General features: G+C 49.3%; 152 protein-coding genes and 3 non-coding genes across 155 annotated transcripts; 77 read left to right on the top strand and 78 right to left on the bottom strand.

Annotated features, from left to right (window-relative positions):
* Window positions 1-2,025: 2,025 nt before the first annotated feature.
* On the top strand, window positions 2,026-5,769 carry AFUA_2G18100 (DEAD/DEAH box helicase; the record flags this gene model as incomplete). Its single annotated transcript, XM_751054.1, has 4 exons — window positions 2,026-3,160; window positions 3,254-4,217; window positions 4,305-4,740; window positions 5,752-5,769. 4 exons carry the CDS (start codon window positions 2,026-2,028, stop codon window positions 5,767-5,769), a joined length of 2,553 nt encoding a protein of 850 aa, XP_756147.1.
* A 19,859-nt stretch (window positions 5,770-25,628) lies between these two features.
* AFUA_2G18080 (uncharacterized protein) lies at window positions 25,629-30,940 on the top strand (the record flags this gene model as incomplete). The annotated part of the gene is made up of 2 exons (XM_077804255.1): window positions 25,629-27,068; window positions 27,125-30,940. The coding sequence occupies 2 exons, from the start codon at window positions 25,629-25,631 to the stop codon at window positions 30,938-30,940; spliced, it is 5,256 nt and encodes a 1,751-aa protein (XP_077660415.1).
* A 12,673-nt stretch (window positions 30,941-43,613) lies between these two features.
* On the top strand, window positions 43,614-44,612 carry AFUA_2G18070 (putative metalloproteinase; the record flags this gene model as incomplete). The annotated part of the gene is made up of 2 exons (XM_751051.2): window positions 43,614-44,320; window positions 44,375-44,612. The coding sequence occupies one exon, from the start codon at window positions 43,614-43,616 to the stop codon at window positions 44,280-44,282; it is 669 nt and encodes a 222-aa protein (XP_756144.1). The 3' UTR covers window positions 44,283-44,320; window positions 44,375-44,612.
* A 670-nt stretch (window positions 44,613-45,282) lies between these two features.
* Window positions 45,283-46,374, bottom strand: fgaMT (4-dimethylallyltryptophan methyltransferase easF; the record flags this gene model as incomplete). Its single annotated transcript, XM_751050.1, has 2 exons — window positions 45,283-46,030; window positions 46,103-46,374. The coding sequence occupies 2 exons, from the start codon at window positions 46,372-46,374 to the stop codon at window positions 45,283-45,285; spliced, it is 1,020 nt and encodes a 339-aa protein (XP_756143.1).
* Window positions 46,375-46,630: 256 nt separating this feature from the next.
* Window positions 46,631-48,752, bottom strand: fgaOx1 (FAD-linked oxidoreductase easE; the record flags this gene model as incomplete). The annotated part of the gene is given in 5 exon segments (XM_751049.1): window positions 46,631-47,650; window positions 47,720-48,229; window positions 48,335-48,440; window positions 48,455-48,631; window positions 48,679-48,752. The coding sequence occupies 5 exon segments, from the start codon at window positions 48,750-48,752 to the stop codon at window positions 46,631-46,633; spliced, it is 1,887 nt and encodes a 628-aa protein (XP_756142.1).
* A 500-nt stretch (window positions 48,753-49,252) lies between these two features.
* Window positions 49,253-50,767, top strand: dmaW (tryptophan dimethylallyltransferase fgaPT2; the record flags this gene model as incomplete). The annotated part of the gene is made up of 3 exons (XM_751048.2): window positions 49,253-50,403; window positions 50,465-50,582; window positions 50,681-50,767. The coding sequence occupies 3 exons, from the start codon at window positions 49,253-49,255 to the stop codon at window positions 50,765-50,767; spliced, it is 1,356 nt and encodes a 451-aa protein (XP_756141.2).
* Window positions 50,768-51,828: 1,061 nt separating this feature from the next.
* fgaCat (catalase easC) lies at window positions 51,829-53,504 on the top strand. The gene is made up of 2 exons (XM_751047.2): window positions 51,829-52,085; window positions 52,143-53,504. The coding sequence occupies exons 1-2, from the start codon at window positions 51,840-51,842 to the stop codon at window positions 53,457-53,459; spliced, it is 1,563 nt and encodes a 520-aa protein (XP_756140.1). The 5' UTR covers window positions 51,829-51,839; the 3' UTR covers window positions 53,460-53,504.
* A 631-nt stretch (window positions 53,505-54,135) lies between these two features.
* fgaAT (fumigaclavine B O-acetyltransferase easN) lies at window positions 54,136-55,620 on the bottom strand (the record flags this gene model as incomplete). The annotated part of the gene is made up of 1 exon (XM_751046.1): window positions 54,136-55,620. The coding sequence occupies one exon, from the start codon at window positions 55,618-55,620 to the stop codon at window positions 54,136-54,138; it is 1,485 nt and encodes a 494-aa protein (XP_756139.1).
* Window positions 55,621-56,467: 847 nt separating this feature from the next.
* easM (cytochrome P450 monooxygenase easM) lies at window positions 56,468-58,359 on the bottom strand (the record flags this gene model as incomplete). The annotated part of the gene is made up of 6 exons (XM_751045.1): window positions 56,468-56,895; window positions 56,976-57,581; window positions 57,636-57,704; window positions 57,764-57,866; window positions 57,932-58,048; window positions 58,123-58,359. 6 exons carry the CDS (start codon window positions 58,357-58,359, stop codon window positions 56,468-56,470), a joined length of 1,560 nt encoding a protein of 519 aa, XP_756138.1.
* A 652-nt stretch (window positions 58,360-59,011) lies between these two features.
* On the bottom strand, window positions 59,012-59,864 carry fgaDH (chanoclavine-I dehydrogenase easD; the record flags this gene model as incomplete). Its single annotated transcript, XM_751044.1, has 2 exons — window positions 59,012-59,208; window positions 59,276-59,864. 2 exons carry the CDS (start codon window positions 59,862-59,864, stop codon window positions 59,012-59,014), a joined length of 786 nt encoding a protein of 261 aa, XP_756137.1.
* Window positions 59,865-60,593: 729 nt separating this feature from the next.
* Window positions 60,594-61,958, top strand: fgaPT1 (fumigaclavine A dimethylallyltransferase easL; the record flags this gene model as incomplete). Its single annotated transcript, XM_751043.1, has 2 exons — window positions 60,594-61,780; window positions 61,835-61,958. The coding sequence occupies 2 exons, from the start codon at window positions 60,594-60,596 to the stop codon at window positions 61,956-61,958; spliced, it is 1,311 nt and encodes a 436-aa protein (XP_756136.1).
* A 529-nt stretch (window positions 61,959-62,487) lies between these two features.
* easK (cytochrome P450 monooxygenase easK) lies at window positions 62,488-63,827 on the top strand (the record flags this gene model as incomplete). The annotated part of the gene is made up of 3 exons (XM_751042.1): window positions 62,488-62,643; window positions 62,935-63,173; window positions 63,206-63,827. 3 exons carry the CDS (start codon window positions 62,488-62,490, stop codon window positions 63,825-63,827), a joined length of 1,017 nt encoding a protein of 338 aa, XP_756135.1.
* Window positions 63,828-64,440: 613 nt separating this feature from the next.
* On the bottom strand, window positions 64,441-65,567 carry fgaFS (festuclavine dehydrogenase easG). Its single transcript, XM_751041.2, has 3 exons — window positions 65,099-65,567; window positions 64,850-65,046; window positions 64,441-64,790 (listed from the first exon to the last, which is right to left on the bottom strand). Exons 1-3 carry the CDS (start codon window positions 65,514-65,516, stop codon window positions 64,533-64,535), a joined length of 873 nt encoding a protein of 290 aa, XP_756134.1. The 5' UTR covers window positions 65,517-65,567; the 3' UTR covers window positions 64,441-64,532.
* Window positions 65,568-66,303: 736 nt separating this feature from the next.
* fgaOx3 (chanoclavine-I aldehyde reductase easA) lies at window positions 66,304-67,434 on the top strand (the record flags this gene model as incomplete). The annotated part of the gene is made up of 1 exon (XM_751040.1): window positions 66,304-67,434. The coding sequence occupies one exon, from the start codon at window positions 66,304-66,306 to the stop codon at window positions 67,432-67,434; it is 1,131 nt and encodes a 376-aa protein (XP_756133.1).
* An 841-nt stretch (window positions 67,435-68,275) lies between these two features.
* AFUA_2G17950 (uncharacterized protein) lies at window positions 68,276-69,093 on the bottom strand (the record flags this gene model as incomplete). Its single annotated transcript, XM_751039.1, has 2 exons — window positions 68,276-68,580; window positions 69,048-69,093. 2 exons carry the CDS (start codon window positions 69,091-69,093, stop codon window positions 68,276-68,278), a joined length of 351 nt encoding a protein of 116 aa, XP_756132.1.
* A 2,875-nt stretch (window positions 69,094-71,968) lies between these two features.
* Window positions 71,969-73,124, top strand: AFUA_2G17940 (FAD-dependent oxidoreductase; the record flags this gene model as incomplete). Its single annotated transcript, XM_751038.1, is given in 5 exon segments — window positions 71,969-72,293; window positions 72,313-72,511; window positions 72,586-72,667; window positions 72,782-72,929; window positions 72,982-73,124. The coding sequence occupies 5 exon segments, from the start codon at window positions 71,969-71,971 to the stop codon at window positions 73,122-73,124; spliced, it is 897 nt and encodes a 298-aa protein (XP_756131.1).
* A 2,094-nt stretch (window positions 73,125-75,218) lies between these two features.
* Window positions 75,219-76,400, bottom strand: AFUA_2G17930 (uncharacterized protein; the record flags this gene model as incomplete). The annotated part of the gene is made up of 1 exon (XM_751037.2): window positions 75,219-76,400. The coding sequence occupies one exon, from the start codon at window positions 76,398-76,400 to the stop codon at window positions 75,234-75,236; it is 1,167 nt and encodes a 388-aa protein (XP_756130.1). The 3' UTR covers window positions 75,219-75,233.
* Window positions 76,401-80,181: 3,781 nt separating this feature from the next.
* On the bottom strand, window positions 80,182-83,105 carry AFUA_2G17920 (uncharacterized protein; the record flags this gene model as incomplete). Its single annotated transcript, XM_751036.2, has 3 exons — window positions 80,182-80,926; window positions 80,986-81,099; window positions 81,160-83,105. The coding sequence occupies 3 exons, from the start codon at window positions 83,103-83,105 to the stop codon at window positions 80,287-80,289; spliced, it is 2,700 nt and encodes an 899-aa protein (XP_756129.1). The 3' UTR covers window positions 80,182-80,286.
* Window positions 83,106-83,919: 814 nt separating this feature from the next.
* On the bottom strand, window positions 83,920-84,494 carry AFUA_2G17910 (uncharacterized protein; the record flags this gene model as incomplete). The annotated part of the gene is made up of 3 exons (XM_751035.1): window positions 83,920-84,084; window positions 84,136-84,280; window positions 84,355-84,494. 3 exons carry the CDS (start codon window positions 84,492-84,494, stop codon window positions 83,920-83,922), a joined length of 450 nt encoding a protein of 149 aa, XP_756128.1.
* Window positions 84,495-85,509: 1,015 nt separating this feature from the next.
* Window positions 85,510-86,540, bottom strand: AFUA_2G17900 (cupin domain-containing protein). The gene has a single exon (XM_751034.2). It carries the CDS (start codon window positions 86,246-86,248, stop codon window positions 85,721-85,723), a length of 528 nt encoding a protein of 175 aa, XP_756127.1. The 5' UTR covers window positions 86,249-86,540; the 3' UTR covers window positions 85,510-85,720.
* Window positions 86,541-86,986: 446 nt separating this feature from the next.
* On the top strand, window positions 86,987-89,085 carry AFUA_2G17895 (transcription factor domain-containing protein; the record flags this gene model as incomplete). The annotated part of the gene is made up of 4 exons (XM_751033.1): window positions 86,987-87,099; window positions 87,185-88,024; window positions 88,079-88,444; window positions 88,512-89,085. The coding sequence occupies 4 exons, from the start codon at window positions 86,987-86,989 to the stop codon at window positions 89,083-89,085; spliced, it is 1,893 nt and encodes a 630-aa protein (XP_756126.1).
* Window positions 89,086-89,629: 544 nt separating this feature from the next.
* On the top strand, window positions 89,630-90,700 carry AFUA_2G17890 (RTA1 domain-containing protein; the record flags this gene model as incomplete). The annotated part of the gene is made up of 3 exons (XM_751032.1): window positions 89,630-89,925; window positions 89,982-90,367; window positions 90,429-90,700. 3 exons carry the CDS (start codon window positions 89,630-89,632, stop codon window positions 90,698-90,700), a joined length of 954 nt encoding a protein of 317 aa, XP_756125.1.
* A 292-nt stretch (window positions 90,701-90,992) lies between these two features.
* AFUA_2G17880 (Zn(II)2Cys6 transcription factor) lies at window positions 90,993-92,670 on the top strand (the record flags this gene model as incomplete). The annotated part of the gene is made up of 2 exons (XM_751031.1): window positions 90,993-91,114; window positions 91,200-92,670. The coding sequence occupies 2 exons, from the start codon at window positions 90,993-90,995 to the stop codon at window positions 92,668-92,670; spliced, it is 1,593 nt and encodes a 530-aa protein (XP_756124.1).
* Window positions 92,671-92,977: 307 nt separating this feature from the next.
* On the top strand, window positions 92,978-93,837 carry AFUA_2G17870 (putative short chain dehydrogenase; the record flags this gene model as incomplete). Its single annotated transcript, XM_751030.1, has 2 exons — window positions 92,978-93,142; window positions 93,190-93,837. 2 exons carry the CDS (start codon window positions 92,978-92,980, stop codon window positions 93,835-93,837), a joined length of 813 nt encoding a protein of 270 aa, XP_756123.1.
* Window positions 93,838-93,839: 2 nt separating this feature from the next.
* Window positions 93,840-96,375, bottom strand: AFUA_2G17860 (uncharacterized protein; the record flags this gene model as incomplete). The annotated part of the gene is made up of 6 exons (XM_077804254.1): window positions 96,010-96,375; window positions 95,743-95,953; window positions 95,513-95,684; window positions 95,427-95,458; window positions 94,011-95,378; window positions 93,840-93,962 (listed from the first exon to the last, which is right to left on the bottom strand). Exons 1-6 carry the CDS (start codon window positions 96,105-96,107, stop codon window positions 93,840-93,842), a joined length of 2,004 nt encoding a protein of 667 aa, XP_077660414.1. The 5' UTR covers window positions 96,108-96,375.
* Window positions 96,376-96,885: 510 nt separating this feature from the next.
* AFUA_2G17850 (putative 3-beta hydroxysteroid dehydrogenase/isomerase) lies at window positions 96,886-98,200 on the top strand. Its single transcript, XM_751028.2, has 2 exons — window positions 96,886-97,421; window positions 97,487-98,200. The coding sequence occupies exons 1-2, from the start codon at window positions 96,896-96,898 to the stop codon at window positions 98,068-98,070; spliced, it is 1,110 nt and encodes a 369-aa protein (XP_756121.2). The 5' UTR covers window positions 96,886-96,895; the 3' UTR covers window positions 98,071-98,200.
* Window positions 98,201-98,785: 585 nt separating this feature from the next.
* On the bottom strand, window positions 98,786-100,655 carry AFUA_2G17840 (putative MFS transporter). The gene is made up of 3 exons (XM_751027.2): window positions 100,237-100,655; window positions 99,488-100,188; window positions 98,786-99,434 (listed from the first exon to the last, which is right to left on the bottom strand). The coding sequence occupies exons 1-3, from the start codon at window positions 100,524-100,526 to the stop codon at window positions 98,899-98,901; spliced, it is 1,527 nt and encodes a 508-aa protein (XP_756120.1). The 5' UTR covers window positions 100,527-100,655; the 3' UTR covers window positions 98,786-98,898.
* Window positions 100,656-101,215: 560 nt separating this feature from the next.
* AFUA_2G17830 (uncharacterized protein) lies at window positions 101,216-102,978 on the top strand. Its single transcript, XM_751026.2, has 3 exons — window positions 101,216-102,090; window positions 102,141-102,261; window positions 102,323-102,978. Exons 1-3 carry the CDS (start codon window positions 101,652-101,654, stop codon window positions 102,756-102,758), a joined length of 996 nt encoding a protein of 331 aa, XP_756119.1. The 5' UTR covers window positions 101,216-101,651; the 3' UTR covers window positions 102,759-102,978.
* Window positions 102,979-103,259: 281 nt separating this feature from the next.
* On the top strand, window positions 103,260-104,838 carry AFUA_2G17820 (uncharacterized protein). Its single transcript, XM_077804253.1, has 6 exons — window positions 103,260-103,451; window positions 103,500-103,629; window positions 103,688-103,811; window positions 103,858-103,879; window positions 103,926-104,358; window positions 104,409-104,838. The coding sequence occupies exons 1-6, from the start codon at window positions 103,296-103,298 to the stop codon at window positions 104,723-104,725; spliced, it is 1,182 nt and encodes a 393-aa protein (XP_077660413.1). The 5' UTR covers window positions 103,260-103,295; the 3' UTR covers window positions 104,726-104,838.
* A 1,134-nt stretch (window positions 104,839-105,972) lies between these two features.
* AFUA_2G17815 (uncharacterized protein) lies at window positions 105,973-106,408 on the top strand (the record flags this gene model as incomplete). The annotated part of the gene is made up of 2 exons (XM_751024.1): window positions 105,973-106,197; window positions 106,280-106,408. 2 exons carry the CDS (start codon window positions 105,973-105,975, stop codon window positions 106,406-106,408), a joined length of 354 nt encoding a protein of 117 aa, XP_756117.1.
* A 549-nt stretch (window positions 106,409-106,957) lies between these two features.
* AFUA_2G17810 (RTA1 domain-containing protein) lies at window positions 106,958-108,380 on the bottom strand (the record flags this gene model as incomplete). The annotated part of the gene is made up of 4 exons (XM_751023.2): window positions 107,966-108,380; window positions 107,782-107,917; window positions 107,340-107,731; window positions 106,958-107,290 (listed from the first exon to the last, which is right to left on the bottom strand). Exons 1-4 carry the CDS (start codon window positions 108,185-108,187, stop codon window positions 106,958-106,960), a joined length of 1,083 nt encoding a protein of 360 aa, XP_756116.1. The 5' UTR covers window positions 108,188-108,380.
* A 301-nt stretch (window positions 108,381-108,681) lies between these two features.
* On the top strand, window positions 108,682-110,537 carry AFUA_2G17800 (Zn(II)2Cys6 transcription factor domain-containing protein; the record flags this gene model as incomplete). The annotated part of the gene is made up of 2 exons (XM_751022.2): window positions 108,682-108,891; window positions 108,950-110,537. Exons 1-2 carry the CDS (start codon window positions 108,839-108,841, stop codon window positions 110,535-110,537), a joined length of 1,641 nt encoding a protein of 546 aa, XP_756115.1. The 5' UTR covers window positions 108,682-108,838.
* A 188-nt stretch (window positions 110,538-110,725) lies between these two features.
* On the bottom strand, window positions 110,726-112,645 carry AFUA_2G17790 (putative amino acid transporter; the record flags this gene model as incomplete). The annotated part of the gene is made up of 3 exons (XM_751021.1): window positions 110,726-111,210; window positions 111,268-112,100; window positions 112,173-112,645. 3 exons carry the CDS (start codon window positions 112,643-112,645, stop codon window positions 110,726-110,728), a joined length of 1,791 nt encoding a protein of 596 aa, XP_756114.1.
* A 2,082-nt stretch (window positions 112,646-114,727) lies between these two features.
* AFUA_2G17770 (uncharacterized protein) lies at window positions 114,728-116,019 on the top strand (the record flags this gene model as incomplete). Its single annotated transcript, XM_751019.2, has 3 exons — window positions 114,728-114,928; window positions 114,975-115,189; window positions 115,239-116,019. 3 exons carry the CDS (start codon window positions 114,728-114,730, stop codon window positions 116,017-116,019), a joined length of 1,197 nt encoding a protein of 398 aa, XP_756112.2.
* Window positions 116,020-116,405: 386 nt separating this feature from the next.
* Window positions 116,406-117,700, top strand: AFUA_2G17760 (uncharacterized protein; the record flags this gene model as incomplete). The annotated part of the gene is made up of 3 exons (XM_751018.2): window positions 116,406-116,645; window positions 116,742-117,317; window positions 117,367-117,700. 3 exons carry the CDS (start codon window positions 116,406-116,408, stop codon window positions 117,559-117,561), a joined length of 1,011 nt encoding a protein of 336 aa, XP_756111.1. The 3' UTR covers window positions 117,562-117,700.
* A 243-nt stretch (window positions 117,701-117,943) lies between these two features.
* Window positions 117,944-119,184, top strand: AFUA_2G17750 (ankyrin repeat domain-containing protein; the record flags this gene model as incomplete). The annotated part of the gene is made up of 1 exon (XM_077804252.1): window positions 117,944-119,184. Exon 1 carries the CDS (start codon window positions 118,096-118,098, stop codon window positions 119,182-119,184), a length of 1,089 nt encoding a protein of 362 aa, XP_077660412.1. The 5' UTR covers window positions 117,944-118,095.
* Window positions 119,185-120,281: 1,097 nt separating this feature from the next.
* On the top strand, window positions 120,282-122,106 carry AFUA_2G17730 (uncharacterized protein). The gene is made up of 2 exons (XM_077804251.1): window positions 120,282-120,488; window positions 120,543-122,106. Exons 1-2 carry the CDS (start codon window positions 120,455-120,457, stop codon window positions 121,997-121,999), a joined length of 1,491 nt encoding a protein of 496 aa, XP_077660411.1. The 5' UTR covers window positions 120,282-120,454; the 3' UTR covers window positions 122,000-122,106.
* A 28-nt stretch (window positions 122,107-122,134) lies between these two features.
* tM(CAU)2 lies at window positions 122,135-122,241 on the bottom strand. Its single transcript has 2 exons — window positions 122,204-122,241; window positions 122,135-122,170 (listed from the first exon to the last, which is right to left on the bottom strand). It is a non-coding gene (tRNA).
* Window positions 122,242-123,294: 1,053 nt separating this feature from the next.
* Window positions 123,295-124,683, bottom strand: AFUA_2G17720 (PAF acetylhydrolase family protein; the record flags this gene model as incomplete). Its single annotated transcript, XM_751014.2, has 2 exons — window positions 124,078-124,683; window positions 123,295-123,997 (listed from the first exon to the last, which is right to left on the bottom strand). Exons 1-2 carry the CDS (start codon window positions 124,527-124,529, stop codon window positions 123,295-123,297), a joined length of 1,155 nt encoding a protein of 384 aa, XP_756107.1. The 5' UTR covers window positions 124,530-124,683.
* Window positions 124,684-125,273: 590 nt separating this feature from the next.
* Window positions 125,274-126,794, top strand: AFUA_2G17710 (uncharacterized protein). Its single transcript, XM_751013.2, has 3 exons — window positions 125,274-125,611; window positions 125,672-125,966; window positions 126,020-126,794. Exons 2-3 carry the CDS (start codon window positions 125,860-125,862, stop codon window positions 126,531-126,533), a joined length of 621 nt encoding a protein of 206 aa, XP_756106.2. The 5' UTR covers window positions 125,274-125,611; window positions 125,672-125,859; the 3' UTR covers window positions 126,534-126,794.
* Window positions 126,795-128,036: 1,242 nt separating this feature from the next.
* Window positions 128,037-128,534, bottom strand: AFUA_2G17700 (uncharacterized protein; the record flags this gene model as incomplete). Its single annotated transcript, XM_077804250.1, has 2 exons — window positions 128,037-128,220; window positions 128,281-128,534. The coding sequence occupies 2 exons, from the start codon at window positions 128,532-128,534 to the stop codon at window positions 128,037-128,039; spliced, it is 438 nt and encodes a 145-aa protein (XP_077660410.1).
* Window positions 128,535-129,961: 1,427 nt separating this feature from the next.
* Window positions 129,962-130,182, bottom strand: AFUA_2G17690 (uncharacterized protein; the record flags this gene model as incomplete). The annotated part of the gene is made up of 2 exons (XM_751011.1): window positions 129,962-130,090; window positions 130,153-130,182. 2 exons carry the CDS (start codon window positions 130,180-130,182, stop codon window positions 129,962-129,964), a joined length of 159 nt encoding a protein of 52 aa, XP_756104.1.
* Window positions 130,183-131,620: 1,438 nt separating this feature from the next.
* AFUA_2G17680 (uncharacterized protein) lies at window positions 131,621-132,345 on the bottom strand (the record flags this gene model as incomplete). Its single annotated transcript, XM_751010.2, has 2 exons — window positions 131,621-132,023; window positions 132,213-132,345. The coding sequence occupies 2 exons, from the start codon at window positions 132,343-132,345 to the stop codon at window positions 131,866-131,868; spliced, it is 291 nt and encodes a 96-aa protein (XP_756103.1). The 3' UTR covers window positions 131,621-131,865.
* Window positions 132,346-132,808: 463 nt separating this feature from the next.
* Window positions 132,809-133,353, bottom strand: AFUA_2G17670 (uncharacterized protein; the record flags this gene model as incomplete). The annotated part of the gene is made up of 2 exons (XM_751009.1): window positions 132,809-132,857; window positions 133,025-133,353. 2 exons carry the CDS (start codon window positions 133,351-133,353, stop codon window positions 132,809-132,811), a joined length of 378 nt encoding a protein of 125 aa, XP_756102.1.
* AFUA_2G17660 (tellurite-resistance/dicarboxylate transporter family protein) lies at window positions 133,292-134,452 on the top strand (the record flags this gene model as incomplete). Its single annotated transcript, XM_751008.2, has 1 exon — window positions 133,292-134,452. The coding sequence occupies one exon, from the start codon at window positions 133,292-133,294 to the stop codon at window positions 134,450-134,452; it is 1,161 nt and encodes a 386-aa protein (XP_756101.2).
* Window positions 134,453-134,983: 531 nt separating this feature from the next.
* On the top strand, window positions 134,984-137,109 carry AFUA_2G17650 (transient receptor potential ion channel family protein; the record flags this gene model as incomplete). Its single annotated transcript, XM_751007.2, has 2 exons — window positions 134,984-135,600; window positions 135,647-137,109. Exons 1-2 carry the CDS (start codon window positions 135,225-135,227, stop codon window positions 137,107-137,109), a joined length of 1,839 nt encoding a protein of 612 aa, XP_756100.1. The 5' UTR covers window positions 134,984-135,224.
* Window positions 137,110-137,182: 73 nt separating this feature from the next.
* AFUA_2G17640 (uncharacterized protein) lies at window positions 137,183-138,343 on the bottom strand (the record flags this gene model as incomplete). Its single annotated transcript, XM_751006.1, has 3 exons — window positions 137,183-137,337; window positions 137,458-137,925; window positions 138,202-138,343. 3 exons carry the CDS (start codon window positions 138,341-138,343, stop codon window positions 137,183-137,185), a joined length of 765 nt encoding a protein of 254 aa, XP_756099.1.
* Window positions 138,344-139,862: 1,519 nt separating this feature from the next.
* Window positions 139,863-140,499, top strand: AFUA_2G17630 (mannoprotein; the record flags this gene model as incomplete). The annotated part of the gene is made up of 2 exons (XM_751005.1): window positions 139,863-140,258; window positions 140,311-140,499. 2 exons carry the CDS (start codon window positions 139,863-139,865, stop codon window positions 140,497-140,499), a joined length of 585 nt encoding a protein of 194 aa, XP_756098.1.
* Window positions 140,500-140,789: 290 nt separating this feature from the next.
* Window positions 140,790-143,742, bottom strand: AFUA_2G17620 (cellobiose dehydrogenase; the record flags this gene model as incomplete). Its single annotated transcript, XM_751004.1, has 11 exons — window positions 140,790-140,989; window positions 141,042-141,084; window positions 141,138-141,367; window positions 141,424-141,515; window positions 141,565-141,619; window positions 141,663-141,756; window positions 141,811-141,932; window positions 142,005-142,500; window positions 142,562-143,396; window positions 143,432-143,633; window positions 143,694-143,742. The coding sequence occupies 11 exons, from the start codon at window positions 143,740-143,742 to the stop codon at window positions 140,790-140,792; spliced, it is 2,418 nt and encodes an 805-aa protein (XP_756097.1).
* A 926-nt stretch (window positions 143,743-144,668) lies between these two features.
* AFUA_2G17610 (sulfatase domain protein) lies at window positions 144,669-148,599 on the bottom strand. Its single transcript, XM_751003.2, has 2 exons — window positions 147,363-148,599; window positions 144,669-147,251 (listed from the first exon to the last, which is right to left on the bottom strand). The coding sequence occupies exons 1-2, from the start codon at window positions 147,677-147,679 to the stop codon at window positions 144,902-144,904; spliced, it is 2,667 nt and encodes an 888-aa protein (XP_756096.1). The 5' UTR covers window positions 147,680-148,599; the 3' UTR covers window positions 144,669-144,901.
* A 1,368-nt stretch (window positions 148,600-149,967) lies between these two features.
* Window positions 149,968-156,629, bottom strand: pksP (polyketide synthase alb1; the record flags this gene model as incomplete). The annotated part of the gene is made up of 5 exons (XM_751002.1): window positions 149,968-151,644; window positions 151,717-152,472; window positions 152,528-155,959; window positions 156,007-156,295; window positions 156,343-156,629. 5 exons carry the CDS (start codon window positions 156,627-156,629, stop codon window positions 149,968-149,970), a joined length of 6,441 nt encoding a protein of 2,146 aa, XP_756095.1.
* Window positions 156,630-157,726: 1,097 nt separating this feature from the next.
* arp1 (scytalone dehydratase arp1) lies at window positions 157,727-158,335 on the bottom strand (the record flags this gene model as incomplete). Its single annotated transcript, XM_751000.1, has 3 exons — window positions 157,727-158,137; window positions 158,192-158,247; window positions 158,296-158,335. 3 exons carry the CDS (start codon window positions 158,333-158,335, stop codon window positions 157,727-157,729), a joined length of 507 nt encoding a protein of 168 aa, XP_756093.1.
* A 348-nt stretch (window positions 158,336-158,683) lies between these two features.
* arp2 (hydroxynaphthalene reductase arp2) lies at window positions 158,684-159,620 on the top strand (the record flags this gene model as incomplete). Its single annotated transcript, XM_750998.2, has 1 exon — window positions 158,684-159,620. The coding sequence occupies exon 1, from the start codon at window positions 158,799-158,801 to the stop codon at window positions 159,618-159,620; it is 822 nt and encodes a 273-aa protein (XP_756091.1). The 5' UTR covers window positions 158,684-158,798.
* Window positions 159,621-160,404: 784 nt separating this feature from the next.
* On the top strand, window positions 160,405-161,876 carry ayg1 (heptaketide hydrolyase ayg1; the record flags this gene model as incomplete). Its single annotated transcript, XM_750997.2, has 5 exons — window positions 160,405-160,549; window positions 160,595-160,669; window positions 160,719-161,461; window positions 161,511-161,717; window positions 161,774-161,876. The coding sequence occupies exons 1-5, from the start codon at window positions 160,457-160,459 to the stop codon at window positions 161,874-161,876; spliced, it is 1,221 nt and encodes a 406-aa protein (XP_756090.1). The 5' UTR covers window positions 160,405-160,456.
* Window positions 161,877-162,296: 420 nt separating this feature from the next.
* abr1 (multicopper oxidase abr1) lies at window positions 162,297-164,390 on the bottom strand (the record flags this gene model as incomplete). Its single annotated transcript, XM_750996.2, has 3 exons — window positions 162,297-162,859; window positions 162,907-164,005; window positions 164,058-164,390. The coding sequence occupies 3 exons, from the start codon at window positions 164,388-164,390 to the stop codon at window positions 162,297-162,299; spliced, it is 1,995 nt and encodes a 664-aa protein (XP_756089.2).
* A 505-nt stretch (window positions 164,391-164,895) lies between these two features.
* abr2 (laccase abr2) lies at window positions 164,896-166,956 on the bottom strand (the record flags this gene model as incomplete). Its single annotated transcript, XM_750995.2, has 7 exons — window positions 164,896-165,955; window positions 166,015-166,137; window positions 166,186-166,356; window positions 166,406-166,465; window positions 166,509-166,619; window positions 166,665-166,720; window positions 166,774-166,956. The coding sequence occupies 7 exons, from the start codon at window positions 166,954-166,956 to the stop codon at window positions 164,896-164,898; spliced, it is 1,764 nt and encodes a 587-aa protein (XP_756088.2).
* A 595-nt stretch (window positions 166,957-167,551) lies between these two features.
* On the top strand, window positions 167,552-169,675 carry AFUA_2G17520 (N-acetyltransferase family protein). Its single transcript, XM_077804249.1, has 2 exons — window positions 167,552-169,093; window positions 169,145-169,675. Exons 1-2 carry the CDS (start codon window positions 168,534-168,536, stop codon window positions 169,194-169,196), a joined length of 612 nt encoding a protein of 203 aa, XP_077660409.1. The 5' UTR covers window positions 167,552-168,533; the 3' UTR covers window positions 169,197-169,675.
* A 731-nt stretch (window positions 169,676-170,406) lies between these two features.
* AFUA_2G17515 (uncharacterized protein) lies at window positions 170,407-172,192 on the bottom strand. Its single transcript, XM_077804248.1, has 3 exons — window positions 172,005-172,192; window positions 171,239-171,959; window positions 170,407-171,173 (listed from the first exon to the last, which is right to left on the bottom strand). The coding sequence occupies exons 2-3, from the start codon at window positions 171,272-171,274 to the stop codon at window positions 170,718-170,720; spliced, it is 492 nt and encodes a 163-aa protein (XP_077660408.1). The 5' UTR covers window positions 171,275-171,959; window positions 172,005-172,192; the 3' UTR covers window positions 170,407-170,717.
* A 774-nt stretch (window positions 172,193-172,966) lies between these two features.
* AFUA_2G17500 (carbon-nitrogen hydrolase family protein) lies at window positions 172,967-174,244 on the bottom strand (the record flags this gene model as incomplete). The annotated part of the gene is made up of 5 exons (XM_750992.1): window positions 172,967-173,143; window positions 173,192-173,236; window positions 173,291-173,503; window positions 173,556-174,046; window positions 174,097-174,244. 5 exons carry the CDS (start codon window positions 174,242-174,244, stop codon window positions 172,967-172,969), a joined length of 1,074 nt encoding a protein of 357 aa, XP_756085.1.
* Window positions 174,245-174,693: 449 nt separating this feature from the next.
* AFUA_2G17490 (flavin-containing monooxygenase) lies at window positions 174,694-176,689 on the bottom strand (the record flags this gene model as incomplete). Its single annotated transcript, XM_750991.1, has 5 exons — window positions 174,694-175,166; window positions 175,214-175,852; window positions 175,905-176,223; window positions 176,274-176,476; window positions 176,539-176,689. The coding sequence occupies 5 exons, from the start codon at window positions 176,687-176,689 to the stop codon at window positions 174,694-174,696; spliced, it is 1,785 nt and encodes a 594-aa protein (XP_756084.1).
* A 620-nt stretch (window positions 176,690-177,309) lies between these two features.
* tL(AAG)4 lies at window positions 177,310-177,422 on the top strand. The gene is made up of 2 exons: window positions 177,310-177,348; window positions 177,377-177,422. It is a non-coding gene (tRNA).
* A 199-nt stretch (window positions 177,423-177,621) lies between these two features.
* AFUA_2G17480 (uncharacterized protein) lies at window positions 177,622-180,096 on the bottom strand. The gene is made up of 8 exons (XM_077804247.1): window positions 179,360-180,096; window positions 179,281-179,294; window positions 179,148-179,220; window positions 178,768-179,099; window positions 178,360-178,718; window positions 178,108-178,305; window positions 177,916-178,059; window positions 177,622-177,868 (listed from the first exon to the last, which is right to left on the bottom strand). The coding sequence occupies exons 1-8, from the start codon at window positions 179,530-179,532 to the stop codon at window positions 177,782-177,784; spliced, it is 1,380 nt and encodes a 459-aa protein (XP_077660407.1). The 5' UTR covers window positions 179,533-180,096; the 3' UTR covers window positions 177,622-177,781.
* Window positions 180,097-181,528: 1,432 nt separating this feature from the next.
* AFUA_2G17475 (uncharacterized protein) lies at window positions 181,529-183,912 on the top strand (the record flags this gene model as incomplete). Its single annotated transcript, XM_001481639.1, has 3 exons — window positions 181,529-181,878; window positions 181,928-183,233; window positions 183,307-183,912. 3 exons carry the CDS (start codon window positions 181,529-181,531, stop codon window positions 183,910-183,912), a joined length of 2,262 nt encoding a protein of 753 aa, XP_001481689.1.
* An 821-nt stretch (window positions 183,913-184,733) lies between these two features.
* On the top strand, window positions 184,734-185,186 carry AFUA_2G17470 (RidA family protein; the record flags this gene model as incomplete). The annotated part of the gene is made up of 1 exon (XM_001481638.1): window positions 184,734-185,186. One exon carries the CDS (start codon window positions 184,734-184,736, stop codon window positions 185,184-185,186), a length of 453 nt encoding a protein of 150 aa, XP_001481688.1.
* Window positions 185,187-185,219: 33 nt separating this feature from the next.
* Window positions 185,220-186,916, bottom strand: AFUA_2G17460 (aldehyde dehydrogenase; the record flags this gene model as incomplete). Its single annotated transcript, XM_750988.2, has 4 exons — window positions 186,448-186,916; window positions 186,185-186,402; window positions 185,848-186,140; window positions 185,220-185,798 (listed from the first exon to the last, which is right to left on the bottom strand). The coding sequence occupies exons 1-4, from the start codon at window positions 186,843-186,845 to the stop codon at window positions 185,220-185,222; spliced, it is 1,488 nt and encodes a 495-aa protein (XP_756081.1). The 5' UTR covers window positions 186,846-186,916.
* Window positions 186,917-186,924: 8 nt separating this feature from the next.
* On the bottom strand, window positions 186,925-187,743 carry AFUA_2G17450 (3-hydroxyanthranilate 3,4-dioxygenase; the record flags this gene model as incomplete). The annotated part of the gene is made up of 2 exons (XM_750987.2): window positions 186,925-187,518; window positions 187,569-187,743. The coding sequence occupies 2 exons, from the start codon at window positions 187,741-187,743 to the stop codon at window positions 187,061-187,063; spliced, it is 633 nt and encodes a 210-aa protein (XP_756080.1). The 3' UTR covers window positions 186,925-187,060.
* Window positions 187,744-187,798: 55 nt separating this feature from the next.
* AFUA_2G17440 (amidohydrolase family protein) lies at window positions 187,799-189,180 on the top strand. Its single transcript, XM_750986.2, has one exon. It carries the CDS (start codon window positions 187,929-187,931, stop codon window positions 189,123-189,125), a length of 1,197 nt encoding a protein of 398 aa, XP_756079.1. The 5' UTR covers window positions 187,799-187,928; the 3' UTR covers window positions 189,126-189,180.
* A 178-nt stretch (window positions 189,181-189,358) lies between these two features.
* Window positions 189,359-190,584, top strand: AFUA_2G17430 (nitronate monooxygenase). Its single transcript, XM_750985.2, has one exon. The coding sequence runs from the start codon at window positions 189,495-189,497 to the stop codon at window positions 190,572-190,574; it is 1,080 nt and encodes a 359-aa protein (XP_756078.1). The 5' UTR covers window positions 189,359-189,494; the 3' UTR covers window positions 190,575-190,584.
* A 151-nt stretch (window positions 190,585-190,735) lies between these two features.
* Window positions 190,736-193,590, bottom strand: AFUA_2G17420 (Pfs and NB-ARC domain protein; the record flags this gene model as incomplete). The annotated part of the gene is made up of 3 exons (XM_750984.1): window positions 190,736-191,877; window positions 191,930-192,514; window positions 192,564-193,590. 3 exons carry the CDS (start codon window positions 193,588-193,590, stop codon window positions 190,736-190,738), a joined length of 2,754 nt encoding a protein of 917 aa, XP_756077.1.
* Window positions 193,591-193,987: 397 nt separating this feature from the next.
* AFUA_2G17410 (uncharacterized protein) lies at window positions 193,988-194,599 on the top strand (the record flags this gene model as incomplete). Its single annotated transcript, XM_750983.2, has 1 exon — window positions 193,988-194,599. The coding sequence occupies one exon, from the start codon at window positions 193,988-193,990 to the stop codon at window positions 194,582-194,584; it is 597 nt and encodes a 198-aa protein (XP_756076.1). The 3' UTR covers window positions 194,585-194,599.
* A 575-nt stretch (window positions 194,600-195,174) lies between these two features.
* On the bottom strand, window positions 195,175-196,706 carry AFUA_2G17400 (C-3 sterol dehydrogenase/C-4 decarboxylase family protein). Its single transcript, XM_750982.2, has one exon. The coding sequence runs from the start codon at window positions 196,479-196,481 to the stop codon at window positions 195,348-195,350; it is 1,134 nt and encodes a 377-aa protein (XP_756075.1). The 5' UTR covers window positions 196,482-196,706; the 3' UTR covers window positions 195,175-195,347.
* Window positions 196,707-196,986: 280 nt separating this feature from the next.
* Window positions 196,987-199,981, bottom strand: AFUA_2G17390 (uncharacterized protein). Its single transcript, XM_750981.2, has 3 exons — window positions 199,452-199,981; window positions 197,741-199,395; window positions 196,987-197,693 (listed from the first exon to the last, which is right to left on the bottom strand). Exons 1-3 carry the CDS (start codon window positions 199,873-199,875, stop codon window positions 197,232-197,234), a joined length of 2,541 nt encoding a protein of 846 aa, XP_756074.1. The 5' UTR covers window positions 199,876-199,981; the 3' UTR covers window positions 196,987-197,231.
* Window positions 199,982-200,215: 234 nt separating this feature from the next.
* AFUA_2G17380 (uncharacterized protein) lies at window positions 200,216-200,722 on the bottom strand (the record flags this gene model as incomplete). Its single annotated transcript, XM_750980.1, has 2 exons — window positions 200,216-200,401; window positions 200,582-200,722. 2 exons carry the CDS (start codon window positions 200,720-200,722, stop codon window positions 200,216-200,218), a joined length of 327 nt encoding a protein of 108 aa, XP_756073.1.
* Window positions 200,723-201,864: 1,142 nt separating this feature from the next.
* AFUA_2G17370 (uncharacterized protein) lies at window positions 201,865-202,634 on the top strand (the record flags this gene model as incomplete). Its single annotated transcript, XM_750979.1, has 3 exons — window positions 201,865-201,894; window positions 201,942-202,141; window positions 202,265-202,634. The coding sequence occupies 3 exons, from the start codon at window positions 201,865-201,867 to the stop codon at window positions 202,632-202,634; spliced, it is 600 nt and encodes a 199-aa protein (XP_756072.1).
* Window positions 202,635-202,880: 246 nt separating this feature from the next.
* On the bottom strand, window positions 202,881-204,532 carry AFUA_2G17360 (putative MFS monocarboxylate transporter (Mct); the record flags this gene model as incomplete). Its single annotated transcript, XM_750978.2, has 3 exons — window positions 202,881-203,535; window positions 203,591-204,281; window positions 204,328-204,532. The coding sequence occupies 3 exons, from the start codon at window positions 204,530-204,532 to the stop codon at window positions 203,088-203,090; spliced, it is 1,344 nt and encodes a 447-aa protein (XP_756071.2). The 3' UTR covers window positions 202,881-203,087.
* Window positions 204,533-206,410: 1,878 nt separating this feature from the next.
* Window positions 206,411-208,129, top strand: AFUA_2G17330 (putative extracelular serine carboxypeptidase; the record flags this gene model as incomplete). Its single annotated transcript, XM_750975.1, has 1 exon — window positions 206,411-208,129. One exon carries the CDS (start codon window positions 206,411-206,413, stop codon window positions 208,127-208,129), a length of 1,719 nt encoding a protein of 572 aa, XP_756068.1.
* An 803-nt stretch (window positions 208,130-208,932) lies between these two features.
* On the top strand, window positions 208,933-210,353 carry AFUA_2G17320 (glycosyltransferase family 31 protein; the record flags this gene model as incomplete). Its single annotated transcript, XM_750974.1, has 2 exons — window positions 208,933-209,958; window positions 210,018-210,353. The coding sequence occupies 2 exons, from the start codon at window positions 208,933-208,935 to the stop codon at window positions 210,351-210,353; spliced, it is 1,362 nt and encodes a 453-aa protein (XP_756067.1).
* An 816-nt stretch (window positions 210,354-211,169) lies between these two features.
* AFUA_2G17305 (uncharacterized protein) lies at window positions 211,170-212,055 on the bottom strand (the record flags this gene model as incomplete). Its single annotated transcript, XM_750972.2, has 2 exons — window positions 211,170-211,771; window positions 211,819-212,055. 2 exons carry the CDS (start codon window positions 212,053-212,055, stop codon window positions 211,490-211,492), a joined length of 519 nt encoding a protein of 172 aa, XP_756065.1. The 3' UTR covers window positions 211,170-211,489.
* A 2,533-nt stretch (window positions 212,056-214,588) lies between these two features.
* On the top strand, window positions 214,589-215,743 carry AFUA_2G17300 (glutathione S-transferase). Its single transcript, XM_750971.3, has 3 exons — window positions 214,589-214,813; window positions 214,860-215,242; window positions 215,297-215,743. Exons 1-3 carry the CDS (start codon window positions 214,776-214,778, stop codon window positions 215,644-215,646), a joined length of 771 nt encoding a protein of 256 aa, XP_756064.2. The 5' UTR covers window positions 214,589-214,775; the 3' UTR covers window positions 215,647-215,743.
* A 792-nt stretch (window positions 215,744-216,535) lies between these two features.
* On the top strand, window positions 216,536-217,850 carry AFUA_2G17290 (uncharacterized protein). Its single transcript, XM_750970.2, has 4 exons — window positions 216,536-216,650; window positions 216,720-217,493; window positions 217,553-217,644; window positions 217,695-217,850. Exons 2-3 carry the CDS (start codon window positions 217,108-217,110, stop codon window positions 217,641-217,643), a joined length of 477 nt encoding a protein of 158 aa, XP_756063.1. The 5' UTR covers window positions 216,536-216,650; window positions 216,720-217,107; the 3' UTR covers window position 217,644; window positions 217,695-217,850.
* A 185-nt stretch (window positions 217,851-218,035) lies between these two features.
* Window positions 218,036-218,717, bottom strand: AFUA_2G17280 (uncharacterized protein; the record flags this gene model as incomplete). The annotated part of the gene is made up of 3 exons (XM_750969.1): window positions 218,036-218,239; window positions 218,383-218,557; window positions 218,638-218,717. The coding sequence occupies 3 exons, from the start codon at window positions 218,715-218,717 to the stop codon at window positions 218,036-218,038; spliced, it is 459 nt and encodes a 152-aa protein (XP_756062.1).
* A 728-nt stretch (window positions 218,718-219,445) lies between these two features.
* On the bottom strand, window positions 219,446-220,669 carry AFUA_2G17270 (putative MFS transporter; the record flags this gene model as incomplete). Its single annotated transcript, XM_750968.1, has 4 exons — window positions 219,446-219,608; window positions 219,652-219,844; window positions 219,888-220,450; window positions 220,497-220,669. The coding sequence occupies 4 exons, from the start codon at window positions 220,667-220,669 to the stop codon at window positions 219,446-219,448; spliced, it is 1,092 nt and encodes a 363-aa protein (XP_756061.1).
* Window positions 220,670-220,953: 284 nt separating this feature from the next.
* On the top strand, window positions 220,954-221,952 carry AFUA_2G17260 (metallophosphatase domain-containing protein; the record flags this gene model as incomplete). The annotated part of the gene is made up of 1 exon (XM_750967.1): window positions 220,954-221,952. The coding sequence occupies one exon, from the start codon at window positions 220,954-220,956 to the stop codon at window positions 221,950-221,952; it is 999 nt and encodes a 332-aa protein (XP_756060.1).
* A 24-nt stretch (window positions 221,953-221,976) lies between these two features.
* Window positions 221,977-222,774, bottom strand: AFUA_2G17250 (rhamnogalacturonan acetylesterase; the record flags this gene model as incomplete). Its single annotated transcript, XM_750966.1, has 1 exon — window positions 221,977-222,774. The coding sequence occupies one exon, from the start codon at window positions 222,772-222,774 to the stop codon at window positions 221,977-221,979; it is 798 nt and encodes a 265-aa protein (XP_756059.1).
* A 1,452-nt stretch (window positions 222,775-224,226) lies between these two features.
* Window positions 224,227-225,371, bottom strand: AFUA_2G17240 (putative C2H2 finger domain protein). The gene is made up of 2 exons (XM_750965.2): window positions 225,095-225,371; window positions 224,227-225,035 (listed from the first exon to the last, which is right to left on the bottom strand). The coding sequence occupies exons 1-2, from the start codon at window positions 225,345-225,347 to the stop codon at window positions 224,755-224,757; spliced, it is 534 nt and encodes a 177-aa protein (XP_756058.1). The 5' UTR covers window positions 225,348-225,371; the 3' UTR covers window positions 224,227-224,754.
* Window positions 225,372-225,737: 366 nt separating this feature from the next.
* On the top strand, window positions 225,738-231,728 carry AFUA_2G17230 (MAP7 domain-containing protein; the record flags this gene model as incomplete). Its single annotated transcript, XM_077804246.1, has 6 exons — window positions 225,738-226,031; window positions 226,094-226,286; window positions 226,343-227,564; window positions 227,627-230,062; window positions 230,111-230,772; window positions 230,820-231,728. The coding sequence occupies 6 exons, from the start codon at window positions 225,738-225,740 to the stop codon at window positions 231,374-231,376; spliced, it is 5,364 nt and encodes a 1,787-aa protein (XP_077660406.1). The 3' UTR covers window positions 231,377-231,728.
* Window positions 231,729-232,017: 289 nt separating this feature from the next.
* Window positions 232,018-237,599, bottom strand: amdX (putative C2H2 transcription factor (AmdX)). Its single transcript, XM_750963.2, has 5 exons — window positions 236,989-237,599; window positions 236,763-236,888; window positions 236,341-236,622; window positions 232,871-236,278; window positions 232,018-232,816 (listed from the first exon to the last, which is right to left on the bottom strand). Exons 3-5 carry the CDS (start codon window positions 236,432-236,434, stop codon window positions 232,731-232,733), a joined length of 3,588 nt encoding a protein of 1,195 aa, XP_756056.1. The 5' UTR covers window positions 236,435-236,622; window positions 236,763-236,888; window positions 236,989-237,599; the 3' UTR covers window positions 232,018-232,730.
* A 1,598-nt stretch (window positions 237,600-239,197) lies between these two features.
* On the bottom strand, window positions 239,198-242,331 carry AFUA_2G17210 (uncharacterized protein; the record flags this gene model as incomplete). The annotated part of the gene is made up of 3 exons (XM_750962.1): window positions 239,198-239,500; window positions 241,455-241,767; window positions 242,198-242,331. The coding sequence occupies 3 exons, from the start codon at window positions 242,329-242,331 to the stop codon at window positions 239,198-239,200; spliced, it is 750 nt and encodes a 249-aa protein (XP_756055.1).
* A 155-nt stretch (window positions 242,332-242,486) lies between these two features.
* Window positions 242,487-245,575, bottom strand: AFUA_2G17200 (uncharacterized protein). The gene is made up of 2 exons (XM_750961.2): window positions 245,337-245,575; window positions 242,487-245,276 (listed from the first exon to the last, which is right to left on the bottom strand). Exons 1-2 carry the CDS (start codon window positions 245,499-245,501, stop codon window positions 242,685-242,687), a joined length of 2,757 nt encoding a protein of 918 aa, XP_756054.2. The 5' UTR covers window positions 245,502-245,575; the 3' UTR covers window positions 242,487-242,684.
* A 162-nt stretch (window positions 245,576-245,737) lies between these two features.
* On the top strand, window positions 245,738-249,747 carry AFUA_2G17190 (uncharacterized protein). Its single transcript, XM_750960.2, has 3 exons — window positions 245,738-246,016; window positions 246,067-248,876; window positions 248,931-249,747. Exons 1-3 carry the CDS (start codon window positions 245,941-245,943, stop codon window positions 249,627-249,629), a joined length of 3,585 nt encoding a protein of 1,194 aa, XP_756053.2. The 5' UTR covers window positions 245,738-245,940; the 3' UTR covers window positions 249,630-249,747.
* Window positions 249,748-249,774: 27 nt separating this feature from the next.
* mvp1 (sorting nexin Mvp1) lies at window positions 249,775-253,115 on the top strand. The gene is made up of 5 exons (XM_750959.2): window positions 249,775-250,683; window positions 250,739-251,479; window positions 251,566-251,687; window positions 251,739-252,332; window positions 252,472-253,115. Exons 1-5 carry the CDS (start codon window positions 250,161-250,163, stop codon window positions 252,679-252,681), a joined length of 2,190 nt encoding a protein of 729 aa, XP_756052.1. The 5' UTR covers window positions 249,775-250,160; the 3' UTR covers window positions 252,682-253,115.
* A 1,071-nt stretch (window positions 253,116-254,186) lies between these two features.
* On the top strand, window positions 254,187-258,350 carry AFUA_2G17170 (Na+/H+ antiporter Nha1). The gene is made up of 2 exons (XM_750958.2): window positions 254,187-254,307; window positions 254,546-258,350. The coding sequence occupies exon 2, from the start codon at window positions 254,783-254,785 to the stop codon at window positions 258,038-258,040; it is 3,258 nt and encodes a 1,085-aa protein (XP_756051.1). The 5' UTR covers window positions 254,187-254,307; window positions 254,546-254,782; the 3' UTR covers window positions 258,041-258,350.
* A 1,318-nt stretch (window positions 258,351-259,668) lies between these two features.
* Window positions 259,669-260,932, top strand: AFUA_2G17160 (uncharacterized protein; the record flags this gene model as incomplete). Its single annotated transcript, XM_750957.3, is given in 3 exon segments — window positions 259,669-259,821; window positions 259,827-259,865; window positions 259,937-260,932. Coding segments are annotated over 3 exon segments (1,014 nt in total). The 3' UTR covers window positions 260,759-260,932.
* Window positions 260,933-263,507: 2,575 nt separating this feature from the next.
* Window positions 263,508-266,124, bottom strand: AFUA_2G17140 (GIY-YIG nuclease family protein). Its single transcript, XM_750955.2, has one exon. The coding sequence runs from the start codon at window positions 265,628-265,630 to the stop codon at window positions 263,549-263,551; it is 2,082 nt and encodes a 693-aa protein (XP_756048.1). The 5' UTR covers window positions 265,631-266,124; the 3' UTR covers window positions 263,508-263,548.
* A 1,115-nt stretch (window positions 266,125-267,239) lies between these two features.
* AFUA_2G17130 (adaptor protein STE50) lies at window positions 267,240-270,155 on the bottom strand. The gene is made up of 3 exons (XM_750954.2): window positions 269,143-270,155; window positions 268,890-269,051; window positions 267,240-268,839 (listed from the first exon to the last, which is right to left on the bottom strand). The coding sequence occupies exons 1-3, from the start codon at window positions 269,408-269,410 to the stop codon at window positions 267,806-267,808; spliced, it is 1,464 nt and encodes a 487-aa protein (XP_756047.1). The 5' UTR covers window positions 269,411-270,155; the 3' UTR covers window positions 267,240-267,805.
* A 1,441-nt stretch (window positions 270,156-271,596) lies between these two features.
* On the top strand, window positions 271,597-273,080 carry AFUA_2G17120 (uncharacterized protein; the record flags this gene model as incomplete). Its single annotated transcript, XM_077804245.1, has 4 exons — window positions 271,597-271,654; window positions 271,852-271,997; window positions 272,075-272,185; window positions 272,337-273,080. The coding sequence occupies 4 exons, from the start codon at window positions 271,597-271,599 to the stop codon at window positions 273,078-273,080; spliced, it is 1,059 nt and encodes a 352-aa protein (XP_077660405.1).
* Window positions 273,081-273,552: 472 nt separating this feature from the next.
* On the bottom strand, window positions 273,553-276,315 carry cdc48 (AAA family ATPase CDC48; the record flags this gene model as incomplete). Its single annotated transcript, XM_750952.1, has 6 exons — window positions 273,553-274,136; window positions 274,193-275,684; window positions 275,749-275,998; window positions 276,063-276,118; window positions 276,178-276,205; window positions 276,266-276,315. 6 exons carry the CDS (start codon window positions 276,313-276,315, stop codon window positions 273,553-273,555), a joined length of 2,460 nt encoding a protein of 819 aa, XP_756045.1.
* A 752-nt stretch (window positions 276,316-277,067) lies between these two features.
* Window positions 277,068-278,090, bottom strand: AFUA_2G17100 (uncharacterized protein; the record flags this gene model as incomplete). Its single annotated transcript, XM_750951.1, has 2 exons — window positions 277,068-277,827; window positions 277,900-278,090. 2 exons carry the CDS (start codon window positions 278,088-278,090, stop codon window positions 277,068-277,070), a joined length of 951 nt encoding a protein of 316 aa, XP_756044.1.
* Window positions 278,091-278,681: 591 nt separating this feature from the next.
* Window positions 278,682-280,052, bottom strand: AFUA_2G17090 (uncharacterized protein; the record flags this gene model as incomplete). Its single annotated transcript, XM_750950.1, has 1 exon — window positions 278,682-280,052. The coding sequence occupies one exon, from the start codon at window positions 280,050-280,052 to the stop codon at window positions 278,682-278,684; it is 1,371 nt and encodes a 456-aa protein (XP_756043.1).
* Window positions 280,053-280,471: 419 nt separating this feature from the next.
* On the top strand, window positions 280,472-282,595 carry SspA (Mpv17/PMP22 family protein). The gene is made up of 5 exons (XM_750949.2): window positions 280,472-280,901; window positions 281,162-281,353; window positions 281,434-281,709; window positions 281,801-282,067; window positions 282,116-282,595. The coding sequence occupies exons 2-5, from the start codon at window positions 281,237-281,239 to the stop codon at window positions 282,173-282,175; spliced, it is 720 nt and encodes a 239-aa protein (XP_756042.2). The 5' UTR covers window positions 280,472-280,901; window positions 281,162-281,236; the 3' UTR covers window positions 282,176-282,595.
* A 118-nt stretch (window positions 282,596-282,713) lies between these two features.
* AFUA_2G17070 (DCN1-like protein) lies at window positions 282,714-283,347 on the bottom strand (the record flags this gene model as incomplete). The annotated part of the gene is made up of 2 exons (XM_750948.1): window positions 282,714-283,149; window positions 283,217-283,347. 2 exons carry the CDS (start codon window positions 283,345-283,347, stop codon window positions 282,714-282,716), a joined length of 567 nt encoding a protein of 188 aa, XP_756041.1.
* A 2,090-nt stretch (window positions 283,348-285,437) lies between these two features.
* AFUA_2G17060 (ribosome biosynthesis protein NIP7) lies at window positions 285,438-286,115 on the bottom strand (the record flags this gene model as incomplete). Its single annotated transcript, XM_750947.1, has 3 exons — window positions 285,438-285,560; window positions 285,616-285,785; window positions 285,851-286,115. 3 exons carry the CDS (start codon window positions 286,113-286,115, stop codon window positions 285,438-285,440), a joined length of 558 nt encoding a protein of 185 aa, XP_756040.1.
* Window positions 286,116-286,306: 191 nt separating this feature from the next.
* AFUA_2G17050 (nuclear export protein Noc3) lies at window positions 286,307-288,385 on the top strand (the record flags this gene model as incomplete). Its single annotated transcript, XM_750946.1, has 1 exon — window positions 286,307-288,385. One exon carries the CDS (start codon window positions 286,307-286,309, stop codon window positions 288,383-288,385), a length of 2,079 nt encoding a protein of 692 aa, XP_756039.1.
* Window positions 288,386-288,868: 483 nt separating this feature from the next.
* AFUA_2G17040 (uncharacterized protein) lies at window positions 288,869-291,879 on the bottom strand (the record flags this gene model as incomplete). The annotated part of the gene is made up of 2 exons (XM_750945.1): window positions 288,869-291,544; window positions 291,700-291,879. The coding sequence occupies 2 exons, from the start codon at window positions 291,877-291,879 to the stop codon at window positions 288,869-288,871; spliced, it is 2,856 nt and encodes a 951-aa protein (XP_756038.1).
* Window positions 291,880-292,841: 962 nt separating this feature from the next.
* AFUA_2G17000 (PT repeat family protein) lies at window positions 292,842-300,917 on the bottom strand. The gene is made up of 2 exons (XM_750944.3): window positions 299,628-300,917; window positions 292,842-299,565 (listed from the first exon to the last, which is right to left on the bottom strand). Exons 1-2 carry the CDS (start codon window positions 299,905-299,907, stop codon window positions 293,324-293,326), a joined length of 6,522 nt encoding a protein of 2,173 aa, XP_756037.3. The 5' UTR covers window positions 299,908-300,917; the 3' UTR covers window positions 292,842-293,323.
* A 50-nt stretch (window positions 300,918-300,967) lies between these two features.
* On the bottom strand, window positions 300,968-303,147 carry AFUA_2G16990 (uncharacterized protein; the record flags this gene model as incomplete). The annotated part of the gene is made up of 2 exons (XM_750943.2): window positions 300,968-301,990; window positions 302,062-303,147. One exon carries the CDS (start codon window positions 303,145-303,147, stop codon window positions 302,359-302,361), a length of 789 nt encoding a protein of 262 aa, XP_756036.1. The 3' UTR covers window positions 300,968-301,990; window positions 302,062-302,358.
* Window positions 303,148-304,468: 1,321 nt separating this feature from the next.
* On the top strand, window positions 304,469-307,470 carry AFUA_2G16985 (uncharacterized protein). Its single transcript, XM_001481637.2, has 4 exons — window positions 304,469-304,752; window positions 304,889-306,066; window positions 306,150-306,573; window positions 306,630-307,470. Exons 2-4 carry the CDS (start codon window positions 305,798-305,800, stop codon window positions 307,170-307,172), a joined length of 1,236 nt encoding a protein of 411 aa, XP_001481687.1. The 5' UTR covers window positions 304,469-304,752; window positions 304,889-305,797; the 3' UTR covers window positions 307,173-307,470.
* A 48-nt stretch (window positions 307,471-307,518) lies between these two features.
* Window positions 307,519-308,159, top strand: AFUA_2G16980 (cysteine-rich PDZ-binding protein; the record flags this gene model as incomplete). The annotated part of the gene is made up of 3 exons (XM_001481636.2): window positions 307,519-307,822; window positions 307,884-308,007; window positions 308,074-308,159. Exons 1-3 carry the CDS (start codon window positions 307,643-307,645, stop codon window positions 308,157-308,159), a joined length of 390 nt encoding a protein of 129 aa, XP_001481686.1. The 5' UTR covers window positions 307,519-307,642.
* A 330-nt stretch (window positions 308,160-308,489) lies between these two features.
* AFUA_2G16970 (mitochondrial 54S ribosomal protein mL46) lies at window positions 308,490-309,679 on the bottom strand (the record flags this gene model as incomplete). Its single annotated transcript, XM_750941.2, has 3 exons — window positions 309,585-309,679; window positions 308,855-309,525; window positions 308,490-308,792 (listed from the first exon to the last, which is right to left on the bottom strand). Exons 1-3 carry the CDS (start codon window positions 309,628-309,630, stop codon window positions 308,490-308,492), a joined length of 1,020 nt encoding a protein of 339 aa, XP_756034.1. The 5' UTR covers window positions 309,631-309,679.
* A 153-nt stretch (window positions 309,680-309,832) lies between these two features.
* Window positions 309,833-312,094, bottom strand: AFUA_2G16960 (CAF1 family ribonuclease; the record flags this gene model as incomplete). Its single annotated transcript, XM_077804244.1, has 5 exons — window positions 309,833-310,673; window positions 310,728-311,367; window positions 311,417-311,643; window positions 311,705-311,797; window positions 311,860-312,094. 5 exons carry the CDS (start codon window positions 312,092-312,094, stop codon window positions 310,123-310,125), a joined length of 1,746 nt encoding a protein of 581 aa, XP_077660404.1. The 3' UTR covers window positions 309,833-310,122.
* Window positions 312,095-312,767: 673 nt separating this feature from the next.
* pex26 lies at window positions 312,768-314,155 on the top strand (the record flags this gene model as incomplete). Its single annotated transcript, XM_750939.1, has 2 exons — window positions 312,768-313,216; window positions 313,282-314,155. The coding sequence occupies 2 exons, from the start codon at window positions 312,768-312,770 to the stop codon at window positions 314,153-314,155; spliced, it is 1,323 nt and encodes a 440-aa protein (XP_756032.1).
* Window positions 314,156-314,401: 246 nt separating this feature from the next.
* On the bottom strand, window positions 314,402-315,287 carry AFUA_2G16940 (uncharacterized protein; the record flags this gene model as incomplete). Its single annotated transcript, XM_750938.1, has 2 exons — window positions 314,402-314,852; window positions 314,971-315,287. 2 exons carry the CDS (start codon window positions 315,285-315,287, stop codon window positions 314,402-314,404), a joined length of 768 nt encoding a protein of 255 aa, XP_756031.1.
* Window positions 315,288-316,987: 1,700 nt separating this feature from the next.
* On the top strand, window positions 316,988-319,192 carry AFUA_2G16930 (putative succinate:fumarate antiporter (Acr1)). Its single transcript, XM_750937.2, has 4 exons — window positions 316,988-317,786; window positions 317,843-317,892; window positions 317,954-318,152; window positions 318,220-319,192. The coding sequence occupies exons 1-4, from the start codon at window positions 317,609-317,611 to the stop codon at window positions 318,831-318,833; spliced, it is 1,041 nt and encodes a 346-aa protein (XP_756030.1). The 5' UTR covers window positions 316,988-317,608; the 3' UTR covers window positions 318,834-319,192.
* Window positions 319,193-319,265: 73 nt separating this feature from the next.
* On the top strand, window positions 319,266-321,505 carry AFUA_2G16920 (twinfilin). Its single transcript, XM_750936.2, has 4 exons — window positions 319,266-319,420; window positions 319,548-320,197; window positions 320,288-320,539; window positions 320,600-321,505. The coding sequence occupies exons 1-4, from the start codon at window positions 319,402-319,404 to the stop codon at window positions 320,714-320,716; spliced, it is 1,038 nt and encodes a 345-aa protein (XP_756029.2). The 5' UTR covers window positions 319,266-319,401; the 3' UTR covers window positions 320,717-321,505.
* Window positions 321,506-321,776: 271 nt separating this feature from the next.
* Window positions 321,777-322,906, top strand: AFUA_2G16910 (pinin family protein; the record flags this gene model as incomplete). The annotated part of the gene is made up of 4 exons (XM_750935.1): window positions 321,777-321,787; window positions 321,855-322,308; window positions 322,366-322,434; window positions 322,505-322,906. The coding sequence occupies 4 exons, from the start codon at window positions 321,777-321,779 to the stop codon at window positions 322,904-322,906; spliced, it is 936 nt and encodes a 311-aa protein (XP_756028.1).
* An 878-nt stretch (window positions 322,907-323,784) lies between these two features.
* AFUA_2G16900 (alpha/beta fold hydrolase) lies at window positions 323,785-324,868 on the top strand (the record flags this gene model as incomplete). Its single annotated transcript, XM_750934.1, has 5 exons — window positions 323,785-323,844; window positions 323,908-324,017; window positions 324,082-324,412; window positions 324,461-324,536; window positions 324,591-324,868. The coding sequence occupies 5 exons, from the start codon at window positions 323,785-323,787 to the stop codon at window positions 324,866-324,868; spliced, it is 855 nt and encodes a 284-aa protein (XP_756027.1).
* Window positions 324,869-324,973: 105 nt separating this feature from the next.
* Window positions 324,974-326,901, bottom strand: AFUA_2G16890 (saccharopine dehydrogenase family protein). Its single transcript, XM_077804243.1, has 5 exons — window positions 326,450-326,901; window positions 326,251-326,398; window positions 326,113-326,185; window positions 325,935-326,059; window positions 324,974-325,878 (listed from the first exon to the last, which is right to left on the bottom strand). Exons 1-5 carry the CDS (start codon window positions 326,637-326,639, stop codon window positions 325,170-325,172), a joined length of 1,245 nt encoding a protein of 414 aa, XP_077660403.1. The 5' UTR covers window positions 326,640-326,901; the 3' UTR covers window positions 324,974-325,169.
* Window positions 326,902-327,043: 142 nt separating this feature from the next.
* On the top strand, window positions 327,044-328,604 carry AFUA_2G16880 (60S ribosomal protein eL43). The gene is made up of 4 exons (XM_750932.2): window positions 327,044-327,428; window positions 327,505-327,535; window positions 327,680-327,844; window positions 327,978-328,604. Exons 1-4 carry the CDS (start codon window positions 327,410-327,412, stop codon window positions 328,039-328,041), a joined length of 279 nt encoding a protein of 92 aa, XP_756025.1. The 5' UTR covers window positions 327,044-327,409; the 3' UTR covers window positions 328,042-328,604.
* A 376-nt stretch (window positions 328,605-328,980) lies between these two features.
* AFUA_2G16870 (putative PHD and RING finger domain protein) lies at window positions 328,981-331,368 on the top strand. The gene is made up of 2 exons (XM_750931.2): window positions 328,981-329,392; window positions 329,488-331,368. Exons 1-2 carry the CDS (start codon window positions 329,095-329,097, stop codon window positions 331,050-331,052), a joined length of 1,863 nt encoding a protein of 620 aa, XP_756024.1. The 5' UTR covers window positions 328,981-329,094; the 3' UTR covers window positions 331,053-331,368.
* Window positions 331,369-332,967: 1,599 nt separating this feature from the next.
* AFUA_2G16860 (MFS transporter) lies at window positions 332,968-334,611 on the top strand (the record flags this gene model as incomplete). Its single annotated transcript, XM_750930.1, has 1 exon — window positions 332,968-334,611. One exon carries the CDS (start codon window positions 332,968-332,970, stop codon window positions 334,609-334,611), a length of 1,644 nt encoding a protein of 547 aa, XP_756023.1.
* An 811-nt stretch (window positions 334,612-335,422) lies between these two features.
* AFUA_2G16850 (sister chromatid cohesion factor PDS5) lies at window positions 335,423-340,019 on the top strand (the record flags this gene model as incomplete). Its single annotated transcript, XM_750929.1, has 3 exons — window positions 335,423-335,776; window positions 335,842-337,515; window positions 337,569-340,019. 3 exons carry the CDS (start codon window positions 335,423-335,425, stop codon window positions 340,017-340,019), a joined length of 4,479 nt encoding a protein of 1,492 aa, XP_756022.1.
* Window positions 340,020-344,410: 4,391 nt separating this feature from the next.
* Window positions 344,411-344,482, bottom strand: tT(CGU)1. Its single transcript has one exon. It is a non-coding gene (tRNA).
* Window positions 344,483-344,597: 115 nt separating this feature from the next.
* AFUA_2G16840 (SWI/SNF chromatin-remodeling complex subunit SNF5) lies at window positions 344,598-348,731 on the bottom strand. Its single transcript, XM_750928.2, has 3 exons — window positions 348,052-348,731; window positions 345,541-347,784; window positions 344,598-345,432 (listed from the first exon to the last, which is right to left on the bottom strand). The coding sequence occupies exons 2-3, from the start codon at window positions 347,626-347,628 to the stop codon at window positions 345,109-345,111; spliced, it is 2,412 nt and encodes an 803-aa protein (XP_756021.1). The 5' UTR covers window positions 347,629-347,784; window positions 348,052-348,731; the 3' UTR covers window positions 344,598-345,108.
* A 155-nt stretch (window positions 348,732-348,886) lies between these two features.
* On the bottom strand, window positions 348,887-350,106 carry AFUA_2G16830 (endonuclease/exonuclease/phosphatase family protein; the record flags this gene model as incomplete). The annotated part of the gene is made up of 2 exons (XM_750927.2): window positions 348,887-349,629; window positions 349,684-350,106. 2 exons carry the CDS (start codon window positions 350,104-350,106, stop codon window positions 349,150-349,152), a joined length of 903 nt encoding a protein of 300 aa, XP_756020.1. The 3' UTR covers window positions 348,887-349,149.
* A 1,043-nt stretch (window positions 350,107-351,149) lies between these two features.
* On the top strand, window positions 351,150-353,873 carry AFUA_2G16820 (curved DNA-binding protein (42 kDa protein)). The gene is made up of 5 exons (XM_750926.2): window positions 351,150-351,380; window positions 351,631-351,714; window positions 351,774-351,878; window positions 351,959-352,771; window positions 352,829-353,873. The coding sequence occupies exons 1-5, from the start codon at window positions 351,353-351,355 to the stop codon at window positions 353,014-353,016; spliced, it is 1,218 nt and encodes a 405-aa protein (XP_756019.2). The 5' UTR covers window positions 351,150-351,352; the 3' UTR covers window positions 353,017-353,873.
* A 208-nt stretch (window positions 353,874-354,081) lies between these two features.
* Window positions 354,082-358,831, top strand: AFUA_2G16810 (putative PHD finger domain protein; the record flags this gene model as incomplete). The annotated part of the gene is made up of 6 exons (XM_750925.2): window positions 354,082-354,923; window positions 355,325-355,494; window positions 355,586-355,794; window positions 355,865-357,431; window positions 357,492-358,286; window positions 358,342-358,831. The coding sequence occupies exons 4-6, from the start codon at window positions 355,897-355,899 to the stop codon at window positions 358,829-358,831; spliced, it is 2,820 nt and encodes a 939-aa protein (XP_756018.1). The 5' UTR covers window positions 354,082-354,923; window positions 355,325-355,494; window positions 355,586-355,794; window positions 355,865-355,896.
* Window positions 358,832-359,858: 1,027 nt separating this feature from the next.
* Window positions 359,859-361,904, bottom strand: AFUA_2G16800 (uncharacterized protein; the record flags this gene model as incomplete). Its single annotated transcript, XM_077804242.1, has 7 exons — window positions 361,384-361,904; window positions 361,264-361,330; window positions 361,131-361,201; window positions 360,883-361,063; window positions 360,637-360,831; window positions 360,080-360,587; window positions 359,859-359,986 (listed from the first exon to the last, which is right to left on the bottom strand). The coding sequence occupies exons 1-7, from the start codon at window positions 361,470-361,472 to the stop codon at window positions 359,859-359,861; spliced, it is 1,239 nt and encodes a 412-aa protein (XP_077660402.1). The 5' UTR covers window positions 361,473-361,904.
* Window positions 361,905-361,921: 17 nt separating this feature from the next.
* On the top strand, window positions 361,922-363,985 carry AFUA_2G16790 (dolichyl-P-Glc:Glc1Man(9)GlcNAc(2)-PP-dolichol alpha-1,3-glucosyltransferase ALG8). Its single transcript, XM_077804241.1, has 6 exons — window positions 361,922-362,152; window positions 362,237-362,315; window positions 362,386-362,579; window positions 362,640-363,133; window positions 363,186-363,325; window positions 363,383-363,985. Exons 1-6 carry the CDS (start codon window positions 362,076-362,078, stop codon window positions 363,905-363,907), a joined length of 1,509 nt encoding a protein of 502 aa, XP_077660401.1. The 5' UTR covers window positions 361,922-362,075; the 3' UTR covers window positions 363,908-363,985.
* A 2,019-nt stretch (window positions 363,986-366,004) lies between these two features.
* On the top strand, window positions 366,005-370,358 carry AFUA_2G16780 (uncharacterized protein). Its single transcript, XM_077804240.1, has 8 exons — window positions 366,005-366,302; window positions 366,574-366,659; window positions 366,729-366,794; window positions 366,857-367,000; window positions 367,066-367,168; window positions 367,221-367,237; window positions 367,309-368,918; window positions 368,975-370,358. The coding sequence occupies exons 2-8, from the start codon at window positions 366,657-366,659 to the stop codon at window positions 370,044-370,046; spliced, it is 3,015 nt and encodes a 1,004-aa protein (XP_077660400.1). The 5' UTR covers window positions 366,005-366,302; window positions 366,574-366,656; the 3' UTR covers window positions 370,047-370,358.
* Window positions 370,359-370,597: 239 nt separating this feature from the next.
* Window positions 370,598-372,620, top strand: AFUA_2G16770 (coenzyme A transporter). The gene is made up of 2 exons (XM_750921.2): window positions 370,598-371,195; window positions 371,303-372,620. The coding sequence occupies exons 1-2, from the start codon at window positions 370,881-370,883 to the stop codon at window positions 372,281-372,283; spliced, it is 1,296 nt and encodes a 431-aa protein (XP_756014.2). The 5' UTR covers window positions 370,598-370,880; the 3' UTR covers window positions 372,284-372,620.
* Window positions 372,621-372,692: 72 nt separating this feature from the next.
* Window positions 372,693-373,952, top strand: AFUA_2G16760 (RNA-binding ATPase activator ESF2; the record flags this gene model as incomplete). The annotated part of the gene is made up of 1 exon (XM_750920.1): window positions 372,693-373,952. The coding sequence occupies one exon, from the start codon at window positions 372,693-372,695 to the stop codon at window positions 373,950-373,952; it is 1,260 nt and encodes a 419-aa protein (XP_756013.1).
* Window positions 373,953-374,161: 209 nt separating this feature from the next.
* Window positions 374,162-376,034, bottom strand: AFUA_2G16750 (ribosome-binding protein NMD3; the record flags this gene model as incomplete). The annotated part of the gene is made up of 3 exons (XM_750919.2): window positions 375,839-376,034; window positions 375,328-375,753; window positions 374,162-375,272 (listed from the first exon to the last, which is right to left on the bottom strand). Exons 1-3 carry the CDS (start codon window positions 375,898-375,900, stop codon window positions 374,162-374,164), a joined length of 1,599 nt encoding a protein of 532 aa, XP_756012.1. The 5' UTR covers window positions 375,901-376,034.
* An 88-nt stretch (window positions 376,035-376,122) lies between these two features.
* Window positions 376,123-378,371, top strand: atp25 (RsfS/YbeB/iojap family protein). Its single transcript, XM_750918.2, has one exon. The coding sequence runs from the start codon at window positions 376,184-376,186 to the stop codon at window positions 378,296-378,298; it is 2,115 nt and encodes a 704-aa protein (XP_756011.1). The 5' UTR covers window positions 376,123-376,183; the 3' UTR covers window positions 378,299-378,371.
* A 74-nt stretch (window positions 378,372-378,445) lies between these two features.
* pex12 (ubiquitin-protein ligase peroxin 12) lies at window positions 378,446-380,190 on the top strand. Its single transcript, XM_750917.2, has 2 exons — window positions 378,446-378,584; window positions 378,644-380,190. Exons 1-2 carry the CDS (start codon window positions 378,527-378,529, stop codon window positions 380,044-380,046), a joined length of 1,461 nt encoding a protein of 486 aa, XP_756010.1. The 5' UTR covers window positions 378,446-378,526; the 3' UTR covers window positions 380,047-380,190.
* An 8-nt stretch (window positions 380,191-380,198) lies between these two features.
* AFUA_2G16720 (glycoside hydrolase family 125 protein) lies at window positions 380,199-382,335 on the bottom strand. The gene is made up of 3 exons (XM_750916.3): window positions 381,876-382,335; window positions 380,603-381,804; window positions 380,199-380,530 (listed from the first exon to the last, which is right to left on the bottom strand). The coding sequence occupies exons 1-3, from the start codon at window positions 382,007-382,009 to the stop codon at window positions 380,259-380,261; spliced, it is 1,608 nt and encodes a 535-aa protein (XP_756009.2). The 5' UTR covers window positions 382,010-382,335; the 3' UTR covers window positions 380,199-380,258.
* Window positions 382,336-382,483: 148 nt separating this feature from the next.
* On the bottom strand, window positions 382,484-384,401 carry AFUA_2G16710 (uncharacterized protein). The gene is made up of 9 exons (XM_077804239.1): window positions 384,284-384,401; window positions 384,176-384,231; window positions 383,873-384,123; window positions 383,630-383,808; window positions 383,264-383,563; window positions 383,178-383,202; window positions 382,979-383,119; window positions 382,737-382,907; window positions 382,484-382,671 (listed from the first exon to the last, which is right to left on the bottom strand). The coding sequence occupies exons 1-9, from the start codon at window positions 384,341-384,343 to the stop codon at window positions 382,523-382,525; spliced, it is 1,332 nt and encodes a 443-aa protein (XP_077660399.1). The 5' UTR covers window positions 384,344-384,401; the 3' UTR covers window positions 382,484-382,522.
* A 187-nt stretch (window positions 384,402-384,588) lies between these two features.
* rad18 (E3 ubiquitin-protein ligase RAD18) lies at window positions 384,589-385,981 on the top strand (the record flags this gene model as incomplete). The annotated part of the gene is made up of 3 exons (XM_750914.1): window positions 384,589-385,096; window positions 385,173-385,287; window positions 385,348-385,981. 3 exons carry the CDS (start codon window positions 384,589-384,591, stop codon window positions 385,979-385,981), a joined length of 1,257 nt encoding a protein of 418 aa, XP_756007.1.
* Window positions 385,982-386,083: 102 nt separating this feature from the next.
* Window positions 386,084-387,958, bottom strand: AFUA_2G16692 (putative vacuolar sorting protein SNF7 family protein; the record flags this gene model as incomplete). Its single annotated transcript, XM_001481635.2, has 5 exons — window positions 387,707-387,958; window positions 387,372-387,639; window positions 387,080-387,307; window positions 386,835-387,029; window positions 386,084-386,785 (listed from the first exon to the last, which is right to left on the bottom strand). Exons 1-5 carry the CDS (start codon window positions 387,754-387,756, stop codon window positions 386,084-386,086), a joined length of 1,443 nt encoding a protein of 480 aa, XP_001481685.1. The 5' UTR covers window positions 387,757-387,958.
* A 92-nt stretch (window positions 387,959-388,050) lies between these two features.
* AFUA_2G16670 (TRAPP III-specific subunit 85 family protein) lies at window positions 388,051-390,436 on the bottom strand (the record flags this gene model as incomplete). The annotated part of the gene is made up of 2 exons (XM_750911.2): window positions 388,051-389,309; window positions 389,362-390,436. 2 exons carry the CDS (start codon window positions 390,434-390,436, stop codon window positions 388,156-388,158), a joined length of 2,229 nt encoding a protein of 742 aa, XP_756004.1. The 3' UTR covers window positions 388,051-388,155.
* Window positions 390,437-390,972: 536 nt separating this feature from the next.
* Window positions 390,973-393,002, top strand: AFUA_2G16660 (tRNA adenylyltransferase; the record flags this gene model as incomplete). The annotated part of the gene is made up of 3 exons (XM_750910.2): window positions 390,973-392,080; window positions 392,135-392,686; window positions 392,761-393,002. The coding sequence occupies 3 exons, from the start codon at window positions 390,973-390,975 to the stop codon at window positions 393,000-393,002; spliced, it is 1,902 nt and encodes a 633-aa protein (XP_756003.2).
* Window positions 393,003-393,235: 233 nt separating this feature from the next.
* On the top strand, window positions 393,236-395,173 carry AFUA_2G16650 (Tti2 family protein; the record flags this gene model as incomplete). Its single annotated transcript, XM_750909.1, has 4 exons — window positions 393,236-393,388; window positions 393,444-393,606; window positions 393,662-394,116; window positions 394,169-395,173. The coding sequence occupies 4 exons, from the start codon at window positions 393,236-393,238 to the stop codon at window positions 395,171-395,173; spliced, it is 1,776 nt and encodes a 591-aa protein (XP_756002.1).
* A 168-nt stretch (window positions 395,174-395,341) lies between these two features.
* AFUA_2G16640 (phosphatidylinositol-3,5-bisphosphate 5-phosphatase) lies at window positions 395,342-398,395 on the bottom strand (the record flags this gene model as incomplete). Its single annotated transcript, XM_750908.1, has 1 exon — window positions 395,342-398,395. One exon carries the CDS (start codon window positions 398,393-398,395, stop codon window positions 395,342-395,344), a length of 3,054 nt encoding a protein of 1,017 aa, XP_756001.1.
* A 1,738-nt stretch (window positions 398,396-400,133) lies between these two features.
* On the bottom strand, window positions 400,134-402,350 carry AFUA_2G16630 (acyl-CoA dehydrogenase family protein). The gene is made up of 4 exons (XM_750907.2): window positions 401,662-402,350; window positions 401,373-401,600; window positions 401,221-401,310; window positions 400,134-401,170 (listed from the first exon to the last, which is right to left on the bottom strand). The coding sequence occupies exons 1-4, from the start codon at window positions 402,152-402,154 to the stop codon at window positions 400,668-400,670; spliced, it is 1,314 nt and encodes a 437-aa protein (XP_756000.1). The 5' UTR covers window positions 402,155-402,350; the 3' UTR covers window positions 400,134-400,667.
* Window positions 402,351-402,680: 330 nt separating this feature from the next.
* AFUA_2G16620 (putative protein kinase) lies at window positions 402,681-404,987 on the bottom strand (the record flags this gene model as incomplete). Its single annotated transcript, XM_750906.1, has 1 exon — window positions 402,681-404,987. The coding sequence occupies one exon, from the start codon at window positions 404,985-404,987 to the stop codon at window positions 402,681-402,683; it is 2,307 nt and encodes a 768-aa protein (XP_755999.1).
* Window positions 404,988-405,926: 939 nt separating this feature from the next.
* Window positions 405,927-407,123, top strand: AFUA_2G16610 (NAD(P)/FAD-dependent oxidoreductase; the record flags this gene model as incomplete). Its single annotated transcript, XM_750905.1, has 1 exon — window positions 405,927-407,123. The coding sequence occupies one exon, from the start codon at window positions 405,927-405,929 to the stop codon at window positions 407,121-407,123; it is 1,197 nt and encodes a 398-aa protein (XP_755998.1).
* A 369-nt stretch (window positions 407,124-407,492) lies between these two features.
* AFUA_2G16600 (DNA-directed DNA polymerase delta POL3) lies at window positions 407,493-413,792 on the top strand. Its single transcript, XM_750904.2, has 7 exons — window positions 407,493-408,023; window positions 408,079-410,261; window positions 410,319-411,661; window positions 411,739-411,900; window positions 411,958-413,068; window positions 413,123-413,405; window positions 413,462-413,792. The coding sequence occupies exons 1-3, from the start codon at window positions 407,628-407,630 to the stop codon at window positions 411,055-411,057; spliced, it is 3,318 nt and encodes a 1,105-aa protein (XP_755997.1). The 5' UTR covers window positions 407,493-407,627; the 3' UTR covers window positions 411,058-411,661; window positions 411,739-411,900; window positions 411,958-413,068; window positions 413,123-413,405; window positions 413,462-413,792.
* Window positions 413,793-413,983: 191 nt separating this feature from the next.
* On the top strand, window positions 413,984-416,174 carry AFUA_2G16590 (uncharacterized protein; the record flags this gene model as incomplete). The annotated part of the gene is made up of 3 exons (XM_750903.2): window positions 413,984-414,148; window positions 414,494-414,685; window positions 414,848-416,174. The coding sequence occupies 3 exons, from the start codon at window positions 413,984-413,986 to the stop codon at window positions 414,938-414,940; spliced, it is 450 nt and encodes a 149-aa protein (XP_755996.1). The 3' UTR covers window positions 414,941-416,174.
* Window positions 416,175-417,314: 1,140 nt separating this feature from the next.
* On the bottom strand, window positions 417,315-418,543 carry AFUA_2G16580 (alpha/beta hydrolase; the record flags this gene model as incomplete). The annotated part of the gene is made up of 1 exon (XM_750902.2): window positions 417,315-418,543. The coding sequence occupies one exon, from the start codon at window positions 418,541-418,543 to the stop codon at window positions 417,323-417,325; it is 1,221 nt and encodes a 406-aa protein (XP_755995.1). The 3' UTR covers window positions 417,315-417,322.
* A 319-nt stretch (window positions 418,544-418,862) lies between these two features.
* AFUA_2G16570 (putative short chain dehydrogenase/reductase) lies at window positions 418,863-420,130 on the top strand (the record flags this gene model as incomplete). Its single annotated transcript, XM_750901.1, has 3 exons — window positions 418,863-419,140; window positions 419,245-419,784; window positions 419,854-420,130. 3 exons carry the CDS (start codon window positions 418,863-418,865, stop codon window positions 420,128-420,130), a joined length of 1,095 nt encoding a protein of 364 aa, XP_755994.1.
* Window positions 420,131-420,324: 194 nt separating this feature from the next.
* On the top strand, window positions 420,325-422,093 carry AFUA_2G16560 (bZIP transcription factor). The gene is made up of 3 exons (XM_077804238.1): window positions 420,325-420,827; window positions 420,901-421,767; window positions 421,830-422,093. Exons 1-2 carry the CDS (start codon window positions 420,656-420,658, stop codon window positions 421,698-421,700), a joined length of 972 nt encoding a protein of 323 aa, XP_077660398.1. The 5' UTR covers window positions 420,325-420,655; the 3' UTR covers window positions 421,701-421,767; window positions 421,830-422,093.
* A 956-nt stretch (window positions 422,094-423,049) lies between these two features.
* AFUA_2G16550 (uncharacterized protein) lies at window positions 423,050-423,640 on the bottom strand (the record flags this gene model as incomplete). Its single annotated transcript, XM_750899.1, has 1 exon — window positions 423,050-423,640. One exon carries the CDS (start codon window positions 423,638-423,640, stop codon window positions 423,050-423,052), a length of 591 nt encoding a protein of 196 aa, XP_755992.1.
* Window positions 423,641-425,948: 2,308 nt separating this feature from the next.
* AFUA_2G16540 (putative C2H2 finger domain protein) lies at window positions 425,949-427,281 on the bottom strand (the record flags this gene model as incomplete). The annotated part of the gene is made up of 3 exons (XM_750898.1): window positions 425,949-426,192; window positions 426,250-426,938; window positions 427,027-427,281. The coding sequence occupies 3 exons, from the start codon at window positions 427,279-427,281 to the stop codon at window positions 425,949-425,951; spliced, it is 1,188 nt and encodes a 395-aa protein (XP_755991.1).
* A 370-nt stretch (window positions 427,282-427,651) lies between these two features.
* cyn1 (putative cyanate hydratase) lies at window positions 427,652-429,231 on the bottom strand. The gene is made up of 4 exons (XM_750897.2): window positions 428,983-429,231; window positions 428,739-428,933; window positions 428,480-428,615; window positions 427,652-428,425 (listed from the first exon to the last, which is right to left on the bottom strand). Exons 3-4 carry the CDS (start codon window positions 428,498-428,500, stop codon window positions 427,982-427,984), a joined length of 465 nt encoding a protein of 154 aa, XP_755990.1. The 5' UTR covers window positions 428,501-428,615; window positions 428,739-428,933; window positions 428,983-429,231; the 3' UTR covers window positions 427,652-427,981.
* A 79-nt stretch (window positions 429,232-429,310) lies between these two features.
* Window positions 429,311-434,461, top strand: pld2 (putative phospholipase D (PLD)). Its single transcript, XM_750896.3, has 5 exons — window positions 429,311-429,966; window positions 430,032-430,404; window positions 430,467-430,610; window positions 430,693-432,605; window positions 432,656-434,461. The coding sequence occupies exons 1-5, from the start codon at window positions 429,778-429,780 to the stop codon at window positions 433,340-433,342; spliced, it is 3,306 nt and encodes a 1,101-aa protein (XP_755989.2). The 5' UTR covers window positions 429,311-429,777; the 3' UTR covers window positions 433,343-434,461.
* A 53-nt stretch (window positions 434,462-434,514) lies between these two features.
* Window positions 434,515-437,345, bottom strand: AFUA_2G16510 (uncharacterized protein). Its single transcript, XM_750895.2, has 2 exons — window positions 436,312-437,345; window positions 434,515-436,260 (listed from the first exon to the last, which is right to left on the bottom strand). The coding sequence occupies exons 1-2, from the start codon at window positions 437,236-437,238 to the stop codon at window positions 435,160-435,162; spliced, it is 2,028 nt and encodes a 675-aa protein (XP_755988.1). The 5' UTR covers window positions 437,239-437,345; the 3' UTR covers window positions 434,515-435,159.
* Between the last annotated feature and the right edge of the window lie 18,139 nt (window positions 437,346-455,484).

Genomic DNA, 455,484 nt, shown 5'->3' with positions numbered 1-455,484 from the left:
CCTAACCCTAACCCTAACCCTAACCCTAACCCTAACTCTAACCCTAACCCTAACCCTAACCCTAACCCTAACCCTAACCCTAAACCCTAACCCTAATCTAATCTTATGACTCACGACCATGGTATTAGGCTGCCCAAACCTAATCTATAGCCAATTAGGGTCGTAATATTCATTATGATGTTATCTAGCTACTAATCTAGACATGTGAATGATCTATTTTGAATTCTAGACCATTCTATTAGATATCACGGCTGGCTGCTGAGGTAACTTAGTGAAGATATAGATATCTCTATCATTCCCTCTCTTTCATCTCATCTCTACTACTCAACAACCCTTCTTCTCTATTAAATCATATCTATTGAATCATCTTATCTATTAAATCTATCTATTGAATCATATCTATTAAATCATCTTATCTATTGTTGCTGCCTACCGGCCTGAATATTCCTTGATTCTCTACTATATCTAGTCTTCGGCCTAAATATATATATTTCATATCTACTATTCACTATGGCTGCCCTCCTACCTCCATTCTTCACCTATTATAGTGAATATTTCTTACTTACCTGTTCTGCCTGCCTGACTGCCATTCACCCTACTAAAATATCTGACCACCTGAATGCTGAGCACCCTGGAACTCATGTGACCCAGCAGGCCCTAGATTCTATTAGGGTTGCTGCCCTGACTACTAGTCATAATCAGATTATGACTGAACAGCCTATTCACCCTATTCCAACCCTGGCTAGCCCTAGGGAGGGGTTTCAATGCAAACTGTGCAAACTAGTTCGGCTTAGTCACCGAACCATGCGCAATCATATCCATGATATTCACCAGATCAATGGATATGGCCCTCAGGATGCTGAGATGGCATCATGCCTCATCCAGGCCCTGGAAGGGACTAGCTCTCTCTTTAGGGTAAACCCTCCAGCCACGATGCCTAATCAGGCATCCACTAGCACCCTAGCTAGCCGAAAACGAACTAGGGAACCCTCCCTGATTGGTTCAACCCCTGGACCTTCTATCCAGCGGTCTAGGGTCCATTCACCAGATCAGCCTGGGACATCAACCATTCACCAATTATACCTGGCCTCGTTCCAGGCTCACCGCCAGAATCTTAAGGCATCTAGGGTTATCCAGGTGCTAGATGCCGCCCATGAGGCTAGCAGCTTTTTTAGCGAAAGTGGCTACCCCACCTTCCTTGATGGGAAAGATGCCGGTGATCTGGAGAGATTATTCACTCTAGAAGATCTAGACCAGGCAGCCGATCTATTTGCCATCATTCACCGCCTACTATCTCTGGGTCAGAATCAGATGAAACACACCACTACCCAATCACTAGCAGCTATCAACTCATTTAGTCAAGATCCAACTAATCAGATGTCACTACGGCCTCTTAGGGCTCTCCAGAACCCTACTAGTATAAGGGGTTATGCCCTAATCTTTCAGGCTTACCTAGCCTTTCTCCTCAATTCTTTCAGGCATCTAGCTGGGGGTGGCCCTAGCAGTTACCTAGGGCTCGATACCCTAAATGATCCGGAGAGGTATGATCTAGAAGCCTTAGAAGCCTTCCTTCTTCGGGCTTCTAAGCCTGAGGCATCTATTTCATCTGATTCTGACTCCCCTGATTCAGATGATTCTGCTCATGCTAGCCCTTCTCAGCAGATGCCTGAGGCTGATCCAGATGATGATCGAGATTATGATCTAGATTCAGATGAGGAAGATGAGGCCCTGCCACAGGCCCCCCAGCTGCCCAATGAATCCCTAGATGAACAGCTAGTCCAGAAAGGGGTTAGTCTAATCATGAATCTCACCCTCCAATTGGCGAGGCGCCAGGTCATTCACCAGAGAGAGGTCCCACTATATGCCTTTTTAGCCTGCTTTAGCCGAAATGATTCACATGACTGTTTCAAAACCCTGTCTTTGATTGGTTATTCATATTCAGCTATTATCAAATCACACCAATTCATTCTGCTTCATTGGCTGCACACTGAACCATTCACCATACCAGAGAGGCAGCCGGAATCTATGGCTGTTTTCATCCGAAATTGGATGACCAATCACTTCACTGGCCAATCAGAATCACCTCTAGGTCATGTGTTAGTTCTGCGAATGCTAGCACTATACCTGATTCGGACTAGTGCCTCACTAGGCAGAATTCACCCTGTGGCCCCACACACATTGAAATATGGTCAGGTGACTATCTCTCAGGGCCACCTGAGGCACTTCCTAGCCCAGAGGGTCCAGCAGCTAGCCCTAGCCCTATCTAATGATCTGTTTTTGGAATTCAGCGATTTTCGTGAGATTCAGCACACACTAGATCTTGATAGGGCTGCCCAGCATGAAGATATTAGTCAGCAGGCTAATAGCTGGTCATTTCTGCAGGCCTACCTAGATCAGGGAGCACATGACTATCTACTCCAGAAGGTTCTCCCTGATTCTGATTGGTTCATTCAGGTGGACGGCCCTAGTGGACCCACTCTGACGCTAGTTAGGGCTAGGGCTAAGGCCTTTCTAGATTCTTCTAGTGCCTGGCTGAAGCAGCTACTAGCTCTCTGTCATATCACCAGTGGGGCCCCTGCTAGGGGTACTGAGATCAATCAGGTGATCTGGCAGAATACCCCTATCAACCCTAGGAATCTGTTTCTGGATCCAGTGAGCAAGCTATTCCTAATTAGGCTAGCTTATTCTAAAACATTCAGTCATACTGGCCAAGAGAAAGAGGCAGTTAGGGCTTTGCCCCAGTCCCTTTCCTATTTAGTACTAGCCTATCTTGCCTATATCCGACCATTTGAAGAGGCCCTGCTTATTAAGCTGAATCAGAAGCTACCGGAGGCCCATTTTCTTCTATTCTATGATCACCGGACCTGCAAACCCCTATCTTCTAAGGTTCTATCTAGAACCCTGAAGAATATGACATCAGAGAGCCTAGCTCAACCAATCAGCTTATCTCCCTGGCGCCATCTCATGCAGGGTTTCATTCGCCATGGTCTAGGCCTTCATGATCCACTAGCCGAATTAGGAAATGATGACCTAGATGATGAGGCCCTAGGGGCTGACCAGATGCACCATTCGAGGGAGACTGGCCTGAGAATCTATGGCAGAGTGATTGCGAGCTTCCAGGGGGTTAGGGCTGACATCCAGATAGCCCTAGTTACCTTTAGTCAGCGATGGCATGCCTATCTAGGCCTAGCTCCTGACCAGTTAATCATTCACTCTCTATTCTATAATAGGGAGGTCTGGCAGCCTCAGGCAGATTATTCACCTAATTCACCTCAGCCTCAGCCTACTAGGGGTATGGAATTTCCTCTAGATCAGCCAATCATTCAATTCTATTACCCTCAGAAGCCTAAGGCATCACCTCCAGCTAGAAAGGTTTCTATTGGCCAGTTCAATGAATTTATCAGCCTTTATGGATTGCCTCAGGCTAGTGATCAAGCCCTCAGGCAGCAAGATCTATATCTAGATCTAGATCGAGATCAGGGTCAGCTAGCTAGGCAGCTAGATCCATCAAGATCAAATCTAGCATCTCACCAGCAGCTAGATGAGGGTCTGCTAGATCACATGCTCAAAGAGTTTATGCAAGATGATCAGGTGACCTTTAGAAGCCCTGAGCAGCGCCAGGCTTTTCATCTTATTATGAAACAGGTGCCCTATCTATTTTTAGTGCTTCCTACTGCTGCTGGCAAAACCACACTATTCCTTTTTGGGGCTAGTCTAGCCACTAGTCAGGTTACTATAGTAATAGTGCCATTGATTTCCCTAAAGCTAGACCTCTCTAGGAAAGCTGCTGCCTTAGGCCTTCAGCCTACTATCTGGGAACCTGGTCAGGTCATGCCGCTAGCCAGTTCTAGGGTGATCTTAGTGCAAATTGAACATCTAGATCACCCTAGGTTCAATGAGCTAGCAGATGAGCTGATTACCCAAAAGAGACTAGCACGAATTATTTGGGATGAATGTCACCTGATTCCACTTGCTAAAAGCTATCGGCCAATTGTGTTGCGTGCCTGGCATGCCCTAGCCCTACCTGTGCCGATGGTATTCAGCTCAGCTACCTTGCCTCACCACCTCCAGGCTGAGCGAGTTGATATGATGAAGCTAGGGTCCCTGCCTGAGGTTCCAATAGTTAGGGCTGACCTAACCCTACCAAATATGGCATATATGGTTGAGAAGGTCCCTGACCGCCTGCCTGAATCAGAATATGCCCCCTATCTCCGGCAGTTCATCAAGACCTTTGAGATGAAACATGGCCCATTTAGGTCTAGTACTACTGCTCAGGCTAGTGCTCAGGCTAGTGCTCAGGCTAGTGCTCAGGCTAGTGCTCAGGCTAGTGCTCAGGCTAGTGCTCAGGCTAGTGCTCAGGCTAGTGCTAGTGCTAGGACTAGGGCTAATGTGATCATCTTCTGCCGAACAAAGCGGCTAGTGGATGCCTTATCTGATCAAATGGATCCTGAGGCAGCCAAATTCCATTCTGATCTATCTGACCAGGCTAAGCTAGATCAGCTAGATCGATTTCAATCTAGCAGATATATCTTAGTGGCTACTGGGGCCATTGGGGCAGGGTTTGATTTCCATGACATTGACTTAGTCATCCATTTTCTGCCTGGTGAATATGAGATGACGAGTTTTATGCAAGAATCTGGTCGCGCAGGCAGGTCACCTGACCAGCCTGGATGGTCATATTGCCTAGTGAGGGCATACCAGCTGCAGGCTAGGCCTAATCAGAAAGGGAAAGCCCTAGAGGTCTCCACCTTCCTAGATTATCTAGGGGAGCAGGTCTGCCGGCGGCGTACCATATCTAGGGTGTTTGATTCTAGGGCTATTGAGTCATGTGACCCTGGCTGGGCCCTCTGTGATCTATGTGATCATAGGCAATCCAGGCTAGGCCTAGTTAGGCAGGCGGTTAGGCAGGAACAAGGGCAGAATCTCATTCAGATGAATATCTTTGCCTGGGCGGTGAGGTTTTGGCATGAGAGATCCTGCCTGATCTGCTTTATCTCAGGTAAGCTATCTATCTTATCTATTAAATCTATTGATCTATTGATTCTATTAATCTATTGATTCTATACTAACTAATGATCTAGAAGATGAACACCTCACTGATAAGGCAGCAAGAATGAGGTCATGTGCCCATGGCACTAGTGAATGCTCGCAGAGGGAAGAATATCAGGATCAGGCAGGCAGGCTAAGGCATCGATATGGGCAGCCTCAGGCAGATACCTGCTGCTGGAGGTGTCTTCTCCCTACTAGGGTTTGCAAGGGAGCCCTAGCTCAGGCAGATATCACTAGGTGTTTTGACCCTAGTCTGATTATTGTGTTCTGGCTAGTAGTTAGGGACTATAGGGGGGACCTTATGGATGACCTGGATGCCTGCCTAGACCCTGCTTTACTGCCTCGGGCAGAGAAAGAAGAGAATATTCTCTTAAAGAGATGGGAGCTAGATACAGAGATGGTGCTAGGGGCCCTATTATTCTATAGATTTGCTATTTCTCATTCTGCTAGATATGGTTATAAAGCCTAGATAGATCTAGAATGTTCTAGACTAACTAGGCTAGTATAAGTTGAATATATTTTATCATGATTCTATATATATATTTTTAAATATAGAAGGCTACCCCTAAATCTAGATCATATCAATATATATATTCACTAGGCCTAGACATACTAGATTAACTAGCCTAGTCAGCCTATATCACTGAGCCTAGACCCCCTGCGCAGGCATGTCTCACAGCCAAACCACCTAGTGTAGTCTAGCCAAATCACCAAGACTAGACCCCCTGCGCAGGCACCTCTGGCAGCTAAATCACCAAGCCTAGCCATATCAAATCACCCAACCTAGCTATATCAAATCACCTAGCCTAGTCAGATCGAATCACCTAGCCTAGCCATGCTGAATCAGCTAGCCTAGTCAGGGACCTCTTACAGCTGAATTACTAAGCCTAGTCAGCCTGCTTGGGGACCTCTCTCAGCTGAATTACCTAGCCTAGCCATATTGAATCAACTAGTCTAGGCAGGCTGAATGACCTAGCCTAGACAGCCTGCTCTGCCTACTAGATCACTATGCCTAGGCCTACTCTATAGATCTCTTTTACCTCTCTCTGACTTTCTAAATATATATATTTCTCTTATACCTTACCTCTATCTAGTAGACTAATATATATATATATCTACTATCCCTACTAGGTCTATTATAGTAACTAGATCTAATTACTATCTACCTAGCTAATCCCTCTAGTCTGACCCCTCCCTACTATATATCTCTATGAAATCCACGAAACATTTACTTCTATGAATTTTTAAAAATTCTAGGCTGAATATTACTACGCATGCTATATATCATTAGACTAGTAGAAATTAGGTCTATTTACTAAAAATAATTATAATTAGTCAGCAGGTAATAAATTTCAAGGTGTCTTCTAAGAATTTTTAAAAAATCAGGAATCATGCTTACCTAATCAGACTATTATCATTCTATAGCTAAAGGTATCTACTATTCACTAAAAATAATTAGAATCAGTTATCTAGTACTAGGCCCCTGGTGAATACTAAGAATTAATTTTTCTTATAGTTTCTGCCTGAATTCTAAGGCCCTAGTAGTCTATAGGATGCCTTAGGCACTAATCTATACTGGATGGTGGCCTAAAAGGGTATAGGCTTCCCGCAGATAGTGGTCTTGGCAGACCCCAACAAAAAATTTCGACCTTTCCCCTACCCCCCTAGTTCAACCACCTTCCTAGTAATTGATCTAGAATTTAATATTAGAATCTAATAGGGTAGCTAGTTAGAATCATAAATCATTTTAAATCATCAAAAAATATGAAGAATTGATAAAGATAAGGGGGGGTGATGGCTTACCCTGATCACCCCCCCCCCGGCCAACCCTAGGATTTGTATGATCACCCCCCCCCCTGATGGGCCATTATAGTGTTAGTCTTACTCTATCCCTTATTCTTACTCTATCCCTTATTCTTACTCTATCCCTTATTCTTACTCTATCCCTAATTCTTACTCTATCCCTAATTCTTACTCTGTCCCTAATTCTTACTCTAACCCTAATTCTTACTCTATCCCTTATTCTTACTCTATCCCTAATTCTTACTCTATCCCTTAGTCTTACTCTATCCCTTATTCTTACTCTATCCCTTATTCTTACTCTATCCCTTAGTCTTACTCTATCCCTAATTCTTACTCTATCCCTTATTCTTACTCTATCCCTTATTCTTACTCTATCCCTTATTCTTACTCTATCCCTTATTCTTACTCTATCCCTTATTCTTACTCTATCCCTTATTCTTACCCTTACTAATCCCTTCCTATCTTTTCCATTCCTACCTTATACTTAATACCTTAATTAATCTTTATTAACCCTTACTCTTCCTTTACTTACTCTTTTTTTATCTACCCTCTTTCTTTCTTTCTTCCTCCTTCTTTTTACTTTAATTAATCCTTAAAACCTCTAATTCTTCTTCTCTATCTAATCTATTCTAACCCCTACCCTTTTCTTCTTTTATGAAATTTATTTCTCTAAAACCCTTGAATCCTCTCTACTCCGAATATCTTATCCTTACCCGTACTAAAATTATTATAAACCCTTACTCTTACTCTTAACCCTTTTTTACTCTCTTTTTTTTACTCTTCTTCTTTTTCTTACTTTTTTTTTACCCTGATTTTCTCTCTTTTTTACTTTCTCTCTTTTGAATTTATTAAAATCCTTTCTTTATTTCTAACTATTATTCATTCCCTAATCCTTATCCTATCTTCGAAATAATTCTACTCTGTACTTCTGATTCTCTCCCTGATTCTATTAATCTTTTTATCCTCTTCTCTTCCTCTCTAATAATCTAACTTTTTATTCTTATACTATCACTGACTCTCTCTTTACTCTCTTCTATATTATAATTTATTCCTTCTATTATACTAATCCTTACCTTCTCTCTTACTACTACTAATCCTTATTACCTCCCTTTCCCTCATTCTTAAACCATTATTATTTAAATATTAATCTCCTCTTTTCTTTTCTTTATTTTCTTTCTTTTATAATCTTCTTTATCTAATTATTCTTATTTTAACTTGAATTTCTAATCTAATCTATATTTTTCCCTTTCTTCTTCTTTTTCTCCTTCTTTTTCTCCTTCTTTTTCTCCTTCTTTTTCTCCTTCTTTTTCTCCTTCTTTTTCTCCTTCTTTTTCTCCTTCTTTTTCTCCTTCTTTTTCTTCTTATCTTCCTTCTTCCCTTTCCAATCTTATTTATTTCTCTCTTTACTTACTTAAACTCTCTTTATCTTATATATCTCTTCATCCTATTCTGATCTTAAACTTGCTAACCCTTATGCTATCTTAACTAATAAACCCTTCCTCTATCTAAACTTACTAACCCTTACTTTATCTTAACTAATGAACCCTTCCTCTATCCAAACTAACTAACCCTAACTCTATCTTACTAAAAAATTAACTTATCCTTTCTTTTATTATTTTCTTTCTTCTCTTTCTTCTCTTTCTTCTCTTTCTTCTATATATTAATTCTTATCCTCTCTCTATTCTCTCTCTGAATATCCTAATCTATCCTCTTTATTCTATTATCTTTATAATTTTCTCTCTTTTCTTATTATTATCCTTCTAAATCTCTCTATCTTCTCTTTTATTTCTTTTCTACCTGATTCTCTTCTTTTCTTTATCTAAATCTTTATAATCCATACTCTTCTTTATTATTATTTCCTCTATTATTCTTTTTCTTGCTTATATCTCTACCTAACTAATTATTATATATATAATCCTGGAACTATATCAACGATATATACTTCTTAAATACCTCACCCTATCTACCTCTTTCCTAATCTACCTACTAATCTCCTTACTACTATTATTCTATCTATCTCTCTACCTTTTTATCTACCTTATATTGGAACTTCCTATGGGCCTATCTACCTACCTCTATCTACTATTTAACCTGCTCTTCTGCCTATTCTACCTGCTATTTAACCTCCTATTTAACCTCCTATTTAACCTCCTATTTAACCTCCTATTTAACCTCCTATTTAACCTCCTATTTAACCTGCTGTGCTGCCTGCTATTCTGCCTATCTGATATATAACCTCTCTGGGGCCTTATAACCTGCCTCACTACCTTACTTACTACCTGCCTTGCATGGGGCCTCTCTAGCTGCCTTAATATTATATATATTCCCCTGATACTTTATTATATATATATATATGTGTGTATGCATATCTACCTAAACTATTACTTATACTAATATTTTTATACTAACCTAACCTATAATACATATATCTATGCTGCCTATCCTTTGACCTACCTCTCTACTGGCCTTGCTCCCTACTATGCTATCTATCTTACTCTCTATCTTATATATAACCTCTCTAGGGCATTGCAACCTTTCTTATAACCTACTTACTACCTTACTTCCTATCTTCCTTACTACCTTCCTAAATACCTCTTTCCCTACCTTACTTACTACCTTACTACCTTGCGTACTACCTCACTATCTACCTTACTGTCTACCTTATGGTCTATCTCACTGCCTGTCTTACTATCTGCCTTACTATCTTACTTACTACTTTACTTACTACCTTGCCCACTACCTCACTGTCTACCTCACTGCCTACCTTACTACCTACCTTACTGCCTACCTCACTGCCTACCTTACTGCCTACCTTATAACCTATCTTAATCCCTACTTCACCTGGTTCCTCCTACCCTACCATGCATTCTATATTGCATTGGGCTTATCTACCTATCTCCTACCTTATTAAATTCCCCCCTCTACCTCTGGCCTACCTTATATGGTGGTGGCTCCCTCTCTATCTCTTATCTACCTACTACCTACCTCTCTCCCTACTGGGTTAATATAATATACATTCCCCCCGATAACTCATCTTATATATATATATGCCTGTGTGTAAACCATGGATTTGGCCTAGCTATTCTATACTAATAAAATATATAATATATATCTCAGCTACTAATATATATATTGCTTTCTCTCTCTACCTACTTAAATACTCTGATCTAGAATTTAATATTAGAATCTAATAGGGTAGCTAGTTAGAATCATAAATCATTTTAAATCATCAAAAAATATGAAGAATTGATAAAGATAAGGGGGGGTGATGGCTTTGTGGCGGACATTTTTTGTCGCCCACAGGCTTACCCTGATCACCCCCCCCCCGGCCAACCCTAGGATTTGTATGATCACCCCCCCCCCCTGATGGGCCATTATAGTGTTAGGAACTTCCTATGGGCCTATCTACCTACCTCTATCTACTATTTAACCTGCTCTTCTGCCTATTCTACCTGCTATTTAACCTCCTATTTAACCTCCTATTTAACCTCCTATTTAACCTCCTATTTAACCTCCTATTTAACCTCCTATTTAACCTCCTATTTAACCTGCTGTGCTGCCTGCTGTTCTGCCTATCTTATATATAACCTCTCTGGGGCCTTATAACCTGCTTCACTACCTTACTTACTACCTGCCTTGCATGGCGCCTCTCTAGCTGCCTTAATATTATATATATTCCCCTGATACTTGATTATATATATATATATGTGTATGTATGCATATCTACCTAAACCATTACTTATACTAATATTCTTATACTAACCTAACCTGTAATATATATATCTATGCTGCCTATCCTTTGGCCTACCTCTCTACTGGCCTTGCTCCCTACTATGCTATCTACCTTACTCTCTATCTTATATATAACCTCTCTGGGGCATTGCAACCTTTCTTATAACCTACTTACTACCTTACTTCCTACCTTCCTTACTACCTTCCTAAATACCTCTTTCCCTACCTCACTTACTACCTTACTACCTTGCTCACTACCTTACTTACTACCTCACTATCTATCTTACTGCCTGTCTCACTGCCTGCCTTACTACCTCACTTACTACCTTACTACCTTGCTCACTACCTTACTTACTACCTCACTATCTATCTTACTGCCTGTCTCACTGCCTGCCTTACTATCTCACTTACTACCTTATTATCTACCTTACTACCTGCCTCACCATCTACCTTACTGCCTATCTTACTACCTACCTTACTCACTACCTTACTTACTGCCTCACTGCCTGTCTTACTACCTGCCTTACTTACTACCTCACTATCTACCTTACCATCTACCTTACTGCCTGTCTTACTACCTGCCTTACTTACTACCTCACTATCTACCTCACTATCTACCTTACCATCTACCTTACTGCCTGTCTCACTGCCTGCCTTGCTGCTGCGCTCACTACCTTACTGTCTACCTCACTGCTTATCTCCCTGCCTGCCTCACTGTCTGTCTTACTGCCTGTCTTGCTACCTCACTTGCTACCTTACTCACTACCTTGCTCACTACCTACCTTGCTGCCTACCTCACTACCTGTCTTACTACCTGTCTTGCTACCTCACTTGCTACCTTACTACCTTGCTCACTACCTTACTCACTACCTGTCTCACCATCTACCTTGCTGTCTGTCTCACTGCCTGCCTTGCTGCCTCACTCACTACCTCACTGTCTACCTTACTGCTTATCTCCCTGCCTGCCTCACTGTCTGTCTTACTGCCTGTCTTGCTACCTCACTTGCTACCTTACTACCTTGCTCACTGCCTTGCTCACTGCCTGTCTCACTATCTACCTTACTGTCTACCTCACTATCTACCTCACTGCCTGTCTTGCTGCCTGTCTCACTGCCTTCCTCACTACCTGCCTTACTGTTGACCTTACTATCTACTTTACTATCTACCTACTACCTATCTTACTCCCTCCTCTCTATCTACTACCTATCTTATAACCTATCTTGCTAGCTCCTCCTAACTATGGTTAATATTATATATATTCCCCCAATATCTCATCATATATATATATACATGTGTACGACCCACGGTTTTGGATATTTATACTAACTAAATATATAATATATATCTCTACTGCCATTATGGTATCCTAAAATATATATATTCATTCACCTAATATATCAATGTTGATTAACCTTAATCTCCTGACATAACCGCCGTAACCAACTAAATGATGTAAATAACTGGCTGTGCCCCTCCTGGTTGGGGTGCACCTGCCCTAAAAACTGCACCACCTGGGCCTCATCCTGCTAATCTCACTATCTACCTTACTATTAAGCCCACTATCTACCTCACTGCCTGTCTTACTGCCTGCCTCACTGCCTTACTTACTACTTTACTCACTACCTTGCTCACTACCTTGCTCACTACCTTGCTCACTACCTTGCTCACTACCTTGCTCACTACCTTGCCCACCACCTCACTATCTACCTCACTGCCTACCTCACTGCCTACCTTGCTGTCTACCTCACTGCTTGCCTCACTGCCTGCCTCATGCATAACCTTCCTGGGGCCTTATGATCTACCTTGGTACCTTGTGCACTACCCCAATCACTACCTCACTGCCTGCCTCACTGCCTGCCTCACTGCCTGCCTCACTGCCTGCCTCACTGCCGGCCTTACTGTCAACCTAACTATTTATATTACTGTCTACCTTACTTTATACCTCACTATCTACCTTCCTGTCTACTTCATCATCTACATCACTATCAACATCACTATCTACCTGACTGCCTGTCTCACTGCCTGCCTTACTCACTACCTTGCTCACTACCTTGCTTACTACCTCACTGCCTGCTTTACTATTTACCTCACTGCCTGCCATTCTGCCTGCTGTTCGACCTGCTGTTCAACCTGCTGTTTGACCTGCTGTTTGACCTGCTGTTTAACCTACTATTTAACCTACTATTCAACCTGCTGTTTAACCTGCTGTTTAACCTATGTCTCTGCTGGCCTTACTCCCTACTATGTTATCTATCTTACTCTCTACCTTATATATAACCTCTCTGGGGCATTATAACCTTCCTTATAACCTACTTACTACCTCTTTCCCTACCTCACTTACTACCTCACTTACTACCTTGCTACCTACCTTACTACCTTACTTACTACCTAACTATCTACCTCACTGCCTGTCTTACTGCCTGCTTACTACCTACTACCTACCTCTCTCCTGACTATGGTTAATACTATATTCCCCTGATAACTCATATATATATATGTATATATATAACCATGGATTTAGCAAAACATACTATATAAACTAAATATATAATATATATCTCTGCGCATTACAGTATCCTAATATATATATTTATTTACTAATCTATTAATGCTGATTAACCTCAATCTCCTGATATAACCACCGTAACCAATAAAATGATGTAAATAACTGGCTGTGCCCCTCCTAGTTAGGGTGCGCCTGCCCCAGAAACTAGACTACCTGGGCCTCATCCTGCCTATCAACCCTCATTCCCTGCAACTGGCGCTGCCATACAGGCTCAATCTGGCCCTGCCATGGCCTGAATAACATCATGGCCACCATGGGGATCAAAAACCCACGGTATTCACATGCATGGCCTGGCTCCCACCCATGGCATATAGATTAGGGCATGCCGCATGAATAACACGCGCTATACAGGGAATATTGGACCTGCCGCCGCATATAGATCATCCATGCCTATGCTGCCTGGCTATGGGGCCGATGACATGTATATAACTCATGGCCACTATTACCCCCCTGCATGGCGCATATATAACATTAGTCTCGCCACTGCATGTATTCAGCCTGGGCTATCTCCTCATCTAAACCCTGCTGGGTCTGATGCTGCTGCTGCTAGATATCTATGGTAGCCCACTACTAGGCCTGCGCCTGCTAGGCGTGCCATACTGCCATAGGAATGGATGGCTGGCTGCAAAATGAATCATTAGATGGGGTGGGACTGGCGGCCTCCCTCGCTACCATACTGCCTGCCTCACACGGGGCCTCCCTGGCTCCCTCCCTTGCTACCATGCTACCTGCCTTACACGGGGCCTCCCTGGCAGCCTGCCTTGCTACCATGCTGCCTGCCTCACACGCGGCCTCTCTAGCTCCCTCCCTCGCTACCATGCTGCCTGCCTCGCACGGGGCCTCTCTGGCTCCCTCCCTTGCTACCATGCTACCTGATTTGCATGCGGCCTCCCTCGCTGCCTCCCTCGCTACCATGCTGCCTGCCTCGCACGCGGCCTCTCTGGCTCCCTCCCTCGCTACCATGCTGCCTGCCTCGCACGGGGCCTCTCTGGCTCCCTCCCTTGCTACCATGCTGCCTGCCTCGCACGGGGCCTCCCTAGCGGCCTCCCTCGCTACCATGCTGCCTGCCTCGCACGCGGCCTCTCTGGCTCCCTCCCTTGCTACCATGCTGCCTGCCTCGCACGGGGCCTCCCTGGCAGCCTGCCTCGCTACCATGCTACCTGATTTGCATGCAGCCTCTCTAGCTCTCTTACTCCCAACCATACTGCCTGCTGCATACAGCACCAGGCTACAGCTCACCCTGGGCGGATCCACCTCCTGCCCCTCCTAATTAGGATCACACCCATTACATGCCTGCTCCCCAGCATCCGCGTCCTGGCAATACTGCCACTGGTACCCATCCACCACCCCGTCCAAATACTGATCCAACACAACCCAACGGCACCCAACCTCTTCTACTACCCCTATGTACCCAGCGACCCGCTCCTAGTCCTCCGGGGCGACCCCCTCCATCTATAGGGCTGGGGCATCCCACCCAGTGGGCTGGATAATGATTGCCTCGCTGCGCTACCCATCCCACCCAGCCCAGCCACTCTCCTAGGCGTAATCTAATAATGTCCGGGGGGTCCTAATATAGATGATACTGTGGATATTAGGGATATCCACCCCCATGCCTAACGCGCTGGTGGTGGCGATCACTAGGCTGGCCCCCATGAACCACACTAACACCCTGGCCTTGTCCAACTGCTCGCTATAATACGCCTTACACCCTAATACCTGCGCCATGGCTGTCACCTAGCTAATGATATTTGCATATATAATAACCTTACTACCTGCTGCTCATCGGATGCGGTCCTAGATAAATGCCACCACGGCCTTGCTCTTAATCCACTGATATGGCCCCTAGCCAACCCTGGGGATCGGGGGCCGCTACACCCAGTATGCCATATTAAGATAGCTGGTCTGGGCCTGGTAAATAGTCATAGCAGCCCAATCATACTTCATCTACTAGCATAATTCATCCTCCATGCTCGGGGGCAATGCGGCGGTCAACCATACTATCTGGGTGCGGGCCTGGACTAACCAGCCTAGCTAGGCCATCTGGGGCCGGAAATCGCGCTGGCTGTTTAACATAACATGGCATTTATTAATTATAATCTAGTCTAGCCGCCGCGTCCACTGCAGCTAGTTTAAAAACATCTGAAAATTAGGGCTTACCGCAGATTCAGGCGTCACTAACATAATAGACGCGGTATTAGGGGGCTGCCAGCTCTCTTATGCCATACATAATATGCTGAGCTCCTGGCATTACTATATTATATCAGCCTGTAATACGACTAGTGGGACCATAATAATAGTGGTGCCCCCAGGGGTGGTGAACGCGGGCACTATGAACAACATGCTCTTCCCCCTGCCTGTGGGTATAACTGCCACCACAGGGCTCTCTCCCTGCTGGATGGCCTGTATGGCTGGGTCCTAGACCCCCTGGAACTACATATTGGGCCGCCTGGTTATGCACTAGGCGGCTGCCTCTAGATCCATGGTGGCTAACTAGTACTAGTATTCTATGCAGCTGACCTCAGCCTCATCCTCCCACAGGGCCCACTTCTACTTCCCTAATATAGACGGGGGGCCTGGGGTGCAAAAGCCTAAAAACTAATGCTAATTAGTGCTGGATAACTAGAACATCTCCTACCAGTGGGCTGTGGTGCTAGCCTGCTCCTAGAGCCCCTAGCTATATACCATGCTAGTAATATATAATAAATAGGCAGCCTGTAAATCTGTAATATAGCTTATCTACTACTTATGATCTATGTGCTCCTTAGCATTAGCATCTATAGTAGTGGGTAGCTCAGCCTTCTAGACATTCTAGGGGAATGTAGTGGATAGCTACAAAAATCAGTAGCTAATGCTAAAAGTAATGTCCTGGTATATAGTGATATAGATAGCAGTGCCCAGCTGGGTGCGGGTTTCCTATTTAAGCACCTCCTGGAACTGCTTGGATGACCATTCATAGCTAGTACCAGGGTTAGGGCCCTATAACCATGTATAGGGGCGCGGGACGGCCTGGGTGCTGTGGGTTCTATGCCTTCCCTATATAGTCTGGCCTCCCTGCATGGCCTGGCTTCCCTGCACAGCCTGGCTTCCCTGTGCAGTCTGGCTTCCCTGCATGGCCTGGCTTCCCTGTGTAGTCTGGCTTCCCTGCATAACCTGCCTGCACTATATAGCCTGTGTAGCCTGCTATGTAGCTAACTAGTTAATAAATAGCATCACCAGCTAGATATACCATACCACTAACTCCCCTACCTCCCACAGCACATATTAATGGATGATTTTTACATTATTACTAGCATAGAACCCCTTATGATATGCTGTCACAAACATCACCATACTATCCTTAATATATATATTCTGCTGTTGACTATTTGTAGTGTTATAATGCTGAATGCTTAATAACTCTGGGGCCTAGGCTGGCTGCCCCGCAGTGGCATGCATGATAATAGCTAATTTCTCCTTAAACTGGGCCACGCGCTGCCAATACTGCTAGATGGCTGGGGGGTGGAATTAGCCCCCCTGTAGGAAGTGCTGCTGCATAGCCAGCTCAGCCTACAGCTAGTTAATTATCTAGTGGGTCCTATCCACTGGCTACTAGGTCCGTGCATCCTGTACAAAGTTCCACCCAGCCTGGCTCTGGCTAGGATTGTCATATAATACTGTCTATGGAATAGAGGGCATCTGTGCATGATCCTGCATACATAAATAACTAAGTATCTCCTAGGCTGCGGTCACTAATCCATGGATGAACCCCTGGAAATTGCCTATGGTAAATACTATCTGCTGGTATAATAGTTAGTCCTCCCCCATCTATGTTACATAGCTGGGGGCTGTATGATTATAATGGACCTTTAACCTATATATATGCTAGTCTAGCAATATTTCTATGGGCCCATAGGTCCTACAGATCATGAACTGGTGCATCATCCATGTCACCTGCTCCTAGAATAGCTAGCAGCTTGGGTGAATATTAACTGCAGGCAATGGGTCATCACTATAAATAGATGATGGGGGCGATGATGGGGGCCCTGGGGTGGATAGGGGGTTATTGCTGCTATATCCCTTATTAATCTCCCTGAGTTGATTATTAGTACTGGCTAGCACCTATTTAGTACTCTAGTCCTTCCATGCCTAGGTCTGAATGATCTGCCATGGATTAGGGTCTATCTATAATGCCTTCTGCACCACCATGAATCAGGCCACCTTAATCACGCGGGATAATATTGGGGGGTAGCTTTTGGGGTCCTGCTAGCCTGCCTTACCCTGGCCTAGCATGGCTATAGCGCATACTAATACACTCTTATATTCATGGCTGTGATGGCACTAGTTGAGTAGCTTAATGCAAAACTCTAAGCATACTTTTTTAATAGCAGTTATAGCCCATGCCCTGGGGTCTATAGCCTGGCTGCCCTGGCTTCCCTGGGGGTTGGGGTCAGGGCTGCCTGCACGCTGGCTAGCTAGCTGCTATAGCTGGCGCTATTTTAATTACTGCTGTGTAGTCATCCTATATTAGGGGCTGGCCTAGTCATACAGGGCCTGTGTGTGGGCGATGAATGCTAATATCTGCTGCCATGGCTGCACGTGCTTCTAGATTACTGCCTCATCTATATATGCTAGCAGGGGCTGGTATAGGGTCTGCCCCTTTTCAGACTAGACTACTTCCACCTAGATGGCCTGGCTGTAATGCTAGACTGTCTGCTGGCTCTTATAGGCCACCTGCTTTATAGTATCCTAGATTACCTGCACTGCCTGCTTAGTGGTATCTATAGGGTCTTCCTCTAGGGCTGCTATGCAGGCTAGCAGGTCATGGGTCTGGATGCCCTGTAGATAGTTGGCCTATCTTATTATCTGCAGCCAGGGGTTTGTATTAGTCAACTGGCTGGCCTGGATGGCCTAGTCTGCCTTAGCCTGGGCCTGGGCCTGCTCCTAGGCCTGCACCACCTCATCTACTGTAGCCTGGATATTTAGGGTGGGTGCTGTCTGGGCTTGCTCCTTAGGCTGCTAATTGGGGCATGGCACCCAGATATAATAGGACCCTTTTCAGGATGGGAAAAACTACTGGTAGGTGACCACCTGATATCCTTGCTGGATTATAATCTACGCCTGTTCCTGCTTCTGTGGGTATGATTAACCCCTATAATATGGTGCGGTCCATCCATAATGCTCACACCAATGGCGTTTCATCTTATTAATTAATCGGGTGATGAATTGGCAGTTGGCTAGGTCTCGCTGGCATAATAACCCATTAGGGTATTCTTTAAGGTAGGGAATCAACTGGGCGATCCGACTGGGCCATTGAATGGCTTAGGGGTTATGCTCAATGCCCTCCCAGCTCTGAATGACCTGATGAATCTGCTTCGCTGTGGCCTGGGGTAATTAATGTGCCTTCCCCTAGAGATGGCTTTCTACCTCTACTAGCCACACCCCATGGTGGCAGGTCTGGCAGATAATGATGGGTGGCTGGGGAAGCTGGATGAATAACTGCTGTTCTATTCTGAATAGATACTTCTGATTAATATAATATGATTTTACTGACTATCTAAATGATGATGGGATTCCGCCCCTGAATGTGTTATTTGTGGGCATTGCTTTTTCTATCTATAGGAACTTGAACCACACCAAAATTCTATACCAGAACTATACCCTCACCACATCTGTAAATCATTGAATTCCCTATTGAAATTTAGTCAGATTATAGGAAATGAGCTAACCAGTAACCTGCTGAAATTTGAAATGCATACAACTCTATCTAGCGCCACGACCCTACCCCAGACTGTTTCGTTGGCCCCTACCCCCAGACCCCGGCCGCTAAACCACTTTGGGCTAAACCCTAGCTCGGACTCTAGTAGGATCCTCCACCCCTTGTGGAATAGAGTACTACTATAGACAGCTACCATAGGATAGATAGGTTATCTAGATAACTAAGGTTAAGCAGCTCCCCCTTTAGGGCTAGGAGTAGGCAATATATCCTTACAGCCTAGATATTAAGCTCCCGCCCATCCCTCTAGACCTAGACGCCTGGCTAGCGGAGATAGTGGAGCTATCTATTCTCTATAGCCTAGATCTCCCCCTACCAGTCATCAGGGTGTGTCCTAGCCCTATTTAGAAGCATCTGTTAGTAGTGGAACCATATTACTACTATCTTTAATTATTCTTATATATACAGAATTCATTACTTTCCCAGATTTATACTAATCTAAAATAGCTGGCAGAGCATCTTACTCTCTATATATAGGTACTTATAGCAGCTCAGCAGTAGCATATCTAATAGTTAAATATCCTATAGTCCATATAGTCATGGCAGTTGTGTTCCTAGCCTAAGACCTTTAATATACTAGTAATATTAAATACAGGCCTATTCACTACAGACTTTAAGGCTAACTTAGATCTAGATAATATCTAGGTTAAGTAGAAGTAGCTTATATAGTGACTAAGGCAGATATAATAGTAAGCATAAGTTATATAATATAAGACTACACAGCTCCTCTAATATAAGTAATTTATATACTAATTCCACTAGTATGCTTAATAGGCCTAGCTATAGATAATAATATTTACTAAATAGGAAGCTAGGATAGTATATTTCTATAAGGTATAATAGTAGTAGTAAGAAGTATAGTAATAACTAGAGTATATCTCTTAGCAAATAACACAGGATATTAGTTAGCTCTAATAAGAATTAGGTCTAGTAGAATAAGTTAAATAAGTTAAATACATTAAATAAGTTAAATAAGTTAAATATATTAAGCAAGCTAAATATATTAATCTAGTTCATCCAGTCTAATCATAGAGCTTTATAGTTTATCTAGTTTATCTAGTTTATCCTGTTCGTCCAGTCTGTCCTATTTATCTAGTTTATCTAGTTTATCCAGTCTATCCTATTTATCTAGTTTATCTAGTTTATCTAGTTCATCCAGTTTATCCTATTTATCTAGTTTATCTAGTTCGTCCAGTTTGTCCTGTTTGTCTAGTTTATCTAGTTTGTCTAGTTTATCTAGTTTATCTAGCTATAATACTTCATTAAGTTTATTCTGCCTATTTAGTCTATTTTTAACTTTTAAGATAGCATGTTAGTTAGGGATATAAAGACTTCAAGGTTAGATGTCTCTCTAATCTATAGTAAAAGTTATATATAAAGGAGCTATTCTATAGCAAAGTAACTAGGGAAATAGAATAATATAATTAATTGCCTAATATACAGGCCTGTAGCTATGGTAGCTGTAATCTTTATCTACTATAGCAGAGTTAAATACAACCTATTAAAATACACCCACCCCAACACTGCCTATATATATATAATGTAGTTATTTAAGGGATCTGGCACCTCTCTAGTGGATTCTTAATAGTTTTATAGATTAGGTTCCTGTTAAGGGGACCTAGTTTAAAGCTTAACCCAGTAATGTATGCTGAGATTAAGAATTACTCTATTATAGTAGGCAGCGTACTTCCTAATTTATAAACCATTCCTTAACTAGGACAGCCTACTATGGATTACTCCACCACCTCTAATCTAAATAGGATAAGAGACATACCGTTCTAATCAGCGGATTTTTCTTAATTTTTAGATATATTAATTATCCTCAGATTATAATATAATAATGCTTAAATAGGATTATAATAGAAATTTAAAAGCAGTTAGCATCCTAAAGCATGCTAACTACTTTTGAATTTCCATTACATATCTTTGCCTATGAATATCTCCATTACTCCTGGATATTTTTTAATGATAATACCATCATTTGATTCCTCTCTTTAAGCTCTATTGAATGGTGTATGTTTCATTAAGATTAGTTGTGGTTGTGTTGTTGACCCAAACCCAGAACTCCCTATATAGACTATATTACTACTATCTTTAATTATTCTTATATATACAGAATTTATTACTTTCCTGGGTTTATACTAATCTAAAATAGCTGGCAAAGTATCTTACTTTTTATATATAGGTACTTATAGCAGCTTAGCAGTAGTATATTTAATAGTTAAATATCCTACAGTCTATATAGTTATAGTAGTTATGTTCCTAGCCTAAGACTTTTAATATACTAGTAATATTAAATACAGGCCTGTCCACTGCAGACTTTAAGGCTGACTTAGATCTAGATAATATCTAGGTTAAGTAGGAGTAGCTTACGCAGTGACTAAGGCAGATATAATAGTAAGCATGAGTTATATAATATAAGACTGGATGGCTCCTCTAATATAAGTAATTCATATACTAGTTCCACTGGCATGCTTAACAGGCCTAGCTATAGATAATAATATTTACTAAATAGGAAGCTAGAATAACATATTTCTATAAGGTATAATAGTAGCGGCAAGAAGTATAGTAATGACTAGAGTATATCTCTTAGTAAATAACATAGGATATTAGTTAGCTCTAATAAGAATCAGGTCTAGTAGAATAAGTTAAATAAGTTAAATACATTAAATAAATTAAATAAGTTAAATATATTAAGCAAGCTAAATATATTAATCTAGTTTATCTAGTCTAATTATAGAGCTTTATAGTTTATTTAGTTTATCTAGTTCATCCTATTCATCCAGTCTGTCCTATTTATCTAGTTTATCTAGTTCATCTAGTTTATCTAGTTCATCTAGTTTATCTAGTTCATCCAGTTTGTCTAGTTTATCTAGTTTATCTAGTTTATCTAGTTTATCTAGTTTATCTAGTTTATCTAGTTTATCTAGTTCATCTAGTTCGTCTCATTTATCTAGTTTGTCTAGTTTATCTAGTTTATCTAGTTTATCCAGCTATAATACTTTATTAAGTTTATTCTGCCTATTTAGTCTATTTTTAACTTTTAAAATAGCATGTTAGTTAGGGATATAAAGACTTTAAGGTTAAATATCTCTCTGGTCTGTAGTAAAAGTTATATATAAAGAAGCTATTCTATAGCAAAGTAACTAGGGAAATAGAATAATATAATTAGTTACTTAATATATAGGCCTATAGCTATAGTAGCTGTAATCTTTACCTACTATAGCAGAGTTAAATATAACCTATTAAAATATACCTATCCTAATACTACCTATATATATATAATATAGTTATTTAAGGAATCTAGTACCTCTCTAGTGGATTCTTAATAGTTTTATAGATTAGCTTTCTGTTAAGGGGACCTAGTTTAAAGCTTAACCTAGTAATATGTACTAAGATTAAGAATTACTCTGTTATAGTAGGTAGTGTATTTCCTAGTTTATAAACTATTCCTTAATTAAGACAGCCTACTATGGATTATTCTACTACCTCTAATCTAAATAAGATAAGAGACATACTATTCTAATTATTATTCTAATTAATAGATTTTTCTTAAATTTTTAGATGTATTAATTATCCTTAGATTATAATATAATAATACTTAAATAGGATTATAATAGAAATTTAAAAATAGTTAGTATACTTTAGGATACTAACTACTTTTGAATTTCTATTATATATCTTTACCTGTAAATATCTCTACTACTCCTAGATATTTTTAAATAATAATACCATTATTTAATTCCTCCCTTTAAGCTCTATTAAATAGTGTATGTTTTATTAAGATTAGTTATAGTTGTGTTGTTGACCTAAACCCAGAACTCCCTATATAGAGAAATTTTCACGCCCCAGGGTGTCCGCCGCTCGTACCTGTGGCCTAGCGGATCACAATTTGCAGATACTGAACTGGTTAAGAAGCTTAAAGTTCTGGAAACATCCTCTGAGGTAGGATGGTTTGTCTGATTTACCATGAAGTATAGCTAATGGATTCATAGGATGAGAATACAAGTACGCTGGAGAGCGTTTTCTCCATGCTTTGAATTTATAGCGATAGGGGACGCTTTAGCAATGATAATGCTGCGGAACGTGAAGCGTTCCAGAAGGATAGTATTCTAGAGGAAATAGGCCCCATTCCAAAACTACCACAAGGAATCATACCTTTGTGTGGGTCACTTGACTAAGCCTGTCCATCGAAAGGCTGTGTATAATAGTTCTTTAGCTTATGATAGGATACAATAGCTCTCCCAGAAGGTATATAATTTTAATCACGGTCACAATAAGAACTATTGCATCTATTAGTTATAGTGCGAGCAGACAGACAATAGACATCTCAGGGGAGCTGGCGGCTAACCAAGTCATACAGTTATACCCATTGGCTAACTGAATTCGCGACCATTGCCCAGGGCTGTTGCACGATATTCGCCGAGTGACTATGTGGGCGGTAAGTTGAAACAGACTATTACTTATCCCACACAAATGCAAAAGGACAACCCCCATCACTACAGAAACACTGTACTTCCATGGCCGGAACCCATGTTCTAGCCATGATACGTGGATTAGCTGCCCACTCATTTGATCCTATGCTTAGAGAAGACGCATATTAGCAGATGAACTCTAAGTCAATCTACATCACGTCTTATCGTGCAGATGGCGGCTATGACTCTTGGTAGAGAGTTAGGCATCTAGGAACAGCGCCATGGATATAAAAGCCCTTAAATTAGCCCACTTATATGCTAATTTTGCCAGTTTTAGAGAATAATCTATTATGCTTAAGCGTTCTCTGAACAATATCTAATATAGTCAGCACTAGATCAAGCTATATTCTGTGAAGATCGCCCGCACAATGCCATCAAACAAAGATCATCTGTATATTACTCTCTATGCACATGGAGGCAATCCTACCATGCTAGGCAAGGAAGACACATGAGTCCACCGTGGGGAACTTTGGCTTCTGCTGTTGTAATCTAGAACTGATGTGCCATCTACACAGATACTACTAGGCCTTGATTATAGGGCCAAAGGTTGAAGCAGAGGATGGCATTGGTGTCCATTACCACGCAAAGGAGAGGCCAAAACTGGGAGGAGGCTCTGAATAGTTCTTTGAGAAGCACAAGTATCCACTCGCCCCCACTAGCATGCTGCTTATTTGCATTATGGTTAGAAAGGTAGCAGACGGAAATTGCCTAGTCAAAATTTTGCGGAATACGCCTATTTGCCAAGGCCAACTAGGCTAGAACTGTGTCTTCTGGGTAAAGGAGGCTTTAGAGATACTGAAGGTTAATCCTAAGGCTTTAGGCAAAAGCATTATTGAGTGGGAAAAGGTGCGCAGTGCGGCGATGGATTATTATCAGTGGAAAAAAGACTAGCACTGTTTTAATAGCTAAGGCAATTTTAATATAAGGAAGGTTCCAACCTATGACCTGATGGAGCGGAAGGAGATTATTATCTAAGTTACCAACTAGGGTTTGCCTAAATATCTCTAAAGTGCTTTTGACGGATCTGTTCCATCGCGAGCTCTTCAGGCATTGGCTATAGGAACTTATTAATCTTCTTGACCCAAAAAGAGTTCTGTGGATTGACTTAGTGGGTAGAAGTATATTCCCAGTACAATAGATACCAACTAGCAGTCTCCTAATCAATAATACCAACAATATCATCTCCACAAACAAGAATGTTGAGACTACTAAGGTCACCATGCGTAAATACCAAAGGCCAAGTCTTGCTTTGCTATTTAATAAGGTCCTGAATTTCAGGGTCAAGTCTCAGATCAAATTCCATGCCCCTATATAAATACTAATGGAAATCCTGGGTTGTGGCGAAGGGACCAAAGTGTAAGGAACGGCCAGGAACACAGCAGTCAAAAAGGGATCCACCATCAACTAAAGCCACTCCCATGCCTTCTAGGGGCTGAAGGTCCTATATCTCGTGGATCTTTTCTGCTAATTATGAAAGAAGTTTTGCCTTTGAATTTTCACTTTATTTTACCCAGCCGTTGCTAATTATGTCTCCCTTAATCCTTTCCATCACAATGTACGTCCGCCCAGAACGAGTAAATGCACATAAGACTTTGGGTACTGGGATAGACGTATGTTGCAATACAAAACGCATTGTTGATGCTTCAGATAAATGTACGCGGCGCCCGTATTTAACATATAGTTCGCCAGACAACATAAGAACATTCCCTTCTCAGGGTCGAATATGCTTGAGGAATTTGATCGCCAGAAGTGTCAAGCCATGGTTCAGGAAGTTGTCATTGACTGGTTTGGACGCGCTCAATGGAGCTGTGGACGATGAAGGAGGCCCATTTCGACTCGGGGACATTATGAGTATTGACTAAACAGGAAATGTTTAAGGGGAATATCTCGTTCATTCCAAAAAGGCCCGGTATGGGACCGAATGATGATTGAAATGTACAGTGACAGAATAGAAATCTTCGGTTGGAAGTTGGTAGTGGGTGATGATGTGAAGTCGAGGTTCATGACTCCTGATCTACATGCACGTGATATCACATGACCATGGTCTATTCTCGGGTAAGCTCCACGTAGCCCATTATACCCTCCACAACGGACGCAGCACAGCCTTCTCACCCAGGAAGGCCATACTCTATTGAATTCTCAGATCAGGCTCTCAATCCAGGCGCCCTGCCTAGGATAAGGGACAGCTCCCCCTCCGCTCACTGCCTGACACCCGCCCAGCAACCACCACGCGTCTCGACGCGTCAATAACATGGCACGACATAACAACCAACCTGGTGGCCCTCTACAGGCTGCACTACAGGAAACAACCACCTCAGCCACTGCTAGAGCTCTCGAGGGACAGAAAATCTTTAGTCCCATAGCAGCCTTCCTTGATGATCACCGACGCCAGAATGCTGGCCTCACGCCCCGCCAGCTAGGAGCGCTCACGGCCCTTAGCAATGACCTGGCTAATATAGCCCAACAACACTTCAATGCCTACATCAGCGGCGTGCCCTTGACCAATGCCCCCCTCCCCCTCACCCCTGCCCCTGCCCCTGCCCATGGCCCTGCTTCCTTCCCCCCCTCACCTCCCCCTTCTCGTCCCCCCTCCGGTCTTGCCCAGTCCACATACGCGACTGTCACCAGAAGTCCCCCAGCTAGGAACAATGCTGCCACAAAGAAAACATACAGTAATACTAAGACTGATAGGTTAGCTACAAAGCTGCCACCTCCTGACAACCGACTCTTTGTGCGCCTTCCGGAGAACCATCTTGCCAAGAGCATGGATGCATTTGCTATACATACTAGCCTGCGATCCCATCTGGGCACTAATGGAAAGCTTCTCAAGGGCGTCCAATCTATCAAAACTGGACTCGCTCTTCTGCCAGTCTCTACTGAAGCCCTCCCAGCCCTAGAGGCCCAAAAGGAAGCCATAGCCGCCTTCTTTAAAGACTGCCAGATCGAACGGAGTTCCCGCTGGATCTCTTATCGAGTGACCAATGTACCCAGGAAGGTTGGCCGACTTACTGGCAGCCAATACTCCATGATCCCCGTTAACCCTGAAATCTTGTCTTCAGAGATCACTGAAGCTATAGGCCTTAACCCAGTCTCTATTACTGAGACTGCTACAAGTGCCGCTAACCCCAACACTATCTCGTCCAGCTGGTTTATCAACTTCCCGGAGGACAGCAAGGCCAACCTTCCAGTACGACTCTCCTTGTTTGGCATGATCACCAATGCTCAGCTGCTAGTAAGAAAGACAAAGATTGTACAGTGCAACCGCTGCTGGAAGTGGCATAACGCTAGATCCTGCGCTCGCCAGCCCCGGTGTCGACTTTGCGGCTCTACCCAGCATACTGAGGAGGGCCATAGCAATAGATGCAGTACCCAACCTCCCCACACCTGCCCTCCAAGGTGCCTACACTGCCATGGCCCCCACCCGGCTGACTATGAGCAATGCCTCCTGCGACCTAGCAAGGCAGGCACTCGATGCACAAAGGCCCAGCAAGCCGAGATTCGCAAGACTAGCTCCCTAGAGCTTGCCAAGGCACGCCTAGAGAGACAGTGCTGCATGCAAGTCCCAGAGCCTTCCCAGGACCAAATCATGGCTATGAACAGCCGCCCTTCACCCTTCCCCTTCCGCACGGCTACCCCCCCGCCACAGGAGCCTTTAGACTCTCCCCCGGTCACAGCCAGAGCAGTCCGCTTCGTATCTCCTAAGCCACAAAACAGCTTTGAAGTTCTGATGAACGAACAAATATGAAGTACCAAAATCACCCAAGGAAGGAGTCTATCGCTATACTCCAGCTGAACGTTGGCCGTATACCAGAAGCCCATGAAATTGCCCTCTCCCAGGCATACTCCAACCACATCGACATTATCCTTATACAGGAGCCCTACATTTACAGAGACCTGACTCGAAAGATCACAAAAAGGCACCCATCTTACGAGTGCTTCTCCCCAACTGATTCTTGGGAGATAAGTGGCATCCCTCGAGTTCTTACCTACATTCGTCGGAAAAATGGCATCCGAGCCTCCCAACTCCGCCCTGACTCAATAAGCCAAGAGACCCTCTCAGACCTTCTTCTACTCCAGATCTCCTCGTGCTCAGGACAATCTGCCTTGATATTTAATATATATAATGCTCCTGCTGGCGCAAAACGGGCGGGTGAAGCAGCGAGAACTCTTACTTCCTTGCTGGAGTCCTACTTCTCTCTGCCTACCCTGCTTGCTGGTGACTTCAACCTACACCACCACAGATGGCAGCCCTCACTCCAGCACGCACCCACTACCTTCGCAGAATCATTCACAGAATGGCTTGACAGGCTTGGACTACTGCTTACCTCTGAGATTGATATCCCTACACATGACAAAGGCAACGTCCTGGACCTTGCCTTTGTCTCTAGCTCCCCAACCCTCATAGGAGCCAGTACCAGGGTTGCACATCATCTAGACGCCACCTCGGATCATCGCCCACTTCTTACGAACCTGCCGTGGGAACAGGGACCTGTGGAAACTCCGCAAAGACTAAGATTTGACACACTAGACCACACCCGCTTCCTCACACTTCTCGCCTCTAATATAGCCAACGTCAGGAGCTCAGCAGAGAATGAAGATGAACTAGACTATCTTGCAAATGGAATTACTGCAGCCATCCACAGCTCATACACAGCCTCTGCAAACAAGTCAATACCCCAAGGGGGAGGCCAACGATGGTGGAATACCACGTGCAAGGAGGCATTACAAGACTACCGGGCAGGACTCTGCACACAGAAAGACTTCCGGCGGGTAACGCGGCGAGCCCGAGAACAGTATTGGAGAGACAAGATCAGCGCGGTAACCGAGAGCAAGGAGGTGTTTGATATATCAAGATGGCATAAGTCAACAGGCTCCTACCGCAGCCCCCCACTTAAGGACCCTTTGAGACCGGACAGCCCCCCAGCGGTAGCCTTACAAGAGAAGCGGGATATCATATCCCGGAACCTTCTTCAAAATACCGCTGAAGCAGGAGACATCCCGCTGGATACGCCAGCAGTCCCATCTAGCTCACTGCCATTCCCTGATGTAACCATGGCCCAAGTCGAGAAGTCAGTCCTACAAGCAGGGAATACAACCCCTGGGGCTGACGAGCTACCCACTGGTATAATCAAGGTGGCATGGCCCCTGATCAAAGACAGAGTCCTTGCACTCTATCAGGGTTGCCTTCGAACTGGCTATCATCCAAAGTGCTTTCGACACGCAGTTCTAGCAATAATCCAAAAACCAAATAAGTCTAACTGGTCTAGCCCTAGGTCATATAGGCCTATTGCCCTCCTGTCAGTACTGGGCAAAGGCCTCGAGAGACTAATTGCCCGGAACATGGCATGGATTGCTATCCAGTACAGAGTCCTGGCTAGTCAACAGTTTGGGGCCCTGCCTCTCCGCTCAGCAACTGATCTGACTACATCCTTGCTCCATGATGCAGAACAGGCCCTTAACCAAAGGCTAACAGCCTCACTCCTCACCTTTGATGTAAAGGGAGCCTTTGATGGAGTCCTTCCTGGGAGACTTATCCATCGACTGCGCTCACAGGGCTGGCCTGATAACCTAGCTCGCTGGGTAGCCTCCTTTGTCACAGGGCGAGTGGTACAAATCCGCATTGACGGTGAAATAGGACCAGCAACAGAAATACTCTGCGGCCTGCCACAAGGTTCACCAGTATCCCCTATTCTATTTATGCTCTATCTAGCCCCCTTATTCTGGCTTGGAGTTCCAAAGTCCAGGTTTGGATACGCGGACGATGGAGCTATCCTGGCAATCTCACCGTCTATTGAGGCGAACTGCCAAAGCCTATCCAACTCCCTACAAGAAGCCCTTGACTGGGCCGCTACGGAGGGGATCACCTTCGCGCCAGATAAATATGAACTGATCCATTTCTCGCGCCGCAAGGCTGACCAGGATCCAAGCCACACACCAAGCATCGTAGCAGGCCCGGTCACAGTCTCCGAGAATACAACTCGCCCTTACCTGCGTTGGCTGGGGGTCCTCTTTGACAAGAAGCTCAGCTTCAAGTACCATGTCAGGGAGACAACCTCAAAGGCTCTGACAGTTGCAAATGCCCTCCGTGGCCTCGGGAACACAGTCCGGGGAATCAAGCCCTATCTCATGCGACAGGCGGTGATAGCCTGTGTGCTCCGGAAAGCCTACTTTGGCGCAGAAACCTGGTGGCCAGGTCGCTCGCGCCCCTGCCCCCGTGCAGGCTCTATCTCAAACCAGGTCCAGGGGCAACTTGATAAGATAGCTAAGGTTATACAGACAGGTGCTAGAGCAATTCTCCCTATCTACCGCACAACTCCCTTGCCTGCTTTATACCGGGAATCAGGGCTCCTACCAGCAGAAATTGAGCTTGATCATATAGCTACATCGGCCGCGATCCGTGTTCGTCGCCTAGACCCTTACCATCCCCTGCGCAGGAGGGCAGCAAAAATTGCACAGACTGGCTGGGCAACTAGCCGTTTTGCACGCCGAGTACTAGCCCTACCAGAATCAGAGCAGATAAACCCGCTGCAATATCCCCCTTGGCTCCCAAGGGAGGCACGGGCGGATGCTCAACTGCGAATAAAGGCACCTAACGGACTATCCAAGGAGCAGGCAGCTACCAACTTCCAAGACTTTTACTCCTCTCTCCCAAACACTGATATGAAAGTCTTTACAGACGGGTCTAAATTGCCTAACGGAATGGCAGGTGCTGGCTTTGCTCTATACCAGACAGGAAGACTATGTCTCCAATCATCGTTTTCTCTCGGGCTAAATAAAGAGCTTTTTGATGCCGAAGCAGAAGCAGCTCTCGCTGGTATAAAAGCAGCCATGCAGTATCATACTGCACGCTTTGCTACTAACCTCTGGGTCTGCCTAGATAACCTGGAAGTGGCCACTCGCCTGCTCTCGCCCTTTGCAGGCTCATCCCAAGAAATTTTCGAGACCGTCCGAACCCTGGCCTCGACCTGGCTTGAGCGGGAGAGGTTCCCCTACACTGACGGGGGCTCCGTACGTATCTGCTGGGTCCCTGGGCATGCGAAAGTCCCTGGGAATGAAGCAGCTGATCAAGCCGCGAAAGAGGGAGCTGCCTTAGAACCCCCTATCTCCCAAAAACATTCTTTTGCCTCGCTTAAGCGTCAAACAAAGGCTGCCATGATCTCTGGCCTACAGAAGCACTGGCAAGCCGTGGCCCCGCAGCCCTACCAAGATCTTTGCATCACCTCCTCCCCCAGGTGCCCTGATGAGCTACGCCTCCCGCGCCACCTTCTCGGGCGGATCCTAGCAGCTCGTACAGGGCATGGTGATTTTGCAGACTATCATGAGCGGTTCAACCATGAAGACGCCCATCTTCATTGCCGGTGCGGAGCCAGGAAGTCTCCAGTGCACTTCTTCTTCTGCCGAATAGTTAAGAGACGCCTACCCCAACCCCTAGGGCCCCCCTCCGAGATGATTCCCTTCCTTCTGGGAACTGCAAAAGGTGCAGCAAAGCTGGCTGCCTGGCTATCACAGACTCGGTTCTTTGATGATATCTGTCCAAGACGGCCCCTGCCTGAGCACGCCTGAGACAATACAATCCTTCTTTAAAAAAAAAAAAAAAAAAAAAAAAAAAAAAAAAAAAAGAGGAGGGGGGAAAGCAGAGACGCGGAGAATTGGCGGATCATAGTGCGGAGATGGATCCATGCAGCTGGCATCGCAATTTAACCTACTATAGCAGACCTTCCCCATGACTGAGGCAGCTATGCGAACGCGCCAAAGTCTCTTGTTTGTACATAGAACTAGCAATAGTTAGAGACACCCAGGGCTCACCCCCTGGCGGCCTTTGCCCCGATTGGGGATAGTGGAAAACGTGCAAGTCACGAGCCACGGCCGTAAAATACATACACACACACACACATTATACCCTCCACTGCCAGGCGATCACTGCACACTACGTCAAGCAAGAATGGAGCCAAACCTGAAAGCTCCACAACTCTGGGCTGATAAGCATATGATCCAGAGTTAACCACTAACTAGGCCCCATCTTGCCTATGCCGCTAACTGCAGCAGACAATCTATAACAAAGTGCTATTCGCAACAGAGTTGGGACGCTGAAAGATGTAGATCCTTGAGTATTCAAACACCGGGGCGGTTCAGACGCTGAAATGTTCAGACATTAAGCGTCTAGACGCCAGACAAGCCCGAACACTTTCCTGTTTAGACACCAAGGGTGTTGCTAACAATCCTGACTGGCCACTGCTCAACTTCTCATGCGGTTGCTTAAAAGCATTTGCAATTTACTAGCCCAAGATGACCTATATAATAACCAGATGAGGCAATGCATGCTAACGTCACATAAAGACTTTTAGAAACCAAACACTAAGATTAGCTTCTCTTGCGCAATTTGTTTTCCGCTCTCGAATATCAAGGTCTGAGGCAACTTTGCATCCTGGCATGATTCATGCTGATGACTCAGCCTCCTGGTGTGTCTCTTGTCAAGCGATCAATACACCACTGGTTTACTGACCACCCAATAATACTAAGGAGACTCTTAAAAAGTTTAGGTACATTAGAGATTTCCCTGCTCTTCAGAGGCTGGGAATGGTGTGCGCACTTTACTTGTACAGGCCTCTTTACATCGTCACTGCCGTCGGGGGCAATACGGCGCTCCGGATCATTTATGTGTACGCGACGATGGCCTTAGAAGGCTGAGTGTTCCACCAACCATGTATAAGCTCCCCGTAACAAGGACTTACATTCCATCTTCGCTCCCCTATTTCCCTTGCAAGCCTTACTGCCCCCTCAATCGTCGGTGCAGTTGTAACCATGCCTGCGGATCAAGTTCCTTCCACACTGAGGTGTACAAAGCGCATACCTCAAGCAGTCTATCACAGTAGTCATGAAGGTGCAGTTGAGATGTAGCGTGTGCGATGTCGTGTTAGCCATAATCAAAGCTACTGGATCGGGAAAACATCCCGAACTTGCAAGTGCCGCGAGAGAAAAGTCCAGGTACGACGAAGTTGATGTACGTCCCGTACATGCCTCGAGAGGTGCACTAACCCCTCAGCACAGACAACTAACTGAAAGATTTTTCATTGCAACGCCTTCTTCATCAGACCCCGCTATGGGGACGTACCTTTCCTCTCCATTTGATAACCAGCGGATCTCCCAATCAGACCATAGTAATTATCCACAAGCAAATCTGGCTGCGGTATGATCATCTAGTGCATCAGCTGAAGAAATTCTAGTTCAAGGACAGCCAGCTCAGCAACCGTGATACACGGACGTGAATTCTGTTTGTTCAGAAAGTGTCGCTAAGACCCTTGCTGGCAACAAAGCACTAGTAATAAGATACCTGTGGACAGTCAAACTTGATAAAGTAAGTACTGGAAAGAAAGCGCTGAGTCTGTCAATGTAGTACACCACGCTAAGGAGAATCGGAGGAGAGAGAGTGGCATGCACTGTGGGACGCCAGAGGTAGTCATAAACAGAAATATGAGGAGATGACTGAGAATGAAAACGAGTAATGGGACTGTTTAAGGATATTGCGGCGCTATGTTGAATAAATTCCATTAGCATGCTGGAGATGAGGCAATTTCCATGATTGGCCCAGAATTGAGGTGTGATGGCGCCAGGAGGATGAAAATGATTGGACTACAGGAACACTGGTAATCAGTAGTACCTCACAGCCTTACTCTTCAGCACCTGCCCCTCTTTCTTTCAAATATCTCCATCAATACTTCATTAGCACTTTTCCCATCATTTCCTTGGCAAGGGATCGAACGGTCTTGCACCCTGCAACCCCTCTGATTATAGACCCTCTTTCCGGTGCAGCCAGTGTTATCAGTGTTATCCAGCTGGCTGGGAGCATCGTGAAAATATGTGGAGAATACGTTAATAAAGTGAAAGTTGCTAGGAAAGATATCGTCAACCTTCAACAAGAGACCAATGCACTTACAGGAGTACTTACCGCGCTTAAGCAGCTCCTTGAAGGCCCAAATGGCTCGAAACTTGCTGTGTCCCGGTCGCTCTTCGACGATCTGGAAAGATGCATTTCCACCCTTGCGAACTTGAAGAAGGTTATTGAGCCTAGAACGACACAGAAACCGATGAAGATATTTGGCCTTCGAGCCTTGAAGTGGCCTTTGAAACGCGCGGAAGTAGATGCATCTATCAATGATATCAGGAGGTACAGGTCATTATTTAGCTTGGCTTTACAGGTTGACGAGTTGTATGTGACGAGATACAAACTCTTGCAGCCACACAGCTAACTTCTGCATTTCTTTAGGGGATTTACAACTCATATCGACCACAGCATTAGTTTGAGCAGATTACGGACTGCAAAAGGAGCCGCATTTAATTCTTATGAGAACCAGCATGATGAATGCCTCCTGGGGACTCGGACTAAACTGCTCAGCGATATTGAGAAGTGGGCAATATCACCACAGGGAAAATGCATATTCTGGCTGAATGGGATGGCCGGAACTGGGAAGTCAACAATTTCCAGAACAGTTGCACACCGTCTGAAAGAGAACGGGCCACTTAGGGCGAGTTTCTTCTTCAAAAAGGGCGAAAAGGATCGAGGGAGCGCAAAGAGCCTCTTTCCAATTAATGATAACCATACCAGATCTGATCCCTATCGTGCGAAACACGCTGGATAGACACCCTAATATTTCTGAAAAGATGCTCAAGGAACAGTTTGAGAGTCTTATATATCTGCCACTGCTTGAGATAAGACAGCGCTCAACTGATATCATGGTAGTTGTGATTGATGCACTTGATGAATGCAATCGTGAAGATGATGTACAGCTCATTCTTCGACTCTTGCCGCAAGTCCAGAAGTCAAATCAATACGACTTCGTTTTTTATTGACAAGCAGACCTGAGCTACCAATAAGACTCGAGTTGAACAGCATCACCGATGACCACCAGGAATTGATCCTCCATGAGATATCTGAACCAGTGATTCAGCATGATATCGCTCTATATCTTGGGACTAAGTTCTCACAGTTAAAGCGCGAGCGCTCCCTTCCATCTGACTGGCCTGGAGAAGAGCGCATCAAAGTACTTGTCTATATAGGGAGTTCTAGGTTTAGGTCAACAACACAACCACAACTAATCTTAATGAAATATACACCATTTAATAGAGCTTGAAGAGAGGAATTAAATAATAGTATTATTATTAAAAAATATCCAGGAGTGGTGGAGATATTTATAGGTAAAGATATATAACAGAAATTCAAAAGTAATTAGTATCCTAAAGCACGCTAACTACTCTTAAATTTCTATTACAATCCTATTTGAGTATTATTATATTATAATCTAAGGATAATTAATATGTCTAAAAATTAAGAAAAATGTGCTGATTAGAATGATATGTCTCTTATCCTATTTAGATTAAAGGTAGTAGAGTAATCTATAGTAGGCTGTCTTAGTTAAGGAATATGTCAAGGTACTGGATCACAGGTAAACAGAAATAGGTTAATGAGGTAGTTAACACTCAGACTGGCTATAGTAATCTATATCTATCTATTCCAGTTGCAGGGCAGACTAGTATAGGCAGGCTCCATAGACAGGATATAGCTTAAAGACCTTTAAAAAGTTACTAAATTATGCAGTAAAGATATTCCTAGAGTTATATAATTCCTTCTTAGTAATACTAACTCCTATCCACAGTAGTACTATAACAGTACTCCCCTCCTTAGGGTTAAGCTCTATTAAGACTATCTACTAGTTTAGGTTTACTTAGGTAGTAGTAGTAGAAGTTAGCTATAATCTTTTATATATTCCTTAGGTAATAGGTAGGTTCCTTAGTGAGGTTATTATAGCCTAACTATTTAATAGTATACTTTAGATAGGGGCCTTATCAGCCCTAGTGTTCCTAGTAGGAATCTAAGATATTCTTAATAATCTATTCTTCTAGGCTATTAACTTCTACTAGTGGTAGTAGTAGTTATCTTTATCTAGGAATAGGGTCTTTAGTAATAGGATGTAGTAAGCTAATATTAAATATAGGGTGAATCTTTATAGAAGCTGGTAGATCTAGCTTATAGATATATAGGCTAATAATCTTCTTAATATAGAATAGCCCTAGGTGTTTCTAGTTAAGCTTCTTCTAGGGGTGCAGGGTCCTGATATTTTAGGTGTCTAACTAAACTAGCTATTCTATATAGTAATAGTAGGCAGGTCTCTAGTAGTAATTCATCTATTCCTTATAACAGGCCTAGGTAATATAGATCTAGGTGTAGATATAGTTAATAACATCTTATATTTTCTTTATAAAGGCCTTAGTATCTTTAGTAGTAGGGTGATTTATAGGCTAGATAGGTTCAAACCCTATGCATAGGTGAAATCTATAATTTATAAAGAAGAGTGAGGTTCTAGTAGCCTTAGATTAGATAGAGTTTAAGGTAAACTTAGCTAATAGTAACCAGTCAGCCTAATCATCTTATAAATAGGTAATATAAGTATATAGGTATTATTCTAGAATAGTATTCATCCTTTTACTTTAGCTATTAGTCTTAGGGTAGTAAGTAGTAGATAATAGGTTCTTAATATCTAGGTGTTAGGTTAGGTGCTTCTAGAACACAGCAACAAACTAAGGGCTATAATCTAATACTATTATTCTTAGTAGGCCATATAGCTTCTATATATAATAGATATATAATTAGGCTATACCTTTAGCATTATAGGTAGTCTGACAGGGGATAAAGTATCTTATCTTTATAAGTTAATTAATAATAATTAGTATAGCATCATAGCCTTAACTAGGTACTAGACTAATAATAAAGTCTATTAAGATATCTTACTATGATTATTTAGGTACTAGGAGTAGATATAGCACTCCTTAGTAGGCTTTATAGGATGAGGTAGATTAGCAGTAGATATAATAGTTTTAGGTCTAATAATTAATATATTAGTACATACCTGGCTAGTAATATTCTTATACTATTAACTTATATAACTTATACTTTCCAGGGTGTCTAATAGCAGGCTTATTATAGCATTCTTATAATAACTAGGCTCTCAGCTTATTATAGTCAGGGGATATATAAGTATTTATAGTAGTATAAATAGCTTCCTCATCATCTGTAATTAGCTAGGGTGATCTTAGGGTATTAACTATGTTGGTGAAAACCATGCTATAATTGATCGTTGATCATACCCATGGGTTGATCCGCTACGGTTCTAACCTTATGGTTATAGATCATCATCAATCATCATCGATTTCAACCATTAGCAAATGGTGATCTAATTGATGAGATCACCCGGCTATGAGATCATTTAATATTCGAATGGCCTATGCTAGAAGGAATTATCTATAAATACACCCTTGAAATCACCCTATAGCTAGAATATAATTAATTAAGGAATCAAGACATTAATCTAAGACATCCTTAGATTTTTCTCCTACTATTATTCTTCCTATTCTTCCTCTATACCTAGGCAAGCCATCTATTCCCCTCTATATTCGTGAAATTTCCTTTGTCATTCATATAATATTTAGTATATACTATTTATTTTCTTTCATAAACTAGCATTCCTATCTAGTGCTTGTAGGATGGACTGTATAGTATTATCTAACTAGTAGGCAGTATCTAGTAGTTCCTTAATACTAGGAGGGGGCTCTGGTTAGTCTAGTTGGTCTAGTTGGTCTGGTTGGTCTGGTTGGTCTGGTTGGTCTGGTTGGTCTGGTTAGTTTAATTAGTCTAGTTAGTCTAGTTAGTCTGGTTAGTCTGATTAGTCTAGTTAGTCTGTCTAAGCTGGTTAAGCAGGCACTCTGGTAGGTTCCTTAGGTATTTTAGTAACTTAGGCTACTAGATCTATAAAGCAAACTCTTCTTATAGCTAACTAGCTATTTCTAGTTAGGTTTAGGTTAGTCTAGCTCCTTATAATGGCTTCTAGTTTTACAAAGTTCTAAATTTTAGGGTTAAGGTTCTTTTTCTTTAGAATTGTCTGGCTCTAGTGTTGTAGCTATTTATCCCCCTCTTTAGGGAGATCTTCTAACCTTCTAGTTAGAGTATCAGGCTTAACTCCTTACTTCCTAGATTAATATATAATTTTATAGTTAAAGTAGGATAGGAATTTATACTAGTAGGCTTGTCATCTATTAAGCAGCTTAGTAGACATAAAATATTCTAGGTTATAGTAATTAGTTATAACTTTAATTAGTAATAGTATACCCTCTAGTTTAGGGCGCCATTCCTTAAAATAGTGAATAATGGTGAGTAACTCTTTATTATAGATCTTATAGTTATACTTAGTAACTAAGAGCTTCTTAGAGAAGAATATAATAGGATACAGGACTTCCTTATTATTATACTAGGATATTATATTAGTAGATATATAATTAGAAGAGTTAGTCTTAACTATAACATCTTTTATCTAGTTAAATAGTTTTAAGATTAGGGCATTTATAAATACCTTCTTCAGGGCTTTAAAGCTTAATTTATAGGTTATAGTCTATATAAATAGGACATCCTTCCTAGTTAGGTTCACTAAGGGAATAATAATTCTTAAGAAATCCTTGATAAATTCCTAGTAAAAGTTGCTAAAACTAATAAAGGCCTAAATATTAGTAATATAGGTTAGAACTTACTAGTTAATAATTATTTTTACTTTATTAGGGTCTATACAGATGCTATCCTAGCTAATAATAATACCTAGGAACTTAGTTTTGGGGATAATAAACTTATACTTTTGGATTTTTGTATATAGGCTAGCTTCTTATAGTTTCTATAGGATAGAGTAAATATAGGTTATATACTTAGAGTATATCTTACTATAAACTAGGATATTATTAAGATAGGCAGTATAGAAGATATTAAGGTAATCTTATAAGATATTATTAATAAATTACTAAAAGGTTACAGGTGTTTCTGTCAGCCTAAAGAGTATTACTAAGAATTTAAATAGGCCTAGTTAGGTATAGAAAGCTATTAGGTATTCTTATCCTTTCTTAATACAGATATTATTAAATACTAAAATAATATTAATCTTTATAAAATATTTCTGTCACACCCTGGGATCTGTCTCTGCTGTTCTCTGCTAGTCAACTACTTTGGGAACGGGGTGATATAGTCCCTGGACTATATCCGATACTTGCCTGAGGACTATTAATTAGATAGCCTAATGATGTAATGATATAATGATCTATCTAGGGATCAAAGACAACCAAAGGTAACATAAGAACAATAATAGTAGAGATAGAAGCAAGGCCTATTGAGTATATATACTTAATAGTAGAGAGTAACTGACGAATCGGACTAGTGAACTTGTACTTAAGTGAGATATATTTATTAAATACAAGGAACTAAGCTAAGAGTTCTAGATACAATGTGAGTGAGTGCCTTATATATCTAGAGTTCCTCCAGTTAGTATATTCGGTGGTATATCCTGGGTATGGTGGTGGTATATCATATACCTCAATAATGTTGTCTTGGCATACCATCCATATACCCTTAGTCACGTGAGGTACTCCTTGAGGGTGCACCTCATTATGTAAGCATTAATGTTTAGTAAGCAACTACTAAACTGTTTTTCTGTAGAAACCTATCTGGATTAAGCATTTCTCTAGATCATGCCCTAATCACTCCGGGATTGACTGGTGATCATTGATCTTTGGGTTTCTGCCTGTTACATCCGCCTTGCGCTAGTGTGGCTGTGTCAGTGCTGTAACAATTTCATCCCTTTTAGGTTATTTAGGGTTTCCTTTATTAGGGGTAGTAGGTATTAATCTTTAATAGTTATAGTATTTAGGGCTTAGTAATTAATATAGATTTATATACCTCTACCTAGCTTTTTAATAAATAGGATAGGCAACACAGCAGGTGATAAACTAGGGTAGATAAAGCCCTTTCTTAGGTTCTCTTTAATCTATTCCTTTAGGACTTTTAATTTCTCTTAGGACATGGTGTACAGAGGGCTAAATAGGGGGGTCTTTCCCTCTAATAGCTTAATATTATAGTTATAAGGGTAGTATAGTAGTAGGTACTTAGCCTCCTTAAGAGAGAAAATATTAGTATAATCTTTAAATTCTTTAGGTAATAGGTTAGTGAAGTCTTCTTTCTAAGCTTTCTTAATCCTTAGGGTAGCTTTAAGATCTTCTAGGGTAATTATAAATATCTAGGTATTTCTCTAGGTGTAAGCTAAGCAGGCTGCTAAGGAGATAAAAGCTATATCTCTATTCTCTAGTCCCTTTAGTTTTAGGGGTAGGTATTTAGGCTAGGTCTTTAGGGGGATGTTATGCAGGGCTTATATCTTAGTTAGCCTCTAGGGAGTATTATAGTATTTCTAATAGTAGTTACTATTAAACATAATACTATAGGCTGTGAATTATATTAGGGGGTTATATACCTTTATCTAAGGTATTCCTAGTATAATAGGGTAGTATGCTAACTAGATAATATAAAACTTTATATCTTTCTTAAAGTAGTTCTTAATTCTTATATCTATCTAAATATAATAGGTTATCTTCCTATTCTCTAGTTCTCTCCTATTAAATATATATAGGGTTATTAGGTCTGCTAGGGGGATAGGCTCTAGCTACTAATCTTTAGCCTATCCTTTATTAATAAATTCTTATTCTTTAGCTTTGGTATTTAATAGGGTATAAGTAGATAGCTTTATCCTTTTCTCTTCCTTCTCTAGGGTTATAGGTAGTATTATAGCTTTTAATTATTATATTTATTTTTTAAAGTTAAGTCCATAAACAGTGGCAGCAGAGATTTAAATAATATATAGTTCCTAAGCCTAGTTATAGCTTACTCTAGGCTTACTTCTTTTACTAAGGAGGTCTGGCTGGGTAATAAGCTTCTAGATTCTAGGATCTATCCCCTTTAGGGGCTCTCTAGATATGGTTTATAAGATGCTATAATTTAAACTCTTTAAGAGGTATTAGGGTGGGGGTAGTCCCTAATCTAGTATTCTAGGGAGCTATATTAGAAGTAGGTACCTATTATTTAGTAGGAGAGGCTATACCTCTTTCTTATTAGGTATTAGGTAGTACCTAGATCTATAGGGTTATATTAATATACTAGTATATGCTTATTCCTCTAAATAATAGGGTGCTAGGGTTACTTAGTAGACTTAGTAATAATAGGGCTTAAGCTTTAGAATAACTAAAGATACTAGGTAGGTTTAGCAGTAATAGCATAGGTCTTAATAATAAAGGGCTAGTTAGTAGTATATTACTAGTAGTAGTTCTTAAGCTTCTATAAGAGTCTAGTAAACTAGTAATACTTCTAGCTTAGAGGCTAGTTATATATAAGTATACTTTAGAGTTTATAACTAATAGCCTATTTAAGTAGGATAAATAGGGTTTCTTTAGGTATCTCACCTTCTAGGGCTAGGCATTAAAATTCTATAAAGAAGGTACTAAACTCTTTATTAGTCTAGCATAGGCTAAATAGCTTATTTTAGGCATTATTTATATAGTTAGGGTTACTAAAGGCGTGCTCTAGGATATCTAGGATGTCTTAGTAGTTATTAAGGGTATAAATTCCCTTCTTAATATAGAGGAGAATCTAGGTATTAGGCATACCCTTTAGATAGTTATTTATATAAGCTATCTAGCTCTGCAGTATTAGGAAGTAGTTAAGGTTAATATTTATTTTCTCTTAAATCTATACTATGAAATACTAAAGGTCCTTTTAGTTACTCTTAAACTTATTAGGGTTAGAGAGTTATTCTAATAATCTAGTAGCTTTAGAAGATAGGGTAGTAGCTAATGTAGATATTCTTACTAGAGTAACTATAGGCTTTTTAGTAATAGAGTTATGCATAGGTATAGGTATAGGTATATTTATAATAGGGGTAGCTAAGTAATAGGCTTAGTCTCTTTTTATAATAGCTTTTATATACTACTACTCTTTCTCTTATAACTATTCCTTCTAGTATTATAGGACAGCCCTTAGCTTAGTAGTCTCTTATTAATATCTCTGCTTTAAGGCAGTGAGTTTATACTAGAGTTTTAGAAGTTAGGCCTTAGATTATTTAGCTTATTAGTTTACTTTATTAATAGTTAATTTAGTCTTCTAGATATACTTATATACTAGGTAGTAGTATTTATACTATTTAGTACTATAGCTAGTAATATACTTAGAGAACTCTTTAGGGTTACTAGGTAGGAATAGGGGCAGAGGGTTAGGTATTCTAATAGTATTAACTCCAAGGGTGGAGCTATATAATGTTAAGGTACTAGATTATAAGTAAATAGAAATAGGTTAATAAGGTAGTTAATACTTAGACTAGCTATAGTAGTCTATATCTATCTATTCTAGTTATAGGTTAGACTAGTATAGGCAGGCTCTATAGACAGGATGTAGCTTAAAGATCTTTAAATAGGTTGCTAAATTATATAGTAAAGATATTCCTAGAGTTATATAATTCCTCCTTAGCAACGCCAACTCCTATCCACAGCAGCACCATGACACCCTATCTACATAAGACTACATTCTTGATATATGCTTCCTATACACATGCCCTTTAATTTAAACCTCCTTGTATGTTTAGATTTTCATTGCCATGCTTGTTACTGGACCAAGAACTACCCTTATACAAGCCCCACTCTCATTTCGCTTCAAACAACATTCCCCCTTCTCCTCTTTTGCCTATCAAGTCAACCTTCTTGTGCCCAATATACAGTTGCCTTAGACTAAGGTAATTTTCCCCTAACATTGACCTCGTCATGACCCTATCATCAAAACTGAATCATAAGTCCCCGCAGATGCATTCAAGATGATCCGGCCCGGGGGGTTCCCAAGGATTAGTCTTGCACTACTTTGACTATTCGGTCCCTTATCGTTGGCGCTACATGGCAATGATCGCCCTTGTAAATAGGTTGATCTATATTAATGAAGTAGATCCTTAACCAGGGGCTCCTAGTGATGTGGTTTCTACATTACAAGGAAGTGAAACAGGATTGCGCGGCTCGGCATCTCGTGGAACTTGGCGTCATAGTGCCCTGCCCCGCTTAGACTAGGCATCAGCGATTGGGATGAAGCCTTTCGCTGTTTTTCTGATTGCCCAGCTAGCTGCATTTTCCTGAGATCTAGCTTCGATCCAAACCTGAAACCAGGGCCACGTCCTGTCTCAGTTCATGTATCTGTTCAATGGCCTGACTTTGTATCCTGCCTGTTGTATCTACTTTGTTATACTATTCTAAAACATTTTCTTGACCCTGTACTTTTGCATTATGATCTGCACAGGTGCTCTAATATTCTGTGGGGTACCTGTATAGAACCCCTAATTCCTAAGAACATTCACCACAAGGACAAAATTCAGGATTTCATTTGTAATGATAACTCTTAGATACCTTTAAAAACCAGACATTAGATTAATCCTAGTCAAGATTTAGAAGAAATAGCGAAGTACAGTCTTCCAGGAATATAGAGTTTTGTATGAGTACAAGGATATCAAGCTGGAGTAACATGCCGACTTCGGGGAATACAGATGGACATGTCTCTTTCCTATGCCCTGTGGCTTTACGTATTCACTGCACGTGTCAGTATGGATAAGGAACTATTCCACAGGAAAGCGAGTGGAAGTGCTCTGAAACATTGGATCTCCATGGGCGAAAATGCTATATAGAACTCTAAACTAAACTGTTTCAGACTGGCACATTGTAAGTAGTTCTCTTTCTTCTAGACTGCGTACTCTGCCTGGAGCAGTCAATAATAGTATAAGATCATGTACCCATCTAGCATGTGACCTCTAACATCTTCTATTTGCAGCCTTAGGCGTTGAAAACCCTTTCTAACTGTGATATAAATTTCTTATCTTGTAAAGGTAAGCTAGATCCATGTCTTAAAATTGCTAGGGGTACAGCAGCAGTAGTAGCGTGCCTAGGCTGGATAATATTACAGAATGCAAAAGCAAAACAATTTCCTAACCTTCTGAAGGGTCTCTTTGCCACAGCAAATCTGCTTCTAGTAGGTACGGCATATCTAGACTATGGGTCTGTTGTGTTTGACATTGTTGCTGTTTTCCAGTGAATCTAGTCTGAAACACCCAGCAAAAATCCTGAGGCATGGTAACCAAACACAAGGAAACAGTCAGGGTTGTATCTGTCAGGGATAAACTAGCAGGTAACTTTAACATGATATATAAGATTGACATCTGTTGTCTGGTAAATACCCTTCTTTTTGACTATTTCTTTCTATTATGTATACTCTCAATTAGATTACATCCTTGTCACTGTCAATCCTTACTCATTATTTAATCATTCAGCAACATCAGACTTTTCTTACCAGTAAATCAAAATGCATTTCTTCCAGGCCCTTGTTGCTCTTCCTCTGATTGCGGGTGCTGTTGCCAGCCCTCTGGATACACGCGCTACCCTTGAAAACTGCAATGATGAGGGAGTTCGAGCAATCAACAACGCACTCACCCAGGCGGCCGAAATGGCCAATTCAGGCGCCAGCCTCATCCGCAGCGAATCCGACTACTCATACAGCCTCTTCCAGAGCTTCTTCAAGACCAATGACGCGCAGGCCCGCAACCATGTTGCGGATGTTTTAGACACGATCGCCACAGAGGCCACGAACGGGAACCAAGGCGTTGTAACCTACTACTGCACTCCAGAGGGCATTGAATGCACTAACAGTCACTCTTTTACCATGACTGCCTATGGTGACACGGACGGAACCTACGGAAGAGTCCGAACCTGCCCTGCGTACTTTACCGATTTTCCTGCGTGGTCAAACATTTGCAGTGTCCTGGATCAAGCAACTTCTAGTTTACATGAGCTGGCGCATACAAAAGGCATCTACGGTCCTGAGACATATGGCTATGATGCAGTGCATAGTTTGAGCTCTGCTTCTGCTCTTGAGAATGCTGAGAGCTATGCTTTCTTCTCCAAGTGTATGGTTTCCTATTATTTTCAGGTAAAGTATGCGTTACTAATATTGTTCTCTAGCAGCTTTCCTTAACTGCAGTATTACCTACTAAGCAGTTTCTTTAAAGAACAGTAAGTGTGCTTAGAGAGCCTATCATTGGGAATAAGCAGCTGATGTGTTTGCAGTCAGGGTTGCATCTGTTTATTGTTAGTAGCTGGTCTTGTTCATTTTACTGCAAAGGTGCATATTATTATGATATATATTTACAAGACTCTTGACTCAGGACAGTGACAGAACCTGTAGGTTAGGTTGAGGGTCAGGACCTGTACCTAAAGCCTGGTAACCTATGCAGGTTTTTCAGTGATCATATGTTAACTGTCAAATACTTATTTTATATAAATTTTCCAAGTTGGTATATATTGTCTGCATAAAATACCAATAGATCTATATGTTTGGTTTATACATCATGTATGTACTGTTTGCTAGCCTGCAATTTACCCAAGAAATCTATATACATTGAAGGTTTGGGCCTGTATGCAACCTGTGAGTTTAAGGAGTGTACCTTAATCTAAACCATTATGGGGGTTGACCCTGTGACAGGTTAATGAGTGTGATGTGTTAGTTTCACTCCTAGATATCAAACAGAAGTTGCATCTTTGCCATATGTATATATCCACTAAAGTTTAGGCCCTAATGATTGGGTTGAATATATACCGCGCCTCGACCTCCTTTTGCTGGCAACACATTGCTGGAGCAGCCCATAAAGTATATGTGGGTCGGCCGCCCATTCACCAAGATTTTTGCACAAATCTGCGACTGTTTATTGTTAACAGGCCTAGTTCCCAGAACCCAACCAGCCCATTGGTGGGTTTTTTTTTTGCTATAGGTTGACCGAAACCCAAACCACAACTAGTCTAACAGGTTCTATTCACCCATGATTTTTCAAGCGCAAAAAAAAGCCTATGTGGGGAAGGGGGACCCAAAGGAATCCAAGACTTATTAGGAGGACAGGGCCCTGGGGAGCTCCTCTGTAGCTACATAAACTTCTGTGATGGGTAGCAATATCTGATATATTAATCCAACAGGCCATAGTTCAGTTCAGACGCAGTCTCAACTGGTAAAATGCCACATCACAGTCTGGGGCTGTCCATACAGCTGCATCCTCCAGACCAGCGGAGTGAAAGAGCTGGTCCCGTTCGGCTTTATCATATTTATAACTGCACCCAAAACGGATCTTCTCATCCCTGCGCACGATGACAGTCTCTAGAGGAGCACCCAGCTGAATGTCCTTGGATTGCGTGATTAGAGATGCTTCGTGCCGTCCTAGGGCATGGTTCCATTCACTATGGAAGTACCAATCTTCCTCGTTAAAAATTTTTCTGTCGCCCTTGGGGTGAAACAGGGAGTTGGCATAACTTAACGACGCAAGTGCGAAGGGAACTACTCCATCCGCAGTGTACGCGCGTAAAATCTTGGTGGGCAATTTGCAGCTGTCGAGACTTACAATGATAGAGCTTTGCGTGGGTGATGTGGAGAGGGCAGATTGTGCGATATTCCTCAGGAAACTTGCTGCATTGTCGCGTGAAAAGTTCCCGATAGTTAAACCAAATAGAAGGATGCAACGAGGACGGTTTCGGATGTCTGGTGCGTTCTGAAGCCAATGCAGACCATCGTCAAATGTGCCGTGGAGGGCAGCAAAACGGACGTAATGGAAGCGGTCCACAGGTATGGCCTGAAAGTTCGAGGCCAACTCAGAGTAGCTGAGGTCAAGGGCGTAGTATGTAATGGATTTTTTTTGCTCTTCAAGCGCCTCAAGCAGTAAGATGACCTTGTCCATACTTCTGTAAGAGGATGAAGGTCAGCGCCCTTCTATTTACTATTGACTCGCTGAACCGGAGGAAACATGTCCTTACGCGCTGCCCATATCTATGACGAGACTATCCTGGGCTATAGATGCTGCCATCTTTGAAGCCTCGGCTTTCAGAATACATAGTTCCTCATGTCGGGGATAAAAGTCGGCAGCATGGGAGTGGCGGTTCCAGTGCTGAATTCCCTTCGTGCTGTAGAAAAGTAGAGCTGGGAGGGTTTTCACTTCTTTCGTGAGACCTTCGACAACTTGGTCAGGAATTGAGCTTTCAAGCCCCGCTTGCCGGATATCAATAATGGGAGGAGCTGAAATCGTCATGGTGGCTGATTCTTAGTCTAAAGAAGAATATGATGGTCTGGTGGGCAACGATGATATAGAGAGCATCTTTGTCTACCTCCTTTGAGTTTTTCCCCCATTCTTTCCTTTATCTACATACATCTTGATTGTAAAGTATTGTCAAATGTGTTACTGCTGTTGACTGTACTGCTATTGCCCTTACCACAGTCCAATATCTGACCGACCATCCCTTACAGCCATGTGCAGCACGACCATCCAGTCAGAGGAACATCTGCACTTAGCGGTATACCCGCTGGGCAATGCTGGACATTAGATACTGAAGCATTTGCTGCAGTCTTTGCTGTCTCTTACACATTTGGTCCTCTGTCCACCCCTCACTTCCCACCCCCAGCTGAGAGAAAAACAGGTCCTCAGGGTCCCACTTCCGCTTGATTTCCAGCAGCCGCTTGTAATTTGGGCCCCAGTAGACCTGTGCAGCATCACTTTCCAGAGGGTCGCCCAAATTCCTGTACGACACTCTGAAGTCGGGTTCAATGTCGTACAGTTGCCGCATCTGGACGCTATGAAGCTCTTCTAAGCTTCTGGCCTTCTCATGCGCTGTGGGTGTGCTCACACTGCGCACGAAGTTGATGAGGTGGGCCGCTTGCCGCCAGCCCGGATGCATCGAGGTATCCCTGTGCTTCTTTCCGGTGTTTGCCGAAACGTTTCCGCCGAGGTTGCTGGTGAACAGGAGATCCATCGGTCCCATCGGGAAATGTTCCAACTGCTTGGCCAGATGCAGTGGTCCTTCCTCCGAATTGAAGAGATCCTCTGACACCAAAACGGAGCCGGTGATGATTCCGTAATTTACGGGAAGCATATCAGGTCCTTTTCGGAGCGCGTCACTGATCTTTGGTAGGCACCTGGAGGCCAGAGTGAAGGGAAGGGTGGTAGATTCGAGGATATTTCGAATGGAGAGCATGTTCTCGGCCGATCGTCGAGTGTCATCTGTGTTTAGGGAATACAGTGTGAGACTTGCGTTGACCTGATCCTTGGATAGCGGTCGAAGAATAAACTGGCCCGGTATCCCCTGCTGGTTGAACGAGCGAAGAATGGAAAATAGACCCGTGATCCCTTTTGTCCAGAGCAACGAGTTATTCCGGAGCCCTGATACTGCCACCTCCGAGACGCAGACCGGGCTATTGAGATGCACCCTCATTGTAGCACGTGTAACGATGCCGAAAGTGCCTCCACCCCCTCCCCGTAAAGCCCAGAAGATGTCTGGGTTCTGGTGGTCATTGGCCACGACAACATCTCCCTACACAGCCATAGTGAACTTCAGTACAAAGACACCATATTGCAAGTTATCAAGGATGTATCTACCAACCTTCGCCGTCACGACCTCAAATTCGAGGACATTATCTACAGCCAGACCGTCGATGAAGCTGTGGAAACTGGACACTCCGCCTCCCTGGAGAAAACCGCCCGCAGCGCCCACGGTAGGACACTCCCCCCCGACGACCACCCATCCATCACGGGCACCTCTTGCATACATCTCCCCCAGAGTCACTCCAGCGCCTACGCTCACGGCTGGGCCACGGTCTATATCGGAGCCGAGGGCCCGGAAGTTGTCATGATACTCGATCTGCTTCATGCGATGGCAATGTATCTGGAACGAGTCGGAGCCACTCGATCGTCCCGCGGTATCATGACCGGTATTGCGAACAACCAAGCGCAGTCGATGACGTTGCGCAAACCTCACCGCCACTTGAATTTGGTCAACAGACTCAACTGCCGCCGAATACAGTGGAATCCGGCCTTGATGACAGGGCGCACCACGCGGAGAATGCGCATGACATGTCTCGTCTTCAGTGCGACCAACCTCCCAAACCCAGCCCTGTAAGGTACCTAGTGTGTCACCTCGCCAGATTCGGGCAATCAGTCAACATGCCGCTATGGGGATGGGTGTCAAGGAAATGACCGAGTAGACGAATGAACATACCGGCCTGTGAGGCTCTCCAACCGCTGTCCTTTGCGAGATCACGCAAGTTTTGACAAGCAGAGTGATCATAGAAGGGGTCATGGCAAATGTGAGCGATAGGCCGGACCTCGACTAAATCACCTCTGAGAGTGGTGTTGAGAGCTGCCCACTCCGACGGTGACGGCCAACATGACTCCCCTGGTCGACAGCGACAGGTCGAACCTCCTGATAAGGACAGCCAAATACAGCTGAGGAATGCGCCAAGTAGAAAGCTGAAAACAAATGGCATTGTTACTGTAGACAATGGGATGGTTAAACCTATAATCTCGTTTTGATTTACGTTCTTCGAAACGCTAGCAGCTTACGGGGGGCTATAAATCGAGCTCACAGCAACAAGAGAACAAACGCAGAAGGCGACGCAAAGGATACGATGTGACATAAGGAATTCTAAGATATGGAATAGATCAGATGCAAGGAAAAACAAATCAACAAGCATATCAATCTTGGTCCATCACAAGTTGTTCCGCCACAACATGGCCAGTGATATTTAACCCTGACAGAGATGACATCAAAAACCTGTTAACTACTCCATTGTCCTGTGAGTTGAAGTAAGGATACCCATGCTACAGAAGAACCAGCTGCTCCAGTGAGACGATAGGGCCTGATGACCTTGGAATAAGCGAGGCTGAATTATTGCGGCCAGATCGTTCCATCTCTAGTTATCGCAGATAAGTATAAGGAAAGGTTCGTTCATTGGAATGTGGCCTGTACCAAGTCAAACCCTTACATGAAGGATACACGACCACCAATGCACAAAGAATCATGCCGGACCGGCAACTGTGAACCAGCAGTATTATCATGGCATGGTATATTAGGTGCTGCCCGTCCTTAACACCATAAAGAGTACCAACGCATATGCCCTTATCCAAGATGACTCTCATGAAGGCAGCCAATGCCTCCAGTGCGGAGGCCTATCGAGTTCTTAGTCGCGCCTTTAGATTCGATAATGAAGATCAGAAGCTGTGGTGGCACAGCACTGCCCCGATGTTTGCAAAAATGCTGGAAACTGCCAACTACACCACACCTTGTCAGTATCAATACCTCATCACCTATAAGGAGTGCGTAATTCCCAGTCTCGGATGCTATCCGACCAACAGCGCCCCCCGCTGGTTGAGCATCCTCACTCGATACGGCACTCCGTTCGAATTGAGCCTAAATTGCTCTAATTCAATAGTGAGATACACATTCGAGCCGATCAATCAACATACCGGAACAGATAAAGACCCATTCAATACGCACGCCATCTGGGAGAGCCTGCAGCACCTGCTTCCACTGGAGAAGAGCATTGATCTGGAGTGGTTCCGCCACTTCAAGCACGATCTCACCCTCAACAGTGAAGAATCTGCTTTTCTGGCTCATAATGATCGCCTCGTGGGCGGCACTATCAGGACGCAGAACAAGCTCGCGCTCGATCTGAAGGATGGCCGCTTTGCACTTAAGACGTACATATACCCGGCTCTCAAAGCTGTCGTCACCGGCAAGACAATTCATGAGTTGGTCTTTGGCTCAGTCCGCCGGCTGGCAGTGAGGGAGCCCCGAATCTTGCCCCCACTCAACATGCTGGAGGAATACATCCGATCACGCGGTTCCAAGAGCACTGCCAGTCCCCGCCTAGTGTCCTGTGATCTGACCAGTCCTGCCAAGTCGAGAATCAAGATCTACCTGCTGGAGCAGATGGTTTCACTAGAAGCCATGGAGGACCTGTGGACTCTGGGCGGACGGCGCCGAGACGCTTCCACTTTAGAGGGGCTCTCTCTGGTGCGTGAGCTTTGGGATCTGATCCAACTGTCGCCGGGATTGAAGTCCTATCCGGCGCCGTATCTGCCTCTCGGGGTTATCCCAGACGAGAGGCTGCCGCTTATGGCCAATTTCACCCTGCACCAGAATGACCCGGTCCCAGAGCCGCAAGTATATTTCACAACCTTCGGCATGAACGACATGGCGGTGGCGGATGCCCTGACGACGTTCTTCGAGCGCCGGGGTTGGAGTGAAATGGCCCGCACCTACGAAACTACTTTGAAGTCGTACTAGTAAGTAGACCTTTCTTTCTGATGATGTATTTGTGGAGCAACGGATTGATGCGCCTTTCAGCCCCCATGCGGATCATGACAAACTTAACTACCTCCACGCCTACATATCCTTCTCCTACAGGGACCGTACCCCTTATCTGAGTGTCTATCTTCAATCCTTCGAGACAGGGGACTGGGCAGTTGGTAAGCCGATTTACCTCCCAAACAAGACGTTCATTGGCTCCCTTATTATGGATGTCATCCTGACAATACACCAGCAAACTTATCCGAATCAAAGGTCAAGTGTCAGGATGCGGCCTGTCAACCCACATCTTTACCTCCAGATCTGTCAAAGACAGGGGTATATTATTCCGGTCTCCACTGATGAACAGCTCGGGACTTACTTCCGGGCTGTAACCCGATGACACCCGCGGAGGTACCCAGACTCTAGCACTTAAATTTCATGTATCGTCGTGATGCCAAGTTGTAGACGCAAGGAGTGAACCCTAGTCTGTCTTTGCTACTAATATTGCAGGACTCCGATCAAGACATGATGCCGTCAGACTTTCGTTGTTTTCTCTGCTCTGAAAAGCCCAAGATAAGAGATCCGTTATATTTGAAGCAAATAATGGTCTAGAGGCGCAATAAAGATGCATATTGTTTCACCGTCCCTTGCGCACCTGCCGACACAATATGTCAAGTAGCTCTCTAACAGAGGCCATAAACACCTCAGAGCCATAAAGACAGACTTCAATACTTGATGATGGTCTACTCCAGAACACTAAGATAATCATATCGGTTTCATCGCTAAAGGGAGGTGGTGTTTACGCTAATCTGTTTGGAAGTCAAATAATTCAAGGATAGGAATGTCGGCTGTCAGTAGTCAGCGCCTAGATGTGCGACTCGCAACAATCCGTCATTACAACACATCAGGTTCCGAGCTTGGAAGCCCGTAGGTATTACTTAAACCTTCTACGCATCTCCCCAACAGCCATGGCGTTTCTGTTCAACCGGACTCCTCCACGGATACTGCCATACAGGGGTTGATAGCCATTGCAGCAGAGGTGGGGCTGCCCAGGAATATTGGTGGAATGTTCAGAGTATCATCGTCTTGACGTTGCTGGATGTAAGGGCTTGCATGTGCCTCAGCGCTAAGGATAAACGCTAGGGATCTGAAAAGACGGTGGAAGCCAACTTGGTCAGCCATTACTTGTCTTTGGTCATGCCACTTTGGCGTGGCGATACTCTGAGAGGCGTGTGTGCTGCAAGGAGAAGTAAATGCATCCGGCTGGTCAGGTGTCAATGATAGAGAGCTTGTGATGCAAGGGCTGAAAAGACCCAGTCCAGAGAGGCGCATGTATTCGAATTTTAGCGGTGAATGAGAACCACTTGTTACCAAGTAGTCATACATAAATGGTCAGGACTGAACATTGTATCGACAATCAACCGGTTGACTTATGCTAATTGAGCGTGGGTTATTGTCAATAATGGCTTCCAAATGTTCAGGTACATGGTCGACCTATAAGACATACACAACGGCCAATGGTTGTCCGTTCATGAAGCCTGAAGGCCCTCCGGCTGATGGGCGCACACTCGCCCTCAATGACCACCATTTGGTAGAATCGTTGGCTCATTTCAACCGGGAGAAGATCCCTGAGCGAGCAGTGCACGCCAAAGGTGCCGCAGCTTATGGGGAATTCGAGGTATTGATCTCCTACGGAGGCGTCATTAAGTTCCCGAAGACATGCTGATTGACCCAGGTGACTGCCGACATTTCCGATATCTGTAACATTGACATGCTGCTAGGCGTGGGAAAGAAGACGCCGTGTGTGACGCGCTTCTCGACTACCGGGCTGGAGCGAGGTTCTGCCGAGGGAATGAGAGACTTGAAGGGGATGGCCACCAAATTCTACACCAAGGAAGGGAATTGGGACTGGGTGTGCCTCAACTTTCCCTTCTTCTTCATCCGGGATCCTCTCAAATTCCCGAGTCTAATGCATGCACAACGACGCGACCCTCGGACCAACCTCCTGAACCCCAATATGTACTGGGACTGGGTGACATCTAACCACGAGTCTCTTCACATGGTTCTGCTGCAGTTCAGTGACTTCGGCACCATGTTCAACTGGCGCTCCTTGAGTGGGTATATGGGTCATGCCTACAAGTGGGTTATGCCGAATGGCTCCTTCAAATATGTGCACATATTCCTGTCCTCGGACCGCGGACCCAACTTCAGCCAGGGCGAACAAGCCAAAGACAACTCCGATCTCGACCCTGACCATGCTACACGGGACCTGTACGAGGCCATTGAACGAGGAGACTACCCCACCTGGACGGCCAATGTGCAGGTGGTGGATCCGGCCGAAGCTCCCGATCTCGGCTTCAACATTCTTGATGTAACCAAGCACTGGAACCTGGGCACCTACCCCAAGGATCTTCCAAAGATCCCTTCACGTCCATTCGGAAAGTTGACGCTGAATCGCATCCCGGATAACTTCTTCGCCGAAGTCGAACAACTGGCCTTCTCCCCTTCCAATATGGTGCCCGGCGTCCTGCCCTCGGAAGATCCCATCCTCCAGGCGCGCATGTTTGCCTATCCAGACGCCCAGCGCTACAGGCTCGGCCCCAACCACCACAAAATTCCCGTTAATCAATGCCCAATGACTTTCAACCCAACTCTTCGTGACGGTACGGGCACTTTTGACGCCAACTATGGATCTTTGCCTGGCTACGTGTCCGAATCGCAGGGCGTGAATTTTGCACGTCCCCAGGAGCACGACCCCAAGTTCAACGCATGGCTGTCGCAGCTCTCATCCAGGCCCTGGATGCAGACCAACGAGAACGACTATAAGTTTCCGCGGGACTTTTACAACGCGCTGCCTGAGTTCCGGAGCCAGGAGTTTCAAGATAAAATGGTGGAAAATATCATTGCGTCGGTGGCCCAGACTCGCAGGGAGATTCGCGAGAAGGTCTACCACACCTTCCATCTGGTTGATCCGGAGCTGTCTGCACGGGTGAAGCGAGGGGTGGAGAAGATGGATGCGTCTTTCAAACAAGTCTCTCTTTCCAGGCTCTGAAGTGCTCATCACTAAAACAACGGCAGTCGCCGGAGTGTCCTATCTATTTCAATCTCCTATTACGCATCCGTAGAGTAGCAGCATGTGGGTTAATTTCCAGCAGTAGATTGTTTATCTGGTTGCTGTGTTTTAGGCCTAGCAAACAGTAAACTAGTATTCTAGGAAAGCTTGACATACATGCATTCCCTTTGTCTGCAGAATGTAGGATGTGATGCTTCATGACTATAGAAGATGGCCCCTTGTGCATAGGTGCACTGCGTGCGGCTTCGATTAGGTATAGGTATTACTAAATACTATATTAAGTGGTGAAATACCTCACCGACTACCACTTGCACATTTCATGTAAAAGTAATTAATGTAGAAGCTTGAGTTAATTATCATTGCAATGCCATAGACAATAAAAGGGACCAGCAATGAGATTAGATTATAGTGAATATGCTGGATTCTGAACAGGTTTGATAATACTGTAACTAATGCTTATAAAGATCACTTCCATTCCCTACTCCAGCAAGATTTGATGTACCCAGAGAAATGCCAACATTCATGCTGCAGTACACGGCCTCTTACACTACTTCTTATAAGTTATTCCACGCTAATCTGAAAGGATGAAATAAGTAGAGTCTAGGTAAACACATTCATCATTTTAAGTCACTTGCTCCATCTGCTGTTAAAAAGGTTACGTGGAAGCATCCTTCACCATAGCCCAACCAAAGATTGCGGAAGCGATCAAAGCTTGCAAGACCTCTGGATTCAAGACAATGCGAATGTCCCATGGAGCCTTCTTGGTCTTTCCGACAGCCCTTGTGTTAGCTGGCATAACCACGCATACGCCATCCGTGGTTCCGACATCCATTTCAAAGTGCTCAGCATGCCCAATTGTTGGACCGAAGTCGAGCTCGTATACTTTCAGATGCCGCCAGCTGCTGATGAATATGGGATCAGTAAAATGAATGCCTATTTGCTCCCAATCATCCTGACTGTGCAGATAGTGAATGAGCCCGCGAATATGCTCTTCGTTGATGGCGTTCAGTCCAAGACGGATACGGAACGCAACGTGGGTAATCCAAAGGAGATCATCTCTGTCAATTTCATGACGATTACAGGCTGGGACAGGTAAAACCATCGTCTCCAGGTCCTTCACCGCAGGTCGATGATGAGACACCCATACAGTGGTCACTAAATTTCCAAGATAATGCCTCGGCATCGGCTTTAATCGTTCTCGGAGATTCACAGCCATCGCAAGGCTTCTGCTCATATGTCCCAGGGCCCCTGTCGCTTCCCTGGCTTTCTCAATACTTACGGCAAGCAACGCGGTCAACACGTCGTTGCTAGAGAGAATATGTGGCCAGTTTGTGTCCTGGTTGATCAAAGAACTTTGGGTCCCACTGTACAAGCGTACAATATGTGGTAAAAGGCTGTTACATGCTTCTTGCAGGCATTCAATCTTCTCGGAAGACAACAGGAAGGGCCAACAGTACAGCATAGCGGAGGAAGGTTCGGGTTCTACCTCCGTGTGTGCACAGTTGATGGCATACGCTTCCTGGGACGCATTTGCAACAGCAACACCAGGACTGGACAACAGCCCGCGCAGTTCGGACTCGATGTCGCCATTGGTGGGTAGAGCGAGAATGCTATTTGGATTGGCACGGCAACAGTCAGCCAGCATTTCGAGGATATTACCAGCTCCAGTACCGTCAAACACAGAGTGATTGTAACCCATACAGAGCATGAGTCCATCCGCCAGGAAATTGGCCTGGAAGCGGAGCACGGGTCGAGGTTTCGACGGCGGAATGAAATCAGGGAGTGGACGATATGACTGATCGAGTAAGGCCGTATTCCTCCATCTCTCTGAAGTACTAGCTGCGGGCCATGTGTGGTTCGGATATGACTTAACTAGGAGCATGGGGATCTCTTGGAGGGAGGGGCAAGGCATCTGCACTTGGAGGACCCCGACTTTATCAGGGATATCCGCACATGGCACGACTTCTCCGGAAAGAAACGGCAAGCAGGATATTAGACGGTCTATACCATCTTGCAGGCGCGAAAGACTGCCAGTATCATCTACCCCTCGAAAATATAACGACTTGAAGATGTAGACTTTGGGCAGGGAATGGTCCACAGGGCTCAGACGGAAGGGTTTAAAAGTCACTTGTTTCTTCATCTTGAGAGGGAAAATTTGCAATATATTATTTCTCAATTGCGCACCAGAATTGGGTGCAACGTCTGTAATAACAGGCCTTGTGTGAGAGAATGTATGGGTAACTGCCGCCGATAATCAACCCAGCCTTTTGCTGTTGCAAATAGAGATACAAGTCAAGTCTCCCTCACAGTGCCAAAGAACATTCCCAGCTCTTTGAAGGGATATCTCCAATCGAGCTGAGCTCACCGCCACTTGCTCAAGTTGACAAGCCATCGAGACGCAGAAAAGATGTAGACATTTCACAGCAAGTACGTGGTCATCCATAACCTATCTCCCTTACATAGATCCCTCAATGGCAGAACCATGTTGAAGCGACTAAGCCGGAAATAGAAATGTATAGTTAATGAATTGCATCACTTACGGTGCGGCTATACGCATGCTCGCCAACATGAGCCCAGTGTGTACCATTCGAGGGCGGTACTTGAATACACCCATGTCAAGATGACACTAGACCTACATCACTTCATAATGACTAGAAGTTGGCAAGAAGAATCTAAATAGGCTTACTGGACGGTAAGGAGATAGTCGCCCCCTTCTTTTTTTTAATTTCACAATAACCGTGGAATTGAGTTGTTCTCGGTGAGGAACATGTATACACTCCCAAATATACACATTGGGATTACAGAACGCTCTACGTAGCAATGCCTGTACAGCCTAGAATATCGAAGATGGTATAATAGTGTAATCAAAAAATCATGTTGACTTCGTTACTTCCTTGGTTTTCCACTGCTATTTTTTTGACGATATTGTGCTGTCGTAAGAGATTATACTGAATGGCCGACAATAGGAACCAAACAGATCTCAGATCTTACTCCAATCCAATCACCATCTCTTGCCTTCTTCTCACGGCGAGCCTTGCCTCGGTATCCGATATCAACTCTATCCCGACAGATTGTACCTTGGGAGGCGCGCCACCTGCCAGTTTGAAATCATATTTTGCGACAATATAGCAGAGGATGATCTTGACCTGAACGGCTGCAAGAAATCGACCAGGGCATGCATGAATACCATGGCCAAATCCGAGATGCCATGGGCTCGTAGAGACAAGCTGGCACTTGTTTTCAAATCCAGGCTTGTCACGCATCTTTTGAAATCGATATCCATCATACATGTCCGGGTCAACGTATATCTTTGGATCTCGCATCCCGAAGATTGGTATTCCCAGGACAGTCCCTTTAGGGATTTTGTTGCCATCAGCAAGGGTCAAGTCATCCATTGCGTATCTTCTCATGAGTACTAGTGACCGCAGTTAGTGTGGTACCTCAATACGGTATTCGGAAGGAAAAAGGAGAGGTTATAGATCACGACATGCATACTTGACTCGGTTGGTTTCAGTCGTTGGCTTTCCTTGATAGCACTATCCATGAGCAGAAGTTGGTTTAGGCTGGCGTTCTTCCACCCATTCTGTTGAGGTTTGACTGAGAGAATTTCTTGACGCAGGGCAACAATCAGGTCCGGCTGCGTACTGAGATCGAGAATGACTTGAGTTAACAGGTCAGTGGTCGTGTGAAGCGCATTGATCGAGAAAAGTAGAGGACTCATAGCGGCGTCGTAGGGGCGCCCTTTGGCAGCTCGCTCCGTCCATTCTATCGCGTCATCGTAAACAGGCGGTTGACGCCCATGCGAATAACATATAGCCTTCTCTTTCTGTCGAGCGGCAATGACAGGCTCGATGAGGCCACGAGTTCTGCTTGCTAGATACCGCAGTCGCCGACAAGCTGGGAGAAACCACTGGGCGATGGGCCGTAATATGGGAGGCCAAAGACGGAGCTGTCGAGCCGCTAGAAACCCGACGGATGCATACTCATCCGTAACTTCCAGCCATTCTTTATGGCTGCACAGTTCTGGCCCATAGAAAAGCAAGGCCGATAGGTGGGCAATGATATCATGGACAGAGGATTTTGCCGTCACCTCGTGCCATTCTGATCTCATCAGTTAGCTACCACGGTAGTAGTACGGAGAACGAGGATACCCACCCGGTTCATCGCCCCAGAGTTTTTGCAGTAGGGTGCTCGTTTCATCCGACAATAATTGGGTTGATTTACCTAAATGTGTCAAACTAGGTTCACTTCTCACATGCTCAAATGTACCCTGGCTGACCTACCCAAACACCGTGAGGATCCAAACTTTACGGCGTCCTGTAAGACAGTGCTTCCATCTGTACCTTCGCGGAAGAGATCAAAGCCCGGGTAATTAGGAAACATCTCCTAAGTTTATTGTTAAAACTCGGCTGATCCTGTCTTGTCCGCATAACGGGCTTCTTGATATGTACCTTAGCTAGCACCGCCATAAAGTTCAGTTGTCGGTCATTGTGAATCTCATCCGTATATTTGGGGTGCAGGATAGTCATTGGGCCAATACTGGATATAATACGGAAGATATCGTATTTCTATATCGAATGCTTTAGCGATCAAGGATGTCGGTGGTATTGGAGATGATCGAGTACAAAGAATTCCAGCTCACCTCTAGGCCATTCCGCATGAGGCCCTGGGCATCGGTCACAAATTCCGCCAATATTCGCCGATTGCTGAGTGCTAGCCAGCGTGTGCCATTGATCGTGGGGAAAGCAGAGTATTTTGAAGGTGGGTAGAGAACTTGATATGAGAGTATCAAGAACAACACCGAGATGCTTGAGGCAAACAACGCCGGTGCAACATCTTCACTGCTCAAAATTCCCAAGATCCGTTGTAAGAAGTCCATGATGATTCAGTTGTTAGCTACTGTCCATAGCAGGCGTTGCAACTAGGTGGACTGTTTCTGTCTTCAGACATGAGTTGCGTTGTAGGGATTCTGCCATATTTGTAAGACTTTCACACATTTCTCCCCTACTGCTGATGAGACATCAGAGTGCAAGGGGCAGTAAGCTTGTGAGACTTTACCCGTCGACCCGATAGCTTCGTTCGGCAATAATTGCGCGAAGAATTCTGTAGAGAGGATGATATTTACAAAACTAGCATAGTTGACTAAAGGAACGGAGTTATATTGACTCAGTTAAAAGATGGCATCTCACAAATTGCAAACATCTGACACGGGGAATGTTTGAGGAATTCCGGGATTTCGAAGGTTACGTTGAATCTGCACATCAGTAACGGCAAGGTCCACGAGGTGCTAAAGAGAAAATACCTCAACGCAGTAAGGCTTTTATGGGGGCTTTGTACATATTAACACAGCTTTTTGTCGTCAAATTCCCTGCGTACTCCTGAAGAGTGGAGGAATGGCCTCGACAACTATTTTTCATTATGGTTAATTCCACCAATAACACTGGATGGTCTTGCAAAAAGCACTTCTAACCTAGAGGTTGATTTCTGAAATGTTCGCAACACGGTATAGACTGGAGAAATGCCCACTTCATCTACGGCATGCAAGCACCGACATTGATATTCGCCCCAAATACCGGCCGAGAGTCCTCACTTAGTAACCAAACAATGGTTCTAGCCACATCCTCGGCCTCGATCAACGATAGCCCCTCCTTTTTGTATGACTCTTCTATTTCTTCAAATGTCTTCGCCATAGGAGCAAACTGGGGAAGCATTGGCGTGTTTGTGACTCCTACAAGAGAGTATTGTGATCAATATGACAGCTTTCCATGCCGAAGAAGGGGAAGGAGATGACCCACCTGGAGAGACATTATTGATCCGGATACCCAAGGGAAACGCATCCGCAGCTACACAAGTAGTGAAATAGGCGCAGGCTCCTTTTGAGGTGCCGTACGCATACACGTCTGGCATGTGAGAAACGCTCGCAATACTGCCAACGTTGACAATACTTCTATCTGTAGCAGGCAGACCCTTCATGGCACGCACCTCCTCGCGCGTGCAATAGAACACGCCATTCAGGTTAGTGTTCATAATCCTTGTCCACTCTTCGTCCACCTCCTCTGCAATCGTGGGGGTATTTCGCATGCCAGCACCTTGAGCTATACCGGCTGCATTGACGGCTCCATGGAGGTCTCCGAAATCAGATATGATGCCCTCGATCCATTGCCGAACTTCCACAGAGGAGGTTACATCGACTGTAGCGCAGTGGACTTTTGTCGATGGATTAATTTTCTTGATTGAAATCTTGAGATCATCAAAATTCTTGGGCGAGATATCGCAGACGCACAGAACCGCAGCGCCACGTTCAGCGAGCAGGCGGCAGGTCGCCGCACCAATGCCGGAGGCGCCGCCAGTGATTGCGATTATTCGGGATTCGACTGATGCCATTATTAGAGAAGATGCTCTAAGTGGTGTGTGCTGGTGTGCTGGAGGAATAATTGGTTATCGACCTCTAGGCATTTTTCAAAGAAAGCCCTGTCCTCATGAGAGACTTTATGCCGTTCATGGTCGGAACTTTCTGTCTCCAGATGGTGTCCTCGTTTCTCATCATTCCTTTGTAATTCCTCCTTGCTTTGACTAGCAAATCGTCGACTTTCGGCTCACAGCAGCGTTCCCCCTTTACGGAAATGTCCGGTCACACAGGTATGCTGCTGCAAAGCAACTGGTCATCCATCAATTCAACAAACCTTTTTGCTACGCCAGAGACTGACTGTATTATGTTGCTGATTGCTTAAACCTGGCTCCACATGCTTCTCAAACGGAACAGCTGATATAGTGCGTAAAGGCGTCGGTGAGCCGTTTCATTGCAGTAAGGCACCAGAAAATGCGCAAGACGTCATCCGGATTCCACAAGGCAAGGGTGGTTTCCCTTGCTTCCTCTGTACTGCTCCCTTGTAGGGAGGAAAAGCTCCGCAAGTTTCTATTCCTACGTACAACTCACACGCCATCTCGTACGCGGAACCGGCAAAAATGATTGATATTAAAGGCAGAGTGGCCAGACGATCATACTACTGCTGCGTAGATACGTACATACCTATTCCTTGGTCCAGCTCAAGGGAGCAATAATTCTGGGAAACAAGCAGAGACTTGCCTCCACCACACAACAACTGCAACACGATGACCAAGACCGACGCGCAAGGGCGCCATCCACAAGAGACGGCAACCCATGCAGCAACAACAGACGAAGAGGTTCAAGATCAATGGAGAGCTCCATTTGAGGTATTGAGTCGGACCCTTGTTTTTCAGCATGAGGACCACAGGCTTTGGTGGGAACGGGCAGCTTCAAAGCTTGCCACATACCTTAGGCTTGCAAAGTACAGTGTGGGATCTCAGTACCAGCATCTGTTGATGTTCTACTCCGTCTACGCGCCCAATTTGGGACCTTGGCCCAACGACAAGCGAGATAATGTTCACTGGGTCTGCGGTATCTGCCCTGGAGGCGAGAACCTGGAGATTAGCATGAACTACCAACAAGGAGCGAAATGCACAGTTCGCATCGCTGCTGAAACCATTACACCCGCGGCCGGTACCGATAAGGACCCTTTCAACCTAACCGCTGAGAAGAAGATGATCGAGGATCTTAAGGCCCTCCAGCCAAACCTGAACTTCACTTGGTTTAATCATTTTCAGCGGGAGGTTCTGGTGCCGGAAGAGGTGGCTCTAAACAATGACGAAATTATCTCCAAAGTCCCATTCAAGAATCAGAGACTCCATGGGCTCGATCTGAGTGAAGGAGCATTCATGTTGAAGTCCTACTTCATGCCTGCGATTCGCTCCGCCATCACTGGGGTTGAGAACACACAGATCATGTTCGAATCTATCCGAAAGCTGAATCTCAAGAATGCCAACTTTATCTCCGCTCTGAGTACGCTAGAAGACTGGATGGTTCCAACGAATGGCCGTTTTATGGAGTATTGGGATGGTATTTCCTATGACGCGGTCGATGCATGTAAAGCCAGGATCAAAATATATACTGGAATTCGTATGAAGTCAATAGAGCATGCCCGTGATGTCTGGACGCTGGGAGGGCGGCTCCAGGGCGAAGACATCGAGAAAGGGTTTGATCTTGTGGCAAGGCTGTGGAGACGCCTGATGGATGAAGAGCCATCGACCTGCGAGATGAAGTACTGGATGCAATGGGTATGGGAGCTGAGAACTGATGTTCCTTTTCCTGTCCCTAAGCTATACTTCAGTGTTGCAGCAGCTGAAGATCACTATGTCTCCGATACAGTTGTCGAGATTCTCGACTACCTCGGTTGGGATGACCTTGTCCAGACTCATCGAGCTTTGATGGACGAAGCCTGGTAAGCTTATTTCAGAGAAGGAGCAACTGTATTGTCCAAACTGACTGTTGTTAGGTCTTTGGGCCAGACAACAAAGAGCTATCTTGCCTTCAGCTATATCTCCGTTACATTCCACAGCATCAAAGGTCCTTATATCACAACATATGGCAACCCCAGCGGGCCACGACCCGTCTTTTGATAGATATGCAGAGGAATATTAGTATTTCAGGAATGAAAACAGCATTATCTTTGAAATGGTTGCTTGGGCTGTGAATTACATTGTATTACCTGATCTAGCCCAACCCAGAATAACTACGCCTACCCTGGCTGATAGGGGAAGGAGTCGCATAGTACACTCAGACAGTCTACTACGTAATATTCAGGTAACAACGGTGCATGCACTTATCTTTTCTCTAGAGGAGTTGCTTCACTGTCTCATTGACGTGAAAACCGGACGAGACCAAGGTATTGGTGCAAAATCCCTTTTTAGGCTTGAATATTGGCAACAGAGCATTTTTAGAAGGTCCGGAGAGCCTGTTACACAGCAGGTCCCTTGCGTACGCTCTGAACATACATCTGACTTCCTTGACCTTCCTGCCAGTGTACGATTTCAAAAGTATATGCGTCCCCCAGCTGACGATGGTTCAGTACCCCTGCTGTTCAATTTGAGGCTACACATACCATATAACCTGATGTAGGGATTCGCTTCAGAACCAGCTTCTACCAAAATGCTCCTTCTCACATTCACGTTACCAGTGGTGACGCTTTTACTTGCTCACATCATTCGGAGCTGGTTCCGTTTGAGACATATCCCTGGACCTTTCTGGGCAAAGATAACCGATCTATGGCGCGAGCACCACTATATCAAGGGCGACTACGGCGATGTGCTTCTGACCCTTCATAAACGCTAAGGAGACCTAGTACGCACTGGCCCTAATTCTGTCAATCTGGGAAATCCGTCAGGTGTTCCAGTCATATATCGTACCAACCCGATTCTGAAAAAGGTAGAGGGCAGCATTCCCTTGTCAACCTCACTCAGCGTAGTCATATCTTATGGCAGCCAGCAGCTAATCTAAGAAGGGTAATTTTTACATTTGCGTTGCAACCTTCGAAAGAGGCAGAGAAATACACTCGGTCGGTTCGACTAGGACGAAGAAATTCACACCTGATTGAAGCGTCCGATGGCACCATACTTTGCCATTCCAAGTTTGCTGGGGATGGAATCAGCGATGGACCAGATTCAACAAGAATTAGAGGATCAAATCTGTCGTAGAGTCACTATAGATGTGGTGCTGTGGATGCGACTATTCTCCTTGGAGAGTCTACACTGGATCGCCTTCTCCAACAAGCTAGGATACTTGAGTGAAGGAAAGGATACCGATGGAATACTGTCCATATTGCAAAGCAAATTCATGTTTGCTTGCTATATTTCCACGACTCCTATAGTGGGCTGGCTGGTCAATTATGTGGCTGGATTCATAGGACCACGCTTAGATTCCATTTTCCCAAAAGCTGCACAGGAACTGCAGTCGCGCCGTCACAACGAAAAGCCTCACACCGGGATTTACTTGCTCACTTTATGGATGCCTCTCAAAAGAACCCGGAGACTCTCGAGGAGAGAGGAGTTCTGGGAGCAACCATATCAACTATCTTCGCTGGCACTGACACGACTGGTACAAGCCTAACTTTCTTCATGTACTATCTCATCAAACATCCAGCCGCCCTTGCACGTTTACAGGAAGAGCTGGACTCGGCCGTCCGCTCTGGCAATCTCAGCTATCCACCCAAATGGGTAGAGGTGTCCACCCTTAAATATCTTCAGGCGGTATTCAAGGAAACCCTAAGATTACACAGCACTGCACGCATGTCTCTGTACCGTGTTGTCGGCCCCGAGGGGCTGGACTTGTGTGGTGAGCGTCTTCCTTCTGGGACCAATCTCGGATGCTTTGGTTATACAGCACACCGCAATGAACCCATCTACGGACGTGATGCGGCGCTGTTCCGACCAGAAAGATGGATTGAGGCATCGAATGATACACTGCTTTCCATGGAACGGGCGAGCCTTTGATTCGGACATGGAAAGCATGGTTGCATCGGGAAGAACCTCACTAGAATGATGGTCACGAAGCTCATAGCCAGGTTACTCATTCGATTTGATATATGAGAATCCCATTTGTGCATCTATTTTTCCGCCTTGGAGACTTGTTCATGCTGACAGTGGATAGATTTCTGCCGTGAATGTCGATGAGGAGCTGGGAGTCCTCTCTGGATCGGTTACTGGATATGCGGATCATGAGCACTATATGACTTTCAAAGAGAGAATCAGTGTTAAAAACAATGTTTAGGATTCCCAGAGAAGGGCTGAAAGATATCGGGGCTTCCATTGTCTATATTTGCAGTCCTGAGGATTTACCAGCTTACCATTTACAGCAAAGTCTGATAAGTGCCCTCAGGAATGTTCTTCTGAATAGAGAATATATTGTCGAGTTATTTGGAAGTTGTTATGTTGAAGGCGTCAACTTAAAAAGAAGTAGAACCTGCTGTAGTCAAACTCATCGCAGTGGGAACCTGAGAAAACTTGGTTACTGCAACGGGGAAAATGAGTAACAGCCGATAAGCTAATGACATCAGCCTAAGAATTATCTTGTTTGGCTATTTCTAGATAGTTAGCATACGTCTTGAGTCGTATGCTAACTCTTTATGGAGGATATCAAAGCGCTGGTGACACAGAGGATCAAACGTCATCATGGACTTCCTTCCTCCCAAAATACCTTTAATGCCGCATCCAGCGCGCTTTTTCCTGCTCTGCAAAGTCCAAGAAGCTGCATGGCAAACTTCCAGTTACCTTCTTCACATCATGGCTATTGCGTACCTCTGTACCGTGCTTAACATCTGTCTCCATTGAAGCAAGCATGGCCGCGAAATCGGGTGGTAGGCCGACGTCATCTCTTAGAAGCCGAGCCAAGTCTGCCTCAGCGAGACTGACATGGGTGATCTTTCGGCCCAGAACAGTTGTGAGTATATCCGCTACCTGTAGAAGGCCGTCAGCACAACACCATCCTGCCGCGCGTAGAAGACGGTCTAACATACCTGGTCATAAGAAAGTAACTCTGGACCTAGGACAAAATACTCCTGAGCTCTTTGTGACTTCCATTCTGTGAGTACAGAGAACGCAACTCGCGCAATATCGTCCGCAGAGATAAATGGGATCTTGCCATCCCCGGTAGCGGAGTAGATCTTATCCTCCTTCTTGATCCAGCTGACATGTGGATCCTCCAGGAGGTTCTCTAGGAGGGGGCTCAGCAAACCTCCGGCAGGATGTGGTTTTCGGAAACTTACCCATGAACCAGGTCGGCCTCAAGACCACATATTGAACATCCTCAAGAGAATCGAGGTGAGCGTGTAGAATGCCCATGGAGTGTGTTCCCTTGGCTATATTACTGGCACTGAGGAGGACGAAGCGGTTGACACCCTGAGCTCGAGCTACATTGATAAATCGAATCCCTGGATCAACTAATTCTGGTGCGTGACCTCCCACTAGGTAGACGGCGGAAATTGGGTCAATGCCGTCTAGAGATGCGCGCAGGAACACATTGGTCCAGGTATCTTCGTTGAGCCAGTCAAAGTGCGTCATCTTGTAGGGACCTACGTACGAAGTTGAACTGGACCCGACCAGGAAAGGGACTCCGGCGTTGTCCAGCAACAAGGATAGACGACTAGCTGTTTTGCCGCGGCCACCCAGCACGAGGATAGTCATGGTGCGGAGTGCCTACTCTATAGAAGATGGATCAAATTTGTTTGTTGAAAGAATGTGTGTACATTTAATCACACAGAGTTTGGTAGTAACGTACGCCCTTTCTGGTAGATGATCTCTTATTAAGAGTGTCTCGTCTAGTCCTCATTATTCACACATTGAGAAAGTACGGTGAAGTCTTGGGCACAGTAGCACATATACGCTTGGAGCTGTTTTCGCCCACCACCCTCAGTCTCTTCTGGCTCTCCCTTGCCTCTTTGTGGGAGGGTGGAGGAGCTCTTCTTATTAGCTATCGGTGCATTGGAGTAAAGGCGTAACAGTAGTATTGATCATGTTTTAACTGACCGCCATTTCCCATGTGCATGATAAAAGACTCGTCATGGAGATATGGGTCCTGATTTCAATTCCCAAGTATGTAAACGGGGAAGCAAGGAGTTCCGCTCCACGGCTCTGCAGCTGAAGAAAGGTGAGGGCATTGGAGTAGACAGAGTACGTACAAGTCAGCTCACCTTTCCCCGTGAATATCGAATAATAGACACATAAACAAATAGTGGCGTTGGCTCGGCAAGGGGGACGACATGGCTGTATGAGAATTGTCCAGCAGAAAGAAATTGTGCCCGAATGGCGTCTTGTCTGCTCAGTTATCGATGCCAGAATCAATACAAAGTCCTCCAAGCCTGTAGACCATACTCCACACTTCCATGACCTGAAAAGTTCGCGTCGATACCTCCACTGGTCAGACTGAGCTTCGACATTCACCGTGTTCCAAGTACTTGGTGGATTAGAAGCAATGCGAGAAGAACCGTCCTCTGCTCAGCTATTCAAGCCGCTCAAGGTGGGAAGATGTCATCTCCAACATAGGATGATCATGGCGCCGACAACTCGATTCCGGGCCGATGGACAGGGGGTCCCGCTTCCTTTTGTACAAGAGTATTACGGTCAGCGTGCATCGGTTCCTGGCACCCTCCTCATCACCGAAGCAACAGACATCACCCCCAAGGCGATGGGTTACAAACATGTCCCGGGGATATGGAGTGAGCCGCAGCGCGAGGCGTGGAGAGAGATTGTTTCTAGAGTCCATTCGAAAAAATGCTTTATTTTCTGCCAGTTATGGGCGACCGGCCGCGCCGCAGATCCGGACGTACTCGCCGACATGAAGGACCTGATCTCTAGTAGCGCCGTGCCTGTAGAAGAGAAGGGACCTCTTCCCCGAGCTCTGACTGAGGACGAAATCCAGCAGTGCATCGCAGATTTTGCGCAGGCGGCCCGAAACGCCATCAATGCTGGGTTCGATGGGGTGGAGATCCATGGTGCCAATGGGTACCTCATCGACCAGTTCACACAGAAGTCTTGCAACCACCGCCAGGATCGATGGGGCGGAAGCATCGAGAATCGAGCTCGTTTTGCGGTCGAGGTAACACGGGCGGTTATCGAGGCCGTGGGTGCCGATCGTGTCGGCGTCAAACTCTCCCCCTACAGTCAGTATCTGGGGATGGGAACAATGGACGAGCTTGTGCCACAGTTTGAGTATCTCATTGCCCAGATGCGGCGATTGGATGTCGCATATCTCCATCTTGCCAACTCCCGATGGCTTGATGAGGAAAAGCCCCATCCTGACCCTAATCATGAGGTGTTTGTGCGTGTCTGGGGTCAATCCTCACCTATCCTGCTGGCAGGCGGGTATGATGCGGCATCGGCAGAGAAGGTGACGGAGCAGATGGCGGCAGCGACTTACACCAATGTGGCCATTGCTTTTGGGAGGTACTTTATCTCGACTCCAGACCTGCCCTTTCGGGTCATGGCTGGCATCCAGCTTCAAAAGTACGATCGTGCCTCTTTCTATAGCACGCTATCAAGAGAAGGCTACCTTGATTACCCTTTCAGCGCTGAATATATGGCATTGCATAATTTCCCCGTCTAACAACGAGAATGGATATTAAATATGTGCACAGTGAAAAGGTTTTATGGTCATAGTTAATATAATGAGCAGAAGGGAGGATTAATCTTCACAGAGACGCAGGCAAATTGTCTACATTGCTGCAACATTGGCCTGCTTGAATGTCAAAAAGGCCGAGGCAACAGCCTGGTCGGTGTGCCGGTGCTGGGAGCACTCTCACACTGGCATTTAAATTAGGAAATGTCAAAGGACAGTTCTATCCAGTAATAGATTTATGTCTCCATGTGTGTTAGGCATTTGTAAGGTAAACTGAAATTGTATCTTCCTGGTGCTGTAGTAGGCGTCAATGCAATTTTTTCGTAATCAAGTCATACCGTGACAATGAGGCTACTTCTTGACATGGTGCACAGTATATTTGCTATGGCTAGACGTTGGTCGAGGACATTCGAGCGACGACGAATCCCAACTGGTAACCTCAAAGTGGAATCAGCCATGCCAGGGCTACATGGATGTCATCGTCCTCTGCCACCTATACCAACAAGTCGCACAGTAGTTTCGGGAATAAGTAGCCATTAGGCCAAACAGTAAATTTGAAGGCCCAAGTAATGATGTAAATGCAAAAGAAAAAAAGCTAAAAGCAACATGGGATTGATCGGAGCGAGATGAGAAGCAAAGCCCATTAATCAGTTTTCGATAATATACCAAGCAATATAGACAGACTAAAGTCCAGGTCTGTCAGTCGGATTCTTCACCACCGGTTAACTTCACCTATCGAATGGTCAAACCCCTTAGCCGGAGGATCTGGGTTGATCGGGTGGAGGAAGCCCTTGAAGTCGACATAGTTAAGGGAGGGCGAAAAGAAGGTTTAACCGAAGAATTTTTGGAGATTAACTGGCAACCTGGAAATATGATCCTTGGAGTACGTGAGATATCCATTTTCCTCGCCACGAAACTTGCCCCGGACGGCGGACGTGCTCAATACAAGACGCACTCGATCAGTAGTGTTCCAGCTTCCCACATGGAACACACTGCCCAATATAATTAAGGTATCCCCGGGCTGTTGGTCGGCCCATACTACATCGTCCTCAGAGAAGGGGACGCTGTAGTTCCAGAGGTGGGATCCAGGAATCAGGCGCGTTGCGCCAATGGCTTGGTCAGACTTGGTACAAGCTCAATATCACATTGGGGTTCCCCAGAATCCGTCATTTGACATACTACCTAGTGGGTTCAACGTCTCCAGAGAAGGCTGTTCAGTGCCTGATCCGAAAAGGGGCAGTTATCCTCCATGGTTTCGTCGAGGCGAGGACAACGAAGGTAATTGAGGATGATGTTAGGCCGTTCATTGACCAAGCAAGCTTAGAGACCTGTTGTAATAAAACACGATACGCAACCGGACTAGCCGCACACCCAAGAACATTCATGGAGCATGTTGCAATGCACCCTTTATGGGTTGCAAATTCGATGCTCTGCTCTACACACGGAGCACAATGTGGATGGGTCAAGAGAAGGTCGAGCTCGAATCACACTCTTAGATAACAGCCAACACGGCCCTATGTGTTGGCCCCGGGGACATTGACCAGCCCCTCCACCGGGATGACGCATAGTATTTCAGTATCGTTCCTGCGACCACAGTCGACAAGTATGAAATTGGGCAGGAGCGTATGCTCCTTTGCATGGTGGCATGTACACGAACCACCAAACAGAATGGTGCCACGCGCTTCATCCCCGGAACCGACCTACAGGCCACTTCCCAGCCACTGCCGGCGGTGAAAGACGGTGTACAATATGCCGAATTGGCACCGTGAGATGCTTTCATCATACTTGGTTCCTGTATTCACAGTGCATCTGTGAGCCACACAAACGAGGACGGATTGATCATGGCTACCGCCAGAGTCCACAGTTACCTACGCCAGGTACGCGTTTCCCCATTTACTACCCAAGCACGACGCTAACGGGGTGGCCTCAACAAGAAGAGAATCAATACTTGACCATACCACACGAGACGTTGCTCTCGTATCCAGTTGAGACTCAGAAGAATTTCGGGTACACCACGGCTGGAAAGTTTGTGGGCTGAGTTGACTTACAGGAGCCCTATATGACGATGCAGTTCCAATGACATGAGATTGGTTCAATGGTTCATATCTCCATGGCTAGGCGAAAGGCTTGGGTATTCATAGTCGGCACATCTATAGCATCTCAGAATTCAATCAAGATTCGCAACTATGAAACATGGTAGCTGGTGAGTTAAGCAGAGGAAGAATGGCATTATGTTGAAAGGGGGCATGTAGTTTCAGTAAGGTCTTAGGACAGTTTGTCAAGGCCGTAAGTTGACACTCAGATAAAATTTAATAAGGTCTTAAAACGTATAAAGTGCAGCACATAGGGCAACTCACCAAGGTTCTCATTGATGATCCTCTCAATGTTGGTCGTGCAGGGCGCGTGATAGTCACATTGTTCATGTCATGAAAGGTAGGGCTGTAGTGAAGATAGACCTTATGTACAGCCTGATTTCCGACTTTCCCACTTTCCTGCTGCTAAACCCAGATACAACGCATGTTTTAGTCCCCCGGGCCACGTGTTGACACCAATGCTGCCCTGCATATGGTTTTATCTATGCCATCCACCAACGAGGCCCCCAGTCACGAATGGACGCTTGCTGAACTGGACTTCAATTTAGTTTTCATCATCTACGGTCACCAGTGGCGCCCTGATAGAAACATCGTGCAGCACATACCTCTCAATTTCATCAATGTAAGCTCATTAAGCTGCCACATCACCTCGATAGCCATCACAATGTATCCCACAACAGGGAAGACGGAATTACCATTTAGATGGTGAATTGTTTAGCCGAGGCTGCTCGCGCCCACGGAGGACATCGCGCCACTTGGGCTCCGCCAGCGAGCCCTAATGACCCACAGGTCCAGCACATCATGGCAGGTAAAAGAGACTGGTACTGTTTGGGACTGCTGGGCGATCAGCCCATAAGTGAGCGTGTAGTTCCACTGGCAGGGGGAAGGTTCTGATGGTTGAACAATTAGTCTGACTAGAGGTTCCTGCGCTATAATGTAGGCGCTGGTCGCCTTGTCCGTGGCCAAAGCCTTGTTTGTAGCTGTGCAGGGATAGCTCTCGTACAACCTCCAACAGGTGGACTGAGGTCGAGAGGAACCTACGCCAAGGCTTGTTCCGGGCAGCAGAATTGTCGTCACAGTGATTGAGCCTAATGGAGATTATTCCCATCCATTGCTGATTGCTACAGTGTATGAGACGGACATGGGCAATGACTCTACCCCTGGACACAACCCAAAAAACCCTGACTCCCATTTCCCCTTGGCTACGCCATCCTTTACTCAAAATGCCTTGCGGGTGTACGAGGCACTTTCGGCTCTGCTTCCACCAATTATGGTGCCAGGCTTGTACCTTCATGCGGCGCGGATGCAGCTCTTGCCCGCAGGTAAGATTAAGAGAACCCACCCTCCAGCAGGCAGCGTCTGAGCCTGGCAGGACTCACAAGAAGTTGTCCTGATTACAATAGAAGAAGTGGAGAGCAATGTGATTTGTTTGTGGATGATAGAAAGATCGAGTAATCAATCGTGTAAAGCAGGTAGCTTAATGCCCAGGTGTGAGCCAGCTATATACTCCTGCCTTAAACATCATCCGATAGGATCTACAGCTGTGTTATGTCGAAAAGCCTCTTTGATACTGACTTTGAGTCAGATAAGCATGTACCCCTCAGCTCTGCATACTTATTACTTCTAGTAAACATTGGGGGTTTATCGAAGGCCTGTTCGGTTTCAGGAACAGCGGTCAGCAACACTGTACCACAATGCTTGCTGTACACTCAAGGTCGGATTTTTAATTAGATCTGAACCATCTCTTGAGCGCATAATACGGTGAGGACCTCTACTTCTCAGTGCATGGCCATAAAAGCAGCGAAGACATACCCGAAGATTGCGGTGAGTCCCAGCATGTTCACATACCATTGAAGTCTATAGACTCCTTGCCTTGTCAATACGCTGTTTGAAGACGCCTTGCAAGTTCTCATTAGGTGGTGTGGGTAATCTAGGTCGGCCATGTACTCGTGGCCATGGGCCTGAAGTCATACCCTTGCAGATAACTTCCCCCAACCTTGGTCTCTGGTCAAGCTGGTGTTGACGGGTTCGCATATGATCTTCATCCAGCATAGGTCGACAACGGACATAAAATGAAGCCAAGCTAATACGCCAACGACAAATAGGAACGACGGCGCAGATTGAGGTATCCTTACTCCCAACCGAGCTAATCGAGGTCACATTGTTCAGGACAATATGGCACGAAGCCTTCTCACTACAGAAACGGTTACGCTCCCCAATTCCACTGGAGTTACTGTGATTATTGTGGGACTCGGCATAGCTGGACTTACAGCAGCAGTTGAGTGCCACCGAAGGGGGCACTCTGTGATTGGGTTTGAAAAAAAGAAGACCATCACTGGCTAGGTAGGTTCGCCCTGGGCGAAGTTCCCACATCCTAGGCTGATGGCTAACAATGTACAGGTGACCTGGTAGGCTTGGGTACGAATGGCATGAATGTGCTGTGCCGGTGGGACAAGTCGATGAGACCAGCTATTGACTCTATACGCGCCGCCATCAGCTCCTTCGACTACTACGATAGTAACGGTGAGCTCAGAGACTGCCTTCCATATGCTCCAGGTGACCTTCTCAACGTTGAAGTGGTGCAGATGTCGGGACTTATTGACCTGCTGTATGGGAAGGCTAAAGATTGCGGCATTGATCTTCGATTCGGAGCCATCGTCTGTGATTACTGGGAGTCCGAGGGAAACGCGGGAATCGTGTTGGAGAATGGACACAAGGTAGCTGCTGACTGCGTGATTGCTGCTGATGGATGGGGTACATAGCAAAGCTACAGGTACCATCACCGGAAAAGATGTGGCCCCCTACTCGACTGGTGCTGCCATATATCGATCACATTTTGATTCACGCGAGATTAGGGATGACCCAGAGGCAAATTGGATCCTTGACAGCACAGGTCGGGCAGACCACGCTAACATGTACCTCGGAAAGGATACTACTCTTTTGGTGGGTACCGTCGGAAAGGGTAAAAATGTGTCTTGGGATATGCCACACAAAGTGAGCAGTTCCCTTGCTTTTCCTCTTGGAAGTGTTTCTAATACCCCTCAAGCAAGTCCAAGGACTTGATAATTCCTGGCTCCAGCCTGCAGACCCTCAGCATGTCGTGGAATTGGTCAAGGACTGGCCAGTGGGTCAAAAGCTTGCTGCCATCCTGTCAAAGACACCGCCACAGCGCTGCTAGAATCATTCTATACTAGCACGGCATCCGTTGTCTCCCTGGGTCTCAAAGGGTGGTAGAATGATAGTTATTGGCGATGCGGCCCATGCTATGCACCCCAATCTCGGTCAAGGAGCCAACATGGCCATTGAAGATGCAGCAGTCGTCGCTACTTGCCTGGAGCTCTGTGGAAAGAAAAACATGCCTGTCGGTCTGCGGGTTGTGGAGAAATTACGGTGTGTACTCCTGGCCACCTTGGCTGTAAAATTCTGCCGATAGATGATCCAGCCAGAAGCGAGTTTCGGTGGTCGAGGCAGCTTCGATCAAGGCGATGGAGAGGCAGTTCGATGCAAACTGGGATACTGACCAAGCTCATGGGAAACCAACCTATGATCCACGCCCAGCCTGGTTACTGCGACATGACTGTGTGAGGCACACATACGACGAACATGAGAGCGCAGCACTGGCAGTTGCGAGCAGATCGGAATATATTCCAACAAACGCCCCTCTTAACGGTGTTTACGACGAGATTCCAGAGCTTGCATGATACCGGTCGAATGACTTCATGAGGCTATTGTAGTCACACTGCAAAGGTAGAGTGTTGCCCTGTCAGGCTTAGTTAAGTTCAAGCAGGTCGGGCTAAAGTAGAGAGTATAGTTTGCCTACAGGAAGTCAGTCCTAAAAGAATGGTTATATTCTCCGGATATCACTAATGCCCTCTGGTGACAAGGCATCCTATAGGATATGGCTTTGAGCACATAGCATTTTATACGTGGCGTAAGCTAGCTACATCCTTCCACCTCGAGCACCCCCCGCGATCGGCTCTACTGCATATAGCATCATGTCTAAAACCCTCTTCAGCATTATCTCAGAGTTAGACAAGCATGTATCCCCTTCGGCTTTTACACCCTCATCCATGCGCAATTGTTAACACATTATAGCTTTTTGTACAAGGAGGAAGTAGCCCACATCACTGATTTCCAGATTACACAAGAGTCCAGCAGACCTGTTCCACCATGATAGTATGTATAGACCAAAGACAAAGCGCCATCAGGCTGCTTACCCTGTAGAATATCTCCTGATGTGGCCCAATGCAGGGATAAGATACGAGCAAGAATGCTCTAGACAACAACAAACTCCTCTTCCTGAGAGTAAAGACCAGCAAGAATGGTGATATGTCCATCTTCATTAGAAGTGGAAGCCATAGTGTTAATAAACCTCACGTTCCATCCAAAGGCCCCCAGTGTGACTATGACTAAGAGTTACGGCAGAGCAGCTGAAGAGGAGCCATTGCCCCAGAGCTTTTGCCAGCAACAGCCAACTCAGAAGGCCCATGACTCCGATAATTCTTACAGAATGTGATGGCCTGATGACAACCCCGCGTACAAACTTCGCTGTCAACTGGCAACAGTATCTGACTGGCAGGTGAATGGCGGGCAACGGGGAGGGCGCCATGTGTCTATTCACCTGCAGGCTGGAATAATGGTAATAAATACTAGGGTCTTCTTATTAGATAGATTAGCAGCAGTAGTAGCTATGGTTGTGACTGAGACTAGTGGGGTCAGGACAATGGAAGCGGCGAATCTTGGACTCGGGAACTAGACTTCAGAAAAGCTGCAGCGAAGGCATTAAGAAACTGCTACGTAAATGAAGCCGGGGGGCCGGCTCACCACCTTGGGACTGGCCCTTTGACGTGCTGAAGGGGAGGCATGGGATCCAGGCCCTTTTCCTTCCCTTTTTTTTTTAGCACAGTGCAGATTATAATGGTGGGAAACGAGCAGTTGACTTATCTGTGACATTAACAGGGATGCCATAATTCTGATCTGTTTTGAGTGTTGGGCTCATCTCCCTTAGCGCGACAGGGCTTTAGGAAAGTTGCTGAGGTTGATGGGATTATGTGTGAAGTATGCTGGATAACCCCTGTAGACTCGTACTGGTTTCACTTTGGATTTGTCTTGCCTCGCCTAGAAGATTTCCGTCGCATAACGGCGATGAGCATAGGGCACTTTTTGCACCAATTTCTGATTATCTGCCAAAACACAATTGTAGTGAAGAAAATATCCTCTCATACTTTCGCAGTATTCAGGTGTCAAATGTTGGATACTGAATGCTCTAAAACATCGCAGCCTAGCTTTACCATTTTGGGCAGTAAATTTGGCCAAGACGTCCTGGCTCATGTCAAAGTGTTGGTAGTCGGGATCTTGACCGTCCACCGGGGTAACCCAGACTTCTTGGGAGTAAATCCCGCCAAAACGTCCCGGTCTATGCAACAGTCTCGTTGAAGCTATTTTTAGCTTGTGGTTCGGGGCAAGAAAAATATGCGGCGGGAATTTCAGTTTTATCGATGCCACTGGACTCGTATGTATCCCTCAAGGAACAATTGAATGGAGGATATATCGGAGAAAGAGAACGTTTCCGAAAAATACTTGAGTCACTTCCCCTATAAGACCCACCCTGTTTGTTGTGTACATACGCCAGAAACTATGAACAGTGTTAAACAATCTCTATACTGCGTAACCTCAATTGTGAAATACTCTGTGCTACAGCTCCCAATCTGGCCTTGTGGATGGGCGAACCAAAAGAAGGAACTTGAAGAAGTTCAGAAAAGCGAGTCCGGTGTAGGTGACGGGAACATAATGAGCTCCACGACGAATCCACCATAGTGCCACACGGGCAGCCCAATCTGGCGATACAATTGCTTTGCCCATACGCGATTCAAAGGCTGCAGGCACAATGTGACGGTAAATTATCCGAGGGTGGTCATATAGGGCTCGAGCATAAGGTAGGAAGGCACGCTTTGAAGCGGAGTATCGTTGCAGTTCTGGGTTCCCCCATGCAGGATGGATTTCGATCTCGCTGCCTACATACCATATCTCTGGGACAGTTTTGGTCTGCTGAATATCTTCAGCAGCTTTGCGTCGAAGGAAAAGTTCGATGAGGCGCATGGTCGACTTGCAATTAGCGTCCATGGCATCCCTCCCTTTGGTACCATGTGCTAAGATAAGGATATCAGATTCTTCCAGAGATTTGCCGACTCCAGAGACGTCATTGTGCGTCCAGTCCTTTCCGAAGTGTAGCTTCTTAATATCCTTCACCCCTTCAGACAGGAGCTGTTTCTCTATTGCGCAGCCAAACGCACCTGACCCGCCTGTGAGGACGACCCTCTTATTCCGTAGAGAGTATGCAGTTCCCGCTACCCAGTCAAACACTTTGACCATCGAGCCCATGTACCGCTCGGGATAAACGTGGTGTAAGGCGTGGTACTCGGGACCAACAAAAAGCCAGTTATGGTCTTTAGGCACGGTGTCGAAGGCGATGTGATTCGAGTCTCGACCACTAATGGCAATAACAACAAGTGTTCGTATGATCTCGAATGCGCACGCCACGAGTAAAGCTGCGGTACTGATGTTTTGTTTGTCATCTGCCATCAAGTGTCGCGCAAGTAGCCATCCTGCCATGCTTCCAAACACTTTGCAAAGCATTTCGAGAGGTAATGCAATCCATGAATTATGTCGCGCGTATCGCTCGTTGAACTTTAGCGAGCGGTTGTAGTAAAGATGATGAAATTGGTGACAGTATGAAAGCCACCGAAGGATTTTCCACTGTGATTTGCTCCATTTGTGGAGCAGCCAATGGATGGTATCAAATACTAACGAGCCCGTTAGATAGAGGTAGGCAAAAGATACAGCAAATACAGGAAGAGGCATGGCTAAGTCGCGTCCGAATCGCTGGAGGGTTGACACCTCTTTCGAGGCATGGTAGGCGTTCAATATAGATCATATAAGTACAACAGATTGACACATGCAAATAGATATTATTTCACGGTCTTCTGAGACATCAGCACTGCCACCAGGTACACTTAATACTAAGAACACCATCCACACTAAATGGCCCACGGCTCTGAGACAAAGCGTTAAACATATATTGTAGAGCCCCAGTTAACATAGTTTAGTGAGCTTGGATCTGGTTCACATCTGGCAATATGAAAGTATGGTGGAACTCCCCTGCACTGTTTCAGTTTGATATTAGGTGGAATTTACCTGTCATTACAACAGGAACCTCTAACATAGCATTCCAGCACCACTGCTTGTTTTGGTGCTGATATCTCTCAAATTTTCGCAATGTCGTAGTTTGTGACGTTTAACAATCCACATCCGAGTACAAGGGGTCGTACACGAAACCAAGCTACGGATGTATCAACATAGCTGCCTAGTAGCAGCTCATAAAATGCACCGCCAGGGGAGAAAAGTAATAAGATTATCTAGTCGAGCAGGCACTACAAGCCACCACAAATTTGGCCCCAAGTCTAAAACAAGTGCCTGCTCAGTGGAGATAGAGTCTCCTCACTACCCCAGTAGTTCACTACCTCATGACTTTGCTGCTGCCTACCGATGGCGAAGATTTTAATGAGAGACACCTCTGCGCTGCTCTATACTTGCTGAACTGCTATTAGAGGTGCCTGCTGACTGAATACAGAATTGAGGCATATACGCGAGTAGAAGTCAGTGCAAACCCCCGTGACGATACTGGGAGTGAACCCTACCTTATTAGTTAAAGTTAGCTATTCTCAGTAGATCGTAAGAAGAATAGAGCAAATGTGGATACCATGCTCCATGATTGATGTTACCATTTGGTGCATTGACACAGCTATCACAGAGCTTTGGGAAGCATATAAGTTAATAACAAATATTAGTAGAATGACCATTCAAAAAAAAAACAGTACGCGCGTGGACCTACTCCAGTTCCCTGTACGGAACAAGAATAGGTCCATTAACGCCCTCTTTGCTACGGAGAGACTGTTTATAGGGTTATACATTATATTTTAGGACTCAACAGGAGATCGACAAACTCTTCGTGGGGATTGCCAACCTAACCAAATTCTATCGCCCTTTTGATGTGAATGTGCTGGTAGTTCTAGCTGTTTTATCCACAGCCAGAGTGGGTCTAAGAGTCATCTTGGCTAGCTAGGAAGATACGAGTACGAGTTGCAGCCTAAATTTTCTTCCAATACTCCACTTTCAACGGAAGTGCTCTTTGTCGTTCCCTTCCGAGCTGAATTTCACACACATTATTTTTGGCCTTACAACTATTGATGAGCATAGACCCCTCGCCCCAAAAAATTGTTGGTTGCCAGGTAAAATGGAAAATGCTTTCACACTTCAGGGACTGAAACTCTGTCAGATTATGTATACATATCCTGGAATCCTAGCCTAACTACCTGGGGAGGTTAAATCCCGCCAAGGAGTTCTGGAAAAGTTTGGTGTTTCAGGGAACTTCGGAAACCTGTCTCACAAGATGTCAAGCAGGAACAACAGCGGCTGTAGATTGGACAATATTTGATGGTCTAAATGATACTCTAAATGGTCTGTGCCGAATTTGTCCGATATCAGCTTAAGCTCTAAGTACTTGGCATGAGACAGGGCATAAACGCGGCTGACTACCACCAAGTTGACCACATGCTGATCGATGATTATATCCTTTCATCCTAAGATCAATTCGATCTCATAATGCCACCATTTGTTTCGGAATTGTAATGGTTCCTTACAGCATACCGGCAACTTTCAGTGACGGCCGACAACCACCTGCGACCCATGTCTACCTCTCGACTATCTCTTAATTGGCGTGGACGTCACCGGACTACCGCCGTTTGGAGTGTTTTAAATCATTCATTTGAGATTGATCTCTGGAGGTCAAGACAATATTTGTAACTTACACAGGCGCTTTGCTACTGGCGCAAACAGGGCTACTTAATGGCCGTGATGCCACTGTCAACCACGTGCTTCTGCCCCAAGCCCGGTTACTGTACCCGAAAAGTTTAATGGAATGAGCTCCCAGCAGTGTGTCGCGGACGGATGCTACTGCACTGCCTCTGAGGCATGCACAGGAATGGATGTGTTTGCGCACTAGGTAATGGAAGATTGCCATCCTCAGGTTGTCCAGGTCAGCTTCATGATACTGGGTTATACTCCCCGAGACATCCATAGGCAGCATTTGACAACAATTTAGTAAGCCAAGAGGCATCTCTTCTCTTGTGAAGTTATCAGGGAGCTGATGGAGTATTTCAACATCTCTTTCTTTGCGCAGCGCCCGTTAGCTTAACTGTTTATATATGAACATACATAAGATTGGTGGCAAGACCATATTGTGACTTTATAGCAAACACCTATCCCTTAGAAAAGGAGTCATATGTCTATAAGGGCACCAAAGTCGCCCTATAGATGTGATCAATCTTGTAGAGACTGCCCCAAATCTGGATAACAGAGGAATGATTGTCCTTCTGGCATCGCCATGGCCGGAGAACAGCTCAATCCCGATGACAAGGGACTGGACGGCAGGACTTCTATAAATAGAGACAAGGTTATCGTACAATTAGTAATCCTCGTTTAGAGTTGAATTCAGTCTAAAGTTTAGGCGAGTTTAATCCTGGTTAACACCAGTTTACTATTACCTTAGCCGAGGTTTCAGAAGGTATGACTAAATTATTTATTCTAGCTTAATATGAGTTTCACTTTCACAATAAAAACCTCATCCTAGGCCTAGGTGGCTTAGCTATGCCCCTACTAACCAGTACTGGTTAGATATGGTTTTGTGTATGGAGTAGATGAATAGATAAAACCCCCATTTACATCGCAGAGTTGGTCATTTGCAACGTTGTTATCATCAGAGGTCAATGTAGCCCCGCCAACGATGCCATCTGCGTGACACTCCGCTATCATAGAGAATACAACAGTAGAAGTGCCCGGGCTAGTATCGTTGTAGGCCGGGTAGAGGAGAATTCTGCCGGCCACTTCCCACTCCGGCACGTTAAGTTATCGGACCCCGTTCCGTGGCTGTTCGAGAGGATCTAATGGCCTCCACCAGGCTGAATCCGCCTGCGATGAGACAGGCGATGTGTTAGCCATATGGAGTATCTGGCCCCTATCGATCCGGCGATTTTTCGGAGATCTTCATTTAACCGAATTCTTGTCGGGCCAATCAAGAATCCTCCCATTCTACCACGCATTTAATATGCTTAATGAATAAGATTCTACTGAGTTCTCATTTGAGGGATCGGTCCACACGTCGTCAACAATACGGTGTCCGTTGCGTTGACCATAGCCTACGCTCAGACCCCTGAGCCCTAGCCCTGAGCTTGATGGCTGGCCTGCTGTAATAGAGGAACCGTAAGGTAGAGATGAACTGGGTTGAGTCCAGGCTGTAGTTCACAAGGGCAGTCGACCTTTTCCTGTCGAATGCCCACGTTATCATGGCCTTTTAATGGCGAGCTGGATGTATGCATAGGTGAGCAGGATGAAAATCATGCAAAGAAATGGGCGGGACATTCGTTATTGCTCGTCTCCACGCCTTGCTAAGTGACTGGATATAATGCAATTCGTTTTCCGAAGTAAGAAGCCCATTATCGCTGCGAATTTTACAGATCCGGACAACTGGAAGGGAGTCGTTCCTGGAAGCGATAATCGCACCTCTCTTGCATTCCATTGTGTATGAGCACGAGTAGCTTTAGGAAACATACACATGTCGGCTGATACTGCGATGATTGCCATGTCAAGTCTATCTGGGTAACGTCCCTTCCTAAAACCCCGTAGCCTTATGTTACGCGGAGGCTACGGTCACTTCCACTCCCACATTGGCTAACTGCACCTGCCATCCTCCGCGCATTGCCTTGGCCTGCGAGATGACTTTGTACTGAGTGCTTGAGCCAGGATTCTCGACCCAGACAATTGCTGATGTAGCCTTGGACGGCCCGGGGACAAGTTGCAGTGTCACCTGCTTGGCGTTGGCTCTCGCGAAAGAACACTGGTCAATCCAGCCAGAGCTGACGACGATGTAGACTCCCATGGACGATATGTATATCCGCTGGCGAACTGCATCGCGAGGCTGAACTGTCACCACCTGTCCATCTACGGCAAGGTTGCCGCCGTACGCAACTAGCCCCAGATCCGGGTCGTCGACCACGTACGTGGCGGACGCGAGCATGACACCAAGAAAACTCGGCCCGTAGTCGCCCGAGTAGTCGTCGCCCACGAGAGTGTCGGGAAACGAGTGGAAGGCGTTGTACATGGAGCCGTCCTGGCGAATGTTGGTTAGGGGCCCAGAGACACCGCCGTAGCCGACGCGGAGAAGGTAGGTGTCCTTGGGCTGCTGGCGGAATTGTGTGAGAAGAGGAATGGCGTTGAGACTGGAGCCATAGTGGTGGATCATACGTTCGATGCGCTGTAGCTTTCCGGCGTAGCTGAATGGGAAGCATGTTAGATTCTTGACGCTGGTGAAGGAGAGCAGAGCAGTGCTTACATGAAATCCCAATAGCGCCGGGCATTGCCGTTCCAGCCCCAGTGAGAAACAGTAGGCATATACCCGAGAATGCTATTGATTGTCTTGGTCGCGGTACTGGTGAGTTTGAAATAGCTTTTCGCAAAGGTTTCTATCAGCTTGTAATCCTTCCACAAGAGAGCAGAAGTGGCTTACTTGGACCAGTAGTACACACCCTCCTGTCCCGTCGAATCCCACGCCATCTCGCTGCCAAACGGCTCTGCTTGCGAGTTCCACAGGTCTGCGCGTTTTTTCATGGATACCTCCACCGCATCTGCCTCCTTCGACCACCCTTCGCGCCGCAGGTCATGGAGAAGTTCACCGACCACCGTCTCGCCCATCTGGCCTACTCGCGAGTATTGCACCAGCTCCCTGCCAGCGGAGTCGGTTGCAAAACAAGCGATGGTGGTATTCACGGCGCGGCTAAGATACCACTGCCAGGTGCGTTGTTTCAGCAACCCCGGCTGGTCACGACCGGCGCGATACAGCGCCCAGTACGTGGCGACGACGTGGATATAATCATATGAGCGTTGGGTGGAGTAGGAATCAGCCTTGTTCCACGACCACCAGTTGCCCCAGTCGATGGGCTTGCTGTACGAATACCCTGGCACGGCGGAGGGCTCGTAGAAGAATATGCTTTTGCGGACCAGGTCACTCCCGTTCTGGATCGTTGGGAAGAGCACCTTGCTGACGAACTCCTCCAGCTTGGCGATCTCGTTGGTATCCGGATGGGCGCTTTGTTTCATCGCCGTCGCCATGTAAATGACGCCGCCTTCATCGCTCAGTCCCGCAATCCAGACACGGGGGTCCTGGAGGACGGGCTTCTTGGTCGAGGCATCATATGACATGATGGAAGGGGCGCGGCCAAAGGGATCCGACGTGTCGGTGAACCACATTGTTGAGGTGGAAAACTGGCCCAGACGGGCGACGGCGTCTGGGGCCGACTCAGTAATGAAGTAATGGACGGTTTGAGTCTTGCCATCAGCGTAGGTGATGGTGAGCCGGTTGCGACCCCAGGCAGATCCGGTGGGAGTCAACAAGAGCGTGTTGTCCTTTCGCGTGATGGCCAATGCATTATCCTCGCTAACCACCGAGACGATGTCGGCCGGGGCGAGGATGCGCAGTTGCACGGTGAGGTCTCGGGGCACCACGTATCCCGTGCCTATCGTCAGGGGGGTGTTGGTGGCACGCACTGCCTTTTGGATACCACGGATGCCGTCCTTCACCACAGAGAAGCGCAGACCGACAGTTGTAGACTGTCCGGCTTCCAGGATGCGCGAGGTGGGGGGATTCCAAGGTTTGGCCTTGCGCCATTCCGTACCAGCGTAGGCCGTGGAGTGTACCAGCCACTCGTAGAATCCCTCGAATGTTTGACTCTCGTATGCGGTGGAGTCAAAGTAGGGCTCATGGAGGTTGTGCCACGCTTCAAAAGGGGTGCTTGTGTTGTCCATGGGTGTCACAATCAACGCTTCCCCCGTGCCAGACGTTGGTGTGACCTGCAGGTAGCCAGCATCCATGCCAATATAAGGGTCTGTCAGCGAGCACTTGGCCGACATCTCCTCCGGGCTCCGGTTGGTGAAGATACTGTTGAACTCGGCCGGGAAGCCCAGACTGCCAATTTCAACGTCGTGGTCGGCAGTATTGGTGGCAGTGAAGGACATGCCTAAGTCGCCGTCCACATCAACCCATTTGCGGATGATGCGGAGTGGTGAGTTAGCAGGCAAAGTCGGCGTCAAGTCGGCGGCTGCCAGTGCATCCTTGGCCTGGACGACGGTCACGGCTTTGCGAGATTTCGCGGAATCTACTTTAACCCATTCGGTCTCCCCTGTAGCTCGGTAGCTGAAGGTGATATCCCCATTGTGATATTGCTGATTCTCGGTGCGGACGGAGAGATAGTCAAAGGGGAGGAAATCAAAGGACTTCCCCTTGGGCGTAAGAGATGCAAGAACCTGAGCGTCTTTGACAAGCTTCAGGTCCCAATTCGCCGTGGACAGGGAGATGTATCCATTCTTGAGACCGAGGTTGTCCTCTTGACCGCAGACAATGAGGGCCAGCAGAGAGGTAAGAACGGCCAAGATTGTAGAGAGATTATGCCAATTCATTTTGATGATTGCATATCATGGAAATAAGATCATTGGAAGCTTGATCTCCTTTGGCTGTTTCTACCCTTTTTCTTTCTATACCCTTTCGACGCATGGCTAGCTTTGTACTTATGTTATCTCAAGCTTGGCAATCACTATGATCACTGCCCATTCCTCTCAATCATCCGACTTATTGGCCCATTACTGATCAGGTCAGGATGGAGTGGTCTCTGCATGTCGATCCTTCGAAAGTATGCCTTCCAACCTTCCTATTTGGGTTTAAGACCGGCGGACGACGGGGGTGAATTGGGCTTCATCAAACTCCGCTTGAGCTAAAAGAAACGGAAGAACTCCCTATTCGCGGAGACATTCTTGGTAACGGAGTAATGAATGATGCATTGATTTTATTGGCCTCGAGTCGGGCATTCTGCAGGGTAGCTCCTAGGTGATCGACAATCCGCTTCTCGAAACATCCTCTTGCATCCGTCAGGTTTTCTGCACTCCGTGGCCAAAGGTTTCCCATTCCTTCACGCCAACACCAGCAAGATGTCTGCCCGAGCCGGATGCGACAGGGGGTGGCGGTGACAACAGGCTTCCAGTTGGTCGACTGATCCAGATATTCCACGAACCATTTCTTTAGGGGCGCAACTCCCTCGTTAACCCCCGCGTTTTTGTCGGCGAAGAAAAATCCATCGATGTCCCGTTGCGTTCCGCTGATTCATTCCAGATGTAGGTAGGCACGCTGGTCTCTTGCGGATTTTCTGCCTTGTAGGAACTCCGGTGATCCGGGGGCAGGGGGTTGGTCGCAATACTGCGGCGGAAATGGCCACCTCCCTTAGCGTCCACGGGTGTGGTAGACCAGGAATTTGTTCTTCATCATTGAGCTCGATGGCTCCAGGGTGGGAGTTGTCGTTGTCGGAGATGATCGGGCCGGACGGGTGAGCGTCGATGTAGGGCCCGGTAGGAGAGTCGGAGACAGCCACCCCAATAGCAAACAGGTCTTTATTCTTGTCATTGGTCTGTGTCACCGGAGCGTACAAGTAAAATCAACCGTCTCGGCCCCGGACAACATGTGCTGCGTATGAGGTCCCGGGAGCAGCCCAGGCGAACACCTCGTGCAGCTCTGCAACTTTCGGGTAGAGCCTCCAGTCGGAGCCGGCGGAGTTGGGCGACGAGGAGGCGAATATTCCCCACTGCTTCATTATAAAGGTGCTATGATCTGGAGCGCACTGTCCCCTCCGGTGAAGATCTAGACTGTGTTGTTGATTACGGGAATTCAGGGTTGGCCGAGTCCCACGAGCTATCTGAGAGAATTGGATTTCCCTTGGAAATAAGCTTGATGGGCTTGGATCTCGGTACCTGGGCTAAAGCAGTTGTGCTGAAAGGCAGCGCAGGCAAGAACACATGCATCCTGGTTGAAGATACCAACCACGTGGAGGTAACAGAGGATGCTGAGGGTCACCAGGCAAGGGTCCACCTGCTTCACTGCAGGTGTTGATACTATCTTTTAAGCGGACAATGTCTTAGTTAAACAGGCTAAGGGTCAGACACGGATCAGCCATCTGATGACATGGATCGCAAGTCGTTTCCACATTTTGCGTAGTTCATGGTAACATAAAGAATGCAAACGCGGGCCTAGTGCCTCATTGCGCATTTATTCGTATCCACGCAGGTGCCATGCATGTTTCATCCTGATCCACAGGTTCCGGACCGAGTTGAGTCTAGGTTTTCCTGAAGTTCCGAGTGTATGGAAGGAAGCGGAGTCCAAGGGAATGAATCACGATTTGCAATGTCCGAGAATAGGAGAACCCTGCGTGGAAAAGTGTTTCGGAGGATGAGCATCGCAGTTGCTCCGTACAGAAAGCCGATCTCAGCAAGCCTAAGGTTGCATCGAACCTCGCTGGGCTTGCTGTACTCTGTTCCCACGCCCGATTGATAGACGGTCTACAAAACAGGTTGCATGAACATATAGGTTCATGGCTATCATACTTGTAGAGTGCTCAGAGGACTCTTTCAATGCTATTTCGAAAGTATAGTGTCTCCACCTGCACACTGTATGCTTGAGCCGAGCTTAGGACTCGACAATAAAATGGACTCATGTCACAGGGGTGAGATTCTGAGGTGACACGAAAAGACACTGCATGTTACTATACAGACTTGCTCACGGGAAATTGATGAGGCCGAAGAAAAGCCCCATCGTAACGCAAGCCACATCTGGCATAGAATTGACAGTGGACTTGGTGGAATATGTAGTCTTCTTCAGGGAAGTACGGCGTTTCAGGCTTCGAATGACAAGTCATCTGGCTGCCCCTGTCTTGGAATTACAAATATCCCATCATCCCAAGCATCAGCCTTCTAATACTAATACGATGGAAAGCAAACTGGCTGTGATCTGCCGCCACCTAGCACCTCATTTGAGCTATAAAAGACACCATCATTCATGGCAAGGTACATTACGATATTGGCTTGGCGGCTGAGAAATCACAAAAGAGTCATACTCTGAGGCATCAGATTTCCATTGGAAAACCAAGTATAGCATACCTTGTTGCTGTCTTGAAACAACACCCTTCGAAATCGAACAATGTAATTTCCGGCTGCTACTTAATGCCTTCCTGTTCCCCTATCCCATTCATTACTCAATTTTTGGGAAAATCCTCTCCCAGAGTTCCATTCTTAGTGACCACAGGGTGACACTCCGACATGACGCCAACCATACGAGACCACTGTGTCTTGCTCGGGTTCCGCCATTTGTGCAGAGTAGATCGCTGAATTGTCAGGTCCCCGGGCCTGATGATGCGCGTTTCACCAGAGGACAGGATAAGCTCGATCTCGCCGGCGATCTGGATGACAAAGTCCAGGCTCACGGTCCGATGCATGGGACTTTCCGAGTCTGGAGGCGTGTCGATATACCAAACATTGGCACCGCCCCCCGGAGTCACCAGTGGAGGTAGCTCCTTGAGCGATGTCTCGTAGAGCTTGAGGTCGTTGCCGTTGGTGAGTACCACGGGTGGTCTATCTGTAGTATAGCCCAGACGTGCGAGAGCTCCGCCGAGATCGTTCACAACAGGAAGGGACCCGCTGAGGGTATTCGAGAAAAAGGAGTTGCCCTCATCATCATTCTCGGTTATGTAGCGTTTGGGGCTGGAAAGAGCGTTCTCAGCCATGATTGATCTGTGTGTGGTTGACTGCGAGAGATGACTTTAGCTGTGAATATAGCTGTGGATGATACCCAAGCGGACCAGTTAGAGATATAGATGAACAAAGCCGAACCTGGCTCCCAGACACAGCCGGGTTCGCCCTCGGAATTCACATGTAAGTGGGCATGATGCCTGCAAATACCTTCATGCAATTGTGGTATGTTATGGTAAACTCCTAGAGGCCGACAACAATGCTGAATCAAACGAGACAAGGCCTGCTTGCAGCCAGCCAACTGTAGGCCGTTCCGAGGTGCCTTTTTTCATCCCGTGCACTCGGGAGCAAAGACCGAGCTTTCGAGCGTATACCACCTGATGGGTGCTTGCTGCAGAGCGGCTATTCCAAACTTGGCAGTGCGTGCTGGAGACAGACAAAAGGGCAAACCACGTAAGAGAAAATGTATTGGACTATAACCCATGCAGCTCGGCATGGTAGGTATCAGGCCTGGGTAGGTCGGAATGGCCCATGATTGGTTGTATCCCAGCCAATCTGGGGAGAGATGTGATGTTACTCCATTGGTGCATGGAAGTTGCAAGGTGCATCTCTCCACTGTCTTCTGTTCCTGCTCTCATGCTCTTCACATCGTCCAACCCAAGAGTCCTGGACTATCCGACGGTAGCACTGCAGCTCGGCGTATGACAAGCCTGTCGAGCCTCTCAGTGAAGGACGATTTGGCATTATGTCCTCGGTTTCCCCAGCCAAGCCGCATGCCTCCCTACGACACAGGCGATACAAAACCGTCCTTGCCTGCGCGACGTGTCGTCGTCGCAAGGTCAAGTGTGACGGTCTGCGTCCAGGTGCTCCCATCCTCTTTTTACCTGTAGCCTCCGCTAGATTTATTCTGCCCCGAAGTTGCAAATGCTAATGATCCGCATTCCAGCGTGTGGAAGGTGTCTAAGGACCAGAGACCTCCAAGAACGATGCACTTACATCTCGGCGTCAGCCCGTCGTAGAAGTCCTGCCAACGACCCTCTTTCATCAGCTGCGGCATCTCCACAACTCCCGGCTTCTGTTACGTCTGCTCAAATGCCTTTGGGGCAATCCGAAGTCGTCGACACTTTTGGCACTGATGCCCCCGGTATTCCAGGAGAATTCTCTTTTGAGATCAAGGCTGCTGTGCATGAAAGATTGGGGCGACCGTCCGCCAAAAAGCGGTGCCCTATTCTTCTGGCAGACGCCCCGTTATTCGGCTTATTGTCTCTTTCGCGTACTACTGATCTCGCTGTAAGTCCCGCGGATAATGTCCTACCCCCTCGCAAGCATGCAGACCGCTTGTTGAGCCTGTACTGGCAATGTCTCGACCCTCTGGAACCACTACTTGATCAGAGATCCTTTAGTGCCGCCTATCAGGCACTATTTGACGGTAGCGAGATGGAATACGATGAACAAATCTTTATTTGCACGCTCAACCTTGTATTTGCTTTGTCTACCCAGTTACAGGAATCCATCTCTTCGGAACAGAGAAATAGTGCCAGTCAAATATTCTTTCTTCGAGCCTGGCATCTGTTGGATCCGGAGGTTGTCCTCTGGCAAGCAGGCTCATTGGAGATCGTTCAATGCCTGCTTCTCCTGACCAGATATCTTCAGTGTACCCCGAACCTACAGCAGACGTGGATGGCGCTGGGTTCGGCTGTGCGGATTGCCCTGAGCATTGGCCTCGACCGCTCAGAGAGGAATCTGTCCGGGTCAGATAGGGGGAACCAGGTGGCACGGGATGTTTGGCAGCAGTGCGTATTTATGGACAGGTATGGAGAATTACTCCACGTTTGTAGGCTGGAGCCTCTCTGATTATCCCGTAGAAGCCTTTCTTGGTCGCTTGGGCGGCATTCCACAGTACCTAGTGTACCCTTTCTATCCTTGGACCCGGTTTGGAATGGTAACGATCTACCTGATCCGGACGGTGAGACCAATGCTTCAGTCTCTCGGATAATGCAGGAGCTGAACAAAATCACCGGCTACATTGGTCTTTCTCAAGTACTCACCGGCAGCAGTGCAGCAGCCAGGCAGGACTTCCTTCTACCAACCCAAGCCGGGCCAGGTGCCGTGTTACAGATCGACGAATGCCTTACTAGATTAGAAAACAGACTTCCCCCCGTCCCGTACAATATGACCAAAGGCGAAACCGCTAATCCCTTCGACGGACGGCTGATTCTTCTTCGTCTCCGGTGAGTTGTGACGAGCCCTCGTTGCGAGTTCGTCAATCAGACGCAGGGCTAAGCCTGCGCTTCTTAGTCTGGCGCACACACGCATCGTGTTTCTGAGACCTGTCATAGCTCGCCTCTGTTTATCGTATCTGCAAACGCAGAAAGTTTCCCCACCAGCTGAAACGAGCATAGGCGATCGCATCCTCGAAACATGCGCCACGCTGTGCGTCGACAACGCACAGAAACTCATCATGCTGGTTCAGGAGTGCTCACGACCCGATAAGACTGGACTCATACCCTGGTGGTACCGTGTTTTCTACATCTACATTGCAATGCAGCATTTGATAGCAGCGATGCTGCGACCTGATCTCTTCGGGACTGTGGTCCCGGAGTCATGGAACACAGCTGTATCAGTACTTAGTGCACATGAACGCCTCAGCCCATCTGTGAGGCGATGTTTGAACAAGCTTCAGATGATGTGGCAGACGGTCATCGATATTCAGTCGCCACCCACCCACGAAGCTGCTCCATCCAGCATGGACTACAACACGGGGCTCCAGGACGTCTTCGGGTACCTTGGATTTGATGCTCAAATGCCGCTGTTCGGGTTGGACGATCCAGCGTGGCTGGACAATGTGGATTGGACACCATGGCCGTCCTAACGCGAGTCTGGAACTGGGTCGGATCCTGTCTCAATGCTTGCTGGCATCCTCGACGGCCCCTGACTGGTGCCCACTTTTTTGATCTTTTCGTCTTCTATGATACAGCTCTCTACTGTCGAAGTCCAGACTTACCATCTGCACCCTACCTATATTTGAATGGAGAATACTCCACAGTAAGCATCCATTTCGGTGCGAATGAAACAGGGGTTCTCAGCTGACAGTTGACCGAACGACTCCCAACTGCTGGCATTTTGAGTCAGTAGCATCTATCGAAGAAGTGCGGAAAAGGAGTCAAACCACGAAACCCGATTCTAGTAGTCTATTGGCTCGAGAATAGGTTATTTTAGCTAGCACGCAGTGGTTCATGGTCGGATCTGACCCACTGGGAACGAATACAGGCTTGGCATATCAAAACTACCTAGTATTGATTGTGACATTCTGAGAATCAAAGAGATCCTGCCTACATATAAATGGGAGGTAGATGTTCTCTTAGCCATTGATCCTTTCCTCTCAGTTGTACACTTCTCTGAACAGGAGAGCAGCCATGCCTACTCCATCAACCCAGGTCTCTGCACCAATGCCGACCATCACGGCCCCCTGCACGCTAGATACATGTCCCCTCGACTGGGCTCTGGTGCGCTACATGCCCAGTCTCCCGGGAAATGCCCTATACTTAGCTCTCTTCCTTATCATGCTGGTTGTGCAGATCTATCAGGGACTGCGCTCCCGCACCTGGTCCTACCTCGCTTGCATGACTGGCGGGCTCCTTCTTGAAGTCGTCGGCTACGGCGGACGCCTCATGCTTCACTCAAATCCGTTCAATTTCTCGGCCTTCCTCCAGTAAGTACCGATGCTCAAGTCCCATCAACTGGCCCGCGTGATGTTAATGGAGCAAGGTACCTCATCTGTCTTACCATCGGACCCGCTTTTATCACCGCAGCGATCTACCTCTGTTTTGGACGGGTCATCATTGTCTACGGCGAAGGCTTCTCCAGAATTAAATCTCGAACATATGCCATTATCTTCGTGACCTGCGACCTTCTATGCCTCATTCTGCAGGCCGCAGGTGGAGCTGTGACTGCCACTGCAGGCCGGGACCAAGACGGCCTCCGCCATACCGGGATCAATATCATGATCACAGGGCTAGCAGCGCAGGTTGCATCGCTGGGGGCCTTCATGGCGCTTGCCCTCGATTATCTGTGGAGACTGCGCAGACACCGACAGTCACAGTCCTGCGTGTTCTCCGTCGGTGGCTGTTGGCAATGGAGGGGGTTTCTCTGGGGTTAGTTCCACATCCATAAACAATCACCTGCAAGGGACAGTCCGAACTGAGAGTACATCAGGCATTGGAATTGCAACTTTCCTCATCTTCATTCGATCGATCTTTCGTACGGCCGAATTGAACGGCGGGTTCAGCAGTGACCTTGCCAATGACGAGGTTGCGTTCATGATCCTCGAGGGTGCGAGCATGGTCATCGCCTGTGGCGGTATGAGTATATTCCACCCGGGAATGAGTCTGAAAGGGCATTGGAAGGACCCCATGTCCTGTCCCTTGAAGACCCAGCAGGATGAGGGCCATTTTTTGGCTGAGACTGGCCAGGGGAATAGACATTAGCACGACCATTCGAAGTTGGGTGTTTTGCCTAAAGCGGAGCAATGGTCAGCCGTAAAAGTGTCTGCCTCAAGAGGACTCCACAACTCTTCTTGACCCAGAGAGACGGCTCTTTAGCTATTTATGTAGCTGGAAATTGATTGGACCGATATTGAAACACCCCCAGCACATGGCTAGTGCCATTGGTCTGTTCGTATTGCTCATCCGGAATAGGAATAATGTGGATCATAGTATACCGAGATATATCCGATATCCAGCCTTGCTATGAATATGGGGTATTTCCCTTTTGTTTCAGATGCAGAACAGCCGACTGCGGTTACTGCCATTATATCGATACTTATATAGAGATACGCAAGGAAGACACGGTACAATGCGCAGAGCCCATACGAAATCAAGGACCGGTTGCCGAACATGCAAGTATGACCCCTCCGCTCTCAACGAGAAAACAAGTACATATGCGTCGGATACGATATTTACTGACTCAATCTCCGTGCTGCTACAGAACCCGTCGGATCCGCTGCGACGAGACATGGCCCTCCTGCAAGCGTTGTACAAGCACAGGCCGTCGCTGCGATGGCCCTTCTCTTACGAAGACTAGCCCAGTTGCAGTCTCATTCACCCAGATATGGACATTGACTTCCACAGTGAGAATGCGACAATTTCCCAGGCTATGGGAAGAAAGCGAACAAGACGCTCGCTATGTGCAATACTTCATCGAGCGTCTCTCCCGGGACATGCCGGGTTGTGGCGGCGAATACGCAGCCTGGCGAGCTCTCATGATCCAAGCCATGCACCAGGAGATTGCTATTCGTCGTGGTGTTGTCGCTCTGAGCGCGCTCATGCAGGAACAACTGGAGAATGGCTCAGTGGGTATACATGGGTTTGATGCACCTCCTCGGAGCAGTCGGTATCTTTTCGGGCTGAAGAAGTATGGCAAAGCGTTGGCTTCCTTGCAGGAATTGATCATGGAGATGGGGAACGACAGATATCTTACCCAGGTAGCCCTGCTCTGTGGCATCGTCTGTATATGGTTTGAGATTCTTATGCGGGATTACCTTGCCGGGTTGAGTCACCTGGAGATGTGTTTGAAGATTGTCCTCAATGTGGGCCCTTTGGGAAATATCGACTCGGATATCCAAAGAGCATATGCGCGAATGGACATGCAAGCATCGCTGTATGTCGGGATTCGCACCCCCGTCACCGTCCCCGAAGAAATGCCCCCGATCCCCTACGTCTTCGACTCCTTCAATCAGGCCGAGACCTGCTTGATGGAGGAGTACGCTCGAGTCATCCATTTTTACCGTAATGGAGGGAACTTCTACCGTACCTATCAACCAGATGGCGTTCCGCTGGAGCTGGTCGCATATACTCAGACCCTGCAGTCGCGTCTGGAGCTCTGGAAGTCGGCATTCGGGTACTCCTATTCGTGCCAGAAAGCCCAGGGCAGCCCGCAGACTTCTGCGCGCGCTTCTCTTCTGCTCATCCAGTATTACATCGCACTCGTGACTGTATCCACATCCGTCTATGCTGAGGAAACGCTGTATGATCGGTTCCTCGATGCGTTCAAGCGGATTCTTTCCCTGGTGAGAACATCCAACGCCTGCTGTCAGAGCACAGTCGCAACTTCGCTCGTCGGCGTTCCCATAAAGATGGGCGTCATATACCCATTGTATTTTGTCGCAACCAAATGTCGAGACTCGGCGGTCCGGCAGGAGGCCATCGACTTGTTGTCCTCGGCGCCGTGTCCAGATGTAGTCTGGGAAGCGCCGATCCTGACGGCTGTGTCACGGAGGGCGAAGGAAATCGAGGAGCTAGGTCTCGACGAAAACGAGCCGATTCCAGAGTTCAAGAGGCTTCATGGCCTCGGGTGGGGGATTGATTATGAAACTCGCCAAGTGAGTGTCCAATTCCGTAGACGACCCAACGGAATGGACGGCGAGTGGGACGAATGGAAGGAATGTCTTAGCTGGTAGAACGTAGACAAAAATGAATGCCTTCTTTCATAGAGCGTAATTTTGGAGATTTTCCCAAGTGGGTCTTCCTGTAATTCTTATTGCCGATGTTCTGTCTTGACGCTTTGCTTAAGTCCATGGAGATAAGCTTCTGCTATCAACACCGCTGGGCCGCAGCTCAGCATCAAGGTTCTTAAATCCTCGGAGATTATGAACTCAGACATATAGTGACTGTTGAGAATAATGTATTTACGAGTCTATAAATCTCTCTTCTTTCCGCTGGACGTCTCGTCTAATCAGCATATCACGACTGTTCTGCTCTCACAACATGGCCACCTTTCAGACAATCCTGATCATTGGAGCCACCTCGGGGATTGGCGAAGAATTGGCTCGCCAGTATCATTCCAGCGGAAAGAAGGTCATCATTTCGGGTCGTCGAACAGAACGACTGGAGGCCCTGACGGCTGAGCTACCAGGGTTGGGCTCCATCCAGGTACGTGCGGCACTACTATAACATACAGGTGTTTAACAAAGGCACAGATGGATGTGAAGAATCTTGCAGCACTGCCCAGCAAGATGGACCAAGCATTTGCAAAATACCCAGACATCGATGCAGTGATCATCAACGCCGGCATCCAGCGTCTCCTGGACTTCAACACCACCGATGTCTCTGCAGCTCAGTACCCAACCACAGACGCCATCACCGACGAGGTCACAACCAACCTGACCGGGCCGACCGTCCTGGCACGCTGCATCATCGAACACTTCAAAGCGTCGCGGCCGAACCAACCTTGCCTTCTGGCCCTTGTGACTTCAGGTCTGGCGCTGGTCCCAGCAACCATGTTCCCCGTGTACTGCGCCACAAAATCAGCGCTGCATTCCTTCACGGCGCTCTTGAGAAACCAGCTCAAGCATACGTCTATCAGTGTGGTCGAGATTGTGCCCCCGTACGTGGAGACAGAATTAGATAAAGATCATGTCGATGAAGTGGCCAGACGCATGGGTGGGACAAGGCCGCAGGCGATGCCGGTCAAGCAATACGTTGATCAAGTGATGCGAGGGTTGGAGGTCACAGATGCGAACGGGAAGATCCAGAAGTATGTCGCTGATGGATTACCCCGTGCTGCGGTCGATGCTTGGGTCACGGCTCTCAGTCCCATGGCAAAGTTGTTGCATACTGAGCTATGACTCTAGACAGTCGAGGAAGTACTCGGGTCGAGAAGCTCGTTGATTGTGAATGTTGAGTCCTGGCCGAGAAAGCTCTCATACGCAGTCTCAAAATCCCCTGCTTGTACAAATGAATCCCACGCTTCCTGGCGATTTCTATTAGCTTTATTCCTTCAAAATAGAAAGCAACGCACCCAATTAAGCTCAACCATATTCATGTTCGAATTCCATGAATCATCTCCGTATGTATAAAGTTCAACATCAGACATAGACACAGGCTGGCCACTGTGGGAGGGGTCTTGAGGAAGGCCTCTTTCGCCGTCCACTGAGACTGCCACATCCACAGCCGGCGCAAGCCGATCTGGAAGGCCAAGCCTCGGCCATAACAGCTCCAGCATTGTGTCGAGCACGAGTCCAACCTTGCCTGCTTCAGGATTCTCACCAGCCAGGGTGTTCCAAATCCGGCGCGAAGTGTCGAGAGCGTGAAATATCTCCTCGATACGACTATCTTTTTGCGGAGGAACCCCTTGGTCTGTTCGGGTACAGTATTGCAGATATAAGCACAGTACCATCGCAGCCAGGCTAAAGTTCGCACTGTCAGGAGTGATAGTGTACCCATGGAAGTTGCTAAAACACCCCCCCGGCTGGGCCTCCCGGTGTATGTTAGCTTGATGACGGAGTAGCGTCATGGACGAATCAATGCTTCTTTGCTGAGAGAGAGCAAATGTGGGGTTCGTCCGGGCCTCTTGGAGATATTTTCGATGCAGAGCGGTAACTGCTTGATGGTAAAGCGTATCTAACTGGACTTTCTGCACCATAACATATGCAGGTTCGTTTGGCGCATTATGCCAGTTATTCAGTTGCAAATGAGGAGGAATCGACCGATATGCCTCTATGAGGTCACGGTCGAGTTGTAGGACCCTTTCATACGGCTGCCGCTGGACGGAATTCAGGAATTCGACGACACGTCTCATCGCTCGAGAAAGTTTGAGCTTGGCTAGTAGATAACCAATTGGCACACTTGCCGAAAAGGGCCTTGGAGGTGGCAATTCGGACATGCCTTCTTCTATGTCGGTATCGAGGAGGTTGCGCGGCGCGTTTGTATCAGAGTCCTCCGACCGGACAGCCGCTGGAATGCCAAGATGAAAGGACGACAGGCAGTCAATCTGGTCGATTGTGCTCCAGATCCTCCGGCGCATCTCTCCCTCAAAGGGCGACAGGTTGGAGAAATGGGACGGATCCCGGTGCAATCCCAGCCTCATTGCCAGTCGCACGATCGAGCCGATGTGCGTAATTAATCCAGCTCCCCATTCTTCATGATGAGAAAACCCAAAGATACCGTGTGCGATCATTGCCTGGAGCGTCTGCAGAGTAGTCTGGTTTGTTTTGATGCGCTCCAGACACTGGCCAGACTTGTTATGGTAGAGCTTCCCGAGAGCCTCAGACATCCCTGAGTCGTCTTTTGCTTCAGGAAGAAATTTCATCGCCAAGCTGAATATCGAATAGAGCAGAGCCACCCATGTTAACGTAGCGGATGCTGAGTTCTCCCAGTATTCTTCGTACTGTTTACAGTCAGTGATGGTTGACTAACTACGAAGAATGTCTCTAACCTGTTTCATGAACGTCGGATAATGAATCGAGTCTGCGTTTTTGTGAGACGTGTAGTGTTTCGCGACCACCATTCTAGAAAACTTACATCTTATTGGGCCAACGAAAGAGTGTGGAGCAAAGAAGGCTGATATCAGTCTATCCGCTGCGGAGCGAGACGGCATGACTGCTAGCAGCTCGTCATCCAGTCCAGGAGCCGTCCCCAGGGGATGATTGCATGTATCCTTATGTAAGTCATTTTGGATGCTCAGTGTCGCCAGCTGAAGAAATTCAATCAGAATCTTCGTCATATTCCATGCGGTAAATTGACGAAGCTACCTCGCTGAGGACACTATCCCAGTGACTTCCACTTCGGTAGAGAAGCCCATCAAAAAGCTGCCCAAGGACAGGACTGTTGGCCCTGCTCTCGGACTGTGGTGCCGAGCTAGTCACTTTCTGTCGTCGACTGGGACGAGGGGCATACAGACAAAGATTATTGGATCCTCGCATCACACAATTGTGACAGGGCTGATGACGATCACATCGTAGTCTAATTGTGTCAGTTCACACGTATCACCCCATCTGTTGAAGGACCAGAACACCTACTTGCGCACGCGGCAAGGAGCACAGGAAAGCGGGACTCGATTGCGTTTTGCAGGGCCGGCTTTTGATGCGGTCGGGGTGTCGGATGATGAATTATGCATTTCGACATGGGACAGTAGAGCAAGGAATGATCAGTCGCCTTGATGGATTAGTCCAGTCTCGTCTGTCTACCGATGAATTGATGAGAAAAGAGAAGAATCGGAGTGTTGCGGTAAGCTTGTTCATGAGGGTATTCGATGATTGGTGGGAATCGCTTAGATATCGCTCACCTGATCTCTTTTCGAACAATGAATTATGCTGGTGTATACAATTGACTGTCTTCGACCATTCTACTTGTACTAGTTGTATTCCTAGTTAATTTTGCTTCTTCCAGAAAGATACTATGATCATTGAAATAATCGATTAACTTTCATTTGCAGATACTGTATGGTGGTATCCTCATCCACTGGGGATATCAAATGCTTAGTCCATATATATAATTTGAACATGCCGTCCCTTTTCTTCTCGTTATGCTTATACAGGCGTCTCCATCTAGTTAGAGACAACACTCATATAGAGATTCAGACTCTTTATATAAATGGTATATCAGACAAAACCACGCTAAGCAAGGTATCTGCTGGGATTTTGCAATTGATGACCGACAGAAGCGGCCAGTTGATCATCCATCTGCACGTTGATTGTTAATCAAAGGCCAGCCATTTTCATGTAATCAGTGTCCCACAGTATCGGACGGAATAGTAATCATTTATACATACATAAGTGTAGTCAGTGGTTCTTATTGATGGGCCAATCACTAATCAAAAACTTGATTCCGTAGGACCGTTGCCACTGGTTCACTTTGGGTACATGATCACTAAACAATAATAAAGCATGTTTACCGCCAAATGCTATGGACGTCCTCAATCGAGGTAATCGAGTTGTATATTTAGGCAACACCGCCTCCTACAGCCGTTGTTCTCATCTACGCTCATTCTTTATTCCAGGTTTCATCCAAATGCCTGCCGGACTTATCTTCATCACCGGTGCTACCGGCTTTATTGGCAGCGCTGTGGCCCTCGAAGCCCTCAACGCAGGTTACTCGCTGCGCATCAGCATCCGCAAAGAGTCACAGATCCCCAAACTCAAGAAAATTCTGTCGCAATTCGAAGACAAGATAGAGTTCGTTGTCGTGCCTGACATCACTCAGGAATCTTCCTTCGCAGGGAAGCTAGAAGGAGTCGAATATGTGCTTCACCTTGCCTCTCCTCTTCCCCACGGGACAAATAAAGAGACGTACTTTGGTCCGGCTGTAAAGGGCACAACGGCCATTCTGAAGGAAGCCGCCAAAGTCAGTACGGTCAAGCGCGTCGTGATTACTTCGTCCATGGCGGCACTCATACCGCTCACGGGGGTTCCTGAGGGAGAATTCGTCAGAGGTCGGTTTCCCATAATTTCAGGGTAGTGGTCAGGCCGAGGAGAAATACTGATTGAACACGCACAGAGGACACCGGTTGGGACCTATCTGTCGACCCAAATGCTGACTTCACAGGCCCAGACGACGCTGCCACCTCGTTCAGGCTTTACCGCGCCTCGAAGCTCCTAGCAAACAACGCCAGTTGGGAATTCAGGAACACCGCGAAACCGCATTTCGCGCTTGTGACTCTCCACCCTGCCTACGTCTTTGGACATAATCATGTGCAGACTAGCCCGGAGGAGGTCCAAGGTGGAACCAATGGAATGCTCTGGGGAACCATCATGACCGGCAAACCAATGGGAAACAGCACTGGGGTACACGTCCGGGACGTGGCTGAGGCACATATTAAGGCGCTTGATGAGACAGTGCCGGACGGGTCCAAGTTCTTGTTGGCAGGTAAAAGGGCATCTTGGAGCGACGTTGCCCGCATCGTAAAGAGAGACTATCCGGACATTGGTGCCAAAATTACGGAGGATATCTCTGGAGAACCTTTCCCACTGGATACAACCGAGGCCGAGAAGGTCTTGGGCATGAAATGGAGGTCGTTGGACCAGATGGTCAAAGACGTGGTGGACCAACAGTTGGAGTTGATGAGACAGACATCCCTGTAGAAGGGTTCTATATTTGTTCTATTATGTCGATCAGAGTAGACGATCGCTGCACTAGGCTCAGTCTGTCAACTCTTCAGATATCCAGCAGGCGCTACAGCACACAATGAATATCATGTCGTTGATGCATGAGAAATCTCATCTCCAGCTACATACAATTGCTGCATCCTTTAGATACCAGATGCAACGGTGTCTCGTCACCTGTATGATCAATCTGCTACTCCCAATACTTGCCCATTTGGCTAGTATTGCGACTCATCTGCCGCAACGCTGAGCTTTTTGCGCCGCCTTGTCAGAGTCTTTCAAGTGGTAGTCCAGTTCAACCCGGATCAAACAATACAACGACCTCGGTAGTTTGGCCGACTTGGCCAATAGGTTTCCTCCCATGATCCTCGAATACGCGGACAGATTTGAAGTATCCCCGCGCATGGATAATTTGTACGGGACCCGAGAGAGCCGATGTTATTTCCAGGTGGCACGAGTACGCAGACAGCTCTGACAGTTCGACTGTCTTGTTATCACCGATGTTGAGTTTGACATCAACTACAACGCCATTGCCGGCGGCGACCAACAGACTGCCATAGATGCGGTCACCAAGGGTCTGGAAGTAGGCAGTATCATCGCTTCCATTGATCTGATGAGCATAGCGAAGCCCGGTACCGAGAATGACCCTCTCCAGTCGGAGTGATAGTGATATCTTATCTACGAACGCAGTTACTGCTCTGGTTTGAGACTCGCCTTGGACATCTTAATACTGTTACTATATTGGTGTTTGTTACTCTGTGTAGTCCAAGCCTGACAGCATATATCACTTCCAAGTTCAGCACAGCACTATGCAGACTTGGCAGCTTTGCCAAAATTCATTCTCCCCTGCCACCTGCGCAGCCGCTGTCCAAACAGCTGCAACACCACCATAAAGAACAGTGATCCAAACGTAATAGCCGCCTGGATCCCCAGTGCCCTAGCCGGCCCCATGCTGCTGACCCAGTCAATCTGAATATACGTGGCCATGAACCCTCCCCAGTTGCGACTGGCCGTCACCCACGCGCCCACCTCACCGGACCCCTCGGGGTAGCAGTCGAGCAGGTATGCATTGATAGCGGTCGTAATGATCATCATACTGCTACATTGCATGGCTGCGAAGACGGCAATGACCATGTAATGCCAGTGGCGCTCAAAGGCGAACCCGAGCACGATCAGACTGACGCAGCAGAGGATGGTGGCGGGGTAGACAATGATCAGGCGTGCCTCGGGGTGCAGTCGGCCTTGATGTCGATTCATATAAAAGGTGCCCACTGCATCGTGGAGGTAATGCCCCGTCAACCAGCCAATGATGACACCGACGATGCCGAAGAAGTAGAAGTAACCTGTCACGGGTCAGTATCTCGAGAATTCGCTCGTCAAGGGATGTATCATATACCAATGCCGCGAGTGGAAAAGCCGTAGTCATTGCTCAGCCAGATTCCGATGGTTGTATTGACTCCAATCACCCAGGCGAAGTTGAGGAGATAGTAGATCAGGATAATCAGCACCGGAATCCTGGTAATCGCGACGATAGGCCTCATGGCGCACTGGAGGAATCTCCTCTCCCGCCACAGCTGTGCTTGCTGGACTCCCGTGAGACGGGCGATATAGGACCCTCTTGGGACCTGGCGCCCTTTGCGATCAAACAGCGTTTCGTCGAGAAGAAAGACAAGCAGAAAGGCCACGGCGGACATGCAGGTACACAGCCAAAAGGCCCAGCGCCAGGCGACATCCGTCACGATAAAGCAGGTCAGCAGCGGGCCAAGGTAGGGGCTCATGATGATGAAGAACTCGATGTAGTTAATGACCTTGGGGTGCTCATGAAAGAAGAACAGGTCTTTGATCCAGAGCAACGCGCCTCCCTGGCCGACACTGCAGAAGAGCCCGTTGATGATTCGCGCCGCCATGTATGACTCAAAGCTGGTGGCCGCTGCGGACCAGGCACAAGTCCCGACCATGACTGCTTGGAACAGCAGAAGCACAGGCATGCGACCGAAGTAGCCTGCCAGGACCACCACGATGATACCGCAGGAACCGATGGTGAAGAGGTTGCCTACGACGGCTCGTTGGACCGTGGCCTGAGACAGATTCCACTCTCTAGTCATCATCAGCGGAAGGCCTTTGGTTAGGAAGTACGGACCCTACATGGACTGGGGGATAATAGTGATGATCGCCGTGCCCCCAGTATAGTCCGCCAGGAATGCGATATACGCCATGATCCAGACAATGAGCCATTTCTTGCGCGAGCTCCAATTCAGCGGATCATCGGGCGTGTCCAACGGTTGTGGGATGAGCACATAACGGCCGTCTGGAGTTGTCTTCAGGCCGGCCGCATTGTTCGCATATCGGCTGGGGTCAACGACATATCCTTCCAGGGCTTCTTCGTCCTCGTCGATTCCACCCGACGTAATCTGTGTGGGGAGTTTGTCGTCCATTGTATAAGCTGATGCCAATACAACGTGACTCGACCAATCCACCTTCAATCGGAAACCTCGGGTGCAATTGGTCTGGGGAGAGACGCGAGAGAAATCCCAGAAAGTACTGGAAGGATTGCGGGAATCTCTCAACTATAATAGACGCTGTGGAGTTCGGGGACTTGTTTAATCTACCCTGATGAACAAGGAACATGACGTGTTCTGTGTGCATACCACACTATGTAGAATCCCTGCAGCGCCAGTAAGTTAAACCAGGTCCTGTCTCGGATCTGGTACGGATTACAGCACGATTGCCAGGAGATACCGTTCGTACGAACATATACAGAGTAATAAGACGCAGGCCCTTGTATCTAGTAAGAATCTAGACAGAGACAGGGATCACAAATTCATCTATCGTGGGTTAAAACGGCGGCGGAATGGCCAGAGACGGGAAATGCCGATGGAAGAGACAAGGGAGTTGGCTGTGGTCTTAGCACGGTAGCATTCTCTCGGCCCACAGTTGGCAGCAATCACACCTGAGAGACTTACCAGCACTGTAGGTATCATCCCGGCCTAAGAAATTGCTCTTGCTTTGCCCAGATGTGGCCGTGGGAAACTAATCGACTCCAACGACAGGGATGCGACAGGGGTTAGATCCCGCGGATGCATAATAGTCGACTCCCAACTCACAGAGACGTCATTTATGCCTATGCAATTGGTCATTTCATATCAATCCATGGCCTCTAGCACAGCCATGGTACTTGTGAATCTCATACGTAGTCCAGGATTAACAGGAGACTGTCCTCAGCTCCCTGTCCACGATCCCTGTAGCGAGTGTAACAGCGATTGACCAGGATTCCAGCACTCTAGACGACCTCCATCTAGCTGGACTACAAAATCTCCGCGACTGAAGTAATCATGTACTCTGCTATGTTTTCATCGACGCGCAACGACGACTCAGGCTCACTATGGCCACGGCATACGGAGGACGCGGCCCTGTTCTGCTCGGAGTTACCTGGGCCGAAACAGCTCTGGCTTTGATTCTCTTCGGGCTACGGGCAAAAACAGCGTCTCTGTGTCCACCAGAGGATGTCTCATTTGGGTTCTGTGGTTTGCGATGGGATTTTATCTGGGTGACGTTTGCCTATGTGGGTCGGATCGGCCACAGTTGAGGACAATACATACGGATACCATACTGATATACGGCAGGCACTTGCATTTGCGGCACAGTGTACTATGACAGTGAGTGTCTCATACGGCCTTGGGTTACACCAGGGTCAGCTTTCGCACCAGCAGATTGTTGCCAGCAACTACTGGAGCTGGATCGCTCAAGTTCTGGCCATTCTTGATCTGGCCATCGCCCGGTGTGCAGTCATCGCTTTCCTCCTCGCCTTGCAAATGCATACCCACCGCAACGGCCGCTGGGCACTGCTCACGGTGGGTGCCCTTCAAGGACTGATCAATGTCGCCGAGATTGGGGTCATCTTCCATCAGTGTGATCCCCCTCGGCGATTGTGGGATATGGACGTTCCAGGGACATGCAATCTAATCGAGACCTGTTTGTATATCGGATACGCTCAGGGTGGTATGTTCCCCTTGCATCTTATGAAGGACAAAGGTATTGATGGAAAACAGGAATGGGTGCACTCGCGGACCTCTTTCTTGCCTGTTATCCGGTCTATATTATCGGACGACTTCAGCAGATGAGACTTTCCGTCAAGGTTGGACTATGCTTGTTGATGAGCGGAGGTGTCATGTCTGTATTCCCTGCGATCGGACATTTATGACTTCGTTTCTAATGTCTATCCCTTTCATAGAGCAGGAATCGCCGGCATCAACAAGACAGTCGCCATATCCACCATCGCCGAAACCGCCGACCAGACGTACGCCATCGCCAAACTAAATACCTGGGTGCTGACAGAGATGTGGTTTATTCTCGTCTTTGGGTCAATTCCGGTCCTGCGCCCCTTCTTCGTGCGGTTCTCTCAGAGCATCAAATCGGTCGCCGGATACTCGGGTTCGCGCAGCCGCACTCATACCGATGGCGATCGTCGGGGGAGTCGTCCCAATAACGAGACATGGATAAGCCTCGATGGCCAGCAGCGTAGTCCCTGGATTGCTAATGGGCCTCGTACGAAGAAGGGAGTGTCCGGGGGGATCCATGGAGGCAGTGAGGAGAACATCCTGTCCGCGACGTATCCTGATCAGATCGTTGTTACGAAGAGAACTACTGTGATGGAGGAGCCTCGCTAGCCCCTTATCCAGATGATAATGTCTTCATTATCCTTCTGTATGATATCAATAGCTCTCTGGTGGTGTAAAATAGAGTCTTTCGCAGTGTCCCACCGGCTTCTTCATAATCGAGGAGTCTCCTTGCAAATATCAAGATTCCCGAAGCAGCTCAAGCGTAAGTAGCTCAACAAATCAAGCTAGATCTGTATATTATAGCTCGCTGCCGCTTTATCTAATTGGTACTCTATTCCAAATACTCCCCTGACTCCACTAGGATGCCTGACCACACTAGCAGGAGCGGTTCAAAGCACCCCTGTCTGGTGCGTTTCTAGTACACCCACTGTCATTTTGTCTCCGTCCAAACATTGTCCTTTGGGTGGATCATGAGCGTGCCGCATTTCCATCGCCTCAATAGTGGACTGAGACCTTCCGGGATAAATTGGCGTGGTCGGGGATTTGCTCATCCTGTATTGCTCTGCGTATGTCAACCTCGCCAGCTTTCCAACCCCCCTGGACAGTCCCCGACTATATTCCTTTCCTTCCTGGCTTGTAGACAAAATGACCATATTCGACGAGATCAAGCACGTCCAGAGGCTAGCCGAGGCCGAAGCTGCAGGAGATCCCAATGCTCACAATCAACTGCTGGCTGCGATTCGCAAGCTTCAATTGGCAGCCGAAAAGCCGATTGACACAACTTCTCGAGTAAACTTTCAAGTAAGTCCTATGGCGTAAGTATACTCGAGGAATGCAGCTTACAAGCAGATTATGCAAAATATCTGCGTTCGAGTAGCAATCGAAAGGAAGCTGCTGCACGCGATAGCGGCGAGGAATGGAGAACCCATCACATCGACCGAACTGTCGCGTGTGACGGATACCGATGAGCTCCTAGTTGGTAGGTGCCTTACATGCGTCCCTCCGTATTGAGAGCAATACTCACCCTAATGCATCAGTCCGTGTAATGCGCGTGCTGACCGCAATTGGGTTCGCCATTGAGACGGCCAACCAGACATACGCGGCGAATGACACGACCCATTTTGAGATCCTCCCTGGATCAATTGCCGCAGTTAAGCATCAGTACGTATTTCCATGTTCATAAAGGGTGAGTGACTGACTTTGATAGCTTTGAACCCGACTTTGGCATGGTACGCTCCCTCTATGCTCACTCCACGGTACGGGCTGACAATCTAGGGAGCAAAACTGGTCGAGTACATGCGTGGGCCAGGCATTTCCCAGTTCGCCGATGAACCAGGGCAGCAAACACTCTTCAAGTACGCACACGGATTTGACAAAATCTTCGGCATGCTCGAACAAAACCCAGAACAAAAGCAGGCGTTTGACGACTACATGGCCTCTCGACGGTTGATCAACCAGCCGCAGTGGTTTGAAATCTATCCTGCTGCCGAGAAACTGCGGCCTGTCCGAGACAGTCCAGATTCTGTTCTGCTGGTCGATGTTGGAGGCGGACCAGGACAGGAAATGTCGCGTTTCAGACAGCGTCACCCGGACGTTCCGGGGAGACTCATCTTGCAAGATCTGCCTCTGACGCTCAATCGGCTTGAGACGATACCAGAGGGGATTGAGCCAATGGAGCACGATTTCTTCAATCCGCAGCCGGTCAAAGGTGAGACGCATTCCCCGTACCAACAGATCAAACAGAACTGACAAGTAAAGGTGCCCGGGCTTATTTCTTCCGGCAAGTGCTGCATAACTGGTCCGATGCCAAAAGTAAGCAGATTCTGTCGCATATCGCCGATGCCATGGAGCCGGGATACTCCACCCTGCTGATTGACGACTATGTGTTGCCGGATACCGGGGCCGAGCTGAGAGCAGCTGAGATGGATATTCTCATGTGGTTGCACACGGCCGGTCTCGAGCGAACTGTCTCGCAGTGGAGGGCTTTATTCGATGCGGTAGGTCTCGAGCTGGTGCAGATCTGGAATACCGACAAGGGCGACGAGTCGGTGCTAGAAGTGAGAAAAAGGCTGTGATGCATTCGAGGACTTTGTAATTATGCATTACTTGCCTAGTACCAATGAAAGAAGCTCATTGACACGCCCTGGCGCCCTGCTGGGTTTTCGCAACATTTCGCAGTCGCATTGCAGCTAGTTCATAGATCAGCGCCAATAGAAAAGCTTAGACTGCCATCTTTGGCAAAGTGGAGGTTTTCAGACGAATAATCTGCTATCATTCTGCATTAGTTTCATGTCTGATCCCATCTTTATCAGCTTCAGAGGCATTACCTTTCAGCACTTTCCCTTTAGGCAGACACCGCGTATATGTTATAGTCTCGCCGTGCTTTCCAATGACTAACCTGCCACTGCCCATGCCATCCCATTAAGGACTTCTTCATGCTGTACCTACAAGGGCAACCCTGTGACTTCGTGAGTTATCCGCACTGTCAAGTGCTAGTCATCAACGCGTCGATATAGCACGATTGACGCCTCCGCTGTTGCATTGACAGACAACTCCTCAGTCATTGCATACAGAATCAGCAAGATCACTCAAACTCAACATGGCAATGGCAATGGCTGTGGCTTCACCGCAGTCGCGTTTCGACTTACCGGGTTTCTCGTTACCCCTGAACTCCACCCCTGGGACAGTGCGGCATGTTATATACCCCAATGGGCTGGACGATTATTTCATCTCGTAACGTGATCAGGGCCTGCAATTGATGGCAACTGACAGAGATAGACGGTTGGATACACATCGAGAGATATTGATGATAAGAGCACTGAATGCAATCCCCGACAAGCCGAACTGGGACGGGAAGGCACGTCGCCCATGTTATGAACACGCTCGTGCTGGCCGTCTCAGGTGTTCAATGATGAGAATACTGCCAAAGACGTGGATGTTGTCAAATCCAATGTTCCAATATCGGAGGAATTACGGCAGGTCTCATAGAGGCCGTCCGTTCTTTGGAGGAGGTTCCCCAGGAGCAGAAGGACTACCAGAGGCGCCCTCATCGACCCTACAGCCTCAAGTCAATGGCTACCCTGTGACGTCCATTTTGGACCGAACGATGAATGTCGGATTGCATCGTCCATCAACAATCTATATCCCCAGCGATACCGAGGGCTGTACCAGATTATCGAAAGGATACTGGTAAAGACCATCCCTATGTGGAACACAACCCTGAGTCTCTTGAAAATGAGTATCAGCGCATTGAATACCATGAAGCTGAATATGACGACTTATCCAGAACCCAAGCCAGAGGCAGTGGACGAGGATGAAGAGGATGATGACGAGTTCTGCGAGAAACACTGGGGAATGGCAACGGAGTCAGCCCATCAACCGACCAGAACCAGGAGAATTTGACCCGCACCCCTTCTACAACCAGATCAACCTCTGCAAGGAATATGGCGAGCGAGGACTCCAGGTGATTGTCAAGCTGGCGAACATCGAGCTGACGCCCGAGAAACCCGAGTATGCAGGAGGCTCCTGGCATATTGAAGGGCAACTGGTAAGTCCATCGTTGCTGTTAATCAATGAGCCCATTCTAATCATGAATGAACGAACATATCTGGGCTACAGCCATCTACTAGAGCACTCTCACGTTCCATCAACGGGCCATCTCCAGCAAGATTGAGAACATTAGCTATGAACAATCCCGGCATGAGCTTCTGCAACAGGTCTTTGGCTCTAGGCCTGAGGTGGATGGTTCCAATGAGTGAAACATCACTCAGCTGCTAGGCAGTGTCGAAACGCACCAGGGACGTCTTCTCACCTTTCCAAATATCCTCCAACACCGCGTAGCGCCGTTCTCACTAGCGGACCGGTCCAAACGGGCCATCGCAAGATCCTGGCATTCTTACTTGTGGATCCGCATCTGTCGATGATTTCGTCGGCCAATGTGCCACCTCAGCAAGAGGACTGGTGGAAAGAGCGGCAGGAGCTCGTTGGCCGTGTGCTGGGGAGAGGCTTCCTCCGGAACTGCAGGACATAGTAAAGAAGAAATTTGATGCTTCTCCCATCACGTTGGAGAAGGCCCGGCAATACCAAAAAGAGCTGATGGAGGAGCATTCGACCAGGTTGGAGGAGCAGAACGAGACATCGAGATGGACAGCTTTAACCTGTGTGAACATTAATCATGACCGTCTGGCTCGGATCAAAAGCCTACTACATTCTGAGTGCCCACGGAAAAATGAATATGTATTTGCTTTATGGAACACTTCTATCATTTTATACTTTGACCACCTAAAGAAACTCATCATTGCCAACCACTAGGCTCTGGAATCGTAAACTTGCCCCCCCTCCTGTATTGAAAGCGACTCGAAACGTCCATCCTCATTCTTCCCACTCTTCTTGCGCTCTTTCTCGGCTCTCTTCGCTTCTTTCTTCTCGCGCTTGATGCGCTTTTTCTCCTTTCTGCTGACCCTGGGGAATTCCGAGTCCGGGCCCTGCAAGACCCGACCAGGATGAATGACGTTCAGAATGAGCAGAGCAAGGAACATTGGCGTCGCGTCGAGCACATATTCGTATGCCTCTTGAGTCAAAACAGGGTTCGTCGGATCCGTGCCCCGCGCATACTGGCAAAGTCGGAAGATGATTCGGATCTGCGACTTTTGTCAGTATACCCCTCTCCCCCAGAGCGATGGCACATACGGTGATGAGAATCAACGCGGCATATAGCGCCGCAAACAGCCAGCGCCAGGAAACGGAGCCGCGGGTGGTCTTTTCGTTGTCTAATCCCCCATAGTTCTCCATCTGTACCATGCGACGGTGGAGATGGATTGTCAGAGCGCCAAAGATCAGCACGAACAGTTCTTGGAGTCCGATCCCGCCCATGTAGATGTGGATCCCGAGCATGATGGTGCTGGTGGGCACCTCGCGCTGGGTGGTGATGCTGGCACCTGCGAGCTGGACGATAAAGGCGAGAATGTCCAGCCACACGAATATCAATCCGTATCGTTTGGCGGAGATTCCTCCCAGGCGTCGCTCGGGGATGAAGAAGTGGATGAGGCGGCCCAGGGTCATGTAGATGAACGCATTAATCCCTGCAGTTGATCAGTATCTCTTGGAGTCGATGCCAGGAGGCGCGGCGTACATAAAGGGGCCAAAAGATAGAGAATGGTGTGGGCAGTCGCATAGGGCACGTTGTCCTGGTGTCGTGTCTGTAGAATCCGGAATACAAACGCAAGTAGCTCCCAGCTGGCTCCCATGATCACGACCCAGGCATATTTCTGCCGTCGTTAGCTGATCATTCTTGGATTTCTCGATGCGATACCAACCTTTTTGAACATGAAAGCTTGGACGGCGTGGCAGAGGGTCGTTAACCCGAACAGGATCGTGAAAAAGATGGCTGCGCCAAAGGACGGCACATAGAGAAGAATGGCATCACAGGCTTCTGGAGGCAGATAGCCATTTTTGCCTGGTTTGGGATGCGTACAGGTCTCGGTGGGAGATAGTGCTGGAGCGGTAGCAGTGGCGGATATCGATGCAGTGGGGTCCATGTTGACAGATGGGTATAGTATGGGACTCGAGCCGAAGAATCTTTCTGGTTGATCATGGCGGAGAGGCCATTGTAGACACGGAGCGATATAGACTTATATATCCATGACTTCTGGCGTTATTGTGAAGCCTGCCAGGCCGCCAGATAACAGGATATATAACCACTGTTGACCATGATGCTCAGCCATCGCAGCCTCCACCGACATGAAGCATCCTACCTTGACCTGAATCTTCATCAGATCTTTCAGTCCTCCGTGGTGACAAGCGAGCACGCCAATCAGACATGGCAAATGAAGCTTGGCATGGCGGTTGGATACGAAGACCAGCAATAAAAATAGACCAGGCTAACGGGGTCCCAGCGGGCCAATCAGGGCGAATCTGACAGGCAAGCAATTGCCCACGCTGAATGGACGATTCCCATCTTCTCGCATCCGCTAACTGTTTTGGTCTTGGAGCTTGGACGGTCTGGCTCCTTGTTTTCTCAACTTCGTCTGACATGGTGATAGGCAGCCGCGTTCCCACAAGCTTGGGTCCGTGGATCTCTTCGACTCGCTTCTCTCTGCGCAACTCGCATTCGGAGGTTTGAGGCTGAAAAGTGGCCCTGGAGGTATATGAATCGCGGATCGTGGGACGCTTGATGTGTATAGATAACCATGCCTCTGCGGACAGGAGTCAGCCGGTCTCGCCGCGGCTGTCTTACATGCAAGTGAGTCAGGCGACTACATGTAGTGCAATTGAAGCCATCATATTCATGCTGGTGCTAGGATCCGAAGGGTGAAATGCGATGAAGAAAAGCCCACCTGCTGCCGATGTCGATCCACTGGCCGCAAGTGCGACGGCTACGCCAGCCCCTCGTCGGGCACTCCTCGCCAGTCGAGCGAACTACGGATTGTTCAATATACGTCGCAGGTATCCGAGCCAATTAGGATGAGCGTGTTCCCTTCGTTCCACCAGCCACTCGCAGGGTGTGACTACCGTGCGCTGGAGTTTTTCCACTTCCAGACCGTCTCCTGCTTCGGAGCCAAGGCCGGGGACTTTCTTCTTCGTGCAGCCTACCAGGACGCGACTGTGCGAGTGGCGGCCGCTGCGCTAGGGTCCTTGCATCGCGCCTTTGTGCGTGACGGGGGTGGGCCGGCCGTGGCGCCATCCGGCCTGACTCGGTATGCGTTGCAGCAGTACAGTTCGGCCATCCATCTGGCCCTGAACCGGATCCCCGTCACGGAGGGGCAAAGCACTGACAGCATTCTTATCATGTGTGTGCTATTTTTCTGCTTCGAGAGCCTGCATGGCCACTTTCGCAATGCGGTCCAGCACGGCATCGCCGGCCTGCGAATCCTCCGACAACGAGAAGAGCGCTTCCTGAAGGAAGGAGTCCGTCTTCCCCCGAGCATTGTTCGCTTAATGTTCGTCACCATTGAGAATCAAATGCTCGAAATCGACTGGCAATCGTACCTGCCGGTCTCCATCCAGTCAACCCTGCTGTCTCCCTCCAAACTGCCTCCAGTTAACCTGGAGGACACTCCGACGCTCGACCAGCTCAGTGATTCGTTTCAGTTTTGCTACAACCAGTATCTCAAGCTTCTATACCTATCCCAGAATCTCGAAAGCGTCGAGCTGGTCCAAATTCTCCAGCAGAACGAGGCATACTATGCCCAGGTGCGACAACATATGCACGCCTGGTCGGTCAAGTTTGACGCATTCCTCGCAGCCCACGTGCAAACCAACCAGAGCGAAGCTGACCGCGTGACAATCAATCATCTGAAGATGTGGCGGAAGGTGATGGACATCTTCGTGAATATCGATGGGTCGACGTCAGAGGGCGGACTTGACCGGTTCGCCTCTGACTTCGGGGCGATCTTATGTCTGGCGGAGGATCTTATAGATTCCTCTTCTCGCACACCTGCTTCAAGGTCGAAGCCCTCGGCCAAGGTTCAACCATCCCAACAACGACCGAATACCCTTCCTACAATCCTCCCCAAGCCCGGATCCTCCTCCTCCTTGTCTTCTTCCTCCTTCTTCGTCGTCTCGCTAGGACTCGTCCCCCTCCTCTGGATCATCGCCACATCGTGTCGACATTCGCAAATCCGCCACCGAGCCATCGACCTGATGAGTCGCAGTCGCCGGCGCGAAGGTGTATGGGACTCGGCGCTGTTCTCGACGCTGGCACGCAAAGTGGTCACTCTGGAGGAAGAGGCTGCGGGATTCGCACAGGGGGCCATGTACGAGCCGGCGGATCTGCCTGTTTCTGCCAGGACCAATGCGGTTGCTGGTGAGTTTTGCGAGGGTCGACAGGGGAAGGTTAAGTTCTTTCGGAATGGGACCAAGCTCTACGAGGAGGTTATACAGTGGTGATATGACCCAGTATGTTCGTACGCTGCAATGATCGCGTGAATGCTTTACTAGAGATGAATCGATATCCCAGGAATGACTACCTGGCTATGGATTATAGACAAGGCTGTATGGTAGCATCGTCTAATACAAAACATCATCCTTTGCCAGCGACACCGGGCCCACCTCCCGTCCTACAGCAGGCCGGCGGCTCATATACTGATCTTGCAGGTATACGACGTCGTACGGCTCTGTGCAAAAGCATTGATCAGACTCTCAATGGCAGAGTATGCACCCATCCCCGCCAACACCAATGCACCCAAGACGTAGAAAATGTTGAACACACTCATCGCCAGTTCCTTAGGTCTCTGCGCGAGGAACCCGCGGATGACACGCGACATGCTCCGATCGTGCAGAATGGTCTGGCCCGTCGCGGGGTCGAAGCCCTCTCCGTCTCGCAGGGCGGCGCGCCTGACCCAGTACGCCAGGGCCAGGAGAGGGGGGAAGCTGTAGGTGAATTGCAGAATACACACGGCCGCGACCACCGAGGTCAGACCGGAGAAGTTGGGGATACCGGCGGCGAGAGCAAAGGCGATCCCCCAGTAGATGGGAACCAGGATGACCCAGAACCACTTGCCGCCCCGAGTGGTCAACGGCGGGCACCGCAAGAGCTCGACGAAGACTTGGTTGTACAGGACTAAGACGGTCAGTACGGCAACAACACACCTCCGGAAACTTTTTGCGGCAGACATACCCTTCAGACCGATGTTGCCATACAGACCCGCCGCAATGGCCGCACTGACCATGGCAAAGACGTTGCCGGCCGTCGAGATGTTGTACGAGCCGATCCCCAGGTAGCTGGGGTTGACGTTGTACTGGCCCTGATAGCCGTACATGAACAGGCCGTAGAACATGTACCAGAAGTAGATGAAGGCCTGGGCCGCCCACATGGCGGTCAGAAAGTCCTTGGGCCGCTTCATCTCCGACATGAATTCCGGGAACACCATGGCCCCCCCGTATGCAAACACGGCTTGCATCGCGCCATTGAGCGAGCCGACGAAGTTACCCGCCTCGGGCAGGCCGCCGGAGGTCTGGACGGGCGGATAGACGCCGTTCACCGGCGTGATGAGGGCCTCGTTGATGACCGCACCCGCCGACGCCGAGGCGGCCGCGTAGTTGGGGGGCGCGTTGGCGGCTCCGCCCATGGTGATGAACATGACGATGAGGTTGATCCAGACGGCGCAATTGGCGAGCCAGCCGTACTTTTGGAGAGTCCGGATCTGGCCGATGAAGAAGCCGAACAGCGCCCACACCAGGCAGCAGACGATGAAGCACAGCTTGCTCCTGGACACCTGGTAGAGGGCCTCACCGTTGGAGATGACGATCAGACCCACGTTCAGCAGCAGCTGGATGCTCTGCAGGATGTTGAATAGATACCGCATCCACCGGCCATACAGACGGAAGCCCAGATCCCCGAAACTGCGAACGGGGAATTGGTACGAATCGAGGCCCAGGAACGCGGACCAGAGGAGATAGCCCGAATAGGCAGCCAGGCCACCAAAGACCGTGTACAATGCAATTCCGGGACTATCACGTCAGGTTAGGCAAAGAACAAAAGAAAAAGAAAGAAGGAAAGATGATTCGTCCAACTCTACTTACCCCCAACCCATGGTCGCAAAGGCATACCCCAGACCGAATGGGCCCAGAATGTCGGTGGTGATCAGATAGAAGATGGCCCCTCGAGTGGCCGTCCGCAGCGCCCGGGACGCATTGGTCCATTCCTCGTCCGTGATGGTCATCTGGCGCGCTGCGTCGCCGGCGCTGGGCGTTTTGGCATCTTCCGACGGGTGTTGGGGCAAGGGCTGGACGCCGCCGCCCGACTTGGACGGGAAGATGATCGACAGCCATCCCCGTTCCTGATCGCCATTCGGCCGGGACTCTTCTTCGGCACGGGTCAGTTGAGCATAGTAGTAGTACTCCTCGAAGGTGACACTAGGATCATGCAGCTTGCGATGCTGCGGACGGATAGCAGCAGTGCCGGTGCCGTGGTCAACGGCATCGAATGTGCCACGCTCTTTCTCCCGCAGCCGAGGATCTTCTCCGTCGAGGACGACACTCGCCGGCTGTGCCATGGTGGACTTTGATGAGTTGGAGAAGCAGAGAGGACGAAGAGGAGTCGATGGCAGGCAATTCTTGGAGGGAGGGGCGAGGCACGGAGAAGAGCAGCCAGGACCAACGGCCTTTTATCTGGCGAAGCATTTCTCCGAGACGGACAGATCGCCGTCATCCACAGACCAATAACAGACCAGTGGCATGATAGGAAGCGAGAGAAAGCGTCATCCGGCGGGCTACAGGGTAGAGGCGGGTGTTTGCCTCCGAGCAATGAGGATGCTACGGATAAGGTTTCCTATCCCCAGGATCCAGTCGCTCCGTGGCAATCCAGAAACTCGGAGGAAAAAAGCATGCCGAGGATAGCCAAGGCGAACCGTCGAGGCTTGACAATGCTTATTTGCCATGTCAATAAGGGGAAGATGGGGCCAGTGGGTCTGTCGTCGAGATGCAAGAGCGTGTTAATGTCGGCAAACGAGAGAGAGAGAGGGAAAGGGAGAGGGACGCGAGAGAAGGAGAGACTTCTCGGCCCTATGATTTGATTAAGCCATCTCATTGTCTCCATTTCTTTTCCATCTCCATCAATCGACGCAATCCAATTCGTCGAAAGAGCAATGTTCCGCGCCGTGGAACAGCGGATGTAACCCTCCGTAGAGGAGGCGTGCACTAGATGCCACTATCCAAACTCTGTTAAATTCCGCTCAACCTGACTGTTTTATCCCTCATGCTTCAAGCTTCAAGAAATTTGTCTGCCTATCAGCTTCAGACTCAGGCTAGGTCGAAACAGGAAGGTGTTTGGGCAAGTGTAGCACGGAGATGCTGGCCAGTTCTACTCCGTATGTTTCGCTAGCAAATATGTCTACTAACTACTCCGAGTGGGGATATATCTTCATAGCCCGATAAGACATGCATTGGCAAATCAAATTGCCTGTACGGCGGACTGTAGCCTGAGCAGGAAGATAAGACGGCCCACAGTATTGAATGGTTCCTTTGGCTTCATCCCTTTGATAAGAGAGCCTGCTCACCGTGCTCCCGGCGGCCGAGATGGCCGAATGAGAGCGGCCTCGAGGACGGCCAGACCCCTATGCTGAAGGTACAAAGCCGATAATCTCATGCACCGCACAACTAGGATCCAATCCACCTCGGAGCATGGGACGGGTGGAAAGAAAGCAGCCGGCTGGCAATGCATACTGCGACTCCTACGCAGTGAGGATCTACGCGACCTCTGAAGCCTACAGCTTTGCGACAAATCATGCGCGTACTCTCAGCCAACCCAGACATCCGTCCTCACTAACCATGTTCCTCCTTCATTGCTGAGGTGCACACAGACAGACTCCGTGTCGAGTTCGAGTTCTCCATTCAAACGGATGACAATGTCCCAAGGGCTGCGATACACATTGCTTGGAGAGACGTGGTCTGGGATCGTGGCCACGGCAGCGTCGGGGAGGCAGGGATACGGGCACTTTGTCGACGCGACCGGAGTGACGTTTGCGAAAACTGGTCACCGCTGGAAGGTGAGCATCTGAGGGGGAAGCAAGTCTGCATAAGACGGCAACTATTGACTAGGTCGACGGTTGTGGGATGTTGTCAGGAGGGAATCCGAGGTTTTAAAGCAGGACAGAGAGTGTGTGCAGAGAGAGATTAGGTCACGTGCAGTAGCATGTATCTGTATTTCAACTCCCGCATTGGGACAGGTCACCTGATCATGGTTCGGAAATCCAGGAGACTAGGTGCCTCGGTCGTCTTCCTCTTTTCACCAGCTCATCTAAGTGATGCATCTGGAAGGGCTCAACTGGTTCTCGGTTACAGATGGATTGGAGCCAAGTGCCTAAACCGGAATTCATTCGTTGTTGGAAGTGGCATCACCGAGATGCCGACGCAGCGGAAACAGCAGCCGTGGACGAAAACGGACGAACAAGGCTATCCGCCCAAGAAGTGTGTCTAGACTAATGAAGGTCCATTGTGGGCTTTGCACCCCTCCATGAGATCGATATAGACAAGAGATGAAGTCCGCAACTCATCGTATCCTCACTGTCTGCCTCCAGACTGTCCTCGATCAACGTCCGTCGTGCTAAAGTCCAGGGCTTCTGGCCAATTCCCGCTCCATGGCCGTCGTCATGACGCTGGGGAACTCCAAGGTCATCAAGATCATTGCCGGGTTTTTGTGCAGTATCCTGTTCCTTAATGCGCTGGTCAGCAATGTGGTCGACTACACGGCAACACAGCATATGATCCGTGGCGGTGGCGGCCATTCTCGTCGGGCGGATGATTATCTGTACGAGGCCATTCAGAATGAGACGCTTGGAGTACGCCATCTCAAGCTGCTATTGTCGACCTGTCTAACGTGTGCAGTTCGAGCATGTTTACGCCATTGGTCTGAAGGAGCGTACCGACAAGCGCGATTTCCTCGCTCTGGCGGCCTCGATCGTCGGCTTTCAGGTTGACTGGTTAGACGGAGTGAGACCAGACGAAGTCCATCCAAAGTCGCTTCCTCAGGGACTGAACATGACAATCATCAAACCGACGGCTGCAGCCTGTTGGCGAGCTCATATGAATGCTCTTCGCACGTATGTGTCATCGCGCTTGGGACGAACGATTCAGACTGACCACTCGTAGAGTCGTGGAAAAACGCCATGCAACCGCCCTCATTATGGAAGACGACGCCGACTGGGATGTCTCGCTCAAACAGCAGCTTCGCGAGTTCGCCCGAGGACTCCGGACGCTTTCGCCAACCACGACCGCCACCAAACAAGCCCCGTATGGTACGGATTGGGACCTTCTCTGGGTCGGGGGATGCTCAACCGCTGCCGGAGCCAATGAGACCCAGTTCTACGCCATCCCCAACGATCCTACAGTCCCAGGCATGAACCGCCGAAGCTTCTGGGTCGACCGGCGAGGACCGGTGGATCAGTGGAAGCAGCGCTTCCCCCAGCTTCGCGAGGAATCTACCCGGTATGTCTATCGCGCAGACACCGGTTGTTGTCTTTACGGGTACGCTGTAACCTACAATGGCGCCCGGAAAATCCTGGCCTCGTTGTCGGTGGACCACCTGGAGGTTCCCGTGGATAACGCCCTGGGCGACATGTGTGGAGGCAGGAATCGCCCTCAGATCCAGTGTTATGCGCCGCATCCGAATCTGATCGCGACGCATCGGCGCGCGGGCTCTTCGTACAAGGACTCGGACATTGAGTCCTATGGGCAGGACAACTGGCATCCAGATGAGGCGTGGGATCTAGTGTACAGTACGAAGCTCAACCTCCATCGGTTGCTGGCCGGAAGTGAGAAGGTGATGTCTCAGTGGCCGGACGACCATAACCCATGGTCGCCGGCTGAGTTGAAGATGAAGGAGTTTCAATATCCGCAAGGGTTTCATGTCGCGTATTCCGAGGATGTTTAGTCGAGCCTATGTGCTTAGTTGAGATTTGTACTACATCATGTAAAATAACACTGTTCAAGCCATCTCCGTTAATCGGCTATATTCAGTAATAGTGTGCCCTTGGTGGAAATGCAACAGGAGGTTACTTGGACCATGTCCATCACTGCAACCCTTCCGGATGCGAACAACCTGACCCGCCTGTTAGCTTGGATCGATACGGTGCCTGTTGTTGTCTGATCAGACATGGACGTTGATCACAATGTTCCATTGACTGTCTCAAAGACTGGATCCTGGGTGTCATCACCCGCTCAACCAGGGAAGCCCTCACGGTTCTAGGTCATAGTTGGTTCTTCCATATAGTCTTGTCGGTAAGCTCTCACCTGCTTGTTTGACAGTTTCTACGAAAAATGTCTTACACAACTACTCTTTCGGAAAAGGCCCCAGAGGAAGCGGTGCAGCCTGTCAGTTCGACTCTGTCCGACTACGATGCCGATCTCTCGTCGTCCGGCTACCCAGAAAGTCCGGATCTTGAAGACCGAGAGAAATATGCCGGCATCCTAGCGGATACGAAGAAAACAGACAAGGCAGCCCCGGGCCTTGGCTTCATTGTATGGACGGCAATCAATGTTGCTTCCACCGTTGCCATAGTATGTACCTGGCCGCCCCGTCAGATCCCAACCTGACCAGTCAAGGTGTTCACCAACAAATACATCCTATCCGATATATCCTTCCACAATTGCCAGGTTGCCTTTGCTGCATACCATTTCTTCATCACGGGGGCCACATTATGGGTCGTCTCTCGCCCACAGTGCGCCATCTTCATACCAAAGCAGGTGTCGATAATGCAGATTTCCCCCCTGGCGGCAGCGATGTGTATCCAGGTGGTCCTCCAGAATCTCTCGCTGGCATATTCGTCCGTCATGTTCCATCAGCTGGCCCGATTACTCCTGACCCCCGTCGTGGCTTTGCTCAACTACATGCTCTACTCGACCAAGATCCCCCGGGCGGCCGTCTCCCCTCTCATCCTGCTGTGCTCCGGCGTGGGAATCGTCTCCTACTATGACTCTCTGGCGATGGACAGCGCGAGCGCCGCGAGTACGTCGTCCAGGGGAACAATCTTTGCCCTCGCCGGCGTCTGCACCAGTGCCGTGTATACGGTGTGGATTGGGCAGTACCACAAGAAGTTCCAGTTGAACAGCATGCAGCTTCTCCTGAATCAGGCACCAGTCAGCACCGTTCTGTTGCTGCTCACTGTTCACTTCACTGCAACGCCGCCATTGGCGGCTGTTCCAGTGTCCATGTGGGTTTTAATCTTAATGGTATGGCGCTGCATCCACGTCCTGTCCTCGGCTCTTCTAACGAGTACAGAGCGGCCTCTTTGCTTCTTTGGTGAATCTCTCGCAGTTTTTCATCATCCACTTGGCGGGACCCATCAGCGGGACGGTGGTCGGCCAGCTCAAGACGTGCATCATTGTCGGGCTGGGATGGGCTTTCAGCACGCATCCCATCTCTTTTCAGAGCATTGTCGGGATTATGCTGGCGTTGGCGGGCATGAGCTTGTAAGCCACCTCCAGCTTTGCGAAGAGCATAACGCTAATGGGGCCCAGATATATGCGGGTCATGATGCAAGCGCAGAGGTGATACACTGAGGAGAGAGGTTAGAAGTATATCAATCAGCAATCAGCATCATTAGCAGCCCTGCATACCAGGACATGCAGACAGAATGCGGCCAATCGCGCGCATGAAGTGTAGGCCTTCGTTTAGCCTAGTCCCTTCACCCCTCAAATTCACGACAAACCCCGTCGTGCCATCCATCCATGCATCCATCCATCGATTCTCATCAGATCGAGCGTCATAAAGTGCCCATGTCTATCTTACGGCTGTCGGATGATCTCCTCTTTCTCTTGGCGGATCATCTGTCGCGAGAGAGGGACATCAACGCCCTGGCCCAGAGTAGCCGTCGGCTTTACCACCCGCTAAACCGATTCCTCTACCAGTATAATATCCGACATTGCCACCGCTCTGCTCTTCGCTGGGGTGTGTATATGGGCGCTGAGGGCACTGTTAGACAATGTCTGGAGCTAGGAGCATCTGTGGATGGTAAACCCACGGCGAACCAATGATCGGGACGACGACCGGCATGAAGACGTCAGTGAGACCCCGCTGGTGAACGTGGCAGCCGGACGGGGCTACGAGGGTGTCTTGAAGCTCTTACTGGATTCCGGGGCCAGCCCGAACGAGAGCCGTCAATTTCCTCGGGTGCCCCTTTCTCTGGCCATCCAATATGGACACGACGCAGCTGTGCGAGTATTACTAGCCCGGGAAGACACAACGGTTACCCTGCCATCCGCCCCGTTCAGCCAACAACCGCTGCATTTCGCGTTAGGACGCGGGTCGCTGGAATGTGTGCTCCTCCTGATCGAGCGAGGCGCCGATCTCCAGCAGTATGAGTCTACCGGCTCCCGGGCCCTCTATCCCGCCATTAGCAGCGGGAGTCACGCTCTGGTCGAGTTCCTCGTGAACCGCGGGTGTAATCCACTCGGCTGTTGCGGGTATACGGCGCTCTCGCTTGCTGCAGTCATGGGACACCAGTCACTGGTGCGGTACTTCCTGGCTCAGGGAGTGGATCCGGAGATTCGGGACCGTACCGGATTCACTGCTCTCGGGCACGCGGCCAAGGCGGGCCACGCGGATGTCGTCGAGACGTTGCTGGAGTGGGGCGTCCGGCGAGACAATGTCGGCGAGGACGGAGAGACGGCCCTGTGCTGGGCGGCCCGCGAAAACCACGCAGTGGTTGTGGAGGTGCTCCTGCGGCATGGAGCAGATCTAAACTCGCCCAACCCTCGCGGGATACGCCCCATCCACTGGGCCGTCACCAACGGGTCCGTCCCCATATTCAAAGCGCTCGTGGCCCGGGGTGCCCGGATAGACATTCACCTCGAGGGAGAAACACTCCTCCATATCGCCGCACGGCGGAACGATCGGCCGCTGGTTGAAATGCTCCTCCAGCTGGGCACCGAAGTGGATCCACGAGACAACGAGGGGCCGGACTCCTTTCGCTGTGGCGGCGGCAGGCGGCCATGTCGCCATGATGGAGCTCTTGCTCGCCAACGGCGCAGACATGACTACCCGCGGTCGAGGCACATGCGCGCCGCTGCACAGGGCCCTCTGGAGCTGTCAAGATGAGGCCGCCGCGTTCTTGCTCCGACGAGGCGCGGATCCGGACTTTGCAGCGGCCGACGGTTCCCGTCAACTCATCCTCGCCGTCCGCAGTCGAATGGTCCGGGTCACGCGGTATCTCCTGGAACACGGCGTCGATCCCGATCCGCTGTCGAATTGCGGTCGTACCCCGCGCTGCTTGTTGCCTGTGAGAGGTTCGATGCGGATAACTACGCGATCGCTGGGATGCTGCTGCGGACCGGTCGAGTGAACGTCCATGCCCGAAACGCGGACCGACGCACGGCGATCATGTTCGCGACCGGGGAAGACGGGGATCCGCAGCTCGTCAGGCTTTTGCTCGCCCACGGGGCCAACCCCGACGATCAGGAGGAGGACGGGTGGAGCTGTCTGGAGAGGGCCATCGGGGCGGGAAACGAGGAGACCGCCAGGATCCTCGTCGAGGCTGGGGCCAACGTCAACGCCCGGGACAGCTATGGGCAGACTGCTTGACATCTGGTGCACTCACGGGATCCTTTCTACGCATATCTGCTGGAAAAGGGCGCAGAGCTCTGATGTCGCCATCATTATCATAGTGATCGTTACCAAATCAGCAAATGAAGAGAACTCTCTGTCAGAATGCAGCATCCATGCGTCTGTCATCTCGGCGGATTGGTGCATGGACGACACACGCAAATGGCAACCAAGCATATCCATATTGGCCTCCAATCATACGCATTTAATTGATTCTCCGAGCACTAGCCGGAATAGGCAGCTCATTGGAGAAGCTTAGCAGAAGAAAGGAGCATCCAATCTCAGTGGCAACTGGCTGCAACATGGTACTCCGGAGTCGATATGCATCATCACACACTGCATCAGCCTGAGACTTCGGCTGGTTGATACTCCTACAGAGTACTTAGTACTTACTCTCGTGATCAGCACTGTCATACTCTGTAATCAATGTGTATATTCATCCTTCTACGCAGGTCAAGATGCCAAGCGCCAAGAGAGTCAAGCATCGACAGCATGATTAATGGTTTTATGTAATTCGGACCCAGTCCCGGCTCTTCCCACGCGGTACCAAGGTCCACCAGATGCCCAGCATCCAGTCTCATTGGATCGGCGGCTTTCTTCATGATTCCAGACCACATGGGGAAGTCGAGTGCGAGGGTGGCCACTGATTTTTCCCCAGCTAACCATGTCGGGTCAATCGGTTGAGAGGAGGACGGTATATATAGAGACGGCGTCTGGGCCTGAGCAATGCGAGACAGGGCTAGGTCTATCGCACTGAGCAGTAAGAATGTTCACCAATGACCGTGGGGATCAGGATTCCGGTATGTCGGTAGAGATGGATCCCAAATACCGTCCAGATACTGACCCTCTCCCAGTGAGCTCCGAGGTCACCATCGTCGATTGGGATGGTCCCGACGATCCGGAAAACCCACTGAACTGGTCCAAGGCGAGAAAATGGCTCATCACCTGCGTCGCGCTGCTCATGACGTTTGTGGCCCTCATGAACGGCACCATCATCACCGTCGCCCATGAAGCCATCAACGAGCGGTTTGGGATCAGCGATGCCGTCTTCCCGCACTCGTATTGGCCGGTGACCTCCTGGGCCCTCGGCGGCGTCGTCTTCTCGCTGCTCATCCTCCCCATCATGGAGGACTTTGGCATCCGGCGGACGTTCCTCCTGACGCATCTCCTGTTCATCCTGTTCGTCATTCCCCAAGGCGTGGCGCAGAACTTTGAGACGCTGGTGATTACGCGTTTCTTTGCCGGGGGCTGCGTGACGGTGATCGGCAACAGTGCCGCCAGCGTGATCGGCAATGTGTGGGAAACGGAGAAGCAGCGCAGTAAGCCCGTCAGTCTCTGGATCTGGGCCTATCTGGCGGGAAGCAGCGTTGGCCCGGTGATTGGCGCGTCCGTCTTCCAGTTTCGATCCTGGAGATGGATCTCCTACCTGCAGATGATCTGGCTCGGGGTGTTGTTCCCCATCAACTTTCTGGTGTTCAGGGAATCGCGCGCGGCGATCATCCTCCACCAGCGGGCGAAGCGACTCCGCGCCAAAGGGCAGAATGCCTATACGCGCCAGGAACTCGATGCGAAGCCGCTGCTGCAGCTGCTGGCCACGAGCATCCGGCGGCCGCTCACGATGCTGGTCACCGAGTACGTGGTCTTCTTCTCGACGCTGTGGTCGGCCTTTACCGTCGGCACGCTGTACCTCTTCACCCAGTCCGTCGAGCAGGTGTTTGTGGGTCTGTACGACTGGGGTCCTGTCACAGCCGGATACGTCCAGGCCGCCATTGTGATTGGCGAAGTGGCCGGGTGGTTCTGCTCCATCCCCTCGGCCCAGCTGTACTTCGCATCGGCCAGTCGCAACACCGAGATGCCTGGTCTCCCCATCCCCGAAGCCCGGCTGTACCTGTCCGTGGCCGGCAGCGTGGTTGGGATCGCCGGGGGCATGTTCGTGTACGCGTGGACCTCGTACCCGACGCTCCCGTGGGTTGCCCCCGCGGTGGGCCTGTTCATGGTCGGCGCCGGCAGCGTCGTGGTGGTCTCTGGACTCGCGGACTACATCGTCGATGCGTACAGCCAGTACGCCGGCAGTGTCATGGCCTGTTTCGTGCTGGGGGAGAATACCTTTTCGGCGTTTCTGCCGTTGGCGGCCATGCGCATGTATAATACGCTGGGGTTCCAGTGGGCCAGTACGCTGCTGGCGTTGATCAGTCTGTCTCTGGTGGTGGCCCCAGTCGCGTTTATCGTTTGGGGGCGGAAAGTGCGCGAGAAGAGTCCGTATATGAGAGAGGTGATCAAGGAGAAGAGGATGCAGGCTGGCTTGCAGTAGTCTGTCGTCCAGTTGTAAATAATAGATTCGGTCTCCGGAGTATATATCTTGACAATAATGTCATTCGATAATAGGCATGTTCAATTCATCTTGCTTTGCTCCAGCTCCGAGTCAAAGGAATGAACAAAAAAAACGTGCCTCCGGGGAGGATCGAACTCCCGACCTTGAGATGGCTCAGAAGTGATCTTCTGATCATATAGGCAATATGAGACTCACGTGATAACCAACTACACCACAGAGGCATTGCTGAGTTGATCGCCCCTTATATGCTTCATAACCGTCTGACCCTGATACTTGTAATGACAGCATCATTCTCTCTGAGATAGTTCACGCTCTAGGAGTTGTGCGTTGGGTAGACAGGGACAGTAATTGGATACTGCTTCTCCAGTCCGTCATCATGGACATATATTGACCAGAGATATCGTAGGGGCCACACATAATCCAAGTTTTGGAGGTTACCCCAAGTCCCCGACGGTATATACAATCCCTCCCTGAACCGTCTGTTAGATGTTGACGGGGCCCAAGCGAGGGAATGAGCCTCGCTAGAAGAAGCTGAGCCCTTTCCTCCTTTCTTCTGTGCTATTTCTCTGCGCAACACATGGCTAACGGCTTTCTCCATCGCTCTATCGACACCGTCTCCGGTCTTTGTAGAACAATCAAAGTACTCAACAGCCTCCAAGCCTCGGCGTACTTCTTCAGCCTATAACGTGACGAATTTAGAGCGGTGATTGCGAAAAGGCAGAGAGTCTAATGGATTTTCGTATCTGTGGTAACTTATGGTTGGTGAGGAAGGACACCAAGCCACCGTCTTGATCAGGCCGCATAACGGCGAAGCATGGCATCTGTTGCCAATCATGCAGAAGAAGTTAGCGCCTGGTAAGCAGGCTTCGCTATCGATGTGACTGATTGACCAAAAGAGATTCCAGTGGGAGGATTCCTGTGCTCTAAGAGAGGTAGCCGCACCCCGGAGCTGATGGGATTATACACCTCCTTGGGGTGTAATGGGTGATGCGTAATGCTGTCGTAACAGAGCGTTAAATAATCTTTCAGTATAGCAAGACTGAAAGGAAATTATAGAATGCTAAATCTAACCTAGCAGCTTCTCTATAGTGAACTGGACGAGGCATCCTCTGCGTAAAACTTAGGAGAGGGCTGAAGAGGTAAGGAAGAATGATCAGGGATGCTATCAGTTGATGAGTGAATCAAGGCCTGTAATAGTACTTCGCTTGATTACTGCTGTCTGGATTGGACATTGCTGAATCAGGCTATGGATGAGTTATAATATCCTATCTGAGTTAATCTTCTCCAGCAATCACCTCAGGGAACTCCTTACTGGACATCTCCAATAGCTCAACTTTCTTCCCCTTCAGAACAAAGTCAAAGAATCTGCTAGTGTAAGTAGCAATGACCTGAAGGGCTCTTCCCCCCTCAATACTTCCCAGGAATACGGCCGCCTGGGTCGGAAACTCCTCTCTCAGACCAAGGATATCAGCCGCCTGCGCCAAATCCGTAAATGTGCCATGTGTACTTCCTTTAATCATGAATCGTCTCCTGGTACCCTTCAACTTTGGCCACAGAGCGCCCCAAGTGGCATCGGTTGTTAGGTTCTTCCCTTCATGTGCCATTATCATGAACGGCCGATCCAATCCCATAACAGAGCCGAAAAATGAACCGTCCAGGTTGATACCCCCTTTGAGGCGAGAATCAGAAAGCATAGCCTCCGCTGCAGTGGCGCCTCCAAGGGAGTGACCGTAGATTCCCACTTTAGAGGTATCGAGCCCACATGTTTGACCTGGGATGAGCTTTGAGATGACGGACGGCCGGTGGAGCTCGTCGAGGACGAAGGATACGTCTCTCACACGGACGTCCAGGTCATCCACAATTTGGTCATCGGTTGTAATGTTTGCGGCGAGGATTGTGGTATTGTCAGGAAATGTTACAATGCCTGCGTCATACGGATGGTCGATGGTCACGACGATGTAGCCAGTGCTGGACAGTCTATTGGGAAGTGAAAGTTAGAGAAACCTGCGTATCCAACGCTCTAGACGAGCAGGGAACAGACGATATGGAGTACACACTGCTGGGCCATAACACTGTGCAAAAGTCGAGTATTCCCCAGGCCAGGCGAGAAGACAACGAGCGGAAATTCTGGGCCCTTGACCCGGCGTCTCGAAGTTGCATTCGGACATGGCTTGCAGTTTTGAAGGCTAAGTGAGCCGAAGGCGCCTGCTGGGATGCCAGCCTGTGCATACTGTTCATCCTCGAAGGTGGCGGTGACGGGGTCCATGTAGGACGTCCGGGATGGGCAACATGCCGCAGGACGGACGGGATGAAAGAGAGAGATCATCAGAGTACGCGGCTGCGGCGTGGGAGCGTAGGGATCCAAACGATGATGATCAATGAGCTGGGTTGTTGCAATGCTGGTGTGGTATGGGCCTACTGTGCCGGGGAAGGGCACCGCATTGCTGTTCCGGAGAAGGCGGGCAAACAGAGCAGCGAACATAAGATGTTTTGCAGAGAGGTTGAGCATTGTAACAACTGGTTAAGGGCTAAGAGCTAAAGAATGTGTTATAGAAAAGAGTTGACCGGGAATCATCGGCTGCAGGGAAAACGGGAGAAGCCCTCATCTTATATAGGGTTCTGGAGTCAATCCTGCGGACTCTGTGGCGTCTATCTGCTCTAATGGGTCGGCTCATCGTGACGTTCATACTAACGAATAAGGCAATGATTCAGCGGTGATGGAATCTTCTGCGAGGTGTGATATGCGGGCTGTATCTCATCTTGGGGCTGATGCCTGTGCCAAGAAGTGCGCTCAAATGCTGCCGATTCGGGAAAGGCGGATATAGTTTTGTACGTCGTCTTCTTGCCATCTTGGCATGGGAAGGTTTCCAACCCTCCGCTGGGTACAAGATAGGAGGGGCAACACTTTGCTTGGAATGCCCATGAGGTTTTCCGACAGTTCGTTTGAGAATGGCTGTCCTGGGACCACTCGATCGGCGCACTGCTCGCACCCGGTGCGTGGCCTGTACACGACGCAGAATCAAGGTCAGAACTCCTAATCGGATATTCAGCGAACAGCTCATTCGTTCCGGGCTCTATTTTAACCCTCTGTAGTGCGCAGGTGGTCCTCCTTGTGGGTATTGTATAAGTAAGAAACAGCAATGCGTCCCTCAAGCAGTTCAGCCAAAGGCGAGCGTTGTCTTTGTCAATGTCACTGCGGCATCCAAAAGGACCGACTGTCTCTCGCCCCCCACTCATCTTCCCAGGCTTAGGCTCTGCCCCAAAATTTTGGAAGGAATCTCAGCTATATTTGCAAAGCATTTCTTCTCGGATTTTCTGGCAAGGAACGACTTTGGTGGCCCCCTGGACCTCGGCTCTATCATGTCGGGATTCCAGAGGTCTCCCAGCATGTATCACGCATCCATTGCCCTGGGTGCACTTGATCTGAGCAGGAAGACGCTGTTGGCTATACCTCTGGAGAGGAAAGATGCGGCTGTGGGAGCAATAACGGCCTACCACACGTCGATCTCCGAATTGAAAATCGAGATTGTAAGCAACAGCGTGCCACCAGACGTCAATTTGTGGACTACGTTTTTCTTGGGGCTGTTCGAAGTAGGTCAACCCTGCCTCGGGAAAGCATATCGGATGCTTGAGGTTAACCCTTTCGATTAGCTGATGCATGATATGACCGGAGAAGGCTGGGTGAAGCATTTTCTGTACGGCACGTCCAATATGCTTCGGCTTCGTGGCCCAGAAGCCCATCTATCTGGCTCTGGGCGGTCATTTTTCCTCACAGTACGAGTCTTTGAGATTTGTCGAGCCCTCATATACCCAGAACCTACTTTTCTTTGCCGGCCGGAATGGATGTTTTCACAAGGAGGATCTGGGACGAGCATGCCAACAACGACTGGCACCCAAAAGAATCATTGTTTGATCTGATGATCACATGTTCTTCGATAAGCCACCGGCAAGTACACTCGCAGGCCCTCGATATCTTCCTGTATGACTGACCAAGCTCAGGGTATGGGATCTGCTCAAACCGGACTCCAATCATCCGAGCATGCTCCTTCATAAGACCCTTCTTGAGCTTGCTGCTGAAGGCTTCATTGTTCGCTCAGCTCTCCATGATTGGTATGCGACCTTCCAAAAGTGGTCGGCCGATACTGGTACACCCACGCATAATCCCCAGTCCATCCTCGCAACCATATATTTTCACAGCATCTCCATCTACCTGTCGGGAATCTTCGACTACCGCGCTCAGTTTAACGAAATACCCACCCCCACAATCTCGCCGGCCGTTGTCCAGAACCACGTCGATGCGATTCTACGGATGGCTGAGATTGCTTTGAAGACCACAGCTTTGGCGTCTGTGTTGTTTTTCTTCCCGTTGCGAGTAGCAGGCGCAAGAGTAACAGCCGCTGCAGAGACAGAGTCAATTCATGCCATGTTTCGAGACATTTCAGCAAGAGGTTTCGTCGTTGCAGATGCATTTACAGCGGATCTGAGGTCTCTATGGCGCCGGAAAGGAATATAATACTCATACTGTGATGTTAGCTGGCGCTTCCTGTTTGAAGATTCGTCGCACTCAAGGTGCTGAAGGCGGACTGTTACGGCGGGCCTCATGATATCTCCAAGAAAGAAACTCTACTCGCAACTATGTGTCGGGTCTTCATTATCTTCCTGCTCTGGGTGCGGTCCACTATGATATGCATGATCAATTTGCCCACTTCGCCATCTATCATGCACCGAGTCCCAAACCACGCTGTTCCGTAGAGCTTGAAAAGCCAGTGTCATGTATCTCGAATAACTGTCAATATTAATCAATATCTTCACACACGGATATGATGCACAGCCTGAATCATCCGCTCACATCATACAATAGCTGTGTTTGCAAAGGTACAAACTTACAAGCAATATTCCTACCAGTGACAATAGATCGAGAAGATGCGGCATCATGGTCATATTGGGGAGCCATTCTATGGATCAATCTGGACCGGCTAACGCAATTGATAACAGGCGATTCAAGGTTAGAGTACTGAGCTATACTGATGGAAAGGCATGGCTTTCTCAGGTCCATAGACACAGCCAAGCAGTCTGGGAGAGCAAACCCACTCATTCCACTGCAACTACACCATCTAGGGAACTTCGAATATGCTGAACGTTGAGAGGTAGGTTGATGTGGAGTGCCACATCAATGGTGACTAATAGGTCAACACCTCTGGTAGTCAAGTCCTGTAAAAGGATGGGAGGTGGGTGCCTTATCAAGTTCAGCCGTAGAGGGAAGGATTATCAATGGCAATAATGCTAGGCCGTCTGAGCAAGAGAGGCATACAAGACAACTACATTCTCATTATCGCATTGGGTGTCGGCAGATGTGAGAGCAAGATGCTTCCTCAGAAGCCCGCATTCTTCTTTTGCTTCGGCAATTAGCCCCTAAGCTGTAAAACAAGGGAGAACTGCTATAGTCAAACCTGGTAGAACCACTTATGCAGGTGTCAAGCCCATCCTCATCGTCATAACCTCCTCAGCCATCACCCTCAGCCTGGCCACGTCGAGAGAGAGTACTGTGCTAGGATCCTGGCCAGCGATTACCATTGGTCCGAAGAGCTGGCCTTTGGTAAACTGGACGAGTTCACTGGCGGGCTGAGGAACCGGACGAGGAAATATTGGCTAAACAATTTAATATCAGCTTTCTGTTGTGTGTCTGAGAGTGAAAAAAAGATACCAACCATTTCTGTAACACTGAGGCCTCCGGCTCCATTGCGTCTCCAGACCTCTAACATTCCCTTAACACGATTACCAGAGATCTTTGTCCATCTTATCAAGAGGACCAACTCAACAGACGGGCATCCATCCATCCATAGATCCTTATCATTCCGCAAATGCGGGAAGGACTCAGCCCAACCTGCTTCAATAACAAGCGAGGGGAAAGCACTGCTATTAGGGCAGAAACTGTAGTCTGGTTCTTTGGAAGAACCTCGGTAGTTTCCAGCAAAACCAGTAAAAGCTAAGATGTATTTATTAGTACCATAAGAACCTAGCAGAAGTAGTACATACTCGAGCCGACAGAACCACAAAGGAGGTCAACTTCATCTTGATTTAAGAGACCATTAAGAGCCCATGTCGCCATAGCAGCTGTAGCCCACCGCTGGTGGACGTCGTGGAGTCGAGTCGGCATGACCTTGATTCTGAGTACACGGGTATGTGCGTTAAAGTTGACTCTATTATAAAATTTAGTCCAGGTCACAACTATTTGTGTGCTGTTGAAAGGCATGTCATACCTTACGCATCTTCTTTCAATGCGTTTGTCCTCTACCAGTGATAAACAGAGCAAGGAACCATCATCCGGGTCGATGTCTTCGTAGATAAGTTCGGTAAACTCTTTGATTTGCGGAATTTGGTCAACGATCTCATTGAAAATCTGTTGAGGAGAACGAGGTGACGCTTCGACAGAGGCACTTCTGAGACTGCGCGCGCGTGAGGTGTTTGGGTGATGAGGACTTGCTGAGGGATGTGGACTTGTTGGGGGAGACATTTCTGGGTTACTGTGCCAGGAAAATGTGTTGCAATTCAGAAAGATAAACTATGTGATAGAGTACTCTGCAGCTTGTAGTAGAAGATCAAAAATGATCGACGCCGGTGGGGTGTCTTAGAGGAGCCGGTCCACGCCGGGGAATCACTGCACCGTCCGCCGTACCGTGGTTGTTCCTCCGACGAACCGTTGCGGGCCGTGATCTTGAGAGTACAGGATAGCAAGATAGGCGCACGGACAAGTATGATCCATGGCGCACTGCCTCAGTGACCGGGCAGGCCTGGCACAGCGGGTGACAAGAATCTCGGTAATCTATATCAAATGGCAAACATCGGCGAGAGCAACGCACAGGCGATTATAACATAAAGTTGTATTCTAGTGGTGATCAAAGGACAAAGAGGCTGGATTCCCCGGTAGTGACTCTACCAGTGACTGGTTCGATCCCATAAAATTACGATACATAAGACAGTCATTCTCATTGAGTTCACGTAGACCTTGCCAAACGCGGGCTTGAGGCCGGTTTTGGCTGGAGAGAACAGCACGCCCTGTCTCTTGCTCCTGTTGATCTCCTGATGATCCATTCCATTCTTCGAAAGAAGATGCCCAACGCCGCCGGACGTGTGCCAATATCGGCTGCGGCGTTTGGATTTTTGAGGCCACTTCTTCGACAATTACAACGAAAGTAAAGGAAGTGGGTAGTAGCCACAGAGCCTTGCAATAACAGGAAAATCCCTGGGTTCATGACGGGGAGGAAGCATGTATGACGATATACTTTGTTTGCTCCACGTTGCCTCGGTCCCTGCCAGGAAGACCGGGGCCTTAGGCTGCGAGCTTTACTATGACACCTGCAGAGTCGTAGTTGAGCTTAAAGTATCAAGCTACATACTGCTCGTAGATACTCTTGGGATGGACTGGAGAGGTGTTACCGGAGGTGAGCTTCAGCTGACAATCATGATATCGATAACTGAATATCGAATGATCAGTACATAGGTGGCTGTCGGCGAGACAGAATACAGTCTGAAATAGTCATTCTTGATACCACGTCATTAATTGTTATAAACATGAATTTGGACCCACTCATTGATATCTCCATCCTCGGCCTCCTCTAGTAGTCTCCAGATCCGCCGACGATTCCGCAGGCGAAGGGGAGCATGCTCCAGAGGTTGCCCCGGTTCGAACACGTCCACTTGTGCAAGGGTTCGCACAAGTCTCTCCCCATCCCAGACTTCTTCTGCTTCAAATGTCGGAACGTCCACCGCATCGGATGTCGCAGGGCAGCTCTGTAGGGCGGATACGTCCAATCCCAAAGCCACGGTAGAACCAGCCCATAGAAAAGCAAGTCACGCCACAGCCTTGCCGGTAAGGAACGCGTGCATGTCTGCGGTGGGTTGATCAAGGGGTGGAGATTTTTGAAAACCATATCTTGGAGCTCAGCTGGTAGTGCCTCCAGTCTGGGAGACAATCCAGTCTGTCCTTGCAAGGACGGTGCAAGCGGTTGCAGGTATGAAAAGGATCTCCTGAGTGAGCCCTGGTATAGGAGATGGTGCCATTTCATATTCCTAGTGGCAGGCTGTTAGTGATGGGATGGAAGAGCTGTAGGCTATACTTATACGGAACTCACATAGACCTTCTGGTCTCCCCAAGCCGACATGACATATCTAAAGAGGTTGATGTCCCGAAAGTAATAGTAGTGTGGCTCGACTACGCGAAGGGGGTGGAAGGTGCCATTGAGTCTGAGAGGAAAATTCCAAAGCGCCCTAGTCATTCTCTGTTCAAACACTTCATAGAACTGGCTGAGAGTAGAAGGGCGCTTTGGCCCAACCGACCCTCCACCTTTCAGAAGGGCCTGGCGATAGTCTACCAGACGTCGCATCATGTCCAAGCGCTCCGAATGCACTGTTGCATAAGGGTACTCCGCAAGATGATCGTGGACTAATTTCGACGAGTGCTTCTCGTAAGGCTGGGGTTCTAACTTTGACAAATGCACACCGTCAATCTCGATATCTAAGGAATCAGAAATCTGTTCGGCAGGTGATAGTTTTCGTACAAGAAGGAGGGTTTGGAGCGTAACCTACCATCTAGTTCGAGTACTTCTAGCGGTAGATCATGATTTGGCAGACTCGCAATATCCCAATCTTTCTCGTAGTGATTCTCAGCTCGGATGGCCAGCGGGACAAAACACTTGTACCTCCTTTAGCGCCGGTAAGTGTACTGAACCAGATACCTAGCATGGGAGCACATCAATATACTCTGTCTATTGGTTAGTTCTACTGAGTGGCTTAGCGCTGTATGTATGTCCATTCATGGGTTTGTAGTCATAGTGCTCATTTGCTCTTTTCCTGTGAACAACCAACCTGGGCATAATGGAAGTTTTAAGTCGGTTATGCACACACAGGGTAATTTACCGTAGTAGTTAGCAATCCGTGTTGGCAAAACTCTACTATGACGAAGTGTGTACTAGGCAATTCGCAATTCTCTCGGATTATCAACTATAGTACGGAGTTGTCCGAACCTCGGCTTGCCATTTTCTGCCAATGGTCGTCTCTGACTTGTTGCTCTTGATTGTAGAACATGTGCTCATCTCGGCACACTGTTTCTGATCGGAAATGGCACGGTTGACAATGGCCTCCATCATATGAGTGAGATCGAAGCTGACAAGCAGCTTCCCGAATTACAACGACTGATCAGCAATCATGTCGAAGATGCCTTAACACAGCGCATAGCCGCCGCAAGATGTACGGCTCTCTCCAGAAAACCAGCCGAGCTTTCAATCCCGTGTGTACCTCAAGTTGGCTGTACCTGGGCACATCTGGTCACCGTGGCTGGATGCATGCTGGATGCGCATGTGCAATTCGCAGGGCACATAAGCCAAATGCAACCTTCCAATACCCATTGGATCTGTCCAGAAAATCACCCGGCCGTTTTCTATCTACGAGAAACTCGAGCAAGGTCTCATCAGATATAGTAGCCCAGTATGGTATCAGTGCCCTCATGTCGGGAGGCTCAGTATGGATGGATTATGTTCAGATCTGACATTGACAACTGCGGGACAAATTCCTTTCGTGACTACGTTACAGTTCTCGAGGGCTTAACTCCATAATGAACGCTCTTTGCCGCCTACTCTGTTCAAGTCGTGTGAGCAGACTACTGAGGCATCGTGGAGTGCAGCAATGGATTAGATGCCTGGCCAGGGAGTAGTAGAGTCTGCTATCCCAAAATATCTCAGCTCGCGTGGTTACTGAGAAAGCTTCAACTTATCTAACTATTGGCGTGGACTGCATTTGACGAGTGACTGATCCGGTTTGCGTCTCGAATACGTCGAACCCATTATGTCTCACGGCGCTTCTCTTTCACTAGCATCAGTCTTGTCTCGCGACGTTCCCCGGATGAGGGCAGTATCTCTTCTCCCCTTCCTCTCCTTGCAATCGATATAATCCACCTCTTTCTGGTCGACCAAGTGCTTTAGGTCCAGACTCTGTGCAGGGACTGGTCCTGGTCAATGGTGAGTGCATTGACACTCACATGCCCAGTCTTCCATTCCAGGTACCGAGCCGGATCCATCCTCCACACGGGCCGCCTATCTCCTTCAAATCTCATCGGCAAGACTGTCTTGTCAGCCAGTTCTCTACCAACCGCATCCCCTTATCCACGGCCCTGCGGTCGAAGCATCGCACGCCACACTTCGGACGGAACAACCCCTGCGCGCGACCGCTGCCCTGCCCCAACGATAGTTACCCATTGATTCAAGTTCGGGAGGAGAGAAGACGACGAACTGATTCGCTGCGTCGGGGAGGCGCATTCGAAAGTAGCCCATTTTCTGCAGGTCGGTGCAATTGCATTTGTTGTGATGGCGTCGATTGATGGGAGTCAAGTGCGGGGGCTGGAGGCAGGGAATCACAGCCACATATTGGATGAAACCGCAGCGTCAGGAGCCACTGTATGAGGTGGACATGGTTACTCTAAGTGGCTGTTTGGTATGTAGGGGGCGTGGCATCCTTTCTATGCATCAGTCAATTGGCGCTTATGTGTTTGCTATCATATCTGCTCGGCTACACGTTGCGACGGATGTTGTATGTATTTCGACAAGTAAGCTACTTGGCCAAGGTCTCGGCAAATAGGTAATAGGTACTGATCCACTCCAGTGGCCATACACCCCTGCATCATAAGATCTGGCTGTATCTGTCTGTCCTTGACCGGAGGAAAGTGCTTGGGATTTCCCTGTTCTATACCGCTGTAATTGACGTCCGCATGTCTGCTAATGAAATGCAAATCTCAACCTAGAGTTTCTTAGCTCCTTGAAGACGGCCAAGAGGATAGTAATATAAACTAGTAAGGCTTGAGCAAAACTGAGAGAACTATCTGTAAAAGAGCGGATCTATTACTAACGAAGCACTTAGAACTCTGAGCACTACATATAAAGTCAACCACACATGTATGTTTATAACATCGCACATTCACCCCACCTGGCTTATATTGCAATCCAAGGAACTTACGAATGGAAGAAGATGAGTATATCTGCTTGAACTCCATTCATGCATCTAGAGTAACCCTGCGGGACTCTCAGGTTGACGCCAGACACGGTCAAGATCCGAGAAATCAGCCCATCGGGCCGGCCCAACGTTTCCACCATGACGCCGAAGTGGACAGACCGACACAGGAAGGCATTGGGCAGACAATAGATAATAATCCAGCTGCTTGGCCTCAAAATGCGCTCGAAGTCGTCAAATCCATCATTGACCGAAAGCTGATGCTGGTAGACGATGATCACCAGAGTGTCCCTTTTGGATCGAATATGCCAGGTCACTTGGGGATGGTATTCCATTCCCATGGCTACAGGAGGTATTGCTGTTCTCCTGTCGAGCACGCCACATCAATTCCCCGGTTTGAAGACCATGGGCAAGATTGTGTACATCCTCAATCTTGTCCTCTTCCTGGGTATATCTGCCTGTCTGATCATCCACTTCCTGGCCAAGTCCTCCGCCCTCAACGACTCCTTCCAGGAGCCCAATGAAAGCTACTTTATAGGAACCTGTCTACTGGCCCTAGCGACGCTAATCCTCGGAGCCGAGAATTACGGAAACGACGCATGTGGCCCCTGGCTGCAGGTTGCCCTTCGCATCGTGTTTTGGATCTACGTTGTCCTCTCGACCATCCAGGCCATCTGGCATAACTGGTACCTCTACCATATCCGCATGGCCCGTCGCCAGCCATTTGCCCTCGTCCGTCTTCTCCCTTTGTTTCCGGCCATGCTGACGGGGACGATGGCATCGGTGCTGGCGTCGCATCAGCCTCGTCATCATGCCCTCCCCATTCTAATCGGGGGGACAACCTTCCAAGGCTTCGGATTTATCATGTCTCTAGTCATCTACTCCGATTACTTCTCCCGACTCCACAAAGACGGACTCCCAAAGCCATCTGACCGACCCGAAATGTTCATCGCCGTGGGACCATGGAGTTTCACAGCCCTGGCCCTGCTTGGGATGGCGGAAGCGGCCGTCAAGCAGTTTCCGGGCCAGTCCGTTATTTTCTACGCGGACGCCTCCACGAGCCAGCCAGTGTCCGTCCCCACCGGAGACATTGCACTTGTACTCGCCGCGCTGGTGGCCATCTTCGTGTGGACCATGGCAGCTTTTTGCCTGTGCATTGCGGTGCTCAGCGTCTTGGCCCAGTGTCGCGTGTTCGGCAGCACCGGGGCGCTGCGCATGTCGCTTCCATACTGGAGCATGGTCTTTCCGAACACGGGGTTCGTGCTTGCCACTATCCGGGTTGGACAGGTGCTGCAGTCGTCTGCGATTCTGTGGGTTGGGTCAGGGTTGACGATGGCCCAGGTGGCTATCTGGTTGTGTGTCGGCGTAGGGACAATCTGGGCTGTGGCTACCCGGCGGATGCTGTGGCCGGAGGGTGAGGAGAAGGAGTCTTAAATCATCAATATGTTTCCCTGAGTGTGTCACATGTAACTAGATACTCTACTCGAATCGAGCAGATTGATAAAAGTAGAAGGGTTCAGGCAATGTTCATGTTCATACAACGACACGACTTGTCAAGGCTGGGACGGCAGACGGCGATGATCGACAGTCGGAAACAACCTTATTTGGCTGCATCAGGAGTAAGAGCTTAGCTACGGCGTATACGGAGTAGAAGAGAAAATAGCCAATTTGCTTCGAGACAAGAGCCATTGGCACGGTGGAGCATGGACTCGACCTCATACGTCCAATCGAGTGCTAGACAGGGTCCGTACTCGTATATCGCTCATCGTAAGCAACTGGCATCCTCGAAAAGGGAATAGTCACGGAATAGTAAGGAATAGTAATACTACTAAGAAGGCTGATCGAACAGTCAGATTGGCTATGTTTTTCAGGGCGTTCTTAGCAGCCTATCAGACCCTGAACGAAGTGGCCGCTTAAACTCAAGTTTCACAATTTCCTTCAGGGGCGAATGAAATTAATGTATCTATTAATGTACCCCGTCTCTACCTGGTGAAAATATGAATGAATATCTGTAAATAGAACGGATGTCTTTCTTTCTGTCGTTCCTTCACCACTCCATGTGACGTGCCTTTTCCTTCTCGGTCATTCTTGGTGTCATCCTCTGTCGACCTGAGTCCCAGTGTTCTCCCCCCCAAGAACCCCATCTTGGTTGATTTCTCTACATTTTAATGCGCTCAATGCAGTTACCGCTCTTTTATAATCAGTAATGAATTTACTGTCGCTCGTTTTCGGCTTTCTCGCCTTCCTGCGGCTCTGTCTCCCCGCGTCAGCCGTCCGACTCATCGAATCCAACGCTCTGAATATCTGTCAAGACAGCTCGAATTTCACTGCCACCTATTTCAATGTCCTCTTTACTCCAGACAACCGAACCCTGACCTTCAGTTTCGATGGCGTGGCCTCCATCTCGGGCAAGGTCACCGCCGACCTCACCCTGTACGTCTACGGATATGCGATCCCCCAGAAGACGATCGATCCGTGCAAGACGGACAAGATGAAGGGATTCTGTCCGATGAATGCCGGTCCCATCGATGTTCCGACCGCCTCCATCGAGGTTGGGGAGGATGTGGTCCGCAGGATTCCCGGTGAGTCTCTTCCTACCCTCTACGGACGCCGCGTCTAATCGTGCAGGCATCGCATATACTGTCCCGGACCTCGACGCCACCGTCCGGATCTACGTCAACTCCAGCGCAACCGGCGAGAGTATCACCTGCGTCGAGGCGCGCCTCTCCAACGACAAGACCGTCTACCAGGCCGGAGTCGGCTGGACCACGGCCATCATCTCGGGACTGGGGCTCGCCGCGTCGGCATTCACCTCGACGCAGGGCCATTCCAACGCGGCCGCGCATCTGGCCGGCAACACCCTCGCGCTGTTTGGCTTCGTGCAGGCGCAGGCCATGGTCGGGATGCTGGCCGTGCACATGCCGCCCATGGTGCAGTCGTGGACGCAGAACTTCCAGTGGAGCATGGGGTTGATCCGGGTCGGGGCGGTGCAGAAGATCGGGACATGGTACCAGCGGTCGACCGGGGGCGTGCCGTCGACGCTGCTGATGCAGTTGACCACCACGTCCGTGAATGTGCTGAAGAAGCGCGCGGTGGCGGAGGAGAGCTCGACGAATGTGATTGTCCGGGGGATCAAGCGCGTGGGGCTCAAGGCGGCGATCGAGGATACGAACCTGTTCCTGACGAGTGTGATTATTTTCACCTTCTTTGCCCTGGTGGTCATGATCATCGTCCTGCTGATGAAAGTGGTCTGCGCGGTGCTGGCGAAGAAGGGGCGAACGGGTCCCGCCTGGGGCCACTTCCTCGGTGAATGGGACGTCGTCGCCCGCGGGGTGCTGTACCGTCTGGTCTTTATCGGCTTCGCGCCGCTGAGCATCTTCTGCCTGTGGGAGTTCACGCAGCGTGACTCGTCGGCGGAGATCGTGGTGGCGGCCATCATCCCTGGCTCGATCAGCGGGGCGCTGGTCTGGGCCGCGGTCAAGATCATCCTGCTCATGCAAAAGTCCATCTCGATGCATCGCAACCCGGCCTACGTCCTCTACTCGGACACCACCTGCCTCAACCGCTGGGGCTTCCTGTACGTGCAGTACCGCGCCACAGCCGCCAGCTTCATCCTCGTCGTGATCGGCTACCTGTTCGTCAAAGCGCTGTTCATCAGCCTCGGGCAGACGGTGCCGATCGTGCAGACTGTCGCGCTGCTCGTGCTCGAGGGTCTGATGCTGATCGGGGTGAGCGTCGTGCGCCCATGGATGGACAAACGCACCAACACGTACAACATCGCTATCGCGGCGGTGAACTTCCTCAACGCCATCTTTGTGCTTTTTTTCTCCGGCGTGTTCGACCAGCCGGGGATCGTCTCCGGGGTGATGGGCGTGTGCTTCTTCGTGATCAACGCGGCCCTAACACTCGTGTTGATACTCTTGGTCATCTACGCGTCCGTCATGGCGGTCATCTCCAAGAGCCCCGATACGCACTACAAGCCGATGCAGGATGATCGCGGCTCGTTCATCCAGTCCCAGGCACGGCTGGGGCCGGAGCTGGATGACCTAAGCGCTGCGGCTCGAGGGGGCATGGTCGAAACCAAGTATTGATGTCTATTTGTCCGGTCTGTGTATACATGAATGTCGATATTGATGAGGAATATCCTCATTCGAGTGTAAATGCTCACGAGCCCGCGGACTCCGCAGCGGCATCGCTCATCCCATGTAGAAGAACAGTAGACCCGACGCCCACTCGTAGCCCAGCCGCTGCTACATCTGGCTCGCGAACAGGGGGAGCCCCCGCCAGCGCCAAGGCCGAGTACGTCTGGTATCTGGTAACTGTCCACCACGTAGTTCAGGATACTCAGGATACTCAGGATAACGATGTGGATGCCCGCTTCGAAAGGATGCGATGATCGGCACGATCCAGTGCACGGAGCGTTAAATCACCCACCTAACCAGAATAGACTTCAGAGCCCCCCCCCCCCCCCCCCTTTCCTCCAACCGCGCCGTCCACACCGGCACGACCTGCCAAGAAACGGCAGAGGATGATGGTGCCGATGTTGGGGGCGAGGGCAAGCGGCAGCTGAAGATGAAGAGGAGGAACCACGAGACGACGTAGACGAGTTGTCGGCCCAAGTACTCGGAGAGCGGAGCCAGGAAGACGGGACCGATGGCGAAGTCTAGCACGTACAGCGAGACGCAAAGCGTGGTGACTTCGAAGGAGACATGGAATCCTCGGCGATGCCGGTGGCTGCCGACAAGATGCCCTCGGCGCACCACCAGCTGGTGGGTTGTCACACAGGGTATCCAAAATGGAGCAGGAAACGTACGTGAGGGCGTTGAGCACACTGACGAAGAAGGTAATATACCATTGTTGCAGTTTGTCCCACTTGGGTGGATTATCCTGGTCGCCATGGGCGAACGCTATGCAGATGGGTAGAGCTTCCTCGGGGCGTGCCTGGCCGAGCCAAGCTTGCTCTTCCGAGAGGACCAATGTCAGATCTTTGCTGCATCTTCAACCTTCCCCGGAGTGGTATCGAAGCCAACTTGGCCTTCACCTGACGCCATTGTATTGGTACTGGCTGGGCCAAACTCTGGGAGCCAGAGAGAGAAGGTTTATAAGGGATTGGCAGGCATATCTCCAGGCAGTATCCAAGATAATGAGAATGAAATATGTATGTCATTACCATTACTTCTCACCGGACAGGCATGCGGCAAATGCAATCCTGTTCTCCAGACGGGGATATCCCAGGCAGGGCGACCAGTATTCCCTTCGTACTCTTGCGGCCATCCTACCAGCTGGCTTCAACGTATTGGACATAGAGACGCAGAGACGGGACATCAGAGCATGATATTGCGTCCGGTAGAGGGAGATGATGGCGGTCGAGGTGCACGTCCTGGCAGATTGCTGCTAGGAAAGACAGGCAGCCGCACTGTTGTCCTGTCAGTTACAGCTCATTCTGCTCGATGGATATTCATCTGAGAATACATCATTCATGAACTAGCAGATCGGCCATGTATTAATAGTGGTTGTTGCGGCAGTGGCTGATCCAGGAATTTGTATGCAAGAGATCGAATGCATCTCAACTATCAATGCTAGATTGGACCCATGAGGAAAGTCTCGTCGTAAGTTGTACGACCATGAGGTTGCACGGCCATTCTAACTATAAGCTACATAATGTGTCCATCCTGCTCCTGGTATGAGGAGACCTGCTCACACTCAAGCATTGTCATGAAGATTTATAAGATTGTGTACCGGGTCATGTAGCGTCCTGCCAGTACATATCCATACAGTGTCTCGCCTCTCCATTGATCTCTCATATCACACATTGCCGGCTCCGTGGTCTGGGCACCAGTACACTACTAGCACTTACAAAGTGACTAGAAGCATGGTGCTTGTAAGATCGTACTCGGATTGCATACAACGGAGACTAGGCTGTCGAGATCTAAGTAACTTTTCTTGAGGTCTAGCCAACACTGGGATAAGGGCCATTCTCAGGTACGTCTCCGCTTCTGATACCACAGCCGGTGCATTCGGCAGTTGTTGGCTCTTGAACCATGTAGCTATGCTTCCCTGATCAGATGTGACGGAGAGTCATTCCGAGGCAGAGCATCAACCTGCTTATAACAGCCATGGGCCCATCGTATTATCCTGAACCAACATATCGAAGGATTCAGTCGAGTCATGTGGCCATCTGCAGGTCCTGTATATTTGGAGATGACGATATCGACGCACTACCGGGACTGAGCCTTCGCAACACTTGCCAGACTGAATCATATTCAGGCCGTCTCGACACCTACCCCAATCACAACAGCCGTCTCAAGAATGGGTTTGCTGATCCATAACCGAGTCCGGCGCCAAGCTGCAAGAACGTAGTGGCAAGTCACACAAGCAGACGCTCCGTCGCTTAACTCCCGATATAGTGCGCCTTCTGAGGTTACATCTGTCCGAGTCTAGACCAAACACGCCGTAGCTAGTTTCTTGCTCACCAATCGCAACCCTTGTCCAATTCGTCATGGATGAATGCATTGTCTCTGCCCGGGGAAGTGTGGGGTAAGCAGGGGGTGATTGGAAGGATTCATCTATGGATGCTGACGGTGGCTTGGGTCAATATAACTTCATACCTAGGTGATTTGGGTCATCCATGTGAATACATTCCTCCGGGTCTCATTCTGCAGACCGTGCAGAATGCGAATCCTTAGACTCTTGTCGTACAGCTCAATTGGTGGATTTGCGAGATCCATTGGCGACATCCAGACGAAGACTCTTCCTACCGAGGATCTCTCATTGTCTCATGCTGGTGGTCTCTAGCAAAGGTCCAAGGGCGAAAACTATATAAAGCCCATGGACGCCGGTGTCCATGCCTAACATCAAGTCACTCCACAAACTGACAGACAAACAAACCGACAGCAAAATGCACTTCAAACTCTCTACTGCCGTGCTCGCCACTCTCGTCGGCGTGGCCCTCTCAGGCCCCCTCGTGGCCCGCGACGCCGCCACCATCCTCAGTGACCTCAGCACCATCAAGACCGACATCAACACTCTCACCCAGCACTTCAACGAGTTCACCGGCGACCTGTTGCAGGCCCTCGCCGCCCAGGCCGTCGAGCAGCAGCTGGAAAGCGACATCGACCAGGCCACCGCGGATGCAAAGGCCACCTCGGCCCTGTCCGCCGCCGACAGCACCAGCGTCACCAATGCTCTTCTGGGCTTGAAGCCTGATATCGTCACTTCCCTGGACGCGATCGTTGCCAAGGTACTCCCATCCCTTCTTTGTCGATGGTGTATCAACGAGACTAATTGTGTAGAAACCGCAGGTCGACTCCGCCGGCGTGGGCAGCCTCGTCCTCTCGGACCTGAATGCCCTGCAGAGCAAGACGGATGCCCTGTCCGGCGCGCTTCAGGATATTGCCACTGCGACTGACAAGGATACCATTGCGTCTGGCACCCAGGATATTGATGCGGCGTTTTCCAGCGCCATTGCTGTCTTTTCTTGATCGTCCGGTGGAGACGAGGCTCGGCTAGCGTGCGGAGTATATAGCGATGATGATAATGACGATGACAATGAGATGTTGTATGACGTGACTATTGCCGTGGATGAACTGATTGTCAGGCCTATTCCGTCGCTTGTAGTCCCAGTACAATAGTAGAGCAGCAATTCATATACGAATCAGTTCCTCTGATGGCAGGCTACAGCGTCCCATGGTGGATAGGAAGTACGCATCTATTGCAAGCATATTCAAGACATATGTGATTCAAGGCAAAAATACGGCTGAAATGCATGCAACTAAGTAGCCAACGCAAGAATCCGATCCGCCGCCCGCTCGGCTGCAATCGCGATATACGCCGAGGGATTGCTGGTCACCATGCCCGGGAAGATACTCCCATCCACGACGAACAGATTATCAGTGCCGTAGACCTTGGTATTGGTATCCACCACCGCCGTGCCGCCCGTTCTTCCGTCGTCGGTGCCCATTTTGCAAGTCCCTGGTTGATCATGGTCAGCAGATGATTCCCCAAAACGAGTCCGGTTCCCTACCCAGCCAGTGATTCGCGCGTCTGGTGCTCGCAGTGATTTCCATCTGTAGGAGTTAGTTTGTAGTTTGCGTAGGAGCGGTAATCAGACGCGACATACCGTGTTGACAAATTCTTCGGCGGTGATGTTCGGCGCAGGATAGGTCCAGTTCAGCCCGACTCCCTTCAGCGCATTCTGCAGGTTGACCAGGCCCTGGATGACGGCGTCGACGTCGTGCTGGTCGCGCAGGTACGGGAGCGTCGAGACGACGGTATCCAAGTTTGCGGTGATGGTCATGCGTCCGCGGGAGGTAGAGCCCCGGCCGAGGTATTGGCTCATGACGACGGCGTCTACACATGGGGTGTCAGCCTGGGTTCGCCATTCATGCTTCAGTGCAAACGCTTACGGTCATCGGGGGTGCCGTGGCCGCCTTCCATTCTGGCGGTCCACTGAATCTGCCGGGTGATGCCGTCGGCGCCGCGGATTTCGTCGAAGAAGCTGATGGTCAGCAGGCTGTAGGGAATGCAATTGCCGAAGGGTTGCTTACATTGGACCGATGTTCGGGGCGGACTGGGTGAGGATGCCGATGCGATTGTCTGATACTGTCAGAAACGCGTCTCAAAATGGGTTATCGGTAGGGCTTACTGAGATAGCTCGATGCGTCGCTCTGGATCGGGTCATCGTACGCTGCGTAAAAGTCATAGAAGACAATATCGGGGTGCGTGGCAACCGTATCGGTCTATTCTGTCAGTGCGGACCCGACCCATCAGGTAGAGACTTGACGTTGACGCACATTGACGTGATCCACGAGATTCATGCCCACAGGCAGGTTAATCCAGGCGGACTCGTCGATCATCGTGGGTCCATCACTCGAGCTCTTCACGATCTCCAGCTGATCCGACGGTCCGATACCACCTTGTCCGCATTAGCACAATCCATGAGACAAAAAAAGACAAAACCAAAAAGCAAGAAACAAAAGGCACGTACTTCGCATCAGGATCCTGGCCGAACCGAACGTCCCCGCCGAAAGAACGACACGGCCCGTCTTCGCCGTGACGTTGACGACGCCCTCGTATCCGCCGTCCAGGAAGGGCTCCACCTCCACGCCAGTGACATGTCCGTCAGCCGTCCGGACCACGCGCTTGACGGTCGTGTTCATCCAGAGCTTAAAGTTGTTCCGCTCACTGGCAGACACAAGATACGTCGCCAGCGGGCCGCCGCGCTCGCCGTGCGAGAACATGTACGGCGTATGGCCGTAGGTATGGTTCTTCGCCGATGGGTTGTCGTTCAGCGTCAGTTCCTGCCAGCCGGCCGCTTGCAGGCCGCCCGCGATGACACTGTAGCCCTGCTGCATATAGATCTTTCCGTCGGCGGAAGGACGAACAGTCCACGGAATGCGGTTGAAGACCCGGTTTGTCAGGGAGACCATGTCCTCCGCCTGCCAGCCCGCGGGGAAATTGTAGGTCCAGTCGAGGGGATATGGCTTTTTGTTTGTTGCCCGTTATTAAACGATGACCTATTCACAACGGAAGAGAAGACGTTACCTTCCACCACAGGGCGGCATTAACCGCCGTCCCTCCGCCCAGAACGCAACCCGCCATCTGGTCGATATCGTCGCAGGCAATCCCCGCGGAATCATGCCAGATCTGATTGCACAGCCCCGGCACGTCAAACCGAGTCAGGTTCGTCCCTACCAGCCAGTCAGGCTTCATGGTACCACCCCAGCGGCCCGTAGACGGGGGCCCCTTCTCGATCAACAACACGCTGTGACCGGCCTCGCTCAGCCGGTCCGCGACGACAATGCCGCCTGCACCACCACCGACAACCACATAATCAAACGTCGTTCCAGGCGGCACCGGCACCCCGACCGGCCCCGTGCCCCCGCCGCCCCCGGAGCAATGGCCAGGAACAGTCTTGTTCGCCAGCGCCGCCCACGCCTCGTAGGACGCGCTGGCCGCTGACGCATCAAGCTTCGCCACCCAGATCCCCTGCGCATCGTGCTGCTGCAGCGTAATCTCCCCCGGGCAGGACGGGTTCCCCGGCGCCGCGACCGCCTGGGCCCACCCGAGCACCAGCTGCTTGGCGCTGGTCGGCGCCGACCCCGTCACCCCGTTGTGGTTCCAGGCGAGACAGCCCTGGCAGCGGAAGAGCAGCGTGTAGTGCGTGGCGTTGACGGCCGACGAGATCTGCGTGAGGGTGGCGTTGCCGGCGTACACGTCGGGCATGGCATAGCCCGAGCTGAAGCGGAAGGAAGTCAGGATCTCGCCCTCGTACGGCCATGCCATCAGGAGGAGGTTGCTGGTCATGCCTCCCTTGAGGGAGATGCCGCACCACCCTGTTTTCGTGGCGTCGGTGGATGCGCATTGCTTTTTTTTTTTTCTGGTCAGCTCAGGTAGCTCACTTGCAGTCGTCACTTGCAGTCGGCGAGAGGGCATACCAGGTATCCGATGAACTCGGTCGCGTCCGTAGTCAGTGCCGTGCTGGGGAGGGCCACGCCGAAGGTGAGACCGCCTGCGGTCTGGCTTGTGGGCACGGTCCACGTATCAAATATGATGCCCGTAGCAGGGTCAGTGTAGACCACGGGGGTGCTCGACTGGGCCCAGCATGGTTCCAACACTGGGCAAAGTTAGCTGTCAGTCCCGTAGTTCAGGGTCAGTAGTATCGATCATGACAGACCAATGCTGGCCGCGAGGAACGCGGCAGAGAGACGGTTGAAGAGCTTCATCACTGGCGAAGCACAGCGTCGTGGATCGATGTGACTCGTCGAGAGCAGAGTGCGAACGAGCTGAAGATATACCACAGGACCCGGTCAGATACACAGGACCGATTCCATGTGCAACCCCCCGTCTGGGCGTCCATGATGCAACCCGCCCCGGAGGATCACTGTCATGGTATTGGCTCGGCCTGAGGGAGAGCCTGTACGTTGGACAGTACACGTTCTGGATAAATTGGCGTGGTCATTTCATATCGTCCCCGCAGGGGGCCTCGGAGTCTCGGCGCGGTTTGAGGATTTCCATGTCCCACCAACGCAACCCTCTCATTTGCCAGACGAAGCCCTTGCACCGGGAGATTATCCGTGCAAACCGGTGTTGCGGGTAAATATGACGAGGGAGGTATAGCGCGATGGCTGAGACAGGCGATCGGCCTCACAATTACTGATATGGGAGCGGGGAATGCTCTGCAGGACCTGAATATTACGGAGTGCATGCTGCAGACGTCTCAGACCGGAATCATTCCCGAGATGCTGGATAAATATGCCGGCAGCATACTAATCTCAACGTGGCCGGAGAATACTTGCGGGACTGTCGTGGATGGTTCACAGCCCCGTCTCGTAACGACCGCGCTGTCCAGGAAGGAGTGCTTGATATATTGCGCTGTCGACCTGAGCCTATATTCCAGATGCAACGGTTCAGCTGACGGTGCTCGCCTAGAGACACATAGTGCTGGAATACGCCGATTGACAGGACATACAGAGGAAGCCAGGCGGGCCCTCAACCAGATCAGATGCCCCGGTCAAGTACCCACCATGGCACGATTCTAGAAGGATTAATCAGGCGGTCCTCCGTGACGCTTCGGGCCGCCTACCGAGGAGCCAGAAAGTGCTGATCTTACCCTGGGTTCCAGGACCCATACTCGTGCTGCAAGCAATGGTGACGCACACTCCAATGATGACTGAATTCGACATGTATTGTAAATAGTATGTACAATCGCTGCAAAAAGAAAAACTGTCCAGTTGTTTGTGACTCCTCCAACGGACTGGGAAGGTGGGTATGCTTGGAGTGTCGGGTATATCGACGAGAATGCAATATGTAATGGGTAAAACGCACACGGGAGAGCGGAAGAGCATATACAGGAGAAGCAGAAATCGAAGGAAAATGCAATCGTCAGTGCTTGGGGTCGGGATGATACCGGTAGCGACGCCAGTTTTCGCCCACCCACCACGAGGCAACATGGGCTGCGTCGCGGACCCAGTTGGTCACTTCGGGCCCGTACTGTTTTTCAAGTTTGCGGGCCAGGTCGACCAGGTCAAAGTTCTTGATCGGGTGGAGTTCGTTGGGATCCTTTTCCAGATCCGTGAACCGCCACTCCAGATCGTCGATGAGGGGGATGACCAGCCGGAAGGCCGGTTTGGCGGCGGAGCGCACGGCCAGCCAGGAACCGCCGGTGTTCATCACGGTGAACTGCCAGTCTTGCTTGCCGTTCTGCTCGGGGATCAAGGGCCGAATCATCGACTGGCCTTCGTAGAGGGCCAGCACGTCCTTGGCCGCGCGGGTGGCCGTGTCCCCCAGCGAGGAGGATTCGATCAAGAGATCCAGGATCGTTGGCACGATCTGGTCCGAGATCACCGGCGACGTGATCTCGACGGGGGGAAGGTTGGGGTGCGCGAACACGATGGGAACCTGGAAGCTGCCGATATGCGGATTGTCGTAGGGAGTGACGCCGCCGTCATTGGGAAGCGACAATCCGTGATCGCCGGCCATGACGAGCAGGGTCTCGTCCGCAACGCCCTTCTCCGTGAGAATGTCCATAATCTCCGCCAGCCAGTTGTCGATGAACCCGATGGTGTTCAGATACTTGTTGAGATCGTCCTTGGCCTTGAAGTTCTTGTCGCCCATAAAGTGCTGGTAGCTGTTGTTGGGCATCCCCCACGGATGGTGCGTCGTGCCGGTCAGATGGGTGATGAACAGGCGCTTGCGCTCTCGCTCGGCGTCGTCGATCGCATCGCGAAAGTACTCGCGCAGCTCGGTGTCCGGGTATCCATAGTAGTTGATCTCCTTGGACTGGACCGGCCAGTGCTTGGCGCTGGGGCTTTCCAGCTGCTCCTTGGCGAGAATGTCCTTGAACCCCAGCCGCGGCGTCAGCTCGTTCTGCTTGTCGTAGCCCTCGGTCACCGACTGCATCCATTTGGAGTGCCAGGGCCACGACGTGAAATCGTCGGTGCGGTTCGCCATGTCAATCTGACGCGTCAGGGCGTTGAGGACATGCGGCATGCACGGTTGGTAGATGTGATGCTTGTACTCGCGGTTGAAATCCGTCACCAGTGGGGTAACGCCGCACACGGTTCCGACCAGGCTCTTGAGCGTGTAGGTGCCCGTGGTGAAGGCATTGCGGGCGCTGATGCCGCCGAACGCCTTGCGTCCATTGTGTGCGGCCGGGTCGCGCGCAAAGCCCGAGTCAAAGCCGGTGAGATACTCCGCCGTCCGGGTCAGATTGGCCAGTTTCTGCTGCACGGCATGGGGAATGGTGTGGTTCGGGTGGGAATCGGCGATGCGATTCCACATGAACGAGTCCTTGCGCAGCGGGAAGACGTCGGCGCGGGTGCTCTCCAGTTTCAGCAGGATGACGTGTTTGATGCTCACGTTTCCGCTGGCGAGCGCCTCCCTCAGGGGTTCCAGCACCGGGTTCTCGAGATTGGAGATGTGCAACGGATCCTTGGCCGGGTTGTAATGCAGCGGGGGAGGACGACGGCGCCGATGCGGCGGCCTGTGATGCGGTCCAGGAGGCGGTCCAGGAGGCGGGGGATGATCGTCCTCGAATCCCGGATACCAATCCTCGAACCCGGGGATCGGATCGCTCGGCAGCCAATCCCACCTGGGCGCCTTATCCAGCGCCGAGCGACCCTCCAGCCAGCGGTAGTCACCCGGCATCACGTCGGCATCGATCGGTGACCCCCCGCGGTTCGCGGGGGCGAAGGGGACGACGGGCAGCGCCCCGGACAGGAACATGTACGAAGGATTGGGGGGGCGAAGGCACCGGAGGAGCACGTAGGCGCCGAAGAAGACGAAGACGGCCAGACGTTTGACCAGCGATTCGTGATGTCGGACGGGGGCCTCGTGACTCATCGGGTCGAGGAGAAACACCGAGTCCCCGTCGTCACTCTTGTCGTCCAGGTAATCATCGACCGCAATCTGTTCATAGCGCTCGGAGTCCAGGGGGGTCGCCCTCCTCCTCCACTGCGGGCAACGCAGGCTCCAGATCCGTTGCGCGAGCCGCTGCAAGGGCGTCACCAAGATCCGCAAGACACCACCCGTGACTCGGTGAATGGGGCCCGCCAGGAACCAGGAGGCGGCAATTATGAGGGCTTCCACGATCAAAAACCCGGTCAATCCAGTGAGCAAGGTCCGAACGGCAGCCGCATCGCTCTGAAAAGTGCGGATCTGTCGCCAGTGGATCTCGGCGCCGGTCACAACGTAAAAGGAGGTGGCGGCAGACGCCATGCCAGACATCAGCAAACTAGTAACGAGAGCAGAGCAGTCAGTCATCCGATGTTTCAGACGGGTTTCTTTTTTTCTTTTTTTTTTTTTTTCTTTTCTTTTTTTTCCAGACGGAACGGTTGATATCTACCTGAATGGCACAGTGCATCCTGCAGCGACAATGGCAACAGGTCGCCAGGGGATAGTCTGGGTGAGCAGCCGGACGACGAGGATAAAGATGACATCCTGGAAAAAAAAGGTCGGGCCCCACAGAAGCAGTTTGGCGGGCGGTAACGAGTAGAGATGAGCATATATGTGTAGGAGTTTGGCCCAGATCAGTGAGATGACGGTGAGGGTGAAGAAGAATTTCCGCGATACACTCCACCACCGGTCGAAGGTGTGCGCGGGGGAATCTCGGACGACTCGCACGAGCTGACCAACGACCTCGGAGAGCTTGGAGAAGTGCATGACGATGAGGACGGAGAAGATGGCCGCTTCTCAGCGATATGATTATGTGGTGTGGTATGGTGTGGTGTTGTTATAGTCGGATAGGGAAACTCGCATCGCCCACGATGGGGCACGCGATCAGCAAGAATTGCTACGAGAGGGAGACATCCGCATTCAACAAGACGGAAAACGCATCGATAAGGATGAGAAGAAATGAAGCTAGATGACGAAGCTCTTGTTGAAAGAGGAGCTCGGAAAGAAAGAAGAGTGAAAAAGTCGAAGAGATGGAGGACGACGCAGTAATCAGAAGGAGAGAATTTATCAGCGTTTTTATTAGTTCCCGCAGAAGAGACGAACGATGTCACTTTACACAGGAAGTCGGCCCTGGGCTTAGCTTGGAAGCTCCTTGGGACTAGAGAATCCACTGGACAAGGCAGACACTCGGAACTCCTCCAGCTCAGTCGCCTGCAACGGCGGTAGGAGCCGCAGGATTGGGATAGATGACTAGGATTGGGTCCAGGGACTACAGACAACGGAGTTCAGACTATTGATCAGGCACGGTTGAAACACGAGATGGAGACATGGATCCAACTTTGACCCTAGACCCTAGACCCTGGGGCGTTGGATTTGGCCCCTGATTGAGCGCCAATACTTGCCCATTCGAGGGAGCAAATCCCCCCCAGCCAATAATCGGTGGAAGAACGTCCAAGTGGAGGAGAGCACTTATTTTAGAAGTGCGGAGTCCCTGAAAGTCAAGCCCCAGTCCAACAGGTGACTTTCATGACTCCCTTGAAGATGAAAGCTCGGCGAAGGGTATCCTCTACGGCATATTGACATATTGATCTCGTCTATTGTGTTCTTCTAATGTTCTTCTAGAGCATACTAAGCTCAGTGTCTAAGATCAATTATCATGAAGCAAATCCACATATTGATTACCTCCTTTTCAATCCTTCATTTTATACCCAGAATCGATGCTCTTTTTTTTTTTTTTCTGGAATACTCCCGGGCTAAACCCAAACAGGCAAGATGACACCCGTTCGACACCAGACCCAGTGATCACTTTCCTGTTTGGGATTGGCCCACACGGGGCAGTGTCTTTGGCTTTGTCCAATCACATCCAGCAATGTGTCAAAGTAATTCCAAACTGTTTTATGATTGGTTCATTGGGGGCGGTTACTCGGCGCTGTGTCTCATCTTCCCCTCAGCCTGTCGCCTCAGCCCTCGACACTCCCTACTGTATTACTTGGACAGAGGAGAGCGCAGGATGACAGACACAAGACATGACATGACATGACATGACATGACACGACATGGCAGGGCATGGCATTCTTAACTGTATCTGTACTCTGTATTTTGTATGTTCAGCCTTATAGAAGATTCTCACTCAGGAGTCAGAAGGCATGACTAGGCTCATCTCCACCCTTCTATCGTCCATCCGTTGTTGGTGATACTGTCGGACCAATATCCGGTGGGTTCAGAACTCAGATGGGCAGTTGATCGCGTGATCCTCCCATAGTCTGGTTTATGTCACTAGATCATGTGCAATAATAGTACGGAGTACTCCGAAATAGACAAAGCATTGATGGACGAGTCCAAATAAGCTTGCTTGCTTGGTAAGACATTGATGTAACATTGACGCTGTAGAGTTATGGTTATGCAATGATATCGCACAGCAGGGAGTGATCGAGCCTCGGTCTCGGCGGTCTTGTAGAAGTTCTTAGCTGTTTTGAAACATGAACTGATCTGCACGGAGCAATGCGAGCGTGATTGAAGAATGAACAGCTTGACGCTGTCATCGCACAGTACATATCTCCTGTATATCCTGTTGAGGGTACTTTGGCCTGGGCGCCTGAGGCTGCAGGGGTCCCGTGATTCGGAAGTATCCTTTTCTCTTCACCTTCCCACCAACACACAACCAAGGCATCATCATCAGACATCAACTAGACATCAATGAGACATCAACGAGACATCGGTTACATTGGAGTGCATCATCAAATGATGTCAGCATGTCCGCATTGGCCGAACCCCGGCTCTTGGCATCTCAAAGCCTCGTTCAAGAATAGTCCTACCAGAATAGTCTACAATCCTACAAGGCTCCTGACCAAGGCTGTGAACAAGCCAAGCCACTCGAGACATTCAGAAAGACGTCCATTAGATACTCCAAACGCAACTAACTTCGGGTTCAGTTACAGGTGAGAAGGGGAGTAAGGTACATGTTGCGATTATTAGCCGAACGAAAACAAGGAGAAAACAAAAGAAACCAATTTAGGTATGCACAACTCCACCCCCAAACCTAGGAACTCACCCCACTAGGAACTCATGGCCGTGGCCATGAATTGCGACAACTCCTTCGCCTTCTGTCCCGTCGTCATGGTGAAATGATTCGCGTCCTCCATCACATGGATTCCGCCAATGTTTTGCGGGCCCACCAAAGTATCCCATTTGTTTGGTCCCAGATCCGTTCGGTCGTTGAGCAGCCACTGCATTTCGCGGGGGTCCTCGGATCCATCCTCTGCAGGCTCCGGCCGGGGATCGCCCGGCTTGCCGCAGACTCCGTCCTTGGCCCAGATCAGGTAGGTCTTGGGCATCTTCTTAGCCCATTTGCTGTCGTTGAACGGCAGCGGAACCGCTTTGTAGGCGTCGAGCGAGTCGATGAAGGCGAGGAAGTGGGGGAGGAGCCAGTCGGGAGGCGCCCGCTTCCCGTCGCCAAAGAGCCCAATCGAGTTGAAGAACTTGTACAGACGAGGAGGCAGCTTCTCCAGACCGATGGGGAAGGGCGAGTCGAGCAGCAGCAACCGCTCCACCTCCTCCCCTTCCTCGAGGATCAGCTGGCGCGCGGCGTCAAAGGCGCAGATGCCACCCGCCGACCAACCACCAAAGCTGTACGGTCCCTTGGGCTGACGTCGGCGGATCTCCGCCAGATAGGGCTCGGTCAGCTCGTCAAGACTGCACGTGAGGTTCTGAGGCGTCTTCATGTAAGGGCAATTGAGACCATACACACAGACATCCGGGGAGAGGGCCGGAATCGTCGCGTAGGAGGAGGCGGAGCCCGAGCCGTCCGGGAACATGAAGAGCTTCTTGGTGGCGGTGTGGGGGTTGCCCTGGAGAAGAATCGAGGTCGCCGGAGGATGTCGAGACGTCTTGGGCTTCGTGTTGTCGATTGTCTCGAGGAGCCGGATGGGTTCGGAGACCGGCGTCGCGGCGGGGACCATCTTGGGCTTCAGATCCAGCGCAGCTTGCACCGCATCGAGGGTCGGGTTCTCGAGGAAGAACTCTGCCGGCAGATCCATGCCAAGTGTCTCTCGGATCCGACCGAGCACGGTCAGGGACAGCAGCGAGTCCATGCCCATCTCTGGCAAGTTGTCGCTCGGGTCAATGTCTCCGACCGACACCCCGATTTCCTCGGCGATGATACTGCAGATGCTTTTCCAGACTTTGTTCTGTCCGCCCTTGGGCGCCTCATGCTTCACAGGAGATGTAATTCCAGGAGTGGTAAGTCCGCTGGAAGCTTCGGATGATGCGTCGCTGTTGAACGAGAACTTGGACTCGGGCTCGCTGGACGGCTCGGGACTGCTGCTGTCGCAGAAGCCCTTCTCGGCCAGGTAGGCCTTGAAATCCTTGATGGTCGGGTAATCCATGAACACGGACGATTCCAGATCAAGGTTCAGTTCTTCACGATACCTGCCGGTCACCGTCAAGGAAAGCAGCGAGTCGACCCCGTAGTCGGCGAAGTTGAGACTGTCGGTCATTTCAGCCTCGGACAGACCGACCTCCGCAGCCAGGATCTCCAATGCCCGTGCAACCACCGGTGATGCAGCACGTGCGTTGCTGGGGTTGGGCTTGGGAGGACCAGTGACCTTGATCGGGGGAGGAGCTTTCTTCTCCCCAATGGGCCTTGCTGGCGCCGGCGCCGGCGCACCGACGGTCTTGGATCCTCCGATTGGAGGGAGAACGGTATCCAAGATCTTTCGAGCCAGCGCTTGGAACTGTATAGGCCGCCGTTAGTAAAATTATTTTTTTTTTTTTTTTTTCTTTTCAATTGTAATTTAGAGACATACCTTGACCCCCCCGTACACAGCGATAATGTCATCCCCTTCAAAGACATAGACGTCACCCGCCCAGATGGAGTCCTTCCACGGCTGCATCTTCACATATGTCTGGTATGTAGCGTCGCCGGAGAACTTCTTCAGGCAGCGCATGGAATCCCATCCGTGGTTGACGAATACCTGGTTCTTGGAGTCGGTCGCATCGCTCGCATTCATGATGAACCCAGACAGATGCCCGAAACTATCGATCCAGAAGGGGTTCCGGTGGAAGTTGCCCGGAGGGGCTTGGAACTTGACTCGCGCCGTGGCTTCATGCTCATTGCTGTCCAGGATGACTTCCTGGATGGCCTTGAAGTTTTCGTCATAGTCCACCAGAGCAGCAAACAGCTTGTACACCATTCCTCGCTGCATGCGGTGAGCCTCGCCGGTCTGCGCCTTGTCCTGCAGGAGAGAGACACTTCGTTTGATGAGGTAGGAGTTTCTCTTCCACTCCGTCTCGCGCTCGGCGCAGTTGAAGAGCTTGACAGTGCAATGGGCGTGCTCGGCCATTTTCTTGCCGTCTCCGTTCACAGACCAGACTTGCACGCTCGCCTTCTGCTCGGCCCAGCTCATCACCGCCGAGACTCTGAAGAATTGATCTCCGGACTTGGCTATGAGAGGCTTGGGCACAGTCATGTCGCACACGTCCAGACCTAGGCCCTGGTACTCTGGTTTGTATTTTGTGATCAAGTGGTCGACAAGCGTTTGCGCAATATCAGCGTAGAGAGACTACGTATAGGGATTAGCTTTCTATTCCAGAGTGGTGAGTGCAGTTCAAACTCACCGATGGCGTAAGAGCCACTCCATTGACCTTGTGACCTTGGATAACACGGTTGAGTTCTGGCTCTGCGATATTATTCTCAACTACCAATGTCGCCGTGTTTCCGTCCTCCCGGCATTCCACAATCTTTTGCGCCGCGGTCGTGAGGAAGGTAGACTTGGGCGCCGATACCTCCGCGGTAACGGGACCCCCCTTGGTAAGGCAGAAGTTGTTCGTGTAGGGGATCCAGTAATTCTTCAGATCCCAGCCGTACCGGGGTAACTCGAGAACCTCGTGAGCCGAGCTGAAGTCCTGGTGGAATTCCTTCCAGTTGAGCTCGACGCCTGCAAGGTGCAGCGTGGAGAGGCTGTTGGAGAGGATTTTCCATGGATCGTCGTCGCGGCGGAGCGAAGGAACGGTAGTCGCCTGCGGGCCAAAGGTGGACTTGATCATACCCGAGCAAATGGGATGGGATCCCACTTCGACCCAGAGTGTGGCGTCATCCATCAACTTGGCGTGCCGGGTCGCCTCAAGAGCGCCAAGGAAATTGACGGCTTCCCGACAATGCTTCACCATATACGTGGGGCCCAGCACGCTGTAGTTCGACTCCGTGATTACCTCTCCGTTCAGAGCAGAGACGAACGGGACGGCAGGTTCGTGGAAGATGACCCCCTGAGCACTCTCTTCGAACGACTCGAGAATCGGGTCCACTTGGGCCGAGTGGAACGCGAACGGCACTTTGAGCTTGGTGGACTTGAGATTTTGGCTGGAGCACTGCTGTGCCAATTCATCGATTCGACCGCTGAGCCCGCTGATGACCGTTTCGGTTGGTCCATTGATGCAGGCGACGGCGTGGACGTCTGGATCGAGCAGATGTTGAATCTCGGAGACGGCAGCCTTGACGGCAAGCATGGCGTGGGTCCCCATCTGACACTGCTGCGTGAGAAGCTGCGCGCGACGGCCACAGAGGTAAATCGTATCGCTGGTGGACAAGACGCCCGCACTGTTCAACGCTGCGTAGTCTCCCAGACTATGTCCCAGAACAAACGCAGGAGTGACACCAAGACCCTTCCAGTAGTCGACCAGAGCCATCTGCAGGCATGTGGTTCCTAGCTGGGTCACGACAGGGCTCAGTTCTTCCACAGGCATACTACCGTCAATCAACGGTAGAATGGAGGGGAACCCTTGGCTTTGAGCAATGCAATCGAGTCGGTGAATCGTGCTTCTGAATGTGGCACAGTCCTCGTACAATTGCTTGCCCATCCCTGTGTACTGAGCTCCCTGACCGGTGAAGACGAACCCAGTCTTGGGGGCTGTCGCAGGGACGGGGGTGGTGACATCCTGATCGGCACGTTGACGCAGGACCTCCCGGATATCCTTCACGCTCGACCCCACTGCGGTGACCCTGAAGGGGTGATGCATGCGACGCGCGGTAGTAGTATAAGCCAGACTGGCCAGGAACCGTCGCTCATTCGCCGGCGACGAGGGCGCATGCGTGTTGATGTACTTGATCAACGCGTTGATGTTACGCTTCAGCGCAGTCTGCGACCGTGCCGTCACAGACACCACATGCACATTCCGGGGATCCTGCCCTGTGATCTCACGCAGGGGGGCATCTTCCATCAGGAGAGCGGTGTTGCCGCCCGCAGCAGAGAAGTTGTTGATGAACATCTTCCGCTTGCCCGAGACCGGTCTGTTCCAGGGGGTTGGCTTGAAGGCAATATGGACATTGCGCTGGGCCAGATCCGTGGGGAAGTTGTGATTGATCTTTGTTTTGATTCCGCAGTGGGGCGGGATCATGTTCTGCTTCAACATCAACAGGACCTTGACCAAGGATGTCACTCCGGAAGCTGATTCCCCGTGGCCGATGTTCGATTTGGCGGAACCCAGATAAAGGGAATTGGCCGGCCCGCGGCGGTAGTCGGGTGCGAAGACGTCGAGGACGGACTGCATCTCAACGGCGTCGCCCGCCTGAGTACCTGTTCCGTGCATTTCCACGTAGCCAATCTCGTGTGGGTTGGTGTTGGTGTCGTTGAGGAGCTTGTTGAAGATGAACGCCTGCGCGCCGACGTGAGGGCGGGTAATGGAGACGGCTTCGGCCGAGTGGTTGGTGTAGGCCGCGTTAATGACTCCCAGAATGGGATCGTTGTCAGCCTCAGCATCCTCCAGGCGCTTCAGGACGATCGTGCCCACCCCGTCCGCCCGGCAGTAGCCATCCGCGCCGTCGTCGAAGGTGTTGCAGTTTCCTGTCCGAGACAGAAAGTGGCCGCGATCCAGACCGGCATGGTTGTCCGGGTTAGTAAGGAGGTTTACACCACCACTGATGGCGGTATCGCAGTCATTCCTCCAGATGGCGTTGCAGGCCAAGTGGATGGCAGCAAGACTGGACGAGCAGGCGGTGTCGACACTGACACTAGGCCCACTGAACTTGAAGTAGTAGTTGATACGACCAGGCGTGAATGCTCGGTTCCCTCCAGGAATGAAGTATGTGTCGATATCCTGACCGCTGTTGATCTCACGGTAGTCGTCGCTGGTCATACCCATGAAGATGCCGACGCGGTCTCTCTGAGTCGATGGACTGCTGTTCGGAACGAAGCCTGCCATTTCCAGGGCCTCGTAAGCCGACAGCAGCGCCAGTCGCTGCGCAGGGTCTGCCTGGAGTGCTTCCCGAGGAGACATGTTGAAGAAACGGGCATCGAACAGGCCGGGCTCGTTGATCCAGCAACCGTATGGGACCTTGCTGGTGTTTCTCTTTGTGCCGGTCAAGTCCACGTGCGCGTCCACATCCCATCGCTCAGGTGGGACCTTTTTGTGAACATCCAGACCTTTATACAACAAGTCCCAAAAGGCCTCGATACCATCTGCCTCAGGGAACCGCCCAGACATTCCGATGATGGCGATCTTAGACCGTGAAGCATTGCCCGTTGCATTGGGAGCGGCCGGGTCCATTTGAGGAGCGCCGACCCCGGTGTCTACCTCGATCTGGCAGTTTCCCATACGCTGGAGTGCAGTAACCAAGCCTTGCGTGGCGTTGCTGGCGATAGGGAGAATCCTCCAGGGCTTGTCGTTGGTAGCCTGAACGATGGAAAGGCATGACTCGGTGACTTTGTCCCAGCAGATCTTGCGCAAGAGGATTTCCTCCAGAGCCACCTTTAGCAGATCACGCATGCTCTTTACCTGGACCAGCTTCCCTGTGTTGCTCGAGACCAGTGGAACCCGTGGTGTGTGGCGCAGAATCACGTCCTCGGAGCAGAAGCTGAGGATATTGCGAATTTCTCGGTCATTGTACAGATGGGGCGCGTGGTACGGACCACTGACTCCAGGAGCCTTGAAGTGTTTGTACTCCTTCGGAAGACCTTCTTCGATAAAGTTGTCGAGAATTTCGGGTGGTGCACTGATGGTGAGACCTTTCGATCCAACCGCGCTGATGTACGGTTGCGACGAGGGGGGAATTCCCTGGTATTGTCAATATTCTTCTTCCAATGGTCGTACACTGTACTTACTCGCTTCTTGACAAAATTGCCAATCAGGCTGGTGGCATCTGCCTCGTTGATCTCCGAGACGAGGATTGACCAGCTGCCGGAGGATGACTCCGTCGAGTCCACCATCTCTCGGACTCTCATGACACAGAGCCCGAGGTGGATAGTCAATCTGACAATCTCGACTGCCAGCGGCAGTAGTTCTCCGACATTCTTGCACGAGCTGACTGCGGTGCAACTCAACATACCCGTACATGAACCCAGAAGGCCGTCATCCGAGGACGGATATGGATGTCCACGATCACCGTGGTAACTATCCAGGATCAGCCACAGTCCAGAATACCTTGCAAGGCGACTTACTCGATGAAACACCCCAGTTGATAGATACAGGTCAGCGCGCTCCCCAGCGCAGGGTTTGTCCCTGACTCACGATGCTGAGCAAGCAAGTCGGCGATGCTGGTAAACCGCGGGAAGAGCGTGCGCTGAGAAGGCGGCAGCCTGGTGATTTCCTGACGCAGTGCATGGAAGCATCTTTCGATGAACGAGGCGACGATAGTATGGTTCTTCGCCTGCAAGAGGTTGCGGAGGCCTTCGTCACAGCTGATTGTCTGATCTCCAAAGAGATAGAGGCGATGGAGATCCTCCATGGCGAGTGGTTTGCGCGGCCGTGACTGCAAGGAGTAGTGATTATCCTGGACCGCCGCACATGGGGTTTTTTGGTATAAAGCAGAAGAAAACAACAGCCCACTTTGAAAAGAGGAGTCTTTAAGTGCAACTTAAACCACGACTGGGGTCCAACCTCTTCAACGGCAGCTCCACCCGGCCTTGCCGGATAACAGGTTTGGGCGTTGTCCGCTCTGGGAGATCAGATTGCATGTCTCGATTTTGGACCCCGACGCCCGTCATCCCACTTGCAAGCAGCACCGCGATTCGAGCAATGGGGGCATACAATCGGCTCTACTGCAAATCGGGAAAGGACGAAAGCATAATTCGGGTTTGTTGTGGGCCTCCTAAAGCATCGCAGGGAGCAGTATTACTGTGCCCCCTTCCACGGAATTCTAGGCCCGTGAGCTGCTTTTTCCCACGACCACTCCTCAAATGGATGCGGGAACTGCAAATTCTGACCGATGTTGCTTTTCTTCCGAAACGGGAAACAATGATGGAATTCAATGTGAGACAGCCACCATTGGGTACCGGTGGAAGCGGAAGTCTGGGACATTAGGGAAGACCAGCGGAGCCCTAGGAGACCCAAGCATTCCAGGCCCCAGGAATGTTCCGCATCTGGCAATAAGCCGCTCATCTTTCTGTCTGCCCAGGTTCAGCCGATTACCCTGAGATCACTCTGTCTCATGAATTACGTCAATCGCAGACTTTGAACACCGCCGTCCTGCACAGCGTGCCATTTACAGTGCGAACCGGTGAAATCAGGCCATCATCGAGATCGGGTCTATTCATACTCGAACCAGTCAGTGCCAAGGATTCAGGTTACTCTCTAGTCGTTTGTACTATGATCCCAGATGTAGGGTTGCATGTTGCATTGAGGGCGCTACACAGAGACACTCGAGGCCCGACCCTCGCCCAGCACCAACTACGTTGGCCGTGCTTATCCCAAATGCCACAGGATCGACATGCTTTGATTTCCCCGCACATTCGAGAAGTAAGGTTGGGTCGTTATGAGGGTGTTTCAGTTGACAAATCCTTGCTGTCTCACATGAAATGGTACTTTTGCTAATCCTCTCTATACTCAGACTGATGGCTTCGCGGCCCGGAAGACATCCTCGAATTGATACTCATTCCACCGCACGGTAGGTTTCAGGCCGGCAAACTTCCACACGCCGTCGACCTTGCGGTAGTAGTGCTCATTGGTGGCATGCCCGTGCCCCTTGAGCTTGACAGTTTGCAAGGTGCTGTCCGTGTAGACCTGATGGGCGGCGCGCAGCTGATGGTGGCCAATGACCTCGGTATCGGAGATCTTTTCCCACCAGGACTCGCCCAGCAGATGCTGGGTCTTGACGGTGGGGTCACCCAAGAAGTCCATGTCAGAAATCATGGCCATGTAGTCTTCCGCAGGCATGTCATCCCACTTTCGCAGTCCGATCTGCCTGTAGTCCACGGTAAGGGTCGGGGCGATGATGCTTCGAAGTCGATCCCAGTCCTACCCTGGGTGAATATGGTTTTCCCGCTCGCGGGGACGGGACGTTGAACTTACCTTGGCGTCATAGCTGTCTGCCCAGTCAAAGAGGACTTTTTTTAGGGCAAGATAGTCTGGCCGGGTTAGCCAAGGTCAAACATCTCTCATTAGCTGCATCGTACCGTGGAACTCGAGTGTCAGATTGGGCTTCTTTTCGACCATTGTGGTGTGAGGATATGTCTGGATGTCTGATCGACCTGGTATTGTCGAATCCGAGTAATGAGGACTCGAATTTTAGGTCTCAGTAGCTGCTGCGCAGTCATAAATATTAGATCATTGCAAGAGTCAGCAGCATGCAAGGAGTCGACCGTCGCAAACAAACGCCATGTGTCTCATGTTCTCGTTCGGTCTATCCCAAAGCGGATCAGCTGGAAGCGGGATTCGAAAACAGCGACATCCCTGTCTTGGGCAAACGCATTGCACACATTCCTTCGGGTGAAACAATGAAGTTACACACTCAGTAAGGCTTCTTGGCTTATCACTTGTCATTGGGTGCTCAGTGGCCGATAGATGCAGTCTGTATATAAAGATGATCAACACAACCTATAATGACGGCCATGTAACACCCCTAAGCAAACACCCTGAACCAAAACATCCTCTACACTCTATCTAGTCAATCTTCGGAATGGTGAACACCTGCACCTATCTCCCCCTCAGCGGCAAGGTCGCCCTCGTGACCGGCGGCGGCCGAGGCATCGGGGCCGGCATTGCCCTCGAACTGGCCCGTCGCGGGGCCTCCGTGGCCATCAACTACGGCCACAGCGCCAAGTCGGCCCAAGAGGTCGTCGAAGCCATCCAGGCCATCGGCCGCCAGGCGGTCGCCATCCAGGCGGATCTGACGTGCGTGCCCAACATCGAGTCGCTCATCCAGGAGGTCGTCCGCCACTTCGGCCGGCTGGACATTGTGGTGTCCAACTCCGGCATGGAAAAGTTCAAGCCCCTGGAGGAGACCACGCTGGAGGACTTCAACGAGGTGTTCAATCTCAACACGCGGGCGCAGATGTTCGTCGCGCGCTACGCCTACGACCACATCCAGCCGGGGGGGCGGGTGATCCTCATGTCCTCAATTGCCGCGGGGCTGGGGGTGCCGGGCCACGCGCTGTACGCGGGCAGCAAGGCGGCCATCGAGGGGTTCACGCGCTGCTTGGCGGCCGATTTTGGGCGCAAGGGGTGCACGGTCAATGCGATCGCGCCGGCGGGGGTCAAGAGCGACATGTGGCGGGAGAACGCATGGCGGTACGCTCCCGGCTGCGACAAGAGCTCGTCGCTGGAGGAGATCGAGACGGCGCTGGCGAGCGGGAGTCCCTTGAAGCGGTGTGGTGTGCCCGAGGACATTGGCAAGGTGGTCTCATTCCTGGCGAGTCCGGATGCGGAATGGGTGAACGGTGAGTTCTTCTCCCCCCCTCCATGCAAGGGTCCCCTCCCCGGTGGGGATTTGGAATGCTGATCATTGCGCATCTGAACGAACAGGCCAGATCATCCCTGTCAATGGAGGCGCAAACATCTGATTGAGACTGCGTGTACGGAGTGTATGGTTGCATTGAGTTGATTTGGAATTGTCTCGCCCAGTTTGTTCGGTCTGCTGTATCCTGATGATGTTTGACTTTCTTCAATACTACTGCGCCTAAAGTATAATCTTGCGGAGGCAGGGCAGCTAGGATAAATACGCCCATCAGAATCCAATTCCCTTCATCCTGGAACTTTCTTGGTTGCTGTCGTGTGTGGCAACGTCAATTGACTTTGTATATGGCCTGATGCACGACGCTATTAGGGTTGCGCTCGAAGAGACCGATCCATTTCCAACTCATCAGACCTGAGTTCCAGAATGAATACCTCTATGGAGGCTGTCATGCCATGCTGCTCGGGGCAGATCACCATGTATGAGTCAAACATTGCACATCCTCTATGTCATGGACTCGACGAATGTAACCCCCTCCCGCATCCATTTCTGGATAAGACACTCAATTTCCACTATGCAGTGCATTCGTTCGGCGCATAATCCAGACCGAGACATTATGCAGCATTGGCATTGGAATCTGGTCTATGATTAGAATGCCCCCGAAATCAGTCGGTGAGTCCTCCAACGTGCTGCATGCGTGTCTCATCCCTCGGCCGGATCGAGCATTGCCCAAACGGGAAATCTGGATGGCTGCGAGCATCTGCGGTGGTTCGTAAACATCTCAACCTTCCACAAAGGGTATAAGTAGAGCACAGCGGCTTAGAAATCAGTCGGTGAATCAGAATCAATCTGTGTCTGAAGCTAAACCACTGCACGTAATCAAGATGCCACGCTGGATCCTTGGAGACAAGTTCGATACCGTCTTCCCGCACAAGGGCTCGTTGAAGGTCCTGTGGGAGTCGAGATGGAAGTCTGCTGTATGTCTTTCCCCTAGAAACTAGAGGCCCTCTAATAGTCGTCAGTGTTCAAAATCCGTCTATCCCTTCCACGACGGCTCCATCGAGGACTTTGAGCCCATCTTCAACCATCTCATATCGGTATGCTCTTGATCTTCACGACACGACAGCCAGCCTGCTGACCCGACAGAAAAACATCAACGACGCCGCCTCGGATGAATACACTCAGGCCTTCCTCCCCACGGCCTCCGCCCTCGAGGAAAAAGCCGCGCAGGCCCTCCAAGCCGGCAAACACGAGGAAGCCTCAAACCTCCTCTGCCGCGCCGCGGTTGTCTACCGCATCTCCCGCTTCCCCTACGTGGACATTACCAAGCCCAGCTCCATCAAGCGGGTGGCCTTCGAGCGCCAGAAGCAGGCGTACCTGAAGGCAACCAGCCTCTGGACCCAGCCCATCCGCGAGGTGACCGTGCCTCACACCTACCGCACCGGCAACGACGGCGCCCACATCCCCATTTACATCCGCACCCCAGCCGGCGCAGACCAGTCCAACCCCGTCCCCATCGTGCTGATCATGACGGGCCTAGACGGGTACCGGTCCGACAACAGCCAGCGAACGCACGAGATCCTCGCGCGAGGCTGGGCGGCTGTCGTCGCCGAGATCCCCGGCACGGCGGACTGTCCCGCGGACCCTGCGGACCCGGCCTCGCCTGATAGACTGTGGGATAGCGTGCTGAGCTACCTCGACCAACGCCCGGAGCTGAACACCGCCAAGATGGTGGTGTGGGGACTGAGTGCGGGCGGGTACTACGCCATCCGGGCGGCGCATACGCACCGGGACCGGCTGCTCGGCGCTATTGCGCACGGTCCGGGATGCCACTATTATCTTGACCCGGAATGGTTGGCCAAGGTCAATGACCATGAGTATCCGTTTGAGTATGCTTCCTTGGCCCGGGTACAAAAGAAGAACAAGCTGACCGGATAGGATAACCGCCGCATGGGCAACCAAGCACGGGTACAAGACCGTCGAGGAGTTCGTGGCCGGCGCGCAGAAGAAGTTCTCGCTTGTGGAGACGGGCATCGTCGATCAGCCGAGCTGCCGTCTGCTGCTGTTGAATGGGGTCGACGATGGCGTCGTGCCGATTGAAGACTGCCTGGTGCTGTTTGAGCATGGCTCGCCGAAGGAGGGACGGTCTGTTCATCCATCTCGTTCTGCTTGTGCATCCGGTATACTGACTTTTTGTGCAGATTCTACAAGGGGCTCCCGCATATGGGATATCCCAACAGTCTTCCTGTTTCCTACGAGTGGTTGGAGCAGGTTCTCGCTTCGCCTTCGAAGACGAAGAACTGATCGAGACGTCGGTAGAGTCTAAAGTTTTGGGAATGCATTTTCTAGCACTCGACCTCAATATAGTATGCGCATAGCATTAGCCATACAAGGTCTGTATCCAATTGTGGCTTCTTTTGAAGCGGTAATCGGGTTGGCAGACCAGATTTCCATCTGCTATGTGTGCACTGTTTCCTACTCGAGAGAGTTGGCTCGTAAGATCGATGCTGTGTCACTCTGGCTCATAAAAAGCTTGCTTGAAACGTACTTCTATCCCATCGCGCTCATGTAGAGGAGGACTTCAACACTGACACTTCCTCTCGCCTTTTTTGCACAGTAGTTGGCCATTGATGGCTCATACATGTAGATGATAAAAAGCGGTGTTGTATATATACCAGAGAATGATATTAAAGATAATACGTCAGTCTATAAACAAGAAAGGAACTACGAGGCATTTGCGCAGCCGTCACCCCCTGTAGTCGTGTCTTGTGTATGGCCAGCATTGACGCCAGAACATTCAACATGGCTACTCTTGCCACCGTAATGCAACTCCGAGTCGATAATCACGGGGCCAGGCGCAACAGGAACGTAGCCAGAGGGATACTCCGGTGCGTAGGTGTTGGCCGGTGGCTGGGCGTTGTTCGATGGACTCCAGGGTTGAGGAGGCTCCTGAGGAGATTCCTCTGGCTCACCCCACGGCTGGGGAAAATCCTCAGGTGAATCTGGTGTACCGCCAGGTTGTGAATCATCCTGCTCAGGAGCAGATGCATCTGGCTCACCCCACGGCTTAGGGGGATACTGAGGTGAGCCTGATGCCCCATCAGGACGGGGAGCATCGTGGGGAGGAGACGAGGGCGTACCACCCGGTGGTGTGCCGTAGCTGGGACAGATTCGCTGATGATCCAACGGTACGGAAATTTTATGCATCTGCGCCGGGGCTTCGATGAGAGTGCCGGTCAGCCCCTTGGTGACGTGCCATTCGATATGGCAGTGGATGAGCCAAACTCGTAGGACAGGTCAGTATGCATCTCTCCCAAGGCAGAGGGTAACTTATCTGGGTTATTGGCGCGGAAGCGAAGCACCGCGTGCCCATGGTTCTGCACCATGATGGTATCCCGTTTCACCGGGGTCGAAGAGATATTTGCAAAGTAGCCATCGAAGTAGCCGCCCTCGGGGATCGTGCGCTGCAGAACCTGGAACTGATGGCCGTGCATATGCCAGGGGTGCAGGTTGCCGTGGTGGTTGTTGATGATGATCTCCACGACCTCGCCGTATTGGACGACGAAGGGATTTACCTGACCGTATAACGACGCATTAGAAGCGTTTTCTGGGCTCGCCGCCAACGCTGTGTACAATGTTGGTTCCTCCGGATCGACGTATGTCTGCCCATTGATGGTGTACACGCTGCGGCCGTCGCGTTGAGTCACACCGGTGTCGAAGATGATCTGACGGTCGACTTTCTCGAGGAGGGGCTCGTGGCTCGCTGGCACGAAGACGAGATCGTCGACAAAGTCGTTATTCGGGTCGAGTTCGTGGACGTCTGGTGCGGGAGGAAGTTCCTTTGCTTCGTCATAGACCAGCCATGCCGTCGTGTTGGGGTTGAACCCCTCGGGGATCGCGCGATTCTGATAGAAGAACATCATGTTGACGTCCATCGAGTCCCAGATGGCATAGTTCCTGTCGGTGTTGTCCTTGGTTTTGAGCAGGATGCTCATGCGTTGGCCGGTGGCCAGCCGGATCTTCTTGTCTCGCGCAGGGTACGCGTCCACCCAGGTGCCGTCCACCTCAACGACACTGATCTCGTGGTCATCGAAGACAATAACGTGGCCTGGCCAGTTGCCCACGCAAACCAGGTGGATGAGGTATGTCTTGTTGGGCTCCACGCGGAGAGTGGTGGTGTCAAAGCCCTCGTTGATCAGAGCTGCCGCTGGCAAGGGTTCATTGACGCCTGCCTGGGCGCCGACGCTGTCGGCCTCGTACTGCTGCAGAAGAACCGACATTTGCTCGTGGTAATGGTCGGTCAGAGTCAGCGTAAACTCGTCGTCGTAGGCAAATGGCGGCGAGGGATCCCGCACGATGAACGGACCCCGCAGGCCGTCGGGATACTGGCCCATTTCGTGCGAGTGATACCAATAAGTCCCGGTTTGATTGACCTGTCCCGTGAGTATACACGTCTGAACTTGGTTCTGGCGGCGATATACTTACATCGAATTCATAGCGCATGCTGCTTCCCGGAGGCAACGCACACTGCGTTACCTGGTTCGAGCCATCCATAGTTCCAGTCATGTATTGATGGAAGCCATGCCAGTGAATTCCCGTCGACTGATTTCCCAGGCCATTGTGTACATCGACAATGAGCCGATCGCCCAGGTCGGCATTGACAATGGGACAGGGCCACTCGTTGTTGATCCCGATCATGGGACGGCCAAAGCCATCGGGCGCTGCCCAGACCCAGGTGATGTTCCAATCGAGATGAATATCCTTGGCCGCGGTGAAGCCCACAAGCCAGGAGAGAAGGAGAGCCCTGGAATGGAACATGGTGTGCTGCGGGCGATGTCGCTGGTCGGTCGTGTGAGAGACTGGGCTGAGTCCATCGAGATATAGCGAAGCTATTAAAGATATTCGGACATCTATGAACACGGAAATGTAAACAATAGCTATGTGTTGAAAATGCTGAGATCGGACTAGTACGATGCAAGGAAGGGCGCGTAGACGAGGAATGCAAGGGGCCAGGACATCCGAATGCAGTAATCCTGGGCAGCCTTTCGATGGGGAAACCAATTATTCAGGATTCTACCGTGCACGGAGTAGAAAGAAGGGATAGGACGCATCCAGCGCCCCTGTTGATCCTTCCTTGATGCTTGCGGAATGCCCTGAAGTATGAGATCGACAACGATATATGCGCGACACTACACCTGACCGAGTCGATTCTAGCTTCATCTCATTCCCGGACTCCATCAATGACGTATGCGGTAAACAAATATTAAATGTTATGCAATAAATCTATATACCGAAGATGCACATGTCTATCTGCTCCGGGCAATCACATAGGAGTGATCATGTCTGCATACACCTCGGGCCACACATCCACTCCGTCCATCAGGATCAGACCCATTCCCGACTGCAAATGAGTGGTCATATGGCAGTGCAACAGGAACGGACCCGGATTCTCGACATGGTACCGGATGGCCGTCCACGTCTCTCCTTGCGGCGAGGTGGTAAATGTATCTCGGTAGACAGGCGTCTCCAAGAAACTCTCCGGGCTCGCCTCCTTGGCCTCTTTGATTGAGGTCCAGTTGAACTTGCCGTGGCCGGTTCCCAGGAGGAAGCCCTTGTTGGAATGCTTGTGCAGAGGGTGAGGAGGCTGGATGGGGGTCGTTTCGCTGACAACCAGCTGGAAGACAATGTCAACCCACGTATCGTTACGGGTCGTGATCTTGAGCGCGTCCGCAAACTCGGGAGCTTGCGGACTCAGAATGGCTGGCGGCAACGCAGCAAGGTTGCTAGGCAGGAAGGCCGCTCCGTCCAGCGACCACTCCCAAGAGGAGTTGGTGCGGCCCAGCATCAGAATGTGGAAGTCGTCCGGCTCGGAAGCAGGACTGATAGCCGGGTACGGGGGCAGATGGTTTGTGTCCAGTGGAATGACATCGGCGCTGGTGTTACGGCTCCCGTAGTCGATGTACGGCTGGGATGGGCGCTGGCTGGTTTCGCCGCCCTCGTAGGTGACTGTCGCGAACCCCGAGACAATCTGGTTGCCGCCGTCGTTGGCCGCGCGCATCTTGTAGTTGGCTGGTTCCTTGTCCAGCTTGACCATGACCGAGTACCGCTCGCCGTTGTACAGTTTCACACTGTGTGCCAGCTGCGGCTCAATGTACCGGCCGTCCACCTCGTACACATACATGGGGTGTTCGTCGATGGAAACGACCAGCACCTTGAGACTGGCCGCACTGATGAAGTGGAAACTTGCCCATTGGTGTGCGGCATCCACAGTGAAGATTGTTTCCTGCGTGGTGCTGGGATGGCAGCCCTCGTTCAGGCCGGGGGGGACCTTGTCAGGGTGATGTTCCCAGTTGCCTTGGATGGGAGGCACAAATGGCAGGCATCTTTGACAATTAGCATTTCTATTGGATCTGCAATATGCAATATGCATGGATTGACCCACCCCTTGTCAGTCAACGAGCTGTTGAGGATAGCCAGTTCTGGTGGCGGGACCATCTGGGTCAATTCCTCGGGGTCGTGGCAGAACACGGACCCACGGCCGTTGATGAGCACGCTATCGGAGCAGCTGATATGGTCAGCTTGTATCTGGTGGGAAAAGGCTTATTCGACGCACAAGATATCGTATCCGGTCTCCTCCATTGCCTTCATGTACTCTTGGCCTGTCAGATGATCCCAGTCTGACAGCATGACAAGTTTGCCGTTGCGCTCGGCTTGCTTCATGGCCCGAATATCGGCCGGATCGTCGGAGATCATTGAAAAGGGGGAATCTCTGTTTGGACGAGGTCTATCTGTCGTTAGTATGAGTCTTGTCTTGCCTTGTGTGGAGATCTCACCTGATATGAACCGGTCCATAAAGTCCGTCCATAATTTCAGCCTTGTCATGAGCATGGTACCTGAGACGTTAGCTTGGAGATACATTTTGAGAAACCAGCTTACCAATAAGTCCCATAAGTATCTGCTCGCCATTGGTAGGTGTAGGATTGGCCGGGCTGAATGGCCCATTGCGAGAGACCGACAACTCCGTCGGCCCACGGGGTATTTTTCTGTCTATACCACGTCAGATCTGTCATCCCCTGGCAGGTAAGCACTTACTCGATGCCGTGAAAGTGGATGGATGTGTTGAATGGCAAGTGGTTGGTGACGTCAATCTACTAAATCAGTATCCCGATCTTTCTATGCTGCCATGCTGCCATATACTTACAATCGCCTCGTCGCCCTCGTTGAGAATGATGGCTGGACCGGGAAACTGACCGTTGACAAAGATCATCTCCCGGCTGACACCATTCGGACTGCCAGTTTCCCATGTCAGGTCGAGGGAATAGTGCACTGTGGCTGCTTGGGCGACCGCAGCGACACCAAGCAAGGAAGCTGATTGATACCACATCCTGTTGTCGTGTATGAATGAACTGAAGACAGAAACAAGAGACAACCGGCACAATCCGCTGACGCTGCTCCATCTTTTTATGATCCAAATCAATAATATGACACATACTTCCCGTTTCCAAGGCAATGTCCGAAAGCAGACTCTCAATCAAGATGTTATTGCGAGCAGCGTCGGCAAACCCCCTACATTCACCCCCTTACATAAGGTACAGTCCAGAATCCCAGACTACATACGCTGTCAGAAGGGATAATCGAAGCCTGATCCGCTATTGTATTGTTGTTATTAATAAAAGTCCTGATTCTTTGAGCCTCGATCATTGTGGACGTCCCCGGTGCAGATTGTCACCCCTTTGCCCACTGACGCTGATTATCTTGGTCTCCATAACATTGTAGACTTCGGAGCAAGTGATCATCCTTTCTCAATTGTAACTGTAGATCAGGAGCAATAGATTGAGCAACCGCAAGCCTTGAAGTCCAGTTGTACGCATCGAAAGTGGTCCATATGGCGAGGCCAGCCTATGATGTCTATTCTGTGACTCGGCATTCAAATTTACAGGAACGTACTGGTTGTGGCTATGATTGAATATCTCATAGTGAAACAACAGTAGAATTTAGAGTTGTATGAGAAAATAGAATGAAATGGACGAGTTCATGCGACCTTAGCCCTAAATATATATCCGCTCAGCGGTAACTGGCATAACATGAATCAGATAGAAACAACTGTTGGATTCGACTCCTTTACTAGCTCAACTGTCCTGTTGCATGTTTCCACAATTAAAACAAATGACAGCTTTAATTAAAGAGACGCCGAGTTCAAATTGTAAACCGAGATGAATCGGCAGTGGTGACATCAGGAGTATATCATCCTACAGCTATTGCCACTGTCACAACATAAAACGCGCTGCAGATACCCAGCGTTTTTGTCAAGTACTCACACTACATCAAAACCTCTACAAAGCAAGCATATTGAGTTTCTGAACCCAACATGAGCGAACCCATAGATAGCGACAGTACCTATGGCACCTACGACGCCCAAGCATCGACCAACTACGGTGTCCGGGGAACCAGACAGCTCAACAACAGAAACAAAAACACACCCATGAGAAAGGAATACTATGCATCCGGCATCAATGACATCGGCTGGTGGTACGACTATGACTACAAATCACCTGGCCTTGGTCTGGGAGACTATACAACGTCCGCCACCGAAGCACCGGTTGAGAGATCCACAGCTGAAGCTTCTGGGGATAGGAGTGACAAATAGAATATCCGATTCGATATCGTTGATGGATGGGTTGAAGATAAGGAGAGAAGGAGAGAAGGAGAGGGTGTATGCAACAGATGCGGCTAGAATTGATGTATACGAGTATATATTCGACGTTGATGCTATTCAAGTTTTAGAGCAAAAATGAAGCGGGCTCTAGAGTCATATCAACAACCATTATTAAGCTAAATACCTAAATACAGCAACACGAGCCCGACACCTGCAGCCAATGACTCATACCATCGCCCAAGTCTAATCCAGAGCATTATGTTTCCTGTTCCATCCTCACGTCCAGAAAGCAACGTACACTAACAATGTCCATCCACATCAGAGAAGCCACTCAGGATGACATCTCTCAAATCCATACCATCTACAGCTTCTATGTGCGCGAGTCAGTCGCCACATTCCTCCGACAACCTCCGCCCCTGGAATCCCTGATCTCCTCTTTCCGAGAGATCCAGTCCCGCGGATTACCCTATCGCGTTGCAATCGACACGACCGGCAAAGTCCTAGGGTACGGCTACCTCGCCCCGTTTAATGGCACCCGGATGGCCTACGCGCCGACTGTCGAGGTATCCCTGTACGTCCACCCGGAATATACATCGAAAGGCGTGGGGAGCCGTCTACTCTCGTCCATCCTGGAGTCGGTCGAGTCGGAAGCGGGAGTATGGCACCGTGCCTGCGAACACAAGGAATACGAATCACATGTGCAAGTCATTCCAGAGGACGAGGGCCGAGTGTGTAGTATCATCGCCTGCATGGCGGTCGATACTACGGGGAAGGAGAATGGCGAGGGTTTGCGAAAGTGGTATGAACAACGGGGGTTTGTGGAGCGAGGGCGACTGAAGAATGTGGGATATAAACAGGGGCGATGGTGCGATTCCTTATCCATCCTATGGTTTAGCTTACCTACTGACATGAGAAGGATTGATACGGTATATCTGCAATACAGTGTTCGTCGGGATGCTAACCTCTGAGACTTTCGTCAATATGCTGTTGATGGACTATGAGATGGTGGATAGCAGCTCAGCTCACTTTCAGGTCAAATCCCATATACATTCTCTTATGCATACAGATCAGCAGTGTACTGCATCAAAGTGACTGAGAATGCATCAGCATAGCTTCATAGACACTGACTAGGTACAGACTGGTTCTTCTCTATATGTGTATTGGGACTTTGAGAAGATAGATGCATCATTCGACGCAGTCACACCAGAAAATTGTCCGCTATAATTTGAAATAATCGGCTCCGTCTCCCGCCAAAGGTCATCTAAGAGCAGAGACTGCATGAAGAGGAATCCAGCTCTATCACCAGACAATCTAAAACTCCGACGTCCAAGTATCCCCCACACGAAATTTCTTCCTACTTCAGAAAATAGTCCAGCTGGTCAAGCATGTCATGGAACACCTTCATGGCGGCCACCAACTTTTCCTCCTCAGTCTGGATCTGCCGACGTCTTTCGGAAGTTCGACTTCAGTAAGCTGATGTCAGTCTTGGTGTGCTGCACTGCATGCCAAAGGAGGCAATTTACTGCCTCAGTTCGTCAGACTCATTTTTGAAATGTGCGTATTTTTCTCGAATTACTATCCTCAGCCGGTCCATGCGGCTGATGATTGCGCGAAGTCTGCCGAGGCAGAGAGAAGCTGGACGGGGCGGTGCTGCCATACCGGGGTATGAAGTTCTGTCGATTCTTTCCTCGAGCTGTTTGTTTAACATGAAGACGCTCACAGTGTTGGTGGAAGAAAAGATGAGAACAGGGAGAGGTGATGAGATACGAGAGGAAGAAGTGAAAGGCTGGTGATATCACAAGTAAAAACCGCGAGTAAACAAGAGTGAATGTAGAATATTCACAGATTTAACTCATATCACCCTTTGGAAGCATATTCCAGAAATCACTGATATAGAGGTGTTCTTTTATCACTTTCGGAGAAGATCAAATGAGTGGAGCAATTTTGGTTATGTTACAAGAGAGGATTCACGGACACTACAGAGCACTATACAGACCCGATCAACCCTCCAAGAAAGCCCAATACGATATCTCCTCTGACCCGGTCAGCAAACAACATGGCAGTAACGAAGAATAAGAACTCACCCTTCATACCCTGCAACGCTTCAGCAGCAATCGCATAATTGGCCAGGATCTTCGAGACAAGCCGGAGGTTCTGCTGCAGCTCATTCAGAAACTCTGTGAGCGACAGGCCTTTGACCGACCCCGAGTCCTCGGGACTGTGGGCATGTTTCGCCCGCGCCTTGAGATACAGCATCAGCATCGCATAGCTTGCCTGCATTAAGCAGCAGGCGAAGGTTGGCATCACTCGGGGTATTTCGACACGGGAGGCATGTGAGAGATACGGAGGTAGGGTTAGGGGGATGGTATGGTCTGGGTTCGGGTAGGGGAGGTTGTCGACAACGGTGACGATGTTCAGGGCAGACTGGAGACATATCTTGGATGATGTGTGTGAGGAGAAAGGGAATGTGAGGTCGGGGAGATCGGATTTCATGATTGACAGAAGGGGGATGTCCTCCGGGGGCGAGGGGATGGCGGATTGTGCGGACTCGACGCCACAGCATTCGGATTGGAGGTCACAGTGGCGTTTGCGGAAGACGGGGACGTCCAGAAAGGCGCAGAATCGGTGGACTTTGATGCGAGCGCTGAGATGGTCAGCGACAGACTAGAAGAAAGCTCAGTGGCGTACCTGTGTAGCTTGATCTCCGCAATCTGGTTGATGGTCTGCGAGGCTATCTTCTCCGGTGAGTCCAAGGGGGAGACCGTCGTGGAGAACGAGGACCGTCTGCAGAGCAGAAGAAGGGCGGTGATTTGATCGTCCAGTTCTGTCATTCGACTCGAGATCCAGGATGCCTGGAACCGAGATTTGACAGTCTGGGCGAGATCATGGACAAACGTGGTGGCCTCGAGGATAGTCTGCTGCGCCTCAATGAGGAGTTTCCATCCCTGCCGTCAATCAGCGAGTTAACCAATCTTGATCATATGATATATGATCGGGAAGAAGTTCTCACCTCGGGATACGGCGTCACAAAGCGCGGGTCGTACATATTGAATGCGGCCGGCTACTACAATCAGACCTTGAACCTCGGAAGAATCAGCATGCCTTACCATCCCGCTAGCTATCGAGCCTTGACAGACGGTCAAATACTGCGAACCGTTAGCTAGGATCATATACTACCAGGACGGCCACAAACAGTTATCCACCAAGCTCTGCGCCGCGCCTCGGCGTACTCGTCGTCCTCAACGATCTCATGCAGCGACATGCTCATCGCGGCTGTCAAGGCCTGTCCCGCGCGGTTGCACATCTTCCTGATATTACCCCGTTGGGCATATTCATAGGCACTCAAGAGTACAAGGGCCAGAACAGCCTCGAGTGCCACGGGCACTTTCGGATGGAAGGGCTGCCGGGATATCATGGGGGCCCCGTCGCTAAGCGCTCTGGACGGGTCAGACGAGGAGTCTAGCAGCTCCAGGTCGGCCTCGACTGCTTCTAGGGCCGACTGCGCAAAACTGTGGGCCACGTTCCGTCGAAGTCGTGTATACTCCGGCGACGGTGGTTGCTTGATTCCGGGGTGGGGGATGAGAACGAGGATGGCAGAGATGGCCAGGCTTAGCGGACTGGACGGTCGGAATTTCGACAGTCCAGTCAATGGACGATTGCAAGCCGGGAGTCGTTCCGGAGGAGGTAGGATGGGATAGTAGAGATGGATGAAGACGTAGTAGGCATCGAGTCTGACTAGTCAGTAGGCTGTCGCGACGCATATGGAGGTTGCGTACATGTCTTCGTCGCTACCGTATACCTGCAGCAGATCCAAGACAGGCTCATTCCTTTCGGAGGAGAGGGGATTCTCGTTCTCAGCCCCGAAGATATGGTCAAAGATGTGTTCCATTTCCTCCACCGAGCTCTCGATGCTGCGCAATCCAGCGCCAGGTCTGGCTAGATTCAGAAAATGATCGAGCAGGTCTGGCCTGTTAGTGACGTTAGAACTCAAGTGATGCAGGAGATGTACCATCCTCATTGTTTGCAAGCCATGATCCCTCGGCACTAGGTGTTGAGGCCTGCCGACTCGCATCCCTGTCTACGGTCGAAGGCGACGACGGTCTGCTCCTGCTCTTGCGCTTGTTGCGAGGAACTCTCGCTCCCCCTCGCTTGCTGGGGACATAGCAGCATATCCGCTCGCGAGAGATGCAGTTTGCACATTTTTCCTTCCCGTCGCATCGGATCCGTGATGCTCGGCTATATCAGTCGTCAGCTGTCGCTCGACTCCGGTGGTGAGGGAGATTACCAGGCCAGACAAGCCAGCTTGACCGGAGGACGGCGAAATGTTCGGGATATGGGAGTAGTCATAGTGACTCTCGATACTCATTACAGGAGAAGAGCAGATGCCGTTTGAAATTGCTGGGTGGTGTTTGCTGGAGGCGAAATTTGGTCCCGTGTGCAATCGCCGAGCAGACACCGAGCAGACACCGAGCAGAACCCTTTTATGGCCGCATATTGGATTCAGATTGATAAGCTGAAATCGTATGATCTGGGATGGAGTTTTCATCTCATCTGGTTTGAGAAATGATAAGAATTTTGTTCTAATTCTGATTCAGGATCTGCAACTATAACATCGGCTTGTCATAGAAAATGCAGACTGTCGGTGCCAGTCGATCACTATTGACAGCTACTGTAAAGATTCAAGGAGTGTAAAGCGAATAAGAAAACCAGAGAGGAGAGTCTCAACAGACAGCAATGTTCACTTCTCATCCTCAGGTCCCTGGTTCATCGCGTCCAACGGCGCCGACAGTCCAACCCGGTCCACCGTACGAGTGTACGCAACACCCCCGTTCACACGGTCTTCATGAACGACCAGGTCCTTCCGATTGGTGTCGACCAGCAGACGAATCAGGTCCGGACGCATGTAGTGGCCTCCCTGGGATGTATTAGCTTCGCTCATTGGTGCAGGGTCAGTCAGACTCACAAAATCAGCCAGTGCCTTGGGGAGATGGCATTCGTCCAGGTCAATCTATCCAGTTAGTCCCGAGAAAGCAAACACACCACCATGGACTGCTCTGCTTACGTCAACCAAAAGAAGGCCTTGAAAATCTTTGTCTGGATGCGCGACGAGATTCTGTCCGTCTGGACCAAAGATCCGACCATGGCCGTTGTAGATATGAGGGTCCTCCAGCTCCTTACCCGGGGGCGTGTTGAGCTTGAGCCCCTCGGCGGTGATGGTCTGCCATGGGGCCAGAGTGAAAGTCCCTGTTTCGATGGCATACGCGGGCGTGACCAGCTGGGTCGCTGTTAGTCCAGAGACGGAATACCCAGATGTGCACATTGCTTACGTCCGCATTCGCCTCGGCCACATTGGTAAATGGATCGGGGTACTTGAGCGTCTCCTTGCCCGGGTAGAGCGGCCAAGCGGCGACATGCACCTGTTCGCCCAACGCGGCCGCATACGCCTTCATGAACGGGTTCATGTTCTCCCAGCAGTTCAGGTGGCCCACACGGCCGATTTCCGTCTGCGTCACCGACTCGGTCGTGTCGCCGGTACCGTCGCCGAAGACCAGGCGCTCGACGTGTGTGGCCCGGATCTTGCGGCGGTGGTTGGGGATATCGCCGGAGGGAGAGATCAGCACCTGCGTCGTGTAGAGACTTGCAAGGTCGACCTCGGAGTAGCCCAGCGAGACGTAGATCTTGTTGGTGCGAGCGGCGTTGCGGATGCGGCGCATCTCCTCCGAATCCGAGGGGAGGCTGTTCTCCCTGTACTTCTTGAGCAGGGGCAGGCTTTCCTGGTAATTGACCTTCCAGGCCCAATATGGGTAGCCAGGGATCCCTGTCGAGTCGGTAATCAGTGCCGCCGAGGAACACGAAGGGGTGACTTACATAGTTCAGGGAAGGCGATGAATTTGCAACCCGCTTTGCCGGCTTCGTCAATCCAGTGGATGGTACGGCGGACGGACTCCTCGAGGTCGAACCAGCCAGGCTCAGCGTTCACTGCTGCGGCCTTGTACTTCTTCAAGACGGGTGCCATGGTGCGAAGTATATGAGTTGGAGTGGGTGTTGCTTTGGTCTTGTGGACTGATTTGAACGGGAAAGGAGTCAGTCTCGGGACCTTTATATATGTTGGACTTTGCCATGTTGTCCTTGAAGCTACAGGGTCACATCAGTCCATCCGCATGGTAACCCGTCGTCGGTCTTTGCATATTGCTCCGGAGTAACACAATGTAAGTATGTATCCTTTCCTCGGGATCTGTATACGATCCAAGATCATACGATTATCGAAGGAAGAGTAGATTAGGCAGGTCAGCAATGTGAATCTGACCTGCTTAGATACAGTAATCATGATCAGTGACGCGCCTGGTCTGACACGATACACTCGGTGTATGCCTATTATCTTCAGATCCCGAGCGAAGACCAGGAATCTTGCACAAGTCCTACCATGACGGTTCTATTGTACTACCATGCCCCGCAAGTACTGCATCATCTCACTCGATTTCCTCTGATCAAAGCACTCCCCATGAGATAGTATCCTCCCAATGCCACAGCCACACTGGCCACACCCCAAAGAAGCGAGGTGTTGCTGATCCACGTCTCCTCTCTCACCCGTCCAATGTGCATTTCCTTCTTCTTTGCAATCAGAGACTTGCCGGTTCCTTCGGCGATATAGTCATCCCACCGGATGCTGGACAGCTCGTTCTGGTAGTCAACAACCGTACTATGCCAGTTATTGGTGATGCGTCCATCCTCGGTCTTGTACCAACTGCTGCAGTTGGGGTCGCCAAAAGAGCTCCGCTTCAGGGCCGCCTGAATATCTTCGTTGAACTTCTGCACAGCTTCAGGCTTAGGTCGTACTGCCAGACTCCTGCCGTCCTTCTGCGCCTGGAGTATCTGGCGGACGAGCACGCTGATATACCTCGATTGAGCCTCGATCATCAGGATAATCGAGTTATGACCTGAACTGTCAGCATACCTCCCTCCACCTTCCAGAGAAGTAACGAACCAAGGTTTGTGTTTGGCCCATATAACATGGCGAAATTAGGCAAATCCTCCACCGTTACGCCGTAGTACGCCATCGCCCCCTCCTTCCAGATCTCCGACAGACACCGACCATTCGCTCCCTGAATGCGGATGGGATACATGAACTCGACCGTTCTGAACCCCGTCGCCGCAACAATGAGGTCAAACTCCTTGGTCTCGCCGTCGGCAGTGTCGATCCCCGTTTCCGTAATCCGCTGGGTGGGACGAGTTTCTAGGGCGACATGCTCCCGTCCCAGTGTCGGGTAAAAATCGTCCGAGATGATCACCCGTTTACATCCCGGCGAGTAATTCGGCGTCAACACATCCCACAAATCCGGCCTGTCGGGCAACTGCGCTCGCATGCTCTCAAGACACGTTTTGCGGATCACATCCGACAGCGCCGAGTTCCTATCAACCACGGCCTCGAAGAACCACTCCCGGAAGTCCATCATGAGCGCGCGCTTCCGCCACCGGATGGGCGGGATGTATGTCAGCAGGGCTCTTTGCACCGCACCCACGGGCCTGTCGAGACGCGGCATGACCCAGTTGGGGGTGCGCTGGTAGACGGAAACGTGCGCGGCGGTTTTGGCAATTTCGGGGATGATTTGGGCGGCGGTTGCGCCTATCACCATTACTTACGTCTTGCCTTAGGCAGTGTGAGGCGCGAGACTCACCGTTTCCGATCACGGCGACTCTCTTCCCCGTCCAGTCGAAGCTCCAGTCCCACCGGGCGGAGTGCATCAGTTTGCCCTTGTAGTCGTCCAGTCCGGGGATATCAGGCATGCGTGGGACGTTCAGCTGTCCGACAGCCGAAATGAGAAAGTCGGTGGTGATTTCATACGACTCCAGGTACTGGCTATCTTTTCCTCCGGAGACTCGGACTCCGACCTTCCATTTGAGGTCGGCTTCGTCCCATCGTGCTTCCTCCACAGCCGAGTTGAACCGGATGTACCTGTATAGGCCGTACTTTTGAGCGACGCCAATCAGATAATCCTGTTAACGGTCAGCGTGGACCTTATTCGTCAGACGACGGTAGGATGTACCAAGATCTCCTCTTGACCTGGGTATTCCCTGGTCCAGTCTGCCTTCTGCTCAAACGAGTAACTGTACAGGGAACTCCAGACGTCGCAGCATGATCCCGGGTAGCGGTTATCGTTCCATGTCCCTCCCACCCCGCTGCTCTTCTCCAGGATGATAAAGTTATGGCACTTGCTGCGTTTGATGAGGTCAATGGCCGTGCATATTCCTGGTCTTATGTCAACCGCCGCACGTGCAATACGTCGAAAAGCGTCTATGGATGGTACAGACCGGAGATGCCAGCTCCGATGATGACCGCCGTCGCGCGGGTAAAGTCCTGATTGCCTACGTGTTTTCCTATGTCTGGAGCCATCTGTGGCATTGAAGAGTTCAATTGAGTGTCTGACAGTCCATTACAAACTAGGCACCAGGCCCAGAGCATTTATCTCAAGTACAAGGACCCCGCACGAGTCAGTCGCCGCTAATGCAGATCTTATCAGTACGAGTACCTCGGATGTGGAGCTCACAAAAGTACAGAGGTACACTCCGCCAAGAGAACTATCCCTGGAAAACCCCCAGACAAGCATAAATAGCACAGCTCGGACTGGAGCTCTACAAGCGGGGGTGGCGGGGAACCAAGGTTACTTTCCTCAAGCTGACTCGGCTGCTTGCTATCAGCCGAGGATATCATTCCAAATCTGACTTTCATAATCACTAGATACTGCAATTGGAGCGTGGCAATGCAGATCCTCTAGGGTATGACTTGTTGCCGCTTTGTTGAGCTGATATCCTCCGGAATTGGACATTTCCTTCAGGGGAATAATATATATTCATTCCTAGTTAACTAACTACTTGAGCGGCTGCTGGCTCAACCTTCAATTCAGCGACAAATCTTTGCAATAACTTAGCTGCGTGTTTTATTCTTCAGCTTAGCCCTGGCCTGCTTATTGTCTAGTTTTAGATCGACTAGCCATGTCAAATCACAAATTTCGCAGATTCCCCTACTACTGACTAAAACAGACACACCTTATATATCCAAAAATGCGTTAGTACGCCGTACAAGGCAAGATGGCCGAGTTGGTCCAAGGCGTGAGGTTAAGGTCCACCTTAATACCACTCTCTTAGAGTTTCCTCATCATCGTATGATGGCGTGGGTTCGAATCCCACTCTTGTCATTTTTATCTTTTTACCATTTGATGGTCAATATTTTGCCAATCCGTTATTGCCTAATTCTGACATGATTATATGAGATTGGTCAATTTATTGTGTCCGCAACCCTAATTGATTCGTGCTGGGCCCCAGATGGACAGTCACCCCTAGGCCAAAATACTCGATAAGATGAGAGACCTGTGATCAACGATGAAAATGCCAAAACGCAATGCATATCGTGTATATTCAGAGAAAGTCTATATACAAACCCAAGTCTAAACGTCCTCCCAATGAATCCGCAGACGCCATGATCTAATATCATTCTCGTGTACTCATCACACGCTTCAAACATTACCCAAACCAGATACCGTGTCGTGCACATGCCTTAGCTCGCAGTGTTGGCGCAAGTAAAGCTAGTGTTGGAGGAGTCGTCATGGATAGCCTTGCCAGAGACGTACAATCCCAGGCCACACTGCGTTTGATTAGTCTCCATTATCGGACCAGAGTCCGGAAACATACCATGGTGGCACCGATACAGACAATCAACAGATTGACAATAGTCAAGCAGATCTTCCGAGGGGAGGAAAACCATCTACCCCAGTTGATGTGCAGCCAGTACACCCCGGGGAGACCGTAACTGAACCAACTGGCAAAAAGAGAGCTCTGTGTCCAATTAGTTTTGGATCCCAACAGGCGAGTTTTATGACATACAATCAAGCTGACAATATTAGTGAACGAGGGAATCCCCTCAGCGATGATCCAGGCGATGATCCAGCAACTCAACCCAATGGCAATCCATGAGCCAACAGAAACAAGATCGCGCTTGTGCATGCGATTAGTCTTGCGGAAGATGCGGACGTAGATGTATTTCAATCCAACGTGGCCGTTGACTACACCGGCTCCGACAATCTATCACACGGTGAGCGTTTGCACAGCAGACGATGAGGTGAGATTTGTACATACCGTAGGAATGGCAATACCGTAGGCAACCTTCTTCAGCAGCGGACCGGCTGAGCCCAGTGCGGGTGACACAACATCGTTTCCAACGTAGTAATAGATGACAATGGCGGCTGTCACATAGAGCGCAATCTCAAAGAACTGCAGCATGCACAGGGCCTTGGGGAACTCCTTGGGGTCCTCCATTTCCGCAATGAGACCAAAGAACGCAACGTGGGCACAGTACGCAAAGACAATGTTGGTCACACCAGTGAAGGCGTGATAGAGGTTGGTCTCGGCGGTAACACTGATGTTAGATCCTCCTTTGAACTGGACGGCGACGCCAATCATGGTGATCATCACCGCAGAGAAAATACTCAGGAAAGCTAGAGTTGGTCAGCACTCACTTCCGGGGAATACCAAAGGCACCCTTACAAGCAAAGGAGATATAAGTCAAGTTCTTGATCGTCCGAGGCAACGAGAGTACCATACAGATGAGCATACCAACGATGCTAAAGACGATCGAGCAGGTGCCGTGGTCGGTGATTGTGTTCATCATGACGGTAAAGGTGACAATATGACTGCCCATGATAAAGATCGAGAACAGAATCTGGCCCAGACCGAATAGCTCGCGACCGAATCGACCCATCAGGATCTCTCCAGCGTCAGCCAGGTTGTGGATATGAGGATAGCATTGCCGGAATTGTCCAATCGTGTAGCCTGTGTATAAGGCAAGGATACCGAGGCCGACTATCAAGATGATCGCGCTGCGACAGGTTAGTGACGAGCGCGGATGCCGTCAAGCGCACACTTACGGGACGAGACCGAGAGACGCCAGAGTTGCCGGCAGGGAGAGGACACCAAGAGAAACGGATTCAGCGATCATAACTATACAGGAGACGTGTCAGATCTACGTCGACTGGATCGTTTTCCCATTCCGTAGCTTACACATTCCACATTGCCTGCACAAGTCCTCCGTCAGCTATCGACACCCTTGTCGTAGATAGATCGGGACCGCAATACGTACCACCACTTGAGGGTCTTGTACTTGACTTCTGCATTTTGCTCGTCGCCGAAAGGATCAATGTAAGGGGTATTGTCGATTGGTTTCAAGTCGGCACCGTCATCAAGTGCCTTCTCCTGATCATTCTGTTTGGCCTCAATGGGTTCCGGCGGTTGGGGGACACCATCCAACATCATTGTCTTCTTCTTTCGCTCCGGAACGGGCAGTGACGAGGATGGATTCTACCGGGCAATGGATAGTGGACGAGCGGTTTGACGAACTGCTGGACGAGTTAACGAGGCGAAAGAGAGGAGGATGTGATGATATGAGTCGCAGGTAAAAAAATTTCTAGACGTCAGCCGGTGGGTCGTGGCAATCAATCTCGGTGTTGGTGTAGAGTTGACTGGAGAACGCGGAGATAGCAGTTGACGGACAAAATCGATTGGTAATTGCATTAGAAAACAACGAGATAAACAAGGTCCAGAAGACATACAAAGGGCCCAGATGCCGGAGCACAATCGGCAGTAATGGACCGAGTGTCATGGCTGCTGCTTTTCCTCCTGGTGTGGAAAGTGTCATGGTCTACTCCGTACAGAGCAGGTCAACTTCCTAAACGGGATTGCAGCGACTCAAGCTCTGCTAAGGTACAAGATCCTGCGGCTGTGGAGCTTATTTTTGTGACTAACAGCAATCGCCATCCAATCATCACTGCAGATCTTTCGGCAATTGAGTAAGAAGAATGGCTCCATTTTCTTCTTCAGCCGCCACAACCGAATCTAGCCGCCGCTTTTTGGATGCACTCTCATTGGCCCGCTATACTTCCCTCGGTTTAGCTCCGTTTTGGCAGGGCCACCCGGAATTCCTGTTATTAATGCTGTGCTTTTCCGCCGGGATGCCAGAGATTTTGAGGCTTTGCAATCAATAAATACTCCGTAGCTTAGCGGGAATCAAACAGTCGAGGGATGGCGAGAACTTCGGACTGCATCTGCGAAATGCAGACTTGCATTCGCCGCGGAGTTGTCTCGCAATCGTGCGCTCAGATGCTGCTCAGGGAAATGGTCATCAATAAATGCTTTGTTGATTTATACTTGCTAGAGTATGATCCCTATGTTTGCCACCTTCATCAATGCAGCTCATGCCCAGTATGACCCCATAAGGCTTTACTCCTATTTCTCCGTCAGCTCCGATGGGAAGTTCCTTTTACATGGACAATGCGGAACCCAAGCCGTGCAATCTGCGCAGGGTTGGTGGCTGGTGTTGCTTTTCCTGAGAGAATCCTGTTAATGTGATCTTTCCTTGTGGCTTTTGGCGCCGACGTTCTTTTACACTACACTGCTGAGGTTCGCCTCTGATGCCCTCAGATTGATCCTGCAGGTTTGCATACCCCATACTCCGCATCCCACACTCAAGGAGGACCGTCGCACATAAGACTGTACGTAAGAGGTTGCGAGGATCGTCGATGCGGATAGAAGCATTATATATCAGCTCGGAATCAACGGAGAGTCGGGCCCTCAACTTGCCGTCCTGGAGGAGATGGATCACACGACTACATCCCATTGAATAAGGCAAACCGAGCCTCTCCAGTCATACCGTTGCGTACAAATGAGGTCTCTGACTCGCAGATTCCAGGATCTACTTAGTGCTTCACCCTAGAGCTTGACGCCGTAAGTTCGCTACTTTAACTGTTTTCGTAATCGTTGGCAGCGTTGGTACAGGATAGGAAGAAGCGTTGCAGCCTGGGTGCCTTAGGCAGTATGAGAAATCACCTGACTCCGTCAGTCAGGTGACTCTGGCCTTTCTCACATGGCGAAAGATCATGTGACACCATCTGCTGAGGTACGGTGCAGTTTAGGCAACTTTTTGTGTTCGTGGAGCTGTCGAATCTTGCAGATCAAATACCTGGCCAATAAGGAGGCCCCGAGAAGGATAGGCTTTTGCTAGTCACTGCACTGCCCCATCAGCGTCTTGAAATGTCGAATCCAAATGGTTGATAATTTGGGATGGCGGAGAAACCCGGTGTATGGAGTCTGTTGAGTATCCACCCGCAAAAACTTCTGCCTTCAGGGGCAAAACGTTTCGTGTCAAAGTCGACCACAGACTAGGTAGAGCTCATCTCATGGACGAAAGATCATGCACGATCATGCATGATCAGTCTCTCTCCTATCTACTCCGTAATGCTGTCGCCATAGTAGAATGCTGCCTGAGTCATATTCTCTTCGTTGTCTTCTGATCCTCCTTGTTGGGTTTATATTACCATGTGAAGGTGCTTTTGTACGGCGACATCCATGCGAGACCTCGGTCTTGAGTCGCTCGTCGGCCGTCAATTTCCACATTGGCAGTATAAACGGTTGGATTCATACCTCCCAAGATGCAAGCACGTTGTCATTGACCCTGCTGGGTTTCTACAATGCATCCCAGATTACTTGTAGCGACGTTCGATTGACGGAGGAGCATGACTTGCGCTTCCGAGTGCTCGGCCACCCAGTTGGCCGTCTAGATCGGATTCAAAAGCTGTGCTATTCACCTCCAGCGCTTTGGAGGGTGTAAGTTTAGGGCCCTGAATCTCTCCGACCTCTGCTGAACTGTCATCAGGCCGGAGCCCCTGCAGGTCTCCAAATGGGAGTTGACCTACTCCCTGGCAGATGGTCGTCCGCTTCAAACTCTTGTCGGGGAATTCGAATTCAGTCTGCGTAATGGCACGAATATTGGTTGTACGGCTGCTCGAATTACTCCCGACATTGGGGCTGCTGCCTCGGCAGCCTTTGCCTACCTTCCGGCCGCCATTCTCCTCCTGGTGGGCATGGCTTCGTGGTGCAGACAGACCCAGCAGCGAAGACGCTCAGTGTCGGCGCACGGAACCACACCCACAGCCCCGGATTCCGTAAGAAAGATTGTAGTCGATGTGGCCGACTACGTGCGGTACCTCCAGTTCATCTTCCTGACTGGTTCCCTCACGATGCAATACCCGGGTTTCTACCAGCCTATCGTCAGCCAACTGGCCTGGTCATCGCTGTTATTTTGGAGCGGACCCATCGACCACGGCTTCAGGTATCCCGGGATCGAAGACGGAATCTACGCGGTCAACGGTACTTATGGACTGGAGTACATGGCGCAGAACCTCGGATTTCCCTCCATGTTGGATATCAAGTTCGACGCTCTGATAAATCTGTGCATTGTCGTCTCTGCAATCGTGGTTATATGGCTGGTCGGATGGCTGCTCAAGTGTGGATCGTGGCATGGCGTCTCACTTGATGCTGTCCTTGTGCAATTCCCGGCAGCATGTCATAGCATTGCGGGCGTCACGCTTTTGTTCTTCAGCCTCCCTCTCTTGGCATATCTGGCGTATCCATTTGCCCTCGTCCCACATCTGCCCAGTTACAACATTTGTCTGATCGTGCTGATGATTGGGGTCCTCGTCGGCTCGAATCTCTTCGTTGCTCGTTATCAGACGAAACAGAAACCCAGGAGATCCGACCACAACTCGTCCGAGGCTTCCCCTCGGTTCGACACCTCCATGGAATATATCGCCCATTATCTTCTCTACTGCCTTCCACTCATTCAAGGTCTAGCCATCGGCGGTCTGCAGCTCTGGGGCTGGGTGCAGCTGCTTCTGCTCGGCGGATGCGAAGTGATCACTCTCGCTCATCTCATTATTCAGCGACGGACGAAATTTATGCTTTCGAAAAGTGCCTGGTGTACTGCTGTCCGCTTGTTGACGCTCATCTTGGGCGTTGCCTTTGTGTGCCCGTCTCGCGAAATAACAAGACAATGGATCGGCTATTTCATCCTGGTTCTGCATAGTGTGGTAATCGTGTTCGGCTTTTTGTTCATCTCAGTCTGGCATATAGGACGATTCGCCGTTAATCGATCCGATCGTAGGGTTGCCGACGATCGATGGGTGGGTTCAAGCAATGTTCCAGTTAGTGTCGAATCTGCTTTAAGGCACTATTCAGCGACTTACTGGTGTCCAGCATTTCAATTTCGCCGAGCTCTCAAGCCCCAGTGACAAACGTCGGAACTTGGACGGAAAGGCTTTAGAAGTCAACTCTTCCGATAACATCTCCGATCGCTACCGTCCCGGTTCCTTGCGTAGAGTCTACAGGGGATTTGAAAACTGTCCGGATAGGCCGAATTCGCCAAATGTGCCAGAAGCAGCAGCGCCATATTCACCAAACACTTCGACGTTTTACAGACCTCCGCGATCACTCAATACCAGAGTCGCTTCTCACGAGTATGAGAATACAAACCGTGATTCCATCAATTCGGTTATCGAGTCATGCGGGTCGCCGCAGACCGATTCCAGCTCGTCGCGATATTCGAGCGACGCCTTTGACGAGTTGTTACAGTTGCCGAGAAAGTCGGGCGTCGACTATTCATTCCGTGAGTCGGATTTGTATTATGGTTCGCGTCGTGGCGAGTCGGGGCCGTCACACGAGTCCTCAAATGAAAGCCCGGACGAGGGGCAGTCGAGTCGCCAGATATTCTTGAATTGGAAACGCGGTTTTGCCGGGCGGTTCAAACAGAAGAAGACCAAGGAGAAGGGATTTCAAGTGATGAGACCACCGCGGCCAATGTGAGGTCATCTCCGACTGCAGCACCCCTCCCTTGAAGTCTGTGTATATCCATCGAAACGGCTGGTGGCTGTGCATAACCATGATTCAGCATTGTTGGCATCATATCGCCCTGACAACTGGGTCGTTACTCCCTGCCGCAAATATCGCCCGGATCGCTTCCAGGATACCTTGTACAGAAGCCCTCGTTAGCAGGATGTCTTTCCGATCAAAGGTGGCTTGGCATGTACTGCATTGGAATACCAACATCAACATGCACGAGCTAGTAGTCCACCTCGATGCGGCTTCTTGAGGGCCAGGTCATCTATTTGCATGACCTCATCGGCGCCGTAGGCCACTCTCGGCTGGCAAAGACCTATTCTGTCAGTCTGGCAATCAGGGTTATGGGATGACCAGGCGGACATTTATGTGCCCGGATTGATACAGGTCAACCCCCCATCACTTCACTTCAGAGATGCGCGTGGAGTGAGGGATATGTGCACCGTGCCCGGGCCCCAGAGACAGTCTGCCTTGACGCGGACTCGTCAGCTCCGAATGTGTAAAATTCGCAGATACAGGCGCTAAGCCACTCAACATAGTTATATCTCAGAGCCGCTGCCCATAAATACATCGTGGTGGTGTGCAAAGTCAATATATATAGGACATCCACCGAACAATATAGTTGTCTCGAGTTTGTTAACCATGTCTCAATGCCGCACATCATCCCCGCTGTATCCGGACAACATCCGGGGCGGATCCGGTTCCGAGTCTACATAAAAAGCAGCCGTAACCTCGGTCTCCCCACGTCAAGATCGTGTCACCAACCATCGCATCTCAGGATCCTCAAAATGTCCAACGGAACTCCCTACTTTCTACCCGCCGAAAAGGCCCAAGGCCTAGCAAACTACCCGCACGCCCGCTTCGCCCCCACAACTGCGCACCGCACCCTCTACGTCTCCGGCACCTCTTCCCGCCGCGGCGACGGCACCTGGGACGGTGTGACCGAACACGCAGACGGCACCTGGACTCTCGATATTCGCGCCCAGACAGCTGCAGTCCTGCGCAACATTGAGGGCATCATCCACGGCGCGACACACGGCCGCGGCGGGCTGCAAAACATCGTCGACGCGACGGTTTTCCTGATCGACCTGCCGCAGAACTACGCGGGGATGAACGAGGAGTGGAATAAGGTCTGGCCGGATCGGGCGAATGCACCCGCTCGGACGACGATTGGGGTTAAGGAGCTGCCGAATCCGAGGTTACTGGTGGAGATTAAATGTACAGCTGTTGTTGCGCTATAGCATGTCTCAACGATGGACCTAGACTTAGACAGACTAGACGGAAGGAATATGCACCGTCCGCACATTAGTGAATACATCCCGGCTGTAATCGCCTCCCTCGCGGCCCGTTCCCGACGCTTTCATGCCTCCGAACGGTGTCCCCAGTTCGCGTACTAGCCAGCAATTCACCCAGACCAGTCCGGCGTCCAGCCGCTCGCCCACCCGTCGCATGCGAGCTCCGTCGCGCGTCAGAAGAATGCTCGCTAGTCCGTACTGGCTGTCGTTGGCCCGCGCGATCGCCTCGTCCTCGCTCTCGAAGGAGCTGACTGTCACCACGGGGCCGAAGATCTCGTCCTTCATGATCGGGCTGTCGTCCGGAACCGTGAGAATGGTTGGTTCGATCCAGTAGCCTCCGTCCGGGGTCTCCGGAGGCACCGAGCCGAGCTTGAAGCTATCAGCGTATTGGGTGGCTAGGGAGAGATACGAGCGGATCTTGCGGTAATGGGCGAGGGAGACGACGGCGCCGACGGTCTGGCCGAGCACGTAGTGCTCCTTGACATAGGCGACGAAGCGGGAGAGAAAGGCGTCGTAGATAGAGTTTTGGACGTAGATCCTCGAACCACACAGGCAGATCTAATTTGTCAGTTCCGTCTGAGTTTGTTGGTAAAGGGGGGACTCGTACCTCTCCTTGGTTCTCGAATGCAGCTCTTGCGGCCGTCGCAACAGCGGCAGTAAGATCAGCGTCCTCAAAGACCAGCGTCGGATTCTTCCCGCCTAGCTCAAGCGAGATATGCTTCCCTATATCCTCGACGGTATCCCTCCGGATCTGGACACCAGTCGCTGTACCACCGGTGAACGAAACACCCCTGACACGGGGATGCCTGACCAAAGCCGATCCGGTGGGATAGCCCGCCCCATAAACGAGGTTCAGGACACCAGGAGGAAGTCCCGCATCTTGGATTACCTTTCCAAGTACTGTCCAATTAGCCATGAGCCTAACCTCCCGGCAGAGAACTCACAATATGCAGAAACGCTAGTGATCTCGCTAGGTTTCGCAACAGCCGTACACCCAAACGCCAGACACGGCGCGATCTTCCAGGTTAACAGGTACAGCGGCATGTTCCACGGCGCGATCAGCGCAAACACTCCAATCGGGGAGCGGTGCTCGTACGTCAGCACATTATCGTCTGTCCAGCGCGCAGCGGTCCTTTGTTGCTGGATGTACGTCGCAAAATACCTGCGTCATTAGCTTTAATCTCCGGTGTTTTCGCGAAAGACGTACCTGAAGTTAGAGATGGCGCGATCAATCTCCACCCGTGACCGTGCAAGAGTCTTCCCCTGGTCGATGCTCTCCCATACGGCGAAGAGTTCGCGGCGTTCTTCGATGAGGGCCGCGATGCGATTCAGGTGCGCGGCGCGTGTTGACGGGGGGGTCTGCGACCATGATGCGAAGGCCGACTCGGCGGCTTGCACTGCGTCTTCGACGTCCTGGGCCGAGCTGTTTGGAATCCGAGCAAATATCTGCCCGGTCTTGGGGTTGAAGGAGTCGAGCCATTCGTTGCTGGTGGAGGGTGTTTGGGCGCCATCGATGAGGTTTTGCAGGTGGAAGGGTTCAAAGGATGGCTGTTGGAGGAGAGACTCGGCGGCTTCGATGGAAGCATAGTCCCATGGTTGAATCATTGTCTATACTGTCTCTATGACATGTAGGTTCTTGCGCAGAGTGCTTGAGCGGTATACTGTGCCGGAAGTGTATCCGTCTCTCTACAGTGGATCTTATCTATAGATCCGTACCCCGCATTTCAGTGGGCCCGGGAGCGGATACGGAGAGTGATATCCGTGTACGAGTACCAGTGTATACATCTTCATTGGCTTCGAAGAAACGATTTGTAAGAGCTTCACTTGGGATCTGCAATACAACCACATTCCCCGCATCTTCGGCTCTCCTCATCCTGCTGCCACCGCTCAATGATTGGCTTCAGTTGTGAGCCAAGGTCTGCGCAGTGAAAGACCTCCTCGCGGATGATCGTCGGCGAACAATGATTTCCCTTGGTACAGTACCATCGCAGGCGATCGCGAGATTCTGCTGGCCGCTGTCGTTCCATGACTAGACCGATGGTATCCTTGTATCGGACTGGGTTGTGGGGTGTGTTTCCTAGAAGTGTTAGCTTGATCGACTGGAATTCGGAATACGTACCTGGAAGAAGGAACATCTCGCCCTCTTTGATAGGAATGTCGCGGAATGTGTCGTTCTCGATAACTCGGAGAAGCATGTCGCCTTGGACTTGGTAGAACCATTCCTGCTCATTAGTCTCGCTCGGCTGATGCCACTGCAAACGTACTTCGGTTTCATTCACTAGAGCTGTCAGTCACGGTGCTTTCATATCTAGATCTAGAAGATCGCACCATGATAGTCATTGCGCTCGTTCGGCCCTCCCACTGCCATCAGGATAAAGTCGTTCCCCTGATACAGACAGTAGTTGTTGACCGGGGGTCGTAATTTGTCTTCATTCTCGGCCAGCCAGGTGACCCAGGACAAGGGATTGAGGGTGGCCATGTTGATCTGGATGCTGATGGTCATGCATGCCGGATGACACCTGCCTGGTATTTATCAATGCGTCGGATGCTATCCGGATGGGATCCGTATACGGCCCGCATATAATACGGATCGGATACCTGGGGTCGATAGTCTGTCCTCTCTAATTTGATCACCGTCGTCCTCAGTAGATATCCATCAGAATCATAATCTTGGCTGCCAGAATCAACATGGGGAGCTGCTGTACAAACCACCGCCTCTTCCGCATCGACATGCACACCCATATTATGCCCCCTTCGCTCCCCGACCTCTCTTCATATCATTCCAACACTCCTCCTCCTCCTCCCTCGTCCTCCTCCTCCGATTCCTCCACCGCATCCGCCGCAGAATCACCATGGCTCACCCTCCATCCAAACCCCACCAACCCCGAAGAAGTAGACATGTACGTAGGCGACCGCTTCTTCCGCACTGTCGCGAAAAACTGCTACGACACGGCAACACGACTCGCCGAGATGGACGCGGCAGGGACCGACGTGCAAGTCCTTAGCACGATCCCCATCCTCTTCTTCTACGACCAGCCCTCCGCCCCCGCGACCCTCCTCGCGAGACACCTCAACGACCACATCGCCTCCGTCTGCCGCCAACACCCGACCCGATTCCTCGGCCTCGCAACCGTGCCTTTACAAGACGTCCCCGCCGCCGTCGCAGAGCTGCACCGCGCCAAGCAGGAACTAGGTCTCCACGGCGTCGAAATCGGAACCACCATCGACGGGATGACACTCGACGATCCAACCCTGCATCCGTTCTGGGCCGCATGCGAGGAGCTGAACATGCCCGTCTTCGTGCATCCGCTCGGCTACACCTGGCCGAAGGAGAACCCGCGCCGCTGGGCAAAGTACTGGAGTAGTTGGCTCATCGGGATGCCGTGCGAGACGGCGCTAGCGTTACATCTGCTGATCTGCTCCGGGACGCTGCTGAAGTTCCCGAGGCTGAAGCTGTGTTTTGCGCATGCGGGGGGTTCGTTCCCTGCGTTACTGGGACGGATCCAGCATGGGTATGACTGCCGGCCGGATCTGGTGGCGGGGGATGCGGGAGGGGTCACGCCGACTGAGCATGCGACGGTGCGCGAGAATATCTGGATTGATAGTCTGACGCATGATGTGGAGCTGCTGGAGTATCTGGTCAAGAAGGTTGGGGCGCATAAGATGATCATGGGGAGTGACTATCCATTTCCGCTTGGGGAGGTGCCGGAAGCCGGGAGGATGATCGCCAAGGATGGCCGGTTGGAGGGCTTCTTGTCTTGGAGGCAGCGGGCTGAGATTCTCGCGGGGAATGCCTTGAGGTTTTTGAATCTGGATAAGGATGAGAAGTGGCGGGGGCTGATGGAGGAGAGATGGAGGATGTTTGAGAAGGTATATATCAACTAATGGACTGTCACGTCGATGTCTACTCTTGTCTGTCTCTGTAACCGGTAATTCTTCCTCTTTCTTGATGTCTGTCTACATTTGGCACTCCAGTCGGCGACGGATGGCACAGTTCATCCATCCATGTGGTATCAGGCACAGGTTATGACAGGAATGTGGCACCTCGAGAACGGTTGCTCTTGAGACAGTGTCTGTCATCTTTTACGCTTCATTCCAGAATAATAACCAATCATATCTGCTGGCTGAACTCCCCACCCGATCCCGACATTATCCTCGGCATTGGGCCATCCTACTCATTGTAAACACGCAAAGCCAACATCATAACTTGTATCCGCCCACGAACCACTTCTCCTGCGCAAACCACCAAACAAGATGTCTCCACTCATTACAACCATCTCGCGTTCATATCCATGGATGAAAACGCCATTGATCGTCAGTGCCCCGATGCGGGTCACGTCCGGCCCCACCCTGGCTGTTGCAGTCTCCCGCGCAGGCGGGCTAGGATTCATCGGGCCGGGCGTCAAGACTCAGGATATCAGCTCCGATCTCCAAACAGCATCAAGCCTGATAGAATCGCTGTCTGCATCCCAGTCTCAACCATCGGCACTACAAAACCAACCCATTCTCCCCGTGGGCATCGGCTTCCAACTGTGGAGCGACGACCTCGAAGTCGCCATCTCCACCATAAGCAAATACAAGCCCTGCGCCGCCTGGCTCTTCGCCCCCCGCCACGGACAAAAAGACCTAGATACCTGGTCCCGGCGGATCCGGCATGCATCCCCATCCACGCGCATCTGGATCCAGATCGGCACGCTCGCCGAAGCCAGGGAGCTCGCACAGGGGAGTGAAGAACCCGACGTGATTGTCGTGCAGGGGGCAGAAGCCGGCGGACACGGGCGGGCCAATGACGGTCTGGGGGTTATGGCCCTCCTCCCCGAGATGATGGACTGTCTTCCCGCGCATATCCCTGTGTTTGCAGCTGGGGGAATCGCGGACGGGCGTGGCGCGGCGGCGGCACTCTGCCTTGGGGCCACGGGGGTGGTGATGGGCACGCGGTTCCTTGCCGCGACGGAGGCGAGGATTAGTCCTGGTTACCAGCGGGAGATTGTGCGGGCCAGTAATGGGGCGGTCTCGACGACACGGACGTTGCTGTACAACCGGCTTCGGGGCACGGTGGGCTGGCCGGAGGAGTACAGTCCTCGGACGATTATCAACAAGTCGTTCATCGAGCATCAGGCGGGTCGGCCGTTTGAAGAGCTGAAGGCGCTTCATGATGAGGCTCTCAAGGCGGGGGATGCTGGGTGGGGGCCGGAGGGTAGACTGGCGACGTATGCTGGGGCTGCCATTGGGCTGATTCATGATGTGAAGGACGCGGAGACGATTGTCCGGGATGTGCAAGAAGAAGTTTTACAGAGGCTTTCGAATGTGCAGAAGGCTAATTCGGCGCAGTAGGGGAATTGAACGATTGGATATGGACCATGGCCTTAAGACTGTCTATACCACTATACGACGACATGATTTAGAGGACATTCGATAGACTATGAGATATCCCATCCCACAACTATTATTGAATAAGATCCATCATAAACGGTCATTGCGGTTTATTGCAAGCGTCAGCCAAAACCTAGATCTCTAATTTCAGCTCGAAACTCTTCAAAGGTATCTTGACCTAGTCCCGGCAAGGGCATAGGCTCGGCCACAAGGTCATGTTGTAATGCTCCGCTTCCGAAATCCCTCTTTCTTGCACGAGCTGCCGGAGACAAAGCAATACTCTCACAGGCTCGCTTCCAGGCTTCCTCAATGGAACCTTCGTCTACGGCCAAGAGAGTGTCTGCAGCTGCGTCAATCTCTTCCAGCTTCGCTCCAATTGTGGACGATTCTGCACTCTGAGATAAGATTATAAACTGCAGTGCTAGGACCCACAAGCTCTTGGATGTCTCATAGTCCCCTTTCAAGCGACACACTCGTGCATATACCGGCGCAACAGAGCCACAGAGCCTGGAATATTTGCCGTCGGGCGGCTGAATCATCTCTAGCGGTATCAATGACATAAAATCGTCAAGAATAGTGCACAAGCGCCCCAGATGCTCCTGGGGTATTCCCGGCTGCGATTGGGCGTCTATACGGACATAATACTGTCCAGTAAGAAGAAACGCAACGGCTGCATTGTCCCACCGATCATGGCAAGACAGTTTCAGCCGAATGAATGCCCGTACCATATCATCGATTTCGAAACTCTCAATCATGGAATCTGACCGCTTGCGTCTGAAGTTGACAAGACCGGAATCCTCCAGAGTTTGAAGCGCTTTTGCGAGATCAGTCTCTCGTGAGCGTAGGCTATTCAGCCAGTTTATGATCTTCAACCACGATGTATCAGCCGGTTCCAACGCAGACAATGAGTTGAATAGCACCGAGTATTTGTTACGATCACCTGATGGGTACATGATCAGAGAGAACGGTAATAGTCCGGAGCCGAGAAATACAGCCAGATGGAGAAGGTTGATCGACTCGGAGCTTCGCTGTCCTGCAGCATCGTACAGCCTTTCGAACACCGTCCACAGAGCGTGTCCCTTCTCATATGCTCCAATACAGTTATACAGCGGGGTCTTGAAAGTCGACTTTGCAAACTGATCCTGAAACCGCCTATTGTACTCGTGCAAGGAATATAGTCCACATCGTAGGAAGGATCCTGCTTGTTCCAAAACAAGGGGGACTCCGCCAACTTTACGGGAAATTGCCTTGGCCGTTTCCACAGCTAAATAGCCTTGTCAATACGATGCAATGCATATCACTTGTCGTAGGCTTACCGGGAGAGTCTGGTTCTTCAACCCCTGCACACCGCAGGAGTATCTGAGCCCCCGCGTCCTCATCCACACCTCGTACCTGTATACCTGGATAGCCCAGCCGAGCGTGCAAGCACGGCGATAGGGCTGTCAACAGGACATGCCCATGATTGCACGAAGGGAAGTACTTCCTAATGTCGATATCAATAGATGTCAAAGTATACGTGGTCTCAACCCCATCCAGCACCATGATCCAAGCCCGATTTGTTTCTTGCTCCAGCCATTCCAACACACTCTCAATTGGTGACTGCTCGTCGTGCACACATCCTTGTATCTTTCTCCATATTTGAGAGAAGGAATCATGGAGCGTGTCCCAGGACGAACAATCGATCCACAAAATGGATTCATAAAGCGTTCTTCTCACAGAGATATAATGGACGGCCAACTGCGTTTTTCCGTATCCACAAAGCCCCCAGAGCACTATCCCTTTTCTTTCCTGTCTAGGATCTCCTAGCTCCTTTTTCATCTCATTCACTTCAATCTCTCGGCCAATAATGTCTGTCTGAAGCACTGGTATTCTTGAATGGACACCCTGGGCCTGTCGAGATTCTTTGAGCGAGTCAGCATATGCAAGATTACTTGTATTTTGCTCACTCACTAGCTTTTGCACAGGGTGCCCAGTATTGCAGAAACGCTTTAGCACCTGAAGCGGCTACTGCCGCTGCATAGTTTTGCCATCCTTCATTCTTACGGCCATCAGCATAATCGGATACGCCGTTGATTATCACACAAGGAACAGTATCCCACATTCCTGCCCCGATGGTCTCAAAGGCGATTACCCCCTCCGTCTCCGCAATCATGTCACGGTGTTCTGCGGACTCCATTACCGTGTCTCCCGATGCGATCATCCCAACATGGAGTGCAGGCTTGACTGACTCGTCGCTGGACCTGCGGCGACGGACTTGTTCCTCCGCGCATGCAGAGATGTAGCATTCTTCTTCCAGTGCGCCCTTGCAGAGCGTATCCTCATACTCGTCGTGGATGCAAACAGACTCTCGGCGATGCTGGTGTCGATATGCAGACGTGAAAAGGATATCTTTCGATGCTCCGGGATACTGCCACTTTGGACCTCCTCTGGACTGTAGCTTTTCCAAGAAGCCAGCACTCTCCGCCTCCATTAATGCGCGGTTTCCGTGAATTGATAGAGCATTCAAAAGATTTCTTATAGCTCTTTTCGGTCTTTCAAGGACAGGTCTTTCATGGGCAGCCTCAACGCTCGTTTCCCGCTGGAATCCCCAAGGACACTGCTCTCCCACGTCGAATTCAATCACACTATCCGCAATGACAATGTCTCCCAAAAAGATCTCCCGCTCACTGCAGGACGGCGAGGGAACACCACTGCATATCCCAACGACAAGGGCGAGCTGGATACCTGTATAACTGAATGTCAAACTCGACGCTACGCTCGCTGAGCTGCATTTGCCCGACTCCGGCACTTGGCATAAGACCACATTGTGCTTGCCAATTCGTCCGTTTATATAGACATTACGATCCTCGGGTTCCTTATCGTAGATCTTGCCGAACCGGTCGTAGACCTCATCTAGCAATGCCTCGATCGCCTCGGCTTCACAGGGTAAGCTGCAAAAAATGGCGATTTCGAACTCTTCGCGATGCCGAGGACGCATTTCCAAAGGACTTGTCAACAGCAGCGGGAGAGAAATTTCAAGCTACATATGGGCTCGGGGCTTGAAGGGCTGTTTTGCGGGAATCCAGCAAAGTATCGCTCTTTTGTCGTAGGGTAGCTGCTATCAGTGTATAATTACTATTTCCTCAAAGTAGATTTGACTTACATGGCCAGCTTGAGCATTGATATATCCCAGGGTGAGGCCTAAACTATTGGCCTCATTTTAACCAGGGCCAATCATGAGACCGCAGTAGCCGCCTCAGCGACGGCCTCTCCTCTCATGATGACATATACTGAGGATAAGCACGCAGACAATCCAATTGTGTCTTTTCACAAAGACATGGAGCTTTGCCAACTATCCCTCGTCTGGCCTGAAGGACATCACGTTTCCCATTTCGATGGCGGATACGCCTCACGAGACTGGCTACTATTTCGCACAGCAATTCACCTTCACCGGTGTCTTTGATGTCGGCCATATCGGTCTCCAGCCCCGTTCCGATGCCTCCGGTTCAAGCATCGTCCACGCTGTTTTCTCCAGCTTCGTGTCCGGAACCACGAGCACCGACCCAAACTGCCACGACGGCGCAGACGGCGGCGCAGATGTCAGCTGCGCGGTGGAAATCCCAGCTCCATATGCTCCACTCTATGACCTCGTGGTCCAGAACTCAGCCGGGACCACCTGGACGGCAACCCTTGTCGACACCGCGAGCGGCAAGTCGACACATGTCGGGTCGTACACATTGCCGAGCGAAGCTGGAGGAATCGAAAGCAGCCAGGTTGGATTCGTGGAGTACTATCCGTGGAACGGCATGCAGAGCCATATGTGTAGCTCGCTCCCGTATACCAATGTGACGTTTGTAGCGCCTACGTCGAGCACTCCCGGGGCTGGATGGGGCCAAGTGCACAGGCCTTATGAGTATGGAGATTGCGTTGGAAAAGTGAACTTCAATGCTCAGACGACAGGTCACGGATACCAGGTCTCAGTTGGCTTTTAGACAGGCCTGCTATGATCTTGCTAGAGATAGGCAGATCAGGCTTGTTGCATCATGTATGTCAAAAGGAACAGGATAAGGGCACTGATGAGCCGCAAGCAAATAGCATCCTGTGGCACAAATATGGTCGCTGGGACAGGCGGACCGGAAACATCAATCCTGTCAAAGATAAGCTCCAACACTTCCATCTGCAGAATATACCCACGGAGTGTAAGCATTAGCCCGATCAGTGTGTGTGCTGCGAATCGTGCCAAACATTGAGAACTCTGCACCTACGGCCATGTCCGACGGCGTATTTTATGCTTATTTAATGCGGTCATTGGGATGCAGCCGCGGGACAGTTCAATGGTCTCGGCTGACAATTGTTCATATTGCTGCGCTTGACGTCTCAAATGAGATCGGGTTGATTTTACAAGTACAGGTCCACCTTTTCAGTCCAAGGCTTGTAGGAACAGGGTAGTCTGGTGCCTACTGGAGGTCTGCGGTTGATACCGGCCAGTTCCAAGCCGCTAGGATCACTCATGGCTCTTGTTTTGCCTGTGTCCCCCTGTCGAGAGCAAGGGACCAAGCCCGGCAGAGATAAATATCAAAAGCCCTGATATATTAACCTTTTTCAGTTGCAGCGACGCTGCTTAGAGGAACCTCGGGCAAACTCAGCTCAGATAATCTGCATCAGAAATGTCTGCGTTATATATACAACTCTGTAAAATACCCATAGTCATCCATATTACAGCCCAATTGTCATTTGAAAGGAACAAGGCTAGACTCATTGCCCCTTTTCCTTTACATTACTTGTATGAGTGCTTTGTGCTGCCGTCCGCCGCCGAAGGCAATCTTCAACTGCAGTTCTTAACCCGTCCTTAAGCCCTACCAGGGGCTTATACCTAAGTCGTTGCTTCGCCTTGTCAATGCAGAAATACCTTGTCATGCAGCTGAGCCGCACTTTAGTCCTTGTCAGAGGTGCTTCGCCTAGGCGAAAAGCCCAGAAGATCCACTCCAACAATGCAGCCAGCAGCAATGCCCATGTTCGACTCATCACCTGTACTTGTTCTGGCCGCGTGGTGTCCCCCGCATACCCCCAAACCAGCCGTGTAAAGTCCCAGAAGTATATAGGTTCGTCATTAGTGATGAAAAAGGCTTCGCCATCCACCTTGGCATCATCCCCCGGCAGGCTATTTTGGCATGTAACCAGCGCGGCGGCCGCAAGGTAGTGACTGTATGCCACATTTGTGTTCTCAGTGAAGTCGAATAAGTTTTTGTTGTTGCCAATCTGCACCTTGGTCTGCCCTCTGAAATACGCATCCAGCATACCGGGGAGCAAAACCAGGTCGCCAACACCAAAGATACCCGATGGCCGGATTGCGCAAGTCAGGAACTGGGGGGAGGTGCCTTCTGATCGATGATTCTGTAAAAGGACATATGTCTCAGCGAGAGCTTTGGTGTGAGTATAGTACTCCGGTTGCTGGTCGCCGAGGATGACCGGGTAGCTCTCATCAGCATTCTCCAGATCAGTCTTTCCGTCGCTGATAACGCTCGCCGAGCTCGTGTAGACGAACGAGTGTGCTCCAGACTCTTGGGCAATCTGGACCAAGTTTTTAGTGCCCTCCACGTTGACTTTATACATGATATGATTTGGCGTGTCGAATCTAGGACTGGCGGTGTGAATCACAACGTCAGGTTTGACCTCATGAAAGATCTGTCGCATCGCATCAACATCTGTAAGATCTCCTAGATGGTACGTAACACCGTGAAGAAGATGGGATGGCTGCCGAATATCAATCGAGTGGAGACGTTTGCAGCCACGCTGTGAGAAGAGCTCAAGGATCTTGCTGGCAAGACCACCACTGCCACCGGTCACGAGAACCGTGCTCAGGCTTAAGGGAGAATGCTCTGCGGTCATGGTAAAAATAGCTATATAAGGGTGTTGTTGAGGCCAAAAACCCGTAGTAGGAAAGATGGGGGGGGAGTGGTCAAGTCAATCGAAGTCAACAACCGCTGATATAAGTACAGATTAAGGCGTCCTGCCGCCTGTCTTAGAGCCTACGTGATATAATTATTTCTCCGCTCCGAATGTAGCTGGAGGTAAGATTGGCGAGACGCCAAATAATAGGCGTCCAGAATTCCCTATTGAGCCACCGCTGCGGGTAGGACTTAGCATGTCTATGGGATGTGTGTACCTATATTTATAGCAGCCAAAAGTATAAGAAGTGGATCTACGGAGTAGAGATCCCGTAGGCCCCAGTCGCTATTTGAGTGGGTCTGGTTTTACTGGTGAGAGTACGCTAGATAACTTGTAGGTTGCTTCACTGGAATACATCAGAGTTCATACAGATAATAGCCAGATTCGATTCAAGGGGCTGTGTCCAAGGCTCACTTACCAATTACGTTAGTGGTAGATTATATGATTATAACAACTATCTAGTGATTTTCTATAAAAACATTTGTCTAAATCACAGTAATCCCTTCGGGATTAGTTGGTTGTAGCTCGCTACTGTACACCAATGACGGGTGGAGAGCCTCAGACGAGCTCTCCTGGAGCCAGACGGTGTCGGAAGGTAAACTCCAATGTGACGCCAGACCAGGGATATCAGGTCTCCGTTGGCTTTTAGACAGGTATCTGTTGTCTTGTAAGAGACAGGCAGATCAGGATTCACTTTCGTTCGAGTCCGTCATCAATCGGATTGGAGTGGCCTCGTTTCCAGAATTTCAACTTCTCTGTAGCCATCAACACAGCGTACAGCAGAATTGCCCACTCGGAGGGCTGATCACCATGCCTCTCCGGCATGAATTCACTGAAAGCGCTGCCCAACTCGGCCCATTGTTCATGCGAGTCGTTTTTCATTGCTTCCAATATAGGAGACCGCAGCTTTCGGTAGGTCTTCCTGATCAGAAACACAATATCATTCAGGTTCAACACCAGAGCATACGTGCCCAGAGCCAGAAGAGCAGTGGTAATGGTGAATGCCACTAAGTTGAAATCTCGGTTGATGCTCCATAAAGCAGCGCAGTAACCTAGCGGGAGATAGAATATGCTCACGTATGTGAGCAATTTGACGTTTTCACCAAGCTGGGTAGCAGCCCGCGATTCGATGACAGTGCTCGCATTAAATAACTACTACAGGTCAGCTAATAGCTGGATCACAAGCAAGCTGTACTCACTCCGTCGCGTAAGGTCATGGTTCGGTCGCGCAAAACTTCGAGCCGGCTTAAGATTTCTCTCAGCCGTGCAACATGCGTTTCCACCCTCTGGACTGAATCTTCCAGTCGTGGGGGTTCTTGAGGAGGCTTTGGAGATCCCAATTCAACCTTGGTATTCCGCCACTTGTCCAGATAGAATGCGTCGTAATCTTCGAATACGTCCTTTCTAGCCCACCAGTATACCTCCCATTCATGAATAGTATCCGACACGGCGGATGTGAAGCCCTCCAAACTGTCCATCAGCCAGAAATAGTACCGCGAGCGGGAAAACGAAGCATCATCGAACAGAAAGCGATCGTGAAGTTCAGGATCGAAAATACTATCGTTCTGGTTGAGAACAAGGTCAAAGTGGTTGGCAATGCGGTCCCAATCGTTGGCCGCGTGCTGCAGTGCCTCTTCTATCAGCGTGATTGCTGTGGTGAATGGGGCAGTCCGCGGGTCATCCTGCCTGCGACGGTGAATCGATTCATCCAAGCGGCGAAAGTGAGACGGTGCGAGATGCAGAAGACACCAATGACTGCGGTCCATATTCTCTGTCTTTCCTTTCTGTGTATTGGACCACAGGGACCGTTGAGATGGGATGAAGCCCAATGTGAACGCGACCTCGGACAAATACAGCGTATTTATTGAGTCCTTTGACCCGTATAGCTCTCCAGATCTCCATGTCGACTTGCGGAAGGGCTTTGCGCCATCGATTCGGCACCAAGTAATGTGGAATGGTTCTAGAGCATCAGCGGCATCGTTGCGCGATCGCCTCCGTTTAACGCAGGAAATATGTGTTCGCAGAATTCCTGGCACAAGGTCCGCGTATTGAAACTTTTCACCTGTACAACTGCGAAAGAGGGTATGACAGAGCGCGTCAAGTCCATAGTCAAACGATGGCGCTACAGCGTTCAACCCAATGCAGCTGATAATGCGATTCCAATGGCCGGTTTCCCTCCACTTGACTTCCGTCGGCTTACCGTTTCCGCTCTTGTAGTAAAACCGCGTTGGCCGAATATTGACTTTGCGGAGATCTGCCTCCAAGGCAGGGACGGCTAGAATTCTTGGATCCTTACTTCTCAGGATTACTTTCCATTCTTCAGGGTATGCAGTGACGCGCTCGTATACGGCTGCATGCATCCAGTCGTCCAGATCGACAATCTGAACACGACCGTTGCTTGCTTCTAATGTCTTAAAGAACATCTGGAGCTCTTCCAAGCGCGAACTCAGACCAGAGGGGCTGAGACTCCTCAGGTGGCATCGATCGAATGCGAATTGCACCCTGCCGTCGCAAGGGACAGCGTAGAGGTTTCCCAGAGTTGTTAATAGCATTTGTATGATGCCGACCATGCCCTTCCCAGAACCACCATGTAAACTTGCACCTGGCTCACATGCCCATTTGGATGGAAGGGACGTGCTACAATTGAGTGAATAAGGTACCAACCGTGCTTTTCCACTGTAGAGGCTGTCGGGAGGAACATGAACTTCGTCTTCCAATTTCGCACCATCAATATGGTACCATCCATCGCTGGTACGCTTAATCTCCCATTCAGGAATATAGTCAGGATATCCTGCACCAGGATAGGACTGATACTGTTCTGGATGGGAGATTCCTCCTGGGGCAACAGGCTTCCCTAGAGTTCGTCAGATCCATGCTCTCAACACGAAGATGATTGATCTCTGGACTCACAGTATTTCCATGAGGTGTCAGCTCTCAAGCCTGTCGACAGTCTGTGGAGGCGGGGTGGGTGTCGTTCATCGACAAGATAATAGACTCGGGGATACTTGAGAGTTCCCTCTGCAGCGTAAAGAACAGTATTTCCTTGATTCTGAAACTCAAAGTCACTGGTGTCACGTTTCAGGTATGATTTCAAGGAGGTTTGTGACTTGTTTCTTCCATCGAGCCGGGTCTCATCTTCGATGGTCCGGCTCCTTTCATCGCCATCCGGGAGAATATTATTACTCGTAACGGTCCCAGTGCCTTTCTCCCCATCCAGAAGCTTCTCGAGCAGGTTATTTTGGATACGTAATCGTTCATTTTGCTCTTTGAGCAAAACCCGTATGTCGCTCCACAGGTCGTTGGACAAACTATCCGAGGACCGTCTGTTCTCCATGACCCAGTAAGATTAATACGTCAATGTTCAGATTTGCGCACATCATAGGCAGATGTCGAATAGTCAAACGAGCTTCAGAAAAGCTCGAGCAGACGCGAGTTGAGATTGCAACATTGAACGAGGCTGAGGCTCAACGCGTGACTCCAGCCTTGTCCCTAATGGGGAAAGGCTGCTCAAGGTAATGTTTATCTTTTCTCTCTATTCTTATTTTTTCAGGTCTCGGAACTGAACAAAAATATTGTGGATACGTGAAGCAGTTGTTGAACTGATGATGATGCAGGAATATGGAATCAATCCTTGTCGACATCAGCACAGAATTGCAAGTAAAGCAGTCCATCTATTATGACAAGCAAAACCCGCCGGTCCGCGTTTGCAAGAATCTCGCGGGATCATACTTGAGTCTCGTCTGCAGAGGCCGATCCCGCGTCCTCAGTCGACTCCAGTATTCTTGGCCAGCGTCAATATCATTCATATACAACGGACAATAGACGTCTGGCAGAGTTCCATTAGCAATGTACTCCTTGATCTAGCGACCAATTCCGTTGAAGAGCTTCTGTGTGCATCGTACATCCGAGCGTCGGACAGCCCCAGAATCCACTGCAGGGTGATCTGAATGAGAATAGAGTCCTGGTCTGGGGAAGGTCAAGCAGATCCTAAATCTCAGTTAGCAGCAGTAGTGTAAAGGTGTACCTAGGAAGTGACTGACTCCGAGCTCCAAGGCTTTCTGTGCGATGCTCCGTGGAAAGGGCTGGAAGACGATGCTTCCCACCACACCGGTCTCCAGCAGTACCTTGTTATTTACGTCAAGCCGGAAATCAAAGATGGACTGCATGACCTCGAGCGACATGCCTTTTGGGGCAGGCAGGGTTTTGCCTGCAACGTTGTATCGGCTTCCGCTGTGGGCTAATTCCTGAGGATGCTTCCGGGTGTGTCTTTCTGGTAGAGAGAGATAGTGCTCAGTCAGCAAGCTGGCCAATTATTGATTATGATGAAGGGTATTGCACACCCCTCCGAAGAAGCAATAGAGCGTTCTCGTCCTATGCCTTATTGACCGGAGACTAGATCCTCACCTTGTCGGGCAATGATTATTCTCGTATATTGGAAAGATGTTCGTATGGCACCGCGTGTGAGTAGCAGAGTTGCATCCACTAACTCTTCCTCTAGTCTGCAATAGCTTATTTCGAATGCTGAAAGTTCCTTTGAGACTGCATGTTTAGCAGACATAGTGCTGCCCTTCTCTCGTCAAATGACCGTCAATTGTCTGTTTGGGTCTGAAGATGAACGGAACGGTTGCGAATCTCGGTAGCAAAGAGAGAATACGTGGTTTCCAGTGCACGCCTCGCCACCTGAAAAAAGCGTGCTGTTTAACAACGTCCTCGAGGTCAATCTATACAAGTAGCACAGATCATGAGTTCCGGAGAGTTGACTGATTCCACATATGCCAAAAAACGTGTCTATCCTCGAATTCCTGAAGGATTAGCCACCCTTCCGACGCTCCACAATTGCTGCATCACGGATTTTCACGCACCGGGTAAAGAGGCATCCATGCCCTATTCCGACAGACGAAAATGACATGGAATTGAAATCACTATCAATGAAGGAATGGGTTGTTCTAGGCAGTACAGCACTTTGCTATATCTGCTGAAGGCATGCACTCAGAATCATTCTCTATTGCATTCCTAAGGCAAACTGTTAAAAGGTGGACAACACTGCACACCATCATACGCAACGCCGAGCCTTTTTGAAGCTATCCAGGGGTATTATGTCGTCTTTCATGGTGAATGATGATGAAAATTCTGCTTGATCTGGATTTTCTCTTGGAGGTTTCAGCTTCTACAGACGCCTTCGACTTCCGTCGCATTCACATATGCCACTGGTTCCAGGACTATAAAGTCTCGACACTCTCTGCTCAACCTTTTTCTTAATCAGTTGAGCAATTAACGTCTTCATGTCAGTTGATACCTGAAAGCAGAGCTTCCGTGGAGCAAGATGGTCTTCTACGCCTACGCCACCTCCGGGGTAAGCTCTTTAGACCAGAAAGCAGTCGCTCTCACTAATCAAAGCAGGGCTTCTCTGTCTGGCTCATTACGGCCAAAGACAAGGACACCTTAGACGCCTGGTTCCGTGCCATGGAGACCTCACAGTTTGGAAACATCGCGCGCATCAACGCTGAATGGTACCGGTACCAAAACTTCCGCATCGAACATTCGACCACCGACTATTGCCTCACTCAGAGATTTGACGGACTAATCCTCTTCAAGCCTTTGTATGGCTACAATGATTCGTGGCATACGATCAATAACGGGCCTTTTGTCGATTGCTTTCAATATAACTGGTAGCCCCATCTTTCTCTCGCTCTTGCAGGTTAGCTGAGTTGTGATTCCTGTAGGTATTACATCCGCTCCAAGAAGTCCAAATCTCTCTATTGGGACGTCAAACGCAAGTCAGAGGCGGAATCACTCCAGGTCTACGTCAGCACCAAATCTCGCGCCCGGTTCCAAGCCATTAAAATACTCTGCCCGAACTACGCACCGTCTCCGGTAGATCACCGCATTCTCGGCGACGATCGTATGTCTCTTCATCATGCCGCCGGCCCGGTGTCGTTCATCAGGAACGACATGGGATTCCTCATATTGACTATATCCTGTCTGAACCCCCATTTCCGGATCAGTGAGCTTACTACCAGCTTTGCTTCACAGCCTGACAACCGCATTGCCTATATCCCAGGCTTTGGTGCGGAATGGGAGCTGGTGTATTAGCTATGCTAGTTGTTTCGGATTTGGACTTTACTGAAGGATTGGTGGAATACTGGGTGGGACATTTCGAGTGCTACTAGATCAGTGGCAGCTATACGTTTTGTACAAGGTGAACTAAGCAGTGGATCGAGCAAACAACTCAAGCAGCCTGTTCAGGTCTCCTCTCTTCATGCACTGGCACACAGCAGCCCAGATCAAGTAATCAAGCGCCTTTCCATTTCACTATGGTCTCTGTTTATCATGCTTATCAGTTTACTTTCCCCAATCCGTCTGAGAGCCTCACCTGTCCTACCTTTCTTTAACAAGGATACTTGTGCACTGGAGAAGCTTTAATAAGATTCTGTCAGAGCCATGCTTAGATAGTTTCAAGAAAGTAGTTTGAAGTGAATTATGGACACTATCATCCCATTGATTCAGTGTGTGGATACCTGAGGTCAATACTGGTGTGGATATTAATCACACCTTCTTTCTTAGCGACGTCCCTTGTAAAACCACTCTCGCAGCAACAAAGAACACCACACTCCCCACCATCATTGCCCCAGCAAAGACTTGTAGCCCCCAATAAGTCTCCTGCTGTCGATTCAGAATTGCCCCCGCAATTGGGCTTCCGGTCAACGTTGCAATGCTCATGCAGGTATACAATACTCCCTGTCGCACACCCGTTTTGCTCATATCCGCCGTGATCTGGCTGAGCAGTGCTGGAACCATGCCGACAAACGCTCCGGACGCGAACCCATACAACAAGCTGAAGATGACATAAACGGCCGCAGAGCCCGGGGCCAGCAGCGTTCCAGGGATCCAGAGGACGAGAATCGTCAGAGCAGAAAGGGTACACATGGCGATCATCACGTTGAACCGGCCGAGTTTATCTCCCAAGTAACCGGGAAGGATGCGACCAGGAAGACTAGCTCATCAGCATACACGTCAATCCGCGCAGCTGGAGACTGGGACACACTAACCTTGCAGCATTTAGAATGGTCAATAGATACTCCGCCAGACTGCGACGAACCCCATCCTCCTGCGCCTCCAGTATCACATAATTGATCGGCACAAACATCGCCCAGAAGCCACAGCAAGACGCCAGCATCAACAACACAAACGGCACCTCCGAGAACGGCCCGATATAATCGCTGAACTGCACCCTCCTCGGCACAGGCGCGATGCGCGAGCGAACAGTCATATTCGCCACAGCCAGCAACGCCAGCACCACAAACGCCGAGATGCGCAGCGACCATCCGAATCCAACACGAGGCAGCAGCCGCGATAACATCGCGGGGAAGACAACGCCGCCGATCGACGACCCGCTCGACATAATCCCGAATGCGAGCGCGCGGCGCTTGTCGAACCAGGTCGCTGTGCAGGCGGAAGCCGGATAGAAGACGAAGCTAGCGCCTAGGGGACTGCAGATCCCCTGCGCAAGGAGGAACTGGTAGTACTCGCTCGAGACGGAGATCATCATGAGGCCAAAGACGTGCAGGAATGTGCCGATGAGGAGCATCCATTTGGGGCCGTAGTTGTCGAAAACCCGGCCGAGGACGATGCCTGCGGCGAAGAGAACAAATGGCTCGAGAGACAGGATCCAGGAGATGCTGGATGCGGAGTACTCGCGCAATTGATTATGTTGATAGTAGTCCTGGAAAACACCGATCGCTATATCGGTCAGAAATGGTTCTCTGTCGGTGACGGACAAACTCACCGTTCACCCACCCAAATCCACAAAAGAGGCAGCACCAGGCTCCTGCGACCACCGTCCAAGCATGAAGTCCGTGGTCCATTGGCGCAGTGGACTCTTCTTCGCTGGTCTTGTTCGCCGTTGCAGCAGCCACATCGTGCTTCACTTCTATGGCAGGACCAAGGCCCTTCTCTAGGCTAGTCACTCTCATCTTATCTCGAGAATGCATACCGGTCTGTAGGATGGCTATTCCATCCAGCCACTAGAGCGGGACACAAGTCGTCCCAGCTCATGTTGCGGAACTTCAACTTTAAGAATCTTATCTGCTTTAACCTTTTTGGGTGTCCGCTATCTGCCTTCATTTTTAGCTCGTATTTTTGTCCAATCAGCCGCGCACTGAAACTGATCTGTCACTACTTAGAGAAAATTCCATGTAGAACGAAAGAATTATGGCAGTGGCAATCTTAGGTGTACAGTAGAGGAAGCAAATAAAACTAAAAAGGTGTGAGCCAGAGGCGAATCGACTTGTGATAGAGTAACTGTTTTCTCTGTGCGGCGAGATATCCCTAGAGGTCACAAACTAAGCCTTGACCAATGTTTGCAACACCTGAAGCCAGCCCAATATGGCATACAGAGAGAGACTGTAGATGAATGGTTCAATGGCTCATCCAGACGATGTCATCTATCATGAGCATGCGCTCCAGAGATGGAGGTCGCGTCCTAGACAGTCAAGGTCAAACGGGATATCCCTACGTCTACAAAGCAACACAGGCGTAGTTTACGATCGAGAAAAGGAGTGTCATAGCACTCCTCCGCATTCTTGTCCGCCTACACTTCGGAGTACATCCACACCCTGACGAAGTCCTACATACTGTTTACTGTCCTGAGACGTCGATCACATCGTCAGGCTCCACATCTACAAAAGCTCAAAACCCACGAGCCCCCGCCAGTCCCGATGAACGCCTGCCGCAGCGGCTTCATTATCCGCGCATTTGGCATCGACGACGAGTCTGCCGGTCAATCGCGCAAACATGCTACACCGTGCTCGACGTGAAATACGCCCGGTACCCGAACATCCCTTCCCCGCTGCGTTCGACGATATCGGGGACATGCTGAAGTTGGTACAGTCCCGGCCAGCACGATTCGATCGGACGCGTCCCTCTATCCGGGTTCAGGGCAGGGGGGAAATCTAATCCTGGCGGTCGCCTCATCTTCGCCGCTCTTCCGCCCCGCCAGAGAAAATGAAGAATTACCATTCCACAACCTTCTCACATTGTACCCCTGCACGATCTGTCACGACTGACCACAGCAAAGACGCAAGTGGTTAAGTCAAAAACTTTCTGATTCGAAGGATCCTTCTTTTCTTCTTGAAAGTGTGTCACTCGCATTATGGCAATTCCCGTGAGGTCGACATGGAAGATCCGCGTCTTTCGCCATTATATGCGGGTCCAGCGCAGCTTTAAAAGAATATGCTGACTGTCACAACCGAAGAGGATCCGTTCGTTCACGATCAAAGGAGAGGAGCTTGCCGAGAAGGTCGGCAGGTGGATGGTCAAAAAGTAGTATGCCATCGGACGGAGGGGATGTAAGCGTGGTGGGACAAGGAAGCGAAACGACAAAGCAAGGGCGGACAGCTAAGGATGAAGCATATGGATATGCTGCTGAGATGCTTTAAATATGAGGAGAGTGGTCTCATTCGTAAATGTGATCCCAAACAAAAATGCGCTGAGAACTCGAAGCTAGCCCATAGTAGGAATAGTAAAGTGACTTTGAGCCAAGGAACAAAGCAGTCAACAAACGCTCGTTTACACTGACTCTCCGCTGGACCAGTTCCTTGAGGGCAGCAGAGATAGGAGTGAATATATCGACACGACTTGCAAAGACGCAGACAGCACACTTGTCCCAGTTCTCCAAAGCATGCGATGTTTGAACATGCCAACAGCGCTTGTCGTAGGTGTGGAGACGGGAGGGGGATCGTCGCGATGGATGATCGTCCGGCGGAACTCCCAAGGACCAAGAAAGCTGCGGAGTTCTCTCTCTTGTCTTTATAAACCTCTCCTATCATCGATGCTATCTCTGCTCGGAGTACGCATTGTATATCACAAAGATGCAGCTGCAAGCTGTTCTGTTCCTGATTGGGACATTCCTGGCCTCCGCCGCCCAAGGGTTCGACATCTCTCCGTTGGAACTGCAATTCCCACTTCTCCATCAACTGCGACTGCTGGAAGATGAAACGGGTGCTTCACTACACCTGACATCTTTGAAGGAGTTTGTGGACCACAATTTCTCAGTGCCTATTGACCATTTTCACAATGAATCTCGATATGAACCCCATACTCGCGACCACTTCAACCTCCGCTACTGGTTCGATGCAAGTCACTACAAGGAAGGGGGACCAGTATTCCTCATTGCAGCCGGAGAGACGAATGGTAGAGATCGTTTTCCGTTCCTGTCTCACGGAATCGTGACCCAGTTAGCCAAGACCTATAATGGTCTCGGAGTTATCCTGGAGCACCGCTATTACGGGGAGAGCTACCCCTTCGCCGATCTCACCACGAAGAACATTCGGTTCCTTTCAACAGAGCAAGCAATGGCGGATTACGCTTACTTTGCTTCCAACGTTGTTTTCCCCGGACTGGAGCACCTGAATCTGACAGCTGACGCCGTGCCGTGGATTGGTTACGGAGGCTCCTATGCCGGAGCATTTGTGGCTTTTCTTCGCAAGGTCTACCCGGAGGTCTTCTTCGGGGTGGTGTCGTCGTCAGGAGTCACCGAGGCCATTGTAGATTATTGGCAATACTATGAGCCTATTCGCCAATTTGCACCGTCCGACTGCATATGGAGTATTGAAACGTTCATGGATATTGTGGATACTATACTGATTGAGCATGCCAAGAATGAGACACTGAAATCGCACCTCAAGGCCGTTTTTGGTGCAACTTCCTCCGATGTCGATGACGAGTTCTTCGCTGCGGCTCTCTCGAGCACCCTTGGAGCCTTTCAAGGCCGGAACTGGGATCCTGCGGTCGGCGATGGCACTTTTCAGAGATATTGCAAGAATCTCACCAGCCCGTCGTTGCTCTACCAGCAGAATAATACCATGAAGGCGTGGACGGAGGAGGTCATCTCCGCCACAAAGTATGATGCAACCAACTCCAGCTTGGTGACGGGGATGCTCAACTACGCTGGTTACATGAACGCCACGATGTTCTCCCATCTTGACGAGGTTCGCGGTACCTCCAGTCACAAGTCCCCACAATCACTGCAAAAATCGTCTGGGGTTAGCTGGGGGTATCAGGTCTGCACGGAATGGGGATACTTCATGCCGGGATCAAGCGTTCCAAAAGATAGACTGCCTCTTATCTCTCGTTTGATCACGCTTGCCGGCGAATCTCGGTTCTGCAAGGAGGACTTCAACATCACCACACCTCCTGACACCGACCGGATTAACAAGCATGGCGGGTTCAACTTCTCATATCCCCGGGCGGCCATTATCGATGGACTGGCCGATCCTTGGCGGGACGCGACACCGCATGCCGACGGTACACGACCAAGACAGTCCACGGACGAGGAGCCATTTATCCTTGTCGATGTCCCGGCCGAGGATGTCTGGGATGGGATTCGCGGTGCGGTGCACCACTGGGATCAGAACGGCTTGTCCGAACAAGATGTGCAGCAAGGGAAGACCGCACCAAAGGCCATAGTCGCCCTGCAACAGGAAATCATACGGTTTGTTGGGGTGTGGCTGAAGCAGTGGAGAAAACACGAGGATGTCTCGGATCCGACAGCGAACACGGCAGTGAGAAATCGGCAACTGGTGCTCTAGTTGATTCATTTGTTGGCACTCACGGTTGAAGAGTGTGTAGATAGATGATGATGATGATGACAGATTTGCCTAGTGATAACGCGACATTGGAAGCGCTGTCGAGTCGAGCATGTGTTCAACGCTAGAAAACTCCACCCAAAAGACACCGTTTCACTGTGGATTGTCCAACTCTCTGCTGACAGCAAATCGGAGACATTGACCCTCCTGATCCAAACCAATAGCATCGACAAGGCTGAAACTAGCTTGTCCATGTCGCAATTAATAGAGTCTGTCAGTTGGAACTGCGTGGGGCAGACTCCGTTTCCCCAGCGATGATAGGCGTTTTCCAATCCCACAGATCCTAGCTCCCGGAGCTGAAAATAACTGAGCCACCAATATTTCTGTCCAACATCTCCACCATCATTGCCATTATGATGATAAGTGGACGGTGGAACCATCTAGCGCGATGTAATGGTGAAAGCCGACCTTAGTGCTCACTTTCAGTCTCTGTTCAGCCACACTCGGCAGAGCAACGGCTTACGGCCGGACATTGATCAGCCCCGACCAACCCTGGACCCTGGATGGCGCACACGGTCACTCATTGAGTATTAAATTTCTATGTTTAGGGCGCTAGAGCAGAATATATTGGGAGTGTCTCACAAGCCAAAGCCGCGTCTCACTCTTCTCTCGCAGCGGGGTTGCTTCCTTCTTCATCCGTCTTTGTCGAGCTTACCCCGGCCGCTGATATATCCACCCACATGTGCCCGACACATCTGCAGCACGCTCCAACCGAGCTAAGCTCTTGATTACGGTCGCCGTTCGACATGAAGCCGTTGGAATTGAAGCTAAAGCCGGAACTTCGCCGTTTCGCACCAATGGCGCTGGCCGCCGTCCTCTTCTTCTGTACTTTGGTGCTCTTCTACGAGATGATGCCGGCTCTGCATGGGACGATCGCAAAACCGACTTCCAGCAGCCACGGTACTAATCCTGGCCCATCTGGCGGCTCAAGCGACGACTTCCAGCATACCGACCGGCGGTGCCACGCGGTGCCAGACCCAGGGAACATCCTGTTCATCGTGAAAACGGGCGCGACGGAGATCTACGAGAAGTTACCGACGCAGCTGCTGACAACGCTCGGATGCGCGCGGGACTTTTTGATCTTCTCCGACCTCGAGGAGCAGATCGGCCCGTACCATATCTTTGATGCGCTGGCGGACTTCAACGCAAGCATGAAAGCCACGCATGCCGACTTTGAGCTCTACCGGCAGCAACAAGCGTATCAGCGCGGGGGGCTGGACATCGCCACGCTCAAGAACGACGGCAAGGCTGCCTGGACGCTCGACAAGTACAAGTTCCTGCACATGGTGGAGAAGACGTGGGCGCAGCGGCCACACATGGACTGGTACGTTTTCATTGAAAGCGACACATACGTCGTATGGACGAATCTCGTTCTGTGGCTGCGGCAGTTCTCGCCGAAGGATAAGCTGTACATGGGTTCGGCGTCGTTCATCGGGGACCAGGGTTTCGGCCACGGTGGGAGCGGGTATGTCATTTCGCGAGCGCTGATGGAGGCGTTTGTGGGGAAGGAGCAGAGGATGGCAGATCGGTACGACGATGTCATTCCGAACGAGTGCTGTGGTGATTTCGTGCTGGGCCGCACCATTAAGCAGGAGCTGGGCGTGGGGATCCGCAATTTCTGGCCACAAGTGAACGGCGAGAAACCGGCGACGCTGGAGTTTGGGTCGAAGCAATGGTGCCAGCCAGTCGTCACAATGCATCATGTTATGCCGCGGGAGCGCAGTGCCATCTTCGATTTCGAGCAGGCGCGTGACGATGTAGCGGTATGCTATGTGGTGCCCCTGAGTCCGAGATCCAAACGCAACACGCAGCACTAACTTGCGCCAACTAGGCACCGCTAATTTTCCGGGAACTCTCCGAGCTATCCTTTCCCACCGGGAGGATGCGCGTCCAGGAGGACGACTGGGATAATCTCGCCGATGTGCCGGTGGCACTGGACAACCCCTCGATGGAGGCCTGTCGCGACCAGTGTTTGAGTCAGGACACCTGCTTCCAATGGCGGTACAGCAAGGACGAGTGCCATGTGTCGACGCAGTCATTCAAGATCGGAACAAAACGGCTGCCCGAGTATCACCGGCGGTGGTTTTCCGGATGGAACGTTGCGCGAATCCAGAAATGGCGCGATGAGCATCCATGCGAGAAGCCCGCATGGGTCAAGCCGCATTAATCTGTACATAGATAGCTGTAGCATATTATGATAACGAGCGATTCACTTCATGTCTATGAGCTGCTTAGTAACGCATACTGCCTACGCACACTGCCTAGTAACGCACCTCTATCTACACCGTGTACCAACCACCTAGTATGAAAACACTTAATCCTCCCAGCGACCTCACATCATCAACTCTCCCAGACTATCATCCAACCGCTCGTTCGGGAGCACAATCGCCCGATCCAGCTGGTACAGTAGACCCCAATGCCGCCCGCGGATCATCATCGCATAGATAACCAGCTTGCTGAAAACGGAGCACAGTCCGCTGAGGGAGTATTGACAGCCGGATAGCGCAGACTCGGACTAACATTCGCACTATCACCATGATCAGTACTGCCAGGACAGAAATCCAGAGCGAACAGGACACACTACACAGAAACAACACGAGTAGGTTGTAGTCGCTCTCTGTTCTAGAAGCCTACTGACTGCGCAATATGATGAAATTGAGGAAAGGCTTCCACGTCCCTGGGGATTGCTCAACTGACACACGCAACGAGGCAGCTGAGAAGCGCTCGAAGATAGTGAGTTGGAGCAAAAGACAGAGGGAAATAAGAAGAATGCATCTCTTCCAAAATGCCTCACTGCACGGAGGGTGAACCATGTGTGTGGGGGGCGGGGCATGATGCTCTCGTCTGATATTCTTCCTTTCAGCGTGTGGGGTTTACCTGGGTCAATTCTAGAGACAATCGAACAGAATGGAAGAGATTGGTCGTCGGGATGACAAATCCCATGGTGCTCCTTATTATTGCTGGCAAATTCTGCAGATTCTTTACCTAGGGTGCATTGTCTGCTGGCCTGCAATCTATGTCTTGGACGTCTAAGAATGCCATCAAGCCCTACCTATCTGATGCCACACATATCACAAGTGGCCGGCCATCACCACCAACCTCGCCAGTCCACAGTCCACGATTATTCATCTCTCTGTCTCAATATCTTAACGGTAAACTCCACAGTAACCTGACCATTGGAAACCTCCATCCCCTGCTATACTGCACGAGTCGCTTAACCCCCAGCACCACATTGTAGATGAAAAAGACAAGATGTAGCGACCTAGACAACAATCAGCTTGCACAAAAAACAAATAGTAAAACCTACATGAGGGCCATCTCGAATACGAGTCCCACGAGTATCAGCGCCTTGATCGCGTTCGCAAACCTGTTACATCTCCCCTCGAACCCTGGAGCTGGAAACTTTCGAGAATAGTCAACGCATTGTCCCCTGCTTGCAACCACGGAGCCAGAAAGAGCAATATTAGCCAAAAGGAGGAATACGATCAACAGATCGAAGATAAAGTTGACGAAGAGCCATGCGCCGGTACTTGGGACGGTCAGCTTGAAGATGCCGAACAAGCTGACGACCGCACATAAGAAGCTCTAGACTGAGTTAGGAATGCGATTAAATTGACCAAGGGAAGTCATACCAGAGGGAGCAACATTTCGATGGTATCTCGCATTCCCCAAGAGAAGAAGACATAGTAAAGGGAGAGTTTGACCACCAGGTAGACGGCGAGGCTGTACAAGAAGGTCACGGCAGATGTAATGATAGACGACCAGATGAGGATGGCGATGATTCTTGAGACGCGTGTTAGTCGTGTTGCGGTAGTATCCTCGTCGTTGTGGTCATTTTGTCCAGGCAGGAGAGGCGTTGTTTCGTCCATGTCGAACCTCAATGCGTGGGTGCGTTGAAAGGGAAGAGAGGAGAGTTGGGAGAAGAAACGGTCAAGGTGTGATCTAGTCTAACCAATGCTAGTTAATCATTTTGGGCAGAATCAAACAATCAGGGCCTTTTGCAGCAATCAATCTAAAATTCCATGTACTTTGCCGCTAAACCGTCCGGCAACACCCATTAAGATCATCAATTCCCACGGACCTCGCCGTTAATAAACGACGCGCCTTCATAGGGACATGTTGTTAAGACGATAATCGCAGCAATAAGAGCTCAAGCTCATAACACATATGGGACAAGGGTTGCCGCCATCACCTCAGCTATTGTCAAGAGGTTGTCTTATCAAGCGCAGTACATGGCAGATGCTTCACTGTCTAAAGAGACCTTGGGACCTCAACAAGTGCGTTTTGATATTCTGCCATATTGAGGTACTTTGATGTAGTGGAAGGGCTGATCATGGACGCCAGCAATTGCTGAATGGAACAAAGCAAATAAATGAAAACTCCTTCGTGGCCACTGTGGCCCAGAGTTCCGGTGACTGTTACAAGGTTCTACCAGCAGAATCACCCCTAAATATAATATGTGATAGTAGCACCAGTCTGTAGAGAGTGCCTTCCAGGGAGAGTCGCATGTCCATTGTTTTCATATATTAGGTGTAGCTAACTGCTTGAATGGGCTTATCTAGGAGTGACCTAATATTAATTGAGTAGTAGATATATTCCCTCAGCTTAGATACAATGCTGGGGGATAAACTGGCGTTAACTAAGTCTGGATATCCTCCAAGCTCCACATCAGAGAGTAAGCTCAAGAAGGGTGACTGGACAAAGAGATAAATTCTTATTTCTATCACGCTGTGACGCTTGTTAGGTGGTTAATTCTATTAAAAAGAGCTGATATCCTATAATGATATTAATATCTCCACCAGTGACTGAGTCTGCATGTGTGTTCGTCGGTTCTGGACTACATACACCTGCATGATTTCTCCTCAAGATGTCCTCGTTCGATAGTATTAATTAAAGGCTTGGCGACGATCCTGGATGTGTCATCCACATTTTATGAGATGCGAAACTTGCAGGAGTAGGATTCTTAAAAAATACACACAGTCCAGTCGCACAAGGCCATTTTCCACAATTGTCACACGGTTAAGCAGTAACAGATTATTCAGACACGCTGTATCTGATAAAGCCCTCGGCAATGCGACAACGTATGTCTTTAGGAAGGTAAGCGTCTCTTGGTTCAGAGAACGCATAGTAGTGTTGCAATCGGAGCCACCACAGTTGACAGGAGAGGTGCCTTGGTGCCTAATGCATAGTACCAGCCTCCAAATCCCAGCTGCCCAAGGAGATAACAAGTGAGCAATGGCTTATCATAAGGGCTATCCAGGCCATATTGCAGCCATTTCAGCTGCAGAATGCCTACGTCTATCGTCAGTATTATCCGATCCCTTATGGCAAAGCAATTCTCAATGGGTATACCCCATGTTGTACTTACTGGACATAACAGGAAGGAGCATTAGATGGATAAAACAGACCCCTATGACATCATACAATGATTTTCTGTGAGAAGCCAACAGCGGGAGGGCTGAGGTAAACCCATAGTGACTGTGGACAATCACTGTGACGCCGTTGAGACCAATTGCGAGGCTGGTCAGACCTACTCGCCAAGGTTGAGACAAGAACATGCTTGCATGCAGATATATCGATTTCTGGTGGTCCTGTTGTTACGTTAACTTCTCGAGCCGGTTATATTCCCTGCGAGTCGGACGGGAGCGGGATCGACTCGGGCATGTCGGGCTTATTTTCGGGGCGAGCCGCTCCCTGTTCGTCCCGGAAACTGACTCAAAATTCATATTCACAGTGCACATGAGTCATGACGGGCACACAAAGGTCAAGCTAGCGGACTACTTCGGCTTGCTTGTTTTCTTAGTACTAGTATGTCTGTTTCCGTGGTTGAAGAAAGCAGTTATCCTGTCACTGGCACTGCGATCGAGAAACCAACGGAGCATTAGTTACTAATGTCAAGCTACACGCAATTCTAAGGTTAAATAGGGCAAGGAAAGAGGAACATAGACAGCGCTATATCAGAAAGGGGCAGCCTCATATCCATAATTACGGAGTATTTTCAACATCATCTCAAGTAACAGACACCATCTGTTCCCAGCATCAAATTATTATCAATCAATTCAGACATATAGAAGCCATTTCCTACTTCGAGAATCACTCAGTGAGGGGTCAGAGTAGATGAAATTATAAGCCGGAATTCTCAAGTTGGATCTTCAAGTCCTGTCACGTAACACAACCACATCTAGACAAGTCTCTGTAAAGGAAGCGAGTCCAAAATACCTGCCGACAGTATCAGCAAGCTTATACCAGTCGAGTCTCTGGTGCCTGGAAGAGATAGTACATACGATACCATCCCATTTTCTCCTGCGGGTGGTCGTTGCTGCTGACGTGAGACTATCCTGTCGCCTTAAATTAGGTGTAGTAGTGTACTGAAACAGAGTCTGTGTTTATATAGTCCGACCAGCCACTAAGTCTGACGATAACACATTTTCTTACCGTCTCTGTATAGTCTAGAATCTTGTCTGTACCTCCACGACATAATAGTTCTCTATTGCATGTTGTAACAGGGAGACAAACAAAGCAGACAGCTTAGATTCTTTCCACTTTACTATCGTCATCTTATACTATAATATTTATTTATTACGCCACGATGAATGCGAACCGAGGCGCCAAAATCATCCTGCACTGGTAACCCTCTCTCCCAGTGCGCCCGCTCTCAAGCTCACGGTACCAGGTTGGAGAAGTCCCGCGCCCAGCGCATAATGTGGCTCATGGAAGAACTGAACCTCTCCTACGACATCAAGACCTACAAGCGCGGTCCCAACGGCATCGCTCCCCCGGAGCTCAAACAGATCCATCCATTGGGGAAATCACCCATCGTCTCGGTCCAACCGCCGGATGCCTCCCCAATGGTTCTTGTCGAGTCGGCCGCCATCATCGAGTACTTCCTCGACCATTTCAGCTCCCCCAGCACCCACCTCGTTCCCCAGCGGTACAAGCCCGGGCGCGAGGGCCAGGTAGATGGCGAAACAGACGCCTGGATGCGCTATCGGTTCTTTATGCACTACGCCGAGGGAAGTCTCATGTCTCCGATTCAGGTGCAACTCATCATGAATGGTATTTCCGCTGTCCTCATTCCCGTCATGCCCCTGGCTAATGCGGGAACAATAGCTGTCAGAGACGCCCCTGTCCCCTTCTTCATCAAACCCATCACCGGCTTCATCACCGGCAAAGTCAGCGCCGAGTTTCTGGACCAGGAACTTCGCACCCATTTCCGCTTCCTCGAGGACCAGCTGGCGTCGGCGCCGGAGAATGGGCCGTTCCTGTGTGGTTCGCGGTTGACGGCCGCGGACATCCAGATGAGTATTCCGGTTATTGCGGCGCTCAACCTTTCCATCATCCCGCGGGAGGAGTATCCGCGGTTGGATGCTTATGCGGGGGCGATTCAGAATGAGCAGGGCTATAGGCGGGCTGTGGAGAAGGTGGAGAGGATTGAGGGGAAGCCTTTTGTGCCGATCTAGGAGCAACCACAAGGTAGACATAGTCGTCTAGTGCTGTATCAGTAGAATGCATGAGAGACGTGACACTTTTGGCATAGTCATTGCTTCTGAGACCCTGATCGACCCTGGTCAGTAGTCCCACGCTCACCAGATACTTCGAGCTAGCAGGACTGGTCTGTTTGTCGTACGGACTGCAAGATAACACCCCATTGAAATTCCGCTAGAACATTGTCAATCAAGTCGCCTTAATTCCAACGCCACTGTTCGATCGAATATACGACGCTGTTGAGTCCGTCGAGGAATGTTGTCCTGCAGGCTACCATCCCGTCCACCTTCATGACGTATTAAATCAGGGATACGAGGTTATCGCAAAGTTGGCCTGGTTAATTCCCCACGGTATAAATTGCAAATGATCAATTGTCAGTGCCCTCGCAGATAGTCCTCGTGATGACGACTGACTCTACAAGGCTCCGAAGGCATGTTGCATTGAAGATCCTAAAAGCAAAAACTTCCAAGAACAACACAGAGCTTGCTATGTTTCTTCTTTTGTTAGATCCAGCCGATATCATCCTGGTAAAGGGCACTTCATTGATCCTGGATTGCTTTGAGCATCATGGCCTGACTAGGACACATGTGTCTTGTTCTCCCTACAATGGTTTCTGATGTCACAGCCATGACTGTAATGGCAGTCTACAAGTCATCTTGGCTCGGTCCAGCAAGTGGGATATGAATGATCAAGCCCTGAAACAAGCGGAAGCAACTTGTCTGGGACAAAGAAATCCAGATCTTAGGCCGTTAATATCCACGGTTCTCGTATGTCTCAGATGAGAAGGAGATCGACCCACATCAGACCCGTATAAATCAACTCGGCACACATCCTGGGAACCACCTGTAAGTTATAACCAATGCCGGTTCTCACAGATTGTCACTGAGTTACTTGCCATCGACCCTGAAAGCCTAGTCTAGGGACTACTGATACTTAATTTCATCAGGATCGACCACAATTCGAGTCGAAATTATGTGCCGTTAGTTTCCCTATATTGTTGGCTCAGGTAGCCGCATCGGGAGCCGACTAGACACTAACTACACATTAGCTGTCGTGCTTCGGGTAAGGAATACGAGATTTAATTAATCTATGCATCGAAATCCCCAGTCTACGGAGTTCCTCGTTTGGACATTAGGAAATGTCAAAATTTCGCCCCATTCAGCCATTCAATCCTAAGAAATGGTGTTGACCAAAAATAACCAACATGGATTGCCCAGCCGCATACCTTTCCTGATACTGCAACACCACGCACAAGGATCAGCAAGAAATACGAAGCAAGAATCAGGTACAGGGGAAATCATTGCAGCTCCTCGTGTAGACAGTTCCCGACCGAAGTATTTAAAGCAGCTATCGAGCACAATCGCTTCCCTACCATACATCAGTCATTCCTTTCAAGAAAATCGTCACTCCTTTGATTCCATTTTGCCATCGCAAACATGAAGCTTACTTCCATCGCTGTCGCTCTCTTTCTCTCCCTCTCCGCTACGGCGATGCCCGTCGCCGACGCCGAAGGGGACAATGCCGCTACTCCGTTGCCCATTGCTGATGTCGAAGCGGACACTGGCGCTGCGATTCCCGTCGCCAATGTCGAAGCGGAGACTCCCACTACTGAGACACCCGTCGCCGAGATCGAAGTGGACAATGCCGGCATCGAAGAGGACAATGCCGACATCGAAGAGGACAATGCCGATATCGAAGAGGACACTCCCGATGTCGAAGGGGACGCTCCCGCAGCCCTAGAGGCACGCCGAGTCAAGTGTCGTTTCAAGAAGATCGGCTGGAAGAACGTTCGGTGCTTCTATCAGGGTGGTGATTGGAGCCAGTACGCATTCTTTCTGCTTGAGCGACGGCCCCTATCGAATGCTAACTTGTGGTCGATAGCTCGTGGTTTGAGATCAGTGCGAATTCTGCCGTCAATGCCAAGAATCTTATCTTCACTTCGTGCAATATCAAGGACATCCCTGCTTGCTAAGGTTTGGATTCCGAATCAATCGGGGGTATGGTTGTTTACTAACTGTACTAGGGCGCTGTATTCGACATGCCCAGAACTGTGCATCGTACCAGGCCTCACTGGGAGAAAGTCATCGGGTATGGTCAGGGATCACAGGGCTATTCGTTCTTCGTTGTTTTCAATGTAATTCTATATATATATATATAATATGATAGAGGTCTACTGTAACTATTCAAAGAGTTGGTGAAGGTCATTGACTCTACTGTGAAAGATCGACCTTGCCCTTCAGACCAGATTGCCGAGTTACTGCTCCATTATCCTAGCTTAACATCTGCAAATCCAATTTAGGCCTGACAAGAATTCCGCTGCAGTCCGATATCAGCAGTGTTGGTGGTCAGCAGGCAACTGTCTGTTCACACTATCGGCCACATTAACGTACAGCCATTGTCAAGAAGTAACTTTATTGTCTCCTTGGTTTCGCGCCGCTCTCTGGCTACCTGGATGATATGGCGGACCACCGCATCATACTCACAGTCCCAATTGGCTGCAGCTGCATGGAGAGTAGTATTCCCGTGCCTATCGTGAATTGTCCAGTCGGCGCCATGACAGCAAGCACTCTAATAATTGTATTTTCGCCTCGTTATGCTCCAAGTCACCAGGCTCGCAGAGTAAATAGAGCTTCGAGAAGCTGCACAGCGGTAGCGTCTTGGCCCTTCTCAAGAGCCACATGCAGGGCCGCCTCCCCCTTGTCACATCTCACAGAGATATCTGCGCCCTCTTTCTGGGAAACCGCCAGCAGGGCCTCGTTCCCAGCGGCAGCAATATAGTGGAGCACAGACCGGCCGTTGGGAGCCCGATACCCGAGCAATTTACTTGAATTGGCAGCGACATAACCGAGGACAAAGTCTGATTGCGGCTTGGCGATGTCGTCTTTCCTGGCTGTTCGATGGAAAAACAATTGGTCGTATAGCCGTGGTGGTCGCACGCAGCGAAGAATCTCGACGTAAGGACGGACTTCGTGAGTTTTCCCACGGAGAGGTTCTCACAGAGCTCAGGGAGAATATCGAGGGGGATAGCTGAAAGGTCCTGCGGCATGGCTAGGCGAGATTTCGAGGTCGCACCACATTCACGAATGACCCACGGGATGAGGACACTTTGTATTCAATTCTCTAGCGGCTTCACAACAGGTTGCTGCTCCACTGCTTTTGCTTGGGAAGCTGTTCTATGTGAGTTACTTATGACAGCCACTAGCGCCTCTGCCTGAATATTTTGAGGTTTGACTTTCCCAGACGCTCACGCTCTGTTCCTAGGTCTGTGCCCAAAATCACATTACTCCCCGTCGGACTCGGGCAAAATTAACACTCACTTGGCTGTGCTACGATAGTGAATGTCTAAGGCTTCAGTGTATAATGTTGTAGTTACTGTGTCGTACGGGGGAGCACCAATAGTTTTGTTAGAACGTTTGGCTGCACCCCTAAGGTACTGACGCATCCACCTAGTAATCTTATACCGTACGCGTCCAGACGCATCCGTACCTTAGGGCGCACCTACCATGTAACTGATGTCTTTATCTGACCACCTGAATCACCATTCCATGCTCTAGGTACTTGGAGTGCTATTCACATACACCAAAATCTGCCTCTGACTACTCATTGTGGAGTCTCACCCTTGGAACCATCAACCAGGAAACACCCGTGGCACCTAGCAACCCCACCAGGATCGGCTGCAACACTTTGACGCCAGCATGAGCTGCCAAAATGCCAGTGACGGCTGGAAAGATCGATCCGCCCACCTGGCCAAGCACGAACACGAGGGCTGTTCGGTCAGCGAGACTCTGCACGATGGAGGATGCACATACCTAGGGCAGACGAGCGAATCTCCGCCGAGAAGACCTTAGATGCGACGGATATGCCCGTGGCGAAAAAAGGACCGGAAAAGAACCCAAAAAGACTGATGGCTACTGCTTCCGTGATGATATTCGGCACCCTGTCCGATTAGCAGACGCCTTCACAAAGGAAGTAACACCTACAGCCAGAACATCAGCTGCAGACCAACACACAACACTACGTAGAGGAAGATCATGCGTCGCTCCCCCCAGCGGTAGGTTGGCTCAGCCAATAGGAGTCGACCGAGAAAGCCTCCTCCATAGAAGCCAGCCGGGACATAGCCCATATCCTTGAGATCACCGTCCCGCACATCGACGAGGTACTCCACAATCCATCCTATTCGGTCAGTATCATCTCAGACGCAGGGAGCATTACATACCACCGGCGGTAATAGCGGCGCCCAGGAAGAAGAAGAAATACAGACTCAACAACCACACACTTGGCGTGCAAAGAGTCTGCTTCATCTCCTGCAGACCCTTTTGCCTTGACTCCGGAGGAGATTGACCAAACTGCTGCGTCAACCTCAACGAATCATGGAATGCACCGATCACCAGAACCAGGTTGATCACGCCTAGCCCCAACGGCGCAGCGTAGAACAGATTCCACCGGGAATGCATACCCGCTGAGGCCACAGCAGTCGAGACAAACGGACCCACCAGACAACCGGCCATGTACATGGCATGAATAAACCCCAGCCATCGATGTGCGGCTTTGACGGATGCAACAAATGTGTTGGCGTGTGTATCTTGATATGCCTGGCCGAGACTTGCAAAGAAGAAAGTCACCGCAAACAATGGAAACGGAGGAAGCCATGTCCGCAAGGCGTGGGCGAGGACCTGAAGTACCGCCCCTAGGGCCAGGAGAACCCCCAGATCAAGGTACTGGCAGAGATGGCTGTTGGACAGCGCGGCGACAAGCCAGCCGCAGAATGTCGTGCCATATCTGTTGACTGTTATTATGAATATTTGAGGATGACACGAGAACGTACACTACGGCAACCAGGTTGGTGTCGATATGATACGCTTGCCGGATATAAGGGATCAGAGGTCCAAGACTTCCATCGTTGATGCCGGCTACGAAGAAAGAGAAACCGGCGCTGACGAGTTTGAGATAAAGTCGGGGGATTTGAGGAGAAGCTGTCTCTACTTCCAGTGGCTCCATGGTGGATGCAGTTGATGGGCGTAAGCATCTGCTTCTTTCTCACTGGAAGATCCACCGCATTATATATGTAGTGCCTATGCTCAAATAGGCAGGCGGCCCAACTACACGGGTTTGCCCAATCAGGTAAACCAGCCAGCAGGACACATCACGAAAATCAATCATCCGGAGAGCACTGTCGATCATCATCAAGCAAATATGCAAAAATGACACATTGCTTATTGCAGGGCACTTACTCAACTAATCCTACTTGGGATTAGTAATGTTCCCCGACTGTGAGTTTTTCGATGAGCAATACTAAATCATCGACAAGACATACTATGTACAGTCTTCACGAGCACAAACATCTCTGTAGAAGAGCTATGACCTTCAGTGCATCAGGCTTGGACACTCTCCTGCACCGTCCAGCACGAGAAAGCATCAGTAGCCGCTTGCTGAGGGCCCCAGTGCCTGTTCTTGCGGAACTTCTTTACACGCGATTCGCTCAAACACGCACGCCCACGCCTACTGACCATGATGGCCCAACCATCCGCGTGGTTTGCATCTCAGATACTCACAACACCCAGCCGCAACTGCCAGAGGGAGACCTCCTCATCCACGCAGGCGATCTCACCCAGTCCGGGACTCACGCCGAGCTAGAAGCACAGATCGGATGGCTCGATCGCCAGCCCCATCGCTTCAAGGTAGCGATCGCGGGAAATCACGAGCTGTGTCTGGATCCGAAAACACCAGCTGAAGCACCTGGTGGCAATGATCCAGTTGACTGGAAATCAATCCGGTATCCGGAGAACTCGTCGACAATCCTCGACTTTGGGTACAGACGCGTCAAAGTGTTTGGGACCCCCTACACCCCGCAACACGGGAACTGGGCTTTCCAGTATCCGCGGAATGAGAATATCTGGGACAAGATATGGATCCCTGAGGACACAGATATTCTGGTCACACACGGCCCGCAGAAAACACATTTAGATTTGGGACGGTATGGATGTAAATTCCTTCGGGACCGGTTATGGTCAGCCAAACAAAAGCCTTGGCTGCATGTGTTCGGTCATGTCCATGGGGCGAATGGGAAGGAGACTCTCTGCTGGGATGAGTTTCAACGAGCGTACGAGAGCATCATGGATAATGAGGCAAAATGGCCAAGTATGATCCGGTTACTGTGGCATGCATTTCTACGGCTTATACGCCTGAGCGATACATGCGAAAGGACTGTGATGGTGAACGCCGCTGCAATTGGAGGACTCCGCGACGAAAAGAGACGGGACGCTATCTGCGTTGATATCTAACCATCAACATCAATAGAAACAGCGCTAGCTCTCATCCACAGAGTCCGGCCAATAATACACCCCCTGATCCAGCGCCCTCTTCAGTCTGGGATCTACCCTGACATACCCCGCCTTTTTCAACCCCGCAAAAACCCCGTCGATCAACTCGGCCACCATTCCCCCGAACACGATACTGCCCTCCGCATTCAGATGCGTCCGGTCCTCCGGATTGAGGTTATACATGTACGCCTTCTCGGGTCCAATTCTATTCAGATACCGCGTACTCGCACCGTTCAGATCGATGTACGCCGCACGCGAATTCTTCGCCGCCGCAATTGTCGCCGCGCGCTGGTCGGCCAGACTCAAGATGATAGTAGGCTCGCCGGTGACGTTGGAAGTCTCGTAATTCCGGCGTGAAAGTGGGGTCACCAGGATGGGCGTCGCACCTGCGTTGCGCGCCTCGCTGACGAATTGCTCGAGGTTGCGTGTGTACTCGGCGAGGGAGATGTTGGCGGCGGGTTTCTGGTCGTTGTGTCCGAACTGGATGGTCACGAAAGGCGCGTAACGGTCCTTGTACTCGGCTACTTTGCTTAGAACCGTCTCCCAGTCCCCTCCGGCGCGGAAGCTGACGGTCGTGGCGCCGTTATGGCCGTAGTTGAGGCCGCTGGCGCCGTGGAAGAGGGTCGTGTTGAGGAACCCGTCACCCCAGCCGCCACCGTTGGAGGATTGCTTGGCGGTTGTGCTGTCGCCGGCTAAGAGGAAAAAGGGCGGTTTGGGGGAGTGGCTGGGAGTGGGCAGGGCATAGAGGGGGAGGATGAAGAAAGATAGGAGAGGAAGACGCATTGTGACCTTTGGGGACTATACTGGCAGATGAATGTCGTTTTGCATGGACTACACAACATCTTATATTTGCACCTGGGATGTGACTCGGCATAATGCCAATGCAACTGCATTGTTTCCACCAACGAGAGAATTAGAGTCAGTTATGTCATGCTGCCATTCATCATGCAGCATTTGAGCTGTAGCAATATCAGGGACTGAAGGATTCCACAAATGAACGTTGATCCTTCTCGGTGTTTAACAGTCCGGGGTCCCTTACTGTCTCTGGAATCAGCCGAAAGGATCGGCAGAACGGTCGAAAGGAATTTAATAAAGTAAGAAATTGTACAGTGCTTCGGGACAACCCTGCAGTACAGTGGAGTGGTACGTCTAATAGATCTAGCCAGTGAGATAGGAGATTGACTGCTGGTCGTCTACAGATCTATAAATATTAACAGTGCAACGTAAATCTGGCATTCGTAATCGTAGTGTTCCCATCCTGGACTGACTACATTAGGAGGAATCTATCTTCCCTCTTTCAGCCCACGTCATCAACCACCAACGATAGACAATCTTAAAGTGGCTTCTCAAGTAAGTATATTCTGCGTCTTGTAACCTCGAAACGTAGCTAATACAAAGTTCAGATTACCATACCGGAAGACCTAGTCTCTGAAGGCTGGACTATCGAAGAAGCCAGGTCCACGACGTGTATGCCTGGGGCAATCCCAGCGCCCAGGGTTATATGATGAGGAGGACATTCGGCCCCAGAATCCGCAGCCATCAATGTGTCAGACACCGGAATCAGGGGAAATCAAATGTTGCTTGAATCAGAAGGCAAATGTTACTTTTGGGGTGGCTCGAATGCGGAGTATTCGAGGTTGTTAAACCGAAGGGTTTGCATAAAATACTCGCAGTGATGAAGCAAAAGAGGGAGAAAGGTCTGAAATGCCAGGAGCTGCACTAGATACGCCCTTGGATGTAATTCTTTCCTCATACATCAATCACACCTTGAATCCAGGCCACTTGGATCAGCTCGTTTCTCTCTGGCCACGCCAAATTCTCGATTCTTCTAATGTACTGCTCTGGCACTGGTCCAGGTAATCCGGACCTGATGGAAGGCTATAAACCACCAGCTGGTTAGATTCTCTCTATGTCACCTCCGTAACAATTGATTCTTACCTTAGCATCACGATTCCATATTGATTCTACTCTGTTCTTCCAACTGTCCCCCTCCGATTGCATAAGCTATTGGATTACTTATCACGTTTTCTAGAAAATCAAAAGCCGTGGAGGATCATATCGTTAAGGTCACAGCACATTGTCTATCGATATCTGAATTACGTACTTGGTTCTGTGTGAACGAAAAAGCTGCAGGTCGATGGTGCCATTGGCAGGCAGAAGAGTTTCAGCCATATCGGAATTAATGATTTCTTCTTCTTTGTTCAAAATGGACATCTACTAGGCTGGCTGGTGAGAGAGAATCTCATCCTTGATATCATTCTAGCTAAGAGAGAATGGTGAAGGTATCTACATGCGAAGCAGAGGTAACCTGCCTGCGTAAGTTGCATTAAGCCTAATTCTGGCGGTAGGTGACGAGTAACATTCACAGAACTAAAGGAATCCATCTTTCCACTGAGGTATATACAATACCTCCTTGTCCGTATGTATATACGGAAAGAACAGCCATGGAGACCCGAACAGCAAGGAAGCATATTGTCCTGTGATGCGCCAGAACAACCATTACAAGAACTATGGCTGGATGGCTGGATGATGGGACGCTCTTGATATTGTTACGTTTCCCAAGTCGATATGTGACTGATCGACGGTCAAGAACGGCCATCTGAGTCCGCTATTCAAGGTGCTGCCATAACGAATGTCCGGTGCCACGGGTTACCGGAGAAGATTCCAAGATCATGGGCAGGAAAAGACCCCTATGAGGAGAGGAATCCCGTTGCGCATCACCGAACGAACCGGCAAATAGCCACAATAATCTCCCCATCGGTCTCATGATCGCTTGGCTGCCTTCAAGATGCTTGCCTCCTCGGTCCCAACATACGGAACCGGATAGATATGAGGCGCCGGGGGCAGGCCATCGTGCTTGTATTCTCGGGGCGAGTTGATGAACTCCTCGAAAACTAGCTGCCGGGAAGGTTCCGGAATTCCTATATCCTTTTCATTAGCCTGCGCAGAATCAGGAACATGGCAAGAAGGCCACGCACGGTCTAGAAGACTTTGATACCCCATGAGCGACATGCCTAGTGACTCTCCACCGGAAGTGTGCCAGTCTACAGAACAATCAGCTCTCATATCTTTTTCAGTAAATTAAGGAATGCATGGTACTCACGGCTTGCCTCGTGGCGGTCGCGCAGTTTGGCAGTCGCGAACTCAAAGTGACATTCATTGCAGCGCCATTTCGGATATGGCAGATGCCGTCGATCCAGAGCACTGAAATTCTCCCGGAGTAAAAGACCTCCCGGGGCAAGGTTGTCGCGCTGGAGACTATGGGTGATGATCTCGAGGACCGTGTTATCCTCCAGATCTTCCAGCTTCTTGGGTTCTTTGTCCTTTGCGGGCGGGGTGCTTTGATTCCGCGACATGTTGTCGGGGTTTGGAAGACTACCCTAAGAAAGAAAAGATCAGACCTCGAGAGAGGAGACAGTGCAATTATATTGGAGGAAGAATGGTCTCATGGAACTACATATACGAGGATAGGCGTCTAGCGCGGGGCACGAGGCTGAATCCTGCACAAGGCTGTGGAAGACTTGACTCACATAGATGAGAACACCTGATTTGACTAAAGAGCTCCGAAGGCTGGTAGTTAAACGTCAAGCAATGAGAGATGACGAGCTCTTTTTGTGATTTCCTTGGTCGTCACGTTCGGCAGATGAGGCTGAGCGCCAACGGCCTATATAGATAGAGATGATTTTCCACCCGACGGCAGCCGTCTTCCCTTTCACCTTGTCGTCAACTACATGATTTAATCCACCATGGTCGAGCCCAAGCGCGCTGATTCGGCTTTGACGGATGCCCTGACCGAGTTTGCCCAAGCTGCGGGCCTCCAAGGGGGGGTAGCACCGGCGTCAGCCTCTGTAGTCTTCCAGGTTGTGGAGGACGCCAACCGCAAGTTTCAGTCCTCATCCCCCAAGTCTATCAAGTTTTCACAGAAGTTATTACCATGTCTCGAGTCGCTCAACCGGTTTTCGTCTGTCATAGACACATTCATCCAGTCGAATCCCACCATCTCCGGTTTAGTCTGGGGTAGTCTCAAATTCCTGTTACAGGTTCGTTCCCTCCGGACTGTCCAGGTCCCAGTAACATACACAGATGTTGAAGCGGCGCCTAGGGAGCACTGCAATTTACCTCCTACCTCGAACGGCTGGGTGAAATGTTTGAAGAATTTGGCCAATTTTTCCCTGTTGTTTCCGAATATGAAACGATCTTCGAGACCTCCGATACGGTCCGAGCTGCGGTGTTGCATTTGTACACAGATGTTGTCCACTTCTTCACTCGAGCAGTGAAGTTTCTGAAGAGAAAGCGTACGCAAGTCTGCGTCGGAGTGGCTGTACGATGCTGACTGAGAATGCATCGGTAGCAAGAGATCTCATCTTTCGGACGCTTGTCAAACCGTTTGAGCACGACTATGCGCAAATCCTTAAGCGCTACCAGATACACCGCAACGAACTGCAGATCGTGGCACTTGCTGCGATGGAGAGGAATGCCAGAAAGGAGCGGGAACTGGCTGAGATTGCTCGTGACGCGGCCGAAAAGGAGAGAGTCGCCGCGGAAAATGAACGTAAAGAGGCAGCAGCTGAGAGGCAGCGCGCCGAGCAAGCGAGAGAAGATCTTCGCGAGGAAATCAAACGGCAGGAAGCGCACCGGAAGGAGGCGTCGCGAGCACGAAAAGAGGTCCGGGAGGAGACTAAGAACCAGGAGGTCCACCGCATGGTGGTTCAGGGGCAACTGAAAGGTAAGATCAGAACTCTTGTCCGAGGCAACCCTACGGCTGATACATCTCATTTGGTAGGCCTGGAATCAGATTCAATGATGCGGTGGTTAGATCCCCCGGACTATGAAAGTATGCTGAGTCAGATGGTCAGGCAACGCCATGAAGATACTGTTCTCTGGATTGAGAAGCATCCCAAGTATCTCTCCTGGAGACAATATGCCAACTGGGCGCGTGACATTTTATGGATCTATGGCGGTCCTGGTATGGGAAAGACTATTCTATCGGCGACCATCGTTGAGGACCTTAGACGCCTTCACATCACGCAGAGTCCTCGTCAGACAACCAAGCGATACGCCGTCTGTTTCTTCTTCTTCGATTCGAGCAATTTCTTTGAGCAGCCAGAAGTGGTAATGCTCCGAGCCCTCGTGGCACAGCTGCTGCACCAAGTCGACAAGCCCGACCCCCTCAACCAAATCTACCTTGCACGACGCTCGGCGCATGCGTCACTGACAGAGCTCAGGGAGGCATTCTCGACCCTGGTGAGCGACTGCTCGGGTGTCTATGTTGTTATTGATGGACTAGACGATGCGGCGAACGCCAGCGATGCCCTGCAGCTTTTGCTCATGCTCTTGGTCCAGGTTTCACCCGTCATGAAGCTGCTGGTCACCAGCCGTCCTGAGCCCGATATTCGGCGCTTCTTCCATTCCCACCCGCAGTTTGAGTTGACAGAGGATATCACTCAACCGGATGTGCGACGAGTCGTCACGACTCGCGTCCAGTCAGCGTGTGAGGACAAGAAGATCAGAGTTTCTGACCCTAACCTTCGGCAGGAGATTGTTGACGCCCTCGTCTCAAGTAGCTCCGGAGTGTAAGTGGTTTCCAGCACAACGTCCATTCGGTCAATGGAGCTGACGAGCAGCTGTCTGCTAGATTCCTCTGGGCGACAATGCAGGTGAAGCACCTCCAGACTCTTCGCGTGCAGACTGATCGAACTCTACGCGCTGCTGTCCGCAATCTGCCCAGTGGTGTTGCGGATATCTATGGCCGCATCCTAGCCAAGATAAACTCCTACGCGGAGGAAGATCGCCTGCTGGCCGAGGAGCTCCTTCGCTGGGTTGTCTGCGCCAGGCGACCGCTGAACGTTTCCGAACTGTGCTGCGCGCTTGCAATCGACATCGGAGACGAGGAACTAAACTTGGATAACGTCCCGACTAACACGAGTGAGATCGTAGACGCCTGCAGCCCTCTCCTCTCCATCGGGGACAAGGGGACTGTCAGCCTAGTTCACTCAACGGTGGCACAGTTTCTTCTGGACCCTTCCAACAAAGCCTCTGTCCCTATGGGCACCGACCGATACTTCATCGAGCAGACAGACGCTCATACTATGCTGGCAGAGAAGTGTATATCATATCTGTCTTTGCTTTCGTTTCGCAATCGTATCTCCGGGACACAGACATTGGCGAAGATCACGCACGAGGAAATCCACGCGTTTCCTTTACTGGAATACGCGGCTTTGACTTGGTGGAAGCATGTCGCTCACTCCGCCGTCTCGAAGGCCTCGGCAAAGAGACTTGTGGACTTGATGTTCAACTTCGCTAAATCAAGTCAGGGTCTGACTTGGCTCGAGGTGTCAATCACCTTGTCGCGCTCCCTGGAACATTTACACACCATATCGATGCAACTGCGTGCATGGTTTCGCCGGCTGGAGTTTAAGCATGCGCATATCGACGAACTCAAGCTCTGGTTGGATGGCCTCGTAGATCTCACCCGCGTCTGGGATTCCATCCTAAGAGATTCCCCCTTTGAACTGAGGTCTACCGTTAAGAAGTTTAGTACCGAGGGGCAGTTCTTCCAGAAGCATTTTGGCTCCGACTTTATAGGGGAAATCGGGCCACCCCCTGCCTCGTTGCCGCGGATCAATACCAATCCCACTGTGGCAGAGGGAAACGCATTCGATATCTTGGTCGACGACGAGGAAGGCTATGTCCTGCATCCGTCGGGAAAGCTTCGCTTCCAGTTCACCTGGGATATCATGCAAAGCAATGGAACCAACTCCCTGAGATACACTATCTATGCCGAAAGCCCGATCACAAGGAGGCATTTCAAGACGGTTGAATTTGCCCACGAAATACCCTGGAAGCTTCCGCAGGGCTTCCACCTCGGACTGCATTCGGTGGCTTTTAGTCCTGATTGGGTTTACCTCGCTATCGCTACGGTTGAGTCCGTGAGAGGACTGCCTACGGGACGCCGATACCAGGGCAAGACTACTATCCGTGTTTTCCTCTGGCGGATGCGAGACCTCGATGAAGCTGGCGAAGAATTGCTTTTCGATCTTCCCTGGATAATACCTACCAGGAGTAGTGACGGAAATGTTTACAGCGGCTACGTTGGTCAAGCCCAGTATGATGCCTTCCGGGGCTCTCGATGTGCAGTTGCCTTCCACAGAATCAAGTCCACTCTCTACCTGCAGACACCGTTCGGAGCGGTGGATGTAGAAACAGGTACTTCCCTGGAACATTCTCGGTATCTCCAAAGTGTCGTAACCCAACCGACTGTGACCCAATGCACATTCAGCCCCGATGGGCGTCGAATCGCGATGGTCAGGAACCATACAGATTTCGAAATTGCCAATATTGATGGTTCCAACGTGTGCGCCACGAAGCTTGTGGGGGAGATATGCGAGATCCTGAGCATTAGCAGGACAGGCCGATATGTAGCGATCTGCCTCAACCAGCCTGCCACGTCTTCGCAGCTAACCCAGTCGCGTCTTGTCGTTCTCGACACGGTCACCAGTACAATCCAGGTTCTGCTGACGGGAACTCAGGAACGACGGTTTGACGAGGTGTCTTTTAAGCTCCGTGGCTGGCTATCGTGGTCTCAATGGGCCGCCCAGGGACGATACATGAAGTTCATGCCCAAGGGACTGGCCCCCGTTCGACCAGACAGGCACTGCATTCAAGTTTATTCCGTCTTCAACTGGCTAGTTGGCGGAGCCTCTAGTGAGCTGTACATCGAACCCGACATTGACCATCTGCTGGACCCTCAGGAGCAGCGTTGGGATCTAGTGCAGCCCGCGGCTGTCAGAAGAGAACTGCCGCTCTCATCCAGTGCGACCTATCTATTCTCAGATCGGACCATTCGTCTCTCGGATAGCTCGTTTGTGTTATCCGTGGGCTTCTCGCCGGAGGATGAGCACTGCTGTATTCTCACATCCAAGCAGACAGTCCTTCTTCCCAGCTCGCTGCAGTCATCGCCCCTGACCTCGGTGCCCCCTACGGCTGACAAACAGCAGAAGACCACATACCAGACGTATACTCGTCTGTTTGACCACAACAGAAAACTTGGTTGCTTTCAACTAGCCTACCAGTAAGTCGGCCCACCCTGCTCGTTTGGCAATCCACTTACCTGCCGCAGTGGCACGCAAGGGCGCTGGATGGACTATCTGGACTATAAGACGCACAATATTGCCCAGAGCATCACGGCCCGTGTGTACATATGGGATCTCTGCGGCACTCCAAGGCTCGTCCGTGACCAGCTTCTGCAACTGGATGAGGTTGAAATCAACCTGCTTCGGTACGAACAGTGTCGCCGGCTGGATGTGGCTTTCCACCCGGCCAGTGATCGCATGGCAATCTTCAATGTAGTATACAACCTCGACCTGATTACCAGCAGCAGCATGGAATACCAGATATACCATGAGACGAACAAGTTCCATCCGGATATCGCAGCCGGACGTACGAACAACACCTGGCAAGTATCCTTCAGTCCGGACGGCAGGTACATTGCGTTTGCCGTCACGGCGAGTACCCGAACTCCAGGACTCTTTGGGAAACGAGGAGAAATCACCAATGCTGTGGTTCTGTTCGAAACCGACAAGCCCAGTACCCCGTTATGCTCGCAGATATCGAGCCACAAGGGCGATACTCTCGCCATGGGCTCGTGTTCTGTTACATTTCACCCAACGGATAGGAAGCTACTCTGGACATCATCGTTTGTGTTCACCGACGCCACGACCAAGACAACCACAAAGCTACTGGACTTCAGTCTCAAGCCATACGAAACGACCTTTATCACAGGTAAGTTCTCTGCCCTTCACCAGTCGGGCCCTAACTGATAATCCCAGACCTCAAATACGACGACTTCAAGTTCGTCCCCACCCCCTCCGGAAACCAAATCTACGGCCAACCCTCCCAAGCCGGCCATCCTGGCTTCTGGGACCGTCTCGACACAAACACACATATCCCGCAGCCAACTAATCTCCTTGAACCCGGTCAGATCCAGCTCACCGGCCTGGCACAACGTACTCGACACATCACCGGCATCATCGCCGCCCCCGCCTCGACCTCGACCTCTGACGGGCCAACGTCCACATTCACATTCACCAAGAAGACCATCCTCCAACTACCCCCTTCCACGCACCTTCACCAAAACGCCGTGCGAGTTCTCCAGCGAACAAACGATTACCTCGTCATCCTCCTCTTCCAGGACGGCCCCGTCCACTTGAAGAACACTAAAACCCGCGGGAGCGCCAGCACGAATGACACCGAGACCGAGAACCTCGTAAAACCGATTCTAATCCCTGTAGATGCGAAGGAGCTCGCGTCGCGGCCCGTCTCGCCGCTCAAGGCAGGCGACGTGGATGATATCCACCCTCTACTCACGATATCTCAGGAGAGTTGAAAAACGTCCTGCCGGATCTCTGTACATGTGATGATTCTACCTACTCCGGTATTCGTGAAATAAACAACGCATACTGAAATACTGTGCGAGTCATGCGTTGGGTCCAGATACACTGCAAGTACAGTTAACGTAGCCTGAGCACATGAAACGAAGACACAAACTAGACAGTGCTGTGAGTCACGAGCATCAAGATTCAAGCCAGACATTCCTGCCCTGAAATCTCATTCTCGTCTCGCAGCAACCGACGTCTAGAATCAAATTGACGACGACGAGGCGCCTATCTCTGTCTTCCCGTTCTTTCCATATTAATTTCTGACCGGATCTGCAGTTGTTTTTGTGTGATGATGACCTGTGACCTCTTTGTGTTTATTCGCATTTAAAATTTTCTGGTTTGGTTAAAGAGGGTGTTGCGTGCCTTGGGACAACTGCGGATTACAACTCAGCTCAGCATCTGTATAGGCGACGTAGCCTTTGATACATGTGACAGACCACACATTCATCATTCATCTGGAACGACGATGAGAGAGCTTTTGTTATAGCTTTGGTTTTAGCTCCCCTTGCCCATTCACGCTGAGGTGATTGTGTCAGGTAGTTTCTCGTATCTACATATATATCTATACATATATGATCAGAGTCACAGACACCCATCTACTGCAATCCATTCTCAAAGTATCACATTAACATTCAACTGCTATGTACAACAAATACATGGGTATGGACACAAAACATGATCAAGGCGAGTCCCATCATGTTCTCCAAGCTTCCCTTTTCTTTCCGTTCTTGTCTTTTGGCCGTGGAAACAATACTAGCTGAACCGGGGTATCTCTGTTCCATCACGTTGCCCTCGTAAATTCCATGCAAAAAAACATATCGGGTATGAAAATGACTCGCCTGTTCGCGGTCGTAGGGAAGAACAGCAGTAAGGGCGAGGGGGGCAATTTCAAATAACGATGAAGATGGGGGATCGCGTATGCCGAAATAGCAACGCAGCCGTATGTAAGAGATAACACAATAGGAAGGAACCAAATCACATAGGCCCAGGTCTCGTCGTCAATAAGTCATAGATAACCATAAAAAAAATTCGACAATCGAGCTAGCCTCTAGCCCAATCGAAGGAAAACAGCGTTTGTTGCAGTTGGCCGAATGTGTCTCAATGGGAGACCCGAGACATAGGTGCAGTCAACAGCGGCTGGAGACGTCCCCGTCATCGAGTTTGATCGAAGAGCGCCGTTAAGCCCCGGCATCCCTACCAACCATTTGTTCTATCATGCCCGTTTATTATATAAACCTTGAATATCTCTTCCGCGCCGAACGTCCACAAGTAAAAGCAGATAGCGAGCATATTTATCGTTAGCTAACTCACTCCAATTGCCGAGTTCTCAGCTCGTTCTTTCAGCCGCATGGCTTGTGCCTCAAGAGACCGCGCCATCAGCTTCGTCACTGATACGATGTTAGCCATGTTGCAACAAAATTAAATCAGCGAGCTCAACACACCTGGCCAGACTGCAGCTCGATCGAGGAGGCTTGCTGTCGCGATCAAGATCTTGCAGCCATAGCCCCCTTCAACGACACTAGGCAGCCGCTGCAGAACGCTCAGCGTTGACACAGTAGTATTGGTCTGCACGTTCCGCTGCATTTTGCGCTCCACACTCGAGAGGATCTCCCTGATCTTTTCCAAAAGCTTGCAGTCTTCTTCTTCGAGGAGCATGACGTTCATGGCATGAGCGAGATCAACATCGTCACGCCCGAGCACACCCAAGTAGGGACCAACCCGTTCTTGGACGGTCGTGACCCATTCTGCTAGTACTTGCGCACAATCAAAAGCGCACATGGCGGACTGCAAAGGTAGTTCCCTGCACGTAAATTCCGCAAACGTATTCCCTAGGCGGTCAGACATGGTGATCGAATCGGCCGCATAGAAGGCAGCCTTGCGCAAGTGCTTCTCGCGTTTGGACTGCCCCGGCCGGTAGACTCCCATCAAGATCTGCATGGGCTGTTCCCGGGTCGGAGTCTTGGAGATAGTGAGATCGCCGACACCCAGGTCAGCCACCGAATCGCGACGGTGATCTAACTCACTTGGCACCTGGGTGATCGAGGGGTCGAGAACGTCCGAAGAAATGTCGTCGGAATACGGGAACACTTCGGTACCACGGGCCAACTCGTCAGACATGGCAATCCAGTCTCTCTGCCAGAAAGCCTCCTTGCTCCGTCCAAGGTTTACAAACAGTCTGATGTAGGCCAGATCCAGGAGTGGTATGCTATCGGCCGAGAGAGGGCCTGCTCCAAACGGGTTGGGCCGCTCCAGACTATGCGTAGGATTGCTGGCCCACGCGGTCTGCCACGCCCGTAATGCCGGCTCAATGTGCGCTTGCATGGCGTCTGTCTCGCGAGCGGTCCACTGCCGGCCCATGTGCCGTTGCCGCGTCTCCCAAATATAGTTATGGAGAGCATAAATGAGTACGAGGCACCCGAAGGTACTAGGCTTCAGATCAGTGGCGGTAGGATCCGACGCCGAAACACCGTTTGTTGCATCGGGTGAGGACAATTGCCCGTGGGATTGCTCGCGTTGACTGGCTGTCAGCAGCGTAGTCAATGCAGACGAGAATGCCAGACCCTTCTTCGCCGACAAATGTCCACCCAATTTCTTCCAGGCTTGAGGGGACTCGGCTGCCCAAACGTCTTCCTCACACGGTAGGTCAAGGCGGATCTCTGAGTTGGTAAGCGCCGGCGCATGGTTATAGGCAGAGACTAGGAAACAGGAGAGGGTGAAAATCGCATAGACTGTCCGCTTGCGCTCCTCAACAATCTTCCAATCCAACCAGTCTTTTCTCTCCTTCGGCGGCCCGAATGACGCGGTATTGGAATCTTCTGATTCGGAGCTCGCACCCATGGAACCCACTTTACCACTCAAATGGGTGTTCAAGTAGTCCTGGGGAAGGTCTTTGGCATCGATATGATGGGTCAACCCAGCAGCGCGAGCGAGGCTGACCAGAGCAGCACAGTGGGTGCTTGCAATGTCCGCTGACGTCTTATCGCCGGAGGAATGTCCGTAGATTACGTTGAGCAGCATTGCCTGCACCAGCCACAACGGCGTGTTGTGAACCGAGTTCTCGCGCGCGGGATTGGAGCGCGAAAATGCAGCAGACATGTCAGCTTTCCGACGCTCCTCAAGATATAGTTGGATCATCTTCTTCGCTGCTTCAAAAAGATCTTTCGAGGCGGCGGTGTCAAATTCGTAGAGAGCGCCGATGGCTGCCATGGAAAGGATCAGGCACCCCCCGCCGCCGGCAATACCGGTAGAGCTCAAGTTCAGATGGCCGCTTGGAGTACGAAGATTGTTTGTGTATTCGGGGGCTTGAAAGTTGAGTGTCGGGATATGAAGGAACGGCATATGGGGATGGAAATATGTGATATAAGCCGAGATATAACGTTGCATGTCTTGAGTGCTGGGAAGTTGGCCGGTACCACTGAAGGTGGCGGAACGTGAAAACAGGTCGCGACAGGGCGTCATTCCGCTGGCTGGCTGGCTGTACTTGCGATGATTCTGGAGACCGGTGGGCAAAGCCATGCTGGCTAATAAAGCCTGTCGTGTGGAGTCTGTAAAGGTATCGGTTGAGGTTGGGGCATGGTGAGATCGTAGGTCACTGTTCGTGAAAGGCAGGTTGAAAGGATTAGGAGATTCACCGTTTGTTGCCATAGAAGATGAAAACATACTCTGGGAATGTCCTGCCATCAAGGGCTGGCCCACCGACGTCATGGAGGGGGGAGTAGCATAGGTCTCAGCAAACGGATTCTGCGCCATCAGCGACTTGGGTGACACGGTCTCGGGAGGGATGCCTAGATCGTTAAGGGTCGGAGAGGAGTAATCCATGGCGAACTGGTTTGTTGGGCCCGCCGAGTGTGGCGGGAAAGGGTTATGCCAGCCGGAAGACGAGATCGAGAACCGGTTGGTTCCATCCATCACGGCCTCGCTGATTCCACTTTGACTGCCAGTACTCATGGCGGAGGGGGACGACTCATCAATCGCGGAGTCGTTGCTCTGACCTAGGGACGGCATGGACGGATCGAAGCCGTTCATCCAGTCGAAGCTGAAGTCTTCCTCCAACATTGGATCAGTGGGGGGTTGTACCTGATGCGAGGCATGACTGAAGGGGGATGACGGCGAGTCATTTCCGTAACCTTGTGGAGAACCACCAAAGTGGAGTTGCGCAGGATTAATCGTAGTGCCATGGTTCATGAAAAAGTCCCCCATGGTCAGATCAAAGCTGCCGTACACAGGAGCGGTACGAAGTCCACCGGAAAGATCCATGGGCAGACCATGAGTCTCCAGCTTGGGAAGGCTGCTGGAATAGGGATGGCTTGAGCTGTACCCGCGATGAAAATCGATATTCGCACCCATGGACATTGAACTCATGCTGGTATGATGAGCATGTCCCGGATGGCCTGTGGCGGGTACCGAGTGATTGGGGTCGTTGGTCGCTATGCCTAGAGAAGCTCCATCAATGTGACTGATGGTATTGGCCCGGGGACGAATGCTATTCGAGTTGCTGGCAATGGAGTTTTTACGGACACGATTTGCTCCAGTACCAGCAGCTCCGGTACTTTCTCTCCGAGCATTTCGGGGTCGCGACGATGGTGTCGTGGTCATGTGCAGTTTCTGCTGATGTCTCAAAAGAAGATCCCGGCGAGCAAAGCACCGGGAGCAGTCAGGGCACTCGAATGGTTTCTCCTTGGTGTGCGACCGCTCATGGCGCTTCAGATGTTCTAGCCGAGCAAACGATCGCCCGCAAGTGGTACAGACATGTGGTCGGGGTTTATCAGTTTTGGGGGGAGAGATATTCGTATTGGCACCAGCTTGGCCGTTCGCATCGGTCTTCTTGGTGGTGTCCTTGGAGGGAGGCGCTGACAGATTACACCGCATTAGAAATGGGGTTAGGAATGGGAGAATTTGTCCACAAACTCACCCGATGTGTCCCCCGGGATCTCGCTGATACTTGCCAGACTGTCTAGTTTGGGGCTACTGCCCAGATCCTGACCAACCATGGCGTCCAGTAACATCCTAGCCAACCAAGGTATGTATCGAAACCAGGGTCAACCGACGCTGGTTCTTAGACGAAGAAGGAGATTTGAACCCGGCCTTATTGTTTCGAGACGACCAGAGCGCAGCTCTATTATGTGTAGCGATGCCCGCGTGAGGCTTCAAGCTGCGAGAGTGCTTAAGAAGAGGATAGGCTTGACATTGACCACTACAGGCAACAAAACCCGAATTAGCATCAAGCTCAAGAAATACTTCGTCCAACTGTTCAGGTCGATGACAATGGCTGTGTTTTGTGGGGTTGTGGTGGTGATTGCAATGGAGGGGGGGAGCTAGTTCGGGGACACCCACAGGAAAACAACAAATTCTTTTCAGGTCAGCGCAGAAAGAGATAGAGGGTAGGCGATGAGGATGAAAAGATGAATATTGTTTAAAAGGATGGTTAAAGGCGGGATACAAAGAGTGGCAAAGTGATGCCTGGGGAATCGAGTTCGTCAGCTCTAGGTCAAAGCAGCCTGAATAAGCAGGGGGTTAAGGTTTCAGGGATCCGGAGACAGTCCCAAGGATAGCAACTCACGGGTACAGGAGCTGGATATGTAGACGATATGAGAGTAATTCATTCACAGATTATCTTGGACCATTCAGTATGCGGTCTTGAAAGTGTTTGAGACGAGCCCTCCTGAGCGGATGTAGTTGTTTAGCAGGAGAAAGAGGTATGCGGGTATTCGTCCGACGATGGGTTGACGCGATGGATAGGCCGGAGATAACCGAATGGAAAATGGGGACGGGCTGGATAATGATAGCTGCGACTCAATTGCTGATAAGGATATTGAGTGGGAACAGCTGCGGAAGTGGACCGTAGGCTCACAAAACAAAGAGTGAGGAAGGTCAAGATGGAAGAACAGGAAGAATCGATAGAAAGGAAAGACGGCGGATCGAAAGTAGACCAAGTAAGCAGCCGTAGAGGAACCGCAGTGAAAGTACCACCTTAGGACAAGCAAATCAACCCGGGTACGAGCGGCTAAATCAGATTGAGATAGGTACTGTGTACAGTGTAACTGTGCCACGCCTTTTCATCTAAGCACGCCCGACTAGTCAAGTCTGTACCTTCTCTGTGCTGCAGTCTGTACTCTCTGCTGTGTGTTGAGTGTAGAATTAAGAATAGGTGTCCCTGGTGCTAATAATAAGTAACCTCCTTCTTGGAGAGTCTTAGTCGCATCTTACTAAGAGGCGATCCTGACCAGATTGCTCATTTCCTGTGCGTAGTGAGTACATAGTACAGTTCACAGCTGTGTCTATTTGCTACTACTCCGTCCGTACCACAAGTATCTACAGTGGGCTCTGCGACTGTCGCGGGAGAAACCAGAACCATGAAACAGCAGACACTCTGCGTTATCGCTCAGTGCCAGCCAATAAGTATAAAAGCAGTGGATCACTGGCACACTTTCATCACTAGTGCGACTCCATCAAGAAGCATGGGTACCGGCCTAGTACCAGGTAAGGAAAGTCATGGGGGAAGCTGCTCTGGAGCCAGGATCCACACTTGTAGGTTGGAAGCAGCATGTTGTTCTAACATAACAGTACTGCGACTTGTAACTGTACCGTCACATCGGAGATCGGCTATCTTTCTTCCTGGGTATCGTCTGAGGTATCTCGTCAGTTTCCATCTTCCATGCATTCGGCTGTGAGGTATTTATAAGCATTCCCCATTTCCATTTGAAATTTCTTATGTTCGAGATTGCTAGGGTGAGGCCTGCCTCTGTACCTTGCGTATTTGACCAGTCAGCAGCATATGAGCTGGGCGTAATGGGTCCGAGATAGCTACGAGTCTATTGGCTGATTGAGAGCAGTAGATACCTGAGAGAATCTGGGATGTTTGCTGCTCCCGACGATGGGATGGAACTCATCTCTCGACCAGTATCATGCAACTAGAGAGCTTATGCAGACGGAGCACAAGGTCTCTAGCTGCTTGTCTTGTTTCAATTGAGAGATAATAATAGACATTTACCCATCCTTCCTTACTCTTTATGATCCGCCTACGGATACAATATCAGCTAATTGAGGCATCTTGATATGTTGCAGCTTTGTATCCCAGCAACTTAGGCAACCTAAGGCACTTTGGTACTCTAGTGCACATACCTTACCATAACTGAGAGGATTAATGCATAAAGGTAGTCGAGATAGAGCGCCACAATTTTGCACTCAAGAATGACTGATACACCCTCAATACGAAGAAAACATACCGAAACATGGACGGATGTAACTGCATTAATAATAATGAGACAAATGCAGGATAACAATAATCTCATCGGCGAGTACCCCGGACCTCGTGACTCGCACTACCAACGCACCCAACCGATTCAGTCAATGATCCTCGGACGAGAAGGGCGGTGGACCAGGGGGATTAGAAATATGGGTAATTGTCCATAGAGCCCATTGGGCACCTCAAATTGCTCAGGAGGCGAGCGGTTAGAGGATTGGATGGGATCTCGGTCGGTACGCTTAGACCTCAGGCTGGGTCCATCAATCCGTGGCTCATGTGGGTGGCGGAAGGTTCCGCATACATGCCCCAAACAGAACATGGACTAGTTAAGAGCGGCGGTAAATCCGCACTGTTCCACGCAGGAATGGACAGGACAATGAAGGATTCGAATTTAGACTGGAACCGGAACCAGGCCAACGCAGAGAATTGCGATTGACAAAGGAAGGTTGCTAACGAGCGAGTCAGAGACACAGAAGTGTAGTACTGGACGCGTTTTGTGGGACCGGGGTTATGCTGATCTGGACTAACGGCTGGAGGCTTTTGTGGGGGATTTTCCTGGATCAATGTCATAAGATCCATCCTTTTGGGTGATTTGTCGCTCCTTCGGCACTTTACGGTGAGAGTTATATCCGTGCAACTCGTCCTGATGCGAACTGAGGACAAGCTCCATTTCTACCCTCGCGTGCCGAGTCCGAGGTACATACTTTGCGGGAATACGGATGGAATCTGTGGAGAGAAGGTCGCTCCTGTCCACAGGATCCTTGGTCGCCTCTTCCCCAGGACATTCATCGTGAATCTGTATTTTGCCAAGTCTCCAGCGCTCCGACTGAAGACATGGCGTAAGCATGGTCAATACTCGATAATCCAAACTAAGGTTACATAAAATTCTCCAGAATTACATTCTGCCTCTTATTGGACGGTTCGATAAGCTGCTCGCCTGCATCACTCAAGCGGGTTCCCCAGGAAATGCTAAGGATTCTAGAAACTGCAATAGGCCGAACACAGAAACATTAGCAATGGTCATGCCCACGTTGCAAAGCTAGAAGCTCGGGTTCAGACCTTCCACTTTTCTTTTCCGTCTCAGCCTTTCCGGATCCTGCGCGCTTGGTTCTCATTGGCGGATTGGCCCAGCTATTCCCACCTGAGCTGATTGTGTTCTCCAGTTGGCTTTGTGCCGCGGTTTGGTCCAATCTGATTTTGACTTTGACTAGATACGGACCAGGGAGCCCAACTGGGACGGACATGAATGGAGAGAACAAGAAGAGACCCAAGTATTGGAAACAATGAAATGAGGCTCCAGTGGCAATGGGATGAATTGTATGATTTGCTTGCTTCATATTCATCTCAGTCTGTCCATGATCATAGTCATAATCGTTCTGGCGTACTACACACAGCAATACAATCTTCGAGATTGAGAACAACTAAGGGACAGGATCACTGGCAGCTGAGATCTGACACTCTCTCCTTCCCAGTTGACGGTCCCACAGCTCTGAGTCACTTCTCACAGCAGAATGCCTCAAAAAGGAAAATGGAGTGGCTGTATCCGCAGGCAGTAACCAAGTTGATTGCTCATCCCACGTTATGACGTCTTAGTCGGGGGTGTTCAATTTTTGACAGCATTGCTGAATAACAGCTGCAGAATCAGTTTAAATGGAAGAGTATGCCATACAATCAATCGATCAATTGATCACTTTGAGACGATCTCATTTGCATACTAAATGTAGGGAATAGTAACTCTTAATCCTAGAGCTAGTTGGGATGCTCTTCGCACGGGCCTCGGCTGATCCCAGAGGCACAGGCCGTGGACACCTCAGGCCACTTACAGTGGTGCGGTCTTGCAGAAGCTCGACCGCTGGGAGTCATGTGGCTTTAATTTTCGTTGCCTGAGGTCTCAGACTACATAAGCGCCTGAGGAATCAGCTATCGGCTCTCTGTACTCCGAAGCCCGGAGTCCCCTTACCCATTACTGTCTGTGCTGTGTCGATTGTTGACCACTCGCCACAGATCTACAGAAACTGACCTGCACAGGCCACAGGAACAATGAGCATTGTCGATCCTTCATTCTCTTGGGAGGTAGATAGCTGTCAGGATCCTAACTTCCGAGGGAATTCTCCGACCTCGTGCATATCATTCTACTGTTTTGAGTACTTTGTGGGTATGTAGCGAAAGCGTAGATTAGCCTTACTGCATGGGCCTTCCATCTAGGACCGCTTGATGGTCATTGCTTGAGATGACGCGCACAATGGCATCATCAGTGACCCAACATTCTGCAGCGTCCTTATCGAAGACTCAAAGCACCCTCAACGGGATGGTTGCGCCATACTGAGCCGGTGCAATACACTATCTGCAAGTTAGCTTAGATGGATTGCGGGTACCGTCCTCCCAGTTTCCTATGATACTTGTGACACGCAGCAATGATTCAACAGGCCCAGCCACAGCATGACCACCCTCTGACGGAACAGCAGGTACCCTATCGCGGCCTGCCGCTGCATTGACCAAATGGGTGGTGGACACCAGTCCCTGCTAGCTTTGCACTGCTCATCATATCGGCGTATCACGGTCGGAGACGAGAAGCATCTAATGCATCTGCTAATAATTAGTCTCCTTGTTGACACTTAGCGGCGTCAGCCTGGCCCCACGTCACAGCCTGTACCTGTTTCACTCGACATTACTATCATCTAGCCGAACTGCCTCAGGTCTGTCACCCGGATCATATCAAAATTCAGCAGGGTGGTTATACCCTATAAAGACGAGGCGAATGACAGAGGCAGACAACAAACCAGTTTGCCAGGAGAATTAATACCTCCAGGCAGCGTTGTAGCATTGCTGTCTTGTATGGAGCCAGCGGCCAGCAGCCAGTCTAGCCTACAGCGGCTGCATGCAACTAGCCCTGTACGTGCTTCCGCCCGTGGACCCCGAGCGTCTGCGTCTGAGCCCGATTGCATGACTGTCCCTGGGTACGGAGTAGCGTACAGACGCAGACTCGACAGCGTCTTGTAGTCACCAATTGCTAGGGTAGATGGTTTCACTCCATGAGCATCGAAGCGAGTGAGACAGAGAACCGAGTCCTCGTACCTCGAATGATGCGGAATACTCCGACAAGTTAGCAGGTACTTATTCAGTATCTATGCTAGCCAGAGTGCGATGCTACCTTACCGTGTCGAGTGGATCTATGACGGAGCACCTGCACTCGATATTTGATAACATCCTGGATGCACACCAGAGACATAATAACTGACAAGTCTATGCGTCGAATGTTGTTGATCACACCAAAGTGGCCTATCATCAAGTCAGGGATACATTATACCCGCCTATATCAATACCAACTAGGATAAACCGCCAACGGCAGCAGCACAGTAAGCACTCCGAGTATCAATCCACTACTGAAGAAGCATTGATCACCAACTGCGTTGGCCCAGCGAATGCAAGTAAACATGACCAAGCGCCTCGCGCAGTGCATTTACGATCATGACTAGACCACGCTAGTCACTACGGATTGACTGCAGAAGGCAGACTAGACTACAGTAAGGTATTCAGCTGCAAGAAAAGTAAAAACGGAGAAACGCCGACAGGGAGTATCGCTATTCCTGTGCCGTACGACGGAGACATATGCGTACGGTACGGAGTACTAGTAGTATCGGTGCTGTTGGCGTGCATTAGTGGTATTGATCGACCAAGTCACAATCTTTGGTGGGCGGTGCATAGGCCTGGTGTGGGTGTAGCCAAAGCGATGATGGTGTGCAGAATGCAGGAGGGCTTTTGGCTGTGGCTCTGGGGTCCTGCCACAGGCTGTGATGTAGAGGCGAGTTTCTGATGTTGGTTCAATAGACTTGCGGAAGTCACTGTATCGATTGTTGCTTTGTGTCACAAGTTCAAGTTCTGCAATGAAGGGTAACAGCCCTGCCATGGACAGTAGCTAAAGATAGGTAATTGATTGACCTCAAACGCCGTATCAGAGCTATCTACATGAGAAGTAGGGGGTAAAAAAAAAGTACCACTTTTATACCGTTCTATACAAGAAGCCTCTCAAAGGAGTACTTGCCAGCAGCCTTGCGTCGCAGATATCCGATCTCACGGCTACTCCGGGTCTTCACCTCGCCCGTAGACTTCTTCACCTTCGTCTTGCTCACATCTGTTTTCGGAGCCTTGAGGGACAACGGAAGCATCTTTCCGCTGGCGTCAATGTCGTAACCTTCGTCGCCTTCGGGGAGTCCAAACACCATCAGATCGGCTCCGTTGAGTTTCTCATACCGGACGAGCCCGGAGGATGTCTCCTGACTTGCGGCTTGCTTGGCCACATCGCCCGTCTTGCCCGTGGCGGAGGAATGTGTGAAGCTGTTTGCGAAGCGGAGGTACTCGCGCAGGATACCCTTGAGGTATGTAGCTTCCTCTACTCCCGCAAGCGCAGCGGAGATCTCGGACTTCATATCGGCGATGAGGTCAAGGTCTCGTGTGCTCGCGTCGTCGATACCTGCCGCGGTGATCCATCCCGAAGGGCCAATGGCATCGACAGCGGCGTTCAGCAGATTTATAATGGTGTTTAAGGAAAGTGACGGTGTAGTCTGTTCGGGGGAGAAGGGGCTGGGCGGGTTTTCGGTGAAGCGCGAGGTATACCCTCCAGTCGCGAGGCAAAGGCGGAGATGATGGACGATGGAGAGCAATTCGGATCTGGAGAGGGCAGAGCGGAAGGAGCTGACGATCGTGGGGAAGGGTTGGTTGTGAATTTTCTGCAGGGTGGTGTTGAACCCGATAAAGATATCTTGCAAGCTTGCTTCAGCATTGTGTAAGGTGACCTCCTTGCTTGTATGATTCGAGTTCTCATCATCATATGTCACAGACTTGGTGGCTTCTTCTAAGACCATGGAATGCGACCGAGCCATGGTCAGCAAGACCTTGAGGGCATATGCCAGCTCATCTGCATTGAGGAGTACCGACCCTTGGAGGACGTCAATGAAGTGATGTAGTGAACGATCAGAATCGATCACGGCTTGGGTAAATGAACCAGTCGGCAGTGGCGGCAGAATATGCGGCTTCTGAACTCGTCTCAGAGCAATCTCAACACTGCTTAGGCAAAAGTGTCCGAGTTGAATAAGCCATCTGCAGGTCATCTCCGGCCAAATGCCAATGGTCAAGCGCGAGTCTGACGTAGCCGACAGCTTGTCCTTGCTTCTTGCTTCTCTGAGAGAAAAGATCTTGGATAGCAGAAAGAGTACCATTTCTGGGTTCACGTAGTGTTGCGCCGCAGGCAAAGCCTTGGGAGCGCCGACTCCGAAGTAATCAAGGACCGCGTCGTCAAACGCAGCGTTATCGTTGGATTTGGCGGATTTTTCGACCTTCTGTGTAAACTCCTCCCACTTGCTAACCTGTTCAGCCGAAGTAAGACCTAGCGATGCCATGATTTCGGTGCGATTCTTCTTCGAAGACGCATCCAATTGGAACGCGGGCGAGCCAATGCCGCGCCCAATAGCATCAATGAGAAGGCCATCCCTTGGCCGTTTCAGGGTAGAATTAAGGGAACTAATCGACGAGCTCAAATCAAATGCAAATAGTGCGTTGCCCTTGATCGCAACAGCGACACCAAGTTTAGCAAAGTAGCTGACGAACATTGTGCGCGACGTGGAGCCACCAGAAGGGACACTGTCCACTGCGATACTGCGCTGGATGGATTGGTATTGTGTGTCGAACAAAGCGACAATTGATTTGCCAGCAGCAATCACTGATTGAGGAGAGGTGCGCATCAGAGAAGAGAAACTCTCATCTTCAAGGATGAAGCGCGTTGTCACAGTCGGCGCGTATTGTGAGAGATCAATGTTGACAAAACCCTTCTCGAATGACAAATTCAATCCCGCGGACCCGGGATGGAAGTACCACTGCAGAGAGCTGCTATCGAATGTCTTGAGCTCATCGATGTTGGGCAAGGTTACTGTTTGAAGATGTCTCAACTTCTGGCTTTCGTCAAGAATCCGTCCTTCCGAAGGTGCACTCGAGGGAACAGAGAAAATTTGAACCTGAACATCACTCAAAGCGATCTGCTTCGAACCTGTCGGATGTGAGACAAGCACCAGCACGGAAGGTTCGTCTACTCCAGAGTCGGTCAAATCACCGAGAGCCATAGCCACCAGATCTTGTCGCCTTTTGAACAGATATTTCTTTGCATCATCAAAGTCCACCAAAAAGCAGGAATTAACTTTATGAGTTGAGCGAAGCTTCGCGATTTCGGTATGGTTCACACTCCACCGCTGAGTCTTAAGGTCAGACGTCAACCTTCGTACAAGGCCATCCTGATGCACAGTCAAGACATCGAATGAGTCCTGTTCGTCATCTTCCATAGGAGCGATAGGGACGATGCCGACGAAAACCGTAGGGCTGCTCGAGTCGCTCACGGAGAATGACGAAGACGAAATGACAGGCGCACTTGATCCAGTGCCCCCAATTTCTTCAACAAAAGCTTGTATTTCTCGTCCAGGTCGGTCCACGGCGACGAAAGTTTGTCGCTTCACAACGGACTTTTTCGCGAGCTTTCTTCGCACTGAGCATGGTCGACAGGAGAAAGAGGATTGCGGTGGAACGGCATAGGAGGTAACGAGCTTGGGGGTTTGTATCTAATGGCACAGATAATCAGCTCATCATTCTCCTAGAATCTTTTGAATATATTTTCTCACGTTGTAGATGTTCACAGCCTCCCCATCGACCGCAACAACGACCTCATATCTTTTTCGCTTCTTCGATTCGGCCAAACTATACACCTCGCCAACCTGGGTTTTACCAGTAGAGGCATGCAATGGGCGAGGCAATTGAGCCAGTACTGAAGGTGGCTGCAGATCCATAACGGCAAATGGAGACACAAGAATACTCGTGTTGCGCGACCGATGCCGCTAAGTATTTGAGCATACACTCCTCGAACAAATTCATTTTGATATCTCTTTCTGAAAAATTTCCGGTGTTACGTTGTCCCGAGATCCGGAACTATCCTTTCTTCGGACTAGGGCCGTTGGTATGGTAAAATGACGTACGGCGGAAAACGAATGGCCGCGCAAAAAAACACGCGCTTCTTCGCGTTGTACTTTGGCATTGTCAAGATCAATCCAGGCTTCAATTGATTGTCTACGTCGTCCAAGTCCAAAATCCCCTCTTAGCTTGGCAACTCTTGCTGTGGAGCAACCAGCAACTTGTTTTGATGTTTTCATCATTCTCTTTCTGTCTTCTTTCGCGTCTCGAGTCATTCTCATCTAACCCTTAAGCGATGAGCATTAATCCGCTTATCGAATGAGCGCACTGCAGCCCATGGCCATGGCACAAGGCGAGCAGCCAGCTATCCACCCATTTTTCCAAAGACAAAGAGGTTCACGTCTTCCTCCACTGACTACATCCAAGTTTACTTATTATCAGCAGACCTCGGAATTCCTAGACGCACCACAGAAGATGTCGTCCCATCCCCGAGTCCCCTCGAAAGTGAAGCCAGGTTACCCGCTCAATCCACAGCACGATCAAACATTTCCCTGACACGCTCTATGCCTACTCCGCAATCACTAGATCACATGGCGCTAGAACATGACCCCAATTCAGCGCGAAGGAAACGTCGAAAGACGGAGGACGTTAATCAGCGAACACGCGACCCTTCTACTGAGGGTGAACCGCATCAAGGCGATAACTCCCTGCTGCTGGATCAGCCCCTCGCTACATTGAATACCCCCAGTGGTGAGATCCAATTCGCCGCCAATGCTGGAGCCAGCAATGCCACTCTCCCGCCTGTTGTTTCAGATGTCGCCAGCAGTGAGTCTTCATCAGGATCGAACTCTGCCTCAGACCTCCACAATCCCGATAGGGGGGTTTTGGACGATGCAAATCAGGCGTTGCAGTCACGTTCCCCGCCACAGAAAATCATGAAACTCACCGCTAATGGGAAACTCCTAAGTTCACCTGTCGCGAAGCAATCGGATGATACCCCTCAGAAGAAGAGAAGGAGCAAACGTACCAAAGCAGGGAGCCAAGGGCTGGAGCAGGGCAAGAAGAAATTGGTGGTCCTGAAGTACGCCAGCGAACCCGACAAGAACCAAAATATTGGGCAGCTCATCGACAAGATTATCTGCGGCCAAACAAGGTATATCCCCTCCAGGGCAACTGTTCCACCTCTGCCAGTTGCTCAAAAACCGCAACCTCCGAAACCTACGCACCCGTTCTTCCTGAAACCTGCTCTGCGCAAACCAGACCCTTCCGCTGAAACTGTACCTCCGTCAAATCTCAGCCAAGGAATACCCAGCACCACTTCGGTACCAGAGACAAAGCCTTCTTTTACCAGGTCTACCAGCCGGCCAGTGCTTTTCTCGTCATTCAGGCCACGTCCAAAGTTCCCTGAACCAATCGACCCGGTTTGGCCCCCTAGGGGCCTTGGTCATGTTCGAGGCATTCCGGGGGGCTCAGATCGGCAGGATAAAAATTTGTGTTATCCTCTGAATATTGATCAGAAGAAAGCAAAAATGCCTGCGGTTCGGGTACTTGACGAGGAGAACATACTCCGTACGTGGACAAATCTAAATAAGGATGTCCCGACAGCCTTACGTTTACCTCAGAGGCACACAGCGAGTGGAAGAGATCTGCAACAAGCAATATTACCTGAGCTTTCCAATTCCACCTTTGCTGATGGGACGAATTTAATTGTCAGTCATCCGGCCATCTCAAGAGTCTTCTTGTCAATCCCACAATCTTTAACTGCGTTCGATCGAGGTGAATACGACATGAGCTTGTGGACTCAAAAATATGCTCCTGAGTCTGCAGCCCAGGTTCTTCAGATGAGCAAAGAAGCAATGATGCTACGGGACTGGTTGAAATATCATACAGTATCTGCCGTGGATACAGGAAAACCTGCAAAGGACATTGAGAAAGTCAATGAGAAGGGTGACGTTAAAAAGCGGAAGAAGAAGCCCAAGAAGGCAGACCAGCTAGACGGATTCATTGTCAACAGTAGCGATGATGATTATGAAATGAGCGAGGTTACTGCATCTGACGATGACGAGTTAGCCGGTGGAGTAACAGTGTCTTCCAAAAAAACAGTCATTCGGTCGGGTGACTCGGACGGTGTTTGGAGATCCGGCACAGGAAATCACCGTACGTCCAATGTAATACTCCTCAGTGGTCCTCCAGGATGCGGTAAGACTGCCTCCGTGTACGCAGTGGCCAAGGAGCTTGACTTCGAAGTATTCGAGATCAACCCTGGTAACCGACGAAGTGCTAAAGACATCCTGGAGCGTGTCGGTGACATGACACAGAATCATCTTGTGCATAAAGTGGCCGCCAGTGAGGATATTTCAAATGATCACTCGCTGGGAGTCCGCCTCGAGGCTCCAGCACCAGACGAAAGCAAACAGAACAAGTTCATGGGGTTTTTCACGCCTGCTGCTGGGAAGAAACCCAAGAAGGACAAGAAAGCCGGTCAAAAAGATTCGCAGCAGGAGAGCGATTCAAAACGGGCTCGGAGTCAGAAGCAGTCCCTCATTCTTCTAGAAGAAGCGGATATTCTCTTCGAGGAGGATAAGCAGTTTTGGTCCGGCGTTATGGCCCTCGTCAGCCAGTCCAAACGTCCCATCATCATCACCTGCAACGATGAAAACCTCGTCCCTCTCGAAGAAATCCCCTTTCATGCAATTCTACGGTATAAGCCTCCACCCCAGCGTCCTACTGTAGACTACCTTCTCTTGCTTGCAGCAAACGAGGGTCATATGCTCAAGAGGGAAGCTGTCGACGACTTATACCTGGCTACGGGAAGGGATCTTCGGAGAACGATCATGAATTTGAACTTTTGGTGCCAGATGGCCATCGGAAGCGAGAAGTCAGGGTTAGACTGGATAATAGATCGATGGGGAAAAGGCGCAGAGATTGGTCAGGATAGTGACCCATTGCGGGTCGTAAGTTTGAATACATATGAACCCTCTATGGGCTGGTTCAGTCGCGATATGCTGTTGGACAACACACTCGACAGCCGCATTGAGTCAACACAAGAATTATTGCACTGGTGGCAAATTAGCCTGCAAGAAACAGAGGAAATGGCGGACTCGAGCTTTGAGAATGTGTCCTCGGCAGGGACAACCAACTTTGACCACACAAACCTCGAACATCTTCAAAGGTTGAAGGTTCAGTCTGACTATGCCGATCTGCGGAGCGTTCTGGATGTACTTTGCGCTCGATGCTCCCTCGACCAGAAGCTGGTACGTTGTGTTGGCCTAGAGGACAATTCCAAAACTAATTACCAATTTCCATAGGACTCGATTAATAACACAATACCTGCTATGTCTGAGAAGCAAAGAACTAACTATGTCGAGGGTTACCCACTGCTGCAGGCAGATACTGTGCCCGATTATTCTTCCTTTCTGGCCAGCATTGGAAGTACATTCGAAGTCTTCATGGGTCAAACTTTCCGAGAGGAGCAACAAAAAGATATAGAAGCTTCTCAGGCACGGAACGTCTTGGAGACTGTTGTCGCACCCCGGCGTGTCAACACATCCAAAGCGACTTTCCTAACAGCGTTTGAGCCTCTTAGGCGAGCCGATCATCTTTTCCCTCCCCCTCCGGGTCGGCTGGCGCCCTCATTTGAGAATAGACTTGGGCCCCTCTCTGAGGACCTAGCTCCGTATATCCGTGCTATAGTGGCGTTCGACCTTCGTCTCGAGCACTACCGACTACAGTTGAGCGGTCTCCTCTCCGAGAACGATGGCGGAAGCAAGAGAATGCGAAAGACAAGGGCAAGTCGAGCAGCCCTAGAAGGAGGTAGCAAGGCAGAAACGCGAAAAGAACGATGGTTTCCGCCTGGTACAAACCCAGCGTTGGTTCTAGCTACAGGGAATAAGGAGTGGCAGGATCTCTTGGTTCGAACCGGGCATTTTACGGTGACCTCGATAAGAGAGTCTACCAAGGAGTGTAGCGATCTTGCGTCAGAGAGCTCAGGTGACGGCGGGATTTAAAGGATTGTACACCCTCGAACATGACGTATATTAGACATGATTTATATATATGTGATTTAAAAGACCCATATTGAGTTATGGGTGTATCTACAAAAATATCATCGCTGGCGATGGGGTTTTCCAATATAAAGTACATGATCGGGTAACAATATCCCCAATGTATGAACAGAGAGTACGGAGCACTGTTTATCGTCGGCCTCGAATAATTGACTAGTGCGCGCTCTTTGGTGGATCCACCAAACAACATCACCAGCGGGCCCCAGGCTTCATTCAGCTTCATGCTCTCGACCCTTATCACAGGAGGAGAAGCAAAGCTTAGCTGGCACTAAGCTGGTTGTTGAACCCCGACTCTTGTCTCAATCCTCTTGGGGTTATCCATTGACTTGGAGACGACGATTGCTTTCGTGGCCCCTCGGTGGTGGCCGCCACTTATCTCTCTCCCAGCCTCCGACCGAACTCCGCTCCCCAAACCTGGAACTGGTACCATCGCCAACGAATCCGTGACGCATCGCGCACTCGAGATTATCCATAATGTCCTTATTTGGGACGTCGCCAGATGATCCCTCTATGGGTGATTCGGTTCACCAGAGGTCCAGGTCTTCGCTTTTTGCAGATGAGCCATTGCCCGGTGGAGCTGGAGCTGGCAACTCCGCCAACCTGGGCTCGTCCTCCCTCTTCGCCGATGACGACGGGTTCCAGTCGAGCTCGCCCTGGAATAGCAACGCGAACAAACGAGCCGCCCGACACGAGCTCGTGAAGACTTTGCTGCCCGACGCGGATGTGCCAGAGAGTTATATTGACGCTTATGACCTTGTGCTGAATGAGGGGGATCGTGTCGGGGGCGTCGTGGGCTTGACCTCTGTGCGGGAGATACTGTCGAGCAGCGGGCTCAGTGCCAGCGACCAGGCCAAGATATTTAATCTCGTTGTTTCAGGGGATGGCGATAGCGCGAACGGGCTTGGTCGGGGTCAGTTCAACGTCCTCCTAGCGCTGATCGGCCTTGCGCAGGAAGGGGAGGACCTTACATTTGACGCAGTAGATGATCGACGCAAGAGTATAACGCCTTTACCATTATAGGCTCGCCTGAACGTTTGCTAATGCCCTTGTAGAGCTTCCGCTACCGAAAAGTTCCTACCTTGACAGACTGCGCGACAGGCAACAGCCCTCTGCACCTTCTCATCCCGAAGAGCGGCCCACCACTCCGCCCCCTCCTCCCGCGGCCATAAATGATCCGCCTTCCGCGCGCTCGCGACAGTCCAGAGAAACTTTGGGTGGTTTGGATGCTGATCCATGGGGTAGCCCCCAGCTACACCGTGGTCATAACCATGTGCAAACCGAACCCGAGCCTCCAGTCCTCAACGGCTTCGGAAGTGTGCGATCGGCGACCAATGCCTGGTCTAGCGGGGCTGGCGAGGATGAGACACAACATGAAGTACCGAGTGGTCTCCGTGCCAACGGGCGGACAGACGGTGCGCCCTCCACCAGTTCCGGATCTGGATGGGGAGGGAGTTATCGCAATACAACAGCTGGTGATGGCTTTGGCGGACCGATCCGAGCTGGACTTGGAAACCTCGGTGCCCCCAGTAGTGGGCAGGAAGAGCCCAATGCCCGACGGCGACTCGGCATCGGCATCTCTACGAGTTCACAAGTGGAGGAGACTGTGACAGTCAACCTGCTCCCTGAGAAGGAGGGCATGTTCATGTTTCAGCATCGCAACTACGAGGTGAAATCGTCTCGGAGAGGTAGCACAGTAATTCGACGATACAGTGACTTTGTCTGGTTATTAGATTGTCTGCAGAAACGATACCCATTCCGACAACTTCCTTTACTTCCACCCAAGAGAATTGCAGGTACGTCAGAGCACAGGCTTGCTACAAGCTCTCCTCAAAGCTTACTCACCTATTTCCATTTGAAGTCAATGGCACTCACCTTTCAGCGGATTCAAACTCGTTCCTTGAAAAGCGGCGCCGAGGCCTCGTGCGGTTCACCAACGCGCTCGTTCGTCATCCTGTTTTGAGCCAGGAGCAACTCGTGGTCATGTTCTTAACAGTTCCTACGGTGTGTATATCTGCCTGTATCAATGGCAACGAGAAACTGACTTAGAGCTAGGAGCTCTCGGTCTGGCGCAAACAAGCCACGATCTCGGTACAAGACGAATTCACAGGCCGAGTCCTCCCTCCTGATCTCGAAGACTCTTTGCCTGCTAATTTGACGGATATTTTTGAGACGGTTCGTAGTGGCGTGAAGCGGTCCGCCGAAATCTACATCAACTTGTGCACACTGCTCGAGCGATTAGCCAAACGTAACGAGGGTCTCGCCGCGGACCACCTACGGTTTTCGCTCGCATTGCAGTCCCTCACAGAAGTGACTAAGGACACATACGCTGTGGATACCAACGATGTTCCTATACTCAACGAGGGCATTATGGCTACGGCCAGGCACCTCTCCAACAGCCAGAGTTTGTTGGAGGACGAAGCCAGGGCGTGGGAAAATGGTATACTGGAGGACTTAAAGTTCCAGCGGGACTGCCTTGTCAGTGTGAGAGAGATGTTTGACCGACGGGACCGATATGCACGTAACAACATACCTCAACTGGAACGAAGGATCGAAAGCAACGAGCGGAAGCTGGAGGAATTGCGGACACGCCCTCAAGGGGCGGTGAAACCCGGAGAAATTGAGAAGGTCGAAGAATCGATATTCAAGGTATGATCTTTTTTTTCCCTCCTGCTTTCCCTTTGTCTTTTCCTTTGCTCTAGACCTTATTTTTGCTTTTTCCTTTGCTGCATCTGCTTCCTTTGGTTGTCGTCTTTTTTTCTAACACAATGCTTTGCTGGCACTGCAGGACAAGGAATCAATTGTGCAGCAACATGCGAGAGGGGTCTTCATCAAAGAGTGCATCCGAGATGAGCTGGTACATTTCCAGCGGAGTCAGTATCACATCAGCCGACTTCATCAGGATTGGAGCCAGGAGCGAGTGAAATACTCCGAGCTGCAGGCCGACAATTGGCGGTCATTGAGTGATCAGGTGGAAGGAATGCCTTTGGGCGAGTGATGCGAGAGTTGTTGCTTTATTTTTTTTTTTTTTTTCCACTTTGTCTACCCAGCATGTCTATTTTGTTGCTGTTGCTCAGCCTGTCGCTATTGGATAGTTGATTTCTTTTTTCAGTATGCTTGATCGATGGACTTGATGGTCTTTTTTCGGTCTGGACTGATGATGACTGTGCGATCATGTTGAGTACGGTAACTGGTAAGGTCGTGGTTTGCCCACCACTGTTGATGCGTGTGATATGTCCTCTGTATGTATGGCAAGGTAATTGATTCCGATCCAAGTGGCCGCGATCTCTCAGTATCTCTCTGGCTTTGTTCCTCGACGCTCAGGTGTTGGATGGGTTTAGTGCTCTGTTAGTGGGAACAGGAACGCCCCGGCAAGGACCGGATCAATACAATTTACCCTATCAGGATCGCGTTTGACTATCAGCATCTCCAATAGGACAACTCCGTATGGAGTACTCCATACAGCTCCTGTCTCGGTCCCACTCAATACACCAATCTAAACCGCAATTCCCGCCAGCTGCCCCGAGTGGAGAAGACTTGTAGCCAATGATACTGAAGCATCTTGAGCAGCCTTGCAAGGCTGCGCAAAGTTGATTTGGTGTTCTAAAATCTGAGACGAATATTCTAGAGTGGCTGGGTTCTTTTACAGCAGATACCCTAGATATTGTGGTATTGAAAGCGTGTCAGAGATTGCCTTGTTTGCAATTGGAAATGGTACATCCGGAGGCCCACGCTATGCCTAGGAATGTTGTGCTACCTATCACGCCGCCCGAATATAGATCCCATGTGGCTCAGCGACACAAGGTAGGTACCTTAGGTGCTAGGTACGTACTCCGAAGTGTAGAAGTAATACTGCAGGTGTCAATGTGAATCGGTCTGAGTCTCATAGGCTCATCCAGCAATACTTTTCGATTTCTGTCCCTCTGAAGAACAAAAGACTACCTATGTACAGAGTAGACTATTATTGTCTTATCAAGACCAAGCCCGACTAATCTGCCAAGGACAGGAATTGTTCGTTCCGCTTTGGGTCTGGTGGGGCGACAAGAACGTGAATGACGAATCGCCGCATCCCCCGCTGGGTCCTCAGGCAGTAAGGCTGCCACTGCCGCCTCCGTCATCATCCTCAGCTTTGGCCTTTTGCTTGCGCTTTTCCTTTTATTCTTCGGCAAACTCGCGACAAACAAAGGATCAGGGGAAAAGAAAAAAAGAAAATATTTGTCCTACCACAGCCAAATTTCTTGTTTGACATTGGCTTGTCTTCCCCGAGTCAAAGCTAACAGTGAGCACTGGTCGTTATGAGTTTCCCGGTTGTGGTCTTGGGTTCCGTCGTTGTCGTCTTGGCTCTAGGTCCTTGAATTGGCCCGCTTCGTGGTGAGTTGCGTCTGCGCCCAGCATCTTTGTCTTTCCTCTCCTCCATTCTCTGTCTCTTGTCCTCTCTTGTCCTCTCTTGTCCTCTCTTGTCCTCTCTTGTCCTCTCTTGTCCTCTCTTGTCCTCTCTTGTCCTCTCTTGTCCTCTCTTGTCCTCTCTTGTCCTTTCTTGTCGCCGCTTGTGCTTGCTCGGGTCTGTTTTTTTGACCTGTCATTTGCTTCCTTCTTTACTTGTTGCTTCCTTTCTATCCTTAGGGTGAGTACAGACGATTAGCGTGCTTTCCAGGCTATCGATTTCCCAAACTGGTAGTCCCTGCTTCGCTTTTCTTTATTTCTGTGACTGGCTCTTGGCCGAGAAATGTTCGGACTTTTGGCCGACGCTCCTTGACTTTCCTGTTGGCACTATTTCTCTCCGTTCATCTGTTGCTTATCTTGTCCTGGTTGCTCAACTGTACACTGTCGCAGAACAAAGAGCTGACGAAAACCGCAATTAGGCACAGGAAAAGACCTCGTTCGACTGCTTCACCCGTTCACTATTCCCGAACCTCCTTCGTTTATTTCCTCTTCATTGCTCTCAGAAAGGTATGCGGAGAGACGGGATTGCGCAATTCTGGTGCGGAGTCCATATCTGTAATCGCACGTTCAATCAGTCGGAGAACGTGGAGATAATTGCTACCCCCATTGGGACCAAAAAAATCAACTAAATCTACAGGAGAAAGCGCTGAGTGAATATGGCGTGGCATCACTTGGACATCGATAAGCCTCACCTGGCGTACATGATCCTCGGCGGCTTCACGGGGCTGTTCATGCTTTGCTCGCTCTTCGTCAAGGAGAAACTATACATTGGTGAAGCAACTGTGGCCACGCTGTGTGGTATCATCTTTGGTCCTCATGCCGCCAATCTGTTCAACCCTGCCGAATGGGGCAACGTCGACAAAATCACTCTCGAATGTTCGCGCATTGTCCTCGTCGTTCAGTGCTTCGCCGTCGGCGTCGAATTGCCCAAAGCGTACATGGAACGTCATTGGAAATCTGTTAGTCTTTTGCTCGTTCCTGTGATGACTTGGGGCTGGTTGGTCACTAGTTTGTTCATTTGGTGGATGGTACCTCCTCTCAACTGGCTAGAGAGTCTCGTATGCGCCGCTTGTGTGACAGCTACCGACCCCGTCTTGGCCTCTTCGGTTGTTGGTAAGGGTAAATTCGCCAAGCGAGTTCCCAAACATCTGCGAGACCTTCTGTCCGCCGAGTCCGGCTGCAACGACGGCATGGCCTTTCCGTTTATCTACCTGGGGTTCTACATCCTGCGCTATCGCCCCGATGCAGGAAAGGTGTCACTCAACTGGTTCTGTGTGACGATTCTCTATGAGTGTATCTTTGGCGCAATCTATGGATTTCTCATTGGATATATTGCTCGCCATGCCATCAAGTTCGCCGAGCGTAAGCAGTTGATTGATCGGGAGAGTTTCCTAGTCTTCTATTTCGTGCTGGCCGTGTTCTGCGCCGGCTCTGGAAGTTTGCTGGGTATGGATGACCTTCTGATAGGCTTTGCTTGCGGCGTCGGTTTCAGCAACGACGGCTGGTTCACTGAGAAGACCGAGGAATCTCACGTGTCCAACGTCATTGATTTGCTTCTCAATCTGGCATACTTCGTCTATTTCGGATCTATCATCCCCTGGGAGGACTACAACAACCCGGAGATCGGCCTCGTGCCCTGGAGGCTCGTAGTCATCGCGATCCTGGTCATCTTCTTCCGCCGGATTCCGATCATGATGTTATTGAAACCAGTCATCCCGGACGTCAAAACGTGGCGTGAGGCTCTTTTCGCGGGCCATTTCGGACCCATCGGTGTCGGTGCCATCTTCGCCGCAATTCTAACCAGGGCTGAACTCGAAACCGATAGCACCCAGCCATTGTCGGAGAAAGAGCTGCCCCAACCAGGGTCACCCGACTATTATATAGTGCAGCTGATCTGGCCCATCACCACCTTTATGGTTATCTCCTCCATTTTGGTCCACGGTTCGTCGATCGCCGTCTTTACCCTTGGAAAGCGTATCAATACCTTGACCGTCACGCTGTCGTACACGACCGCCAACGAAGAGGGACCCTCTTGGATGAACCGACTACCTCGCGTACAGTCGTTGGCCAAAGGGTCAATGTCCTTCCGCAAGACCGACGGAGACGACTTGGGTGATTCGTCCACTGAGCCGGAATTCCCTCCTGGAACTCTGCCGCCGATTGGCGTTCCCGGGAACTTTTTGCGACGGGTTCGTGAGGAAGAGTCCGAGACCCCCACCGGCCGACCCTCTAGCCGCAAGACTCGAAGGCGCCGTAGGCGGGATGATGGAGCTGGAGGTCCGATCAGCCAGTCGGCCATTATGCCTCAAAGGCCGGCCGAGGCTGGTGAGGAGACTGAAAAGGCTGGTGGGGAGGCTGAAAAGGCTGGTGAGGAGGCTGAGAAATCAAAGGAGGAAGCCCAGGAGCGAGAGAAGATTGAACGGGGAGGATCTCCACCGACCCACGAGCGTGATCGGTTTGGCCGGGAACCTGTCGTAGAGGTGTACCTGGAAGGCCATACGATGATCATCGAAGACGAAGAAGGCAATGTCTTGAAGACAGAAGATATTAGTCATAAATCGCCCGAGGAACGGCAACAGCACGTTGAAGAACAAAAGCGGCAGCTGCAGAAGGATAAGTCGGGCGAATTGTCCAAATCCCGAAGCCAGCCACATGAGAAGACTGAAGGGGAACAAATCCAACATGCAGTGGGAGATGCGGCCGGACCCTCGCTAGGAAAGGCTCGCAAACAGTTCGGCAAATGGGTCGGCTGGGGCAAAGGTCGTGGCGAACAAGCGGAAAGCAAGGAGGCGAAGAAAGCTGCGGAGAAGAAATCAACCGAATCCGGCAAGCCGGCCAAGCCCAAAGCTCGTTCGGCTCACGCGTATCAATTCGGCAATACCATCATCGTCGAGGATGAGGATGGCGAAGTCATCAAAAAGTACTCCATTCCCGCCGCTGGCAAGGTTGAAGGCGGAGCCCCTGGCCGCCGCGGCCTAGGACGAATGGGAACCTGGTTTGGTAAAGACGGCGAGGCGGAAACCTCGCAAGCTGCACAGAACAAGAAGACAAGCAAGGACGAGTGGCTAGCGGACGATGGCCTGCGGTTCACCCTGGCCAACGACGACGAAGTCAGCAAGCGAGGTGTCGGTCACAAGGGCCGTCGCATGACGAAACATGAGTTTGCCGAGCAGATCAAGAACCTGGACCCTAAGGCTCGTCGCCAGTTGGTCGAGGAGACTGACGTTCCTGAGCGTGTGAAGAATGTGGCTCGGGACGAGGCCGAACAGCGAGAATCTTCCCGAGCACAACCTGTTGAAATGCCGGTATCACCTGGCACACAGGTTGAAACCCGCGGCATCGACCAGTTCGACTCTGACAGCGAGACCACCGGCGATGAATCGGTACAGGACATTCCCGGGCCCGACGTGGCTGCTTCGGTCGCTCGGGTCACTCGAGGCTCGGCTGCACAGGAGCGACGCAATCAACTGGAGCCGTCGGACTCGCCTTCCAGGCCTCGTCCGCGGTCGAGAAGAGACTCCGAAGACGATGGTACCGAGCGGATCCCGCCAGCTCGCCTCCGAGAAGCAGCCGGTCTTGCGCCTCGCCCCCAAGAAGCCGACTTCGACGACACAGGTGAAACACCTGCAGAGCGTCGTCGTCGTCTGGCGGCCCTGGGAGAATTGCACAACGACTCGGACTCTGATGACCCGGAGGCCGCAGTCGAAGACACGGACAGCGATGACAATAATGAATTCCGCCAAGTGCGAGGAAGAGTTCAGTTTGCGGATGGCTCTCGGGCATCTCCGCGAAGAGACGATGCTGGAATTGTAAGCGGACTTCCGTCGGCGTCACCGGACCAATCTCAATCCCCGGGTCGTAGGGGACACCGTACACGCATTTCATGGGGTGGAGAGAAAGGTCGCGAGAGTTGAAGTCATGGCGATAGGAAGAGTAGAAAGCGAGCGCAAGTAATGCGACACTCCTTGCGGTGTACAAAGCCGCAGGACAGGATCTATAATCCGGTCTGTTATTACTCATATGTCGACTCAGCATTAGCGCCGAGACGATTGTTCCATATGCCTATCTCAGTTGCTGTATATAGCGACGTACTTGACGTTGCGTAACGTTTGATTGATTGTCTTTCCTGTCTTGTCTGGTGCATCGACGATTGAGTGGCTGGATATAGTCTTGTTAGGTTGCGTCCACTTTCAATAGTGCGTTGTCTGCACATTACCAATAGACACCATTATATGGAGTAAACAAATCAGTTAGTCGTAATCATTAACGTTCGCTGCCCTGGTACTCTTGTGTTGCCTTTGTCTCCTTGCATTGAACTCAAGTCGTTAGTTCACAAAGTCTCCTTGCATGACACACCACATACGCACATAAATGAAAAAGAAAAGTGAAGGGCTCAGCGTAATATATAGCTTTCCCCCATGCGCTTACAAACTGATAATTAAACCCTCTGAGACATTGCAAGTAGCCTTGTCTCTGTTAGCCTTCTGTCTTTGCTGCAATGTAGCTGGTGATTGTTCCTGGCAAATACCATGTTTTGGATCTAGAAGTCATTGGCCTAATTTGAATGTGTTTAACCCAAACTGATGAACTACTGGACAACTTTCGGCATAGTCATTCGCCTCTTCAAGCACTCGACCAAGGTGCCTAGACGATCAATCTATTGTAGGAGAACTAGTAGTGCAAATGTGCAATATGATAATCAGCGAGTCCCACACAATGATCTCTCCCATATTCATTCCCCACGCAATATGAGATTGGCATACATGAGATCAAACACATGATATCTGAGGGAAGAGGCTAAAGAGTTGATGAGCTTCCGTCAACATGGCAAGAGTATAATGCCCTCCACGGGATGTTGTAGACCAGCTGTCGCTGCCTTTGGGGTATCTCCTCAAGCATAGCTCTGCCTGGGTGTCGTACTGTTATATCATCACATGTCGCTGACGCTCTAACCGAATCTACAACATTGATCAAGTCCTCGGAAACACAACACACAGGGCACCGACCCTGCCATGCTCCGAGACACTTCTACTTTATTAAAGAGTATTGATTGAAAAGCGCCTGAGGCAAACACTCTCACCGTACCCTCCTTGATGATTTCCCAGGTGCCTATCCCTCTCAAACCACCTCCAATCCTCTTGGCAATCTTCGTATTACCTTTCTCCTTGGATAGCTGGCTCAAGTTGTGAGAAATAGCGTTGGCTGAAACAGTGAGATTGTGTCTGTACGTATCCCAATATTATTCCTGTATCTATCACCCTCGCCATGTCAAGTGCTACATTCGCCTCAGGCCCCTTCCCAGAATATACAGTCCCTGAAGCATTTTCTTACTAACTGCCACTACCTGAAGTCTGTCTCAATCTTCGTATGAGCCGGTCTTTTACTCCAACTTGAAACATTCCCTTGCTTCTTGTCGGGAAGATCCTTGAGTATCAACTGTCAATACACGAGACTAAGGTTCAAGTCTTCATATATATAGCGACGTTTGTCGGCCAGGACACGTTGGTCTCGACATCATAAACAACTGGTTCATACGCTCAAGATGGCTAAACGCAGCAAGATGGCTAAGCACCGCGAGGCGACTAACCTCCGATACGACAAAAAGGACCGCGTCGATATGATACACCGGGGCTACGCTACCCATGCAAGATCTCTCACTTTCTGGAAGCCCATGGGATTCCTAATGTGCTCTGGGGAGAGCTTGTGATGAATATGTTTCTTATTCCCGTCGTTCCAGATGTAATTCCCCCAATTTTCCCTGAGACACTGCAAGCTACAGTCGTTGGAGCTAACCACAAGAACTACAACAGGGCATCTACTTTGTCGTTCCCGATGAACATATCGACAAAGCACGCGACATCCTGGTGGAAGCCGGCTTCCCCCCCTGCCAGCTGGGGAAGTTTTGCGGTTTCGATTGGCCTAAATCCTTCCATGGGATTCCCTCTGCGCGCTTCAACATCGTGGACCAAGGCCCCTTGAACTACAGCAGACCTGAGTTATACGGCCCAGATCCCCGGGAGTGGTACAGCCTGGAACTTTACAAGAAGTCTGAGCTGATGTGGGGAGCGCCTGAGATCCCACTTGGCCCACCTGCTCCGAACAACCCCGACTACTGGACGATCAATGATGAGCGTCTTCCAGAAGTCGCCAGGGGACTCCATCAAGGCCGTGTGGTTGAGGCGGATTATCCAGTTAAGATCCCCTCGCCAGCGCGCTATGCGGAGATGCTGACCCTTCTGTACTTCCGGGACAATCATCCGGAGGAAACTTTCAGAGGGAGCTTCTGGGAGGTTTTGATGATCGACATGCAAACGGTGCTGAAGAAGCACCGCCTCTTTACTTTAAGTGATCTTCCGCCTCGTACTCGCAGCTGGTGGAAAATTCTGACCAAAAACATACGCGAAAGAACGCATGGGGATGCCGAGGAAAGGTTTGGCGACGAGATGAAGAAGGCAGGCGAAGTGCCCGAGAAAAGTCCCTGGCCGTCACAACGTACAATGCCCGATGGATGGCGTGAAGAGCTTAAACGGTTGGAGGAGGAAGAGGAGAGGAGAAAGAAGAGGAAGGAGGAGCAGGAGGAAGAGCAGCTGAGGAAGAACAAAGAAAAGGTGAAAGAGGAGCAGAATGCGTGATTGAATGATGGGTGGGCTTTGCAGTTGTTTGTCCTTTACTTATTGTTGCTGATTTTGTTACTGCTGTTCTCCATATTCTGAGCATATGTATGTTCAACCTGCTTGTCTGTTTTGTTGATTAATGATGTTGTTGTTTACCTTGTTTTGAAATATGAGAAGTTCGCCCGAGCTGAGACCATTTTCAGCGACTGTAGCATACCTAATGAATGCTTTTAATATTGTCTTGTATCAGGATGGTTCACAACACCTCGCCCATGTCCATCATAACTAAGACAAATTGTATGCTCTATATATTGCCAATAAAGGAAAGACCTTAGTGTATCTGCTGTGATTCCGTGTGTATTCTTAAACATGTTTCAAAGTGAACATCCACAGCAAGATGTAGTGGCTCTTGAATTGGACAGACGACATTAATAACAGGGTCTATTTCCCTCTTCATGGGCTCAGCCAGTATCAACGTTCCATCTCTAAGCCTTGCTTTACAGTCGTATCTCGGAAATAAACAGCTCTCAAGATGAGCATAACTTGCTTGCCTGATGATCTCCTTGACGCAGCACTCCAAACTGCAGCAGAGGTGCTCATTGAGTGCCTCCAAACAATAACAGAATTGCGGAGAGCCAGAGTCGCAATTCTCGGTGGAATGGCAGTCCGACATCATTTGCCAGACTACCGGCGAAACTCTGTGAGTGGACTGCAGAACCAGAATTACCAAACTGTGGTGACGAGGGCATGCAGGATGTAGATGTTCTGCTTTTTAGACCTGACTATCCCATCAACTACCGGTTGATTCGCAAGCAGTTGGTCTCCCGGTTCTCAGGTTTGTTCAAGGAGCGTGCGGGGCCTCTTTTTTTCAAATAAAAACCTATGGACGAGCGTAACAACGGACGCAAGGCCAAGCGTTCGTACTTGGTGCAGGTGGACATTATTCCAGACTATTTGGTATGCTTGCGTGCCCTGGTTAGATAGAGGAAGCCGAACTAACGGGATCGACGACAGCCACCGTACCTGCCTGCGCAGGCAATGGCGCTGGAAGACGTGGACAGGAGCCACCTGCCTTTTGTTGGGCCGTTGGACGTTCTTGCCTACAAGGTCCATTGCTCGAGTATGCGTTCCTCTCTCGACAAACAAAACCAGGATGCCAGGGACGCGGTGACGCTCTGGCAAACTTTTTACGCGGCGAAGAGTATGTTCCGCTGAGCAAAGAACAGCGAGACGCCATCGCTTCGGGAGTGGATCTGATGGCGGAATATTCCAGGTGGTGTTGGATGAGAAAGTGGAGGTTGAGACAATGGGTAAACGCGTGAGAGAGGGGCATCCAGGGGGTGGTTCAAGGTCTAGAGATATAGTATAAAGCAGCTGATGAGGTCCTGCTGGTCAGAGACTGATCTAAGTAACGATGCGCCATCTGCTGGTGACTTCAAAGCGTTATAACATTTGATGTCTGTCTGCGCTACATATTGCCATGTGAGCTGTGCTTAGTTTTACTAATTACCATACCATATTTACTTTAACTGAGCTGAATCAATCATCACATGTTCTGGTCACTGACATCTCTTAATCTATTTATACCCTAATTGTATCCAACCTCCCGTTTCATCTGTATATTCCCGCATTTCTCAAGTGATATGGGTTCGGGTTGATCATTATCTATAAGCCTGTACTGAATTTGTAGGCTACACCAAGCGAATGAAACAGCACCACACTGGCAGATGTCATCCAGGGTATCACTCACTCTGTCCTTCGCGAGTCACTCTCCCCTCGTGTTCAAGTAGTACATAAATTTGGCATTCGGCTGTGGTGATAAGTTTTCTGTTCTGTGTAGATACAATGAATACACCTTTAAGCATTATTATTATCTGTGCTTGCAGTGAATAATGCAGCTAAGTAACAAACCATTCCGTGCAAATTGGTAATTCCATGAGAATGACCCACTGTATACATCTGATCTATGTTATGGGGCCAATGAGTGTAAGTTTCAAATACCTTCAAACCACTTATGATTTAACGCCTCGTGAGCAGTGATTCTTTTTTCGGGATCGAAATTCGTCATGGCAGAAATAAGACTTAACATTTTCGTCCACATCTTTCTACAATGTAAAAGGCCTGCGCGGGTTTCGTGACCTCAAAAATGCGTACGCAAGGGTTGTCGCCGAGATATTTAAAGAACCCATCTAATCCGGGTAGGTCTGCAAAATAGGAGATTTGACGCTCAATGACAATGGCTAGACGGTCCACACCATCTTCCAATTCATTGTCACCCACGGCGAAAATGACGCGCCGGTGCATCGCGTAAATGCACTGCGAGGATGAGTGAGCACTTCCGTGGAATTCAAGTGGACTTTCAGTGTTAATAGGAAAGAGCAGACCATATCCTACAGGCGATGGGGCCTGCCGGCTTATATGCGTGCATGAGGCCGATGCTGCATCCCACCCTATGCTCGATTGGGGCCGACGAAGCTTCATTTAACGGGTAATGTGATACCAACAATGAGCCATGGTCGAGGCTATGGAGAGACAAATATGAGTGGCAGAATACTTGCCAGCTGTGTCAGATGTTGATCACTTATGCGGAGACTATCTGCACAGCAAGCTAAATCTCATATGCTTACAATTACTCGCTGATCTTTGTTAACTACGGAGAAGATTGCTGGAAAAATTATGGCTTGCACACTAGGAATCTTATCCGTTTCAGGGCGACAAAAACAACAATATATGAGGGATTCAAACTAGTCAAACAGCTACATAAATAACTGGATATAGGATCATGCAAGATTTGAATTGCTGGCAGGGCTACATTGACTTACTTCTCTTGTGCGGAGATCTTGCCCTACCTGTATGAGAAACTGATAGATGTGGAGCATGCAGAGAGGCTTTCCTCCCTCTCTTCTCCATACCCTGGTGGGAAATTACAATCTCCTGGAGGGGTTGCGATAGCTCCTTTAATTTCCTCCTTTGCTCTTCTTTCAATACCCACTCGGTCTTCCCTCCACATGATCGCTCCTCATATGGAGATGTCTGCATCCAAGCCGTCCACTTGCGCACCACGGCGATCGCAAGCTGGCGTGATACCTCAAACCATTCAATGTGATTCCCTCCACATCCCGGACACTTTTCTTCAATCCGCCTGTAGTTCTTCAACTCCGTGTGCACTAGCTTCTCCACGCGGCAGACATGGCTGACCTGTAGATGCTCCTCGTCACTCCCCCGTTTTGGAAAGTACACTTCCATCGGCTTGCGGCACTTGGCGCTCCATTCCTTTACACGCTTGCTAATGTCGTTTGAAAAGCCGATCTTGAGGTGCCCAAAGTTCCCTGGTTGCCAGTAGACATATACGCTTCCTACCCTCTCAATCTCGCTCTTCATGAGGGGCTTGAGCAGAAGCTTCTCGAGGGCTTCCGAAACAGACAAACCTGCACAGGCCTTGGGAACGTAAGGTGCAAATTTTTGGATCAATGTAAACACCTGCGGAATATTGCTTGGAATACTCTCTTGAGATGTCGGTGGGGAGGCTGCCTCAACCCTTTCCGAGAAGCTCTCCCTACCGCTTAGAGTATTGATCCAGTTGGCAAGGGCCAAAAGGCGATGATTAGTATGCGAGGCAACATGCTCTTGATCTTGCTGAATATCGCAGAGCTTGTTGATGTCTGTTTTCCATGCGTCTAACTCTCTCCGGGCGACACGTTGGTGCGCCAAAGGACATAAAGCAACTTTACTCAGATTCTTCAAGCATTGGAGCACTTCACTGGGTTTGATGGTCGTCAAGCTGTCTAGGTATTGCATAATGATTGGGACATTGGCTCGGTGGCGAACCTTGCATCGGACGCCTTTCACTGTCTGTGCTGGGCAGCGTTGGTCGTCCTCTCTCAAACGCTCCCGAATGTCAAGCGGTATAATAGAGCAAAGCGACTTGAGAGTGCTATTTCCGGCCTCGCTAGAAGGGGGAGCCTTGTGAATCGAGAGGACAGTCAATACAGCGTTGACTGTGCCGTCTTCTGATGACCTGCCCTTGCTACATGGGTCATCTTCGTCGTCTTTAATCCGGGCCGAGTCAATCCGGTCATCCTCTGGAGGGGAAAAGGTGATGGTCGGTACGATGGAATTGGAGGAGGAAGGTTGGTCAGCACTCTGATCTTGCGTGCCGGATACTACTGAATCCAAATGGAACTTCCTCGCTCCATCAACCTCGCTAGCTGCTCCCGGTCTCAGGAGCCATGTCCCTTCTGCAGAAAAATCCGTATTGATGTTGCTCGCCTGTTCGGATGTCCAGTACTCGAGCAGGATATGGCGAGATCGTTTCGGTGTCTTCTGTCCAATCAGTATGGACGGCCATGTTAATCCCTCGGAGAACTTCCCCTGCTCGAGAACCCATGCACGAGTATCGACAGGAGACGTTGAACTCTCCTTTCGCTTGCTTAACACCGACTTGGTGGCATCCTCTGAGCGTAGAGAAGAGATGCTGATCCGGGGTCTCAAGCTCTTTGCTTTCTTCGACCGTTCCAATGGCTTCGTCGGCGAAGGAGCATTGAAGGCTGTTGCGATCTGCCCTGCTCGATCATCGTCACCCGCATCGTCACCCGCGGAGTCGTCCTCTTCTTCGCTTTGGGAGGACTCGAGGCAGTCCTTATCTGTTGCCGTCGACAATGCTTGGCCCTTGGTTGGAGTCTGCCAGCCATAGTCATCCGTGATATCGGTGGCGGTTGACTGGGCGGGGCTGAACGGATTATCCTCTGGCGAAGGAGGGGATGAAATGACATCAACGCTCGAAGCGCTGCCCGGAGGTGATTGAGTTCCACTGAGCATGGGTTGGTGCGGGGGCCCCTTTATGGGTGTACGTGGCGGCTCTACATCAAGCGGATTTTCTTCTCCGGCCATGGTCGTTGCTCGAACTCCATGAATTTAGAGAAGAACACCTTCTTTTTCCTTCCGATAGTGAGAGTGGTCAATGATCTATAAAGAGGACGAGGACCTCCGGGCTTCGTGCTGGTAGCGCATCGATGGCGCATGAGCACGAGGCCGAACAAGCCACCATGCCAGTTGTCTGTGCCTGGAATACGCAAGCACAGAATCCACGAATCACTACCATTACGCCGCCGGTGTTGCCGTCGGATGAAACACAGCAGCCTGCTGAGCGCATCGTCAAGCGCGGCTAATTCCCTGAATGACCAACTTCCCAGGCAGCTGTATTGAGAACAGTCAGAGATCAAGAACTGTCCTCGCAGGAGACATAACGCAAGGGTTAGCTCCCGGTATCACATGTCCAGTACCTGAATACACTCGAGCAATTTCCCCCTTTCCCCCCTCTCCTCCCCGGCTCCCACTTGTCTTTGCAACGGCCAATGCCATTCTCCATACCCACTGAACGTGGCTTATCCCCTGTTTTTAAAGGTTCAGCCTCGCGCGGCTGCGGGGCCAGCGGCTCTGGCCGAACCGAAGCACAGTGGGGCGAAGCATTTCAAACACTCTCGAGTCGCAACCCAAACCATGCCTTGGTCTCTGGGCTTGTCGTCTGAAAGACAATCCATACCAGTGTAGCCGCACAGCATTGAAAGGCATTGATAACTAACGCTTTCAGCGTGCGGAGACTTGAACTCAAGTCCTCACTGGGGCGAATGATCTTCCATCTGCATCTCCATCTACATTTATTTGAAAACGATTATCCCTGGGAAAATGACCACTACTGGACTCTAAATGGTGTGAGACTGCTGCATGTATCATATCACGTCAGGCAGCGGAATGTGTGGCGCAGCGGACGGAGGGTCAAATCGGTGGTGATCCAAGGTCTCAAAATATCATAGCATAGTTTAGCAAGTTGCTGGAACAAGGCAACCATAAGATCACGCCGCACAGCCCTTGGCCCCAGGAACAATCCTCTGCGATAACATGTCAGCCCTACAGTTCATCAGGAAGCCAAGCAACGAGTCAGGCTGGTGGTTCACTATTGTTTCGGGGGACCCGCAGAACAGAACTATAGACGAGTGGCCAATATAGGGAGGGCCCTAAGCGAGACACAACGGTCGCCCTTAAGAAGTGGGTTCATGTACATGGGAGATGCAAGAATAGCTAGAGTAGTGGTAGCCTGCATATCACATGATTGCGAGAAGTCCAGGTAAAAAGAGAGACATCCATCCATCAATCAGACCGCACTCTCCAATTCCGAATAAATCACGGCTGGTGGGGAAGTGAAGGCCACTGGGTGGAGTTGAAGTGGCCGGCCATCTTTGGGACTCAACTGTGTAGAGACAAATTTGCCGCTTTTTCTCTACAGCTGCCGTGTATCATTTAGTATGGAGTTGGTCTCGATGTCCTGATAACGTTTCTAATCCACTGTGCTACTTTTGCCGAAAGACTGTTTCTTGCTTTGGTGCCTTCTGGCTCAAAGAGATATTTTAAATGCAGATCGAATCAAGCAGGTAAGTGTGGGACAGGCCATGCTTATCTAGAGCTTTGCTCCGTAGGGGTAAGACTTCTTAGCAAATTAATCCTGAGAAGTTGTTGAATACCGCAAGGCCAAGGCAACCGAGGCGGTCCAGGCAGGCGAGTCAGATAGATTTATGACTTATCCTCCGTTCAGAAGTTCCACTCTGGAGGAAGAGAAACAATTTCCATGCAACCATTATTCATTGCGGAGGGAAGATAAGCATGGCTAAACAGGATAAAATAGAATGAATAGTGAACAAGAAATGATGGTAATTATGTAGAAAGAGGCTGGACGAAAAGAGCAAGAAATTAAAAACTCATGAAGAAAAGGGGCAAAGATGCATATGTGGTGTAGTAGAATGCTGAACCATGCCAAACCAGCCCTCTGCTTATTTTACCTTTCCAGATTCCCTGCAACACCAAACACCGCTTATATAACAAAGCCAAGCCCAAAGGGTGCCGAAGACGAGATGAATATTGTAAAATCAGAAGAAAAGATAGTAGAAACGCGTGATCGCCGTCAAGGAGGGTATCAGGCGAAGGGGGTATCTCAAGCAACAGTTCGGATGTCGCGACACTCGCTTTTTGGGTTCATTTTCTTCCTCGAGCAGGTCTAGGCGCACGTTGGCATCACAAAACGCCGCCAGGTAGGTTGATCTGGCCTTGTCTGCCCTCGAAACCTGCACTATTGGGGGCAGAGCCCCCGCTGGTGTAAGCGTTGTCAATGGGATGCAGCTGTTTTCGTAGCATGAACATCGGTTTTCTCCCCTCCTTCTCGAGCTGCTTGAAAAGAATAAGCGGCCGCTCCTCCAGTCCTAGGCATCGTTCTTGATCACCGTACACAATGTACAATGCATACTGCTTCCAATCGGCGTTGATATTGTACTTTTTGAGTGCGGCGGGAAGAACTTTATGACAAGGGTCATCCATGGAAACACGGAATGACTTGAAGATCTCGACGCTAGGTGGATCCGCACCCGCTCGGGAATCAGACCGTGTGGGAACATCAGGGCGTGACGCTTGTGTGGGGGTTGGATTCAACCGATCGGGACGTGATTGTGCTGTCGGAGTATCTTCGGGATGATCATAGCCTGTGCGACCCGAATTCGGTTGTGTGTAAGAACGTGATGCAAGCGTCTGATGAGCACCGTAGTGAGCGCCAGGAGACGTTGGCGATGGCATGCCCGGTGACAACTGTGGCTTGCCGTTCAAGGCGCTAAGATGGGACGAATTCGCGGCAGCAGAAGGGTCCAGTCCACCGTTGTCGTTGTACGGTCGTCCTTCGTGTATTGATGGAGGGATATGCGTAGGCGAGTTATTTTTCGGTGTGGACCCCCCCGTGTAGACACGCTTGGAGAAAGTCCGCGAGATTCCGGACGCTGCGCGCTCAATCAAGGTGTTTCCAGAGGGCGACACAAGGGTTTGGCCTTCGTGGTGGCCATCCGCTCCCGGGCCTGCTGATGATGGAGGTGGGAGTGGCTGTGATCGATCCTTGGCCATTTTGAAGACAGGAAGAAGCTCTTCGCGAAGCCGGCGATACTCCTCTGCAACGCGCCGCAACTCCGACTCGACACTGACGATTTTTTCATCTCGTAACCGGATCGATTGTATCAAACGAGCAATGTCCTCTTGTGTGGCCGTTTCGTTCATGCTTTGGTCCGCCGCTGCAGACAGTTAGAACGAATACCCACGTCTGCAAGGAATGGGTACCTACAAAGAGGTATGTAGTGGTCAGGGTCGAGGGGAATGTCTTGCTTGACTTTAGTCTCGTATACACTCTTCAAAATGGTCAATCGGTGCCCAACACTGGTGATGCCCATCTCTTTCAATTCCTCGTGTTTGAGCGCAATCAATGCTTCGCCGACGATTTCGTTCTCTACAAGGAGTAGGCAGGTTAGTAGCTTTCCCCGCGCTCAGAACTGTCTAATGGGTCCTCAATTCTTCTTTCTGTTAGGCGGCCAACGTACCAAGAAAAGTTGCGCAGTACTGACGGAGACCAAGGGCAGCAAGCCAGTTTGCGCACTCCTCAGCGGTCCACTCTGTAATGATAGTCTTCGGCGATCGAGGATCTTCCTCGGGATTTGCAAATGTCCTAGGAGTGTGTTCGGCTGAAGGGAATTCGGAGTCGGAGGGAGAAGCCTCAGAATCGGTCGCTAGATGAGGGGAGGTAATCACACTCCGTTCGTACTCATCATCCGCGTCGGAGTCCGCATGGTAGGATGTATGCAGAGACATGTCTATGGAAGGGGGCTAGGGAGCCGACAATGACGTCCACGGGAGCGAAGATGAATGGAGTGGACGTCGGCCCAGAGAGTCAGCTCTGCAGCAACACTACTGTAAAGAGTGACTGCAAAGTGAGAAGACGGGGTGCATAGATTATGAGACAGGATTTGGTCTGCTTTAGAAGATCGCAGTCGAGGTCATCCAGAGTTGCGATTAAGCGAGGTCGGAGGGTGATGCAAGTGTTGAGGGCAGCTGAGCCAAGCAGGTAAGCCACATGGACGGGGAACAATGGCGGTTAGAGGCAGCGAGGAATCGTCGAGATGCGGGGACGGAACGCAAGGGAAGCAGGTTCGTGAGGGCCAGCGACTGAAGTAAGGTCTTTCTTAAAATAGTAATATGTCAAGATGGCGAGTTTCGTCACGATGAGAGGTATAGTCGAGGCTGGGACCGAAGAATATGGATGTTCCTGAGGCCACCAAGGCAGTAGTGGTTGGAGAGAGAGAGCGGGGGGGAGCAGCGGATCTTCTCCCAAATGGGAAGAACAGTAAATTAACAGAGTGATATTTATTCCACAAGCAAGAAGTGAGGAAGAAGGTCAAGAGAAAAGGATCTCAAGGAAGAGGTATAAATAAAAATAGAGAGTGATGAAAGTCTTTTCCTCGAGTATGTAGCTAAGACGAAAGGAACAATCTATCTACCTAATAGAAGTACGTTGATCTGGGACGTGGAGTAACTCTTTTTTCTGCCTTGCCAAGGTACCTACCTTATTAATGACCAATCCGAAAAAGGAGTGGCACTGGTCAGCGCTTCTAAAGTTGGGCCATTGCACGTGATCCTGGTCTGGACCCCCTTGCTGCTTGATTAAGCTGTTCCTGAGTGAAGACGGAGGAACAAACAAAGTGGCACCGATGACAATGCTGGTTGACACTACCTTACTCTGCTCGCCGATGAAGCTCGCTGCTGGATGACTCATTTAATCGTCGTCTCACTACCAAGTCCCAAGTACAAATATGTTCACATTCCATGAGCTTCCCCCGTATCCTGCCAGGTGGTTTGCTCGTTAAGCCTATCCCTTCTCCAACTCAGGTCTGTCCAGTACCCTAACCGTTGACCATGTACTTCCGAGTCAATGCATTCGGAAAAGGGGCAAGTAAGCTATCAACGGCCTCGATGGACTAGTGGTCAAGTTACACCGTCGATGATTATTGCACAAGTCCATCTCCTATCTTCTTGTCTCAGTCATCCCCAACTATCCAAGGCCCAGTCTCCATCAGTACGCAGGGGCAAAAGTCTACTGAAGTTGATGGTATCCACAGAATATAAAATCTTCAATAATGATCAATGTTATTCGTGATAGGCGCTGTCAAAAATCAATAGTGCCGGGGACCTGTACATTTTGGGCTTAAAGTCTCAATGCTCCGTCACCATCGTGCTAATATTGCATCTCTATTTCGGGCTATTCTGTGATGCCTCGTCATTTGAAAATTTTCCTGACTATTGACTCTCTTTCATGCGCTAATTGACTACAGACCAAGGTTCTGCATGGCTCATAAATTTAGGATTAGACTTGGTCTTTGGTCGACAGGCCTCAACATCTCTGCGCTCTGGGGAGTAGTTATCTAGTGCGGAATCAGCAGGTCGCGACTTCGCCTAGTCAGCAGTCCGATTCTTCTTCAGCTTAATCGGTAGATTCCTTCCTTAGGATGAAGGTATTGACAACTCTTGTCAGCCATGGCAGATGTTGTATGATGATGTAGTGTACCTTGGCTGTCAACTGGCAGGAGCGAAATGCAACATGATGTATATAGTTGTTCAATATTGAATCAGGTCTGCTACAAATTGACAATCTCCCTGATAAAAGCAAAGAGGCTCCATTATGGTCATCGATTTACTTTTATCTTCCTATTGACTCGATCAACAACAATAACTTGTGCAATGCTCCGTAGATACATTGTCAATAGATATGTCAATGCGACTGATACCCACTCTGGCGATTTGGTTTGTTCAAAGCGCCAACGACAAATGAATAATGCATACAGCTTCTGGACTGTATAAGTGTCAGTGCGCTGTTGCTCGAGAGCCATTGTTTCAATGCTTATCTCAGAGCTCAGCTGTACACTTTATCAAGATAGAGTCACTGGTCGTGATAATACGAGGCCCAATTTTCCGTGGCAATTCAAACACCAGATAAACCTCACATGGATTTGAAGATTGATAATGCTAAACATGCTAATGCGAAACAAGACTTCAAGAATGGTCCATGATCCTAGTAGTAAACATTGTCAATTTTATACCTATTGTCGTGGAACTTGTTTCATCAATCAACGATCCGGGGAAAAAATGCGGCGGAATTGGCCTCCAACACCGAGGTCCTCTGAAATCTCCTACACTTCCAATGAACACCATAAAGCTTGCGTTAATTGTTCAATAACATGAACCTTCTTTCCGTATAGATATATTTAGTTGTCATTTCCATCATACTCCAAGTCTGTCCGAGTTTGTCCCCATCTCACCTCCCTACCCGCAGGCAAATTTCGGAATTGAGGTATCGGCGTCATCAATTCTCGGTGCCCGCCGACACACACTCTACGAACTCACGGTAAGAGGCCGACCTGACAAGGCACCAATCGCAACAGTCCCATAACCTCCGTTCGATACTGAAAGACGCCGTGACAGAAAAGCGCGATTCAATCCTGCAGCAAGCTCCTCTGTACCCGCCGCGGGAATAGCGTCGCATCACCACCTCCCCACCACAGCGCCAGCGCCAGCACAGCGGCATACAACTCCGTCCGCAGCAAAGAAGGAAGGGCAGGGACCCCTCTCCCTCAGTCGGACGGATCGAAAGCAAATCCACCATACTACGTAGTAACCGAACGACCATCATCGTCAATCACATCCTCGCCTCACCCTAAAACTTCCCTACCATCAAATAACCTAGATACCATCTGCCGCCTCCTCCACTCCGACAGCCTTCCCACAATCCAACCACAGCAGCAGCAGAAAAGCTCGCCTCGGAACCAAACACTCAGAAGAAGAGAGACACAGAAAGGAAGAAATGCCGTCCACAACTTCCCCACCACCGTCCAACACCTCCGCCCCCTCCTCGCCCAACACGCTCACGCCCGAAACCCTCGAAAGCGACCTCCTAACACACCTCGCCTCAACTACCGCCCTCGAAGACCTCCACGCAACGCTCCTCTCCTCCCTCCAACGCCTCGGCTGGACCGAAAAGATCCGCAAACTCTCCCTTGAGCTCCTCCGCGCCGGCCGCTGCGAGCGCTTCGACGAGGTCGTCGAGGCGGTGGTCGCCTCCGCCGCGGGGATAAAGCCGCCGGCCGCTGCGGCGCAGAACGGGAACGGCAATGGCAATGGCAGCAACAATAGCGAGGATGACTGGGCCGAGCTAGACGAGGTGGACGTGCGGATTCCCAAGGCGGTGGTGGAGCAGGGGGTGCGGGCCATCAAGGAGGTCTTGCGGGAGGTGATTGTAATAGAGGATGATCCGGATCTGAACGCCCTGCATCCGAGCGAGCAGGTGTCGGAGAGCAAGGGTAGCTTAGAGGCCGAGGGGGAGAAGGAGAAATCCAAGATCTCCAAGGCCGGGGAGCCGTCGGTAAAGAATGGTGATACAAGTCCAACCAAGAAGACGGAGAAGCCCAAGACCGGGAAACAAATCAAATGAAGCGTTGCTTCAAGGTTTTCTGTCCTACTTTGAGTGCTGCTTCATGTCACTTTCTTCGCTTCCTGTTCTGGGGATACCTCTTCTTTGTCTCATGCAAGGCGTTCGTCATGGCTTACGGTTCTTCGGTCGCACTTTCTGGGAGTCTAGAGGGATGGGATTTTGTCACTTGATAACATTTACAAGGTTTTAAGAACCAACTTTCTCATTTACGTTCTAAGCTATAAAGGAGAATTGCTCAAGCTCAAACGAATCGTTCCCTCGTCCGCCCATACATGAGGCGTATGGGGAGATACAAGCTCAAAGAATCTTTATGATAAGGAAGTAAGCAAAATGTGAACAATCGATACGCATTCGTGTCAACAGGTGAATCCCGTTCAACATTCTCAGGGTCATAGGCCGAGGCTAGATCTAGCTACTAGAGGATAGGAGACTGTGAAATGGAAACGGACCAAGCTCATTAGAGAATACCCATTTAGTCGTAGAGGCTGTCATCATTGCCGGCATCACCGAACGTGTCGTTATTTTGGATCTCACCCGAAGAGGGGAAGCGGAAGAAGCTGCTGCCACCGGAGTTCTTCAGGCTCTGAGCGAAAGCCTCGTAACGGCGAATCTCCACATCGCTGACGGAGCGGCGAGCCGACTTCATAGCCTCCTCGAAGTGAGCACGGGTGAGCTGGGGCACCGGGTCCTCCTCCTCGCCCTCATCATCCATCTTGATATCCTCTCCAGCAGCCTCACGCTGCTTCTGGCGCTCAATTTCAGCGGCAATGGATTCCTTGATGGCCAGCTTGACGGCGCGCTGGGTGACAAATCCAAGATCGGCACCAGAGAATCCATGAGTCTTGCTGGCAATGAAGGGGATATCAACGTCGGGGGCGACAGGGGTTTTGCGGAGCTGAGCCCTGAGAATGCTCTCACGAGAAGCCTGATCGGGCAGAGGTACGTAGACCAGGGTATCGAGACGACCAGGACGAACCAGGGCAGCATCAAGCTGCTCAGGTCTGTTGGTAGCACCGATGACGAACACATTCTTCTTCGACGTCATGCCGTCCATTTCTAGAGCATTCGTTAGTCACAGGTATTTAGATATCGCAGGGTTTTGTCAAACCTACCAGTAAGAAGCTGGTTGACCACACGGTCAGATGCACCACCAGCGTCACCGACGGAGCCACCACGGGACTTGGCGATCGAATCCAACTCGTCAAGGAAAACGACGCAAGGCGCAGCAGCACGGGCCTTGTCGAAAATGTCCCGGATGTTGCTCTCAGACTCACCGAACCACATGCTCAGAAGCTCAGGTCCCTTGACTGAGATGAAGTTGGCAGCACACTCGTTCGCCACGGCCTTGGCAAGCATGGTCTTACCAGTACCAGGAGGACCATAGAACAGAACACCACGGGATGGCGAAAGGCCGAACTTCTGGAACTTTTCGGGGTGATCCACAGGGTATTGGACGCTCTCGATGAGCTCGCGCTTGACCTCCTCCAGACCACCAATATCCTCCCAACGGACATTGGGAACCTCGACAACAGCAACCTCGCGAAGAGCAGAGGGGTTGGAAACGCCGAGGGCGTAACGGAAGTTCTCCATTGTAACACCAAGGGAGTCAAGCACCTCTGCGTCGATAGTGTCCTCGTCAAGATCGATCAGATCCATCTTCTCACGAATCTGCTGCATAGCGGCCTCAGAGCAGAGAGAGGCAAGATCGGAACCGACATAGCCGTGAGTCTCGGCCGCAATGGTCTCCAGATCGACGTCCTCAGCAAGTTTCATGTTCTTGGTGTGAATGGACAGGATCTCGAGACGGCCAGTGGGGTCTGGGATACCGATATCCACTTCACGGTCGAAACGGCCGAAACGACGAAGGGCAGGGTCGATGGAGTTGGGGCGGTTAGTAGCAGCCATGACGACGACGTTGGAACGAGCCTTCATGCCGTCCATCAGAGTCAGGAGTTGAGAGACGACACGGCGCTCGACCTCTCCGTTGGTCTTCTCACGCTTAGGCGCGATGGAGTCGATTTCGTCAATGAAGATAATGGCGGGAGAGTTTTTCTCAGCCTCCTCGAACGCCTTGCGCAAATTCGACTCGGATTCACCGGCCATCTTGGACATGATTTCGGGACCATTGATCAGGAAGAAGAAGGCACCAGTCTCGTTCGCCACGGCACGAGCCATCAGTGTCTTACCGGTACCAGGGGGACCGTACATCAGAATACCACGGGGTGGCTTGATACCGATGGACTTGAACAGCTGAGGATGACGCAGAGGCAACTCGACCAATTCACGGATCTGTGCCATCTGCTTTCTGCAACCACCGATATCGTCATAACCGACCTCGTTCAGGTTGCCCTCCTCATCCTCCCGCTGGATGGGCTCGCCCTCGCAGTGGATGATGGTATCTTGTGCGACAATACCATACTCTGGGGGATCGACCTCAACAACCTTAAACTCCACCTGTCTCATACCTCCACGTACTGTGAACAAATCACCCTGTTTCACGGGTCTGTAGGCTTCACGGAAGTATGGGGCGAGGTAGACGTCGAAAAGGGATCCAGTCAGACCCTCTACGGTGTCTGCAATGGGAAGGACGGCAATCCGCTTGGCCTGCAGAGAGATGAAGGGTTAGTTTTCCATTTTCATTTGAGAGGATACATAAAGGCAAGCCTACATATTTGATATCTGGGCAAGGGTGAACGGTGATGATGTCACCGTGCTTGACACGCAGATTGTGCCTCACAACACGGTTGATGCGGGCGCTTCCATCATCCAGGTCATCATCAGCAAGCACAATCAAAACGGTATCCTTCCGTTTCTTGCCCTTCACCAACACTGTGTCACCACGGAATAGCTGAAGCGTCTCCATGGTATTGTTGGAAAGGGCAATGACTGAGTTGTCATCGTTGACGGCATCGGTCACACTAGGCAAATTAAGTCAGTTTCCATTCCCGCCACTTAATAGCCATCAGCGTGTGGTGAGCTTACATCAACGAGTTGGGCTTCTTCTTCTTCTTGAGGATGGCTGTAGAGGTATCGAGCTCCTGCGTTTTAAAGAGTCAGCACTAATGTTGACCGCTTGTCGACGCCACTAGAACTTTACCTCTTTCTTCTCGGCGCCCGAGGCGTCGCTGTTGGTTCGTTAGCATGAGGACCCTGTAAGACGAAAAACCGAGAAACCAAGAACGTACTGGAGGTGCACCCTCTTCTTATCATGAGCGTGGTCTGGTTCTGCGCTCATTTTGACGATTACTGAGATACAGTGGTTGTGTGATCAAGCTCTTGAAGCAACGTAGACAATCTGCAGGTATCGAGGATGCCGCTCGGATGAGCTCAACTGCCAAGGAGGCAAAAAAAAAAAAGCAAGAAAGGAAAATCGAATACAACGACGAGAGAGTTGTAGAGTCCGACAGACGAGATGAGGTGTCTGAGGGACGAAGGGAAGTGAAGATAGGTGGTAGGTGGATGTAACAGAGATGGATGTGAGGTTCGGAGGTTGGCAGCAATAGTTCCAGTTAAAGAGGTGACGATAGGTTCGGTGCCTGTTGGACTGATGACTTAAGCCGCTTCAGGTTTCATCAGCCACAGATGCCGCCACCGCCCAAAGGAAGAAGCGAATGGAAGATGGTAGTATCCAACCACCAGAGGGACGGAGATTTGCTTTGAAATCCATGCTGCGTAACTACGTGTCCTTATCAGTCTTCATGCTCCCTTTGAGATGACAATGCTTCACAGATGCTAAGCTTCATGCATGGGTGTGCCACCCCGGGAGACAGCCGCAAACGTTGCTTGTGTGCCTGAGGCATCAATATAGGAACAATTGTTTTTGGCAGTGAACCAGGCCTGGTGCTGACATGCCTTCATCATCGCAACAACAGCCCCTGAGACTGGACAAAATAGAAAAGTTACAGAGTTGTATGCATGATATCTACCTCTCTATATACTCAAAGAAGACAGAGCAGAATTATACACGAGTGAATTACCGAATTGTGATCATGACTTGGCAGTCGCAGCCCAAAGATCGTAGAATCCCCAAGCGCCAGCCATGAAACTGATCACACCAGACAAGCTATCTGGGATGCCAACACCGTTTTCAAAACACCAGTGAAGACACAACGGAGCCCAGCAAACGTTGTTCACCAGAGCCTTCTTCCAGGCACGAATCTCTGCCCTCAGTTCCTCCTGGCCCTCCTTTGTCTGCGCCTCGGCCGGGTTACTTGCAATCTTCCTCCTCCGCAAGACAACCTGCCTCCACAGCACGAAGAACTGGAAGATAATATGGCCGAACCAGGCCCGGATACTCCACAGATACCACTTGTTGATGCCTCCCCATCGATCGATCCACTTCTTCGAGATGACACCTTTGGATGCCAGGTAGCCCACGTTCTCGAGAAATTGGTATACCATGTTCACAGCCACCTGGGCGAGTGTCAAGTTGCGAATAATGGGATCTGAAGGTGGTGACTTCAGAGTAGCAGATCCCCATGTCCAGAGGGGAACCAGACCCAAGAGCCGGATGGTATAACGGGTCTCAGACATGAGAGAGGAAAGGGCGAGGAGCCGGGATTGCGGCGATGAGGACGGGGCGGTGGTATTGCGTGTAGACTTCGTACGGTTTTTCAACCGGGCGAGAAGGCCCAGACGCGTTTGTACAGCGATCCATGGTGCAGAAGTAATGAGATGATGCAATGCATGAGTGAGATATCCGGTAGCTGCGAAGACTCTTTCTTGACCATAAGCTGTGGATAGGAGTCTACGGAGCGTAATCGTTGTTAGCCACGTATGCGTCGCATCGCTTTGACAACAGCAGAGGGCATTGACTTACCGGTCTAGACGTTCAATATTGTAGTCTGTTGCCTTGAGAGCTTTCAGTAGCTTGCGTTGAGTATCATTGCTCGCCGAAGAGGACGGCGGTGGAGGCCCCGCCGGGCTGACGGGCTTCCCCACAGTGGGCGCTTCAATTTCAGGTGCCACAGGGGGCTCTGACGAAACGAGGGTCTTTTCTGAGTCTGTCATGGTGGTGTCTAACTGTCTGACTATACTTGAAAAAAAGTTGTGGAGAAAGTCGCGTCGTTGAGTTCTGAGATTTAAGGAGATCGGTAACATGGAGCATCTGATGAGGATCAATGCTCACGGCGCTGGAGCCGAGGCTCGGAATTCGGAGCGCCCAGCCAGCTGGGCTCTTGGTAGCGTGCGATAAATCGAAGACGTCCAACTTCAACAGAACCAAAATCACAAGTCCACGGTGCATTAGGAATTCCCTTAATTCAATTTGCATTCGATCTGCAGAGGTCGGTCCGTGATGTGCGGAGCTACTAAACTGACTACAAGTGATATCTCCACAGGTCTCCCTAGCTCTGGCTTGACTCGAATGTTGAGGAAACTAGAGTTCTTCCCAAGTAATCCTTGCATTGCGATTTTATTGGCCAAAGATGAATGATGACAATGATACCAATGAATAAGATTAACAGACAGGTCCTGGGGTACTTAGGAACAACTTCAACAGCATCCTCAAGGCCTGTTAGATTCACTTACCCAACAGATTTGGTCACAGGCTCGCATCAGACCGTTTCTCTCAGTGAGCTGGTTGGCTGTTGTCTGACGTGATCAGTTGAGGTCGCAAATGTCCAAAGTCGTACTGCGAAATAGCGATTCCAAACCATAATCGTCATCGCCCACTTCGACATCAAGGTCACTTTCACGCTCATGAGTGCTCCGTACTTCAGCAGGCTCAACAGCGTTCTCTTTAGCATAAGCTATCAAGATGCCTCTCGAGCCGCCGCTCAAAAAGGAATGTGCTGATCCACTGTCACTGTCACTGACCCCGGGAATAAGACCTGCGCTTGAATATTCTTTTACTTTCAACGGATCGCAAAGACTACGCAGATCAGTCCGTGATGCAATTGCGCAAAGGCGCATAAGCCGGGGCTGCATTATTGCGAGACTCATGCTTTCGGATAATGTATAAGGAGGAGTTGGCAACCCAAAGAAATGCTCCCTCTGCTTGTAATGATTGTCCAAGTTGCGGACAACCCTAGCGTCCGAAACCCTTTTGTTGCTGAGCTCCCATGGAAGGGTGATCGCAGTACATGGATTTTTGAAGAAGCCGTCAAGATGGATGGAGGCACGCTCCGGGATATGATCCATACAATGGTAGCAGCACCAGAATCGGCAAGGTGGACGCGGCTGCCTGGAAGGTTGTTCCAGACAAGGCATTGATTCTACCTGATTCTCCTGGCGGATACCCTCCATTCTCTCTGTGGGCAGTCCATCGTTGCCGTTATCATCGACCTCGTCGCCCGGTTCGATTCCCTGGATGACTTCGATGTGTGAGAATGGAGCTGCTGCCAACCCATACTCTTGCTCCATATGCTGCAACACGATTGCCCTCTGTTGCCTGACGATCGTTCTCTCTCTGAAAGTGTAGTGACCGTTTATCATGGCTCTGGAAATTCCTCGTGACAGCCCCGGACCGTTTGGTTGATCGAGATCTTCGACGCAGAGGAGCAACCATCCAAGAAGGGGCTGGCGAGCGCAGTTGGGACAAAGTATACGATCGTCCACAAACCGGCGAACCATAATGCCATGGGTACACTGTTTGTTCATCTCATACTGCGGAAGGTTGTGTTTCAGGCCAAAAGGTGCTCGAAGACGCCATCCTCGCCATGCACTTCCTGGGTATATGTCCGGCCGTTGCTCAAAAATATCAGGCAGGACGTCTTCAGGCCGAGGCTCTGGAGGCGGGTTGATGTAAGGAAATGGAATTCGAGGAGGCTGCGCTTCGGGAACTCTGCTGTGCCATATAGGAGGTCTCGAGCTTCCCTCTCCATTGTCCGCCATGGCTTTGCATATGCGTGACATGTAGGCTATGAAGAAAGAAGTTGGGTAATAGGAGCAGGCATAACAGCTGAAAATGTGCTGTGTGCTCTGTCGCTTTAAGGGAAAATGTGAATGGGGTGTTCTCGGCGACGATGCCATGGTGATGTTGATTGCAGTGAGTCAGTTCATCGTAGGTGATTTCCTCCGTATTAAATTACTTCTACTGTGCCAGATAGATAAGTGAAGGTTAAGCATATTATCTCAAAGCTCTAGGAAATTATGAGGATTTGGAGGGATTGACCTGGTTCATATATTATCATAGTTGATGGTTATTCTGGTTGAGGTCCTGTTGTTATGCAGCATACAGGCAGGGCCATGGTTCACTAACTCATCCTAAGAAGCAGCTTGATGGCTAGACTCTCCTTCTAGTATGGCTTTGACTTTACTCTATAGTGTTTTTCCATCTTTATCTCTCACCGTAACTACTCTTTATTCTACTTTGTGTATAACAAGACCTGCCTTGCAGAGTGATATGTGAGGGCAACAGTGTTATGCACACTGAAAGACTGATACCTTTATCTAAACAACATCACAGACTGATGGACACCTCTAGCAGAACCAAACAAACATATTTCCAGCCAAAAAGGCCCCAGAACGCTCTATCGAAAAGCTCCCCAGATGTCGGAGGTGCCCGAAGTTGCCTGGCCTGTAAGGATTCACCCGCCATCTGCCGACCGCGTGGCCGAATAAGAAGCTGTTCTCAGAGATCGGAGATGCGTCTCCCCCTCCACCTTCACGCAACTAATAACCGATATTATTTATCATTCTCCATCTCAGGAACGGCGTTTTGGCCCCATTGCATCCTGTCTGTCTATAACTAGATCAATTGCATGCACATAACTCTCCGGAGCTGCTGCAAGTAAGACATTTTGGTCCCTCTGTTCTCCTTTCTTGCTATATCTTAGTTGTTGTTGTTGTTGGGTCCTTGGTCTGGACCAGGCTGCCTCGGTAAGCTCCCTGGGTGCAATCAATTACCGTCTCTCTCTTGTCTCTCTCCAGCCTCCTCTTCACATAAACAAACGGCGGCTGGCCCCTTAGCTTTCTTTAACCGTCCTCTTGACCAACCCCACGATTTTCCTTTCTATCCTATCCAACCTAGCGACCTCCTTAACACCTCGCCCTCATATTTTCTGGTTCCGTCAATTACCAATTGTCGTCGTTCTCAAGGCTGAGTCTCTGTGACTAACCATTTTTCCCACTGCGCATAGCTATCGGCTATTCTTATCGCCTCCATTACCCGATCTGTCTACCGATCCCGCAAGTTCAAATAAACACCAGCAACCATGTCGGTCAAGTTTCAGGAAGAGGCCACCAGGTCAATCCGAGCGGATACCAAGGAATTGGCGCATAAGGTCGGGGAGCGGTTGACGGGTGGAAATGCTCAGACAGGCTACCTCGCTGTATGTTCAACCTGCTGCTGATCAACAAGGAAGAGTACTGCGCGGAACGATGGCTGACCGGGCGTTTGAACATGGCACAGCTCTACCTGCGTCAGCTGCAGTCGAATCCCCTGCGCACGAAGATGTTGACATCCGGTCTTCTTTCCGGCCTCCAAGAAGTCCTGGCTTCTTGGATTGCGAACGATGTCAGCAAACATGGGCATTACTTCAGCGCTCGGGTGCCCAAGATGACCCTGTACGGCATGTTCATCAGTGCGCCTCTGGGCCACTTGCTCGTCGGCATCCTCCAGAAAGTCTTTGCTGGTCGCACCAGCTTGAAGGCTAAGATCCTCCAGATCCTCGCCAGCAACCTGATCGTAGGTTTCTGTCATACATGTCATATGCACTCGGCAGACGGCTAGTGCATGTCACTCAGCGCGGCAAATGCTAACTCCACTCGCATTGCAGGTCTCTCCCATTCAAAATGCAGTGTACCTCATGTCGATGGCTATCATCGCCGGCGCGCGCACCTTGCACCAGGTCCGCGCAACCGTTAAGGCCGGCTTCATGCCCGTGATGAAGGTCAGCTGGATCACGTCGCCTCTGGCGCTCGCTTTCGCCCAGAAGTTCCTTCCCGAACACACCTGGGTGCCTTTCTTCAACATTATCGGATTCTTCATCGGAACCTACGTCAACACTCACACCAAGAAGAAGCGCCTGGAGGCTCTGAGAAAGGTACAGTCAACTTCTCGTACTAAGTAGAGCCCCGCTAATATGCAGCAGCGTTACGCCGAACGCCGTGGCCCCGGCAGCGAGTACGAGAAGGGCGGCGACTACCGGTAAATAATGCGAATATATCTAATGATTCGCCAGGCGATCCCATGTCGCGAGATAAAGTAGGACCAAGATTTGGGAACCCTTAGAATTCTTAGATATTGGGCTTCCGGCTGGCGGACTGCTTTGCATGCATGTGATGCATGCTAATTTATTTCTTGAACATGTCTCATGTGACATCTCTCTTCGACCCAGTGATTCCCATGATGTCGAGATGAAGATATGCCTTTTCTTTTTATCTGTTACGACGAATGGTTCTTTCTAAATATTGTCTGAGTTTTTATGATGCCTTCGGGCTTTTAACTATCTATAATTTTGTCTGGCTATTTGGACTTCAGCTCGATTTTGAACTTGTCCCTTACTGAATGATAGATCAGCAGTCCTATAGCAACATAGTGAGGGATCTTGTCGACGCTAGAGAAGTTGGATTGCTCATTTACACTACTTTCACGGAGTAGTAAAGGATGGCACACAACCTTGATGAGGAGGGTGATCAGGCCATGCCTAATAAGACTGATTAATGCACTCCATCATTCTTTGTCAGTGATCACTCCACCTCCATTTCCTCCGCAGACTTGCCCCGTTTCGCCTGCACCCAACCCACAAACTCATCCAGGGTCCCCGGCCAAGCGGCATCAGCACTCCACCAACCAAAGTTCTCATCCTCGAGGGTCTTGCGCAGGAACACTTCAACCTGCTCCCATAGATCCTTGTTGACGGGTCGCTTTCCGCGCTCTTCGAGATATTCAATCCACCAGTCCAACCAGGGAGTCGTAGGCGTGTTCCACTGAATGCCACCGTGCTCTGGCGTAAAGAACAATCGCCACTGTTCCACAGCAATATCAAACTGCAGATTCCGCTGGCCTTGCATACGACAGAGAGGAAATGTGTAGCGATAAACGCGGCGGAAGAGGTCTGGTTCAGCTGGGATACGAGCTCGAATGTCCGCAGCATGAGCAATCATCTTTTGTTGATTATCACATCTATAACGCCATGTTAGTTGAATACAGGTGCAAGGACGGAATCAACTAAGATTGACTGCTCACTGACCCAACGCCTCTCCAGCCATTTACAAAGCCTTCTCTCGTGAACTCACCCATGGACGGCGATTTGAGAAGCTCTGCGATTCCCAAGCATGCCACCTCGTCTAGCTGCACTTGGATATCCCCAAGGAACCTCATGGCACCTTCAATACCAATACCGTCAGGGTTCTCTTCGGGTGCATCTAAGCTTCAATTAGCAAATCGCACGGTGAGAGCCGGGGTTGGGACCTTCAACAAGGAAATACCTCGATACGAGTCGAAAATCTTATTGAGGGCAGAAGTGCTTTCCCCGTTGCTTTGTGGGCTCTGGAAGTAACTGGCAATTCAATTAGTCTTCGCTCGGAGACAAAATTTCAAGATTCAATCAAAATGGCAATAGCGGATAAAACAGAGTCAAGATCCGTCGAAACAATCTGTTCCAACGAGCACATTTGAAGAAAACCACAGATAACTAGAGATTGTCGGCCGACTCAAAGCTCAGTCCATCTGACGCGCATCAAGTCTTTCGGAAGCTCGACGTTCACGGCGAAAGCAGCTGCTTCACTCAGGTAGAGTTTGTCGCTCGATGATAGGGCCTTGGCTTTGACAGCGCAGGGTAGTGCGGATACCTGCGTATAATGCATGCCATTCTGAGATTACCAACAGGGCGTTTTTGATCATTTCCATCCAAATGGCTGCAACGCAGAACTGATAGGGCTAGCCAGAGCAGGAAGATACTATGTACGTATCGGAGAAGAGGAAAGGCACCAGCAACACACATACACTTCCCACTGCTTGCCGAATCACCACAGAACGTCCCATCCAGTAAATATGAAATGCAATTCAGCATTCATCCAGTATGGTGTGCATCGGGTATGGCGTCGTTGAGTTTGATGTCTCTAGATGTGCAGTTGAGTGCACGTGTACCCATCCTGTAGATACTCGGAAACAAGCTGCAGGACGCGATGCACAAAGAGCGGTGTCCCATAACTGATCCTGTTCCAAAGGAGCACTAACACCTCTCATGTACCACACATTTGGGCCCAGGCAACAGATACCGCTCTAGATTCGGTGAAGCTCATGCAGCCGTCAAGCATGAAGAAGAGAACGAACCCATAACAGGAATTTTTACAAAAGAATCAAAGGAAAAGAACAATTTCAAATACTTACGCATCAATAGCTTCCTCTACATTCCACCTATGTGCTTTTAGGAACTGTAGAGCCCACGATGGTTAGCAGCAATGGACAATGTACAACTTCACGTGATCTGAACTCAAAAAGTGACAACTTTGGCAAGGGTTTCGATGATAAGCTAGAATGATTTCTGCAGAACACACCTTTGCTGCTACTGCATCCTTGGCCTCTGTGAAGTTCACAAACTGAGAGATCAGTTGCTTCTGTACTCCGGAGTAAGGTGGCATGGCGGGGTGATGGCGGGCGACAGTTGAGGAGGGGAGTTAAGATCTGGTGGAGTCGACAGACGAGAGGAGAGCGAGAAAGTTGAGCTAAGTACCTAGTGAGATCCGAGGCACCGGTCACGTCCAACAGAGTTGAGCAAAAGAGATGAATCTATAGGAGACTTAAATGAAGGGATTCACTGGAGATGCTTGGTCCACACAAGGAAGGATCCATCTTCGCTATTTGAGGCGCTGACTGATGTTCTGCTGGGCACGTGCTCAACTGCACCTATTTTGTATGAGTCCGACAAAGCCATGAATTCAATATGAAGTTATACAGTTATCGCCTTACGAGTAAAATGCAATTCTGCGATCTACTTTTTGTGGAAAATCTGGAGATCATAAGTAAATCTCCAGTCTCGGTTGTCTGGCGGTGTTTGACTTCTCAACAGCAAACAGCTTACGTGACCACCTAGTGCCACTGCCTACCCAGTTATATTCAGCACAGTTTCGGGGTTGCCTTAATATGGAAAGTATTGACAAAGGATTTTGAGGGCTATGGTGCGATGTTGTCGGACTTTCTGGCCAACGAAGTATTGCATGTTACCGGCGAGTCGGAGAGCAGAATGCAGAATGTAGAACGGAAGATGATAGTTGATATTGGACATAGAGACGAAAAGACTTTTGTAGCCGAACAGATGCGAGACTCCAAACTCCTGCGACAATCCCTTGATATCTAGTATGCGAACACCATATATGATCCTGCCTGTGAAAAAAACTTCTATCACGTCGTAAACAGGGTATCTTCCTACACAAAGGTTAGCATTCATATATGATCCCAAATAGCTCTAGTCAAGAGATAGAGCGACGTACCTCTCTCAGGTATTCTCCTATATCCGCTTGCCGAAACACGGCGATCGCAGTGGGATCCAGCTTGCGGATCTCAGCGGTGGATCGGGCAGTAACTCCGAAACCCTGAGCCAAGTCAGTTGCTTATCCAGAGAACTGTCGCGCTGCAGACCATCCATACCAAAGGTGTGTCGTTAGAGTCGTACACCAAGACTCCTGTATGCTCGGGGATATCCTCACTCCATCTTCCGACGTGCGCTTTCACAACATTCGACCCGTAGAGATAAGGCATGATACCATTGTCCTTGATCCATACCTTGTATCTCGCATGAGGAGCAATTACGTCGAGCGCTAATGATGCCACTGCGTTAGCCAGCCATGCCATCACGACTCAGCGTGACGAAAGAAACACGGACCTGTGATGTGAATTCTAAACTTTCCAGTCTTGGTAAACTTGCCAATACAAGTTCCGAGAGAAAGAAGGGTGTCCCGAGGGAAACTTGTCGATAGATCTGCCAGTGACTTCTTCACGTAGTACACTCGATTTCCCTGCAGACGGAAGACATGGCGGTCGTCCTCGGAATCGGACTGGGGCACGATGAGGTTGTTCAGTGAGCGTCCGGTATAGCCCGCCAACTTGGCAAGCAACGTCTGCAACTCCTGCTCCGTGAGTTGACGCATTTTTGCTTATGCTTTGATCAGAATAAAAATTTCTTGGAGCTCCGCGGGAACAAAAATTCTAGACAAGGTGGAGCGGGAGCTCTAGCGCGAGATTCTTGGCGTTCGGGGAAAATTCAAAAGAAGAAAAAAGTTTCGACTCCCAACTTCGACGATTGCCGTCTTTGATTTCGAACGACCCACGCACAGAAATTATGGCCCCTGGACGCACGATAAAGAGGAGACGACTAAGTCCTCCTGGTGATGAGGAGGATACCTCCTCCCGACCCTCGCGTGATTCTTTCAACGATTTCTACAACAATGCTGCCAAATGGGATCTCGAACAGGACTACGAGCGCCGACCGCGCAAACTAGGCAAGAAAGACAAAGAGAACACAAGGTTGCCCATTAAGACGGCAGAAGGGCTGCAGATGGTTGAGTCGGAACCAGAGGCGGAAGAGTCTGACAGTTTCCTCGGTACTGACGACGACGAAGACGGTGATGAAAATGAGGCCGATTTTGACGACGAGGATATGGAAGATGCCGACGAAGCTGCAGAGGAAACCCCGAAAGTTCCATTAAAGTTGCAGATCATTCAAGCAAAGGAAGAGCTTGCGAGACTGGCGACAATCATCAACGAGGATCCGGAAGAGCACATTTCCTCCTTCAAGTCGATGGCTGATATGGTGGAGAACGGCCAACATGTCACGATACAGAAGCTAGCCCTCGCCGCGCAGGCTGCTGTCTACAAGGATGTTATTCCCGGTTACAGGATCCGTCCTCTCAGCGAAGAAGATATGTCCGCGAAAGTCTCGAAAGAAGTGCGCAAACTCCGGAGCTTTGAACAATCGCTATTGTCTGGGTACAAGCACTACGTCCAGAAGTTATTGGACCTTACAAAATCCTCAAAGCGCGATACTGCAGCGGTCGACCCCGGCCTAAAGAGCATCGCGATCAATTGCGCCTGCAACCTCCTCCTTTCCGTACCCCACTTCAACTTCCGCACAGAGCTGCTGAAAATCCTTGTGAATCGTCTTGCAAAAAGGCAGATTGATGCTGATTTCGTCAAGTGTCGAGAAACAGTGGAAGAGGTGTTTCGGAAGGATAATGATGGAATAGTCTCTTTGGAAGCTGTTCGTCTGCTGTCAAAGATGATGAAAGCCAAAGATTTCAGGGTACACGAGAGTGTCTTGGACACATTCCTTCATCTACGACTGCTCTCCGAATTTTCGGCAAAGGGCTCGAGAGATAGGGTAGACCGCCGGCCAGCAGAAGAGGAGACTACCTTCCACGGCAAGAAACCGAAGCAGAAGCGCGAATTCCGCACCAAGCGAGAGCGCAAGCTGCAGAAGGAGCGGAAGGCTGTGGAAAAAGACATGAAAGAGGCGGACGCTTTAGTTTCCCACGAAGAAAGAGACAAGAACCAAGCGGAGACACTGAAGCTTGTCTTTGGCACTTACTTCCGTATCCTGAAGCTTCGCATTCCCAACCTCATGGGTCCCGTCCTCGAAGGTCTCGCCAAATATGCACACCTGATCAACCAAGACTTTTTCGGTGACCTGCTGGAAGCGCTGAAGGACTTGATCGGCCACGCCGTTAAATCTGAGGTAGAAGATGGCGACGAAGAGGAAGCACAAGAGGAAAGCGAATCGACGTCGCGAGACGCTCAACGAGAGGCTCTACTGTGTACCATCACTGCCTTTGCGCTTTTGGAGGGGCAAGACATTAGCAAAGCGGCGTCATCTCTTCATCTCGACCTGAGCTTCTTTGTCAAACATCTGTACCGCTCCCTTTATTCCCTCTCTGTCAACCCCGACGTCGAATACAACCCCACCAAGGCACTTCGCCTGCCTGATCCAAACTCAAATGAAGCAAACGGCTCAACACATCGATCCAAAAGCAAAGTCAACTTCCAGACACCCACTGTTCTCCTCCTTCGGTGTCTCCAATCCACTCTTCTTTCCCGCGCTCATGGAACGCCACCTACCATTCGACTTGGCAGTTTTACCAAACGGCTCATGACAACATCTCTCCAGGTACCTGAGAAGTCTGCACTCGCGACGCTGTCGCTCCTCAATCAAGTCGCCAAGCACCATGCGCGCCGGATCGCACCTTTGTGGAACAGCGAGGAAAGGAAAGGGGACGGAGTGTTCAACCCATTCGCCGCTGATGTTGAGACCACAAACGTATTTGCGGGAACAGTATGGGAAGGCGAGTTGCTGCGTCTTCATTATTGCCCTCAGGTCAGAGATGCGGCAGCGGATATAGAAAAGTTGATTGTGGGCCGGAATTGAGCTCTGATTACAATACCAGACTTCAATCTTATTTTTTGAGTTTATGATCATTTCACAAATTTCTCGTGCATTTCTCCAGTGCAGACTATCACACATATTTTTGGGCTTTTCCGTCTTTTTCTTTTAGCCATCGACATACTGGTGATACCCGTAGGTAAACTGAGCACGTGAACACACGGTCCTTCAAGTATCTCCCGTCGTCTTCTCATCGTTAGTTCGAATAGACCCAAATCCATCACTCACCCATCAAGGAATAAAGCCAGCAACCAAATCCGTTAGGTCCTAAGGAATGCTTTCAGTCATGAATTCAAATAAGAACGCTGAGCCTCGTCAAATCATTGAGTGAAACGTGTTCCAGATCTCATCACCGATAATCCCAATTCAACTTCAGTTTGGACTAAAAGCCCCAAAGCGGCAGTCACGTATCTCAATGATTGGTGCGCAATAAACGAATGTTCAACGAAGTTCATCCGGATTTGAGATCTAAGCATGATGGTTGCTCTGATTACTCTCATGGGAGGCTCCGCTCTGCGCTGCCGGATACCAAGTTGCAGCCTGCCAGCCCTGTGTCCCCGTTTGAGCTGAGGCAGAGACAGACACAGTATCAGAAACCTGAGGGGAAGAAGATATATTGGGCGGGTTTTGGCCGGCATAGCTCGGCCGTATCAAAGGGGCTCGAGGGGGGGCAGCCGCCGCAGGGGGACACAACTGGATATCCTCGTTGAGTGACGAAGACGAAGAGGGTGTAACAACGAAGGCGTTTGTGGGCAAGCGGTTAGAGGTTGGTGCTCTGGTACCGATGTTCTGATGAGGATGAGGATTTTTCAATCCGCGTCTCTGCGGGGTAGGTCTCTCCGTTGTACAGGTCATCTGTCCGGTCTGCGTATGCGGCTGAGGTTCGAGGCGCTCCCGATCACGCATGATCTGCTTCTGTTTGTCATTGCGTAAAGCGGGGTGGATAGAGCTTGGGCTCTCCTCAGCGAGTGTCGAAGGCTGTGAGACTCCGACTGCACCAGCTGGGGCAGAAGGCATTGAGGAATGGCCGTTCTGTCCATGGGAGTCCCTGGTCTTCTTATTCCGACGGGGCGTGTGCAAGAATTTGCCGCCAGCACGACTTTCACCATCATCCCGGCGGCGGAATCCAAACATCCCCTTCTTGTGAGGGGTCTTCACACCTTCATTGTTGTCAAGGTGTGAGTCCTGGATGACTGAACTCTGTCCATTCTCAGGAGCAAAGTTGGCTGCAGGTTGACGACTAAGCTTCGGCGCCTTAGGCTCAGGAGAGCCTGAGGACTCCTGAGCAGGGTTTCTTCTCACCCCTCTCTTCACCTGAGAGTATGTGATCTCTCGGCGTTTCTCTCCTGAAGGCGTGTTGCGGAAGGACACGGTAGTGGACGGAATGTTCTGAGCGGGTCCTTGGTTGTTGTGTTGGGTCAAAGAGCCCTCACCCCCAGACACGTTCTCACTTTCTTCCTTCTCCTTTCCTTTCTTCCTGTCTTGGTTCCTGCTTACTTCCATTTCACCCTTCTTGACACACCGCTGTTCATTTGTATCTGGTTGTTTCTCGCTGTCTTTGGTCACAACGGGAGTAATTTCAGGCGCCTGAAACTCAGTACCTGCGATCTTCGGATCGGGTGCTGAGTTGCAGGAGGCACGCGCCTTCTGAGGCGACGTCCTTGACGCGTTGATTTCTCCTCTCAGTTTGTTGATTTGGCTCGAGACACCGATCAACAACCTCTCTTCCATGCGCCTCATCTGAAATTCAATTGCTCCAACCTGACATTGAAGATTGGTCATACCGCGGTGCAAGTCTGACACGGCCTCATTCTGGCCTGCCGTGCGGGCATTGATTAAACGCAGAATATCGAACATGGCGTCTGTCTGTCGCAGAATCTGATCCTTTGACCAATTGTTCGAGTTCTCAAGTACCCTGCAAAGCCTATGAACAACGTTGTTCATATGGGCATGGACTGCTTCGATATGGGACGTGAGCTGCTGCTCCAGGTCCGCTGTGTTCCGGTAGTCTGGATCTGGTGGAGGTGGAGCGTAGCCTCCGTGACTTGTAACACCATCGAAGGGGTGTTGAGCGACTGCAGCGTGAGATTGAGCATTGAAATGCTGGTCATGCGTCTCTTCGAGTGCTGGCTGATATGCTGTCATCACGGTAGGCTGAACTCCCTCGTGGCCATGATTGAAAGATGCGGGAAAGCTTGGCTGATCAGTCGCAAGCATCACAGGAAATCTTTGTTCATTCGTACGAACTCGTCCCCGTCTGTGGGCGGTATCCGGGAGGCCTGGGGTGATCTCGGCACCGGCATTGTCGTATATGGACGGCGAGATCGGTTCAGCAAATTCATCTTCAACAGCATAGAAAGAGATATTTGTCGATGTAGGACTGCCCGAATCGTTCTCCGCTCTCAGGCTGCGGATGCTTGGTTGCTCTCTGATGACCTGCGCCTGTCCACTGTTCTCGAGCTCGCCTGCGCGGGCCGCAGGAGAAGAGCCAGTCAGTAGCAGGGTATCAAGCTGCACTTTCCTCTCGCACTCTCGCTCGACAGGGCTCTGCATGGCGTTTCTGCCCGCAAAGGGCCCGAGGCTCAACTTTTCGTTGTTCGGCTGCCAGTCATTTGCCATGGAACTAGCCACCGCACAGGACTCAACGCTCGTCTGCGAAAACTGTCCAAAGCTGATGTCCCTAAACGGAAATGGTGGTGCAGACAATGGGTAGACTCCCGGCTCTCGTGGCTTAGGGACATACAGCTTCTCTTCGTTGAAGTCCTGAGTATCCACGCAGGAGATCTGGCCGCCGTCATTGCCCGCTGCTGGCTCGTTTTTAGAGCTGTCTCTGCGGAACTCCTTCGCAAGGTCCTTGAGACTGAGCTTGGACCTGAGCGCAGCCACTCTGGATTTCATTTTTTCTTTCTGACTGTTTTCGTCCGCCTTAATTTTGACGTCTTCAGGCCGAGCTGGCTCGGTGACGGAACGTTTCTTAATCATGGTAGGGTTGATCATAACCTCCGACTTGCAGGCCTCGACGGATTCGCCATTATCTTCCACAGGAAGGTGGCGAGGCTTTGGCATGGGAAGGGCCAGCTCAGCGTCGTAATCGAGACCAGACGACTTGCGTGAGGTAATTGGTCTGGCACCCATGACTGGACCCTTACGAGGTATAGCGACTACGACGAACGAGCTAATTAGCATCAAGCCCTTCGTCTTCAGGGAAAAACATTCGTGAACCCCTGTCGAGGAGGTACTGAACGCTTGCTTACCTTTGTCGAAGCTGGTAGTCTGCTGCTGAGCGACTACAACCAAACGAGCATGTTAGCACCAAGGTTCTCCGTCTTCAGGGAAAAGCATTCGTGAACCCCTGGCGAGGAGACACTGGATGCTGATGCCTGCTTACCTTTATCGAAGTTGGTGTTGGCAGTCTCCTGCTGCTGCTTTTGCTCCTGAGCCTTCATCTGCGCCCACGCGTTTCCACTCTGCGAAGCCATGGCAACGTAGCAGAAGTAGTAGGCAGTTTCTTTTCAAAGGATTCTCGAGCAATGATATCAGAAGCTTGTGCTTATACGATGATTGAATAAGAGCAAAGACGGAAAAATTATGGAAGTGTTGCTATGGATATGAAGAGAATTTGATCGATGGTCAACTACAATGCTTGGGGGGGGTGTTTTGGCTCGCTCGAGATCTCACTTTATGTGTGCGAGCACCGCGCGTCTAGCGAGTAAACAGAACTTCACGGAATATCTGCTCAGTGATGTTTTCTTGTTTGTGTTGCTGGTGCTGGTGCTGGTGCTGGTGCTTGCTAGCGCCTGAGGAGCAGATGTCACTCAGGTGCTCAGCGTGAACTGCAGCATCTACTTGGATTCTTTAAGTATTTGTCTCTCTTTCTCTCCGGCAGACAGAATAATATCAGGCTTAGGAGTACTTAGTTCCTTTCACAAAGGACATGTAGCTATCCCTAAGTAGGAGCTGTGATTGAACAGGATGCCGCTCCATCGCTAAGTCTGGATAGAGGCAAGCCTTAGATTCAAAATACGCAACATTTAGTATAAGCCGGTTCTCTTATGAATTATCCAAAGCTACGCTGCGGGTGTGGATTGATACTCCTACTATATGACGTACATAATCTTCTTCCTTGATTGAGAAAGTTGGCAAACCAGTCCGGGTTGAACAGGCGATATTAATGTATCATTACCAAGACATGGGGCAAGGAGTTCAGGATGCTTCTCGCTAAAGGAGGTAACAAGCTACACTGTCAAAGAGGTCTGCTGTGGAAAGAGACTACCTATGTCTGAACACTTGTCAGACAGAATTCTATCTGGGCCTCAAATATTGCTAGTTTCTTGCACACCTCAAGAGTAAAGGGATCGAATCTAATGGAGAGGTAATGGTGGCTATGGCTACGGTAATGCCACTCCACGAGACTAGCTTGATATTCTACAGTAAGGAGCGTTGTCCAAAATCGAAATTTCTTCATTCATTCATCATAATCATCAAACATAAACAGTCATTACACGCTGGCAGACGATCACATCAACCGCAAAGTTCTTGCCAGTCATATCGATTGTTACCAAGGTCAGACAGCCTTCCAAGGTCGTGAGAGACTTGCGAGAGTTAGAGAGTAGAGTAAGGGAGATAGTATTAACAAATTGAGAGCAAAACTTCAAAAATATCGAATACAGGGGAATCGAGTCGGGTAAAAAAAAAATGAGCGGCGATAAGTAATTTTTCAACAGATTCAAGATTTATCGGGTATATGCACGCCAAATAATAGCCAGCAAGGGCGCAGCGAAAACGGTCATCAAGAACAGGTTCCTGAATCTCATTAGCTTTTGCACTGACAATGATTTAAGCGATTAATTAATTGATCACTCCCGGAGTTCAGAGACTCTGTAGAGCAGAATGATTTCTTGGACAAGCGGTAGGAGCAGCCATCTACTGGTTCGTCCTTCCACGACGGCGGAAGGGCGAGAAGATGGCGCCGAAGAAATTGCCGAAGACGGCACGCAAAATAGTCCTCAACCAGCTGTCTCGCTTATGGTTCAAGGAAACAGCAGTGACTGACCGATTTTGACTGGGAGAACGAGACTCCTCGTTATTCTTGGGAGCAACTGCCTTGCCCACATCGCTCTCGGTAGGGGCAGGAGACTCGCCCGCGACGGAGGGGCCATGGATAGACGAAGGGACGTGCTCGTCGTGAACGGCTGGCTTCACAGCCTGGTTATCCTTAGTGGAGGAAGTAGGTTCCGCAGGCAATTGTTCTGTGGATGGCAATTCCAGCTTTCGGAGCAAAGCTTCGCGGTCGCCAGCAAGTGCTACGAGAGCAGGATCACTTTCAGGTTCGGGCGTGGGCATCTCCTTCGAAGTGGAGGATTCGGCGATCTGGGGTGCAGGTACGAGGCGGGAAATTTCCTGCTTGTCGTCATTAGGCCGAGATTGTTCCTTAATGTTCACATCGTCCTTAAGTGTAGCAACGACTTCAGGCTCTTTGTGAGACTTGGAGACGACTCCAGCAACAACAGCACCGGCAGCGATGGCAGCTGCAGCACCAGCTCCAACGAGCTCAGGAGGCACAATCGAGTCTTTCTCTTCTGTGTCCTTGGTGGGCTCCACGGTGGGCTCGGGGATGGCATCCTGAACTGGAGGGGCAGGCTGAGAGGAAGAATCGACGTCTTTCTCAACCGAAGAGTCACCATTAGAAGTAGGGGCCGGCTCTTCGGCCTTGGGTTCCTTGGAGGCTACTGGTTCGGATTCAACCTTAGCGGCCTCCTTTCCACCAATTGGAGGTTGGTCTAGCTCTCCAATATTGCTGACCACGCCATTGACCCCAGGTTCTACTGCTGTCTCAGTAGAATGTTCCTTGACGGCCTCAGGCTTCGCTTTGCTGGTAGTCTCTTCAACCTCGTGAGCCTCGCTTTGCTTTTCAGTCGCGGGTGCGATGGTCGGCTCTGCAGCAGGCTCAGCAACAGGTTCAGCGACAGACTCAGCAACAGGCTCAGTGACAGGCTCAGTGACAGGCTCAGTGACGGGCTCAGTGACAGGCTCAGCAGCAGGCTCAGCAGCAGGCTCAGCAACAGGCTCAGCAGCAGGCTCAGCAATAGGCTCATCAACGGGCTCAGTGACAGGCTCAGTGACGGGCTCAGTGATGGGCTCAGCAGCAGGCTCAGCAGCAGGCTCAGCAGCAGGCTCAGCAGCAGGCTCAGCAGCAGGCTCAGCAGCAGGCTCAGCAGCAGGCTCAGCAGCAGGCTCAGCAGCAGGCTCAGCAGCAGGCTCAGCAGCAGGCTCAGCAGCAGGCTCAGCAGCAGGCTCAGCAGCAGGCTCAGCAGCAGGCTCAGCAGCAGGCTCAGCAGCAGGCTCAGCAATAGGCTCATCAACGGGCTCAGGCTCAGCGGCGGGCTCAGCGGCGGGCTCAGCGGCGGGCTCAGCGGCGGGCTCAGCGGCAGGCTCAGTGACGGGCTCAGCGGCAGGCTCAGCAGCAGGCTCAGTGACGGGCTCAGCGGCAGGCTCAGCAGCAGGCTCAGCAGCAGGCTCAGCAGCAGGCTCAGTGACAGGCTCAGTGACAGGCTCAGTGACGGGCTCAGTGATGGGCTCAGCAGCAGGCTCAGCAGCAGGCTCAGCAGCAGGCTCAGCAGCAGGCTCAGCAGCAGGCTCAGCGGCAGGCTCATCAACGGGCTCAGGCTCAGCGGCGGGCTCAGCGGCGGGCTCAGCGGCGGGCTCAGCGGCGGGCTCAGCGGCAGGCTCAGTGACGGGCTCAGCGGCAGGCTCAGCAGCAGGCTCAGCAGCAGGCTCAGCAATAGGCTCATCAACGGGCTCAGGCTCAGCGGCGGGCTCAGCGGCAGGCTCAGTGACAGGCTCAGTGACGGGCTCAGTGATGGGCTCAGTGACGGGCTCAGCAGCAGGTTCAGCAATAGGCTCAGCGACAGGCTCAGCGGCAGGCTCATCAACGGGCTCAGGCTCAGCGGCGGGCTCAGCGGCGGGCTCAGCGGCAGGCTCATCAACGGGCTCAGGCTCAGCGGCGGGCTCAGCGGCGGGCTCAGCGGCGGGCTCAGCGGCGGGCTCAGCGGCAGGCTCAGTGACGGGCTCAGCGGCAGGCTCAGCAGCAGGCTCAGTGACGGGCTCAGCGGCAGGCTCAGCGGCAGGCCCAGCAGCAGGCTCAGCAGCAGGCTCAGCAGCAGGCTCAGCAATAGGCTCATCAACGGGCTCAGGCTCAGCGGCGGGCTCAGCGGCGGGCTCAGCGGCGGGCTCAGCGGCGGGCTCAGCGGCAGGCTCAGTGACGGGCTCAGCGGCAGGCTCAGCAGCAGGCTCAGTGACGGGCTCAGCGGCAGGCTCAGCAGCAGGCTCAGCAGCAGGCTCAGCAGCAGGCTCAGTGACAGGCTCAGTGACAGGCTCAGTGACGGGCTCAGTGATGGGCTCAGCAGCAGGCTCAGCAGCAGGCTCAGCAGCAGGCTCAGCAGCAGGCTCAGCAGCAGGCTCAGCAGCAGGCTCAGCGGCAGGCTCATCAACGGGCTCAGGCTCAGCGGCGGGCTCAGCGGCGGGCTCAGCGGCGGGCTCAGCGGCGGGCTCAGCGGCAGGCTCAGTGACGGGCTCAGCGGCAGGCTCAGCAGCAGGCTCAGCAGCAGGCTCAGCAATAGGCTCATCAACGGGCTCAGGCTCAGCGGCGGGCTCAGCGGCAGGCTCAGTGACAGGCTCAGTGACGGGCTCAGTGATGGGCTCAGTGACGGGCTCAGCAGCAGGTTCAGCAATAGGCTCAGCGACAGGCTCAGCGGCAGGCTCATCAACGGGCTCAGGCTCAGCGGCGGGCTCAGCGGCGGGCTCAGCGGCAGGCTCATCAACGGGCTCAGGCTCAGCGGCGGGCTCAGCGGCGGGCTCAGCGGCAGGCTCAGTGACGGGCTCAGCGGCAGGCTCAGCAGCAGGCTCAGCAGCAGGCTCAGCAATAGGCTCATCAACGGGCTCAGGCTCAGCGGCGGGCTCAGCGGCAGGCTCAGTGACAGGCTCAGTGACGGGCTCAGTGATGGGCTCAGTGACGGGCTCAGCAGCAGGTTCAGCAATAGGCTCAGCGACAGGCTCAGCAACAGGCTCAGCAACAGGCTCGGCAACAGGCTCATCAACGGGCTCATCAACGGGCTCATCAACGGGCTCATCAACGGGCTCGGGCTCAGCGGCGGGCTCAGCGGCAGGCTTAGTGACGGGCTCAGCAACGGCTTCCTGCTGTTCTTCAATCGCTGCCACATCGGCAACTTCATCTTGAGCAGGTACCTGAATGCTGGCTTCCGGCTCAGCACGTTCAGTCGCCTCACTGGTCTGCGGCTCTGAAACAGGCTCCTCCGTCGCGGGCTCCGAAGGAACTACTTTCTCAGCGACAGAGGGTTCCTCTACTGTCACGTCCTTAGAGACTGTCTCTTCAGCGAGCTTCTTCTCAGTATTGTCCTCTTGAGCGATCGCGGTTTTAACAGGTTCTTCAGCAACCGGTGCCACCGCTTCGGGTTCCTTCACCGTCTCTGTTGCCTCCTTAACCGGGGCGGATTCGGTTGTCTCCGTCGCAGTTGGCTCTTTGATAGTCACTTCAGTGGCGTTGGTTTCTTCAACAGGCTCGTCGCTGGCCTTGGTCTTCTGGACAGCGGCTTCCTCAGTTGTAGTCTCCTCGGGACTGCAGTCATTGCAGAGAGTAGGCTCGTCGGCGGGCAATTCGGACTTCTTAACAGCGGCAACAGGTTCTTCAATTTCTCCCTTTACCTCAGATACTTCCTCAGGAACTGCTTCCTCGGTAGCAGTAGCTTCGGTGGGCTCGTTGATGGCCACCTCTCCCTTAGCTTGCTCTCCGGTGGTCGTGATGGGTTCTTGGGTCGATTCAACCGTGGCCGGCTCTTTAGCTACAGCTTCAGTTTCGGGAGATTCGCTCACAGGTTCAGGAACGACCGTCTCAGGAGCCGGTGCCTCTAGCGTCTCGGGAGCAGCAGGAGCTTCGCCCTTGGACTTAGCAGCCTTTTTGTCGCTTGCCTCAACCTCAGACTCCTTTGCGAGTTCCCGGGTAACGGGGTGTTCCTCAAACCCTGGCTCTTTAGTCTCGGTCACTACCGCAGGCTTTTCGCTCGACTCAGCCTCATCAACCGCAGAAGTTTTAGCAGTACCTTCTGAGACTACTGGTTCGCTCACTTCCGATGGTTTGGGGGCCGCTTCAGCAACAGACTCCTGGGTGACCGGCTTGTCCTCAGTCAGAGTTTCAGTCGCAGGATCATCCTGAGCAGGTTCCTTAACGTCTGCTTCGAGAGGTTCTGACACTGTTTCAATTGTGGACTCTTCTTTTGCAGCCTCTTCAGCTGTGGCTTCCTTGGAAGGCTCCGCGGCAGGAAGAGTTTGACACGGCGTTTCCTCGCTGCCTGGTTCCTTAGCGGGCTCCTCTGCAGTAGTGGACTCTTCCGTTGGTGCTTCGGGATTTGCGGCAGATGTCTCCTCAACAGCAGCTTCTTCAGCTATCTGTGGCTCAGCTTCCTTCGCGACTACCACTTGAGCGGAATCGTCCTTAGTTGGTTCCTGGGTCACCTCGGTTGGAGCAGATTTTACAGCAGATGCGTCGTTGACAAATTCCTTGGCAGGTCCTTCCGCAGCGGTAGACACCTCCGTATGTGTCTCAGCCCCCTTGCCGGTGATGTCCTCTGCGGCTGCAAATCCGGTAGATAGTTCCTTTGTTGATTCATCAGCCTGGGTGACACGAATTGCCGTCTCATTACTGATAGGCTCCTTGGCCGACTCTTGGCCAGCAGTAGGCTCCTCCGTTGTTGCCTCGACCTCTTTGTTGATGGATTCATTAGCAACTGGCTCCTCCGTTGCCTGCGCCTCGGGTTCCTTGGCGGCTGTCACTTCTGCAGTAACAACAGTCTCAATTGTTTGTTCCTCGTGGATCGGTTCCTTAGTAGATTCCTCAAGAGCTGGCTCCTTCTCAGCGTCAAGTGCTGTTACTTCGACCTTCTCTGTCGTCGATGACTCTGTGACCGGGGTCTCTGCAGCAACTTCCTTCTCGGAAGCTTCAGGGATCTCCTCCTGGATTGGTTCCTTGGCAGATTCCTTAAGAGCGGGCTCCTTCTCAGCGTCAGGTGCTGTTACTTCGACCTTTTCCGTCGTTGATGACTCCGTGACCGGGGCGTCTGCAACAACTGCATTCCTAGAATCTTCTGGAATCTCCTCAGGGGCGGATTCCTTGATCGGTTCCTCGAGAACGGCCTCGTCGGCCGCCTTATTCGCCTCGACAGACTTCTGTTTTGGCTGTTCTTCCACATTGTTCCGGGAGAGCGGCTCATCCCCGATGGTCGCTTGAACCTTCTCTTCAGCGATAGGCTCCGCAGGCACTGTTTTCTCGGAGGATTTCTCGGCAAGTGGCGCCTCATCAGTGGTCATCTTTGTAGGGGCCTTCTCGGCCTTTGTCGATTCGGCTGAAGATAGCTCCACTGGCTTAGAGTCCACAAGAGGCACTTCCTCCGTCACTGTTTGCGCGGGCGCAGCTTCTTCCTGAGACTTTTCGAGTGTTGACTCTGGCACTTCTGATTCTTTAGCGGCTTCCGTCTTTTCTTCAACTGTAGCAGGGACGATTTCAAGATCCTGCAGTTTCTGATCCTCAGCCTTCTCGACCTCCTTTGTCTCAGGCTTCTCCGCCTCAAGTGAGGTGCTGGGGATCTCTTCAGGCTTGTTTGCCTTGACGTCTTTTGTAGTTGTCAAATCAGCTGCCTTCTCTTCCACTGGCTCCACCTTCTCCGTAACAGCATCATCAGGTTGTGATCCAGAAATTTGCTCGGAAGAATGTGTGCCGTTGGTCTTAGGTTCTGCGGCTGCGTTAGAGGCAGGTTGTGTTTCGGCGTCCTCATGGATATCGCTCGGCTTGGATGGCTCGGAGACAAGCTTCGGCTTCACCTCCTGTGTTGCGGGTTCCGACTCCACGTGCAGATCTTTCTCGACAACCACAGAGTCATCAGTCTTCTCTGGCACTTCATCCTTCACCGCCTCGGTCGTCGTTGTGCTTTGCACCCCGGGCTCTTTCGCGGTCTCCTCGACCTTCTCGCTGGCTCCATTCTCAAGAGGAGTTTCGGTTTCCTTCTCGACAGCATGAGCTTCAGCACCAGGCGCCGCAGCAATTGAACTCGAACCAACAGTGAGGATGTTGTTGACGACGCCTTTGTCGTCCGCAGCTGCAATCAGAGAAATGGTCAGCTCCAAGTCAACGGTACGAGACAATGATTAAGCTTCGTACCATGCTTCACATCCTTATCGTGGAACCACGGACCGTCGGTACCCTCCCTGAACCGATACTGATATTGACCCTCGGGCAATTCAACGTCTCTGGAGAAGAGGTATTCGGTCTTAGTGGGTTTCCCGTCCGCATCCTTGTGCTCTAAAGGTTTGGCGCTGAGCTCCAAGGGCTCCCAATTGGGATTCGAGAAGGTCCCCGCAACGTAGATGGCGGGGGTCTCAGTTGGGCGACGGATGGAAATAGTCACGGTCTCTCCATTGGTGAGAGCCATTATGGTCATAAAGGTCGTAACAGTCGTAAGGTATCACAGACAAACAAAACAGAGAAGATGTCAAACGCGAACAGGACTGGGAAGCAAAGGTCTTTATCGAATCGAGTCTCCAACGATTGGACGAAGTACCCCTCAAACAGCAAGAAATGAATAGTATACAGGAAGGCAGTAGTCGAATGGGACAAAAACCTCTCAAAAAGGAACAAGTAGACAGAAATATGGAACGGTGGGAGGTTGTGAGAGGTATCGTCAGAGGGGTTGTATGACCAAGCGTAGATTGGTCCGATAAGGGAAACTTAAGGTAGTTGAGGGACTACAAAAACAAACAATCGAGGGGAGTCAGATGAGGAGATCGGCTCGAAAAGACATATGGATGAGGAGGAGCTAGGAGCCGGAGTGCAGGTGATTCACAAGGGAAGAAAAAAAAAAAAAGAAAGAAAAAGAAAAAGAAAAAACGGTATTCGGTGCCACGGAAGCCAAAGGTTGGACGGAGTCGTCAAAGTACAAGCTGTATGTCAAAGACGGTTAGAAGTACCCCCCGACTCAGGCATAGTGCCAAAGAAAGTGGCATGGCTTTGGCCGTTAGTTACCTACTATCTACCTAGTTAGCGGGGCACCAGCAGTTGTCACAGTGATCAAGCCCCCGCCCGTGATTTGGATGCTGCCAGTCTGAGCTACTAGTGGCTTTTTCGGGGTGATTTGATACTAGTCATGGAGCTGTACAGAGTACCTATATGCTGTGACTAGATAGGGAATAAGGAAAACACGCAATCGAGAATACCTTGAATTGGATCCTGACTAACTTGTACTCTTTCAGAGATCGGCAGCAGACATAGAGATCGCCAGCTTCGATGAACGATGATAAAACCAAAGTTTGCATTTCTGCATCCATACAAACATAGGTTCTCAGGTATGTAGGTTACTGACCATTTTGCGCAGATCCTTAAGGTAGAGTACCTACAGACTAAGCCATGAAGGCTCGGGACTGGCGCCAGAGCACAAAATGCGGTGAGTTGGCGGCTTCCCTGCTGCCAATCACGTCCCTAGTATTTTTTTTACATGCTCCAAGTTGAGAAAATCAAGTTGCTTTGTATTATTTCTCGCTTCTAACCTGGACTCTCGTCTGGTTCTCAATGTTAGCATGACTGCACAGAATTTCACTAAGGCATGTTGTGCACAATGGTCGAATCCGAGGATCAGAAATCTCTGCATTCAAGAAAAGGAGAGGCACGAGTGGATTCAGTATCAGGAAATAATAGTGTGTGGCGCCATATGGAGTATACTTAGTCCCATCTGTACTGCTAGTCATTTGGTAGGACCCTCTCCGTTTACGCCGTCTTCCGTCATGTCATGAGATAATTCCGCTGTTATTTCTTGCTGTTGAAGAATGTGAGAGTCCAGTTAATATTCAAGGACCTTGGAAGTCAAGCATGGAAAGATTTGATTCGACCAGTCCCTGAACTACCTCACCCTACGATAGTAAACCATGGTTCGTGGAAAGCAACTTCAGTGAGGCATGTGCAATGCAACACTAGAGCATGAAATCCTCGTCTTTCTCCAGACTCAGTTGCGATCGAATTACTCCTAAGTATCTATCCATTGTACTCCGTACTCATACGAATAAAGGGGTGTCTTTGCGGGTCAACCTTCCAGCCAACATCTTATAGTCTCAACTCCTGCCTCCTTTATCCCCGTTGCTATTTTTCGCTTGGGGGCTTCGATGCTGTCCTGGTCGTGGATTTCTCACGAGCCATGGAATGGCTCCCTCGGTTATCTGTCCTACCAACAGAGTAACCAGTGTAGCCCTCTTACCCACAACTTCCCGTGGAGTGCAGAGTGGCTGACTCCATACTCGATCGGCTGAAGTGAGAGACCATATTTCTCGGGATGGCACTGCCTATCTATTAATTTCTGGTAGACTCGTGACCTCAACAGCAATCTTGGTTGGGTTGCTCTACCAGTGTCGATCTTCGTGTACATGCTGCAGGTGTTGACTTTTGGTAGAAAATATGGTGCGGGCTAAACGAAGAATGCAGCTCTCAGACACCCTTGCGAATATAATAGAAAGGTTGACATCTTCTGAACCATGTTACTTTTTTTTTTTTGTGTCAATCTTGGAGAGCAATGCAATGAAGTCATAGCAGATACCACAAGGAGACTAACCAATGTTCATTAGGACAGCGACAAGATGTGCGACCATGCAGATTAGGTCGTTGGAACAGAATAAGACGTCTAAGAAACACAAATGCACACCTTTAACAGCTCATAAAACCTTGACTGGAAGCCTGAGGAGATCAACGCAAAAAACAAAAGAAAAAAAAAAAGAAAAAAAAAAGAAAAAAAAAAGAAAAAGAAAAAAAAAAAGAAAAAAAAAAGCAGGCTGCGATCACATAAACGGAAAGAGATTGGGACGAAGGTATCTGAGAAGCCATAATCGAGAGCGGAAAACAAACACTGACGTTAATATATCTCCAAATCCTCGAATTCCACCACCAACCCTTCCTCAGAGCCGGCCATGGCGCTGCTGCCCAGCATCGGACCATTCATCACCGCCCACATGGTGCTATTACGCGAGATATTGGCCGGCCGGCTAGCATACACACCCACATGGACACACTTGTCCTCTACCCCGTAGAAGAACCATGTCACTTCTCGTAGCTTCTTCCACGTGCTGCCCACAGCACCCGGCGTCCTTGCAAATGGGGACAGTGTTGGAATCTGATACCAGACCATGAGTGAATGACCAACGCGCTCGAACTTGATCCGCAGAGAATGCACAGTCGTCGGTCCATTGTCAGGCAGACAGAGGGGCGAGACACACCAGTCAGCTCCGTCAGCCGTTGCACTGACTGAGGATACGTTCACTGTCCCCGAGCAGAATTCCATGCCGGCTTTGACCCATTTGCACGGCCGCAGAGACCGGGATATTCCGTGACGACTAAAAGGCGTCACTGGCGATATTGGCACATTCTCTGAGGAGAAGGACTGAGGTGCGGCTCCGGCGAAAACAACGATGCCGCCTTGGTCTGATTCCATCTCCCAGTCCGCACTCACTGTGACTTCGGCGACTACGAAAGGGTTTCGTAACGAGGTAAAAACGATAGGTGCCGTAGCAGTATCTCCATTGGGCGGCTTCCGCCAGAGGTCCGTGTTAGGACCGGCAGTAAGAGTAAAGTATTCCATACACTCCGGTAGTGAGAATGTTGAGGGCAAATTCAAAGTACTGAACGAAGAACCACAAGGAGGCATTGTGCGAACCGTCTGGGCGAAAGTGTTTCAAATTAGGGATGATTGCCTTATGAGCGTTTTACTTGCAGTCGAGCTCTGTCTTTCTCGATGCAAGTGTCGAAGCTGCATGGAAATTCCTGCCTAATATGAGTTTTCAAAGTGCAATAGCCTGGAAGTCGTTCTCAATATACAAGTCAGACAGTGATGGGCAGAAAAACACGAAGAGGGAGAAGACAATGGATGATCGCATTATCTTGTAAAAAAAACGAGTAACTCTCTCATCACAGCATGAAGCAAGGGAGCTATAGTCCTCTCTCCTCGGGGCCATACCATGCCGCGAGCAGATGCGGATCAATGATCCCAATTATATATGTGAAAGTGAAGGTCAAGACAGGTGTTGATCAAGAGTGCAGACTTACCCAGTCTGGGCGCAACGAAGCAATCAAGCTAGAAATCGTAAAGAGATACTTCAGGGAAAAGCAAAGCCTCTTGGATGCCGAACGAACGAAGACAAAATACTGAGGTTGTGTACTCGATAGTACGATACAACTCGCGCAAGGAGTCAGAATCCAACGCAAAGATGAACCTCAAGTTCTCAACAGTAACCTTGATTCGCAACGCGATGTTTGTCAGAGGCTCACGACAGTTCAAATTCTCTGTTAGCAGATGATGGATGACTCTCAGAGATTCAAAGCGCGTCATCCTGAGACGCGCGCAGAGAATAGCCAACTTATAGTGTCGGGGGAGATGCCCTCTTTCTCGCCCCCTTTAACTGGGTAGAAGAAACCATCGCTTGGTTGGTCGCGACATGTCGGGTGCTATTTTCCAGCACCTTTCTGGTTCCATTCACGCCTCAAATTTTGATACAAACTCAAGTGTGAGTGTTTCATTTGCCATTCATGTGTTGATCTGCTGTCCAGTTGCCGCAACGCGGTTCATAAGTGGCGGGTCAAGCTACAATTCTTGGAACAGCAAACAGCCCAACAGATTTACGCAAGTGATAAGCTGTGGGGTGAACGGTCCGATCCCGAACAGCTGAAAAGATAAAACAGCCAGGGACTGGTCTAGTTTATGGACTTTATGGCACAAGCTGAGGAAGAGAAGGAAATCTAGTGGCAGGGTTTGTTAAAGTGTGGAGGGTATCGTTCCTATTTATTTATTTTGCCACTGCCAACACAACCCTCTGCCACTCGGACTTGACGATATGTCGGCTATCTGCCCAGAGCTGAAGTCAGACTGATTGTTTACCATGATGTCTTACGCCACAGGTAATGGTCGAGTTTTTCAACCATTGCGAGTTCTATCTTGTCTTCGCCGTTACTGAAGCACAGCCATTGCCAAGGGGACACTTTTTCTGTGGCTTGTCCTGCACGCTTCCCTCTCTCCTAGGAACATGCCTGTGAATGAGCGAGTACAGGGATCAAACTTGTCAGATCATGCACGAAACCTCAATTGGAACGATGAACAATAAGCATGCTTTTCCAAGCAATCAAAGCAAACAGTTGACGAGTACACCAGATCTCAATCGAGGTTGGAAGACAAAGTATTAACCAGAAGAGCGGATCCGTGTATTTAGCAGAGTCCTTGTCTTCTCATCAAGGGTACCCGGTCTTTGAAAATCGAGCTGTATGTCTTCCTCAAGCTGTCGCGGGCTTGCTAGTCTCGGTTGCTCTCAGCACACAGATGAGCACTCGGAAGATTGAATGGCAGCCTGTGTTCTATTTGTGTGGACATAGCGACTAACAGCCTTGTCTTTATCTAGATCATATTTAAAGTTACCACAACACGCCCAGGCCGCTTCAACTACCACGCCTGCTACACTGATGTATTGTCTCTCAGAGATGATCTCGAAAAAGAGCTTCACGGAGTCGAGATATATGCTCGGCCTCAAGCTTTGATGTTCTCCAGAGCACGAGCAGACAAATCTCAAGAGGCAGGGGGTTGATGCATTGACTTGCTTACCCTGCGCGCATGCAATCTCATGAGCGGCTAGGAATCCGACACTCGTGCCGCAAATATATCGGGTGGAACTTTAAGTTTGCCAGGAGAAGCCTTTTGCGGGAGATTGAGACGGGGGAGCTCCAAGACCGATAGGGATTCAGAGGTATGGAAGTAAACTTACAATTGATGAATAGCATCAACCAATTTCCTATTTGGTTCTCGTTTCAACAATGACTGTTGTCGGACTCCTTGGATGACGAGTGTGCCTGGCAATGACTTGTCCGGCTCTTGGCTCCTAGCCTCCAAGAGACTCTACTATCCGCCAAGCAAAAGACAGCCTTCGGACGAGGCTGATTCGGGAATGACTTGTTCGATTTGGCCAAGGATGTCCATAAAAGTCGCTAGACTAGACCAGAATCAACCCAAGCGTGATCGTGTTGGGGTGCGATTTTCGTATTTTGCTAATTCATGCTCTCTACAGCCCAATAATCGGTTGTGCTTAGCCCCCAGCACCTCGTATCCCCAAGGCTGAGCCTCACAATTGTTTGTCATGCTCGTCGCTAATATAAACTATCGCAAGCCACAGAAAAAGCATACTTTTGAGCCTGACTCCTATGTGAACACTTGAAAATGAGGCTCCGTCGCTAATTCAGTGCCGCATCCTCCAACAATTGTCCACAACCTGACTTCAGCGGTTGTCTTCAAAAAGGAGCGTGCGTCGATACTCATAATGTTGTTACCACGAAAGTCTAGGGTCGGGTCCAGTGGTCATTCTTACTCCAGTTATAACAACTCGCCATGGAACGAAGATGTTACATTTTCGATGTACAGCGTGTATGGAGGCAGATCGAACTTCATCACGCAGCTCGCTTTCGAGTTCCTCACTTTGGGAGTTCTATTTCTCTTCCTTTTTGGCTGTTTTTTCATCAGACAGCCTAAGGCGCTGCCCAAGTGTCTGCCTAAGAAGGCTCTTGTCTTCGGGATTTTGAGCTATATCCTGTGAGTAGAAAATAACCCATTCGCTTCCGCAATGGAAGATATAATTGAGAAGACGAGTCTAAGTTCTAATTTTTATCCTCTAGCGCCGAGCTCCTTACAATCCCTTACATGTTCTTCTATATTTGCGAGGTCACAGTGAAGCAGAGCTATGTTGTCATGTTAATGCTCCAAACGATATTCTGGCTTCTAGCCATGTTTCTCATATTCTATGTCTTCTACCGGGTCATCCAAGCATATCTCAACCGAATTGCGAACGGCGGCAAGGCAATCTTTCCCGTGTCCATACTGCACTGGGTTCTCCTAGGTGCTTTGGGAGTTCTCATGGTGGTCAATGCTGCCATGTACATTGCTCTCCTCGTCATGGAGGTGAATGGAAGCATCCAACGGCAAATAGTCAGACACTATAACAAGATTACTGAGGCTCGCATCATCGTCGAATGGCTGATGTCTCTGGAGGTTCTCTTGTGGACAACCTACATCATTGCGAAATCGAAATTTAGCAGCAAGGTATGAGCCGACCTGTCGTCTAACTGTGTACCTGTTCGCTAATAGCCTTTGATCAGACCGGATCTATAACCCTTGCTTTGGGAGGCTTCTTCCTCTTTGTGCTTAACCTCGAGCAGCTGATCGTGACAATCATGTACAATTTCGAATCGAAGATTCCACCGCCGTATTTGAACATGGCCGTCTCAATCGTCTCCTTCTTCTGCACAGTCGGCATATATTTTGGCCTCATCTTCTGCTGTATCCAATGGTGCAAGGCCAGCAAGTTCTATTCTCAAGAACATGCTCAAAACGTCCAGCATGCCCCATATGCACAGCACGCTCAGCATATTCAGTCTCTCCCTCCTCCTCCCCCTCCAGGTAGTTACGCACCTATGTCCTCATATCAGCCATATCAACCGCCGTCACCGCAGCCTCCTAGCCATCAAGCATTCTCCGGCTACTCGAGCCCTACGAATGGCGGCTTGAGCCCCGTGAATGGTTACTCGAACCCGACGAACAGCAACGGACAATTTCCTCCAGCAGAGCTCCACAGTGAGAGCGATACTGGATCCCACGGGCTCCCATCTAACCAACAGTACCAACACCATCCTCACGCATGAAAGGAGGGATATTAGTAAAATCAGTCGACTTTTTCCGCAAGAATAATTTTCCTATCCCATTTGATGATACCATTTGCGTTGGATATTTTCTTTTTTTCCGGTTGAGTTTGCGGTCTCTTATGATATTGAACGATGAACCCGACATACCCCGTCTGAGTCTTTACTAAACGCATGCTATGCATATAATATAACTACGTTTTCAATACCTACGTTTTCAAATAAAAATAATCTTAAAGACCCTGTTTTCTGATCAACATGTACCTCTTTAAACCCATTTCAGTAACCCGCACAAACCAACCCCGCAGGGTGCATTATAAGTCAGCGCCACCCACCAAGTCTCCACCCTGACATCAAGCCCAAATAAGTGCCACCCAACCGACGGAGCCACGGACTCCAAGCAAAAGCGACAACCATCAGAACCTAACAACCACGACCACGAAACCGGAAATAAGGCCACACAAAAAAAGACCATGGTCTGCGCAAAGTGCCAAAAGAAACTCAAGTCCACGGAACTGGTCACTCCAGGCGTCAAACGCAAGAGTGAAATGTACTATGGCTCGCCGGCAACGACCCTAGGCGGTGGTGGCGGAGCTGGACCTGGCCCTGCTACGAAATCGAAACCGACGTTGGGGAATACCGGTATTGGAAAGGTATGCTCTATCTCTTTCTGAGGAGCAGTGCTATTCAAGTGACCGAACTAACGGAACATAGAGTAAACTGCTCAGCGCCAAGGCCAAGAATCCATATGCGGCGTACTCGTCGTCTTGTGAGTTGTGCAAGACTAAGACGGAGCAGGGGCGGAAGTATTGTCAGCGGTGTGCCTATCAGAAGAATGGTAAGTTCTTTATCTTCGGTGTCCTAGGTTGATCTGTGTTGAAGCAGTTGCTGATGAGATCAATAGCTTGTCCAATGTGTGGGAAGAGTCTAGCTGGGAAAACTGCAAAGGACCAGCCCGTGGTCCAGGGGCAGAAGTTCAACTTAAAGTGATGCAGAGTGTTTTAGTGTCCGTTCTTCAGCTTGGTTTACTTGGTTTCATTGGGATAGATGTTAGGCGTGGCGTTTGGGTTGATATTATTACGACTCCATAAGAACTGGGATCATTAAGCTGAAAAATGATTGAAATCAGAAACTTAGTTATACATTTCATACTACAGCAGTATATGCAATTCAGTGACCTATAAGTGGAAACAATCACCCTCAACCCAAAAGAAATGGTGCGCAACAGCTCTATCGATACAAATCCTCCTTCAGTCAAGCCAACGGTAAAGAGTATCATAAATGCGATACACAGATTCTCTGTACTTCGGACCTAGGCATTTACCGCTCAGCCAGCATGTTCTTGATGTTGCTGTAGTACTGGGGGAGCACGAATTTGGCAATCTCCTCCTTAGCCAGCCACTTGAAGTCCTGCAGACCCTGTACGTTGGCGGACAGGTCAGCCTGTCCAGCCATGATACGACCCTTTATGAAGAATGTCTTCTCGCCGAGCCATTGTTGGCCAGTTGCGGGGTCGGTCTTGGGGTGTCGGAAGTTGTAGACGTGGTGGCCAACAGGGTGATAGCCAACCATCCAGGTGTTCATGTTCACACCAGCAGATTGTTCCAGGGTACGTTCAGCGGCCTGTGCAGGCGATCAATTAGTACCCCAGAATGGCCATACGCTCGATTTCAATCACTACTCACCACGCGAAGGGACTCCCCTGTCTCGACCGGCGAACTAGGGAGTTTCCAGTATCCCTCCTTGGTCTGGACAAGAAGATAGAGGGTTCTCTGCAGAGCCCGGTTCAAGCTCCTCTGGTCATTCTTCTGGTCCGCCTCCGTCACTCGGGGGAAGGGTCTGGGAATCTCCTCCTTCTTGCTCGTATCTTGAGAAGTGGCATTGGCAGTACTCTCTGCATCCCGCACAAGCATCTCAATCTGATGCTCTGGTTCGGACTCAACGGCTCCCACGAGCAATTCGTCATTCCATGCTTCCTTCGAGTACGCGTTATATTTGCCGATGTCGCGTGCCGGCGTCTGACGCTCCCGAATCTTACGCTTCCAGTCCTCGTCAGCTGGAGTACCTCGCTTGAAATAGAAATATTTTGTAAATGGGAGTGCCAGTCGCTCGTTCAGCCGTTTCTGGTAAAAAAAGTACGCCTTTTCGAATGGTGTGAGATCACGGGTGATTTGCGGAGGACGCGATAGGGCCACGCCGGCCTTGATGATGTGTGTAGGTTTGACGACGGGAAATGTTGAGGCAGGAGTTGAAACAGTTTCTGAAGCTGAACTAGGCGCAGCCGTGGAGGCATAATTGCGGCGAACGAGTGTCTCTTGACAGCTTCTGCAGACACGAGAGTCGACTATTGAAGGCCCTGAATAGAAGTCAGAAAACGACCTAATCAAAGTACGGAAAAGTTAAATTATTGCGTACTCAACACAGACGCTATGCGCCTGGCGCCATTGGGTCCTGAAGACATTTTTTTACAATGCAACCACTGGACTCGTCCTCGTCAACAAGTCCGTCCCCGATAATCACCAGAGAAAAGTTGGCGGTCACCTGTCTACCAGAGCCACGCTAGTCCTACACGGGCTAGAAGATCAGGTGACCTAAGCCCTTTTCTTTCCCATTTTTCATCACAGTTTCTCCTGTTTCTTTCTTTTCTCCCACAGCACCTTTTCCTTATCGTCAACTGCGTTATGATTCTTCTACAACCAGTCGATCATTTAGTGGTGCTCAGAGAGAGTAGGCGGCCTTTTTTCGCTAGCGGTACCTTCTTTAATTCAAGGTGTACTGTTAGATAGACGCTGCGTACATTCTGCTACACTGCCAATCTTGGGTCACTGTAATCGACTATACTTGGTATGGTGGCGCCTTCGCGGTCGTTCTTGTTACCAATCGATGAAATATTTGTGTACAATCAAGAGAGCTTTGGGCTACGCGTAGTTGGACCTGTACCAGTGCCTTAAATTCACGGCGCTCCCATCACGCAAACTCTTTCCAATGTGCCAAAGACTCGCAACTTGTTCCCGTATACTTTCCAGAACTCCGCTCCCAGGCGAGGGATGAGCTCGCCATTGACAGCCTTCTGCATGACCTCCACAGAATCGGTAGGACCCAATGACAATCTACGGTCATTAATAGGTATATTACTGTCGACTTCATCTATGGCCTCCTCAATTTCTAGTAAATCAAATCTGGTTTCGAGGACTCTGCTCATTGGCGGTTTGGGAGATTCTGTACTGATTGGTCTTGGCTTCTGCTCAAAAGCTTTCTGTGCGCTTCCAGATGTTGGTTGCAATCTGCCCTCAGCATAGGCATCGGGTGCAACCTCTCGATACGTTTGCTGGAGATACGATGTGTCTTGAGCATCTTTAGTGGACTTCTGTTGCAGTGGTTCTACCCCTCCCTCGCGGAGCTGAGCAGACAGCCTGATAAAAACTTGGGCGGTTAGCAAGCTATCGTAGCCTGCTTCATGGTCAATTTTCTGAGTAGTATACTTGGAATGTTGCGGGTGTATGCCTGTTGTCTTCTTAGCCATCAATTCAAACTGACGATCAAGGAAGTCATGCGCACTGATTTTCGGAATTGCTTTCTTCGCCAAGTTTTCGTTAAGCTCTGAGAGTGACGACCTGGGATTGATGGAACCACAGTTGTGTGTGGCCATGTATTTGGTGTCCATCAAAACCGGAAACAATTCGTGCGCCATTGACTGGAACTCTTCCACTTTGCTTGGAAGAGGCCCAAAGAAGCAACGGCAAAAGTAGATAAGATCTGAGAAAATGTTATGGCCAACAAGAACAGGCCTATGCTCTTTCAATCGCTGCTTGAGTTTGTCTGAAAACTCGTTCAGAGGGTATTTTGGTTCTACAGCAGCGGAGCTCGCCATGATACCAATGAAGTAGCCGGAATGCAGATTGGTAAGATCTCCTCCGGCTAAAGCCTCAGCTACCCACCTAAAGCCTGTTTGTTTCCAGGTGCGCTCCTGAATTTTCTTCACTCTTTGCTCGCGGACAGATCTCTCACGTTCCTCATTGTAGTCGATGATTTGGATGAAGTCGGGTCTGCTGATTGCCACCAATGAAGGATATTCCACCTCTATCAGCTGGTGAACAAGCCTTTTCTGAAACCGGTTCAAGGCCGAGGGTAGAGACTTGGATGACTGAGAAACACCAAGGCGGGTTGGCGGCGGGATGTTCAGGTACTCTTCGCGTGTCTGGTACAATGATTAGCTTCCACAGGGGACCTAATGATGGTTGTCTTACGGCTCCCAATGCAAGCCAGTCATCTACGACACGGCGAACAGCTTTTAGAAAGGCTAACGACTCGTGCTCAGTCTCTTTGACGTCGATCAACGTGTGTGTTGCGACGCGGTCACGTCTTTCGATGGCGTTGGCAATAGCTCGTTTTTCTTCCTCCCGAGACAGGTATTGGACACCGTGTTTCAAAATGGAGTCGATGCTGAACTTGTTCTCGAGTAGGAACTCAATAGCTGGGCAGATTTGTTCAGGTTTCTAATGTCTGCAACTAAGGCGGCTATTGACTTGACATACCGCTACTTTGCATGGACCAGCCTCTCTCCACCTCTAGTCTCCGGTCGATAATCGGGTTCAAGTTTACGTTGTAGGGTTTCAAAGTATACGACGCTGTCGAGGGTCCAAGTCAACAGTCGGAATCCACAATGGAGGGCAAGAACTGAAGATCTGACCATTCTTGGTATCCTCGTGACAGATTGTCAGCCCGACTTGTAAGATCTGATATTTATCGGCTGAGTTTTTCACTTCTTCGTAGCGAGCCTGGAGGGACTGGGGTTTCCTGGTTGGGTTCGAAGAAGTAGTAGCGATCCCAGAAAATTCGAAGTCCATGGATACAAAGCAGCATGTTGCCAGATCATCCAGGATCCGGGGAAGATGATAAGGGAAAGTTTGAGCTGTTACATCCATCTTCTCAGTGGTCCCCTGAGCTTTTGGAAATGATCTATACGAGATCGAGAGCTGAGTGAGACGCAAACAGATAGAAATAATGGAAGGAGTTCAATTAGGAAAAAGAGGAGATGCCAGAGGAGCAAGTGATGCATATATCCAACTGATTGTAATCTGAATGTTGATCGAAGCTAGCATGTGGGAAGACGAATGAAGTAACACTTGCCCCGATCGACAGGTAATGAAACGAGTCTCGTGAGCTCCGCGTCCTTCATCATCAGCAAGTCCTCGCAGAGATGGTCGAATATTCTTTTCTACAGTCGCAATGTTTAGAACAATCAGTCTCCTGATAGGTTCTGCGATAACCAAGGTCAGGTCATGATACGGAGCAGTACCTCCGTGTTTTACGGACCCGCATCCCGTGACATCAGCCAGACCCCAGACTCAGGCAATGGCCGAGCCGAGGGAAAGCAGTTAACCCCAACTCTTGGGTTCAATCGGAGTCTAGCGACTAACAACTACCACCACTCACAAGCTCCGTGCATCCTTGCGAAGCTTCAATTTATGATACCTCTCCAACTTTGTCACTATCACTTGTGCCGCCATTGTTGCAATTTCTCACAATTACTATCCATTCCTCCTGCCCTCATCTCGATTCTTTCTCGCTGATCGCATTCTCCGCTGGCGGTGAACAATGGCCGAAGATGGATCGTACATGACGACGTCTCAGTCGCAACTTTCATCCTCCACCTCGTCCCTGTCTCCCTCGAAGTTCTTTTCAAAGACATATAAGAATGCTCGGGAACTCTATCTGACACGACGGTTGCCAGAGGCCTTGTCTGCTCTTGAACCTGCCATAACTGTTCCGCAAGCTCATGACGAGCGATACGTTAATGGTGACGACTCAACGCCGCCTATCGCGTCTGCTCAAAGCACTTGGAGAATCAAAGTATGGAATCTTTATATCACTCTTTTGAGTTCCATTCTCGAATTGGGGCCTGAGGAAGGGAAAAAGCAATTCGGTCAGAAGAAGTGGAAGTCCATCTCGTCCCAGGTGCGCGATGGGCAAATTTGGGAGACTGTAGTTCAGACTGGCTACAGAGGGTTGGAGGGATCTGTCGATGCAGAGGTCGTCTATAATCTGTCCGTTAAGCCTCTGCCTCCACCAATTAACTCCTGCACTGACACTGACTTCTATGCCTTAACAGAGCCACTCTCTTGTTGCACCACTCTGCTTCCCAAGCGCTAAACCAGCAACGACTCGAAACCTACCTCTCCTCATACGGCCAGCCCAGCCTGGACATCGCAGAGCATCTGCGCAATTCTCCGCCTCACCATTCCCATTCCAGACCGAACGGCGGCACTGACACTCCGAAAGATTTGGCAGCGCGGGTTAAGATCATTGAGCTCTTCACACTACACGTTCTTCCCCGTAATGAGGAATGGGACTATGCCAGAGAGTTTATCAATATGAGTGAAGTTCTGGACGAGGAAAGAAAAGATGTCTTTCTACAGACCCTCGAGGGAATCAAGGAAGAGAAGGAACAAGGAGAACTGCGCGCAGCGGCGCTCCAGCGCGAGAAAGAAGCTGAGCTGGAGAGACAAACGCGTGAGGAAGACCGTCGACGAGCGGAAGAAGCAGCAGCAGCCGAACGATTGGAGCAAAAGAATCAGCGACGCAATGATAGCAAGGTCGATTCTGGTATCGAAAAGAGCCGACCCAACGGCGCTTCGAAAGCCAAAGTGGGAAAGCCCGCGGACAAAATGTCTAGTAGCAAGTCAACTCCTTCAGGTCGCACTGCATTTTCGCCTCCTGCGTCGTCGAAAAATGTCAAGAAAACCGACAAGCCGGCGAGATCAAATCGAGCGTTGGCAAATGTGCTGCGCAATATTATGCAGTACATGTCAAAGACCGTGGCTGGCAATCCTCTGTCAATTGCTCGCACGCTCTTATTCATGCTAGGCATTATTGTGGCGCTAAGCAGGCAGAACATCCGCGAAAAAATTCGGAGAATCACTGGGTCGGGTTGGCAGAAGATCAAGGGCACTGTGGGGATGGGAGTGAAGGTGAGCTATATCTGACGAGGTGTCGGTTTTATCACTATTTCCTTGCTTCTCCCCCTGGCTCCCTGCCTTACGCATGATATCTTCGAGACCTCTGGCTTGCCTTTTCTTTGACCCCCAGGCCAGTCCGCTGGTCATTATGTTATATAAGATCCCTTCCATTTGTAAATGCATGCATCAATCTCTGTGAAAGGCAGAGACGGGATTTCCAATAAGCATTCTGGTTATGGATTTTCATCTTATCAAACAAGGAACTTGGTCATTTTAATCATTGCATCTATCCACGCCTTTATGGTCTAACGGTTCGTCCGCAAGTGAAAGCACAGTCATTCTGGAAGAATTGACATGGTCGCCGATTGTCTCAACATCCTGTTTCTTGTTTAGATTCTTATGCCACCTTTGCAGGGCATGAACAAAAAAGTGTGCTATACAGATCTGCTCCGTCGTATACAGCAACACAGGTACCGAGGTTCTTGCCTTGGTGTAAAGGTCAACTGGAGACCACATGGCATATAACAGGGGAATGCCCAGCGCGGTGCTCTTTGCGGGACCACAGAAGCAGACTGCAATCGTCTCCTCGGGGGTTATGCGCTTGAATATGTGTCGCATGCCGAACCTATTGACCGACAGTACTTCCGGTGGCCGTGAAAGGACGAAACATACGGCAGTGAGGGCAATGTACAGCGCGATGTTGAAGAAGACCACGAACAGGACACTTTGTATTGAAAGAGTTTGAAGTGCTCCTGTAGCGAAGCAGGAGGAGAATGTCATCCTGCCATGGTTTTCAGAGTCAGAGATTTTGGTTCACTTCGGGACATGATCATGATATTTACCAAACAATCAGCAGTAAACAAGCGGATCCAAGCTTCGCGATCCGATACGTCTGCATCACTCGTTCCGTCTGCTCTGGCCAGGCCCAACGCACCAGCTGTCCTATTACTAGGGGCAAAAGTGCGCTGAGGCCTAACTGTTTGAATACATCCTTGTACATCTCACTTAAATCTCCGTTCGCTTGCCTCCACGGATCGAATTCAGCGGTAGTGGGTAGCAAAGTGACAGTCCAACCGGCCGTGATGAACGGACCTAGGAAATTGGCAATGACAACCTCAACTAAAGCAGCTGCATCATCTCCACCGGCTGATCGGGTCATCACGACATTTGAAGCGATGGTAGTCGGTATACAAGCGGTAAAGATATAACCCGCCAGCACGGCCCGGTCGATATGGCCATGCGCATCTCCAGCCAAAATAATATGAACAACCGCAAGTGTGAGCGCCGGAATGAATATGAATGAGAAGACCTGGACAAGAAAATGAAGACGCCAGTTTAGAAGATGCGTAAGCAATTTCTGGCGTGGGATGCTTAGACCTGATGTGAGGAATATGATCGCCATCGCTCCGTACAGAATACTGTATTCAGCTCTGATGACGCCGCCATGCTTGGCTACGTTGGGGAAATAGTATGCCAAAACACAGGCGACTCCGATGCCTATGAGCAACCATTGGCGCAGAAGGAAAATTAAGATAGTTTTGCTGATGTACTTCAAGCTCCGTGCCTTCGAGGGACGTGGCCGCTCAGAACTGTCATTTTCGGCTATGCCGTGGTTCATCGCAAAGTGTTATTAAGCAATCAGTCGGTCGTAGCCCCTTTTCTGTGGTACGCCGCGATGTAGAGCACAAGGCAAATCAACTTCAAATAAGCGATGCTTGTTTGCTTCATGTTCACTGACAGTGCCTTTTCGGGAACGCCAATTCATGGGGCTAAAGACTGAGATCGGATCAAATCCGATGATCCTTGATAAATGATAATAGCTTGTGTGGGGTAAAAAGTACTGCCTTAAGATCAGGCTGAATTGATTCCTGATACTGATAGATTATAATTGTTTTTCTCCAGGAACAGAGGCTGTAAGATTAACTTGGGTTTATTTGCTTGTAAGGGATTGCCCTCGATTCTCATAACAAAATAGACAGTATTTAGCAAGAATCAACAACATATCTGTCTCGCGACACTCATAAGAGGCCCACTGCACGATAAAACAATAGTACACATGACCATGTACCATGAATTGTACTAAATTTTTACATAGAGGCCCTGCATCAATTTTTGTAGTGAGCATGGATAAACTATAAGCCGTAGAAGTAGTCCCATGCGTGGGAAGTGTGAAATCTGAGTTCCTCCCTGAAGCAGGAGAACGAACATATCTACCGTTCAGATGTCTTTGATCCAATTCAAATCGATGTCACTTGACTCAACATCACAAATGTAAACTCCTCAGTCTCAATAACAGCCAAGTGCTGTTAAGGCACATATCTAGTGACTGTCTTCATACATACGGCGCAGGCTGTCCGAATCGGGAAAAAGCCTCGGCTGAAGATTCGGGGGCATAACCGGAAATTTCCGCATAGCTGGTTATCACACACTGAAGGTAAACGCTTATGAAGGACAAAGGTGTTTCTTCGATTAAATGCACATGACTTATCCTGACTAAGAGAGGATAAGAATGGAATCACAAGCACTCAGATCATGCGTAATGACGATGATGTATCGATCGTGTCACTCTAAGCATGTGAAGACGGTTCTCCAACATCATTGGTACGTGTGATGTAGTAGTCATTTGCTCTTGGGAGAACCGCCAGCCATATCTGGCAAATGTAGTGTAGGTGATCTAAAGGGACAACCAAGGGACTAGTTACGGAGTAAAGGCAGGTTCTGGGCACTGGATTCTGGACACTACTTTGGCCTTGTCCCGATGCCTCGGGATGATGCTATGAAGACGACGGGCAGTAGATCTCCTTCAATAACCGCTGTAGGCATGAGCAAACTCTACTTAGATTGCTAGACAAAGCTTGAGAAATATAAGTGAGTCGCAAGGCACATCGCTAGAATAACAATTCAAATCTTCTACCTCTATCCTTCTACAACTTCGGTTACCCTTCAGTTCTACGTTGCGGGCGGCGGCATCTCTTCCGCTCGTCCAGAAGAGCTTCCTCCGCTTCCCCGTCATAGCTTCCCCACGGCCCCGAGTGAGGTGAATCAGATAGACAGAACAAAGTAACAAAGCCGCCACTGATCCCGAAACATTGAGCAATTCCCCGTTCCCGAAAATTGATCAAGTTTTATTACAATAAGCGTGTGACCCCAGAGCGTCCCAGCAATCTAAATATCAGTTTGATTTGAGCCGAGGGAACTCCATACTTCCGTAACTCCCCGGATTTCTTGCGCACCTGTGAAGATCCGATATCGTCGATTTCTTGGAGCTTTTAATTCTATATCGGGCCCAATTGAGTCATACTTCCTTCTTTTTTTACCTCCTTTCCTCCCTTCTTGCCAATTTCTCGTCATTCTTCCCGTTTCGTCATCGGGAGATATAATCGCCCCCATTAGCCATCGTCATAGAAGGAAGCTAGAACCTCAATTGACAGAAAAGAAAAGAAAGCCACATAATCACGTTTCATAACCCAGTCATTCGCCATGGCCGCCAAATCTGTGGAGGGAAACAAGGGCAAAAAGCCCGCTTCCGCAGCTGTGAACTTGATCGGTATGATGACGCTTTTGTGGTGCATGGATACTTCGTTGGCGGTGATGCTAACATGTGACACAGCTGGTGGTGGTGCCGGTATGATGGAGGCTCTCGTCTGCCATCCCCTTGGTAAGGCTATAATTCAACGATATCGGGTTCTGAAAGCCGAGCTAACAATCTCCCAGATACCATCAAAGTCAGAATGCAGCTCTCGCGACGGGCTAGGGCCCCTGGGGTAAGTTGAGCCGCTAGTGTTGCTCAGTTATGCGGTCACTGATAATTTATTGTTTCGATAGGTAAAACCTCGTGGGTTTATCACCACCGGTGTCGAGATCGTGAAGAAGGAAACTGCCCTGGGATTGTACAAGGGTCTGGGAGCTGTTCTAGGCGGTATCATCCCGAAAATGGCTATTCGTTTCACCTCCTATGAGTGGTACAAGCAGATGCTTGCGGATAAGGAGACTGGTACAGTTACCAGCAAGGCCACCTTCCTCGGTACGTGATCAATGCCTTCCTCGGTCACTGTGTCTTTAGCTGTGTATGAACTAATATCTCGACCTAGCTGGTCTTGCTGCTGGTGTGACCGAAGCCGTCGCTGTGGTAAACCCCATGGAAGTCGTTAAGATTCGTTTACAAGCACAGCATCACAGTCTGGCGGACCCTCTGGATACCCCCAAGTACCGCAGCGCGCCCCACGCACTGTTCACCGTGATCCGGGAAGAAGGATTTAGCGCCCTATACCGTGGTGTCTCCCTGACTGCTCTTCGCCAGGGTACCAACCAAGCTGCCAACTTCACCGCATACACCGAGCTGAAGGCTTTCCTTCAAAGAGTCCAGCCCGAGTACAGCAACTCGCAGCTTCCCTCATATCAGACAACGGTCATCGGATTGATCTCCGGTGCTGTCGGTCCCTTCTCAAACGCCCCCATTGACACCATCAAGACCAGACTACAGAAGACACGCGCTGAACCTGGTCAGTCCGCCATCAACCGAATCATGGTCATTGCCAAGGACATGTTCAAGCAGGAGGGTGCGCGCGCTTTCTACAAGGGTATCACTCCTCGTGTGATGAGAGTTGCTCCTGGTCAGGCTGTGACTTTCACGGTATACGAGTTCCTCAAGGGCAAACTTGAAGAGTCAAACTGGGCCTTCGTGGGTGGCAAATATGAGGAATAAGTACGGCTGTCTTCAAGCGAGGTTGAGGAAACGGCCGCTGCGTGTTTTCGAAAGCATTTGATACCATGAGCATCGTGGCGTTTTCGATTGCATTGCGATCTCAGTGCATTATTTTTCTGGATTATTAGCTTCGAATTGATGATGGCACTTGCACTCTGGGCTTTGGTTATGGGTGAGGCCTGTCGATTTGAGAACAGCACAATTGTTGTATATAAGATTTTCTTTTCTTTGTCTTTGGTCTCGCCATCTGTTAGTATACCTATTCCTTTGACAGCTTGGATATAGAAACAAAAAGAAACAAAAATCTGAAAGATAACAGATGATGTCTGTCGAGCAGTTGGCTAGATGCCAATCGATAAGCAACAAGAGACCAAAATGCCATGGGGAACAGGCCACTTGCAATTCCCTCACTCTAGCCACTTTGGGCAATAGGGATTACCCCGCTAAACACCTCAACTACACCGCTTCTGACAGGTGTAAACACTTCGTAGAAATTAGAACATCACACAAAAGCAGTTGCTAGGTCATATATTCTTGAGATACCAGGTCTCAACTGCACATTGTCAATATGCAGTCAGGAATTGCAGGTAAGCACACTTCACTCACAGTCCAAACCCCCCAGTCCACTGCACAGCACTGCATACTGCATACTGCATAGGACATACCCAATCCCGACTACAGAGTAGAGAAATACGCTGACTTGTCTCCTCCCAGTCTCGTCCGAGCTGCATGATGCATTCAACAACTTCTCCTCGGACTCCTCCATCTTCTGTCTCCCTGTAACCATCACAGCAGAGAGCCTGACCCCCCTCTCCCCTATCCGATTCTCCTCCCCCGGCGCATTCTACCCCTCCCTCTCGCAACTCTCGTCGGTGCTACAGCCGAAAACTCCCCTCTATCTGCTCTTCCGTCGCCCCGAATCGGGTTCCTCGTCCCTCTGCGCATTGACATACATTCCATCGAATGCCCCCGTCCGCGCCAAGACGCTTTTCGCCTCGACTCGTGCCACGCTGGTGCGAGAACTAGGCAGCGAGAAATTTGCGACTACCATCTTTGCGACAGAGGAGGAAGAAATCACCAGCGAGGAGGCGTGGCGCGAGAGAGATGCGGAGAAGAAGGGGTCTGGTAGCAAGGGAGATTTCAGACGTGAGGATTTGATGGGGGACAAGGAGCGTGAGCTGGAGGCTGTGCGAAGGGCGGAGGAGGAGGCTAGAAGCGGTACTCCTGGTAGGGATATCGGCATTGGTGGATCGTTCGCAAGGGGTGGTTTCGGCTCTGGTGTGCAGTCTGGGATGCGAATGACTGTGGACGATGATGTGAAGTCTGCTCTTGAAGGACTACAGGATGGTGGGCTGGTGCAACTGGTACGTTCCCTGGAGTGTGGAGCTGAGTTCGGAAGCTTGAAAGATTTTATTATCTCATTGATTGTTAACTACGAGTTCTGCGAAATACAGGCCATCGACATCCCGTCGGAAACGTTCAAGCTCGCTGCTGCGGAGTCCGGCATTGACGCGAACTCCGTCCAGACGCACATCTCTTCATCCTCGCCTCGGTACACTTTCTACCACTATCCTGAAACCGATACCGTTTTCTTCATTTATACCTGCCCGTCGGGCTCGTCGATCAAGGAGCGCATGCTTTATGCAAGCTCTCGGATGTATGCCCTTCGTGTAGCCGATGAACAAGGTCTGAAGATTTCGAAGAAGGTATGCTTTGTGTGACAAACACGTGATTAATTCTTTACCATCTAACGATGCGGCATGCAGATCGAGGCATCTTCTCCTGACGAAATTTCGGGAGACAGATTGCAGGAGGAGGTCCAGCCACAACAGAATGATGGACTGAGACGAGGATTCGCCAGGCCAAAGCGGCCAGGAAGGTAGATTAGGCTGTAGGGCTCTTCCAGGCACCTTCCTAGAATATTCAGATAGCCCCCGATGTCACTGTCAAATATGTCCACCCTGTCTAAGCTCTCAAGTATGAAAACCGCCGGGAAGCCGACATATTCAGCGGAAGGTGCGAGACGAGAAAAATGAGCGTAGTGTAGAAGATGCCTCGCCAGACGCCGGGTGATGCACCGCGATCGTTGAGGCACGGGGTGAACGAGGAAAGGCATACCGCAACATCAATGATTTCGAAAGCTTTTCTTCTGGTAGAATAAATCTGTCCTCGAACTTCCCAGATTTATAATTTTGGGACACCCGTCTCGGTCCTTCTCTAATCTCGTGCACTCGAAACAATAGAAGGCATCACTGATGCCTTCACCACCGCAGACAATACACTTGTTCTGGTAATTGCCAAAGGAGCATTCATCGCAGATCCGGACAAGCGTCGTAGGTCGCACGTAGGAATCGCACACGGGACACTTGCCGTCGCACTTGTCACACAATCGGCCGATGGAAATACCAGGCTGCTTGCGGCACATAACAAGATCCGGGTGATGGCGAGACATGGCTGCTGAATTTACGACGTTGGCGCTGTTTTGAACAGGGAGGTATGTGAAAAGAGGCTTAAAGATGGAGGTTGCTGAATATCGCCACCAATTGAAACGGCAAAGATAATATCGGTAAGACTTCTGAGCTTCGGGTCCTGGACGCAAATTTAAGGTGGCCAGGAGGGAACTGGCGTTGGCAGTTTATCAATCAAAAGAGAATTGATAAGAAGGCGTTGGAAGGAGAAGAAAGAAGATTCCACGGAACGCCTGGGGGTGCAGACATCGGGCAAATGGTCCGTGCACGGGATGTCGGAGTCCCGCCATTGATATCGCGACTGGACTTACGATACCGGTCGTTCTGACTTTGGAGTTTTCAACCAGACAGTGGATGATCCAAGCGCAGTCGCTGGTTATTTCTTTTCACCTTTTCATAATCAGACGTCTTGGAGCCATTTTCTGGCATTCGCTGCGATCCTTCAGATACCGCGTCAGAATTCGCAGCCCCAGATATGGCAGAAGGGTACGAGGTCTTCTACGGTCTTTTGTGCACACGTTTCTTGCGCTAACCAAGACTGACGATTGCTTAGGACGCTTGCTTCTGCAGTCGCAGTGCCTGAGCACGACATCCTCCCTCCGTCTCCAGATGCCACCCTCAAGCGAAGAAATTCATCTACTACGGATCCGGACCCAGATAGCAAGCGTCGCCGATTAAGAACCCAGGAGGAGAAGGATCATCCAGCATCGGATCGCAAGCCTTCGATTTTAGATACAGCAGAGCAGAGGCCGGGCCGAAGAGCCAGTCGGCAAGCAAATGGTCGCGAAGAGGAGCGCAAGCGCGGACAACGACTATTCGGAGCACTACTCGGGACGCTTTCGCAGAGATCCAGTACAGCAGCTGAGAAGCGGCGAGCAGACATTGAACGGAAGCAACAAGTCAAATTGAAACTTCAAGACGAAGAGTACGATGAGCTGAAAAAGAAGAAGAGGGAGGAGCGAGTCGCACTCAGGAAGAAGCAACAGAGATACTACGAAGAGGAATCGGTAAGTGCCCGCTGCTCTCAATTTACGAGTTTACGAGCTTACGGTTGATGTTTATAGATGCGGACCCGGCACTCGAATTTGTTGGCAATGGCACATTTCTTGAAGACAAGGTCGGAGCCAGTGCTGGTATGTTATAGGATTTCTAATTGTTGTGGCTCCGGTATCGTGATTGATCTAACCCTTCTTTTCATTGCAGTATTACAAGCCCTGGCAATTGCGGCCCGAGGATGAGGACTTAATATGCCGCCAGATTGAGGAAGCAGAAGCTACCATCTCCCGAGAGCGCGCTGAATTCGAAGCACGTCATCCTCCTCAGGAGGAAAATGAGTCAAAGGAAGAAACAGAGTTCCAAACTGGTAATCAACAAGAAGCTCCGCAGCCCGACGCCGATGTCCAACAGCCCAAAGATACGACCGAGGAAAGCTCAGACCAGGCGAACGCTGGGACGAAAGAAAGCCAAAATAATGAAGCTTCTGTGCCCGACACTGTCGACGACATCCCGGCGTCAGTCAATCACACCGGTTCAGATGACCATCGGGCAGCTGATGACGATGGGGGAGAGGTGGTCGAGGACAATGAGGATACGGTAATTTATTAATGTCATGTTGGGCCTTTTTATCTTCTTGAATATCTAGGCTCTTCCTTTACCATACTCTTTGTGATACCTCCTCATGGTCAGTGATATAGCGGCCGCAAGCATTTGTGAGGAAAGGCAGCAGTAACTCCAACCGAGGCAATTCGCCGGCAAGAGCTGGACTTGGCAACTACAGTCAGGGACACACCGACTCTGGTCGTCATCCCAACAGAAATGATATCGGCAATCCCTTGATCCCGTTGAGGGTTTCAGTACTTCGTAATCTCAGGCGCTTTCTTTATTTTTATTTGTAGCCTGGTCATCTCTGTCCAGGGCGTCCAATACGTTTCGGCAGCGTCGAAACGCACGTGACAAGACAGCTGGCGGGGATCCATAGCTTCGTTGTACATAAATAAGGAGCAAAAAGTCGGTAAAACCTGATCTCCAGGTATTTCTCTATTCCTTCTGCAAGGGCGTGTTCGCATAAACGAATTTTGGATATTTGAAATTGTCTGGTCGGCGTTGCAATCATGTTTGTTGATAAGATCAACGTCACCGGCGACCCTCGGGTCCAGTTCCGTCAAGCAAGGGTCAATGGCAAGCAATACGGTATGCATCTTGTCACTTCAGCACGTTGTGCACGTTTTTCTGGCAGGCGACCGGAACTCCTGCGTTGTCGGACGGATTATGCTGGAGGCACCATCGCAAATCATATCTTGACCATTTACTAACTATATATCTTCAGGTTACCTTTATAGCGAACCGAAAACAGGCACGTACAGAGCCACCATCTTCCTTGTCAGTCAGCTCTAGCTCACCTACATGCTCCGGGCGAGTAACTGACTCTTTCTTAGCTCCATGGCTTCCCAGACCTGTCGATGGGATGGCGGTATCAAATCCCCATGCTGATCGATATGGGGCTGCGGGTTATTGCTCCAGATTGTTTGGGATATGGAAGAACAGTATGGACTTAACCCAACTATCTATCTCGTTCTAAGATTTTAGATGTGCTGACCACGTGGTAGGATGCTCCAGAGGATATTTCGCTATACTCTCACAAGCAGTGTGCCGATGACATCAAGGAGTTAGCATTACAACTTGGCGCCGACAAGATCATCGTAGGAGGACATGACTGGTACGTCCCTCCTGGCTTCAATTTTTACATTCTGAGAGTGCCTGTGACTGACTATATTTTACAGGGGCGCTGCATTTGCGTACCGAGTTGCCCTCTGGTATCCAGACCTCGTTACTCATCTGTTCACGGTCTGCGTACCGTATAGCCCCCCGACTAAGAAGTACTATCCTCTGGAGGATTTTGTAGCAACGGTAGCGCCACATTTTGCCTATCAGTTGCAGCTAAAAAGCGGCGACTTGGAACCAGTTATCCGCACAGAAGATGATATCAAAAAGTTCCTCAGCGCATTGTACGGCGGTCGTACTGAAAAGGGAGAAGTTGCCTTTGACGCAGGCTTGGGAATACTCCTGGACAAAATGTTCGAGGTGCAACCATCGAAGCTGCTCAGTGAAGAGGTCTGTTTTTCTTCTCTTTTGTGATCGCCCTTTGTTTTTGGTTTTCAGGGTGCTGATAGCTGGGAACCTCAGGAACTTGATTATTATGGCAAAGAGTTCTCGCGAACTGGCATTCGGGGTCCACGTAAGACACCCAGTATCTCAAACATAACAGAATAGATCGCTAATGGGACTACAGTTAACTGGTACCGGACGAGAGAAGTGAACCACAAAGAAGAACTAGCCATCCTTGACAGGCGCATCACCGCCCCAGTCCTCTTCATCCAAGCACTCAGAGATGCCGCTCTTCCGGCACACCTGGGCAAGGGTATGACAAAGACCATCCCTCATTTGACCTACAAACAGGTCAATACTTCTCACTGGGCTTTGTGGGAGAAACCTAAGGAGGTGAATGAGATGATCGCTTGGTGGCTGGAAGAAGTGGTGTTCACTGATCCTCGTTTGTTCAAGTTGTGAAGGTTGCATAAAAATTGCTTTTTACACGATTGTATGTGATAGTATATGTGTGATACTTCGAAACTAATATGAGAGGCGTCTGGGTTTACTGTTTGGGTTGCGGTGCTTACACAGCCAAGGTCAATAGCTTGTTCAAAGAAGTATTGTGGTCAAACTTGAATCTCAATCCACTATCGAAATCTGTGCGTAATTCATTTACATAAGTCTGACGTTTCATTAGCATGATGGGCGTAACATCAATAGACAAAACATCCTTCATTAGGGACAACAGGCAAGCAAGGCATCAAAAACTGCGGCGTCGTCAGTAGTCAAAGACCTGAGTCTCAAGGTGGCATCCAACTTTCTCTAATCGGTCAACGAACGGTTGTCCTAATGTTGCTGGAGTTACTATGCCGCATCGGGACACCTTCTTCACTCGCTCCGTCTCCTCCAAGATGACCATTGCTGCCTCGGCAAGCAGCAAACCCGTCAGTGCGTACATTGACCCCTCATACTTGAATTTGCCGAAAACACGCTGCGGTGCAGCCGTCTTTTGATCGGCCGTCGCTACTGCACGGTACTCAACACGGTCATTGACCGAATCTTCCTTCCGCGGCCCCTGACCTGCGGCGTAGACGAACTGTCGCACCAGTGCGCGCACGGGAGGGAGTGTCAGAAGACACAAGCCGATGATGAAGGCATAATGAAAGATTATGCCGACAAGTGCATTTCTAACTTTGACAAATTGCCGGAAGTAGAATAGTGGCCCGTAGAATTCCGGCATCAGGGTACTGCTGCGGTGCACAATTGTGATGTCTGCCATAGCCGATGGCGACGTGGTGAGAGTACCCAAGTCCCGAACAGACCTGACACCTAGGATCTTGTCTACAAGTGGCTCGCTGGGGACATTCTTGGGGGGCGCGGAGGCGGCCAAAGCGAAGGGGTCCGTGGATTTGAGGATGTCGGAGAAGGAAAGAGAATCGAAGATTGTGAGCACCGTATTCAGTGTGCCACCGCTCGGTCCCGAGCTCCTACATAGGGCCGTTAGGGAATCAATCTAATTGCATGCAGGTGAAGGTACGCATACTTCATCTCCTCAATTGCACCAATTACCTCTTTTGTGTCACTTGAGAGATCCTCCCGAACTCGCTTAACAACAGACCAAGCTAAGATATCTGCTGGGGCGCTTTCAACACCGACAGATGGGATAATCTAGAATAAAATTAGAACAAGTCGCAATGCTTCGCAGGGAAGATGTAACTGACGATAGCTCCGTTGGACTTCGCGACATCGTGATACTTTTCAATAATTTCCCTAATCCAGGGTGTTTCTCCAGTGCTGCCCAATGGGTTTCTTAGTGCTGGTCCACACAATCTTGCAAGTAATATTGCAGTGGCACTCACGCGTCCACATAATGAGTTCCATGATTAGCACATGCTTCAACAACAGGAGTGCTGTAAAGGTGGTATGGGCCAACGCAATTGATGATGACTTTAGTCCTCTGGACGAGGGGTTCCAATTCTTGCCTATTGAGCTGTACAGCCAGAATCTCTGAGGGTGCGTCAGCGCTGATTTCGTTCAAATGCTCCGGTCTTCATTTACCTGGCGCGGCGCGGTCAGGGTTCAGAGTCTTGAGCTCCTTGGCGATGACTTCAATCTTCTGCACCGAGCGACCTGCTAGAGCCCATTTCAGATTCGTCGGCAAGTTCTTGACAATATGCTCTGCGCAAAGTCTCCCAGTGTAACCCGTAGGACCGACCAGAACCAAGTCGAACTCCTTTTCGGATTCCATGTCTGTTGTTATACGAGGGCTGTCGAATCTTGACGGTAATATACTATGGACTGAAAACTCAAAAAGCTTGACTATGTGACATCAAAATGGTACAAATATAAAGACCTCCAAGGAATATAAATGTCAATTCCCAGGCATAGATCTTGAATTATGTCCTTAATGAACAACCCATTGGATATCCACGCGTACCCATTTGTTGTCGTCATACCTCGGTTCTCCAAGCTAACCGCAAGTAGAAAGGACTTATCGAATATCATGTGACGATAAGATCCCTTACAAGCAAGAGAAGTGAGGACCAGATGTAGAGTGATAGTAACATCAATTTGATGACACGACAGACTCTAGCCAGAATATCCATGTGTAACCAGACCTAAGACTATGACTCCTTCGTTAGTCACTGCGATCGTGTAAGACCTGGTTCTGCTTGAGTTGCACCACTCCACAGACCTTCAGTAGTTGAAATGCTTGCGCGCTAGCTTGCTCAAACGACGATTGAAAATATGATCAATTGGCCGAAATTGAGACGATCATACTGACAGATTCTAGAGATGAATCCATATAGTTTTGTATCACTTGTCGACTCTTTAGTTTCCTTAATGCGCTGGGGAATCATACATCAAAAAGCAAGGAATATCACGTGATTAAACTTCGCCAAGAGTCGAACCCTAAGCGAGCCCACCCACAACCAGTCTCTCAAGAAAGCCGCAGGCTCGATTTCGTCTTACCGCACTGTATCCATCTTTGACCTCAACAGCCGCACACGAGACAAGATGACCAAGCGCACTAAGAGTGAGTGCATTCGATCGAGATTAACCACGGAGAAAAGATGAAAAAAAGGATAGAAATACTGACTACATACTTTTAGAGGTCGGTATCACGGGTAAATATGGTACCAGGTATGCTTTTCGCCCTCGCACCTCGAACAATCGATCTGAAGTCGTCTGCAATTCGCTCTACTCCGTTGAAACCGGAATTCAAAGCGTGGAATATCGAATTCGGGAGAGCTAGAATGGTTGGTTGACATGGCTTGTTCATTACAGATACGGTGCCTCCCTGCGTAAGCAGGTGAAGAAGATGGAAATCACCCAGCACGCCCGCTACGTCTGCACCTTCTGCGGAAAGAACACCGTCAAGCGCCAGGCTGTTGGTATCTGGGAGTGCAAGGGCTGCAAGAAGACTGTTGCCGGTGGTGCCTACACCGTCTCGTAAGTCGACCACTTGTTCTCCCCTTGTTCCTAGCATTTTCTGTCGTCGCGCCTTAGAACAGGCCAGACTAGTGAAACATAAGCTGGAGTATTCACGGTGACACGGATACTGACCGATGTGACTGTACTACAGCACACCCGCCGCCGCTGCCACCCGCTCGACCATCCGTCGTCTCAGAGAAATCGCGGAGGTTTAAATGTGATGATGGGATTCTCTTTCTGTTTAACGTCTGAATTAAAATCAAAATAAATTCAAAACTGGAGAATCAGCAAGAACACATTCTCGTAACGGATACCACTTATCGATGTCGATAGCGGACTTGCCGCTTCGAGTCAGACTTTTCAATGATAAGAATCCCACCTGATGAACTGGGTCCGCTCGTGCACCACGTGAAATCCTCTTCCATAATGACACGTCCTACATGCAGAACGCTAGATCAGATCCGTGGTCATTCAGAAGCTCAGTTGAATGGGAATGATCGATGAGTCTCCTGACCGCTGTAGGAGTGTCCGTGAGGTAGGTGCGAGCGGACGTCGAGCCTATGTTTTCCAAAGTCATTGTGGAGTACTTTGTAGATGAATTCCCTCTTATCTCTTTCTGGCCAAATGTGAGACCCAAACTGATTAACCGCCGAACCAATTTGAGGCTTTTCTTGGCCCAACTGGCTTAAAATCCTGACCGAGATGACCGGCCTATTGATGATCGGCCTTGAAATTAATCATGTTTGAGGCCTGTTTCCTCCGTCGAATAGGCCTTCAAAATACTCCGTAGAGGTAAATTAAATCAGATTTTGTACTACAAAGTTCTGCTGGAATAAAGGCTAAATATCACTCCGTTAGCTTTACTTCAGAGCTTTACCAATTCTCGAGAAGGGAAACAGTTGAACAACTAGGCTAAGATCGCAAAGAGGGGTCCTCGCATTCTGCTGAGCTGCAAGGGCAGAACATCCTCCAAGCACCATGAATCGCCAGCATGATCATATTGAGGAGGTTTTACTTTGCTCTTAACAGTTATTCTGCCTGCTGATTCGCCTGGTGGGTAGCCGGTCACGTTCAGTCCAGGCTGTTTTGCGTTAGATCGGATTTTAGGTCCACCTTCAAAAAGCCGCCTGCTTTCTCCCCACATCACTCGACCTGCTCTCTCTCCCCTTCTCCTTCTACGCCTCTGCCCTTCAATCTTTCCTGCTGGCTGCTCTTCATGCCTTCTCACAGCTTCCCTGCAGATAATTCTGGCACTTATTCTTCTGTTCATGGCCGACACTTGTATTGTGTGCTTAGGAGACCTTGGCGAAAGCGCCAGCGATTCTCTTGCCATCGCCGCCGAGGCCGTGCCAAGACCTGACCTTCAAGTAGAAGGCAAGTCAAGTGACGCTTCTACCAAAACAGGCGGCGTTGATGACAATGAGGACGCAGGTCAAATCGCCCAGCTACTTCCTTGCGGTCATATTCTACACAATAATTGTCTGAAACCATGGGTCAAAAGAGCCAACAGCTGTCCCATATGTCGTCGCAGCTTCAACCTAGTGGAGCTGAGTGACCGTCTCGGAGGTATGTCCTTTCACTTCCACCTCACCCTCACTTGAGGTTACATCTTGATTCTTGGAGGTTTTTACTAATATTCGGGGCTTTTGTGCTTTTTGCAGGTCCTGTTATCTCATCATATGCGGTAGAGGACCGAGTTCAAGTGGCAGATGTCGATCCCTCAATGGTCATCGATTACGTAGACGACGATTTGGCCGACTTTCAACCTTGTCTTATTTGTGGGGATGCGGACAATGAAGAGCTACTCCTCCTTTGCGATGGCTGCGATGCGCCATCGCATACCTACTGCTTGGGGCTCGACGAGGTACCATCTGGATCCTGGTACTGTTCGCGGTGCCAGACCCAACGTGCGCGAGCATTGTCGCCGGATACTGCTAGACCTGTCAGGGCGCACGAAAGGCGGACTCGTCGCACGAGAGCGCAGCAGCGTAGGCTTCAAAGCAGGAATCAGATGAACTCTCTCCACTGGGCGCGAGTGTGGCAATCAGTTTGGGACCATCTGAACCTGGACCTGGACTTTCCATTCGACGACGACGGAGCTACTGCGCGTGCTATCCAACAACAACGCCGAGAGGAAGCCAATCAACGGGAGTTTCGAGCCTGGCAGCGCCGGTTCGAGGTTGCTGAGCGGCAAGGCGGCAGCAACCGGTTTCGGGACACTGCTGCTCTCCTTGATATCGAGGCGCCACGACCATCACGACCTCGGGTCCCAAGAGAACCTACCCCTGAACCGGAATCTCTTGAAGAGATGAGGGCTTGGAATGCCTTTGAACGAGCTCGCGAGATAGAGAACAACCCCAGTGCAGCAAGAAAGCGCAAGGAACCAACACTATCCCCTTCGCCAGAACCTACTGAGCCGGAGCGGAAGCTCAAACGTCCTCGGACCCGTAGGCCGCAAGAGCTAGCGGCCCTAGCTCTCCAAAACGGCGAGTCCTCTAGAGCAGCTGCTCAGGCTTCTGCTCGAATCAATGAAGGTTCCAGCGAGCCCAGCTTCCTTCAGTCTCTTCTGAAAGAAGTAGAAGAGGCATCAAATCCTAGCGGCAGCAATTCGCATGGCCCATCTGCACCCGTTTCGGTTGCTCCCACCGACCATAGCAGTATCGGTCCCTCTTCTCCCCCAATTTCGCCTGCTCCTTCCAATCAATCTTCGCCTCGAATTTCATCTACGACACCTCCTCCCTATCCTCGCAGCAGGCCTATCTCCCCGGTACAACTTGCGTCGCCGACAGAACAACCGTCTCCTCCCTTCTCGCCGATTGTGTCACCATCAGGTTCCCATAGCGATGTCCGAGAAACAACACCATCGCATGTTGGATCAAGCCGCCCACGTTCGCGAATTCCTAGGGCAGCACTTCGGTTGACAGCACGGTCAAATGAGAGCTCGCCCACTCGCCCTGACCTTTCTCTAACGGTCAAATCGGACATTCAAAAGTTGGTTGGAGGAGCACTCAAACCGTATTATCGCTCAAAGGTGGTCTCGAAGGACCAGTACACGGATATCAACCGTACTATTTCACGAATGCTATACGAGCGAGTGGGGAATGCGCAATCCTTAGACGCCGAGACCAAGAATAACTTTGGAAAAATCGCCGCCGAGGAGGTTAAAAAGGCAATCGATGGTCTCCGAGCAAAGGATGAAGACTCCCTTGCGGATAGTAGCTCTTAAGGGCAGAGAGGATGCTTTGCAACTACCGGCGTTTATGCAGCGATTTATCTGTTCTGCCACTCAAAAGCATACAGCGAGGCGTTCATCTTCACAATGGGACTCGGCGCAGGTCTTTGGATACCCGCTTAGGAATATGGGACATTTGGATGGTTTTGACTCTGGGGGCAGGATCTCTCACCATAGCTTTTAATGTATTTTCAGCGACAGCATAGAGCATATTATGTCCCAATTGCTGGCTCATTCGATAGCTGGTACATATATGACGGAACAGAATTCTTAAACATATTAAGAGGTACCTTATTCAAGTGAGAAGCGAGTAAAGAGCCCTCAGCTCATCGTAGGGTTGCTTATGTTACTGTGAAGTATTAGAGTATTAATTAGATCAATGCTCTGCCATGTGGAAAGAGAAGGTGTACGGAGCAGAACCATCCATCAATCTTCTCTCACTGCTGAAATTATTTCAAGGTTCGTGAGCAGTCTGTGGTCCATGCATATGTTGTAAGTCAGTACTCTACAATGGATAACCACTCCCCTCACCATCGTAGATAGATACTAAGGACGTTCGAGGGTACTTTGGGGATATGCCCCATGATTGCCGAGTGCTTGGGATGGGTTGTGCAAGTCATACAGAAGATCTAGGCCAAAAATGAATTTACTCAACACTCCCATCTTAAATGCAAGTCAGAATAACACAGAAAAAGCCCCATCACCCGTGATTGAGTTGAGGAAATGAGAGCTGTGATTACTCCTCAACCCTCTTATCAACAAAAAATTAGAAAATTACATAGACCAGACCTCTACCTAACCACTGGGATCGAACAAACCGTCATTCATAAAATCATGTACACACACTGACGTCAGACTTTAGTGCAGGATTAAGTCCACCGACTCCATATACGATCATATGAGGTCCGTAGGCGTCGTAGTTCTTTCTACGGGCTAGTTGAACCCATCTATCAATCGGAGTCACAGGCATCAACACCTCCCGAGTAGTTGTTGGCGGACACAAGTTCAGTCCAGATCAAGCGGCTGAATGGCCGAGACAAGGGGAAATTCTTGAATATTTGTCCAATCAACAGCTCTAATTCGCCAACGTATCTCGGTCGGTCGTTCGGTGGCGCCGAAAAGCGAAACGAGCCGGTAATCGGGACGCTAAGCTTTGCTCCGTGGACCATCGGGCATGAATAATAGGTCCATGGAACACTGGTTCAAATTGACGATATCCAAGCCACAAAAATCTTTTTCTTTCATATTGACACATGGACGGACTCGGAGTTAAGGTCTCGCGTTTTCCCACGCTGCGATGACCTCATTTGATGTGATTACCAATCCACAATACAAGGTACTCGAGATGTAAAGACCAACTAATAATGTGCGAAATTGGTACCTTTTATTGTTTCCCTTCAGATCAGTCAGTGGCAACAGGGCCGCCGGGGGCCCTGCCCAGTATCGACTTAAATCTCCTTTTAGGCTTGTCCATCGGATTCTCTTCGGCATATCGGCATCGGATATAACCATAGGCCTACTCCGTAGGGACCCAGTGCGAAAGGTGGGGGGGGGGAACACTTTCCATCTCTTACATACTAGTTAGCTTAGTGGCCATGGCTGCTTCTGTCCGGTTCCCATGATATCTCCAGAAGCCTGGTTGCTTTATCAGCTTTTTTCCTCTAGGCCCACTTTGGGAACAAGATGGTTCCCTTAAAGGTCTGGACACACCCTCCGTGGGAATTCAGGAAAGTAGATATCAGATGCAGCGTACGGAGTACTCTATTCCTCTACTGATTAGACTGCTCTGCTAGACCTTATTGATCTTTCCCCTTATCATCCATTCTTTCAGCCTCTCGTCTGTTATCAAAAGCTTACACTCGGGAGTGAGAGACGGAGCCAGGAATACTGAATCCAGCGAAATTCAGTGATGGCTTCTAAAAAACAAAACGATCGAGTATACAACTCCAACGAGACGACTCCTCGTATCACCCAAGAGACCCTATCGGTCCCTCATACATCAGATCTGAATACGAAGCCTAAAGATAGTTTCGAAATGGAGGACCGAGCGTCGAGGCCCGAGAGCCCTGATGCTAGAGACCTGGAGACGGAGGGCATAGATATCGAACGCGCAGACGATCAACCGTCCGAAAAGACACCCGCAGCAGCAGACCCCAATCTAGTACAATGGGATGGCCCAGACGACCCTGAGCACCCGCAGAACATGCCACACTGGAAAAAATGGGTCTTGACAATGACTTTATCCTCGATGACCATGTGGATCACTTTCGCTAGCAGCGTCTTCTCGACTGCAACCGCGGTGACGGCTAAGGAATACCATGTATCAACTGAGGTTATGACTTTGGCTACCAGCCTGGTCGTGTTCGGATTCGCTCTTGGTCCCATCGTGTGGGCTCCCATGTCTGAGCTCTATGGACGCAGGCTGCCGCTGTTCTTGGGCTACGCCATCTTCGTAATCTTCCAGATTCCGGTAGCAGTGGCACAGAATGTTCAGACCATCATGATCTGCCGCTTCCTCATCGGTGTTTTCGGTTGCTCTCCTCTAGCGGTTGTTGGAGGCGCAATGGCAGACTTCTGGGATCCCATCGACCGTGCTGTGGCTATTGCCTTGTTCTCGGCTGCCACTTTCGTTGGTCCTACACTTGGTCCAATCATCGGTGGATTTATCACCGAGTCGTACCTCGGCTGGCGCTGGACTGCATGGATCACGATGATTCCGTCTGCAGCTTTCGGCACTTTAGCCTTTTTCATTGTTCCTGAGACCTATGGTCCTGTCATCCTTCAGAGACGCGCGGCTCGCCTTCGCCGTGAGACAGGCAATTGGGCACTGCACAGCCTTCTCGACGAAAGTCGCCCTACCGCTTCCGAGATCGTCAACAAATACCTGCTGCGCCCTATTCAAATGCTTTTCCTCGAGCCCATCCTTTTGCTGATCACGATATACCTGGCACTGGTGTACGGAATCCTGTACCTTTTCTTCGAAGCATACCCCGTTTCGTTCATGGAGGTTCGCGGCTGGACCAACGGAGGCATTGCCGGTCTTCCGTTCATCGGCATCTTGCTCGGAGTGGTCTGTGGTGTGGCATTGATCATCTGGCAGACGAAGACCCGGTTTGCACGTAAGTTGGCGAAACACGGCCGCGTTGTTCCTGAGGAGCGTTTGGTCCCCATGATGGTTGCATCCGTGCTTCTGCCGGCTGGTCTTTTTTGGTTCGGCTGGACCTCCAGCCCTCATATGTCGTGGGTGCCTCAGGTCCTTGCAGGTATTCCCATCGGCATGGGGATCTTGGTCATCTTCATGCAGGGTCTCAACTACATCATCGATGTGTACATGATGTTCGCCAACTCGGCCATTGCTGCCAATACTCTGATTCGGAGCAGTCTCGGTGGTGCCTTCCCGCTCTTTGCGGTGCAGATGTACCATAAGCTCGGCGTAAATTGGGCCTCGAGTCTGCTTGGCTTCATCGCAGTTGCGATGATCCCGATTCCCATCGTCTTCTATATCTATGGCAAGAAGATCCGGGCTATGAGCAAGTACTCGCCCAAACTCTGATGGTTGTCTGTCTCTCCTTTCACTCAGGAAAAAGAAAAAAGAAAGAAAGAAAGAAATACCCCAGTTTGTTTTTTCATGCCCGAAATAGACGGGGTTGGCCCCTGTCATCAGTTAGGCGTTGATTTATGGGCACTTGCATTTGCATTTGGTCGGACGGGAATAATGGTAATTATGCATGATACATGATACATTTCAGCGATCACGAGCACTCGGATATAGACATCGGTTCCAAGTCATATAACTATAATCAACGTGACCTCAGACATTGTTAAAGAGTAGACCACGTCAAGTAGTCCGTAGAGAATTCATGTACAAAAGTGGCTAGCAGAAGCAGCTAAAACAGGCAACGGTGAGATCTTATCAGGATCAACCCATAGGCTGTAAGCGAATCAAATATCAATGTCATCAATATTGGAACGTCAACATTCGTGATTTTGATACCGACTTACTACTGTGACTTCGCCAAAATAGAGAGCTCCACAAAAGAAGAAAAAGGCAAAGCAAAAACACGCTATTATTATTGAGCGACGCGTCCCGGGCGGCGTCTTCAGGGCGGTGACAGTTGAAACCGCCGGCGATCTTTCGAAACGGACAGACGGGTCTCAAGATTCGTCTGTTTGTCCTCTCCGTCCAAGTCTGTCGCCCACCATCTCTTTTGTATCTATTCTCCGTCGCCTATTTTACTTACTCGGGGATTGGATTCTTGTTCATTGCATCTGTTTGTCAACCTTGATCTCTCCGCATTCCAGCGCATGGTGTGCTAGAAGCTTACGCCCTGATCCCTCCCCGGCTTCCCCGCGCTTCGTCCACGATGCCTGCGCGCACTCGTCAAGGTCCCTCCACCGTCACGGAGGTCGTGGAGCCCGAGGAGACGTCCGGAGGCCTTCGCAGTCTTCAATTCAATCAGCCGCTTTCCTGGCGCGTGGGGAGGGCCATCCCCATCGCCGATTTGCTTCAACGTCTACAGACGCTCGCGCAGGAGCTTCGCAAACTGGAACAGGAGGAGATTGATAAGGAATCTCTGCGAAAGGTCTCGCAAGAATTGTCGACGGCGAATCTGCTAGTCCATAAGGATAAAGGAGTTCGAGCTTGGACGGCTTGCTGCATTGTTGATGTCTTGCGTCTTTGCGCGCCTGACGCGCCGTTTACGGCGAATCAGCTCAAGGTGCGTTGGATATGCAGATGTTCTCTAGATGTTTTAGGTTTTGATCTAACGATTATGATCACTAGGACATTTTCACTTGCTTCGTGACCTCCATCATCCCGGCTCTTGGGGATCCATCCAATACCTATAATGCTCAACACATCTACGTTCTCAACTCCCTGGCGGAGGTGAAGAGCATTGTGCTTATGACCGATTTGGATCAGCCGGACTCATTGATCATTCCGCTCTTCACCACTTGTTTCGACATCGTTTCCGGTTCTTCCAAGGCCTCGACCGGGGAGGAAATCGCCAAGAATGTGGAATTCGACATGACTCGTCTCTTGGTGACTGTGATTGATGAGTCGCCAGTCCTCGCACCCGACGTGGTAGACATCATCGTGGCGCAGTTTCTGCGCGTTGACCCCCGCGTGCTAGAACCCCTGAACAAGAGAAGCAGGAAGGCAGATACGCTCGTGGACTCAAAACAGGGCACACTCCTGCTCAAGGACTACCCGCCAGCATATAACATGGCCAAGGCCATATGTCAAGCGTGTCCAGAGAGGATGACGAGTCATATCAGTCAATACTTTAACAATGTGATCATCGACGCTTCTGGCTCTGGGGCCACAAACGGGTCCTCGAAACATCATCGCAAACCGAACCTTGATGAGTCTGACGAAGAGGGTGAGGATGTCAAGGAGTTGAGTAAAGCTCACCGTCTTATCCGGGAGCTCTGGCGGGCCTGCCCCGATGTGCTGCAGAACGTGGTTCCCCAACTAGAGGCTGAATTGTCCGCTGAATCAGTATCATTACGTCTGCTGGCCACGCAGACGATAGGTGATCTCACTGCTGGTATTGGAGTTGCCGGTCCACCTCCACCTCCGCCCATGGATCCTGCAGGTTTTCCACCGGTAACCTTGGCAGAGTATGCGCAGACGATCCCTCAGCCCAACGTGCTTGTCAAGCCTTTATCCCCGAAGCCATTCTCGCAGGCACACAGCTCCACATATGAAAGCTTTCTCAGCCGGCGCTTTGACAAATCCGCTTCCGTTAGAGCTGCCTGGGTGACTGTCATAGGCCGCATTCTACTCACATCTGCAGGTGGCTCTGGTCTCAGTGAGAACGAGCAGCAGACTCTCATCGAGAACTTGACATCAATGCTTCGGGATGCTGATGAGAAAGTCAGACTGGCGGCAGTTGATGCAGTCGGAATGTTCGGTCTATCGGATGTTGTGAGCAAACTCGGATTGGGTGGCGGATTTTCAACCTCAGATTCGTTGCTTGCCGTCCTTGCAGAGCGGGTCAAAGATCGAAAGTCCCAGGTACGAGACCATGCGACGAAGACGTTGGCGCGAATCTGGGCCGTTGCAGCGGGCGACATCGAGCACGGGAACGAACAAGTGGTCTCCCTACTCAAGGATGGGCCGTCAAAGATCTTCGATGCTTACTATACCAATGATCCTGAGATCCATATCTTAATTGATCGTGTGCTCTTCGAAATTCTCCTTCCCCTCAATTATCCTCCGATCAAGCCCAAACTATCGCGGAGCAGTTCCAGTCAATCCCAGAAACAAAAAGAATCACAAAGTGCCGAGGCCGACAGTGATGCCGATATTGACAAGATACGTGTTCGTCGCATTCTCACTCTACTTGCGGGACTAGACGACAAGGCCAAGAAGGTCTTCTACGCGATGCAAGGTCGGCAAATCTCTGTCAGAAACTTTGTGAACTTCTACCTGAAGGCGTGCGAGGAGTACAATGTAAGTGATGGAAGAATCCTCACAGTTGGTCGAGATGCTAATGGTGAATATAGGGAGGAGTCGTGGAGGAGAATGAGGATCAAATCAAGACTAAACTATCTCGAGTTATCGATTCGCTCTCCAAAACCTTCCCAGACTCGTCGCGAGCATCTGCGGATCTGTGGAAGTTCGCCAAGGTGCACGATCGTCGTAACTACCAGCTTATTCGCTTTGCGATGAACGTTACCAGTGATTATCGCACCGTCGTCAAGGCCATCAGAGAACTGGCGAGACGCATTCAGAGTTCCAACAATTCGTCACTGCTCGAAACGTTCACTCCATTGCTGTACCGCAGCAGTTCTCTGATATTTAACCGAAGTCATACGCCGGCGATCATGGAGCTCTCTCGGACAGACGAGCATGGTCTCGCCAACCCCGCGCACGAGATTCTACGGGAGATTTCTTCTAAGAACCCAGAAGTGTTGGAAGCTCAAGTTCAGGAAATGTGCAAAGACCTTGAGTCGCAGGCTCCCAAGGCGACAACTACCGCTGCCGGCGGGACCGAAGAGATCCTCAAGGCCTGCTCCGGGTTTGCACGAAAACTTGCCGATAAACTCCCCAAAGAGCGTAAATTCTTACAGGCTCTTAGAAGTTATGCTCTTCACAGCCCATCCCCTCGAGCTGCCAAACATGCCGTTTCAATCCTCATGGCGGTCGCTGATAAAAAGGAAATGTACGCGAAGGATTTGATCCAAGCATGTGTTTCGAAGTGGAAATACGGATCCGATCGTTTCCTGACGAAACTGGCAACATTGTCGCAGCTGAATCTTCTGGCTCCATCCGAAGCGGATGAAGAAAGTGACGCCATTATTTCAATCGCTGTCAATCAGATTCTTTTAACAAATCGCTCTCCTGAGCCCGATGCCGGGTACTCCTGGTCAGATACTGTGGACGAGGAAACGGCTGCTAAGGAATGGGCTCTCAAGATCATTGTCAATCGGCTACGAGCCAAAAAAGGGTCAGACGGCGACGACGATTTCCGTGCTCACGCCGTACCTGTATTCGAAACATTGAATAAACTCGTGGCAAACGAGGGCGAGTTGTCGAAGAAGAAGGACACACCCGCAGCGCAGAAATCACGCCTTCGCCTCCTGGCGGCCAAGTCGCTTGTCAAGCTGTGCGCAACGATCAGTCTATGCGACCAACTGCTTAGACCGCTGGACTTCAATGCGATCGCCCTAGTGGCTCAGGATCCCATGTTACCCGTGAGAAGCGGCTTTATATCCCAGCTCAAGAAGAGACTTGTGCAAAGGTCACATCTGAGCTACCGCTGGTACATTGTCCCCTGCCTCCTTGCGTTCGAGCCGAATGTTAGCTTGAAGGACAGTACCCTTACCTGGCTGCGGTCTCGTGCGGCATTCTTCTCACAGCAGGTTCAGAGCAGTGGCCAGAAGGAGACTATCATGGAGTCGATCTTTTCTCGTCTTCTCTCTCTCCTCGCATACCACCCAGATTACCCGTCTGCCGACCTGGACGAAGCGACACAGGTTCGCGACCTGACTGATTTTGCGCGCTATATCCTCTTTTATCTCACGGCCGTTGCGAATGAGCACAACTTGTCGTTGATATTCCACGTCGCACAGCGGGTGAAGCAAACGCGGGATGGCATTACCAAATCAGACGAAATCAGCACGCGTCTCCACACGCTTTCGGACTTGGCACAAGCAACAATTCGTCGCTTTGCGGACATCTACTCCCAGCAGCGCAGATTTGGCGGGGGCACTGGCGCTGCCAGCATTCTCCAGACTTACCCTGGCAAGGTCGGAGTGCCAAGCTCGATTTTTGCTCGGATGAACAGCCACGAAGAAGCTCAGGAGGTGGCCGAAAAGAACTTCCTTCCTGAAGACGCTGAAGACCTTCTCGATCGTCTTGTTCGGGCTGTCATGAAAGCAAAGAACGGATCGACGAGTAGCGCGCAAGTCAAGAAGAGAAAACCAGAGGCGGCCGAGATGAACGGTAACAATGGCTCGGCCAAGAAAGCAAGAAAGGAGAAAGAGAAGACATCACGGCCCCGCAGATCCTCTGCTGGTACAACCTCAAAAACACCCAAGAAAAAGAAGAAGGGTGAGGACGGGTGGTCTTCTGATGAGGAAGGTGCCCCTGCAGAAGTGACAACATCTGCTCGGAGACGCAGCAGCCGCGGAACGTCGAAGAGGGTCAGTTATGTGGACAAAGACAGCGATGAGGATGACATGGAAGTGGATGAATGGGGACAAGAGAACGACGAGCAAGAGGATAACGCAGATGACGCTGAAAGCGAGAATGGCAGTGACGCCGCCGAAGAAAAAGTCGACGATGATTCAGATAGCGAAGAGCAGTTGAGTGAAGCGGAAGAACTAGAGGATCCCGAGGATTCCTCAGAACCAGCCGTCGCGAAGTCAGAAAAGGAAAAGCCCGAGGCGAAGAACAAACGCAGTGAGAAGACGGCTACCTTGCCCACGAGAAGATCCTCTCGAAGAGGCTAAAGATTGTTCGACAGTCAATGTATGAGTGGAACTCGGAGTGGATGGATTCGGTATCTCTTCCTCGCGTCGAGATGTATATGACTCCGGTTATTTGCGACCTGTCTTTTCTTTTCTCTCTCATCATTCCTTGATGGAATGACTGTGACCAATGTGCACCTGGTGCTTGACTAAGAATGAGTCGTCTTATTACCTTTCTTTGTTGCATTTCCTTTACACTGGAGTTGCATCGAAATGTGTATACCCATTTTCATTGCCTATTAACCTGCCTTTATCTGAAGCAGTTGCTAAAATATTGATGTGATGTACTTAAGGCGGAATATAAGATGTGATTATTCATGCATCAATGATACAGACACCGTTCTTACAGGTTGGTCGTATTGTATTCCTTCTGGGCACTCCCGGCCTCTGGCTCAGGATAGAAAAGGCTCTCAAGGAAAGCTGAGTTTATGGAACAAAAAGATGACCATTTCCCCAAGAGGATCTCCACACGACGATGATGAATTTCTACGTTTGAGACAGCAACGCACAGACGCCAATGACCAGATATTTCCACAGCTTCATTCGACCCATCAATCGGTGGGACTGAATGTGGAATATGGAGTGTGCAGCCTACAACTGCGATAGCTTTTGGCGTCCGAGAACCCCAACTTCGACGCGAGTCTCAAGTTTCCATGCGCTTTTCTTTGTTTGCGTTTGAATTCTGCCGCTATTAGTGCCATCCCTTGGCCCCAGAGATTGCTGTTATCATCTCTGTGAGGCCGAGTAGGCTAGTAGCATTATCCTCATCTGGTGCTTCATCATCCCTGCTAATTGATAAACGTGGTACCAGTACATACACAGCCTTCATGTCCCTTTCCGTATTTGCAAGGCACCCTAGTCCAAAGAACCATATCAACTGGCTAGCCTTGCACGGCCAAGGAGAGAAACAGCGCTATGATTGGAATTGAGGGCCCAAACGCAACCGCGCGTAGTAAGGACTACGGGGGTAGCATTCTCTGTGGGTGTGGTGCCAGTGGTGGTTGCTGAGCTTTTTCATTTGTTTGCTGCTTGTATAGGCTGTTAGAACATGGGACTAAAGCACAGCCATTTCACAGCCTACCTGAAGTTTTGGGTACTAAGCACCTGATTGATGCCACAGTGCATGGCATGACACAGGCTAGTTGCATATATGAGAGATCCAAATGGGCAGCTAAGCATCTATATCTTAACCAAATCCCCCAGCTTGCCTTCTCGCTGCCGCATCTTGTGAAATCCACTCTCCAAATCATCACCTCTCATATAGATTTCCAACATACAATCAAAAAGCAAACATGTCTCACAAACCCGGTGGCTACTTCTACTATCGATACACCTACATGTGCCCTTGGACAGACACGGCCGGGCAAAGCGGTACAGACAACACATACCACTCTGCTGTTTACACTCCGGTGCGGAAGCAAGACCACACAGCACAGACCTCTTGGTATAATAACACGGCCATGCCCGCTGTGAAGGCCGATATAGAAAAGAACTTTTACGGTGATGCAGATCGGAACAAGCAAGGCAGAACCTATGAGCGTTACAACCAGCAATATGTTAGGCAGGAGCAATTCATGTGGTGTTCGAAGCTTCCGACTCATACATCCGAGGGATGGGAAACGGTGCCCTTTGGGAAACAAATCTAGCGCATGGTTGCTAGCAAAGAGCGTCTCTGTGTCTTTCCGTTGAGGTATTCATCTCGTGACTTAGGATTTCTTCATGGCCATCCTTGTGTTGATGACATACAAAAGGAGTATGACTATGATGGGTGGATACAAGTTGGTTAACTCCTAAATTGTTTCTCTTCCTGACCAATGTGCAAACTGCCTTGTTTCCATGCTATTCTTGTAATGCCCTTTGTATATAGACCTTTTGAGACGGACTACGCTGTCCCATTGCCTCTGTTAGGTGGGTCATAAGTCCATTGCCCCAGCAGGAGGTGCTGTATGAAATCCCCCCGTGCTGGGGACTGCTGAACAGGGTCCCACAAGAACTTGAAAATGTCGCAAGCCAGCTCGCCTAACGAGCTGTCTTGACCACCAGTGACTACCTTAAGCCGATCTCTTCTAGAATTCTCAATTTTGCGTTCAATTCGGTCCACTAAAAGGAAGCTTCTTCAGACTGAAATATTATCTGTAACCTACGATGGACTCGTACTGCGCGGTCTCTTACTCTCGTCTTTGCAGCGACGTCATCCCACCTGAGAGACACATAGAGAACCATGGAAAGATCTATCATGCCGTCTTTGCTGTAAATGCAGGCCTGGATTGTCGTTGTTCATGTTGTTGTTGATCATGTCGAGTGTCATTTGAGTAGCCTTCTTGCCGTAGTGGCTGGTCCCATCTTTTAATAAGACCCGTAGACTCTAAATCTAGCCTGACCATCATAATTGATGAGTTATACCTGAAGCTGGTGTAGGTTTTGTTGCCGCCGCGTGGTGGTGACTGAATGTATGGTTCCCATAGAAGTGCATGTGCATCCTGGGTTGTCACCGTGGGCAAGGCGTATTAAATGAGAAGCATGTATACGTGATTAACGTGATTAACTGATATCTCGACGGTCACTCCACAATGCTTTGGAGGGCCTGTGCAAAAGACGAACATCCTCGTCTTAACCCATTGACTGCAGGCCGCAGCCTTAGCCTGTCCGATGTAGCAGCAGGTAAGGTGGCTACTAGGTTATAGTCACTCCATTAGATGATTTGTCCCGAACGCACGCTATCCTTCAGAATGGTATCTAGATGGAGGTGTGGTTGCTGTGCCTGATGTGATTGTCCATGTACTTTGGTAGTCAGATGATATGGCCTGGAATGTCTGGCGTAAAGTTTGCTGCGAGCCTAAACGCCAAAATGAAAAGCGGGATTGACAAGTCAGCGTTGTCAGGACAAGCTGTGATCTGTTCGCCAAAGTATAGTGTAGCACGGCCCTATAAGGAATCTTCTACAGAGTGCAGTGGTCAGATCTAGAGACTTGAATCTACCCCTATATACTTCAAAATCCTACAAGATCCACATCCTGGCATAAAGTGCCAATCCGTCCTCTCCACGTGCACTACCAGAGCCAACCTGCTGGTACACCACTGTATACGTGCAAGTAGAGTTAAGAAATTGTTCCTAGGAGTTGTTAGGGGTTGTTCAGGACATAAGTTCGCGCACTGTAGGCGAGCATTCCTATTCGCAGGACTGCACTACCTATCCCAACGTAGCAACGGTCGACTTTCTTCGGTAGTATTTCTTTTACCAAAGATAGACTCGATACTAAACGTCAATTGCCGACTCAAGATGCGAAGATCATTTGTCGGCCTCCTTGGCAGTCTTGTGCGCTGTGCACCTTCCAGTGTGTATCAACATCATTTATACAATTCAGTTCCTCCCATTGTACAAAGCTGACATATCAAAAGTTTCTGCTGGTTAGAACAAGCCCTTTCGTTTCTGCCAACTCGGCGATCTCCATATTGGGTTTGGCCTCGATGGATGGCAAAATGATACTTACCGTATGGTTTTGGCTGCCCAGCAAGTCAGCACCGAGAATTTCGACTCTTGCATTGCCGTAGGTGATTTGACCAACGACAGGGCAGTTTCTACCCTTCTAGATACATAACATCGAGGTGGCCCTCCCAGAATCTAGGCTCAAGCAACACGCAGACACGACTATCAAGTCCAGGCTTTACTCCCCAATTCAAGAAGCGCGTCCATCTTCTCCTCGGAACTCACGATATCAGTAATGTGGCGACCCTCGAGCAATTCACCCGGGACTACAATGTCGGCAACCACAGCTCCTTCAGCAACAAGGGATATCGCTTTGTGCTCCTAGACTCAATCTCACTGAGTTCGAGAGCTACAGGCTGGAGGGTTCGCACAATGAATGCCCCGATATGTTCGCACATTGATCAAGGAGGGAGGCCAGTTTTGCAGACAATGGTAAGGAATCGTTGCAAGCTTCGGCACCAACTGTCGGGGGCTATGGGGAGACTTCGCAGGGTTTGACGGACACGATTGCTGTAATGAAGCCGGTCAAATTCCTTGCCTTTTTTTTAGGAATTGTCCCCAGCAATACGGAAGGGTGTTGGCAGAAATAGATCCATGTAGGACTTTGAGCTATCCAGTTCGATTTTCGCATGGGGCTGAATGTTGGAAAGGACGGTCATGCCGACCAACCTCTTGCAGAGAAGAATGATACATTTAACATACACTGTACATGGCTTGATTGATACAAGACATAATCGTTGTATGTTATCAATTACATAGATGACAGCCGCACTAAATAACATGTGAATTACACGTCATAGTTACTAAGGAATAGAAAAAGCCTGAGAGAATATATCGCAAAAGAAACTATAGGATGGGCCACAGAAAAAAAAAAAAAAAAAATCACTGCATCTACACGGGATTGAACCATGGACCTTTCCATTACGAGTGGAACGCTCTACCACTGAGCCATAGATGCCACGACGGGAATAAGGTTTCGCTTAAGTAGCCAATAAGCCAAGCGTCGGTCTGGGTTCTCATCTTCTACAATAATTACAGACACAGCTCCTATTACCGCCAGGACGATGGCTCTGGTTTTGTACTTTGAAAATATGTGTGTTGTCGTACATTGGTGTAGCATCAAGTGGTACTCTTCCTCATGTTGGTGAGGTCGCAACACTTCTACTGTGCTCTACAGTGGGCGTATCCAAGGGTCGAATCTGACATACGCACCACTGGCACATGAACATACAACTCGCATCAAGCGATATGGCCACTGTTGCACATGACGTGCATGCTTATGGTACGCAAGCTGGACTTTGGATATCATGAAACCAGGGTGCGATAGCTGTGAGATTCCCCTAGGTTTCCGAATTCGTGACTTTCCCATAACTCACACAGAAAGAGGGCCAGCAGATACATACACCAAGTATACAGCCCGTTAAATATGTAGTCATGCAATCCATGAGTATAGAGATGTTGATTACCCTTTATCATTCGCTCAAAGACACGTACACCAAATAACAAAGGGTCCCCAAGACTCCACAGAGAAAGAAGAAGTATACATTGATGCGAAAGGTAAAACACCACTTGACCATGTACTCGTTATGAGGAGCCACCGTTAGCAGCTGCCTTTGCGAGCCTCTCCTCTACGCGCTCTTTATGTTGTCGATTCCTCAAATGAACCTCAAAGTTGTCGACCGTCATTCCTGGTCCGGGAGTATACAATTTACCTGGACAATCGTGACAGCGAATCCGAGGAAGATACTGGTACTTCAGTCGGTGGCCCGGCTGGCTATTGGCGTTTGCGACTGGTAACATAGTCTCTGTATCCACTGCCGTGTAGCGCATCACACCTTCAAACGAGTCGTTTGGATGTGACCGGTTCAAACGGGCAAGACCTGCTGATAGCCAGGCTGGGGGAGGAGGCTAGCAATACTGATGTCAGCAAACGCAAATGAACTGTAGACATGGGCATCTGGACAGAGCCAGAAAAGAAACAGAGTACAAAAGGGTGAGAAGAAAGGAGGTACCTACCCCGGGAACGCCTGGCTGAGGGGGGTGTGTAGCATCAACAGCCCCAAGCTGTTGTACAGGCCGCTGAGGAAGATGGCCAGCAGTATTCGGTACTTGAACTTGGGGTTTGGGCTGCGATGGCGGAGCCATGCTACTCGGCGTTGGTGTCCGTACTTGAGGTGTGCCGGTCTGAGATACTGGTTGGGCGGCTGGCGTGGAGGTAGAAACCGAAGCGTTAGGTAATGACTGTGGCCTGTTGGCGAGGAATTGGCGAAATTTCTCAGGAGAGATCTTTAATTTCACAATGAGCTTCTCTTGCTCTTCTATGCTCTCTTCCCGGTAATCTCGTCTTCTAGCGGAGACCCGAGGCTCGTGATGAGGTTCGGGGGTGGCAGAATGAGCCAGACTCGCCCGGAGAGCGGCGTGAGCTGCGCTTGCGGCTCCTCTCATGCCTCTTGTGCGGGCTGTTCCTTGGGCTAGATGGGGGCCGATAGCCGGAGAGCCCGTCATCGATGACTCGTCGCTATCCGACTCATCGGACTCCTCACCACCATCCCGCTGGCCAACTGCAGCGCGTCTGTGTCGACTCGACCCGGACCGTTTGAACACATTACTCTCTTCGATTGATGCTGCAGTATTGGGTATGACGGAGGATACAAGCATTGTACGAATGGTGCGCTGACGATCTTTCAGATCTGGCAGAGCCGGGCCACCGCGGCGGTTGACGGAGCGTTTCTGCCGACGTTGGTCTCTGGATATGGACACTTCAGTGCGCTCGAGCTCCGCTTCGTTCAGCTCATATAGATATGGCGTGAATTCCTTGGCAGCTTGGAAGGGTCGGAAAGAAGATGTTAGTGGGGAGGGTAAGAATGCAGCCTTGAGGTCAGGATCGTCGATTGGGCGACCATCAAACGGATGGGAGAGGATGTAAAGTGATTTCGTGAAGAGTTGCGACTGCTCACGTATCGAATGCGCGATTGCAGTCGTGAATTCACCGGAGAGAGAGAGGTCATTGGTCATACGGGCAGCAAATTCTTCGGGAGAGTTAAAGGGATCATTGATGTCCCACTCAAACTGATCAATGAGGGTATGTTGTCCGATGGTAATGTTCAGCTTGATAAGAATGCGCATTTCATCGTTCTTATAAGCGCTGTAGGGTAGATTGGGATCGAGCGCATCCTCCTCCATATATATTTGGGGATAATAATCCGCGAGTTGCTCTTGAATGCTGCGAGAAATCATCCGTACAAGAGGAGTGCATGTCTCGAGCGGAAGGCCCAAATCTTCCACCAACTTCTCAGCAAACAAATCGGGAGAAACGACTCGGTCGTGGAGGTTCCACGTAAAGGTATCTCGAATCTTGATCTTCTCCCAGTCGATGTCTAAGCGAATAGGGACCAGATCCTCCACCTGCTCACTCTGTATTTTCATGTCCTTCCGCGCAACTCGCAACTCCCTGGTCTTTCTATTTCCCGGTCGCCGCCGATGAGAGGGGTATAACAACTGCGGATGCTGATTGCGCAGATCAGTCCTGGCATTTCCAAATCCTTCATATCCAACGCCGTATAAGGCGGCCGGATTCCCATGGGTATCGCGGCGTAAGGCCAGATAGTAGTCTCGCTCTGCGCGCTTTTGTTGAAGCAACTCCTGACTGGGATTGTGCCATGCTGTCAATGCTGAGTGGCGGAACTCTCGTTCGACATACTGTTCGAGAAGTATTCTGTCCGCGGGAGTTTCACGTACGCGGACGGGTAGGTCTTCTGTAGAAGAAGTGCGAATAACAGAACCGTCGCGAGATCGCTTTCTACTCGTTGCTGAACCGTTGGCGTTGCTCAACTGAGAGTTGGGCGACGTCTTGCCGTTCAAGGCGCTATGACCAGCTTCCGCTGAGGGTAGAGAGACACCCGAAGCTGCAAGTACAGCTTTCGCATTCTGTTTCCCTTCGGCTATGGCATCCAACCCATTTGCTCCTTGTTCTGTTGAGGAGACGGTCGTACTGTTTCCTTCGCTCCCAGCGCTGGCGCTTGGCGCGCTCAGGTCATTATGAACTCCATCAGCCTGGAAGTCGCCAAGGAATTGTCCAGGCTGCGATTGATCGGGGAGAGGCATGGCCGGAGATTTCGTCTAATAGTTGCAGTTCGTCGTGCAGAAACAGGAAACACGAGTATCAATCGCAAGACGAGGTAACATTCCAATCAGACACCGAAAGACGATGGCGGCAACCCAAGAACCAATGTGGCCTACAACAGCATCCTTAGAAGGAACCTGCAACAGAAAAGGCATGTCAATATGGGCAATTCAGGCAGAATACACGAGCGTGGGGTTATTCAAGACGCGACAATGCATCGAACAGAGACGCGAATGCGCCCCATTCAACAGATACAGCCACATGTCCTGAGGAAAGCCAAGAATCGCCACAATCAGAGCCGTCACCCACGTAATCAATGGGCGATGACTATCCGGTCGAAAAATAGTCGCGAAAGCGCAGGAGGGAAGCAAGCGCGCAAATACTGGGGTTAGGGAAAAACATACCAAGGAACTCCAAAGAGGTAAATTAAAGGATTATTAAAACAAAAGTAAAATAATGACACGAAGCTACCACCAGGCGTAAATACGCCGGACAGAGGGTTCCAGGGCAGGACGAGGTAATGGATGGGTCTGCGTGCCGGTTCTGGGTCTTGCGCTTTGCCGCGAGAAAGTGAGAATAATGAGCGCTCGGAAGAAGGCGGCTAATCAGCTGATGGTGCACCGAGGAACGGGCAAGTATTGATGAATCTCAGCAATCTGGTTTGCTTTTTGCTTATACCTGGCCCCGGAAAGTTGGTCGACTGATTCGTCTTTCCTTGCGTGGGGTTCTTTCTTCTCGCCGGCTGTTCTCTGAGTCCTCTGTTTCGCGCTATGACGGGGAAATAGGGGGAGGAAAAGAGGAGAAGAAAGAACAGACACGAGAGGCAGAGGGAAAAAAGCCTGCAGAAACCTGGGCGGGCAGAAAGGGCGTTACAAGTTGTCCGTTCCCGCCATGGAGGACCAGAGAGGGTAGGGGGAGGAACGTCCGGGCACCAGCAAGCAGCTATGGTAGAGACCGTTCTACAAGAGAAACTTTTGTACAACCTATTTGGAGCATCCTGAAGCTATCACGCATCATTCTAGTTCCTTTTCTCCAGAGATATCACGAACTTAGTTACAAATGTTACAGTATGGATCTTGAAAAACTGCCTTACATACTTGCGGTTATGTATGGTAATAATACTGCCCCACATACTAGGCTATTTGTAGCAATCATGTGATTGTACCATGCCATTAAAGGTTAGCCATCGTACGACTATGCTCAACATGATACACTATCTCATTCTCAGTAATAAATTGCTTCCAAGGTTACTGTGAGAATCACAAAGCATTAATCCAGGATCTTGAACGCGATCTACCCGTCCATGGATGCCCATGGTCTGCACGGGCATCACATGTTCTGGTTAAATACACATAAGCTTATGTCCATGGCATGAGCAAAGCTTAATCGCGGAACGATATCACCATTGATCACTATTGGACCATGTCCAGCCTACAGACCTCAGAACTTCTTGGTGACTTTTATTTCTAGCGTTTGAAAATAGCAAGGCAAGCGAATCCAGCTCAGTTGTACAAGGTGATGTCTGCGACAACGGCCCTGTGGTCTGACAGAAACACGCCAGAATCGAATCGGTTCGCTAACACGGCGTATCCGTTGACTATCCAGGACCCAAGTTTGTTCTTCCCAGGTCCGATTAAAATATAATCAATGCGCGTGGGATCCTCTCCCTCATATCCGAACCCTGTCCATGTATAATAATTGCCGTAGTGCTGGCTAGGTTCCACAACCTTTGCTGTGTCGACCAAGGAGGATTCCGACCCTGTCAAGACATTATAGGCTTCTTGCGTCTCTTGACTATTAAAATCACCTGCGAGGAATACCCCTGCGATAAGTGTCCCAAATTTGCCGCTTCGGTATTCATCGATCTTCTGAAGGATGATTTTGGCAGCCTCGAAGCGTGACTGAGATCCCTGGTCGTCTAGATGTGTATTCATCACAAGGACGGTATGGCGAGTTATGTTGTGTGTGAAGACACCGATGGTCTAGTTTGGCGTCAACTTAATGAAGAGGATTTCGTCACACGCCTAGTGTCTTACCAGAATCCTTATAGACGCCGCATCCCAGCCTTTGGATGGTTTGTTCGGCGTTTCCGACAACCAGACACTTTCCCAATGACACAGCTGCCAAACAGACGGTTGATAGAAGATGGGCGAGTACTCTCCTGCTTTGTGCCCGTCGTCTCGACCGACTCCGATGTATTCCCATTGTTGTGTCTCGGAGGCGCTTTTGGGAATAGTAGAAGGAGGTTGTTTCAGTCCGGATAGAACATCGACCAGTTGATTATGGAGCACTTCTTGTAAGCAGATGAATGCATCCTGATTGCGCGTATTGAAGAGCAGTTCATTTAAGAGAGGCTGCTTGCGATCGTTCCAGGGCAGCTCACCCTTGAATGGGGAACTGGTTGCATAGCGGATATTGTGTGTTAGTATACGCAGTGGAAGTTCGGTAGTTGTCTTCATGATGGAAGGTTTAAACCGTGTCGGTAGACTTGTACAATTGCACCCTGATGATCCCTATAAGCAGTTAGAGGAATAGTCCGAAACTGGATGAGGGTGGGATGGAAGCTGATGAGGAGAATCTTGACACAGGAGGCTATGATTGGCCAAAGAGATGTATTGCTCCTCATTTGGATGCCTCCACGCAAGGCATTGTTTGGGCATTTAGACACGCAACGCAATGTCTTCAAAATCATGTGTCCTGTGTCTTCCTTACACTTGTCTTGTACACGGCCCTCTTGACTTCAACCCAGTTTATTGGTTCATCAAATGCTTTGTTCTAATTGCTTTCTCGCTGACGAGAACACGAGATATATTCTACTGGTGTATGTATCTAAAGCTCCTTATCAAAAGTAGTACAATTGTGAGTAACTACAGGATTGTCTGTGACTAAAGCTCCACGGTGTGTCCATCAAGAGGAGCTGGTTGTATGGTAAAACCCATGGGAAAGCCTCTAAATAGGAAGGGGACCCTGTAGAAATGGAAAAAAAGAAGCTCCATTTCTGTGTATGAACAAGCATAGTTCACAGATTCGGCATCACATTTTACTCTCTGAGCTCTACCTCTTGCAGATCACTGGCGAGCCTTCAAGATTAGTTGGATACCTCTATGCTATCGTACGCTGGCGCCGACCCTGATGAGCTATGACGTATATATTCCAGAAGGGCAATCATGCTATGCACATCAATTGCCAGTTACTCCAGAGTGAATGATGGAAGCATGGTATCAATCACACAGTATATGATCGCATTTCCTTTGTAATGTCCTTCATCGAGCCACCTACTTACAATAGCTAAGGTAGGTATCAATATCAACATCTCTGGAATTGCAAGGACCTAAAGCTACTCAAGCTCTTGTCAGCTTTCTCAGGTGACAAAAATAGTTTACCGTACTGTGCATACCGAATTACCCCATTTTGACGAAACTAAACCCAAGTAGGCCAAATCTGCATCATCCACCGCCCACAAGCCCTACTTCAACGACGTAACCAACGAAAGGGAAAACGAAGAAAATGCCCCGCCAGCCTGTAATGACCGATGCGTAGTGCACACGACTCAATTGAAAGTTACCAGCTCAAAAGTAGCCTAATTCCTCTTCTCCTCCTCTTCTTGCAACTCCCATAGTGTACTGAGACGAGTGTTTTATCTAAGAACTTCTTTGCTTGTCACTAGCCCTCGCGTCAGTGCGAGGACATAACATATACTTCACAATGGCTGAGAACCAGGCTCCAGAGGTTGGTAGGTGTTAACCGTTGATATTTTGACCCCTCTTTTTGCGCCCATTTTGCAAAGCTTCGAGGATTGTGTGGATGCACCACCGCCCTCATCATCGCGCAAAGTGGATGGAGTCGAGGAGGTCGAACTAGCAGCTATATGGCTCTAGCAATCGATAGTGACCACCATGCCGAGTCCCTAGTGACCTACTGGATTTACCTGTATTTTTTCACTCGCAATGGCTGACTCTTGCATTGCTTCTGGTCAATTCTAGACTACACCCTCAACAACCCCGACACATTGACCAAGTACAAGACTGCAGCGCAGATTTCCCACAAAGTTCTTGAGGCCGTTACAGGTGTGTCTGACGGAGCTGTTGTATCAGAAAATTGTTCGATGCCTAATACTGGTTTGCAGCATTGTGCTCGGAGGGCGCCAAGATCGTTGAAATTTGCCAGAAGGGCGATGAGCTCCTCGAGGAAGAGCTCACCAAGGTCTACAAGGGCAAGAAGATCACTAAGGGTATGTCACCACCATGATCGCCAGATTTCCCGCATCGAGACCTGCGTATGTTGATGACGTATTGTTCTTAACAACAAAAGGTATCGGCCACCCGACAACTGTGTCCCCAAGCTCCTATGTGACGCCGTACACCCCCCTGGTGTCGGACGCTCAAGAGGCTGAGACCACCCTCAAGGCCGGCGAGATCGTCAAGATCCAACTCGGTGCTCAGATCGATGGATTTGGTACCATTGTTTGCGACATGGTTGTCGTTGCCGACAAGGAGTCGCCCAAGGATGTTGTGACTGGTCGCGAGGCTGACCTCATCCACGCTACCCACTACGCAAACGAGCTTCTGCTGAGACTCATGGTGCCCCCAGGTCTTCTGGCTAGCGGTACCGAGGAGGAGAAGAAAAAGGCCGCTGCCGAGAAGCCCCCTACCCAGAGCCAGATCTCCGCCCTCATCGAAAAGGTAGCCAAGGCTTATGACTGTAATGTCGTTGAGAACACTACCAGTTGGTTGTTTGAGCGCAACGAAATTGAAGGTGGGAAGAAGATCATCCTTGCCCCCGGCTCTGGCGTGAAGGGTGAGGGTGTTCCCGACGTTGGCGAAGTCTGGGGTGTTGAAGTTGGTCTCTCCCTTGGTTCCGGAAAGGTCAAGACCCTTCCTCACCGCGCTACCTTGCATCGCCGTACCACTACCACCTACATCCTTAAGAGACCCAGCTCCAGACAGACTCTGTCCGAGATCGTCAAGAAATTTGGCACATTCCCCTTCAGTTTGCGACAGCTGGAGGACGAGAAGTCTGCCAAGGTCGGTGTTGTGGAGTGTGTCCGTGGCGGTGTCTTGAGACAGTATGAGCCCGCTGGTGATGCCGATAACGCTCCTGTTTCCCGTCTGTTGACCACCATTGGTATGTTCATCACTTGTTCAACGGAATATTCCCGCTTTCGCTAACGAGGATTAATAGCCATCACGAAGAACGGTATCACCAGATTGGCCGCGCCTAACCCTCCTGATCTGTCCAAGTTCCAGACGGACAAGAAGATCGAGGATGAGGAGATCCTGAAGATTCTGGAGCGTCCTTTGGCCAGAAACACTGGCAATAAGAACAAGAAGAAGAAGAAGCCTACTAAGGATTCCAAGGATGAGGAATAGACAAATCAAGATCCGATTTCTGAACTCCTAGTCGCATCCTCTTACAACCGAATTCTCCCTTTCTGCCGGCCTCAAAAGGGAGGACTACGCAGGAGGCATGAAGAGTGCCTCAACGTGACAGTCGAAAAGGAGCCTGGGGAATAAACTGGCCAGTGGGATGTTTTGGGCCAGTAGCCCGGCCAGATATGGATACAGAGCAGCAACGTGAGATCAAAGTTGCCCATCAGGCTCTTTTACAATTTCTGTCCGTAATCGATTGAAAATAAAAATGAGAAAAACAATACATGAGCTGGGTATATATCAGATGAAGGAACCGTCATTGCGCCTCAGTTTTCAAAGTCTTTTGTCTCTTGTAGCCGGTGTGTTCCGGAGATTCCGGCAAGACCCTCGACATGGCAGTTCCTGTCTCTCCTTGCAATCCTGCGCATGAGGTTTACCTTATGGCGCTCCGACTATCGTAAAAGTGAGTAGGTGCTCGGTGATGGTGTGGGGTGATCCTTCGCCCTGGCTTTACCCATGTGCAAGGTTACGAAGCTGATGATCTTTGGAATGGGCCATTCAAGGAGCCGAGGTCAGGCTTCTCATTGCAGGCCACAGTACGAGGTCTCTGAGTGTATAGATAGACCATGAACTACCCTACAGCCTCATCGTCTATACTCGAAACCGCTCCATGGGCAGTTGCCACCTCTGCTGACAGCTGCAATCTTCCTCATACATTTCGTCTCCAGGCAGGGCTGCTCTCTCTTTTACACTCCAAGAAGATATCTATTCGGTAGTGACACTCAGATATTGATCCTTGCATGAAAGATATTTACTTTAAGTATTCCGTAGCCTCAAGAGTCAGGACAAAGGCGTTCAGATCAACTGTCTCCTCGCCGAGGCAAACGTCCAATGTACCCCAGATACTGTAATTCAATTTTGTACATGAGCCAGGGATGTCTCTCTAGTAGCTAGGTGAATGATTCGTTGCACGCCCTGTTTGTCGAGCTCTTTTGCTGCTGAAAGGGTGGTTGGCAGTGGGTGGGCCAGTGTTCTTGGATGTGCCGCTCTTCTGTCTCTTCGAATCCTTCCTCCATCCCCATTCCCGTTCTCCTGTCCCATTATCCAATTCCCCACGTACCCTAAGAGAGAATATTCACATTGTCTCTGCTGTGACAAACAGCTTGGGTATCAGGGTGCCTTTACTGCCTTCCTTGATTTGGCAGTGAGTGACGGTGGTTTCGCGCTTCTCCCCACCTCTCGCGTTCTCAACATTCACTGTCTCGAGATCGCTTGGGCCTCAGCACTTTCTTCCAACAACCTCTCCTCCAAATTTTCTATATCTTTCCTCATCCACTTGTTCTCTATCTGGATGCCCTTTGGATTGCCAGACTGCTTGAGGATCGAATCTTTTCATCAACAACTTTGTTCGACATACGGACCATACTATCTCTATCATCTGACCTCTTCTCTCACCTACCTCACTCGGAAACATCAAAGGACTCACGAGTCGTGTCTCTCACTCCAAGTGTCTGCCTTAGGGAACTTCCTTAGGTAACACATTTCTCAGGAGCCTGTTGCTTCTAGCAGTGAGGCGAGAGTCCTCTTTTTTTTCTCCACCTTTTTGCTCGCACATCTCCCTGTCTCTTCATCTCTCGCCCACTTTCTTCCTCTCTTATTTTCCATTTTCTACATACCATTTGATTTCTGACCAACTTGGCTTTGCTGTCTGGATTCGGGAAGTCGAGAGAGAGAAAGCTGCACCATCCCAAGGTGGATAAGCTTGCTCTTAATCATCTCTGTCCTCTTTGTCAGTCAACAGTCGCCCTCGTTGATTTGACTACGAAGCTCTGCTTCAGGACATATTTCACTGATTCAACCTCGCTGTCTATCTATTGATTAACAGGTACAAGATCGAGTTTGTTTCCGTAAGTTCTCCAATGTCTCATCAGTGGTTGCCACTTTCACTTCCTCTGTGTTGCTCCCCTTTCCTCGCACTCTGTTGGCCACTTTGCTTCTTTCAAACTATCATTGTAGCACTGTGGTAAAACCTATAGTGTTCTATGTCCTTCTGAAACGAGAAAGCAGCAAGCTCTCGTTGCGCCCAAAGGACGCTCCTTTTTGATCCCTCTCATCTCTTTCTTTTCCATCATCAACCCGCAAATTGACCCTTTCTTGCCATTACCATTCTTCTCACGAGGCTGTCAGCTTTGGAAGCACTGAGATACATACTGTTTCTAAAGCCTATCAAGAGTGTCTTGTCTCATATTCCATCACACACTCTTCTCCACTACACAGTTCCTGGGATGCCCTGCTGACCACACCAAAGGTATCTGCTTGACAGACTCATACTGGCTTAGCCGAACGGTTAAAGTGACCCTAGTAGTGGGCTTTTTTTTTAGACGAGAAAGCATCTTATCTTTTACCTTGACTTATCTGCCTGAGCGATCTATTGGCGTCCCTGGACAGGGAAATCAGTGAAACGTGAAGCATTATCAGGTAAGCAAGTTCCCTCGGAATCAAGAAGCTGAGATTTCATGATTGGAAACCTATTGGAATATCTGAATCTACTGAATCTAACTTTGAAAAGCTTAGGTTTTGGTGTGGCATATTTCGTGGTTGTAGCGGCGAACGCCCCTTAGGAGGTCTGATTGGGGAACTTGGGCCCTCGAAAACTCCCGTCGCTTTCAACTCCCCAATCTTCCCTTCCATCAACCCGCTGACAGCGCGCGGGCTGGCCACGATCCCAAACAGCAACGCTGGGCACGCTTGCTGTTTGTCTCGGGCCATAGTCGATCAGTAAGTTTGCATACATTATCCATTGGTATGCGGTTCTTGTATGTCCTCGCGAACTAACTCTGATTGTCAGGCGCCGCAGCTTTCAAGCCCTGCGGTACAATAATGCCTCCGACTCTCCGCTCAGCATCTCGTCCCCCGTCCAACAATTCGCGCCAGTCAACTCCGCTAGATGCGCCTGTAACCAGTAAACGATCCTCGTCATTTACTGAACCTGCAAGACCGTCAAAACGTCGACGGACGGGCCGGAACGCTCGAGTCGCTACCGAGCCTCCTCAAGACAGCCTGGCCAACAACGCGGAGGATATATCAAAAAGTGCAGCGACCTTGGGCCCTAATATGAAATTTCCTGGAGATCCGCCGGCCTGGGTTGAACCTCCTTTGAGGAGCCCTGCACCGAGTTATGCGGATACGCCATGGTCAGCAGTCTCGAACGCGGCGAATCCCATTTTGGCAACTATGCGTCCTCTCGGTTCTATGCCAACCGCTGCGGACCTGCGCAAAGCAGGCCTGAAGCCCACGAAACCCTCCAAACCAATCACGTCGTTGGCTAAAGAACTCCTCGCGTTGCAAAACGATATGTCGCAGAACGATGAGCCTATGTCTCAGAATGAAGAAACCCCAGCATCGCTGAACCCGCCAACCCCAGCGTCGCAGAGCGAAACTCCCAAGTTGTCGCAGAGTGAAGCTCTTCAGTCACCACAGAACGTAAATCTCCAGGCTTTGCCGAACGGAAGAATTGATGCGCAGACGCCGCAAGAAGCCGCGACGCCGGCAGACAAAACTCATTCCGAGGGTTCTAAACCCTGCTCCTACGAAGAAATTGACGCGTTGCTGGCACTTCCCGTCTGCAATTCGGTGAAATTGGATTTAGAGAAAACCCGGGATGCCGTGAAAGAGACGTTGCGAATGGCTTCAGATACCAATAATAGCAAGGTCGTCAAAAGTCTTTTCAATCTCTGGACAAAGGCCACACAGGATCCGATGGTCATGTCTGTGGTTCATGGAATGTGCAAGAAGGAGATTCTGGATCGTAATGCCAACGCCTTCCATGACCTGATCCGTGCTGCTTGGCGAGAAATTCGGAAGGAGGACGCAACGGATGTCTCCCCTGCGGCTGCGCCGCCTGACATGACTCGAACTCAATCTGGCACCACTGCTACTTCGTTGTCGTCTGCTCTGTCACCTGAAGCTCAAACATCAGCTCCGACCACAGTGCCGACCCCCATTGTGGCGGCGGACGCAACTCGCTCGAAATTGCGTTCTAAAGGCAAGCAAGCGAAAGTCAATGCCACAAAAGCAGCCAATAAAGATAAATCGAGACAGACTCGCCAGTCCGCGTTGCCCTCGAGTGATCTACGTAAGCGAGTGTTGGAAGATGATACGGAGTTCTCCGAAGAGGCCATCCGTGCCAAACGTCAGCGCCTGCGGCAGCCTCTCCCCGATATTGTTCCTGAAGAAAGTGGCATTCGATCTACTCTATCCTATGAGCAGCCTGGTGGTGCTTTGTCGCCTTTACCCTCATCCATTGATGAAGCTCAGATCGCGCCCGAAGCGCCCTTGTTGAACGGCAGAGAACAATCAGAGTCTGCTGAAAGCAGTGGTGCCGAGGATAACCGGCGCCTGACCCCTACCTTTAGGTGCACCTCTCTTTTGACATTTTTCATCGTTGAGACTGAATGAAGCTGACGGAGTTGTAGCAGGGAAGGATCATTGGACAACAGCGATCTCTGTCGGGAATGCGGTGGCCGAGGACAGTTGCTCTGTTGCGATGGCTGCGTGAACTCCTTCCACTTTTCATGCCTCGAACCCCCCTTGGATCCCGCCAATCCTCCGGAGGGAGATTGGTTCTGTCCCAAATGTTCCGTCTCACGGCCCATCCGTAAGATGGTGGATAAGCTTGACAGACTAGCGAACAAAGAGTTTATGCTACCCGCCAGTATCCGAAATCACTTCGCTGGGGTCAAAACTGGATCTCGACCTGAAGATAAAAATGATCGTACAAGGTACACCGAATGTTCTTACAATCTTGTCAACGGAGTCGGACGAGGAGTATGCAATGGTTTTTACGACGATCCAAACCTACGCAAGATCACGGACTCGGATGGGAATCTCATCATCTGTTACGCCTGCGGCCGCCCAAGCGACGGAGACAAACCTATCCTACAATGTGACTTTTGTCATTTGAATTGGCATATGGATTGTTTGGACCCTCCCATGGCCAAACCGCCCCAACAAGAGAACAAATCCGATAAACGTTGGCGCTGTCCGATGCACGTTGAACATGAGATGTATTATTACCACTGGAATGACGAGGGAGCCTATGACGCGCGAAAGATCCGTCGACCTGCGCGACCACGGATGATTGACATCGAGATTCTTCCCAGCGAAGAGGAATCGGAACGAATTGAAAATGAAGAAGATGTAGGAGGAGGCATCCTTTACCGCGTCTCCGAAAAAGGGGTAGAAGCGGCTTTCCTTGCGAAAGTCAAACGGTCAGTCATCCTTTGACTAGAATCCCTTTCTGAGCTTGGCTGACTATCTGGACAGGGAAAATGCCGAGTTTGAGTACAACAAGCAGCAAGCAGATAAGTACTTCGAAGAAGCTAGAGCGCAGCGCGATGAACTTCATGCACGAGCCGTCGAATTCTATGCCGCCCAGCAACCTCGTCCCTTGCCGGATGCCGCAGAAGCGATTGACAACTCGCGATCAGCAGCCGATCGTGAAGCTGCCAAGAATCTTCTTGCTTTCGCCGCTCAGAATCAGACAGAGCCTGCGGACGACAATTCTCGGATTACTTTCCTCATCGACGCGCTGCGAGCTCAGGCACCTAATGATCTCCCCGAAGCACATACTGAAATCGAATCTCTGCGTAACCTGCAGCAGCTGATTGAACGACGTATTCAAGCGTTGAGTTCTCAGACTGAGCTTGAAGCTACTACTGCCCAGGTCTCCGAGGCTGCTAGTTCGCCTATTCCAAATTTTGCGATCGAGCACGGCTCCAATATGGATGAGCCGGTCGAGGCAACTTCTGCTTAGACTCAGGCTTTATCCCTCTTCTAATTTCATTCACATAGGCGCTAAGTGATTGTTCTTTCTTGGCTTGACTTGAAAAAGGGCTTTTCACATATTCTGGGCGTTGTGATATGCATATCTATTTTGCATCAAGGTCCTTGGGTTCCTCAACTGGCGTTGGAGCATACCATGCATCTCATTGTTGAGCGTGTTTAACTCTTGTCCCTGTGTTTCCCTATCTGGAGACACGCACTTTCTTCCCCTCTTTCTTTTATTTCTGCAATTTTCTTGTTTCCGGGGTCTGGACCAATTGGCAGACAGTTTTTCCGGAGGATCCGGCTGGAGCTTCTGAGGTGCTCGTTTCCCCCGGTCCGAATCCGCCACTTGGCGGGATTTGCGAACGTTGATGGGAAAGACACTGAAGTCTTCTGGCTGGTAACCTCTGGATTGCCCTGCTGCCAATACTGGGCCAGCCTCCTGTTTGCCATGCGCAAACTGTATTTAACGTCGTGATGATCCTTGCTTTATCAGTGGCCACTGGACCCCCCACCCTTCATCTGGGAATCGGTCGAACGGGTCAGTGCGCCCGAGTCTCATGTACAATAGATTTCTCCTAGATGTTCGGTAATCTGCCGATATGGATGGCGTTGATTTTGATCTTAGGATCGAACCGATGAATTGAGGCTTTTACGATTCCATTTAAGCAGGTATATCGATTGTATGCACACAATTGAACATGCAGGTTACTACCGAATACGTGAAATCCGCTTTAAGCTAATATACAGAATATCCGGAGTCGAGCAAATGCAGAAACGAAATTCGTATGCAAGACATCCCGAAATTGCATCCTTAAGCGTACAAGGCTCGATCAAACCCAAACTGCAGATTTACAGCCGCGTGCACAGTACTAAGTTGAAAGTCTGACAAGAAAACCGAAGAGGGACTAGCCAAAGAAAATAGGTCATATTTGTTTCGCCATATCATCATGAAGAGCAGAAGGTCTAGTATGAAGACAAATCAGGCTCTCCGTAACCTCGGTTAACTGAGACGCTCAAAGGAATTTCTTGGGCATGTTCGCACGGCGACGTTTGTAGATGATGTAGGAGCCGGCAAGGAGGAGTTGTACCGCGATGACGAGACAGATGAAGAAGCCCATGCGAGGGGTTGAGGCGGTGATGACTGTTAACGCAGATCAGCTGATGATGTCCCAATCCACATGCTTTTGGTGAAGAGAAACTGCGTCCTATGGAGGGATACGCATCGAATTCTTACCATTGAGAATTGTGTTTTGCAGATTCTCAGCTAGGCTCATGTGCGACGACCTCAGGGTCTCGTGCAGCTGATTGAAGCGGTCGCGGTAGTCTTTGCCTTCCAGGTCACGTTGAATATTCTGCAGCAGCAGCTCGATCTTCTGCAACCGGGCGTCAAGATTGGCCACCTGCTCCTTGGTAGCCATCTTCTGAAGAAGCTCTACATGGCGATTTTCCGCTTTAGAGGACTGGCTGCTGGCGTCGCGGGCAATGCTGTTAGTGGCGTCATTGAGCCTTTGAAGACGGCTGCTGAGATCGGCGAGTTGGTCAGAGTTGACTGAGCGGGGGTCCACTGGACGAGCCTGTCCTTGGTTGACAATCGGTTGTTGGTTGGCTTGCGGCTGAGCAGGAGGTGCTGCGTTCGTTCCGGAAGCGGTAGGTTGCACGACGAACTTGAAGATCTCGAAGGAGTCTGGATTCTCAGGAGTGGCTGCCGTTATGCCGAAGTTGTTACCAGTAGGAAGGCCGACCTGCACGTGGTTAGACCACCAAAATAGATGGCAGAGGAGTTTGAAGTACCTTGTTCGTTGAGAAGCAAAGCTTATCATCCACGGTGACTTCAAGAACGGCATTAGTGTGCTTCAGGCGCACGACAGAGGGACGGCCGAGGTTTCTGTAAGCATAGTCGCAGTGCCCAAAAGCCAAGCTGTCAACGCTTCTATGGCTCTTGTAATCAGTCGTTCCGTCATTGAGGAAGCCTCGAATGCTTCCACCCTAAATCAGAGTCAGCGTTACAGAAGGCTGGTTAGAACGAGGCCCGCATACTCTTCCTCCATGTGTGTCAATGACAAGTGCAAAACCGTCAAACTGACCAGCAGTGTAGATGCTAGAGGAGCCAATCTTGCTACGTCCATCTTTCACATACCATAACTGGAGATTGCCACCCCCCCTCTCAACACCAGTGGCTCGAAACTGAAACTCAGCTGACCATTCTGGATGGGATAGGCTGTAGCTTGGTCAGCTGCCAGTACATGAAGGAGTGAGCAGAGAATTGAGGGAGGAGTTGTGCTTACGGGGACTGTGACCAGGCATAACCTCTCGTGTTTCCTGGGTAAGGGGGAGTCAAAATGACTTTGTTGGAAAGCTAAGATCCGGTCAGCTTTCCAGAATTGACAAATGTCAAACAAAGGACATAAAAAAGCGCACAATCTGAGGTGTATGGCCCTCGCCCCCAACCTGCCAACCAGGGATGGAATCTCTGTCTGGCGATATACTAAGGAACCCATTAGAAAAGAGTGATATATGCGTAGTGGGAGGGGCACGCACGTATGACCATAACCAAAGCTAGAGCTTTCTATCACGGACTGTGCCGTAGCAGCAGCGACGAGGAATGAAAAGGAAGCTAAGCTCCTCATTGTAATTGTTTATCCGGGATGTTGAGTGCGGGGACAGCGGTGTTTAGAGAAATGGAAATAGGAATTGAGGAAGTGGGGAGACGACTGATGCGAATAAAACAGAATCGAGATCCTTAACTGTGGAGATATACAAAAATAGGGACAGAAAGAAGAGACCAGCTTGTTGGTCTGGTCTTCACTGATCCGAAGGAGCTCTCCGATTCAGCAGCGCGGAGACGATGCGCGAGGTAGTCCACCCAATTACAATGGCGATCACACAGTAGCGGACTTCTCTGGCAACAGAAACAGCAGCTGGGGAGAATTCGACGAAGTGTTGGATTTTGAGGTTCGAGAGAACGACGGAATGACGAACTCCCACGTCCGAAGCTAGATCCATGCAAATAAATTGTCGCAGGTGTTTGATCAGTTTCAGAGGCTCTACCTTTAAAGGGGCACACTGTCCTTTGGAGCTCCGTTGTTGTTCATCATGTCACGTGAAAGTTTTCCCCAGAATCACCTACCGCAATGAGCATTTCCATGGACCGCCAGATGATTCCTATATCTTTGAGCAGTCACCCTCCCTGAACCAAATCTTTTGACTGCGCATTATGCGCTACAGCTCTAATGGCTGATATTTATCCTTCGTTGGCGCAATGCGCAATCGTCGCTACGGCTTTCAAGATTCTACTCTTCCCCGCCTAGTAAGTTCCTGCTGTGGAAAGGAAGCTGAGAATGGAGTCAATTGAAAGTCGGGACTGATATTTCTTTTTTGCATTATCATGCAGCAAATCAACCGACTTCGAAGTGCATCGGAACTGGCTTGCTATCACACACTCGTTACCAGTTAAGGAGTGGTACTACGAGGTTCGTTGCGCTCTTGCGCATAGTCTTACACACATTTGAGAATGCGCTGACGGGGAGGACTGCCAATAAGAAAACATCAGAATGGACCCTCGACTATCCGCCCTTCTTTGCAGCTTTTGAATGGCTTTTATCTCAAGCGGCTCGCTATGTGGATCCTGCAATGTTGGTTGTTGAGAATCTCAAGTATGATTCATGGCGGACCAATTATTTTCAGAGAGCCACTGTCATTTTCTCGGAGCTTACCTTGCTTTACGCGCTGAACCGGTGTGCACCAAGTCAAATCTTCTTACTGAAAGAGATTACCGCTAATAGAGGGTATTATAGGTTTATCAAATCCGCACCTCAAGCCAACAAGCACCTTGCGCATATCACAAGTCTTTCGATCTTTTTGTCTCCTGGGCTGCTTATCATTGACCACATTCATTTCCAATACAACGGCTTTCTGTACGGTATTCTCGTCCTATCCATCGTTCTAGCGCGCAAGCCATCGACTCTACTATACAGTGGCATCCTGTTCGCGGTTCTGCTGTGCTTCAAGCACATTTACCTTTATCTGTCGTTAGCCTACTTTGTTTACCTGCTGAGGGCCTACTGTCTCGATCCGAAGTCTGTCTTTCGACCCCGGTTCGGCAATACCTTGAAACTCGGTTTGAGTGTCATTGGCGTATTCGGAATCGCTTTTGGCCCGTTCGCTCATTGGAACCAGCTGCTCCAACTGAAAGACAGGCTATTTCCATTCTCGAGAGGACTGTGCCATGCTTACTGGGCGCCGAATATCTGGGCAATGTATTCCTTCGCAGATCGCGTGCTAATTCTGCGTGAGTACAACAATCTTCGCCTGCATCTGTGCAGATTTACTCACCATAACAGTTGCTCCGCGCCTGGGCCTTCCGATCAACCATGATGCTTTGACGAGCGTCACGCGCGGTCTTGTCGGAGATACATCCTTTGCCGTTCTTCCCGAGATCACAAAGGAACAAACATTCGCGCTGACGTTCTTGTTTCAATTGGTAAGTACTTCCTACACCTGCTCGACACTCGACATCGATAATTTAACCGGCGCGTAGCTTCCTCTGATAAAGCTCTGGCTTCATCCGGATTGGAACACGTTTGTTGGTGCTATTACTCTATGCGGTTATGCTTCATTCTTGTTTGGCTGGCACGTTCATGAGAAAGCTGTTCTCCTGATCATTGTCCCTTTCAGCTTGATAGCGCTCAAGGACCGACGCTACTTCAGCGCATTTCGGCCCCTCGCGGTTGCAGGCCATGTTTCACTATTCCCACTGCTTTTCACAGCAGCCGAATTCCCGCTGAAGACCGTGTATACTGTGTGGTGGCTGGTCCTTTTCCTGTTCGTATTTGACCAAGTCGCCCCAGTTTCCGAGCGGCCGCGGATCTTCGTTTTTGACCGCCTGTCCCTGCTATACCTGACAGTGGCTATCCCGTTGATTATATATTGCTCATTGGTGCATCAGCTTATTTTCGGATGGGACCGGTATGAGTTTCTTCCGCTGATGTTCATGAGTAGCTATTCTGCTCTGGGGGTAGTCGGCAGCTGGGTCGGGTTCATGGTCGTCTATTTCACCACATGATTTTTTTCTTTTTCTTAGAAATACAGATTAGAGTGTATCCAGAGGCATAAATTTCCTTTTCTTAGACGCTATACATTGAAATTATCGTTTCCAGAACGCCGAGTACCGTCCAGCTCTCAAAGCCGGCAGATATGATGTAATGAATCAGAGTTTCATGTTTGCTCTGTTTGCTCAAACCACGTGCTCTGGAGATTGACCCACTTGATCACCCAAATGCAAAGTTTATCAGACGCTATTCTTGAACAGGCTAGTCTGACATGTTCTGATTTGAGCTACCTTTGGTTTTTACGATGTATGGATTTCTTCAAACAGCTGCTGAGGCAAAGCCTTTGTTGACTTATGCGAGTGTCGAGCGCTCTTTGATGTTATCATGTTCTTAAATCTTGATACTCAACCCTTCTGTGGCTGCATAGTCTGCTTCGATATGAGCTGCTTGGGAGGCAAATTACGTCATTGGATCTGATATTCTTCATGTTGCACAGCAGATCGCCTCGGCGGGAGATACAGCCGCAATTTCGGATGAGTTTTGAACTGTGTTTCAGCTAAGCCGGAACAGCGAGCTTTCGGAATAGGCAGCTCTAATTGGACGCGCATCTTCCTTGATAGATATCTCAGGACTTACGTTAAGTGAACGAATTTGGCCGTCTGCTATGGCCGACCATGTAAGCCTGAGAGATAATCGTTTGAAGCTGCTAGTTTACTGAGAATTAGTATTTCTCTCCGACGGCACACAGTGCCTTTTCAGCTGCATGTATTTCATCAGATGGAGGCTCGGAAGTAATCCGGCAGAAAGGACAAGATCGCCTGTGAAGCATCGTGGTCTCGGGGATTTTCCCTTGCTGACCGGCTTGATATGAATTCGCATCACCCAAGCCACTTGAACAACTTGGATTGGTTGAAATGGCATGGATACCAGGGCAAAGGGAGATGTTCCATCTCTGCTTAACAGATTAGAAGGATTCTGTTGATAGTGGGATATGGTCGTTTCCCCAGTCGCAAAAGGGTTGCCGTGACAGCCACTCCGAAGCTGCGACGTTTATATCAGGTATTATCCGCGCATTCGAAGACGCAAATAAGCAATGTATGCGTGATAAAGCGGAAAAGGCTTGTGAATAGCAACAAAGGAGTCGATGAACGTACAACAGGAGTTGAAGACGAGCGTTGAATCGTGGAGTTGAAGTCGCACTTGTTCATCAATACATACCCTCAAGGGACTGAGTACGGGAGTAAGCGCTTGATAGATTGGAACATATTTCTGAATAAGGGTGTCACGAATGAGTTTGGAGGTGCTAGGTGGCTGAAACTGATTCGGATGAGAGAAGAATGGCCCGGGTTGAAACGATGGTCTTGGAGGAATGAGCAACTGCATCTAGCAGCATAGTGAACATTCTGAGTCAGTAATGGAAGAGGGTTTCTTAGAATATCCAATGTAAAACAGGGGCCGATGCATCAGTCAGATTGATCAAAGCTGGCCCAGCTCATCCATAGAACCGTAGTTGATATCATCGGTGATACCACATGACACCCAGGCAAGATCTGGAGAATAACACTTGTGAGGACCTGTCTAAAAAGGTACAGAAACATGTTCGATAATGCGTGGTAAGCCATTGAGGCTGCTGATGTTCGTTGTTTACCTTGTCTCTCATAGTCCCTGAGGAGGTCCGAGACCGGTTATCTCTCCCGCTCAATAATGGTCAAATTAGTGCGAATGAATCTTCAGAGAGTGAATCAAAAAAATTCCCCTATTTCTAACGAGCAGATAGAGTGCAAGAACATTTGTGGTTGAGAGAAATGTGACTCAACTCGAAAGAAATAAAGAATGAGAGCGGGAGAAGAGGGTAGGAGTAGGCACAGGCGTGGAGCAGCAGGCGCAAGAGAGAGAGTAAGGGAGCACTAGACTAAAGTCCAGGTACGGGTTAGCCTTGTCCGTACCGTACTTTAACGTTCGAAAATACTCTCCGCCCGACGCTGAAGGTCTTGTCCGGGTCCTGTCCTCCTCCTCTGGGCCAATCACCGTTGTTGTATGCCTCGGAGCTCGCTCTCCCACTCCATCCTAATTCCTGACTACTGGGCCTCTTGCCGCAATGATCCTCAAATGTGATGGGGCTTGGTTCTGCCGTCGCTTCTTTTGGTCGCGGCAACCGCCTCTCCTTTCTTTTGCTCTTCAACTCTTCATTTTCCTCTCCTCCTACTCCTCCGCCTCTACTATCCTCGTCTCCTCGCGCCTTTCTCTTCCTTTCGCGCCTTTTTTCTTCCCCGCACGACTCTTTGGCCTCTTTTCGATACCTTCCTTTTTCGACGCCACTCGCGAACCCACCCCGTCGTGTCTTGTTGCTAGGTATTATTCGTCCCGTGCATAAACGTCCAGCGAGATCGAGGACGCGTCCATCCTGCGGTAAGTCGTGAATTTACACTATCTCAACCGTCTCCTGTTGCACCTACTCGCCTGGTCCTATCTTCGAACGATCTGCATATTGTAAAGTTCTGAATGCCACTACTGGGCTATGTTTGGCGCAATGCACCGTACCTGATTTCATCCTCCGCCGAGGCAATTGCTATATCCACGATTTTTCTATAACTTGCGCGAATCCGCTCTTCTGTCTTTGCGCGCTTTCTGCCTATTGCGGCAATCTCTCATGGTGCTCATATCGCTGATGGTTAGCAAGGCTCCCTAGGTTTCCGACCTTAAAGTCTTCATTTCCTGTGCGACCTATGATAAACTAGCGCGCCGCTCTTGTTTTCGAGGATCATGGTGCGTCGAGCAAATTTTCAAAGAGCTCGCGAGGGCCGAGGGATATTCGGGGCTCACGACATTCTCTAGGTACTATTCAAGCGTAAACCAGTCCAGTACCTTCCACGACCTGTTATTGAAGATGACAGTTCCGAGGCATGCATGCTCCATATATTGAATGAAGGATGACAATGAATCTTTGCTTACGACGAGCGCAGGTCTGGGTTATCCCAGAGACCAACGAGGTCTTTACGAATTATGAACCATACCTTCAGCGAATGGATTTTTACAAGCAAAAGCGATTTATTTGCGAGATTACTGGTCATTCGGGATTGACATTCTTCGAAGCCCTTAGGAGCGAAGTACGTCATCTGATTCTTGTGGGTTCAGTCTTTTGACTCAGCTTGCTAAACTTGTCCATGAGCAGATGGAAGAGTCTCGAGAGGTGAACAACGCGTTTCCGGATGCTTTAAAGGGGCCCATTTTACGTAGAATCCAGTTCTCCACTGTATCTCGGGTCGATAATCTTGGTGAGTGCTACTTGATCGTGTTCGGACAAATGGAGCTGACACTATGTCCCAGTGGATGAGATCTACGAAGTGAGTAACAGCCAGCCACTGGCGACGTCCACCTTGACCGTCCCTCGTTCAGACCCGCTGATAACTGGCAGGAATTCAAGCAGGATTTTTATCCTGGGGAGCCCGTTTTGATTCTGCTCGAGGACAACACCCGTCTCCATGGCATGATCCGAGACAAGGCGAATTTCGCGGAGCAGCGATATCCCGACGGAACGCTCAAAGCTCCAGCATATGCAACATACCTTGTGAAAGTTTTGGATCGTCCCAATGAGGAGGCTTTGTTAGACCAGGACCACATCACTCGTGACCGCAAGACGTTCACGAAGCAAATGTTACGTGCTTTCATCAAAAATAACGTTACTAGGGAGTCTTGGAACGGAGCTCCGTGGCTAGTCAAACCGTCCGTCGCGGAAGAGTACAAGATACCGACCGAGGTCCCCAAGCATTTGCAGTATGGTGCAAGGGTGGCTGAGAAAAAGGCGCAGAAAAAGGCTGATCAGGAAGGATTTTTTGGGTTCTTTTCATCGCAGCAATTGCCGGAGTTGAAGCCTGCAGCCAAGGGACAAAAAAATAAACTCTCGCCTCAGGATTTGGCGCGGTCGAAGGAGGCTCAGTACTTGGAGTATCAACGCTCGCTCAATGGGAATCCCACCTTTGTTGTGTCCCATAAGCTCCCCAACGCTCCCTCCCGCCCGCTGAAGCCCCAAGACGAAAAGAAGTCACAACCTGTTCCTACAGTCATCGTCAAGACCGAGCCCCCCAAGCCGCCGACTCCACCTCCAATTAAGTATCCCATCGAAGATCTGGAAATTCCACCGGATCGCGAGAAGAAGAAGCAACGACCGCCGCTGAAATTTCTTGCAGCCGATGAAGATGATGATCCTAATGATGAAGAGCTGTTGCATGACAAGATAGAAATGCAATCAGTGGGCCTGCTATTGGAGACTTGGAACACTCTCAACGTTTACTGCGAAGTATTCCAGCTAGACTCGTTCACATTTGATGATTTCCTTCAGGCAATGCGCTTTTCGTCGGATGAAGTGGAATGCGAACTTTTTGTGGAAATCCATTGTGCTGTCCTGAAGAAGCTCGTCAACGCCGAGAATGATGACGAAGGGGCCGTACAAGTCTCATTGCCGGACCTTCCTGATGTTGAATCAGATGATTCTGAAGCTGATGAGGAGGATGAGGAGGAGGAGGAAAAGGAGCCGTCCCCGGAGCCTGAACCTGTTGTGACGAGAATGACCACGCGAAGTAGCTTGGCCAAAGCGGAGGCGGAAAATTTGAAAGCACAGGCGAATCGTAGTCGTGCAAACTCAGAAGATATTAAAATTCATCGTGCAGCGGAGATGTTTGGAGATTACGGGTGGATCGAACGTTTACGAAAACGAGATTTCCGTCACGGTGGATGGCAGATGGTGATGGTCGGCCTTCTGCATCAACTGTCAGCCCGACCACGGATGGAAAAGGTTTGCAACGACATTTTGAAGCATCTCGCGCCACTTGATGCCGAGCCTACCCAAGAAACAGTGCAATCCCAGTACGCCACGTTAAACGTCAATCTGCGCGTCCAGGCTCTTCAAATCATCTGCATTCTCAGCTTGGAAACGAAGGCTATTCGAAACTACCTGGAGGAGTGCAGCAATCAGATGACCGAGTTCCGCAAGGAAAAGATCGAGTATCAGAGGGCTCGGAAAGTAGCGTAAGTGCCCGAAGATCCTCACAGCTTCCCTGACTAACCATCTTCCTCCGTTGTAGGCTCGAGGAACTCCGTCGATTGCATCAAGAGCGGAAGGCGCTCCAACCGGAGCAAGAAAAGTCACCGTCCCCAGTGCCTGAATTAGAAGCTTTGGAAGATTCTAAAATGTCAGGCGTGGACGGCGACTCTGAGCAGGTCATGGATACCGAGGATGACGATGTGCCACAGCAACGGTCGCTCCGCGGAGGTTTAGACAGAATTCTTGAACGAAAGCGAAAACAGGAAGAGGAGCGGGAGAGAAAGGAGCAACTGGCCAAGCAGCCAAAAGGATCGAAGCAGTACCAAAGGGTCTTGAAGAAAATCGAAGACCAGAAAGCTACTGTTGAGAAACTGGAGAAGAAGATTGAGGTGGTGGATAATGATCTAAGAGAAGCCGATTGTCCGCGGACTAGGTGCCTTGGGAAGGATCGTTTCTGCAATCGATACTGGTGGTTCGAACGCAACGCGATGCCGTATGGCGGCATGCCCAACAGCTCAACAGCGGAGGCTCATTATGCAAATGGTCGCCTCTGGGTCCAGGGTCCTGATGAGATGGAGCGCGTGGGATTTATCGACGTGCCGGACGATCAGCGGAAACAGTATCAGAAAGAATTTCACACTACCCCTGCAGAGCGGAAGAAGAACGAGGAAGGGCCTACCAGGCTTTCCACTGCCCACGAATGGGGCTATTATGATGATCCAGACGTGATTGACAAATTGATCGACTGGTTGGATCCACGAGGTAATCGCGAGTCCAGACTACGCAAGGAGCTCCAGCTGCAGCGCGACCATATAGTCAAATACATGAAGTGCCGGAAGAAGTACCTGGAGCAGACAGCCGAACGAGCAGAATCTGAGGAGCTGCAGACAAAGCGAATGACAACGCGGAACAAGACCTACGTGGACGACCACAAGCATCGCTGCTTGAAATGGCGGAACACGACAGCCCTGTCGGAGAACGGCCATCTACATGTTGACCCTTCACGGCCCTCAAAACGGGCCAAGAGAGTGACGGACGAATCTAAGGAGATTAAGGCGACAAGTCGGCAGGGCAAGCCGCTGACTCGGCAAGGTACGCGCTACAATTTCTGAGCAGCCTTTGACTTGCTTTTGGCGGGCACTGGATTTGCAGGCGTTTCAGGGCATTTCTATTTTCGAGTAGGCATTGGAAGAGCAACAAGCGTTTTCGCATTACGCTTTCTTCTACACACTTTAGCGACGAGACCATGAAAATTTGGGTTCATTTTGATATAACCACTCCGGAAGAGCATCGCATCTAGAGCACGGGTGAACGAATTGATTGTATTGGGGAAGGTGGGGGGATTATTTGGATATTTGTAAATACATGTTGCGCTTTAGCGGCCAACCCCTGCATGGAAATAGACCTGTGTTCCATTACTTTCTAACTAGGTGCATAAGGTAGAAGATGTACTAGGGACCATCCACTCAGTCTGTTCAACTAACTAATAATAAGCCCAGGATGACAAACGATTCGGCATCGGTTAGGTTGGCCACCCCCAGAACATCCGCCACCACTCGGATACCGTCGCGTAATGAGACGGTATTGTGACCAATGTTTGGTGCGCATCGGCAGGTATCGGCATGTCAGAAACGTAACGGCTTCAAGGTCTTCTGTTCTCCGCCGACCGACGTCAGTGAGGGCATATTATTTGGCAGAGTTGTGGCATGCGATCTTCTGTGGCTTCTGTGTTGACCTACCTTTTACGATCATCCGAGTACGTTGCGCGGAAACCCCATAGATTTTTGACATAATTCTGTGATCTACTCCACTTGATTCCTGTGAAAGGAACACTTTTCTGTCCACGATCTCTGTTTTATCAATGGCCGCGATTACCCGGTAGCCCGCGACATTCTTCTCACAGCCTCCCCCACACCTGAACTAGGCCTCTTGCTTGGAATTCGCTTATGTCGACAGCATTTCCGGACCATGGGAGTCTTGATCAGTCTCGTGTTGTATCGAGCCCAGGACAAAATCACTTCTTAAGGACGGAAACAAGCCTGCAAGACGGTCATCACATGGAACAAGTCGCACAGTCGAGGCCCTCTCGACAGGCAGTCGCGAGCGATATAGATGCCGCCGCCTATGCGAACAATCATGCCGATACCAGCTCGTCAGTGCCTATGAAGCAGAATGGCCGCCCCGGTTCTAGGGAGTTGAACAAACGGAGTCTGGATTATGTATTACGAAGCGGGCTTGCGGGGGGTCTGGCGGGATGCGCAGTAAGTCTAGGTTTTCTCTATTCGAATTGACTTCCCTTCTAGGCTGGATAGACCTTTTGGACTTAGGACTGGTTGATTTTGACAGAAACTGACGTTCGGATGCATAGGCCAAGACGGTTGTCGCGCCGCTCGACCGCGTGAAGATCCTTTTCCAAGCGTCTAATCCGCATTTCGCCAAGTATACAGGTAGCTGGTTTGGCCTTGCATCAGCGGTTCGGGATATTCATCGACATGAGGGTGTGCGCGGTCTTTTCAAGGGCCATTCCGCAACGCTTCTTCGAATTTTCCCCTACGCTGCCATCAAATTCCTCGCATATGAGCAAATTCGTGCCGTGATCATTCCCTCGCGGGACAAGGAGACGCCATTTCGCAGACTCATATCTGGGAGTCTAGCAGGTGTCACATCAGTATTCTTCACATATCCGTTAGAATTGATCCGGGTGCGGTTAGCATTTGAGACAAAGAAGTCCGCGCGGTCGTCGTTGGCAGGCACGTTCCGACAGATTTATAATGAGCAGGCGTCGGTGCCGTCAGCCGCAGCTAAAGGGACAGCAGGTTCTGCTGTGACTACTGCAGAAAATGTATCTTCTGCGATGAACAAGGTCGTTCCTCGGTATGGGTTATCCAACTTCTATCGCGGGTTCACACCCACCCTTCTCGGCATGCTTCCCTACGCGGGAGTCTCTTTCCTCACACACGACACCGTCGGTGACTGGCTTCGCTCTCCTCTCCTCGCTCGCTACACCATCATTCCAGCATCTGATCAGTCCTCCCACAGCCAGTCACAGAAGGGGTCACGACGGCCGCAGCTCACCGCTGCAGCCGAATTATTCTCCGGCGCTGTTGCCGGTCTTGTGTCGCAGACATGCTCCTATCCTCTTGAGGTTGTTCGACGCCGAATGCAAGTTGGGGGAGCCGTTGGAGACGGACGCCGATTGGGTGTTGTGGAAACAGCAGCCAAGATATGGCTCGAGAAGGGTTTACGAGGGTTCTTTGTTGGCTTGACAATCGGCTATATCAAAGTGCTGCCGATGTCAGCCACAGCTTTTTTCACATACGAACGATTAAAGTGGTCACTGGGGATTTAACAGGTGAAGCCATGACAACGAAGCCTTCTCCTGTGTTTTAGATTCCCACTTTTCCCATAACTTTCTCACAGTTGTGCGATTCAAGCGTTTCAGTCGGCGTCTACACTATCGGTGATTTCTTGTATTCCACCTCCCGCGCTAGACCTTGAAAGAACGGCGTCTTGAAGTTTGTTTTGTCACTGTTTCTGACTTTTGTTGTGTTGTTTTCTACATGGGTGACCTGGACCAGCCTTCAGCATATAGTTTGGTTGATACCTCTGCCATTTTGAGCATTTTATTAGATCGACAAAGCATGAATATATCATTCATACGCATATGTATATATGAAATACCCGTTATCCTACTTTATTCCGTGATACACTTGTAGCATGCCACATGATGTGTGCTTAATACTGTGTGGTTTTAGTAGATGCTAATTGATTGGCTGCACAACAAGATAGTGCACAGACCAGTCGGCGGAACAAAAAAAAGTTGCATGAAGTTCCTAAAACCTCGCAGTGATCAGGATAATACCACCAAGAAATTGCGGTATAGAAATTTTATCTCCGCTCATTTACGCCAGACCGCAGACAGAGATATCGAAATGACGACTCGCAAGAGAAACGAATTTTTGGATGTCGTCTCCGACGACGATGAGGGAAGTGACCGCGCCTATGACTCTGAGGCCGCGGAGGAGAGCAAAGGTCGACTCGCGAAGCGACGCAAGACACACACGCGTGCAGACGATCTCAGCGACGAGGAATCAGATATCGGCCGCTCAGAGTCAGAAGATGAGTCGAAAACCAGGCTCAAGGGCAAACCCAAGTCCAAGTCCCAAACAACGGAACGCAGCAATGACGACGACGACGAAGACGAAGCAGACGACGGAGAGAAAATGCAAGTAGATCAGTACCTCGACGCAACAGCCACACTCTCACCTTCACAGTCACGATCGCAATCACCGTCCACATCCAGCGTCACCTCCAAACCAACAAAACTGAAGAAGAAACCACTCGATAAAGTCCGGCCGCCGAAGAAGAACAAAACAGGCGTCATCTACCTCTCCTCTCTGCCCCCATACCTCAAACCCTTCGCTTTGAAATCCATGCTTGAAACCCGCGGTTTTGGACCCATCACTAAGGTCTTCTTGACTCCCGAGGTGCCATCGAATTCCGCCCCTCGCCGACGATCCAATAAACGGAAATCCTACGCTGACGGCTGGGTGGAGTTCGCGTCAAAGAAGACGGCAAAGATCTGCGCGGAGACGCTGAATGCGACCATCGTAGGCGGGAAGAAAGGCGGGTGGTACCATGACGACGTGTGGAACATGAAGTACCTGAAGGGCTTCAAGTGGGCGGATCTGATGGAGCAGGTGCAGCGGGAGAGGTCGGAGAGGGAGGCGAAGAGGCGGATTGAGGACACAAGGGCCCGGAAGGAAGATAAGGTGTTCTTGCAAGGTGTGGAGCAGGGTAAGGTTCTGCAGGGGATCCAGAAGAAGAATGAGGAGAAGAAAAAGAAGAAAGGGGAGACGGGGACCGGTGAGGGGTCTGCTGATGCAGCTGCGAATGCGTCTGAACTCAAGGTCCGCAGGTTGTTCAAACAGAACGAGGTCAAGATGGGACGGGATAAGGTCAAGGATATTTCTGCGTTGGAAGATGATGCGAAGCGTGTGCTGAGCAAAATCTTCTAATCTGCATGCATGCCGATACGCCATTCATAGATATCCACTAATTACAACTGTTTACTTTTCTCTGAACTCTCAGGAATGTACAATGTATTCTATAGATCTGCATGAGAAAACTTTTTGATTGCCCGGGTATTGTTTGACCTAGAAGTCGAAAGCACATGAAACCTTGATTAAACGCCAGAAATGCAATGATGGTTAGCCCAATTGAGCGCTCATTCCTCGTCATCCATGTTCAGCTCGTCAAAGTCGTCGAGCAACTCTTCCATGCTAATCTTAGGCGCATCGTCATCGCTCTCATCCTCATCCATCTCCATGCCACCAGCACCGCCTTCGACTTGCATACGATTATTCGGCCGAGCATTCTTGTTCTTGTATAGTTGCAGGGTACTACGCAATTCTTGGTCTTCTTCGACATCCCGCAGGAACATTTCAAAGTCGGCCTCCATGCGTTCACGCTCCTGCTCTTGTTTGCGACTGATTGACGCTCCCTGCTGCTGCAGAGCCTCCTCCTCATACTCGCGAGCCATGCGCTTAAGTCGCCAGTTGCGAGTCTTCTTGTTCTTCTTGCGAGCATAGTGCTTCTTGACCAGTACAACGTCCGGAATAGTAGAGCTATATTGACTGCTGGCTTCGATGGCTTCAAAGTTGGGATCGTTGAAGTTTGTGCCGGTGAGATGATAACCGAGTACAGAGTCGCCAACATGCAGAATTCCTCCCAAGTGCGTCCGAGTGAAGTAGGTCTGATTGTTCGAGCCCAGGTCTGAGGCACGTGCAACCGTCGCCTCAGCAAGATGGAATCGTCCATTCGAACGGCCAACGGGCTCAATGTCCATGATGATGAATTCCACGAGCTCGGTAACATCTGCGAGGTTCTTGAATGGTGCTCTCCAATAAACTGCAGTGGGCACTTCGGCCGTCTGAAGTGTGTTTGGATCAATCAGGTTGACTGAGGTGCTAACACGGTGGCAAAGGGCCAATGGAGAGATGTTGCCGAGGGACCTGGCCAATTTGATGGGAAGAGCCACCAAATCGTCTTTGCAGATAGGAACCAACTCGACGGAGAAGGTGAATTTGTATGACTTGGTAGACGTGTGGATATCCATAGAAATTAACTCCTGAGACTTCTTGACTTTAATTGGCGCGACCGATGACAGAAAATCAACCATCTTTTCGGCATGGTTCCTCTGCGCGAAGAAAAAGTCCAACCCATCCTTTGCTTCCTTGATATTGACCGTATCTTGATGAGCGTTGTGCTTGAGAATCAGCTGTTCCAGATAGAGGAATGTTCGTTTATGAGGGACCTTCTGCCGCACTTGCACAGAACTAGAGACGAAGTTAGCAAGAAACCACAAGTGTCACCAGACCAGAAGCTACTCACGCTCGCCATGTATTGTGGGTGTATGACTTCGCGCAGTCGGGGCATTGCTGAGTGTGAACAACATATTCAACTTCAAAAGCTTGCTGGACAATAGTTCCTTGGAACGCCTCCTGCTGAATTGTGATCTTGACCTTGATACGTCTCGAATGGGGTTCGGTCCAGATAAAACTCGCGTCAATGATTCTGACCTTGTTCAACCCCCTAAGTTTGCGCAGACACAGCGCCAAAAGCTCTTTCGATTCAAGTGCAGCGCTGACCCAACCACTTGGCGGCTGAAGCCATCTCTCACAATCTCTGCAGAAATGAAGGACACCTTCGCGAGGAATACCCTGGCTGATATCGACTGTCAATCTAACACAATCTTGACAGAGAGCGCCCGCTGATGTTGTTCCATCGATAGGAGCTCCACAGTTGCAACAGAGGATTCTAGAGACACAGGAGTCAGCCGAAGTTCACAAGCCTCATCATTAAACCCTTTGTGGAATGAAGGAAACGCGAGGGGACAACTTACGTTGCAGAGACTGCCTCCTGAGGAGCCGCAAAGGGGACTGGGGCATCTAGATCCATGGACATCTTGAAGCCCTTGATGAAAGAAAACTTGCAGTACAGAGAGCTCAAGAATAGGATATAGAATCAGAGTCGTAGACTCTTGGAAGGATGATGAATAACTGCTTTTGCCCCGCAGAGGAAACATTTTTTTTTGATGTGTTTGTCTGCTTATCAAACATCATGCTTGGTCAGCAAGTAATTTTTGCACTGTTTGCACTATAGGGAAAGAACCGCATGTTGGCCATTCATATCGCCATCGTTGAGCAGTCCTTGGACCTCTCAATGGCCCCAGTTGATCATACTCCAAATGAATCGGGTATTGTCCAAAGGCCCCAAGGGCCTTAACGGGTTGTTGCGTGCATGTCCATCTAATTCGGGTCGTTCATTCCTCTACCACTCAACTTACAATGTCAGCAGTCGCACCTTCTGGTCCGCATCTCGCCTTCGCTCCGAGGACTCACCCTCCGGCAGTCAGCCATTGAAGCCTGATCCAAATGACGGAATCGGAAATAATACCTCTTCGGCGTCGTCTCAACATACGCCCTGGTACCTCCAGGAAGAGGCGCTGATCGAGGAGCCGCGTCAAATTTCCTCTCGCGACCAGATCCCGGAGCTCCCTGAAAATTCACCAGCCATTCTGCCTGTTCTCCTTGATTACATTTTCAAAGACCTTGGCTTGGATGAACTGAGATCAATTGACCTTAGAGGTCTCGAGACACCCCCGCCCATTGGCGCCAATTCCATCATGATTATTGGCACCGCCCGTAGTGTGAAGCATCTAAATGTTTCTGCTGATCGTCTTTGCCGCTGGTTAAGAAGCACCTACAAGCTCACACCGTATGCGGATGGATTGCTGGGTCGAAACGAACTGAAAATCAAACTTCGCCGTAAGGCTCGACGCGCCAGGGTCGCCAGTCGTGCTGGAACCACGGTCGACGAGAAGGATGACGGGATCACTACCGGCTGGATCTGTGTAAACGCAGGCGTCGTTGAAAACTCTCCGGTTGGGGAACAGGCATCTCGGAAGGTCGAGGGGTTTGGTAACATTGTGGGGGGTACTCGAGTTGTAGTGCAGATGTTCACGGAAGAGAAGAGGGCCGAAGTCGACCTCGAGGGCCTTTGGCTAGCCACCATTGAACGCGATAGACGGCAAAAACAAGTTTCGATAGACACCAAATCAGATGCACCTCATGAAGAGGTTCGTGCTCCTACACCAGTCCAAAATTCATCCTCTGATCATGTTTTCGGACCCCACTGCAGGTCTTCGACGATCCTTCCTCTGGAACAAAGAAGGGGCCTACACAGCAAATGTCGGCTTCTCGGTCCTGAAACTGAACACAACCAAGAGGACGGCTTGGACGACGGCCTGGACGACGGCCTGGATATGTCTCCGGATTCAATCTCCACTCCAACTGACCAACTTGCCGCCAACCGCACTTGTGATAAAGAAGTCGATACTGATTCATTACTTGAACACTTGTCTGGCCTACCTGATGAACAAGTTCTGAGTGAACTAGGAGCTGGACAGGAAGATAGGGATTCCACTCCTTTTCTCCGCCGCTTTTACGATGCTCTTTCACAAATGTCAACCGAAGAAGCAGCAGTGGCTCGGGTGAAGTTGTTATGCACGGCCATCTCTCGACACCATCAGGGATACAGCAAGGAAAGCCTTTGGAAAGCTTTCATGACTTGCAACTACCACACCTATCCTATATCCGACGAACTGGGCTTCGAAATCGTTTCAGCTTTGTTAACGGCACTACCACCCCACCAGAAAGGTCCCAAGGCTACTGGGGTGTTGCCAGAAGCCGACAGAGAACTCGCTCTTCGTGTCTTGGAACATCTTTCTCTGCGCGGGACTGATGTCCTCAATATGAAAGTGTTCCATTTGTTGTACGAAGCAGCTAGTCATCCGACAAGCTTTTCAGGTGAAGAAGTCATTAAAGACGTAACAGATGCCACCAAAGATCGACCTACATCGCGCGTAGCGAAGATGATTGAATCCCTTGACATCCAGTTTGACCCAGAGGACGCTCGCAAGCTTATGATGTCTATGTTTCGCAACGGAGATTACGACGGATTCTGGAACTTATGGCACAAGCTTCCATTGTATGGCAGCCCGCGTACCTCTGCAGACTATGAAATGCTTTTCCGGCTGCATGCAGATTTAAGGGATGAGTGTCGCGCCAGAGATTGTGTATCCACCTGGGTGCCCATGATGAGTCGTGAACATCCCCCGATTCCACTCAGGGGACAAGTAGTGCAGGATATTATGCACTGTCTCCTGATTGGGGAGCCGGCTATTGACCGCATGGCAAGAGCAGGATCAACGAGTAACCTGGTGCTGATCTGGAACGACTGTAAGAACATAGCGCTGGGGAGAGGTAGACGAGGTTCTGTGGAGCGTATGAATGTAGTATAGGCTATATACCCTTCTAAATCAAGAGGTACATGAATATGAAATGTTTTGTTGTTGTTCCATACATGTAATCGCATATGCTCGACGGCTGGCTGATGAACCTCGGCTGCCAAGTCGGGCGTCACAACAACATCTTCCGCAGATTGGCGGCGACCATCCGCTTCTTAACATCTGCATTGATCTGTAGCATCAGCTTTAGCTGTTTGATAATGACTAACTACTGTCTTCACGATGGAATACCTACCCAGTCTTCAGCAGGAGTTTGACGAGCTCAAGCCGTCGCTCTTCGGTAAGCGAACTGACCTTAGAAGATTGGATTCGAGAACCTCAACTGATTCAGTTTCACAGAACTGCTCGCGGAGCAGCAGCTCTCAGATCTCTTGCCTCCTTCACTACGATATCTCCTCGCGATCGCTACACATCGTCATCCTCGCTATCTATTACGAATTTTAAACTCATACGACGAAGTCTACGCACTCCTGTCTCTCATTGTCGAGCGCTACTATCTCCGCACCTTTGGCGGTTCTTTCACCGAGAACTTCTACTCCCTCAAACGAGAACGAGTCTTACGGACCAAGAATGGCGAGATTCCCCGGGCGCAGCTCGGCGCGCCAGGTCCGGTGCGAGAGTCTCTTAAGCTGCGTTCCTCGGACGTGTGGAAGAACCTTTTTGTCATGGTTGGAATCCCCTATCTGAAGCGCAAGCTGGACGAGGGCTACGACATACACGCCGCACCGCAGGCGTCGCTGATTCTGGGCGGCGGGCCACGATACAATCCCAGCGACGACCTTCCCCCCCGCCCAACAATCCGCCAGCGGCTGATGTACTACTATAAATGGTTTCTGCGGAACGTCTACCCCTCCGTCAATGCCGCATACTACTTCTCCATCCTAGCGTTCAATCTGGCCTACCTCTTCGACAACACAAAATACTCCTCCCCTTTCCTGTGGCTCATCGGCACCCGAATTCGCCGCCTAGGCGCTGCCGATCATCGCGCCATCGCCGAAGTGCTAGACGCCAAACCCAGTGCCAGCGCTGCTGGCGCGCGCTCCCGCCCCGGTTCAGGACTCCTGGGTCTCTTAAGTCCGCAGAATCTCTACCCACAACTCCTCGCCTCGCTGCGCTACTTCCTTCCGGCGTCGATTTTCGCGCTGAAGTTCCTCGAATGGTGGCACGCAAGCGACTTCTCGCGCCAGCTGGCTCGCAAAGCGACGGAAGTGCTCGATCTTCCTGCCCCCGTCGTCAACGGCATGGTTCCTCCCTCGGAAAGAATCAAGAAAGTAGATTCGCGGAAGGGCAAGGAAGCCGCTTCGAAGGACCTCAAGCCCGCGCTCAAAAGCCCCCGCCGCCGGATGCAGCCACCCATCTCGGCCACCTCGTACCTACCTATCTTCACCGTTCCTCTCCCACCTGCAGACTCGGATAGCGCGTCTGCCTGCCCGATCTGCCTTAACACGCTGACGAACCCGACGGCGTGCCAGACCGGCTACGTATTTTGTTATGCTTGCATCTTTCGCTGGCTGAATGGGGAACACCAGCGGCAGCTGGATTTTATGAATGGCGAGAGCGCGGGTGCTGCCTGGGAGGATGAGAATGAAGATAATGAGGATGGTGCGAAAAGCAGAGAGGAAGGCTCTGCAGAGAAGAAAGTCAGTCGGGAGGGCAAGTGGGAGAGTGGCAAAGGGAGATGTCCAGTCACAGGACGCAGGGTGCTGGGGGGTACTGAAGGACTTAGACGAGTTCTAATCTGATTGTCAAGAATCTTGTCGAATAATAGGCGTACGATGCATTAGACCAGCTCCCTTTGTCATTATAAATATCACATTACATATCAAGTAATTCAGCCGACGATTATATCAAGGGAAGGATGTACTAGGAAACTAATACTGTGAGAAGCCTGATACTTGCTGTGATCGTATATAGAGAACTACTAATAATATTAGAAACAGAGGGGTATATGCGATTACTGGACGATGTACGGCTTCGCGCCCTCCCCAAATATCAGATGTGGTCTCTCCGCTGCAATCTTCAATATAGTCTGGGCAAAGACCGAGTTGGTCCAGGCAAACCAGGGTCGCGTGTAGTCTTTGATATTGTTGACGTTGATAGATTCGTGCACGAGACCCAGGAGACTCGAATTGCGGACAAGGTTGATGCATTCAGTGATCTCCGCTTCAGAGTCGCTTGTCATCGCTTGAACTAGGAGTGACATTGGCCAAGCGTTCTGCAAACCGACTGCATACGAATCATGGTTAGCGTCTCCTTTGTTCATGGAAAGGTTGATAGAAGGAGATGAGATAAACTTACTGTGAGGTCCACCGATGCCATGGAACGCGGAGCCTGTCAGATAATATGGGTTGCCGCTCTTGTCGAGTATCATCTTGCGCGTGTTGCGATAGACCTGATCTTTCTCATCAACGTAGCCGAGCAGAGGCAGCGAAAGCAGGGACGGAATGTTGGCATCGTCCATGAGGATCCGTGAGCCATAGCCGTCCACTTCGAAAGCAAAGACATCGCCGTATTTTGAGTGGTGGACCACGCCGTGCTCTCTGACAGCGTGATCAAGCTCCTCCCCTCGCTGCCGAAGCTTTTTGACCAGGTCCGCACTCCCTCCTGCCGCCTTGATCACATCCGCGGTCTTCTTCAGCTGGACGGACATCATCGCATTGGGCGGGATGAAGTAGCCGAGAATAGTAGCGTCGTCACTGGGACGGAATGCGCTTCGAATGAGACCCGTGCCATTATTCAATGGATTGCCAATGCCCCCCAGACTCAAAGTTTCAGTGCCCGCGGTGGTTGTGCGCTGGAACGTGTACTGGTTGGTGACAAATTGGCCCTCCTCGTTGAACGTCGGCTGTGACTGCGCATCCAAAACGCTGAGAAGGGTGTTCAGAGCCATGTACCAACGTTCGGTGAGGAACTCCGTTGATCCCGTGTTTTCGAAGAACTGGGTTCCCAGGGCCAGGAAATGTGCCAATGAATCGAGCTCGTACTTGCATTCGAACACAACAGAGGGCTCATATGCCGGATGAACCTTGTCGTCCTGCCCATTCGGTGTTGGCTTAAGGCCACTGGGTGGAGGGGGTTGAAAGGCATTGCAGTATGGCGACTGAATGACAAACTCAGCCTGGGTGTTAATGGCACCCAAAATGAGGTTGTGGAGGGCTTTGTCCTTTTTGGCTAGAGCCTGATAACCGGATAGTTGATTCGTGGAGTCGCGAAGCCATTCTGCATGAATATCGCCAGTTACGATGAAGCTCTGTGGTCCTTGCCATTGAGCACCATCCTTCTTTGTCTTTTTGGCCGCAGTTGAGCCATCGGTGTGCCATCGGATGGTCGTGTCCAAGGTGTTGGGAAACGCATTTCGAAACAGTTGAGCTAAATCCTTGTCCACCATACGGGACGTAACTTCGTCAATAACTTTCTCCACCTCTGGGGATGAAAAGGTGCGACATTCTATCGCTGGCCGTTGGAAGGGTAGATTCAATGGACCACCACTATATGGGGGACTGAATTAACGTGAGAGGATTAGCTCTTGGTCAGTCAAATCGCGTAGAGATACAGAGACGTGGTGACATACTGCGGTACAGTCGAGTATGAGACATAGTCCGGACAAGCTCGCCGCAGAATGGCAGGCTCGTCTCGAAGCCCTGCGGTGCCGCTGACTTGAAGCCCGACTGCCAGGGCGAGAAAAACGGCAGGTGAACGAGTCATAGCCGGCTGGATGCTCTCCGACTATTTTCGTCTCTACACTGAGAATGTAAAGTGATCTCAAAAGGGCGAAAGCTGATCTCGAAGATTCAAGGATTCAATAGTGTCGCTTTGGCGATTGTCTCTCAACAGTCGCGTTTGTGCATGCCAGACGGGGAAGTGATGGACGCGAATAGTCGAACGCGGACATGCGCTTCGAACTGGTTCGAAACCCAATGCTCTCCCAATGTCCTCATATCTTCATAGTCGCCCGGATTTTAACCGAAGTCACCGACTCCCACGGTAGCATTGTAAAAGGATTCTTGCAGCGTAAAGATCGTCGCTATTTGTTGATCCCCGCTTCGGATGCGGAGATCGTCATAATATGCGGGGGGAGCCAGCAAAGCTGAATAAATAATACCCATGTCTGTGCGAGACGAAGAAATGACTCGACATGATTTACTCTTGCAGTGACTACCTAGGCTCTGGGACATGGCTGAAACAGCTTGCTTGTCTGATTTTACACTATTGACTACTTTACTTCTTGGAGAAAAATGACATGATGTTGCCTTGACCGGCCTTCCCTCCGGCCTTGCCCTTCGGCGCACTCAACGCTGGCTTTTTCTTAGGTGGTGGTGCGGGTTCATCCTCTGAGAATGATTCCCATGTCGGCTCCTCTACGGTCACTGGCGAGAAAACGGCAGGTTAGCGGGGTTCAGGGCGTCATAAGACAGCGCACGGAGGTTCTCACCAAGGTAGCCTTCCTCGTCCTTGACAGTCTTCTTTTTCATGACCTTGCGTCTACCTCTTCGGCGGCCTCCTGACACTGTTATCTCTTCCCTGGGTTCCTCCTTGGTCGGTGGCTGGTCGATGGTTTTTTCTTCCTCCATGGGAGGTTCTGGAACATCTGCCATTTCCTCATCTTCATGTCCAACACGAGTTAGTACCCATCAGATCGTAGTGTCGTATGAAAATTAGAGCCAATTAGCGTACCGTCGTCGTCCTCATCTTCCATCATCTTCCTGAGCTTTTCTTCTCGTTCTTTTCTCGTCTCACGGTTGTTGGCAGTCGATGACTTCCCAGAGTCAGGGAAGAGCTCTTCGGGTTCCTCCTCATCAGAGGCATCTCCCAGAACTACTGTTATCTATTAGTCCTTGCACTGACACCTGGAAGTGCATGATGCGGAGCTTACCATCTTCTGCACCGCTAGGCTCGGCCTGGTAATTTCATCAGCAGCTGAGATCTTGCAGCAACGATGTTGGGCTGGGATGCACTGACCGATTCGGCACCAGAAACAGCAGGGGTCGCTGATCCATCTTTCTTCTGTTTTGATTTTGCCTTCGCAAAAGAGCTGAATAGGTCACTCTTCTCCCTCTTCAACGGCGCAGTCTTTTCACTAGGTTTGACAGGTGGTTTCTCTTCAGCCTTTGTTTGTGATGTCATTGCTGCATGCTCGGCCTTCTTGCTCTCCGACTTTACTTTTTGTGTCGCTTCGTCCTGTGATGGCCGTTTCGAGGGAGCCGCAGCTTCCTGGGCAGGGGTGGGCGCTGGTGGAGGGGGCCGCACGCCTGTTCTCCTCTGAAAGACAAGACATCAGGCGGTATGTTCTTAAGATGAATGGCAACAGAATTTCCGGAAAGATACCTTGACGTCCTTGTTTTGAATCATTCCCCATTGCTTTCCGTACTCTAAAGGATCTTCATGAGCATGAGCGGCCAGCATCTCTCGATGGACGTCGGTGAGAACGTTGAGGTCCTGTAAAACTGCGGGCTGTAAGCTATATATGTGTATCAACGATATTGACTCGAAGGTTGCCTTTGCGTCTACATCTAAGTTAGCGATGAGCCCTTTCCGCTTACTTTGATCTTGCCAATCGCAAGCACTTGCCATCTAAATCTTCTTCGCGCGCGAGAATTATCGAGGTCGTTGGTACCTCGTCGGAAGCCGCATCCTGATTTGGCATCGAGCTAGGTAAGAAGGGGCTGCCCTGCATGATATCGTCTCCATCGTCATGGCTCTCAGCATGAATACTGTTTGTAGCCTTCTCTGATGGTCTCTGAATCCCGGTAATAATGTAGGTCGCATTCACACTCTGCGGCTTCTTCTTATTCTCCGTACGGTGGAATTCATATAGCATTCTGGAAGCGTTAACTACTCAGTATTAAGCAATAAGGTCGTGGATTAACAAACCTTTTGGCCAAATTGCAATGGACTTTGAGAGCTCGACCTAACGAGCGATATGTGACCTGAATCCATTAGGTTCCCCAGAGCTCAAAGCACAGTTTGAATGTCACGTACTGTACGACGCTCGTTAAGGACATTCTCTGCGAGATATTTCCTGTAATCAGCCACCGCCATCTTCGCTTTTGCAGCTATTTGCGCTTCTGTAGCTTGTGCCTCTCTGCGGATAGAAGCTCCGATCATTTATGGTCCTTTCCTGAGTGACGCGTGTTAAACCACTTTACGCGTATCAGTCAGCCGGTCTTGGCGCTGCGGCCTCTGATAGCAGTAGCCATTGGTTCTGACTTCCTTTTCAGCCTTGACGATCATACAAATAATCATTTTCCCCCACGCCATAAGGCGCGGTAACTTACTCTGATTCAATGGAACAGACATTTGATCTTCCTGACTCTACAGACTGGCTGGAAACGCCGTTGTCGCTCGTCTCGCCGCTGGAATCCTCTCTCCGTTGTCAAGTCTGCAAGGACTTTTTCGACAACCCCGTCATCACCTCGTGCAGCCATACGTTCTGTTCGTTATGTATACGACGATGTCTAAGTACTGAAGGCAAATGTCCAGCCTGTCGGAGCTCGGATCAGGAGCTCAAGCTGCGGCGTAATTGGGCGGTTCAGGAGTTAGTGGAAGCCTTCCAAAACGCTCGTCCGAGCATGCTCGAGCTTGCAAGGAAGGCCGCTAACTCGCGTCTGGATGGGGGGTATGTTACGGGTCAACCTGCAGCGAAGAAACGTAAGGTGGATCAGGAGGATGGTCCGGATGCGTCTGGGTCTGAGGGGATACGGACAAGGTCACAAAGCAGAAGAGGGAACAGCCAAGCTGAGCCTGTTGTGGTGGATGCGATCGAAGACGACCAGGACAAGGAATATATCCCGGGTACGTTATTTACTCCACTTAAACAAGTTCGGCTCGGGGTAGGAGAAGCCATGGCGCCTAATATGAACGTATTTAGAGGACGGTCTGGTTGCATGCCCTATTTGCGGCCGGAGAATGAAAAACGAAGCAGTTTTCCAACACTTGGATATTTGCACTGGGGACCCAGCTCCCTTGAAACAAGCATCCTTCGGGTAAGATGTCTCTTAAAATGGAATATACGATGCTAAGTATCTGACTCCTGTTTTAATCAGGTCTCTGCAGCCCATGTCCCCAGCCTCGCGCAAGTCAAAAGATGTCACAGACAAACCACCAGAACGGCTCCCTACCATAAACTATAGTCTGCTGAAGGATAATGTTCTTCGCAAGAAGCTCAAAGACTTGGGTATACCCAACTGGGGCCCGCGGCCCCTTCTGCAAAGACGTCACACGGAGTGGATGAATCTATGGAATGCGAACTGCGACTCGAAAGCACCCAAGTCCAAACGAGAATTGTTGCACGAATTGGCTGTATGGGAGCGCACCCAGGGCGGACATGCTGCTCCATCATCGGAATCTAGCAACACAGTTATGCGCAAGGACTTTGATGCGGCAGCGTGGTCAAACAACCATGGTGACGAATTCAAGCGACTGATTGCGAATGCACGGAAAAGAAAAGACGCTGTGATTCGCACAACAATACCTCAGGCAGCTCCAGCTCGAGATGGAACCTCCACGGCTTCGGCACCTGAGCAGTCGACAGAAATGTCAACACCGCCAGAAGTTGCAGAGAGGTTGCAAACACAGACAGTACCTGAAGGCACTTCGGTTGCAACTATTGCGGAGAATGAAACTGGGACGATACAGACCCCTAATATAACGCAGGTAGTCAGTTCTCCTCCAGAGTAGTTCACAGGTCGCCTCGTACACAGAGATTGCCCCTGAAGAAGCTGTGAAGACACTGTAGCACCAAAACTATGCCTTTGACATGAGGGATGGGTGCCCTAGATCTCACTGAGCCGCGGCCCCGGAACTTTCCTCAACCGACATGTGCGACAGCTTTTCAATACTTTCCTCGATCGCCGAATCTACGCTCTGCTCCGACGCGGCTGTGTGTGCAGCCTCTTTGGCTTTCTGTTCGAGGTCGTCAAGCTCAGCGAGCCGCTTGCGAGTCTTTTCTGCCTCCTTTTCTTCCACCGCTTGTCGCTCCCTACTCTCCAGTTCTTCAAGCTCATCATCCAGCTCTGTCTCGTCGATCTCCGGTGCAACCTCATTCATGATGTTGCCGATTTCGTCCACCCTGGACATCTCTTCACGCAGCTCCTCAACAACGTCCTCAACCCTCTCGACGCCACCAATCTGAGTATGCAGTCCGCGAAGAACACCCTTGCTCGCTTCCATCACTCGGACGTATTCAACCTGGTCTGCGGCATTTTCGATCTTTGAATAGACTTCTTCGAGCTGCGTCACAGTGTCCAGTCTTTGCTTAAGATTATGTTCAGCCAGCTTCTTGGAGCGTACCGCTGCCAATGCTGAGACACGATTTTTCTTCTGGATAGCGACTTTTGCGGTCAAGTTCAACTCCTCAATCTTGTTCTCCAGTCGGTCGATTTGTTTTGTCATAGTCGACAGGAGTGATTTGATAGAGGCAATAGTAGTGTCTTGGTCGGTGATCTCGCGTGGTGAGTCATTGGAAGGTCTGAACCTGATAGTCTGGTTCACATCAGTATGTGCCCATACATGTGCACGGATCACAACCTACCTTGCCGTCATACGCGATGGCCCCTATATCACGGGATAGATAAAGTAACAAGACATCGAAATCAGCGCTTGAAAGCCCACTGTCCTTGTTAAGAACTGTTGCGAACTCTTCTGTAAAATGTTCTTTAGAGTAGATTAGATCCATCTTTGATCGACTGCCCCCAAGAGTCTGCTTCACTACCCGATCTGCTGCCTCCTGTGGAATCCGATCAGGACGTGGTCGGCATAATTGCGAGAGAGCCATACCTTTAGGTTTTCTACCAATACCAGCTCCTGGACCTGTAATCTAGCGGAAGTCTCTGGGGTATCACTACCGACGACAAATCCTCTCAACTGCTTCATCCCCCATGTCATTACATTCCATGGGCTCAACGCCCCGGGGTTGATGATCCTCCATTGCCTTTGCTGCAAGCTGAGCGCGTTAGCTTTGAAAACCTGCAATGGGACCATAGAATGCTTCCGAATCGCTTCATCCTGTGCACGGAACCAGCATACTTAGCAAGTGCAAATCTTCAGGAGATTGGAAGCTGAGACATACGAGCATCGCACCAAGCGCCACCGGCCGACCATACTCAGGTATTTCTAGATCTCGTAACAGAGAATCGTCCGTCCTCAGTATCAGATGGTCGCTTTGGACCGCTGTACCGGTCGTCGAGCTCGGTTCGCGAGAAGGAGAAGTCGATACATAGCCCCGCCTTGCGGCCCTAGTCAGGGCTCGCTCCCACGCAGCGACGTTCACCGCATATCCGTCGGGGTTCGTCTTCTTCTGTAAGGTGAAGTCGGAGTAAAGCGAGGGCAAGCGGTTTCTGGAACAAGATAGTCAGCTTTACGCTTTCGGGCAACTTCTGTTTGGAGATGCAGGTGGTAACAGACTTTTTGAAGGAGTCTTCTTGTGTGAGGATGTAGTTCAGGAGGTCACTCATGTTGCTTAAGCTATCTCTTCAAGTTGTGGCCTTCTGAATTGTCTGCATGTGATTCCCGTATATACTTCTGTGCTTTGCTTGCGAATGTGTTGTGCGGTATGTGTATTGAGACCCAATGTTAATCTGCGCTGTGGACATACTCAGTCTCCCGAGCTGGTAGTTGGCGAGTTGATCTAGACTTGCTGATGTCAACAGACAAACCACCTGCACTACTATCGTTGCTGAGGAGAGCGCTCTATCGATAAGATAACATCACGTGATTATATATGTTCTTTTGTCTGTAGTGCTCTATATGTGGAGATTAATAGATCAAATTTTTGATTGACTTAAAGTGGTTGCCCAAATTCTATAGCTACCATATGTCATAATATATGCCACGTGTGGCTCGCTTCACGCATCTTAAGCTCGTTCAAAGTCGTCATTCGCTGAAGTTTCATTATCCCCCGTCATCGGCGAAGTAAGGCCGCCTGAATCCAGAGGGTTGCCAATCAAAGACTTCCGATTCTGGCGCTTGTCCAGCTTTTCGCTTGTTTCTTCAGGTTCCAGCTGCTCAAGCTGCTCAGTCGTAGATACTTCCTCCTGAGGGCCTAAGCCCCGAGCACCAAGATATTCGACTTTCACCGTATGTCGTAGATTATCAACGAATGATTGCATCTCTGGCATGGGAAATACTCCGTCGCTGTCAAGAACGTCGGCATACAAGCGTTCCGCTTCCTCAAGGCAAGAAGACGCCAGAGTTGGCTTTCCAACCCTGAGCCAGAGGTCAGCCGCAAGGATGCTCCACATCCCAGCCTTCCTGCGACGACCGCCCCATCTAACTCCGGTCAGTGGTGGCCTAGAAGCATAACACGCCGAGATTCTTTCGCTGAAAAGGATCTGCCCTATCCCGCCGACTAGACCTAGGTCCATGGCCCGCATGGCCCATTTAGCCGCGCTTTCAGTTGCAAACCCGCCACGAGACTTCAGCAATTCCATCGCTAAGCATAGGCAACGCAGAGCGTTGGGGGCATCAGAGCACCTCGTGAGGTACGAATAGCAAGCCGTTTCCAACATCTGATCGATGGCTTCGAGTCTCGGTTTCGCTGGCATGGCCATTGGGTTCAGCAGCGTACTCACTGCGCACATCTCATGAGCACCGGCATGATATCTCCAAGCCTTATCGTTGGTATAGTCGGAACGTAGGAGCTCATAGGTGGATGCTGATAGCTTCCAGTCACGAAGCATGAAAGCAAAGTCAGCCATCTTTCGCAATATCGCTTCAGGCGTGTCTGGTTTGTAGAATCCGCGCGCAAAATCATAGTTCCCACCACCGGAGCCATTAATGCCAGATCGCGAGCTAGAACCGAACCCTGCCCATTTCCGCGACATCGACATGAAACGGCCACTAATACCGCGCCTTCGAGATGCCACCTGATCATTCCAAACGGCAACTCTATTTTCCATGTACGGAACGATTGACTGAGCGACTAACTCCCGAACGAAAACCCGGATAGCCATCACGTCCGAGTCAAAGAGGTATGGGCGATATTCGGTGTCAAGCTCAACAAGTGGTTCTGGTATCGGTTAGATATCTGGACTGAAGGGAGCACGTGAAAAACGACATACCGTCCTGGCTTGCTAGATGCTCTGACGGCGAGAGCCATTCGCACTGAGGGACTGGAGCGCTGTCATCATCCGTCACAACGCACTGCATGCTGCGTAACCTTAGTAAATGACAATGCAGCCCAAAATGCCGCTTCATCTGATCATAGAGCTTGGTTGACTCGGCGATGTCATCCCGGTCCTCGTCGTGAACGAGCACATAGTAACGAAGATACTCGGGGTGCACCCACTCCGGTAACCTCCGGTCTCCATTGCTTGTATCTGCATACAACTGGCGAAGAGTCTCTAATGGAGCCGTATTGCGTGAGCTAATGGCAATCACACTGGCTACGGGATGGCGGAAAGTCTCGTGGGGTGCTGCCGACGCCGTTGACAAAAGCTGACGCAGGTAGAACTTGTACAACGGTGAAGTCGCAAGGGAATTCGCGAGGTCTTTCGGGCGCTGGGGAGCGCCCAATAATTCATCTGCCGCATCAAGTTGTCGGTCCAACACATCCTCCAGCTGTGCCAGAGAGTTCTGTCCCGTGTCGGGGCCTGCGAAAAACTGCTGGCGACCTCCCAGATCCACAAAGCGTACTCCGTAATCCTCCCACCCACGACTCGATCCAACGCTATCCCGAATAATGACTTTCCCAGGAACGCTTTCTCCGAATGGCCGGATCAACTCCCAGAAGCCGCCTTTGAAACCTTTCTCCCGTACTAGATCATCGGTATCCACGGACGCATAAACTCCGACAGTAGGAGAAAAAGACCGTATGATCAGTGATCTAATATCTTCCGTACCATCAACATGCCCCTCCAACGGTGAGCCCAGAGACGACCTGGCTAGTTGTGGAGTTGACGATCTAGGCGGCCGACCGTGCGGCGACGCAGAACGGATCGGAAGCTCCGAGGTAGTAGCGGAGAGAGGCGTTGGTGATAATCCTCTCCTGGCTTCAAGGGAGTCTGGGTCTATTGACGAGGAGGAATCACGACGCTGGTCTGGATATCTTGTCTTTGTTGTGATACGCGGCACGCCGGGCGAAAAGGACGGCGGAGGTTTGATCGGAGAAGCATCTCCAGGCGATGTCATGGACATCGAATTGTTTCTAAATCAGGATAAAGAAAGGTAAAGGAGACCCTAGAGCCCATGGACCGAGAGGTGAGGCCGGAAAGAGGGCGTCGGAGGATAGACTGGAGAACCAAGTAGAACCCCCCTAGGATAGATACCTAATGAGAAGTGGATTGGAAGATAAGATGAAATGGCCAGGCAGTCGGACAAAAACGTGGTACAACTGAGGAGGGCAGACGAAGGGACTGGAACGTCTGCTCGTCCTCGTCCAATCGCTGATGATCACTCGGAGAATAAATTCAATAATTCTTATGCAGCGCAATAAAACAATATACTCCCGGAGATATATCTGATGTAGTCTTCCAAATCCAGCTTACAATAGTGATGTTATTGTCGCTGTTGAGTTATGACAAGGCGGTAGTGGTGATCTTCAGCCCCATCAATCGTCACAACACTATCCTAGGGAATGAAAGATTCATTCATGACTCCTACGCGTTTCGATTGAGTCACACATATTCTGCACTCATGACAGAAGTATAATACTCATTGCATGGCTTGTGTCGATGTCAAATACCTCAGCTTTGCGCTTCCTGCTTGATTGTCATTCTTTATTGCGCCCATCCTTCTTTTTGCTTCCTACTCCAACCAGGCCGGCAAGCGTATCCCTGCGACATTCGAGGAACTTCGCACCAGGCGCGTATCCAACGTCTTTTTCACGAACATTTGGACTGAACACTGGCGGACTTTCTATGCGCCATCAAGAAAGTTCGACCCTCCCCCAAGGAAGAGCACCCAAGAGAAGACGCATATCCGTGACTGCCCCGCACGAGGGTGCCTCCGACACAATGGCGACGGTGGCGCAGACTTCCTCCCATACACCTCAGCCGCTGGCTACGATACAGCTTACACCCCTCGAGAACACCTTGAAAGAACTCCTCCTTGATGTCGCCAACTACATACGAGAACGAGCAATCGCCGCCGGCGCAAGCGAGGCGGATACCCCACACATGGTGCTTCGATTCACAGGAGGATGGGTGAGGGACAAGCTGCTTGGAGTCGACAGTCATGATATCGATGTAGGAATCAGCTCCATGACTGGTTACCAGTTTGGCATGGCCCTCAAAGATTATCTTGACATTCCTGAAAATTTGGAAAAGTACAAGCGCAACCACCCTAATGGGCACATGAAGGAGGCTATCGTCAGCCTGCACAAAATTGAAGCAAATCCGGAAAAGTCCAAACACCTGGAAACCGTAACAACCAAGATCTTTGGTTTCGATATCGATCTGGTTAATCTTCGAAAGGAGATGTACACGGATGATAGCCGGAACCCACAGATGGAGTTCGGCACCGCCGAAGAAGATGCTTTGCGTCGCGATGCAACGATTAATGCTCTTTTCTACAATCTAAACGAATCCAAGGTGGAAGACTTGACTGGACGGGGGTTTTCAGACATGAGGGACAAGATTATCCGGACTCCAATGGAGCCATACCAGACCTTCAAAGACGACCCTTTACGTGTGCTACGACTGATACGGTTCGCCAGTCGCCTGGGCTATAAAATCGATCCAAACACTGAAAGGGCGATGCAGAACAGTGATATTAGTGTGGCACTAAAACTCAAGATCAGTAGGGAACGCGTGGGGACAGAGTTGGAGAAGATGCTCAAAGGTCTGCAAAATCCAGTTAGGTTTGAAACAGAGCCGCATGTTAACTTTGGGTCAGGACCCGATCCTCGAGGCGCGCTGCAACTCATTGATCGACTTGGTCTCTACCATACTATCTTCGCCAATCACCAAGACGACGTCAGCGCCGATACATCCACTTGGTCGCTAGCCTACAATGCTTTGGAATCTTTGCTGCATCCTGAGGGGCCATCGAAGACCGCACTAGAGAACGTGCGCGACTTCCTCATGCGTAGTCCACTCGAGTCGTATCATGCATGGATGATTGCCGCTTTAGCACCCTGGTCTAGCGTGCCACAGCGCGTAGCACAAGGGCCGAAAGCGAAACCCTTGCCCCCTCGAGCGGCAGAAGTGGCAAGAGACAGCCTGCGTTCTGATAATAAGTTGACCAGCGTTCTTGGTGATGCGTCTGCCAGTTGGAGATCCATTATTGATGTCAAGTCTTCGCTCCTGGAGGGCCGCATGAACGGAACAACTCCCGAAGTACGGCAACAGATCGGCTTGTACATCAAGAGCTGGAAGAAGGATTGGAGACTCTGCATAGTCTTGGCTATTCTTCAGGAGGTCATGAGAGGAGCAGAGCTCCTGTCAGGTGAGAAAAAAGATACACATGACACCTGATACTTTTGAATGAATTTGTGGCACTGACCTGTGCTCGACCAACAGTGATCCAAGAATATGACAGATTTATATCGTATATCATTCAGAACAACCTGCAAGGCGTGTGTGAAATGAAACCTATCGTGAATGGGGCTGAAATCATGAAAGCTCTAGAGGCGAAGAATGGGCCTTGGATGAGCAGAGCATTGGATATGGTGTTTAAGTGGCAACTTCTACACCCTGAAATTACAGAGAAGGAAACGGCCCTCAAATATTTGATAGATAGAAAGGATGAGTTAGGTCTGTAGTTGTTGCTGAGACCCATGGAAAGACATGATTACTCCCAAGAACCATGACATGAATACTTTTTCCCTCCCGCAAATTTCTCGCTACAAATTGTAATCGTTACCCGACAGACCACTCCCAGCTATAGAAGAAAACATTCTCCTCCATCATCCCACAACTCATAAAATTTCTTTCTATATGAGCCGAGAATAATTCTACTGGAAGCTGTGTACCACCGTGAATTGAGCTTATTGAGATGGATGAGCTCCACACAGTGGCACGTGAGACCCTCCAGCGACGAGACTCTAGTATAATCCCACAGGCACGTTTAGACAGCATAAACGTACCTGAAGATCTAGATCTGTTATGGCACAATATATCATCCTATCAAGTCAAGGATACATCAACCGTAAGAAAGTTCCCTTGAATACCGGGTTGTTCAAGCACTGATAACGTCGAAGTAGACCTGCGAGAATCTTCTTGTCGCTCAGGCATTTTTGACACGCCGGAGCTCGAAGAGCTTATCAGAGACTGACGAGATTGCTGGCAATAATCTATATCAGTGGGCCAGCGAGCTTGCGCTTCCGTCTGTAGTCTTCGCGACGACAGAGGTAGGATCCGATGACGGTAAGTCGCAGACCTTTCCTCTCTCTCAATGTTGCGGAATGTTGACGCGACATAGTCGACAAGTCTGAAACGATCCGTGAGAATAAGCTTCAACTGGAACTTGCTGTCTCTGTCCTTGTTGCGCTGGATTCTCTTCTGCGGATTCAGAAATCGGCGCACGCAGTAGATGTTATCACAGCGCTGGCGAGTTTCACATCTGAGCAAGATTCCTGGACGACACAAGACAGTTATATGAAAACGAGGGAAATCCTAGAGAACTTTGTTACAAATGCCCATAGTGAAGCAGATAGCTCCTTCTGGTCTCTCATTGAGAGGATCCTCAAAGAGAGAATCAAGCCGGTATTCGCGAAGACGAAAAATCCTGCGATTACTGCCGAGGGCAGAAAGAACTTTCATCCTGTACCCCTACCGCGATTTGATGCTAGTATCATCGATCCGGCGACGAAGCTGTGGAAGATCAGTGCTGTATACGCTACTACAGTGCTAGCCTGGGTGATTGCGCAGTACCAGGTACGCTCCTCAACCCCAGCGCTAGGTCGTATTGCTGATTGCTATGATACAGGCAAAGGATCGACCTTATCTAGAAGCCCACTTTCCACTACTCGTCCCACCAATTCTTGCCCTGATAGACGACGATAGTGTCACCTACAAGACACGCGGTTGCCTTCTCTTGACCCAACTCCTCACACCAATCCGGGAAAGCAAATCTGACATCCTCCAGAGGACAAACCTGGCGTCTGTCTTCGAGGACGCCGTCAGACCATGTCTCCTGTCATTGCCATCAATCACACCCGAAGATGACGCCATCAAATTGCTCGGGGTAGCCTACCCAGCTCTGCTCTCCCTCCTACAAACAAATTACCACACTGCCACCTCCAGATCAGCTGCAAACGCAAACAGAGACAAGTATATCTCCAGCGTGGCGAGAACTCTCCGAGAGAACCTCATCTCCTCATTCCACCACATCAGTTCAACAAACAGGACCTCAATCTCCTCGTTCGCCTCGTTCCCGTACCCGCGTCTCTCCACCCTTCTTGTCAACCAGATGTACCCTCTCCTCCTGGAGCTAGGCATCCACACGACAAAGTACCTCCAGGAGATCGTCCCCTTGCTGTACAGTACGCTGTCGAACCCTTTCGGAACAGCATACCCGCCTCTTCTCCTTTCCGCGGTAGCCGTAACACGCGCGACGATTCTGAACGCGCATCCGCGCCTGTGGCGATGGCGCGGTGAGATCCTCGGCGCGCTCTGCTCGTGTTGGCTGCGTGTAGCCGAGGAAGAAGGCGAAATCGCCGAGCGGGCTGCCAAGGGGCGGAGTGCTGCTGAGGACCAGGAGACGAATACCACGCTGACCAAGCTGAAGAGGCAGCTGCGGGGCGCGGTGTACCTGTTGAGGTTTGCACTGCAGAACCCAGCGCAGGCGGACGGAGATGCCGGCCAGCTGGAAGCGAAGGCTGCTATAGGGAAGGAATTGCAGGATCTAGTTGACGCTGACGAGTCTCTTGCGGACTTGCTTCTTGCGGATATTGACCCTAATGATGCGGACTTTTTCGGGATGGATCCGTAACTGTCTACTTTACAGCTCTTTTGATGGCAAGAGAGCTGTGGTGGACACACCTGGGCAATATGCTTCGTTGGTTCCGCAAAGTGAGCTATGCTCAAATTTAGTCACATTAACGACAATCTTGGGTATCTTTAAAACATAATTCATCATAGACTAAGAGCAGCAATTGGATTATATATCGACCCTTTGCTTGAAAAGACTCTTTCCTCGCAGCCACTGCCGGTACCGCTTATAGCGTTTCTTCTCATAGTCCTCTGCAACAACTGTAAGTCCTTCCTCCGATACGGTAAGAAACTCGGCATAATCCGCTAGGTTCTCCTCGGCATTAGCTTCGAGTATGGCCTCTTCAATATTGCATTTATTAGCGTATTCCAGTAGGTCCAAGTTCGACTCATGCTGAGCAGAAGCGGCGGTAATTTCATCTTCTGATGTCACAACGAGAGGAACGTTCAGCGGGTGGTTGATGTACCGCTCGTATTCTTCGGCCTCTGCGGCAGTGACGGACGGATTTAGCGAGTCGGTTACTAGCTGGCCGAGTGTCCATTGAGCAATCTGTGCTTTGCTGGGTGTAGCCGATTCCGTGGATGTCTGCATGGAAGGTATTTTGCTACTGGATACAGAGAGTTCATATATGGAGTCTTTAGTACACTTTGCGGAGGGTTGTGTCAAGTCCGGCTGTTGCAACCCGTTCTGTGTATGATTGGGGTTCCGTGGCGAGCTGTGCATGGGTGAGCGCCTCGACTGCTCAATGACACTACTCCCTGGCTCCTGTATTCTCACACTTCGTTGCGGATGCCTCTCACGATTGGCTTGTTCGTGAGCAATTCGCACATCGAATGGGCTGAAGTGGTGCGGAACGTAGTGGAACGTTGACTTCATTTTGAACGAGAAGATCTTTGGGAGAGTCGAGACAGCCAACGGCCTATAATACTCCAGCCAATAATCATCAAATCGCGAGAGAGGCTCCTTCGGGCGCGATGGGGGAGGTGGCAGTTCACGCTTCTTCAGATTCTCAGGGGTGTACCAGTTGATATAGTTGGGTCGCCTCTTCTCAGCCCAAGATTTGGGACTGGCATGATGCAGGTAGTAGTCGGTGGACAGGTCCCACAGCATCGGTTGACCTTGAGTAAAGATGTAGTTACCAAGGAACAAGTTGTAAGCTTCCTGACGCTGCGCATCAAGGAACGAATTGTTGTAGTATCTCTTGAAACTCTCCACCATGTCTCGAGAATGGCTGGTCCACTGGTTGATCTTGCGGTATGTAGCCATGGTATTGACCAGGTGCGAACCGCCGTACTGAATGGCAATTGTGTCACCGTGATCGTGCCACATAGCAGAGAAGAGATTGACTGCATCGCAGTCGTACTCCAAAGTGGTGCCATCAATGAACCCGAGAGCATGAAGCTGATAACCAAGGGCTCGTTTTGCGATCACAAACTGGGCAGCATTTGTACGATCAAGACAATCGATGCAATTCGTCCGAGCAATCCCATTCTGAAGCTGCAAGCCAGAATCTGCGTCATATCCATTCTTGAAGAAGCCAGTCTTCGGGATGATTTCGCCTGCGATCTCCTCCAGTGTCCCTACCACATCCTGGTCGCGACTTTTAGCAGCGCGGCTCATGTCCCATGGTTTGTATATGATTTTTTTATCTCCAGGCAGAAATTGGTTCAAATAGTTGATGGCGTTGGTATACTCTTTCAGAAGCTTTGACTCGCGCGGCGTCCGCTCCCTGGACTTGATCAGATTCAAAACGTAGATTGGGGCACCGTATCTCTCGAATAAATTGTCAAAATGGAGGGCCGCAGCTGAGTAGAAAGGATCCACAAGATTCAGCTCGATATCAGGTTTGGGAGATACTCCTGAGTTGTCCTGTGTCCAGTAAAGAGGGATACTCCCCCGATGCTGGACGTATGATGTGTACAGAGGGTTGGCGTACAGAGCAGGACCGGGAGCATGGAATGAAGTTTCGGACATTTCAGAAACGATCTGCTCCGTCTCAACATCGTTGGCGACGTATCCCAGATCATTAGCACCTCGTTTCAAGAAGCGAGCCCCGGCAAAGAATCGAGATCGGCGGGCAATGATGGTCAAGTATGCCAGCCGCCCATACACATCGATCTTGGCCTGGTCCACATAACCATGAATGATAGGGAGACACCACTGATAAGGATTCTTCAGGGCTGCGATTGCGGGACTGAGAAGATGATGGTTCCATATGAACATCGTATTGTAGTCTTGATGGAAGCCTTTCGAGTACCCGTCCTGATGAAGCTTGCGTTCACGGCAAATGTTGTGTTGCAGGGTGCGCGTGATGTCGTATGAGTAGCTGAAGTAGAATGACCGACTCAGGTCAAGATTATTAAGGATTGTAATATACCGTGCCTCTTCCGGGTTCTTCTCGGGCTTCAGCTTCGAGGAGCTCGATGTTGTCAACGAGATGAGTTCCGTCCCATCGATCTTGTAGATATAGTGGCCGCCCACCATAGCAACCTGCGACCTCTTCGTCACCAGAAGCATGTAATATGCGCCCGTGAAGCGGATAAAGCCAAGCAAGGCCCATGCGCTGCATCTGAGCTTCAACCCGCCGGAGATCTTATTCCCATCGTCAATCGCATCCAGCAACTGGCTCATTTCACTCTTTGTGTACACAATGTCGTCCTCGACGATAACCAAATCATTTGTATCTGACGTACGGTCGATTTTTAAAATGCGAAACCGTGTGTCTGACAGATCCATGCCCACCATATAGAATCGAGTTGCCGTCTCATACAATGAGATCTTGTGCATGCGGTTGATGCTCTCTTCGCCGAGATCGAAAAATGCCGATCGGTGCTTCTGCGCTAAGGTCGGTGACGAGTCACGCTCGAACGATGTCGCAACATGAGGCTCCTCATCCTCTTCGTCATGTCCATCTTCGCTCATCTCAGCTGCTGGGGGCGGGCTGAAAGGCATGGGAGGGAAGGGAGAGGCGGTCCGCGGAGGTTTGAAGACATCTTCTTGATCGGGAAGTCTTCGCTGCGTGGTATCTACCTGATCCTCAGTTCCTTTCAAGGTCCCGTTAGACGTAAAGGATCCCTCTGCAAGTGTAGAGCTCAAGTCAGACGCAAAACTTGGGGTGCGGTAGTCTGCTTGTGATGGAGCTCTTGAGGGATACTCGTTAGCTAAAGCAGCATTGTCTTCGACGAACTCCACCGGCCGTGGCGCATCATCGAAGCTCTCCATTTTCATGACTGAGGCTGGGAGAAACCTGCTCCAGCTATTCAAATGTAGTATTCATGGGGCAGGAGAAGAATCGTCGAATCTGCCACCGAGTCGGGTAGTTGCTACTAGCATGCAGCTTATCGGTGTGTAGAACATTCATAGGCCCACTATCATTATTACAGCAGGGGGCAGTATTACCTTATAATACAACTCCGTTACAGAGTACGTTACAGAGCCTTCCCCGCATGACGTAATAGCCACCATACATGTTACAGACTTACAGTAACTATTAACTATCATAGATTCATAGTAGTTACTTCTGGGGTATCAATCAATCATCAGCCACACCTTACCAGAGCTATTGAAGTTGCAGTAGAATGAGTCTGCTTATTTACTCAGCTGTGAAACTTCTTCACCGTCCATTTCACGTAGGGAAGCGAATCTCAATCATGTGAGGCCGACTGAGTATTGAAAGGTGGTTGTGCAAGATCAAATAATGCTTTCATAGCTCTAGAGGTCTCTGAATATGTACTCACAATCTATACAGACTCTCACATCTGATCAAATAATCAAGTGCTGAAAGTCGACCGTGGGGTTCGGCCGGCAATCGTACCGGTGTACTTCCCATTCTTCCTCCTTCCTTCCCTACTTTGCTGGTGGGCTACTAATTTATACACGGGCAGACTACGGCGGCCTAAGCGTGCTGTTAGCTGATGTAGGATCTTGTGGAGTGCTTCTTTTATGAGTAACAAGATGCAATACAAAATAATTCAGACTGCATGTGTAATCAGGTCTACTTACTTTCGTACTCAACAGAGGGTCAAGCTTTCCTCGGAAGAACGAGCAGATATGGCTTAGAACAGATGGATTACTTATCATAGCTCTTTCAGAGATAAGATATGAAGAGAGGTTGGATGTTCCATATATTCCTCAATCAAGGAATATTTCACATTAGGGATGTGGTTGTGCGTTTATCTTGGTCATTCTCACTCTGACGCCGCGGCAACATTGCTTTGTATACAAGTTGGTGCCCACTGCATGACGTTTCTCATCGCCTTCCAATATCTCAGAGTCTCATATCCTAACCACTTTTTAGACTGGCACAAAATGAGGAAAATAACGAAGAAGGAAGAGTACCATGACCTCTTGAGTCCGTCAGCTCCCAGAATCTTTCGTATGTTCGGAATAGCTACACCTAAACGACCGCGCCCAGAATTCGAAAGCGAGGAGGAAGAAGGACCATACCGGCCTCGTCGCCGTGGCAAATGTGAAGCATCGTTGGGCTCTCAGGATGGTATGAGTTTGTGATTCTTTCATCAGTTCTCTCAGAAGAGGCTGACATCACATTTTTCAGAAAGGGAAGAGCTCATCATGGGGGTAGACACGTCCGACCTGCCCATTGCGGGAGATAACCCAAACGAGGCGCAGAAGCGATACCAGAAATTGCCTGCAATCCGCGTTTTGGACTGGCAGATAGACGCAGACGGCCAACCTATACGCAAACCACTGAGAGACAGCACGGCATTGACGGCTGCGCTGATGCAAACCCGCGGCACTGAGGCGGTTGATCCATGCAGCTTCTGCAAAGACAATAAAGGCACTTGGCGCATGTGTGTCGTTGAACCTAACCCAGATGAGAGCTCGAAGCTTGTCGGAGCATGCGCAAATTGTCGGTTCAGTAGGAGATACAACTGTGACCTCCGTGAGTTGACTGTAAGCTTCATCCTGACTTTGCTTCACTTTGTTAACGATTGCACCAGGGGCACTCAAAGATGATGAATTTATAGATTTATCGCTCAGTTCCAAAGAGTCCTTGGCGAATACTACCGATAGCAGTGTAGCGGAGGAAGTGCAGAAGGGCGAAGAACAAGCTGTCCCTGTCCAGGAGGATATTCAGACAATTATTCAGGAACAGGTAAAAGAATCTGATAGACAGATACCGGCTCCAAGGTCACGTCTCGATGGCAAGGTTGTTCCGTTTCCTCTCGGACCAGAAACTATCAACAACTTGCCTTTGCTTAAGCAGGCGATCAAAGACATTGTTGCCCACCTCAATATACTTCATAGAAGAGTGCAACAGCTGGAGGAGAAGCATGAATCGATCAATCCTTGGGAGCTAGTTTGAACCCCTGCGATCGTGGTCGGAAGACTAACATTGCCCTCAGACTTTTTGGGTGTCTTTGAAACTCCCGCAAAATTGGATCTTGTTTTTATAGCTAGTTAAATCGTTGAGTTGTAGTGAGTTTTGAACATCTGACACAGGAAACATGAATATCTGCACTGAGTTACCATCCTAAAGTTTCGACTGTTTCTCAAGAGCCTGCCTCCGCGTCTTAAGGGCCTTGGTCTCCTCCTGTAACGCGAGACCCATCATAATTTCCTCACTACCACCCCCAACTACATGCACTCGCACGTCGCGGGAAATCTGCTCAATTCGTGCTCCCCTTCCGGACTTATTATACCCAGCGCCTCCCAGGATCTGCTGCGCTTCACGAACACTCTTCTCAAGAGCTCTAGTAGACATTACCTTCAGCAAGGCCGTCATGCCACCAATCTTCACGTCGTCAGCAGGTCGATCTTTTGTGAGCTCGATGATGTTGACGAGCTGCTCCATAAATGCATACGCAGGCTCGATCATGAGGCCGAACCGGAAGATTTTGGATTGTATTGCCTGTCTTTGGATGAGAGGCGCGCCGAAGGTCTCTCGCTGCACTGCGTAGTGGAAGGCATCCTCTGCGCAGACACGAGCCAACCGCAAAGCGGCACATGCAAGAGTAAGACGCTCGGGGTTAAAATCTTTGACAATATCAGTACCTGGATTTCTTTTTCTGGGGGGGCGTACTCACTCGACATAATGATGGGGAAGCCTTTGTTTTCTTTTCCGATTAGATTATCAGCCGGTACCCGAACATCTTCGAATTGAAGAAACGTCGACCCTAGTTGACCGATCAGCTGCCATGCATCAATCATGGGAATTTCTTTTGCAGGCAGGTCATACCACTGGCATTGACGCCTGAATTGTGCATCCGCCGGCGAGTCACCCCAGGCGCAGTCAAAGGAATCACAAGCAGACTGATGCCGTTCCTTCCCGGTCCCCCCGTCCTCACAGCAGCAGTGCAATAATCAGCCCAGATACCATTCGTGATCCATTTCTTCGCCCCATTGACAACGTAATGATCACCATCTAATCTTGCAGTCGTCTGGATATTCGCAACATCTGAACCAGCTAGTATCCCGTCAGCGAGACTATCGCCCCCTTTAAATGATGTAAAAATCATAAATTGTACCATCAGGCTCTGTAATCCCCAAGCAAAACCTGATATCCCCCCTCGCAACCTTAGGTAACCATCTTCGCCTCTGCTCCGGGGTTCCGAACCTGGCGATAGGCGGACACCCGATACTATTTCCACCCCCCAGGCCCCATATAACACCCACATATCCGACCCGGGTAAGCTCGTCCGTAACAATGAGGTTACACCACGTATCCCATTTCTCACGGGGCACGTTACCGGGTAATGAGATTCCTGCCGCGTCTTCCTCAGAGGTTAGAGGATGGACAATTCCGAACCCCAGGTCGCAATGGCGCCGTCGGACTTCCTCGGGGACTTGACCCGCTGTTTCCCAGTCTTGAGCGTAGGGGACGATGGATGTTTCTACGTAATTGCGGACGTAGGCGCGGAGTTCGTGGTGGAGGTCTGTGTAGTAGGGGTTTTTGATGTCTAGTTGGGGAAGAAGGGGTTCGCTGTAGGGAGCTGTCGGGGGGGGATCTTTACGAGTCATCTTTTCTGACAATTGGGATAAGAGCTTTTGGGGAGAAGAGAGAAAGAGGTATAGATGATGACCCTCAAAGTGAATTGAGAGTTAAGGAAGCTTTGTCTTACGCGTTTATGTATAGATAATGTTACATATTATGCCTGGAGGAGTTTGGGGATCACCGTATCATGCGGGGAAAACGGCTTGTGAACCTGTGATGCATCATGGAAATCCCATGAAACCGAGGCCCGACGCTCGCCTATGATAAAGAGGATAATGATAATGTATATTTCTCCAGGTCCGACTTTGTGTAAATACACTGTCCTCGGGTTTTATTGTTCGTCATTGACTCGGTTTTATTAAAGATGAGTAGAGAGGAGTTGCAGCATTAATCCAGACTCCCCAGATGAACTCAAGATACATATCTATGCATTATATAGGGGTCATGATTTCAATTATGTTCACATCTATTCTATTCCTCCCCGCATCGAGGCGGCTGTAGGCCCGAGCATAGTGCTGATGAAAAGAGTTCAACCAGTTTTGTTCAATAGCGTCAACAGGAACGATCCTGTGTGGCAGTAGCGTCCAGAATATTTTCCAGAGCTCTCTTGACATCCGCACAGCGCAAGCGTCGATGAGGGTTGGGCTCTAGCATGCCGCTGATACACCTCATCAACGAGTCAGCTACAGACACACCATCCTCTAGTATGATCGACCCCATGTCGAGTTTCTGTGCAAAGTCTGCTGGGAATACAGTGTTTCTAATGCAAATTCTGGTCGGTGACTGTCGATTCGTGCCCTTTGTTAAGTCAGTCAGAACCATTTGTCGTTCCATCTTAGTGTTCAGACGATAAAGAAGCTCAAAAAGTATAACTCCAAGAGCGTAAACATCAAGGGTCTCGTCGATGATGTAACTGAATTGATGATTTCCGGTTTGGAACATGCCATTAGAGTAATTCTCTCCATTAGTGGTCAAGGGTGGGCGGTAAAACTCCGTGCCAACGACACGCTCGAGCTTTGGATTCTCCTCGAAAGAGGGGGTAGGACAGTCATTCAGATGTGATACATCTGCGACAAGACCAAAGTCTCCTATTCTGGGATGACAGTAATCAGGTGTGGACCCGTAATTCGCCATGCAGGAAGGGCACCCATCGAGTTCGCCATTCTCGGATGGTGAGAGGAAGATATTTGCCGGCTTCAGATCACGATGAATTATGCTTTTGGCGTGCAGATATTCCACCCCAGAGATTATACGTAGCATTAATCTCAACGATGGTATCATATGGAAGCAGTGACGCCGTGAAGACGGGTGGCCATGTTCTATGGGGCCCACAGACTGAGGACTGAGATATGCGTTCAGTGAGATAGGATGCAGAGACATTTGAATATGGAGAACAACAGCAGGAAGCTGAGACCCATTTTGACGCCTTCGTTGGATCTGCAGCTTGGACGCATCGTAACTGAGTCCGTCGGTGAAGATATCGTCATCGGTGCCGCCAATCGTCGACAGCTGACCGTGAGACGCAAAATTGACATCTCGAGGGATCGACTCGACCTCCTCGTCGTCCTCAAGACTCCTTGTTAAGCTATTCTTTGAGAAGCGCGACGATGACGTAGCATGACTGTAGCGACGTCGCGAATGATGAGAAGCATCGGCTTCAGATTCAGCAGACGTAGAATTTGAGCGTGCCTCAACTGCAGAAACTTCCGAATGTTCAAATACCACTCCGAAACTCTGCTCGTCGTTTGATTCTTCCACGTACAGGCTGTGGCTCTCCTCGTGCTGGAACTCCATTGCACTCATATTCTTTGAGTGAAGAAGGTCAGATATATGAGCCTGTTCCACCCACGCACCATAGTATCGGACAACATTGGTATGTTCCAGTCGAGCAAGGGTTCGTATCTCTTTCATGATACTTTCTAGTTGATTTTGATTGCCGCCTTGCAACTGCTGAAGCCGCCTATGACTCAGCGGAATCTTCTTGATTGCGTAATTCTGCCCGTCAATATGATTCTTCACATGATAGACTTCGCCAAATGATCCGCGACCGAGGACTCTCACTTCTGAGAATTCCGTCGCATAACGAGATATAGCTGGAGTCGGTGGTGGCGGATTGGGCCTGAATAACGGGAAGCTCACAGGCGAACTACCCAAGAGGGCGAACGGCTGATGCTCTGGCGCGTGCGCGTCGCCTCTTCCGGCATCTTGCTCTCTGAACCCCAACAGTCCGCTGTATTGACGCCTCATTTGCGCAGGTCGTGCAAAATCCGTTTTTACATGGACTTGCATCCGATTTGAGGCTTTGGAAGCCAAAACGACGTCTTTCGTTGCATCGAGAGACGGCGTCTGCTTAGGGATATCATCCAAGTTTAGCCCTTTGAGGGCCTGCAGGCCAATTCCATCAAGGGTTTCGCGATACCTCTGTCTTCTCTCTTCCCATTCGTCGCTCTCAATGCCTCCAGGTAACATTCCATGTGTCGATAGCAGCTGCGATTGATGGGCATACATCTTTTTGGCCAGATGCTGTACCTCCGGAGAGTCCCGAGTGTACCGCATCTGAGAGCCTTCCCTGGCATTGAGGATGTCTGTTGCTTTGCTGAGGCAGTAAAACTCGAGCAAGGCGGAGGTCATCCATGCTGTATGACCCTGAGCTTCGACATCAAGGACGTCCATTGATGCTTCAGAGATGTTTTCAGTGCCAGACTCCCTATCGAAGGATGCAGTCCGTGCACCATTCCCGGAATGAGACTCGCCCCGGGTCTTCCTCGAGGCTGTTGGAAGTATTCCATGGTCGCTTTCATCGGAGCTGGATTGAGACTCAGAAGAAGAGATCTCCGAAGCTGGTCTGAACATAGACATTTCGAGGGGCACGATCAGTCGCAATGCCTAGGGGGTGGATTTCACGGCTACAAGGGAGCCATGCCAGCACAGATGACCTGCTTCATGTAGCAGTGGGTCAATAGGCTGCGTCGCAATGCACCAGAGGTCTGAATTGTGAGAGTAGGCACGAATGTATATCGTGAATGATTAATGACTCGCGGTATAGACTGCTAGGATTGTTTACTCAACGCCAATTGGTCGACGGAGTAAGAAAGTCCAGTGTCAGCTCCTTCAATGGGCTTTTCCGAAGCTATGGCCCCGGGTTCACTTGGTAAATTATGTGGTAAATATTCCCTTCTTTTGGGGATGGCTTTTGACCAGGCTGTCAATTCTCACAGGCTTCCATCAGATTCTAAAGCCAGATGCCAGAGAAAGGGCGTGTGAAGTCGACATTAGTGGGTCAAACTTTCCTCCAGGCATCCAACATATTGGCCAAGCATTGTGAATTAAACCATTAATTTGCTAAAAGTACGCATCACTTCGTAGAAATTCGAGCCGTTGGACGTCGAAAAAGACGTGTTCCCATTCTTGGCCGAACTTCGGACTTTCAACTTGGAGTGGCGCATTTTATGCCTCAGGCCGCCAGGCCACAATGCCTCTGTATCAAAACTACGCAGTACAGTAGGGCCATTCTTGACGGCATAATTATGAGTTGACTTATCGAAGCGGCGATAGCAGTATCGGGGTCTACTCTTACTCGACTCATTCTCGCTAATTGTCGTCGAAAACACGCGTATTTGCGGGTACTCATTGTTGTCGGCGTCGAACCCCTTTCTACGTATAGCTCGTATTCATGACGCTACTTCGTCGAACCCCACCATGAACATAAAAAGGAGGCAGATTCCCTGTTGAGAGCTTGTGGACGGATGGTACAGAAAGTGTCATTAATCCCTTAGGTTTTGAAGCCCCCGAGCAAGGATGGATCCCTCGGAAGCATCATTCAAAATAGCTATTGTCGGCGGTGGTATTGTTGGGTCAGCCTTGGCTTACTTTCTATCAAAGTCATTAGAGAACGGCAATGAAGTCGTCCTCATCGATCGCTCGTTCTCTCAGTTGAAAGGTTCTACTGGGCATGCGCCTGGATTCATTGGTCAATACAACGAATCGGAGGCTCTTACACGCCTAGCAGTGGACACCGTCAGTGAATACAAGAAGATACCCGGTGCTTTCGAGAGCATCGGAGGGCTTGAAGTCGCTACCGCTCTCGAGGGCGTCGAACGATTGAAGGTCAGATACAACATGGCGAAGAAGGTTGGCCTGCCTGCCGAACTACTGTCACCTGAGCAGGCAACTAAACTGGCACCTGATCTTGTCAAGAACGACATCTTGTCTGCATTGCACTTCGCAAGCGACGGGGCCGCAAATGCTGTTAGAATCACTTCATTTTTCCAAGACCAGGCGCGCAAAAATAGCGTTCATTTCCTAGAAACAGATGTTAAGGAGATTATTCAGGAAGATGGCAGTGTGAACGGTGTCCGAACTACATCTGGACTAGTTAAAGCAGAAAAGGTGGTTATCGCCACTGGCATCTGGTCAGAGGATCTCTGCGACTTTGGTGTGCCGATTCCGGTCATTCCTGTTGCGCATCCATACATGTATGGAGAACAGTGCCAGCCAAAACCCCGCAAGTCACCGTTTGTTCGATGGCCTGAATTCCACGTGTATGCCCGTGATCATGGCACAGCCTATGGACTTGGCGCTTATGATCACAAGCCGCTCTATCACAAGCCCAATGAGACTGCGATTGGTGACTGGGTCGACGCATTCGACGCAACACTGGAGCGCGCCCGCAGTTTGATACCTGCTGAGACGAATTTGACCATCAAGGAGAAATTCAATGGTATCTTCTCCATGACACCGGACAATCTGCCTTTGGTTGGCAGGATCTCGTCAATCAAAGGTCTATATATGGCCACTGCAGTGTGGGTCACTCATGCGGCTGGGTCAGCTAAATTCTTGACCAAGCTGATTCAGGGTGAAGAAGTTGACGAGTCCTTGAAGAAAGCACTGGACCCAAACCGGTTCCAGGGTAAGGAGATGCAAGCTTTGAAGGAGGAGTCGCTGGCAGGTTATAACAGCATCTATAGCACTAATGAGAACAGACGATCGCGATAGAGAGTACTTCGCGACAGGGGCTGCATGTTGAATCCAAGTTGTCGAAACTTCATTAAACACAATGTACCTATATTCCCTAGATATACTTGCAGAGGAATCCCAAATTGGCTTTCCAACCTAACATTCAAGCAGGCGAGCTGCGACCGATTCTTCGAGATAACGTCCAGAAAATCAATAATATTCCATCTGGTGCATCGTTTGGAAGTCATTTTGATAAAGCCCGACTTCTTTTACTTTGCTTCCAGTAATGTAAGCAAATATGAGTTCCATCAGTTTGTGTAGGAAGAGGCGCGACGTCAGGCACGTGATCTGATACACGCGTATAGAGCGTCACGTCCGAGGCGCGACCAGAACACGACTTCCCGAATCGGGGAGCACATTGTCTGCCGATAACATTTCCATCTATGTGACTTTCTAAAGCTCTTTGACCCCTGTTTCTTTCTCGTCTTGACGGCCCTTCTCCCCATCAACGGAATTACGAGACTTCGTGTATGATCCGCCACCATGCCTGAAGCCGTCGCAATGCCCCAGAAGCGGGTTCTGGGTGATGCAACGAATAATCCTCGCAGCCTACTGAACACCCCTGGCACAGTGAAGAAACGAAAGCTCGATGCAGGACCCTCCGCCACAGTTAATTCATTATCGCAGAATGGCCTGCGGAAATCCTTCGGCTCAAGTCAACCTCAGAAGAGCCAATTCGAAGAGGAAGTTCTGGAAAAGTTGACCCAGGACATCAACGGGCTGAAAGATAGCAACTCGGAAAAGGACCAACAATGGGAGCGGCCACCTTTGGGTGACTTTGATGAGACCAAAGATAACATCTGCTTTCAGCAGATTGATGCAGAAGAGGGAACGATTACTGGTGGAAAGACAGCTGTTAGACTTTTCGGTGTTACAGAGGTAGATTTGTCCCCTCACTGCCAGTCGGTTTGGTTTGCTAATGGGTTTAATGCAGGCCGGGCAATCAGTTTTGCTCCATGTCACCGGGTTTCAGCACTACCTCTATATCGCGGCGCCGGTGAATTTCACCAAGGAAGATTGCGACCCCTACCGTGCCTTTCTCGAGAGTAAACTAGGACAATTTCAACCAGTCATTCAGTCTGTTCAAATAACAATGAGAGAGAACATTTATGGATTTCAAGGAAATCAGAAGAGTTATTATCTGAAGATCACCGTCACGGAACCGAAGTTCATCAGCAAAGTCCGAAGTGCGCTGGAGAATAATGCGCAAGGCTTGAATTATAAGGGCTTGTGGAATAACGCTGATGGTGGTATTCTCACCTTCGACAATATCCAGTATCTTCTTAGGTTCATGATTGACACGGACATTGCTGGTATGTCATGGGTGGAAGCAAAGGCCGGAAAATACCACCTGCTCAGCCCTCGGGAGAAATTATCAAATTGCCAGATTGAAGCTGTCATCGATTATCGTGACCTGATCTCTCACCCGCCCAATGGTGAATGGGCTAAAATGGCGCCTCTTCGCATCCTGTCCTTCGATATCGAGTGCGCCGGACGCAAAGGCATCTTTCCGGAGCCGAATCATGATCCCGTCATTCAGATAGCAAACGTTGTCACCCGCTATGGAGAATCGAAACCATTCATTCGAAATGTTTTCGTTCTGGATACTTGTAGCTTGATTGTGAACACGCAGATCTTGGAATTCGACAAAGAGGAGAAAATGTTGATGGCTTGGCGCGACTTCCTTGAGAAGGTAGATCCCGATGTGATAATCGGATATAACATCGCCAACTTCGATTTTCCCTATCTCTTGGACCGGGCTAAGCATCTCAAATGCACTGGATTCCCATACTGGACACGTCTGAAGGGCATGGCGTCGCAGGCGACGTCCACAAGCTTTTCCAGCAAGCAGATGGGTAATCGAGACACGAAGGCAACAAACACTAACGGAAGGATTCAACTCGATCTTCTGCAGTTGGTCCAAAGAGACTATCACCTGCGAAGTTACACGTTGAACTCCGTATCTTACGAGTTCCTTAAGGAGCAGAAAGAGGATGTCCATCATACGATGATCACGGAATTGTTCAATGGAACCCCAGACTCGAGGCGGCGATTAGCCGTGTATTGTTTGAAGGATGCGTACTTGCCACAACGGTTGATGGACAAGCTGATGTGCTTGGTCAATTATACTGAGATGGCGAGAGTCACGGGCGTACCATTCAACTTTCTTCTCTCCCGCGGCCAGCAAGTCAAGTTCCTTAGTCAGCTGTTTCGCAAAGCCCTTGAGCAACAGCTTGTCATCCCGAATATAAAGTCGACGGATGAACAAGACTACGAAGGGGCTACCGTTATTGAACCAATTCGCGGGTACTACGGTGTTCCGATTGCAACCCTTGATTTCGCGTCTCTATATCCTTCGATTATCCAAGCACATAACCTATGCTACACGACTCTGCTAAACAAGAATATTGTTGAGAAACTGAAGCTCAAGAAAGATGAAGACTACATTGTTACTCCGAACGGCGACATGTTCTGCACAACAAAAGTGCGCAAAGGCCTCCTATCGCAAATTCTGGAAGAATTGCTTGCAGCTCGGAAACGGGCAAAAAAAGAGTTGGCCGTCGAAACGGACCCCTTCAAGAAAGCAGTGCTGAACGGAAGACAGCTTGCCCTGAAGGTCAGCGCCAACAGTGTGTATGGTCTTACTGGTGCCACAGTCGGAAAATTGCCCTGTCTTCCTATTGCGAGTAGTACCACCAGTTACGGACGTCAAATGATTGAAAAGACCAAGCAGGAGGTTGAAGCCAGATATACTATCGCTAATGGGTACTCCCATGATGCAAAGGTCATTTACGGTGATACCGACTCGGTCATGGTTAAGTTTGGCGTGACTGAACTGGAAGAGGCCATGAAGCTCGGACAGGAGGCAGCCGATTATGTCTCTTCCAAGTTTCCCAAACCAATCAAACTCGAGTTTGAGAAGGTCTACTTCCCCTATCTTCTAATCAACAAGAAGAGATACGCCGGGCTCTACTGGACCAACCCGAAGAAGTTCGATAAGATGGATACAAAAGGTATTGAAACCGTCCGTAGAGATAACTGTCTGTTGGTTCAAAATGTCATCGAGACGGTGCTGCACAAGATTTTGATTGAGAGAGACATCGATGGGGCTCAGGAGTAAGTGATGGCCTATCCCCTCCATGCTGTTTTCCTCGCTGACTTGATGATGCGCAGTTACGTCAAGGAAACCATCTCCGATCTCCTGCAGAACAAGATCGATATGTCAAAGCTTGTGATCACCAAAGCGCTTTCAAAAGCCGACTACACAGCCAAGCAGGCACACGTTGAGCTGGCGGAGCGGATGCGAAAACGTGATGCAGGCTCTGCACCAACTCTCGGCGACCGTGTGGCTTATGTCATTGTCAAGGGTGCTGGAGGCTCGAAGAACTATGAGAAGTCTGAAGATCCTATATACGTTCTGGAGAACAACATTCCGATCGACACCAAATATTACCTTGACAACCAACTGGCGAATCCTCTGGGTCGTATTTTCGAACCCATTCTTGGAGAGAAGAAAGCCAATCAACTTCTGACTGGTGAACACACGCGGTCTATCTCAGTAGCGGCGCCGACCTTGGGAGGTCTGATGAAGTTTGCGAAGAAGACCCAAACCTGTATGGGATGCAAGAAGCCTCTTTCTGGTAAAGAAGAAATGGCTGGCGCTGTTTGCGCACTTTGCCGCCCTCGAATCGGCGAGCTCTACACAAAAACATTGACCAAAGTATCGGACCTCGAGATTCGATTTGGACGGCTCTGGACTCAATGCCAGCGATGTCAGGGTAGCTTGCACTGCGAGGTAATCTGCTCGTCTCGAGACTGTCCGATCTTCTACATGCGAATGAAGGCAAAGAAGGATGTCGAAGATGCGCAGAAAGAGCTTTCTCGGTTCGATTTTGACGCTGGTGCATGGTAGTTGGGCTGGGTTTTTGGTGCCGCGGGGGGCTGTCTGTATGACTATTGGACTGTGTGGGAGCATGATTGATGCTTTGAAATGGCGTATTGGGCGAAGATGAGACTTTGCATCTGGTTATGTACGATTTTCAATGTCACAGGGTGTCAGGATATTACTATAGTACAGCACATAATTCTGCCATCAGCATGTTAAGAGCTCAAAAATGGAATCTACATACGAGTTCTATTATCAAATTATGCGCTGGCAACTTCAAGCAGCGCGCCAGTGATGAGAAGTATAGTTAGACAATACAGAGTACTCCGTAGATGCGACATAGTCCACGGGACAACTCCACATCTGGCACTAATGACCGCTAATGTGAATGGCCGACAGTAGCGGAGTCTTGGCCGGGACCCTCGGCTCATATTGACGGGTCCGTCGATCATCGAAGGATTTGCGGGCTTTAATTCAACGCAAGGTCAAGATTGAAATACGGCACATAATGCCATCAAGCAATACCCAGCACCCGTTAAACCCATTTGTTGAAGACGTTAGCGATGAAGCAGACGGGATTCCTCAATCCGGAAATTATGACACAAAGCGCAAGCTATTCTCATGGTCGGAGGTGGGTGGATAATGCATGCTGCCCGGGTAGATAATACAATGTAGCAGGCTAATTACTGACTGAAATTGACAACAAAGATTTGCAAGCAGCATGAGTCCATCCTGTTATCTCACCTGGAGATGCTGAATAGTGTGAAGAGCCAAGTCGCGGGCGATGGGGACTCCTTCCGACTGGTTTCCTCGATGGCCGACAAGACGAATAAATTAGTGATGCAATTCAGGGTAATCAAGAAAAAGCTCGTGAGTCATTCTTAGCACGTCCTGGCAACTTCTCTTTGGTTCTAATGGGTCGTTTAGATGAATAGTCAGTCTGGTCCCGGTTCCAGCCGAAATCTAGGGAGGCAGATGGGAATTGACGACGAAACACGGAATCCTTCTGCTGGAGTGCCTGAGGCAGCGGGAAATGGCACTAGTGACTCGTCACGAAGTAATCACCCCAAAGAAAGAGAAAGAGGAGGGAAGAAGCAAAAGCGGGCACGAGTGGACGAGGATGCGGATGAGGACGTGGACGTCATGCAGGCAGAGATCCAGCTGATGCAGGCGCAGCAGGACCGGGCGTCCGCGGAGATTTCTCGGTCGTCGAAGCGCAAGCGGCTGGATCTCGCTATTCCCGGCGCTGAGCAGGAAGTCGCAGATGTGATGCCTGTGGCATTAGAGACGGAGGATATTTCAGAGGAAGTCCAGCGGCGATTGAAAATCAAGGAGGAGCGGCGCAAAAAGAGAGATGCTAAGGCAGAAAAGAGGAAACGGGATAGTCTAGCGTCGAACGGGAGCGCTTCTGCCTCGTCGCCTGGCGGCGTCGCGCGGCCTAGGAAGAAGAAGGTCAAAACTAGTGGCGCAGGAGAGGGGGGGAAGCGCTGAGACCCCCAATTCTTTCTCCCAGACATCAGGTGGCAAATTTGGAGAGAGAAAGCGCGACCCAGATATTTTGGACGAAAAGACATCGACGTCAGAAGCGAGGAAAAGACAGCGGAACGTTTCCTGAGCTGATCTGCGAGTTCAATTGGTTGATCCTGACTTTGTATTCTGCCTTTTCGTTCTATTTTAAGCCAGAGACTTCTCTCAAAGAATGGAACGAAGAGACGGAGAAACGCTTGTTGCGTATGTTCCAAGGAGTTCGATTGGACGTACAGAGCTTGTACCTGTGTTCGTACCTTCTTTTCTTTGTTTTATTCGTTCTGCCTTGAACAGGATAAAGAAGACGAGCCAACAAAGTCAGGAACAAGCAGATTGGCAAAAGCTTGGTCAACTAAACTCTTCTCGGTGGACTTTACTGGACGTTGCGTATTTACTATGCTCTGTCTCCCCAACGAGGGCAGCGAGCAGAAAACCAAAGTCGGACACGAAAAGACAGAGTTAAGGTCTTCGAGTTGATTCTACCATTCTATTAATGGACGACCCAGAGCTGGTATGTTGTTTTCTTCCTTTCTAAGGAAAGACATTCTCTAAGTATGATGTACAGAACACACTTCTCAAGATTCAACCAATCATTGAAAGTTGTAGAATAGTGGAACGAGAACCCTGAGGAAAGCTTCTGAAGCGTCGAACATGATTGGAGCATTTCTGCGGAAATGCAGGTTGACATGCTATTTTTAGGCAGATCCGCCGCTGATAAGCTTATTTCCCCGGGAGATTCAGGAACAGGAAATGTGGTACCCATACAATTTGGGGCAATAAAGGTGACAACACACCTTCCCGCCCACAGATCTCGAGAAAAAGAATGATCTCGAGCGCTCTCAGCTCTGGTAGGCATGGCTGCCTTCTCGTCAATCGTCTTTCTGACGCGTTTACTGCAATGGAGAACCACGGTCTCGACGAGGTATTACGTCCTCTCTTGGAGTTCCCCCCGTCTATAAGAAGCCCATCAATCTGCCCCGCGACTCTCTCCGATTTCTTTTCTTCTCCAGCCCCAAACTGTGTGCTCAGTTACTTGCTACCATCAGGTATCAAGTGACTATTCCAGATTCCAACTCGAAGAAACCAAAGAACACCACAAGAGCTCTATTTTTCATTTCCACACCGCAGACCTTCACCTCACGCACCCACTGACTATACGTTGTCTCTCAATAGGGGGCTGAAATCGGAGCGTTGCTTTTCAAATTGCTTTTGAAATTTCAAAACTTTGGACTCCAAAACAAAAAAGAGCCAAAACAAATCTGCTTTTAAATCGTTACTTTTTTTTTAACCTTTTTTCACTCACGAAGGAAATAAAGGGATCCGTTCTGGATAGTAAGCTCAACCGACCAGAGCCGGTAGCAGTGGTATACGCAAAAAAAAAATAAATTCCGCTTCACCTTCACTCTTTTGAAACTGTTCTTCTTTTATGATCTGTTTTCCGAGGAAGACCAAAAACCCAATGGCTTCCTACACCAACGGAATTCATACCTTCGGCGGGGGCATGGCCCGGTTTCTTCAAGCTTCTGCTTCTAATGGCCACCAGCCGAATGGAACTGGACAATTTGGCGGTAACACCAACCGCAATGGACATGTAAGTGTTTGTCTCCCTGTTGTGATATGTACTCTTTGCTAACTGGCCTCTAGGGTCGCGTGAATCGCAACCAGAATGTATCTTCACTCCCTCCCCTTTTGTCAAATTATCTGAGACACAAAGCTGACTTTCTCTAGTCCCCTTGTGGGAACCGACGGCGAGGAGGAAACGCTGGAGGTCAGAGACCGAACCAGAAGCCTCGTCGTCCTCCTCATACTCCGAGTCCGAATGGGGCGAACACCCACAAGCGTGGGAGCAACTTGCCCAACAACAGACAGCCTCGGCAAAACGCTGTACACTTCTACTGTTCGACCTTTTGTGACTATTAAGCTGACAAAACAATAGGCACCTAGACACCCGGGTAACAACAAGAATAACTACAACAACCAGCGTCGTACACAGCAGCTTCGTACTGCTTTTACACGCACCCGGGATGGTGACGTTGTGATGAGGGACGCATTTGCTGCACCCATCACGGCCCCGGCTCAAGAAGATAGAGACGTGGTCATGACAGACGCCCCTCCCCTCCCCGAAGAGGTAAGTTCCTGTCCTAGGTTCCGATCGAAGTTTATGATCAGCATACTCACACCTTTATAGAGGGCTGAGTATTTCGCTCAGGGGGCTTGGGCAATGAACTGGATTGTGAGTTTTCACTCTCCTGGCTATTTTTCTTGACAGCAATGGCTGACGGTTTCTCAGGCCTCAGCCATGTTGAACCTCTCTGTGAGCGAGGAGGCTCAGGGGAGCACCACCACCGGCCTCCATGTGGCTGGTGCCCCCGTCTACTTCTGATTTGTCTTCTTCTACTTCCGGGGGGGCCAGGATAGCCCAGCAAACTGTCCATTCTGGGCACTGGCACGCCAATCCCCCCCCGTGAACCTGACATACCTCGGGACGTTTGCATTGGCAATGTCACGTCCCACCCACCATTGCTTGACTGCCTGTGATGCCTGACGGGAGAACAACAACAAAAAACGCATAATTGTTCTGACCGGGAAAAACGAAACTTCCACGAAAGCCACAATATCACAATCACAAGAACAAAGAACAAAACCAACAAATGGAAAAGGTTTCACTTGCACACATACCATTTGAACGATGCTTTTGCGACTGCTTGGCCGCCCTGTTGAGGGCCCCAATAGGTGTCGGCCCGGTTGCCTTCGTTCACGACTTCGACTCTCTCTCTTTTCGAAAGTCACTTTGGGACTAGCAGCGTCAACATGGTGGTTCATCGTTCAAATCGTCGAAACAATCCAACCGGTCTGCGAGCCAACAACCGAGCAAACTTCAGTCGAGTCGATACAATCAAACTGCGGGCGACAAGCCAATTCCATTTTCAAATCTTACCACATCACCAACTACAACAACCTTGTGGCAACTCTTTTCGTTCAACTCGATCTACCTTCGCCTATCGACTGCTCTGATGCAGCGACTGAACCTTCGATTGGATTTCGAACTCCAGTTACCGACTGAACAGTCAGTCAAAGAACAAAGTGAACAAGGAATCGGCCGGCGCCGGCCATGGGATTGGGAGAATCCCAGCGGAGGAAACTTTCAAGCCTCAGACATGAGGCATTTTGAACCATCCCATCAAGGGATTTCTGGGGAAGATGTCGTCTTATCCACATGAAGTGGGAGACAGCTTTCTGTTTGAGAAGAAAGGATTGATTCAAGTGACCAGACTGGCTCACTAAGACCAGCGCCTGCTGAGTCGTTGGATAGATCTCACCACATCGTGAGAGACCATTTTATCTGGGGACGAAAGCGAATAAGAGATTTGAAACTTTGAAAAAATGGTAGAAGCTGATCAAAAGACAAAAAAAGAGACAGCTGGAGGACTCATGTGTGATCAGGGGTTTCTTGTTATCTTCTGTATCCCGTTCAAGGCTTTTACCTCGATCACAGACAAAAGCGACGAGGATGTTTCCCTTGATCCACTGCCCGAATGGGGGGATTTTGTTGTATCTGTTGATTTTGTTACAAACATTTCTTATTAGTTTTGAATGGAATGCTCGAGTTTCGCCTCAACGATTCCTTTTCTCTAACTTTTGACAGGACTGTAGAGTGTAGATGCGGATGTAGACCGTCCTTGGGTCGTGCAGGTGGATCGAAAAGCCGGGAGGATTCTTCTTCGCTGACCAAGGACTGTCCATATCTGGATTTCCCTGGCTTGGACTCGCATATGGTGGTGCAGGACTATAACTGTTAGCCATGGACCGTGAAATTTAGCCGACAGCTCGCTAATTCGACGGTTCTCTGTTCAAACCTACTCCGTAGCATGTAGGCTGAGAGTATTGAATGCAGAAGGTCATACAAGACAACTGAGATAGCGGCAGAATGAACACGATTTAGTCCCTGCAAGGAACCACCATACTACAAGACTACCGGGAGAACCAAGTAAGGTAGTACCTAGTATAATTAGTCTTGAGAAGTATCACAATCGCGTATAGACTTACCCCTCCGATGCTCACTGAGCTGCTGCGATACCAGGCGTTTGCCAAAGCATCCCAGTGATCCCACCGAGAGATTAACAATGTATATACATCCCGTTATGCCATTTACTACCTACTACCGACTCATACGAAGTCAGACAGAGCGACTGTTGTGCCATTTGTCATGAAGAACACGATGAAGTACTTGGATGTGTGGTATACGTTGTTAAGCAACGGCAAACTGGTATGCGCGCACAATATCATTGCGCCTACGGTTTGCGACGATAGTCTAGTCGCTACCTTGTAAATGACGAGGTAATCTGTTTTTCCTTGAGATTCGATTGAGATCATCAACAACTATGAACTATCGATCTGGAAATCATAAGTCAACCAGTCAGTTATGTCTGAAGTGCTAGGATGACTGGTTGGAGTTGGAACTCTCGTGTTAATTGGAGGTATGGAAGATACCACACCGTTTGTGGTAGAGAAGGCATGGCTTGGAAGCCGAGCTTGCGCCAGTTGAGTGAATGGGTAGACTTTGTCCCCATGAGATTACTGAGCACGCAATATTCTTTCAGAATATGCTTTCAGATATATAAATATATATATATACATCCCCTAGATTAGACAGGATACTACTCGTATGGTCTATATTCCCCCCCCCCCCCCCCCCCCCCCCACTGCGCTCTGCACCTGTAGCTACATCATCCTAGGTTTATCTCAGGGATCTGAGACTTGGCTGTCACCGAGTGCTGGAAGCAGTCCCATTGCGGGCGAGGTTCGTCTGGAAGAACTGCGTGAGTCTGTCAAAGGGGATGAGATCCACACGGTCGTAGAGGTCAACATGGCCGGCACCGGGAATCCAGAGCATCTCCTTTGGCTGGACGGCCCGGGCATACGCATCCTCGCTGAACTCGCGGGAGTGGGCCTGGTCGCCGGAGATGAAGAGCAATGGACGCGGGGCAATCGAGTCGATATCGTGGAAGGGGTAGAAGTTCATGAACTTGAGGCTGCTGGTTAGAGTCGGGTGAGTGGTGAGCTCGGGGGTCGATCCGGGGGGGGTGATCTCGCCGCGGGAGGTGCGGTAGAAGTCGTAGAATTCGCGGCTGACGGCGTCGGTGCTGGGAGTCAACTCGTTCGGAGTGCCGCCGGTGTACTGGGTCTGGCTGGGGTCCTCCAGCTCGACCCAGCGTTGCTGTGCTGCGTTACTGATGATGGCCTGGCGTTCGGCGAGGCTCTGGGAGTGACGTAGTCCGTTACGGCTGACGGCGCCCATGTCGTACATGCTCACTGTGGCTATGGCCCGAATGCGCGGGTCAATCTTGGCCGCGCTGATGACAAAACCACCACTCGCACAGATACCCACTGCACCGATGCGCTGGCGGTCGACGGCGACGACGTTCTGTGTGCCGAGGTAGTCGACTGCGGCGCTGAAGACTTCGGCGAATAGATCGGGAGACACGCCATTACGCGGCTCCCCGGAGCTTCCGCCCCAGAACTGGAGGTCCAGGGATAGAGTCACGAATCCCTGTTCCGCCAGCTTGGTGGCATACAGGTTCGCGCTCTGCTCCTTCACGGCGCCCATCGGATGGCCCACGATGATAGCTGGGACATCACCGCTGCCGGTGAGGTTCTGACTACGGGGGACAAAGAGGTTGCCAGCCACCGTCATCTGAAACTGGTTCTTGAATGTGATAGGCCGCAGGGTGACACTGTCACTGCGGTAGAAGTTGTCTGCGCCATAGGAGAGGTTCTGGGCGGTAGCCGACCCTGCGCAGAGTAGTGCGGCCAGGCTAAGGGCTGTCGGAACCTTCATGGTCTTGCGTCGGGTTACTTGTTCGATAAAGACTAGGAGACTTGGTTGAGGTCCAGGAGAGAATGATTTCGTCTCTGGATCGAGGCACGGTTCGACCGGTGGTATAAATAAGCACGCTGGAGGTTGCACGCCATCGTTGTACATCATCGGTACTCTCCGGTGCAGATAGGCCCTTGCAACGGACGCACCATGAGGGACGTTGTCGTCATGCCGAGACCCTTGGCTCTCAGGCAGTTGAGTCAGGAATGGACATCACTGGGCAAGTTTGATCCAAAAGCGAGTTGCTTACATGTGGGGCCAGTCCAGGCCCGTTTCGCTGCATGAATGATCCATTGGTAATAACAGCCATCCCAGGGCTATTGAGCCGGAGGCTGACTCAAGTCCTTGGATCATACAAACACGGAAGGACACCGGAAGCACAGCACGGCATTGCAGGGGAAGATAAAAGAGTCGATCTCCGTGAGCTATGCTGCCTTGGGTGCACACAACTTCTTGGATTCTCCATCATTACGCGTCCTCATCTCTTGACCAAGCCTCATTCATCATGGCCCCTTACATCCACACGGGCCCCATCGACTGTGAGCGGGACTTTGACCCCAGCAGTGTGAAGGGAAAGACTGCCATTGTGACAGGAGGTAACCAGGTTCAGATGCTTTCCCAATACCACAATCTTGCCCTCGCTTACAGACACACAGGTGCGAGTGGTCTTGGTGAAGCTTATGTGCGAGCGCTCGTTGCTGCTGGGTATGGAACACTCCGTGCGACCTCAGCTCATCATCTACCCACACGAGCTAAAATATAATATACTAGGGTCTACGTCTGCTTTGGAGATATCGACTTGGAGAAAGGTCAACGCCTGGCGGCAGAGCTGCCAATGTAGGATCCCCCTCGGCACTCTGGCTTGAACGTAGTCCATCACTGACCAGAAACCTTTTTGCCTCATCAAGGACGAAATTTGTCCCCTGCGATGCGGGCCACTGGGATGACCAAGTCCGACTGTTTGAAAACGCAGTCTCCCTCTCCCCAAACGGCCGCATCGCCTACGTGGTAGCCAACGCCGGGATTCATCGCCCGGATGAAGTCTTCGAGCAGCCACACCCGGACCAGGAGCCTGCCAAACCGGATCTGACCATCGTCGACATCAACATCAAGGGCCCGTTGTACACTGCCAAGTTGGCCGCCCACTATTTCATCCGCCAAAACGGTTCAACGCCCACCCTCGGCCAGGAGGATACCTGCCTCATTCTCATCGGCTCAGGGGCGGCGTTCCTGGACTGTCCCCGAGCGCCGCAGTACAGTGCGAGCAAATGGGCCATGCGGGGCATCATGCATTCGTTACGGAGGACCACCTACTATTATGGCTCCCGGGTCAACGTGATTTCCCCTTGGTAAGCCACCCACCTCGTTATTACATTTACGCGTGTGGGGCGTATGGTTCATGGAAGATTTGTGGCTAGGTACGTCCGAACCAAGATTCTGCCGGAGAAGACGTTTGACCATGTCTCCAAGGTCGGGGTCCAATTTGCCTCGGCTGAGGATGCAGGACAGTGTCTCCTTCGGATACTGAGTGACCCGAGCGTCAACGGTCACTCCTTCTTCGTCACCGCCAGGAAATGGGCCTCCCGGGGATATGTGGATTTGGATTTGGAGGATTATCCAGGCAATGCGCTGCTGGGAGAGGTTCAGGAAGAGCAGATGCTGAGTGCCCCGGTTTCGGCGGGGTTGTTCATTTAACTCAGAGTCGCACATGTGCTCAAGTCGATGACCCATCACACCATGTTGGATGACTCGAGTCAACGGTAGAGTTGATTTTGAGGTGTTAGCCCCGATCTCTGTGAAGACTGTGACGCTTGCGGGTCTCTCGGTATAAAATTTAGGTCTGGCTTGGCGTAAGCAAGGTGCATTAGCGCCCGGAGAACAGCCACTTGAATGCCTCGAAATTGCGTAGCTGGTAGGCAGTAGAGAAAGTAGCTTTCTCTCTCTCGGCCAGCTATTCTTGGCATGTCGACCAAGGCTGGCTGGAGATGTACTCCCAAGCATCCTGCATGAACTCGCGGAACTCTAATGTTGCTGAGAGTAAGTGCAAGCAACGAGCATATCTGAACCTGATTATGAGCCCTCTGGGCACTCGCCCCTCTGTGGACCCCAGACCCCCTGTAATGGGACTACGGAGCTGATTCCTGTCAGCATCTTGCATTTAGGCTGCTCTTCGCGCCTTCTAGCAGGCTGGCTGTTCTAAATTCTAATGCCAAATGGTGCATGAAGTGTATACAACCAACCATGATAAGAAATACACAGCAGTACGATATGATTCCACTCGCCAGTATGCCTCAGCAAGCAGGTGTTCGTGCACCACAGGATGATTGGACGGGCGTCATAGATCCAAAAGAACGCAGGAAATTACAGAATCGGGTGAACCAGCGACTCTACCGTGCGTATTAACATGGACTTGATCGTTGATACAGCTTCAACCCCCAGCAAGCTGACCACGCCCGCCTTGCTAGGCTTGAGGAAGCGGGTAGTTCCCGTAGAACCGCATTCCGAAACGAGCATCTTTGCTCCCCCTGCTTCTGTATCTTCGTCCACTGCATCCACCTGGGACCGATCTCTGCGCGAGGTCTATTCCATTTCCGCCACCGCAGAAGTACAGGACAAGTTCGCATGCGCCAACGCTCCGCCTCATGCACTGCAGTTCCGGCAATGGTTTGAATCCGCAGCCTACCAGAGCTACTTGACCGGCTCTCCACAGAGAGACCACTTGATCAGCCTCTGCCGCCTGAACGTCCATCGAGCAATCAACGAGAATATTACCATGATCGGGATGACTCCCGAATGGATGAGAAGCGACGATGCCGTCTCCATCTTCAATCTCCAGCAGCCCAGTTTTGCCTTAGAACGAATTCCACCGAGCTTACGCCCGACCCCCATCCAGCTGCAGGTCCCGCATCACCCATGGCTGGACTTCTTCCCGTTTCCCCGCATGCGCGACCTTCTGATTCTCGCAGGCGATGCGTTCGATGATGATGAGCTGTGCCATGACCTGATGGCATTCTGGGATACGAGGAACTCGGCCGCGACGCTGCTTGTGTGGGGCGACTCGTGGGATCCAAAGAACTGGGAGGTCACTGAGAAATTCGCGCACAAATGGACGTGGATGATAAGAGACTCGCCTGAGCTGCTGGCCTCGACCAACTTCTGGAGGCGATCCCGGGGAGAAAAGCCTTTAGATTGGAAGCGTATCCTGCAGTTGTCGCACAGACAACCGATAGATTTCTCCAGCTGGTCGACAGAACTACATTCCTGAGTAGAAGTCCTTGCCGCCTGTTGCTTAGGTTGGGTCAGTAATAGGACACACATTCGCCCAAATGAAAGTAAGTAACCAGTACATCACAATATCTTTTACATGTACCCAGCGCAACTGATTTCTGGACAGCTGCTGGAAAGGCCCTGTCGTTAATGGTCATACTTGCGTTGAGATGTAGCTCATGTCGTCTAGCATCGTGGCCCATCTGTCGCTCGCTGGTTTAGGAATTAGGAGGAAAGGATGTATCTCATAACAGCCAGGCCGCATCATGACTGTATCTCAGGCCCGCATTCAAGACTCTGGTACCCAAGACCTGACGCTGGCCTGTTTACATATCTAGTGTATCAATATTGCCAAGTGTAGCGACTATCATGGAGGTTTAACAAACATTCATGTCTCTAAGTCATCCAAGCAGCACAGGCTGTCAAAGGTACTGACTACTGATGCAGGATCTCTCTTTGTACTAATTGCCTCGCCTAGTTTCTAGGTGAATTGGAGGACGTCCATGTTGGATCCTGTAAATGGACCCTTCCCCCTCGGCGTAAAATTAGGGATATCCTGACATTTTCAACCCAGTATATCTACTACTCCCGTCTGGCAATTTGATAAAAAAACGACTAACAATATGGCACTGCGTGAAATAAAGGGTACTCCAGGTAATCATATCCTCTCTGACGTGATAGAAGATATCCTCAATTACAAGCAGATCTCGTCAGATCAGACAAGATTTGGGCGTTGGTCTAGAGATGTAAATGATGCAGAGACCATCAAACGAGCATCCGTCCTCTACTCTCTTATCCTGCTGCTCCCAGTGATCACTTGCAATCTAATCGTAAACCTGCACTGAACTTGGTTCCCCTGTGATTGCTCGGTCCCTTTTAAGCTGGTTGGGACTCGTTCTTGATTAGTCGGGGGTCGATAGCAGAAACACCGTTCCTCGAGCAAGCGTCGTTGATAGAGGTGCGATGGGAAGAACCGGACATGCCATGGGACCTTGCAGAGTATGATTGTTTAGCATTTCATGCACGACGCAAACAATTGGAAGGGTCCAATCGTACTCCGCTGTGCATACTATCCATGCCTGGTCACGGAAAGCTAGATGACAGTCGAATACATACCAGCCGGCTACAAAAGAATAGTCAGTACTTTCCAACAGTCATAACATAGTGAATGAAATCTGCCATTAACAGGTTGCATATCAAGCACCACCTGTGAGTAAGCGGCCATGCCGCAGGGAGCCCAATGGCTCAAATTTAAGATTGACCAACGCCAAACTCCAGTTTTCCAAACCCACATATACATGCCATATCGTACACTTCATCCATGAAACCACCACCACCACTGCATAATCACTCCTTCTTCTTCGCCTCCTCCTCCTCCTTCCCCCCATCCTTCTGCCCCCACGTCCACACATCCCAAATATGCTCCTTGATCAAATCCCCATACCCCTTGCCCTCCGCCAACGCCTTCTGCTCCTCCCTCAGTCGCCGTTCCTTCCACCCCTCCGTCTCCCCACCCATCCAGATCCGCTCCGCAACGCCCCTCTCCTGCTCCCGCCTCGCCTTCAACCTCTCCAGCTCCTCACCCACTAGACTTCCCTCCCGGATCTGCGCATCCCGCGCCGCACGCAGTTTCGCCTGGATCTCCTGCGCCCGCTGGCTCGGGAGATCGGACATGACCAGTGACGGGGTGGAAGTAATTCGTGCCTCGATGCGCTCGACGATACTCCGCCCTGTGCGTTCGCGGGTGAGGTGGTTCGCGGAGACGCAGAAGGCGCCGGCGAGAAGGACGGTCAGGTGGTCGAGTTTGCGCGGGGGCAGGGCGATGAGCACGGGGGAGGCGATTAGGAAGGTTAGGGCGGCGTAGTGTTTGAAGCGGATGTAGTCGGCTTCGCGGGTGGAGTGGATGTCCATATCTTGTTCAGGGGGGTTTGTGGTCATGGTCATTTTTGGTGGGAGTTGCCCTCGTTGAGATTGTGAATTCGGAGGAAGTAACTTTATCCAGGGATTATTTAAATTGTTTTGAATTTCAGTATTGTTGTCCTGTAGTTAATTCTTCAAGAGCTGGTGTCGATGGTGGTTGATGCAAAATTTACGGTGGCCCAAGTAGCCAGAGATGCAGTCTGCTGGTATTGGTTGCCTGGACTTTCAGGCAGAAATTTATGGGCACATATTCAACAGTACATTCAAGCAACACATTAAAGGTAGAAGACAGGCACAGGAACAGGTACAGGTTAGTCGCCCATCATACATTGGTCTAGCGCATATGATATCTAAGATTGTCAATTGGCCGTCAGCTTGTACCTGATCGAGCTGGAACTCATCATGGGCCAGGAGGGGATTGGAATTGATATGAGGTATACAGGAGACAGAGTATAGCCATCAGACGTCTCAGTTTGAAAGGCAGATATGATACCCTTGAGCACGTGTATTTGAGGAATAATAACCTGACAAAGAATCCCTACCATCGATTAACAATCACGTGATCGTGCTCTTCAGTACAGCGCAACTACAGAGTATTTCCACAACATGGCTGTTGAGTCTCCATTCTGTCGAGACGTGAAGTAACGCAGGTGCTTGGTGATTGCAACCTGTGAGGGACACGTATGGCCATTGTAGAACATGGGTCGCAACGTAATAATGTGCCTAGCCAGCCCTACGAGACTTCGTTCACTTCGGCTTTCGGCACCGACTACGGAGTAATATCCTAAGAATAACCCCCGCCAAGCTGGACAAATGGAGCTTGAGCAAAGCTTAGCCACAAAACAAGACCGAATATTGTGAGTTTGTACCTGTGGTCCCACCGCGTCATTGGAAATGAGGTTGCCTAACTCATAACAAGCCACAATGGTTGCGGTCCTAGGACACGGAGACTGCTCAGCAGCCTTGTCTCATGTATGCTATATTCTCATTGAGCGATTTGCTGACGTATCTCAAGATGAGGCAAGACATACAGGGATCGTAAACGCCTAAGACCATGTTGCTTGTCGAGCGCTTCTTCTGTTGGCATCTCCAGGCAACAGGATAGCGCTCAAAGATGAGATTCGACAACCCCGGCTCCAAAGCCAATTAGTTAACGATGCGACACTAAATGAAAGATGGAGTGACGAAATCGGCAAAGACGAGGGCTGAAGTCCAAAGAGCGTGGACTCTTCCTGTGCCGTGACCGGTCCACTCCACCCCGACCATATGATTTCTCCGTCTTCGCAGTTTTAGCGTTGGCCTTCCGAGTCGAGCGCTATAATTTCTGGCTATTAAACTTAGTGGCGGTGCTATTGTACTCTTCTCTGTTTCCCCGGCATTTCTACCGAGGGAAGCGAGGGTTCAAAAGTACATAAGCCCACTGCCCATCTTCTCCCGTCCCTGCTTCTTTCCCATCCAGCTTGCGCCGATCTCTCCGCATCTCTTTCTCATCTCCATCTTATCACGCTCAGTCCAGTCTCCTACAAGACATATCTCTGTAACAAAAATGGGCCTCTTCGACTTCTTCAAATCCTCCAAGGACGCTTCCCCCGCCCAGCAACAACCCACCTGGGACCCTAACACCCTCACCATGCAGCAGCCCCCTAGGCCCGAGGCCCCCTCTACAGAGCGTGTTGTGACTGAGCAACCGGTTCGTTCCCATCCCCGATCACATTGTGACAAAACGGGAGTAAATATTGACTTTGTTTACAGAAAAACCAAGAGGCGATGAACATGCAGCTGCGCGGTGGTGGCGCTGGAGATGTTTGCTGTGGAGTGTATGACACCTGTTATACTACGATGGCAGTTGAAATTGGCTAACGTGGAGTAGTTGCGCCGGTATCCTCTGCTTCGAGTGCTGTGAGGAGTGCTGTTAAGTAATGTTATCGCTGGTCGAGAGCTCAAGGCTCAAAATGAAGGGGGGTCGTGAACTATGGATCTAACTGGTTCCTGCCGGTGTTGTTTGCCTTGAAGCCTTTTGGCAATGATGTTTGTCCTACGATGCTCTTTATACCCATTGATAGCTGATTACTGTCCATAGAGATGAATTCTCGAAAATCGTTAACTTTCTTTCTGATGTCATCCATTGCTTTAGGGACGGCTTTCGTTTGAATTTCCATCAGGCTGATTTTGTAGAACACAATCTTAATCAACTTAGCCTGAATTCTATGCTGCAATGGCTCTGAGTCAATGGTAAACCATCGCAATACTTGCTGCACGACTCCTATGCCCTCAACCATTGCCACAGTAGGATGGAACTTGGAGGAGGATCTTCGGTGTGTCTCAACTACCACCTGTTTTTCTCAAGCTCAACGCCGATAGTGGTCGTCTTGGTCAACTCAAGTTTTCCAGCCTCATATTTCACAGTTCCATCTGGCATATAACCCGCCGCCTGAATGACTCCGGCGCTCACCTCGTCAATGATCTGACTGAACTGGGAGTTCGTGTTGATATGGCATCTTTTTGTACTGGACTCGCAGTGAGCAACCAATGCTGCGATGGTCTTGAAGATACGATGACATCCGGGACACCTAGACGGTTAGTAGTAGTTAGCATCCGTTACAACCGAGCCAGACCACCGTACATACTCCATGCCCCGTGCGCCTTGACTTTTCATCAACATATGCTCCTCAAACACCTTCATGGTCTTGAAGCGTGCTTTGCAAGGGCAGACATATTCCCCGCTGTAGGAGTCGGAAAAGTTGGTTGGGTCCCAGTTGTGCTGCAGAAAGCGCAAGATCTGGCCAGCATCCGGGGCTCCCACGCCAAAGGGACGCTCGTTCTCGTCTTTCTCCTTCTCGAATTTTGGAAGTGTTATGAGTCTCCCTTTGCCCTTCCAGTCTCCATTTCCGGCTTTGTCCGTGATGGCAAGGTCAGAGAACGCCATCAGGTCAGCAGGCGTGGGGTTACCCGTTGCCCTGGATTTGGCAGCCGTCTTGAGCTCTGGCCAGTGCTTTTGCGACAATGTAGCCGAACCATCTTCGCTAGGCTTTGGCTGGTTTGCCATCGCCTCGCGGTTGTCGTACTCCAGTGGGTTGACCTTGACCCCGCCGTCGACCTCGTCCAAATCGCCTGGACGTGGTAGGATGAGCAGGGGCAAACCCACGCCAGTTCCCAGAGCCTGCTTGATCATAATCTTCTTGGATCTTTCCTCGAGGAGACGCCTCTTAGTGATCTCGGGGCACTCATCATCTTCGATGTGGCGCATGAGGCCGCCGGCAGTCTTGAAGAGAGCCTTGCAGCCATAGCAGGTCAGAGTTTGCTCGGCGCGGTGGTACTACCCGTCCTTCACAGTTAGTGATGTGTACAAGTGGCTAATGGCATGGTCTGGGTGAAGAACGACTCGGGAGTCGAGGACAGATTACCTGGCGAATGTGCCCGTCACGGCCTCCCTCGCTTCGAAAATCGACGCTGCAGATGGGACAGACTATGTGCTTGTTGCTTTTAATCTTGTGGATCAGGTGTCGTTCCTCGTTCTCGAAGTCTTCGTCGCAGCGGGCGCAGTATTCGTGTTCAGGGGCGCAGCTCTTGTGTTTCTTCATCTCCCCGATGGTGTTGAAACGACAAGGGCAGTCGGGAAAAGTGCAGAGCACCGTCTTAGGCGTAGCTGGGTTATGCATTGTTGATGGTCTTGTCGGAAGGTGGGAATATGTAGGAATAATGTGGATGAAGAAGAGGTGTGGTGAGAGTAAAGGGAGTTCGTCAATCGAAGAGTAGTTATAAACTGGCAAGATGGGGGAGAAGAAGAAGCCAAGGTAGAGTCTGTCTTTAATATTGAATGGCAAGTGAGAGAAAGTGAAAATAGTGAGACATCTCTTTTAGGAAATCTTGCTGAGAGTGTTCGACGTTTCGTGTATCAAAGATCTAAAAGGCATTCACTCTTTGCCATTACCAGCTCCTTGAGGCTATCAGAATATTTCTGGGAATACCTGAGGATAATGGACGAATTCTACAGACAGTAGACACTTCTGGTCCTTCTGTGAGATACCTACCGCTTCAATCTGATGTTGACGTGAATATTTATGCTGGTACATATATCAGCCCATGATTGACCCTACAGGTAGTTCATGTGCCCTCCATCGAGACAGATCAAAGCATGGACATGATACAATTCTTAGTATGACTCAAATAGATAGTTATTCTTCACCAATCGATATACTTAGAGATATCTTACCACATCTTATACTACCTATTCAAATTTGATAAGCCTTATTTCAACTTGGCATATCCAATATCATACGCATTATAGCACATCCGCATCAGAAACGAGAGAAAGGCAACCTGCCATTGTCAGTTACATCCAAACCCAGAATCCAAAACTCACCATTTGCCCCTCAGAGTAATAACAGCCCAGTTATTGCCATCCGCATCCGTCTCCTTCTCCACTTTGGTCGAAAAGGAAATAGCGCTCATAATCCCATCCCCAAACTTCTCATTGAGAACAGCCTTGTACGCGTACCCGTAGTTCTGCACAATCTCATACAACCGGTAGATCAAGGGCTCCTTCGGCGGCATCTCAACGGAGCGACCGCGGTCCGGAAAGCCGCTCAGCTGCTCCTCTAGAACCTGAGGTGAGATATTGAGCAGCTCTGACAGTTTCTGGATGTCTTCAGGGGAGGCCTTTGCCTGGCCGTAGAAGAGGGCTGCTGTGGCGACTTCATTGCGGCCGATATGTTGGGCGATTTGCTCGAAGCTGAGCTTCTTGTGGGCCTTGGCTTTGAAAAGAGTTGCTGCGGATGCTGGAAGATTGGGATGCTGCGTGGCCTGCAGTTATTTCATTAGTGGGTTATCTGGTGGTTCTGGAGGGAGTGGTCTGACATCAAGTGTTGCGAGCGACATGATGAAGGTTGATGTGGTCAGTTGGGTCGATTCCAGAAGATCTTTGCGTGGGGGATTATACGCTATGTTTACCGATACTTCCAATCGTTAGAAGAGAAAGGTGAGGATTGTTCTTCTATTAGTGGAGCGACGTCAGCCTTTTATAAAGTGATGCGGGACATCTTCTCTAATACTGAGATCACCCTGTGCGGGGAGAGAAAGGTAAGGCAATTGTCACTGATAGGTAATGTTCTCTTACCACTCCATTACCTTATCGTCCCCGGGAATATCTGATTGTTTGCATAGATAAGGTAATTCCTTTACCGTACGGCGTACCTGACCAATTTCCAGCAAATCCCTGCGGGGTTCATCCCCTCTCCAACTCTCGCTCTGGTGTAAATAGTATCTTGGTGTGCTTGGAGAACCTCACTTGGAACCCTCAGGATCAATGGCCCTATATCTAACTTAGTCTCTGACGACATATTGAGACAATTATTGCTTACCAGATTGCCCGGTCATTTAATGTATATCTATAGCTCGCCGGTGACTGCAGAGCAGCGGAGAGAATCTCCCGGGATATATCATCCGACGTCAACGGGACCACAATCAAACTGATGGCCTCAGTAGCTTCGAGTTTGCATCTATCGAGCATTTTATCTCGCTCACTAACTGCCTGTGAACTTCAGCCACAAATCAATGGTGACTGCATTTATGAAGTTCAAATGCTGCGCCACAATGGTGTGAATAATGCTTGTTGCGGGATTATATGAGGGGTAGGCAACAATTTAAACCCCCGCCAGCATCAACAGTATTGAATTATAATACCACTAGGCTCAAAAGGTGTCCAGGTCTTATATTTTTCAACAACCGGAATGCCCTAAGACTGTCCAGAAAACATTAATATTTATTTTTTTTAGTGAACTCTGTTCCTGTTACTGGAAACACTGAAGGCTTCAGGCTTTGTGTCGTAATCCAACTAATGATGGCTTCATTGGCGAAGAGAGATCTGTTTTCTCTCCTCAAGCTGAAAGTGGGCTGTCTTGCCGATTGTCTCAGAATAGCGGGGCAGTAGTGGCTTGTTGGTGTGCCGCGTGTCAACAGACTAACGACCTGAGGGTGAGGCTGTGTAAATGAGGGACTGGGCTGATCTGGCCCCGGCTTATGTCGGTTGTTCCGCAATGATATGGATAAATTGTTCCATATCCCTCAAGGTTCGTTGTTGATTCTATAGGCGTTCAGCTGCGGGCGATATTGTGCCTCGATTCTCATAGTTCGATCGCCTCCTATTGACTTCGGCAATGTCTGGACGAGAAGATGATTTGGCCTACGGCCAGTACCACCGACGAGAAGATGGTCAGGGAGAGAGCACAAGAAGCTTCGTTGGTGATACCTTCAAAAAGCTGAAGGACACTTATAAGCAACAACACTCCCAGCCTCAGCAGACAGGACAGAGCCAGTCTCAAGGTCCTTTCCCAGGGGGTTATGGGGTGAGTCCATAGAACTCGCGTGTCTCATGCTTGCAGTGACTAATATCATGTGTTGGTCGGTTCAGGGACAGAGTTACCAAAATCAAGGATCGTCCCAAAGCTACCCATACGGAAACCAGAACCAGAACCCGTACCAGAATCCCGAGCACCAGGGAAAACCCGCGAAGCAGGATAAGCTTTCAGGGCTCCTAGGAAAACTTCAAGACACCGTCACCGGACTTGGTTCGGAAGTCGCCCAGCGAGTCGGCAATGTTCTTGATCCACAACAGGCATATGCAGAGCATGGTCCGAATAAGCCTCAGTCGGAGCACAGATTTGGTAGCTTTGCCCCTCCGCGGCAGGCCAACGATGCGAAGTGGTATGTCGACGGATGCTCTTACTTCTATGCTGTCTCAAAAGCTCTCGAGAGCGCCCGGGAATCAATCTGGATTCTGGACTGTAAGTGATGTTCATCCCTTAGAGAAGCAAAGCTTCTGTTTCGCGACTAACTCCTTTGAAAGGGTGGCTATCTCCTGAACTGTACCTGAGACGTCCACCTGCGAAAAATGAACAGTATCGACTGGATCGGATGCTGCAGGCCGCGGCGCAGCGTGGAGTGCGGGTCAACGTCATTGTATACAAGGAGGTTACTCAGGCATTGACTCGTATGTACCAACTTACAAATCAAGACCAGCAGGGAATTCTGGGGCCGAGTTGAGCGCATTATACTGATGGTAGCTCTCACAGTGTCCTCTTCACACACCAAGCACGCTCTAGAAGACCTCCATCCCAATATCGCAGTGTTCCGACACCCCGATCATCTTCCCGATCGTCAAGGATTGGCATCCTCGATTACCTCCTCTCTCCAAAACCTGACCTTGGACACTGTTTCGCTTGCAAAGATGTCCGGTGATGCGCTCAAGGGCCTGTATGGCATGAGTGATGATGTGATCCTCTACTGGGCCCACCATGAGAAATTGTGCTTGATCGATGGCAGAATCGCCTTCATGGGAGGCTTGGATATGTGCTTTGGCCGATGGGATACCTATCAACACGCTATCGCTGATGTCCATCCCACCAATTTGGACGACATTGTCTTCCCTGGTCAGGACTATAACAATGCTAGAGTCCTCGACTTCCAGGATGTTGTACACTGGGAGAAGAACCAGCTGGATCGGAAACGTACCTCCCGTATGGGATGGTCCGATATCTCAGTGAGTTTGCACGGGCCGGTCGTGGAAGATTTGCGTCGGCATTTCGTAGAGCGTTGGAACTTCATCTACGACACGAAGTACCAGGTTCGCAAGGATGCAAGATACGCCAGACTTGTCTTGCCTGGCCGACCGGGCTCTCCCTCCCCCCAACAATACAATGCCCAACAGTCGGCGCCGCATCATCAACCCCGGCCGCAACAGCAGGCTCCGGGCCTCTCGGGTTATCCCTCACAGCCGAGCGTTGGCGGACAAGGAACACCAGGCTACCAGTCTTCGCCTAGCTACGCCGGCTACTCTCCATCGCAGAGCGGCGGTCACCAATCGACTTATACTTATACAGGGGATTCGTTCCCTCCTCCACCTCCGGGACCGCCTCCCAGTCAACACAACCCAGCTCCTCCGTCTCAGTTTCAAGCTCAAGGTCATGGGCAAGCTCCTTATTTCCCTCCTCCACCTACTCAGGAGGGATCGCACTCCCAGACAAGGGGCTTTGACGACTCCTATGAGGAAGCTCGTGGCCAAGGCGACTCCGACCGGGGATCAGGCTTCATTCCTCGCCGTCTCAAGGATGAGCTCACAGGATACGGCAACATCATTCGCGGACAATTGGCGGGACAAGTCCAACAATACCAGGATCGTCTGACTTCCTTTGGGCGCCACAGCTCTCAGCCGCGAGGCAACATGTCCTGTCAGATTGTGCGCAGCTGCGCGAAATGGAGTAATGGAACACCGACTGAACACTCGATTGCCGATGCTTACGCGGCTGTGATCCGCAACAGTGAGCACTTTGTCTACATCGAAAATCAGTTTTTTATCACAGCAACAGGTGATGCTCAGAAGCCGGTCAAGAACAAGATTGGTGCTGCTATTGTGGAGCGCATTCTGCGCGCAGCTCGGGCCGGCCAGAAGTACAAGATCATTGTTGTGATTCCGACCGTCCCCTGCTTTGCCGGTGATCTGGAAGACGATGCATCTTTGGGAACGCGTGCCATTATGGAGTTCCAGTACAACTCCATCAACCGCGGAGGCCACAGCATCATGGAGCTGATCGCCAAGGAAGGGGTCAACCCGATGGAGTATATCCGGTTTTATAACCTTCGCAATTACGACCGTATCAATGTCAACAGCCGCATGACGGAAGCCGAGCAACGAAGCGGTGTTAACTATGAAGACGCTCGCAGACAACATGATCTGAATGCGGTCGGTCAGGGAGGCTATGGCCCTGCACCAGCACGGACTGCTTTCGACACAAGTGTTCCATTCCAGCAACAATATCAGCAGGCTGCTCATCAAGTGTCGACCGCTAAGCCAACATCCAGCCGGTGGGATACTGTTAGCGAGTGTTATATGCTTCACGGCGAGGACATTCGCAACGTGCCTTGGGAAGGTCCTAGTGAGGCCGAGATAGATGCATTTGTCACTGAGGAACTCTATGTTCATTCTAAGGTTAGACATAACCCTCGTATGATAGGAACTGGTTGACTGACGATGAATAGGTCATGATTGCCGATGATCGGGTCGTCATCTGTGGCTCTGCCAATCTGAATGATCGTTCCCAGCTCGGGGATCACGATTCAGAGATTGCGGTCATTATCGAAGACTACACCCCCGTTCAGTCCACCATGAATGGCAAGCCATGGACCGCCAGTCGCTTTGCCGCCTCTCTGCGTCGACAACTATTCCGCAAGCACCTCGGCCTCCTGCCACCCCAAGATTACCAACGCCCAGATGCCAACTCTGAGCCCGTGGGCGTTCCCAATGACTTCGACTTTGAGGCTCCAGAGAGTCAAATCGTGGCAGATCCTCTCGCGGATACCCTTCAGAGCCTCTGGAATACACGCGCAAGGACAAACACCGAGGTCTTCCGCAAAGTCTTCCATGCTGTTCCAGACGACACCGTGCGCAACTGGGCGACATACCGGGAGTTTTACAGCTACTATTTCCAGAACGCCGATAAGGCATCCTACGGCAAGGACGAGAAAGTCAAGCCCCCGCGGTACGAATATGGACATGTTGTGCGGGACGACTTCCCTCCTGGACCAGAAGGCGTTCGACAGGTCAAGGAGCTGCTGAGTCAGGTCAAAGGCACGCTGGTCGAGATGCCATTGATGTTCTTGATCGAGGAGGATGTTGCGAAGTCGGGATTGGCTCTCAATGACCTGACGGAGCCCCTCTACACTTGAGGAAGGCTGGACATTTCTTTGTATAATTGGACCTAATCAGGAATCTAGTAATTTTGGATAATTCGATCTGTAATCCTTCTTCTTTGTCTCTTTCTTTCATCCGGTTGCAATCTTTTCAATTTTGACTTCAGGCTGAGTGGTTGATATTGTCCTTCGAAGAACAATACCAAGGACCGGCCCTCTAATTGGACGACCGCATCTCATCAATCTACGGTATTCGCTGAATACTGTTGGCATACAACTCCCATATTCTGGAAGTACTATGTTTTTGCCTTGTTGGGAATGTGTGATCTGCAGTGCATACGATACACCATCTGATATCCATTTATCTTTCGACTGACCAACAGAGATCATGGCAGCGCGTCAATTGACGAGGCATGAACTGGGCCAATAGATTCCAGTACATGATGTGGCCCTACCTATTGTACGGTGTACATAAAGTCCAAGACGATGATGTTCGCAATGATCAAGGATCGTCCACAAATGGAGACTGCCGAAATGAAAGAGGTTCTCTTTACGCAGTTGGAGATCCTAGAGCCGAATCTCCCATTGTTATCAGAAGAGAATACTCGCTGTAGGCCGCTGGACATTGACTGACCACGGGAATGAAAATGGCAGTCTTTCAAGTCGAAAACAATACTAAGCCGATCGAAGACTCGCACCACTCACAGCATTGACGAGCCATCCCAACGCCATTGACCCAGTCGGGAAGAATACTAATGTTCTCGACTTGAATATCGACCTTTCTTCTTTATCCGACTCTATGGCATAACCGCTTAAATCCATAAGATGCATCCATTTCTTCAAGTCACCAGACCATCACTCTCCTTCTCCTCCTCCTCCTCCTCCTCCTCCACCACCACCTCCTCCTTCTTTTCTCATACAAATGCAAGGCTGAGATACACCACCAGAACAGAGTTCGCAGGCCGACTCAGCACCCCTCAGACAAAGATATAAAGCCATCGTGGATTCCCCGAGATCATCCTCCTTCTCTCCCACCATCAATCCTATCAATCCCAATCTCCAAGCATCCAAACTTGAATCTTTGGCTCACGCAAAACCCAAATTTAACCATAATGTCTCCCCAGAGCACTGTCAAGGACGCCGTTGTTGTCAAGTGTATGCATCTTTCCCTCTTCCCCAAATCAGACTTGCAGTGCAGTTATACTAACAAGTGCTTCCAGCCTCCCCCGGTGGCGGCTGCGTCGTCATGTAAACGCCCCCATTTGACGAGATTCTCGCCCGCGATGTTCTCAGCACCTACCGACCAGTGGCGTTCAAAGTCAAGATGCGGGCGTCTACTTGTCTTTTTTTTCCGTTTGAGTTGTTTCTGCTGTAGTGACCTGACCTGACCTCCCGGGTCTGCGTGCTTTCGACTCTCTTCGTTTCTTACGCGGACAATTATCCGATATGACGTGACTTATTCGACTTTGTTGGATGGGGGGCTGTTTCGGAGGATAGTTGGGTAGCGGGGATGGGGACAGGGGAGGGGGACGTTGCGTTGCGATTTTGTGAAGGGAGGCAGAACGGCCTGGACTCTTGCTTTCCTGGCATTCCACTCTCTTGGTGCTGCTGTTTTCTTCTTCCGGGGCTAGCTGCTGGCTTTATCTTGGGCTGGGTGAGATCGGGTCGGTGTTGGAACTTGTTTTTCTACAAACTTTGGTCGTGATAGTCCGGAATGAATGTGAAGATCTGATGAATTGCTTCGTTCGTTCTAAATGAGAAGGAAGTAAAGGTTCATGGGGTATCATGCATAGTTGCTTGGGACAAGGTCTGGTCTCATTTTACATACAACTAGAATGTATCGGACGTAATCATCATAGTACGGTCTCCTTCCGAATCGCATCCACCCGAGCAATATCATCCGCACTCGGCTCCGACGACTCTAGATCAGCACCCCCGAATGCATTGTCCAGCGCTTCTTCGACCCGTTCGACGACATGCGAGATGAGCCCTACGGAGCGGGCCATGCCGATCTGAGACATCTCCTCTCCGACAGCGGCCTCGATGCGGCCATCACCGCCGTTCTGCGTCATCTCCGTCTCAAAGGCATGACAGAGGGTCTTGAGGGGTTCCAAGAATCGGCTGCGGAAGTAAGGGTAGGTCTTCTCGAGCTGCAACTGCGTCCGGAGCGTCGAAGATTGAAGTAAGATGTAGTACAGGCTCAATGCTGCGTGGATGGATGGAGCTAGTGTCTGAGAGAATTGGATCCACGATGCTGCGATGTCGGTGGATACGTTGAGAAGTAGATCGGCTGAGTTGAAAAGCAGCGGGAATAGAACAGAGAAATAGTGAGGGTTGAGGAAGATGTTTGTGGCGTTATTGGAGGATTGAGCTGATGCGGCCAGAATCTCCTTCTTCAGCCATCCGACTGCTCGGTCCTTGACCGCCAGCAGATGCTCGTCCTCTAGGACCCTGCGGATGACTTTGAAGCGGGTGCTTTGAGAGGGATGGCTGTGGACAATGACTTCGGGGAGCTGCCGGATGATACTGTAGGTCTGCCGAGTCGTGCAAGCAGTCACTGCGAGAAGAAGATCGTAAAATTCCTTGTCGTCTGTGGGTTCTCCGATCGCGTTGTTACGTAATGAAAGGGTAGTCAGTGTGAGTAAAGAGTCCAGGAGCGGCTGCGGCTGCCCGAATGCTACATCGTCCGGAGATTTGACTGGCCCGATGAAATTCGAATAGATACGGGCTAGATCAGGGAAAACCGGGATGGGCGGAACTTGTCCGGAAGAGAACAGCTCAGCCATAGCGGCCCGTCCAGCGAGCAGTAACAGCGAGCCATGTCTCTCCAGCGGAATGTCCTCGACGTTTTGGGGGGGCTCATCAAAGTCCAATGGTGCAGGCTGGTTTTTAGCAGGCTGGAGGGCAATTGCGAGCAGCTGATCATCACTCAAACCAAAGTCACTCGACAGAGCCTACATCAGTCAGAATGTGCAACGCTTGCGGAGGAAGGGGTGATAACATACCGTTATCTTCGCCAGTATCATGTCTCTATCCTTCAAGTAGTTGTTACTGCAATACACATCGGTTTGCGAGTCCTTCCCGGGTAAGCGCGTCTCAGGATGAAGCTTTTCATGCAACCGGATGGCCCATGACATCCCTGGGTCCATGGGACCCGCCAGACCCAGTAGATAAGATTTTAGAAGTTCGATCAGACCAAACTGTAGGAAGCGTTTGACAAGAGCCTGCTCGTCATTGGTCTTCGGCGATGGAGATTGAACTTCAGCTTCGGGATCCGGGGCGGACGCGGCCGACACCCGCAACACACCTGACTCGCTGGCAGATCGAGGAGGTGGAGCGGGCCTTTTCGTCGGAGACACGTCACGGAGAAACTCCAAAAGTGCAATTGTTGTCTCACTGGTTGGCAGTGTGGTGTATGCTTCTAAAACTGCCTGGAGGGATGTCGCGAGAAATCGGCTCGGGGATTTGGTCTGAATGCGGGAATGCAAAATGGAAAGCATAGCGACGAGAGAGTTGAATTGCACGACATACCGTGGAGGGGTTGTTGTGGCTTCGCCAAGTCTATCATTATAGCTGGTAGTTGATTTAGACTGTGTTTCCGGCGCATCAAACTCTCCTGGTGGGGTGTGAGCGTTAGAGTCGTCCTCGTCGGGTTGAAGCCGCATTAGAGCATCGGAAACCCTCAGGATAACTTCCCTGGGGTTGCCAAGGCGAGCAACATCTTGCAAACATTCCAGCGATTGAGGCAGCATTGGTAGTAGTAGCTGGACCAGATCCCAGCCAATGTTTGTTGTCAGGGTCTCATCTTGTAGCAGCTTATGAAGAGTGGGCAAGCGAGCGGGGGTCAATTGGTACTCCAACAGGGTGAGATATGTGAGATAGTCGGTCGCTGGAGGCAAAGCCTTGATGAGAGGGTCTTCTTCTTCGGCCATGGTGATGATGATGATTTGATGGAAGTAAGAATGGCGTGGGATGTTGTCAGGAACAAGATGAGTGCTCTAGATAGAGTTCAAGACAAAGTGAGAACTATGGATACCTAAGGCTGAAAGTGGGGGTTTATCCAACACATGACATCACCGGCGGAAGGAAACATCACGTGATCTACACACTGACATTAACGTATTCGGTAAGCGAGCGCCGCACGCAAGCGAGCGCCGCACCTCACGCGTTTTGGCCCTGGTCGAAAACCTTACTTAATTCTACCACCAGCCATGCCTCTAAAAGCATGTTAAAATGCTAGAAAACTAGCTGAGTAGGAAGGCAGGATCCTATTAGTAATTTCTGCTATTCAAAAGTATAAAATCCACAGTATTTATAAAGTAGGTTGTGTTTATAATATCCCTGAGAGAACCCTCTATTAACAGCTTAGTGGTATCCCTATACATCTCAAAACACACGCCAACTCCCATAAGATGACTTAAAATGAAGAGGAATTACTTATATAATAGATTCTATCACTTATTCAACATAGAGCAGCTCCCTGGCTATCTTATATATAAGAAATAGCTAATATCCTTCTTGCTATGCGTCATACTACACCTATTTAATTAGTTAGAGAGAAATAGGTATATAACTTTATTTAACAACATAATAAATTAAAGACTTGCTTTTCTTAATAATATAACTATTAGCATGCTTAATATAAAGACCCTAAGATTATTAAGGAGTAGTTTAACTATATATAAATTATTATAATGCAGTATAGGATTGTACCTAAAGATATCTATAACTTTAATAAGACTAGCTTTGCTATAGGCTTAGTGTCACACCCTGGGATCCGTCTCTGCTGTTCTCTGCTAGTCTACTACTTTGGGAACGGGGCGATATAGTCCCTGAACTATATCTGATACTTGCCTAAGGCCTATTAACTAGATAGCCTGATAACATAATGATATAATGACCTGACTGAGGGTTAAAGATAACTAAAGATAACACAAGAATAATAACAGTAGAGATAGAAGCAAGGCCTATTAAGTATGTATACCTAATAGTATAGAGTAGCTGATGAATTAGACTAGTGATCTTGTACTTAAGTGAATAATTAATATTAAACACGAGGAACTAAAACTAAGAGTGTTAGGTATTATCACGGAACAGGGTGCAAACACTGTAAACACGGCTTACTAAGGCATGGGGAGAAGTTCTCAGTAGTGGTTCTATAGCTGGTACATGTATCCTACCCATCATCTATCTATAAAAACAATATAGTGTTTCAGGTGTTTCCATTAAATCTATTAGTATAAGCATCATTTAGTGACCAGTGCCGGGCCTAAATAAATCCTATATTTCCTTTATTATTATTTCTATATTAGTCCTATAAGTATGAGTATTAAGCAGCTGCGAATCCTCAGAGTAACTAAGAGCTAGATTTATAAAGAGTTAACTTAGTGGATTTCCTCTTTAAACTCATTCTATTTCAGATTTTCTTTCCTTTAATTAGAATTATTAGATTCATCTCCTATATTCTTTATAAGAAAGGCTAGGAAGCATAAAGTACCTGAGTAGTTACTAAGATAGACCTATTTTTATCTATCTACTTAGGGTAGCGGCCTGTGCAGTTAGCTCCTAAGAGTAATATTAGTAAGCCTTAGACAGCATTACATTACCTACCTTCTATTTTAGAATTAGCCCTAGAGTGCACCTGTTCCTTCTACTAGTAACTAGAATAGATTAGGGAAGGCACACCTAATAATACTCTACTTAATTAGCTATAAGAGATAGTTAGAGTATTCTAAACCTTATTATACACCTCTACATGCAGTAAATTAGGTAATCTATTATTATCTATAGTCAAGGAGAAACCTTTACAGCTAACTATAAATTATTTCTATATTATAATATCAAACTAACCTACCTTCTTAGGTAAACCTAGGGAAGATATAGATCTTTATATTAACTAGTATTAGTTTATATAGGCTAGTATAAGCTTAAACCCTAAGGAAAAGAAGCAGGCAATAGCTACTATACTTTTTATAGGCCTAAGAGAAGCTACTCTTAGATTTAGCCATATCTTACCTAAGACAGAGAGGAAGGACTAGGAGAAATTAGCCTAATATCTCTAAGCAAGGTTCCTAGAATAAGAGCTAAGTAATTAGATATAGAATATTATTATAAGGCTTTTAGAGTTACAGCAGAGAATAAAAAGTCTAAGAGGGTATATTAATAAAGTCTAAGAGCTCACAATGTCTATTCTAGATAATTAGGGTTAATTTATCAGTTTAATATTCACCTAGGGACTATTAGATCCCATAATATAAAAAGTTCTAAATACTTATATATAAGCTTAGAAAGTAATATCTAAGATAGTTAAAATTAAAGAACTAATTTATATAGTAAGAGCATATAAAGACAAGGCAACTATTATTAAGGAGGTGACTATATCTAGATCCTAAGATAAGATATTTACAGATACCCTTAATAATTAAAGTTAACTAATTAGGACTCTCACTAAATAGCTTATAAGGATTAATCTATCCTAGGGTCAGTCCTAGTAGTTATCTATAAGTTAGTAATAGTAGTAGTGGTAGAATATAAGACAGAGAGTATGCTTTAAGTATAGGCAAATAGGCTATATTATACTAATCTATATAAATCCTCTATTACCTACAGAGGAATAATAACAGATTAGACAAGAAACCATAGATTAAGGCTAGGGTTAACTCTAGTTATAGAGATAATATAGATAGCCTTAGATAAATTACAGTGCTTCAGAGATGACTAGACTAATTTAGCCTTAAGAAGGAGTATTTAGACTAGAGTCTAGGTATTAAGTAGATCTAACTACTAGTATAACTTCAGCAGCTATTACAGGAGTAGAATTAAATAATATTATACATATCTAGTTTATAGACAGTGAAAGTAAAGAAGTAGCTAAATAGAATATTATTAATAAAGTTAACACAGTGCTTCTCAGCTCCCTATCCCTAATAGATATCTACATTCTATAATTAAGTAATGTGCTAGTAGAACTATAGTAAGTCTACACTGCTAGAGATAAAGATATAGATAGTAAGTAGGCCAGGGTGGATACTATAAGTAATAGTTAACTTAAGATACTAAATATAGGGAAGACCAAGAACCCAAAGGAAAAGAGATACTTAAAGGGATTAGATAGGAATCCACTTAATTTAAAGAATATAATAAATAGTATAAGAGTAGAACTAAGTCTTATAGAACTCCTTAATATAGCACTAGCAGCCTGTGTAGAGTTTGTAAAACTTATAAGACTAAATCCTACTAATAAGATAAAAAAGGCTCTAAAGAGAGTAAGAATTTATTATCTTAAGTAGCTAGACTAGCGGAATAAAGTATATAATAATTATTTCTAACTATAGGATCCTAGTTTAACAGAACTCTTCTACACTACTATAGATATATAAGCCATAACTACTAATAATAAGTTATAGGCTGTGATATGTAAGGCAGTACTAGTAGATAGGGGATTAAAGGGTAATTTAGTTACTAGATACATCATTAGTGCCTTAAAAGTAAGAATTATTCTAGTAGATATTTGTTATTAGGTAGCAACAGGCTATAACTTCTAGTTAAGTACTATAGTCTAGTTATAGTTAACTATTAAAGGGGTCACCTGAATTATCACAGCAACAGTTATAGATAGGGATCTAGGATACTCTATCCTACTAGGTCGCTACTGAATATTATCTATTAGATTATTAGGAAATTATAAATATAGAATGTATACCATCAAAGGATTAGATAGAATAAAGAAAGTTATAAGGACTTAATGGGCTACTGTTATAGAAGAGATAAAAAGAGCTAAAATTTAGAATTAAGTAATTAGATAAGTTAAAATTAAAACCTACAAGCCTATTATTCCTCTATGTACTTTAAATCATCATCCTCAGGCCTCAGACTAAGATAAATTAAGTACTAATATAGAAGGTAAGTATAAGCTATTCTAAGTTATCTAGGAAGTAATAGAAGAGGACTGCTATAAGGCTAACTCCTTAGACTATAATCAGGGAAACTAGTAGTAGTATCTGCATTACCCTCTACAGAGGCTACAGGTTATTAACAGATCTAGTAAAGAGGGCACTATGACAGGAGTACCTGTCATTAATAAGAGAAGGAACAGCATATATTAAACCTACTCCCTAAAAATATAGAAACAGAAATAATATATAAAAATAATATATAGAATACTATCTAAGCATTAAATACCACAGCACTAATACCTGCCTATTTATATCCTCTACCTAACTAAATATCCCTCTCAATGACTACAGACCTTAGAGATATCAAAAATAAGATAGAGAATATAGGATACCTAGGGTTTCTAATAATTTTAAGACCTCAGGAGTACCAGTAAGCTATAATAACAGATTATAACTAGGCATAAGCTTAGATAAAGGAAAATACCTAATTATTAAGACTGCTAGTTACTAAGAAGGAGTAACTAGTAGTAGTAAATCTATTTTATACTTAAAAGAATCTTTTTATTAAAAGGGTTACTAACATACCAGCTATAAGACTTATTAAATATTAAATCCCTACTTATCTATAGGCTACTCTGCAAGTAGCAAAACTCCTACTCTATATAAAAGAGGAAAAAAGTTAGTAAGTAGAGAACCTACTAAAGATAATTAATATAGGCATTATTATTAAGTGCATATCTCCATAGAGTGCATGTACTAAGTTCCTAAGAAAGACCTTAGGAAAACTGTAGATAGTATATAATTTTATGCTAATAAATACAGCTACTATAAAGATGAATTATCTACTATAGAGAATAAAGCCAGTTATTATAAATCTCTTGAAAAAGCGATAGAAGGTATTCTTTAAAGTAGATATAGCTAATGGATATTAGGTAGTACCACTAGCTATTAAATATTTATTTAAAACAGGGTTTAACTTGATCCTAGGCTAATTCTATTATTTATATATAGGACAGGGGCTTATAGGAGCTCTAGGGACTTACTCTAAACTAAAAGATCTAGTAATAGGAGTAATACCTAAACTATTATCTAAAGCCGCACTCACATTGCTTCTAGGAGTAGATTTTAAATACTTTATAGATGATAACGCTGCCATAACTAAGAATATAAATAATATAATTTCCTTCCTACACCAGTATTACTTCCCCTAACTAGCTTAGGTAGGATTAACCCTTAATCCTACTAAGAGTATCTTCTTTACTAATAAGATTAAAATTCTTAGTTATTAATATACCTATAATAGACTTCGGCTGTCTATAATAAAACTTAAAGCACTCTAGGCATAGCTAGAACTAATAAATAAGGAAGAATTAATAAGGTTTATTTATCTGCTGCTATTCTTAAAGGTATATATCCTAGAGAGGGTAGATTATATAGCTATCCTTAAGAAGGCTTTTAAATATATAGGGAAAGGTAAGACTAAGTAACTTAAGTTATTTAAATAGGGTAAGGAACAACAGAAAGTGTTCTAGATATTAAAGAGATATCTTCTAGAGGTAAAGCTCTCTAGAGGAGATCCTAAGTTATAATATCACCTTAGCACTAATACTTCTAATAGGGGCCTAGGTAGAGTACTCTTCCAGATAACAGAACATCTAGTTAGAACTAAATTATTATAAAAAACTTATCTATACAAAGTCCTAGTGATGTATCTGTCCTTTATACTTTCAGACCCTAAAACCTATTATACTATAATAGAAAAGAAAGTACTAGCAGTCCTTAGGGGTTTAGAGGAAATAAGGTAGCTTATATTAGGATCACCCTATCTAGTTATTATCTATACTAATTATACTGTAGTTAAGTCTATTATAGAGGAGTATTTAGAAGTAATAGGTTAATTAGCTTAGTAGCATTACTAACTGCAGGAATACCAAGTTAACTATATTTATATACTAGGAAAGCTTTAAGTAATAGCTAATAGACTATCCCAGATTCCTTACTAGAAATTAACTACCCCAGGAACTAAAGAGGACAGCTTCCTATTACTTTCATTTATAAATATAGAAGATTATCAACCACAGCCTAGTATAACTCCTAAGGAAACCTATAAAGAATTATATCTACTATACCTATAGGATACCTGGTATAAGCAGATAGTTAAAGAACTCCTAAAAGGAAGGATTAATAAGCAATTTAGCCTGATTAATATTAAGAGAGAATATCTCTTAGTATATCATAAAGCTAACAGGAAATAGTTATAATATATACTATAATCTCAGCTCTAAGGAGTCTTATATCTACTCTATAATATACATAGACATTTTATAGTAAGGATTTCCCTAGGGTAAGTAATTAGTTAATACTACTGGCTATACTGTTACTAGACCTTAATAGAGTACTGCAGGAGTTATCTATAATATTAAGTAGTTAGTCTTAAACCTCTAAAGGGGGACCCCAGGGCGGTAATCTCCCTAGAGCTGTTATAATTATTTACTATAGACTATATTAGACTAATCACACTAACATCCTAGATGGGAGCTAGGTACATTTTAGTAGGAGTAGATTACTTTTTAAAATATATATTTATACATACTATAACTACAGCCACTACGCAAGTATTAGTCTATTTCCTTAAATATAATATAGGAAAATATTTTAGATTACTATAATACCTTTACACAGATAACAGAAGGCATTTTACTAGAGAAGGATTCACTACCTATTTAAGAAATAATAGGGTCAAGTACATAACCGCCCCTATCATAGCCCTATAGTCTGTTAGTTTTATAGAATAGATAGTCTATATAATTATAGGCTAATTAAGGATAATTAGCTCCCTGGATTCCTTATAACTCCTAAATTAGGACAGTAATTTACTATTAGTAATTAAGGCAATTAACATACACTATATTAAGGACTATGGATTTTCCCTAGCTAAGATTCTATTTAGATTCTCTCTAAGGCACACAGGCGCACTGAGGATAGAGGACCTTATTAACCTAGAAGGAATAGAAGTCAGGGTAGAGATAGATTTATAATTAGTAATTAAAAGCAAGGCAGCATGTGTATAGGAAGCCTAAGATTTAATAACTAAGTTAAGGGTAATATTTCTACCACTAATATTGACATGCCTTGCCAAAGGAGATCTAGTTCTATTATAGGATACTATACTTAAGAAAGACAAAGGCAGGAAGTTAGATCTATACTAGAGAGGGCCCTTCCTATTAAAGAAGCTTATATATTATAAGCACTTAGTAGTTCTAGAAGATCTTATTACAAAGCTCTAAGTAGGATGCTATTACATTAACTATCTTAAATACTTTATTACCAGGTCTAGTAATACTATAAAGGAAGTAAAAGAGCTACAGTAATAACTCCTAGATAGATAATAAGAAGCTAAATATTTAATAAAGAAAGCTAGGGGGTAACAGAATCCACTAGAAGCCATACCTATTAAACTAGAAGAGACCTTAATATAGAAGGGTGGGATTATCAACCTATAGGCAGGTTAATACCCTATTTAACCCTAGCCTAGCATTTACTAGTAAACAGAAATCTTCTACTATTATTTATAGATTTCTAAGATTATCACCCCCCAACTTATAGTGCACCTATAGCTTAATTACTTTTACCTTACCTCTAAACTTCTATATTATTAAGATTTATCTTAAAGCATTACATATTAAGCATTATTAACCTACTCTATTTATTCCTTATTTCCTAGTAATTAGTTATTATTTTATTATTAATACAGGGATAAATAGCTACTTTAAAGGGAAAGGAAAAGTTAGAGGTAGCCCTAGAATATAGTATAGAGATGACTTTAGATAGAACCACATTTACAGAACTCCTACAGACCCCTAAGTCCTTTAGTATAGATATTTAAGAGGACATAGAATAAGAGATTAAAAGATTAGAATCCCTTACGGCGGAATATTAGGAATTAAACTTAAATAAAAGATTCTAGGTTTAGTTTAGACAGCTCATTACTTAGTATAATTAGCTCTACATTCCCCCTTTAGCTATAGAGATAGATATTTAATCTAATAACCTAGGAATACTTCTCTCTAGCACCACAGGCTAAGAATCTAGTATTAATCTTATCTATACTAAGGTGACCATCAAAGCAGAAGAAAAATAGTAAAGTCTAATAAAGATAATAAAGCCTATAGATAATAAACTAGACCTAAAGATCCTTTCTAATAATAATATTCTTCTACTTACCTAATAACTACTAAAGGTAAGAAAACATTACTTATACTACTAGAACTAGAATAGAAAGATATACAAGCCTTACTTTACTATCATCTTTAAACACACTGCAAAAGGGGAACTTATCTTACTAGAAAAGTCATTAGCATCTAGTATTAAGAACTAGAGGGTCAGGCTATAGCAATTTAATTACCCTAAATTCTATAATGCCTAACCCTAACTACCCTAACACCTTCTAATTAGCTAGAGTATGCTAAATTAGAGATACTTTATCTCTAAGAGATAATATATAATAGCAACTCCTTATACAGAGAAGAGATAATAAAGGTTAAACAGAAATATAAACAGGCTATACAGGTAAAAGTTAAGGAAGTCATCATATTAAAGCAATAGATTAGGGAACTTAAGGTAAAGTTAGAGGTATTATAGTAGATAATCACTAGGCAAGAGCATATTATTAATGCCATGACACAGGTTACCGCCACCACCACCCCTATCCCTAACCTTAGAGACACCACACCATTCTACATACCTATATTAAAGGGATCTAATCAAGTACAGATGTCTAATTTAATTAAATAAATTTTCTTATCTAATAATAGACTTAAAAATTAGAGACAGGGGGGCAACTATCACAGAACAGGGTGTAAACACTATAAATATAGCTTACTAAGGCACAGGGAGAAGTTCTTAGTAGTGATTCCATAGCTGGTACATGTATCCTACCCATCATCCATCCATAAAAACAATACAGTGTTTTGGGTGTTTCCATCAAATCCATCAGTATAAGCATCAGTATAATAGTAATTAGCATCCTTATATACCCATAGTTCCTCCAAGTAGTAGTGATGATAGATGGTATATTAGTAGGATGGTAGATGATTGCAATACCCTCCTATTATTAATCTTATATACCCATCTACTATATTATGTAATAATAGTTTATAAGAAAACATATTTAGTAAGCAACTACTAAATCATATTTCTGTAGGAATCTGTCTAGATTAAGTATTTCTCTGGATTATGCCCTGATCACTCTAGGATTAACTAGTGATTATTAATCTTTAGGTTTCTGCCTATTATATCTGCCTTATGCTAGTATAGCTATGCTAGTGTTATAACATCACCTCCCCCTCTTCTAATGTTTTATTCTTAAAACTTAATTCAAAAGGCGGTGCTCCCCTAGGTGAGTAATATCCTTTTCTTTAACCATGTTTGCTTATTATGCCTAAGCATCATGCTAACACTGTCCTTAAAGGTATTCTAAAACTTTCTTATAACTATAACTAAGTAGCTAGTTATATCCATCAGTTAGAGTATATTATTAAGAATAGCTTTATCACCTTGTTTCCTTATAATTATTATACTTCTTCTAGTAAGGTCTGTGTGATAGATTGAACCTATTAATATTCTAAATATATATTATATACCCATCAGGGTTGTTTATGCAAAAAGGATTTCTATACTAAAAAGGAGTAGGATTTGCTTAAAAGGGCTAAAAAGAAAATTACTTCTAAACTTTCTGTGACTGATGATAAACTAGAACTCTTATATCCTAAACTATAATAGCTGCAAGAGTACTTAGAGAAGATTTAGAAAGAGTTAATAGAAAAATAATAGAAAGTTACTAAGTTGCTAGCCTAACATTCCTATCTTTATAAATAATAGAAATTCCTTAAAGAGCATGGTTTTAAAATGTTAGAATATAATGCTGAGTTATTATAGATCTTAGATAAGAAGAAGTTATCTAATTAGCCTAATCCTATTACTGAGGCCTAATAGTTAGCTATAACTTCTAATAATCCTAATTTTAATCAGATAATAGTAGAGATTAATTAGATGCCCCCCTCCTTCTAGGAGAACTTTAATTTCCCTTTAAATAGTACTATTAAATAAGTTAGTGGCAGCCTGTTAGATTCTTAATAGGCTCCTATATATTTTCTAAGGTATTATAACCTTTCTACTTTATAAGGTAGTATAGTTTTCTGCTGACTTGCTTATAGTCTAGAATTTATTTAACTTTATATTCCTATTCTGTGTCATCCTTGATTTCTATATTTTTAGTAATCTTTATGTTTTCTAGTGCTGGTTCTAATAATAAGATATAAAATACTAGATAAATCTTTAATATGCTTTTTAGTAGTTATAGTTTGTAGTTAACTAATTCTAATTTTTCTATAATAATAAATAGTCTAACTTTCTAATAGTCTAGTTTCTGACTTAGTCTTTTTATTTTAATATTTCTATAGAGTAGGTAAACTTTCTTCTTCTTTTTTAAGTCTAGAGTACTCCTATACTTCTAATTATAGTAAATTACTATACAAAGGTTTATAAATTTAATGTCCCTTAAAAGTTAAGTCCTTAAATAGTTAATAGTATCTACTATTTCTGCGGCTTCTTCCGCTATGGATACTTTATTTTATAGTTCTCTAATTAATATAGGGTTATATCTATAATTAGCAAAGAAAAGTATTTCCTCTATAGTTAAATAAATAGCATTATTATATATAAATTATACTATTAGTAAGTAAACTACCTAATTATCTTACTAGTAATTCACATAGTGTTATAAATATTATTTAATTATTTAGTTTATTTATTTAGTTTGTCTATTAGCTTGCAGATAATATATAGTTATAAGTCTTTACTTAATTCCTATTAAATCTGTTAATAATTGCCAAAACTTTAATATAAATAACTTATCTCTATCTAATATAATGTATCATGGCATTCTATAATTTATAATTACATGCCCTATAAGTAGGCTTGTGAGTTATAATACCATCATCTTTGTTATTATTAGAATTAAATAGATAAATTTTATAAGTCTGTTAGTGACTGTTATTAGGTAATTATATTCTTTTAACTCTAATAGTAGTCTAATAAAGTTAATAGTGATTTATTCTTATAGTTATTTTAGTGCTTCTGGTGATTGCATTTTACTATAAGGCTAGTGTCTAGTAGGTTTGTCTCTAATATAAGTTTTATACTAGTAAATATATCTTTATACCTTCCTTCTTATGTTTAGGAAATAATAATTTCTTAAGATGGCTTCAGCTGTTTTTTTAGTTCCTATATATCTATATATTAGGTTGTTATGATACTTTATAATAATCTCAGTTCTTATATACTTAGGTATATAGATAAGTCCTTAGAAATATATTATTCCTCTGTTATCTATAGTAAGGTATTTATTATCTACTAAGTTTTTAAGTATTTCTTAAATAATTTTATCCTTTTTAGTTGCTTTAATAATCCTTTAGATAAGTAGGTCCTCCTATAACTTAATTATAGCTGTGAGAGTCTAATAATTATATATTAGTAACCCATCCTCCTGTTATTTTAATATAACTAGTTTAATTATTTTTCTTTAAAGCTTATAATCTAGTTATTAACTAAGTATATTAGCTTATCTATTTTCTGTTCCTTTACAGTAAATAATCTTAAAGTTATACTATAAGAGTATCTTAGCCTATCTAGCTTATCTCCTTGTTAGTTCTTTTATAGTTATAAAGAATATAAGGTTCTTATAATCTATTTTTATAATAACTGTTTACTATGCTCCTTCTAAGTAGACTCTCTAGACTTTAAATACTACTACTATAGCTAGTAGTTCTTTATTATAGATATTATAGTTAAGTTCTGCTTAAATTAGCTTTCTTAAATAGAATATAACTAGTTACAGTCTTCCATCAGGTCCTAGTTAAGTCATTCTTATTCTAATTATATAGTTAGATATGTTAGTTTTAATAGTTATTTCTTTGTCCAGGTTATGTTGCACTAGGATTAGTACTATTATAATTTTCTTTTTAATCCTAGTAAATACTATTCTGTATTCTTTAGTCTATTTAAACTCTTTCCTCTTCTTAAGTAGTTTAAAAAGTAGTATTATAATTTTTGTGTATCCTTTAATAAATTATTAATAATAATTTACAAGCCTAATAAATTGCTAGACTTCCTTAACATTTCTTAGTTAAGGCTATTCTCTTATAGTTATAACTTTATTTTAGTCTATATAGATACCTTTAGTAGATATCTAGTATCCTAAGAACTTAGTCTCTTAGATATAGAATTTATATTTTTTAAGTTTTAGTCTAATGCTTACTTCCTACAGCTCTTATAGAACCTCTTTAATATATTCTATATATTTATTTTTATTTTCTAAAAAGATTAAGATATTATCTAGGTAGACTACTATAAAGCAGTATAGAACCTTGTATAGTACTTCCTTAATAAACCTTTTAAATAATACTAGTATATTAGTTAATCTAAATAGCATAACTAGGTATTTAAAATATCCAAACTTTATTCTAAAAGCTATCTTCTATTCTTTGCCTTCTGTAATTTAAATATCATTATATATATCTATAATATCTAACTTTATAAACTATTTTACTCCTTAAATTCAATCTTAGATATTATGGATTAATAGAAGTAGATAATAATTCTTAATTATAATTATATTTAATAGCCTGTAGTCTATACAGAGTTATAGACTTTTATTTTTTTTTAGTATAAATAGTACACTATATCCTACTAGTAAGTTTAATAGTTATATCTTCCTAAGTTATAGTTACTTATTAATATACTCCTTAAGTGTTTATAACTCTTTTTCTGATATTTAATATATTTTCTTATATACTAGTGACTTTCCTTCCTATAAAGGAATCCAGTAGTTATATTTACTGTATTCTAGTAGAATATATTATTTAGGTTATTTAAATAATTTCTTAAAATCACTATATTTCTAAGGAAGAATTAGTTCTAACCCTAATTTATTCCTAGATTTAGTATTCCTAGGACTAATTACTCTAGGATTATCCTAGTCCTGATTTATTATTACTAAGAATAAGTAGGGTTCTAGGTTAAGGATATTCCTAGGACTGCCTATCCTAGGATTAATTATTTCTCTGTATTTTATTTCCTAGATACCTTTATTATTACTTTCTGGCATTATAATATTAATATAATTACTATCTTATTCTAGTACCTATCTTAGTAGTTCTATCATTGCAATTCTTTGCAATGGTTTAGTTGCTACTAATACTATTATTATTCTCTAGCTAGTTATTACTTCTTTCTTCAGTCCACCCTTTAACTACTTAGCGTTATTATTACTATCTTTTAATTATACATGCTATAAGGCCCTGGTTTCCTCTTAAACCTAGTCCTATTATAGGTATTTATAGTTAAACTAGATTTAATTTATATTCCAGTTAATCACTAGGTTATAATTCCTGAGCTATAGAATCCCTAACATCATATCATACCATCCTATTGGCATAATATTAAAGTTTAGATATTTAATATATCCTAATATAACTATTAGGACTGGTCCTGATTTAGTTATAATTAAGAGAGTTCCTAAATTTTCTCTATTTAGATCTATAATTAGTTCAGGCACTGCCTTTATTTTTCCTAGAATCCCTAGCTTTCTTATAAAGACTAGGTTTATAAAGTTACTTATTGCTCCTAAGTTAATTATTATTTTAGCTAATTAATTAAGAATATTTATAACTATCTTTAAGTGCTTTCCATGCTGCACTATTACTATAAGGTACTCTATTTCCTATTTTAGTGCCCTAGTTATTAGTAGTAGCATAGGGAAATATCCTCTAACTAATTTACCTTAGTAATGTACTATGTATTAGTCTTTAAAGCATGCTGTCTAATATATTATATTATATTCTAAATATTACCTATATCCTCTGCAAAAGCATTCAAGCTTCTAGCATAGATAAATATTATTCTCCTTTATAATTACTAGTACCTCTAGCTAAAATTTTACTATATATTTATTATTATAGTAGATGCTATAATTATTACTATAATAAATAATCTATAGTACTTATTTATATTACAGATATCTTTAGAAGTGTTTACATAGATACTAGTTATAATTATATTTCCTATGAAATAGTCCTAGTAGTCTTTTTTCTAATACCCTCTTAAGTTTATAGTAATACTCTTTATTCTACTACCTGCAGTGTTAGTAATACACTATATACTTTTAGTAGTGTATTATATACTATTCCTAAGATTTAACTTAGATCTAATATTCTAAGTTCTAATATATGTATCCTTTTACCCCTTATTTAATCTTTTTAAGGGTTTACTTATTTAGTTAGTACGCTTCTAGTTCTGCTAATTATTTTCTATCTAGCTATTATAGCTATGCAGTATATTAGTCTACTTTATTATTATCTTATAGGGATTTATTTCTAGGTGTCTTAGGAATCTTATAGGGCTGCTTCTTATTAGAATTAAGGCCTACCTACTAAGTTCTGTACTCTTTATTAAGTAGATTAATAGGTTAATTAATAGTAGTCTAATCTATTATAAGAAAATCCTCTTAAGCTAGCTTGTCATGGTTAGTATTTTCTAAGTTAGGACTAATAACCTAATATATCTTATAGGTTAATATTATCTATTAGTAAATAAGCCCTCTAGGTATAATATTCTCCTAATTAATAAGACTATCTACATTACTATTAGGTAACTTCTAATTAGTAGCTATAAGGATATTTAAGTCTTTAGTAGACTAATTATCCTTTACACTTTTATAGTTAGTAAAGTCTTCTTTCTTAAGCTCTATTTTAATTTCCTTATTACTTAAGTTTATATATTCCTTGTATAACTTTCTAAGTTATTTATTACTTTTCTTTATCTTAATAGTACTAGTAGTATTATATCTATTTCTTCTAATTATAGTACTGAGCTTCTTCATAGCTTATATCTATTTCTTCTCTTATTACTTACCCTTCCCTAAGTTTTTCTTGCAGTCCTTAGACATATATCCTAGCTTCCCATACTAGAAATATAGTTTCTCTTTATATTACTATTCTCTTTCCTTGTTAGAAAGTGCTATATATATTATATCTAACTCTATTAGTTATAGCCTATAAGAATCTAAGTATTCTTAGTTCTATAATTAAGCAGGTCTCCTATTATTTACCTAATAGTTTGTAGTTTATTAATTACTAAAGCTATTCTAGCTACTTTATTTATATCTTTATATATAGAAGTCTTATAACTTATTATTAATCTTAACTACTTATTTAATTATCTTACTAAGTTTATTTAGTTATTCTATCTAGATTAACTTCTCCTAGATCTCCAGCTTCAAACCTTTCTTAAATCTTATAATATTCATGTCTTTATCCTAATTTAGATAGGATATAATCTATTAGAATTTTAACACATATTCTCCTATAGATCCTATTTACTTAAGCTACTATAATTATTACTTAGTATTCCTTTCTTTATTAATATTACTAAAAGTACTTTCTAATTATTTTTTAAAAGCATTATAGCTAGTAAATATCTTATTAGTTTTATTAGCTTAGTTATCCTCTTTATACTCTTAACAGTCTCTGATAAAGGGTTTAAACTAATTAAATACTAGTCTAGTTAGATAGGTTACTATAAGCAAGACCCTTTCTGCTTTAGTAATAAGTTTTTCCCTATTTATATAGATATATATATCTAATTATATAAGAAATACTTGTAACTTGGACCTGTTTTTATTAAATAGTTTAGGTAGTCTAACTTTAACAGACTTAGCTGTAAGTTAACCTTCTAGTTATTAAATATATTCCTAAAGTTGCTTAACCATACCTCTTAGCTCTTCTGTTAAAGGCTATGACTATTATTACTATATAGTAGGTGCCTATCTAATATTAGAGCTAGTAGGGATCTGTAGCGCACTTCCTGCTATAATATTTAATATTAAGAGTTAATTAAACTTCCTAAAGTGATTCATACTGTATAGTATTTAATTTATTATACCCTAGGATCTATCTCTGCTGTTCTCTGCTAGTCTACTACTTTAGGAATAGGGTGATATAGTCCCTGAACTATATCTAATACTTATCTAAGGCCTATTAACTAGATAGCCTGATAACATAGTAATATAATAACCTGACTAAGGGTTAAAGATAACTAAAGGTAATATAAGAATAATAGTAGAGATAGAAGCAAGGCCTATTAAGTATATATATCTAATAGTATAGAGTAGCTGATAAATTAGACTAGTAATCTTATACTTAAGTAAATAATTAATATTAAATACAAGGAACTAAAACTAAGAGTGCTAGGTACAATAGTAATTAGCATCCTTATATACCCATAGTTCCTCTAAGTAGTAGTGATAATAGATAGTATATTAGTAGGATAGTAGATGATTACAATACCCTCCTATTATTAATCTTATATACCCATCTACTATATTATGTAATAATAGTTTATAAGGAAATATATTTAGTAAGCAACTACTGAACTGTATTTCTATAGGAACCTGTCTAGATTAAGTATTTCTCTAGATTATGCCCTGATCACTCCAGGATTAACTAGTGATCATTGATCTTCAGGTTTCTGCCTATCACATCTGCCTTGTGCTAGCGCGGCTGTGCTGGTGTTGTAACACTTAGTAGCTACTACTAAAGTAGTAACTAGAGCTAATATCTATAGGAAAACACCTCTTATACAGCCAGGTAATCAGGAATGGGTTACTTCTATTAAGTGTATTAATACCTCTAGTTAGGTGCTTCCTCCCTGTATTATCTTTAAAGGAAAGGTCTATATAGAGGGGTGGTATTAAGATTCAACCCTCCCAAGCGACTGGAGGATTGAAGTTAGTCTAAATAGTTAGACTAGTAATAATATAAGCCTTTATTAGCTTTAGAATCTCTTTATTCCTGCTACTACTAGCTATATAACTAGGAAATATCATCTCCTAGTTCTTAATGGCTATGGTAGTTATCTAACACCTTAATTTAACCAGATATGTAGTAAGAATAATATTATTCCTATCTATATGCCTGCTTATTCTTTATATCTACTATAATCTCTAGATATTAGCTGCTTTTTATCATTAAAGCGCACATACAGGCGCTTAGTAGAAACTAAGATGCGCCTTAAGTTTAATTATATTAATAAGCTTAACTTTCTTAAAGCCTTCCCTTAGGTATGTATAGAGATCTATACTACTAGTAATATCTACAGTAGTTTCTCTGCTACTGGACTAGTTCTATATAACCCAGAGAGGGTACTCAGCCAGCTTAATATTTAGCTAAATACACCTACACTACTAGCTAGTTAGTCAACTAATTTAGAGCCTAAATGTCACACCCTGGGATCCGTCTCTGCTGTTCTCTGCTAGTCTACTACTTTGGGAACAGGGCGATATAGTCCCTGGACTATATCTGATACTTATCTGAGGCCTATTAACTAGATAGCCTGATAACATAGTGATACAATGACCTAACTAAGGGTTAAAGATAACTAAAGGTAACACAAGAATAATAATAGTAGAGATAGAAGCAAGGCCTATTAAGTATATATACTTAATAGTATAGAGTAGCTGATAAATTAGACTAGTGATCTTATACTTAAGTAAATAATTAATATTAAATATAAGGAACTAAACTAAGAGTTCTAGATACAGTATGAATAAGTGTCCTTATATCTCATAGTTCCTCTAGGTAGTAGTGATGATAGATGGTATATTAGTAGGATAGTAGATGATTGCAATACCCTCCTATCATTAATCTTATATACCCATCTACCACATTATATAATAATAGTTTGTAGGGAAACACATTTAGTAAGTAACTACTAAACTATATTTCTATAGGAAACTATCTAGATTAAGCATTTCTCTGGATTATGCCCTGATTACTCTGGGATTAACTAGTAATTATTAATCTTTAGGTTTCTGCCTATTATATCCACCTTATGCTAGCACAGCTATGCTAGTATTATAATATTACCTCCCCCTCTCCTAGTGTTTTATTCTTAAAACTTAATTTAAAAGGCAGTGCTCCCCCAGGTGAGTAATATCCTTTTCTTTAACTATATTTGCCTATTATGCCTAAGTATCATGCTAATACTATCCTTAAAGGTATTCTAAAACTTCCTTATAACTATGACTAAGTAGCCAGTTATATCCATTAGTTAGAGTATATTATTAAGAATAGCTTTATCACCTTATTTCCTTATAATTATTATACTTCTTCTAGTGAGGTCTATGTGATAGATTAAACCTATTAATATTCTAAATACGTGTTATGC

Source organism: Aspergillus fumigatus, chromosome 2, assembly GCF_000002655.1.
Source record: "Aspergillus fumigatus Af293 chromosome 2, whole genome shotgun sequence".
NCBI lineage: Eukaryota > Fungi > Ascomycota > Eurotiomycetes > Eurotiales > Aspergillaceae > Aspergillus > Aspergillus fumigatus.
This window is presented reverse-complemented; position numbering and strand designations above follow the sequence as displayed.

Excerpts from the sequence above, each read along its gene's own strand:
- AFUA_2G16985 (XM_001481637.2), top strand. The coding sequence starts at position 305,798 with ATGTTGTTACCACGAAAGTCTAGGGTCGGGTCCAGTGGTCATTCTTAC. Across the intron at positions 306,067-306,149 it reads GGGATTTTGAGCTATATCCT|CGCCGAGCTCCTTACAATCC; the intron begins GTGAGTAGAAAA and ends TTTATCCTCTAG. Across the intron at positions 306,574-306,629 it reads AATCGAAATTTAGCAGCAAG|ACCGGATCTATAACCCTTGC; the intron begins GTATGAGCCGAC and ends GCCTTTGATCAG.
- AFUA_2G16840 (XM_750928.2), bottom strand. The coding sequence starts at position 347,628 with ATGCCTCTCCCCGATCAATCGCAGCCTGGACAATTCCTTGGCGACTTC. Across the intron at positions 345,433-345,540 it reads CTCAGCCAGGCGTTCCCGGG|CCTCCTCCCCCAGCCTGGCT; the intron begins GTAGGTACCTCC and ends CAGTATTGCTAG.
- AFUA_2G17390 (XM_750981.2), bottom strand. The coding sequence starts at position 199,875 with ATGGAGAACAGACGGTCCTCGGATAGTTTGTCCAACGACCTGTGGAGC. Across the intron at positions 199,396-199,451 it reads TGACACCTCATGGAAATACT|GGAAGCCTGTTGCCCCAGGA; the intron begins GTGAGTCCAGAG and ends GACGAACTCTAG. Across the intron at positions 197,694-197,740 it reads CCATGACCTTACGCGACGGA|TTATTTAATGCGAGCACTGT; the intron begins GTGAGTACAGCT and ends GACCTGTAGTAG.
- fgaFS (XM_751041.2), bottom strand. The coding sequence starts at position 65,516 with ATGACTATCCTCGTGCTGGGTGGCCGCGGCAAAACAGCTAGTCGTCTA. Across the intron at positions 65,047-65,098 it reads GAGGCCGACCTGGTTCATGG|AGAACCTCCTGGAGGATCCA; the intron begins GTAAGTTTCCGA and ends GCCCCCTCCTAG. Across the intron at positions 64,791-64,849 it reads AGTTACTTTCTTATGACCAG|GTAGCGGATATACTCACAAC; the intron begins GTATGTTAGACC and ends GGCCTTCTACAG.
- AFUA_2G16930 (XM_750937.2), top strand. The coding sequence starts at position 317,609 with ATGGCCGCCAAATCTGTGGAGGGAAACAAGGGCAAAAAGCCCGCTTCC. Across the intron at positions 317,893-317,953 it reads GACGGGCTAGGGCCCCTGGG|GTAAAACCTCGTGGGTTTAT; the intron begins GTAAGTTGAGCC and ends TTGTTTCGATAG. Across the intron at positions 318,153-318,219 it reads CAGCAAGGCCACCTTCCTCG|CTGGTCTTGCTGCTGGTGTG; the intron begins GTACGTGATCAA and ends ATCTCGACCTAG.
- AFUA_2G17440 (XM_750986.2), top strand. The coding sequence starts at position 187,929 with ATGGGGAGCTGCTGTACAAACCACCGCCTCTTCCGCATCGACATGCAC.
- AFUA_2G17480 (XM_077804247.1), bottom strand. The coding sequence starts at position 179,532 with ATGATGTTGGATGGTGTCCCCCAACCGCCGGAACCCATTGAGGCCAAA. Across the intron at positions 178,060-178,107 it reads CTAATATTGTCAGCTTGATT|AGCTCTCTTTTTGCCAGTTG; the intron begins GTATGTCATAAA and ends AATTGGACACAG. Across the intron at positions 177,869-177,915 it reads TCTGTATCGGTGCCACCATG|TGTGGCCTGGGATTGTACGT; the intron begins GTATGTTTCCGG and ends AATCAAACGCAG.
- AFUA_2G17240 (XM_750965.2), bottom strand. The coding sequence starts at position 225,347 with ATGTCGCGGAATCAAAGCACCCCGCCCGCAAAGGACAAAGAACCCAAG. Across the intron at positions 225,036-225,094 it reads CGACCGCCACGAGGCAAGCC|ACTGGCACACTTCCGGTGGA; the intron begins GTGAGTACCATG and ends ATTGTTCTGTAG.
- pex12 (XM_750917.2), top strand. The coding sequence starts at position 378,527 with ATGGAATACCTACCCAGTCTTCAGCAGGAGTTTGACGAGCTCAAGCCG. Across the intron at positions 378,585-378,643 it reads GCTCAAGCCGTCGCTCTTCG|AACTGCTCGCGGAGCAGCAG; the intron begins GTAAGCGAACTG and ends TCAGTTTCACAG.
- AFUA_2G17830 (XM_751026.2), top strand. The coding sequence starts at position 101,652 with ATGTGGGTCGGATCGGCCACAGTTGAGGACAATACATACGGATACCAT. Across the intron at positions 102,091-102,140 it reads TATCGGATACGCTCAGGGTG|GAATGGGTGCACTCGCGGAC; the intron begins GTATGTTCCCCT and ends GATGGAAAACAG. Across the intron at positions 102,262-102,322 it reads TTGATGAGCGGAGGTGTCAT|AGCAGGAATCGCCGGCATCA; the intron begins GTCTGTATTCCC and ends TCCCTTTCATAG.
- AFUA_2G17515 (XM_077804248.1), bottom strand. The coding sequence starts at position 171,274 with ATGTACGACCCGCGCTTTGTGACGCCGTATCCCGAG. Across the intron at positions 171,174-171,238 it reads TTGTGACGCCGTATCCCGAG|GGATGGAAACTCCTCATTGA; the intron begins GTGAGAACTTCT and ends GATTGACGGCAG.
- AFUA_2G17820 (XM_077804253.1), top strand. The coding sequence starts at position 103,296 with ATGACCATATTCGACGAGATCAAGCACGTCCAGAGGCTAGCCGAGGCC. Across the intron at positions 103,630-103,687 it reads TACCGATGAGCTCCTAGTTG|TCCGTGTAATGCGCGTGCTG; the intron begins GTAGGTGCCTTA and ends CTAATGCATCAG. Across the intron at positions 103,812-103,857 it reads ATTGCCGCAGTTAAGCATCA|CTTTGAACCCGACTTTGGCA; the intron begins GTACGTATTTCC and ends TGACTTTGATAG.
- cyn1 (XM_750897.2), bottom strand. The coding sequence starts at position 428,500 with ATGTCGCTCGCAACACTTGAT. Across the intron at positions 428,426-428,479 it reads TGTCGCTCGCAACACTTGAT|GCCACGCAGCATCCCAATCT; the intron begins GTCAGACCACTC and ends AAATAACTGCAG.
- AFUA_2G16870 (XM_750931.2), top strand. The coding sequence starts at position 329,095 with ATGGCCGACACTTGTATTGTGTGCTTAGGAGACCTTGGCGAAAGCGCC. Across the intron at positions 329,393-329,487 it reads GCTGAGTGACCGTCTCGGAG|GTCCTGTTATCTCATCATAT; the intron begins GTATGTCCTTTC and ends TGCTTTTTGCAG.
- AFUA_2G17300 (XM_750971.3), top strand. The coding sequence starts at position 214,776 with ATGAATGCGAACCGAGGCGCCAAAATCATCCTGCACTG. Across the intron at positions 214,814-214,859 it reads GCCAAAATCATCCTGCACTG|GTTGGAGAAGTCCCGCGCCC; the intron begins GTAACCCTCTCT and ends TCACGGTACCAG. Across the intron at positions 215,243-215,296 it reads GGTGCAACTCATCATGAATG|CTGTCAGAGACGCCCCTGTC; the intron begins GTATTTCCGCTG and ends CGGGAACAATAG.
- pld2 (XM_750896.3), top strand. The coding sequence starts at position 429,778 with ATGTCTGGACGAGAAGATGATTTGGCCTACGGCCAGTACCACCGACGA. Across the intron at positions 430,611-430,692 it reads GGTTACTCAGGCATTGACTC|TGTCCTCTTCACACACCAAG; the intron begins GTATGTACCAAC and ends TAGCTCTCACAG. Across the intron at positions 432,606-432,655 it reads AACTCTATGTTCATTCTAAG|GTCATGATTGCCGATGATCG; the intron begins GTTAGACATAAC and ends GACGATGAATAG.
- AFUA_2G17610 (XM_751003.2), bottom strand. The coding sequence starts at position 147,679 with ATGCACTTCTCCAAGCTCTCCGAGGTCGTTGGTCAGCTCGTGCGAGTC. Across the intron at positions 147,252-147,362 it reads GGATGCACTGTGCCATTCAG|TTTGCTGATGTCTGGCATGG; the intron begins GTAGATATCAAC and ends TCTCGTTACTAG.
- AFUA_2G17520 (XM_077804249.1), top strand. The coding sequence starts at position 168,534 with ATGTCCATCCACATCAGAGAAGCCACTCAGGATGACATCTCTCAAATC. Across the intron at positions 169,094-169,144 it reads GGATATAAACAGGGGCGATG|GATTGATACGGTATATCTGC; the intron begins GTGCGATTCCTT and ends TGACATGAGAAG.
- AFUA_2G17900 (XM_751034.2), bottom strand. The coding sequence starts at position 86,248 with ATGGCTGAGAACGCTCTTTCCAGCCCCAAACGCTACATAACCGAGAAT.
- fgaCat (XM_751047.2), top strand. The coding sequence starts at position 51,840 with ATGCTAATTGAGCGTGGGTTATTGTCAATAATGGCTTCCAAATGTTCA. Across the intron at positions 52,086-52,142 it reads CAGCTTATGGGGAATTCGAG|GTGACTGCCGACATTTCCGA; the intron begins GTATTGATCTCC and ends TGATTGACCCAG.
- SspA (XM_750949.2), top strand. The coding sequence starts at position 281,237 with ATGTCGGTCAAGTTTCAGGAAGAGGCCACCAGGTCAATCCGAGCGGAT. Across the intron at positions 281,710-281,800 it reads TCCTCGCCAGCAACCTGATC|GTCTCTCCCATTCAAAATGC; the intron begins GTAGGTTTCTGT and ends CTCGCATTGCAG. Across the intron at positions 282,068-282,115 it reads GCCTGGAGGCTCTGAGAAAG|CGTTACGCCGAACGCCGTGG; the intron begins GTACAGTCAACT and ends AATATGCAGCAG.
- AFUA_2G16720 (XM_750916.3), bottom strand. The coding sequence starts at position 382,009 with ATGACTCGTTCACCTGCCGTTTTTCTCGCCCTGGCAGTCGGGCTTCAA. Across the intron at positions 381,805-381,875 it reads TCATACTCGACTGTACCGCA|TCCCCCATATAGTGGTGGTC; the intron begins GTATGTCACCAC and ends ACGTTAATTCAG. Across the intron at positions 380,531-380,602 it reads TGGCATCGGTGGACCTCACA|TCGGTTTGCAGAACGCTTGG; the intron begins GTAAGTTTATCT and ends ATTCGTATGCAG.
- AFUA_2G17190 (XM_750960.2), top strand. The coding sequence starts at position 245,941 with ATGAGCGCACTGCAGCCCATGGCCATGGCACAAGGCGAGCAGCCAGCT. Across the intron at positions 246,017-246,066 it reads ATTTTTCCAAAGACAAAGAG|ACCTCGGAATTCCTAGACGC; the intron begins GTTCACGTCTTC and ends TATTATCAGCAG. Across the intron at positions 248,877-248,930 it reads GCTCCCTCGACCAGAAGCTG|GACTCGATTAATAACACAAT; the intron begins GTACGTTGTGTT and ends CAATTTCCATAG.
- AFUA_2G17170 (XM_750958.2), top strand. The coding sequence starts at position 254,783 with ATGGCGTGGCATCACTTGGACATCGATAAGCCTCACCTGGCGTACATG.
- AFUA_2G17000 (XM_750944.3), bottom strand. The coding sequence starts at position 299,907 with ATGACCATAATGGCTCTCACCAATGGAGAGACCGTGACTATTTCCATC. Across the intron at positions 299,566-299,627 it reads CGATAAGGATGTGAAGCATG|CTGCGGACGACAAAGGCGTC; the intron begins GTACGAAGCTTA and ends CTCTGATTGCAG.
- mvp1 (XM_750959.2), top strand. The coding sequence starts at position 250,161 with ATGTCCTTATTTGGGACGTCGCCAGATGATCCCTCTATGGGTGATTCG. Across the intron at positions 250,684-250,738 it reads AGTAGATGATCGACGCAAGA|AGCTTCCGCTACCGAAAAGT; the intron begins GTATAACGCCTT and ends ATGCCCTTGTAG. Across the intron at positions 251,688-251,738 it reads TGTTCTTAACAGTTCCTACG|GAGCTCTCGGTCTGGCGCAA; the intron begins GTGTGTATATCT and ends ACTTAGAGCTAG.
- AFUA_2G17710 (XM_751013.2), top strand. The coding sequence starts at position 125,860 with ATGGATGTTTTCACAAGGAGGATCTGGGACGAGCATGCCAACAACGAC. Across the intron at positions 125,967-126,019 it reads TGTTCTTCGATAAGCCACCG|GGTATGGGATCTGCTCAAAC; the intron begins GCAAGTACACTC and ends GACCAAGCTCAG.
- AFUA_2G16820 (XM_750926.2), top strand. The coding sequence starts at position 351,353 with ATGGCTGAGAACCAGGCTCCAGAGGTTG. Across the intron at positions 351,879-351,958 it reads GGGCAAGAAGATCACTAAGG|GTATCGGCCACCCGACAACT; the intron begins GTATGTCACCAC and ends TAACAACAAAAG. Across the intron at positions 352,772-352,828 it reads CCGTCTGTTGACCACCATTG|CCATCACGAAGAACGGTATC; the intron begins GTATGTTCATCA and ends GAGGATTAATAG.
- AFUA_2G17290 (XM_750970.2), top strand. The coding sequence starts at position 217,108 with ATGAAGCTTACTTCCATCGCTGTCGCTCTCTTTCTCTCCCTCTCCGCT. Across the intron at positions 217,494-217,552 it reads CAGGGTGGTGATTGGAGCCA|CTCGTGGTTTGAGATCAGTG; the intron begins GTACGCATTCTT and ends TGTGGTCGATAG.
- AFUA_2G16880 (XM_750932.2), top strand. Across the intron at positions 327,536-327,679 it reads ACGGGTAAATATGGTACCAG|ATACGGTGCCTCCCTGCGTA; the intron begins GTATGCTTTTCG and ends TGTTCATTACAG. Across the intron at positions 327,845-327,977 it reads GGTGGTGCCTACACCGTCTC|CACACCCGCCGCCGCTGCCA; the intron begins GTAAGTCGACCA and ends ACTGTACTACAG.
- AFUA_2G17430 (XM_750985.2), top strand. The coding sequence starts at position 189,495 with ATGTCTCCACTCATTACAACCATCTCGCGTTCATATCCATGGATGAAA.
- AFUA_2G17140 (XM_750955.2), bottom strand. The coding sequence starts at position 265,630 with ATGGCCGGAGAAGAAAATCCGCTTGATGTAGAGCCGCCACGTACACCC.
- AFUA_2G16920 (XM_750936.2), top strand. Across the intron at positions 320,198-320,287 it reads ATGGTGGGCTGGTGCAACTG|GCCATCGACATCCCGTCGGA; the intron begins GTACGTTCCCTG and ends TGCGAAATACAG. Across the intron at positions 320,540-320,599 it reads GTCTGAAGATTTCGAAGAAG|ATCGAGGCATCTTCTCCTGA; the intron begins GTATGCTTTGTG and ends TGCGGCATGCAG.
- AFUA_2G16890 (XM_077804243.1), bottom strand. The coding sequence starts at position 326,639 with ATGGAATCCGAAAAGGAGTTCGACTTGGTTCTGGTCGGTCCTACGGGT. Across the intron at positions 326,399-326,449 it reads CCCTGACCGCGCCGCGCCAG|AGATTCTGGCTGTACAGCTC; the intron begins GTAAATGAAGAC and ends ACGCACCCTCAG. Across the intron at positions 325,879-325,934 it reads GGTGCAATTGAGGAGATGAA|GAGCTCGGGACCGAGCGGTG; the intron begins GTATGCGTACCT and ends GGCCCTATGTAG.
- AFUA_2G17130 (XM_750954.2), bottom strand. The coding sequence starts at position 269,410 with ATGTCTCTGCATACATCCTACCATGCGGACTCCGACGCGGATGATGAG. Across the intron at positions 269,052-269,142 it reads GTACTGCGCAACTTTTCTTG|AGAACGAAATCGTCGGCGAA; the intron begins GTACGTTGGCCG and ends TACTCCTTGTAG. Across the intron at positions 268,840-268,889 it reads TGACCACTACATACCTCTTT|CGGCGGACCAAAGCATGAAC; the intron begins GTAGGTACCCAT and ends AACTGTCTGCAG.
- AFUA_2G16790 (XM_077804241.1), top strand. The coding sequence starts at position 362,076 with ATGGCTGATATTTATCCTTCGTTGGCGCAATGCGCAATCGTCGCTACG. Across the intron at positions 362,316-362,385 it reads TTAAGGAGTGGTACTACGAG|AAAACATCAGAATGGACCCT; the intron begins GTTCGTTGCGCT and ends ACTGCCAATAAG. Across the intron at positions 363,326-363,382 it reads TGACGTTCTTGTTTCAATTG|CTTCCTCTGATAAAGCTCTG; the intron begins GTAAGTACTTCC and ends ACCGGCGCGTAG.
- AFUA_2G16710 (XM_077804239.1), bottom strand. The coding sequence starts at position 384,343 with ATGGCGGTGGCTGATTACAGGAAATATCTCGCAGAGAATGTCCTTAAC. Across the intron at positions 384,124-384,175 it reads CATTGCAATTTGGCCAAAAG|AATGCTATATGAATTCCACC; the intron begins GTTTGTTAATCC and ends TAACGCTTCCAG. Across the intron at positions 383,809-383,872 it reads GCGCGAAGAAGATTTAGATG|ACGCAAAGGCAACCTTCGAG; the intron begins GCAAGTGCTTGC and ends ACTTAGATGTAG.
- AFUA_2G16780 (XM_077804240.1), top strand. Across the intron at positions 366,795-366,856 it reads TTGAAGATGACAGTTCCGAG|GTCTGGGTTATCCCAGAGAC; the intron begins GCATGCATGCTC and ends CGACGAGCGCAG. Across the intron at positions 367,001-367,065 it reads TCGAAGCCCTTAGGAGCGAA|ATGGAAGAGTCTCGAGAGGT; the intron begins GTACGTCATCTG and ends GTCCATGAGCAG.
- AFUA_2G17200 (XM_750961.2), bottom strand. The coding sequence starts at position 245,501 with ATGGATCTGCAGCCACCTTCAGTACTGGCTCAATTGCCTCGCCCATTG. Across the intron at positions 245,277-245,336 it reads AGGCTGTGAACATCTACAAC|ATACAAACCCCCAAGCTCGT; the intron begins GTGAGAAAATAT and ends CTGTGCCATTAG.
- AFUA_2G17400 (XM_750982.2), bottom strand. The coding sequence starts at position 196,481 with ATGACCGCAGAGCATTCTCCCTTAAGCCTGAGCACGGTTCTCGTGACC.
- amdX (XM_750963.2), bottom strand. The coding sequence starts at position 236,434 with ATGTTACTGGACGCCATGGTTGGTCAGGATCTGGGCAGTAGCCCCAAA. Across the intron at positions 236,279-236,340 it reads GATCCCGGGGGACACATCGG|CGCCTCCCTCCAAGGACACC; the intron begins GTGAGTTTGTGG and ends GTAATCTGTCAG. Across the intron at positions 232,817-232,870 it reads TCGAGCTGCAGTCTGGCCAG|TGACGAAGCTGATGGCGCGG; the intron begins GTGTGTTGAGCT and ends ACATCGTATCAG.
- AFUA_2G16560 (XM_077804238.1), top strand. The coding sequence starts at position 420,656 with ATGAAGTGTATACAACCAACCATGATAAGAAATACACAGCAGTACGAT. Across the intron at positions 420,828-420,900 it reads GGTGAACCAGCGACTCTACC|GCTTGAGGAAGCGGGTAGTT; the intron begins GTGCGTATTAAC and ends CCGCCTTGCTAG.
- atp25 (XM_750918.2), top strand. The coding sequence starts at position 376,184 with ATGAATCGGGTATTGTCCAAAGGCCCCAAGGGCCTTAACGGGTTGTTG.
- AFUA_2G16630 (XM_750907.2), bottom strand. The coding sequence starts at position 402,154 with ATGACTCGTAAAGATCCCCCCCCGACAGCTCCCTACAGCGAACCCCTT. Across the intron at positions 401,601-401,661 it reads GGGGATTACAGAGCCTGATG|CTGGTTCAGATGTTGCGAAT; the intron begins GTACAATTTATG and ends ACGGGATACTAG. Across the intron at positions 401,171-401,220 it reads CTTCCCCATCATTATGTCGA|ATTTTAACCCCGAGCGTCTT; the intron begins GTGAGTACGCCC and ends ATATTGTCAAAG.
- AFUA_2G16510 (XM_750895.2), bottom strand. The coding sequence starts at position 437,238 with ATGGCCGAAGAAGAAGACCCTCTCATCAAGGCTTTGCCTCCAGCGACC. Across the intron at positions 436,261-436,311 it reads TGATACTGGCGAAGATAACG|GCTCTGTCGAGTGACTTTGG; the intron begins GTATGTTATCAC and ends TGACTGATGTAG.
- AFUA_2G16600 (XM_750904.2), top strand. The coding sequence starts at position 407,628 with ATGCCTGAAGCCGTCGCAATGCCCCAGAAGCGGGTTCTGGGTGATGCA. Across the intron at positions 408,024-408,078 it reads GACTTTTCGGTGTTACAGAG|GCCGGGCAATCAGTTTTGCT; the intron begins GTAGATTTGTCC and ends GGTTTAATGCAG. Across the intron at positions 410,262-410,318 it reads GACATCGATGGGGCTCAGGA|TTACGTCAAGGAAACCATCT; the intron begins GTAAGTGATGGC and ends GATGATGCGCAG.
- AFUA_2G17730 (XM_077804251.1), top strand. The coding sequence starts at position 120,455 with ATGTTCACCAATGACCGTGGGGATCAGGATTCCG. Across the intron at positions 120,489-120,542 it reads CCGTGGGGATCAGGATTCCG|TGAGCTCCGAGGTCACCATC; the intron begins GTATGTCGGTAG and ends ACCCTCTCCCAG.
- AFUA_2G16770 (XM_750921.2), top strand. The coding sequence starts at position 370,881 with ATGTCGACAGCATTTCCGGACCATGGGAGTCTTGATCAGTCTCGTGTT. Across the intron at positions 371,196-371,302 it reads GGGGTCTGGCGGGATGCGCA|GCCAAGACGGTTGTCGCGCC; the intron begins GTAAGTCTAGGT and ends TCGGATGCATAG.
- AFUA_2G17840 (XM_751027.2), bottom strand. The coding sequence starts at position 100,526 with ATGGACGACAAACTCCCCACACAGATTACGTCGGGTGGAATCGACGAG. Across the intron at positions 100,189-100,236 it reads ACTATTATCCCCCAGTCCAT|AGAGTGGAATCTGTCTCAGG; the intron begins GTAGGGTCCGTA and ends GATGATGACTAG. Across the intron at positions 99,435-99,487 it reads CTTTTCCACTCGCGGCATTG|GTTACTTCTACTTCTTCGGC; the intron begins GTATATGATACA and ends GACCCGTGACAG.
- AFUA_2G17850 (XM_751028.2), top strand. The coding sequence starts at position 96,896 with ATGGACGTCCTCAATCGAGGTAATCGAGTTGTATATTTAGGCAACACC. Across the intron at positions 97,422-97,486 it reads TGAGGGAGAATTCGTCAGAG|AGGACACCGGTTGGGACCTA; the intron begins GTCGGTTTCCCA and ends GAACACGCACAG.